Source organism: Ornithorhynchus anatinus, chromosome 18 (genome assembly GCF_004115215.2).
Source record: "Ornithorhynchus anatinus isolate Pmale09 chromosome 18, mOrnAna1.pri.v4, whole genome shotgun sequence".
In the NCBI taxonomy this organism is placed as follows: Eukaryota; Metazoa; Chordata; class Mammalia; order Monotremata; family Ornithorhynchidae; genus Ornithorhynchus; species Ornithorhynchus anatinus.
The window spans coordinates 13,325,847-13,902,562 of NC_041745.1; the positions used below are offsets into that span (position 1 = coordinate 13,325,847).

At 45.3% G+C, this 576,716-nt stretch overlaps 1 protein-coding gene, 2 long non-coding RNA genes and 5 other non-coding genes across 11 annotated transcripts; 4 read left to right on the forward strand and 4 right to left on the reverse strand.

Annotated features, from left to right (window-relative positions):
* The first annotated feature begins 18,279 nt into the window (after positions 1-18,279).
* On the forward strand, positions 18,280-455,886 carry GABRG3 (gamma-aminobutyric acid type A receptor subunit gamma3). Of its 4 annotated transcripts, none has more exons than XM_029046704.2 (10): positions 18,280-18,369; positions 25,270-25,418; positions 46,090-46,157; positions 269,820-270,040; positions 273,843-273,925; positions 381,923-382,060; positions 431,206-431,358; positions 442,429-442,625; positions 442,980-443,039; positions 454,027-455,886. In XM_029046704.2, exons 1-10 carry the CDS (start codon positions 18,317-18,319, stop codon positions 454,303-454,305), a joined length of 1,401 nt encoding a protein of 466 aa, XP_028902537.1. In that variant the 5' UTR covers positions 18,280-18,316; the 3' UTR covers positions 454,306-455,886. The 4 variants fall into 4 exon arrangements, with proteins under 4 accessions (XP_028902537.1, XP_028902538.1, XP_039770595.1 ...); XM_029046705.2 differs by having other exon boundaries at positions 442,589-442,625; positions 454,027-454,266; XM_039914661.1 differs by lacking the exons at positions 18,280-18,369; positions 25,270-25,418; positions 46,090-46,157 and adding an exon at positions 250,230-250,398.
* On the reverse strand, positions 113,343-113,480 carry LOC114805596. The gene has a single exon (XR_003753567.1). It is a non-coding gene; the product is annotated as a small nucleolar RNA SNORA7 (small nucleolar RNA).
* On the reverse strand, positions 118,146-124,524 carry LOC114805478. The gene is made up of 3 exons (XR_003753459.2): positions 124,442-124,524; positions 121,908-121,984; positions 118,146-118,197 (listed from the first exon to the last, which is right to left on the reverse strand). It is a non-coding gene; the product is annotated as an uncharacterized LOC114805478 (long non-coding RNA).
* On the forward strand, positions 183,008-183,145 carry LOC114805619. The gene has a single exon (XR_003753590.1). It is a non-coding gene; the product is annotated as a small nucleolar RNA SNORA7 (small nucleolar RNA).
* LOC114805480 lies at positions 243,515-246,692 on the reverse strand. Its single transcript, XR_003753461.1, has 2 exons — positions 246,270-246,692; positions 243,515-243,621 (listed from the first exon to the last, which is right to left on the reverse strand). It is a non-coding gene; the product is annotated as an uncharacterized LOC114805480 (long non-coding RNA).
* On the forward strand, positions 253,283-253,420 carry LOC114805524. The gene has a single exon (XR_003753497.1). It is a non-coding gene; the product is annotated as a small nucleolar RNA SNORA7 (small nucleolar RNA).
* On the reverse strand, positions 372,667-372,750 carry TRNAR-UCU. The gene is given in 2 exon segments: positions 372,667-372,701; positions 372,714-372,750. It is a non-coding gene; the product is annotated as a tRNA-Arg (tRNA).
* A 55,096-nt stretch (positions 455,887-510,982) lies between the features above and the next one.
* Positions 510,983-511,117, forward strand: LOC114805567. Its single transcript, XR_003753539.1, has one exon. It is a non-coding gene; the product is annotated as a small nucleolar RNA SNORA7 (small nucleolar RNA).
* Positions 511,118-576,716: the final 65,599 nt, after the last annotated feature.

Below are 576,716 nucleotides of genomic sequence, written 5' to 3' on the forward strand. Positions count from 1 at the left end.
CAGATAAAGAAATCCCGATGATTTGGCCCGGATGCTAAGCTTCTAAGCCAAGTCTTCTAAATGCTTTATACGCTTCAAGAGTCTAGCATAGTACTCTGTACCCAATAGGCATTCACTCCACGCACATTGCTCTCTTGCTATTTTAGTCTGCACTGGACAGCCAATGTTGACCCTAAGCCAATGGAAGCCAGGAAAGGAGTATCTTCTGTACCCCTCCCTCACCTTTCCAAGTGCGACTCACTTGGAACTGACACAGCAGGGCCGAGAGTGTCACCATTTGGCTTTTTCCAGGGTCCCTAGTGGGTTGACATCTATGGATAACCTCTAGGCTCGCCAAGTGACCAGACCTTTCCTCCTTTCCCCAGAACGTGTTCATGTGAAGATGCCATCAACCCGGCAGTGTTTCCAGAGTCACCCACAAAAAGCACCGTTTTTACCTTTGGTTTTTCTGCTGAAAGAACATTTGAGTGGCACTTAATCAGATGCTCCCCACAAATCCTGTACCCTTGATGGTTGTCTGGATTTGCTACACACCTACATCCAGTCTAAGTTACAGGAAACTCTCATATCTCTGGGCTAGGGAAGACGTGGACAGCCCGGAAGCCTCAGGCTCATCTTTCTCCCTCGCTTCTCTTATTCCTAGGGAGGGTAACATTCATTCATTCATTCATTCACTCAATCGTATTTACTGAGAGCTTACTGTGAGAAGAGCACTGTACTAAGCTCTTGGAAAGTACAAATCAGCGACAAAGAGAGACAATCCCTCCCCACAATGGATAGGTAACAAGTAGCTCATTCAGCTTCTTGGAGCTTCACGTCTTCTCCCTGCCTCCCTGCTGCCCCATAGATCGACACCAGAGGATGGTAAATTCCTGGTGGGCAGGAGAAGTGTGCAGTTTGTACCTCACATAAGTACCGTGTTAAATTTAATGCCCTTCGGCATCTCATTTCCTGTGATCGCGGGTGAGCCAGACGGATAGGTTCCAAGCAAAGGCCTAAATGCTGACGCGCTCTCAGGGGTCTGGGCGAGATGCCTTCTAAGACCAGAAGACAATGGAACTGTAATTCGTAGAATAGGGGTATTATGCCGGAAGAAGCTCAATGTAAAGGTCAAGAAGCATAGTATAAAGACTTGGGGGGAATCCCTGTTGCTGCTCCTCGCCGTCCTCTGAAGGGAGGACAGAGATAACCCGGGCAATTGGAGGAGACCTCTGAACTGGGGATGCTAACGTTGGTCTTAAAGCCCGTACTCAGACTGAATACTGACTGGATCATCCCATGGAAGGGAATTCTCATCTCCTCTGGGTTGAGGGCTTTAACAGAAGCAGGGTCCTTTGCACTTGATGTTTTTCTATATGCTAATAAATATTTTCTTACAGTGACAGTGAATATTGTGGTTTATTCTGTCAGTAAAGCTGAGTCACGAACCCTCTTACCCCTAACAGACCTGACTCGGACGTAACAGCAGGACATATCAACCAACTCTGTTGTACTGAACTCTCCCAAGCACTTAGGTATAGGGATCTGCACACAGTAAGCCCAGACCAAACCCCACTTTTCTTCAAACTCCCCACCCCCTCCGCGTGGCCTCAACTTGCTCCCTTTGCTCTACCCCTTCTCCCCACCCCAATATACATATGGAGGAGCTGTGACTGTAATAAGGCTTTGAAGGTGGAGAGAATGGTGGTCTGGTGTATTTAGTTGGGGAGGATGTTGGAAAGGTGTTGGTGGCAAGATAGATTTGATGGGGGCAAAGGTAGGACGGGACAAGCTGAACGAGTGCTTTAAAGCCGACGGTAAGAAGTCTCTGCTTGATGTGGAGGTCGATGGGCTAACACTGGCATTTCTTGAGGAGTGAGGAGACATGGACTGATTTTTTTTTTTTAAGAAAAGTGATCCAGGCAGCAGAATGAAGTATGGACTGGAGTGGGAAGAGACGGGAGGCCGGGAGGTCAGCAAGGAGACAGATGCAGTAGTCAAAGCGGGATAAGTGCATGCATCAGTTGAGTAGCAGTTTGGATGGAGAAGAAAGGGCAGTTTTTAAGCGATGCCGTGAAGGTAATACTGATAGGATTTGGTGACAGACTGAATACGCGGTTTGTTTGAGACACATAAACCTAGTACAATGCCGAGGTTAATGGGCTTGTAACATAGGGACGATAGTGCAACTAATGACTGCACTTTAAAAGCTCCCCAAATACCTTGAAACTCAATTACATATCTGGTCGACTACATTCCTTTGTTTCTTTTAATTGTCTTTGAATATTGAATTTTCAGTGACCCGGGAATTCAATAGGTAATAATAATACTAATACAACTAATAATAATAGTTGTTGAGTATTTACTATGTGCCAAACACAGTACTAAGTGCTTGGGGAGATTAGGATAATCAGGTCGGATACAGCTTCTGTCCCTTACTGGGTTCACAGTTACGTAAGGGGAACGGTTAGTCATAAGAATTGAATTCATAGTAGTAATAGTAATAATTATAATTATGGTATTTGGTAAGCGATAACTATGTGTCAAGCAAGTACGTAGTAGCAGAGAAACAGCATGGCCTAGTGGGTAAAGCACATGACTGGGAGTCAGAAGGACCTGGGTTCTAATCCCGACTCTGCCACTTGTCTGTCTTATCTGTGGCGTGACCTTGGGCAAGCCACTTCACTTCCTCTCTGACTCAGTTCCCTCATCTGTAAAACGGGGATTAGACTGTGAGCCTTGTGTAGGATGGGGACTGAGTCCAACCCAATTTGCTTGTTATCTATCTCAGTGCTTAGATCAGTGCTCTCCCCATTCCAGACTGTGAGCCCGTCGTGGGCAGGGTTTGTCTCTATTTGTTGTGAATTGAACTTCTCAAGCGTTTAGTACAGTGCTCTGCACACAGAAAGCTCTCAATAAATACGATTGAATAAATGAAAGAATGCTTATTGAAGGCACATCTCCTCCAGGAAGCCTTCCCTGATTGAGCTCTCATCTCCTCTTTTCTCACTCCCTTGTGTGCCGCTCATACTTACCCCTTCATTCATCCTCTTTCCCTTACCTGTGGCACATGTGTATATATCTTGTATTTATTTATTTATATTAATGACTGTCTCCCCCTCTAGACTGAAAGCTCGTTCTGGGCAGGGAATGTGTTTGATGTCATCCTGAACTCTCCAAACCGCTTAGTACAGTGCTTTGCAAAAAGTGCCCAATAAGTATGCTTAATAATAATAATAATAACAGTGCCTGGCACATAGTAAGCACTTAAATACTGCAAAAAATCCACAAAACCACCCTCTTAGACCTTTTCCCTTGGTCCCTTCTCCTCTAATTGCCCAGGAGATATCCTACTTACCACTTCAGTACTAGGTAATACTTGGTTTTTTATATAGCATTTGCACCTTCCCGCTTTCTCATTATATCCTTATAACATCCATGTGATATTCAGAGAGGTTACCTATAGCCCTTACATATATATGCCTATTTTTGGACTCTAGTCTTCAGGCACTTGCCATTCTCTTATCCTTCCTTCCTTCCATTTCATAGTCTCTCACTTTCTCATCCTAAAGGAAGATCATTTCGCAATTGTTAGTCTCCCCAATTAGACTGTGAGGCCCCCTGAGGGCAGAGATCATATATTGTAATCTACTGTGCTCCCCCAAGTGCTTAGAACAGTACCAGTGCTCTCCACAGAGTGAGGGGGCTTTCAGGCTCAGTGGAAAGAGCCTGGGCTTGGGAGTCAGAGGTCATGGGTTTGAATCCCATCTCTGTCACTTGTCAGCTGTGTGACTGGGGGCAAGTCGCTTCACTACTCTGTGCCTCAGTTTCCTCCTCTGTAAACTGTGAGCCTCACATGGGACAACCTGATTATCTTGTATCTACCCTAGCGCTTAGAACAGTGCTCTGCACATAGTAAGCGCTTAACAAACACTAACGTTATTATTACTACTGACTGGACAAGCAGAATCAACCTGTTTACTCTCTGATTTTCCCTCTTCCTTTCCTGGGTTTCCCTACGATCTCCCTATTCACCACATCGTCCCGGGACTTCCACTTTCCACAGCCCAGGCCTGGACCTCCCCACTCCTCCCCTCAGAGTTTGTTTTTGTTGTCTTAGGCTTTCGAGTCGTGTCCGACCTACAGCGACTCTATGGACACATCTCTCCCAGGACACCTCACTTCCATCTACAATCATTTAGAGTTTTCTTGGTCAAAATACAGAAGCGGTTTACTATTTCCACGCAGTAAGCCAGAGTCTCCTCTCTCGACTCTCTCCCCTTCATTCATTCATTCATTCGTATTTCTTGAGCTCTTACTATGCGCAGAGCACTGGACTAGGCGCTTGGACTAGACTACACTTTGGCAACAGATAGACAATCTCTGCCCAACAACGGGCTTACAGTCTAAAAAAGGGAGACAGACAGCAAAACAAGTAGTCTGGCATCGACATCATCAGATAAATAGAATCATAGATATATACACATCATTAACAAAATGGAGTAAGAAATAATATATACAGATATGCACAAGCACTGTGGGGAGGGGAAGGGAGAGAGCAGAGGGAGGGAGCAGGGGGAAAAGGGAGGAGGAGCAGAGGGAGAGGGCTCAATCTGGGAAGGCCTACCTGGAGGAAGTGAGCTTGCAGTAGGGCTTTGAAGAGGGGTCCCCCTTGGTCCCCTGCCCCTACACTGACCAGCCAAGCGGGGAGAGCCGGGACTCTCACCCCCTTTTCTCTTCAGAAAGGAGGAGAAGGAGGAGGAAGAGGAGAAAGGGCAGGAGGCTGCTGTGCCATCACCCCCTGGAAAGCTTCTGGCCTTCAGTCACTCCTTCAGAGGAGGTCCAAAGGCTTGTCCGAACAAAGCAAGTGGGCACAGGGAGACCGGCCACTTCCTCCTTTCATCAGGGAGAGGCCCCTCCCTCGGCCCGAAGCTAAGCTGTGCCCTGAGCCTTTTGCCAGCTGATTGCCCTCAGCTGGGGCTTCATGCAAGCGTGAGGTTTGCCAACCCCAGGCCTCCACACAAAGCCCTCTGGGCCCTGCCCACCCTGACCACTCTAGGCAGCAGCAGCAGCAGCAGCAGCAGGGCCTAATAATAATATCGATAGTATTTGTTAAGCGCATCCTATGTCTCAAGCACATGCCGCTGCTGCCCGGCACAAATGGGTTTTGACCTGTAGCAGATGGCCTTCCCCTCGCTAGCCACTGACCAAGCTAGGCGCCTCAGAGTTTAGGGCCTGATCAATCATTCAATGAGCGCTTACTGTGAGCAGAACACTGAACCAGGCACTTGAGATAGTTCGGTGCAATAGAGTCGGGAGGTATGTTCCCTGCTTAGGAGAAGCTGACAGTCTAAGGGGGAGCAGCAGCAGCGGAAAGCCCTCTCCCACATCAGGTCTCCTCAACTAGTCCAGGACCCTCTCCAGGTGGTCCATTTCTCTATGCTAAATCTCCCTCTGCCCCTGCCTCCAGCTTCTCCTCCTCAAGATGTCTTCTATGGCCTGTCACATTGGGCATTCTTGAAGCTCGGGACTGATTTTGCCACTTTGCTCCTCAACGTGGGGTTTCCTAGTCGATTCCTGATGGGGATACACTCTCAGTTTCCCCTCACTGATCTCTGTCTCTTAACTGAGATCTCTTAACTAAGATCTCTGTCTCTTAACTGAGTTTGAATTCCAGCTCTGCCACTTGTCGGCTGTGTGACTGTGGGCAAGTCACTTAACTTCTCTGTGCCTCAGTTCCCTCATCTGTAAAATGGGGATTAAGACTGTGAGCCCCACGTGGGACAACCTGATTCCCCTATGTCTACCCCAGCGCTTAGAACAGTGCTCGGCACATAGTAAGCGCTTAACAAATACCAACATTATTATTATTATTAACTGCTTCCTCCAGGCAGGCCCCTGCCAGCCCCGGCTGCTGCTTCCTGTTGAGAGTCAGTCAGACGGTCAATTGTATTTATTGAGCGCTTACTGCGGGCAGAACACTGTACTAAGTGCTTGGGAGAGTACAGTACAAGAATGAACAGTCGCATTCGCTGCCCACAGCGAGCTTACAGTCTAGAGGGAGAGGCAGACGTTAATAAACGTATTACAGATACGTACGTAAGTGGCTGGGTTGGGGGCGGCCGGTGAATGAAGGGAGCAAATCAGGGAGATGCAGAAGAGAGGAGGAGAAGAGGAAAGGAGGGCTTAGTCGGAGACTGGCTCCATCTCCCAGGAGCCAGTCAGGGGCAGCAGAAGGATTACTGGAGCCAGATAAATTAGTTCACAGCTTCAAGGCTGGAGGCATCAGAGTCCTATGAAGACTTGGGTCAGTCACAGGCTCCAGGTTTGGGTAGGCCAGGCTCCAGGACAAGAACAAGATTCCCATCCTCTGGAGTTGGCTCTCCCTGAGGAGGGCAGTGGAGGACTGAGAGACGAGCCCCAAACTTTCTCTTTTACTCTACGAGGTTCTGCTTCTCTCGAGGGATGACAGTCTAAAACTGAGTTTAAAAGATTATGATCTTTTCTCCTTTCTAAGGAGAAACCCTAAGATATCTCCCCCAGGCAGACGGCCACCTGGCCAACTCTCTTCTTTTTCCGGATGTGAGCGGGCGAGTCTGGCTCAAATTCTGCCAAAACCAAAAGCCGCTGTCACCGGGCTGGCTATGTATACACCCCACCTCTGCCTCAGGAAGGCCCCAACACATCCCTAAATATCTTCAGAAAAATCAATTCCTCCCTGCCCACAGCTGCCAGTTTCAGTGCCACAAAAAGGGAGAAGATAAGGCTAAATTAAACCGACTCTATTAAAGCGCGAAGGGAAACAGCTTTACTTCTCCGTAAAGGTGTTATATTTATAGGATCATTTGTATGCGATGAATTATATCACTTCATGTTTTGTTCATAGGATCTACCATTAAAAGCTATTTTAAACACTTTTCTATAGCTCTGGCTGAAGCACAAGGTTCTTAGCTGGGCTTGGTTTGGATTCTGCAAGGAATTGGCACATTGACGGGGCTTCTTTGTTTGCAGTAAAGGAATGTGTAACTCGCGTCACACGGGGCGAAGGTTTGCACTCCCTATGAAGGACTCATTCTAGAATGGTGAAGCTATGCCTTCAATTGCTACTTTGAAGCCAGTTTTTTTTACTGACTCTTCGCCTTAGTCTAGGAAGCATAATCCGTCTTGCTGAGCTAGTACCAGTTTGAACACTCCTGCAATTTACCAGTGATTTAGTCTTCGGCCTGCTATGAATTCATTCTCTGATGAGAAAATCATATTGGCTTTCCAACTCTATGAGCTGTGTTGGTAGCTTTTGGCACCTTTAATAATAATAATAATAATAATGATGGTATTTGTTACAGGCTTACTATGTGCCAGGCACTGTTCTAAGCAATAATAATAATAATAATGTTGGTATTTGTTAAGCGCTTACTATGTGCAGAGCACTGTTCTAAGCGCTGGGGTAGACACAGGGGAATCAGGTTGTCCCACGTGGGGCTCACAGTCTTAAACCCCATTTTACAGATGAGGGAACTGAGGCACAGAGATGTGAAGTGACTTGCCCACAGTCACACAGCTGACAGGTGGCAGAACAGGGATTTGAACCCATAACCTCTGACTCCAAAGCCCGTGCTCTTTCCACTGTGCCATGCTGCTTGTCCCACGTGGGGCTCACAGTCTTAATCCCCATTTTACAGATGAGGTAACTGAGGCCCAGAGAAGTGAAGTGACTTGCCCAAAGTCACACAGCGGACAAGGGACAGAGCCGGGATTAGAACCCATGACCTATGACCCCCAGCCCAAGCTCTTGCCACTAAGCCACGCTGTGGGCATGGGCTATAGACCCATTGAGGAGTAACAGTAGAAATAATAAAAATAATGATAATTATGGTATTTATTAAGTGCTCTCTAGGTGCCAGGCACTAAAATCAAACTGGACAGAACTGAAGGTGATCCCAGAGTGACCCACTATTCAGACAATCATTTGCTGAGCACTACTGTGTACCAAACACTGAACAAAATCATAGGGAGAGAACAATGCAGTAGGGTCATCATCAACATCACCATTGGTATTTACTGAATGCTTACTATGTACATTCATTCATTCAATAGTATTTATTGAGCGCTTACTATGTGCGGAGCACTGTACTAAGCGCTTGGAATGAACAAGTCAGCAACAGATAGAGACGGTCCCTGCCGTTTGACGGGCTTACGGTCTAATCGGGGGAGACGGACAGATGAGAACGGTGGCGATAAATAGAGTCAAGGGGAAGAACATCTCGTAAAAACAATGGCGACTAAATAGAATCGAGGCGGTGTACATTTCATTAACAAAATAAATAGGGTAATGAAAATATATACAGTTGAGCGGACGAGTACGGTGCTGAGGTGATGGGAAGGGAGAGGGGGAGGAGCGGAGGGAAATGGGGGGAAAAGAGGGTTAAGCTGCGGAGAGGTGAAGGGGGGTGGTAGAGGGAGTAGAGGGAGAAGGGGAGCTCAGTGTGGGAAGGCCTCTTGGAGGAGGTGAGTTTTAAGTAGGGTTTTGAAGAGGGGAAGAGAATGAGTTTGGCGGAGGTGAGGAGGGAGGGCGTTCCGGGACCGCGGGAGGACGTGGCCCGGGGGTCGACGGCGGGATGGGCGAGACCGAGGGACGGCGGGGAGGTGGGCGGCGGAGGAGCGGAGCGTGCGGGGTGGGCGGTAGAAAGAGAGAAGGGAGGAGAGGTAGGAAGGGGCGAGGTGATGTAGAGCCTCGAAGCCTAGAGTGAGGAGTTTTCGTTTGGAGCGGAGGTCGATAGGCAACCACTGGAGTTGTTTATGAAGGCGAGTGACATGCCCAGATCGTTTCTGCGGGAAGATGAGCCGGGCAGCGGAGTGAAGAATAGACCGGAGCGGGGCGAGAGAGGAGGAAGGGAGGTCGGAGAGAAGGCTGACACGAGCCCTGTACTAAGCACTTGGGAGAGTACAACAGAATGGGTAGACATGAACCCGCCCACAACAAGGTTCGAGTCTAGAGGAGAAAGCTCCACCTATTTCTTCCACATTACAGACTCATGAGGAGAATCTTTATTGTGCTCACCTTCTAACTCTGTAGCCTGAGGAGTGGACAGCGATCTCCTCTTTCTTCTGTCTCCCATTCCCCCTGTCACACTTCCAAGGACACCAGCAGCACTGTTGAACCAGAGCCCTACTGCAAAATGGTGAAAGAGGCAAGGGAAACTAAAACGATTCTCCCCTTTTGGCTGACTCTTGACTGCCATTCACACACGGGAGCAAAGTGGACCTCGCAGGCTCAGGTCTACTTGGATTCAAGAATTCATTTCCAAGGTAAAGTGAATGGAACATAATCCACCCTGTCAGGAGTGCAAAGCGTCAATCCAACGTTCTGAAAAAACCATCTTTCCGTCCAGGCCCCGTTTTTCATCTGTAATGGTATTTGTTAAGAGCTAACTTTGTGCCAAGCACTGGGGTAGATGCAAGGTAATTAGGTTGGACACAGTCCCTGTCCCACACAGGGCTCAAAGTCTTAATCTGCGTTTTTCAGATGAAGCAACTAAGGCACAGAGAAGCTAAGTGACTTGCCAAAAGTCACACAGCAAATAATAAAAATGATCAAATTCGTATTTCTTAAGCACTTGCTATCCATCAAGCACTGGTCTAAGCGCTGGGGTAGATAAAAACTAATCAGATTGGACGCAGTCCCTGCCCCACATGGGACTCACAGTCTTAATCCCATTTTGCAGATGAGGTAACTGAGGCACAGAAAAGTGAAGTGACTTGCCTAAAGTCACACAAGAGACAAGTGGCAGATCAGGAATTGGAACCCAGGTCCTTCTGACTCCCAGACCTGTGGTCTCTCCACTAGGCCACGTGGCTTCTCTGTTCCCCACTGCTAATCAGAAATTCAGTGTCTCCCCTCTGGTTGTTTCTGATTTTAATTTTGTAGGCTCTTTATTCCCTGTTATCCCTTTTTATCCCTGTTGGTTTGGATCCATGACCTCAAAAAAAAAAAAAAAAAATTGTCCCCTTTCATTCCCAGTCCTGAACTATAGGTCTTGACTCTTTGTGCTCTTTCCCCTGACTTTCTTTTCATAATCAACTGTGTCCTACTGGAAAGAACAAGGGCCTGGGAGTGAGAAAACCTGAGTTCTAATCCCAGCTCTGCCACTTCCCTGCTGCGTGACCACGGGCATGTCACAGCTTCTCTGGGCCTCACTTTGCTCATCTGAAAAATGGGGATTCAATATTGGTTCTCACTCCTACTAATTCAAAATCATAACGACGGTATTCGTTACACACTTACTATGTGCCAGGCACTGTACTAAGTGTTAGTGTGGATAAAAGCAAATCGAGTTGGGCATAGACCCTGTCCTGTGTGGGGCTCACAGTCTCGATCCTCATTTTACAGATGAGGTAACTGAGGCACAGAGAGGCGAAGTGACTCGTCCAAGGTCACAGAGCAGGCAAGTGATGGAGCTGGGATTCATTAGCCTGTGAACTCAATGTGGGACAGGGACCATGTCTAGCCTGATTATCTGATATAGAGAAGCAACGTGGCTCAGTGGAAAGAGCCCTGGCTCGGGAGCCAGAGGTCATGGGTTCGACTCCCGGCTCTGCCCCTTGTCAGCTGTGTGACTGTGGGCAAGTCACTTCACTTCTCTGTGCCTCAGTTACCTCATCTGTAAAATGGGGATGAAGACCGTGAGCCTCACGTGGGACAACCTGATGACCCTGTATCTACCCCAGCGCTTAGAAGAGTGCTTTGAACGTAGTAAGTGCTTAACAAATACCAACGTTATTAAAATACATTATTATATCTAACCCAGCTCTTCCCCTCTCAGGATGGCACCTGGAGAGATTCCAGTATTCTACCCATCTCGGCTAAGGGAGGGAGAGTCAAGCAGAGGCATCTCATTTCTTTCTTAGCTTGGGCAATGGCTAGTAAATGGAGGGCAATCTGCTACAAGTCAAAATTCACCAGTGCTGGGAGAGAGTCAAGGGTGGAGATTCAAGTTTACTGTGCAGAAGAAGACAATGATAAACCACTTCCATATTTTTACCAACAAAACTCTGGATACGCTACCAGAACAATGGCAGTTGGAGGTGGGGCCTCCTGGGAGAGATGCGTCCATGGAGTCGCAATGGGTCAGAAACAAGACAAGACCCCAGCTCTTAGCACAGTGCTTGACACATAGTAAGCTCTTAACACATTCCACATTTATTATTACCAATATCCTCCATGACGCTTATCGAGCATTTACTGGGTGGAGAGTACTTCACTGGGCACTTGGGAGCATACAAAAGAAGCATAAAACATGGTCCCTGCCCTAGTAGAATTTCAGTGAAAAGGGAGAATCCTGAATTGCAAAACATTCTGGGCAGAAAAGAATCAAATCACAGATATCGATAACGTGAAAATGAGTAAGCAATCAAATATGAGTGCTAAATGGCCGATGGATGACATGACCTAGAAGATGGCTTTTTCATCTTCTAGAAGCCCAGGTCTCTCTCTTCTGGTATTTAGGGAGTTTCTGATCCTTGACATCTGCTGGGGATAGGATGCTATAGTAGATAGTGGAGTTTGACAAGCTCGATTTAAAGTATCCTAAGAGGGCCCTGTGTCTCAAACCGGCTGGATCCTTCTTTCGGAAGCTGACAACGCGTTGGTGATTGTGTCCGATCTGCTTATCTTGTGCCTATCCAAGCTTTTAGCTCCGTGCTTTGGTACATAGTAAGCACACAGTCAATAAAAAGACTACGATTATTGGCAATCATGCTTAGTATTAAAACAGCATTAACTTAGAGCTATTGGATTCCTCCAGATCTTGGTCACTTTGAAGAGTCTAACATGTAGATTTAGGTTCAAATCAAAGAGACATTTTCTTTAACGTGAGAGTGTCATGGATCTTGCCGAGAAGACAGTGGTGAAAAGTTTTTCCAATTGAACTTGAGTCATTTAAAAAAAAAAATCCCACTCCTTCTTGTGCAATTTTGATAGCACATCCGGGGAATCGGTGACGTCCACGCTATAGCCAAAAAAAATGAATGAAGACTTTGCCACCGGGATTCAATCAATCAATCATAGCTATTGAGCTCTTACTGTGGGCAGAGCACTGTACTAAGCAATTGGGAGAGCTGCTAGACACATTTCCTGATCACTAGGAGCTTACAGTCGAGTGAAGGCTTCCTTTGCTAGTCCTTGGCAGTGTTCATCTTGCCAGGTGTTTCTTTTATTGTCAGTCAATATGACCCCACCAGTTTCATTTTCAACTAAATGTCAACTCAAACTCCCCAGTCCCTGCACTGAAATGTAAAGTAAATCAGAACAGGGGATGTCCACTCAGGTAACGTGTCCTGAGTATTTTTGTAGAAAAATGATGCAGGCAGCAGAGTGAAATATGGACTGGAATGGGAAGAGACAGGAGGCTGGGAGGTCAGGAAAGAGGTTGACGCAGTAATCCAGGCAGGGTCGGATGGGTGACTGTAGTAACTTGGTAGCAGAATGGATGGAGAGGAAAGGGTGGATTTTACTCCAGATTTTACTCCAGATTCCAAGTGATAAAGAAGGGAATTTGGGAGTGGGGAGAGGAAAGCAGAACTAGAAGGTCAGGATTAGGGAAGGGAGGCCGCATGATTTGGTAATGGATTGAAGAAAAAGGAGAGGAAGATTGGGTCCCGGCCAAAAAAAAAAATGCAGGCACTAGATGAGGATGCCACAGGGCAGCAAGGATTTAGGCTAAGAGCCAAATTATGGGTGATGGCACTTAAGAGGATGATATGAAGAATAAATCGTCCCCAGGTTGAAGATGACTAAGGAAGGACTCTTTAAGTGTATTAGAAGCAAGGAAGTGGCGGGCGTGTCTGGAGATCTGTGGAGCTCAAAGGAGGAGGAAGCCAATTAAAGAGGATGCTACCATGGCAAAGAGGTTATAATTATATCCTGCAACAATCTTTCCTCCCAAGAGAGAGCAGAGGCGCTGAGATTCTAGGAATATTGTTCACTGGAAATCAGCATGTAGCCTTAGAGAGACTAATGGGTCCTAAAGACAAACCCTTGGACTTTGAGGCTTCCTTTCACTGGATCCGGCAGCAGTGAACTGGGAAAGGAAGGAAAGCTCCCAAGTACAATGGGAAGTAACTTCCGACGTCACTCCTGGCAAGGCATTTGGTACTGGGTCATTTCTGGAGCCGAACAGACGGCCACTTTCAGGATGCCCCAAGATCAGCCCAGCTCGGGTTCTCGGGGGGAAATCAGAACGCGTCCAGTTACGGTTTTGCAAAAAATAACTTGTTGCTCACTCCTATCTTGGGCAATCCATAAACATGAGGAGGCGAGGGCAGTGAAAAGGTGGAAAAGAACCAAGGAGGACTGTTTTAGAATCTGATATTGGCTGCGAGAATTTGGAATGAGCCCAAGTGAAAATGCTGCCTTGTTTTGTGCACTCCTTCATACACACCAACAAACACAAACACTCACACATGCATACACAAACCTGGAAAATCTTCTGTGTCCTTCGCCAACTGTCTAACTGAGCAGCTGATAATGAGCCTGAGACAAGCAGCCTTTTGACAGCCATGCCTTATTGCAGGAATCTAAAATGTGGTAAGAGGGGGAAAGAAAATGCCTCCTGCTTCCAGAAACAATTGGCACAGAGGGATCCCTTGAGAGGTTAGAGGGGTCAAGGTTAACCCTATGTTCTCAGGCATGAGGTGAAGAGCCTATAGCCCTTGGGGAGAAGCAATCAAAAGAATTCCATTTAATTTCCCAGCCGCAAAAGTGTTTTCAGAAGGGCCTGGATCCCCCAGCCGTCCTGGCCCACTTGTTTTAGCTTCATCTCCTCCCACCTCTTCCAGCGTTTAGGGAAGCAGCAGCATCTAATGATCACGGCCTCTAGCGTGTGACGTGATCGACTCTGAGCCACGAGGAGCCTAGAGCTCTGTTTCTCCAGCCACAGTGTTGCTCTGATTGTACTTTTCATTGCTCCTGACTTGTATGTCATATTTCTTTGGTTGAACCCTGCCCTCCCCTGATTCTTAGATTGGGAATAAAATAAATAACTAAACAAACTAACTAACTAAATAAATAAATAAATGTATTTGTTAAGTGCCTACTACGTGCCAAACACTGTCATTGGGGTAGATAAAAGGTAGGTTGTCCCAAGTGGGACTCACAGTCTTAATCCCCATTTGACAGATGAGGTCACTAAGGCACAGAGAAGTTAAGTGACTTGCTCCAAGTCACACAGCTGACATGTGGCAGAGCTGGGATTAGAACCCACGACCTCTGACTCCCAAGCCCGGGCTCCTTCTATTAAACCACGCTGCTTCTCTTTTGTGAACCCCTTGAGAACCAGGGATCACCTGTAACTTATTTTCCTAGAACGTAGACTCTGAGCCCCACAGGGGAGAGGGACTATATCCAACCTGACTGTGTTGTATCTACTCCCGAGCTTAGTACAGAGCTTGACACAGAATAAGCGTTTAACAGGTACCATCATCAGTTTATCAATTAATTAATCAGAACGGTTCTTTGCACTTGGTATGTACTTAAGAAGTATCATGGCTGTTATTATTTCTACAACTGCAATTACTATTTCTTCTATAAGTAGTCCTATTTCAATTGCTATTACATTTACTATCCCCGAACCCAGAGTGAATGGACCTAATCTAGCTGCAGTTTGTTTTCTGAGAAATGGGAGGGACAGTGTCTGCTCGTCGCAAGAGACTGAGCTGGTTGGACAACTGATATCTGGAGAGTATTCTCACTCTCCACCTGGGGCTCCAGCCACACACCCCAAACCAGTTTCCCGGGTGCAACCCGGCAGGCATTACTGCTCCACCCATGGATTGTCCAGCCCTTCCACCCTCTACAGGATCTCACTGACCACACTGGTGGGCAGAGGTGGTCTTGGAGAAATTAATGAGGCTCCTGGGGGTCCTGAGATGGATTTCAAGGAAACATCTGAGCAATCATTCACCGCCTTGCCTACCTGGGATCCTCCCGGCAGGCGCGGAGAGCTCCAGAGCCCCGACTCTGCTGGGAAGAAGAAAACGGCACGGCTTAGTGGATAGAGCTCCGACCTGGGAGTCAGAAGGACCTGGGTCCTCATCCTAGCACGTGTCTGCTGTGTGACCTTGAGCAAGCCACTTACCTTCTCTGGGCCTCAGTCACCTCATCTGGAAAATGGGGGTTCGGAGTGTGAGCCCCTTGCGGGACAGGGACTACGTCCAATCTGATTAACGTGTACCTACCCCATCCTTAGAACGGTGTTTGGCACGTCGTACGTGCTTAACGCGTACTATAATTATTAATTATTATTCAAGCCCCACTCTGGCTGCAGACTGACTGGCAGGGTTGATTTTCAACTATGCGGTGTGACTATGTGCGTGTGGATGTGTCTGCATGAATGTATGAGTGAGAGTGATGCTATTATCTCGTATCTTCCCCGGTGATCAGTAGGGCGCTATCATTTATTATCATACGAGTGTGTGGGGGTGCGACGATATAAACAAGCGTGCCTGTAAGTGTGTGCGACAGTATAACATGGATCCCCGGGTGTTCCAATATGCAGGTGAACTTGTTTACTACATCCTCCTTTGTGCTCGTGTATATATGTATATACACGCGCGGTATATGTATTTTGTTCATTTATAGCTTCGATTCATTTCATTCTGGCCAATCTAGGTGTACACCTTTGTTAGGTTTGTCTTCTCCGATAGAGCGAGGGCTCCTTGTGGGAATGGCGAGTTTCGATTCATTAGTCCATTCTTCCCAGGTGCTTACCACAGTGCATAGTACCAGGTGGGTACTTAAAAAAGGTTGCTGTTCCTAATACTACTATTATTCACTCATTCAATAGTATTTATTGAGCGCTTACTATTCGCAGAGCACTGTACTAAGCGCTTGGAATGTACTATTAATATTACTACTTGCTATTACTATTCTCTTTGGGCACTTGGTATTCACCCCATCCTCAGGCCTCACGGAAGTTAGGCACATACCATGATTTACTCCTGTGTATAAACGCCTGTCGCCCCTTCCAGCCTGTAAGCTACTCGGGGGCAGGGAACGTGTCTACCGCTAAGCCCCCCGTTTTCCTCTGCTCCCCCTCCCCATCGCCCCAACTCACTCCCTTTGCTCTTTCCCCTTGCCCCTCACAGCACTGGTGTATATATGCACATATTTCTAATTCTATTTATTTCTATGAATGTGTATAAATTTCTAATTCTATTGATTTATATCGATGCTACCGATGCTTGTTTACTTGTTTTGAAGCCCTCCTCTCCCTTTCTAGACCGTGAGCCCGTTGCGGGCAGGGATCGTCTCTATTTGTTGCCGAATTGTCCTTTTCAAGCACTTAGTACAGTGCACTGCACACGGCAGAGGGTCAGTCGGTACGAACGAATGAGGAATCTGTGGTACAGAAAGGTGAATAAACTCATCCAAACAGTGGAAAACCCATACGGCCGTCCTCCTGACCCTCGTCCATCTTTCGTCTCTGGCGGTGGGGGGCTTTGCTTTGGCCCATCTGGATCCTTCGGCCTCTCGGACACGGAGACCCCCGGGGTCATCCCCAACGGCGCGGACTTCCCATCCAAATCATTCCAGTGGGGTTCTCTGGCACATGAAGCTGGCCTCAGTCTCCCCCTTCACCCTTTAATCGCCAGGAGGCCTGTTCTTCAACCTTGCCCGGTCTCTGTCTCTTTCTCATCCCTCGCCACTCCCGTCCCCTTTCTCTTTCTCCCACGATCTCTTGTACGTTCCCGTTTCTACTCCCATCTGTGTCTCTCCCTCTTCCCCTGCTCCGTTTGTCTCTGTCCGTCCCCCATTTCTGCTCCAGCCTTTGTCTCTGGGTGTGTCTCTGTCTCCTTCTGTCTTTTGGGGTCTCTATTTCTTTGCCTCCATTTCTCTCTCTCCCTGTGTCTCGGGGTCCTTCCTTCTCCCTCTCTTTAGGCCTCTTTCTCACCCTAGCATCCCCTCTCTCTCTCCCTCTCCATCGGCCCGAAAGAGCCGTTGTCGGGTAGGGTTTGTCTCTGCTGCCGACCTGTCCTTTCCCAGCGCTTAGTACAGCTCTCTGCACACAGGAGGCGCTCAATAAATACGACTGAAGTCTTTCTCGGTTGGACATCCATCCCCCCCAGATGATGTAGAAGTCTCCCCCTCTTCTAGAGTGGGAGCCCGTCGTGGGCTGGGATCGCCTCTCTTTGCTGCCGACTTGTCCTTTCCCAGCGCTTAGTACAGTGCTCTGCACGCAGGAAGCAAGCTCTCGCCAAATCGCATCGAAGGAATGATGGAACGAGTCCGGCCCTGGGGCTCAGCGAGGCTGAGCTGTGCCCGCTGGCCGGGCGGGGCAGGGGGTGGTGCCCGCTGGCAGGGAGAGCCCGTGGGGCCCGGGGTGGCCTCTGCCCCGGACCCCAATAAAGGGATTGGGGGGGGGGGGGGGTGTCCACACCGCCCTCCGACATCCAGAACCCGTCGGCCCGGCCCGGGGGGCCCGACCGCCCTGCCGGGGCCGAGTTCGAGATGTGCCAACCGGCCGGGCATCGCGGGGCAACCGGTGCAGTCGGTCCCTGGGCGGGGGCCGGGCATTGGAGGGGAAGGGGCAGAGTCCGGGCTCAGCCTTGGCACCCCCGGAGGAAAAGGCGAGGGAGGAAGGAGGAGGAGAGGGCACAGGAGGAGAAGGAGGAGAGGGCACAGGAGGAGGAGGGGGGGGAGGAGGAGCAGGAGGAGGAGGAGGAGAGGGCACAGGAGAAGAAGGAGAGGGCACTGGAGGAGGAGGAGAGGGCACGGGGGGGAGGAGGAGGAAGAGAGGGCACAGGAGAAGAAGGAGAGGGCACTGGAGGAGGAGGAGAGGGCACGGGGGGGAGGAGGAGGAAGAGAGGGCACAGGAGAAGAAGGAGAGGGCACAGGAGGAGGAGGAGGAGAGAGCACAGGAGGAGAAGGAGAGAGGGCACAAGAGGAGGAGGAGGAGGAGGAGAGGGCACAGAAGGAGGAAGAGGAGGAGGAGAGGGCACAGGAGGAGGCGAGGAGGTGGGGCAGGTGGTCGCCCTGGCCAGCGCCCTGTCCTCCGAGCCCGCTGGGCAGGCGCCGGGTACCCGGGGGCTGCGGGAGAGGAGGAGAGGGACCGAGGCGGGCCGGGGGCGGAGAGGACCCTCCCCCTGCCAGCTCGCCCGCCCCGGGGGGCGGAGACAGAGGGAGGGAAGGAGGGAGGAAGGGAGGGAAGGAGGGAAGGGGCTGCGCGGTGCGCCCGCCCCCTGCCCGCCCCCTTCCCCGGGGCTCGGCTCGCTCGGTGCCCGCGGCCGCTGGGCAGGGCAGGGCAGGGCAGGGCAGGGCAGGGCAGCCCGGCGCCCCGCCACCATGGACCCCAAGTTCCTGCTGCTCCTCGGCCTCCTGTCGGGGCTGCGAGCCCGGTAAGTGCGGCCGCCCGCGGGGCGGGGGGCACCGGGGGGCACCGAGGAGGGCACCGGCCCGCTCCAGCCTCGGACCACGAAGCGCACATTCCCCCAATCCCCCCTCTTCCTTCCCGCTGCCCTCCGGCGCCGGCCAGGGGAGGGAGAGGAGCGGGAACACCCGGGTCCCCTCCCCGCCTCCCCCCGCCCGCCCGCCCCATCCTGCGTCCTGCCCACCCTGCCCCCACCCTTCCAAAAGCCCCTGCAAAAGTTTTCCCTTCTCGGTTCCGGGGCCCGCAGGACGGGCAGACAGCGCTTAGAACAGCGCTCGGCCCATCGCAAGCGCCTAACAGCTACCGTCATCGTAATTATTAGACATCCCCATCTCCCCCCTCCGCCCCCTTCCTCGCCCCAATCTCTCCTTGTCCCCCCTCTCGCCCTTCCCTCTCTCGGGATGGGCTTTCCTCCCCCCGGGCCCAGGGACACGGGAAAGTAGAGGGACGGACCCCCAGATCAAGTCCCTCTCTTCTCCTCCCTTCCCTCCCCAGCTTAATGATACTCAACGAGGGTATTCCTTCGGCGCTTGCTAGGTGCCCAGCGCTGTTCTGAGCGCTGGGGTAGATTCAAGGTGATCAGGTTGTCCCACGCGGGGCGCACCGGCTCGGGATTAGAACCCAGGACCTCTGACTCCCTAGCTCGGGCTCTTGCCACTGAGCCGCGCTGCTTCTCTCCTCCTCGCCGCCTTCCCCCTCCCCTCCTCTTCCTCTCCCCTCCGTCTCCCCCACTTCTCCAAATCGGCAGCTTCTCCTCTTCCTCCTCCTCCAGGAGCCCCGGGATGGTTCCCAGAGCAGCTTTCACGCTAGGCCGGGGCGAGGAAGGGAGGGAGGGGGATCGACTCTGCATGGGGGGGCCTTGGGGACACGAGTGGGCAGGGGGGTCGTGGAGGGGGCTGGGGAACCGAGCAATCTCTAGGGCAAGTCACGAAAACCCCCTTTCCCCCGGGAGGGATTCAATTCAGCCCCCCAGGTCCTGCTCCCCACTCTCTGCACGTTTATCCCAGGGATTTGGGTAACTGCGACCCCCCACACCCCTCTCCCGGTCCCTCGCCCCATCTAAGCCTGGGCCCTGGCGATGGGCAAAAATGCCATTAACCCGCAGCTGCCAAGCCCCGAACCTGGTGCCCAGCATGGCAAAAACACCTGCCAACTTGCAGAAAACTTTCCGGGATGAGCACTGCGCTTGATGCTTGCTGCTGCCAGCCGGAGCATCGGCCTCTCCAGAGCGTGTGTGCTTGTGAGCCTGTGTACTTGCGTGTGAGTGTGTGTGCGTGTGTGCACCTGCCTGTGAGTGTGCTTGGGTGTTTGACTACTTGAGTATCTCCATGACTGTTGCTGGTGCGGTTCCGTGTGTCCGCGTGGGGCCTATGTGCACATGTGGGAGTGACTGAGCCTTTGACTACATGTTTTGTGTGTGTGGGAGATTGGGTCTACATGCTGTCTGACTAGCTGTGGGTCTGTGAGTGTGTCCAAAGATGGGGGGGGTGTCTGGTTCTATGTGCCGACTGACCAGCTGTGGGTCTGAGACAGTCTCCAAGGATGGGGTTGTCTGGTTCTATGTCCCGATTGACTAGTTGTGGGTCTGTGGGTGTATCCAAAGGTTGGGGGTGTCACGGTCTATGTGCTGTCTGACAAGCTATGGTTCTGTGGGTGTATCCGGGGGTGGGGGGGAGAGGGGTGTCAGGGTGCACTGGTGGTTTTTGTGGGCTGTCTGCATGTCTCTGTGTCGGGGAGCGTGTGGGAGTGTCTGTGTGTGGTGTGTGAGAGGTTGCCGTGTATTTTGTGTCTGCGGAAGCAAGTGCTATTCACCTGTGGTGGCTATGGACGCGGTGTGTATCCTGGGGTGGTGTCTTCATGTTTATGGAGGTCTGCGTGTGAGGTGTTGGAGAGGGTTGGCTGTGTGTCAACTGTATGTGCACATGGTGCTTTCCTGTGCGGCTTTGCTGTGCACGTTTCTGTGGAGGGGGACATGTGCCTGAATAGGGGTTTTTGCATTTAGAAGGTGATCTGTTCCTGGGGGGAGGTGTCAGTGTGCATGTGGTGTGATGTGATGTGTGTACGCCTGCCTGCGTGCGGGGTGTGATGTCTGTGAATATACTTGTGTGTATGATGTGGGGGGGAAGGGTTGTGTCTCGGTAGGTGTAGATAGCATTTTTGGGCAGAGGCACTCAGAGAGGGAGGGAGAAACAGACACACTGAGTGGTCTACGTTATTTCTGGCTCTGCTTCCACCGAAGGTCCCAGTGAAGTCCCTCTCCCCACTGCCTGTTAGGGTTCAGAGAACGGCAGCTCTAGGTTTGGTTACGGCCAGGCTTCACCACCTCCCCATCACCACACCACCATTTGGAGACATCATTCAAAAATGCAATTGTAGAAAAAGAGAAAATCATCCCTTTCCCTTTCTTTCCTCTGTGTCCAGATGGAGAAGGTCCTGGGGTTTAGTATCTGCTTGAACGCTCGGTCCCCGGGACATCAGCCTGAGCTTTCTGAGGGCTTGTCTTTCCCTCCCCCCTCCCGAGAAGAAGCAGGGGTCTTCCACAAGTTCGTTTAATCGGAGACCTGCTGGAACTGACGCCCCAACCAAAGGCAGAGTCCATAGTGAGGTGTTCTCTCTGTTCTAAGAGGAAGAGGAAAAATAAGTCACTTGTGAAGCAAAGGTGACCAGTTTGGGGTCATTTTCTCTCTGGTCTGAAAGCCCTTCCCTTGCTGCTGTGCTGAACAGGGGATGGAGTCACTGACTCCACCAAGCAAAGCTGAGGTTGGGCTGTTTTCAAGCCAGACTCCTCTGGGGCCGGTGGAACACTGAAGGAAAAACCTGATTTCCAGCCCCTTCTATCATCTCGGCTCCTCTTCAGCTATCGGTTCATTGCCCTGGGAAGCCCCTTTCTGACGTGGGATTCCTCCAAAAACGTTCCTGGGAACACTGTTCCCTGTTTCCACAAACCCATCCGTCTCTGGAGCAAACCTCAGAATCTCCACAGGATGAGGAACTTCTCTCAAATGAAGAAACAACAAAGTTAAATGGGTAGGACTTTTTCCCATTTCTTAAGAACTCTGTTCTGGGAGCCAGGAGCCTTGGGTTGTGCGCTCAGATCTGCCACTGGTCTGCTGAGCAGTTTTGAAAAAGACACTAAACTTTTGTGGGCCTCAGTTTCTCCATAGTTGGAATGGAGAGCCAAACCTGCCTCTCCTATGTTACATGGGTATTTTGAGAATAAGCTAATTAATGATTAGCTCCAGCAAGGTGAAAGAACTCAAGATAAAGCTGCCTGGCTTATCCAAAGAAGATGTGACCATGGGTGGGCCTGCGCCCACACACTCACACACATAGGCGCATACAATTAAGTGGATTCATCCAAAGGGAAAGAAATGAGCCCTGAATAGAACCTTCCTTCCATGAGAGCATTGTATTCTGCAGGAAGTTCTCAGTGTGCTAAGTGGCAATCCTCTCAACAGTACCTTGTTGGGTTTTTTGTTTGTTTTGTTTTCTGTTTTCTCCCTGGGGAATAAAGTCCACATACCCTCGGGGCACTTGGAGGCCTTTAGACAGACTTACCTTGCCCAGGCAATAGCCTGTTGCTCATAGAACTTCCGTCCTATGGTTCCTGAAGCCTCCAGCTCAGAATAAGGATGATCTGGCCCCTGGAATGGCAAGTAGCATGGCACTGGAGCAGAGACTGGGATGGGCACTGGAATGGGAGCTGAGGCAGACCCCCACTGTGCCACTGGGTGATGGAGCTGTTGAGAAACAGCGATCAGGGCGGGAGCTTTCTCCCTCTCCGAGTGTCTTCTTCAGCCTTTTGGCCTGGGCTTTTTCCATCTACACTGTAAGCTCATAAAAGTCAGAGAACATGCCTACCAACTCTGTTACATTGTACTCTCCCAAGAGCTTAGTACAATATTCTGCACACAGTAAATGCTCAATATGATTGATCGATTCCTCCTTCTGATTTCTTCGCCTCCCACATCCCCTCCCTCAATCTGGGATCTCCTCGGGGTCAGCAGGTGAGATTGGGAAGCATTCATTCATTCATTCAGTCTCATTTATTGAGCACTTACTGGGTGCTGAGCACTGTACTAAGCACTTGGAAGACTATAATACAACAATAAACAGTCACGTTCCCTGCCCACGACGAGCTTACAGTCTAGGGGTAAGAAGTCTAGAGTCTACAGTCTAGATGTCTACAGTTTCGAGTCTAGAAGCTTGGGAAAGGCAAGAGTGAGGATAGGAGTGAGAGGTAAAGAGGGGGGAAATATAGAGGGGGGAAAACTGGGGCAAAAACCGAGGACTCTGGGAGATAGAAAAGGGAGAAGCCAGAAGGTAAAGAGTATAATCCTTGTGGAGCAGTCAGGGGAACGAGGAGGAAGATCCAGGCAGCAGGAAGTAACCAGGATGGTTGGATGCAGGGAGAGGAGGAAATAAGGTTGACCATGTGCCCTGAGTTAGCTGGGACCATCCCCGGCTTTACTAGGAGGAGGGAACTCGGGGAGAAATGGAGAGGAAAGAAGGAGAAAAGGAAGCCAAAACTGTTGAGGACAGGAGTTATCAGTAGTGCAGCGAATTGGAAGAAACAGAATGATTAAGGGAGAAAGGGTAAGAGAGGGACGACATGGGGCGGGGAGGGGAGAAGGGTAGTATTTACTGAGCGCTTACTGTGTGCAGAGCACTGGACCGAGCTCTTGGGAAAGTACAACAGAGATGGTAGGCATGCTCCCAGACCAAAAGGAGCTTACACTCTAGAAGGGGAGACAGGCACTAAAATAAATCATGGATATGTACCTAAGTGCTGTGGAGCTGAGGGTGGGGTGAATATCAAATGTCCAAAGGGCATAGATCCAAGTGTATGGATAACACCTAAGGGAGAGGGAGCGGGAAAATGGAGGGCTTAGTCAGGGAAAGTCTCTTAGAGAAGATGTCATCTTAATAAGGCTTTGAAGTTGAGGAGAGTGGGAGGGTAAGAGTGGGGCATAGGTGTTTTGGGATTTTGCAATCATTCATTCATTCTCAGGGCAACTGCATTTTCTTATCATTCCCATGTTGAACCTATACCCCCGTCTGACTCACTGAAAGATCCCAGGATAAAGGGCCTAAAGGCCCCTATCTCAGAAAGTCAATGGATTCCCCCCATTTTACATCCACAGATTGCTACTTTGCTGAGGAAATAGGAATTTCCTCCTCAACTCCAAGCAGCTGGTACTCTCCATGTGCACAAACAAACAAGAATGATAATATTGACTCATTTAAGTGTGTTTGTAAAGCCTATTAGCACTTGTAATATTGAGAGATTCCCCAGATCTACTTACCTTGAAAAGCAAAAATCCTGTTAGACTGTAAACTCCTTGAGGCAGGGAACGTGTCTACCAACTCTGTTCCGGTGTATTCTCCCAAGTGGTTCATTCATTGCTCTGCATACAATAAGAGTTCGATAAATACCATTGACTGATTGAAATGAACGGTTGTCACGTTTGGAAAACTGGAAAAAAACTGCCATTTGTCCAGTTTGCACTGAGATGCCTAGAATAGTAGTAATCGTAGTCACAGTATTTACTCAGCACTTAGGGTGTGCAGGACACTGAAGTATCCTTTAGGAAGGAATGTACTCCGGGGGAATCAGAGATACCCTGGCTTTGAAGGCCTTCGTCATCTCATATGTTCAGTCCCATACAGGAACCAAGACAGATATGTGTGGAAATGGAGAAAGACAGGCAGGGAAATAACAATAATAATAATAATGAGAGGAATAGTAATAATAACACTTATGAAGTGCTTACTAGGTGCCATGCATCGGTCTAAGTGCTGGGGTGGATACGAGTTAATCAGGTTGGACACAGTCCATCTCTCACACAGGGCTCACATTCTAAGTAGGAGGGAGTAAGATTTAATTCCCATTTCACAGATGGGGACACTGAGGCACAGAGCAGTTAAATGACTGTTCCAAGGTCACACAGCATGCAAGAAGTGGAACTGGAATGAGAACCCGGGTCTTCTGACTCCCAGGCCCGTGCTCTTTTCACCAGGCCACACAGCTTCTCAAGGCAGGGGAAACCCTCTCTATCCTCTCCTGTGGGAAAGACCCCTAACCCAAACCCCTCCGGGAACTTTTCAGATCCTCCCGGGGGCCACGTGCACCGGAGGTTGTGAGCAAACCCATTTGACTCGGTGAAGGCAGAGCAGGCAGAGGGAAGACCGGAACGAGATTCCGGAATTGCGTGCGCCCCGAGCTATGTACCAAACCTCCCACGTCTCTCACAATTCAGGCAATTCATGCTGTCGGCAACCCGTGTCCTCATCAGCTGGGACCCCGTAGTTATGATGATGATGCCGATGTTCCCGTTAATCCTTTTCAGCGGGAGAGAGGCAGGTTCATCATTCTAACCTCTGCAGCAATTCTATAGCAGGGGCAGGGAGTGGGCTCTGCGGGAGACATTCATTTATTAATGGACTAAAGTGATCAAAATATATTAAAAGATTTGAATTTTTAACGTTTTCACTGGTCTGCTGTGCCAGAGCTGAATCAGTTTGTGTGGAGAAACTATGAATTGCTGCCAAGAGGAACACTCACCTACCCCAAAACGCTATTACAAATGTGCTATTAGGAGGGGGATTGGAAAAACCAGCTATCTTGAGGGATCAGCTTTATCTGCATAAACTCTCAGATTTCAGTTCCACCGAGAACTAATGGAGTGAGACTGTTTACACAATTATTTTCAATTGGCAGAGGCTGCACCGACTATTCTTAGCTTCGGCAATAAATGTAGCTTTAGAAAATTCCACTCACAGATTCTCAGCCTGAATGCCCACTCTGACCAAAGACTGAAGTCTGGGACGCCGATGCCATTCATACGCCTCTCCGTTTGTCTTGCAGCTCCAGAAAGGTGGAGGACGAGGATTACGAAGACTTGTCCTTCAACCAAAAGTGGGTCCTGGCTCCTAAAACCCAGGACACAGATGTGACTCTCATCCTCAACAAGTTGCTAAGAGAATATGACAAAAAGCTCCGGCCAGACATTGGAAGTGAGTGTTTTTATTCCATATTTCAACAGGGGCGTACGTAAGGATGGGGTAAAAAATAAACCCGCAATGAAAGCACACAATCGTGGTTTCTTCTGCAGGGAAGAGCAAGTTGAATGGGAACCTTCTTCGGCCCAGACAGTTGCCTCGTGCCTCTCCTCTGTGGTTTAGAAAAGAGGACTCGGGCGTGTCTCCCAAGAACGGTGTCATTCCCATGTCCAACTCCCCCTGCCCATTGGAAACTATACCCTCTCTCGGTCTAACCCTCCACATGGTTGACCCGGGGGGCTGTCTTGGCCAGTGACACAGCTTGTTGAGGAATCTCAGGCTCAGTCCATTGACGACTAAACCCACGGCTCTGGCTGAATCCACAAACCCCACTCCATGGCCGAGTTTGGAAGAGGTGAGTTTCAAAGGAGAGGTTGGCTCTCCAGGCCCGGTCTTTTCTCCTCAGGGGGACTGTGCCGCTTTCATTCCACGGTTCTAGAACCTCACAGGGAGAGTACAAGATTGGGAGTCAGGAGCCCTGGGTTCTGATCGCAGCTCCTCTCCTGCTGTGTGACCATGGGCGAGTCACTTAACTTCCCTGTGGCTCGGTTTCCTCTGCTGAAAAACTGGGGGGGTTCAAAACCTGTTTACCCTGCCCCTAAGACTGTGAATTCCAAGTAGCACGGGGACTGTGTCTGACCTGCTTGTGTTGTATCTGCCCCAGGACTTAGCACACCGTTGGGCACGTAGAAACGCGCTTAGCAGATTCCACGATTATTAAGCTGGCCGGCACATTGACACTGAGTCTCCGGAGCCGACTCTGGCCCCTGAAATATAATAATAATGTTGGTATTTGTTAAGCGTTTACTATGTGCAGAGCACTGTTCTAAGCGCTGGGGGGGAATACAAGGTAATCAGGTCGTCCCACGTGAGGCTCACAGTTAATCCCCATTTTACAGATGAGGTAACTGAGGCACCGAGAAGTCAAGTGACTTGCCCACAGTCACACAGCTGACAAGTGGCAGAGCCGGAAGTCGAACCCATGACCTCTGACTCCGAAGCCCAGGCTCTTTGCACTGAACCAAGCTGCTTCCCCAGTGAGAAATGAGATGTTACATTTACCTGGGTAATAATAGTGCCTGTGTGGGAGAAATTGAGTGTGTGTGGAGTAGCTGGGGGTGAGGCCCCATTTGAGGCAGGCCAGAAAGAATCTGCTGGAGGAATCAGCCTGGATGAGAGACAGAACTTTCTGTTCAAAGAAGAGCAAGTCTCGGGGTCGGAACAGCTCCGGAGGTGCGGGGTGTCCTACTCTGGAAACAACTTCACCCTTTCTACAATGCCTCCAGCGAAGCAGTGTTGCCTAGTGGAAAGAGCATGGACCTGGAAGGCAGAAGCCCTGGGTTCTAATCCTGGCTCTGCCAGTCGCCTGCTGGGTGACCTTGGGTAAGTCACTTAACTCCTCTGGGCCTCACTGGTAAAATGGAGATTTGATACCTGTTCTCCCTTCTTCTTAGACTGTGGGCCCCACGTGGAATAGGGACTGTGTCTGCCCTGATTAGCTTGGATCTACCCCCGAGCTTAGAACGGAGCTCAAGACATAGGAAGAGCCAGACAAATATAACAATGATAATAAGAACAACAATAATAGTAATAACAAAAATGACAATGATGTTTCAGGGGAGCGCTGTCTTAAACAGGGGCAGGAAAATTGTCGGGTCGGGTCCACAACAGCAAAGAGAAATGGAAAATTGAGGCAAATATTCTGGGAATTGAAGCCAAGGAACGTTCTTTGGCTTTGTTTTTCTGTCTATATTGGGAGAAGCCGCTTCTGGCCTGCATTTGCTATATAATTGTACCAATTCTCCACTTTCACTTTGCTAGCAGAGACCTGGCCTGAATTGAAGATGTTGCTCTCTTGAAATGCTACTGTAGACTGGAAAAATTAGGATGCAAAGGTAGGCCCCAGTGTAATATATACATTGGCTTTTCTGCACAATAAGCAGCAAGAGCCCTCCCCCTCTGGAGAGTAAACACAACATCATCTAATGGAAAGAGAAGGGGATTGGGAGGCAGGAGGCCTGGGTTCTAATCCCGGCTCTGGCACTTGCCTGTTGTGTGTCCTTGAGACGGCCGCTTTTCTTCTCTGACCCTCGGTTTTCTCATCTATAGTATGAGGATACAGTACCTGTCCTCCCTCTTAGACTGGGATTTTCGTGCAGAACACGGACAGGGTCTGATCTGATTATCTGGTTTCTAAAGCGGTGCTTGGCACGTACTGGGAGTTCAGTAGAGATTTACCCTCGATATTGTTCTAATTAAACTCATTATGAGTAACAAAGGTGATGTTTCTCATCATCTTCCTGGAGGTTCTCTTCAACTGGGTGTTCCAGCTGTTTCCAAAACCCTTTGAGGTAAAGGGAGGGTTCAGGGGGCAGTACCCTCATCCTGAGTTTGGGCCCTGCCCCCCCACCCCTGAGTTGGGGCACTACTGGGAAGCTTTCATCTCTCCGATTCTCATGCCCCCCAAGCAGCAAATCTACCCCAGACTAAGGCCTTTATTTCTCCTATCTGCCGGTCCCTCCGCATCAACTCTGAATTTGTCAGTGTAATCCATCAGTGGTATTTGTTGAGCACTTACCGTACTAAGCTCTTAAGAGAGTACAATACGTCTCTGTGCCTCACTTTCCTAATCTGTGAGACGAGGATGAAGACTGTGAGTCCCATGTGGGACAGGGACCGTATCCAACCCGATTATTTTGTTCATTTGGACTTGTTCATTCCAAGGGCTTAGTACAGTGCTCTGCACATAGTAAGCGCTCAATAAATACTATTGAATGAATGAATCTTGTATCTACCCCGGCGCACAGAACGGTGTCGGGCACATAGCAAGCGCTTAACAAATACCAGGATTATTATTATTATTATTAGTGCAATGCAGTAAAGTTGTTAGACGTTGCCTGCTCACAAGGAGATTATAGTCTAGTAAACCCCTTTGATAGTCAACCCGGCTTCACAGTACTTATGTGAATATTCTTCTGTTTTATTATTTCCCCATCCCTAATCTATTTAACGTCTGTCTCCCCCTGAAGACCGAAAGCTCCTTCTAAGCAGAGATCACACCTACCAACTTTGTAATATTGTACTTTTCCGAGTGCTTAGTACGATATTCTGCACCCCAGTAAGAGCCCCATAATCCCACTGACCGTTCGATTTATCGATACCTTTCCTGCCAAGGCAGTGTTGCCTGTCGCCTTCCCGCTGGCCCCTCAGCGATCAGCACGAAGCCCTGAAAGAGCCAGGGTGGATTTTTCCCTCCGGCAGAGAGTGTTCCAACTGGCCACAGAGTTTCTCCTACCCCAGGAGAGGAAATTTCATTTTTGAGCCATCTCCATTTCCCTGCGAAATAGCTAAATGAATCTCCCGACCTCCTGAATGTGACAAGCCTGACCAAATAATCTGTTAACTGGTATCAACCAGATGCTCTCCACACAGTGGCATTCTAGTAGCAAACAAACTCATCCAGAAACTTCTTATCTCTGACTCCGTGGCCGGTCCTATCTCTACCTGCAGATCCATCAACGGTTGTTGTCATCACCTTCCAAATATGTGATCTTATTGCAGTCACAAAGGTTCAGTTCCAGGCAGTAAATAAAATGATCTTTATCTTCCCGTGATCCTCCATACGCTCTAGGCATGCTGGTGGAGATAGGATCCTCTTATGAGTAGAAGCCTGGGGGAAAAAAGACCATTTCAAATTTTTCTAAGAATAATAATATCTGTGGTATTTGTGAAGCGTATGCTATGTGCTACGCACTGTACTAAATGCTGGGGTAGATACAAGATAATCATCTCCTACATGGAGCTCTTAGGAAGGAGAACAGGTTTTCAATCCTCATTTTGCAGTTGATGGAACTGAGGAATAGAGAAGTTAGGTGACTCTCCCAAGGCCACACAGTAGTCAAGTGGCGGGGCTGGAATTAGAACTCAGGTCCTCTGACTCACGGATGGGCCTAGGCTCATTCCACTAGGCCATGATGCTTCTGTCAGTGAGATCTTTTCAGGTCTGCTCCTATCGCTCCCCTCGTCCTCCCCGAGGAGAAACCAAAACTGCCCAGTGATCTGCCATCGGCGAATTTGCTCAGCTTGCAGACTCTGCCTGAGTTTTCATGAGGTAATTGTACTTGTGATCACAGCTTTTCCGGAATGCTCAAAGCTCCTCCCTCGGTTATCTATCTTCAGAAAACTCTTTTGTTTAAATTGATGCGCTCGTCTGCAGTTCCGGGTCTCTAACCACATAGCAGCCTCGGCTCCTCTTCCTCTCCCGATTCAGAGTCATTTAGTTCGTCTTCTGCCTTAGGAAGAGACCTCCTAAGGTGCGCTGAAGGGGAACGATTCTCATACGAGAATAAAAAAGCCATGGGAAGCTAAGGCTCTGTCGGGCCTTCTGGGCTTCGAGAGATAGAAACGTCTGTCTTGGAAATAGCTGATTACGCCCTTCCAATTCAGTTCTCTCTAATGTTCACCTCCCTTGGCCACAGAGATTGCTGAAAGGAAAATCACTGTTTCCCAAAGGTTGGCCATAGCCATGTGGAGATAAATGACATCTTGTTTGCACGAAGTAGAAGAAAACCACTGACTGTGTGGATAGGACCTGTGGCAAGAATCCCTGGGACTGGGGTCCCTCTAGCAGGCATTGCTGATGACAGATTTCAAATATGATAGCACAAGGTGTTATTCAGACGGCTAGGATGTGAAAGAAAACTCTCTGAAAATGAAATATTTGCATATGTCCACGTTTAAAAAAAGATCCTAATTAAAATATTTTATTCTTGGTACATGCTTACAATGTTATTTCATCCTGGGACTCTACTATGCTTTTATCCCTGTTTGAAAATATTTTAATATAGATTTGGTCAATTCTTTTGGGTATTGGAAGCGCATTCATGCACTTTACGTTACTTCTTATAGAAAACTACTCTTGGTTTAGTGTGCTGTTGCTTAACACTCTATTTTCACGGAACCAATTAAGAGCTCCAAATGGGGTAAAGCAGAAATAATAAAACTAATAAATAAATAAATTACCCCCCCAGCACAAAGACCTTCCATTGCCTTCAATTGTTGAAATAACTGGGAAAAAGCCGCAAAACTTCATTTCACTTTACTTAGGGAGAGGGTCCAAGTGGAAGGATTTTAAGTATATATAGCAGAGTTATGTGTCACTTTATCCTACATACGGAAGATAATTAAATTGTTTCAGGACATTATCAGCAACAGATGTAGGAGGAGACAGACACAGACACGGGGGCTGCTGGAAAACAGCAACAACATCATTGCTGTGGAGTTAATTAAGTGTTATGCTTACAAAATGAATTCTGCAGCTCAGAGGAGGAAGGCGAGAACTTACCGTATTAATTAACCAATCAGTGATATATATTGAGCACTTATTGTGCATACAGCAATCAATCGGTCATATTTATTGAGCATTCATATGTACCGAGCACTGTACTAAGCATTTAGGAGAGTAAGCATTTGGAAGTATATACAGTATGTATGCAATCCCTGCCCATGAGGAGCTCGCAGTCTAAAGGGGAAGAGAGACATTAAAATAAATCACAAATAGGTGAAAATGGCAAACGGAAAGGACCTGGGTTCTAGCTCCAGATCTGCCACTTGTCTGCTATGTGAACTTAGGCAAGTCTATCAGTTGTATTTATTAAGCACTTAGTACAGTGCTCTGCACACAGTAAGCGCTCAGTAAATACAATTGAATGAACTGAGCACTTACTTTGTGCAGAGCACTTATCTAAGCGCTTGGGTGAGTAGAGGAGTTGGTGGAGACATTCCCTGCCCACAACAATCGTACAGTCTAGAAGGGGAGACAGACATTAACATAAATAAATAAATTACAGATATGGACATAATTGCTGTGGGACTAATGGAGGGGTGAATGGAGGGAGAAAATCGAAGCGCAAGGGTGACGCAGAAGGGGATGGGACCCTTTTATTGACTCTTCTAGTACAGTGCTCTGCAAACACGAGAAGAGCTCAGTACATACAACTGATTGATTCTTCCTCCATCGGTTGCTATTCTGATGTTATCTTAGTCACATCACTCAACCAATGGTACGTATTCAATCAGTGGATCAGTCATATAGAGTGAATGCTTACTGGGTGCAGCACACTGTACTAAGCACTTGGGAGAGGACAATACTACAAAATCTGCAGTCACGTTCCCTGCCCATTGCGATCTTACAGTCTCGAGGGAGAGACAGACATTAATATGAAGGTGAGTAATTTGTAATGTATAATTTCAACATATGTACGTAAACTCTGTAGGGTTGGGGGTGGGATGAATATCAAATATTCAACGGTCACAGATTCAAGTACATAGATGACAGAGAAGGGGGTGTGAGCTGGAGGAAAGAGGGCTTAATTGGGGAAGGCCTCTGGAAGGAGATGTGACCTTAGTAATACTTTGAAGATGGGGAGAGTGGTAGTCCTAGCTGGGGGACGTGGGAAAGGATTCAGCAGGGAGATAGGAGGAGATCGGGCACAGCGAGTAAGCTGGAGCTAGGGGAGTTAAATGTGTGCGCTGGACTGTAGTAAGAGATTGGTGAGGTGAGATAGGATGAGGCAAGTTGATTGAGTGCTTTAAAGCCATTCATTGTTTAGGAGTTGGTGTTCGAGGTGAAGGTGGATGGGCAGGCACTGGAGGTTTTTGAGGAGTGGGGAGACATGAACTGAATGCTTTTGTTGGTGAATGACTCATGCAGCAGAGCAAATTGTGGATGAGAGTACGGAGAGACAGGAGGCTGAGAGGTCAGCGAGGAGGAAGATGGAGTAGTCAAGGTTGGATGGGATAAGTGCTTGGATCAGCTTTGTAGTTTGGATAGAGAGGACAGGGCAGATTCTAGCAGTATTGTAAAGGTAGATCAACAGGAAGTGGCGATAGATGGACTCTGCAGACGGAACGAGAGAGACGGGAGGAGGACAACACCAAGCTTGGGTGGCTTGTGAGGCAGGGAAGGTAGTGTTGTTGTCTACGGTGATGGGAAAGATGGGGAAGGATAGTGTTTCAGGAGGGAAGATAAGGAGTTAGGTCTTGGATGTGTTTAATTTGAGGTGTCGACAAGGCAGCCCAGTAAATGTGTTTTGAAGGCAGGAGGAGATGTGCGTTTGCAGGGAAGGAGAGAGGTCAGGCTGGAGATGTAGATTTGGGGATCTAGGCAAGTGACTTAAGTTTTCTGCACCTCAATTACTAAGGTTCTATAAAATGGGCACTGAGACTGAGCCCCAAGTGGGACATGAACTTTGTCCATGTTCAGTACAGTGCCTGGCTTAGTTCAGTACCTGGCACATAGCAAGCGCTCAACAAATACCATAAAAAAGTGTCTTATGGATGACGATGGACTGAATATCAAGTGCTTAAGGGGTTCAGATCCTAGGGAAGGGAAAGAGGGGAAATTAGGGCTATGCCAGGAAAGGCCTCTGGAAGGAGATACGAGTTTTAGGAGGCTTTGAAGGTGGGGAGAGTAGCAGACTGTCAGATGTGAAACGGGAGGGAGTTCCGGGCTAAACGGTCGAAACCATACACGATCACCCAGGAACCCACGTTAGACCTATTTTCTCGGATGGACAACTCTCCCAGAAAAGGCCATGCTGGTGGTATTTTGTTTCATCTGGGTGACGGCTACACTTACTGATGGTCACTTTGCTATTGTTTTCATTCTCCAGAAGGAGAGAGGTTGGCATACTGGAACCATGCCAACACTTCTCACCATGCATGCTGTTAAGGGAGAATCTTCTGGTGCTCAGCAGGTTCTGTTCCGGTCAGAGATGGGGGGTAACTTAATCCTAGTTCCCTAGTATGTTTAATAACTCATTATGGGAACCTTACTCTTCCCTCTTGTAAAGTAAGAACACACTGTGCTCCAGTAACTGGAAATGAAGGCTACCAAGGCTGGCTTACAGAGCGGAAGAATGCTGTCTCCGTTTGTTGTGCGTAAATGCCACAAACACCATCCCCTAATTAATGCTGTTAATAATGATGATTCGATGAAAGCATTTCTGATGTGTCAGTAGAAGCAATATAGCCTAGTGGAAAGAGGCCGGCTTTGGGAGTCAGAGGACCTGGGTGACTCCACCGCTTGGGTAACCTTGGACAAGTCACTTAACCTCTCCGAGCCTCAGTTATTTCATCTGTAAAATGGGGATTAGACTGAGAGCCCTACATGGGATATGGACTGTGTCCAATCTGATTAACAAATATCTACCTCCTTGCTTGGTACATAGTTAGAACTTAAAAATTACCCATTTAAAAAAAAAGAGCTGAGATAGATACAAGATACAAGTTCAGTCGCATTCCTGTCCTCCATGTCGTCCACAGTCTACATGGGAGGGGGAAGAGGTATTTAGTCCCCATGAGGTAACTGAGGCACAGAGAAGTTAAGTGACTTGCCCAAGGTCACATGGCAGGAAAGTAGATGGAACTGGGATTAGTAAACAGGTCCTTTGACCCCAGTCCTGTGCTCTTTCCACTAGGCCACATTAATTCTCTTAGCTAGGGTTGCCTTAGTGAGGATTGGGCTTGGCCTGGACAGGGGTAGAACTGGGGCAAGGTGAGGGAAGGGAGGGGCTAAAATCATGCTAGAGCAGAATTCGGCACACCTGGGGCCTATTCACATCTCCTACACCTCCACCCCAGAAGTGTTGGGTAGTGGCCACCCTATCGGGCAGATGGGAGTTCCATCTTGAGTAGGTGTGGCTCCCTCCTGCTTGGAACCAGTCACTGCTCCGTACCCAGAGGGAGCCCATCTGAAGTCTCCTCAGTCCCCTCTGCAGGATTTCCCAGGGTCTGGATCAGATCCAGCTGGAAATGGATTTCCGGGGTCATCAGCCAGCGGGTCCCAGCTGCCAGTGGGACCGTCCCAAGGTTTGGTGTCACACTGGTAGCTCAACACTGCTCACTGGGGCACAGGATGTTGACTGCCCAGGAGTGTGGGCCCTGAACCTCCTCTCAGGTTCCACGTTGACAAAGAGTCGGGCCCACGAGAACTCCAGCACCGTATTTTGACCTGCTTCAGAACTGCCTGGGGCCTGACAGACTCCAGCTGAGCCAAATGCCCTTTTCTCTCTGGCATTCACCTCCAACCCTCTGTGCTTTTCCAACTATTTTTTCAGCTCCAGGTCTGGGCCTCCGTGTCTCCTGAGGAAGGAATGGATGACCGAGGGCCGGATGGGCTTGTTAAGCTTCTTGGCTAAGCAGTTTATTCCCACTGTCCGTTTCCCTGGGATGTGTGTGGGTGTGGGTGTGTCTGAATGTGTGTGTGTGCAGTGGTGTTTTCTGTGCGGGATGTGTCTGTGATTATGTTTGTGAGTGGGCGACTGAGTATGGAAGAGTTGGTGTAAGTGTCCTGTCAGTGGGCGTGAGGAAATGACTTTGTACGTGTGGAGTGTGTTTGTGTCTCCGTGTGTTCCTCTATATGCGCCTCGCTGTGTCTGTGTGTAGAGCGTATGTCTGCCTTTGAGCATGTTCCTGCAGGTGTCTTTCTACCTGTTAATATGTGTTTCTGTTCTTGCGTATGTCAGTTAATGGGAAACTGGGTGTGGAATGGGTGTGTATGTGTCTCTAGATTTGTGTGTATGCGTACACCTGTCTGGAAGTGGTTCCCTTCCGGAATCTGTGTGTCTCTGAATGTCTGTGTGAGTTTGATTAGGTATCATTCAGAAGCCAGTGCTTACATTTTTTTTCCACAAAATTAATCCTGCTTCCTCCCACTGTGAGAGAAGAGAAAACAAGGAAGAGCTGTAAAGTTAAAAAATGCTTTTATGATGCCTTTACATGGGAAAATGTTAGTAAAATTAAACTAGCACTACATATCGGGCCCAGAGCGGATGGTTTTTAATTTCTGACTAGTTAGAAAACACCCTCTCAGGATGTTTTCGGTTGTGATGTTCCTGTGAAGGGTGTCCAGAAGCTGTTTTCATGCAATGGAAAGGATCAGACCCAAGGAGAAAATGCTGAAAATGGGCCCCAGACTGAGACAATCAGCAGCAAATACAGGAGGAAATTGGTGCCTGTATTCTAGGACTGAAACTGGGAGGGGATCCTGGTTTGGAAGCCTTTCCCAATCTGAGTTTGGGAGGAGTGTCCAGTTCATTCCTGGGCTGCTCACTAGGCACTGACAAGGCTGGATCAGTGTCACTCGATGTCAGTTGTATTTACTGAGTGCTTACTGTGGGTAGAGCACTGTACTAAATGCTTGGGAGAGTACAATATTACCGTTCCTGCCCACAAGGAGCTTATAGCCTAGGGGAGAGGCAGAAGCAGATCCGAACCCAGGCTCTGGTCAGGCCTGATTGTCGAGGAAGACGCCCGATGAAATGGCCAGTGAGCCTCGGCTGAAAAAACGGAGCTCGAGGGACTTCAGAGTTTGACCGGCCACCACTCAGGCTCTTCAACTTGTGGGATGGCATTTAGAAGTTCAGGTGGACACTGGCTAGTTTTTGTTTGCCCTCCAGTTGTTTGCAGAGTGCCAGGTGGTTTGCTGTTCCCTGCAAGGGGAGGGACTAAGTAAGGAAAGGGCAGCTTTTTTTTTCTTCTGGGGGGACAGTGGGTGGAAGAGAGATTTTTATAGGGTTTGCATGGATGACTCTCCCCCAAGATACTGGACCTTAAATTTTGGCAGGATCACAACGATAGGACAATCCATTTCAATAACTCAGTTCCCCGCAGAGTTTTTGGGACTTGACAAGCTGCCTTGACTACAGGCTAGTGGCTCCCTAATGCCCCTGCTCTTTCCCAGCCTCCAGTTCCAGCCAGCTTTCAGATTCGTAGGCAGGGGACCTAAAAAATGATTGTGGTAGTCGCTAAGACCTTATTATGTGCTAGGCACTGGGATAGATTCAAGCTAATCACACTGGACACTGTCCCTATCCCACGTGGGGTTCTCAATCTTAACCCCTATCGTACAGATGAGGTAACTGACACCCAGAGAAGTAAAGGACTTGCCCAAGGTCACATAGCAGACAAGTGGCTGGGTTTCGAACCCAGGTACTTCAACTACAGAGTGTCCCAGGACCGGTAGTGGCCTTCAAGCTCGGACCCATATCTCACGGTGCTGATGTAGCGGAGAGCTGGACCAGCCCGGGACGACGGAGAGCCTGGGGGAATTGGACCAGTTTCATGAGGTGAAGTGTGGACAAGAGGTAGGGCTGGAGCAGCCTTGCTGGCATAACGAGTCTCCGGGTCAGTCAGCCAGGCTGGCAATCACAAGACAGAACCCGGTGCATGTCGGCAGAGGAAAGGAGCAAGACGGAGAGGCCGTTCTGGGTCTGAGTCTTCTGATAGGAGATCCGGAAAAGATTCGAAACAGTAACCCGAGATGCAAAAGGGGTCAACGGTCAGTTTCAAGGGTCCAGAATGCCCAGACCTGGGTAGGGTCTGATATGCCGGTAGCCTGGTCCCTCCCAGGCACTGGTGCTACCCCTTTGGCTCATGACTTAAACATGGGTGACAACTAATCCATTAACATGGATTCTGGCTGATTCGGAGAGTGGAGGAGAAATGGAGGGAGGGAGACCCTGAGGTAGGACTAGACTGTAAGCTCACTGTGGGCAGGGAATATGTCTGTTATATTGTTATACTGTGCTCTCTCAAGTGCTTAGAACAGTGTTCTGCACACGGTAAGCGTTCAGTAAATACAGTTGATTGAATAACTGATAGTTCTGCACTCCAAAGACTTGGCGGCATGGCTCTCTTCCCTGAACCTTCGTTTAATGTCAGAAGTTAAGAGTTGCACTCAGCAAATTCTGGCCAGAAATGGGAAATTTTCACAAAGAACTAAATATACATTTTGGTTCTGAAAATACGGCCCCTGTGAGTGGATTTTTTTTCCATTTTTTTTAAATTTCTCTAGTATGCTCCTAGCAGGAGAAAAGACTGTGTGCGTGTGTGTGTGTTTCTTTGCTTGTAATCAGTTCATCTTCTGTGAGTTTTCTTGTCCTCTTTGCTCCTCAGCTCAGCTGGGCCAGTAATACCTTTGATTGCAGATTTCCTTTCTTTGAAGTACTAACAGGCTATTGAGGCATTATAACTTTGAGTTCCTCAATAAGTCTTTGGCCATATGCAGTTTGTTACTGATGGCCTATGGCCTCAAGTGGATACCTCCCTCTCTCACTGGGAGAGTTGGAGTGTTTGCCTCTTGCAAGAAAGGTAGTTGGCAAAGAGGACTGGAGGAGAATATGGAGCAGTGGTCAGGATTCTTGCCTGCTCCTCTTCACCCACCCCTTCGCTGTATACCATGAGTGTTCAAAAAAAAAAGAATGGTGTTTTGGAGCTCGTTCTAAAAATAGGCTCTAAATGAGATTTCATATTTCTTCCCAAATAGCAGCAATGCTCCCATTTTGGTGCCCAGGGATGAAACAGTATTGAATATTCTAATTGTACCATTAACCATTTTCTTGTTCGGGCATATGAGAAGGAAATGCACATTTTGCCCTTAATGATCTGTGTGTGTTGAAGTTTTCAATTCTGCATGAAGGTTTTTGCATTTAATGTCCATGGCACCGGAGTCTACTTTTGATGTATCTATATTATACACTATGATATCATATAAATCAAACAGGAAGTGAGGCAGAGGAGATGCTCCAGGTCACCTCTTCTAGAGCATGAGCCTCATGTGGGATGGGGCTGTGTCCAACCTGATTACCTTGTATCTAATCCAGTGCTTACTACAGTGATTGGTACATAGAAACCACTTAGAAATATAGCACTTATTACCACAGAGGGTCAGGGGGTGCTTGCTAGGACGTAAGGAGGGATAAACTAAAGCCCTTCTCCCATCCCATGCTGCCCCTCTGTCACCTGGCAGAACCATCTGAGGGGCAATTCATGAGTCTGTGGCTCAGAGGATTGGAAATGGACTCACAGATTGGAAGGGTTAGTGAGTAACAGAAGCCGGTTTATTGAAATGATAGAACAAAGAATCAGCGATGGGTAATCCTCAGGAGCAAAGCTATTCCTAGGCTAATCAATAAATATAATGGCCATCACGATCCCCAACTCTCTCCAGGGCTACCTTTCAAATCGCCCTGGCACAGGCTACCTTTCAAGTCACCCAGAGGCTACCTTTCAAATAATCCCAGCTATCAAGTTTCTAGTGGAAACACTCACTTCCCCTTTCCCCAGCAAGAAGGCCATTCGGCACCAGGGAGGGTCCGACAGAGTGTCAACGATTCTACATAGAGGTGACCGCCACAACGGTGTGACAGAGTTCCAACCTACTACCAAGAGTTCGTTGGAGACCCCTCCCCTTCAAGGTCCTCCTCCCTTCCGTTGGCCGTATTTAGGGGTCGGGGGAAAGGATCGTGTGACGAGATCCATTGGAATTTACTTATCCCGGTCTAAATGTTTGGCCCTATGGTTCTCCCAGCCTCAGGGGAGGTAACACCAGGATATATGGGATGTGTGTCTTGAGCCAACCACTTCTTATCGCACCCAATCAGCCCCTCCAGTGTTAGTGAGCTTAAATTTATTAGCCTGGCCAAGGCCTAACCAATCACACCCTCTTCCACCTACCCATTCCCCTTCGTTTCCTCCATAACCCTGCCCCGCCAAATCTAATCCTCATGCACTCCTCTCTGTCCTTCAGTGGCAATCACTACTCTGCCTGTTGACATCATCTGGTTTGGCTTCTTCTGGTGTGTGTGCAGGCCCCAAATTAAAAAAAAACACCACAACAACAGAGAATAGACAGAAAATAAGCACTGCATCACAGAATATTAGGACACATCTAGAAAATGTTAACAGTGATTGTCCCTAGATACAGAAGGCACTTGTTACTCATGAACTGCTCAGATGTAGGGTTGACATGTCCCCTCTCCAGTCGGTACTCCACTCTTCTCACTGAGTCATTTTTTTAAAGTGTCACTCTGCCCACGCCTCCTCTTTCCTCAAGTCCTCAATGATTATCCAGTCTGTTATGCATCGATCCAAATATCCCGACGACGGCTTTAAGGCACTCCATCAGCTCTCTTCCTCCTACTTATCCACTCTCTTCTCCCACTACACTCCAGCTTGCTCTCAAGTCCTTTCAAGTTAACCTACTCGCTGGGCCTCATTACTGTCTCCTCCAACTCCGACCCCTGATTCAAGCCTTCCTCCTACCTGAAATCCTCTCCCTTTTATAATCCACTAGAGCATAGCTTTCCCCTTCTGGTATCTCTTCTCCTCCAGGAGCCTTCCTCAAATAATTTTCCCTTCCCCCAAGGGGATATCCCTCTAATTTTCAATCCAAGCACTTCTGTACCATCTACGTGTTTGTTTACGTGTTTGCTACCTGCTTGCAGCACTTTCGTGAATACCATCTTACAGACTTTCTTGCTCTTAAACTCTTGTACATCTAAATTTCCACTTTTCCTTCTTCCTCCTATCTATAAATTCTTCCTGTTACTCTATCTTCCTCTACACTGTAATCTGTGGAGGGTAGAGATTATGCCTATTACCTCCATTGTGCTCTCCCAAGCACTTAGTACAGCAGGGGTTTGATTAATACTGTCGCCTGAGTAATACTGGGTGATGCTACATCATGCAATGAGCCAATCAATGCTATTTATTGAGCACCTACTACGTACAGAACACCGTACAAAGCATTTGGGAGCGTATAATGTCCCAGACGCAGTATGGAAGTCAGCATGGCGTAATGGATAGAGTACAGGCCTGAGAGTCTGAAGGTCATAGTTCTCATCCCGATTCTGCCACTAGTTTGTTGTGTGACCTTGAGCAAGTCACTTCACTTCTCTGGGCCTCGGTTACCTTATCTGTAAAATGGGAATTGAAATTGTGAGCCCCCCATAGGACAGGGACTGTGTCTAACCTGATTTGCTTATATCCACACTAGGGCTTAGTACAATGCCTGGCATATAGTAAGCCCTTAACAAATGTCATTATTGTTATCAGTATCATTATTAATTAGCAGACACTCTTGACGGTGCTCCATCCTTCCCGTCTCCCAGGCCCGCAACCTTGGTGTCGTCCTTGCCTCCACTCTCTCATTCACCCACACATCCAATCCATCACCAAAACCTGCCGGTCCCATCTTCACAGCATCGCCAAGATCCGCCCTTTCCTCTCCATCCAAACTGCTACCTTGCTGGTACAAGCTCTCATAATATCCCGACTGGATTATTGTGACAGCCTCCTCTCTGATCTCCCATCCTCCTGTCTCTCCCCACTCCAGTCTATTCTTCATTCCGCTGCCTGGATTATCCTTCTACAGAAACGCTCTGGGCCTGTCACTCCCCTCCTCAAAAACCTCCAGTGGTTTCCTACCAACCTTCGCGTGAAGTCCAAAACTCCTCACTCTTGGCTTCAAAGCTCTCCATCACCTTGCCCCCTCCTACCTCACCTCCCTTCTCTCTTTCTTCAGCCCACCCCGTACACTCTGCTCCTCTGGTGCTAACCTGCTCACCGTGCCTCGTTCTCGCCTGGCCCTCCGTCGACCCCCGGCCCACTTCCTACCGCTGACGTGGAATGCCCTCCCTACTTACATCTGCCAAACTAAGTCTCTTCCCCTCTTCAAAGCCCTACTGAGAGCTCACCTCCTCCAGGTGGCCTTCCCAGATTGAGCCCTCCCTTTCCATTCCCTCTGCCCCTCCTCCCCTCCACATTCCCCTTACTCCCTCCCTCTGCTCTTCCCCCTTCCCCTCCCCACAGCACTTTTGCATATTTGTATATATCATTTATTACTCTATTTTATTAATGATGTGTATATATCTATGATTCTATTCATCTTGATGGTACTGATGCCTGGCTACTTGTTTTGTTTTATTGTCTGTCTTCCCCTTTTAGACTGTGAGCCCCTTGTTGGGCAGGGATTGTCTCTATCTGTTGCCGAATTGTAAATTCCAAGCGCTTAGTACAGTGCTCTGCACACAGTAAGCGGTCAATATATACCATTGAATGAATGAATGAGTTGGAGGACGTGAGTTCTAATCCTGACTTGGTTCCTTGTCTGCTGCGTGACCTTGGGCAAGTCACTTAACTTCTCTGTGCCTCAGTTACCTCATCTGTAAAACGGAATTAAGACTGTGAGCCCCTCGTGGGACAAACTGATTACCTTGTATCTACCCCAGTGCTTAGACCAGTGCTTGGGACATAGTAAGCACTTAACAAATACCATCATTATTATTATTATTACCCCAAAAGATAGCATCAACCATTCACTTCCCAGTGAAAGGCTCACCAAGCATGGCCTTTTTTGATTCCTCAAAGCTACAGCCCAAATTTCAGTTTCAGCCCAGGAAGAGCAGACCAAGACAGAAGAGGAGAGAAGAGAAATGATCCCTGTCTCTGGGTTTTTCACATCTTGCCACTTCCCCTTGGTCCATTTTTTCTTTGGAAGTGTCTGGGTTCCAGCTGACATTATCACCAGGTGACCAGGTCAGCCAGCTTTCCCATGAATGACCGACAAGTTATTCGTCGATAGATCATCGTGGGCGGGGTTAGTACAGTGCCCTGTCCACAGTAAACGCTCAGTAAATATGATCGATTGATCGACTGATTGAAAAGAGGGGAAGCACTGACCACATACGCCGCTCCTCACTACCATAACAAAATGGAGTCACGCAAAAATGTCGGCAGTTCCCACAGATCAAGTTTACAAAGAGGTCTGACCAGGAGCGGGATGCCAAAACCAAAGCAATTCAGGATACGCTAACCTATTCAAGATTTTTATCCCTGACTCAGTGACCTCCGTAGCTCGATCCACACTACCAAGGGCCTGCGGAAGAGAACAGATAGAAGCACCCTCACCCCAGGGAAGAGGTTTTAAGACCCCTCGAGAAAATGGACCACGTGCTCCGTCACCGAGGGGGAAACCCTTTGAGGCTTATAAAACCGGTTAGAAGTTGGGAACATAACCTGAAGCTCAACTTCTGAGGAAGTAGCCGCCACAGTCAAAGCCAGGAAACACGAGAGAGCACCTGGCTATGATGGGCAATCCTGTAACGAGGCTTCAGAGATTCCGCCGAGTTGACCACTGGCTAGAATAAAGGGGAGAGAGAGCTGCTTATGGACAGTACTGGGAAACATCCACCTTCCAGTCAAGGCAAGATTCTAGCCAGAATCCTTCTATCCATTAATCCATCAGTGGTATATACTGAGTGCTTACTGTTTGTAGAGCACTGTGCTTAGCACTGGGGAGAGTGCAATATAACAGATTGTTAGACATCTCTGCCTAGAGGAGCTAACAGTCTGGGGTTGGGGGGGCGGGCAGAGTAATATAAATAAAAAAATTACAGATATGAATATAAATGCTGTGGAGCTGAGGGAGAGGTGAATAAATGGAGCAAATTCTAATGCAAGAACAGTGTTGAAGGGAGAGGGCGTAGAAGCCCTCTTGGAGGAGATGTGATTTTAATAAGGCTTTGAAAGTAAAGAAGCAAGTCAAAACATAGTCAACTGGCCACTCTCTGAATCCCAAATTATCTCTGGGAGAGACACGGGACTGGGAGCCTGAAGACTTTAGTTCTAATTCCTGGCTCTGCCTTTTGCCTGCTGTGTGACTTTGGACGAGCAACTTAACCTCTCCGTTTCTCAGGTTCCTCATCTGGAAAATGAGGATTAAATGCCTTTTTCTCTCTTCCCTTGAAGATTGTGAACCCCATGTGGGATAAGAATTGTTTCTGACTTGATTGCCTTGTAGAGAAGCAGCGTGGCTCAGTGGAAAGAGCCCGGGCTTGGGAGTCAGAGGTCATGGGTTCGAATCCCTGCTCTGCCACTTGTCAGCTTGTGACTGTGGGCAAGTGACTTAACTTCTCTGAGCCTCAGTGACCTCATCTGTAAAATGGGGATTAAGACTGTGAGCCTCACATGGGGCAACCTAATCACCCTGTATCTCCCACAGCGATTAGAAGAGTGCTCTGCACATAGTAAGAGCTTAGCAAATACCAACATTATTACTGTAGCTAGCCTCATACTTAGCACAGTGCTTGGCACATAGTAGCGCTTCATCATCAGATGAAAACCAAGCAGAACAGATATCATCTTGCATCAACTTGCTAGGCACAGGAGAAATGCAGAGAGCTCAATCCCAAGTCCCTTACCTTTACCAAAGCCCATGGACACCAGCAACAAACCAGGGTTCTGGAAATATCTAAGCAAATTCCAAAGAAATTCACCACGATCCTTAGGAAACCCCCAAGATGATATGGGAAAGATGATATTTCTGATCCTTTCCTCATCACTGTCAGAGTGAAATGGGTTAATCTAAGAGGGCCAATACTTTTCAGTGTACTTTATCCCACCCCGTTTGAGGATTTAAAGAGGGATCTGGAAGCTGAATAATAATATTAATAATATTTGTTAAGCGCTTACTATGTGCAAAGCACTGTTCTAAGCACGGGGGGGTTACAAGGTGATCAGGTTGTCCCATGTGGGGCTTACAGTCTTCATCCCCATTTTACAGATGAGGGAACTGAGGCACAGAGAAGTGAAGTGACTGGCCCAAAGTCACACAGCTGACAAGCGGCAGAGCCGGGATTGGAACCCATGACCTCTAAGATCCAAGCCCGGCCTCTTTCCACTGAGCCACACTGCTCCTCTAAAGCTGAAGTGAATCCATGTTTCTGAAAGACTGAAAAACTTGTCCAGCTCGGCAGGCTGTGAGGGTTATCCATCATCTTTGAGCCAGAGTTTGAAGAAAAACACGTGCAGGTGACTGGCTGCGCATGTGGCTTTGATCACTTTACCCATCCAGCACAGCACTATGACTGACAATCAACCAACTGTAGTTATTGAGTACGTGTAGAACACTGTTCTAAGCACTTGAGAGAGTACAATATAAGGGAGATGGTAGACACGATCCCTGCCCACAAAGAGCTTACCGCCTACAGGGGTAGACATTAAAAATACCAGTAAAAAAAAACACAAAAAAACCCAAACAAACCAAAGGAAGAAAAAACCCAAAAGCAAAACAAAACAAAAACCCAAACAAATCCCAAAGGAAACAGTTTTCCATTTCTCAGTCTCATTACAGGGGTAGATAGACATTGAACAGCAGGTACTCCAGGACCATTAGGCAAGGATTCTGTGCCTAGGATAAGGACGGGTGTCGCAACAGATTCTTTTCCACTCCAACTTAAAACTTCCTGGATAGTTGAGAGCCTAAAACCATCACATTTACATATCTTGTCTTATGCTGTTCAATCGTCTCCAACCCATAGCGACCACATGGATACATCTCTCCCAGAACGCCCCACCTCTATCTGCAATCGCTCCGGTAGTGTGTCCGTAGAGTTTTCTTGGTAAAAATACGAAAACCGTTTACCATTCCCTCCTTCCGCACATTTGCGTGTAGGGTTCTGGATTTCTAACAATTCAGCTGCAAACTCCTTGTGGGCAGGGAACGTGTCTACCGGCTCTGCCGTATTGTGCACTCCCAGGCGATGAATATAGTGCTCTGCAAACTATAAGTGTTCAACAAATACGAGTGATTGATTTATTATAATGATCTGTGATGCTTGTTCCATTGAGAAAAATCTCTAGATCTAAGGCAGCTTGGCCTGATGAAAGAACCTGGGACTGGGTGTTAGGAGACCTGAGTTCTAAACCCAGTTGGGGCAAGTCACTTAACTGAAGTGGGCAAGTCACTTCTCTGTGCCTCAGTTTCCTCATCTCTGAAATGGGGATATAAAACCCGTTCTCCCGCTCTTTCAGACCATGAGCCTCACGTGGGATAGGAACTGTGTTCAACCTTTTTATGTTATATTTAATCCTGGCTCCACCCCTTGCCTGCTGATTGACCTTGGACAAGTCAATTAACTTCTCGGTGCCTCGCTTTAATACTATTATTATCAATATTATTATTATTGTTGTTGTTGTTACTATTACTAATACTCCTATATTATTTTCCCAGCATTTAGCACACCCATGGCATGTTATTATTACTGTAAGATCTGGTTACCATCAGTAGTTGAAGAGTGAACCCTTCAGATGACTTGGCAGCAAAAGAGAAGCAGTGTGGTTCAGTGGAAAGAGCATGGGCTTGGGAGACAGAGGTCATGGGTTCGAATCCCAGCTCTGCCACTTGGCAGCTGTGTGACTGTGGGCAAGTCACTTAAATTCTCTGTGCCTCAGTTACCTCATCTGTAAAATGGGGATTAAGACTGTGAGCCTCATGTGGGACAACCTGATTACCCTGTATACCCCAGCGCTTAGAACAGTGCTCTGCACATAGTAAGTGCTTAACAAATACCAGCATCATTATTATCTGCTATTGCAGGAAAAGATCCTGAAATTGTTAACTTCTCAGTCTGCCTCTGGGTGTGCTAGCTGGGGCCGTGGGGATGGTGAATGGGAAGAGAATATTCCTCGATTATGCTTATTTCAGAGGCTGGAGCCATAGGTGTGAGCAATTTTTGCGTGGGAACAGAAGCAAGGAGATTTTCTACCAACTCCCTCCCGCTCCTGATCTCTCCTCCATCCAGGTGTGAGCTGTCCCCCATCCCTATCTCTGTCTTGGACTCCTACTGAACCCCTGCTAGGTATTCACCCCCTCACCATCCCTATTAACCAAGATAAGAGGGGCCCTGGAGGTTTCTTCAAAAAACATCTGAGGGAGTTTGATAAACTCACGGTCTCTGCATCACACAGAAGATTAAATGGTGTGTTTCTTTTCTCTCCGCAGTAAAACCAACTGTCATTGACGTTGACATTTATGTTAACAGCATTGGTCCTGTGTCATCAATAAATATGGTGAGTGTCTCTCAGACAATGACTTTTCTCCCTCTCTGCTGATCTCCGCAACATTCCTTGCCCTTCAAATGTGACGGGTGTCACTGGCAAGTGATGCTTTGCCTTCTGGGTCCCCTGGCTCTCTCAGCTTTCAGTTTTGACATCTCCTTTTTCAGTAAACCTCTTACCAGAAGCCTGCTATGGAGTGTGGTTTGGTACAACACACTAAGAGCTTCATTAGAAAAGGCTGCAGAGCCCCAAAAGTGTAAAGAGTAAGTGCAGAGTGAGAAATGTTCAAGATTTGCCAGAAATTTTTGTTTTGTGTTGCTCTAGGAAGCGGTAATAGAATCCTTTTTTTTCCTACACTTCCCTGAACATTAAACTGTTTTGGAGCGTTTCAAGTATTATTTACCCGATGCCATGCATGGTGACTTCACTGAAATACTTTTTCATTAACAATCATTGATTATTAGCATCTACTTCTGCTTCTTATGTTACCCTAGCTAACAAAGATAATTAAAGCTTTTCAACCTTTTCCATTAAGATGCTGGAGACCCATTTCGTATTTCAGAGGGGCTTTTATTTCTGAGTTACTAAAAAGATCACCTTCTAAAGGAGAGGTGTTGTGTGGTTTACTTAGCCCAGGGAAATGACTCAGGGATATAAGTAATTGCTATACACGTTCTCAACCAATATCAGTGTCTATTAGGAGGCCTTGAAATATTATAACTACAGCATTAGAGCAATATTTGCATTTAATCTGGTTGAGTTTGGGGGTTTTTTATGAAAGCTAATCCTGTGCTGATGTTGGGGGTCAGATTGTGTAGCTCATTTAATGTGGTCTCCTCTGCATCCTTCAGAGTCACCTTGTGTCAGCACCACAGTGTAATGGTTAGGACACAGGCCTGGGAGTCAGAAAGTTGTGGGTTCTAATCCCAGCTCCACCATTTCTCTGCTGTGTCTCTTCAAGCAAATCTCTTTACTTCTCTGGGCCTCAGTTCCCTCATTTGTAAAATGGGGATTGAGACTGTGAGCCCCATGTGGGACAAGGACTGTGTCCAACCTTATTTGCTTGCACCCACCCCAGTGCTTAGTACAGTGCCTGGAACACAGTAAGCACTTAACCAATACCACACATTTTTATTACAGTTTTGACTCAATCTTGTGTGATTTCCAGGTTTTCTTTGTGCCCTACATTAAGTTTTTACTACATGGGTGGGAAAATATAAAACAGAGGAGAGTGGTAGTTTGCGACACTTTTTAATGGTATTTGTTAAGTGCTTACTAGGTGCCAAGCACTGTTTTAAGTGTTGGGCTGGATGCTGGTTAATTAGGTTGGGGATAGTCCCTGTCTCTCTTAGAAGAAGGGAGAACAAGTACTGAATACCTATTTTGTAGTTGAGGAAACTGAAACATTGAGAAGTTAAGTGGTTTGCCCAAGGTCACACAGCAAACAAGTGGCAGAGCCTGGATTGGAACCCAGGTCTAGGCCCTTTTCACTAGGACATGCTGGCATTGAGTTATATGTTAGTAGCAAAGTGAGTTTCTTTACAGTGATTTTTCAGGGGACTCTGATTTTAAGGCGTCGGAACCTAAATCCATGTTGATGCGATGCATGTGTTTTGAGATCTAGAGATAGAATAAAAATCTGGTGAAGGCATTTCAAAACGGTAAATCTAGCAGAGATTGGGAGAGATTGCAGAAAAAGTGAAGGGCATATTTGAAACAGATCAGAGGAACTTTGGGTGAAGGATCTGAAAAGTGGCCCCTGCTCTCTAGGTCATTTCTCTGGAGAATTCTCAGAAGACTCTGACTACACCCAGTTTAGGGAAAGATGAGAGGACTTGGAAGTTGAAAGGTAGCAAATATTCGATTCAAGGAATTGAGGAACTTTCTGAAAACACCTTCCTCAGCTGAACTCAAGTGTGCCAGATATTTGAAATATCTATTTATGTCCTGCATCGATAAACAGATAATTATCCCACTAGTCTCCTTCATCAAATAAACCGCAGATACGTGGGTAGGCAAAGATCTGTTTTGCTCGTCCCCTTCTGGTTCTTGTGGGAACAGTTTGTTCCACGGTGGAGAAAACCGAGGAAAGACTTTCTAATAATATGGGGCAGGGCAACTGGGGAGGGAAAAGATAGATTTCTCGTCTTTGGTTTCCACTTGGATCCTCCCTTACATCCGGAGGCAGTAGCATTCCGGAAACACAATGGAACAATCTCGAAGGTGTGATAGATCTGGGCTTGTCGATTGAACTGCAAACTGGTTTTCTGCAACTCCATACTAGTCTCTATGTACTCCACCTTTATTTATTACAATTGGAAATATTTCTGATCTGAATAAAAGGGCTAATTAGAGAAGTAATGCTTTGAGGTAGAAAGAATCTAACTGGCTACTGCAAAACTCATCACTGAGGGTCACATCTGGAGAGTTTCCAGTACTCTACCCATCTTGATTACGGGAGGGAGAGTCAAGCAGAGGCATATTCATTCGATTCCTAGTTTGAGCAGCGGCTAGCGAGTGCAAAACAATCTGCTACAAGTCAAAACTCACATGTTCTGGGCAGCAGCGGCACGGGAGAGAGTCGAGAACGGAGACTCAAGTTTACTGGGCAGAAGGAGGCAGTGGTAAACCACTTCCCAATCACTTAGTACAGTGCTCTGCACAAGATAGGTGCTCAATAAATGTGATTAATGGATTGTACGTAGAACATTATACTAAGTCCTCTAGACTCTAGGCTCCTTGTGGGCAGGGAATGTGTCTTATTGTTGTATTGTACTCTCCCAAGTGCTTAGAACAGTGCTCTGCACACAGTAAGTGCTCAATAAATACGACTGAATGAATGAAGTCACGGGAGAAAAATACACAGATGAGAATTAGACATGGTCCCTGATCCTCAAGGGGCTCAGGAATTTAATAATAATAATGTTGGTATTTGTTAAGCAATTATTATGTGCAGAGCACTGTTCTAAGTGCTGGGGTAGTTACAAGGTAATCAGGTTGAACTCAGTCACTTGGGAATTAGCCATATTCCCCATTTTCAAATGTGGTAACTGAGGCACAGAGAAGTTAAGTGACTTATCCATGGTCACACAGCCGACAAGTGGCAGTGGCACGTAACAAATGTATCTATCTACATCTATCAATATCTCGATTAGACTGTAAGTCTGTCAATGGGCAGGGACTGCCTCTATCTGTTGCCGATTTGTACATTCCAAGCGCTTAGTACAGTGCTCTGCACATAGTAAGCGCTCAGTAAAGACTATTGAATATATTTAACTAAGAAGATGTCCATGAGAGGAGCGAAGAGTGTACGCTGAGGTGTGTCTGGAGAAGGGTGTCCAGATTTCGGATCGTTGGCTCCTGTTGTTGCAGTGGATTTCCCAGAAACGTTTAAGAGGTGGGTCTGCGACGGATGAGAAACCGAGATAGAATGTTTCCTTTGTGTCATGTTGCCTTTTCTTGATTCTCTTGGGCTTCCACAGAGAGAAGTGCGGAAACCAACTTCCTGCTGGCTTGTGTCTAAATGTCATTAGGGTTGGAAGAGTGGAGGATGTGGTGTTCATGCCGATCGCAAAGATGCACCTGACCTTTTCAGTTATTTAAGAACATGGTTATGTCTGCAGTAATCATCAAAATGAGGAGCTGGGTTAGCAGGGGTCTGAGTACTCTCGTCTCTGAATTTATGGATGGTGATTTTGCTTTTCATCCTGAACTTTTCTCTTCCAACTGGCTATTTATTTCCCAATCCCATTTTCCTGATTTCCATTTTCCCTGAATCAGTATTTATTCCTGCCACCGTCTCTATCTAGGCATTGCCAAGGCAAGATTAAGCGTGCCAATATCATGGAGCAGAGATGAACTGGGGATTTTCAGGGACATGCTGGAGAGCAGGGGAGGTAGGAGGGGTGCAACTTCCATCTCGCTGCTCCGATTGCTGCTGCTGCTGCTGACAATTATGATAAAGATGATGATGACAATTATGATATGCGCTTAATAGAGTGCTCGGCACACAGTAAGCGCTCAATAAATACGATTGAATGAATTATGATATTAGTTCATTCAATCGCATTGAGTGAACGCTTACTGTATACAGAGCAGTATTCTAAGTGTTTGGGAGAGTACAATACAAGAATAAACGGACACACTGCCTGCCCACAGTGAGTTTCAAGTCTAGAGGCAGGGGAGGCAGATAATATAAATGAATAAACTATAGATATGAACATAAATGGTGTGGGGCTGGGACAGGGGATGAACAAAGAGATCAAGTCAGGGATCAAGAAGGGAGTGGGGAAGAGGAAAGGGAGGCTTAGTCAGAGAAGGGCTTTTGGAGGAGATGTACCTTCAGTAAGGCTTTGAAAGCGGAGAGTGATTGTCTGTTGGACATTCCAGACCTGAAGCAGGTTGGGGACGGGTTGGCTGAGAGATGGAGGCACAGTGAGAAGGTTAGCATTAGAGGAGTGAAGCGTGTGGACTGGGTTGTATTAGGAGAGTAGCGAGGTGAAGTAGGAAGGAACAAGTTGATTGAGTGCTTTGAAACCAATGGTGAGGAATTTTTGTTTGTACTAATGGGCCAAAAGCTGTACTAAGCACTTGGGTAGAGACAGGATAATTAGATTGGTCACATCCGTGTCCCAAACGCCGGTTTGCAGTCTAAGTCAGAGAGAGTAAGATTTAATCCCATTTTACAGATGAGAATACCGAGATAGAAAGAGCAGCTTCTTTGGGTCAAGAAGCCTCTCTCCTACTGGTTCCCAACAAAATGGTGAGGTTCCAAGGAGTATTTTCTGCACTGGGTTCAGTGCAGTCTGTCGGCCCCTCTCCAGGGTCCCCACAAGGCAGGGTATCAAAGATAATCCGGCCCTGGGCTTTACTCTAATATTAATAATATTAGTTAAGTGCTTACTATGTGCCAAGCACTGTTCTAAGCGCTGGGATAGAAACAGGTTAATCATCTTGTTCCACGTGGGCTCACAGTCCTAATCCCCATTTTACAGATGAGGTAACTGAGGTACAGAGAAGTTAAGTGATTTGCCCAAAGTCACATAGCTGACAAGTGGCGGAGCGGGGATTAGAACCCACAACCTCCGACTCCCGAGCCCGGGCTCTTCCCACTGAGCCACGCTGCTCTACTAAGCCATGCTGCAATCAGCAACCAGCAACCTAGCAACCAGCACCCCAAAATATATCACAAGGCTCACCAGTGCTCTGCTGTGGGTCATAAGTTCCTGAACTCTCCCTTTTCCTGCAATCCTTGCTCCATCTCTCAAGGATTGCAGGAAAATGTTAACACAGTTGATTGCAAGCTTGAATGTGGGTCTCTGCTTGCATTCCACACACCTATGGTTCATTGAAGGACGACTCAAGTAGTGTCCGAAAATCCGAAGCCTTGGAGAGTCAGACATAGAATCTAACAGTGACCCTTTTTGAGGAATTTGAACACAGTCCCAAGGGATATGACAACATCTTCACAGAGTGAAAATTCCAATTCCTTTAGGGTTAAAAAATACCTGGAGCTGATTTGGGGAAGGCAGACAAGCTGGAAATCAGAAAGTCCGTACCAAAGCACATCCATGTTTTAGTCCAAGAGGAGGGATCTTTCTGAGGCCTAGAGCAATGGAACCACTGGACATCATAATCCTGGTGGTCCCTGACTCCCTATTCGAATCTCACAGGCCTCAATCCAACCAGATTTGTAGTTAGGTTCCTGAGTTCGTCACCTTGTCATCCTTGCCAAGCAACTGGAGACTTGGAATCATCACTTCTGAATTCCCCCTGCCACGTCTCCTAAGGCAGTTACTACCGCTCCATGAAAGGGTGGGGGTCCCGTGGCCTAGAATGGCCATTCTGCACACATCTCCTACATCTCAGAAACCTCCAGTGGTTCTTATTCATTCATTCAATAGTATTTATTGAGTGCTTACTATGTGCAGAGCACTGTACGAAGCGCTTGGAATGTACAATTCTCTTATCCTTCTCTGCATCAGGCAGAAAGTCCTCACCGATCGCCTTAAGGCACTCAATCTGTTCTCTTCCTCCTACCTCTCCCTCTACCGCCTAGCCCTCACACTTCACGCTAACACTGTCGATCCCACTGAGCCTCATCAGCGACCCATGGCTGATACCTTTCCTCCTCCTGCCTGGAACTCGGACAGACCACCGCTCTCTTCTTCTTCAAAGCCCTTCTAAAATCACATCTCCTCCAAGAAGCCTTCCCTGAATAATCGCTCATCTCCGCGTCCTATGTCCTCGCAACCGCATCTGTTAGTCTGTAACCTCTAAACATTTGAAGTACCTACCCCACTGCCCAACGGGACTGGAGTGCATAAGTTGTATCCCCTACCAGGGATGTATTTTAGTGTCTCTCCAGCTATAGATTGTGAGACCCCCCCCCCCCGCAAGGGGTGGCAACCATGTCTGATTCTAACCTGTTTATTCTCTTCCAGGAAACGTTTAATAAATACTTTTACCACTTCTAGTTAAAGCTCCTTGAGGGAATGGGTCATGTCTACTTCTTACTCCAGGGTATCCTCCCAAGTATTCAGTACAGTGCTCAGTATCTCTGATTGATTGACTGATTGGAAACTGCTTGAGTCAATAAATAGGCCTGACTGACTGACTGACTTGATATCCGGTAGAATGGGACATGATCTGGAAGGGCCACGTTCAGCTTCATCTGGACGCAATGGAAAGAGATCCAGAATGAAGCAGCGGGGCCTAGTTGAAAGAGCACAGGCCCGCAAGTCAGAGGATCTGGGTTCTAATCCCGGCTCTGCCATGAATTTGCTGTGCGACCTCGAGAAGTCACTTCCCTTCTCTGTGCCTTAGTTACCTATCTGCAAAATGGGGATTCAATACTATTCCCTCCTACTTAGGCTGTGAGCCCCATGTGGGACGGGGACCGGGTCCAACCTGATTAACTTGTATCTTTCCCAGTTCTTAGAATAGTGCCTGTCACTAGTAAGTGCTTAACCATTGTTATTATTTTATTATTATTCACAACCCAAATGAGCATCTGGCTGGCCTAACCCAGGGGTCTTAGTTGCTGTATCGGGAACAGCCCCAGACAACTAACTCTGCCACACTGAAGCAGCCTGTCCTAATAACAAGACCACAGGATTGGTCTGGGTTCTAATCTCTGGATTCTCCTACCTGACGCTGCTGATTTGCTACCTCAACTCAGTCAGCATCCTTGACTGGCCCGATGCCAACCTACTCATTGTACCTCAGACTCGTCTATCTCACCACTGAGTCGTCGCCCATGCCCTCCCTCTGGTCTGGAACTGCCCCCACCTTTCTATATAACAGACCACCATTCTTTCCACCTTCAGAGCTTTATTAAAATCACAACTTTTCCAAGAGATCTTCCCCGACTTAGCCCTTTTTTCTTCTTTGTCACCAGTGCATTTGGATCTGTACCCTTGAAGCACTAAATATTTGTACCACCATCAGCCTCACTGTATATATATCTATATATATACACACACATATATAATACAAATTAAGGCTATGTATATATATATTAATATACATTAATTTATTTAATGTCTGTCTCCTCCTCTAGACTCCAAGATCCGTGTGGGCAGGGAACATGCATACCAACTCAGCTGTACTCTCCCAAGCACTTTGTACAGTGTTCTGCACACAGTAACTCTTCAGTAATTACCAATTGATTATTTAATATCATCCCCTATGTTCACCTGTTGTGTGACCTTGGAAAAGTTGCTTAACATTCCTGTGCCTCAATTTCCTCCTCTATAAAATGGAGATTAATACCTGTTCTCCTCTGTCCTTACACACTGAGTCCATGTAGGACGGGAACTGTGCCTTACCTGATTGTCCGGGATCTACACCAGTGCTTAGCAGAGTTCTTGGAATGTGGTTCGAAATTGTAAGATCTGCCAACTCTCCCCTCTCAGTGTCGCACCTGGAGGGCTTCTAGTACTCTACCGGTCAAAACTACAGGAGGGAGAGTCAAGCAGGGGCATATCCATTCCATCCCTAGCTAGGGTGATGGCTAATGAGTGGAAGGCAATCCGCTGCAAGTCAGAACTCAACTGTGCTGGGCAGCAGCAGCGTGGGAGAGAGTCTTGGGCAGAGACTCGTCTACTGGGCGAAAGGAAGTCATGATAAACCACTTCCACATTTTTACCAATATGTATTTTTACGTATTTTATGGATCCACTACCTGAACGATTGCAGATGGAAGTGGGGCATTCTGGGAGAGATGTGTCCACGGCGTCGCTGTGGGTCGGACCCGACCCGACAGCATAAGACAGTAACAACAACCAACTCTACTGTATTCTCCCAAGTGCTTTAGTACAGTGCCGTGCACAGAGAAAGTGATCAATAAATACCTTAATTGATTGGTGAAGCATCAAGAAATACCACAATTATCATTACCACCAGTTCATGGCTCACTCTCTGCCCCACAGATTCTTTGTAAATTGGCTGTCAGTGTCTCACCTTTGCTTCTTGGATCACACTTAGGCCGCTTCAACCGTGACGGCTCCGATCATCTGGAGTTGAAAGGAGTAGAACCAAGCCATAACTGATTGACTGAGGCAGTCTGGGGTGGATTCAAAGCTCACAGGATGGCGGATGGAGGAGATAAAGTATCTCTTCCCATGGAGGAGACAAGGTATCTCATCCCTCAGACTCTCCCAGTGGGATTAGGAATTTCTGCTTAATCCAGTCTCTGGTCTGTCTCATTCCTTTATGTTCAGTCATTTGGAACACATCATTTATGGTGCTATCTTTTGTACTTTTAATCACCTTTCCTTTTAACATTAACTGCCTCGCCGGCTGCCTCATCTCTGCCTTTGTGTGTGATCTCTGGCTTCCGCAAGCCTCTTTCTCCCGCTCTTGGAAGCAGAGAAGCTGCCGATCTTTACCACTTTTTGCTCTTTAATGTACTGATAGGGACTTCTCTGAACTCCAGTTTCAAAGTGGACGCTTGGTCATGTTCCATTGCTTTAGAATGTGCGGGGTGCACTTTTCTAAAGAGCTCTGAAAATAGGCACACTCTTGGAAATGCAATCCCAGTATTGGAACAGATACCAACATTTTGATTCCGTTTTTATCTTCAAGCCTCTTTCCTTGACCTAAAATATAACCAGACACATCTGTAGCTCTACAGAGACCATTAGAATTTGAATAATTTGAGGTTTCCATGCAAAAGCGTATCCAAATGAAGTGAATATAGCATCTGTGTCCTTTCCTTTCTCCCATTCCCTTTCGAGTTTTCTGAAAATCCATCTGGATTGGCTTCTCTTCTTAGAGCAGGTCCTCTTCCACCCTCTGGACCACCGTCAATCACCACCCATCACCTGCTGGAGTATCTTCTTCCATTACTTTCCTCTCTCCTGTGTCCCCCACCCATTCAGGGTTTGATTTTACACCTAAGGAATATTGACATTTTTAAATATGACACTGATTAAGCACATATGTGATGATAAGCATTGGATATAGATTCAAAAAGAAGCTGTTCTCTCTCAAACGTCTCTTCCTCATGGTGACCAGATCTGGAGATCACAGTACCTTCTAGTTTCTCTAATGTAATTCATGTTCTATCCCTAAAAAGGAAAAAAAAAAACATGGGCTTGGGAGCCAGGGAACAGGTTCTAATCCGGACCTTGATATTTGTCTGATGTGTCACCTTAGGCAGGTTACTTGATTGCTCTGTCACACACCTGCTGTGTGACTTTGGGCACATTGCTTAACCTCTCTATTCTTCAGTTTCCTCATCTGTAAAATGGGGATTAAATACCAGTTTTCCATACCGCTAAGAGTTTGAGCCCCATCTGGGACAAGGACTCTGTGGGCAAGTCACTTAACTTCTCTGTGCCTCAGTTCCCTCATCTGTAAAATGGGGATGAAGACTGTGAGCCCCACGTGGGACGACCTGATTCCCCTGTGTTTACCCCAGTGCTTAGAACAGTGCTCTGCACGTAGTAAGCGCTTAACAAATACCAACATTATTATTATTATTATTATATCTGATCTGACTGCATCGTACCCACCCTGGTGCTTTGCACAGTGCTTAGAAAATGGTACATGCTTAACAATGCCACAATTACTAGGTGACCAAAAGCACAGTTGGAATGGAACGTCAGCAAGAGTTCATCCTTAAAATATTTTTTTTCAATATTCAGTTGTCATATTTAAAAAGAACAAATTCTTATTCTTTAATGACTTTTACATTCAGAGTTTTGTCATTTCTCCAAGTGAGTTGGAGGGTGGAAAACTGGTATCAATTGGTATCAGGAATTGGTATTAGCATTGGAGAGGGTCCCAGGTCAGGGGCAGGAGGGGGCTAGACTTTGGTGGTGAGAGGGATGAGATCGAGGTACTGTGAGAAGGTTAGCATGACAGAAATGAATTGGAAGGGCTGGGGTACAGTCAAAAAGTAGCGAGGAAAGGTAGGAAGGATAAGGTCAGTGCTTTTAAGCTGAATGTAAGGAGTTTCTGCTTGATGCAGAGGGGGATGGGCAACCACTGGAGTTTTTTGAGAAGTGGGGAAACACGGCCCGAATGATTCTGTCGAAAAATCATCTGGGCAGCCAAGTGAAATATGGACTGGAGTGAGGTGAGAGAGGAGTCAGGGAGGTCAGCAAGGAGCTGATAGAGTAATCAAGACAGGATAGGATTAATGTGGAAATAGTTTGAATAGAGAAGGAAGGGAGGGTTACAGCAATGTTGTGGTGGTTGAACTGACAGGATTTAGTGATAGATTGAATATGTGGGTTGAATGAGAGAGATGAGCTGAACTTAAAGCCCAGGTTACAGGCTTTTGAGACAGGAAGGATGGTGTTACTCTCTACGGTGATGGGAAATTCAGAAGAAGGAAAAGGTTTGGGTGGGAAGATAAGGAGTTCTGTTTTGGATATGTTAAGCTTGAGGTGACGGGAGGACATCCGAGCAGAGATGTCTTGAAGGCAGGAGGAAATGAGAAACTACAGAGAGGGAGAGAGAACAGGGCTGGAAATGTAGATTTGGGAATCATCCACATAGAGGTGGTAGTTGAAGCCATATGAGCAGATGAGTCCTCCAAGGGAGTGTGTGTAGATGGAGAATAGAAGGGAACCCAAAACTGAGTCTTAAGGGACTCCCACAGTTAGGGGGTGGAAAGCAGAAGAGGAGCCTGTGAAAGAGACAGAGAATGAGCAGCCAGAGAGATAGGAGGAGAACCAGGAGAGGACAATGTCAGTGAAGCGGATGTTGAATAACGTTTCCAGGAGAAAGAGGTGGTTGACTGTGTCGAAGGCAGCCGAAAGGTCAAGGAGTAGAGGCAACTGGATTTGGCATGAAGGAGATCATTTTTGTCCTTTGAGAAGGCGGTTTCTGTAGAGTGAAGGGGACAGAAGCCAGATTGGAGGGGGTCAAGGAGAGAACTGGAGGAAAGGAACTTGTGACAGCAGGTGTAGACAAGTTGCTTAAGGAATTTGGAAAGGAATGGTGGGAGGGAGATGGGTTTATAACAGAGGGAGCCTTGGGGTCTAGGGAGGGTGTGTGTTTTTTTAGGATGGGGAGACATAGGCACGTTTGAAAGCAGCAGGGAAGAAGCCACAGGGGAGGAAAGGTAGTCTTTAAGGAGGGAAGAAGGGACGGGTCAAGTGTTTTGATAAGGTGCGAAAGGATGGGTTCGCATGTGCTGGTGGAGGGGGTGAATTCTGAGAGGAGGCAGGAGATTTCCTCTGGAGATAATCCTGGGAAAGATGGGATAGTTGAAGAAGGGACAGGAAGACAGAGGGACATAGGAAAGGGAGGGGAGACTTTAGGGAGATCATGCCTGAGAGTTTCGATTTTGTCAATCAAGTAGGTGGCCAGGTCATTAGAGGCATGGAGGCTGGGGGACAGGGGATTTGAAGGGGGAGTTAAATGTCTGGAACAAGTGGGCATTAGAGTTAATAAGGATGGAGAAATAATTTTGACAGGCAAAGGAGAGGATAGTGTAAAGCACATAGGGATAAATTTGAAGCATAGGAAGGAAAACAGGTCTCGAGTCCCCATTTTACAGTTCAGGAAACTAAGGCACAGAGAAGTTATGTGGCTTGCCCAAGATCACACAACAGACAAATGGCAGAGCTGGAATTAGAATCCAAGTCCTCTGACTCCCAGGCCCCTGCTCTTTCCACTAGGCCACATTGCTTCCCATATCCTAGGTTGTTACTGTGTAGGCAGAGTACTAAAATATCCTTTGGTCCACTTGGAAGATCTTGGCAAGATGAAGAATTAGTGGGTGGGTAGTGGAGAGGAGGAGGAGAAGAGAGAAACCAGTTTTCCAGCACAAATGATAAAACCAGACCACCTGTCCATCCTCTCTGACCCAAAGTAGGCCACCCTCTCTTTGCTGACTCTTGGTTTTCTGTCCTCTGTGCAGGCTCAGAAATGATTTCACTCCAATGTACATGCAGAGTGTTCACACTCTGGCCAGGCTGGGTTCTGAAATGCAAATTCTCCCTCCTTAAATTCCAGATTTTGATGAGAAATATCCTTGAATGCCTTGATTCTAGAAGAGCAGGCCGGGAGGCGGTTGAGAGGAGACTGTAGGTTGAGGAGGGGGGTCTTTCTCTCTGACCCTAATCAATCAAGCAGTAGTATTTATTGAGACCTATTGGGTGCATAGCACTGCCCTAAGCATTTGGGTGAGACCAGTGGGGTTAGAAAATAATAGTAGTTGCAATACTATAGATTGTAAGTTCATTTTGGGCAGAAAATATATCTACCAACTCTGTAACACTGGATTTCCCAAGTGCTTAGTTCAGTAGTCTTCACATAGTAAGTGCTCAATCAATATGATAGATCGATTGGTATTTTTCAAAGGGTTTACTATGCACAGAGTGCTCGCTAAGCAGTGGGAAAAATACACAGATGGAAATTAGAGACCATCCCTGGCACTCAAGGAGCTCAAAATCAAAGCATAAAGGAGAATTGTAAGAGCTTAACAAATAATTCAATTATTATTATTACAATTATTATTACAATTATTATTAGAATCCATGCCCTGCCAGCTCACTGGGTAAACAGGCTGTTCTGTCCCCTTAAAACCTAGAGGCCCATCTTTCCCTTTGTCAGCCTGACCTCTGGAGTGGGGAAACGCTTTTTTTCTTTTTTTTAAATGGTATTTGTTAAGCGCTTATTATGTGCCAGGCACTGTTCTATACACTGGGTTAGATACTAGGTAATCAAATTGGACACAGTCCATGTCCCACATGGAGCTCCCAGTCTTAATCCCCATTTTCCAGATGAGGTAAGTGAGGCTCAGAGAACTCAAGTGACTTGCCTAAGGTCACACAGCAGACAAGTGGCAGAGCCGGGACTAGAACACAGGTCCTTCTGATCCCAGGCCCGTGCTCTCTCCTCATGGCAGGAAAGCGACGTCCTACCCCAGCTCCTAGGGAGGGTTTGTACCACCTGAGGGCCATCTCCCTACATGCCAGCCCAGAGCGGAGAAAGCAGGAGATCACCCACGGCTCCTCGCCAGACCCCGGACCCTCCGGCCCCAACCCCGGGGCGGGAGGAGGAGAAGAAACAAGAAGGCTTGTGTTTGCTCTCTTCTTATTTTTTAAAAGTGACAAAAAATAAATCTCCCGAGGTCAGCGGTGGTCTGAAGCAAGGACAAACCGCAGCCCAGGGAGTCCCGTGCGGGTGGCGGGCACCAGGCCAGCATCATATGGCTGGAGGGCGAGCAGACATCTCTCATTTATTCAATCGTATTTACTGAGCGCATACTGTGTGCAGAGCACTGTACTAAGTGCTAGGAATGTACAATTCGGCAACAGATAGAGACAATCCCTGCCCAACGACGGGCTCACATAATGTTGCATCATAGTTCAACCCCTTCTACTAAAGATAGACCCAACCCCAAACTGCCTCCCTGGCTGCTCTTCTAGAATCAAGGCGTTCGGGAATATTTCTCATCAAAATCTGGAATTTAAGAAGGGGGAATTTGCACTTCAGATCTCAGACTGGCCGGAGCGTGAGCAATCTGCCCAGATGAATTTGTCAACAAACCAAATGCTTCCTATGCAAATAGCAACCCCGTCGTGGACCCCTGATGTCCGGGGAAGAGTCAAAATAACCTCAATATTTCTTTCTAGAGTCCATCATCATTAACTTTGCAGAACTACAAACTGAAGGAGACATGTAATTTTTTTTCCCCCTCAGTTATCACAGAGTTGAGGAGAGAAACATCACTTTTCCCACCCAACTCCTGTTCCTTCATTCTTTCATTCATTCCGTCGTATTTATTAAGCACTCTGTGCAGAAGGGAGAGTACTAAGTGCTTGTGATAATACGAAATAACAGACACATTCCCTGTGCACAGTGACTTTATAGTCTTTTTCAAGCCCCCTTAGACTGAGACAAGGGCTGTGACCGACCTGATTATCTTGTCCTTACCCCATTGCTTAGTACAGTATTTAGCACATAGTAAGCGCTTAAAAAATAGCAGTGAAGCACTTACTATATGCCAGGCGCTGAAGTGAGTGCTGGGGTGGATACAGGCAGATTGAGTTGGACACAGTCCCTGTCCCTTGTGGCGCTCACAGTCTCAACCCCCATTTTAGAGATGAGGGACTGAGGCACAGAGAAGTGAAGTGATTCACCCAAGGTCACACAGCAGACAAGTAGCGGAGCCGGAAATAGACCTTCTAACTCTACTACGCCTTGTTGCTTCTCATGCCCATTTAAATGTCAATATTTTGACCATTAACTCTTTTCTTGGGTCTCTCAGTCTCAGTGACCTGCCAGGACATCCAAGGGGGTGTAGAAACATATCTTCCTCCCATTCCCTTCTAGAAACAGGATTAGGAGACATGGACTCAGGCTCTGAATTCCAGTAGCTTTATGATGCATCACAACCCACAGCCCATTAAATTGCCAGTAGTAATAACAATAATACCATCATTATTATTATTATGGTATTTTTTAAGCACTTACTATGAATCAAGCAGTGTCCTGAGCACTGATGTAGTTCCGAATGCATCAGGCCGGATACAATCCCTGTCCCACAAAGGGTTCCCGGTCTAAGGAGGAGAGAGAACAGGTATGCATCCTCATTTTACATAGGAAGAAGGTCAAGCACAGGAAAACAAGTGACTTGCCCAAGGTCACACAGCAGATAAGTGGCAGAGTCGGAATTAGAACGCAGGTCCTCTGACACTCAGGCCTGTTATTTTTCCCCGGTAAATCTGTCAACAAACCAAATGCTTCCTATACAAATAGCACCCCCGTCATGGACCCCTGATGTCCAGGGAAGAGTCAACAGCGACCTCAATATTTCTTTCTAGATTCCATCATCATTAACTCTGCAGAACTACAAACTGAAGGAGGAAAACACCACACACCCTCTTGGTAGGGATCACTGTGTCCTCAGGCTGCACGTTTTCGGTTGGGTTTGTTTGCTTGATAGTACAACTGGATTTGAGCCCATTTGAGATCTTTCACCGTAGGTTGGAGAGAGCAGCCTCTCCCAGGCAGAACCTCCTGGTTTCTAGCCTCCCATAACCCATAAAGACTATGACCACGAAGAACATACCTCCAAAGAGGTGTGCTTTCCACATGGGGAATGAAAACTGTTTTCCCCATCTGGGAATACAGCCATTTATTTCCTTTCCTACCGGCTTGGCCCTCAGTTGAGCCATAGGTTACAGATGAATCATGAATCTCTCGCCAGGGACTCCAAGGAGGAAGGCTCTTCACCTCACAGTTTAGGGTGGTTACCGAAGGAAAATGGAAACTCATTTTCTACCTTGCCCCAGTTATTTCGTTCAATTGTGATTGAAGTCTGAGGTACAGACAGCACCAATTCTGGGAACATGAGCAATTTTTCATCTCCTCAGTGACCTGTTATCGGAGAACAGTCTTTGTCTCTGATCTCTGCAGCAAATGGTAGTTTTATCACTTGCTCACCAAACATCTGGACATCTTTAACTTAAAGGAAAGCAGTTGCAATTTCCAAAGCAGGGTTTCACGCATTATGCAACCGTCAGGTCATTTAGAAACCGAGCTGAGCCTTGAGGCTGCCATGTCCCCGGAGCTTCTGGTCCTGAGGTGAGATTTCTGTTGAGAATGTTGTCCTACAACAGACAAATCTACCGCTCAGCAATCACAAGCCCTAGTGATTCCGGAGGCGAGAACCCATCGATGAACTCTCCATCGGATTTCTCTCCAAGTCCGCTCCAACTTGCCGTCATCAACCTGCGTAGTTGACTTTCCTGCCTTTTCCCCTTGGGACCACTGCTGGACTCTGACCCCAGGAGCCCCTGGGAAACCGATCAGAGCAGGCAGGCTGGGCGTCGGGGTTCGGGCCCATCTGGGGGCAAACAGGAGTCCACATCAACCTGTCGATCAATAGTATTTATTGCACACTTACTCCCTGCAGAGCACTGTACTGAGCACTGGGGACAAAACAGCAGAGTTGGTAGATACTATCCCTTGCCTTAGGAGCGCATAGTATAGCAGGAGAGACAGACACTGTATCACCAAGATCCACCCTTTCCTCTCCATCCAAACTGCTATCTTTCCGGTACAAGCTCTCATAACATCCCAACTGGATGATTGCATCAGCCTCCTCTCTGACCTCCCCATTCCAGTCTATATTTCATTCTGCTGCCTGGATTGTCTTTCTACAGAAAAGCTCTGGGCATGTCACTTCCCTCCTCAAAAACCTCCAGTGGTTACAAAAACTCCTCACTCTTGGCTTCAGAGGTCTCCATCACCTTGCCCCCTCCTACCTCACCTCCCTTCTCTCCTTCTACACCCACCCCGTACACTCCGCTCCTCTGCCGCTAACCTCCTCACGGGGCCTCGTTCCCGCCTGTCCCTCCGTCGACCCCTGGCTCACGTCCTACCACTTGCCTGGAATGTCTTCCCTCCTCACATCCACCAAACTAACTCTCTTCCCCTCTTCAAAGCCCTACTACGAGCTCACCTCCTCCAGGAGGCCTTCCCAGACTGAGGCTTCCCTTTCCCTCTGCCCCTCCTCCCCTCCCCAGTGCCCCTACTTCCTCCCGCTGCTCTATCCCCTTTCCCTCCCCACAGCACTTGTGTATATTTGTATATATTATTTATTGCTCTATTTTATCAATGATGTGTAAATATTTATAATACTATTTATCTCAATGGTATTGATGCCTGTCTACTTATTTTGTTTCGCTGTCTCCCCCTTTTAGACTGTGAGGCCACTGTTGGGCAGGGATTGTCTCTATCTGTTGCCGAACTGTACATTCCAAGTGCTTAGTACAGTGCTCTGCACACAGTAAGCGCTCAATATATAAGATTGATTGAATGAATATTAAAAGAGAGATAGAACAGAATATGCCCATGTGTCCATATACTATCTCTTTTCAGTTGCCTGGTTCACTAGAAAAGGTAAGCGCCTAGTTCCTGGATCCCTGATTCATTTGTCAGGATTTAACACTGCTCCCTGGGCACAAGTCGCTTGAGGGCAGACATGATGGGACACTCCTTTTTTGCAGGAATAAACTGAGACAGGTATGTGATCCCCATATGGGACAGAGACTGTGCCTGACCTGAATGATCTTGAATCCATGGTAGAGCTTAATACAGTCTCGGGAACACAGTAAGTGCTTAGCCAACAAATAATAATAATAATGATAATAATCATTATTAATTATAATAAGATCAGCATCCAATGAATCCATCAGGAGTGGTCTCATATCTCCTTTTCCCATTTTGCAATTTTGATTACCGAAAGCACTAGGATGAAAAAGCTATTCTGAAAGTTTCCCTCTCCAGTGGAAAATGTATCTCTAAATCACTACCACTCCGCAGCTTTGTAATTATTCCTAAACAAAAGGGCCGTCAGTTACCTTCTCTTTTATATCATATTAATGAATTTTACAGTTGACTCCTGCACAGTGTAAAGGACCAGTGACGCACAAACTGGTTGAGCACACCTGACAATAACTGACTTTATCTCCCATTATTTCCTCTACAATATGTTCCCCAACCCTCCAGCGTGTGAAGCTGGGTTTATGGAAATATGGCTGATTATTTTCAGGCCATCTGGACGGATCAACAAGAATGGTATAAATAGGTAGGGGGAGGGGAGAAAGGACGGGGAATACTTTCTTAAATAAATCTGGGAAACTGGAGCGGTTTATCCAAAGACATCAGTTCATTCATTCAATCGTATTTACTGAGCTCTTTCTGTCTCCAAAGACTGTACTACAAGCTTGGGAGAGTAAAATATAGCAACAAACAGACACATTCCCTGCCCACAGTGAGCTCATAGCCTAGAAGGGGATGCTTGCAATTTGAGGTTCTAAAGGGAAAGTTTCACTAACTTTTATTCCTTCATTCAATTGTATTTATTGAGCGCTTACTGTGTGCCGAGCACTGTACTAAGCACTTGGAAAGTACAATTCAGCAACAGAGACGATCCCTACCCAACAACGGGCTCACAGGGGGGAGACAGATAACAAAACAAGTAAACAGGCATCAATTGCATCAATATAAATAGAATTATAGATATATACACATCATTAATAGAATAAAGAGAATAAATATGTGCATATATACAAGTGCTAAATCCCAGTCATAAGACTCATCACATACTTCTTTAACAAAGTGGGCACAAGTCTTAAAAAAGAGACTTGACTCTGAGCTGAATTTGCACCCTTTATTCACACCTCCCTCTTCCCCACAGCACTTAGGTACGTAACCGTAATTTATTCGCTATATTATCGTCTCCCTCCCCCGCTAGACGGTAAGCTCACTGTGGGCAGGGGACGTGTCTACCAAATCTATTATACTCTCCCAAGCACTTAGTACAGTGCTCTGCACACAGTAAGTAAATGTGATTGATGGATCGATTGATTGAGGGATTTCGGTTGCATGCCGGGAAGGCTTTTGATTGCCAAAAGAGTACAGTCTTTCATCAGTCTCCCAAGGCAGGTGTGGAGTCTCCTTTCCTGGTGACCGGGAGAGAAAGAACAGGCATTGCCAGACCTGGATGCTTTAGTTACTCATCTGTCTGACAGCAGGGCATGAGACTAGATGACCTTTTGAGGTCACTGCGCATTCTTATTTCTTCCTTAGTGGCTGCCAGTGTGGTACTTCTATGGTCTCCCTGCCTCTCTCACGCCCTGGTCCTGCCCTGCCCCTACTCTGTGCCGAAAGCAGGAGTTCAAAAGCCTCAGTCTGCTGGAAAGCAAGCTACTGGAGGTCAGGGAGCACATCACATTCTCCCACATACTCCCACGCAGGCTCCCACATACTTAGTACAGCATTCTGCACATAGTAGGTGTTTGGAAAATGCTGACTGAGTGCAGAATCACTAGGCCAGCCAAGAGTACTTAGTGCTCTCTGGACTTTCTTGTTCGGCAGAGCTTGGAGCATAGTAAGTGCTCAACAGGTATGTTGATGATTATTACTTGCCAAGGCAGGGCTCTGTTTTTCGAGGGTATCATGTCCTAAATCCCCAGGCCTCAGTGGCCCTGTGAGAGAGTTAAATGTACTGTTCTCCTCTCCCTTTGGGGACCACCCCCCAGAGACTACCCAACCCCAACTGAAGTCTGGAGGTAGGCCAGAGCTTGAGGCACTTAGAGTTGGGGTCTCTAGGGTCTGTACGAGAACCTAACGGCCCTGGAGGCATCGGGGAGCGAGGTCTGAGACCACCTGCCTGTGAAGGGATTGCATGACCCATCGGCCCGGCCCCGGGAAATGTGATACATCATGGCACGGGGGCATATAGGTGTCAGATCCGACAGCGGCTTTAACTCCCTGTGCAGAGACCGGAGGGGGGAGATGCCCCCTGCCCCCCTCTGTGTCAGTCCATGAGGAACGATACAGGATTTGGTCAGAGACAGCTTTCCCCAGGAGGGAGAATTCAGTATAATATTTCTAACATCTGTCCACAGAGATAGAAGGGAGGGGACCAGGGTGGTGACCAGAGATGGAGAAAAATCACTCGAGGGATGGGTAATACACGAGAAGAGAATGACAGACGCAGGCACTGTCTCTGTCGGACTCCTCTTGAGTGTGTTTTACTCCTCAGTTAATAGAAGCTGGTTGATGCTCTGGGCACATTCTTTGTCTGGCTCCTTGCCATCTGAGCTTGAGGTGCAGTTAGATGGTTGAACCATAAGATGGCAACCCAGAAAATATAAATGATTCTCTCTACGTTGGCCCGGACCCTGGGAACACTCAGGAGTCGTCCCCTGATGTCGTGGGCGTTTTGGGGGTGGGGGAATTCCCTATTTCAAATTAATACCATTTCTGCTTCACTTGTACTGCTAAAAATATAGGGCAGTAAATTGTGTCTGGGGTATTAAAGTCATCTCACTATAATTATTTCCTAAAATGCATATGGAAAGACCAAATTATGATTCCATTGCAGGCCTTACAATATGGTACAGTTTGTTCCCAGAATGTGGTATAGAAAATGGTTGGCTCACTGAAAAAAGAAATTGACTAAGGATTCATTTTGTTCCCAAAGTGCACTTCCTACATCTTGCATCCTTGCCAGTTACTTTTCCCTTCATATCCATTGACAGCCTCATTACACACTCAGACCTGGGCCAGACGATAAAGGACTGTAGGGCAGGAATCCTAGATTTCTTCTTTTGTACATTCCCAAGCACTTAGTACAATGTCTTGCTTTCAGTAGAGCTCAATAAAGGTTCAGTAAATACTACTGATTATTTGATAGGTGATCAGGAGAGAGAGAGATCTGTTCCTCTCCCTCCTTCCCGCAATTATGAGGCGGCTCCTCCCTTCCAGGTGTCTTCATCCATTCAGATTTATTGAGTGCTTACTGTGTGCAGAGCACTGTACCTTTCTTGGCATCTCTCAAAGTCACATCTCTGCATCCTTCTGAAGATTGCCTCTTTTCTAGACATGTCATTTAACCTAAGTGATCTTCCTCCTTCCTTTAGTTATGCCTCATCTCTATGCTGATGGCATGATAATTCCATTTTTCTCTGCTACACACACAATCACACGTGTGTACATGCACACACAGGCACAGACATACACAGTACTCATCGGAAGCCATCCGGAAGATGTTTCAGGAAACTTGAGTGAAATGTTGACTGAAGAAACTCAATCAAAAGCAACCCACACCTAGCACAAGCTGAAAATATCTGGAGAAATACACGGGGGTTAGGGGAAGAGAGAAAGAAGAGAAAGAATGAGCTAGAGATCAAGAGGCAAATAGGCAAAGACAGAGAAGAGAGGGATTTGGGAAGTTGTTCTACACACAAATCCAGCATGCTGGAGAGTCAGTTTATTCCATTTAACTTCTCCACTCAGCAAATTCACACTGCAGCTTCAACCCGCCGGTCTCACCTTCACAACATCGCCAAGATCCGCCCTTTTCTCTCCATCCAAATCGCTACCACATTAGTACAATCACTCATCCTACAGCGACTGGATTACTGCATCGGCCTCTTTTCTGACCTCCCATCTCCTCTCTCTCCCAACTTCTGTCTATACTTCACTCTGCTGCCTGGATTTTTTTTCTACATAAACATTCTAGGCATGTGACCATGCTGTGCAAAAATCTCCAGTGGTTGCCTATCGACCTCCCTATCAAGCAAAAACTTCTCACTATTGTCTTCAAAGCTCTCCATCACCTTGCCCTCTCCTACCTCACCTCCCTTCTCTCCTCCTCCATCCCAACCCGCACACTCCGCTCCTCTGATGCCACTAACCTTTTCAGCATGCCTCGTTCTCACCATGTCCTACCTCTGGCCTGGAATGCCCTCCCTCCTCAAATCCTCCAAACAATCACAGTTGGCTCCTTCAAAACCCGGCTGAACCCACCCTCCTCCAAAAGGCCTAAGCTAAACCCCCTTCTCCTCAGATCCCCCTCCCTCCCACCTCACCCCAACTCACTCCCTTTGCTCCACCCCGCCCGCTCCACAGCACTTGTGTATACATAATAATGTTAGTATTTGTTAAGTGCTTACTATGTGCAGAGCACTGTTCTAAGCGCTGGGGGAGATACAGGGTAATCACATTGTCCCACGTGAGGCTCACAATCTTAATCCCCATTTCACAGATGAGGTAACTGAGGCCCAGAGAAGTTAAGTGACTTGCCCACAGTCACACAGCTGACAAGTGGCAGAGCCGGGATTCGAACCCATGACCTCTGACTCCCAAGCCCAGGCTCTTGCCACTGAGCCACGCTGCTTCCCATGAACATATCTTTAAATCTATTTATATTAATGCCTGTTTTACTTGTTCTGTTGTGCATATATCTCTCTAATTCTATGTATTTATATTGATGCTACTGATGTCTGTTTACTTGTTCTGATGTCTGTCTCCCCCCACCACCCCCTGCCCCAGACTGTGAGCCCACTGTGGCCAGGGAAGCACACAGTAAGAGCGCAAGAAAAATGATCGAATGAATGAATGAATCTAGTCGAAAGAGCACAGACTTGGGAGTTGGAAGGACTAGGTTCTAATGCCAGCTCCACCCCCTTCCTGCTCTGTGACCTTGGGCAATCATTTAACTTCTCTGGGCATCAGTTTCCTTATTTGTAAAATGTAAATACCTATTCTCCTCCCCCTGTAACTGTGAGCTCCATGTGGGTCAGAGACTATGTCCGATCTGCATATAATAACAGCTTAAGAAATATCACGATTGTTACCTTAAGGACTGTTTGAAATGCCCCATGCCTACCTTAATTTCAGTGAGTCCTAACTACAGGCCTTAATTCCTGCTGCCAACTCTTGCCTAAATCTGGGCACCAGCCGATCTGGGTTTGGAGAAAGTAGATCCAGGAGGCTACATCCCCCAGGCACTTTCAGACTTCAGACCCTTCCAATTCTTGCTCTCCCCTCCTCCTCTCCTCCTGGATTCTGCCAGAGTTAAAGCCTTGATGGAGGGAATAGGGTCAGCAGAGAGTAACTTCTCGTGGAACAAATTCAGCCCTGCCATTTTCCAAAGGAATCTGGCTCAGACTGATGGGGAAGTGTCCTTTTGGTGTAGACTCCGTGGAACTCCTGTTCAGGAGTAGCATAGCCAGACAAGTAAATGCTGGCAGCCCTCCTAAGCTCAGTACAGCAGCTTTTTACATATGGAATGAAATAAACTACCTGCAACAAGACATAACTGTTCTTTTGAGTGGCAACTGAAAATTCAATCAAGAAGTGAATCAATCGAATTTACTGAGCTCTTACTGTGCAGAGAACTTTACTAAGTGTTTGAGAAGGTAGAACACAACAATCTAAGAGACATATTCCCTGCCCACAACGAGCTTACAGTCTAGAAGGGGAGACAGACAGTGATATAAATTACAGATATGTACATTAGTGCCATGGGGCTGTGAGGGGGGATGAACAAAGGGAGCAAGTCAAGGTGATGCAGTAGGGAGTGGAAGAAAGGGAAAAAAAGGGCTAAAGTCAGAGAAGGCCTCTTGGAGGAGACGTGCCCTCCATAAGGCTTTGAATTGGGGGGGGAGAGTAATTAGCTGTTGGATTTGAGGAGGGAGGGAGTTCCAGGCCAGAGGCAGGATGTGGGCAAGGGGTCGGTGTGTCCTGCGTCGCCCCAGAGCTTTCCCTAAACCACAGAAGAGACACGGGGATGAAATTAAGGAAGCTCATATTCCATTCCCTCCACATCATTCAGAAGTTGCAGGAAGACAGAACGGACAGGAAACGATTGTCCTAAACTCGTCATTCTTAGCTCACATAGTCAGACCTGATAGCAGATGGAAACACAAAAAGAATGGATGACACAGGGTTGTCACGTTTTCAGAAAGATAAGTCGGGTCACTGTTAGGTTTTCACTACAAGGCCTTCACTTGCCTTCATTATTAGGCTTTCACCCGCCTACATAGCCTTCACTGACCCACATAGATTTCCCTTCATTAACCTTTGCAGTGGATTTTTATTGGGCTACACAAGCTTCACTATTGTGTCTTCCTTGCCCTTCACTGTGAGGCCTTCACTGGAGTACATGGCCTTCAGAATCAGCCTGGTGGGCAAATCACTTCACTTCTCTGTGACTTTTACCTCATCTGTAAAATGTGGATTGAGACTGAGAGTCCCATGTGGGCCAGGGACTGCGTCCAACCCAACTTGCTTGTATCCACCCCAGTGCCTCACACATAAGTGCTTAACAAATACCTTATCATTATTATTATTGACTATTAGATCTTTGCTCACCTTGGAAGCCTTCACTATTAGTTTTTCATTTGCCTTTACCGCTTGCCACCCTCTACAATATTCCATATAGGTGACACTGATGAAATTACTCTAGAAATCGAATGTGGCATCTGTGCTGGGTCCAAGGTGGGCAGCTATAAAGAGGGCTGCGATTGCCCCGAATACCCTTAAAATTGTCTGAATCTTGGTGCCACATTCTCCATTCAAATCTCCCAAAGCATACAATGAGCCCCGCTGATTCTGTTTTCTACCTGTTGTCTTGATAAGATAACGTGCTGCCCACAGAACAGAATTCAGTGGCGGCATTCAACTCCACTTGGGAGATGTTAAAAAGATGTCGGTAGGACTTTCTCGGACAGAGCTGGTGCATCCCTTCTTCAATGTAGTTGTGAGTCCTTGAACTTTAGTGATTCTGACAAGTTGTTCCTAATCTTCTACATGACTTCTTGTGTGATTGCTTCCTGAACACAGTTAACAGCTAAAGCAGCTCCTGGGGGACGGATTCAAAAACTTCCCAAAGTGTTCACAGCCTGTTCAATTCATAAAATCTGAAGGATGGGAATTATATTTCCGTACCAGTTTCCAGAGTACTTGAGTAATAATTATGATGATATTTATTATGACTAAGTGCTTACTATGCGTGAAGCACTGTTTCGAGCACTGGGGAAGATATAAGTTAATCAAGTTGGACATGGTCCCTATCCCATGTGGGGCTCAGTTTAAGAAGGAAAAAGAACAGGTATTGAATGCCCATTTTACAGATTAGGAAACTGAAGCAATGAGAACCTACGTAACTTGTCCAAGGTGACACAGCAAGCGAGTGGCAGAGCCGAGATTAAAAGCCAGGTCCTCTGAATCCCAGGCCTGAGCACTTTCCACTAGACCGCAAACTGCACTGGCTAGATGAAACAGGACTGGATTTATATATAACCTTGGTTTGCTCCATCGGTGATGAAATGTTCTGATAAGAAGCCACATGTCCTAGTGGAAAAAGCACAGGATTGGGTGTCAGGAAACTGGGTCCTAATCCCAGTTCCAGTACTTGCCTGCTGAGGGACCTTGGGCAAGTCACTTCACTTCTCTGTGCCTTAGATTCCTTAAGTGTAAAATGGGGATAATAATAATAATAGTGATGGCATTTGTTAAGCGCCTATTATGTGCCAAGCACTCTTCTAAGCACTGGGGGGATATAAGGTAATCAGGTTGTCCCACATGGGGCTCACAGTCTTCATCCCCATTTTACAGATGAGGTAAGTGAGGCCCAGAGAAGTGAAGTGATTCACCCAAAGTCACACAGCTGACAAGTGGCGGAGCTGGGCTTAGAACCCCTGACCTCCGACTCCCAACTCTCTTTCCACTGAGCCACGAGACCTGTTCTTGCTCCCCCTTAGATGGGGCAGGAACTGTGTCTCATCTGATTGTATTCACATGGTCAGCGCTAAATAAATGCCATTTATTAATTCATATATATTGAGCGCTTACTGAATGGAGTAATTCTGGAAGGAGGGAGACGGACATCAAAACAAGTAAATAGGCATCAATATAAATAAATGGAATTATTTCTAGATTTATAGATATGTACATCTAAATACAAATGCTGTGGGGTGGAGAGAGGGGGGTAGAGCAAAAGGAGTGAGTCGGGATAACACAGAGGGGAGGAGGAGCTGAAGAAAAGGGGGCTTAGTCTGGGAAGGCCCCTTGGAGGAGGAGAGCTCTCAGGAGGGCTTTGAAGGGGGGAAGTGTGATGGTTTGGTGGATTTGAGGCGGGACGGCATTCCAGGCCAGAGGTAGGATGTGGGCAAGGGGTCGACAGCTCGGGACAGGTGAGAATGAGGCACGGTGAGAAGGTTAGCACCAGAGGAGTGGAGTGTGTGGGCTGGGCTGTAGAAGGAGAGAAGGAAAGTGAGGTAGGAGGGGACAAGGTGATGGAGTGCTTTGAAGCCAATAGGTAGTTTTTGTTTGATATGGAAGTTGATAGGCAACCACTGGAGATCTTGGAGGAGGGGGGTAACATGCCCAGATCATTTCTGTAGAAAATAATCCGAGCAGCGGAGTCAAGTACAGACTGAAGTGGAAAGAGACAGGAGATTGGGTTCAGAAAAGAGGAAAGGGAGGATCTTGGCGATGGGGTGAAGGTGAGACCGGCGGGTTTTCATGACGGATTGGATGTGTGGGGTGAATGAGAGAGCGGAGTCAAGGATGACACCGAGGTTGCGGGCTTGTGAGATGGGAAGAATGGTTGTGCTGTCCACAGTGATGGGAGAGTCGGAGACAGGACAGGGTTTGGGAGGAAAGATAAGGAGCTCTCTCTTGGACATGTTGAGTTTTAGGTGGCAGGAGGACATCCAAGTGGAGATGTTCTGAAGGCAGGAGATGTGAGCCTGGAGGGAGGGAGATTGATTCAATCTACCCCTGAGTGTAGCAGAGTGCTTGTCACATAGTGGGTGCTTAACAAATATCACCATTATTATAATTATCACGATCCCTCCATTTCCAATTCCACATCATCTTGGAACATTCAGGAGATCTTGATCAATCAACCATATTTACCGAGTGCTTATTGCATTCAGGGTACTGACCTAAACACTTGGGAGAGTACAATATAACCGAGTTAGCAAACTTTTCATGGCAGCCCAACTATTTCCATAATTTATAGGAACCAGGAATATTGATGATGTCACACATTTGAGCTGCAGAGTTAGTGGGCCGGCCAATGCCCAAACCCGTTAGAAAAAGGTAGGTTTTCTTGCCCAAAGGGACTGCTTTGAAATTGTGGTAAAGTTCCTTTCATGTGAGTAGCCTGACATTCAACCATCTGGCCAATATGAATTTTACTTAGTCCCTGGATGTATCATGTTGCATTTGGCACCACACAACAGCAATAACGCAAACTTCCTTCAGGTTTTGCTGTCAGACATCAATTTTTCTTCAAGGCATTCATTAAGTGCTTACTACGTGCCTGGCACTGTACTAAGCACTGGGCAGATCCACAGTAATCGGGTTGGACGGAGCCCATGTCCCACATGCGGTTCACAGTCTTAATCCTCATTTTACGGGTGAGGTAAACCCAGAGAAGTGAAGTAATTTACTCAAGGTCACACAGCAGGCAACTGGCAGAGCTGGGATTAGAATCTTGCTGATCCACTAGACCGTGCTGCTTTTGTCCCTGTCCGTAAATCATTTTTGTCTGTATCCTCATTAAATTGTAAGTCCCTGAGGGCAGAGAACATGTGTTTTGCTACTATTGTGCCCTTCCCAAGCACTTAGTTCAGTGACTAGACTTCAGAACATGCTTAATAAATGAGGTTCTTTGATTGTTTGATCAATCAATCATATTTATGGAGTGCTTACTGTGTGCAGTGCTCTGTACTTACCTCTTAGGAGAGTACAATGTAATAGAATTAGCAGACATCTTCCCACAGCAACTAAAGATTTGAAGTAATTGTTGCAATTAATCTATGTAATCAATTAGACATCATTGCTTGGATCTTGGTTGCCACCAAGATGGCCTGTTCTTATTCTGCATTTTTTTTGTACATTATTATTCTTGGTCTCTTCTGGAGAAGCAGTGTGGCCTAGGGGATACAGCACAGGCTTGTGTTGCAGAAGGGCCTGAGTTCTCATCCTAGCTCCATCACTTGTCTGCTGTGTGACCTTTGGCAGGTCGCTGCACTTCTCTGTGCCTCAGTTACTTCATCTGTAAAATGGGGATTGAGACTCTACGGCCCATGTGGGACATGGAATGTGTCCAACCTGATAAGCTTGTATAATAATAATGATGATGATGGGATTTGTTAAGGATTTACTATGTGCCAAGCACTGTTCTAAGCACTGGGGTAGATAAAAGGTAATCAGTTCGTCCCACATGGAACTCACAGTCTTAATCCCCATTTTACACATGAGGAAACTGAGGCACAGAGAAGTGAAATGACTTGTTCAAGATCACACAACAGACAAATGGTGGAGCTAGGATTAGAAACCACATCCTCTGACTCCCAAGCCCGTGCTCTTTCCACTAAGCCACAATGTTGCTTGTATCTACCCCAGTGCATAAGTGGCGGCACATAGTGAACACAAATACCATAAAAAAAGGGAATCCCTTCCCAAATTATATTTTTCATATTAACTTCTCTGTGTCTCACTTCCCTCATCTGTAAAATGGGGATTGAGACTGGAAGACCCATGTGGGACAGGGACTGTGTCCAACCCAATTTCCTTGTATCCACCCCAGTGCTTAGTATATAGTGCCTGGCAAATAGTAAGTGCTTAACAAATAGCATTATTATTATTCTGACTCCCAGATCTGTGCTCTTTCCATTAGACCATGCTGCTTCTTTGCTGATTTGAAATGAATTCCTCCTGCCATCAATCCATCAGTCAGTAATGATAAAGCACTTACTTGAAGAAGAGTACTATAACTGTTTGGGAGAATACTATAGAGATAGAAGCCAATCCCTGCTTTCAAGAAGGTTACAATCCAGAAGAGAAGACATTTAAAATACAATAAATTTAGGATGAAAAAGTAAATGGAAAGTGGATATATGAACTAGCAAGTGCTTAAATAGCATGAAGTCCATGTGGACAAAAGGACTTTCAAAGTGTTATGGGAATTCTTAAGTGAGAAGGTGAGGCAAAGTTGCTTAGATGGTGGTTGGGAGAATATGACCAAAAGTGAAGAAAAATGTCTTGGAAAAGGCCTCCTGGAAGAAGTGGGATTTTAGAAAGGCTTGGAAAATTGAGAGAACCGTTGTTAGAGAGGAAAGGCAACGGAGTTTCAAGTAGGGTGAAGGAATTGAGCAAGGCCTGGAGGAATGAGAGACAGAGAAAGAGCCACAGAGAATAGGTTAGCTTGAGAGGAATGAAGAGTGAGAGCTGGGTTGTAGTAGGAGAAGAGAGCGGATGAGTAAGAGAAGCAACGTGGCCTAGTGGATAGAGCCCGGGCCTGGGAGTCAGAAGGACTTGGGTTCTAATCCTAGCTCTGCCACTTCTATGCTGGGTGACTTTGGACAAGCCACTTAAATTCTCTGGGTCTCAGTTACCTCATCTGTAAATTGGGAATTAAGACTGGAAGGCCCAAGTGAGACAGGGACTTTGTCCAACCTACTTAGCTTGTATTTACACTAGAACAAAGTCCAGTGCCTGGGACTTAGTAAGTACTTAAATACCATAGGAAAAAAATGAGAACAAGAGTGAGAGGGGTAGAGAAAGACAGAGAGGGAGAGAGAGTGGAGTCTCTAAAAGTCAACAGTCAGAAATTTCGGTTGGTTGGGGAGAGGGATGAGTAAACTTTTGAAGTTTTCTAGGAGAGGAGGGAAGAAGTGCAAAACAAAATTTTAAGAAAATTGAACCAGGCAACTGTGATGAGAAAGTTAGTTTGAGGAGAGGATTTGGGAAGGAAGATGAGTGCAGTTTTAGATATTGGACTTAAGGTAGTGGCAGGACATCTGGAGGCAAGAGAAAATGTGAGATTGCAGAGGAGGTGCCAGATAGATTTGAGAGTCCCCTACATAGAAGTGGTAGCTGAAGTCATGCGAGTGAATGAGTTCCCCAAGGGAATGAGTGTAATATGTGAAGAGAAGGAGACCCATAAAAGCACCTCAAAGGGCTCTTTTAAGCTTCAAGAGATGGAAGAGAAGCCAGGGAAAACAGCTCAGAAAAAGCCAACAGAAAGATAGAAGGTTAATCGGAAGAAAACCATGTCAGTAAACTAACGTTAGAGAGCATTTCCAGGAAAAGGAAGTGGTCTGTTGCGCCAAAGACAGCTAAGTGTTCAAGGAGAATTAGAATAATGCCCACTCTGACTTGGCAAGGGTGAGGTCACCGGTGACCTTGCAGAGTGACAGCTCAGTGGAGTTGAGGGGGAAGAAACCAGATTGCAGAGGGCCGAGAAGGGAGCTGGAGAAGAGGAAGTGGAGTCAGCAGTTATGTACAACCTATTCAAGGAATTTGGAGAGGAATGAGAGCAGGGAAATGGGATAGAAGTTGAAGGTTGCAGTAGAATCCAGAAAAGTCTTTTCGTTTTTTTTAAATATGATAGGGAGACTTTCACGGCATCAAACATGGAACAGCAGGTAACATTGTATGGCCTGGCTCTTTCTCAAGATCATGTTAATCATGATAAGGAAGACAGTCACTGAAGATTCTTTTTTTGGGGGTGTGGGGGGGTAGTCTGTCATTTCTCTATGTTTGCTGCATATAAGGAAAATAAAACATTACTAAATGTTAGTAGATGGAGAAAGTTCTTCCCAGAGGGAATAACGTGTCTTGACCGATACAAATATGGTTATTCAGTCAATCATGTTTATTGAGCATATAACAGTCACATTCCCTACCCACAATGAACTTACAGTCTAGAGGGGTAGACAGCCATTAATATAAATAAATAAAATTAGAGATATGTACACAAGTGCCATGGGAATGAACAGAGGGAGCAGGTCAGGGTGATGCAGAAAGGAGTGGAAGCAAAGGAAAAGAGGGCTTAGTCAGGAGGAGTGTTGGAGGAGATGTGCCTTCAATAATGTTTTGAAGGGGCAGAGGGCGAGTAATTGCCTGTTGGATATGAAGAGGGAGGGTGTTCCAAGCAAGAGACAGGATATGGGTGAGAGGTGGGCGGCAAGATAGAAGAGAGTGAGGTACAGTGAGAAGGCTAGCATAAGAGGAGTGAAGAGTGCAGGTTGGGTTGCTGTAGAAGACTAGTGTAGTAGGTTAGGAGGGGGCAAGGCGATTCAGTGCTTTAGAGCCAAGGGTAAGGAGTTTCTCTTTGATGAGGATGTGGATGGGCAACCACTGGAGGTTCTTGAGGAGTGGGGAAACAGACTGAATATTTCTGTAGAAAAATGATCCAGGCAGCAGATTGAAATAATAATGATGGTATTTGTTAAGCACTTACTATGTGCAGAGAACTGTTCTAACTGCTGGGGTACATACAGGGTAATCAGGTTGTCCCACATGAGGCTCACAGTCTTAATCCCCATTTTACAGATGAGGGAACCGAGGCACAGAGAAGTGAAGTGACTTGCCCACAGTCACACAGCTGACAAATGGCAGAGGCGGGATTTGAACCCAAGACCTCTGACTCCCAAGCCCGTGCTCTTTCCACTGAGCCACGCTGCTTCAGGAGAAGGGAGAGCCCAGAAGCTTGGAGGTCAGCAAGGAGACTGATACAGTAATCAAGGCAAGATAAGATAAGTGGTTGGATAGAAAGGAAAGGTTGAATTGACAGGACTTAATTGTGGATTGAATAATAATGTTGGTATTTGTAATAATGTTGGTATTTGTTAAGCGCTTACTATGTGCCGAGCACTGTTCTAAGCGCTGAGGTAGACACAGGGGAATCGGGTTGTCCCACGTGGGGCTCACAGTCTTAATCCCCATTTTACAAATGAGGTAACTGAGGCACCGAGAAGTTAAGTGACTTGCCCAAAGTCACACAGCTGACAAGTGGCCGAGCCGGGATTCGAACCCATGACCTCTGACTCCAAAGCCCGTGCTCTTTCCACTGAGCCACTCTGCTTCTCTAATAAGTGGGTTGAATAAGAGAGAGGAGTCAAGGACAATGCCAAGGTTATGGACTTGAGACAGGAAGGACGGTGGTGTCGTCTACAGTGACGGGAACATCAGAAACAGCATGGCCTTGTGGATAGAGCATGGACCTAGAAGTCAGAAGGTCATGGGTTCTAATCCCGGCTCCACCACCTGTCTCCTGCATACCTTAGGTAAGTCACTTAACTTCTCTGCCTCTGTTTCATCTGTAAAATAGGGATTAAGATGTGAGCTCTATGTGGGGCGGGGACTGTGTCCAACTCGATTACCTTGTATCTATCCCAGTTTTTAGAACAGTGCCTGGCACACGGTAAGTGCTTCGTCTGTTGTAAAACGATTGAATACCTGTTCTCTCTTCCGCACAGAATCCATTAGTGATAGGGATGGTTTCTGCTCCAATTGTGTTGCGTCGTCCTTAGGGTTTGGGATGTTCAGATTACGGTCACTGGTGGTTGATCTGTGTCAGCCCAGACGGCGCACATTCAATGTGGGTCAGTCGGGTTGGAATAAAGGCCCCTGGCAAGACCCTGCCATCGTTATGTGAATTGTAGCAAGACGTCAGCCACTTTACACAGCCTCACTGTGGAACCGCTTATGGCTGCAGGAATATTGCATTAATGCTCACCTTGGAGAGGATGAGTATGAGCCCACCTTCCCAGCCACAAGGCAGAGATCCGATAAGCAGAATCATCCCACCTTTGACCTTTGCGGTTTGGCTCAGTCGTCCTTGCCTTCGCCCTTACTTTTTCAATCTGCACCATTTTCTCTAAACATCATTTTCCTGTTCTCCGGGCTTCTGAGCAGCCCCGCTGGTCTTCCCCAGGCTCAACATCCACGGTCGAGTGGGGAAGGTTACCGCCACCTTCGTCTGGCTTTTCCTCCCCTTCTCCTCCTGCAGCACACACTCAGGTATTAGTCATTTAAGGAGGAAATCGGTCTCATGTGAGGTGGATAATGGGGGCCTAGTTTACAGCCCAGTGTGAAAATGATGAATGCTTTCTCCTTCTGGACACCTGAAATACTGTCATCGCCCTTCATCCGCTTTCTTCTTTGTCGCAACTAGTGGTACAAGGAAACTCATTTTGCAGGGGGGCGGTTATTCCCCTGACAGTTTCCAGCCCCAAACACCCCAAAGGCTCCTATTCCTTCCCTCCCGCAGCCAGGAGAACAGGGGAGTACTCTTGGACTGGGCAGCTAGCACCACATAGCAACCCCACCAAGCCCCTCCTTTTCCATTAGAAAATGAGTCTAACCATTCGATTAGACTAAGCCCGTCAAACGGCAGGGACTGTATCTGTTGCCGACTTGTTCATCCCAAGCGCTTAGTACAGTGCTCTGCACATAGTAAGTGCTCAATAAATAAATACTATTGAATTCCATCCCTCATCCCCAACCCCAAACTCGGGACAGAAGGAAATGCTGTCCAATGGCAGAGGGGAGCTAAGAGTTCCCATGCAGACTGCCAGTTTGAGGGGTCCCTCCCTGGTTTACCCCCTTCCCCCCCCCAGCATCACAGGGAATGGGAGACAGTCTCTCCCTCTTCCCAGATACAGGCTGGTCAGCTGGAGCTCCCTGTTTCCCCCACTAAGGAACAACATGGAGGAATGAGGGTGGAAGAGAGAAAGAATTGAGGAACCCCCATCCTGCCCTGCGTCACCCAGGTGTGACATTGAAAAGCAGCCACAACCTGACACCACTTCCACAAAATCTTGAGAAGACAGGGCGGCCGCTGCTGGAGCAGTCACTGTGGCCTTGATTGGACTCTGAGCTGAAAGGAGACTGAAATTCTGCTCCTCTAGCCACAGCACCCTAATCTTTGCTTTTGTTATGTGGTTTTATTGTTGGTTTCATCTCTCCTTATGCCAATCCCCTCCAACCCTTTATATTTTTAGATTGTGAGTTCCTTAAAGGACAGGGCTCATGTGTAATTCCCACCTCTGTATTATTTTCCAGTTCATGGTACAGTATTCTACAAACAGAAAGCACTTAATTTCTATTACTACAACTATAAAGAATCACTTAGAAATATGCAGTGCCATCAGATGGGCCGGTTGGCATTTATTAATATGAAAGGGACCAGTTTTAATGGAAAAACCCAACATCTGCTCCTGGACCTTTTGATCCGAGGAGTTCCAGCTACCTTATTTGTGACCTTCTGGCTTTTCCACTGAACAGGGCTTCGTCCGAGACTACCGGGGCACGCAGGGAATGCTGAGCCAACAGTGTTCTGCCCTTCCACAGTTCCCTTCACTGGCGAGACTCCAAAACATTTACCAAGCCACAATTTCAGTTTTCATGGTTAGGCAGATCCTCAGTTTACTCAGAAACAGGCTAATATAACATGAGAAGCAGCAGGGTCTTTTGCCCACATCTACTATTTTTCTCCTTCTCTTTTTTAAGGACCCAGACAGGTTGTTGAGGACAGGTATCTTATCTACTAACTCCCACTCTCCTGAGTGGTCACTTCACAGTGCAGAGCACAGAGTAAACACTTAATAAATTCCACCAATTGAATAATTCACTGGTTGACTTATTATCCTTAGCTGGTATAGTCTTTAATTAATCAGGCATCCTAGCTTCCATTCCCAGAAACACCGACTCACTACGTAAGGCTCCCTTTTTCCATCTCTAGGAAAACCCTTACATCGGACCTCACTGTAGCTACTCAATTAATCAGTAGTTTTCACTGACTGCTTACTGTGTGCAGCGCACCATACTAAACATGTGGGGAAGTTCAATATAACAAGAGTTGGTAGACATATTCTCTGCCCACAAAGAGCATGAAGTTTAGAGGCAGCAATAACTGTGGAATTGATTATTAATTTTGTGTATATGCTAAACCCTCTGCTAAATGTTGGGGTAGGTACAGTATAAACAGGTTGGCCACAGTCCCTGACCCGCTAAGGACTCACAGTCTAAGTAAGAGGAAGAGCCTATATTTCATCCCCATTTTACAGATGAGGAACCTGGCACGGAGAAGTTAATTTCCTTCCCCAAGGTCACACAATAGGCAAGTGCCAGAGCTGAGATTAGAACCTGGGTCTCCCAGTCCTGTTCTCTTTCTACGAGGCCACACTAGTGGAGAGAGCACGGTCCTAGCAGTCAAAAGTCATGGGTTCTAATCCTGGCTCCACCACTTGTCTGCTGTAGGACCCTGGGCAAGTTGTGCCTCAGGACTTCTCTGTGTCTCAGTTACCGCATATGTAAAATAGGGATTGAGATTGTGAGCCATACATGGGAGAGGGACTGGGTCCAACTTGATTTACTTATATCCTCCCCAAGCACTTAGTACTGTGCCTGGTACATAGTAAGTGCTTAACAAATATCATCATTATTAGAAAAGGAAGAGCAAAACCCAAGGTGTGGCCTTTCCTGTCAAATTCAGAGGTTCCAAGAATAGACCTGCTATTTCTGTTAGCCATGCCAGGGTAGCCTGAAAGATCACGGGCCCTTACATGGGCCCATGGGTGAAAAAAGGCAGAAAGAGTAGAGTCATGCCTGCAACTTTCCCTAGCCTCTGCTAGAACCCTCTGGGGAAAATATAACTTGACAGTTCAAAACCCAGTGGGCTGCTGTGGAGGGAAAGCCCTTGTCAATGCAGACAGGTTGAGGTAAATTTTCCCTCTGGGAAGGAAGTTTTACTCTCTGCTGCAGGAAAACGTTGATATGTGCCTCAAATTTCTGTATCATCTAACTGAGCACAATTTTCTAAAAGATTGTTCTGTTCACATTTCCCCATTTCTCAAGCACCTCTAATGTTTGCCCATCCATCTTTACATCAAGCAGAAGCTCCTGACCACTGACTTTAAAGCATTCAATCAGCTCTCCCTCTACCTATCCTGGTTTATCTCTACCACCCAACTCACACGCTTTGCTCCTCAAGTCAAACCCCTCACTGGGCCACATTTTTCTCCTCTTGCCACCTACCTCTTGCTAAAAACCCCCCTTTCTGCCTGGACCTCCCTCATCCTTCACATACAAATAATGACAATAATATGTCTTAGGTTTTTACTGAGTACAGAGCACTGTTGGAAGAGCTGGGAAAGTAGGCAAGAGGAGGGAATTAGACATGCTCCCTGGCCCTCAGGCGGCTCACAATCTGAGTTTATAAGTGAGGTGAGAGACGAATCAATAAAAACACTAAAGCAGCCTAGACAAGAGCAAATACGCTCCAAGTAACAACGAACAGAACAAAGTAAAACAAAAGTCATAGGTTGATGTCACTAGAAGAGCAGAGGTTCATGTTCAGAGCCAAACTGTCAACCACAGCACGGTGATGGGCACAGTTAATGTGCTGCCTCTGCCCAAAGCTCAAAGATCCTCTCACCCATCCTCTCCTTTAGTTTGGGTTAAAGTGTCCAGTTGTGATTCTGAGCTTGCAGGGCACGGTGTTTGTCCACTGCAGAGAAGTGAGCATCCTGCAATAGGCCCAAGACACACTGTGTCTTGGGAGGAATCCCTCAGCTGTATTTTCCCGGAATCTTTCAGAGCCTTCGCTGACCCCCGCTAGGTTCTTCTTGATTGACTCCTCCCTATTAGGCTACTTAAGGGACTCCTGCTTCCCTCCACGTTCTCTGTGGTGCTGAGAAGAGCCTAGAGATCCAGGAATGTCACCAATTCTCCATATGGAGGGGTGGCTCAGTTTAGCACCCTGGCTAGCCACACCCCATTGACTCAGTGGTTTCTTTCAGCCAAGGCTCGAAATAGGCCTCCACATCAGCTGCCCAGCAATGACAGCGGCCTTGATAGCCAGAGTAGTATATGCCCTTTCCCTTCTTCCTTTCTTTATTGGAGAAGCAGCGTGGCCTAGTAGAAAGAGCACAGGATGAGACGTCAGGAGTCCCAGGTTCTAATCCCAGCTCTGGCACTTGGCTGCTACGTGACCATGGGTAATTCACTTAGCTTCTTTGTGCCTCAGTTTCCTTATCTGTAAAAATGGAGATTAAGGACGTATTCTCCCTCTCCCTGAGCCTGCGAGCCCTGTGTAGGAAAGGGATGGTGTCTGATCCGATTATATTGTATCTATCCTTGTTCTTGGCACATAGGAAGCGCTTAACAACGGTCATTATTATTGCTCTAACTACTGGGCGCGTGCTCTGATCCAGTCCTTCCAAATAATGACTGAAATTGGAGTTGATATTCCTCCCAGTAGAGTTTGTGGTCTGGGTAACCTGAGCCTTTGATAAATCCTTGCAGAAAACAATTGAGATGTCTGAGGAGTCAGATTATCATATTCACAATGAAAGCCAAAAACCATTTCCTCCTAAGTTCTTTAAAGGAGTTTTCTAGTTAATTAAAACTCCCAAGCTCATTTGCTCTTTTCTCTGGCTCTCGGTCTCCTTTTGAAATGAATGAAATCTCTGGGGATTTAGGCCGCTCCACTGTGTGTCATTAAGCATCTGCTAGATCTTTGATATTGCTGCATAAACTTCCCCGTTCTGAAGAGGGACGATGTTCTTGGCCCCAAAGGGCCAGAAATCTAAGAGGAAAATTTTAAAGAAAAGGAATTTTGTCGAGTCCTTACCTCTCTGTTTAATGTCACCTCAGCGGGCAGTGAATTCATGGTGGTGCTACCTGGGACTGGAGAGCCTGAGAGTAAGAAATGTTTGTCTGGAAGAAAATCAATCAAGTACTGTCATAATTCTCAGGGACTTGGACCTTTCCACAGGTCGTAAAATATCACAGAATAGGCATGTTACTTTTGGGTTCTCGTGCTGTCTGCTGGCTCAGTCAGCTCCCAGGCTGACTAGGTGAACCGCTCGGGACAATGTAACTTGGCAAGACTCAGAAGATTCAGACCGTGCTGGGCAGACAAGACACTTCTGTTGTGAAAGAGACATGCCCTTAATGCCCCTGCATTATTTTGGTGTCCCCTAATAATAATAATGTTGGTATTTGTTAAGCGTTTACTACTTGCCGAGCACAGTTCTAAGCACTGGGGTAGATACAGGGTAATCAAGTTGTCCCACATGAGGCTCACAGTCTTAATCCCCATTTTACAGATGAGGTAACTGAGGCACTGAGAAGTTAAGTGACTTGCCCAAAGACACAGAGCTGACACGTGGCCGAGCCGAGATTAGAACCCGTGACCTCTGACTCCTAAGCCCGTCCTCTTTCCACTGAGCCACGCTGCTTCCCTAAACTGACAACCACTGCCTGGAGGCTAGTAAACTGTCCTGAAGCAGCCAGTGCAGCAGGACAGTAATAATAATAACTGTAGTATTTGTTAAGCACTTACTATGTTCATTCATTCAATAGAATTTATTGAGCGCTTACTATGTGCAGAGCACTGTACTAAGCGCTTGGAATGAACAAGTCGGCAACAGATAGAGACGGTCCCTGCCGTTTGACGGGCTTACGGTCTAATCGGGGGAGACGGACAGACGAGAACAATGGCAATAAATAGAGTCGAAGGGAAGAACATCTCACAAAAACAATGGCAACTAAATAGAATCAAGGCGATGTACATTTCATTAACAAAATAAATAGGGTAATGAAAATATATACAGTTGAGCAGACGATTACAGTGCTGAGGGGAGGGGAAGGTAGAGGGGGAGGAGCAGAGGGAAATGGGGGGAAAAGAGGGTTAAGCTGCAGAGAGGTGACGGGGGGGGCGGTAGAGGGAGTAGAGGGAGAAAGGGAGCTCAGTCTGGGAAGGCCTCTCGGAGGAGGTGAGTTTTAAGTAGGGTTTTGAAGAGGGGAAGAGAATCAGTTTGGCGGAGGTGAGGAGGGAGGGCGTTCCGGGACTGCGGGAGGACGTGGCCCGGGGGTCGACGGCGGGATAGGCGAGACTGAAGGACGGTGACGAGGTGGGTGGCGGAGCAGCGGAGTGTGCGGGGTGGGCAGTAGAAAGAGAGAAGGGAGGAGAGGTAGGAAGGGGCAAGGTGATGTAGAGCCTTGAAGCCTAGAGTGAGGAGTTTTTGTCTGGAACGGAGATCGATAGGCAACCAGTGGAGGTGTTTAAGAAGGGGAGTGACATGCCCAGATCGTTTCTGCAGGAAGATGAGCCGGGCAGCGGAGTGAAGAATAGACCGGAGCGGGGCGAGAGAGGAGGAAGGGAGGTCAGAGAGAAGGCTGACACGGTAGTCTAGCCGGGATATAACGAGAGCCCGTAGCAGTAAGGTAGCCGTTTGGGTGGAGAGGAAAGGGCGGATCTTGGCGATATTGTAAAGATGAAACCAGCAGGTCTCGGTAACGGATAGGATGTGTGGGGTGAACGAGAGAGACGAGTCGAGGATGACACCGAGATCGCGGGCCCGAGAGACGGGAAGGATGGTCGTGCCATCCACGGTGATAGGGAAGTCCGGGAGAGGACCGGGCTTGGCAGGGAAGATGAGGAGCTCAGTCTTGCTCATGTTGAGTGTTAGGTGGCGGGCCGACATCCAGGTGGAGACATCCTGGAGGCGGGAGGAGATGCGAGCCTTGTGTCAAGTGCTGCACTAAGGGCTGGGGTGGATACAGCAAATAGGGTTGGACACAATCCCTGTGAGCCCCTCATGGGGCTCACAGTCTTGTTCCCATTTTACAGATGAGGTAACAGACCCAAAAAAGTGAAGTGACTTGCCCAACATCACACAGCAGACAAGTGGTGGAATTGGGATTAGAACTCATGACCTTCTGCCTCCCAGATCCCCGCTCTATCCACTACACTCTGTTGCTTCTGAGGAGAACAGGGCTGGGAGTCAATTTGGTATTTGTTTTCACCAGGGCTCTGGGAGCAAACTATAAGTAGGACTACTGGGTCACAGCACTAACCTTCAGTGGAAAGGGCATGGGCCTGTGAGTCAGAGGACCCGAATTCTAATCCTGGCTTTGCCAAATGTGTGACCTCGGGCAAGTCACTTAACTTGCTTAGAACAGCACCCTGCACATAGTAAGTGCTTAACAAATACCAGCATGATTTTCTGTCCCTCAGTTCTCCTGTTCTCTCTCTTAGACTGTGAGCCCCTTGCAGGACAGAAATTGTGTCCAAACTATTTTGGTTTTATTTACCCCAAAATTTAGAGGAGTGTTTGACACATAGTAAGTGCTTAATATCTTTAAAAAAAATCATTAAATCAACCAACAGTACCTATTTTAGTTTTTATGGTACTAATTAAGCATTAACATGTGCCAGACAGTCTATGTGCTAGGCATTGTGGTTGCTTATTGTGTACAGAGAAGCAGCTTGGCTCAGTGGAAAGAGCCCAGGCTTGGGAGTCCGAGGTCATGGGTTCGACTCCCGGCTCTGCCACTTGTCAGCTGTGTGACTGTGGGCGAGTCACTTCACTTCTCTGGGCCTCAGTCACCTCATCTGGAAAATGGGGATTAACTGTGAGCCTCACGTGGGACGACCTGTTTACCCTGTGTCTACCCCAGCACTTAGAACAGTGCTTTGCACATAGTAAGCACTTAACAAATACCAACATTATTATTATTACAGAGCCCTGAATTAAGTACTTGGCAAAGTACAATAGAGCTGGTAGACATGATTCCTGCCCACAAGAAACTTACAGTTTAAAGTGGAAGACAGACAAATTTCAGATAGGGGAAATGGCAGAATATAAGGATATGTGTGAGTGAGGTGGCGTTGGGGTCGGGTAAACTGCAAGTGATTAAAGAACACCACTAGAACTGTACATAATTTATCTCTCTGCCTGTCTGTCCTCTCCTCTCATTGGACTGTAAACACCTCAAGCACAGAGACCCTGTCCTGTGTTCTAGTATAGTCTCCCTAGCTGCTGGTACAACAGAGCCTCAATGAATATCACTGATTGGAGGATTCAGAATGTCTTAGAGGTCGATGGCAACTTGGAGGGAGTGGACATGGGGCTCAGATGAAAGAGCCATAAGGTATTCTCTCTCTAGGGCATGGGATGGGCAGACGGATTAATACTTTAGGGAAAATCCTGGACAATGAAGACCAAAAAATGTATTTGCCTGAATTTGAATCCGGATCCAAGAGGTAGTCTATGTGGAATAGGCCATGAGGGCAGAAGAAAGTGACATTAAGTAAAGCACATGAATGTGCTGGTCTTATACCAACCTTTTCAACCACACTGGCACTCGCGCATTGGATCATCTAGCCAGAAGTGTCATAATTTTGAAAATGGAGACTACCCATATTAAGACTAAATAGATTCAGAGATGAAAAACTATGTGCAGCAAAAAAATACATATTTATAGATATGACATTTAAATATACATATATATTAATAATGATTTCCATTTACTAAACAGCTTTCCCGCAAATAGCTTTTTAATTCCTATGTTTTAGTGGTTTTAGAAATGAAAGTTTTTGAATATGCCCTCTGTCTGCTTCTGCAATTAGATCCTGGAGCTTAACACTTATCTGGTGAGCCGTTTATGACATTGCCTAGATAGTTGCTGAGGAGCGGCATGGCTTCGTAGAAAGAGCAAAGGACTTTAAGTCCAGTGTGGGCAGGGATTGTTCCTATTGAACTGTACTTTCCAAAACCCTTAGTACAGTGCTCTGCACACAGTAACCACTCAGTAAATACGATTGAATCAATGAATGACTGGGCATCCAGAGATCTGGAATCTAATTATGGCTACTCTGCCACGTATCTGCTGTGTGACCTAAGTCACTTAACCTCTCTGTGCCTCAGCTTCTTCAACTGTAAATGCCCATCCTCTTCCTCCTGAGACTGTGAACTCCATGTGATACGAGAGCTGTGTTCAATCTGATCGGATGGTATCTACCATAGAACTTTTCATGTAGTAAGTGTTTAACAAATACCACTAATTATTATTATTGAGGATTATGCAATCTACCTGCAAAGAGGCCCCATTCCTAAATCAGTTCTCAGACTGGTCTTTCATCCCTCTCTGATTCCAATTTGCCAATCCACCGCAAGTAGCTTTAAATGATACTTATGGAGAAAGACATTGTGAAAAGCAGAGCAATAAATGGCTTGATCATAAATTTTTTAAAAAATGGATGATTCAAGGATGTGGCTCAGAGAAACTTAAAGTGCACAAGTTCATGCAATCAGTATGACCAAATGCTCCTTTACAATCAAACAACCCTGCAAGAACTAACTTAATTCAGCTCAAACTGCTGACCTAATACAACATAGAAATTTGAGTATACATTCGGTTTTACACACAAACCAGATAAACTGGGTTTGTCTATCCATCAATCAGTGATATTTATTGTGCTCTTTCTGTGAGCTCAGCACAGTACTCAAAGCTTGGGAGAGTAGAGTAGATTAAGTAGACACGATCCCTGCCCTCAAGGAGGTTGAAATCTAGTGCGGGAGACATGTTAAATTACAGGTAGAAGAAGCAACCAGGTATAGCAACATATTAATAACGGCTTGAGGGTGGGATAAGGATTCAAAGTATATTAGGCAATACAGTAGGAAGGGAAAATGGGATGGGGAGATGACATTAGTCAGGGAAGACTAATAATTCCGGTAAGGGTCTGAAGATGGGGAGAGTCGTGGTCTCTCACATGTGAAGCGGAAGGAAGTTCTGGCAATGGGGAGGAAGAGGAGGAGGAGATAGTGGCAAAGTGAGTAGGTTGGTGTTAAAGGAGCAAAATGTGTGGACTGGGGTGGAGTGGGAGAGGAGTGGGGATAAGTAGCGGAGATATTGTGGAATTAGTCCCTTGGAAGTAAATTAAATCCACTTAGCTAAAGTTAAACATAGTCCGGTGAAATAGGAACCAGATACATTCTTGGGAAAGAGCAATTGGGAAGGGGAGGCTGAGCTACTGGCTTCATGCAGCCCAGTATGTGCAGCTTCAATTAACCAATGTTATTTACTGAGCACTTACTTAGTACCGAGTATTACTGAGTACTTGGGAGGGTACAATACAATAGAGTTGGCAGACACGATCCTTGCCCACAAGGAATTTCATCCTGCACAAAGCTCTCGTATTTAGGACAAACTTGCCACATTCCTCCTTTGCTCTGCTGCCCAGATCATCTTTCTACAAAAATAATGAAGTCACGTCACCCCGCTCCTCAGAAAACTCCAGTGGTTCCCCATCCACCTCCATATCAAACAAAAAACTCCTCCCCACTGGCTTTAAAGCAGTCCACCATCTTGCCCCCTCCTACCTCACCTCGCTTCTCTCCTCTCTTCTCACCTCGCCCAGCCCACACACTTCACTCTTCTAGTGCTAACCTTCTCTCTGTGCCTTGGTCTCACCTGTCTCGCCACTGACCCCTGGCCTACATTCTACCTCTGGCCTGGAATGCTCTCCCTCCTCAAATCTGACAGACAATTATTCAATAATACTCTCTCCCCCTTCAAAACCTTATTGAAGACATCTCCTCCAAGACACCTTCCCAGACTAGCCACCCTCCCCTTCTTCTTCTCCCACTCCCTTCTGCATCACCCTGACTTAATTCCTTGGTCCTTCCCCATTCCCAGCCCCAAAGCACTTAAGTACCTGTAATTTATTTATTTGTATCAATGCCTGTCACCCCTCTCAAGCCTGTAAGCTTTTGTGGGTAGGGAATATGTTTGTTTATTGTTGCATTGTACTTTCCCAAGTGCTTAGTGCAATGTTCTGCACACAGTAAGCGCTCGCTAAATGGAACTGAATGAAGGGCTGCCCAATGGAGTTCTGCTCCTATGGGCACTGTTTCAATGTTGGAGAGCTCGCTGTGTGCCAGGACCTCACTGATCATTACTTTGTCGAGCTATTTGATATTGAGTGTGGTTTTAGATGGAGCTAATGAAACCTCTACAGGAGACTGGATGTCTTTCCTGTGGTAATAATAGGTCCAAGTCAGCCAGACATATAAGAGTTTAGAGCCCATAATATCCTCACAGACCGCCAGGCTTGTTGCCTCACTTCACTGCACTCTCACTTTCAGACTGCTGAAAGCCATGCTAACCTTTTTAACTTGTTTTTCTTATTGCTTTGTGTGCATATTATTAGACAGCGCATATCCCCTCCCCTCTTCAAAACCCTACTTAAAACTCACCTCCTCCAAGAGGCCTTCCCAGACTGAGCTCCTCTTCTCCCTCTATTCCCTCTACCACCCCCCTTCACCTCTCTGCAGCTTAACCCTCTTTTCCCCCCATTTCCCTCTGCTCCTCCCCCTCTCCCTTCCCATCCCCTCAGCACTGTACTCGTCTGCTCAACTGTATATATTTTCATTACCCTATTTATTTTGTTAATGAAATGTAACATTGCCTTGATTCTATTTAGTTGCCACTGTTTTTACGAGATGTTCTTCCCCTCGACTATTTATTGCCATTGTTCTCGTCTGTCCGTCTCCCCCGATTAGACTGTAAGCCCGTCAAACGGCAGGGACTGTCTCTATCTGTTGCCGACTTGTTCATTCCAAGCACTTAGTACAGTGCTCTGCACATAGTAAGTGCTCAATAAATACTATTGAATGAATGAATGAATTGCCTAGGTAGCAGAACTCATTTGTAAGTTGCTAATAAAAATCTTACGTTCCATGTAAACCTGGAACCTTCTCCATCCCCACATATGCCAGGCCACCACTCTCTCCACCTTCTAAGCTTTTATTCAGGTCACATCTCCTCCAAAAGGCCTTCCCTGATGAAGCCCTTTCCCTGCCTCGCTCTCCCTTCTGCATCATCTCTGAACTTGGATCTGAAATCTGAGAGGAACTATGAAGCCAATGGTCAAGAGCTCTGTTTTGATACGGAGGATTTTTGAGGAGCAGAGTGGCATGTTCACAAAAAGGTTTTAAAAGGGGATCTGGTTGCACAGAGTAGTATAAATTCAGAGAGGGAAGAGGTTGGAAGCAAGGAGACCAGTAAGGAGGCCCTTAGAACACTCTTATCAGGAGGTAATGAGTCTTTGAATCAGGCTGGTGGTCATAAGAAGGACTGATCTAGGAAATACTGTAGAGGACAAGGAGGTAGTTTGGGGACAGACTGACCATTAGAAATGCCGGAGAAGAGACGAACATAACACCAAGGTTGGAATTTTTGAGATTGGAAGGATGGGGTAAAACCAACAATAACTGTCATAATTCTTAAGCACTTGCTATGTGCCAAGCACTACACTAAACAAAAAAAGCAAGTCCCACTTGGCTCACAGTCTAGGTAGGAGGGAGAACAAGTATGAATCTGCTTTGCAGATGAAGGAACCAAGATGCAGAGAAGTTAAGTGAGTGCCCAAGGTTACAAAGAAGGTGCATGGCAGAGTTGGGATTAAAATCCAGGTCCTGTGACCCCAGGCTCCTGCTCTTTTCACTAGTTCGCACTCCTCTACTGTTGACAGAGCTGGAATATCTGATGGAATGAAATTCTTGGTGAAAATGGTCAAAGAAAGAGAAGCAGCTCCTTCCTGATCTCAGCAATCATTAGGCTAACAGGTCTGGAGTGGGACAGTGTGACATTAATTTAGTGAAGCGGTAGCTAAGAGTTGTTTAGATGACAGCTGCCATGAAGGGGATTCCAATTTCATCTGGGGTTTGCGGAAAAGAGCAATTCTTTCCTGCACAGAATGTCAGCCAGCTTGCTCCCATTTTCAGGAGAGATCCCACAGCGAGGAGCAATTCTCTATTTTGATTTTCTTTCATTTGTCTATCACCAAAGCATAAGCCTTTTGGGTCCAATATGCGGTACTTGCTGTATTTTTAACCATCAGGGGTCACTCCGTGTCCCAGACAACCATCTGCAGCTGGGAAACCTAAGCCCTAAACATGAGCCGAGCCGTCTCTTCCAGGGCCCCTCCTTCCCAGCCCCATCTCGTCTAACCCCGTAGATGGATTCAAGTTGTCTCCTAGGAAATGTCTGCCTGCAGCTGCGTGTCTTAGTGGCCCTGTAGAGTATTTAGTTTACAGGCAGGTTTCTTCCCCCCACAGGTTTTACCATGCAACTTCTTGGCCCACCTGGTCTCCCAGTCTCAGTTTGGATTGGGTGGGATCCGTTATCCATCTACTTGGGCATTCCCAAGGATGCCTGCCTGCTGGCTTGGCTGTTGGGCAAAACAATAATCGAGCCAGCTTGTATTTTCTTAAAAAGGTGTTTCAGGGTGCAAAGTCTACATTCCTGAGGCTTTGTGTCATTGGTTGGGCAGACAGAGATGGTGATGAAGAGGCTTTCAGGAAGCATATTGCGTAGTGGATAGAGCACGGGCCCAGGAGTCAGAAGATCACGGATTCTAAGCCCAGCTCTGGCACTTTTTACTGCGTGGTCTTGGGCAAACCTCCTCTCCCTCCCATCCCCTAACTGCAGGGGTTCCTCAAAGGTCAGGTCTTGGTCCCTTTCTGTTCTCCATCTATACTCACTCCTTCGGTGAACTCATTTGCTCCCATGGCTACTATCGTCTCTACACAGATGACACCCAAATCTACATCTCTTCCCCTGTTCTCTTTCCCTCCAGGCTCGTATCTCCTCCTGCCTTCAGGATATCTTCACCTGGATGTCTGCCCGCCTCCTAAAACTCAACATGTTTAAGACTGAGCTTATCTTCCCTCCCAAACCTTGTCCTCTCCATGACTTTCCCGTCACTGTGGGCGGCACTACCATTCTTCCCATCTCACAAGCCCGCGACCTCGGTGTCATCCTTGGTTCCGCTCTCTCATTCGTCCCACACGTCCAATCCGTGACCAAAACCTGCCGGTCTCACCTTCACATCACCAAGATCCACCTTTCCTCTCCATCTAAACCGCTACCCTTGTTGGTACAGTCTCTCATCCTATCCCAACTGGATTATTGCCTCAGCATCCTTTCTGATCTCCCAACCTCCTGTCTCTCCCCGCTTCAGTCTATACTTCACTCTGCTGCCCGGATTATTTTTCTACAGAAACACTCTGAGCATGTCACCCACTCCTCAAAAATCTCCAGTCGTAGCCTACCAACCTTCGCATCAGGCAAAAACTCCTCACTCTTGGCTTCAAAGGTCTCCATCACCTGGCCCCCTCCTACCACACCTCCCTTCTCTCCTTCTACAGCCCAACCCTCACGCTCTGCTCCTCTGCCGCTCAACTCCTCACTGGGCCTCGTTCTCACCTGTACCACCATCGTCCTACCTCTGGCCTGGAATGCCTTCCCTCCTCACATCTGCCAAACTAACTCTCTTCCCCCTTCAAAGCCCAACTGAGAGCTCACCTCCTCCAGGAGGCCTTCCCAGACTAAGACCCCCTTTTCCTCTGCTGCTCCTCCCCTCTCCATCGCCCCTACTCCTTCCCTCTGCTCTACCCCCCTCCCTGCCCCACAGCACTTGTGTAGTTGTACATATTTTTCTATTTATTTTAATGATGTGCATATATCTATAATTCTATTTATCTATTTTGATGCTATTATGCCTGTTTGCTTGGTTTTGTCTGTCTCCCACTTCTTGACTGTGTCTCCCCCTTCCTGACTGTTGTTGGGTAGGGATTGTCTCTATCTGTTGCTGAACTGTACTTTCCAAGAGCTTAGTACCGTGCTCTGCACACAATTGAACAAATGAATGAATTTCTCTGTGCCTCAGTTATCTCACCTGTAAAATGGGGATTAAGACTGTGAGCCCCATGAGGGGCTGGGTCTGTGTCCAACCCAATTTGCTTGTATCTACCCTTGCACTTACTACAGTGTCTGGTATATAGTAAGCGCTTAAATACCAGTTATTACTGAGGACAGTGGGAGGCTAGGTGACAAAGCCAAGAATGGCAGAAGGCAACTGATTCCTGCTTGGAGTAGGTTGGCTTGTACTGAGGAGGAGGTACAGGCATATTCTGCTTGCATTAATTCATTAACCCACAGAGACACTAGTACTCAACTGCTAATTAAACTACTACTACTATTTATTCACCACTTAGCTGGCACTGAGCTTAAGGAATGGAGTGATTATCTGAAAATCAATTTTGGATAGGCCCAAAATGGGTTCACAATCAAAATGGGGGCATATACGTACAAAAGACAAGATTATCAGACAATCAGGAATTGAAACTGGTTGAAAGTGAGTGATAGTAAAATATGGGGGTACAGCAGAAATGTACCACCCTATCATTTCTCTCCCCCCCGCACAATTGACAACACCATCATCATCTTCACCTCTCAAACCTATAACCTTAGCTCAAACCAGTAATATTGGTTTTGGTCCCTTTAGAAATTAAAAAAATGCTATTTGTTCAATGTTTTTGCTGTGCCCAGGCACTGTAATAAGCACCGGGGTAGATACAGGTTGGATACTGTCCATGTCCCACATGGGGCTCACAGTCTTAATCCCCACGTTATAGATGAAGTAACTGAGGCACAGTATTTAAGTGGTTTGTCCAAGGTCACACAACAAATGGTGTAGCCGGGGTTAGAACACAGGTCCTCCTGATTTTCAGGCCTATGCTCTTTCTACCAAGCCATGCTGTTGTTCCTTGACTTCATCTCTTTCAGCCTCTATAATCAACCTGTTATGAAATCCTGGGGTTTCTTCCTTTATAGCATCTTCAGATTCTGCTCCTTACTCTCCATCCAAACAGCCACATGTGGGATTGGCCACATGTCACTATCAACTATTATATCATCTTCCTCACTGATCTCCCTGCCTCCAGTCTCTCCCATCCAATTTTTACCCAGCTGCCCATTTCACTTTTCTAAAAGCCATCATTCTGTTCACATCTCCGCACGTGGCAAAAACTTCCAACTGTGGCCCCTTCCTCTCCACATCAAGCAAATACTCCCAGTCATCGGCTTTAAGCTAGTCAGCTCTCTCCCTTCTACTTATGCTTGCTGCCTGCCTACTACAACTCAGCCTGTTTTACTCCTCTAATGCCAACCTACTCACTCTACCTCATTCCTGTGTCTCTCATTTCCCACCTCTTGCACACACCTACCTCCCATCTGGCAGACCACTGCACTCCTCATCTTCAAGGTTTTTCTGGAACATCTCCTCCAGGAAGTCTTCCATGATTGATTTCTCATTTCCCCTCCCTATTTCCCACCTACTGCATTTTCAGCATTCCTACTTCACCAAAACACAGCTTCCCCAGCCCCCATTACACTTCAGTACATAATCTTTATAGGCTATTGATTCTTGTTCATGTAATATATGTTAGTGTCAGCATGGTATAGAAGGAGCACAGGCCTTGGAGTCAGAAGGTCAAGAGTTTTAATCCCAGCCTGCCACTTGTCTGTTGTGCGACCTTAGGCAAGTCACTTCACTTCTCTGCGCCTCAGTTACCTCATCTGCAAAATGAGAAATAAGACTGGGTTCATCCCAATTTGCTTGTATCCACCCGCATCCTTAAATGCAGTGCCTGGCACATAGTAAGCACTTAAATAGCATAATTATTATTATTTTCCAGCTAGACTGTAAACTAATTGAGTAGAGAACAATGCCTGGCACTTAGTAAGCACCTCGCAAATAGCCAAAGTATGTCTAATAACTCTATTTTACTCTTTAAACACTTACTAAAGGGCTCTCCCCGGAGTGGGTGCCCAGTTAATATTACTAGTAGATTGACTGATTTTGTATTGCTCAAAGGAGTTGAGATGGTAGCCTCCCAATGGGTCCTATTAAGTCATAGCATCACAGATGGCATGTCTCTAATTCTTTACCCAGTCTGTATGGCCTCAAATGCCCCACCGGCCCACTTCTTTAGGCCTTTGGGACATGGCAGAAGCCCGACATGCCAACGCTGGTGGCATGGAGTCTGGGAAGGAAGTGGATCATCACAAGAGAAAAAGGAAAAGCAAATGAGCACAAAGCATTTAAAAAAAAAAAACAGGGAGGAAAAACAAGATAACATAATGGAAAGGTGAAAAAAGAGCATGACACCAGGGCAGAACAGGAAAGGGGGAAAGAAACTAAGTGGGAAAGAGATAAAACAGGGAAGAGACAAGCAGAGCAAAAAGGAGGAAGGTAGAATGCCAGTTTTCATGCCCAACTTTTCCTTTTCCCCCACTGTTCTAGAAGGTAAAATGAAGGTGAGAATAACTGTCAGCACTGAGACACCTTTCCAAATGCCAACACCAATTTATACCGCAAGTAAAGGAGATACAAGTGAAAAGTGTTCTGGCCTAACCCTGGTTTACTCTTATCTAATACCTTTTTATGGCTGGACATAATATCCCTTACCAAGTATCATAATTAAAGTAGAAGAAATAACCATTTGCTAACAGTCTTTCTTTCCCCCTCTACCCAGAGTGTCTCAAAGTAATTTTCTACAGGAACATATTAAGTGAAGTTAAAAGATTGATTCAAACTTCAAACATGTAAAATATCCTACTACCTTTGCTTCCATGAGTATCCTTTAAAAGTGTAAATTATTACTATCATTATTGTAATATTTACTGAGCACTTAGTAGGAGCCTAGCAAGTATTGGAGAAAACAAAGACGTGGTATCTGTCCCATGACAAAACAACTCATAATTGAAGTATGGGTAGAAAGGACAGATGATACAATAAAAGTAAATAGCAGTAAGAACCCTGCAAAACAAAATCAACACTCAAATTAATGTTAAGAGAAGGGCTGGACCAGTGATTCAGGAACCTCCACTTCACCAGGAAAATGGTCTCACCTTTCCCATTGTATTTAAGTCTCAACTCTTACAATCTCCAGGAGAATACAGCTCCATGAGCTTCTGGGAGCCCAGTAAGAACAGGCATGGAAGCTTTGGTTTTCTTCTCACCCTCTGCTCTTGTGGTTGGCTTTGCTCCTGTGCTGGGTGGAGAAGGGGAGGGCTGAGCTCATGGGCTTTGACCATCTTCTGATTGCCCTAAAATTACACCCAGGAAGGGCTGCACCTGATTAAGGACCCCTCTGTAGGAGAAACAAACAATTTACTGAAGTTCAAGATTGACTGCAGCTGACACACGATACCCACAACCAGGGATCTCCATCAGTGACGAAGTTGAATGCTCTCACTGATGCCTACTACTTCGACTGCATATTTTCTGGATTAAGAAACTGGGTGACCTAATGGGAAGAGCACAAGACTGGGATTCAGGAGAACTGGGTTCTAATTCTGTCTCCTCCACTGGTCTGCCTAATAATCTTGAGCAAGTCACTTCACTTTCTTTGCTTCAGTTTCCTCAACTGAAAATAGGGATTCAATAACTGTTCTTCCTCCTACTTGTGGGACAGGGACTGTGTCTGACCTGATAATCTTGTATCCACCCCTAGCTTAATACAGTGACTGGCAAATGCCACTGTTTTCATTATTATTTATCAGGAAGGCCAACATGTTCTTAAGAGACTGACAGAGCATCATACAATATGACACTGAGTTTCCTATCAACATCATCTACCAGTCACTGTTATCTACAACCTTCCTGGCTTCACCTCTGCATTTCTAATTAATTTTGCTCCTTCTCCAACCACACCAGTTCCAATTTATCCCTATCCCAACCCAGCAACTTGCTCCCTCACCCACACCCTTTAGCTCACCAATTTCATTCTAATCCCTAACTGTGACCTCCAGAGCCTGGACCCATTCCATTGACCCCCAAGCTTTCACACCCCACCTGGATTCATTTTCTTTTCCCCCATCTCTGGATACTGAGGTCCACATTCTCAACAGTACTTTCTCCATGACAGAAAACATTTTATGTATTTGTTAAGGGCTTTCTATATGTCAAGCGCTGCACTAAGTTCTGGAGTAATAATAATAATAATGTTGGTATTTGTTAAGCGCTTACTATGTGCAGAGTACTGTTCTAAGCGCTGGGGGAGACACGGGGGAATCAGGTTGTCCCACATGGGGCTCACAATCTTAATCCCCATTTTACAGATGAGGTAACTGAGGCCCAGAGAAGTTAAGTGACTTGCCCACAGTCGCACAGCTGACAAGTGGCAGAGCTGGGATTCGAACTCATGACCTCTGACTCCAAAGCCCATGCTCTTTCCACTGAGCCACGCTGCTTCTCCATAGAAGTAGATACCAGTCACTTCCCCGTCCCAAGTGGGGCTAACTGACTTAGGAGGAGAGAGTACAATTCTCTTAGCCCTAAACCACTCAAACCACTGATCTCTAGCCCTGGATCAATCAATTAATAATTTTTATTAAGCACTTACTGTGAGAAGCACAATACACATCGCCTCCGTGAGGTCTTCCCTCACATTTCCCCTCATTTCCCCTATTCATTCATTCATTCATTCATTCATTCATTCATTCATTCAATAGTATTTATTGAGCACTTACTATGTGCAGAGCACTGTACTAAGCGCTTGAAATGTACAAATCGGCAACAGATAGAGACAGTCCCTGCCCTTTGATGGGCTTACAGTCTTATCGGGGGAGACAGGCAGACAAGAACAATGGCAATAAATAGAGTCAAGGGGAAGAACATCTCATAAAAACAATGGCAAATAAATGGAATCAGGGTGATGTACAGCTTATTACACAAAATAAACAAAATGAATAGGGTGATGAAGATATAACAGCCGAGCGGACGAGTACAGTGCTGAGGGGGTGGGACGGGAGAGGGGGAGGAGGAGAGGGAAAGGGGGGAGAAGAGGGTTTAGCTGCAGAGAGGTGAAGGGGGGCTAGAGGGAGTAGAGGGAAGAAGGAGGGAGCTCAGTCTGGAAAGGCCTCTTGGAGGAGGTGAGCTTTAAGTAGGGATTTGAAGAGGAGAAGAGAATTAGAATGACGGAGGTGAGGAGGGAGGGTGTTCCAGGACCGCGGGAGGACGTGGCCCGGGGGTCGACGGCGGGATAGGCGAGCCCGAAGGACGGTGAGGAGGTGGGCGGCAGAGGAGTGGAGCCTGCGGGGTGGGCGGTAGAAAGAGAGAAGGGAGGAGAGGTAGGAAGGGGCAAGGTGACGGAGAGCCTTGAAGTACCTCCTCTCACTTCTGCATCGTTCTTCCACTTGATTTGTACACTTGATTCATCCCACCCTCATTTTTACAGCACTTCTGTAATATCCACAGTTCAATTTTTGTCTCCCCTTCTAGACTGTAAGCCCCTTGTGGGCACTGAGCATGTCTACCTACTCCATTATTCTGACCTCTCCAAAGCATTTAGTACAGTGTTCTGCACATAGTAAATGATAGGTAAATACAGCTGACTGATTGATTACAACAGAGTTAATAGTTGTGGTATTTGTTAAGCACTTACTAGGTGCCAGACATTGTACTAATAGCTGGGATGGTTAAAGACAAATAACAAATAAATGGGGTTAGATTCAGTCCCTGGCCCATGTGGGGTTCACAAGTCTCAATCCTCATTTTACAGATGAGGTAACTGAGGCATAGAGGCAGGGAAGTGGCTTGCCCAAGGCCACACAGCAGACAAGTGATGGAACTGGGTTTAGAACCCAATGACCTTCTGACTCCTAGGTCCATGCTCTAGCCGTGTATCCATGTAGCCATAACTTTAGAAAAGCAGTGTGACTTAGTGGAAAGAGCGCGGGCTTGGGTTCTAATCTTGACTCTGCCACTTGTCAGCTGTGTGACTTTGGGCAAGTCACTTACTTCTCTGTGCCTCAGTTACCTCACCCGTAAAATGAGGATTAAGACTGTGAGCCCCACATGGCACAACCTGATTACCTTGTATCTACTCCAGTGCTTAGAACAGTGCTTGGCACATGGTAAGTGCTTAACAAGTACCATCATTATTATTATTATACTACACCATTTCGATATGATCCCTGCACACAAGGAACCTTCTGACTACATTAGGAATTTATAGTCTACAGGATCACTTCTTCAGTCTGTCTTCCCTCTTGTAATATTACAGCTGAGCACGTTGGTGGGAAACCAAGCACCAAACGGTTGTATACCATTTCAAATCCATTCTGACCTGTTTTAATTTAACCCTCTCTTTACTTCCTCAATGGCCCCCATGCCTAAGCCCGATTAGCTATTCTAAACTTTAAATCCCTCCTGCAGCTTCCAATGCTCTCAGTTCTCTCCCTAACAACCCCCAGTGGCCTTTTCAACAGTTCTGTTGGTGAAATAGGAACAGTGAGAAGCAGCCTGGCCTAATGGAAAGAGCCCGGGCCTGGGAGTCAGGACACCTGGTACTAATCCCATCTCCACCTCTTGTATGCTGTGTGAATTTGGAAAGTCACTTAGCTCTTCTGGTCCGCAGTTACATCATATGTGAAATGAGGGCTAAAACTGTAATTCCCAGGTGGGGTATGGGTTGTGTCCATTCTGATTATTTTGTATCTACCTCCAGCGCTTAGTACAATGCCTGGCACATTTACTGACAAATACCATTTAAAAAAATTAGATCTGCACTTTCCCAAGTCTATCTCCTCCATCCTTTCTTGTGTTTACTCAAGGCTATTCCTCCTCCCTCTTTTTCTTCCCGGTAGGAGGTCAAATTATTCTCTAAATCTGTTTCTTCTACCTGTGCCTCTGGGCCTCTCACCTTTCAAAAAAACACTTACTTCTTTCCTCATTCATTCAATAGTATTTATTGAGCACTTACTATGTGCAGACCACTGTACTAAGCGCTTGGAAAATACAAATCAGCAACAGATAGAGACAGTCCCTGCCCATTGACGGGCTTACTTCTACCTTCACCTCTCACTCCCCAGTGATATCTTTCTCCCTGCCTTCTCTCCACTCTGATTCTTAAAAGGCCTTTGCTGGATCTCACAGCTCCTTCTACCTATAACGCAAAATTTCTGTTTTCATTCCTGTTCAAACTCCATGAATAGATTGTGCAAATGCACCAATCAAGCAATGGTATTTATTGAGTACTCACTGTATGCAGAGCACTGTAGTAAATGCTTGGGAAAATCCAATATAGAAGACTTGGTAGACATGATCTCTGCCCACTTGGGTGTTATAGTCTTCAGGGAGGGGCAGATGATAAATTAATAAATTAAAGGTACAACCACTGTCTTTATTATATCTCTACCAATTCCCTTAACTCATAGAAAACAAGGTTTTGCCTACTTCCCTCAAGAAGAACTCACACCCATCAAAGATGTCTTAATAGCTAGATCTGGTGAGATCTGTTCTACTCCCATTTATCTGACGCTTCTCATCCACCTTTAGCCCGTCTGATAGCTCTCTGCTCCTGGAAATGCTATCAGACTTTGTTTTCCCAGACCAGGACGTCACTAGATTCTCCTCTTACCAATATGATCACTTCTTAGTTTAATTTGCTACCCACTATTCCACTGTAGTAATTTACATTATATTCAACATAAAATGGAAAGAGAGGATCCTAAAACAGTGTCTCAAAATGCTGCCAGCATAGTACAGTGCTTTGCACATTGTAAGCGTTTAATAAACACAGTTGAATGAATGAATAATGGTATCAAATAGAGAAGCAGCGTGGCTCAGTGGAAAGAGCCCAGGCTTGGGAGTCAAAGGTCATGGGTTCGAATCCCAGCTTTGCCACTTAGCTGTGTGACTGTGGGTGAGTCACTTAACTTCTCTGTGCCTCAGTTCCCTCATCTGTAAAATGGGGATGAAGACTGTGAGCCTCATGTGGGACAACCCGATTACCCTGTATCTACCCCAGGACTTAGAACAGTGCTCTGCACATAGTAAGTGCTTAACAAATACCAACATTATTATTTTTATCAAATGAATGCACAGGCAATAATTCTGCTCTGTGGAGAACTTAAACAAAGGTAACTGCAAATGGGATTGATGGAAGAAATGTTTTAAAGACAATTCAGGTCAAAGGGCCCATTATTGGGCAGGAATTGTCTCTATCTGCTGCCAAATTGTATGTTCCAAGCGCTTAGCACAATGCTCTGCACATAGTAAGCCCTCAATAAATACTACTGAATGAATGAAAAGTCATCTCTGAGAGAGGTGTCAAAGCAGTGTCTACTTGATTACCTTGTATCTATCCCAGCATTAGTACAGTCCTGATGCAAAATAAACAAAAACGAATGTTATTACTATCATCATTAGAAAACATGTCAATCTAGTATTCAGCAACCAGAAATGAGATGTCTACCACCCACCAGGACACCAAGAACTCACACAGGAACTACTGCAGAGAAGAAAAGTGGCCCTTCCTTTCTCATTCCTCTTTCTGCTCCCAATCTGCCCTCAGGAGGGCCTGACTATTCAGTGGAGAACACAGAACAGGTGTGACTGTCTGACACTCTAGTGACGGAGACCTATTATTTTAGGTATCAACAGCTTGTGGTCTTCCTTCATATCAACTCAGCTCTCTGTTTACTCCTAAGCATTTGCTTCTTTACTCTCAGAGACCAAGTACCAGCTTCACTTCAGCAGTTAATCAAAGGAACTACCAGATTAAGCTGTCACTGCTGCTCTCTTATAACCTCTCTGACCTTACCTTATCCCCTCAATCCCCTCCCTGTAGCCTTTCCATCCGGCATCCCTGTTTGTTTTCTTTGGTAGTTGTTAAGTGCTTACTATGTGCCAGGTACTGAATTGAGAACTGGGGAAGATACAAATTAGTCAAGATTGAACACAGTCCCTGACCTACATAGGACTCACTGTCTTAATCACCATTTCTGGCCTAAAATGCCCTCCCTCCTCAAATCCACCAAACAATCACACTTCCCCTCTTCAAGGCCCTAATGAAGGCTCACCTCCTCCAGGAGGACTTCCCAGACCAAGCCCCCCTTTTCCCCTCCTCCCCTTCCCCTCCCCATCACCCCGACTCACTTCCTTTACTCTAGCCCCTTCCCTGCCCCACAGCACTTGTGTATGTAGGTACATATCTTTAATTCTATTTATTTATATTAATGATGTTATATCTATAATTCTAGCCAGGTGCTTAGTACAGTGTTCTGTACATAGTAAGTGCTCAATAAATACTACTGAATGAATTTATATCGATGCTATTGATGCCTATTTACTTGTTTTGATGTCTGTCTCCTCCCTTCTAGACTGTGAGCCTGTTGTGGGCAAGGATTGTCTCTGTTGCTGAATTGTACTTTCCAAGCGCTTAGTACAGAGCTCTGCACACAGTGAGCGCTCAATAAATGCAACCGAATGAATGAACAGATGAAATAACAGGCTCAGAGAAGTGAAGAGTCTTGCCCAAGGTCACACAACAGACAAGTGGCAGAGCCGGGATTAGGACCCAGGTCCTTTTGACTCCCAGGCTCGTGCTCTATTGACTAGGCTATGCTGCTTCTTCGTCTTCTTTACAAATCTCTTTTCCCCTGCCCCTTAACACCATCCCAGTCATCTCACTTCTCTACAACTCTCCCTTATTCACTCTTCCTCTATCTTTTCTCTTTTTGTTTCGAGACCCCTTGCCCACATCCTTGATCTCGCTCGGAACTCCCTCCCCTTACATATATGACAGACCACTTCTCTCCATTCCCTCAAAGCTTTTCTAAAATCATACCTCCTCCAAGAGACCTTCTTTGACAAAGCCCTCATTTTTTCCTACTCCCTCTCCTTTCTGCATCACTTTTGCCCTTAGATCTGTACCCTTTAAGCCCCTGATATTCACCCCAACCTCAGCCCCCAGAACTTACATTTATATCTATAATTTATTTTAATATTTGTCTCTCCACTTACACTATAAGCTCCTTGTGCACAGGGGATCTTGTCTACCATCTCTACTGTATTGTATGTGCCGAAGCACTTAGTACAGTGGTCTGCATACAGTAAACCCTCAATGAATACTACTGATTGATTAATCAATCTGGGCGATTGTCCTGAGAGGGGACTTGAGAAGATTGCAGCATTTGAGAGCAGGAATTGATAAAAGTGCTAAGAACTGTAGGTAACAGATACAATAGTCCAGCAAGGAACAGTAAATCCAGGATGAGGAGGAAGTTACTGGTCTGTTCAGACTCACTAGCAAGTGAACTGCCTGGAGGAGAACCTTTCAACCACAAGGACAATTCTAGGTTTTTGACCGACTCTAAAATTTGGCAACACCTGGTTCTTCAGCTTTTGCAAGGCGAAATTATCGTGATTGATCACTTAATTGTAATTTCCTCTTTCCCACATCCTTGTTTTCAGCTAACAATTTCAACGGCAACATCCAGTTAACTTAGATGTGGATTTCTGACAGGTTACTCTATCACCAGTGGATGAATCACTGTTTCTGCATTGATTAAATAGCTTTTACTTGAGTGCCAAATCTCCTCTGAATTAAAGGATGACTTCAGAGTAGATGGGCAGTCAGTTTTACCTTGTCAGATGAACTATTTGAACAGCACGAACAGCCTCTCCAACAATCCACATGGGCACCAAAGGCCCGCATATCTTTAGAAGCAACCCAATTTGTGATACACGGTTCCGGGAATTTCTTGTGCCGCTCTCCAAGACTCAATGGGAAATGGGAAGGAGTTGGCTTCCTTCTTGCTCCCTAATGTCACTTTCACATCCCACCTACCTGACCTGTCTTTTTCCCTCTATCTGAAGCCCATATCAACTGCCTCTACCACCCACTCCATTTGCCAGTCATGGTTATCTACGACTCCCCTCCCTTACAACTTTCGGGAGCCATTCTGATTACTTTCTCACATTCCTCTTTCTCCACCCCTAAATTAATCGTTGGGGACTTCACTGTCAGTCAGTCATTTAACTATATTTATTGAGTACTTCTGGTGGGCAGAACATTGTACTAACTGGTTGGGAGAATGCAGTATAACAGAGTTGGTAAAGACATTCAATACCCATGAAGAGCTCACAGTCTAGAGGGGCAGACAGTGTGGATATTCCTGATGACACTTCCACTACCCATTTCCTTTCACTTCTCAACTCAACTGAATTCCTGCTTTACCCCACCTCATTCGTTCTTTGACTCACCTATCTTTTCCAGCAGTATCTGAAAAGGAGATCACCCACCTCCTGTCAAATTTGCCCCCTCCACGTGCATCTTTTCAATCTCGTCCCTTTCCACTGGCTTCTTCCCCACTGCTTTCAAGCATGCTTGATTCTCTCCTGTACTAAAAAAAAAAAGACACTGACCTCATGACTCCTTTCAGTTATCATCCCATCTACCTCCTACTATTCCTCTCCTAACTCCTTGAAGGAATCATCTAAACTTACTCTCTTCCAAGTAACTCTCATCCAACTCTCTCCTTGAACACCTTCAATCTGGTTTCCATCCCCTTCACTCCACAGAAATGTCCATCTCTAAGGTTAACAGTGACCTTGTTCTTGCCATAACCAATTGCCTCTACTCCATGATAATCTTCCAGAACTTCTCAGCTGCCTTCAACACTGACAACCACCCTCTTCTCCTAGAAACATTGGATACCCTGACACTTATCCTCTCCTGGTTCTCCTCCTATATCTCTGACTGCTCCTGAGTTTCTTTCACAGGCTTTTCCTCTGCCTCCCTCACTCTAATGGTGGGAGTCACTAGAGATTCAGTTCTTGGTCTTTTTCTATTGCCCTTTTACAATATTGTCCTTCTTGTTAGAGAACCTTAAAACCAATCATGCAGAGTTTGTGGTTGAGGAAGCCAGTGGAGGGTTTTGAAGAGTGGACCTTTCCTTTCTTTTTAGTCAGTTGTCATCTACCCACCCAAGGGCTTGGTATGGGGCTCCGCACAGTTTGAATGCTCAATAAATAGCATCGGTTGGCTGGTTAATTGATTGGAGAGCTGCATAATGAGAAGAGTTTTAAAGGGGTGATCCATGCACCTTATGTATTATATTCATTCATTCATTCAATCGTATTTATTGAGCGCTTACATTGTGCAGAGCACTGTACTAAGTGCTTGGAATGTACAATTTGGCAACAGATAGAGACAATCCCCGCCCAACACCAGGCTCACAGTCTAAAAGGGGAGACAGACAACAAAACAAAGTAGTCAGGCATCAATACCATCAAGATAAATAGAATCATAACTATATGCACATCATTAATAAGAGTAATAAATAATATATACAAATCTGCACAAGTACTATGGGGAGGGAAAGGGGGAAGAGCAGAGGGAGGGGGAATGAGAAGGGGAGGAGGGGCAGAGGGAAAGGGAAAGCTCAGTCTGGGAAGGCCTCCTGGGGGAGGTGAGCTCTCAGTGGGGCTTTGGAAAAATTATGGAATACTTCACGAATTTGCCTGTCATATTATTATTTATTGATATAAATAAACTAAACATGGGAGAGATTGGAACTAGGGAGACCAGAGAGGAAAATTAATACAGTAGTCTAATAGCAGGATGAACAAAACTTTTTTTAAAATGCTATTTATTAAACATTTAACTCCTAACTGCTTGGGTAGAAATGTGCCAGGTTGGACACAGTTCCTGTCCCACATAGGACTCACAGTCTTACTCCCCTTTTTACAGATGAGGTAATTGAGGTACAGAAAATAAAGTGACTTGCCCAAGGTCACACAGCAGACAAGTGGTGGAGCCGGAATTAGAACATAGGTCCTTCTGACTCCCAGGCTCAGGCTCTATCTGTATCAGGTAGCTGTTTGAGGAAGGGGAAGAACCAAGGAACATGCTACTTGATCACATTCATAAGCTCAGTGTGCAGAAATGGGATGAAAGACTATGAGGTTTCCGAGAGGGCTACGTCGTCATTATCTTTAGGAAGAAAAAGGAGAGATCTGAGTGTAAAGATTTATTTGGGGTCTGATTGATTTGCATTCCTTCAGAGACTGCAGGAAGAAATCCCATAACAGCATGCTACCTCTCTGGGTTAAGCCCATCTTGTAACCCAACTACCGTATCAGCCTCCTTCTTGACCTCCCTGCCTCCAGTCTCTCCCCTCTCCCGTCCATATTTCACTCTGCTGCTTGATCAGTTTACTTAAAAAAAGGGGAAGGTCTTGGGAGGAGATACGATTTTAAGAAGGCATTGAAGGTGGGCAGAATGAGCGGTGGATTTGAAGGGGATATGAAGGCCTTTTATCTGATAATCCAGTGCCAATTAATAAAGTAGGAAGTGCCTGGAGTTTGGAGATTTCTGATCTCTGCTGAGCTGCAGGTAGAAGTGTAACCTACAGGACCTGTTGAGAGATGTAGGAATCAGACTCTGGGGGTTCCAGGAATTAGATTATTGAACGTTTTTGTTTAGAGGAAAGCTTTTATCAAGTGGGATTTGCAATGAAGCAGTCTGCATCATAAAGGTGAATTCCTGACTAAGCTGCATGTCATGTAAATAACGTGACAAAACAGATATTCTCTTGGTGAATGGTTGGACTGGGGCAAGTGCCATTGACTCTTTGAAATTTCATTCTAGGCAGGTCCAGGTGAGGTGAGAGTCATCAGAGTCATACCAGCCCAACATCTAGAGAAAGCAGTCAAGATCTTTAGAAGCAGCAGGACCTAGTGGAAAGACTCCAAGCCTGGGAGCCAAGAGACCTGGGTTCTAATACTGGCTTTGCCACTTGCCTGCTGTGTGACCTTGGAAAAGTCAGCTTAACTTCCCTGTACCTCATTTGTAAAATGGGGATTAAATATCTGTTCTCCCTCCCCTTTAGACTGCGAACCCCATGTGGGAGTGTCTGAACTGATTATCTGGTAGCTTACCCAGTGTTCAGTATATTACTGGGCTCGGAGTAAGCAATTTACAAATATTATTAAATGATTAAATCATTATCATTATTATTATTATTATAGGGCATTATTTGTACTGAACAGGTTTGACCTTAGTTCCTCAACCAAATGATAGTTTGGAATCTTATAAAGGAACCTCACTGGGAGTTCAGCTCTTTTCTAATTACCATTTGGACCCTGTTCAGACTGTAGCTTTCATTCGCAGAGTTTAAGGCTTTTTAAATTCAGGTATTGAAGTGACTGTAATTTCATCAAATATGACAATAGTTTTGGGTAATTTGCCCCTGGAGGAGCTTAGCCTCCGCAGATTCATTTGGTAAGAGGATGTAACTTCCCTCATAAGCAAGCAACCGAAGACTTTATACCAAATGATATTTTCTTTGAATTTAATCCTCATACTCAGCTTGAAATGCATCAGGAATCCAATTTGGATGTTACCTCTTAGAGAGTTTAGGTGGGGACATGGTAAGACTACTGAAGCCATTTGCTATTTTTTCTAATCAAAGCTGATAACTGAAACTTTATGTAAGATTCTGTTTCTGACACAGGCTCAGGACACTTAACGGAGATGCGTGATGTGTTTACCTTCCTGGATACCTATGGTTAAGAACAGACTATATAATAATTACAGTTGTATTTATTAAACATGAACCATGCCCTCGGGAACAGGGATAGATCCTGCATGATCAGTGTGGAAACAATCTCTGACCCATCTGAGGCTCACAGTCTGAGAAATGTGGAGAGCAGGGATCTTCTCTCCATTTTACAGATGAAAAACCGAAGCACAAAGAGGATAATGGACACAGCGGGCTTGGATTCAAACCTAGGTCTCTTGACTTGCAACCCTGTGCTCTTTCCTCTAACACTGCCTCCCAACTAACAGGGAAGCAGCGTGGCCTAGTGGAAAGAGCACAGACCTAAGTGTCAGAGGACCTGGATTCCAATCCCGGCTCTGCGACATGCCCGGCGTGTGACTTTGGGTGAGTCATTTCACTTCTCTGTGCCTCAGTTTCCTCAACTGTATTCAATACCTGTTCTCTGTCGTACTTAAGACTGTGAGCCCCGAGTGGGACATGGACTGTGTCTGATCTGATTCACTTGGATTTCCCCCAGCACTTACACCAGTGTTTGACATATACTAAGTGCTTAACAAATACCATTTTAAAAAATCCCACTCTGCCTCCAGTTCCTCATCATGACTGCGACCAACTTTACTGGGCAACAGGCATGAGGGAGGAGTTGTGTTGGAACAAGAGTTGACCCTCCACTCTTCCCCAGCCAATGAGAAGGAACAGAGAGGTACAAGCATAACTGCTAAAATCATCTGGAAAGATGTTGAAGTCTCAGACATGGGGCAGAACTCTTTTCCCCCCGTTCTCTGGCAGCATCGGGGCTTATGTGGGGTGCGGTGGTCTGAGGTGTCGTCCCACTTCTTCACAGAAGGTCTTTAGCCATCAGACTACTCTTAAAGCATTAAATTTGAGTCTGCAGACATCGTTTGCCCCGGCCTCATTTGATTAATCCAACTGATATACAAAGCTTCCTCTACCACATCACTCAGGGCTCACCCTCTGATGTGTGCTGTGTCTGCAAAGGATCACTAAAGATGAGAGTTGCTGCGGGTGCGGAATCATGTGACGCTGTCCAGAATGTAGAACTTGGGGAAGTTTTTGCCTGTGACCTGATTCTGGATGAACTGGAAGTCAGCACTCTGATGATGACTTGTTGGCCACTGGGCTTCGTCTTTTATGACGTTTTCATGTTCATATTGTTTCATCTTTCCTGTAGTGTCTGTGGCCAAAGCCCTGCCCACCTTATTCGTAGATTGGGAGCCCCTGGAAAGCCAGGGGCTGTGTCTAATTTCCACCCCTGTGTTTGCTTCTGTTTTTTTTTTCCCCAGGTCTTAGCACAGTGCCCTGCACACTGCAGATACTTAATAAATACCACTATTATTATTTTGCCTTGGTTGTTATTCATACTGACTTGGTTGTGATACTTTGAGTCAAGTAAATATCGAGCCAATGCGGTGCAGTGTGTGGTACTATGGGAAGGCGAAGTGGAAGAAAAGATCCACAGGAGACAGCTTGTTCCAATTTTCAGGATGTGAAGAGAGATAGAGAGGATAAAGAAGTGAGAGGAGAGAGAGAGCAGGGGATTTCCAACCAACAAGATAGCCTGGAAGCAATGGTGAGGGCTGGGATGCAACAAAGCAGGACAGAAGATGGCCAGATGGAGAGCCCTGAAAGCAGTGATCATCATTCATTTGTTTCATCCCTACCCACTGGATTTTGACACACTGATATGAGATACAGCACAGGAGCAGCTACATAGCCAAAGATCGGGAGTCGTAGATCCTTAGAATTTCCCCATTCTGTGGACATGGGCAACCCACGTATTCTCACCTGTCTCCCTCTCTGGGTGTCATGGGCATGGACATAGTCCTCTGGACTGTAAGCTCATTGTGGGCAGGGAATATGTCTGTTATGTTGTTGTATTGTACTTTCCAAGAGCTTAATACAGTTCCCTGCACACAGTAAGTGCTCAAAAAATATGACTGACTGATTGATTGATGGATCCTGAAAGCCCAGCAGGATTCCTCCCTTGATCACATGCGCCCCCAAACTGAAGTGAACTTGGATAGGGCTAGGACATTTCCGGTTGACCTAAAAATTACACACTGGAGCATGGCCCCTGACTGGGAAGACATCTCCTGGGACTTCCTTTTCTGACCACAGATTGACTTTAACCTAGGTAAGAGATTAACTCCTTAAACCACCCAAAGCCACCATGCTATCCAGAAGGACGCTAATTTTGATCCAGAAGGCAATCGGGAAGCCCTACCAAATGGAAAAGGGGTGTATCAATTATCAATTGTAGGAGCATATTTTTTAAAAGAGTCATTATAGTGACTCTGATTTTATATATATGTACATATATATATATGTGTGTGTATATAAATATATATTTTTGATGTCTACAGAACTCTTTCTCTGACTTTTTTTAACAACTGCCTAGAACTGCCAGAGTTTCAAGAAATGGCTCCCTCTCCACTTTCTGCCTTTCTTCTTTTCTCTACCATCCCCTCCTTCCCTTTCCACACTGCTGCCTCTCCAATAGCTTAGGCTATTTGTTCCAGAACCAAGACTTGGCTAACTCCAGCACAGCTCCAAAATCTCTTCCTTTAAGGCTAAAGCCTTTCTTTCCTTGGAAGCAGTCAAGAGGGCAAAGGGGTAACAGCGGGTTGAACTTTCTTGACTTCTGATTCAACAATGTCCAAGTTCATGTGGTTTCAAAAGAAATCTTACTGTTTAGGACTTTTTAAAATGTTTCTCAAGAACTCAAGGTGCTTTAAAAAATGCTGTTGGAAGGGGATAGAATGACACATCAAAATTGAATATGAACTGTATAACTACCCACTTATTTTTTTCTACACCATAACACTCATAAGAGTAAATACTTCTGATGTTGTTGCCAGTCTCTTTTTGATCCAGATCCTGACAAACAGGAATAGCCAGGAATGACCATAGGGTATAACCCTGATTTCCTGGTATTTGTTAAGAGCTTACTACATGCCAGGCACTGTCCTAAGTGCTGGGGGAGACACAAGGTTATCAGGTGTCCCAAGTGGACTCACAGTCTTAATCTTCATTTTACAGAAGAGGTAACTGAGGCATGGAGAAATTAAGTGACTTGTCCAAAGTCACACTGCTGGCAGGTGGCAGAGCTGGGATTAGAACCCACAAACTCTGCCTTTCAAGCCCGTGCTCTTTCCACTAAGCCACGTTGCATTACGTGAGTGATTCCTTGTATATCTGTTTCGAGAGCACAGTCACCTTCATATTATTATTTAATGCTTGTATTTATTGCATTTGTTTATCATTAATTTGTGCAAAACAATACTCCAAGTGCTGGAGTATAGAGTGGTCTATATTGGTCTATTGAGTGCTTAGTTCCTGAAGCCTCGTAGCAATAGAAGCTGGAAGAAAAGCATAGATAAAACCGATACAAGTAAGAGTGTGGAAAAATGAATAATACACAAATGATAAGTGGAGAATATAAGTCAGTACAAACATAAATGGTAAGGATGATTACGGGGAGAGAATGACAGGGATAATTAAAATTACTTGGGAAATGCCCGCTGGTTTCAGAGGGCTTGGGGGAAGGGAAAGGATGTTATTTGGCAAATTGGCAGGAGAGAGTTACAGGCAGAGTGAAGAAAATGGGCTAGAGATGAGAGACCCTAGAGCATAAATCTGGAAGTCGTGGGTTGACAGAAAGCAGCAGCACATGGAGGGAGGAAGTGGATTTCCTGATTGTAAGATTCTGGAGGGGAGGGATCATGTCTGTTTAATATATTGTACTCTCCCAAGATCTTAATTAGCACTCAGTACATAGGATTGACTGATGGATCGATTGCAGAAGATTCCCTCCCCTCCACCCGTCAACCTTATTTATTAAGCATCTGCAAAATGCAGAGCCCTTGTAAGGAGCCCACAGAAGGAGTAAAACATAAACTTCAAGTTTACACTCTAATAAAAACATCAGAAACAAAGAATTTCAGCACATCTGAATAACAAAGGCATGCATGTTTATGCATACCCTATGGTTACATTTTTGAGCTTGACTAAATTAGGGAAAAAAAATCCGAAGAACTTCAGGTGCCAATGTATTGGGAATGGTGGTACTTGCCGGAATACAGGCACACACAAGCAAAAATAGAAAAAATCACACGCAACAAAACATGATTTCTATTTGTAGAAGACAGGGTTTATAGAAACTTTGTTGATACTTGAAACACTCAACAAATCTTTGTATTTTCTTTGAGGTGATAATTCTCAGGCAATAAAAATACTTTTCTGCAATTCTCTTGAGTACCAACTTCTCAAAATGTGAATAGTTTAGTAGCACCCCTGAGCTGTTCAAAGGTATTTCTGGTGAATAGGATCTTTACCCATGGGATAGGATTGTGTCCTCTATGTAGGACAAGAGGTATAAGGAAGGACATTTTGCTACATTCAGCCTACTAAGATAAGTCACAAAACATCTTTCCCCCGAAACAACAACCTAAATAATGCTACCACTGAATCCTTTGAGCCGACTAAATGGAAAAACGAAACAAAGCAGCAGCCATAGCTGTGGCTGAGACAGGGTGAAAGAGTCTCAGTGAAGCTTCTTGAAGGAAGGAAGCAAAGGAGGAGTGAGTAGGAATAGGATGAGTCCCTGGCTCAGCAAAGCTTTCCCTGGGATGGCAGGTAACCGACACTGGGCCCCCGGTGACCCCTTCTCTAATGCCTCATCCCCCTCCTCCTCCTTCCCTTCCTTGTTGCTCTGCCAGAATCCCGTCCTTCAGAAGCGAATCCATCTGACCCGTGGAGGTGATTTGGGGAGTCACACTGGGGCAGAGAGGGAGCGCATCGCTATCTCGGAGCACTTCAATCCTTCCTCCCCCTATCCCGTGGTCCCCCACTGCTAGGAGAACCGGTACCAAAGTTGCCTTTTTCCAAAGTTGCCTTGAAAAAGTAGTCATCGCTGGTGAAGTCCTAGGACGATCCCCAGGAAGTCAGTTCATCTCTGACAATCAGCTGACCACCAAGTCTAGACCGTGAGCCCATTTTGGGCAGGGATTGTCTCTCTTTATCACGGTATTGTACTTTCCAAGCACTTAGTACAGTGCTCTGCACATAGTAAGCACTCAATAAATGTGATTGACTGAATGAATGAACGCATCAGGTAGATTAGCTGAAGCCATCGGAGCGAAATGAGTTCTCTTCTCGGTCACATCCTCCCTTCTTCCAGCTGGCAGACCATGCCTCTCCCCATCTTCAAGTCTCAAATCAAATCATTTTCAGGAGGCTTTCCCTGATTAGTCACTCAGCTCAACCCCCTCCCTATATCCATCTCACCCAGCTCCTATTCAAGCACTTCCACATCCCCTAAGTACTTGAGTATTCACCACCTCCCAACTCTCCACCAATCCTCCCGTTGCACTTAGGTGGTTTTTGTTGTCTTATGCCGCCGAGCCATGTCCGACCCATAGCGACGCCACGGACACATCTCTCCCTGAACGCCCCGCTTCCGTCTGCGATCGTTCCGGGAGTGGATCCACAGAGTTCTCTTGGTAAAAATATGGAACTGGTTTATCGTGATCTCCTTTGATGCAGTAGATGAGTCTCTGCCCTCGACTCTCCCATGCCACTGCTGCCCAGAACAGATGAGTTTTGACTTGCAGCAGATTGTCTTCCATTCGCTAGCCACTGGCCAAGGTGGGAATGGAATGGGTAGGCCTCTGCTTGACTCTCCCTCCTGTAGTCGAAACTGGTAGAGTCCTGGAAACTCTCCAGGTGTGACCCTGAGAGAGCTGCACTTAGGTTTAAACCCCATTTAAACCCTATTTATCTTTAAACCCTATTGCTTCCTCCTTCCTAAGATTCATTTTCCGCACCTGTCTTCCCACTAGATTGCAGAGGCTAGATTGTAAATTCCCTGAAGGCAGACATCATGTCCACTAGTATACACTCCCGACCACTTAGTACCACACTCTGCAGTGAATAAGTACTCAATGAAGCCGTATGGCATAGTGGATAGAGAGCTGGGCCTGGGAGTCAGAAGGTCATGAGTTCTTATCCCGGCTCCAACATTTGTCTGTTCTGTGACTTTGGGCAAGTCACTTCAATGATAGGGACCTTAGTTACCTCATCTGTAAAATGGGGATTGAGACTGTGAACCTCACCTGGGACAGGGACTGTGTCCAACTTGATTTGCTCATATCCACCCCAGTGCCCACACTAACAAATACCATCATTCTTATTATTGATGGATTGGTGCTGGTATTATCAATCCATAATACTAGGCCCTCCGAACCCTACCTGGCACCCCCTGTCTTCCGCTCATATCTTGTTCTCCTTTGCTCCTTGTCCAAACGATCTACCAGGAATTGGGTCAGAGACTCTGCAGTTTGGACGCAGGGGCAATGGATGTTAGGCTTGGTGGAGAGAGTGATGAAACCAAGTTTCATCCCAGCTTTGCCCCTGACTTGCTGTGTGTCTTTGGCCAAGTTACTCGACTTCTACGTTCTTGTTTTCTTATCTCTAAAATAGGCATAAAATGCCTGCTATCCCCTCCACTTTTGGTGACAGATTCTAGTCGAGTTATTACCTTGTATAGATGGATAGGCCATAGACCATGGGTCGAGCATCATGCTTGACAAATAGTAAGCGCTTAATAAATGCAACAGCAGCAACGATGACAATGATGCTGATGATGATGATAACGATGATGATGATGATGATGGTCATAAAAATAAGGGGCTGGAGGGTAGCAAGACTATATGGAGAGCTATTCCTTTGAAGGTTGAATCAATTCATTTCAATTCAAAACTTTAGTTTTACATTTAACGACTCAGTCATTTCACATTCTGCCAAGCTCCATCGTGTGATCCAGGCTCCCGATTCCAGTCGAGTGGATGGTTGTGCATTTTTACCTAGGAAAAAGCCATCTGAGGCTCGCTAGGTGCAGACACATTCAGATCAGAGGCACTTTGATAGAATGGTGTGACCCAGTGAGTGGGTGCTTTCCCAATAGGGGTTACCCCCTGGGTAACTGAGTAGGGGAGAAAGACATATTTAAGCAGGTGAAACAGGTCTATTAGGAACCAGGGAACCTGCAAAACAGATAGGAACTGATTTTCATGGCTCATTATGTTATTCACTCCTGACTCTTCAATTGGGAATTGCAATATTTGTATAATGTATTTTATTCCACGGGAGCTCTCTAATTTGGTTCCTAGAATCTGAATCCTAAAGCACAGATACTACTCAGCTACACAAATCTAGACATAAAGGCACGTAGTCAGTAAAGAACTCCTTCACTGTATGGCATCACTCATTATTCTCAACCTAACTGTCAAATCCTTTCTCAGAGAAGAGCAAAAGAGCCGAGGACTAGAAATGAAATGCTCTTCTCCAGAGTTGATTTGGTAACAAAACCCATTAAGGATCCTGCACATTTCATCTAAATTACTTCCACAGAAATGCACTTCTCCAAATCATTGTATTGGAACCAGTTAGAGGAAGAGTTTCTGCCTAGAGTCCTCAGCGGAGTTTCTGAATCCCCAGCCCAAGTGCAGAGATTTGAAAAGCTGCACTTTTCATTACACAGAAAAGAGCTCAGTACCAGTGGAGCTCCAGAACTCTCTGCCAGAGGGCAAAGTCAACAATCCCAGAGTGGAACTCCATATTGGAATCCAGTGCTACCTAATCGATCCATCAGTGGTATTTACTGAGCATTAACTCTATGCAGACCACTGAATTAAGCCCTCGGAAGACTGTAAGCCCGTCAATGGGCAGGGACTGTCTCTATCTGTTGCCGATTTGTACAATCCAAGCACTTAGTACAGTGCTCTGCACATAGTAAGTGCTCAATAAATACTATTGAATGAATTAATGGAGTTCATATGATAAGAACAATAATAGAAATTGTGGTATTTGTTAAATGTTCACTATGTCCCAAGCACTGTACTCGGCTCTGAGGTATGTACAGGTTAATCAGATGAGACACAGTCCCTGTTCCACATGGGGTTCACAGTCTAAGTAGGAGGGAGAATAAGGATTGAATCTCCATTTTGTAGATGGAAATATTGTTTGTTTAGGGGATCGAAAGTTCTAAGGGCCAATTGCTACTTTCTATTCACGATGCTCTTATTCACAGAAAAATTGAATATTTTGAGATCTGTGTAACGCCCATCACTGAACAGATGGAGAGATAGAGTAATTAATGTGAAATAGGTGGCCAGTTTGACTAGTGTTCCTCTTTACCTGAACACATATCCCAGGAGCCAAGGTGGCAGGAAACGCTATGGGAAATACCCTGAGTTAGAAAACTAGGTTTTCTGCCCCATTTCTCTGTCCTTACAGAGGGCGTCCAAACTCTGATTCAAGCCCTACAGTGCGGCTTCCTCATGAATGCAAGCCAGTGACTGCATCCCAGCACATAATAATATTTTCTAAACTCTGAAATGTTAATTTCTCTTTGAAAATCTCTATTGTCTCTGCTGTGCATGGGTTTTTTCCTCTAGGATTCTCTTGACTTTTTTTGGACAGTTTTTTACTGTGGAATTCAGACAGAAAAATATTCTGAATAACAAATGAAACAGAATGTCTGGAATAAGGGGAATTCACCACTTGCTTTTAATTCAGGGCTTCTAAATGCCACCTACTCTTCATATCTAGCCAAGCGGAAATGGCTCATTTACATGGGGCTAAATTGGTTTCCACTGGAGACTCGCTGCCTGGCGTTTTTGAGTTTCTCAGTTGCACTATTAACATTCTGTTACCATAAATTAAAATTTATTCCCCCCTCAGAGGAGTGAGCATCCCTGATTTGAGCCATATGGTGTCTGGCCCTGCAAATACCGAACTACCTCATCTTTGTGAGTCCTCAACATACTGGAGTGGACAGAGGAACATCTGGGGGACAACGGCCTCCTATCTACTACATCCCGGGGTCCTTAGGTCACAATCCCCCAAAAGAGTCCCCCATTCTCTCAGGATTCCTTTTAATCCCTTCCAATGTCATTGCTGCTCATAGTTTTGGCCCAGAGTCCTGTTCCCCCTTCTCCCCCTTTATTAGACCGTGAGCCCCATGTGGCATAGGGACTGTGTCTAACTGGATCGACCCCACCACTTAGAACAGGGCTTGAAACATAGTTCGTTGTGAGAAGCGAAGCGGCTTACTGTAGGACACACGGCAGACAAGTGGCGGAGCAGGGATTAGAACTCGTGACCTCTGACTCCCAGGCCTGTACTCTATCCACTACGCCATGTTACTTCTCACTACGCCATGCTGCTTGACAGTAGGGAATAAGCGCTAGCTTGTAGTACTTGCTCTGTGAGCCTTATGTGGGAGATGGACGGTGCCCAACCTGATCATTTTGTATCTAACCAAGTGCTGACTTCTTCAGTGGTCTCCACACCGGAAGTGCTCAAGAAATACCACTGATGCATAATTGGAACAGTAGCAGTATTTATTGAGCACCTACTGGGTCCAAAGCACTACACTGTACTTGGGAGAGTGCGACAGAAACCTGAACAGAAGAAGAAGCATGGCTTAGGGGAAAGAGCAAGAGCCTGGGAGTCAGAGGACCTGGATTCTAATCCCAGCTCTGCCCCTTACCTGCTGCGAGGCCTTGGGCAAATCACTTCACTTCTCTACACCTCAGTCCCTTCACTTGCAAAATGGGGAGTCAATAGTTGTTATAATAATGTTGGCATTTGTGAAGCGCTTCCTCTGTGTCAAGCACTGTTCTAAGCGCGAGGGTAGATGCAAGGTAATCAGATTGTCCCACTGAAGTCTCACAGTCTTCATCCCCATTTTACAGATGAGGTAACTGAGGCACAGAAAAGTGAAGTAATTTGACCAAGATCACACAGCTGACAGGCGGTGGAGCCGGGACCTCTGACTCCCAAGCCCGGGCTCTTTCCACTAAGCCACGCTGCTTCTCCATCCTAGTTTTGGCAGATGTCATGATATTTACAAATGGGGTAATCAGAATGAATATACCATATAGTTGTTCATGCTTATGTACACAAGCGCTAAGGGATATAAACAAATCAGGACTACAAAATAAATATCTAAATACTAGAAGAGGCTAATGGGCTGATACGAATTCGATTTTGAAGAAGCTTGGAGGAGTTGGGAGGATTTGAGCAGTACTTTGAAGATTTCTCATCTGTCAGAATGGAATGTATTAAGCTTCTAGTGTATTCAGAGCACTGTGCTGCTAAGCACTTGGGAGAGGACAATACAGAGTCATGAGACTAGTAGAACTGTGTGAACAAGGGATCCGAGGCGGGAATCAGGGCTGGCCCGACTTCCTGTGGGACCACTTGAAAGTGGAAGTTGAAAGTGGAAATCTGAAGCCTGGTCAGTTCTCCCATCAGCCACCTTAGCCCTCTGGGGAATCTCCATTCATTTACCTCTATTTAATTACTTACTTTTCCCGAGAGCAAGTAAAGGAGAAGCAGAGGTGTGGATCATATTGAAGTTTATCATATTTCCTGCTGGAGCTGTTGCAGGAGGCTGCAGAAGAGACATGGTCTACTTTAATCACACTTATTTATGTACCTCAACTCTTCCCCGGCAAGTCACTCTCATTTCCATTTATCCCTCCAAATGCTGAAACCGAGTTTCTGCATTCAGTTATAACCGCTCGGTTATCTGGAAGGATTACAAATCTGTATGCCCCATTCAAACCCATCATTGACTGTCTAATTCTATTGTCCTCCTCTTTTGTTATGTGGGTAGATAGAGATTCCCGGTTTGCAAAGAACAGGCTGAACTTCTTGTGGTGGAAATCGTTCTTCTTTCAGCGTTTAAAAACTCATTCTGGCAAAATAACACCTCTACCTAATGGTGATATTTCCACCAATCTTTATAAACCCACTATCTCACCCTATCTCACCGTCTCCCAGGAAGTTTGGCCTTGAGCCAGAGAATTGAGAGGGATAGGGAACAGGGGGTTAACGAAAGAAATCGGGAGATTTGTCAAGATGTGATCAATGGCGTGGCAGGGAGAAAAATAACAGAATCTGCCCAGAGAAGATAAAAATGTACTCGCAAGGAAATGTCGGGCACGACTTTTGCATCAGACACTCTGCTCCGGCATTTGGGGGGTTAAATGAAAACGGGGCTGTTGCTAGGGAACAGTTGAGGGCAAGGAGGGAGGTTTGGAGCCAGGAAAAAGAGAGCAGGGAGCAGGAGGGTTCCTCTGCAAATGTTTTAGTCATAGAGGATATTCTGAGTGCAGGTAGAGTGGAATTAGGGGCCGTCAAACTGCTCCGGGCCTTAGCCTCCGTCTCCTGGGCATCACAGTACTGTTTCTGGTTTACTTCTCATCTGTAGCTGTGGTTGTTCTCTTTTGCCTAGTACATTTGGGGCCACTTGTTTCTGCTCCTCTCCCTCATGTGATCATCTTTTTAATGGTATTTATTAAGCACTTATTATGTGCCAGACACTTATTATGTAAGCACTGTGCTTACGGTCTGAATCTCCATTTTATAGATGCTGTTACTGAAGCACAGAGAAGTTAAGTGACTTAACCAAGGTCAGACACCAGACAGGAATGAGAGCAAGGATTAGAACCCAAGTCCTTTCACCCCCAGGTCCGTGCTCTTTTCACTAGATCGCACCGCTTTCTCCGAGTTCTGCACATAGTAAGCTCTCAATAAAGACCACAAAAGATGAAAACAGAATTAATGATGCACACTCCTCAAGTCAGAAACAGTATGTTTTCCTTCTATATTCCCATGTTCCCTCTTTTAATTTGAGACTGTGATCCCCTCGATGTCCCAGGACGATGTCTAATTTTAATAAAAGCAATAATAATCAGGTTGATAATTAATAATAATTGTGGTATTTGTCAATAATAATAATAATGTTGGTATCTGTTAAGCGCTTACTATGTGCAGAGCACTGTTCTAAGCGCTAGGGTAAATACAGGGTAATCAGGTTGTCCCTTGTGAGGCTCACAGTTAATCCCCATTTTAATAATAATAATAATAATGTTGGTATTTGTTAAGTGCTTACTATGTGCAGAGCACTGTTCTAAGCGCTGGGGTAGATACAGGGTCATCAGGTTGTCCCATGTGAGGCTCACAATCTAAATCCCCATTTTACAGATGAGGGAACTGAGGCACAGAGAAGTGAAGTGACTTGCCCACAGTCGCGCAGCTGACAAGTGGCAGAGCCGGGATTCAAACCAATGATCTCTGACTCCCAAGCCCGGGCTCTTTCCACTGAGCCACGCTGCTTCTCAAGTATTTGCTTTGCGCCATGCACCCAAGTGCTGAGATATAGTATGTGCAGAGTGAACACAGTCCCTGCCCACACGGGGTTCATAGTCTTAGAGGGAGAACTGGTAATGACTCCCATTTTACAAATAGGGAAATTGAGGAACAGAAGTGAAGTGAATGGTCCAAGATCACCTAGCAGGCAAGTGGCAGAGTTGGGATGAGAATCCAGGTTCCCTGACTTCCAGACCTGGGCTCTTCCCAGAGGAGCTTATACTCTAGTTGGAAGAGCTTATTAGTCTAGTGAGGGAAAATACAGGCCTGGAGGCTCCGGTCTAGATGATCCCAATTTATCTGATTGACGGTTGAATTTTAGGCACAGAGGGGCATATATTAAAGACTCCTGCCACCAACCATTATTGTGCACCTCTCTCACCCAGAGGATAAGGAAAGACACCCCAGAAAGATGCTTTCCTCTCCCTAGCTCCCATGGGAAGCCTAATGGAAAAACATGGGCCTGGGAGTCAGAGGACCTGGGTTCTAATCCTGGATCTGCCACTTCTGGGTGAACTTGGGCAAGTCAGAACTTCTCTGTGCCTCATTTCCTCAGCTGTAAAATGGAGAATAAGACTGTGAGCCCCATGTAGGACATGGACTGTGACCAGCCTGATTGGCTTGGGACAGTGCCCGGCATAGAGTAAGCACTTAACAGATACCATAAAAATGGTGGCTAAATGACTTGCATCAGTCATAATGCTTAGCTGAGGGAGGATGACAGCTGGCAGAAAGGAAAGTAACCAGGAGATGATGGTACGAGTTGTTGTCACAGAAATAAGAGTAGCCAGATAGAATTTGGAGGTGAAAAGCGCTTCCTCGCAAATGATAATAATAATGTTGATATTTGTTAAGTGCTCATTATGTGCAGAGCACTGTTCTAAACGCTGGGGTAGACACAGGGGAATCAGGTTGTCCCACGTGGGGCTCACAGTCTTAATCCCCATTTTACAGATGAGGTAACTGAGGCACAGAGAAGTTAAGTGACCTGCCCACAGTCACACAGCTGACAAGTGGCAGAGCCGGAATTCGAACCCATGACCTCTGACTCCAAAGCCCGGGCTCTTTCCACGGAGCCACGCTGACATACAGTCCAACCAACAGTCATTCCTATCTGCTTTTAAACCAGCTCGTTCGATATCACTGCTAGCACCTTGGGCGATTATCAAGAGCTTAATCCTTGTGATACTATTGATTTATTAATTTATTACTGCTTCGGGTCTACAATTTGTACTTATGTATATTTACTAGTTTAAATAAACATTCAAGGAAAGAGAGGAGAGCTGATCATGATAACACAAAATACCTCAGTGCTTTCCACTGCAGTCAAGACTATCTAAAATCCTTCTGAACGGACTGGTTCATTCATTTGTTCACTCAGTTATATTTATTGAGTGCTTACTGTGTGCAAAACACTGTTCTAAGCCCTCGGAGAGGACACTGTAACAATAAACAGATACATTCCCTGCCCACAACAAGCTGGTTTAAAAAAGGAGAGGGAGAGCTATGGATCCGTGAAAACAGTAGAAAATGGCATCGAGACTTCAATTCTAGGTTCATTGACCTGGCAAAAGCATTTGAAATCATCAGCACGTCTGGGCTTTGGAAATTGCTGTGTCCCATCTTGAGAAATTCACCAAGGCCCTTATGCTTTTTATGACAGAATGTGTAGTCCAGTCAGAGATTCAAGTGACCAATCTGATTTCTTTTTCCCATTACCATCAGAGTGAAGTAGGACTGGAGTAATGCCCCCATTTCTCTTCCATTTATTCTTCACTTCCCTCTTTGAAAAGTCAAGAAGAGAACTGTAAACTGGAATTAACGTGCACGTCTTTTCCACTAGGAAGCTTTTCCACATCAGACTACAGACATCTTCAGAAGGCTGGGAGACAGGGTTTGGGGCAGATGATTACACCGTCATAAAAATGGTAGGGGGTAGGTACTTACCCTGTGCCAAAATGTCGAGTCTCCAGTGGCCAATTTGTTCCTCGAGATTCTATTAGAGGGATCGTGCCTTGGGACACCTAGGGAAGGACCGCCACGGTTTAGTTAGAAAGCAGATACTTCCATATTCAATATGCAATCAACAGAAAGTCAGAGATTCATCTACAGCAAAGAACACAACTGCACCCTGCCCAACCCAGGCGTGGAGTTTTCCCACCGTGAGGTGATGGATCTCGTCCGGTGTTCAGGTCCTTAATGAGCTGGACCGGCATGGGTGTCCCTGGCCTAATAATAATAATAATGTTGGTATTTGTTAAGCGCTTACTATGTGCAGAGCGCTGTTCTAAGCGCTGGAGTAGATACAGGGTAACTAGGTTGTCCCATGTGAGGCGCACAATTAATCCCCATTTTACAGATGAGGTAACTGAGGCACAGAGAAGTTGTGACTTGCCCACAGTCACACAGCTGACAAGTGGCAGAGCCGGGAGTCGAACCCATGACCTCTGACTCCGAAGCCCGGGCTCTTTCCACTGAGCCACTAAGAGGTCCCTCGGGCCGGGGCTGTCTCTGCCTTCCCTTCAGAGGATGGAGAGCAGCAGGTTGGGTCTCGATTCTCATTTCCCCCTCCCCTGATACTATTGTTGTTGACCGGAACGATGAGCTCCTTCCAGGTACGCCCTACCAGGTAGTTTGTTCCGTTTCTGGCATCTGACATGATAGTAGAAGCAGCGTGGCTCAGTGGAAAGAGCCCGGGCTTGGGAGTCAGAGGTCATGGGTTCAAATCCCGGCTCTGTCACTTGTCAGCTGTGTGACCGTGGGCAAGTCACGTCACTTCGCTGTGCCTCAGTTACCTCATCAGTAAAAATGGGGATTAACCGTGAGCCTCACGTGGGACAACCTGATTACCCTGTATCTCCCCCAGCGCTTAGAACAGTGCTCTGCACATAGTAAGCGCTTAACAAATACCAACATTATTATTATTAGTACAGTTTTCTTTCTTCTCTGGCTTTCCTTTCTTCTCCGGTTGCTAAGCCGGGGACCCTCCACCTTGACAGGATGCGACAAGCAGTAGGCTGAGGGTCATGTTTGTTGAGAAAAGTTAGCTTAAGAAGTGGATGAGGAGTAGGGTTATGTTAAAAAGAGTTAATCTCAAGAAGTGCGTCGGGGTGGTGCTCATGCCGGGAGAGGAAAGGGGGTGTCTCTTGCCTATTACTTAGCCTATCTGCCCGGCTGACTGTGATCACAGGAAGCGATACGCCAAGTTTAACGTGTTGTTTACGCAAGGCGCAAACTGCGTTCATCACAAGCACTGTGCTAAACGTGAGGTGCGTACTAGGTAATCAGACAGAGTACAGTCTAAAGGGGGAATGACAGGTTTCGAATCCCCATTTTATGGAAGGTGTGGTGAACAACGTGGTCCAGTGGATAGAACACGGACCAGGGAGTCAGAGGACCTGGATTCTAATCCCACTCTGCCACTTCTGCTGCGTGACCTTGGAAAAGTCACTTAACTTCCCTGCACTCAGTTCCCTCATCTGTGAAATGGGGATAAAGACTGCGAGCAGTACGTGGGACATGGACTCTGTCCAACCTGATCAGCTTGTATCTCACTAGCTTTTAGTAGAGTGCTTGGCACAAATACCATTAAAAAAAAATGTGTGACTGTCCTGTATCTACCCCAGGGCTTGGCTCAGTGCTTGGAACAGGGTACGTGCTTAACAAATACCCCAGTCGGATGATGAAACTGAGGCAAGGAGGAATTCACTGACTAGTCCAAGTTCATACGGTAGGCGATAGAGGGAGTTGGAACAGGAATCCGAGCCTGCTACCACATTAATTGCTCTGCATTAGACATTTGGAGGATATATAGAATAAAGAGGAGGGCAAGCTCCCCACCCACAAAAACTTTAAAATCTAATGGGGCAAACTGTAGACATGAATGGTCCAGAATGCAATTCTTAAAAGTGAGGGAATAAATAGAAAAATGAAATGCAAGGGAATATAAGGATAAGCAGCCTAAACGCATAAACCCATAACTCGTAAACCCATAAATGCATGAACGTTGAAGAGGCTAATAATGGCGTTTGTGAAGAGCTTCCTATGTACCAAGCACTGTTCTAAGCGCTGGGGTAGATACAAATTAATCAGGGTGTCCCACGTGGAGCTCACAGTCTTCATCCCCATATTACAGATGAGGCAGACAGAAGTGAAGTGACTCGCCCAAGGTCACACAGCAGACAGGTGGTGGAGCCGGGATTAGAATCCACGACCTCTAATTCCCAAGCATTGCTGCTTCGCCGGGATTCGGGGGATCAAGCTAATAAGATTCCATGACCAGTAAATTTAGGCGAATAAACTGAGCTTCAGAACCAACTCCTCGAGATGATCCTGAGAGAGGAGTTAAGGAGGATTGGCGGTAAGGATAAAGTTTACGGTGATCTTCAGATCTGCAATGCAGATTATCTTCTGATCTCTGACTAAAAACTGCCAGGGAATATGAGACTAACCAAAATTTGTGGATATCTAAGCCTTCTCACCAGAAAGAACCAAGATGGATCACCGCTCTTCCTTAATGCCTCTGGTATCAAGAGCGCTGAATCTTGTCCCACTTGACTAGAAAAGCAAATTAAGAAGCACACTGGTGAGTTATGCAAACCGTATTGCTGTGTCAACTCCAATGTTCCCCTGTTCTTAGGTGATTTCAAAAGATATTACTGCCTACAGGATTGCTTCAAAAATTGTCTTTGCCCGTGCGCCCTCTGAAACACAAAGCATATTTTTATTTAATAAATACTCCTCTCTACAGGATGTGCCAGATGAGAAGCAGACTCTAACAGATGATCCCAGAATATTCAGTTGCTCTTTTTTTCACCCAAATTATTTTTCATGCACCTGGTCGTGACGGCTAAGACGAAGACTTCGCGATCCCTGTAGGGAATTGGATACCTCGGGCCACAATAGTATGCATATAGGGGAAGTGAAAACTGGTGGTTGGCCCTGAGATTGTGACAGTTATTACATCATTATGAACAAGTGTCACAGGACAATTAGATCTGGGTTTCAGGATCCCACCTAAACCCACCGCTACGAGCAGAATGAGCCAAAATGCTTTATCGAAAGAAATTTAAGTCGCTTCATTTGGTTCGACTTGTGCACGGGTCCAAGCGAAATTAACGCGAAGGAGAAGCAGAGGGTCACCGCCTAGCAACAGGGCTCACCCGGGTCATCTAATATGCCAGGATTCAGAGTGAAATTCATCACAGACAGGGCGTCCCACAGTTACCCGGGCTCAACCAGATCAAAGCACATTCAGTACAAACGCGGCTCACCCAGGTCGAAGTTTACTTAGAAGAAAATGGCCGCCAACCAGGCACCCCCCTCTTCCTTGCGGTGCCGTCGCAGAGACGACATCCCACACTTTGGGTAGAGGTGTTAGACCGGCTCACAGTGATATAGGGGCCTCGGGCTGAACCCGGTATTTTTCCTTTCAGGATAGTTGCTCGGCCCTGCCTTGTTCTCCTCATGTGCTCCGGGTCATGAGCGAATACCACTTCCTTATCTGGCCCCCCAGTTTGAGCTTTGCACTCAGAGAGACTGTGAACCCCACGTGGCACAACCTGCTAACCCTGTAACTACCCAGGGCTTCGAAAAGTGCTTAGCACAGAGTAAGGGCTTAACAAATACCATCATCGTGATTATTATCATTATATGGCCTAGCTCTAGGCTTCATTAGCACATGCGAACCCTCCTGCCACGGTAAGGTGTCGATTCATATTCATTCAATCGTATGGATTGAGCGCTTACTATGTGCAGAGCACTGTACTAAGCGCTTGGAATGTCCAATTGGGCAACAGATTGGAGAGAGCAGTAGTCAGCAGCAGCGATATTTAATGAATACCCACAGGGTGCACCGGATTTAGGTGCTTATGATGATGAAGTGCATGTTCCCTGGCTACGAGGAGCTTTCGCTCTAGTGGAGGAGCACTACTAGAATATTCCCAACTCACACGGTTTCCCAAATGGCACAGTCTGAAGAGTCTTAAAAAGCTGAGAATCTCACCTGTGGCTTCTCAATCTAGAAATGGCCAGTGACGCGAATTCATGTGGAAACAGAGTTATTGCTGAAGCCACACAAGCAGGGTTTTTATACTCCGGGTGGCCAGACTTAGGGAAGAGGAACATTAGCAGTTTGGATTAGGATTGCCCGAAGGGAAGTACTGCGCGCCGGCAGCAGGGAGACGCGGAGTTTTGTAGAGCAGGTGATGCCCGCTTTGAAAAATGATGGCCTGACTGTTATCTTCATCTTGGGTAGTTGTCCCAATTTCGGAGAGCTGTGTGATTTATGTGTGAGGAAGAGGAGATCCTGGGGTGAACCGTTCACTTTTCAATTGGCAAAAGACATGGTTTGACCGCAGTCGTTTTCACTGTTATCGTCACTTCAGGCCAATGCAATATCACAAACTGTATTCCATCAAGATCTGCACTCCATGCATTCTTCCCTGATCTCTACTCATCCCTCCTCCCCCTCTATTTCTTCTCTCTTTCTGACCCTTTCCATCCTGCTCACATTAACGACCATTAGATCAATCCATCAGTGGTATTTACTGAGCGTTTACTGTAAGCTGAGAAGCAGCGTGGCTCAATGGAAAGAGCCCGGGCTTGGGAGTCAGAGGTCATGGGTTCAAATCCCGACTCTGCCCCTTGTCAGCTGTGTGACTGTGGGCAAGTCACTTCACTTCTCTGTGCCTCAGTTTCCTCATCTGTAAAATGGGGAATGAAGACTGTGAGCCTCACGTGCGACAACCTCATTCCCCTGTATCTACTCCAGCACTTAGAACAGCGCTCTGCACGTAGTAAGCGCTTAACAAATACCAACATCATCATTAGTATTATTATTATTAAACTGAGCACTGTACTAATTGCTTGGGAGAGTACAGCAGAATTAGTAATAATAATAATAATGATTGTATTTGTTAAGCGCTCACTATGTGCCAAGGACTGTTCTAACCCTTGGGGTAGATACTAAGTAATCAGGTTGTCCCATGTGGGGCTCACAGTCTTAATCCCCATTTTGGAGATGAGGGAACTGAGGCACAGAGAAGTTGAATGACTTGCTCAAAGTCACACAGCAGACAATGGTCGGAGCCGGGATTAGAACCCACGACCTCTGTCTCCCCGGCACATGCTCTTTCCACAAAGCCATGTGCAGAAAAAAAAACGTACCTTGAAAGCTAGTGGACCAAGCCAGGATGAACGTGGCAGGGGTAGAGAGCAGACGTCTGGGAGCAGCGTGGCTTAGTAGAAAGAGCACGGACTTGGGAGTCAGACGTCGTGGGTTCTAATCCCGGCTCCGCCACTTGTCAGCTGTGTGACTTTGGACAAGTCACTTCACTTCTCTGTGCCTCAGTTACCTCATCTGTTAAATGGGGATTAAGACTGTGAGCCCCACGTGGGACAACCTGATTACCTTGTGTCTACCCCAGGGCTTAGAACGGTGCTTGGCCCGTATTAAACGCTTAACAAATACCACTACCATCATCATCATCGTCTGAGGTCTCAAACCACCGTTCATTCAGGTATTCATTCATTCAATCGTATTCATTGAGTGCTTACTGTGTGCAAAGCACTGTACTAAGCACTGGAGAAACAGTATGGCATAATGGATAGAGCACGGGCCTGAGAGTCAGAAGGTCATGGGTTCTAATTCCGGTCCACCACCGGTCTGCTGTGTGACCTCGGGCAAGTCACTTCACTTCTCGGTGCCTCAGTTACCTCATCTGTAAAATGGGGATTGCGCCTGGGAGCCCCATGTGGGACAGGGACTGTGTCCAACCCGATTTGTTTGTAACCACCCCAGTACACTTAGTACGATGCCTGGCCCAAAATGAGTGCTTAACAAATACCAGAATTATTATTGAACACTTGATAGAATACGATAAAAGAATAAATCGACCCATTCCTTGCTCACGGCGAGCTGGCGTTCCGAAAGTCCTCTAAGAGGAAGTGGTAGTTAAGTTCAAATGAGAAGACATGACTATGAAACTCTTAGACAAATCACAGGGTATTTTTGTCAAGGAGAGATCTCAGCTCTGAAAGAATTTGATTTTTCATAGAACTGTCTCCCTCAGGATGAAGCTGATCATCAATGTAAGGGAGAGTGAGTTTTTTAAGAGACTGACAAGAAAAACCATTTGCTTGTTATTGAAACTTCAATTTAGATAAATAATGTCCGGCCCTAATCTGTGGCAGATTCATCAGTGGAAATTCAGAAGAGGGCCCAATTGGAACAAGATGATAACACAGTCTCAGCAGAAACCCTCTGGGAATTGATGTCAGTAGTTCTTATTTCTGTAGAAAGTTGACTCCAATCATTAGCACAAAGCACATATAAAAAGCCTTCGGTTTTCTCAATATGCGAATGAGGTCTCAGATAATAGCAAAATTGGAATCTAAAAAAAAAAAAATCCCCTCTAACAGGGCTCCACCCGAGACTCTGTAGTGGCTGGGGACAGATTCCGGTGACAAACGTCTATCCTCATCCACTTCGGTGGATAGTTCTGATCCCTGTGTTCGGCGGGAAGCACTGCCCTTTTGAACCTGAGGGCAGAATGGGCTTGAACCTTGGTTGGGAAAGGAGAGGGATGGAGGAGACAGTGGGATCCGCAGTGTCCCGATGGCCTGTGATGCCCCGATCCCGCTGCCCAAGGGATGGCCGGCTAGAGACTCACGTCCAGCTATGAGAAAACCACTTCTGACTGCTCCTCGAGGGCAGGGTGCTGGTTTTCTGTTTTTCTCCGATGCTCCCAAGCATCCGGTACATCACTCCGTCTAAAGTAGATACCCAGACTGACGACGGGGATGGTGATGGTGATGTGGATGATGATGTTTTGTGTTGTCGATGCCGCTGGTAATAATGATGGAGGGATCCCAGAGCAAGAAATGCCACTGAACTGACGTAATGACTATTGTCAGTCAGTCAACTGTATTTATCGAGCACTTATTGGATGCCGAGCACTGTCCTAATCACTTGGGACTTTCCCAGAGGGTTTCTGCTGAGACTGTGTTATCATTTTGTTCCAACTGGGCCCTCGTCTGAATTTCCACTGATGAATCTGCCACAGATTAGGGCTGGACATTATTGATCTAAATTCAAGTTTTAATAACAATATAACAATATTATAGACACATCCCCTGCCCACAGTGAGTTTACAGGAAACATGACTACCAACTCTGCTATATTATACTCTCCCAAATGCTTAGTACCGTGCTCTGCACACAGTAAGGGCTCAATAAATTCTACTGATTGATTGACTGCTGGCTCATCCAGCAGAACGGTGATCCAGGGCAGCCCAGAGAACATTTTTAATGGTATGTATTTCATGATATTTAATTATTTTTGTGCGGTACACTGTACTAAATGCCAGGGTAGATACAAGTTAATTAGGTTGGATTTAGTCCGTGTCCCACTTGAGGTTCATAGTCTTGATCTCCATTGTACAGATGAGGTAACTGAGGCACAGAGAATTTCAGGGACTTGCTGAGGTAACATAGCCTTGATTCTATTTATTGCTATTGTTATAATGAGATGTACAGCCCCTTGATTCTATTTACTGCTATTGTTTTTGTCTGTCTTTCTCCCCCAATTAGACTGTAAACCCGTCAATGGGCAGGGATTGTCTCTATCTGTTGCCGAATTGTACATTCCAAGGGCTTAGTAAAGTGCTCTGCACATAGTAAGCGTTCAATAGATACTATTGAATGAATGAATAGCAGACAAGTGGCAGAGCAGAGGTAGTCACGAGATTAGACACGAAACACGAGATTAACCCAGGGATTAGAGCTGAGACTGGAATTTTGATTATAACCCAGTGGGAATGTTCATTTACTTACCAAACCTTTACAGAATGCTGCCTGAGTGTGTGGTTTGTGGTGTAGGAGATAATAATGTTGGTATTTGTTAAGCGCTTACTATGTGCAGAGCACTGTTCTAAGCGCTGGGGTAGACACAGGGGAATCAGGTTGTCCCACGTGGGGCACCCAGTCTTAATCCCCATTTACAGATGAGGTAACTGAGGCACAGAGAAGTTAAGTGACTTGCCCAAAGTCACACAGCTGACAAGTGGCAGAGCTGGGATTCGAACTCATGACCTCTGACTCCAAAGAACATGTGTGGACATGTTCACCTCGTTAGCCGGATCTCGATGTCCTCTCCACTGTGATCCAGGAGTAGGTCAAGTAGTGTGTCCCACCTGCCTCTCATGGTTACCAGAGAGAAGCAGGCACAGAGAAGTTTTAGAGCCTGTTCAGACAACTCCAAACTCTACCACGCTTCCTGGAAATCTGGTCTCTCCCGGCCCAGTTTCTATGAGCGATGCCATTCGGCTGGAGGTTAGAATTTCACCGGCATCTTGGGGAGCTGCAGAAACCTCTAAACTCTTTAGAGAAGCGGCGTGGCTCAGTGGAAAGAGCACTGGCTTCGGAGTCAGAGGCCATGGGTTCGAATCCCGGATCTGACACTTGTCAACTGTGTGACTGTGGGCAAGTGACTTCACTTCTCTGTGCCTCAGTTACCTCATCTGGAAAATGGGGATGAAGACTGTGAGCCTCACATGGGACAACCTGATTAACCTGTATCTATCCCAGGGCTTAGAACAGTGCCCTGCACATAGTAAGCGTTTAACAAATACCAACATTATTATTATTATTATTAAATCCTTAACATAGTCTCCTCTAAACTCCTCTAGATCGTCAGCTCGTTGTGGTCAGGGAACGTCTACCAACTCTGTTATATTCGATTCTTCCAAGCACTTAGTACTGGGCTCTGCATATAATAAGTCCTCAATAAATACGACGGATTGATTAAACCACAGTCAAGATTCTCGCCCCACCCCCAACCCGGGAACCAGCCTGGATTATCCTGTATGGGAATCTTGCTGCCATTCTCCTCTCCAGCGGCGGTGTGACGTGATGAGCATTACTTCAGTACCGGTGATCGACTGCATTCCGGGATCTCAGTGGACATGCTGAGAAGCAGGGAAGCAGTCTGACCTAGTGAAAAGAGCACAGGTCTGGGAGACAGAGATCACGGGTTCTAATCCTGGCCTGGTAATTTACTTGCTGTGTGTCATTTAACTTCTCTGGGTCCTCAGTTCTGCCATCTACAAAATGGGATTTAATATCTGCTCTCTCTGCTACTGAGACTGTGAGTCCCATATGGAAACTGATAATCTCATGTCTAGCATGGGGCTTGGCATATATTAAGTGCTTAGCAAGTATTATCGTTATTATCGTTATTACTATATGAGCTGGTTTGGATCCTTGATGTTTAGGGTTGTGATAACGGGCATTTCTGATACTTCGGCCCTCCCTCTCACGAAGGGCAATTCCACACCACTAAAAAGGCTTTAAAGCCCCATGCTTACTCCTACTGAACCACTGAAGAATGAATCTCAACCCAGATAAAAAGGAAATTATTATACCAGGTGACAAGAATGTTTTCGTGCACTCCTAAACATGGCTTTACTCCGAGGTAGAGACTATCTGAAGCAAGTGAAAACTCAACCTTACCTCTAACTTTTATTTTAACACTTACTATGTACCGAGCACCGTACTAATTACGGGGATAGATGCAAGTTAATCAGGTTGGTCATAGTCCCTGTCCCACATAGAGCTCACAGTCTTAATCCCCACTTTACAGATGAGGGAGCTATGGCTCAGAGAAGTGAAGTGACTTGTCCAAGGTCACGCATCTCAGACATGTGGCAGAGTCAGAATTAGAACCCAGCTCCTTTGCACTCCCAGGCCCTTGCTCAATCCTCCAGGCCATGTTGCTTCACGAGAAGCAGCATGGCTTACGAGAGGTAGCTCTCCCCCTCAAGAACTTGAGCTGGTTTTGTCCGCTATATTGTTTTACTGTACTCTCCCAGGTGCTTAGTACAGTGCTCTGCACACCGTAAGTGCTTAATAAATACGATTGATTGACTGTAAGACTATGCGTTAGGGGCACACGCACAAAAAAGTGAAAGTGATTATGAATTGCTTCCCTGGTTAGCACAGTACTATACAAACCTGAAGAAATCTGAAGTTATTTACGAGCCTCTACCCAGTAAATCTTTCCTATTACCAGAATACAGAACTTGAATCACCCCTTAATTCTTCAACCTATGCAGAACACTGTCCAAAAATGTAAGACTAGACAGAGAGGTAAAAAATATAAAAGGCCAGCGGGTCCTATAGATGTTCTGTAGACTGCAGTATCGTAGTTCGGCAGGGTTTCCTGGGTTTGGGACTTGGTTGAGGGACCTAAGGGACCACTGCAGTGCACACACACAAACACACACATACAACTCTTGTTATCCTTATTTCCCCATTAACAGAGACCATGTCACTTTGTTATTCTGGTCTTCCCAAATGCCAAGTACAGTTCTCTCCATCAAGTAGATACTCAATAAATATCAGTACTGCAGCAGTGACTAGGCAAGACGAGCGCGGAGAATGGCGGACAGCAGGTTACCCAAGTAGCAAGTCTAAGGGAAAATGAAGGGCAGGGGCCTAAGGAAGCTCAGAGCAGAGGCAGACTCTGGGACTGGAAGCAGCATGGTGGTTGTTCAGACTGGGTCTCTGGGAGCCACCCCACCATCAAAGCCATTCTAGATCCTCAGAACCTGCCCCGGCCCTGAAGCCTCCCCACCCCCAGGCTGCACGGGGATACCGGAGTCAGATGCATGTGTCACTCCCTCTTCCTCACTGGATGCATGGGGATACGGGTGTCAGATGCATGTGCCACTCCCTCTTCCTCACTGGATGCCTAAATTGGGAATGAGGGGATCCTATGGCCTGGTCCCTCCAGGATGGGAAAATCCTCACTGAGCCAGGGCTGAAGCGGCGCTGCCATCTCTTCTTTCTTTCTGGCTCCCGGGGATGGGCTAGCCAAATTACACCTATCCACATCGTCTAAAAACTAGTGGGATGAAATAACCTCTCAACCCCTCAGGGCCACTGCCATGGAGGCTTTGACCTTTCTCATTCCCTCTAGAGTTGGCACCTCTGGTGACAGTGTGGCATTCTTGAATTCCTTTGTGATTAATGTATTGAGGAGAGTCTTTGAAATGACCAAGAAGGACACCCCCTGCCAGCAGGCTGGGAGCTGGGCCATTCTTCATGGTTTTGACTCCAGGGGTGACTTTAGACATTTTAGAATGAGAGCCGCGTGTTGGCGGGCAAACAATTCTTCGTAACCTGTTTGTTTTAATGTTGGAATAAATGTTGAGGAAATTACTGTATACAAAGTACTGAATTGCACCCTGGGAGAGAAGACACAGGTGAGTCTTAGACAGGGTCCCTGGTACCCAACGAGGCCTCAGTCTAGGAATAACAGGGGAAAGGGGACTGGCAGTGGGTACGTAAGGAGCGAATAAAATAACGAAAAATAAAATCAGCATAAAATACAAAGATAGGATAGGATAAAAACTGCCAGATGCTGGGCCTAGGAGAGCAAAATTCCAGGCTTCTTGTGACTCCGAGTTTGACAGTCTTAACCCCAGTGAGAGCCACAGCTTCAGTCTATGTTCTGCGGAGGGGGGTTGCTGCTGCTCTTACTGCTTCCTACTCTCCCGCCAACATGGAGCAAGGCGGGATGGGAAAGAGCACCAGAATACCATAGTGGGGTGGCATTGTGGGGAAGTGCGAGTTATCAGCTAAGAAACTCTGCTATCAGGTGGTTGGAGGGGCGAGCTAACATGTATCTGCCTCAGTGCTTAGTACAGTGCTTTGTGCGTAGGAAGTATTACCATTATTATTATTATTGTTAAAGTCCTTCTTTCATGACACAAAGGATGCCAGCCAGTGCCCAAGTCCCTACCAGTCAATTAGATGCACTCACCGCCCAGAATAGGCAATGATTTAAAATTCTGTAACCACAGGATGCTTAAATTGGAAAGATGGTTTAACTTTATCTTGCTTGTCAACACGACAGGCTCCTAGGAAAAAAAGGGGCAAATGAGGGATTTGAGTGGCAAGTACTCGGAGCATCTAATCTTACCAGTGAGGCTTGGTTAACCCTTTGTAGGTGTTCACTGTCCCCCCAAAACCGTCTCTGAGGGCTGTTCTAAGAGAAGAGGAAAGAGGGCAAATTGAGATAAAACAATGACAGACAGATGAAGTCAAAATTTTCCAAAGAAACTCTGATTTTCCTGATTTTAGCAAATACTGGGATCAACAAACGAATTCTCCAAACATCATGAACACACGCCTTGCCTCTCTTTAGGGACCTTTTTTAGGGTCCGAATTAAAGTTGGTGAAAATAGAAAGGCAAAGGTGAAACCGAGAATTACACAGAAACTCCAGCCTTTTGAGAAGAGGCAAAACCAATAAGATTTCACCAAGTAATTGAAGAGCAAAGCCAACAGATTTTAATGTTTTAACTTTTGTGGTCGAAAACCCCTCAGTCCAATGATTCAGGGCAATAAAATACCTCCCAGAGACAATGTGTGTGCTTGGGTGGGAAGAAACGGGTTGTGACCCACTAGCCTCAACAGGACACATTTGCTGCCATGGTTATTAAGGAACCGAGGAAAACAATACAGTTTAGCTATTATGCGGCCCATTGGTTCAATTCCATTTCAATAAGGTGAAATTGATTTGCACTGCAAGTGTCATTCCCATTTCAATGACTGGCACAGGATTCTTGTTTCCTTGCTAATTTTTTCTAGCCGAACGTCTCCTCTTCTCAATGAGATTCTATGACTTCTCTGCTCCGAGGGGACGAATCTATAGATCGCATTCATCCAAAGTGATCTCCACCCAAGTAATGTCTTGAACAGAGTTTGGACAAGTCGTTCAATCAGTCATATTTATTGAGCTCTTACTCTGTGCAAAGCACTGTACTAAGCACTTGGGAAAGTACAATCAACAATAAATAGTCATATTGCTTGCCCGCAATGAGCTTACAGTCGCTGGTGGGGATTGCAATGACCTTTTCAGGTGATGCCAAAGCTAAACACGTGGTCCTTGGTAAAGTGGTTGGGCCCAGGCCCTTTTATCCTCTACTAGATCCAGGGACTAAGGATCTGATGTCCAATCATGAATAATTCCAATCCTTAACCAATAAGGAAAGCAAACAGTATTCATTGCAATTAGCCCTATAGAGACCAAAAGAGATTTTGCACTGATTAATATTATTTCTCATATTAAAAAGGAGTGCTTAAGTAGAGTTGAAGCCTTATCTCTAACAATTTGTTGGCTAAATCAAAGTTCCCAGAACCTAGTATCATATTCTAAATTGTCACGAAATCATCGATCAGCTATAGATTTCCAAGTTTCTGAATCAAAAATGGAAATACTTTTTCTCCCCCATCACCTTCAGACTGTGAGCCCCACATGGGACAGAAAATGTGTCCCATCTGAATAGATCGTATCTATCTCAGCACTAAGCACAATATTTGTCACAGAGTAAGCACTTAAACATAATTTTTATTATCATGATCAAAAATGAATATTCATTAGGGGATAAACTAATATAAGTATCAATGTATCACACCCTGAAGTCTGTAAGATCCTGTGGGCAGGGATTGTGTCTTCCAACTATGCCAGATGCCCATCCACCTCCACATCAAACAGAAACTCCTTACTCTCAGCTTTAAAATGCTCAATCACCTTGCCCTCTCCTACCTCACCTTAATAATAATAATGATAATGTTGGTATTTGTTAAGTGCTTACTATGTGCACAGCACTGTTCTAAGCGCTGGGGTAGATACAAGGTAATCAGGTTGTCCCACGTGAGGCTTACAGTCTTCATCCCCATTTTATAGATGAGGTCACTGAGGCACAGAGAAGTTAAGTAACTTGCCCACAGCCACACAGCTGACAAGCGGCAGAGCTGGGATTCAAACCCATAACCTCTGACTCCCAAGCCCGGGCTCTTGCCACTGAGCCACGCTGCTTCTCACCTTGCTACTCTCTTACTACAACCCAGCCCACACGCTTTGCTCCTCTAACGCCAACCTTTTATTTGCACCTCAGGATCGTCCATCTCGCCCACATCTTGCCTCTGGTCTAGAACTCAAGCCCTCTTTGTATCCGACAGACAATCACTTTCCCCACCTTCAAAACCTAATTAAAATTGCATCTCCTCCAAGAAGCGTTGCCCAACTAAACCCTCAATTCCTTCACTCCCTCTCTTTTTTTCAACAACCTTGGATTTGGATTTGTACCATTTATTCCCCTGACCTTCAGCTCAAAAGCATTGATGTACATATCCATCATTTATGTTTTTATATGAACGTCTATCTTCCGCCCTAGGCTGTAAGTTCACTTTGGGTAGGGATGCGTCTACCAATTCTGTTGCATTTTACTCTCCCAAGTGTTTAATACAGTGCTTAGTAGAAGGGAAGCACTCAGTAAATACAAGTGAAGGACTGACTGATTAATTTTGGGACATGTGTATCATCCATCTACGTATTATTTTACATCTCCTGTTTAACATCTATCTTGATTATCTACTCAGGGTTCTTTTCAATAATTTGAAAAGCTGACAACAATAATGGACAGAACTTACTCTCCAGTGTCGATATGTCAGTATTTTCTTCAACTACCGATTTCATTGTAAAAGTCCTCTCTGGACTTCTCTTTATACGTGGAAGAAACACTGCATGCTATCTGTGTCCCATTAGCAGCTCAACAGGGCACAATCTGAAATCTAACTATCAATTAATTATCAATGGGTCTGACAAACCTAAGCAAAGAGGTCAAATTCCCAGAAATCCGAATTAATGAAAAGGCTATTTGGAAAGAACATAAAATCAATCATTCAATCAATTGCATTTAGTGAGTGCCTTCGGTGTGCAGACCCTTGTACTAATAATAATAACAATGGCAAGCACTCGGAAGAGTTGGTAGACTCAATCCCTGGCCACAAGAAGCTTACTGTCTATAGGGTCTTACAGTCTACAATAGGGGATGTCCACTTCATCTCATAGTCTAGCCTAGGTTCTTATCTCTGATTTGTATTTCTGTTACGTATTGTGTCAAGATTAGTCTATATGTGCTGATCACTGTGCTGAGCACTAGGACAAATGCAAGAGAAACAATTGAGGTACAGTCACCCTGTTCTGAAAACACTTCCTGATTGCCTAACCAGGAGTCACTTCCTAAATAAAAACCTGGAATTTCTCTCCAGGGTCTGCTCCCATTCAGCATCAGCCTCAGCTCAACGTTTAGCTCCAGACAGAAGACAATAGGAGGAAGAAATATTTGGGGCCACTTACTGGGGGGGGGGGGGAAGGGGAGGCAGGAGGGGCAGATCAACAATTAAGCAATATAAAATCAGTTGATGGGAGTAGCAACAAGATAGAAAATTGTGTCATGAATCGCAGCATACCTAAAGTCTCCTGGGAAAACTAACTGATATTAATAACTGTGGGCAAAGCTGATCTCTGAATTACTGCTACAGACCCGACCTTAGATTGTTTTTTCACGTTTTTAGGAAAACCTATTCAAAACATTTTTCAAATCACTTCTGCTTATGTCCAATTTCATGCTATCCAGTGTTCTGTGACTTTCAAGATGATGGTACCGATAGCAGAATTTGTTATATAGGGGTAAATTATGCCCGGTGAGACCCAATGCATGACAGACAATCCCTTTCAGATCCCGTGCTTGTGAAGATTGCCTTTTACTGCACTTTAGCATTTGTAACCAAATGGGCCAGGGGCTATTGTGACCTCTCCCTTTATGAATGATTATCATTATGGGATTTGTTAAACAGTTATTATGTGTCACGCCCTGTTCTAAACACTGACAAATCAGACACAGTCCTTTTCCCACATGGGGCCCACTGTCTGAATAGGAAGGAGTTAAGATAGTGCATCTCGATTTTACAGATGAGGTAACTGAGGCGCAGATAAATGAAGTGACTTACTCATGGTCACAGAGCAGGTAGCTGACAGGCGGAATTAGAACCCAGGCCTCTGTCTCCCAACCCCATCCTCTTTTCACACTAGGCCACACCACACCTCTAATCATGATTAATTTAGAACCTTAGTTGTTGTTTTTTTAATGGTATTTTTTAAGCACTTATTATGTGCCAGGCACTGTACTAAGCTCTAGGGTAGATGCAACCTAATCAGATTGGACACGGTCCACGGGCCTGAGAGTCAGATGGTCATGGGTTCTAATCCCAGCTCTGCCTCTTATCTGTTGTGTGGCCTTGGGAAAATCACTTCACTTATCTGGGCTTCACTTACCTCATCTGTAAAATGGGGATTAAGACTGTGAGCCCCATCTGGAACTGCCATCCCGATTTGCTCGTATCCACCCCAGCGCTTAGTACAGTGCCTGGCACTCAGTAGATGCTTAACAAGTACCACAGTTACTATCATTATTATGATTTTTCCACTTCACAGATGAGGTAACTGAGGCACAAAGAAATTAAGTACCTGTCCAAGGTAACACAGCAGACAAGTGACAGATCTGAGATGACAACCCGGGTACTTCAGACTCCCAGGCCCATATTCTACCAACTAGGCTATGCTGCTTCTCAGAGTTGAATACAGCCACCTCAATTCTCAATGACTACCTCCACACTAATCTCTTCCATAGGTCCATAACCCTAACACATCTCATCTCCTCCTCCTCTTCCTTCTTCTTCTAAAAACTCATTCGGCACACATCTCCCTACTCCTCAAAACTCTCCGGTGACTGCCCATTCATCGCCTCATCAAACGGAAACTCCTCCCCATCATTCAGTCGGCTGCCTCCCTCTCACCTCTCCTCACTCTCCTCCCACTACAACCCAACTCACAAATTTGGCCCTTTTAAACACCAACCTACTTACTGTGCCTCCATCTCATCTGCTTTGCCTTGGACCCGTCATTTATGTCCTTCCTCTGCCCTGGAACTCCCTCTTGCTACATAGCTCACAGAAAACCAGTGTCCACACCTTCAGAGTCCTACTACACTCAGAAAACCTTCCCTTCTCATCTTCCTAACCAATTCACCTTCCCTTCCACATTGCCTATGGGCTTGGATCCATATCCCGTAAGCACTTTGATGCTCACTCCTCCCTCACAGCACTAATGTATATAATCTTACTCTCAGTTGCTTCTTGCGTGTGGAATTTATTTTAAAGTTTGTCTCCTCACTAGATCTTAAGCTCCTTGAGAGCAGGCAGTGTAACCAATCACCTCTTCTGCACTCTCCCAAGGGATTAGTATAGTGTACAGTAAGGATTCAATAAAGACCACTGATGTACTGCTGGATCCTGGCCTTTCTGGTGTTCTGATGGTAGTTAATAGCTGCCGCTGGTGATCTTGGCTGGAAAATGCCGTAATGACACTTCCCCAAAAAGAGTGCTATGAGAGAAAGGTGAGCTGAAATCAGGGAAGGAAGTATCAGAGCAGAAAGGAGTCCTCCTCTGCCTCCTTTTTAAACGAGCCAGCTTCTTATTGGCAAAGCGTGTGTCTTGTGACTCTGTTTCCCCTCCCAACCACTTAGTACAGTGCATTCCATTCAGTGGATGTCCAATAAGTACCATTATTGCTGTTAGAAGTCTTCCACGCCCCTCTTCAGCCAAAGAAACAGAGAGAAAAGATGCAGTCTTGCGACTCACGTCACTGGCTCACATAGGGCCGGACTTTGCTCCTGGCTACATCTGTTCTGAGCCACGTCTCTTTCTGCCTTTAGTTTTCTGATGCATGAAGAGAAAACTGGACATGCCTGATCCAGTTTTTAGTAAGCGTTAGTCACCGCTTCCTCCACAAATGGATTATAAATACAGCTGCAACAACAAACGACGTTGGTGAGGCTGGAGGACTTCTGAGGTGACTTCAAACACCTCTCTTGGTGCCAGATTGAAACATTTCACTTCTTGGGATTGTTGATATTTTTGACCCATTCACTTTAACCGCAAAGCAATGACACCGAGCTGGAGAACAATTTGTTCCGTTGGGGAGACGTTTGGGAAAATAACCATTCACAATCGACTCCTGCTAGCCTGTCTTGTCACCTTTACGCTTAGGACGTTGAGGTTGGGTGAGCGGCAGTTAAGTATCTCCTGAACGTCTTTTCAAAGGATATGTTTTTACATTTGGGGAGGAAAAATAAGAATGACCCAATCATCAATATCATTTCAGTTTTGATTATGACTGTAGAATGACAGCCTTTGAATTAACTTGCTTCTTCGGTGATGCGCTTTCTTTTCTTTTAAACTGAATTTGCTCCTTACTGCCCCAAATCGGATTTTCCACGACAGATCTCGATGCTGAGATTAATTCGATTCCTAGCCTAATTGTGCCTTAAGGGAGTACAATATATTACTTTGCTGATGGTTACTATTGCTGTGACAGAATGATAGAGCAGCTACATAAACTTTTTATAGCAAAGTTAAGACTGTTTTCCTCACACGATCCTGGGAGGTTTCCGACACAATTGCAAAGCAGATGTTTCTTCGAGGGGACAGTGGTAGATATTGATATTTTCCCTCTAAAGGATATTTTATGTCAGCCACAAAAAAGAAGCTTTTGACCCAACTCCCAAATCTCGATGGCTATATGTGTTTCCATGTTAGCTGAAGCCAGGAAAAAGAGCTTCGATTATTGGTTTCTGAATCCAGGACATCGGACCCTGGGGAGCGGTTACGGCGGGCTGGGAGGAGGGATGTGAAGGAAGGGAAAAAAGGGAGAAAGGAGAGGAAGTTAGAACCAGAAGGGAAGATCATACAGTCTTGGATTTGTGTTACTAGGCAGTGGTTGCTGTGTTTTCCCCAATGTGGCCACTGCTGTGCTTATGAGTCTCTGCTCCTGGTTTGTTCTAGTTCTGACTGTTAACATTCACCTTCGCCTTTAGAGATCGAGTCCTCTTTCGACAGAGGATGGTCAGATGGAAGACTGACCTGCAACCTGACCTAGGATTGGGTGGAGAGGGGAAAGAATCAGTCAATCGTATTTACTGAGCACTTACCGGGTGCAGAACACTGTACTAAGCCCTTGGGAGAGTACAATACAACAATAAAACATATTCCCTGCCCATAATGAGTTTACAGTCTAGAGGCGGGGAGGCAGACATGAATACAGATAAATTCAACCTGTCACCAATTCCTGCCGGTCCCACCTTCACAACATTGTTAAAATCCTCCCTTTTCTTTCCATCCACAGTCCTCCCACGTTAATACTATCACTCATCCTATCCCACCTATTCCTTGCTGACCGCCCAACCTCCTGTCTCTCCCCACTCCATTCCATATTTCATTCTCCTGCCCGGATCATTTTTCTACAAAGACGTTCAGGACACATCTTCCCTCTCCTCAAAAAACTCCAGTGGTTGCCCCTCCACTTCCCTATCAAACAAAAACTCCTCACCATGGGGGAAGCAGCATGACTTGGTGGATAGAACACCGGCCTGGAGTCAGAAAGCCACGGGTTTTCATCCCCTCTCAGCCACCTCTCTGCTGTGTGACCTTCGGCAAGTCGCTTTACTTCTCTGTGCCTCGATTACATTTGTAAAATGGGGATTGAGTCTCTAAGCCCGACGTGGGAGGGGGACTGTGTCCAACCCGATTTGCTTGTACCTACCCCAGCGCTTAGGACAGTGCCTAAGTATAGTAAGCACTTAACAAATACCATAATTATTATTTAAAGCACTCCATCACCTTGCCCCCTCCTACCTCGCCTCGCTACTCTCCCTCTACAACTCAGCCGGCACATTTCCCTCCTCTCGTGCTAACTTTCTCACTGTGCTTCGATCTCGCCTGTCTCACCGCCAATCCCTTACCCCACATCGTGCCACTGGTCTGGAACACCCTCCCTCCTCAAATCTAACGGACAATTACTCTTCACTCCTTCAAAGCCTTATTGAAGGCCCATCTCCTCCAAGAGGCCTTCCCAGACTAAGTCCCACTTTTCCCCATCTCCCATTCCCTTCTGCATCACCCAGACTTGTTCCCTTTGCTCTTCCCCACTTCTGACCCCACAGAGCTTATGTACCTATCTGTGATTTCATTTATTTGTACTGATATCGGTCTCCCCTCCTCTAGACTGTAAGTTCGTTGTGGGCGGAGAATGTCACTGTTTCTTGTTGCATTGTACTTTCTCAAGCGGTTAGTGCAGTACATGCAGTAAGCGCTCAATAAATACGATTGAATGAATTCAGTGAATGAATGAATGAACCTTCAATAAGGCTTTAAAGCAGGGAGAGTAATTGTCTGTCAGTTATACAGAGGGAAGGCTTCCCAGGCCAGAGGAGGGATGTGGCGAGAGGTCGGCTGCGAGATAGATGAGATAGAAATACTGGAATGGGGAGTCCAGCTGTTCTGGGGCACTGAGTGTATAATGACACTAATGGGAACCATACAATTCTTGCTATGTGCCAAACACTGGGATAGATACAAGATAATCCGATCACTTACCCTTCCTGTCCTTTGTGGGATTTACAGTCTGAGAGGGAGGGAGAACAGATCACTTATCCCCATTTAAAGTTAAGGAAACAGGGGCACAGAGAGATTTAGCGATTTACCCTGGTTCACACAGCAGACAAGTGACAGAGCCGGGAACAGTAGCCAGAACCCCTGACTCTCAGGCCCCAGCTCTTTCCACTAGGCCACAGCTCCCTCCTTGTTATTTGTGTTTTCCTGTGTAAATTGTGTGTCTGAGAATCTGAATGCAGTTCTGCATGTGGATGGAGAGTCTGTATGTATCTGAGTGTGTTAGGTGGGTGTGTATGGCTGTGTTGTGGTATGTGAATGTGTGTCTAATAATGTTGGTATTTGTTTAGCGCTTTCTATGTGCAGAGCACTGTTCTAAGCGCTGGGGTAATCAGGGTTGTCCCACGTGAGGCTCACAGTTAATCCCCATTTTACAAATGAGGTAACTGAGGCACAGAGAAGTTAAGTGACTTGCCCACAGTCACACAGCTGACAAGTGGCAGAGCCGGGAGCCGATCCCATGACCTCTGTCTCCGAAGCCCAGGCTCTTTCCACTGAGCCACGCTGTGTCTAGTGTGTGTCTCAATTTATTTTTGTCTTTGTCTCCCTTCTTGGGCTAGGGCTTCTTTCTGCATGAATGTCTGTGATGTTATAGAGCTACTTTTCTCAGTTTCTCTGGGCACGTTACTTTGTCTCTGTCTCGCTGAGTGTCGATATCACTGATCCATTTCAAGCCTCTGTCTTTCCCTTCTGTCTCTCCCCTTCTCTCTTCCCAACATTCCCCCCTTCTACGCCCCCACCCCAAGTTTCATCCATGCTAATATTTCACCCTCTCAATTGCTTTATTCCATCGTCACCAAAAACTTTCTCAGAATTCTCCAATAGTCTAGCATTCAGGATTCTAGCTGGTCTTCAGGTGATTATCCTTATGATAGTACCTACGCTGAGAGTTCATCCATGTGTGAGGGTGTGATCAATCAACCAATCAATCAGTGCTATTTATTGAATTTTACTGAGTGCAGAGCGCTGTACTAAGTGCTAGGAAGTGTACAATATAATAGATTTGGTAGACAAAATCCCCGCCCTCAAGGACCTTACACTGAATGGAGGAGGCAGGTGTGAAAATAAAGTTTGGGAGAGATTTCCAAGCACAATTTGTCAGTGATGGCTCCTTCCATGCGATGTGCAAATGCAGTTTGCCTCTTCCTGTACTTTTACCCTTGATTTCAGATTCCTGTGGCTGTCCCGCCCACACTATGCTACATCATTTGAAGTTGGACTTCATTGTGTCTTTAAAGAATTTCTTCAGGCTACATTTTACCACTTTTCAGCTCTCATAGAGCACTTGTTGGCTTATCCTGCCCAACAAAGTTAGGATGGGATAAGCGTTCAAAGAATACTATATAAAACATAAATTGCAAAGACCTCTATTTTTAATGGCCATAGTGAGTGCTCAAACTGCCAAAGACATAAAAAGCAGAAAAGGCCTCATTAGGGTGTGTTACTGAGGAGAATACACAGAGATATTCTATTCCAGGACCACAGATTGACACACAAATCTGCCTATCTCTTTCACAACCTGGGCTGCAATAATGGAGGGGGAATGGATGCAGCTATTCACACAGCTATCACCACTTCTGAAAAAAAACCACAACAAGTCAAATATATATCAGTAATAACGGTGGTATTTGTTAAGGCCTCGCTATGTGCCCAACACTATACTAAGCACTTGGGTGGATTGAAGCAAATCAGACTGGGCAAAGTACCTGTCCCACACCGGACTCACAATCTTAATACCCATTTACAGATGAGGTAACCGAGGCAGAGAGAAGTGAAGTGACTCGCCAAACGCCTCACAGCCGACAAATGGCGGAGCGGGATTAGAACCCATGACCTTCTGACTCCCAGGCCTGTGTTCTGGTCACTAGGCCGTGCTGCTTCTCTCATTCTGCTGAAACCAAAGCCTGAGGCAAACAGGCAGTCCAGGATAGGAGCCTCATAGCTAAAAAGGCATTAACACCATTCTGTAGTACTTTGGAGGTCCAAAAAGCCTCACACAAAATAAGGAGGGGACATAGAAAAGGTGCATCAAAGTTGGCTGCCTTGCATCAATCCAAATAAGGATCAAAAAGAATTTATGGTCTATTATATGATAATGTATCCCCTATCCTATAAGTTATTGCCCCAACTCCCCTCTACCATTCCTATTCATATTTGGAGTGAGTTGTCTACTGCGATGGCTTCCAATTCCTCTCCTCATATATTCTCCTTGACACCCTGCAATATCAGTTCCACCCCTTTGAGTCCACAGAAACTGTCCTCTCTAAGGTCACCAATGACATAATAATGATAATAATAATAATACTTCTGGGATTTGGTAAGCACTTACTGTGAGCCAGGCTCTGTCCTGAGCATTAAGGTGGATACAAGCTAATCAAGCTGGACACAGTCTCAGTCCACATGGGACACCCACTCTTAACCCCCACTCTAAAGACGATGACTTCCTTCTTCAATCAGTCAATTGGTCGTATTTATTGACCACTGACCGTGTGTTGAGAACTTTATTAAGTACTTGGGCAAGTCTAATATAACGGAGTGGGTAGACATGTTCCCCGCCCACAGCGAGCTTACTTCTTGCCAGTTCTAATGGCCTATATTTCATCCTAATCCTCCCCTGCCTCTCAGCTGCTTTGAAAACTATGGACCATCCTCTTCTTCTTGAAACATTCTCTAGCTTTGTCTCCATAGACAATGTCCTCTCGTGGTTCTCCTATTACATCTCTGGATGTTCCTTCACAGTCTCTGTCAAGACTCCGCCTTTGCCTCCCACCCTGAATTGTCCTCTCCAAGTGTTTAGTATAGAGCACACAATAAGCACTCAATAAATACCACTGATAGATTGATATTATGCTATGAAATCTCTAAGTATCGGGTCAATCTTCTATCTGACCCTCCAAGTATCCCGGAAAGTGTTCTGTACACAGTGGGAACTCAGTAAAAACTGATGATGCTGAACTCAACTAACTCGCTCCCTTATCCCTTTGTCGATCTCTACCATTAACCCACAGCCCTGGATCACCTCTCCAGGCTGCCTCCTTCCCTCTTGTGCTGGAGCCACAGAGCGCTGCTGGCAGAGACCTAAATACCAGGCTGACTTCCTCCATTTCCCGTTTACTCTTGCATGCTTTAACTCTGCCCCCTCCTCTGCTCGGCAAAATTATTTCTCCACCCTTATTGACACCCATGCCCATCGCCCTAAGCAGTTGTGCCTTCAATCGTATTTATTGAGCGCTTACTGTGCGCAGACATTTAAATCCCTCTTCAGGCCCCTGCCCTCCCGCCTCCTCCGTCCCTTGCCCCCAGTGACCTGGCCACCTACCGTATTAAGAAAATTGACCCCATCAGGTGTGAACTCCCTAAAATCCCCCCACCCCTTTCAGCCCCCTCTTCAACTCTCCCATCCTTCTCAGCAGTAGCTCTAGAAGAGATCTCTTGCATACGAGGTAGTCAGGTAAGGAGTCGACTTCACAACAGCACTTAGTGAAACAACATTTTTGATATTGGGTAGCTCACAGAAGTGTGCGGAACTCCTTTTTCTGGATTGACCTTCTCACAGTTTTCTCACACCTTCCCAATCTGCACTGAGGCTTTAGCGTCAATTAGCATTTAGTGAAGCAGCGTTGGGCTTGGGAGTCAGAAGGATCTGTGTTCTAATTCTGGCTCTGCCATTTGTCTGCTGTGTGACCTTGGGAAAGTCACTTCACTTCTCTGTGCCTCAGTTGCATCATCTGTAAAATGGGGATTAAGACTCTGAGACTGATTTAGGATAAGGACTGTGTCCAACCTGGATTGCTCATATGTACCTCAGTGCTTAGTACAGTGCCTGGCCCATAGTAAGTGCTAACAAATACCATAATGGTTATTATTATTATCATTATTAATGACCCTGTGCCTTCTGCTGAAACAGAAGTGTTTTTCTCACAGTCATCAGTGAATATGACCCCAGCATGACTGACACCTACGGAGAGAATGATTCCTTGAGGATTTCCAAACACTCATGAGAGTAGTAACCAATGTCCGATATCAGCTTGGCAAGGGAGATGCAAATATTTGTGTGATTGCTGGGGTGAACATGAAGAAAATCATTAATCAACATGGAATTGGTAAATTATATGCCAAACTCTGCTCAGCAAATACATCCTATATCACTTCTATAACCAGCCCAGATATTCACATTACAATTAAGAGAGAATTAGAAAGTCCTGACCATTGTCTTTAAGACATTCATTCAGCTTTCCCTCCCACTACATACTAGTTTAAACATTTGCTTCTCTCAAACTAACCTATCCAGTGTTCCTAGTTCTCATCTCCCTCCCCATTCACCTCTTGATCACTCTCTCCCTCTTGCTTGGAACCCCTTCACCTTTTCTTTACATCCAGCAGGCTTCTGAAGTCAGAAATTAGGTCTTTATTCTCTATTTTCTCTTAAGAGCTTAATTCAGTGTCCTGCACAGAGAATGTCCTCAGTGAATACTAGTGAGTGATTGATTGATTGACTGATTGATTGGATGTACCGAAAATCCAAGCAGTGGCACCTTACTGATTATATCATAAGTCTGACAGCAGGACTTGGCTTTCATGCCAACAGTGGATGAAGTCACCACTGCCATTCGAGCCAGGAAGAATGGCAAAGCTCCCAGATCTGATTGTAATCCAGCTGAGAGATACAAACAAGGAAAGTGGTGTTGCTGTGGCTTTCCTAAACTCTTCCTCAGTATGGGAAACTGTCAAAACTGTGAATTGGCTCTGCAGGATTTCAGAGGGGCCACAGATGCCTCCATCTTCAAGAAGAAATGGGAGAGAGATGGTTGCAGAATTTATGGTGGGACGGCCCTGCTCTTCATCCCTGCCAAGATCTTAGCTTTGTCCTTTGGGATGCCAATAATCATGATGAGGCACCACATGGCAGTTATTATTATTATTACTGTGGTACTTGTTAAGTGTTTACTGTGTGCCAGACACTGTACTAAGCTCTGGGGTAGATAAAAGCTAATCCAGTTGGACACAGTCCCCATCCCACATGGGGGTCACAGTCTAAGTAAGATGGGGGTGTCTGATGCCTCCCTTAGGTCTGACTATGGTGACTACTGAAAAGCCTGGGCTGAATAGTTCATCAAGACCTAAAACCACTCCCGTAACGATATGATCAGATCTGATACAACAAATCTTTTCCCATCACTGATGACGAAAAGCAAATCTCTGCACTAAGTCGAATTCTGTTCAAGCTGTTCTACCCAACCACGAACAAAGTCGAAATAAAGGATCTGGAAGCTCTTGTTGGAAGATGATCTCTGTCCTCTAGGAAACTCTTTCACCTCAGTTGATTGAGAGCAGCCTCCAAAAACGGAATCACCCAAACAAGAGCTGCTGTGTGTCAATGACTGTGAGTTGGAAGTATCCTTGCAAGAAGACAAACCAATTATTATGAACCACTTTTCAACCAAGCGCTATGACAGCAGGAAGCTGTAATGGCCTAATGGAAAGTACACGGGCCTGGGAGTCAGATAATCCCGGCTCTGCCATTTGTCTGCTCTGTGACCTTGGCCAAGTCATTTATCTTCTCTGTGCCTCTAGTTACCTCAACTCTAAAATGGAGATTAGGACTGTAAGCCCCACGTGGCACATGTACTGTGTCCAACCTGATTAGCTCGTATCTACCCCAGCACTTAGAACAGTGTCTTGCACATAGTAAACGCTTAAAGTAAATGCCATTAAAACAACCTAGATGACATAAGTGAAGATTGAGGTTATGGACTAGCCCACAGCTGGAATTAACATGAGTCGTCACTGTTGAAAAAATTGAACTTTGTCAGTGAATTTGATTACATGGATAACACAAATGATGCAAGAATAGACAAGGAAATGAAAAAATCCAATTAAGGACACCGGCATGACCTTTGGGAAACTCAAATACAGAACTGATGCTAGTTTATGATACCAAGATTCAGTCCAATAGAAATGTGCAGTTTTCTTTAGGTCTCTGAGAACTGAACCTATCCCAGGCATCACATCTGAATATAACCATCAGTTCCTCCGAGTCTGCGAAATGCTGAATCTCATGGGTAAAATAGAATCGATAAAATGGTAATAAGCACTTGGAAGAGTACAACGGAGTTGGTAGACACATTCCGCGCCCACCAGGAGCTTACAGTCTAGAGGTTCACAAAGAGTGAGATTCTGGGCTGCAGTCAGACCTCTAGTTTTGAAGCATCCAACCCCTTTGACAAGGTGGGAGATGGGAGGAGAATTAGCCAGCAGTAGGATATTCAGAAAGCTGCTCCATGCTGGATTTAAATGGGGTGATGACAAAAAGGATGAACTGAAGAAGCAGTTTAAAGATGCAGTGAGGTAAGATGATCATTCACTCAATAGTATTTATTGAGCGCTTATTATGTGCAGAGCACTGCACTAAGTGCTTGAAATGTACAATTTGGCAACAGATAGGGACAATCCCTGCCCAATAATGGGCCTTTTCACCTGAATTGTCTTTAAAACATTTCTTCTATCAATCCCATTTGCAGTTACCTTTGTTTAAGTTCTACACAGAGCAGAATTATAGTCTGTGCATTCATTTGATGCCATTATTCATTCATTCAACTGTATTTATTAAGCGCTTACAATGTGCAAAGCACTGTACTATGCTGGTAGCATTTTGAGACACTCTTTTAGGATCCTCTCATTCATCAACTGATGTGGACAGCTTAGGGACAAAAGAAGTAAATTCATCAGGCTGGGATGCAACAGTTAGATCCGAACAGACTCTCTGGGCAGTATTGAGGGTAACAAAAATAAAAGTACAATAAAGAGTAAGCTCTACTTGCCCTGCATGGGAAAAGAAAAGCTTACATGCCATCCCCACACCCCTTGGCAATTTCTCCCCATTGATAGAGCCATTTGCGAATCCAAATAACAATAATAATAATAATAATGTTGATATTTGTTAAGCGCTTACTATGTGCAGAGCACTGTTCTAAGCGCTGGGCTAGACACAGGGGAATCAGGTTGTCCCACGTGGGGCTCACAGTCTTAATCCCCATTTTACAGATGAGGTAATTGAGGCACAGAGAAGTTAAGTGACTTGCCCACAGTCACACAGCTAGGTGGCAGAGCCGGGATTGGAACGCATGACCTTTGACTCCAAAGCCCATGCTCTTTCCACTGAGCTATGCTGCTTCTCCACATTTGCTTATATCCCAAGGCAGATGTGGGACCAGGCACTGGGTAGAAAACACAAGAGGGGAGCCAGTGGACATGAGGTAGGATCTCAGAAGAAGGGGGAAAGGCTCAGGCTGGGAAAAATGGAAGATCTACTGAGAGAGCAAAGGGAGTGGCTTCCTCTGATCAATTTGTCAATGGAATTTATGAAGCGCTTACTGTGTACTGAGGACCGTACTAAGCACATGGGAAAATACAATGCACCAGTATTGGTTGACAGTCTCTCCTGTCCCTGTTTCCTTGTACTTTCCCAAGAGCTTAGTACGGTGCTCTGCACACAGTAAGTGCTTAACAAATAATAATAATAATAATGATGTTACTTGTTAAGCACTTACTATGTGCCAAGTACTGTTCTAAGCACTGGGATAGATACAAGGTAATCGGATTGTCCCAAGTGGGGCTCACAGCCTTCATCTCCATTTTACAAATGAGATAAGTGAGATGCAGAGAAGTTAAGTGACTTGCCCAAAGTCACCCAGCTGACAAGCGGCAGAGCCAGGATTAGAACCCGCAACCTCTGACTCCCAAGCCTGTGCTCTTTCCACTAGGCCGCACTGCTTCTCCATAAGATTGAATGGATGAATGAACGACTGAACTTGTTGTGAGCAGGGAATGTGTCTGTTTATTGTGATATTGTACTTTCCTAAGCGCTTAGTATAGTACTCTGCATATAGTAAATGCTCATTAAATGAATGAATGAATGAATGACACATTCCCTTACCACAAAGAGCTTGCAGTCTAGAGGGGGAGACCAACATAAATACAAATAAATACCCTTACATAAATGATTCCCAGTATATTGTGGTGTCTGCAATATTGGCTAACCAGAATGATGCTGGAGGGAGTCTGAGGAGGTCAGTATAAGTCACTTGACTTCTCTGTGCCTCAGTTACCTCATCTGTAAAATGGGGATGAAGACTGTGAGCCCCACATGGGACAACTTGATTAACCTGTATCTACCCCAGCGATTAGAACAGCGCTCTGCACATAGTAAGCGCTTAACAAATACCAACATTGTTATTATTACCTCATTATGTAGCAGAGCTGAACCAGACACCGCTTTGCCTACAGCCAATTCTTCTATTTCAAATGTTTTCTTTAGACTTTGGGGTTAGAATGCTATTGAGGAATGGGGAATCGTTCTTCCCCCAACATGGGTATTTTGGAATACAACGCAAATGCATTATCAAAAACGTGGAGTGGTGTATACACACAGCGGCAGTTGCAGGCAGCGGCAGGAGAGAGAAGCATATATGAGTGATCGTGAATGGAAGTTTCCTCCGGAGCACAGTCCCTGCAGTTTTAAGAGAACTGATGGTAATTTAATCCTGTAGGGCCTGGTTTCCGCCCTAGGGAACGGCCACGATATTGTGCCGATCCCCTTTGTGATCAGGATGATTCCTGAACTGCCCATCCTGGTTGTCGACCCCAGGTCTCAAGAAATAAGATATTACCGAGACGTGCACCCACACCGCCTTTGGACAGTCACGGCCCCAGGGCCGAGTACTTGTCAGGTATGATTGATGCTATTTTTACAAATTCTTGATAAGGTAGCAAAGTAACAAAGGAAAAAAAAGGATGACTTCACCCGTGTTCTTGCTCCCAGAGAATCCTCAGCATGGGTTGCCTTAGGTTTCAGCCCAGGGCTGACTGTGGTTTCAAAGGGTGAGAAAGTGAATTCTCAATGGGGACCACAGCACTGATAATAATAATAAAAAAAAATGTTAAGTGCTTACTTTATGTCAAGCACTGTTCTAAACCCTGGAGTAGATACAAGCTAATCGGGTTGGACACAGTCCCTGTCCCATATGGGGCTCACACTCTTAATCCCCATTTTACTGATGAGGGAACTGAGGCCCAGAGAAGTTCATTGACTTGCCCATGGCCACACAGCTGGCCATCAATGGAGACAGGATTAGAATCCAGGTCCTTCTGACTCCCAGGCCCATGCTCTGTCCAGTAAGCCTTGCTGCTTCTTACAACCCCCACGGCAGTAAATACGTACACTTGTGAAATGAGCCCAGATAGGAAATACTCATGCTTCCGTCCTTCTGCTTCAGGAGAAGAAGTACGGCCTAGTGGAAATAGCAAGGACCTGGGCATCAGAGGACCTGGGTTCTAATCCCAGCTCTGCCATTTTCTTGCTGGGTGACCCTGGGCAAGTCACTTAACTTCTCTGTGCCTCATTTCCTCATCAGCAAAATGGGGTTTCAATGCCTGTTCTCCCTCCTTCTTCGAAAGTGCTTGGCCCAGAGTAAACATTTAGCAATGGTGATTAAGCCTGTGAGCCCCATATGGAACAGGCACTCTGTCCAACCTGATTGGCTTGTACCTATCCCAGGGCTTAGCACAGTACCTCACACATAGGAAGCATATAACAGATTCCATAAAAAATAAAAAAAAACCACAATCATCATTTTTTATTATTCCCACCCGAGTTGACTGGAGGGAGGGAGATTTCTAAAATCCCGTTCTCAACTGGGATGGTAGGAATGTGTGGAGAGGCAGAGAAGGCTGCAGTACTGAGGAAGAGGAGAAGGCAGTATAGGAAGAAAGGAAGCTGACTTAAGCCCTCTTTGGCTACTGTGGCCACTTTTCCAATATTAATATCAGTATCAGTCCCTCCAGACTGTAAGCTCCTACTGGGAAAGGACCTTGTCTATCAACTCTGTTGTACTGCACTCTCCCAAGCGCTTACTACAGTGCTCTGCACAAAGTAAGCAGTCAATCAATCAACTGTACTTAGGCATTTAGCCATGGCGATTAAGACTGTGAGCGCTGAGAGTGCAACACAACAGGGTCGGTAGACACATTCCCTGCCTACAGAGACCTTGCAGTCTAGAAGGGGAGAATAAATAATCATTGTATTTACAGAATTCTTACAGTGGTCAGAGCAGTATACTAAGTGTTGGGGAGAGTGCAATATAACAGAGTTTGTAGACTCATTCCCTCCCCACACTGAGCTTACAGTCTAAAGAGAGATAAACATTGATATAACTAAATAGATTATGAATATGTACATACATGCTGTGGGGCTGAGGGAGGGGTTAATAAAGGATCCAAATTCAAATGCAAGGATGATGCAATAGTCCTGGGAGAGGAGGAAATGAGGGTTTAGTCAGGGAAACCCTCGTGGAGGAGATGTGCTTTTAATAAGGCTTTGAAGGTGGGATATCTATCTATCGTATGAGGAGAGCCAGGAAGTATCAGGCCAGAGGCGGGAATTGGACAAGAGGCTGGTGGTGAGATAGACGAGATGGAGAAGTGAGTAGGTTGGCTTTAGAGGAGCAAAATGTGTGAACTGGATCGTAGTAGGAAAGTAGTGAGTTATGATAGGAGGGGGTAAGGTGATCGAGTGCTTTAAAGCCAATGGTTAGGAGATTCTCTTCGATGTGAAGGTGGATGGGCAATCACTGGTGATTTTTGAGGAATGGAGAAACGTGGACTGAACATTTCTGTAGAAGAATTATCTGGGCAGCAGAGTGGGACTAGTGAGGAGAGACAGGAGGCGGTAAGGTTGGCAAGGAGGCTGACATAGTAATAAAGGTGGGATAGGATAACCACTTGGATTAACTTGATAGCAGTTTGGATAGAGAGGAAAGGGTGGATTTTAGTGATGTTGTGAAGGTTGAACCGACAGGATCTGGTGACAGATTGAATATGTGGGTTGAATGAGAGGGATGAGTCAAGGATTATGCCAAGATTGCGGGCTTGTGAGACATGAAGGATGGTGGTGCTGCCTACCGTGACAGGAAATTCAGAGGGAGGACAGGGTTTGGGTGGGAAGAGAAGGAGTTGTCTCTTGGACATGTTAGGTTTGAGGTGTCGGTGATGGTAGGAGGAAATGGGAAACTGCAGGAAGGGAGAGAGATCAAAACTGGAGATGTAAATTGGGGAATCATCCTCATGGAGATGGTAGTTGAAGCTATGGGAGTGAATGAGTTTTCCAAGGGAGTGGTTACAGATGGAGAACAGAAGGGGACCCAGCACTGAACCCTGAGGGACTTCCACAGTTTGGTGGTAGGAAGTAGAGGAGGAGCCCGTGAAGGAGACTGAAAATGAGTGGCCAGAGAGATAAGAGGAGAACCAGAAGAGGACAGTGTCAGTGAAGCCAAGTTTGGATAATCTTTCCAGGAGAAGGGGTTGGTAGTGGACAGTTCCAAAAGCAGCGAGAGGCCGAGGAAGATCAGCATGGAGTAGAGGCCGTCGGATTTGGCAAGAAGGAAATCATTAGTGATCTTTGATCGACTGATCGATTTTTGGACACTTGTAAGGTATGACTAATGCCACTTTGACAATTTCTTAATCATGTAGCAGGGTAGCAAAGATAATATTTCATCATCAGCCCTCCACCGTGTCCTAATGCGATTTATATCTTAGGTGAGTTGGGTTTTCGCCTATTGGACCAGTAAGTGAGAGCAAGCCCTGGCATTGGGAAAAGAACTTGTGATGCCCCATCCACTTTCTGCAAAGAAGCCTCGTGTCACAAATACCCCCAAGCCCTGACCTATATTTTCTGACAAATCAGTTTTGGGGGAAAAGATCCAGGATGGGGAATTAAGCATCTTCAGCAAATGCTTTTGGGTGGTCAATCTTCCTACAGTATACAACTTATCTCCATCCATAAAATCTCCAGAGATAAGAGAGCTTAGGAACCCAGGAGGAGTAAGGGAACAGGGGATGAAAGAACATATATATATTGACATGGAATATTAATGTCCAGTCAGAATTCCAGGGATCCTGCTGTGCCTGAAGATCCTTTGCTTCTGATTCCTTTTATTGATAATGTTGCCGGCAACTGCCTCCCATCAACAACCTACAGGGGCTCCTATAAGAGAACCCCCCCCCCCCACAAAAGGAAAGAACAAGCCCGTAATTATCTCTTATGGAGACAAGGCACTGTGGGACCTGGAGATGATTTGGGGTATTCAAATTATATGGATGGGGAATGATTGAAGGAGTAGGCAAATGGGGTGGAGCAGGCAGTTGCAGGAAGAAACACAAAGGCTGGTGTCAAGATCCACATCTTAACATCCACAAGATCTTGTACATAGAAGACAGAAGGACGATGGGATCAGGACAATTACCAGCACAGCAGAGAAAGGACAATAATAATAATAGGCACTTAACAAATACCATCATCATCAGAAGCTGTATAGCCTAGTGGATAGAGAACAGAACTTGTGCAAATCACTTAACTTCTCCGTGCCTCACTTTCCTCATCTGTAAAATGAGGATCAATTACATATTCTACCCCTCCCTTAGACTCTCTGGCCTACATGGGACAGGAGCTGTATCCAACCTATCTTATATCTACCCCAGTGCTTAGTCAAGCGCTTGACACCCATTAACTAATACCACAATTATTAGTTATCATTATCACATCAGACAAAGTATCCATCCTGCATGGGATTCTGCCAGGCCCAAGAACTGAGAAGCCTTGGGAGACAGAGCAGGGCTTCAGAACGTTTTGGCTTCCTGCAGAATATCTCTAGGGTTAAGGAATAGCCAAGGTCTCTCACTCCAGCTGTCCCTCCATCTGTCTCAGAGAAAGTGGAACAGGTAAGAGGCACCTGGAAATGCCAGAATGTGCTGTGAAGCAAACAGCTTGCTGGTGGGATGTGAGCAGCACAGTGACAAGAGACAGAAATATGAGAAGAAGTATGTCTAGCAATTTCTCCTTCCCTGTCAAGACCAGTGGCAGGGCAGGAAAACATCATTTTCCATCCAGTGTCTCACTGGCCCCTGAAATCAGTCCAGAGAGATTCAAACAGAAGCAGTCAGACTCTGAAGAAATTTAGAAGAGAAAGAATGTGAGAATGGGATGAGACTAGATGACTGTAAATTTGAGGCAGTTCCCTCGCTTCTTACCTCTTCAATCAGGGGAAGGACTCTGCAGATCTCCTGAACGTATTATTCTGCATGATTGGAGGATTGAGTTAAAGGAGAATTGGGCCAGAGAGGTGAAAAGGGACGAGCAGTAGAAACCGGTCGCTAAAAAAACCTTTTGTCCTCTGTTTGGGTTCCAGAGGAGTGGGCAGGAATGAGTCCTTGAGCACTCCAAAGTGAATGCGGCTGCCAGCAATCTTGTTTTTAGACTCTTGAAAACATCCCTTCGCTCTGAGCCGGTTATGATATATATTCATCACGCACTATATACCCAGTACTATGGTTTGGCCTGGGATAGATTCAAGGTACCCAGACTGGAACCAGTCAGATCTTCAAGAAACTAACCCTCTGATTCAAAATGCTGAAATCATTACCAGACGTTATTTCCTGTATTTCTTGCCTCGGCTAACACGGAGAAATATCTAGACCTTCAAAGCCATTTTCCCTGCTTTACAAGTCCTCACCACATGTGCGGAAGTGTACTGACCTGCTCACAAAGGACAGCAGCGTGGTCAAAATAAAGACTGTAGATTTGGGCAGAAATTATTATTGTGGCAATTGTGAAGTGCTTACTATGTGCCAGACACTGTGGCTGTGGTGGATATGAGCAAATCCCCCTGGACACAGGCCCTGTCCGACATGGGGCTCACAGTCTTAATCCCCATTTTACAGATGAAGTTACTGAGGCATAGAGAAGTTAACTGACTTTCCCAAGGTCACACAGCAGACAGGTGGTGGAGTTGGGATTAGAACACAGGTCCTACTGACTCCTAGGCCCATGCTCTGTAATAACAATGTTGGTATTTGTTAAGCGCTTACTATGTGCAGAGCACTGTTCTAAGCGCTGGGGGAGATACAGGGTAATGAGCTTGTCCCACGTGAGGCTCACAGATAATCCCCATTTTACAGATGAGATAACTGAGGCACAGAGAAGTGAAGTGACTTGCCCACAGTCACTCTGTAAAACCACGTTGCTACTCATCGCTCACCTCCCTGCCTTCTGTGTCTCCCCGCTCCAGTCCCTACTTCACTCTGCTGCAGGGATCATTTTCCTACAAAAACGTTCAATCCACATCTCTCCACTCCTCAATAACCTCCAGGGGATGCCCATCCACTTCCGCACCAAACAGAAACCCCTTCCATCTGCCTGTGGGCAAGTCACTTCACTTCTCTGTGCCTCAGTTACCTCATCTGTCAAATGGGGATGAAGACTGTGAGCCTCACGTGGGACAACCTGATGACCCTGCATCTACTCCAGCGCTTAGAACAGTGCTCTGCACATAGTAAGCGCTTAACATATACCAACATTATTATTATTAAAACACTCAATCATCTTGCCTCCTCCTCCTCCTCCTCCTCACTGATCTCCTACACACTTCTCAACCCACACAGTTCGCTCCCTAGAGCCAGCTTGCTCAGCGAACCCCGATCTCATCTATCTCACCACCAAACCCTTTCCCACATACTCCATCTGGCTTGGAAATCCCTCCTACTCCATATGCACCGGACCACCATTCTCCCCGCCTTCAAAACTTCATTAAGGTCAAATCTCCTCCAAGAGGCCTTCCCTGATTAAACCCTCTTTCACCGATTACCCTCTTCCTTCTGTGTCATCTATGTACTTGGATCTGTACCCTTTGGGTACTTGGTATCCACTCCACCCTCATCCCCACAACACTTATGTACGTATCCATAATTTATTTATTTTTATTAATGTCTATTAATATTATTTATATTTATTTATATTAATAGAACTCTGTACTATTGTACTCTTCCAAGTGCTCAGTACAGTGCTGTGCACACAGAAAATGCTCAAGAAATACCATTGGTGGATCGACTGATTGATCGATCTGGGAGAGAATATTCTTGGTTGTAAATCGCAGCTCTGCCACTGACCGGCTGTGTGGCCTTGAACAAGCCACATAACACCTCTGTGTCTCAGTTTCCCTGTAATCAATCAATTAATGGTATTTATTGAGTGCTTGTTGTATGTAGAGCCCTGAAAGAAGCACAGGGAGAGTACAATATAACAATATAACAGAGTTGGTACGCTCCCTGCCCTCAACCAACTTTCAGTCTAGAGGCTGAGTCTGTAGAACAGGGTTAATAATAACTGCCTCTTCCTCTTTAGCGGAAGCACTGTGAGTATGAACAACCGTAAGTGATGTGAAGGCACTGACTTTCTCCAAGTGCTAAAAAAATTCAGGGTATCATTTTGATTAGACCTAAGGCAAAGCTACCGATGAAATCAGCTCCTTTCTGCCCCGCTGTGATTGCAGCTTATTCCACATGTTCCTGACTTTTAAGCGTCTTTACACCGTCCAAAGCCTCAGCTCGGCAAGAGTAACCTCCTCACTGCGGGACCCCAGAATGGCTGGTATCCTGTACTTCCCACTGCTATACCATTTTCTTTGAGTCTGTACTTCACTATGGCTTTAATGATTAGACGTAACAGTTAGCTCTCAATCCCACGGCCCATTCCAACTACTGGCCTATTTCCCTGCCAGCCTGCCCATCCGAACTATTGAAATGAACTGAATACACCCGCTGCCTTTTCTCTCCATCACGCTCTTCTTGACCTGCTACGATCCGACCTTTGATCCTTTCACGACACTGAGATTGCTCTCTCCAGGCCCACCAATGACCTCCTTATAGCTGAGTCTAAAGCGTTATACCCCACGCTCATCCCACTTGGTCTTACAGCTGCTAACACCACTCCAACCTGGTTCTTCTCTTAGTTCTGTGTCCCTCTTCTGTTTCATTTCCTGGCTCCTCTTCTGCCTTTCATCTTATTATCCTGAAAAGCTCTTTTCTGCTCCCCTGTTTTTCTCGCTCTACACTCACTCCCTGGGGGGCTCAACTGGTGACATAGTTTCTTCTACCAGCAATATGACGATGACCCTCAAATCTACTGTTCTAACCCTGGTCATTCGTTTGGCAGATTACCCTTTCTTGCCCCTAGTGCATCCTCAAACTCTCTGGCACTTCAAAGTCCCCCAGTGTTTGCAGCAAAACTCTGCACCTTTCCATTTATGCCCTGTACACCTCTTAAGTGTTTGCTCTTCTTTTTAATGATATTTTAACGTGTCAGTCCCTATATTAAGCACTGGGGTAGATACAAGATAATCATTCATTCATTCATTCAGTAGTATTTATTGAGCGCTTACTATGTTCAGAGCACTGTACTAAGCACTTGGAATGAACAGGTCGGCAACAGATAGAGACAGTCCCTGCCCTTTGACGGGCTTACGGTCTAATCGGGGGAGACGGACAGACTAGAACGATAGCGATAAATAGAGTCGAGGGGAAGAACATCTCGTAAAAACAATGGCAACTAAATAGAATCGAGGCGATGTATATTTCATTAACAAAATAAATAGGGAAACGAAAATATATACAGTGGAGCGGACGAGTACAGTGCTGAGGGGATGGGAAGGGAGAGGAGGAGGAGCAGAGGGAAATGGGGGGAAGAGAGGGTTAAGCTGCGGAGAGGTGAAGGGGGGGGGCGGTAGAGGGAGTAGAGGGAGAAGGGGAGCTCAGTCTGGGAAGGCCTCTTGGAGGAGGTGAGTTTTAAGTAGGGTTTTGAAGAGGGGAAGAGAATTAGTTTGGTTTAGTTTGTGTCCATAATCAGTATGGACACAGTCCTTGTCCCACATAGTGCTCCCAGTCTTAATCCCCATTTTGCAGATGAGCTAACTGAGGCGCAGAAAAGTTAACGGACTTGCCACTTACCCGAGGTTACGGAGCAGACAAGTGGTGAAGCCAGGATTAGAACCCAGGTCCTCTGACTCACTCTTTTCACTAAGCCATGTTGTCTGATGATGAATACAACCCCGGATAAGTGATGCTCTAGAGAGGGAAAACATCTCCAAAATAAGGTATACTGATCAATTCTACTCTCTTCTATTTTCACTGAGCTAATTAAGAGTGCTTATCGGAGAGCCCCTGTAGTTATAGGTTGGATTATTTTTCTCTGGATGCATTACTCTGGGCTTGATTACTCTGAAAATCACCTAGAGAAGCAGCTTGGCTTAGTGGGAAGAGCCCGGGCTTGGGAGTCAGAGGTCATGGGTTCTAATCCCGGCTCTGCCGCTTGTCAGCTGGGTGACCTTGGGCAAGTCACTTAACCTCTCTGTGCCTCAGTTACCTCATCTGTAAAATGGGAATGAAGACTGTGAGCCCTACGTGGGACAACCTGATTACCTTGTATCTACCCCAGCGCTTAGAACAGTGCTGGGCACATAGTAAGCGCTTAACAAATACCAACGTTATTACTAGCTTTTGCCCCACTCACGGAACTTTGAGAGTTTCAGTAAATTTTCATCAACCCACCTTTTCAACTTGGGGCCATCTGCAAACTTGGAGAGTTCACTGCTCACTTCCTCTTCCAGATCATGTATGAAGATATTTAAACAAACCAGACCTTAGTTCTGCTTCCAGAGGGTCCTCACTATTTACACTGCTCCAGCTCTATTCTTCAAAAGTGGCCATTTATTCCCACCCTTTGTTTTCTATATATTAGTCCAGATTTGAAAAGATTTCTGCGTGACTTTGGGCAAGTCACTTAAGTTCCCTGGGCCTCAGTTACCTCAACTGTAAAATGGGGATTAAGTGTGTGAGCCTCAAGTGGGACAGGGATTGTGTCCAACCCGATTGGCTTGTATTCACCCCAGTGCTTAGTACAGTGCCTGGCACACAGTAAGTGCTAACAAATGCCATTATTATTATTATTATTCCCTCCAATTCCATCATCATGTTCATGCTGTAGAGTGGAATCTTATCCAAAGGTTCCAATTCTTACCATTCTTTTCAAGGTTCTCAACTAATTCTCCATCTTTCATTGCGACTATCTTTACACATGCCTCCCAATCTCACCTTCTAACCCAGGGCTCTCCAGCCTCTGACCCTTTGAGAAAACTCTCCATCCCGTAACTCCCTCTCCCTTAAATCCACCACATCACTGCTTTCCCCAGCTTCAAAGCCTTCCTAAAACTCCACCTTCTCCAGGAAGTCTTTACACTAGCAACTTCACAGGATCAGCTCTACAATGACCCTGAAGAGTTGTCCCTTGTCTTTTCTGTGCCTCAGTTTCTTTATCTGTGCAATAGAAATGAAATCTCTGTTTTAGCTCTCCCTTAGATTGTGAGCCCTGTGAAGTCAGATCTGATTATCCTGTATCTATGCAGTGCTTGGCACATTTAACAAAAAGCAAAATTGTTGCCATTATTGTATAAATAACATTAAGTGATCGGTGGAAAGATCTTTTGAGAACGAATTATGTTCACTTGCTTGTATCCCCCGGAGACTCTAAGCTCCTTGTGGGCAGGGATTGTGTATACCAAGTCTATTTATTGCACCTTTCTAAACGCTTAGTACAGCGCTCTGTGCATAGGAAATACCATTGATTGGTTCCTCGATTGTCCCCTCCTATGCACAGGCCTATTGGCCCATTCACAGAATTCCAGCAGATTGAGACAAGATTTCTCCTTTAAGAAATAATGTTGCCTTTCCCCTAATAGGATGTGCAAATGCTTGTATCATCTGGCCCATTCTCAAGCTCTTCCAATCTATTCTTTAAGATTCGATTTTGTATCACCTCCAGGCAAGAATATTGCTCCCATCTCCTGCAGTCACTCACCCAGGATTTAATTAACTTCACAGTTGGGAAGTTCTTCTTAGGGCTATACCCATGCCTTCCTGCTGCCATTTCTAGTCAAGCCAGAGACTCAAACCCAAAGGCTTTCCAAATCCACAATGAGAGTGCAACCAACTCATTCCCAAGGCAGTTAACACTAGGCCAGAAAGAGACCCTGCCAAAAGGGGGTGGCCCCAGGAGGAGATAGGAGACGTACCCTGAGGTTGAGGGCAGTTAGAAAAGGGAACGGACCAGAGCGACTGATCGATATGTAAAAGCAATGGGAATCCTGGAAGCCACAGCAATGCGCTTACTGGAAAAACTAAGTTTTGCCAGTCTGAAGGGACAGGAATTCCTTTATTAGCAGGTTGGAGGGGTTCACATTCGCTCTGCAAGGTAACTCAGTAATGAATTCTGATTTCTAAGCTGTTTTTTCAGAACAGAAAAACTTGAGCAAACTTTAATGCATCGTTACTATTAATAATTAATAGTCATTAAAAATCATTCTCTTCTTGATAGTAAATTTCGAATGACAGATGTTATCAGCGTTTCCATGAACTCACTAATAATTCACGAAATAAGATGGTGTAAATGGACAATAGAAGGTGACCCAGAAATATGCCTTGAAGGAATCCCACCATTATGGAATAGAAGGCAGAGGAAGAGCTGGGGCAAGACAATGAGGAGCAGCCAGAGACAGAAGAGGGGAACCCGGAGAAGACAGAATCAATGAAGCCAGGTGAGATGGTGTTTCCAAGAGAAGGGGATAGTCCACGGTATTGAAGACTGCTGGGAGGTCTAGAAGTATTAGGATGGAGTAGTGGCCATTGGACTTAGCAAGAAGGAAGTCATTGCTAACCTCAGAGAGGGCAAATGCGATGGCACGGAGGGGGCTGGGGGCATATTGCTGGAGGTCAAGGAGAGAGATGGAAGAGAGAAAATGGAAGCAGCTACTCCACTAGTTGCCTGCTTTGTGATCTTGTGCACAGCACTTACCTTTCTGAGTTAGTTTCACCATCTTTAAACTGGGGACCAAATCTCTGTTCTCTCTCCCTTTGAAAGTGTGAGGCCCATAGGAAACAAGGACTCTGTCTGATCTGATTGTATTGTACCTACTCCAGCACTTAGCAAAGGGTTTGGCACATAGTTAGCACTTAATTGTTATTTCTATGCTCCGCATAGCAACATTCCTGTATTTGCTTTAGGTCCCTTGCAATGTTTCTTTTGAAGAGTGTGGAGCTGAACCCTCACATTGAGAGAAGCGTCGTCGTGGTCTAGTGGTTAGAGCATGGGTTTGGGAGTCAGAGGGACCTGGGTTCTAATCCTGACTCTGCCGCTTGTCTCCTGTGTGACCTTGGGCAAGTCCTTAACTTTTCTGTGCCTCAGTTACCTCATCTGTAAAATGGGGATTACGGCTGTGAGCCCTACTTGGGACAGGATTGCTGTCCTGCCCAATTACCCCGTATCTACCCCAGTGCTTAGAACAGTGTCTTGTACATAGTAAATGCATAAAAAATACCACAATTGCTATTATTATAATTATTGTTATTACAATAGCTATAATTACTATTATTAATTAGGACAATTCTAAACCCATCTCTCTCCAGAAAGACTTCCTTCCAATTTGGGAATACAGTGATCCACCTCTGATGGGAACAGTCGACCCTCGATCCTCCCACGCCTCGGACTGCTTCCCCTCCTTTTAGCTCTAAGAAGTCCAGTTCCCAACCAGTCTGCCCAGTCCCCTGGAGACAGGGACTAAATTCCTTTTCTCAGACTAGTGCATGTTTCCTCAGAATCTTTCTGATTCTGTGTTCAGAGTGTTCTGGGTTATCCAAGAATCAGGGATGGCCAAAGTTCATCTCCCCACCACCATAGTCAGTTTTACCAATAAGTTGACCCTCTCTCCCTTGCCTACAAGTCCCTTGGCTGTGAAGATGATGCTATCAACAGTAAGAGTTTGTCAGTCCCATTTTGAGACTGGGGAAAATAGACTTAGCAAACTGTGGCCCTGGAGATAATGGGCAGTTTTGGCCTTCTAGTTCCCCTAGTTCTTCAATTCATTTCCTAAATTAGAGCGGATAATTAAGGAGCTGCCCTTTTCCCTTGAATGCCTTGATGATTAGAGAGCTGAGGTCCAGGCCTTTGCAATGTATCTAATTTGATCGTTTCCTGCAAAATTCGGCCGGAAAATAGTGCTAACATCTCTTTGCTGAAAAGGGTCACTTGGCGACTTTTTTTCCTCCAACAGTGGAGAAAAAATATAATAAATTTCCCTTGAGTAGACTTTTCTCCTGAAAACAGGGGCTATTCATATTCCACCCTTTTTTTCCTCCTTTGGGTCTTCTGTTTTTAGCTAACTAATAACTTCAGTTCCCTAAAAATCTCCCCTAAAAATAAACTAGACAAATTACAGGCCTGGGTTCACTACAGTGACCAATGTGCTATTAATGAACTGCAAAAATCCTCTCAGTATAATGCAGCCAGAATCTCTGCAGTCACACCACTTTTTCAAGATGCTCCTATCGATCACGAATGTGTGTTGACGTAGTTATTTTAATAAGAAAAATGTTAAGAGAGTGCTAGGTTCTTTAGGAAGCTTGTTCTGTAGCTGAGGAAAATTGAATCTCTGCTAGGAAAAATGAAGTGGGGGCAAGAAGGGACTAATGAAGCACATGCCATAGCATGATTTGATTTTTTATATTACTCTATATTCTTCTAGAGATTTCCCTGGTTGAAGGGCAAACTGATTCGTGAAGTAAAATAATAATGATAATGGTATTTGGTAATCACTTACTGCATGTCAGGCACTGTATTGAGCCCTGGGGTGGATCCAAGCAAATAAAGTTGGCTGTAGCCCCGTCCCACGTAGGGCTCACAGTCGTAATTCCCGTTTTACAGAAGAGGTAACTGAGGCCCAGAGAAGTGAAGTAACCTGCCTAAGGCCAAACCACGGACAAGTAATGGAGCCAGGATTAGAATCCATGACCTCCTCGGGCCCCTGCTCTATCCGCTGCTCCACGCTGTTTCAGTAGAAGCTTATACTCCTGTCAGCTGTGTGACTTGGGGCAGGTCATTTAACTTCTCAGTGCCTCAGTTCCCTCATCTGTAAAATGGGGATTAAGACTGTGCGCCTCACGTGGGTCAACCTGATTACCCTGTATCTACCCCAGTGCTTAGAACAGTGCTCGGCACATAGTAAGTGCTTAACAAATAGCAACATTATTATTAGTAGTAGAAGTAAGAATTGTTGTAGTAATAGTAATATTCATTCAATCATATTTATTAGAGAAGCAGCGTGGCTTAGTGGAAAAAGCCCGGGCTTGGGAGTCAGAAGTCGTGGGTTCTAATCCTGACCCTCCCCCTTGTCTGCTGGGTGACTTTGGGTAAGTCACTTCACTTCTCTGTGCCTCAGTGACCTCAACTGTCAAATGGGGATGAAGACTGTGAGCCCCACGTGGGACAACCTGATCACCTTGGATCTATCCCATTGCTTAGAACGGTGCTCGGCACGTAGTAAGCGCTTAGCAAATATCATCATTATTATTATTTAATAAGTGCTTACTGTGTGCGGAGCACTGTACTAGGTTTAACAGTGGTAATATTAGGAATACCAGGAATGATTAGGCTTTCAGTTGTAGTGGCGTTTATCGAGTGCACAATGTTACGTTCTTGGGAAGGACAGAAGAGTAAAGTGAAATATTCCTTGCTCCCAAGGACCTCATCCTTTAATTCGGGGAGACAAACGTAGTAGTATTTTTGACTAAAATGGCCAAAATAGTAACTGTTTATAAATCCATGCATGATTCTGGCTGGAGGAGGATGTAAATACGTTTGGAGGTACTAGAGTTGCCTCATGGAACTACGTGACAGAGAGCACTGGCTAATCAAGGAAGTTTGTTGCCAATGTTCACACTGTGCATGAATGATAATAATAATAACAGTGCTATTTGTGAAATGCTTACTATGTGCTAACAGTTGGGGAAGATACGTTGTAACCGGGCCAGATACAGTCCCTGTTCCTCGCGGACTTGCAGTCTAGGGAGGAGCCAAGTGGATAATATTCAATCTCCATTTAACAGATGAGGAGACTGTGGCACAGAGAAAGTAAGTGCTTTGCCCAAGGTCACACAGCAGTCAAGTGGGGGAATGGGGATTTGAACTCGGGTCTTCTGACTCCCAGGCCTGTGCTCAATTTCACTGGTTCTCGCTGCTGGACTAAGGACATCCGGTGTCTGAGTATAGTGGGGGAATTAACCAGACTCAATATCTGACAGTCTCAGGCCAGAGCCAGCCAAAGGGGAGAGTGAGCTAAGATTTAAAGCTCATCTCCTCCAAGAGGCCTTCCCAGACTGAGCTCCCCTTTTCCCTCTACTCCCTCTACCCCCCCCTTCACCTCTCCGCAGCTAATCCCTCTTTTCCCCCCATTTCCCTCTGCTCCTCTCCCTCTCTTTTCCCATCCCCTCAGCACTGTTCTCGTCCGCTCAACTGTATATATTTTCATTACCCTATTTATTTTGTTAATGAGATGTACATCACCTTGATTCTATTTATTTGCTATTGTTTAATGAGATGTTCATCCCCTCGATTCTATTTATTGCCATTGTTCTTGTCTGTCCGTCTCCCCCGATTAGACTGTAAGCCCATCAAAGGGCAGGGACTGTCTCTATCTGTTACTGATTTGTACATTCCAAGCACTTAGTCCAGTGCTCTGCACATAGTAAGCGCCCAATAAATACTATTGAATGAAAGATCCAGGCAAAGATGAGAACAGCCTGGAAGCTGAGGAAGACAATAAGGAAATGAGCCCCGAGAGTGGGGAGGTTTGGATTGGGTTGGTGGGGGGGACGGAGTGGGTGTCACTGATTGCAGTCAACATCTTTGCCTTAATTCCTTCCAATCCTTAAATGCCTGTGAAAATCCATTGAACACAACAGACATCATTCGTTTTTCAATTATCAACCTTTGGCTGATGCTAATTTGAATTGTTTAACTAATTAGAAGATTCTTTCATTATCTCTAAATGGCAGAGATGATCCTATTAAAATGTTTGCTGTACTGGCATTTTGTGGATGTACCTAATAACACTCCTCATTTTAGAAACGGTACATTTCCACAGCCATTCCAGAGGCAGATCGATGATGCATCTTCTTAGAAATCTTCAGGTCCAATACAAGGCTCTGTGGTTTGGATGGCTTCCTCTGATCCCTTGGCTAAATGTACAGTCGTATCTGGCTCCTTGCCCAAAGATGTTATCACATCTGATCTACAAAGCCCCAGTTTCTGAACTGGGAGTGAACAAATTGGCGTAAGATCTATCACAGAGAGGAAACGAAGCACTTATCTCTCCTGGTACACCAGGAACACCGAGACCTTGAAAAATAGCCCAAAATGCAAACTGGAGCAATGCAGGGCCTCGGATGGCCTGAACTTACCTACCCTGACCTCAGTCACCTAAAAATCAAGTTACCAGGAACCCCAAGAGTCTTTTATAAGCAACAGACTGGAAACATCCCTGAGGATAGGGCTAGGTTCAAGGCATTTCATGTTAAAATGCTAAAACAAAACATTGGTTAAAAAAATGTTATTCTCAGCATTAATAAGGGGTCATTCTTCAAATATGTAGTACCACTAATTTTTGCTGATCTGAGTTATTGGACCTAATTTTACAAGAATACAATTTGGATGGCTTCTGTGTAGAGAAAAATGAAATATTTAGATTATTTTCACTAAGAAACTCATACACAATGATGTACTCAAGAACTCTGAAAAATGAAATATCTAAACTGTGTGTCAGAATACTAGCAAAATGCTCATTAAACTTTAAAGATTAGTGGCCCTGAATCGTGAATTTTTACCCGATTTAAAATTCTGCCAACAAACACTCTATTTTCAAGTGGAAAAGGTTAAAAGGATTGCTTGCAGTGTGTTCACTTACTGTTTACTTGAATCTGGCTCACTGGATGATTTCATTGAGATCCTGCCCCATTTAAGTGGACCAACATGCCCTAGTTTTTGCTCTAGCACAATTTCATGTTGTGCCCTTATTTGAGATTGTTCCATGTATGTCATTAAAACCAGCTAGTGAACTTTCCATGTTCTCTAAGGTGATTCCTTAAGGTCATTTTTTATCAAACATTGTCATTCTAGTGTCTTTTCTCTCCATCCACACTTTCCCATGAAGAGTAGGTCCAGCATATACACTGTGGTCTTTGTTAAGCCAAGCACTGAACGTTGAGCTGGGGTAGTTAAAAAATAATCAGGTCCTACATGGGGCTCACAGTCTGAGTAACTTCTCACTTCTAAACTTCTCACACTAGGCTTCAAGGCTCTCCATCACCTTGCCCCCTCCTACCTCTCCTCCCTTCTCTCTTTCTACTGCCCACCCCGCACGCTCTGCTCCTCTGCCGCCCACCTCCTCATCATCTCTCGGTCTCGCCTATCCCGCCGTTGTCCCCTGGGCCACATCCTCCCGCGGTCCTGGAACGCCCTCCCTGCTCACCTCCGCCGAACTAATTCTCTTCCCCTCTTCAAAACCCTACTTAAAGCTCACCTCCTCCAAGAGGCCTTCCCAAACTGAGCTCTTCTTTTCCCTCTGCTCCCTCTACCCCCCTTCACCTCTCCCCAGCTAAACCCTCTTCTCCCCCCTTTCCCTCTGCTCCTCCCCCTCTCCCATCCCATCCCCTCAGCACTGCACTCGTCCGCTCGACTGTATATATCTTCATCACCCTATTTATTTTGTTTAATGAGATGTACATCACACTGATTCTATTTGCTATTGTTTTAATGAGATGTTCTTCCCCTTGACTATATTTATTGCCATTGTTCTTGTCTGTCCGTCTCCCCTGATTAGACTGTAAGCCCGTCAAAGGGCAGAGACTGTCTCTATCTGTTGCCGATTTGTACATTCCAAGCGCTTAGTACAGTGTTCTGCACATATTAAGCACTCAATAAATACTATTGAATGAATGAATGAGTAGGAAGGAGAATGGATATTGACTTCCCATTTTGCAGATGAAGGAAATGAGGCACAGGGAAGTCCAGGGATTTGCCCAAAGTCACCCAGCAGGTATATTGTGGAGCCGGGATTAGAATTTAGGTCTTTTAACTCCCGGGCCCATGCTCTTTCCACTAGGCCACACTGCTTCCCTCCCAGCATGGTGTGAATTTAACAAGGTTGGCTTATTGTTGGTATTTAGGGAAAATCTCTAAATGTCAGATGTGACATCTCAAATACATCCAGTGGCTTGAGCTGTTTAGAAGGTTGAACAGGGAAACGGCTCTGGAAACTTTCAGTAGGGGTTGAAGAAGTTAAAATATCACATTCTACCTGTCTATATCTTGTCTTTCGTGATCAACTGTCCTTCTCCATTTTCTTTTCTAATTCTTTTCTTCTTCATGTACCCCTTGAAAGCGGGCTGCCTTGGTAGCAGAGGTTGGCACCTTTGCTAAGCAGTATGTTGGTCTTGAAAATCTCTGGCTGGGTTTAAGGATTTTTGAAAAATAATAATACTAATGATAATAGTGATGGTATCTGTTAAGCGCTTTCTATGTTCCAAGCATAGTACTAAGCGCTGGGGTAGATACAAGGTAATGAGGTTGTCCCGCGTGGGGCTCACAGTCTTAATCCCCGTTTTACAGATGAGGGAACTGAGGCCCTGAGAAGTGAAGTGACTTGCCCAAAGTCACACAGCTGATAAGTGGCAGAGCCAGGATTAGAACTCGCAACCTCTGACTCCCAAGCCTGGGCTCTTGCCACTGAGCCACGTGGCTCACTGGTTCCGTGCGGTTGTTTATAATCCTCCGCCTACATATTTTCTAGTATTAATCAGTGGGATTTATTGAGTGTTTTTAGTGCACAAAATAATGTACTGAGCACTTGGGAGAATACTACAGCAGCATGGCCTAGTGGATAGAGCTCGGGTCAGGGCGTCATAAGGTCATGGGTAATAATCCCAGCTCTGCCTCTTGTCTGCTGTGTGACCTTGGGCAAGTCAGTTCACTCCTCTATGCCTCATTCACCTCATCTGTAAAATGAGGATTAAGACTGTGAGTCCCATGTGAGACAGGGACTACATCCAACCCGATTTACTTGTATTTCCCCCTAGAGCTTAGCACATAGTAAGCACCTAACAAACTCTCAGAGTTTGTAGACCCGTTCCCTCTATGTGCCCCAGGCATGAACGTTCAGCAGCTCCTATAAGGCTAAATTAGTGGTCCTCAGAGCTTATTGATTTCCAGTTGTTTCTCCAAAGATTGAAGATGTATCCAAGATGAGTTTGAGTCCCTTGAGTCCCTCGTTACACTATCAGATCATTTGAAGAAGAACTATCCCGTTACACAATCCTAGACTTTCCATCCTTGGTGATAGGAAGAGTCAGACAAGGATCTCTTGACTCTGACTCAGCTGGCCGGGCCATTGTGGAGTAGTCGTTGAACTTGGATGAACTTGTCAAGACAGTCAAATGTGTTTAGTTTCCAATTTGCCAGTGATGTCAAATGTTGTTGGGTTTTTGTTTGTTTTTACGATCTCTCTGTGCCTGTTTGAATTGCACCAGCTTTGGGACAAAAAAAAGGTGAACTGTGCCTGAATACTGTTCTCTCTGTTGAATGAAAATGAGAGAATATACAGAACTAACTCTATCTCACCCTGGCTAACCCTGATGTATTTGTCATGATAGGGCAAGAAAACTTATTTCTGGACACACCTCCTCTTACTGGTAATGGTTCAGGGGTTAGAGAGCTTGCTTGGCCTAAGTGACCTAGGTTCAGGGGTTAGAGAGCTTGCTTGGCCTAGGTGACCTAGCCTGATTGATGCCCTCGTTCTCCATTTTGCCTTTCGTATTATCATGAAAATACAAAAGTTGAATAAATAATTTTTTATTGAAAGGCAATAAAAATAAATGAAGTACGATGATCTGCAACATTAATTCATGCATTGAGAAGCAGAAGGCTCTAGTAGAAAGAGTACGGGACTAGAAGTCAGAGGACCTGGGTTCTAATCCCAGCTCTGCCATTCGTCCGTTGTGTCACTTTGGGAAAGTCACTTAACTGCTCTGTACCTCAGTTACCTCATCTGTACTCTGGGGATTGAGACTGTGAGCCCTGAATGGGACAGGGACTGTTTCCAACTTGAAGAGCTTGTATCTATCCCAGTGCCTGGCACACAGTAAGTGCCTAACAAATACCATAAAAAAATCAACCAATCTATCGCTCAGTGGTCTTTATGGCTCACTTGCTGTGTGCAAAGCTCTGTACTAAACACTTGAGAAAATATGCTATAATACAGTTGGGAAATGTGATCCCTGCCCCCAAGGGCTTTGTTCTATAGGGGGACACAGTCACTAAAATAAAGCTTGGTTAGGGGAAACAGTAGAGTACAAGGATACTGCAGAGGGGAGGGCATATAGGGGAAATGAAGGCTTAGTCAGGGAAGGCTTCTTGGAGGAGATGTGATTTTAAGGGGGTTTTGAAGGTGGGGAGAGTGGGAGACTGTCAGATAATACAAAGTGGAAGAACTCAGTGACCACATCCATATTTAGCTGAATGCAGGCAGACACATTCAGCAACAGAGCAAAAACGGGATTTTTCTTTGTGGAAATCAGATTTCTAAGCAGTTCACATCTGAGGCACCGGCACACACCCTGCTTGCTTTTGAGTTGTTCGCATTGCTCAGGAATAAAAATGATTTCCATCAGGCCTCGTGAGGATCAATTTCCCTACATGTGACTTTCCCATTATCAGGTGTGAGTTTTCAGATGAGTTTCTAGTGGCAGAGCCAGTTTCCATGAATTAAGATTGCATCCTACAAACAGGGAGTCAGAGATAGTGGTGACAACATGAGGCAGTGCACATCTAACACAGTACACAAAAGAGGATTTTGAAATGTAGTTGTTCTCATGCTTGGAGACCTACCTGGAGTTCCCATTTCCCTCTAAATAACAGTGGCTGTTTTGTTCCACTGTAGCCATTTCTAACTTAATTACGTGGATTTTGAAAAATGGAAAGGTGCTTCACAACAACATCAACAACTACAATAGGACAAAATGAGCCTGCCTAGTTTAACGAGTTCAGATTTTCATTCTGGCAATTAAAATGATCATTGGTATCGATCGTTTATTGCACACAGAGCACTGTTCTAAGTACATGAAAAAGTACAGTATAATAGAGTCGGTAAACTCAGGCCTTACCTACAAGGAGCTTATGATCTACAGGGGAAACAGGGAATCAAATAATTTACAGGTAGGTTAATTATGGGCAGGGATTATGTCTGTGGACTTTCCCAAGTACTCTGTGCTCTGCCCAGAGTAGGTGCTCAGTAAATACCACTGCTTGAATTCTACATAATGCTGTAGGGCTGGGCTGAGAATTATAGGACTTTAGCCAAATGCACAGAGTCCAGCCAAAATCCAAACTGTGTTAGGCTCAGCGGATACTCCGAATTAGAATGATCGTTTCATGAATTTTATTGGTTCTGAAAAACCCTTATTATTATTAACATTAACAACAATAATAATAATAATACTAATAAAATAAGAATGAGAATGTTCATTAAGCCCTTATTAGGTGCCAGGCACTGGAGTAGATGCAAGACAGTGTGATCAGGCACAATCGCTGTCCCGCATGAGGGTCAATCAATCAATCAATTATAGTTATAGAGTACATATTGTGTGCAGAGCTCTGTACTAAGGGCTCGGTACGTTATAACAGAGCTGGTAGACACATTCCCTATCTGCAAGAAGCTTAGTGTCTAGAGGGTTTGTAGTCTAAGGAGGGAGAATATGTATTTGCAAGCCCGTCAAAGGGCAGGGACTGTCTCTATTACCGATTTGTACATTCCAAGCGCTTAGTACAGTGCTCTGCACATAGTAAGCACTCAATACATACTATTGAATGAATGAATTCCCATTTTACTGGTGAGGAAACTGATTTGCTCAAGGTTACACAGCAGGCAAGCGGTAGAGCCAGGACTAGAAGCCAGGTTTCCCTGTCCCATGCTCTTTCCCCTGTCTGCCCTTCCTCTCACCAGTCATGGTCAGGCTCCAACTTGATCAAAACACATTTGAGATACTGTTAGAGACCTCTTGCCCCTTCTATGCCACCTCACTGATTTCCTACTATGACCCAGCCTGCACACTTCACTCCTCTAACACCGAGCTCGATCTCATCTACCTCGCCGCCCACCCCTTGCCTGCATCCTCCCTCTGGCCTGGAACTATCTCTCCCTTCATATATGACAGACCATAACTCTGTTCACCTTCAAAGCTTTGTTTAAACCACGTATCCTCCAAGAGGCCTTCCCAGATGAATCCCTTATTTCTCCTATTCCCTCTCCTTCTATACTTGGATCTTTACCCTTTAAGCCCTTGATATTCACCCCAAGCCTTCAGCATTTATGTACATATCCATAATCCATTTTAAAGTCTATCTCCCCTCTAGTCTGTAAGTTGTGGGCAGGGATTGTCTCTATTTGTTGCTCAGTGGTACTTCCCAAGCGCTTAGTACGGTGGTCTGCACACAGTAATGGCTCAATAAATACGACTGAATGAATGAGGGCAGGGGATGTGCCTGCCCACTCTGTTGTACTGTAATCTTCCAAGAGCTTGGACAGGAGACATTTTTGCCAAAGTTTCCCAGTGATTGTTATTGTTCATTTCAACCAGTTTGGGGATCAAAACCTTATGACTGACTAGCCCTGGAGGATTTCAGTTCAGAATCTCGGGTTACCTTTTCTCCTCCTGCATAAAAAATTTACAGTCTAGAGGAAATATGTTTGGAGCAAAAAAACACTATACCATTTGCATATTCTGGCTCACGGGACACGTTCCACACATCGAATACTCATTCATCTTAACACTAGTACTGCTGTTCATATTTATCTTGATTGCCAGGAGAATTTACCCCAAGGTGGCATCCTTGGAAGCTTGAGAATAGGAGGTTCAATCCCACAAAAGGATAAATGTCTTTCCAATGCAAATAGTAAACACAGGGAATTGGTAACTGCAAGATATTGTCAGGACAAAAACTGCAGGTTCCATAAATTTTGGAGACATTCCTGGATGGGCAATCCATAGTGAATCAATAAAGGAAAACTTGAGGATGTAGAGGAGAAAAATTTGGAATGTTGGATGGTCTATCCCAAAGCACAAGGGCAAATAGAAACAAAATCCAGATGGAGCATGGCCCTGACTCAACAGGTGGCTTCATGATAACAAAAGCCCCAATTTAAGGCCTGGGATAACTCTGTCTTTAGAGAATCCATTTTCAAATACGGAGTTATGAAGGGATAATCTGAATAAAGACTAGGAAAGTGAATAGCAGACAAAATACTTTGTGTTATTTACCATCTACCTGAAAGTGTTCTGGAAGTGGGAAGGCCTAAGGAGTAAATTAATTAAATTCAAAAGTATCAGAACCTGGAAATTTTTTTGAGCATCATTGACTACATGGAAATGATATCAGGAGATTGAAAGAACTTGGGAAAATGCAAATTAAAGCATCTGGGAAATTATCTCTTTTCTTTTTTTTTTTGGTAACTTGTTTAGAATGCATCTATCTATGAAGCCTGGGGGATCATCTACAGAGAGATGACAGATGAAGGGAGAATTGAACAGGCAGTACAGCCATACAAATATAGATTAAAGGTCTCACACCGTACTCTGCAATCAAGAAAAAAAAGAAACCAAATTCTATTGACTCCAGTGAAAGCTATTTGGGGAGCAAGAAATAATTTGGAAGTGACAAAGTTGACTGAATTGTTGGAGTAGTAGCTTATTATCTTGAAATTGAAAACAAAGGAAAAACAACAGAAAAAGGACCTCTGTTTCTTTTTACTCTCCATATTTTACAAGAACCAACGGAGCAGCTAGTACTGGTTGCTCTGGGGAATTTCCAAAGAGAAACCAAAATACGATCCAAAATACGGACCACTCCCTCTCCTGGAAACATTTCACGTCTTTGCTTTGCTAGTCCTCTCCTGGTTCTTCTCCTATCTCTTTTGCTGGCTCTTCCTCTGTCTCCCACCGCCCGAACTGTGGGAGTCCCTCAAAGTTCAGCTCTGATTCCATGGCTTCGACTACCATCTCCACATGGATGATTCCCAAATTTACCTTTCCTGACCTCCCTCCTTATCTGCATTCTTGCATTTCCTCCAGCCTTCAGGACATCTCTACTTGGAAGTCCCATCAACACCTCAAATGCAACAGGTCCCAGGCAAAACTCCCAGTCTTCACAATCAAATCCTGTCTTCCCCATGTCTTTCCCATCACAATAAACAACATGACTATCCCCCATCTCGCAAACCCATAACCTTGGCATTATCCACGACTCATCTCTCTCATCCAAATCACACAATCTGTCATCAAATCCTGTAGGTTTTACCTTCACAGTATCACTAAAACCTGCCCATTCCTCTCCAGACAAAGTGCCGCTATTCTAATCCGAGCACTTATCATATCCTACCTCGAACACTGCATCAGTCTCCTCACCGAACCCCCCGCCTCCTGGCTCTCCCCACTCCAGTCCATATTTCACTCTGCTGCAAGGATTATTTTTCTAAAAAAGAAAATGTTTGGTTCATGTTTTCCCACTTCTCAAAACCTTTCAGTGGTGCCCCAGCCTACTCCACATCAAACAGAAACTCCTTACCATGGACTTTAGAGAACTCAGTCAGCTCACCCCCATCTACATTAACATTGATTGGCTTTACCAACTACCACTGAGGGATCTTATCTCATTGATTTCCTATTACAACCCAGCCCAATCACTTCACTGCCCGACTGAGCCCTCGTTTCTCTTACTCCCTCTCCTTTCTGCGTCTCCTATGGCTTTCTCCTCACCATTAGCTTTAAAGCAATCACCTGCTCCCTCCAACTTCACCTCGCTACCCTCCTACCACAACCCAGCTCACACACTCCTCTCCTCTCATGGCAACCTTCTCACCTACCTCGGTCTCGTCTATCTCACCGCTGTCCTCTTTGCCCACATCCTGCCTGTGGCCAGGAATGCCCTCCCTCCTCATATCTGGCTCACAATTACTCTCCCCACCTTCAAAGCCTTACTGAAGGCACATGTCCTTCAAGAGGCCTTTCCTGACTAAGCCCTCCTTTCCTCTTCTCCCACTCCTTTCCGCATTGCCCTGACTTGGTCTCTTTAATAATCCCCTCTTCCAACCCTACAGAATTTACTGACATATCTGCAATTAATTTATCTATATTTATGTCTGTTTTCCCCTCTAATAATAATAATAATAATAATGTTGGCATTTGTTAAGCGCTTACTATGTGCAGAGTACTGTTCTAAGCGCTTGGGTAGATACAGGGTAATCGGATTGTCCCACGTGAGGCTCACATTTAATCCCCATTTTACAGATGAGGTGACTGAGGCACCGAGAAGTGAATTGACTTGTCCACAGTCACACAGCTGACAAGTGGCAGAGCCAGGATTCAAACCCATGACCTCTGACTCCCAAGCCCGCACTTTTTCCACTGAGCCATGCTGCTTCTCTAGACTATAAGGTCGTTGTGGGCAGGGAATGGGTCTGTTTATTGTTATAATGTACTACCCCAAACACTTAGAACAGCGCTCCATACACAGTACGAGCTCAATAAATGCGATCGACTGCCTGATTGACATATGCACTTGGATCTCTGCCCTTTAAGCGTTTGATATTCACTCCACCCTCAGCCCCACATCACGTACGCGCATATCCATAATTTAAGACCATAATGTACAATTCGGCAACAGATAGAGACAGATAGAGACGGGCTTACAGTCTAATCGGGGGAGACGGACAAAAACAAGACAACTTAATTGCAATAAATAGAATCGAGATACTCTATTCTAGATTTAATCCCCATTTTACAGCTGAGGTAACGGAGGCGCAGGGAAGTTAAGTGACTTAACTTGCTCATGCCCATGCTCTTTCCACTGAGCCACGCTGCTTCTCTGTTTACTGTTACACTGTACTCTTCCAGTGCCTTGCACACAGTAAGTGCTCAATAAATACAAATGAATGAATGAATGAATGAATGAATGAATGAATGAATGATCAGCTAAGGTACGCAGCCTGGCTGAGCCCTTCTGGTACACCGATGGATGGGACACTGATCAAGCAGCTGGAATAATATAATAATACATAATAATGTATGGAATAATAATTATGAGAAGCAGCGTGGCTCAGTGAAAAGAGCACGGGCTTGGGAGTCAGTGGTCATGGGTTCGAATCCCGGCTCCTCCACCTGCCAGCTGGGTGACTGTGGGCAAGTCACTTAACTTCTCTGTGCCTCAGTTACCTCATCTGTAAAATGGGGATGAAGACTGTGAGCCTCGCGTGGGACAATCTGATTACCCTGTATCTACCCCAGCGTTTAGAACAGTGCTCTGCACATGGTAAGCGCTTAACAAATACCAACATTATTATTATTAATAATAATAATAATAATAATAGACTGAAGTGCTTACTGTGTGCCAAGAAATGCTCTAAGTGGGATAGATACCGGTTAATCAGGTTGGACACAGTCTCTGTTGCAAACGAAAGTCTCACAGTCAAAGTAGGAGGGAGGAGGATTGATTCCCCATTTTACAGATGAGGTAACCGAGGCACAGAGAAGTTAAGCCATTTGTCCAAGGTCACACAGCAGGCACACGGCAGAGCCAGGATTAGAACCCAGGTCCTCTGACTCCCAAGCCCGTGCTCTCTCCACTGGGCCACGCTGCTGCTGCGGGAAGTGGAAGACGTTTGATTCCACCATAATGGAGCCTCTTTCTTAACCCCTTCTGAACCCTGGCCCCGGGAAGTCGGATCCGCTAAGGCTGTAGAAAGGTCTTCCGGGTGCCGTGGGAGTGGGAATCAAGGGGAATCTTAATCGCCGGGTTTACCAAGGTAATCCAAGATCAGCAGGATTGACCAAGATCAACAGAGGGCTCCAGGGGTGAGTTGGCGTGCGTTTCCTCCAAACTGAGAGGCGTATGGATCCCAAGCAGGCCTTCACGTTCAGCTAGGCTGTTGAACGTGCAGGTTCCTCGGGGTGACTTTTCACGGAGGAAGACGGATGGGTGAACGGAGCTGAAATCCGAGTCTTGTAGCTGGCCCATCTGCTTTCCCCACGGAGTTCTCTGTCTCTCCCCTCTGCTCTGACTGATGTTTGCGAAACTGAGCTGGAGGATTAAAGGACCTGAGCTCAACAATGATTTGTGGAAAGTGTGAAACTCCCTAGGCCACTGCAATCAGGTCTCTGCAGCCTTCCGGGGACTCTCAGAAAGATGCTCATTTCCCGGAGGGGGAAACTGTAATAGGAAGATCTGGGTTGGGGTGTTCCGAGGTCCGGGGCAGGGCCCGCTCAGGTGGTTATCTCCGCCGCCTCGGCAAAAGCTCTTTGTGTGTCCTCATTGGATTAGGAGACGAAAATGTAAGCCTTTTGTTGTATTCAGTCCCGCTTATTGTTCTGAATGACAAAAAAGGAGAAGCTTAGATAATTGCCTGAACAACGGTAAGCAGCACAGAATAAATCACCTTATTGTTTCATTATATAATACCTGTTTCGGAAGCTGTGGATATCATTTCCCTCTTTCTATCAAAGGTATTTTGACGTCCAAGAGCCCTCATCTTCCCCGTACAGAAGGAAGAATGGGGGCGGGGAGCGGGGTCCCCAGATGGGGCAGTGGGTTAGTTCCTGTTAGGGACTGTTTGTGGTTGGCTCAGTGGAAAGAACCCGGGCTTTGGAGTCAGAGGTCATGTGTTCGAATCCCGGCTCTGCCACTTGTCAGCCGTGTGACCGTGGGCAAGTCGCTTAACTTCTCGGTGCCTCAGTTACCTCATCTGTAAAATGGGGATTAACTGTGAGCCTCATGTGGGACAACCTGATTACCCTGTATCTACCCCAGCGCTTAGAACAGTGCTCTGCACATAGTAAGCACTTTACAAATACCAACATTATCATTATTAGGAAGGTCAGAGCCCCTGTGACCACAGGTGTTACGTGCAATGAGTTTCTACGCCCACAGGGCAGGGATCGGAACTCCAGTGCTTGACAAATTCCACGACCACTCTGAGTCCAATCTTGCTGGGTCTTCCCTTCTACTCCGGCGGTTGACTAGTGTCAAGGTTTCCCATGGACTGCCCAGTGATGGCTACCTTCTTCCTGATCTGGGAATTTCATTCATTCATTCATTCAATAGTATTTATTGAGCGCTTACTATGTGCAGAGCACTGTACTAAGCGCTTGGGATGAACAAGTCGGCAACAGATAGAGACGGTCCCTGCCGTTTGACGGGCTTACGGTCTAATCGGGGGAGACGGACAGACAAGAACATGGCACTAATTTCCACCATGGTCTTTCCTTTTTGAATTTACAGTCCACCCATCAGGCAATGTTTAGTGAGTGCTTACTCTGTGCAGAGCATTGTACTGAGCACTTGGGAGAATACGATGTGTCTAGCCCAGTGCTTAGATTAGTGCTTGGCACCAGGTAAGCACTTAAATACCTCAGTCGGTATTAGTACTGAAAATTAAAAATACATCATAAGTAGAAATTAATAGCACTCAATCAATCAATCATATTTATTGAGCCCTTCTATGTGCAGAGCACTGATCTAAGCATTTGGAAGAGTACAACAGAATAAGTAGATATGTTCCCTGACTATAACAAATTTAGTATCAAGAGCAGGAGAAAAGTCTAGAGGGGGGAAGAGTCCAGAGGGAAAGTCATGTAAGTCTAAAGCATATAAGACCATCAGTCATCTCTAACACTTATGAATTCATTTATACCTATCCTAATTTATGCTTAGATATAATTCTAAATTCAATTTCTAAATATTCTGATGTATATCTTCCCCTGTTAGAGGGAAAACTCCACGTGGGATGGGAACATGCTTGTTTTGTACTTCCTTCTTAAGGGTTTATTAAAATGTATTTTGCTTAGAGGGCGTTCATTTAATTATTACTGAAGAGCCAGGCTTGGGAGTCTGATGTCATGGGTTCGAATCCTGCCTCCAGAACCTGTCAGCTGTGTGACTCTGGGCAAGTCATTTAACTTCTCTGGGCCTCAGTTACCTCATCTGTCATAGGGGGATTAAGATTGTGAGCCCCACATGGGACAACCTCATAACCTTGTATCTACCCCTTGTATCTTCCGTTACCAAGACCTGCCGGTTTCACCTTTACAATATCGCCAAGATCCGCCCTTTCCTCTCCACCCAAACGGCTAGGCTACCTTACTGCTACGGGCTCTCGTTATATCCCGGCTAGACTACCGTGTCAGCCTTCTCTCTGACCTCCCTTCCTCCTCTCTTGCCCCGCTCCGGTCTATTCTTCACTCCGCCGCCCGGCTCATCTTCCCGCAGAAACGATCTGGGCATATCACTCCCCTTCTTAAACAACTCCAGTGGTTGCCTATCGACCCCCGCTCCAAACAAAAACTCCTCACTCTAGGCTTCGAGGCTCTCCGTCACCTTGCCCCTTCCTACCTCTCCTCCCTTCTCTCTTTCTACCGCCCACCCCGCATGCCCCGCTCCTCCGCCGCCCACCTCCTCGCCGTCCCTCGGTCTCGCCCGTCCCGCCGTCGACCTCCGGGCCACGTCCTCCCGCGGTCCCGGAACGTCCTCCCTCCTCACCTCCGCCAAACTCATTCTCTTCCCCTCTTCAAAACCCTACTTAAAACTCACCTCCTCCAAGAGGCCTTCCCAGACTGAGCTCCTCTTCTCCCTCTACTCCCTCTACCACCCCCCCTTCACCTCTCCGCAGCTATACCCTCTTTTCCCCCTTTCCCTCTGCTCCTCCTCCTCTCCCTTCCCATCCCCTCAGCACTGTCATCGTCCGCTCAACTGTATATATTTCCATTACCCTATTTATTTTGTTAATGAAATGTACATCACCTTGATTCTATTTAGTTGCCATCGGTTTTTACGAGATGTTCTTCCCCTCGACTCTATTTATCGCCATCGTTCTCGTCTGTCCGTCTCCCCCGATTAGACCGTAAGCCCGTCAAACGGCAGGGACTGTCTCTATCTGTTGCCGACTTGTTCATTTCCAAGCGCTTAGTACAGTGCTCTGCACATAGTAAGTGCTCAATAAATACTATTGAATGAATGAATGAATGAATATCCCAGTGCTTAGAACAGTGCTCGGCACATAGAAAGCACTTAACAAATGCCACAGTTATCATTATTATTATTACCGCTAACACAACCACGGCTAGTATTGTTGCCTCTACTCGCCTTATGCCGTCGAGTCGTCGAGCGACCCCACCTCCATCAGCATTCGTTCCGGTAGCGTATCCGGAGAGTTTTCTTGGGAAAAATCTGGAAGTGGTTTACCACGGCCTCCTTCTGCGTGGTAAATTTGAGTCTCCACACTCGACTCTCTCCCGTGCCGCTACCGCCCAGCATAAGTGAGTTCTGACGTGTAGCAGATTCCCTGCCAGTCGCTAGCCCCTGCCCAAGCTAGGAGTGGAATGGAATGGACCGGCCTCTGCTTGACTCTCCCTCCCGTAGCCGAGACCGGTAGAGGACCGGGAACTCTGCAGGTGCAACCCTGAGAGGGGGATTGCCTCTATTAATATGGTTAAATTCATTCATTCAATAGTATTTATTGAGCGCTTACTATGTGCAGAGCACTGTACTACGCGCTTGGAATGCACAAATTGGTAACAGATAGAGACAGTCCCTGTCCTTTGACGGGCTTACAGGTTAAATGGCATATATCGATCCGACATTGAACTCTGATATGGATTGGGGAGCGAACTTGGATTTAACTCGTTTCAATTATTTATCGGAAGGGTTAGGCAGGCAGCTGTTGTTACAGGCACATTCTCCTTAGAGAAGTATTTTCACTGCTAAAAGAAAATCAGCAAGATTCCACGATCTCTTTGAACACTGAAAGGTAGTGCTAATTTACATGCAAGACTTTCAGCTTAATTGTATTGTGATAAATTACCGGGTCCTTAATCTAATAATAGTGATTTAGTTGTACAGAAAATGTTAAATGCAAATCACCTAGTAGAAATGTTTTGAGACTGTGTTATTGGAAAAGTTTTAGGGAATAAGAACTACTAAGAAGTTATGGTGTTTTCCTTTCAGGCAGGTCCTGGCTATGAAGGGATTGTACATTTTCATGGTACAATTACTTAAGAGTCAGTGAAGTGAGTTCGTGGTTAATCGGCCTAGTGGATAGAGCACGGGATCGGGAGTCAGAAGGCTCCGCCACTTGTCTACTGTTGGACCTTGGTTAAGTCACTTCACTTCTCTGTGCCTCAGTTACCTCATCTGTAAAATGGGGAGAAAGGCTGTAAGCCTTATGTGGGACAGGGACTATGTCCAACCTGATTATTGTATCTCTAGACCAGCACTTAGAACAGTGTCTGGCACATAGTAAGAGGTTAAACAAATATCACAAACTAAAAAAAAAAGAATCACTTGTCTTTGCCCTTTCCTGATGGAGAGGGTGTAACAGGAACCGAGTCGGAAATGGTAACAGAAGCTGTCAGAGGGGCTCAGTGACGTTTTAGGGATTATTGGAAGCAGGTTGGCAAGGCAAAGAGGCCTACACCTCTTGACTCTAGGGACCAAATTTGAAGAGCACTGGACATTTATGATGAAAGATTGTTTCAGGTTGGGGTGCCCAGTGGTTGTTTTCTGTGTGGGTTCCAGAAACTGCCCAAATCTGCCCTGTCTCGCCAGGTTCATTGCTAATAAATACCCAGCAAATTAAAGATGGTAGGTCTCGCAGCTAGGGAATTCACCTCTATTCTGGCTGCTGCTCTTTGAAATTTTCCACCAAGTCAAGGCAAACAAAAGCAGTGTCCCCAACCCTGAGGGGAAGAAAATCTTTCTAGCATAGGGTAAACTGTGTCGAACGTTAGATTAGAGGGATTCTCCAATTTTAAGGTCTCTTCCAATGCAGGTGTAAACACCGCCAAATACGAAACACTTCAAACCCCTTCCTATTCCCACACCATTTTGGCTTTTGTTTGTTTGACTGACCGAAATTGACTGGAACTCCGCCGAGTTTTAGCCTTGGCTGAAATTCTCAGTTGCTCCTTTCCTTAGTCAGCTTAAGTCCTACTTGTCTTCTCTACCAACCCACTCCTGCTTGAGCTCTTCTCGGAACACGAAAGAACTTCAGCTCCCCTGGCACTTCACCGACCACCTCAAATCTTAAATAGCCAGTCACGAACCTCAACTGGCCAGTCGCAGGGAAATTGTGCTTAAGCCTGTCCCCGTTCTAACCTTTCACGTTATGAAATTCCAGTCAAGAAACCCTAATCACTTCCCCGGGCACTCAGGTATCAAATATTTCATTCCCCGGAAAAATTGAAGTTGTTCCATTCCGTGATGTTTTAGATATATTCATTTTCCTTTGTTTTTTGTTTCAAAACGTTTTATTTTCAGGTAGCATTTTATGGATTTTCATATTTGTCTGAATACCATATGCACATTTATATAATTGAAATTGCAGGGATCACTGCTGAGCCAAACATCAGCATCAAATGATATACACATTTTGTTACCCAAGGAAGGTTTTCCCGAACGATTGAAATAGAGTATCTCAAATTATTTTGTATTTGTTTAGGGGGGGGTTATTGTTTCCTTGTTTTTTCCCACATCTAATTTCTGAAGTTGTCACAGAGTTCTTGAAATTCTACTGCCGTATTCATTTTATCAACTAGCCCTGGGGCATCAGTGTGCTTCGTGGAGAATATACCCGCTCTGAGCTATCAAAAATATGTCAGAAAAGACCCTGTTGTCTCATACTATGTCGTTTCTCCACCTCAGGGCTGACAAGGGGAGCTGTCCTTATTACAACCTCTGAAGAAAGCACTTTCTTAAGGGGCCTTAGATAATAATAATAATAATAACAACAACGACAAAGATATGTAAGTGCTTTCTACATGACCCTCTCAGGGTCGCACCTGGAGAGTTTCCAGTATTCTTCCAGCCTTGACTACGGGAGGAAAAGTCAGGCAGAGACAAACCCATTCCATTCCTAGCTTGGCCAGTGCCTACTGAGTGGAAGGCCATCTGCTACAAGTCAAGAGTCCCCCGTGCCGGGCAGCAGCGGCATGGGAGACAGTCAGGGACCGAGACTCCAAAGTTTACTGTGTGGAAGGAGGAAATGGTAAACCATTTCTGTATTTTGACTGAGCAAATTCCACGGATACACTACCGGAACAATTGCAGTGGGACGTGGGCCGTTCTAGGGGAGATGTGTCCATGGTGTCACTGTGGATCGGAGACAAGTCGACAACATAAGGCAAGCTTGCTATGTGCCAAGCACTGGACTAATCACTGCGATAGATACAAGATAATCAGGTCCCAAGAGTGGGCTCACAGTCTAAGTAGGAGGGACAAGAGGTACCGTATCCCCATTTTTTGTGAGGCGCAGGGAAGTTAAGTGACTTGCCCAAAGACACATGGCAAGTAAGTGGTAAACCCATTAAGAGAAGGGAACATTTCTGCTAATTCTGCTGTCTTGTGTTCTCCCAAGCATTTAGAACAGTCAATTGCAAGTAGTAAATTCTCAAAAAAAAACCCCAATGATTGATTGATTAGAACCCAGGTCTTTTGACTCTGAGGCCTGTGCTCTTTCCACTTGGTTATGCCACAACTGAAAATGGTTCTTTTTGGATTTACTCAGTGGGGTAGGTTGGTAGGAAAATCTCTGACTTTCCACTGGCCATTTCTGTCTCGGTCTACCAAGGATGGACCCATCTCACACCCAAACTCCTCGGAGTGATGGCTGTTGTCAGTCAGTCGTATTTATGGAGCACTCACTGTGTACAGAACGCTGTACTAAGTGCTGAGGAGAGTATAGTGTAACAATGTGACAGACGCATTCCCTACCCACAGCGAGCTTAAAATCTAGAAGGATAGGGCCACTTTCTCAAAGTTTAAAGCAAGCCATTTATGATGGAATTGCAACCTTGGTTTCATTGCTTTATTGTATTGCTTGCTTCTGAATGAGGACTATTATTCCTTGGTCCCACTCATTCTAGGGAAGCAGCGTGGCTCAGTGCGAAGAGCCCGGGCTTGGGAGTCAGAGGTCACGGGTTCGAATCCCAGCTCCGCCGCTTGTCAGCTGTGTGACTTTGGGCAAGTCACTTCACTGGGCCTCAGTTACCTCATCTGTAAAATGGGGATGAAGACTGTGAGCCCCATGTGGGACAACCTGATCACCTTGTATCCCCCCAGCGCTTAGAACAGTGTTGCACATAGTAAGCGCTTAACAAATACCATCTTTAATCAACACCTTCTGTTGACAGAACACGGAATAACGTGAACTATCTGTGGCTACCCACTCTATGGTAATCTTCCAAGTGCTTAGTAAAGTGCTCTGCACGCACTATGTCCTCAGTAAATACCATTATTTGATTAACTCCAACCTCCATGGAAGTGGGGAAGTAACTTAGAATCCCTCAGGGTCTCTTTGACCTGCTTCTCTGAACTATGAAGTAGTATCTTTTATCTACCCACCTACTGTGCAGGGTGGAAAAGTCCCAATCGAACTTTATTAGGAAAATCAGAGAAATCACCAGGTTATTACAAACCCATTTATCTTTCTGTAAAACCTTTTTCATTTTAATTTGTCAAATGATGGAATCGGGCAATAACGTGCAGGTCCATTAGAGAAGGCTGAAAACTTATGAATGATCATCCAGCTCTATTCAGCTATTCAGTTGCCTTGGGACAAATGAGATTTCGCGTGAAATATCATTACCTCCAAAACCTCCTCCCTGATTCCGCAGGACCGGTTCCAAACCCACTGAAGGGAGTTTGGTGAGTAAAATGGAGGCCAGATTTGAGCCTCAATTTCATTTCTTCACTGAAGTTGTTTTTGATTGTAACAAAGTTAAGCATTTTGAAATGGTTGGGCTGATTCTTCTCTGAAACTTTCCATTTGCATGGATACACTGACTTGAATGGTTATTGAGTGGTTTCACAAAGTGCCTATTCTTGGCTGCAAGAGCTGCAATAAGAGAGGAAATATGACAGTGTTCTCACAGTTTCCTCTTCTAAAGCTCAAAGTAGAAATGCTTATTCTTTTTGTAAAAAGTTTCATTAAGAGTAGTATCAAGCACTTATTAAGTGTCAAACTCTAGAGTAGTTACAAGAAACGTGGCCTAGTGGAAAGAGCCCAGCCCTGGGAGTCAGAGGATCTGAGTTCTAACCTGGACTCTACCACCTGTCTGTGGCATGGCCTTGGTCAAGTCACTTAATATCTCTGTGCCTCAGTTTCCTCATCTGTAAACAGGGACTAAATCCTCTTTCCTCTGACTTAAATTGGGAGCCCCATGTTGTATAGGTACTTTGTCTATCCTGATTATCTTTATCTACCCCAGAGTTTAGAACAGTGCCTGGACCATAGTAAGAGCTTAACGAATACCATATAAAAAAAGATCAGACATAAAGTTCATATTCTAAGGGGGAGGGAAAACAAGTATTTTCATCACAGTTTGAGGAAACAGAGGTATATTTCCCAAACGCACACTGAGGGCAAGAGTGGAGCCAAGACTAGAAATGAGATCACATGACTCCCAGGCCCCTGCTTATTTCACAAAGCCATCCTACTGCTCCATCACTTTTCTTTCAGCCAAGCTTGGAGACCTTTACTGATGGCACCGTATTATAAATTAGAAGCTATTAACAAATCTAATTTAATAAGTGTATCATTAGGTAATTAAAATCAGCAAAGAATGCGATTTCTGCCAACCTGCAGGTGTTATTCCATAGCAATTGCAATTCAAACAGGGATTGTTTTTGCAGTTTCACCTTATCATTAGCTTACGTGGAAATATCCTAGTGCTTTTGAGTTAAACAGCTATTTACGCTACTGTTTGTGTCTGTAACCAGGATATCGCAGGGCCTTATTTATTCTAGACTGGAATATTTAAACTTTATACTTCTCAAGTTTGGGGTGGTCAGAGATAGGTGAGAATGCAAGGGTTCATCTTTTTAGAATTCACAAATCAGCTGGAAATAGTATGTGGCTCTCTTTTCAGAGAAGTCATTCCATCAGTCTGAAGTCCTCAGAAAAGCATCCAGCTTTTAATCACTTACTAACCTTCCGCTAGACAAAACTCATTTCTCAGTATCATTAAACTCATTTTACCATTTAAATGGGAAGACCCAGGCTTCGGAGCAATTACAAACCTGTGAGTTTGGGGGATTTCTCCAAAGGTTATGGTAAGGTAAGAGTCTTTCCAGATTGATTCATAATAACCTATTCCTATCAATCCAATTCCACCCTTAATACTTACACATTTTCCTCCTATTTTGAGCACTTATGTACCTAGGCATTCATATATATATATATATGTACATATATTTATATGCACACAATTATGAATGCAATTTTTCTTCCTGTTTTTCCTCCTGCTCTCACTGTTTGTAAATATTTTTTGTCTTTCACCCCTCCCCCTCATTCAATTACAAGGCCCCTGGGATCGGTGATTGTGAGTCTTTCTTCTGTTTCATCCTCCATACTGCTCAGTTCAGTTCACTGCACTGACTTCTGATCAATAAATACCACTGATGATGATGATGTTAATCGTGGTGAAGCAAGTCACAGTGTATTTCCATGTGAATATGCCTTTGGGGACAGTGCAATCTATTTAGAAGTAATTTTAAAATTAAAATGTAATTTTATCCCCATTAAGACTGGTCGTTTGGGGATTTTATTTTCTCTTTGGCTTCTACACCCACTAGGCTTTTCTAGATTCCCTTCAACAGAGAAAGCAAAGGCACAAAGGAGAGGAGAGATTATGCAGGAACAAATGAGATAATGAAATGCTCTACAATGTCTTCTTAAAGCTTATCTCTTGTTCCACATGACCATAATATAGAAAATCTGCAAACAGATCCACAAATACATCTACAGCATAGCCCAAGATCTGTAGGCCCCTCCTGACATTATATCCAATTGCTACAGGAAAATATTCGCTCACCTTTCCTATGTTTCCTTTGCTATGTTCTTCTTCCTGCACTGCCCTCTCCGGAGCAGTTCTCCTTCCGCTCCATACTCTTTATTCACCCTCGTATGTCTCTTCCCAAACCCCTTATTAAAAAAAATATATAGTGTTGGCTTTCTCAAGCAGTGTTGACAAGATCTCCACCTTCCGTTGCCCACAGTAGCAGTCGGGTTAGGTCGCTGTGGAGATGGGGCCCAGCCTTGGGAGTGGAGGGAGAGGTGAAGGGAAAGATGGGAGGATGTCAGCAGCTGCTCTTGGGCCTGGAGTTCTGGGGAGAAATGGGGGCTGGGGGTCCGATGGGGAGACAGTGCTTGAGAATTTCTAGGCAGCCCAGCAAGGAAGCGGAAGAGACCAAAGCCAGACAGAGCAGCAAGGCAGCTGGGTAAAGCCGAACTGCCTCCCTGCCCAGCTTGGGACCAAGATGCCCTACCCCCATTTTACAATTGAGGTAACAGGGGCATAAAGAAGTTAAGTGACTTGCCAAGTTCTCACAGCACACGTGTGGCAGAGCCGAGGTTAAAACTCAGGTCCTCTGATTCCTAGGCCCGACTCTTTCCACTAGGTCATTCTGCTTCTCAAGGAGATAGAAGGATCGGTCCTAGGAGAGGTAAAAAGGAATGGGGGAAAGCCTCTTGGTGGAGGTGGTGTTTTGAAATTCAATGAGAGGAATTTGAAGGGTCAGAAACTTCTAGGTGAAAATGAGGATTTCATTCATTTGTTCAATCGCATTTATTGAACGCTCACTGTGTGCAGTGCACTATACTAAACACTTGGAAAGTACAATTCAGCATGTAAGCAGTAGTCGGAGACTGGAGAGTCTAACGCAAGAAGCCGCAAGGAGGTTAGTTTGGGTGCATCAAAGAAGGAAAGCTGGGTAAAGTGGGTGAAGAGATAAATTAAAAGGGAAGGAACAAGTGGTCAAGTATTTCTGTTTAACGCAGAGAGAAACAGGTTACCATGGAGGTTTCTGTAAAATAGAGAGATGTGCTGAACAGCCTATTTGAACAATTATGTGTTCAGCAGAGTGAATCATAGTTAGGAAAGAGAGGAAGGGTAGATCTTGGTTATGTCCTAAATGATAATCTTGTAACTATCACAACACTTATGTAAATATCTGTAATTTAGTTATTTATATAATTGCCTCCCCATCTGGCTGTAAACTTGTTGTGGGCAGGGAATGTGTCTGTTATATTGTTGTATTCTACTCTCTCAAGTGCTTATTACAGTGCTCTCCACAGTGCTCAATGTGACACTCAATCATTCACATTTATTGAGGATTTACTGTGTGCAGATTATTAAATTTATTAAGATTATTATTAAGATTATTAATCTGTATTAAGTTTTTGGGGAGAACACTGTGATCAATCCATCAATCATATTTACTGAGCACTCAATAATAACAATAATAATAACAATAATACTATTTGTTAAGTGCTAAGTGCCAAGCACTGGGGTAGACACAAGGTGATCAGATTCTCCCAAGTGGGGCTCACAGTCTTAATGCCCATTTTACAGATGAGGTAACTGAGGCACAGAGAAGTGAAGTGACTTGCCCAAAGTCACACAGCTGACAGGCAGTGGAGCTGGGATTAGAACCCTTGACCTCTGACTCCCAAATCTGTGTTCTTTATATATTGGTATTTAAGCGCTTACTATGTGCGAAGCACTGTTCTAAGGCCTGGGGGCAAAACAAGGTAATGAGGCTGTCCCACGTGGGGCTCAGAGTCTTCATCCCCATTTTACAGATGAGATCACTGAGGGACAGAGAAGTGAAGTGACTTGCCCAAGGTCACACAGCTGACAAGCGGCAGAGCCGGGATTAGAACCCACGACCTCTCACTCTCAAGTCCGTGTTCTTTCCACTAAGCCATGCTGCTTCTCTGCAAAACACTGTACTAAAGCACTTACAGAGCAGAGTTGTAAGACACCCTCCCGGCCCACAGCAAGGGGAAGGGGAGACAGATATTAATATAAATAAATAGATTAAATTACGGATACGTACGTAGGTGCTACGGAGCTGATGGAGGAGTGAATAACGAGGGCAAATCCTAGTGCAAGGTCGACGCAGAAGTGGTGGGAGCAGAGGAAAGGAGGGTTTAGTCTCAGAAGGGCTCTTGGAGGAGATAGGTTTTAATTAGACTTTGAGTTGGGGAGAGCAAACGTGTATCAAATAGGAAGAGGAAGGGAAGTAAAGGAAGAGGAGGAAAGGTGATAGAGTGCTTTAAAACTTATGGTAAGGAGTTTGTGTTTGATGTGGAGCGGGATGGACAACGACAGGATGTTCTTGAGGAGTTTGGAAAAATGAACTGAAAGGTTTTGTAGAAAAATGATGCAGGCAGCAGAACCAAGTGTGGATTCGAGCAGGGAGAGAGAGGAGGCAGGGCGGACAGCAAGGAAACTGATAGAGTAATCAAGGTGGAATAGGATAAATGCTTGGAGTAACGTGGTAGAAGTTTAGATGGAGAAAAAAGGGCAGATTTTAGTGATTTGAAAGTTGACAAGATTTGGTAACAGATTGAAAATATGCAGGTTGAATGAGAGATTGGAGCCGAGGATAATGACAAGGTTTCCAAGGCAAGGAAGATGGTGTTACTGTCTCTGGTGATGGCAGAATCAGGAGGAGGACCTGGTTTGAGTAGGAAGATGAAGAGTTTTGTTTCGGACATGTTAAGTTTGAGGTGTCAGCAGGACATCCAAAGTAGAGACGTCCTCCCAAACGGCGACCTTACTGCTACAGGCTCTCGTAATATCCCGGCTAGACTACTGTGTCAGCCTTCTCTCTGATCTCCCTTCCTCCTCTCTCGTCCCGCTCCGGTCTATTCTTCACTCCACTGCCCGGCTCATCTTCCTGCAGAAACCATCTGGGCATGTCACTCCCCTTCTTAAACACCTCCAGTGGTTGCCTATCAACCTCCGCTCCAAACAAAAACTCCTCACACTAGGCTTCAAGGCTCTCCATCACCTTGCCCCTTCCTACCTCTCCTCCCTTCTCTCTTTTTACCGCCCACCCCGCACACTCCATTCCTCTGCCGCCCACCTCCTCACCGTCCCCCGGTCTCACCTCTCCCGCCGTCGACCCCTGGGCCACGTCCTCCCGCGGTCCCGGAACTTCCTCCCTCCTCACCTCCGCCAATCTAATTCTCTTCCCCTCTTCAAATCCCTACTTAAAGCTCACCTCCTCCAAGAGCCCTTCCCAGACTGAGCTCCCCCCTTTTTCCCTCTGCTCCCTCTACCCCCCCTCCTCTCCGCAGCTAAATCCTCTTCTCCCCCCTTTCCCTCTCCTCCTCCCCCTTTCCCATCCCACCCCCTCAGCACTGTACTCATCTGCTCAACTGTATAAATCTTCATCACCCTATTTATTTTGTTTAATGAGATGAACATCACCCTGATTCTATTTATTTGCCATTGTTTTTATGAGATGTTCTTCCCCTTGACACTCTATTTATTGCCATTGTTCTTGTCTGCCTGTCTCCCCCGATTAGACTGTAAGCCCGTCAAAGGGCAGGGACTGTCTCTATCTGTTGCCGATTTGTACATTCCAAGCGCTTAGTACAGTGCTCTGCACATAGTAAGCGCTCAATAAATGCTATTGAATGAATGAATGAATGAATGAAGGCAGGAGGAAATACAAGACCACAGAGAATGAGAGAGATCAGGGCTGGAGCTGTAGCTGTGGGACTCTTTCACTTCAAGATTGTAGATGAAGCCTCATTTATGAATGAGTTCTCCAAAGGAGTGGGTGTAGACAGAGGATACAAGGGGATCCTGAACTGAACCTTGAGGGACTCCCATATTTAGGGGGATTGAGAAGGAATGGCCAGAGAGATAAGAGCAAAACCAAAAGAGGATGGTGTCAGGGAAGCCAAGGTTGGATAATGTTTCCAGGAGAAAGGGCCTGGTCAACAGTGTCAAAGAGGTCGAGGGGGATTAGGATGGAGTAGAGGTCACTGGATGTGGCAAGAAGGAGATCACTGGTGACCTTGTAGAGGGCAGTTTTGGGGTTGTGCAAGGAGTGGAAACCAGCCTGGAGGAGGTCAAGGAGAGAACTGGAAGAGTAGAACTTGGGAATTTAAGCTTAGTGACAATAATGATGGTGTTCACTAAGCGCTATGTGCCCGGCACTGTACTATGTGCCAGGGAGAATGAAAAGGGCATCAGAAACTCTGTAGTCAACAATGGGGGCACTTGGAATAGCTTGTGTTCGTGGACCGGTGCGGTTGGAAATGTGTTGGATTTATTATCACCCAATTTAGTAATGCTACTAACATTTTAATTAGATTGCCTCCAGTTTCTCTTTCAACTAAAATTAGAAAGCAGGTGTCAAAGAGTAGATGAACTCTTGAGGGATCGTGAAAAGTTGCCAGACTCTGACTCTCTGGTTAATAAATTAAAGTTAAATCTCAGGGATTTGTTCTTCCAGACCTCAGCCTTGCATGAATTGTTTTGTGAAGAACTCATCCCTCTGGGAGAAGTGTACAGCGATTCAGTTTCGAATTAGAAACTATAGGAAACCCCCCACCCATCACTAATCAGTCAATCGATCGGTAATAATTATTGAGCACATATTCTGTAGACAGCACTATACTAAATGCTTGGGAATATGCAATAGAGTTAAACACACTCCCTGCTCTCCAGGTAATATTAATGATAATGGTTTTGTTAAACTCTTACTATGTGCCAAGCACTGTTCTAAGCCCTGGGGTAGAGACAAGGTAATCAGGTTGTCCCAGGTGGGGCTCACAGTCTTAATTCCCATTTTACAGATGAGGTAGATGAGGCACAGAGAAGTGAAGTGTCTTGCCCAAAGTCACACAACTGACAAGAGGCAGAGCGGGTATTTGAACCCATGATCTCTCACTCCCAAGCCAGTGCTCTTTCCACTAAGCCACGCTGGTGTTTACAGTTTAGCAGCGAGGCAGATCCGAAAATAATTGACAGGTAAGGGAAACAAGCGAGTACAGGGATCTGTAACTAACTACTGTGGAGGGCAGGGAGGGACCAATCAGAGATTTTTCCAAAACATAAAACTTGATTTTTGAGAGGTTTTACCCTTCATCACCTGTCAGTGACAGGAGATCTGATTCTCATTTTACTTGCTCTGAACACTTTGTATCCTCAAATGCTAGAACTAATCCTCTTTCATTCTTAAATTCTGCAAAATTATCGTTTTACTCCCAAAATTAGGACCACAGGATAGTGAACAGCAAAGAGACAGGTAAACGAATTGATATATCTGGTGAAAAAGCAGTGTGGCTCAGTGGAAAGAGCCCGGGCTTGGGAGTCAGAGGTCATGGGTTCTAATCCCAGCTCTGCCACCTGTCAGCTGTGTGACTTTGGGCAAGCTACTTGACTTCTCAGTGCCTCAGTTACCTCATCTGTAAAATGAGGATGAAGACTGTGACCCTCAAGTGGAACAACCTGATTACCCTGTATCTACCGCAGTGCTTAGAACAGTGCTCGGCACATAGTAAGCGCTTAACAAATACCAACATTATCGATTAGACTGTAAGCCCGTCAATGGGCAGGGATTGTCTCTGTTGCCGAATTGTACATTCCAAGGGCTTAGTACAGTGCTCTGCACATAGTAAGCGCTCAATAAATACTACTGAATGAATGAAAGTGAAAAGAAGAGGATACTTGCCATTTTCTCTGGGAAGACCAGGACTGATAAATGAAAGTGCTGGCCCACAGATTACCAACTGACCTACAATACTGCCTTCCGGGCAGTGCGGGCTGAAATGTCACCATTATTTTTTATGGAATTCAATCTCCTTGCTGTTTAGTTCTGCTTCCAAGGCAGAAGCCTAGTTTTGATTTTTGGGAGTTTTTTTTAATGGTATTTGTTAAGGGCCTACTATGTGCCGGGCACTGTTATAAGCACTAGGATAGATACAAAATAGTCAAATTGGACACAGTCCCTTTCCCTCATGGGCTTCGCAGTCTTAATCCCCATTTTACAGATGAGGTAACTGAGGCACGGAGAAGTGAAGGCACTTGCCAAAGGTCACATGGAGGACAAAGTGGCCTACTGCCACAATCTTCCCAATCCTGCCGTGTTAGGGAAGGCAGAGAAATGGTAAAAATCTGGAGTTAGAGGATCTGGGTTCTAATCCCAGCTCTGCCGCTTGTCGGCCGGGTGACTTCGGGCAAATCACTTAAATTCTCATGCTTCAGTTACCTCAACTATAAATTGGGGATAAGACTGTGAGGTGCACATGGTAGTGTCCAACCTGACTAGCTTATATCGACCCCAACACTCAGTTCAGTGCTTGGCACGTCATAAGTGGTTAACAAATTCCATTAGAAAAACTGGAGAGTAACAAAATCCCTTCACTCCAGTGTATTGACTTAATGCTATAAAGGCTGATATGTGCCACAACATTATCAGCTTTATGAGCTAATTTATAACAGTAGAAAAGGCAGTTTCCTTTTTTAAAAAAACACAGTAAACGTGACAGCTCTTGGAATTGATGCTTCTGATAGATGAGGCGGGATCCTTGGATTTGTTGATCTGTGGTGATGGAGTTTTTATGATGGATTTCACATTGAGCTTTTTTTAAAAATGAGGGTCACTTGATGAACCTTTAGATTTTTTTTATTATTATTACATTTGTTAAATGCTTACTGGCATCAAGCACTGTACTAAGTGCTGGGATAGATATGAGTTATTCAGGTTGGAAATGGTCCCTGTCTCAGATGGAGCTCATAGTCTACACAAAGGGAAGCATAGAATCTCCATTTTATAAATGAAACTGAGGGATCAAAATGTTAAGTGACTTGCCCAGGCTCATCCAGATTGATGAGAACCCAGGTCCCCCGACTCCCAGTCCTTGGGCTTTCCATTGGGCGACAGACTTAGAGACGATAATTATTCTCCTGCTATTGCTTCTGTCCTCCTCCAATCCTTTGAACTGTGCCTAAGCTCTTCAAATTTCACTTTCCTCATTCTCTTCCTCCTCCTCCTTTTCCTCTTCTTTCTCAAATACTTTATCTTCTCATTATAATCATCTCAAACACTTCTGTCAGGAAGCCTCTCCCTAACTCTGAAGGCCCAGAGTGTTTTCATCTCTGGTGAGAATGAGAAATCCAAGAAAAATGTCTCCAAGACTTGTAAGGAGAAGTGAAGCTCAGGATAAGCCAATATCCCTGACTTTAATAACATGTCCACCTTCTGCTTTGGTTTTCATCTCATCTAAGGCACCAACTGGGTTCAGAGCTTTGTGTGCAGAGCTTTGTACTATATATTCAGGAATTTAAAATAGATTTACATGGTCTCTGCCCCCTCAGTTAACAATGCCACTGGGGAATTAATTTGTTTGTGTTCCTGGTTTGTTTATTCACATGGGTTTATTGGTTATATCTGTTCTCTTACTCTTCAGTACTGTACATTCTTTCATTTATCTTCCGCTAGGTATCCAATTAGTCTGTAAACTCCTCGAGGGCAGAGATGGTTCATTTTCCCTCATGTCAGTCCTCTAAATTTCTAGTACCTTGTTCCACCTACAATCAGTGCTTGTTAATTACCGGTAATACTGATACTGGCAGGAATCCATTTGGGCTCCATTTGGGCAGGGAATGCATCTACCCCAGACCCACGGCATTTCCATATGTATTTTTATAATAATAATAGAATTTGTTAAGTGCTTATTATGTACCAAGCACTGTTCTAAGCCCTGGGGTAGATACAGGACCACCGCATCACACACAATTCCAATCCCACATGGGGCTCACAGTCTAAATCGGGGGAGAAGAGGTATTGAAACTCCCTTTTGACATATGAGGAAGTTGTGGCCCAGAGAAGTGAAGTGATTTGCCAAAGGTCACAAAGCAGGGCAAGTGAACCCAGGTCCTCTGACTCTCAGGCCCAGGCTCTTTCCACTAGGCCATGCTGCTTATTAATTCAGTCAGTCATATTTATTGAGTGCTTACTGTGTGTAGAACATAGCACTAAGAGCTTGGGAAAGCACAATACAATAAATGGTGACATTCCCTACCCATATACTGCTGCTTCCCCTTAATCTATAATTTACTTTTATCTCTGTTTCCCCCTCTAGACTGTAAGCTCCTCGTGGTCAGTAGTACCACAATTGATACAATTTTATTGAAATGTACTCTTCCAAGGGCTTAGTACAGTGTTCTGCACCCAGTAAGTGCCTAGCAAAGACCCTTGGTTGATTGATGAGCAATATTTCTGTGTCCAATGACACAGCATCACACCACTCTGCTAGTCTTTGACTGCAGAAAACAGGGAACAGAAGGTGAAGGGAAATTTTTTCCTTGCTCCAGGGGGACCAAGTGCTGAAGCTGACTCTCACCCACACGAAAAGGGTGCTTGGGAGTCTAAAGTAGAGTAAGTAAATGTGATTCTTGAAGTCAAGGTGCTTCTACTTTATCTAGGAGTCGAATAATAATGGACAGGTAAGGATAGCAACTGAGAAAAGGGTGATGTAGCTACTGTGGAGAGGGGAGAGTGAACCATCAGAGGTTGTTCCAAAACTGATTTCCGAGAGTTTCTACCCTTCTTTGCCTGCCAGTGACAGTAGATCTGATTGTCGTTCTATTTCTTCGAACACTCTGTATCTTCAAAAACCACAAATTAGTTTTCCTCCTTTCATTTCTCAAATTCTGTGAAATCACTGCCTCAGTCCAGAACGGGGAGAAGGGAGCCAAGTCAGATAGGATTACTTGGGGCCTTCCAGCCTCGCTCTCTTGAAGAATTCTAGCAGGGCTCTGACGGATAACCAAGGAGCAAGGGGTTCCTCTAATCTGATTAGTAAAAAGATTTCAAGTCGACTAATCAATAATATTGCCTGAGCATGGTAACCGGTAAGATAGGGAGGGAGCAGACCTCATTGTCTCCCCTGTCTTTGCTGCTAGAACCAGGCCCACAACCAAGAAATGAGGAGTTCCCAAGACGGTACCCTGTGTGAGGTCTTGGCTGTTTCCTGCAGCAGGAAAGAGAGCGTCTTCCAGCAATAGCTTCTGGAGAGATTTTTGACCAACTCCCTTTGAATGGGAAAAGTAATAACAACAGCTATTCCAGCTCTAATGTACTTCATCTTTGAAATATTAGACCTTTCATCCAAAGCATCAAACCTTATTTTTTCCATCTAGAATCTCAGAAAGTTGGTTAAGAACCACTTATCCATGTAACAGCACTTTAAAGTCATTCTCTTTTCAAAGGAAATGGCTGCTATTAGCTTTAATCACGGAGAGGCCGGATAAAGTGGCCGGCTTGTCAATCGGTGGGGGTCCAAGGTAGACAGGGTGGAAGAGCCAAGCTGGAAGAGAGGGGGCAGAGAGCAGCATCCTCAGCCCCACAGCGCTTATGTACATATCTGGTATTTATTTATTTATAATAAGGTCTGTCCCCACCTCAAACAGTAAGCTAGACTATAAAACGGTAAGGGAACATGTCCACCAAGTCTATTGTATTGTACTCTCCCAAGCGCTTAGTACAGTGCTCTGCACAAAGTAATTGCTCAATAAACTCTATTGATTGGTTGGCTGACTTGCACTCTTTTGTACTCTATTGTACTCTCACAAGTGATTAGTAAAGTGCTCCGCCATGGGACAGCAGGACATGAGGGAAGATTCATTGCCATGTCCCAACAGTGACTCTCAGAGTGACTGACTTGCTGACATGTGATGGAGCTTGTTCTGTTCCAAGAAAGAGCCGGGACCAAGGGGAAGTCAGAAGAAAAGATTACAAAAGGAGAGAGAGAAGAGTGAGCTCTTCCATTTCCGAATGAATGCGGTAGAGTTAAGGACTTTTTGTTGGCTGCCTGGCCGGTTCAGGTGAAGCAAAGGAGATTATGAGTTCGTTAAAGAGAACTGAGCTCTTATTTGTAACCCAGTCTTATGTCTCACAGACTTTAGCTTAGCACCCCTTTGGTAACCCTAGTTTTAAATAAAGCCTGACTTCCATGCCCCATATCAGCTGTGCTATGGGGAATTTCTTTCTCTTCCACCTTCTATTTGTTAACCCAAAGCAAGCGTCTTGTTCTCAACCTTCTGCTCAAAGTACAGCTCTCTGCACAAAGTCTCTTGCTTTGCTTCTTGGTCCCACTTCTGTTCATTCCCACTGTACAATACGGGATGTCTTCTTGCCCTTCCTAAATCTGATCCTACCTAGAGACCAACCCTGCTGCACTCGGTCTTTTTCTAGGTTAGCTCCCTTAGACGATGCAGTCTGCTTTCTTTGCACGTGTTGGATAGAAACACTGACTTTTCTTTTTGAATGGTATTTGTTTAGTGCTTACAATGTGTTAAGCACTCTTCTAAATGCTGGGGAAGAGATAAGGTAATCAGGTTGGCTATAGTACCTTTCCCACATGAGGCTCACAGTCTAAATAAGTGACTCGTATTTTCATCTAGAGAAGTTTGGGTTCCAGTGCCCAGAACGAGGTTTAGATGTAATAGGTCATCAAACAATCAATCGTATTTATTGAAACCTTGCTGTGTGCAGAGCTCTGTACTAAAAGCTTAGGAGAGTAGACTATAACACAGTGTGTAGATAAATTCCTTGCCCACAATGACTTTATATTTTGGGTTATCTAAGCCCACTCTCAAGGGGTGGGATTTCCCTCAGGTAAAGGCTGGAAGGTCCAAATGACCATTGGCCTCAATTCTGGAGCCCCAGCAGATGCCAATGGCCATCTGAATTTCACCTTCGGATTCACTTAGGCTATTCTGATTCTCTCAGCTATCCGGGTCATGCATCTTGAATTGGCTCCAGGAGCCAATGTGGGGAGACAGAGGGAGGAGTAGGAGGAAGGGGAAGAAGATTGAGGCTGGCCAGAGAGTTAATCAAGAAAGAAGTGGCAGGGACAGGCTGGGATGGCCTCTTCACCCTCGGAATAAGTCCTGTGCAAAGTCAGGACTCGGCATCTGACCAATGGGAGAATCTCAGCTGGAAAAAAGTTAGCCCTTTGACTCTTTGGGCCGAAGAAGATGCACTATCTGGAGGACCTTGTGTGATGTCAAGTGGATGTTGCCAGTCTGGGGGCAGTCCAGAGGAAGTTAAAGAATCAGTACCAGACTATGGTCACCTTGGGCTTAAACTAAGATTTTGGTTTAAAGTTTCTATTTCCTAATCGCTTTAGATATCATACACCTAGCTCTGGGAGAGTTGAGATTCTGACTTTGATCATTTTCTTATGTATGTGTGTGTGTGTATGTGTATGTGTGCACACATATATATATATATATATTCTTCTATATATACATATATATATATATATATATATATAACACATAAACCCCTGTATATATAAAAGCATCAGTCAGAATCTTGACTATATATATATGTGGAGGGGGTGGGTATAAATCGTATATAGTAAATACTTTATATCTCTTTCATATAAAGAAAGACTTCATATGATGTCTTTTAGTTGTGAACCTCAGAGAACCACCCTGCTTTTTGGAGGAATTGGCTTTCTTCCCCAAACAGCTGCTGAATCCTCTGTGGGAAAGGAAACAATTACTCAGGGTTCAGGACGCTTTGCAATAAAGTTCAGAGGATGATTAAAAGAGACTATAAGGCATTTAAGAAGAAATGGCAAATAGCAGTTGACAAATAGAAGAGTTTGAGAAGACTAGAAAGAGCTATAACTCTGAGACTTACTATCTCAGTGGGATGGAAACATGCAAGTGGGAAGGACAAAAGAAGAATCGAGACAGACATAATGTGGACACTCCACAGTGCTTTCAACTCGTCTAAAATCAAAGTAAGACTCATTCAACCAAGAGATATACTGTAAGTTGAAAGAAAATTGAACATAGCATCCAGAGAAACATGTTTAGAGTGACAGGGTTAAAATGATAATAATGATGATAACAGTGATGATGTTTGTGAAATGCTTTCTGTGTGCTATACACTGTACCCCAAGCATGACAAGATTTTCTGGTTGCACCTAGTTCCTATCCTACTTGCTCATGGTCTAAGGGGATGTAAGACAGGTATGAAATCTCCATTTTACAAATGAGAAAACTGAGGCACAGACAATGTATCTGAAAGGAGAAAGCATTCCCCATTATACATTCTGACAAAACCATTCTATATTGAACAAGCATATACCAGGAGAATAAAAAAAAATGTTGATGGAAAAGAAGTTTCTGATGACACTGAAATTACTAACCAATTAAGTCCCACTAATGCACAAACTCTTCACCCAACTCATCTTGAATCACATCAAGAATGGCCTCAAACTGTATTTCAACAGAGAACGATACACTTAAGACTCCAGATAATAAAATATTGACCACATCCTCTATCCCTCCACCAGCCAGTTGGAAACTGCCAAGGATATCAAATCCCAGTTTATTTCATATTCGTTGACGAACAAGAAACCGTTTGACTCGGTGGAATTTCACGTTGTTTCAAAACCCTTAATGACATTGGAATTGAACGCACATTTTAAAACATCTAGAGACTATAATCACTCATAATATTTGACAGCAAATGCTATATAAATCTATTCAGAGTCACATAGGGAGATCCAATCTTGCACAAACTTTTGAAAACCGTATTAGAGAGTAAGAATTAGTGAGAAACTGAAACATTTCTTCTCCGATAATGGAATTAAGTTTACAAAAATAGCAGCAGCATTGGAAAGAAATTTGTAAGAACTGGAGAAATAGCCACTTGGATTACATTAGAGAAGAAGTTCTTGAACACTAAATGGATGCACAGTGGATACTGTCTGGAATGATGCACCCATGTGTCTGGTGAGGAAATCAAAGGGGAAAGCTATATCTTTCTTGACCAGTAAATAAACTAGGGCACCATATTCGACAGTGGCTGTGTGAGGAGGAGAAAAGAAGCACGGATCAATTTCGATCAAATTCAGATGTTGCTGTCGTATGATGGCCTTTCCAAAAAAGGAAAGAGAACATTTCCACTCCTCTGTTTTTCCATCAGTTGCTTTTAGATCCAAAAGTGGATTGACCACATCATCTGAGAAAAGGGAGATTGTCGCAACATAGAAAGCAGTGGGAGTGATTGTGCAGGGAAAAATAGAAGAATGAGAAAATGGAGACCGGTAGGGATCATGCCTTGTTCGTTGAAGGTGTTCTCAATTACAGAAACCGTGGGCTAATTTTGGTAATTCATCTTGGTTGTAAGGAGTATGAGGGTAGGCCTTTGTGAAATGTGTTGAAAGATTATCTGGGAGGTAAATGAGTGGTTGATTGGTGGGGTAAACGGGAGAGTGGCTAACTCTCATAGGGTTCTTGCCTTGACTACCGCTAAGCCTCCTTGGTGACCTCCCTGCCTCTTGTCTCCTCCCACTCCAGTCCATTCTTCACTCTGCTGCCTGGATCATTTTTTCTAAAAAAAATTCAGTCCATGTTCGTCCACTCCTCAAGAGCCTCCAGTGGTTTTCCATCCACCTCTGCATCAGACAGAAATGCCTTACCATGGGCTTTAAACCACTTAATCACCTGGCCCCCTTCTGTCTTATCTCACCCATTTCCTACTACAATCAGCACACTTACTTCACTCCTCTATCGCCACCCTTGATCTCTCCACCAATTCCTTGTCCATGTCCTGCCTCTGGCCTGGAACTCCCTCCCTCTTCATAGGTGACACGTTACCACACTCTCAACCTTCAAAGTCTTTTTAAAATCACATCTCCTCCAAGAGACCTTCCCCAACTAAATCCTCATTTCCCCTACATTCTCTCCTTTCTGTATCACCCCTGCACTTCATTCATTCATTAGTATTTATTGAGCACCTACTATATGCAGAGCATGGTTCTAAGTGCTTGGAATGTACAATTTGGCAACAGATAGAGACAATCCCTGCCCAGTGACGGGTTCACAGTCTAAATGCTTGGATTTTTACCCTTTATTCACCCCATCCTCAGCCCCATAGCACTCACGTACAAGAGCCATAATTTATTTTCATGTCTCTCTCCCCCTTTAGACAGTAAATTCCTAGTCAGCAGGAGAGGTGTCTACCAATTCTGTTAAAGTGAACTCTCCCAAACACTTAACACAGTGCTCTGTACACAGTGAGCACTCAATAAATATGATTGATTGATAGATCAACAGACTCATTTGAGCCACCAGATGATGAATCTTGAAGTAGCTGTACTGGGAATTTCAAAGTCCCCAGAACTTTCCAGTGGCGCCAAGATGAACTTAAAGATATAAGTCTAGAAACAGACACATGCTAATAGAGGAAGTGAAGACCATGGAAAAATGAAATTAACATAATTGTAATTTCCCCAAGAGATTCCCACCCCTGCCCCAACCTGACCGCAAGAAGTGAAATCAATGGGTTTGATTTTTACCTCATCCCTTCTCTTGCCCTTCCTCTGTTTAGGAGATAGAGATCAGAGTCCTGGCGACATGGAAAACTGCTTGTGATACTGAGAGGAGAAAGTGAAGAAAAAGGAGAAAGAGGAGAATTCTATTTTATTATATTTGTCCTGATACCTCCCCTCTCAGGGTCGCACCTGGAGAGTTTCCAGTATCCTACCAGTTTTGACTACAGGAGGGAGAGTCAAACAGAGGCCTACCTATTCCATTCCTCGCTTGGACGATGGCTAGCGAGTGGAAGGCATTCTGCTATCAAAACCCACCCGTGCTGGGCAGCAGGAGCAGAGTCGAGGGAGGAGACTCAAATTTACTGTCCGGAAGGAGACGGCGGTATAACACTTCTGTATTTTTACCAAGAAAACTCTACGGAAACACTACCAGAAAGATTGCAGATGGAGGTGGGGCGTTCTGGGAGAGATGCGTCCAAGGTGTCGCTGTGGGTCGGAGATGACTTGGCAGCATAAGGCAAGACAAACTGGTAGCTACTTGTGTTGTTATCTCTCAAGTGCTACTGCAGTGCTCTGCTCAGTAAATGTTATGGAAAAGTTTTCACCCAAATTAAAGGAATGGAGGCTGCCAGCTTCTTAAGGGCAGGGATAATGTCAACTAACCTTACTGTATTATATGTTCCCAAGCACTTAGTAAACCGCTATTCATACTGTAAACACTCAATAAATACTATTGATTGGTTACCTGAAGAGATATCAAAGATGTATGTTGAAGAATAAGTATTTTTATTGAATTTTCAAGGAAATGAAGGCTTAAGGAATGTAAAAAGTCCCTGGCCAAACCTCTCACAGTGTCTACTGGAGAATTACTTCCTGCATGATTAGAGTGGTTTAAGCAATCACCCCCACCTCAGCCACTTACCCACTTATCCATCGGTGTCGTTTATTTCCACTCTGCCTTAGAGTTTACCCATATAGTACCAGTCCAGGGTACTAGAGAAAACATACTGTGGGAACTGAGGCAAATTGGACAAAATAACATAATGATAGCTTTTTACATAGACAGATAGATTGATGAAGAAATAACATAGCCAAATGGAAAAACCATGGGCCTGGGAGTCAGAGCCTTGGATTCTAATCCCAGCTTGGCAACCTGCCTGCTACATGACCTTAGACTAGTCATTTAACTTCTCAATGCCTCAGTTTCCTCATCTGTAAAACAGATTCAAAGCTGTTCTCCCTGCTACTTAGACTGTGAACCCAGGGACTGTGTCCAACTTGATTAGCTTGTAAGTACGCACTTAAATACTATCAATATTACCCAATGTTTAGTCCAGTGTTTGACAAATAGTAAGTGCTTAAAAAATACCATAATGATTGAATGAGAGGGATGACTTGAGCTTAAGGTAATGCCAAGTGACAGGCTTATGGGATAGGGAGGAGAGCGGTACTGTCTAGATTAATGGAAAAGACATGACCGGGGGCAATATTTGGGTGAGAAGATGAGGAGTTCTGTTTTGGACATGTTAAGTTCAAGGTGTCGGTGGGACACCCAAACGGATATGTTTTGAAGGCAGGAGGAAATGAGGAACATGTATTAGACATGATCCTTGCCCTCAAAAAGCTCATAATATAGTAGGGGAATATATTACAAGTAGGGGAAGCAACAGCATTTAAAGATATGTACATGTACACATATGTACACATAAGTATGTGTGTGTTCTAATACCACATTGAGGGAACATCTTTTTGTATGTCCAATAAAGCTAGGGCTGAGGACCCCACATCGGCCTTTTTAGCCACACACGTGCTATTAGATCAACTGCACTGTCAATCAATGAACTGTATTGATTGAGTGCTTACTTTGTGCAGAGATCTGCACTAAATCATTCGCTCTTGTCCTGTCTTATGCCGTCAAGTCACCTCCAACCCATGGCTACACCATGGACACCTCTCTCCCACAACGCCCCACCTCCAACTGCAATCGTTCCTGGAAGTGGATCCATAGAGTTTTCTTGGTAAAAATTCGGAAGTGGTTACCATTGCCGCCTTCCACTCAGTAAACTCGAGTCTCCTCCCTCGAATCTCTCCCATGCTGCTGCTACCCAGCACAGGTGAGTTTTAGAGGGTTCATTCTAATAGAGTTGGAAGACACATTCCCTATTGAGTTTACAGTCCAAAGGGGGAGACAGACATTAACATCACTAAATAAATTAAGGATATATACATTAGAGCTGTGGGCCTGAGGGAAGGGTAAATAAAGGCTGTAAATCCAAGTGAAAGAGTCAGTGGTGTCTTCTTCAAATGAAAAGAACAACTAGATATATGGAGGGAGGGGGAAGGAATCCCTCTTCCCTCATATACAGGCCGACCAAGCGTGCACAGGGACCTATACCCATAACTCAACAATTTAGCTATTTAAACAACGCTTTCGGTCGCAGTGGGCAGAGCAGGTAATTTGGCTGTCCACATTTTGAGCCTCTCCCGTTCCCTTCTCCAGGAACTTCAGAAATAATACATTCAAGCGTCTAGTACAGTGCTGTGCACACAGTAAGTGCTCAATAAATACTACTGAATGATTGAATGGATCCAAGTTCAGGGCTGGCCTGGGGGCCGAGTTAGTTCCGGACACGATAGGGTGGTTGACCGTCTAATTCCTCGACGGCTCTTTGCTTAGTACAGTGCTCTGTCACAGTAAGTGCTCAATAAATATCACTGATTGACTGATACCCCAAACGTAGGAGCCTGAGCTGTTGGACAAAAGAGTCTGAGTCAAAGCCAATGAAGGAAAACCAAGAGGAGTCCGGTTGGCAGTTAAAAGGCAGGAAAATGCCGCTTTTTGCTTGGGAATGGCAGCTATCGTGTTCCATGCTGTTCTTCACCCCCAGGAAGTTAGAGAAAGTAGATTAGGTCAATGTGCTTTCTGATTGGGTGGAGGAGAGCGGCAATTTAAGGCCTGGAGGAGTAAGCTAATAGGGCATTGATTGGGATAACAGTGCTGCAAACAGGCAGGAGGAGATCATCTCTGCAAAATGTCCAGGATTGCTTCCTTCCATTTTCTCAACTAATTAGAGGCAGTGGGGGGCGATTGCCAGGTACGCTGCCCTGTTCCTCCCAGCACTTGTTCTTCGTAGTCTGTGAGAGGAGAAGAATCATCGCAGAGATCCAGGAGTCTTAGTTCAATTCTAGGTTTGAGAAATAGGGACTTGCTGGGCACGTCTCAAGTCTGCCCAGGAAAAACAGTGTTTTGAGAAGAAAATTTTGTGGGCAAAAAAGCCACGTGGGCAACTGATGTTGTTGTCCTTCATGCTCAAAGACATCACTGACCGTGAAATTTATCTCTGGATGGATGAGTGCTTGGAGAGGCTAAGCAAGGCCTGCATTCCTAATCTGATCGTATGCACATAAAGACTGTCCATTATAGTGCTGTCTCTTCATTATAGAGTATCATGCTGGTCTTTCTGCAGCATTTGACTCCCAATTTTCACCTGAGATTCTGTCCTGTCCAAGCAAGGTCTTAGTTTATTATCCTTAAAAAAAGTCCTCTGTCCTTCTGGCTTTGGGTTTCCAATTTCAGTTCATTATAATAATAATGTTGGTATTTGTTAAGCGCTTACTATGTGCAGAGCACTGTTCTAAGCGCTGGGGGAGATACAGGGTAATCAGGTTGTCCCACGTGAGGCTCACAGTTAATCCCCATTTTACAGATGAGGTAACTGAGGCACAGAGAAGTTAAGTGACTTGCCCAAAGTCACCCAGCTGACAAGTGGCAGAGCCGGGAGTCGAACTCATGACCTCTGACTCCGAAGCCCAGGCTCTTTCCACTGAGCCACGCTGTTATACAGCAGCTCTTGGATACCTTAGTAATCCATGCTCCTCACATGTATCACGTAGGGGTGCTGTGCGTATCTTCAGTGCTGGGAGCTGGACTTTGCTCTAGAGTTGTGATGTTTTTGATGTGATGTTGTGATGTGATGTTGAGAAGCAGCGTGGCTCAGTGGAAAGAGCACAGGCTTTGGAGTCAGGGCTCATGAGTTCGAATCCCAGCTCTGCCACTTGTCGGCTGTGTGACTGTGGGCAAGTCACTTCACTTCTCTGTGCCTCAGTTCCCTCATCTGTAAAATGGGGATGAAAACTGTGAGCCCCACGTGGGACAACCTGATTCCCCTATGTCTACCCCAGTGCTTAGAACAGTGCTCGGCACATAGTAAGCGCTTAACAAATACCAACATTTTTAATTGGGTCTTGCCGTTTGATGCGGAGGAGAGTTTCTGAGTCACACTGCTGAAACTGCCCAAGTATGAACGTGGCATTTGTGGTAACTCTAGTTCTTACAGCCCCAGAGCAGGTCGCAGAGCTCTTTGGACTTTTAAATTGCCCTGGAGGCTAATATAGATGTCCTCCTTCTTCAGAGAAGACATCACTGCTGGTGAAACTCATCTCTCAAGGCAAGACCCAAAGTTCCATTCACATCGTGCCCGCGAAAATCTCGTCCCTCCTTGCACCATCATGATCGTGGTCACGTTTAACGCTTGCAATACACCTTGTCTCTTGGTCCAAATGAAGGTTTTGTTTGAAAAGAGCCTTCTCTTCTTGGTAGCAATGTGTCCTGCTGATCTGTCCTTAGCAATTGACCAGTGCTGGGAGACAATTTTGTCTGAGGTTTGGTGCTATTGTTGCCTGTTTAGTTGTTTGGATGTCTGTCTGCCCCCTTCCAGACTGTGAGCCCTTTGTGGGCAGGGATTGTCTCTCTTTAATGCTGAATTGTACTTTCCAAGTGCTTAGGAGAGTGCTCTGCACCCAGTAAGTGCTCAATAAATACGATTGAATGAATGTATGAATGTAGCTAAGTCGTTTAAACATGTCCTTCAATCAATCAGTGATATTTACTGAGCACTTACTGGGTACTTGAGTGCTTGGCAGAGTCCCCACAACGAGCTTACAGTGTAGAACCTTCCTCTGGAGGCTAATTCTGCATTTCCACTGCCCCCTTGGACCACCTCACATAGACTGAAAGCCCCATGTAGGGCAGGGACTGTGTCTGACTTGATTTACTTTTATCTCCCACAGCACACAGAACGATGCTGGACAAATACCATTAAAACAAAACAAAGCAAAAAAAAACCCCTCCTCCTCCTCGATTCAGAATTCTCATTTACTTGTTTACCATTGCATTGTCGGTCAGTGTGTTGCCTAGGTAACATAATTAAGGGGTAATTTTTAGCACTCTTTGCTAATATAGATTTTTGATTGTAAATATTCCACTTAGCGCCCACCCAGCAAACCAAGGGGCAAACAAACAAAATAAAGCTGAATCGAAGGGAAGGGCTCCAACCCTTCCGTCCTACCCTCCTCCCGCACGAAGACTGTGCAGAATGAAGGGCCACTGACTAGCCCAGTGCCCATTAGGCAAGCCACGGGCCAAAAACTGAGGCAAGGGGAGGGTCTCCGCCAACCCCCACGGTCCTCTCCCCACCATAGGGGGTCTGGGATCACCACAGAGGTAAGGGAAACTGAGCCCTCCGGCCCCTTCCCTCGCCTCGGAGGCCTGGGATCACGCCTGAGGGAAGGAGCCTCTGCATGTGAGTGCCTGAAAAATGAGCAAAGGAGAGAGTCTCCGTGACTCCCACACACTCCCTGGGGGCCCACGAGGAGAGACCCCGGCCCTCCCAACACACCCCCTGTCTCCTTCCCTCCCCTAAGGGAGGGGACACTAGCACCCTCACATCATCCTCCCTCCATCCGTGCACTGACACCATGGATCTGTAGGAGGAAGGAATCACCAATTCACCCCCACCCCCCAACGCTCTTCACACACCGGGACCCAGACCCCGACCCAAAAAGCAGGACAGTCAGATGCTTTAATCAGGGAGGCAGCGTGGCTTAATGCAAAGAACATGGGCTTGGGAGTCAGAGGACATGTGTTCTAATCCTGGATCTGCCACTTGTCTGCTGTGTGACCTTGGGCAAGTCACTTAACTTCTCTGTGCCTCAGTAACCTCATCTGTAAAATGGGAATTGGGACTGTGAGCCCCACGTGGAACAACCTGATTCCCTTATATCCACCCCAGAGCTTAGAACAGTGCTTAGCAAATAATAAGCGCTTGGCAGATACCATAATTAATTAATTTAGTGACTTCCTAATTGCCCCCTACTGGAAGAACTTGCCCCAGCCCACTGGATCTACAGATCAACTGCTGTAGCTCATGACTTCCTTTCTCTTACTCCCTCGTCCTACCATGGGCTTTCAGTGCCCTCCCTCTGATCTCCCCTCCCCTGTCCCCGCACTCCCAGCACCCCTCCTCATCCCTCTCCTCACAGGCCGGCCCTCCTCTGTGCACTCCCATCCGACCCCTCCTCTCGCCCCCCGCCCCATCCCTGTCATTCTGTCCCAGCACCGTCCCTTAACCCCTTCCCTCCGCCCTGGCTCCCACCAGTTCACCCCCATTCAACCCCTTCCTACCCCTCGCATTGTCTCCATCCCACACTTCTTCCCCACAGACTGTGGCCAAGGATCCATCGTGGGGAAGCTTCCCTTCATTACTGACCTTTTCCTGACCCAATCACTGCTCCTCCTCACTGTCACTGAAACCTGGGTCTCCCAGATGACACAATCCCCCCTGCTGCTCTCTCTTAATGGGGGCCTCATCTTCTTCCGCTTCTCCGGACTCACTGGGAAAGGGGGAGGAGTCAACTCATTTTTCTACTAAAACATTCAGAATACGTCATCCCACTCCTCAAAAAACTCCAGGGGTTGCCCATCCACCTACGCATCAAACAAAAACTCCTCAATCATTGGCTTTAAAGCATTCAGTCATCTTGCCCCCTCCTATCTTATCTCCTTATTCTCCTTCTACAACCCAGCCCACCCACCTCGCTCCTCTAATATCAACCTTCTCCCCGTGCCTTGTTCTCACCTATCTTGCCACCAGCCCCTAAGCCAAGTCCTGTCTCTGGTCTGGAACATCCTCCCTCTTGATATCCGGCAATTACTCTCCCTCGTTTCAAAACCTTATTGAAGGCCCAACTCTTCCAAGAGGCCTCCCCTAACTAAGCTCCCCCTATTTCCTCTTCTCCCACTCCCTTCGGCATCATCCTAACTTGCTCCCTTTGTTCTTCCCTCCTCCCAGCCTGACAGCATTTATGTTCATATCTGTACTTCATTTAATGTCTGTCTCCCCCACGTTAGACTGTAAGCTCATTGTGAACAGGGGATGTGTCTGTTTATTGTTGTATTGTACTCCGCCAGCCACTTAGTACAGTGCTCTACACATAGTAAGTTCTCAATAAATATGATTGAGTGGAAGGAATCAGTGGCTTCCCTCTTGCTCCCCAGTGCTGCTTTTACACCATCCCATCTCCACTTTCCCCTTCCTGTGAAGCCCATATCATCCACCTCTCCATCCACTCCAGATACTAATCACAGTCATCTACCGCCCCCAGGGTCCCACCTCCGACTTTCTGAACCATTTTGATCCCTGTCTTACATTCCTTCTCTCATTCTCCATGCAGTGAATCCATAGAGTTTTCTCGGTAATAATATGGAAGTGGTTTACCACTGCCGTCTTCCGTGCAGTAAACTCGAGTCTCTGCCCTCGCCTGTCTCCCGTGCCACTGCTGCCCAGCATGGGTGAGTTTTAATTTATAGCAGATTGCCTTCCACTCGATAGCCACTGGCCAAGCTAGGAATGGAATGGGTAGGCCTCTCTTTGACTCTCCCTCCCATAGCCGAGACTGTAGAGTACTGGAAACTCTCCAGGTGCGACCCTGAGAGGGGAATAGGAGAACTAGGAGAGGACACTATCAACCAAACCCAAGTTGGATGATGTTTCCAGGAGAAGGGGGCGGTTCACCATATCCACGGCAGCTGCGAGGTTGAGGAGGATTAGAGTGGAGTAGAGGCCATTTGGATTTGGTAAGGAGGTCATCTTAGAAAAGAAGAGTTCCACGGAGTGACGGGGACAGAAGCTAGCCTGTGGGGGTCAAGGAAAGAATTGGAGGAGAGGAAGTGGGGATAGCAGGTGTAGATCACTCTCTCAAGGAGATTGGAGAGGAATGGTAGAGGGAGATGGGGTGATAGGTGGAGGTAGCCATGGTGTAAAGGGAAGATTTCCCTGCTCACAACAAGCTTACAATCTAGAGGGGGGGCAGCTATTAATATAAATACATTTCGGATATGTAAAGAAGTATTGTGGGGCTGAGAGTGGAGTGAATACGTGGAGCAAATCAGGGTGATACAGAAGGGAGTGAGAAAAGAAGAAATGTGGCCTTAGTTAGGGAAGATCTCTGGGAAAAGAAGTACTTTCAATAAGGCTTTTAAGGTGGCGAGAGCAATTGTCTGTTGGAGATGAAGAAGGAGGGCATTCCAGGCCAGAGGTAGGATAAGGGTGAGAGGTCAGTGGCGAAATAGAAAAGATTGAGGTACACTGAGTGGGTCTGTATTAAAGGAGTGAAATGTGTGGGCTGGGTTGTAATAGGTCAGCACCAAGGCGAGTTAGGAGGGGGCAAGTTGACTGAGCACTTTAAAACACTTGGGAAGGAGTTTTTGTTTGATGCAGAGGTAGATGGGCAACCACTGACTGTCCTTGAGGAGTGGGGAGACACAGACTGAATGGTTCTGGAGAAAAATGATCTGGGCAGCAGAGTGAAGTAGGGACCGGAGTGGGGAGAGACAGGAGGCAGGGAGGTCAGGAAGGAAGCTGATGCAGTAATCAAGGCGGGGGAGGATAAATGCTTGGATTAAAATAGATAGGAGCAGTTTGAATAGAGAGGAAAGGGTGGATTTAAACAGTGTTGTGAAGGTTGATCCTACAGGGTTGAGTGAAAGATAGAATATGTGGATTTGAATGAGAGAGATGAGTCAAAGATAAATCCAACATTATAGGCTACCAACTAGACACGAGCTAATTCGGTTGGACAAAGTCCCTGCCTCAAATGGGACTCACAGTTTTAATCCCCATTTTACAGAAAAGGTAACTGAGGCACAAGATTTGCCAAAGGTCACATAGCAAAGAAATGGTGGAACAGGGATTAGAACCCAAATCCTTCTGACTCCAGGCCCACGCTCTTTCCACTAGGCCATGCTACTTCTCATGACCTATATGCTTTATGATTTAGTAATTCGTTTTTCACTGATCCATCTCTCTATTCCCATTTACCTCCTAACTATAAAGTATTTATGGTTTTTCTCTCCCATTAGAGGGTAGACTTTTTGAAGATAGGGAATGGGCACTTACTACATGCACACAGTAGGTGCCCAGTAAATAGTATTGTCTGAGGATAAAATTTTGCAAAAGTAAGTACTAGGGGTTAGTTATGAATTTTAAAGGCCTATTATCCAACATATTCCGGGTCTCCCTTTCTGGGGGATGATCTAACTTTGTCCTTATATTACGTTTTGTGCGTTGGCTATATAAAAAAACACATCATGTATGTAAAAGTGGGTTCGTGAAACAATGCAACTGCTTTAACCCCCGATCTATAAAAGTCGGTGGATAGTTGATAGTTAGCATTGTCTGGGAGGAAAAAAAATTAAGTGCAGAATCCATACGGTAGAGAATCAACCACAGTCAATCCTATTTATGGAGTGCTTACTGTGTGGGTAGAGCTCTGTCCTAAGAGCTTGGGAGAGAATAGAATAAAAGAGTCGGTAGCCACGTTCCCTGCCCACAAAGAAAAGATGTTGGAATTAAATGGTTATACCCTGCAAGTGAATCTACTTTCGGTGAGCTCAGAATAAGCACTGGTCCCCAGATAGAATGTATTATTCAAGCAATGTGAAGAGGCTGCCTTGGGTTTTTGTCAGTGAGCTATCAAAGCAAGTTAAGACAGGAAGACTCTCACGGATCTAAATCTGAAAACAAATCTTAGCAGTTGATGTGAGCTCCGTTTGTATTTATCACTGTAGTAGTCACAGACCAGCGGTCCCATAAAACTGAATAAAATACTGACTACATAATAGAAAATCCAATATTCTGATACTCTGCACTCTCTAATTTAGGTCCCTAAGGACCCTACATGGTAATGGGATGAGACAACAGCACTCACAAATATTCCAGGTGCAGTGTAGAAATTTCTGGTCTGATCTATTAAATAGAGAGGGAGGTAGAGATGGGGAGAGAGAGAGAGAGCTCTCTGACCAGTGTTATAGATCCAACTTCTTCACTAGGCTCCGCAGTTCCCTCCTCCCCAGTAAGGAGCCTGCCAAGTTTCCAACCCTAGGCCCCAAGGTTTCATGGCTCCGTGACTCCGCATGGAAGAAGAGACAGCAGCCAGAGGCTGCGGAGGGGGGATGCTGGAGTTGAAGGGGAGTGGTTCTACTTTGGGGATGCAGGATATGCCCCCTTCCACGGTCGCCCCCGGCCATAGTTCCCACTGCCACTGTCTCCTCTCCTCTCTTTTCTCCACCCCTACTCCCGCCTCTTTCATTCATTCATTCATTCATTCAATCGTATTTATTGAGCACTTACTGTCTACAGAGCACTGTACTAAGAACGTGGAAAGTACAGCAATAAAGAGAGACAATCTCTACCCACAACAGGCTTACAGTCTGGGGTGGGGGGTGGGGGCAAACATCAAAACAAATAAACAGGCATCGGTATAAATAGAATTATAGGTATGTACATATATAAATAAATGCTGGGGAGCGGGGAGAAGAAGGGAAGAGCAAAGACAGCGAGTCGAGGTGATGTGGACGGAGGGGGAGCTGAGGAAAAGGACGCTTAGTCTGGGAAGGCCTCTTGGAGGAAGTGTGCCTTCAGTAGGGCTTTGAAGGGGGAAGGGTGATTATTTGGTGGATTTGAGGAGGGAGGACGTTCCAGGCCGAAGGTAGGACGTGGCCCAGGGGTCTGCGGCGAGGCAGCAGAGATGGAGGCCCAGTGAGAAGGTTAGCCCCAGAGGTGCGGAGTGTGCGGGCTGGGATGTAGAAGGAGAGAAGGGAAGTGAGGTAGGAAGGGGTAAGACGATGGGGAGCTTTAAAAACAATAGTGAGTTTTTCTTTGATACTGAGGTGGGTAGGCAATCACTGGAGATTTTTGAGGAGAGGGGAGTGACATGCCCTGAACGTTTCTGTAGAAAGTTAATCTGGGCAGCGGAGTGAAGTATGGCCCGAAGTGGAGAGAGACAGGAGGTTGGGGGGTCAGAAAGGGGGCCGATGCCCTCTTCTGCCTCCCCTCCTTCATTGTGCCTTATTTCTCATCTGTCACACTTACCTGACTGACCCTAAAGATTACAACCTATATCCCCACCCTAGGAAATCTCCCCGAGGCCTCTGCGCTCCAGTTTCTATCCCCTTACTTTTCCCAGAGTCTTACTTACATAAAGCCCAGAGTCTCACTATCCTGGGTCAGATGCGGACTGAACCCTCGGCAATTCATTTGCTCATTTAACTTAGAAGTGATTTTTGAATCTGCCCTTAGGTAGAATGATAGTTCACAGGAGGCAATCTTCCTATCTTTTTCCAAGTGCCCTCCTTTCCTTCATTTTCCACTATCTTCTACCTGACATTTCGATCTACGCAGAGTAAAGCGAGGTAGCCTAGTAGAAAGAGAATGGGTCTGGAAGTAAGAGGACCCGACGAATAATAATAATAATAATGTTAGTATTTGTTAAGCGCTATGTTCAGAGCACTGTATAACCACTGCGGTAGATACAGGGTAATCAGGTTGTCCCACGTGAGGCTCACAGTCTTCATCCCCATTTTACAGATGAGGTAACTGAGGCACAGAGAAGTTAAGTGACTTGCCCACAGTCACACAGCTGACAAGTGACAGAGTCGACATTCGAACCCATGACCTCTGACGCCCAAGCCCGGGCTCTTTCCACTGAGCCACGCTGCTTCTCTGCTACTACTGCTCAGTACTAATTCTGGCTCTGCCACATGTCTGCTTTGTGACGTTGGGCAAGTCACTTGGCTTCTCTGTGCCTCAGTTACCTCTTCTGTAAAATGGGGACTGTGAGCCTGTAAGACTGTGAGCCCCCAACATGGGACATGGACTGTGCCCAACCTGATTATCTTGTAATAATAATAATAATGTTGGTATTTGTTAAGCGCTTACTATGTGCCGAGCACTGTTCTAAGCGCTGGGGTAGACATAGGGGAATCAGGTTGTCCCACGTGGGGCTCACAGTCTTAATCCCCATTTTACAGATGAGGGAACTGAGGCATGGAGAAGTTAAGTGACTTGCCCACAGTCACACAGCCGACAAGTGGCAGAGCTGGGATTCGAACTCATGAGCCCTGACTCCAAAGCCCGTGCTCTTTCCACTGAGCCACGCTGCTTCTCCTATCTACACCAGCGCTTAGTACAGTGTCTGGCCCATAGTAAGTACTTAACAAATGCCAATTTTAAAAAGCGTTTTGGAAGCTGTGAAAGATGACCACATATGGGCTTGCAAATATCAGTGTTAATCTCTCCCCTCCCCGCTCTATTTCCCTCCCTCTAGCAATCTCTATATACTTGTACTTGAGTCCACGCCCTGCAAGCAATTAGTTAAAGCTTCCATTCACTCCTCCCACTACAATTAGAATCCCATTTTTACACTTAGTTTCTTCCTCTAATCGGTAATTTATTTTAATACCTGTCTCCCTGACTAGATTGTAAAGCCTTTGAGGGCGGGGATCATTAGTACTGATTATATTGTGTTGCTTTGCACAGAGTCAGGCTCAATAAATGCCATTGATTGATAATGATGACTCCCATTGCGACTGGGCCATGTCTTTGTTAAGGATATTTGACATTCTCTTCCATAAATGGCAAAAAAACATCCTTTCCTTCACTACCAGAAGGAATCACAAGCCAGGTCTCCTCTGACATGGTGGTATTTGGCAGAGAATTTCCAGTGTAGTTGACAATTATTCTCCAATGATGGAAAGCAAATCTTTGAGCAAGCCACCAAATCTCTCTCAGGTCTGACAAACCTGGTTATCCAGGCAGCCGTGTGAGTTTATGTGAGGACAGATGGATGAGAGATTAAAAAAAAACAGTTCATAAACTGACTGGAAAAGGAAGAGAAAACTTCTGTTTGAAGGTGCCAGTGGCCAGCAGTACCCTTGGAAAACAATCTCATTGCTTTCTCCTCTGTGATCTAGTGTTGTGGTATTTAATAATAATGTTGGTATTTGTTAAGCGCTTACTATGTGCCGAGCACTGTTCTAAGCGCTGGGGTAGACACAGGGGAATCAGGTTGTCCCACGTGGGGCTCACAGTCTTAATCCCCATTTTACAGATGAGGTAACTGAGGCACCGAGAAGTTAAGTGACTTGCCCAAAGTCACACAGCTGACAAGTGGCCGAGCCGGGATTTGAACCCATGACCTCTGACTCCAAAGCCCGTGCTCTTTCCACTGAGCCACGCTGCTATAATCTCTTACTCTACGTCCAAGCACTGTGGCATAGACAAGATAATCAAATTGGATACGCTCCCTGTCCCATGTGGGACTCTCAGTCTCAAGAAGAGGCAGAACATAGATTTAAATGCCTATTTTACAGGTGAGGAAACTGAGGCACAGAGAGATCATCCAGTAGCCAAGTGACAAAGCCGGGATTGGAAACCAGGTTTCCTGAATCCCACTGTGTGCTCTGTTCTCTAGGCTACATTGCTTTCCTGGCCTCGGGAGGGATTTTCAGGTTGGATACAGGTCAGCTCCGAAAGTTGGTGCTTTATTCCATTGGTGACTATGAACATCCCGCTTGCTTTGCCAAGAAAGGTGATTTCTTCTATGTGAAATCCAGCTTCAGTAAGCATTTACACAAGAGGTCAAAGAAAAATAGACAGATATCATTAAGAGCAGGCTTCTTATTCCAAGGTGAATATTATTAAATAAATAAAAATAAATAAATGGTAGTATTTGTTAAGCGCTTACTACGTGCAAAGCACTGTTTTAAGCTCTGGGGGATACAAGGTGATCAGGTTGTCCCACGTAGAGCTCACAGTTTTAATCCCCATTTTACAGATGAGGTAACTGAGACACAGAGAAGTTCAGTGACTTGCCCAAAGTCACACAGCTGGCAAGAGGCGGAGCAGGAATTCGAACCCATGACCTCTGACTTCCAAGCCCGGGCTCTTTCCACTGTGCCACGCTGTATCATTGTTATTATTGCCTCAATTCTCCTGTTCTCCCTCCTACTTAGACTGTGACCCTCATGAGCATCAGGGACTGTGTCGAGCCTAGTCAACTTGTATCTATCTCAAGACCTAGAACTGTTTGACACCTAGTAAGTTTTTATCAAATACCCTTAATAAAAACTCTGACTTCAATTAGGCAGGGTTATAGATTTTTCTTCAATCATTACTTGCTCAAATGGAAAGTGTAAGCTTAATATTTGTTAAAGGTTTACAATCTAATTAGTCCGGGCATAGTCCCCGTCCCACGAGGGGATCACAGCCTGAGAGGGAGGGAGAACATGAATCCGGTCTCCAATCAAAAGATCGGGAAATTGAGATACAGAGAAGTTAGGCAACTCGCTTAGGTCACCCAGCAAGTAAGTGGCAGAGGTGAGATTAGAACCCAGATCTCCCGAGTCCCCATTTTGTGATCGGTTTCTCAAGAAATCTTCATCGATTAGAACATTGCCAGCTGAGACCTTCAGGGCCTTCAGATAATGAAAGGGAAAGGAGGTATCAGTCGATCGATCAATAGTATTTATTGAGAACTTACTCTGTCCAGAGCAGTGTAATAAGTGTTTGAGGGAGTACAGTACAACATTGTCGGTAGACACGCATCCTGCCCCCAACAAGCATATAGTCTAGAGAGACAGACTCCACTATAATTTAATTGGATTTATAGATCGATTATTATAAACCCCATATAAGTGCTATGGGTCTGAAAGAAGGTGAATAGCAAACACCCAAAGGATACACATAATGAATAATAATAAAAATAATAATATTTGTGGTATTTGTTAAGCGCTAGTGGAAAGAGCACGGGCCCGGGAGTCGGGGGGATTAGGGTTCTAATCTTTGCCTGCTGTGTGACCCTGGGCAAGTCAATTAACGTCTCTGTGCCTCAGTTTTCTCAACTGTAAAATGGGGATTAAATACCGGTTTTCCCTCCTTCTTAAACTGGGTGGAGGGGATCCTATGTGGGAAGTGAGTGTATCCAGCCTGATTAACCTGTATCTACCCCAGCACCAAGAACAGTTCTTGATACACAGTAAGTGCTTAAGAAATACAATGATGGTGAAGATGGCGATGATGATGATCAAAGTGATAAGAATAATATATCCCCTGGAAAAAAACTCCTCAGACAGACCTCCGCAGAATGCTCCTTGTGCCCTCCCGAGATGGGGAGTAGAGGAGGGGAAAAGTTCTTCAAATGCCTTTATCTAGCCTTGCCTGTGCTCGAATCTGCACATGATATGTTGCCATCAAACCAGTACTTGTGGGGAGTTCACATCCAGTGAGGAGAATTTCACTGGGCCAACGGGTGAGGCAAAAACATAACCTGCTCGCCAGTTGAGGTGACTAAACCTAATCCTGCCTCCAGAAATATCTCTGGGAAGACACACGTTTGGTTGATTTATGTGGAATCGTCAAAGCCAGACTTCTTTGACCTCATCATCCCCCTGCCCACATGTTTCTAGGTCCCTTGAGGCCGCCATCTCCCCAGCGACAAGTTCCCGGGACCCTGTTTGCCCCAGGTGACCGTGGTCTCCGGGTAGGCCAATTGATGGCTGATGACCTAGATTCGCTTCTTCTTGCTAAAAATCCCAAATACAGCTTTCTGCAGATCCTTCATTTCATCCTCTCGTCCCCTGCTTCCAATGGTAATTGGAGTCTCTTGATTTAATTAACTTCTCTAAACCCTCCATATTCGTACCATTCAATGGTTGGCTTTAACACTCAGATTTTGCTTTACTAATCTGTCGGTCCCCGAATATCCGACCTCCCAGCACTCCGCAGGGCTCTGCCGCCTCTTTCTTCCCCCAGACTGTGGGCCGAGATTAAAGGGTAATTACATTCCAATTCCTTCAATCAATTAGCCATAATGTTCCGAGTAATTCTGCTTTTGCGTTTGTCTAATGTAAATCCTCTTCCTTTCTGTCTCTGCCTCTGAAATGGAGGAAAATAGATGCTTTGTACTGCAGTGAAAGTTTTTTTTATATCTTTAAATACAAGAAATTGACAGTAAAACCATCCTAAATGAAATAGGATTTATGTGGTGTATGAGCCCAAGAAAGTCCAACACATCAGAGACGGGAAGGTGATTGAATGACAATCAGTGGAACCAATCTCTTCCCTTAGTTCTACATTTTCCAAAATAATCTCGGTTCAGACTTGACCGTGAACAGTGGTCTAATCCTGGGAAGAATTCAAGGCTATTTTCCATAACTGAGAGGAAAATAGCACCCCTTGCCCCTGAATATGGAAATCCCCAAACCATGAAGCTACCCTAAAGTAAAGCAGGGTGCCCTCCTTCTCAACCGGCAACTTGGAAAGGAAAATTCCTGGATTCCATTTCTCCGGATTTGAGGATCCACTAAGAACCCATCTCCTTCCTTGGGATGAAAAATTGAGGGGTCTTGAGTGAAACAAAGAAGCCCAGATTGGTTTCGAACCTACTCCTTTCTTTCTGTGTAATGTTTAATTAGTTCATTGATTCTGACCACCTCATACCTCAGCACTGGTTTTTCTTTTCAGTGAACAATACCACCACTATTTTATCTTCACGGGAATACTCAGATAATACTGCCTAGTACCTAAACGTTAAAAGCTATCTTGCCCCGAAAACTCTCCGACAATTTGATCCCTGTTCCGTAGACCTAGCTGACCTCTTTTTAACTTACGGGATTTGTTAAGCACCTACTGTATGCCATGGATACTGTTGAGTGCTAGGTTAGATACAAGATAATCACTGTTAGACTGAAAATTCACCCCGTAGACTGTAAGCTCACTGTGGGCAGGGAATGTGTCTGTTTACTGTTAATTCGTACTCTCCCAAGTGCTAAGTAGTCTTCCCACAGTAAGCACTCAATAAGTCCGGTGGAATGGAAATCTCTGGAAATGTGATGAAATTGCTAAGAGGAGGATCTCAGTTCCTTCGAATCTACAAGATTAAGACTGTGAGCCCCACGTGGGACAACCTGATTCCCCTGTGTCTACCCCAGTGCTTATAACAGTGCTCTGCACATAGTAAGCGCTTAAATTCCAACATTATAGAAGCAGCGTGGCTCAGTGGAAAGTGCACAGGCTTGGGAGTCAGAGGTCATGGGTTCAAATCCCACCTCTGCCACTTGTCAGCTGTGTGACTGTGGGAAAGTCACTTCACTTCTCTGTGCCTCAGTTACCTCATTTGTAAAATGGGGATTAAGACTGTGAGCCTCATGTGGGACAACCTGATTACCCTGTATTCCCCAGCACTTAGAACAGTGCTCTGCACATAGTAAGCGCTTAACAAATACCAACATTATTGTTATTATTATTATTATTACATTGCAATGATCTCATCTTGAATCCCAGGGAGAGACTTGAGAAAGGTGTCTCCCTGGGAAGAATTAACAACAACAATAATAATAATTGTATTTGTTGAGCACTTACTATGTGTCATGCACTGTACTAAGCCCTGGGGAAGATACAAGATAATCAGGTCAGACCCAATCTGAGAAGGAGGGAAAACAAGTATTTCGTCCTCATTTTGTGATGAGGAAATGAACCTCAGACAAGCCAAAGTCACACAACAGGAGATTGTGGAGCTGTAATTAATAATAATAACGCTGGTACTTGTTAAGCGCTTACTATTTGCCAAGCACTCTTCTAAGCACTGGGGTAGATACAAGGGAATTAGGTCATCCCACGTGGGGCTCACAATCTTCATCCCCATTTTACAGATGAGGGAACTGAGGCACAGAGAAGTTAAGTGACTTGCCCAAGGTCACACAGCTGACAAGTGGCAGAGCTGGGATTAGAACCCATGACTTCTGACTCCCAGACCCGGGCTCTTTCAACCTGGGGCCTCGATTCACAGTCCTGCGTTTTACCCCCTAGCCCGGGTGGCTTCCTGTCAGTCAGCAGTATTACTGAGCGCTTACTGTGGGCAGAGCAGAAATGAATTAAATTTAAATGCTTAATTGAAATAAGGATGGAATAAAAATCGGAGAAGACTCAAGCTCACATTTTGTAAGAATAGTAAAGACCCCTTCGGCAGGTCATATACATTCTGCATTCACAGTGATTGAATATCAGCAACCGGTAACGTGTGACCCTTCGATGTGCTGAATTCATTGGCCGCATGCTGATAAAATGATTGAGGCTAGACTGACAACTCTATTCCATCTGAAGTAAAACTAAAAGCGTATTACCTGACAAAGCCATGTGCACTAAATGCCAAGTGAATAACATGGTGCACCCAAAGAATGCTCCAATCCATGAGGAAAATGAATGCTTAAAAGCACTTTGCGATGACCCTAAAGTGGAACTGTCTTTGTGATACACCTAGTTACTCTGCTAAATTGCTTATGTGCACTGAAGCACTGCTCCTCCTCATCCTGGAGCTGGGCCAGTTGACTAAAAGGGAAGCCATTTTCAAGATTCAAAAATTCAGTGTGCCTCCCTGCTGCCGTGTGGGTTTTTTTCCCCCCACAATATTTGTACTGTCGACGTGATTTGTTATTTCGATGGGCTTTGCTAAATTTCTTCACGTTGACCACCGGTGGAGTTGAATCTATGGCCAATCACGCAACTCCAAACAGAAGATTCTCGGCCTCTGCACAATCACTCCTGACTTTCCAGGGCCACTCTTTTCAAAGGGCACTCCCTGGCTTTGTACCTGGGCTAATGACAAACATCAGGTATTTGTATTCAGAGTTTCCCCAGTGAGTCAATCTTCTTTTTATTTTTTTCCATGAAATTTGTAAAGTGTGTGTTCTAAGCGCTGGGGTAAATTACTCAGGGGCGTGTTCCCTGTCCCGCATAGGGCTCACAGTCTAAGTGATAATAATGTTGGTATTTGTTAAGCGCTTACTATGTGCCAAGCACTGTTCTAAGCGCAGGGGGGAATACAAGGTAATCAGATTGTCCCAAGTAGGGCTCACAGTCTTCATCCCCATTTTACAGACGAGGTAACTGAGGCACAGAGAAGTTAAGTGACTTGCCCAAAGTTCCACAGCTGACAAGCGGCAGAGCTGGGATTCTGTAGGAGGGAGAACAGGTATTGAACCTCCATTTTAAAGTTGAGAAAACTCAGGGACAGAGAAGTGAAGCAACTTCTCCAAGGTCACACAGCATGCAAATGGAGGAGCCCGGAACAGAACCCAGGTCCTCTGACTCCCAGGCTCATGGTTTTTCCATTAGCCCTGTCAGTCCATGGCAGTTTACCGGCTTTTCTAAGCTCTTCACCTTTATTGTCTCTGTTTCATCTTTAAGGGTGTAGGATTCCATAATGATTCCTGAATGACTATCACCGATTCCTATCAATAATATTAGTTGCCTGTTGATTGAGCAGAAGTTACATAAAGTTTGGGAAAGAATTTGCTGATGGAACTTTCTTGGTTTTACTACTACGGAGCTCCTTCCAGAGACCTTCCTTCTTTAAAGGTTTGCTATTCAAGAGCCTTGTGGTTTGGCTGGAACTTTATGATGCTGAACATTGCTAAATGACAGTTTAGTAGCATGCCTTACCAATACCAGGGGCATGTCATTCCTCACCAAATATTTTTTATCGGGAAATAGGGACTAAAGAATTAATCACAGTGATTTTCCTTTTCATGCCAATATTAATTATCTGAAATATTTTTAATAAAAAGACATACATTGATTGATTTCACTAGAAGTCACTTTTTATCCCCTGATGCATTGTGCAAAGAGAGGTGTTATTGTTAATTATTAATAATATTGTTCATAATAATAATGGTAATTATTATTACTGTGATAGACACAAGGTAATCGGATTGTACACAGTCCTTGTCCCAGATGGAGTTTACAGTCTGAAGGGGAAGAACAGCTATTCAAACCTAATTTTTCCAAAACGGAAACTGAGGTACAAAGAAGTTGAGTCATCTGCCTATGATCACAAAGAGGCAGGATTAGAACTCAGGCCTCCGGACTCCCAGCCCTCGTGCTCTCACTACTAGGCCACACTGCTACTGATGATTAGCAAGTGGGTAAATAGCCTAATACTAGCAGATTTTGTCAGTTTGGGGGGGGTAGGGAAAGGATGTGGCCGTAGGGAAGAGTGGAGAGGGAGATTTCTTCCAAATGCCTTAGATTAATGTCAGTTTTGGTCTCCTTTTTTTAGTTCGGGCAAAAGTCTCCCTCCTCCCCTCTGACTCCCACACTAATGCTTAATCACAAAGAGACTGAGAAGGAATGGTCAGAGAGATAGGAGGAGAATCAGTAAAGGTTGATTAATGTTTCTAGGAGAAGGGGGAAGTCCACAGTGTTGAAGGCAGCTGAGAGGTGGAGGAGGATGAGGATGGAGTAAAGTCTGCCCTCCCATCGTAGATCCTTACAAATACTTTATCCCAGCAGAAGTAAATTTGGATGGTAATCACTTTGAGGGCCCCTCATGAACTATGCTATGCTTGGAGCTAGTTTTATTTTTTTATAGAAATCTTTCTTCTCTCTGTACACAGGAAATGCTCGATAAATACCACTGATTAATAGATTGATTTAAAATAACAATATAGTTATTCTTTCTGAGCACAAACACCCAACAAAGTTTCAATTTCCCGGGTCTCAAAAAGGTTCATTTTTCTGATCTGAAGCTACTCAGTGCATACTCACAGTAGAGTGTGAGTTCCTTAGAGAACAGAGATCAAGTCTAGTTACTCAGTTGTACTCTTCCAACTGCCCCGCACACAGTAAATTATCAATAAATACCAATGATTTAATTTTGTCAGAAGCATCCCTAAAAGTTTGATCATTGGCATTTGGGAACCAGGCTCAGAGAAAGAGTGATGTCTTTCTAAGAGACAAACTGAATGGGAGTGATAGAATAACAACTCATTGCACCCAACTTTCCATATCTCAGAGTTAAGGGCAAGGTTTCTTCTGCCTCTCACAGGCAGCCAACAAGCAATATAACCAGGCATATAGCCAACGACGAAATAACCAGTTACACATTCCCAGCCCTTCCTTCCCTTATCTACACAGAAAGACTTTGTAGCATATCGACTCACAAAATAGCCTCCATCCAATAGTGCCATCCACCCCAAATTTTGAGCAACCAAGGGCCCAGAGAAGAGGCGTCGAAGGGTGAGAATGTGACAGCGTGAAATAGTCTCACATGCCTGCTCCTTTACCTTCCTCTTCCTTCTCTCCTCCTTTCCTCTTCCTTTTATCTTCTCTTTCATCCGCTCCTCTCCTTATTTCTTATATGACTCATGTAAAGGCTTCACCCCTGTGAAGAATAATAATAACAATGATTATAATAATAATAATGATGATGTCATTTGTTAAGCACTTCCAAGTGGTAAGCACATTATTAAGTTCTGGAGTACACATAAGATAATCAGATCAGACAGAGTCCCTGTCCTACGTGGAACTCACAGTCCAAGAAGGAGGGAAAATAGGTATTTCATCCCCATTTTACAGAGGAGAAAAATGAGATACTTACTCAAAATCACACAGCAGGAGAGAGGTGGAGGCAGGGTGAGGACACGCTGCTTCTCATGTAACAAAATCATGAAATCATACGACAAATCCAATAACTCCTATAGAATTTCTGCTACAGGAGAAAATAAAATTAGCTTGCATTATGAAAATGCTTTAGGAAAATACACTGAGACCAAGAATATATTTTGGAGACTACTTATTTAGAAATATTATATATATTTTGGAAACGATATATTTTAGCATCTCTTTCAGGTTTGGGGGCTGTGCCTCACCACCCAGTTTGAAGCTCAGATATTTACTCCGCCTCTGGCCGTGGCCTAATAACCAGCCACCTGTAGCACATTTCCACTCAGGCTGGTTGTCTGAACTCCTGCCCTCTTTGCCTCGGCTCAGTTTGAGGTACTGATGCTAATCCTTAATGTCCTAGTTGTCTGGTTGCCTTGGAGATGCTCAGCCTACAAATGTCACCGCAAATCAGCCCCCACCCTCTTGTCTGGCTCTGGACTGGAGTCCCACACGCTTTGAGTCTTGCCTCTCCCTGCAATCAATCTTCCCTTGGTGACCCTTCAGTTTAGGGCAATTTGCTTTGGGTTCCACTGCACCCCAGAAAGGAGAAGCAGTAGACCTTGGTTCTAGTAGTCACCTCTTCCCCATAAGGACCATCCGAGGGCTTCTCTGGGTTTTAGCCCCCATTTGAGGGTATCCAGTTAGATTGTTCTGAAAATGAACGAATGAGGAAGAATGAAATCTGAAGAGCGGAGTTAAAATACTCCAACTTTCCTTCTTCTTATTTTAATGGCCCTCCGATCATTAACACAACCCTGCCTCCTCTGCTCACCAGTTCCGAACGAAGGTCTAAGGAGCTTTTGAACCCAGCCTTACTCTCAGCTCCTCACCATCCAGGAGGTGATGAAAGGAAACACCCAACCCCACCTCCCTCTCTAACAAGAATAGGTCACCCCTCAGAGCTCCACTATCAGACTCATTCCATATTTGTACTCTCCCAAACTCTTAGTACAGTGCTCTGCACAGACTAACTGGGAGTTTTGTGTCTCTCCAAAATGTCCAGGGTAGCTGTGGTCCAGTAGAAGGCAGGGAAATCTTTAGTGAAAATCCCCTTCACCAGATTCTTCCGCCCAAAGGCAAATAAACATGTCTGGGTGGGTCTGTCCTCTCCACCCTGAGGTCTTCTGGAAATCCTTGACCTATAGCCGTATGATACCTCATCATGCAGTTTACTAGGGTCAGAGCAGCCTATCTTCACCTGCTTCCCATTGGGACTTCAATATGGGCAACCATTTTGGGCTTGAGAGTAATCAGCCTGATCACTCTCCCAACCATCCGAACTGATGTGGGTACTCAGGAAGATAAATGAAGTCATTCCTGCTCTTTGCCTAAAATCATTCTAGTGCAAATTTCTTCACAATAATAATGAAGAAGGTGGGATTTGCTAAGCTTATACTATGTTACAAGCACGGTACTAAATCCTGTCCCACCTAGGGCTTACGGTCGAAGAGGACGGGAGAGCAGATATTTAATCCCCATGTTACAGATGAGGAAACTGAAGCATAGAGAAGTTAGATGAGTTGCCCAAGGTTACACAGCCCACGAACGGCAGAGCAGAATGAGAATCCCGGTCTTCTGATTCCCTGACCTGGGCTTATCCACTAGGCCACACTGCTTATTCAACACTGTTCCGAAATTTCATTTGGGCTGTTTTGAATTTCTTTGCCCTTGGCTAAGCTGCATAAACTGCGTCTAGAGGGATGGAGGTGGGGCTTGGGAAAGAGAGCTGACTGAATGGGATTATACAGAAAGACTTGAGGAGGAAAATCGACACATTGTAAGCTCTCAATATATACAGTTGATTAACATGGACATTTAGCAGATCACATTTGAGAACTTTTAGGAATGATGTAATGTATCCCAACTGTATATGGACATTTATTCTGGGGGTCCCAAGACAATACACCATGGGGGCAAGATCTGGCTCCGGGAAGGAGCCCGGTCCAGTGGAGAGAGCCCAAGCCCCTTTCCCATCTCCACCACTTGTTAGCTGGGTGACCTTGGATAAGTTGGTTAACTTCTCTGGGCCTCATTTTCCACATCGTGAAGTGGGAATTATATTCTATTCCCTCCTACTTGGATTGTAAGCCTCAAGTCTGGCAGGGATTGTGTCTGATCTGAGTATATCTACCACAGTGGTTGATGCAATGCTTGGCACTGAAAAAGTGCTTAGCAAAAGACACTATTATTGAGGGACTGACAGGCATTTCCAAACCATTAGCATGGAAATACCTAATGAAACAGGGAGAGAGATGTGCCCCCAAGTCCCACACCCCCAGCTTTTCATCCCCCTCCATACCATCTGCTTCCTGGCCTCTCCGCCGACTGACCGGTGAAGCGCAGTTCCTACAGGTCCCATTCTTGCCCACTCCAGCCTGGGGACCAGACCCCAGGATGACCGAAGGACGCCATTGCTTGCGAGTGTGGACGATCACAGCCAATAGCGGATTCAACTCCATACCGCTTTTTCGAATTAATCGTCTCCCCAGATTGATCTCTACCTTGGCAGCCTGAGCCCTGGCAGCACTGAAACCAGAATGCCAGATGAACTGGGCACATAATGAGGGTGAGAACACCGTAGTAACTGTGTGAATGGATTATCCTCGGGGCTGGTTGCCATTTTCCTATGGCAGATTTGAAGCAATCTACTTAGACGACTAAATCGTCAAGCAATTGAAAAAATGTGCTCTCAATTGGAGATCAAATCCTGAAAGAGTAGAGTTCCTGCTGACCAGGATTTCAGCAACCAAAAGGTCTTTAAAATGAGATGATCCTTAAGGTGAACAGAGCCAGTTGGAGGAAGGCGAATTCAGCCTTTACCTGGGGTCAGTGATCCGCGGGGCCAGTGAGCAGCTGCGGATCCTGGGAGCCACATTGGGGTGGGGGTGGGGGTGGAGGAGGGCGAAAGGGGGGGCAACAGGAACCAGGAGGAGCCACACAACTCCATGGAGACCTCCAAAAGATCACTGATCCTTGGGCACTGATCAAGTGTTTCTGGGACCAGGCTGCAAAGAATCTTAGCGAAGCAGTGTGTCCTAATAGAGCGTCGGTCAGAGGCCCTGGGCTCTAATGTCACCTCTGTCTCTTGTCCACCACGTGATCTTAGTCAAGTCACTTAACTTCTCTGTGCCTCAGTCTCCTCATCTGTACAATGGAGATTTAATAATAATTAAAATCATAATTATTATTATTACGGCATTTGTTAAGTGCTTACTATGTTCCAGGCACTGTTCTAAGTGCTGGGGTAAAAGAAAGCACAAGGTAATTGGGTTGGACACAGTTCCTGTCCCAATCAGGTCTCATAGTCTTAATCCCCATTTCACAGATAAGGGAACTGAGGCACAGAGAAGTTAAGCGACTTGCTTAAGGTCACACAGCAGACGTATGACGGAGCTAGGATTAGAACCCATAACCTTCTGACTCCCAGGCTCAGGCTCTATCCACTAGGCCATGCTGCTTTTCTACTACTTTATCTTGTTAAGCATCACGACTACTAGCACTCAATAATAATAATAATAATAATAATGTTGATATTTGTTAAGCGCTTACTACATGCAGAGCACTTTACTAAGTGCTGGGGTAGATACAGGGTAATCAGGTTGTCCCACGTGAGGCTCACAGTTAATCCCCATTTTACAGATGAGGGAACTGAGGCACAGAGAAATTAAATGACTTGCCCACAGTCACCCAGCTGACAAGTGGCAGAGCCGGGAGTCTAACCCGTGACCTCTGACTCCGAAGCCCAGGCTCTTTCCACTGAACCACGCTGCTACTCCATCTCAATCTTCTCAATCTACTATTCAATCCTACTCCCTCCTTCTTAGACTGTGAGTCCCAACTCTGTCCAACCTGAGTATTTTCTATCTACCCCAGGGCTTAGTACAGGGCTTTGAATGTGCTTGACAAATACCATTAAAAAGAATCTTGGAGAGAGGGAAGAAGGAAGTCGATCCTGGTTAGACGTCAGAGGGGATTCAGGCCGATTGGTGAAGCCGCACGTTTTATGCTTCATACCTGAGTGAAAACCCAGGATTAGCGTTTCCTTGGAGAGCTGGTCCACCAAACAATGGCTTCCTTTCAACAGACCTCACTGCGGCTTGGCTGCAGAGAGGACGTGGCAAATCATTGGAATTTTGTGTATAAGAGAGTCTTGCTGGTGATAAAGATATTTTTTCACGCAAGCTTGACCGACATCGCTTGCCCAGACTGACTCTGCTTTTTCCACCCTGATGTAACCACTTGTAAGCACAAAGAGAAGCAGCAGGGCCTAGTGGTTAGAACACGGCTCTGGGAGTCAGAAGGACCTGGCTTCTAATCCCTTCTCGGCAACCTCTGTGCTGTGTGGCCATGGGCGAGTCCCTTAACTTCTCAGGGCCTCAGTTGCCTCATCTGTAAAGTGGGGATTATGATGCGTCACACTTACCCGTTAAAACCACTTTTCCAGAAGCAAAAATCAGGAGGGCGATTCTGGGTTTGATCATCCTATAGATCAAACCTGGAAATAGCTCCGGATCATAACTGGAAATGAAAGGGGAAAAGGACAGGTGAGAGGCCATGACTGTGGCATCCGCTGGGGGGAAGGGGGTGTCGATTAGACTGTAAGCCCGTCAGGGGCAGGAACCGTCTCTATCTGTTGCTGATGTGTACATTCCAAGCGCTTAGTACAGTGCTCTGCACATAGCGCTCAATAAATACTATTGAATGAACGAATGACTGTGGGCCTCATGTGGGACAAAGACTGTGTCCAACCTGATTAACTTTTATCTACCTTAGCACTTAGTAGTTCTTGAAACACAGGAGACATTTAACAAGTACATAAAAAAAATGAAAGAGGACGAGTGCCTTTTTCTAACGTGACTAATCAATCAGTCGTATTTATTGAGCACTTACGGTGTGCAGAACACCATGCTAAGTGCCTGGGGGTATACACTTGATTGGGTAGAAATGAAGTTTACAGTCCCTCTCTGCAAAGACTTGGTTCAAAGAGAGAAAAATCTCTTTACCGATTGCCACGAGCCAGACTGATGGATCTGCTACTCTTCTCGGTTGGTGAAACACATGGCTGGAGGCTGTGCGTCCTAAGTCTTTAATTCGCTTAGTTTTCATTTCCTACATATAAGTGCACTCTTTCGATTCACCCTGTGGCTTCTGTTGGAGTATCCTGCTGTCATCCGTTTCCTTCACCTGTCCTGCCCAACCGAGCTGGTGAGCTGAATGTGTTCTCAGACAGTGCTGCTGTTAGTCTGGTCCTGCCATTTGATGACAGATAATAATCATAATGATGGTATTTGTTAAGCGCTTGCTATGTGCAAAGCACTGTTTTAAGCGCTGGGGGGATGCAAGGGGATCAGGTTGTCCCATGTGGGCTCACAGTCAATCCCCATTTTACAGATGAGGTAACTGAGGCACAGAGCAGTTAAGTGACTTGTCCCAAGTCACACAGCTGAATAGTGGCAGAGCGGGGATTCGAACCCATGACCTCTGACTCCCACGCCTGGGCTCTTGCCACTGAGCCACGCTGCTTGCCCAGCATGATCTTGCCCAGATATGACCTGTCGGGTGAAACCGCTAGACTGAAAGCTCCTTGAGCGCAAGGAACCCCTTGATTCTATTCTTTGCGATAAAGTTGTCTCGTTTTTGTCTGTCTCCCCCGATTAGACTGTGAGCCCGTCAGTGGGCAGGGATTGTCTCTATCTGTTACCGAATTGTCCATGCCAAGCGCTTAGCACAGTGCTCTGCACATAGTAAGTGCTCAATAAATACGATTGAATGAATGAATGAATATCTGCTTGCACTGCTGAACCCTCCTAAGCATTCAATACAGTGCTCAGCACATATAAGCCTTCAAGAAATACCTCGGGTTAAGATGATGACATCGGTGATGATGATTATAATGACAAACCCGGTAAATGTGCTTGAGAACGATGTCCCTTCTGTAGAAGGTCTAGGTCTCTCAGTCGGGACACCATCACACTGACCTTCCGACATTAGATCAGAGTTTTCCTTTGAGGGAGGGTTGGAGGTGGGAGAGCCCAGAGAGAGGTCTGGATGGAAGGTGAGCTTAGGAGAAGTGAAGACTGGGACTTGGAGAAGAGTGGGTGAGGAGAAGTATTACATATGATGGAGAGAAGCTGCTGAAATGATGAAGGGAGAAGCTTTAAAAGAGGCATTTGGGGGTGTTATCAGAGGATCTGTGGAGTGTCCTAAAAAGGCCGCCTTCCCAATCGCCCTTCGGAGTATCTGTTCCTAGAAAACAAATCCCTCAGTGGGCAGAAGACTTTCAAGACTGGGATCCTGGGATTGAACATGAGTAGGATGTTTGGGACCATGAGTACGATGCTTTGGGACCATCGACACCGACACTTGCGGTTCTTCTTGCCGTCATAGGAATGTTGGTATTTAGTGAGCGGTTAATATGTGCCAGGTACTGGGGTAGAAATAAGAGAAACACATCAGGGAAGTAGGTTGGCCTGTTGGAAAGAGTACAGGGCTGGGAGTCAGAGGTCATGGGTTCGAATTCAGGCTCTGCCACTTGTCAGCTGGGTGACTGTGGGCAAGTCACTTAACTTCTCTGTGCCTCAGTTCCCTCATCTGGAAAATGGGGATTAACTGTGAGCCTCCCGTGGGACAACCTGATTACCCTGTACCTACCCCAGCGCTTAGAACAGTGTTCTGCACATAGTAAGCGCTTAACAAATACCAACATTATTATTATTATTATTAGGCTCTAATCTCACCTCTGCCAATTGCCTACTGTGTCACCTTGGGCAAATCACTTAACTTCTCTGTGCCTCCGTTTCCTCATCTGCTGGGGATTCAATACCTGTTCTCCCCCCTACTTAGACTGTGAGGTCCATGTGGGACCGGGACTGTCTGACCTGATTATCTTGTACCTTCCCCAGCTCTTAGAACAGAGTTTGGCGCATGCTCTGTCCTTGTTTCACATGAGGCTCCCTGGCCAAGTAAGAGAGAGAACAGATGAGGAAACTGAAGCTCAGAGAGTTGAACTGACTTCCCCTAGGTCACACAGTTAAAGGAGCTGGGACTAACTCCCAATCCCAAGTATTTCTACTAGGCGACGCATCTCTCATTCTGTTCTCAGCTTGTCAGTTAACAACCGTGTTGGGAAACCTAAGGAGACATCATGCTCAGTTTCTCTGACATTCCTGGAATATTTACTCCAATTAATCAATTAAATACCATGAATTCAATACTTACTCTATAATGAACTCCATACTAAGATCTTGGGGGTTTACAGTGGAGTTTGTAGACATGATTCCTGACATCAAGGAGTTTACGAACAAGCACGAGAGACAGAGTCTAAAATAAATTATAGGTAGGGGGAAGCAACGGCTTTAAAGACATGTACGTCAGTCCCACTAGGGAAATACTCAAATACTTAGTCTGAAGTTCCCTAGTGTGTAGGTGATGCCGAAAAGTTGAAAAGGCTATAGGGGTGGGACAATGTGAGGTGATCAGGGAAGGCTTCCTGGAGAAGACGCTTATCAAAGTTGGACTTTGACGATGGAGAAAGCAGTAGTCTATTGGATATGGAGGCGGAGGGAGCTTCAGACAGGCGAAAGGGCGTCAGCAAGTATTCAACAAGGAGAGAAAAGTGTGAACTGGGCAGCAGGGGGAGAGGAGCAAGGACAAGCAAGGAGAAGATAGTTGAATGAGTGTTTTAAGCCAGGGGTAATAATGTTGGTATTTCTTAAGTGATTACTTATGTGCAGAGCACTGTTCTAAGCGCTGGGGTAGATACAGGGGAATGAGCTTGTCCCATGTGGGGCTCACAGTCTTAATCCCCATTTTACATATGAGGTAACTGAGGCACAGAGAAGTGAAGTGACTTGCCCACAGTCACACAGCTGACAAGTGGCAAAGCCGGGATTCGAACGCATGACCTCTGACTCCCAAGCCCGTGCTCTTTCCACTGAGCCACGCGACATTTCTGCTTGACGCGGAGAAGACCGAGCAACTCTGGAGGTTTTTGAGAAGTGAGAAGACATGCACAAAACGATGTTTTAGAAAAGGGATCTGGGCAGCAGAGTGAATTATGGACTGGTTTTAAGGCACTTGATCAGTTCTCCCAACTCACGTGAACCTTAATCTCATCTGTCTCTATATGATCCCTTGTCATATCCTCCTCTCAGGAGCTCACCCTCCGCTGACATCAAACAGACCAGCTCTGTTCTCACCTTCAAAGCGCTACTAAAATCTCACCTCCTCCAAGAGGCCTTCCTAGATTAAGCCCACATTTCCTCTACCTGCCCTCCCCTCTGCACCACCTATACACTCTGCTCTGTACCCCTGAAACACTTACTTACGGTCCTGGGAGTCACACGGTCATGGCTTCTATTCCCAGCTCTGCCACTTGTCTGCTGTGTGGCCTAAAGCAAGTCACTTCACTTCTCCCGGCCTCAATTATTTCATCTGTAAAATGGGGATTAAGGCTGTGAGCCCCATCTGGGACAGGGATTGGGTCCAACCCAATTTGCTGGTATCCACCCCAAGGCCCTGCATATAGTAAACGCCTAACAAATACCATAATTATTATTATTATTGATTTTCACCCCACCCTCAGATCCACAGCATTTATGGGCTTAACCTTTCACTCTCCCATTTTCCTTATCAATAATTTCTTTTAACATCTGCTTCCCACTCAAGACCATAAGCTCTTGTGATCAGGGAACTTGTCTATCAACTCTATCCTATTGTTTCCTCCCAAGTACCTCTGATAGTGCTCTGCATGCAATGAACATTTTAAATAAATACCATTGAGTTATTGATTGATTGAGGCAGAGAAATTTGTGAGGAACCTGAAGCAATGGGAAGACGACCAGACCTTGGTCCAACTGAGTTTGGTTGGAGAGAAAAGGACAGATTCTAGAGATGATATAAAGGAAGAACCAATATAAATTGGTGACTGACAATGGAGAATGAATGAGAGAGAGTCGAGGATTTTGCCTAGGTTGTGGACTTGAGTGATGGGATAGATGGTGGTTTTGACAATGCCGATGTGAACGTTTGGAGGGAAAAGGATTCGGGACCTGAAGTGAGAAGTTCAATTTTGGACATACGGAGCTAAGAATGCTGACGGGACATCCTCGCAGGGATGTCCTGGAGGCAGGAGGAGATGTGAGGGTGCAGAAAAAGAGAGGGGTCAGGGCTAGAAAGTTAGATTTGGACATCATCTCTGTAACAGGGGTAGTGAAAGCAGAGGAGTTCCCAAAATAGTGAATGCGGGTACAGACCCACCTATATCCGAGACTTCTAGATGAAAATTCTAGAACTCTAAGAAGAGAGTTGCCCATATTATTTAAACTAGACTTGGCATTTAAAAGATTGCGATAGGTCAATTGGTGGTTTTGCTCTATAAAAAGAAGCTACGGTACATTTCTTGTCTTGGGAAGTTCCAAAATATCACATGGGACTTTATTTTGATTTCCACCTTTTCAACTGCTTTCCAAAAGTCTCCTCTTCCTCTGCTCGATCAATTGCAATAATCCGCAGGTCTCCGTCGGTAGAATATTGTCAGGAAGAGTAGCGCTTTATGTGGTTAGTTATTCCTGACATTCAGTCCCCGGCAGAAGTTAGCCACTGTTCCAAAAGGTTAATTTTCCTCCTGCCCTGATTTTTTTATGGTATTTGTTGAGCACAGATTTGTCAAGGACTGTTCTAGCCACCGTGTAAGGAGGAGAATCCAACGGAATCTCCATTGTATAAATAGGCTAGCCAAGGTACAGGAAAGTGAAATGACTTACCCAAGGTCACACAGCAGATAAGGGTGAGAGCCAGTTAATCGAATCCAAGTCCTCTGACTCTCAGGCCTGTGCTCTTTCCATGCAGGCCATGCTCTCCCGGTGGAGTAAAACTAGTTGATCCAGGCAAATTGAACATCCAAACAAGCTTCAGCTTCCTACTACCCTCCATGAGTTTATTTTTCTGTCCTGAGGCTACTTTATGGATGTCCATAGCACTAATACTAATAGTGGTATTTGTTAAGCACTTACTATGGGCAAAGCACTGTTCTAAGCGCTGAGGGGATACAAGGTGATCAGGTTGCTCTACGTGGGGCTCACAGTTTTAATCCCCATTTTACACATGAGGGAACTGAGGCACCGAGAAGTGAAGTGACTTGCCCAAAGTCACACAGCTGGCAAGCGGCAGAGCTGGGAATTAGAACCCATGACCTCTGACTCCCATGCCCGGGCTCTTTCCACTGAGCCACGCTGCTTCTCTAATATTTCACCAGCCGCTAGGGTGATGCACTGTACTAGAGTCTTGGGAAATTCAATAATAATCATGGTATTTGTTAAGCATTTACCACCTGCCAAGCACTGTTCTAAGCGCTGGGGTAAATGAAAAGTAATCGGGTTGGACGCAGACACTTGGGCTCACAGTCTTAATCCCCATTTTACAGACGAGGCAACTGAGGCACAGAGAAGCTAAATGACTCAAGTGGCCGAGCCGGGATTAGAACCCATGACGTCTGACTCTCGAGCCGGTGGTCTTGCCACTAGGCCACACTGCTCCCCAGTAATAAAGAGGTGACCCAGTTCCTGCTTTCAGGGAGTTTACCCTCTAACAGGAGAGAAAATTATAGAAATATTTACAATTATAGTCCAAAGTAATAGAGTAGACATATAAATACCCCCAGAAATAAGGTCATAAATGTTAGGTTGACTGAAGGGATGCTACGGTTCAGGGCACTGGAAAATGAATCGGGGAAAGCTTGCTATAGTCACATATGTCTCCGAGCCTGAAATGCTGAACTGATGCTTTATTTTTAAGAATTCTCCTTCCAGAAGGAAGCAGTCAGCGTTATTCAGTTGGCTCCAACCCAGCTGTTTCCTAAAAACCCTTTGAAGAGTGCCTATCCTCCCTCTTAGCGTCGAAGGAGAACTTCCCTGGCTCTCTAGCTAACGCTTCTTCAAAGAGAATGAAAACCAGAGAGACGCTGAGATTTTTCTGACCTGTTTTTGAAAAGCAGAGCCATACAGTGCAGATGCATCAGTATTCTGTGGCTTTCAGGCTGACGAGGTGCGTGGACTTCACACTTCAAATAAACAGAACCGTAGGCCGTGAAGGTATTTCCCGGATCCCAGAGAGTTTTTCCTTGGCTCTTCAGTATCTGCAACGATGTGAAGAGCCATGAAAACTGAAGTTGCAGCCCTAGACTATATCATTAATAATGTTGGTATTTGTTAAGCGCTTACTATGTGCAGAGCACTGTTCTAAGCGCTGGTGTAGATACAGGGTAATCAGGTTGTCCCACGTGAGGCTCACAGTTAATCCCCATTTTACAGATGAGGTCACTGAGGCACAGGGAAGTCAAGTGACTTGCCCACAGTCGCACAGCTGACAAGTGACAGAGCCGGGATTCGAACCCACGACCTCTGGCTCCCAATCCCGGGCTCTTTCCAAATAATTTGGTATTTGTTAAACCCTTACTATGTGCTAGGCTCTGAACTATTGCTGAATTGTACTTTCCAAGTGCTTAAGACAGCGCTCTGCACATAGTAACTGGATTGGTTCGATCTGTTGCCAAATTGTACACTCCAAGGGCTTAGTACAGTGCTCTGCGCATAGAAGCGCTCAATAAATACTACTGAATGAATGAATGCTCAATAAAGATGAATGAATGAACTAAGTGCTGGGGTGGATCCCAGCAAATCTGGTTGGACACTGTCCCTGTCCCACTGGGGCTCAGTCTTTTTATATAAAAAAGTCTTTTATATAAAAAAAGAGTCTTTCTATATAAAATCCCCATTTTACAGATGAATAACCGAGGTACATGGAAGTGAAATGACTTGTCCTAGGACACACAGCAGACAAGTGATAGAGCCAGGATACGTACCTAGGTCCTTCTGACTCCCAGGCCCGTGCTCTATCCACGCTGCAGCGTGACTTAGCAGAAAGAGCCCGGGCTTGAGAGTCAGAGGTCTTGGATTCTGATCCCCCCTCCGCCGTTTATCAGCTGTGTGACTTTGGGCAAGCCATTTAACTTGTCTGTGCCTCAGTTACCTCATCTGTAAAATGGGGATTAAGACTGTGAGCCCCACATGGGACAACTTGATTACCTTCTATCTACCCCAGCGCTCAGAACGGCGCTTGGCACATAGTAAGCGCTTAACAAATACCATAATAGTTATTATTATTATGATAACCCCAATCATGATAAGCAGTCACCATTCCATCTCTAACCTCACCGACTCTGAGATCCCACTCTCAGACCACACCTTCTAATCTACTTTCTCACCTTGCTGTCAAATTGTCCTCTTTTTCCTGAAAAAATGGCCGATCCTGGGATCCCCTCCACTTATTCCAGACCAATGTGCCCTATTTATGAGTAATATCTGTGGCATTTGTTAAATATTTACTATTTGCTAAGCCCTGGGATAGACACAAGATGATCAGGTCAAACCCTGCCCCGTCCCTCACTGGGCTCCTTGTCTAAGTAGGATGGAGAACAGATATTTACTCCCTATTTTTCAGAAGCTGAGGCACAGAGAAGTTAAGTGGATTGCCCAAGGTCACACAGCAGGCAAGTGGCAGAGCCTTGATTAGAACCCAGGCTCTTTGACTCTTAGGTTGTGTTCTTTCCATTTAGGCCACGCTGCTTCGTAATTGACTGGTGAGCTTCCCGGGAGCTGCCTGTATTCCCGGACTGTGTTCTGAGACCTCATTATTGGGTTGATCCTGTCTCTCCTTCTGCTGATCATTAATCAATGGTTCATTTTGAACGCTTACCGTGTACAGAGCACTCTACAAAGCACCTGGGAGAGCACAATACAACAGAATTAATAGACACATTCCTTGCCTGAAAGAAGTTAACAGACTAGAGGAGGAACTTGCAGTCTAGTCTATGATGTTAAAGAAGGTTGGTTACCCGCTTACTTTATAATAATAATTATGGTATTTATTAAGCGCTTCAAGATCATATTTGCACCACTCTCTTTTTCTATCAGCATCCCAAAACCTCTAGTGATTTTTATTTTTCTATCTGACATTTCCTGGATTATTAGACAGTGTGCTAAGTTGGTAGTGGAAATCAAGGACAGCTTGCAGCTCTGAATCCCCAACAGGGATCTCACCAGTGTTAATGCCCAGATCGTCAATTCCGATGAAACTTTTTCCTGTGGCTCGACTGCCAGGAAAGACGAACAGACTGGGCCAGGGCAGACTCTAAACCCGCCAACAGATGCAGTCACTCACCCCACTTTGGGGAGTTTACTTGTCCATTACTACTGTTTGATACTTCAGTGGAGTGGATGGAGTCCAAAGCATTTGACTTTCCCCTAAATAGTCCTCTAGAGTCCCTCTCCCTACTGGTTAATGTGTATTTAAACTAATTCTTCTCAGTTGTACAAAATATGAAGAGGGGACTAACATGCTTCCATGAAAAGTTCATCAACTGTGAAATTTCCTCCCTCTGTTATCATCACCGAAGCCTTGTCCTTTCCTTAGAGTTAATTGGATGAACAGAGATAAAAAAAAAATCCATCCTCTCGACATCTTGCATCCACCTAAGATGGATTCTCAACATCTATCTTGTGCTTTTCAACTCTCTTGATATGCAGGTTGCCCTCAGAGTTGATTTACTGGTCCATTTCTCAAAGGGGTGATCTCAATGGAGTGGTAGGAACAATTCTGTTTTTCAAGAACGAAAGCCACTTGAACTGAAGTGAAGATTGTCAGAGGAGAATGGTGTCCTGCTGCTCAACTAAAATAGCTTCCACAGTAAACAAATACATTTCAATTTTGTTCCAGTGGATTCTGATTTTGACACTTAACCAATATTCTGGTGACAACAAAATGCTCTACCCCCTCCTTGCTACCTTTGTTAAGGAAACACCTGCGGTGACTTTATCCTGAGGCAACCATAGTCTGGCTCTTTATTATTCATTTAGATGTCGACCATCACATCTCCAGCTGAAATGTCAAAGCCAAAAGGATTATCTTCTCCCCGAATCAAGCCAACAATCGATGCAATCTATTGAGAATTTACTGCCTGCAAAGAACTAAACTAAGCAATTGGCAAAGTACAGTAAAAAAGAATCGGTAGACATGATACCGGCTCGCAAGGACCTTACCATCTTCAAAGACTCTGTCTTTCTCAAGAACTTCCTTTTTTTTGGTAACGGTAATTTGCTTGCCAAAGAGAGTTGTAATCCTCTGGGTTGCCGTGCCTCTGAAGGGCCTGAAATGGGAGCCAGGGAGACCGGAGTCCAGGGTCTCACCGACCTCTGGCCTCCCTTGGATCTGCTACGATAGCTCCGTCTCCCAGAGGGATGAACCATGACAGTCTGGTGGCGGGGTCAGACTCCGACCTATTTTCGCTCTTCCTCCCTTCCCTCCAGCTACGCCTCAACCCTGGCCTTCTCCCGTAGCTGAGCTCAACTTGTCAAAGACAGAGACTTCTGGGGAATAGAAGTGACTTAGTGGAAAGAGCACAGGCCTGGGAATCAGAGGACATGGGTTGTAAACCCAGCTGGGGCACTCACTTGTTGTGTGACCTTGTCAGGCAGTCACAGTACTTAATTGAGAGCTTACTGTCTGCAGAGCACTGTCCTAAACGCTGGGAGAGGACAATATAACAATATAACAGACATGTTCCCTACCCACAGTAAGCTTACAGTCTAGAGGGGGAGACAGATATTAGCATAAATAAATTACCTTGGACAAGTCCCTTGAATTTTCCGTGCCTCAGCTATGTCATCTGCAAAATGGGGATCGATCCTACTCCCTCCTATTTAGACTGTGAGTCCCAGAGAGGACGAGGACTATATCCAACTTAATTATCTTGTAACCACCTCCGTGCTTAATACAGTTTCGGCATATAATGATCGCTTAGCAAGCACATTAAAAAAATGCAAAAAGTCCCGCTTTCAGGTGTGGTTTTCGTGATAGCGGCAGAGAACCCAGAACCCAAAGCAGCAGAACCCAAAGCAGCGGTGTCGTTAATAGACAAGAAGGCTACAAATGCCTCAACTTTTGGTCGCCTGGAAATCTCCTCTCCGTGGCCTTTTTGGACTACGGGGCAGAGGGGCCGGCTAGTCATTCCCCTTTCTTCTGTTGCTGTTGCTGCCAGTCCAGAGTCAAAGGCAGCTGAGAGATTGAGGAGGATTAGGATAGAGGCTGGTGGCCATAGTTATTAGTATTAGCAGTGCTGGTGGTCATATAGAAGCGCTCTTAATGGCAGAAGATCTAATGGTAGAGAATCAGAGTGGTCCAAGTGGGTAGAGCATGGGCCTGGAAGTCAGAAGGAACTGGGTTCTAATCCTGGCTGTGTCACTCGTCTGCTGTGACAAGCCACTTCACTTCTCTGTGCCTCAGTTATTTCATCTGTAAAATGGCCATTAAAGACCGCGAGCCCCATGTAAGAGAGGGACCGTGTCCGCCCTCATTTGCTTATCTCTACCCCAGGACTCTGTACAGTGCCTGGCACACAGTAAGTGCTTAACAACCCACACAATTATTATTAATGACAGAAGTAGTGGGACAGTCGTAATAGTAGTGATTATAATGGTAGAATAGTAGTAACTTGATTGAGCACTCATTTGGTGAAAGCGCGTTGTTCTAGACACCTGGAAAGTACAGAATAAAGAAGTGACACATTCCCTACCCATAAGGAGTTTATACTTAAGTGGTAGAGACAGACATAAAATATTTACAACTGAAGTGGTCAAAATGAAGTGTGTTTGACTATGTGTGTCTGTGTGCGATGAAGTTTAAAATGAGCAGGGAAACTGGCTATATTTTACTCTCCCAAGTGCTAAGCACAGTGCTCTCCACAGAATTAGCGCTCAGTAAATACGATGGACTGACGTGTGCTGATGTTGACTGAAGAGATTGACCGGCACTGACTGAACTGGCCAAGGGTGCTGGAAAATTAATCTGGGAAAAACCTTTGGGGGGAGAAGGCCAGGAGGGCTTTAAATGTGAGGACAGCTCTGTGGTCTATATTATGTGGGGGAACAAGGAGATCCAAGGCAGGGAAATAGTGGGAGAGGTGAGAATGAAGAGGCATAGTTTCAGGTTTGGCTTGGGAGGAATGAAGACAGCTAATTGGGAAAGAGCATGTGAAGAAAGCTGAAAGGTAAAGTAGGGCAGAGCCTCGAAGCAGGTTGTAAGGAGTTTATTTTTGATGTAAAGAGACACAGGGAGTGAGTGGAGGATTTTGAGAAGGAAGATGTGGGCCATCAGGAGTGTGGAATATAGATTGGAAGGAGGAGAAGCTGGAGGTTGGGAGTCTGAATAATAATAATTATAATCATTATGATATCTGTGAAGCGCTTACTATGTGCCAGGCACTGTATTTAAGCACTGGGGTAGATATAAGATTGTCCACCAGCGGTCTCCCACTTAATCCATTTGCTTCTCAACTACACCCCAGCTCCCACTCTACACTCTTCCCCCCGTCCTTCTACCCAGGCCTTGCTGGTTCCCCTCAACCTTCTGGCTCACGGCTCGTACTTTTCTCCTCGTATGGAACCCCCACCCCCCTACAGCCAAAGCAGCGTGGCTCAGTGGAAAGAGCCTGGGCTTCGGAGTCAGAGGTCATGGGTTCGACTCCCGGCTCTGCCACTTGTCAGCTGTGTGACTGTGGGCAAGTCACTTAACTTCTCTGTGCCTCAGTTACCTCATCTGTAAAATGGGGATTAACTGTGAGCCTCACGCGGGACAACCTGATGACCGTGTATCTCCCCCAGCGCTTAGAACAATGCTCTGCACATAGTAAGCGCTTAACAAATACCAACATTATTATATAAGCAAATGGGGTTGGACACAGTCCCTGTCCCACGTGGGGCTCACAATCTCAATCCCCATTTTCCAGATGAGAGATCTGAGGCCCAGAGAAATGAAGTGACTTGCCCGGAGTCACACAGCAGACAAATGGTGAAGCCGGGATTAGAACCCGTGACCTGCTGACTCCCAGGTCTGGGCTCTAGCCGCTGAAGACGAAGGTTATGCGATAGTCCGGCTATGGCAAGTCCAGGGTGATAGTGTTTTGGGTGGAGAGAAAGGGGCAGATTGGAAGATGATGGGCAGGAAGAACAGGCAGGATTCGACTCTGAAAGTGAGAGTCGAACAGTAGCGAAGAATCGAGTACGACCCCAGGATTCAGGGCTTCTGGGATGGGGAAGTTGGTGGTGTTCTTTGGTAATCTCTCAATTATTTAGTTGCGTGTTCTGCCCGTGATAGTTGATCAGTAAATGCTATGGATCTGTGGACTGATTGAGATTGTCTCAGGTATTTTGCACGCGTCTGTTTTGTTGTGATTAGGAGAAGCTATGAGATGTGGTCGATGCATTTCCTGTTGTTAAAAAACTCTGAGTCATTTTCATCAAACCAGCCTTGATGTTCGCGCTCTGTCATTCCCACCGTGTTGGTGTCTGCCAGATTGATAGTATCTCTGAAAAGCACCCATTTGCTGTCAACGTCATTTCTTATAGCTGAGGTGCTTTGTTCCAATACAGCTTTGTATACAGCCGTTGTATCGTCAACGCATGTCTTGCAGGCTTCTTTAATTTCCTGTCACTTGATATTTAGCCTTTCAGATGATCTTGATGGGTCGGTTGCTCGGACAGGTCAAGGTTGGAGCCTTGATTGATGGTTAAACTATCCAAGAGTCGCACCTGCCTTCTCACGGAACCAATAGTGATTCTCAAAACACAGGTGCAGGGTGGGGGGAATGGGAGGATGAGGGATTTAAAACCACAGCCCCGAACCTCAGGATAAGTGGGAGCCTCATTGCACTCCCCACAGTTCAAGGTGCCAATACGGCACACGGCATCTCTGTGGCACCCTAGCTAAATGCCCTGCAGGCCTCATGGGGCACCGGGCTCTGTCCAGTTCATCACTGTGGGGGCAGGTGGTTGGAGGGCAGGAGGGCCGGGGTGGGAGAGTAGCGGGGATGAGCCGTGAGCTCTGGGGGCAGATTGGTGCCAATACTCAGCTCAAACACCCTGTCTTCCACGTCCCCCCCATTCCCAGGGTGGGGGCCCTGGGGCTGGGAGGCATTTCTGACCTCCGCCATCAGATTCCCCCACCCTGTGTGGTTCTGACCTGGTCATCTTCATCCTTCACGGAGAGGGGAAGGAGCAGGGCAAAGGAGCAAAGGCCAGGGCAGGCTAGGGAAAGGCCAGGAATTCATTCATTCATTCATTCAATAGTATTTATTGAGCGCTTACTATGTGCAGAGCACTGTACTAAGCGCTTGGGATGAACAAGTCGGCAACAGATAGAGACAGTCCCTGCCGTTTGACGGGCTTACAGTCTAATCGGGGGAGACGGACAGACAAGAACAATGGCACTAAACAGCGTCAAGGGGAAGAACATCTCGTAAAAACCGATGGCAACTAAATAGAATCGAGGCGATGTACAATTCATTAACAAAATAAATAGGGAAACGAAAATATATACAGTTGAGCGGACAAGTACAGTGCTGTGGGGATGGGAAGGGAGAGGTGGAGGAGCAGAGGGAAAAGGGGAAAATGAGGCTTTAGCTGCGGAGACGTAAAGGGGGGATGGCAAAGGGAGTAGAGGGGGAAGAGGAGCTCAGTCTGGGAACGCCTCTTGGAGGAGGTGATTTTTAAGTAAGGTTTTGAAGAGGGAAAGAGAATCAGTTTGGCGGAGGTGAGGAGGAAGGGCGTTCCAGGACCGCGGGAGGACGTGACCCAGGGGTCGACGGCGGGATAGGCGAGACCGAGGGACGGTGAGGAGGTGGGCGGCAGAGGAGCGGAGCGTGCGGGGTGGGCGGTAGAAAGAGAGAAGGGAGGAGAGGTAGGAAGGGGCAAGGTGAGGGAGAGCCTTGAAGCCTAGAGTGAGGAGTTTTTGTTTGGAGCGGAGGTCGATAGGCAACCACTGGAGTTGTTTAAGAAGGGGAGTGACATGCCCAGATCGTTTCTGCAGGAAGATGAGCCAGGCAGCGGAGTGAAGAATAGACCAGAGCGGGGCGAGAGAGGAGGAAGGGAGGTCAGAGAGAAGGCTGACACAGTAGTCTAGCCGGGATATAACGAGAGCCCGTAATAGTAAGGTAGCCGTTTGGGTGGAGAGGAAAGGGCGGATCTTGGCGATATTGTAGAGGTGAAACCGGCAGGTCTTGGTAACGGATAGGATGTGTGGGGTGAACGAGAGGGACGAGTCAAGGATGACACCGAGATTGCGGGCCTGCGGGACAGGAAGGATGGTCGTGCCATCCACGGTGATAGAGAAGTCTGGGAGCGGACCGGGTTTGGGAGGGAAGATGAGGAGCTCAGTCTTGCTCATGTTGAGTTTTAGGTGGCGGGCCGACATCCAGGTGGAGACGTCCCGGAGGCAGGAGGAGATGCGAGCCTGAAGGGAGGGGGAGAGGACAGGGGCGGAGATGTAGATCTGCGTGTCATCTGCATAGAGATGGTAGTCAAAGCCGTGAGAGCGGATGAGTTCACCGAGGGAGTGAGTGTAAATGGAGAACAGAAGAGGGCCAAGAACTGACCCTTGAGGAACTCCAACAGTTAAAGGATGGGAGGGGGAGGAGGCTCCAGCGTAGGAGACCGAGAATGATCGGCCAGAGAGGTAAGAGGAGAACCAGGAGAGGACAGAGTCCGTGAAGCCAAGGTGAGATAAGGTATGGAGGAGGAGGGGATGGTCGACAGTGTCAAAGGCAGCAGAGAGGTCAAGGAGGATCAGAATGGAGTAGGAGCCATTGGATTTGGCAAGAAGGAGGTCACGGGTGACCTTAGAGAGAGCAGTCTCGGTAGAGTGGAGGGGACGGAAGCCAGATTGGAGGGGGTCTAGGAGAGAATGGGAGTGAAGGAATTCTAGGCATCGATTGTAGACGACTCGTTCTAGGATTTTGGAAAGGAAGGGTAGTAGGGAGATAGGACGATAACTGGAGGGGGAAGTGGGGTCAAGAGCGGGTTTTTTTAGGATGGGGGAGACGTGGGCATGTTTGAAGGCAGAGGGGAAGGAGCCCTTGGAGATTGAGTGGTTAAAAATAGAAGTTAAGGAAGGGAGGAGGGCAGGGGCGACGGTTTTAAGAAGGTGAGAGGGGATGGGGTCCGAGGCGCAGGTGGAGGGGGTGGCACTTGCGAGGAGGGAGGAGATCTCCTCTGAGGATACTGCAGGGAAGGATGGGAAAGTAGGGGAGGGGGTTGTTGGGGGGGAGGGGAGAGGCGGATTTGAGGAGCTCAGACCTGATCGTGTTGATTTTCGTGAGGAAATAGGTGGCCAGGAAGCAAGGCAGGAGCAGGACTTAGACATCACTGTCCATGAGGCAGGGAAGGACAGTTCCTTGCCTTGCCCTGGAGAAGAGCAGAATCCATCGCTCCCAAGAGACCTGGCTGCCGTCCCTATGGGAAGAGGAAAAGTAGCTTCCGCCTTCCACTGGTGGGTCTAGACAGCAGGGGAGAGGCTGAACCACCAGTCCTCATGCACACTCCGAGAGCACTGCCCTCTTGCGTGCCTGGGGCGGGGAGAGAGGAGGAAGGGGAGAGAAATGAAGGGAAAGAGACTCACCCATCATGCCACCCCTCCCTTCTCCTTTCTTCTCCTCCTTTTCTTTTCCCTTCTCTGCTCTGCTCCACTGACACTGCCAGCTGTTGCTAAGAAGCCAATGTCCGGCTAACTGATGTCATCACGGTGCCCACGGAAAAGAACAGGCCTAGAATCACAATAAACTAAGCTTCATTAACGTGTCTAAATGGTGCGATGGTCTGTTCTTACACCGACTTTTCACCGGCTTCATTCCGTCTGACTCTTTTCTACAAAACAGCGTCAACCCCTGCTCTAGCATTTGGACTCCCACGTGGCTACTGTAATCCCTCTGTCATTCGAGACCGCCTGACAGACTGACTCTCTGAGTCTGACTGACCGAAAATGATACAGTCTTTGGAGATGCCATTTCTTTTTTGCCTAAACAGATGGCAGAGCTGGTGATTAAAAAGCCGAGGTTTTCCTCATTCCCTGAGCAGACTCTTAGTTTTCTTCTGTCTTGAAGCCCAATCATTGTTTGAGCTTTAAATGGCATTTATGTACTTATCACAGCACTTATGTATATAACCATAATTTATTTTAATGTCCGTCTCCCCCTCTGGACTGTAAGCTCATTGTGGGCAGGAAACGTGTTGTTATATTGTACTCTCCCAAACACTTAGTATAGGGCTCTGCACATGGGAAGCATTCAATAAATACAAGTGGTTGATCGATTGATTGATTTCCAGAGTTGAGCTTCTCCGCCCTCCTGTTTGGAGTCTCCCATCGTTATGAGCTCGTCCGTGCATTGGATTGAAAAGCAGCATTGTCTAGTGGAAAGAATAAGGGTCTGGGAGTTAGAAGACCTGGGTTCTAATGCTGCCTCTGTCACTTATCTGCTGCGTGACCTTAGGCAATTGTCTGTTCCATCTCCTGGGACCCCGGGATAAACGTACAGACCAGACAAGGTGACATCTGTGGGAGGGGAGCAACCAGGCAATCTCCTACTCTTGGGCAGCCACTGTTGGATCTGGAAATTGTCACGTCAATCTGAACACCATCAGAAGATGTCAACAGTGGGAACGTTGACTGACTTTCCTATCTTTTTCTCAGTTCAGAGCTGGGTACTCTTCCTTCTGACGAGGTCTCCTCTATCAGATCATCACATCTTGGGGATCAGATTTACAACCAGCCAGTTCTTAGTCTCTGAACTCCTAAAGCTGCCAGGAGGCCTGACTGACATCTCTGTCCCTACTTCTAAATCTTTTCTACCTTAATTACTCTGTGTGCCCCACTGATGACAAGTAACAAACAAACAAACAAAAATGCCTCCTCTTACACCAGACTGCTTGGGAGAGAGGCAACCCACTCCTTCATCACTGAGGCTCATTCATTTATTCATTAATCGTATTTATCGGAGCGCTTACCGTGTGTAGAGCGCTGTACTAAGCGATTGGAAAGTACAATTCGGCAATAAAGAGAGAGAATCCATGCCATCAGCCCCTTCTCCAGCCAAGAGGGGAGAAATGCCTTCTCCGTGTTTAGAATGTGAAGAAAGCCATGGCGGTGGCTGCAGTTGGATTCGTTGTGACCGTTTCCCTAAACCCGCCTCGGGGAGCCTGAAGCTCCACTCCTCTTAACACAGTGTAGTTTTGTTCTTGTATTTATTATTGTCCTTGTCCCTTCCAGTTTTTCTGTGTTTTCTCCTTTCCTTATTCCTTATTCTTCCACTGTATCTTGGAGTACAAGGATCACATCTCACATACACCCACAAGGCACTTGATAACAGTTAATCAATCAATCAATCAGCAGAATATATCAAGCACTTGGGCTAGGCAGAGAACTACAATAAGTGCTGGGGGGAGTACCAAAAAATAAGTAGATTCTTTCAATCCCTGCCCTCCAGGAGCTTAGAGTACAGTAGGGTTACAGAAGGAAGCACTAAAATAAATGACAGGTAGGAGGAATCAATCAATCCATCAAACAACCATATTTGTTGAGTTCTTATTGTGTGCAGGGCACCATACTAAACACCTGGGATAGGACAACACTCCAATGTAAAAGACACATTCCCTGCCCAAAGAGAGTTTACAGTCCAGAGGGGGAGATAGACATTAATATAAATGAATGAATTATGGATACATACATAAGTACTGTGGGGCTGCGGGATGTTGGTGGTGGTGAGTTAAGGGAGCAAGTCAGGGTATCGTAGAAGGGAGCGGGACAAGAGGTAAAGGCCACTTGGAGGAGATGTGCTTTCAATAAGGCTCTGAAGGTGGGGAGAGTGATTGCCTGTCGGATACGAAAAGGGAGAGTGTTCAGGGCCAGAGGCAGGATGTGGGCAAGGGGTCACAGTGAGGTTGAGGTACAGTGAATAGGTTGCCATTAGAGGAGTGAAGTGTGTGGGCTGTGTTACCGTAGAAGAATAGAGAGGTGAGGTAGGAGCGGACAAGGTGAATAAGTGCTTTAAAGCTGATGGTGAGGAGTTTCTTTGATGCCGTCACCGGGCAGAACCAGCCGTGGGACAACTTGGAAATTTGCGGATAGGAGAGTTGGAAATAAACTCACAGACTAGAGGGCTAATGAGTAACAGAAGCAGGGTGATTGAGATGCTAGCACAGCGAATCCGCTATAGATAATCCTCGGGAGCAAAGCTATTCCTAGGCTACTAAGTAATACTGGCCAGCACCATCCCCGATTCTCTCGCCAAAGTCTACCTTTCAAATCACCCCAGTATGAGCTCTCTTTCAAATCACTCAGGGGTTACCTTTCACATCACCCCAGTACTGGCTACCTTTCAAATTACCCGACAGACAAGTTCCCAGCTGGAATACTTACTTTTCCTTGATACAGCAAGGAAGTCCAATCAGTCACTCGGCACCACGCAGGCTTCTACAGGGTGGGCGTCCACGACTACATCACTGAAGCTCCTCGCCACATCAGTGTGACAGAGTTCTAACTTATTACCAGGAGTCTGAGGAGACGCTTCTCCAGATATACTCGGCTACTTCCATTTCCCTTCGGTTGGCCATTTTGGGTGCAGGGGGAAAGGATCGTGTGACAAGATTCATTGGAATTTACTCATTCTGGTCTAATCATTTGGCCTTATAGTTCATCCAGCCCCCCCAGGGTTGTAACACTGGGAGGTATGGAGTGTGTTTTCTTCCTATTGGTCACTGTTAGTGAGCTAAGCTTATTAGCCTGGCCAAGGTGTGACCGGTCACAGATGTGAGGGTGGATGGGCAACCGCTGGAGGTTGTTAAAGAGTGGGGAAACATGGACTGAATGGTTTTGTAGAAAATTGATCCCGGCAGCAGAGTGAATTATGAATGGAGATGGGAAAGACAGGAGGCAGGAAGGTCAGCAAGGAAGCTGATAGAGTACCCAAGGTGGAATAAGATAATCATTTGGATTCATAGAGTAGCAGTTTGGATGGAGAGAAAAGGGCAGATTTTAGGATAGATTAGGATAGGATAGATAGATAGATAGGATTTAGTGATAGATTGAGCACCTGGGTTGAATGAGAGGAGTCAAGGATAAGGCCAACGATAAGGGCGTTTGATTCAGAAAGGATGGTGGTGCTGTCTTCAGGGATGGAAAAGTCAGGGAAAGGACAGAGTTTAGGTGGGAAGATCAGAAGTCCCGTTTTGGACATATTAAGTTTGAGGTGACGGTGGGACATCCAGGTAGATTTCTTGAAGGCAGGAGGAAACACAAGACTGCAGAGAGGGAGATCAGGGCTGGAGATGTAGATCTGAGAGTCATCCGCATAGAGGTGGTAGTTGAAGCCATGTGAACGAATGAATTCTCCAAGGAAATGGGTGTAGATGGAGAAAACAAAGGGACCCAGAACCAAGCTTTGAGGGATACCCACTGGCAGGGGATGGGAGGCAGAAAAGGAGCTCACGAAAGAGACTGGGAAGGAGCGGCCAGAGAGATAGAAGAGCCAGGAGAGGAGTGGCAGTGAAGCTAAAGTTGGATAATATTTCCAGGAGAAGGGGATGGTTGACAGTGTACAAAGCAGCCGAGAGGTTGAAAAGTATAAGGTGGTGTAAAAGCCACTGGATTTGGCAAGGAGATCATTTGTGACCTTCATTTGTGACCTTTGAGAGAGTGGTTTCTGTGAAAGGAATGGAAGCCAGATTAGAAGGGGTCAAGAAGACTGTTGGAGGAGAGGAATTTAAAGGGTTGGAGAAAATTCCCTCCATTAGTTTGGAGAAGAATGGTAGGAGGGAGATGGTGCGATAACAGGAGGAAGTTTGGGGGTCAAAGGAGGGGTTTTGCTTAGGATAGGGGAGACGTGGATATGTTGGAAAGGAGGAAGCAATTCAGTGCGATGATATATAGTCAAATGCAGTGGCAGGAGATAGGTACCTAATGTTTAGGTGAGTTAGAGGTGCTGGAGTGGTAGTGGAGGGGGAAATCGGGTGGAGAGAAGAGAGATGAGTCATGAAAGTCTTCCTGGAGGAGATTTCATTTCAGAAAGGGTTTGAAGATAGGGAGAGCAGTGATCTGCCAGGCGTGGCGTGGGTAGGGGTTCCAGGCATGAGGAATGTCTCCTATCAGTCATCTGGATAGATGGACTGATGTCAGGAAGCACAGGGAGAGACGATACTGGATAAGGAACAGCCAAAGGGATTCCCGAGATCCTCTAGGCCTAACAGCCTCCTGTGAGCATTGGACTGGAGCTGAGGGTGAAATGAGAGTCCAGAGAAAAATATGTCACCTGGACATTTAAATCCATATCCCCTAAGCACTCAGGTACTGTCCCCACCCCTTCTTCCCACAGAATTTATAGACAGATCCTTGGACTCGGTTCCAGCCCCCTACCTGCGATGCATTTTAATGGTGTTCTCCCCCATTAGCCTGCAAGCTCCGTGAAGACAGGAATCAATTCTACTTATGCTACTGCACGCCCTCGAGTGCTTAATCCAGTGCTCTGCATACAAGACTTAGTAAATACCACCGACTGATGGAGATCCGAGGACTAACCCTTGCAGGCTGGTTAATTCACCCTCAGGTCTGCCTGGATCCTTAGCCTGATGCCTGATGACAGGTGCCATTTGGACCTTTTCCAGCCTCCATTCATTCAATAGTATTTATTGAGCACTTACTATGTGCAGAGCACTGTACTAAGCGCTTGGAATGTACAATTCGGCAACAGACAGAGACAATCCCTGCTCATTGATGGGGTTACAGTGTAATCGGGAGAGACAGACAAAAACAAGTCAACTTAATCACAATAAATAGAATCAAGGGGACGAACCATACTCCCATCAGCCTCCACTCTCCCCCGGTGCTCTTGGAGTCTCTGGTCAGCCCCAGGGCCTAGTTAGGGCCCTGTGACAAGTTAGGGATCTGCACAGAACACCCACCTAGGCATTTCAGCATGCAACTGTCAATTTTTATGGGATTTTTAATGACTTACTATGTGCCAGACACCTTGCAAAACACTAGCATAGTTATAAACTAATCAGGTTGGACACAGTCCGTGTCCCACACTGAGCTCAGAGTCTTAACCCCCATTTTGCAGATGAGGTAACTGAGGCGCAGAGAAGTTAAGTGACTTGCCCAGGGTAACACAGCAGAAATATGGTGGAGCTGGGGTTAAGATCCAGGTCCCTCTGACTTCCAGGCCTGTGTTCAATCCAGTAGGTCATGCTGCTTCTTGTGACCTAATGACGAGGTCACTATCCACTATTCATTACCGTCAGTTCACTCTGAGTTACTCAGCCCAAGCCCGCATGACCCAAAGCCCATGCCTCCACCCACTGACTATGGTGACTATGATCTCACCTGGGGAACAATTTGACACAAATGACTGTTTCACCAACCTCCTTGGCATTTAGGGAAAGGGAATCTGGTCAGGTCATTGCGGGCAGGTGACTTCACAACTCTGTTGCATCCAACAGTTCAGTGCTCAGCACGCAGTAAGCCCTCAATCAGAATCACTGATCGATCGATTGCTCGATCACAATCCACTTAGTTCAGAGCTTGGCGCACAATAAGCCCTTGATAAATACCACTGACTGGTCGGTTGATTTTTCAAGGGTTTGCTTTGTGCGGAAGAGACCTCAGCCAGTTCGTCCCCAAGGTTATTTGAATTTCAGTTCTCAAAATGTTCATGAAAGAGACAAGAGCGATGGGTCTAAAGAAAGTCACAATCCATCATCCTGCTGGAAGTTACATGATCACTGACTTTCTGGTGTCAGAAAAAATTGATGATTACAATGTTTTAAGTATGACTTACCCTACACTGTTGGCCGTAATCTATATTTCCCAAGACCACAGTTTATCTCCAGGATCAAATAGCCTTATTCATTGCAGGAGTTCAGCTTTCAAGCAATAATATCCACAGGATACACTGTCAAACGAGTCACTTTCTAAAGTCTGATAAGATGAAAATCAGTCACATATATAATAATAAGGAGAAGGAAAGAAGTCTTCATGGTCCAGGTGGCGTTAAGCCCCTAATGAATCCATTCCTTTCCTCAGATCATCTCTCTAAAACACGGTGGAGTTCTAAAGGAGCAAAGAAAAGTCACTGTCTTTGTCCAGATGAGGAAAATGGCTTCCAAGAGATGTTTGCAGAAAGAAAGAGCAGGTTGGGATGGTGGCCTCTGTTTGTTTGCTAAATAATAGTAAATGACAGCACAGAGGAGGTCTCTGCCCTACAGGGTGAGAAGGAAGAACAGCTAAGTGTGAAAAAGAACGCCCTGAAAACTGTTACTATAGCTACTGCAAGGGGAACCATTGCTATAACAACAGAGACAGACCACCTGCTTCCAGCGGGAAGGAAAAGGGAGAAAGAGTGGGCTGGTTTCCATAGCAACAGAGATTGGGCTAGATGATACCGTGGTGCCATTATTAATGATTGTTAATCGATTTACGGCATCTGGCCGGATAAACACTGGCCCTCTGCTAGGGCTCGCAATAGAGACAATCGGATTTGCCTAGAGAACTCAAGGTAAGCGAGATCACTAGGTCTTCTGGAGGATGGTGTGAGGCCGAAACCATAGTCCCCATCTCCCTAGGCGATCCTGAAAAAGTCTCTCTCGGCACCTTGGCGTCTGATCGGGTCTGGCCATGACACCTCAGGGAAACGGGCAGGGATTACGATCTGGAGGTAGGGACCCTTGAAGGCCTGGACTCGGGCTGATGGAATCACAGAGCACTACTCTCCCTCACTGGCAAGAAGTATGCACTTCGGGTTTGTTCTCCGAGTTATCTCGGGCAGCGGGACTCAATGTGGAAGGATCTCCCACCCAAGCCTCGGGCAGGCTGGCAGCGTCAGAGGAGAAGATTCCGACTGGCTGGGAATTGGGGAAGCCCTTAAGGTTACTGTTTGGGAATTTGGGAGGAGACAAAAGGGTTATAAGGGCAAACTGGTGTGAACTACCCTCTCCACTGGAATCCCTTAGATTGTGAGTTCTGTGTGAGACAGGAACTGTACCTGATCTGACTGTACTGTATCTATCCCGGTGCTTGGTACGGGGCCCAGCACATGGTAAGTGTTTATCACTCACTGATGGAGGGCCTTCCTCCCCTAGGATGCTGCCAGAAATGCAGCCCAGAGCCAGAGCCTGCTGGTCTCAGCCTGGTCTGGAGGCCCCATCTGGAGGGGGTAAAGATGCTGTGATGAGGAAAGGAGTTATCTCCCCCCACTCTCTCTCTCCTCCCCACTTTCAGTGGGCAGACCATGTAGTCCCCACCCCTAGCTTCTGTGACTGGATTACCCCAGGTGACTCCATGAGTCCATGGCTCCTCAATATCCTGGAGGGCCACTGGTTCCTCCACAGAGCCGATGCTGGGCCACAGATCCTGGTGAGCATCATCCTGGTGGACGGCAGGTGGGGATGCCTGCCCAGCCCCGAACCGCCAACCAGCCGTGGGGCTCCCACCCACCTCCCTTGGTCTTGTTCCATCCATAAGTCAGCGGTGGCCCCCAGAACTACCTTCTGCCAGATTAGGGGACCCTTTGGGGTGCTCCTGCGGGGTTTGGACTTAGCCCAGATTGGCAAACAGAATATCTCCCTGTTGGTCACTGCTCTCCATGGGGCCACAGAGGGAGGAAGTGGCAGAAGGTCCAAACAAGAAGGGAAGTGCCACGTGTTGGAGGATGGGCTGGGGAAAAACCCCCTCCCAATTAGCCCTTATTCCCCACACAAGAAGTCAACTGGGGCCCCCATCCTCTGAGGCAAGACTAGGTCACCCTGGATAGTGCCCACCCAGGAACCAACTGAAGGACTGCTCAGCCCAAACCATTACAATAATTGATTTATATTAATGTCTGGCTCCACCAGACTGTAAGTGACTGTAAGTTCGTTCTGGGCAGGGAACATGTCAAACAACTCTGTTGTACTATACACTCTCAAGTGCTTAGTTTGATGATCTGCACACAGGAAGCACTCAATAAATACGACTGATCGATTGATTGATTCTCCCTGCCTAGTCCTGGAAGATCTGGAGTTCACCTCTTCCCAGATGCCTTCTCAAAGGATCAGACTATGCCTGTCTGGGCACCTCAAAAACCCCATGATGTCTCTACAGCTTCAAAGATCCGGGGATTCATTATTCAGCCCCTTGCCCTTCTGGCCTCAGGGAGCTGACAATCTAAAGGGGCCAAGGTTAAACTCCAAACCATCAGCAGGAACACAGGCAGAGAGACAGAGCCATCATCAAAGTGAACTGAAAGCATGGAGTGGGACCGAGGTTTTGCTCGCTGGCTAAAGGCAAGGTGGGATTCGTAGAGGAAAATTTCTTGGAATAGGCTGCCGAGAGTTACATTTTAAAGGAGGAGAGTGAGAACCTCGCACAGAAGCAGGCAAATAGTGTAAGTCAGGGTTTTAGGATTTTCTGGATTCTTTCAGGTGGGGCGGCGTGTTCGCTGGCGAGAGGGATTCTGGGGCATAAGCAGGAAATGCTAATTTTTGAAGCTTAGGTTGAGTGCAAGATCCTTCAGCTAAATGTGAGTTATTTATGGCATTTCCGTTTTGTTGAATTTTGATCATCAATTCATTTTCAAGTGTCAAACTCAATCTGCTAACATTTACATGAATAAAATAGCTTAGGCACAGATTGGGGCTTTGGGATGGTTAGTTGCTAAAGGCATTACCCTGTGCTGGGCTAAATGAGGGATAGTTTCACTAAACATAGTTACTTTCCTTCTCTGCCAGACCAAGATAGACTGCCTAGGAGAAAAATCTGTCTTCTAGAAGGCCACGGGAACATCCCATCAGTCCCCGCTCCCGCATGGCAGAGAAAAGAAGCAGCCATAGCTTCCCTTCTTAACTTTCAGAATGCGGGAAAGATTTTGGCGCTGGGCTGCAAGGAGCCATGAGATCCCTCATTCCTTGTATTTCAGTGCTCCACTGCTCTTTTTACATTCATCCCTTTGCCTGCCTTTTGGGTTTTTATTGCTTCATCTAAAAACAATAGTGATAATTGGTAAACACTTACTATGGACCCCCCTCAAACCGTGGTGTCCATGTGGCACGGGAACTATGTCTGACCAGGCTGTCTCATGCTGGGCACATAGAAAGCACTTAACAAATTCCACTGTAATTATTATCATGATATTGATGATTATAATCAGGACAGACACAGTCCCTGTTCAAATGGAACTCCTGGGTAGTGAAAAGAGGTATTTAATCCCCATTTAACAAATGAGGGAAGGAGGTACAGAGCTTTTAAGTAACTTGCCCTAGGTCGCAGAGGAGTCAAAGAGTGGGAACTTGGATTAGAACACAGGTCTCCAGATTCTCAGAGACTAAGTTTATAGTGGGCAGGGAACATAAGAATAACAATAATAAAAATTACCGTATTTGTTAAGCGTTTACTATATGTCAAGTCCCCTCTCAGGGTCGCACTTGGAGAGTTTCCAGTACTCTACCAGTTTTGGGTGTGGGAGGGAGAGTCAAGCAGAGGCCTACCCGTTCCATTCCTAGCTTGGCCAGTGGATAACGAGTGGAAGACAATCCGCTACAAGTCAAAACTCACCCATGCTGGGCAGCAGTGGCATGGGGGAGAGTCGAGGGCAGAGACCACTTCCGTAGAACCACTTCCATATTTTTACCAAGAAAACTCTGTGGATATACTACTGGAACGACTGCAGGTGGAAAGCGGGGCGTTCTGGGAGAGAAGTGTCCGTGGTGTCACTAAGGGTCGGAAACGACTTGATGGCATAAGACAATATGTCAAGCACCGTTCTAAGCACTGGGGTGGACACAAGGTAATCAGGTTTTCCCATGTGGGGCTCAAAGACTTAATCCCCATTTTATAGATGAGGTAACTGAGGCACAGAGAAGTTGAGAGAATTGCCTAAGGTCACACAGCAGACAGGTGGCGGAGCTGGGATTAGAACCTACATCCTCTGACTCCCCAAAATCGACGGGGTGGGGGAATCCCCCCATTGGACGGGGGAGCTCACCAAAATCAACGTAGGGGGCTCCTTCAAATCGAAGGGGGGGCCTTAATGGGAGGATTAAAACAAAGGAACGGGAAGCGTGGGGGGCGAAAGGGTCGGAGAAGCAGAAGTCGAGATAGCGGACCGACTCTGTAATATCCTACTCTCCCAAGAGCTTAGTACAGTGCTCTGCACGCAGTAAGCACTCAATAAATACAACTGATTAATAACTCACTCTTCTGTTTCCACTAGGCCACACTGCTTCTCTTTCCCAACTTGTTCTTAGATTGTAAGACCCGGGGGGATCAGGGACCATATCCAATTCGAGCTCGTACTTTGTTCACATTGCTTAGTGTAAACGATTTGCACTCAGTAGACACTTAATAATTACTACTGAAAGAACAAACAGGGTACTCACAGGCTAAGTAGGTGAGGGCAGATATCGGGCACTGATTAAAGTTCGTTACATTTCCAAATGAATGTGCTTTACTTCCACCTTTGGATCATACATCATTTGCAGCATTTTTCATTGATATGAATCCATCTAACTTACTGGGAGTAGTAATAGGATGTAGTAAACACTCACTGTGTACGGGAAGCAGCGTGGCTCAGTGGAAGGAGTACAGGCTTGGGAGTCAGAGGTCATGGGTTCGAATCCCGGCTCTGCCACTTGTCAGTTGTGTGACTGTGGGCAAGTCACTTCACTTCTCTGGGCCTCAGTTACCTCATCTGTAAAATGGGGATTAAGACTGTGAGCCTCACGTGGGACAACCTGATTACCCTGTATCTCCCCCAGTGCTTAGAACAGTGCTCTGCACATAGTAAGCGCTTAACAAATACCAACATTATTATGACATTGTAGTAAGTTCTAGGAGGGAATATGAAAGTGGGAATTAAACACATTCTCTGTCCTCTGTGCGACGCAAAATCTAAAAGTTTAAGAGGGGAGAAAGGACGGGAGACAGATACAATAGGAGGGTGAAATTTAAGTTTTGAGACCTATCTGGTACTGTTTACTCTTTTTCCATCTTGTCTCGTTGGGTGTGATGCACTCGGTAAAATGACCTGATAAATGAGATGTGTGTTCTGGAGGACTTTCAACACCAACAGTCTATATGACGTAGGATTCGTTCACAGTTTTGCAAAGCTTCCACCCTGGGATCTTCAGTCTCAATTTATCAGTCTCCCTTAGGACACCCCGTCTTTGATGCATTTTCTCTGTCTCCCCATGCACTGTTGGACAATGCAACGATCTAAGACATAGAATTCTCCGACTCAGTAAGGTTTGTGTTGCCAATGAAAATCTTTGGCCATGCATTCGAGTTTTCTTGGGGCAGCAGCCTGGGACTTTATTTGATTTTTCTAGGTTAACCGTTGGTCCAAAGAGCTGGATTAATGCTACGGAGGCATTTGCTTCAAGGGGATAACTGTTAAAAAATACCCCAGCTCCTGGATGATGCCAGCAGCTTGCCGAGTTGAGTTTTGTGGTGGATTGCAAGTTTTTTCTCATCCATCAAAATATCAAGCGTGGCAACCTAGAATTCATCGACCAGGCAGTGTGGGCTACACGGCCTTGTTTAACTCGTTTGGTGGTGGAGAAAGGGTCAGTCAAGGTAAATTCAATTCTGAGGACCAATTTTCAGGGATGAAAACTACACCTTGGGCCTACACCACCTGCTGCTGCTAATTGTTAACAACATTCACCTTGATCAAAGCGCCAGAGTTATATTTAAGGAAGAGTTTGACCCCTTTCTCTCCTTCCTCCTCTCATCTCCATTATTAGCAGTGATCCTCAGAGACATCAATTTTCACGTGAAGCTGATGCAGCTCCATTCTGTAACAATCACACACTAACAAAGATGGAACACCCATTTGCTTCTTAGCAGAAAACCACCACGCTCCCCATATTCAAAGCCCTACTAAAATCGCATGTCTTCCAGGAAGAGACTGTATGATCTAAGCTACTTCTGCGCAGGGCCGAGTCTGTCAGTGCTATTGCACTGTCAAAATTTCCTGAGCACTAACTATATGCAGAGCAATGTATTAAGTGGCTGGGGGAGTACAATAAAACAAGAGTCGGTAGACATGTTCCCTACCGACAAGGAGCTTACAGTCTAGAGGGGCAGGCCGACATAATATGAAGAAATTATGGATATGTACAAAAGTCCTGTGGAATTGAAAATGGGGAGAATAAAGGATATAAATCCAGGTGCAAGGGTGACTCGAAAGAGAGAGGGAGTAGGGAGTGGGATTTAGTCAGAGAAGGCCTTTGGGAGGAGATAGGATTTTAATAAAGCTCTGAAGGAGGGGAGAGTGACGGTCTGTCAATTATGAAGGTGGAAGGAGTTCGAGGCCAGAGACAGGATGTGGGCGAGGGGTCGGTGGCCAGATCTATGTGAGTAGGTTGTGGCATTAGAGGAGCGAAGTGAGTGTCCTAGGGTATAGGAGGAAATAGATGAGGTGAGATAGGAGTGGATAAGGTAATTGAGTACTTCGGAGCCTGTAGTCGGAAGTTTCTGTTTGTTGCCGAGATGGATGGGCAACCACTGGAAGGTTCTTGAAGAGTAGGAAACCCTGGACTGAACAGTTTTTAACAAATAAAACTCATCCAAACAGCAGAATGAAGCATGAACCGGAGTGGGTAGAGGCTGGAAGTTGGGAGTTCAGCAAGGGGACTCAAGCAGTATCCAAAACAAGATAAGTGAGTGAATTAATCTGGTTGTTGGATGGATGCAGAGGAAAAGTAGATGTTTCGGGATGTTGAGAAGGTAGAACCGACAGGATTTGGTGATACCGAATATGTGGGTTGAAAAGTTAACCCTCTCCAAATGCGTATCGGAGCCTATTCCTTCACACCTCATCAAAACTCTCCTCCTCTTCCTTCTTGCCTCAACAGCCATCTTCAACCACTCTCCAACGGCTTCTTCCCCACTGCTTTCAAACATGTCCATGTCTCCCCTATCCTTAAAAACCCCTCCCTTGACCTCACATCTCCCTCCAGTTATCACCCCATCTCCCTCAAACCCCTTCAACAACTTGTCTACACCCACTGTCTCTAATTCCTCTTCTCCAATTCTCTCCTTGCCCCCGTCCAGTCTGATGTCCCGCCCCCTTCACTCCACAGAAACCGCCCTCTCAAAGTCACCATTGATCTCCTTCTTGCCAAATATAACGGCCTCTTCTCCATACTAATCCTCCTCCACCTGTCAGCTGCCTGACACTGTAGAGCACCCTCGTCTCCTGGAAACATTATCCAACCTTGGTTTCACGGATTCTGTCCTCTCTCTGTCTGTCTTATCTCTCAGGCCATTTATTCTCAGTCTTCTGTGCAGGCTCCTCCTCTGCTTCCCACCCCCTTAAATGCGGGATTCCCTCAAGGTTCAGTTCGAGTCCCCTTCGATTCTCCATCTACACCCGCTCCCTTGGAGAACTCATTCGCTCCCAAGGCTTCAACTACCGCCTCTATGCAGATGATAACCAAATCTACCTCTCCAGCCCTGATCTCTTTCCTTCTCTCCAGTCTCGCATCTCCTCCTGCCTTTAAGACATCTCTACCTGGATGTCCTTCTGCCACCTCAAACTTAACATGTTCAAAACAGAGCTCCTTATCTTCCCACCCAAACCCTGTCCTCCCTCTGGCTTTCCCATCACTGTAAACGGCACCACCATCCTTCCCGTCTCACAAACCTGTACATAAGGTTACTGGGCGTTATCCTTGACTTCTCTGTCATTCAATCCACATTTTCAATCTCTCACCAAATCCTGTCAGTCTCGCCTTCACAACATCACTAAAATCTGCCCTTCCCTCTCCATCCAAACTGCTATCACGTTAATACCGTCACTCATCCTATCCTGCCTGGATTACTCTACCAGCCTCCTTGCTGACCTCCCAGCCTCTTGTCTCTCCCCCTTCAGTCCATACTTCCCTCTGCTGCCTGGATCAGTTTTCTACAAGAACGTTCAAGTCTAGTCACCCCCCTCCTCAAAAAAATCCATTGGTTGCCCATCCACCTCCATATCAAACAAAAACTTCTCACAATTGGTTTTAAAGCACTCCATCCCCTTGTCCCCTCCTAACTGCCTCACCTTGCTTTTCTCCTACAGCCCAGCCCTCACACTTCGTTTCTCTAGTCCTAATCTACTCAATGAGCCTCAAACTCACCTGTCTCGCCACTGACCACTAGCCTCTGGCCTGGAATACCCTTCCTCCTCAAATGTGACAGACAATTACTCTCCCCCTATTCAAAGTCCCTGTCCCACATCTCCTCCTGAAGTCCTTCCCAGACTAATCTCCATTTTTCCTCATCTCACATTCCCTTCTGCATCACCCTGACTTGTTCTCTTTGCTCTTCCCCCTCCCAGCCCCACAGCATTTAAATTCATATCTATAATTTTATTTATTTGTATTGATTTCTTTCTTCCCACCTCTAGACTGTAAGCTCATCGTGGGCAGGGAATGTCACTGCTTTTTGTTGTGTTGTACTTTCCCAAGCACTTAGTAGAGTGCTCTGCACATAGTAAGCACTCAGTAAATGGGAAGCAGCGTGGCTCAGTGGAAAAGAGCCTGGGCTTCGGAGTCAGAGGTCATGAGTTCGACTCCCGGCTCTGCCACTTGTCAGTTGTGTGACTGTGGGCAAGTCACTTAACTTCTCCGGGCCTCAGTTCCCTCATCTGTAAAATGGGGATTAACTGTGAGCCTCATGTGGGACAACCTGATTACCCTGTATCTCCCCCAGTGCTTAGAACAGTGCTCTGCACACAGTAAGCACTTAACAAATACCAACATTATTATTGAGTACGATTGATTGAATGAATGAATAAATGTACCGAGCACTGGGCTGGATACAAGCAAATCAGGTTGGTAATGGTCTGTGTCCCACATGGAGCTTACAGTCTTAATCTCCATTTTACAGTTAAAGTACCTGAGTCACAGAGAAGTAAAGTGATTTACCCAAGGTCACACAGCAGACAAGTGGAGGAGCTGGGATTAGAATCCGGGTCCTCTGACTTCCAAGCCATGCTCTTTCCACTATGCCATGTTGTTTCTCTTCACTCCGTACCCCCTAAGCACTTAGATATTTATCCCATATCCATCCCAACAGCATTTCTGTGCGTATATTTATACACAATACCTTTTCTATCCCGTAAGTTATTGTGGTGTCCATCTCCCACTCTAACATAAGATTCTTGATAGAAGAGATAATGTTAACTGATTTTATTGTGCTCTCCTAAGCACATAGGACAGGGCTCATCGGAGAGGAAGCCCTCAATAAGCATTATGGATAGATTGATTGATTGATTTGATTGGGAGAGGACTGGTTTGAAGGAAAGCGGTGGGGATAGTTTTCCAGTGGTGTGATCACAACATAATAGATTTGATCTGCTGTTCCTCTTAGTATTTCCAAACATTTCTCACATTCATTGAGTAATCTGCACAATGTCCTTTAGAAGAAGAATGGAAGCTGAAGAGAAAAGGTGCACCAGGGAGTTGAACTCTACTTCCTGACAAAATTTAGGTTGATGGATGATGATGCCAATTGGAGAAAACTTTTCTGGAAATTTTAGGATTTTTGCCAAAAGACTGATCACGACTTTCAAAAACCTAGTATCTACATGGTTTCAATCATATATTATTCTGTGATATTTCTGAAAGATTTTGGTTGTTAATCAAATTCTTACATTCCTTTAATTTCCCCAGGAGAGTTTTTAATAACCTTCGCCTCATTTTTATTTTAGGAATAGTTAAATGGGGGCTTTGAAGCAAAATGGCAGATGGTAACTTTAGCTTTGTATGGGTTACAGCTCTCCTCATTAAATTGTATAAAAATGGAGAAATTGTTGACTTAAAGTGAAGGAATTTTGCCACTAGAGATGTTAGAGATGTCAAGAGAAATAATAATACAATTGGCATTTGTTAAGTGCTTACTATGTACCAGGCGCTGGAGTGGATACAAGCAAATCAGGTGGACACAGTCCCTGTCCTACACGGTATTCAGTCTTAATCCCCATTTTACAGATGAGGTAACTGAGGTAAAGAGGAGTGAAGAGATTTGCCCAAGGTCACACAGCAGACAACTGGCAAATCTTACTAACCATTACCAGCTAGGACGGTGTGCTCTGGTCACCTCGAAAATGAATGGAGAGTTGAAAACTTGGGCATTTGACAAGCTCAGGATTTCGATTCGAGCTTGGGAAGAAAACGGGGTAGGATGCATGTGGGATGGAGAGAGTATCTGAATCTACCCATTCATTCAATTCATTCAATAGTATTTATTGAGCACTTACTATGTGCAGAGCACTGTACTAAGCGCTTGGAATGAACAAGTCGGCAACAGATAGAGACAGTCCCTGCCGTTTGACGGGCTTACGGTCTAATCGGGGGACACAGACAGACGAGAACAATGGCAATAAATAGAGTCAAGGGGGAGAACATCTCGTAAAAACAATGGCAACCAAATAGAATCGAGGCGATGTACAATTCATTAACAAAATAAATAGGGTAAAGAAAATATATACAGTTGAGCAGACGAGTACAGTGCTGAGGGGATGGGGAGAGGGGGAGGAGCAGAGGGAAATGGGGGGAAAAGAGGGTTAAGCTGCGGAGAGATGAAGGGGGGGTGGTAGAGGGAGTAGAGGGAGAAGAGGAGCTCAGTCTGGGAAGGCCTCTTGGAGGAGGTGAGTTACCCCAGTGCTTGGCCTGGACATCCTTCACTGTAGCAGGCTTACACCCTGCTGAGCGTAAACACCTGAAATTCACCTCTGCTCTGTGGAGACTTGACCCTTACTTGTTTCCCAAACTATCTCTTAAATGTCAAATCTCTTAAACTATAAGTCCCATGTGAGACAGGAACTGTATCTGACCTGATTCTATCTACTCCAGTGTAAGCACTTAATAAATACCACAATTATCATAATTAGCATTATCTACTTTTTTCCCTCTAGACCGTAGACTCATCACGGGCAGGGAACGCGCGTCTACCAACTCGGCAGTATTGGATTTTCCCAAGTGCTTTGAACACAATAAGTGCTTAATAGATACCATTGACCAATCTGGCTAGGTGGGTTTTGATCCTCGGAGGAAAGTGACTGAGAGATCGGGTGATTATTAAAAATGGAACCCTAGTAAGGTGTGGAATTTGGGGAGAAGCAGATGGATTCCTCAACGATCGTCCGTTAACGGGTCGCTCCTTGATTCAAACATGAGGCTGCCAGTGTTGAGACCATTTCCCTGAGTGTATTTGAGAGGACACGTTTGCTCACTTTGTTCGTGAGCTCCTTCTCTGGCCCTTTTCCACTAAAGGTAAACTTTACCCAGACACAAGTGGTTGTCGGGGTAGGGGGAAGCCCTGTTCCTATCAGGACTTGATTTTAACTTGTTTTGCAGTAGTCGAGAGGGTTTGGGAAGAACCATTCATAATCTCTCGCCCAGTCCCCTTGTCTCCTTGGACATGGGTTGAACTCAGAGTGTTCAAATTGTATTGACATTTCCATCCAATGTAAAGCAGGATGCATACTCTCCCAAGCGTTTAGCTCAGCGCTCTGCACACAGAAGCAGCATGGCTTAGTCGAAAGAGCACGGGCTTGGGAGTCAGAGGACGTGGGTTCTAGTCCCGGGTCTGCCACTTGTCTCCTGTGTGACTCTGGGCAAGCCATTTAACTTATCTGTGCCTCAATTACCTCATTTGTAAAATGGGGTTTAAGACTGTGAGTCCCACAGGGGACAACCTGATTACCCAGTATTTACCCCAGTGCTTAGAACAGCACTTGGCACATAGTAAGCGCTTAACAGTGACCATAATAATGATAATAATCATAATAAAGACCACTGATTGACTGGTCAGGATTGGGCTGGGAAGAATGGGTGCACCTAGAAGGAAATATCTGAGACTTCAACAGCAGCAAGGCCATCGTTGAAGACAGTACATGGATTCCTCCAATGTCTCAGTCTCACCCAAGTTCTAAGTTACCGTCTCCAACCCGACCAGGGCAGGCACTGCGAGTGCCTACTTTCTGGGGAAAGTCTGAGCTCACTGTGGGCTGGGAATGTCACCGTTTATTGTTGTATTGTACTTTCCCAAGGGCTTAGTCCAGTGCTCTGCACACAGGAAGTGCTTAATAATTACGACTCAATGAATGAATGAGTTATCAGAGGGGTCAGAGGGGTCACGATAGGCAGATGACTCCTCTAGAGAGTGAAGTTGAAGGAGAGAAGATCTCAGATGTCCAGCCTCTCCTCCACAGTAGCCAGAAAGTCACAAGCCAGAGAAACCCCGATTCTCCAGAAGCCTCTCTTTCTGGATTAGGCCAGTAGGAAGTCACGTAAAAAGGGAAAGTCTTACCTTGCTTATGGCCCTCCTCTCTCACCTTTGACTCCTGGCCTGGATCTATCCTCATGCCTGGAACTCTCTCCCCTTCACATAATAACAATTATAATAATAATAGTAATTACATTTGTGGGACTTCAGTGCTTGTTAAATCAAGGACTATACTAAGCGCTGGAGTAGATAGAAGATAAACAGGTCCCACAGGGGAATCAAAGTCTAAGTAGGAGGGAGAATAGGTATTGAATCCCCATTTTGCAGAGGAGGGAACTGAGGCACTGGCAAGTGAAATAATAATAACGTTGGTATTTGTTAAGCACTTACTATGTGCAGAGCACTGTTCTAAGAGCTGGGGTAGATATAGGATAATCAGGTTGTCCCACATGAGGCTCACAGTCTTCACCGCCATTTTATAGATGAGGTAACTGAGGCCCAGAGAAGTGAGGTGACTTGCCCACATTAACCCAGCTGACAAGCGGCAGAGCCGGTATTCGAATCCATGACCTCTGACTCCCAAGCCTGGGCTCTTTCCACTGAGCCACGCTGCTTCTCTTCACCAAGATCACACAATAGACAAGAGGTGGAGCTGAGATTAGAACCCAGATCTTCTGATTTGCAGGCCTGGGCTCTTTTCACGAGGCCACACTGCTTCTCGTATTCAACAGAGCACCTCCCTCCCCACTTGCAAATTTTTACTAAAAACACACGTCCTCCAGGAAGCCTTCCCTGGATAGTCTTTAATCTCCCCACCTATTTGCAGTCCCACCTATCCACTTGGCTTTGTATCCCTCAGACAGTTGAGGACTCACCACACTCCCCTCCTCACAGTACTATGAACACATACTATTACTCTACTCCTTTCCATACCTGTAATTTATTTTAATATCAGTCTCCCCTGATACTGTAAGCTTCTTGAGGATGCACAACTTAACTAATCTTTTTATTGTACTATACTCTCACCAGTACTTAGTACTGTGCTCTGTACACATTAAACTCTCATTAGATATCATTGATTTATTGATTCCTGTTGTATGGATTCAATTTGTATACGGTTTACTGTTTTTGACTGAGACTCACATTAACAGTGCACAAATGAAAGCAAAGCATTTAAAAAAAAAGATCTGCCTGAAAGCCATTAAGTGGCAGGAAGGACAGGCTCAAGTATCACTGGAAGGTGACTAAGCCTGTCACTTGATAAAAATCCTCTTTAGAAAGTAAAATTCTGCGCCTTATTAGAACAGAAAACATCCCCTAATATTTGCTTCAAGAAAGAAGACATCCAAGAAGTGGGAATGGCTGATTATTCCAGACCAGATGTGTGCATACTCTCTCCCCTCATGCTCTGACCTTTCCTCAAAACCTCCCCAGCTTCGACCACCACCCCGATGCTCTCAGAGCGATTGGCCATGGGGTTCTAGGAGGCTTCTGGTGATGTGTCCTGAAAACAGGATCCAATAAGATAAAGTGCTTATTGGGGGAGAGGTGGGGTAGGGGAGATTGAATATTTATTTTGAATGGTATTTGTTAAATGCTTTTTATGTATTATGAGCTACTTATCATATATATATATAGTGTATATATATTTTATATATATATAAATAAATTACTTATTCATATTAACATCTGTCTCCCCCTCTAGACTATAAACTCACTGTACTCAGGGAATGCGTCTGATAACTCCATGAAGCAGCATGGTTTAGTGGAAAGAGCATGGGCTTGGGAGTCAGAGGTCATGGGTTCTAATCCCATCTCCGCCACTTGTCACTGTGTGACTTTGGGCAAATCACTTAACTTCTCGGTGCCTCGATTACCTCATCTATAAAGTGGGGATTAAGACTGCGAGCCCCACGTGGGACAACCTGATTACTCTGTATCTACCCCAGCACTTAGAACAGTGTTTGGCACATAATAAGTGCTTAAGAAATACCAAAATTATTATTATTGTATTTCCCCAAGGACTTATGTGCTCTGCACATAGAAGCACTAGGTAAACATCACTGATTGAATGATTGATTGATTATGTTCCAGGCACGATACTAAGCACTGAAGTAGATACAAGATCATCAGGTTGTACCCCGTCCATGTCCCTCATGGGGCTCACAGACTTAATCTCCATTTTATAGATGAGGTCACTAAGGCACAGAGGATTTAAGTGACGTTCCCCAAGTCACACAGCAGACAAGCGGTGGAGGCAGAATTAGAACCGAGTAGCTAGGTCTGTCCTCTTTCCACTAGGCCATGTTGCTTTTCAGTTTTGAGCTGTTTACCTTTAGAGAACCAGAGGAAGGCAATCATATTCTCCCCAGAAGCTGCCGAACAAGAGCACCATATGTCTAATCATGATTATCATGATTTTCCCTCTATTGCTCCAGTTCCTTCCACACAGTGCACTAATTCATGATGTAGCAATCATAAAGCCCTCAAGTGGTTCGTACACATCAGTCAGGAATTTAGATTTGCAAAAACAGAAAAATTTTCAATGATGAAATACTACTACTAATAAAATGACGATGATAATAATCGTGGGTTTTAAGTGCTTGCTAAACCAAGGATTGTACTAAGTACTGAAGTAGATACACGATAATCGGGTCCCCTGTGGGGCTCATGCTCTAAGTAGGAAGGAGAACAGCTATTGAATCCCCATTTTTTAGATGTAGGAACTGAAGCACAGAGAAGTGAAATGACCTGCCCAAGTTCACACAGCAGATGAGCGGTGGGGCTGGGTTTAGAACCCAGGTCCTCTGACTCCCAGGCCCGGGTTTTTTCTCCTAGGCCACTCAGCATCTCAGTTTTGAGCTGTTTCCCTTAAAGGAACGGGAGAAATGCGATCATTTTCTCCACAAAAGCTGCTGAACAAGAGCACCATATGTATAATCATGATTATCATGATTTTCCCTCTATTGCTCCAGTTTCTTCCACACAGTGCAGTAATTCATGATTTAGCAATCATAAAGCCCTCAAGTGATTCGCACACGTCGGTTAGGAATTTCGATTTGGAAAAACAGAAACATTTGAAACGATGAAATCGGTACCTATTCATGTTCACCTGTCACTTTTTAATTCAATACATTGCTTTCTAATAAATTATTTGTAAACCTGGCTCACTAATGATCACTTCACTGATACTCATGAATGATGTCAAGTGTGGCCTATATTCAAAAAGGCATCATGAAAAATGGTTCCATCAGTTCAAATTGGGAGAACACGATTCAATTTTTTTAGAAACTTGATTGATAGATGGGCTGATGCAGAAATGGATCCATAGTGGGACAAGCGTTGTGGGCAGGAGGGAAGAGGTGGGAATTCACAACTGCAGTGAGAGCTACTTTAGCTCATCCTGAAACACTGGGAGGGAGTTGGGAAAACTACAGATCCCAGTGCCAAGACAGATCATGGCCTAGTCGATAAAAACCGGGTCTGGAAGTCTGAAGGATATGGGTTCTAATCCTGACTTTGCCACTTGTCTGCTGTGTGACCTTGAGCAAGTCACTTCACTTCTCTGTGTCTCGGTTCCCTCCTCTGTAGAAAGGGGATTAAGACTGTGAGCCCCATGTGGGACAGGGACTGCGTCCAAGCTGATTAGCTTTTATCCACCCCAGCGCTTAGAACAGTGTTTGACCCATAGTCAGCTTAACAAATACCATCATCATCAGCATCATCGGAGGTCCCATCCTACTCATTCAAAGAGCAAAAGTAGAGGTGCAGACCACCCTGGAGAGACCCCTGCTCTCCCTACATCCTGCCCTGGGGCAATTTTGGTTTGCCGCAGAAACGGAAAGTGCCGCTGGAGTCCGACAATCTGGAGGTCGACTTGCCGCAGGCCGATTCATTCATTCATTCAATAGTATTTATTGAGCGCTTACTAAGTGCAGAGCACTGTACTAAGCGCTTGGAATGTACAATTCGGCAACAGAGAGAGACAATCCCTGCCCAATGACGGGCTCACAGTCTAATCGGGGGAGACAGACGGACAAAAACGAAACATCATAATCCCGATAAATAGGATCAAGGGGGTGGACACCTCATTATATGATGGAGGCCACTTTGCTGGAGTCTGACCTGCCGGAAGCCGACCCGATCGAGGTCAGACCACTGGAGGCCGACCCACTGGAGGCCGATCAGGTGGAGGCCGACCCCCCGGAGGCCAACCCGGTGGAAACTGACCCGCTGGAGTCCCATTAGCTGTCCCGGTGGTCCTTCGTCCAGGATTGGGTGGGCAGTGGTGCTCATTCAGGCAGGTCCTGGTCTCCCTCTTATTTAGTCAGTGAGCCCTATGTGGGACAGGGACTGTGGGTGACCTTATTATCTTGTATCTACCCTAGTGCTTAGCACAGGGCCTGGCATGTAGCAAATGCTTGACAAATACACCAGTTATTATTATGAGGGATAAGGGCCTTGGCATTCATGACCCTGCCCCTTGCCACTAGGGAGTCCTCAAGCCAGGCACTCTCATCAGCTCTCTTACTGGCTATTCCACACCGCTTCCCACCATCCTGGCTTTTCCATCCCCGATGATAGAACAAAGCAGGAGGAGCTGGGGAGACCCGACGGGCCAGCAAAAATGAGCTTGCCAAAGATGGCTGTTTTGGAGAAGGCCGGGAGAGAGGGAACTGGACTCCCGATTGAACCTACCAACCATCTTCTGGCCTGATGAGGCCAGTCTTGTAAAATTCACTTGGGAAAACAGATTACTGTGACCTGGGGGACTGAAGTACATGATGAGCAGGTCAGACAGAGTTCATCCAATTAAAGGTAATGATGTACATGGAGAAATAACAGTTCTGCAAAGTAGAGTTTATCCAACTTACCGCTAGATGCTCAGTCCATGGAGGCTTTTGATTTTTATGGCAGCGATATCATAGAAGCAGTAAAGTGAGCTGCGGTGTCTTAAAATTGGGGTTAATTTTGTGCGGCATATCCATTTTTCCATCATCTGGAATCTTTTGGGGCCTAAAGTAGGTAGGATTTTCAGGAGCTTTTGGTCAGTAAAAGTCTCCTCTCTCGACAGAGCCCGAACCCACATCCTGTTGGCCTTGGCTGGGTGACCTGGATGTTTTAAGGGTATGATAAGCTTTCATTCATTCATTCATTCAATCATATTTATTAAGCACTTACTGTGTGCAGAATACTGTACTAAGTGGTTGGAAAGTACAATTTGGCAATAGAGACAATCCCTACCCAACATTGGGCTCACAGTCTAGAAGCGGGGAGACCGGAAACAAAACAAGTAGAAAGGCATCAATAGCATCAATATAAATCAATAGAATTATGTATATTTATCATTAATAAAATAAAAAGAATAATAAATATGTACATATATACACAAGTGTTGTGGGGCCGGGCGGGGGCCAGAGCAGAGAGAGGGAGTAGGGGTGATGAGGAGGGGAGGAGGAGCAGAGGAAAAGGGAGGGTCAGTCTGGGAAGGTCTCCTGGAGGAGGTGAGCCTTCAGTAGGGCTGGGAAGGGGGAAGTGTGCTAGCTTGAAGGATATGAGGAGGGAAGGCATTCCAGGCCAGAGGTAGGATGTGGGCCAGGGGTCAACGGCGGGACAGGCGAGAGCGAGGCACAGTGAGTAGGTTAGCAGGAGAGGAGCGGAGTGTGTCGGCTGGGCTGTAAAAGGAGAGAAAGGAGCTGAGGTAGGAAGGGGCAAGGTGATGGAGAGTTTTGAAGCCAATAGTGAGAAGTTTTTGCTCGATTCGATGGTCGATAGGCAACCTCTGGAGATCTTTGAGGAGTGGGGGCAGGGAAGGAGGAGCAAACAGATCATTTCACGGGGCCTCTTGGAGCAAAAGAGAGCACACTGCAAGACTGAACACACTGTGGGATAGGGAATGAGGCGTTTTCGATATGTAATAGAAAAACTGATCAAGAAGAGGTGAGAAGGCCTGTGAAATAGACAGACAGCTTTGAGAAAGGCATAGGTATTAAAAAGTGTCATTCTAAGAGTAATAGAATATATTGAATGTGCCCCTTTCCCAGGGCACATTACATAGCACTTGGAGAAAGCTAAGTGAGAAAATGACATATTCTCTGCCTGCAAGGTGTTTACATCCTACTGGAGGAAGCAAATGTAAAACAGTTCTCTCTAAACTCTAAGCTCCCTCTAGATTGTAAGTTCCTTGTGGGCAAGGAACATGTCTTCAGTCTCTGTTATACTATACTCTCCCACATGCTTAGTATAATGCTCTGCACCGAGTAAATTCTCAATAAATTGATCGATAGAAATGGAGTAAATGAAAATAGTAACTGAATGTACAGTTGCATGAGCGGATTTATAGGTAGGCCCTTAGCACACATAAGTGCTCCATAAATACCATTGATTTAGGTAAAAAGATAAGTAGAGGAGGTATTTAAGTGCTAGAGATGGCTGATGGGTTTATATGACTTGGGATGTTGGCAATTGATAAGGAAAAGCATGATTTTTATCTTTTATGATATTTGATAAGCAATGACTATGGGCCAATACTATGCTAAGCTCTGTTATAGCTGCAACCTACACATTCACTCAACTCATTCGATCCACTCCAACCCACAGATTCAATCCATCACTAAGTCCTGTCGGTCCCACCTTCACAACGCCGCTAAAATCGGCCCTTTTCTCTCCCTCCAAATTGCTACCGTGCTAATACACTCGCTCATCTTATCCCATCTGCATTACTGCATCGGCCTCCTTGCCGACCTCCCAGTGTCCTGTCGCTTCTCACTCCAGTTCATACTTCACTCTGCTGCCCGTATCATTTTTCTACAAAAATGTTCAGGACATGTTTTTCCACTCCTCAGAAAATTCCAGTGGCTGCCCATTCACCTCTGCATCAAATAAAAGCTCCTCACCACTGGCTTTAAAGCAGTCCATCACCTTGCCCTCTCCTACCTCACCTCGCTACTCTTCTAATACAACCCAGCCCATACACTTCGCTCCTCTAATGCTTATTTTCTCACTATGCCTCAATCTTTTCTATCTCGCTGCCGACCCCTAGCCCACATCCTGCCTCTGGCCTGGAACATCTTCCCTCCGCTAATCCGTCACACAATCATTCCCTCTCCACCCTTCAAAGCCTTATTGAAGGCCCATCTCCTCCAAGAGGCCTTTCCAGACTAAGCCCTCCTTTCCTCTTTTCCCACTCCCTTCCTCATCACTCTGACTTCCTCGCTTTGTTGATCTCCCCTCCCGGCCCCACAGAACCTATGTACATATCTGAAACTTATTTATTTATTTATATTAATGTCTGTCTCCCCCTCTCTTGACTGTAAACTCGTGGGCGGGGAATGAGTCTGTTTATTGTTGCATTGTACTCTCCCAAGCGCTTAGTGCAGTGTTTTGCATACAGTAAGCTCTCAGTAAATATATTTAAATGAATGAAATTCAAGATATTCAGGTTGGGCACAGTCCAGGGTCCCACATAGGGTTCATACTTTTAATCCCCATTTTACAGATGTGGAAGCTGAGGCACAGAGAAGTTAAGCGACTTATCCAAGGTCACACGGCAGACAAGTGGCTGAGTAGGGATTAGAATCCAGGTCTTCCCGACTCCCAGGCCTGTGCGGTATCCACTCAGCCATGCTTCTTCTCACAAGCAGCAGGTCTTTTAGGGGAGCTTGGAGTAGGGAGAACATTGTTTTTCTGGCTTATTTACTTTTTTATGTCTCTTTGCTATCATTCCAGGAATACCAAATAGACATATTCTTTGCTCAAACCTGGACAGACAGCCGCCTCCGATTCAACAGCACAATGAAAATACTCACTCTGAACAGCAACATGGTTGGATTGATCTGGATACCAGACACTATCTTCCGAAATTCCAAAACAGCAGAAGCTCACTGGATTACCACACCCAACCAACTCCTGAGGATATGGAACGATGGGAAAATCTTGTACACTTTGAGGTGAGCACGGTTGAAGTTCAGATTATTAGCCTCGGCTATCCGCGTCGGCAGTTCTGTGGTGATGCGAAATAGTGACGTCAGCTCCAATCGGACGGTAGAATAATCCATTCGACAGTGAGAGAGGTGACAAATGAAAATTGAACATCGTGAAATCAGATCATTAAACCAGATTCATTAGTGAAGCTTTGGGGTACAGAAACGTTCATAGACGAAGATGAATAAAGGAGTCCGAAACCTCTTACTATTGATCATCCATGGGTCATCATGTGCCTCGCAGGCCACATAGGATTAAAGCTTCCAGCTAAGCAGGCTTCAAACCCAGAGGTCCAAAACCCAGTTACCTGTCGGAGACCTGGTGGAGATAAGGTTTTTTACCTTCCCAGCTCTACTGTAAGCCTGTCAAAGGGCAGGGACTGTCTCTGTTACCGATTTGTACATTCCAAGCGCTTAGTACAGTGCTCTACACATAGTAAGCGCTCAATAAATACTATTGAATGAATGAATGAATGAATGAATGAATGGGAATGAATCACTGGAGAATCGACATGATAAAGAAACTTAATCTAACAGAGTCAAAATAGATCATGTTTTTATTTTCTTGAAGATGATTTCCCTCTTTCATTCTGCTCCTGCCAGGCTCAGACCCAGACAGAAAATAAACTCCAAAATCCCAGGAGCAATAAAAAATATATAGAGATATATCTAGGTACATATAGATAGATATAGATGTAGATATGATTTCAGATATGGCCTTAGATAATCTCCATCAACAAGATTGTAAACCCCAAAACGTCAGACGCCATGAGATAATCTCTCTACCCAGAATGGATGTTCTTGCTGTTGTCAGATAATTTGGCACATTCTACGCAGCAAATATCATCATGCTCTCAACGAAACATGCAGCACCAACTAGACTCACAGCTGAGCTGGGGCAGAGCAGGGACCACTTAAGGGAGAGGTGAGTGGCTAGAAAAGACCTTCTCAGGAAGACCATGAGGGTCTGTGACCTTAACCACCAGTTTCCCATGTGGGGGACTCCAGTGTTTTTTGGTTTGTCTATTAGCGTTTACTATGTATCATTTATTCAATTCATTCACTCAATCGTATTTATTGAGCACTGACTGTGCGCAAAGCACTGTACTAAGCACTAGGGAGAGTATGCTAGAACCATAAACAGATACATTCCCTGCCCACAACAAGATAAGCGCTGAAGTAGATACAAGCTAATCAGGTGGGACGCAGTCCACGGCCCACATGGGACTCGCAGTCTTAATCCCCGTTTTACAGATGAGGTAGCTAAGGCACAGAGAAACGAAGTGACTTGCCCAAGATGCCACAGCAGACAGGTGGAGGAGCCAGAATTAGAACTCAGGTCCTTCTGACTCCCAGGCCTGTGCTCTATCCACTAGGCCGTGCTGCTTCATCCCAAAGACCTGGTTCCGAAAGGCAGAGGCAGAGGAATTCATCAACTTCTGATTTTCACGCTGATTTTCCTCTAATAGGCCAATGTGCCAGTCACGTTTTCCCGATTTCTGATCCTCTGCGTTAACCCAAAGGGACATCCTACACGGACCCTGGCCGGGCCCTCTAACCGCCCGAATGACCAAGTCTATAAAAGATAAGCAAGAAAGACTGCATGGAAACTAACACTTTTCCTTAATTCATGGGAGGTTGACAATTCCGGCCAAAATGGAATTTTCTGCTCAGCAAGACGTCCTTTGTAAAATGTCTTCTCTGCTGGAGCTGGCCATGCTGATTGTGTCCGTGCCATTCTGAAAACTGACACTCTCAGCTAGGGGAGTGAGGGTTCACTGAAGCCTTCATTAACAAATGCCAGCAGATCCAGAAACATCAGCATAAAACACGATACGCTGGAACTTCTCTGAATGTGCCCATTCGGGTGACAAAAGGTTAAGTAAATGCAGAACGGAAACCTCCCTCCTTGGCCAATTAAAAGTGGCTCCATAGCAAATCCCAAAAGAACCCAGTCAGGAGCATTCTGGAAATTTGAATAGGTTCTTCCTCTCTTCCGTCGTCCTCTCAGGAAAGATTTCACGGGATCCTTTCTGGACAAACTGAATTCCTTGACTCGTGACGCACCCTGTTTCCTAGGTAGAGGGAAACAGTGGCATGTGAGTCCATGGAAGGGGAAAAACAATTTCAAATTTTTTCCTCCTGTAGCTGGGATGTGAGTTCCAAGCTGTCCACCAAGAAAAACATGGCTAAGCCTATGACTTCATGGGTTAGTGTCTTCCCAGCCCCTACAGCTGAAAATCTGAGGCTCAACCACTTCTCCAGGCTGAATGGAAAGAGTCCGGGCTTGGGAGTCAGAGGTCATGGGTTCTAATCCCGGCCCCGCCGCTTGCCAGCTGTCTGACTTTGAGTGAGCCACTTCACTTCTCTGTGCCTCAGTTACATCACCCGTAAAATGGGGATTAAGACTGTGAGCCTCACGTGGGACAACCTGATCACATTGAATCCCCCCAGCACTTTGGAAGCGCTTAATAAATACCCCTAGTGAGAAGCAGTGTGGCTCAGTGGAAAGAACATGGGCTTGGGAGCCAGAGGTCATGGGTTCAAATCCTGCCTCTGCCACTTGTCAGCTGGGTGACTGTGGGCAAGTCACTTAACTTCTCTGTGCCTCAGTTACCTCATCTGTAAAATGGGGATTAAAACTGTGAGCCTCATGTGGGGCAACGTGATTACCCTGTATCTCCCCCAGCGCTTAGAACAGTGCTCTGCACATAGTAAGCACTTAACAAATACCAACATTATTATTATTATTATTATTATTATTCTCCTCAACTTCAAAGTCTTACTGAAGGCATATCTCCTCCAGAGGCTTTCCCTGACTAAGCCTTCATCTCATCTGCTCCCTCTCCCTTCTGTGTAACCTTTGAACTTGCTTTTGCACCCTTCATTTACCCCTCAAGTCACATTATAAATGCAAATCTGTAATTTATTTACTTAGATCAATGTCTGTCTCTTCTTCTCAACTGTAAACTCGTTGTTGTCAGGGAACACGTATACCAAGTCTGTTATATCGTACTCTACCAAGTACTCAGCACAGTGCTCTGCACTCAGTAAACAGAGAAGCAGCGTGGCTTAGTGGAAAGAGCCCGGGCTTGGGAGTCGGAAGACGTGGATTCTAATCCCGGCTCCGCCACTTGTCTGCTGTGTGACCTTGGGCAAGTCAGTTAACTTCTCTGGGCCTCAGTTACCTCGTTAGTAAAACGGGGATGAAGACTGTGAGTGCCACATGGGACAACCTGATTACCGTGTATCCATCCCAGCTCTTAGAAGAGTTCTTGGCACATACCATACAAATGCCATAATTATTATTATTATTATAAAACACTCAATAAATTTGACTGACCACTGTTAGCGATTGTTGACTTCACAGAGTTAGACTCTCTGGGTGATGCAAGCTGGTCCCTCAGAAGGCTTAGGGAAACATTTCTGGGCGTTTCCAAAACAAGTCTCGGGTAGACAGGGTTTCAATAACGATTAATATCTGTTTCATCCAATGTGTAGGCTGAAATCAGCTTCCTGTAATATCTCCTGTTCAGCTGCATTTGAAGTGAATCGACTGAACTGAGGGACATCACATCCCGTAGCCTTTTCAGAAGGATGCTCAAGGGCTCTCGTCCCTCCCCCGCCTAAATCTTTCCAGAGTTTATATTTTGATTTCGGGCCACCCCCTACCCAATGAGACACGACAGCCTGTCTCAGCCGGGCCTCAGTACCGGGGCCTGGAGTTGACAGAGCAGACGCTCACCTCTGATGTCCGGTTTCTCCTCAGGCTCACCATCAATGCGGAATGCCAGCTGCAGCTCCATAATTTCCCAATGGACGAACATTCCTGCCCTCTGATCTTCTCCAGTTGTAAGTACTACCCCAGAAAAGTGATCCCAGCTGTCCGCGAGCGTCAACCGCAGTGGTGGCTGAATCCAGGGAGAGACCGCCGCTCCCCTGGATGCCGGGGTCGTGCCGTCATTGTCTGCGTTCCCCAGTGACCCGTGGTATTTTCTCTTTGGCAGTTGAGACTGGAGGCGTGTGACATGAAAGCCTGGTATTTGCTTTTCCACAAAGAAAAGTCACTCTGCCCCTTTGGTTATGTGTTTGAAGGGTCCATCCTGTGAGGAACAGACGCTGGAGTCCGCTAAGGCTTTCCAGCCCTCCGGAGCAGCTGGGTCAGGCAAAGAAAAGTCCTGCCCTTTTCGACTCTGCGAATGAATGCCTTGGCCTATGTCCTGGGGGCTTTGCGGGGGTTTAGATCTGTGTGAGAGGAGCTAGGCCTTAATGTCCGTGTATTTCACTGAAAAGAACAGCCTTACCTCAAAGAAATCTGGGATGGGATGGCTTTGGCAGTTTTTCTGTCTGTGCTCAAGGGCTCTTTTACCCTCTTTGAATTTCCATTCCTAGTTCTAGGTTCCGGAAGAAAGGATCTAGGCAGTCTTGTCCACCAGGAAAGAGGAAATAGAAGTCTCAAATGATGTTATCTACAGGTTTAGATGAAGGAGGGGAAAAAAGAGTTTACTAGTTTCCAGTAGAAGCCTGGGGAAGAGTGTACCCTCAATGGTTGGCAATGTCCCTAACCTCACTCTTGGGATGGGGAGGGCAGTAGTGCTGAGAGGTGGGAGACGAAGCAAGGAGGAGACCCTGGAAAATGGGGAAGTGAGGAGAAAGGATGGTGAGGACCGGCAGGAGAGAAAAAATGGGTGGGGGGAGGGGAGGTTAGGTGAGGAAAGGTGTGGGGCAGAACACTGGGGAGGACAGCGAGTGAGGAGCGACATTGGGATCACCAAGTTTGGCGCAGAGGACTGAGGGAAGTGGGACCGGTGTTCCGCGGTTCTGGTTGGGCTCCGACTCTGTCCTCTTCTCTAGCTTCCCAGAAGACCCAACCCTGAGTCTGGGAAGCAGGTGACTTAGACTTAGGATTACTTCCAGTTCGGAAGCACTCTAACCATCGTGGCACTGTGACCTGTGTGAAAAGTAGCCACAGCAACACCAGCAATATTCACCAGGTCTTTCACCTTGGCTCTGCCCAGCGACTCCTCGGACTCCTCTTCCCAGCTCTTCCGGTCTGGAGATGGCTCGTGAAGTTGACTCACTCCCAGCTCAGCTTTCAAAATCGAGATCCTGAAACATTCTCGGCGTCCACTAGCCGGGAACTCCAAGAGTGGCTGGGAAAAGCTGCTTCTAATAGGACTCGTGGTCAAATCCAGGAATCTTTCCCTCAAAAGCTGACCAGCAAGTGGTGGAGTGTGAGAGCTAGAAGTAGGGGAATATCTGTAGGGATTAGATCACCATGGTGAAGATTTCTTTTAATGGTATTTTTTAATGAATCAATCAATCAATCAATTGTATTAATTGAGTGATCTCAGCGTATAGAGCTTAAGTGCTTGGGAAAGTACAATATAACAATATAACGGACACTCTCCCTGTCCACAATGAACTTACACTCTAGAGGGGCTGACAGACATTAATAAAAATAAATTACCAATTAGTATGTAAGTGCTATGGGGCTGAGGCGGGGAAGAATAAAGCAAGTTAAACATTTACTATGTTCCGGACACTGTACTAAGTGCTGGGCTAGATACAAGATACTTAGGCTGAACACAGTCTATATCTCACATGGGGCTCAGTTGCTTAATCCCCGTTTTTCATATGGGGTAACTGAGGCCAAAGGAATTCAGTGTCTTGCCCAAGGTCAAACAGCAGACAGGTGGCAGAGCTGATATTCGAACCCAGGTCCTTCCGACTCTCAGGCCTGCAGGCTATCCACTAGGCAATCCTGTTCTTGTGGAACAAAGAACCACCTAGGACATTTTGAGATGTAGTTAGAGGAGCGGCGTGGCTCAGTAGAAAGATCCCGGGCTTGGGAATCGGAGGTCATGGGTTCGAATCCCAGATCCGCCGCTGGTCAGTTGTGTGACTGTGGGCAAGTCACTTCACTTCTCTGTGCCTCAGTTACCTCATCTATAAAATGGGGATGAAGACTGTGAGCCTCAGGTGGGACAACCTGATCACCCTGTATCTACCCCAGCCCTTAGAACAGTGCTCCGCACATAGTAAGCGCTTAACAAATACCAACATTATTATTGTTACTATTGGGTTCAGCAGGAATCCTGAAAATAGCTGGCAAAACTGGGTGATAAACATTTCTCCGGATGCTTCTTCACGGTGCTACAGCATTGCATAGACTTTTAAGTTCTCTGGATCTCAGTTTCCCCATCTATAAAATGGGGATGAAACATCTGTCCTCCCTCTCCCTTAGTCTGTGAGTCCCATGTGGGACATGAACTGTGTCTGATCTGATTGCTTTGTATTCCACCCCAGCCTTTTCAGAGCGTTTGGCAAATAGTAAATCTTTAACAAATGCCACTGTTAGGATTGTGAATAATTTTTTGTTCCCTCTCTCCCAGGGGAAGACTAAATCATGTTCTCTTAAATCCTTTCATCCGAGGATCCTAAAGCCCTGTGTAAATTTAAATGAACCTTCCAACGCAAGGGCATCTAGACTCTTTTACAAAGTAGAAGTGATTAGAGAGATGTCTCTTTCTAACTTTATCTCTCTATGGGAAAGGAGAGAAAGACAGATAGGCCTCAGAAAAACTAAAATAGAGAGAGCACTTAGGTACATCAAAGGACTTCCCTGGTAATAATGATAATGGTATTTGTTAAGCACTTACTATGGGCCAAGCACTGTTCTAAGCACTGGGATAAAAGCAAGGTAATCAGGTTGGACACAATCCCTGTTCCACATGGAGCTCACAGTCTTAATCCCCGGTTTACAGATGAGGTAACTGAAGTACAGAGAAATTTAGTGATTTGCCAAAGGTCACACGGCAGACAAGTGGAGGAGTAGGGATTTGAACTCGCATCCTCTGACTCCCAAGCCATGCTCTTGCCATTAGGCCACACCGCTTCCTGACCAAATACTTTATGGAGAAAATTGAAACCATAAATCAATATCTCCCTAGAATCCCCCTGCTTCTCTTCAGTTCGTTCCTCCTCCTGCCTCTTTTCTAACTTTTCTAACGCTGCAGAGAAGCAGCGTGACTCAGTGGAAAGAGCACGGGCTTTGGAGTCAGAGATCATGGGTTCGAATCCCAGCTCTGTCACTTGTCAGCTGTGTGATTGTGGGCAAATCACTTAACTTCTCTGGGCCTCAGTTACCTCATCTGTAAAATGGGGATTAAAACTGTGAGCCCCACGTGGGACAACCTGATTCCCTTGTGTCTACCCCAGCGCTTAGAACAGTAAGCGCACATAGTAAGCGCTTAACATATACCAATATTATTATTATTATTATTATTAACTTCCCCATTTTTCTCAAGATAACTCCTGCCTCTTCTCAAAATCCATCCCCTCCGCCTGCACCTCCAACCACATCCCTTCGCAGCTTATCAAAGTGCTCGCCTCCTCCCTTCTTCCCTCACTGACTGCTATAATCAACCGTGGGGTGTCCGGTGGCTTTATCCCCCACTGCTTTCAAACATGAGCATGTCTCACCTCTCCTAAGAACAATCTCCAATTTGGCTTCTGCCCCCTCCCCTCTACAGACCCTGTCCTTTCAAAGGTCACAAATAATATCCTTTTTGTCAAATCCAATGGCCTCTACTCCACACTGATCCTCCTCAACCTCTCAGCAGCCTTTAACACTAACTACCCACTTCTCTTGGAACCATGACACTATCGTCTCCTAGTTCTCCTCCTATCTCTCTGACAGCTCATTCCCAGTCTCTTTTGCAAACTCCTCTTCCTCCACCCTCTAACTCTGGGTGTCCCCCAAGGTTCAGTTTTCCATCTAGACCCACTTCCTTTGAGAACACGTTCACTCCCATGACTAAAACTACAGTCTGGAAGTGGATGATTCCCAAATCTACATCTCCAGCCTGATCTCTCTCCTCCGCAGCCTCACATTTCCTCCTTCCTTCAGGACATCTCTACTCAGATGTTCAAACAGACCAAGGCAGAACTCCTCATATTCCCACCCAAACACTGTCCTCCATCTGACTGTAGACAGTACCACTGTCCTCCCTGTCTCACAAGCCTGTAATTTAGGCTTCACCCTCAACTCATCTCATTCAACCTGAATATTCAGTTGGTCACCAAATCCTGTTGGGTCAACATTCACAGCACCACTCAAATCCTCCCTTTCTTCTCCATCCAAATTACTGCCATGTAATCTAAGCATTTATCCTATCCCGTCTTGCTGACCTAAGGATCTTCTGCGTCTCCACTCCAGTTCGAACTTCACTCTGCTGCCCAGATCACTTTTCTACAGAACCATTCAGTCCATGTCTCCCCATTCCTCAAGAACCTCCAGCAGTTGCCCATGGGCGATGGCCCATGACATCAAACAGCCTTACCACTGGCTTTAAAAAACTCAGTCACCTTCCCCCCCTTACCTTTCCCTCCTGATTTCCTCTAAGACCAACCTTATTGCTTGACCTTATAGGCATCTATCTCTCTGCCCACCTCTTACCCACATCCTGCCTCTCACCTGGAATGCCCTTCCTCTTAATAACCGACGATTACTCTCCCCACCTCCAAAGCCTTATTAAAAAACACATCTCCAAGAGGCCTTCCCAACCAAGCCTTTATTATCTCTTCTCCCACTCCTTCCCGTGTCGCCCGTACACTTTTATTTGCACATTTTCTTTACCCCTCCCTCAGCCGCACTGAACCCATGTCCATATCCAGAATTTATCAATTTATATCAATGTCTCTAGCCCCTTCTAGACTGTAAGCATGTTGTGAATAGAGTCTACCAACTCTATTATACTGTACTCTCCCAAGCACTTAGGACAGTGGTCTGCACCAATAAGCGCTCCATTAATACAATTGATTAATTCTTCATCAGCAGCATCATCATCATCCTTATCATATTCATTATCTTCATCACTGGAACTATTGAATGAACAGAAAACTTGCTAAATGATCGGAACAAAGTGTGGGAGAAGGGTAAATAGCTCTGTAACCCAGGGATCAGCCCGCGGACCGTTTTTTTGTTTCTATTTTTTTTTTTTTTGGTTTTTTGTATAGTATTTGTTTAGTGCCTACTATGTTCTAAGCACTGTAATAAATGCTGGGGTAAATATAAGATGATCAGGTTAGGCACAATCCACATCCCAAATGGGACTCAATCTTATTCCCCATTTTACAGATGAGGTAACTGAGACACAAAGAAGTGACTTGGCCGAGGTCACACGGCAGATGCCTGTAAGCTTGTTGTGGGCAGGGAACGGGTCAACCAACTCTGTCATATTGTACTCTCCCAAGTGCTTAGTAGGGTACTCTGAACAGTAAGTGCTCAATAAATATGAATGATGAATCGAAGCGGTGGAGTCAGAATTAGAACAAAAGTCCTTCGGACTCCCAGGCCCGTGCTCTTTCACCAGGCTACACTGCTTCTCTGCAGGACCTTCCCAACATCCTGAATGTGTGCCGTGATGCTCTGTCAAATTGGGAGGCTGCCTTGGATTCTGGGCAGATCTACAAGGGACTTGAAGCTGGCCAGTACAAGCTTCTTCTCTTCTCCGGGGATGGGGCTTCAATTCTGTGATAGCTTGGGAAAGCTGGGGCCGGTCCAGATGTAGACAGAGGCCCCACAGGATTCAGGAATCTGATGGCAAATTCACAGATAAATAAGAAAATGAACAGACAGATCAACTCACCGAGGATGAAGCGACGGACTGGATGGGATGACGAAGAAGCTAGGAATTTCCTGTTGGAGGATGAAACGTTTTTCAGGCCTCTGATGGAGCTGAGAGGAAGGGAGTTCCAAGCTGGAGAATGGGCGTGAATAATCAGGCTGAGATGGGGAGCTGTGAGCCAGGGTCCTGTAAGGAGATTAGTCTGGATGGAAAGAAGAGTGTGAGCTGGGTGGAATGGAAGAAGAGAGTAGAAAGATGATATGGAGATAGAAGGCTCAGGACTGCCAACTCCTTCCCTGCCTCCTCACAGGAGATTGGGAAGATGAGGATGTTGAGGGATATGATGCTGAATCAATCAATCAATTCACTGTTTTGAGCAGGTACTGAGAGCGAGACACAGTACTAATCACTGGGAAAATAGCAAGACACGTGCTCCCTAACATCAAGAGGCAGCGTGGCCTAGTGGAAGGAGTATGGGGCTGGGGCTTGGGTTCTAATCCCGGATCTGCCACTTGCCTGCTGTGTAACCTTGGGCGGATGACTCAGTAATAATAATAATAATGATAATAATAATGGTGGCATTTGTTAAGCACTTACTATGTGCAAAGCACTGTTCTAAGCTCTGGGGGATACAAGGTAATCAAGTTGTCCCACGTGGGGCTAACAGTTTTTTTTATCCCCGTTTTACAGATGAGGGAACTGAGGCACAGAGAAATGAAGTGACTTGCCCAAAGACACACAGCTGGCAAGCGGCGGAGCCGGATTAGAACCCATGACCTCTGACTCCCAAGCCCGTGCACGTTCCACTGAGCCACGCTGCTTTTCTAACTTCCCTGAGCCTCAGTTTCCTCAACCCCAATGGGTTGAATACCTATTCTCCAGCCTACTTAGACTCTGTGACCTGGTTAATTTCTCACTACCCCAGTGCTTAATAGTAAGCGCTAACCTAATATATCAATTGTTAGCATTAGTGTAGCCTAGTGAAAGGAGCAGGCAGATGGGAAGCAGGAGTCCTGGATTCGAATCCTGCCTCCTGCCTTGATGTCACAGTCTAACCATAATACGACCAGAACCTGAAGCAGAACTTTGAACCAACCAAGCTTGGGCTAAAGACGCTGGATTACGGGATTTCTCAAAGGGCATCGGCAGGTGGAAATTTACCCTTAAAAACTGACCTCTAGACTGGCCTGTTTGGGTTGGAAATACAATAATGTCACAGTGGGAAAGGAGGTTGTTAAGTCTTACGGGAGCAGAGAACCTTGCTTTCTATTTTCTTCTGAAGGTTCCTGCTCGAAAGTATAATAAAAGGGTTGGGGAAAGAAATCAAAAGTAGAATGTTTCCTGCCACCTCCACTCGGTTTCTTTCCTTTGGGGGCCGTGTTGCCGCACGTTAAAAGATGTCAAGTAGTTCTCATTCAATCCCCTGCTGTTCCGCACGTTCGTCAGAGCAGAGTGGGACCCTTAGCCCCCGGAGTTGGGCAGGGCAGGGCCCCCAAGAGGGAGCGGGGTCATTGTTTCTCAAGGAGAAAACTCCGTGGCTCAGCTGAATAACAAAAGCCCGCAAGTCAAGAGGAGAGGCAGAGCTCAAATATCATCCATCAGGCAAATATTAGTGTGCTAGGAATTATTCTAAGCGCTAAATACGAGGACAAATTCAAACGCCGACCCTGTAGCCCACTGGAGGCTTACAACCCTAATGGCAGGAAGTGCTCAGGAAAGTACAACTACCAACATGAATCGGGAAGGAGAGACTAAGTAATTTATAACAGATGAATGGTATTGGAATGTGTCCAACCCGATTGATTTGTATTTACCGCAGTGCTGAGAACAATGTTTGATACACAGTAAGCACTTAACGAACACTCTACCATTACAGTTGAACAAATACAATGATAATAATATTGATAATTGTAATAATGAGTAAAAATAAATGAATAACTGGTCATTAATGTGTGTCCCTCCCCCCCCGCCATTTTTGGAGATAAATGCCAAAAGCTATCCTCTTTGAAAGATTGCACGAGGGACTTTTAAACTCTGTGGGGTCAGTAACTTGCCCTAGGGATGGTGGGCATAAAATGGATAGGGATAGGTTCATCATTAACAGGATTTATTGAAAGCTTTCTGTGAAAGCAGTGTGGCTCAGTGGAAAGAGGCCGGGCTTGGGAGTCAGAGGTCATGGGTTCTAATTCCGGCTCCGCCACCTGTCAACTGTGTGACTTTAGGCAAGTAACTTAACTTCTCTGAGCCTCCGTTACCTCATCTGTAAAATGGGGATGAAGACGGTGAGCTCCACATGAGACAACCTGATCCCCTTGTATCCCCCCAGCGCTTAGAACAGTGCTTTGCACATAGTAAGTGCTTAACAAATGCCATCATCATTATTATTATTATTATTATTATTATTATTATTATCAAGAACTGGGGAGAGTACAATGCAATAGAGTTGGTAGATATTTTCCCTGCCCACACAAGCTTACCGTCTAAAGGGGGAAACAGACATCAATATAAATAATAATTTAAAATAGTATAAAATTTATAGTTATATACATAAGCGCTGTGGGGTTGAGGGTGGAGCGAGGGTTGAGGATACTGGGAGGTTGAGGAATAGGTTTTGAGGTATAATCCTGAAGGGCCATGTGGGAATCGGGATTAGATGTGACATCGATCAATAATAATGATAACGATGATAATTACGATACTTGTTAAGCACATACTATGTGTCGGACATTCTAAGCACTGGGGCAGATACAAGATCATCAGGTCAGATACAATCTCTGTCACACAGGAGGCCAGCAAGGCCAGAAGAGAGGCAGGACTAAATAACTATTATTATTATTGTTATTATTATTATGATGATGATGATGTGGGACAGGGATTTTGTCCAACCCAATCTTCTTGTATCTACTCCAGTGCTTAGAACAGTGCCTAGCACATAGTAAGTGCTTAAGAAATACAACAATTATTAGCATTACTACTGGATGTGCCCTCCACTGTAAGTTTACAGATGTTTGACACTGACACAGCTTTACAAATCTTTGGGTTGATGCAAAACTGGATACCTCCCTATCACCTCTTCTGTTGGTCTTCCAAAGAAGATCGGGTCATTTGACTTTGATAGAGAAGCAGCGTGGCTCAGTGGAAAGAGCCCGGGTTTGGGAGTCAGCGGTCACGGGTTCAAATCCCGGTTCTGCCACTTGGCAGCTGTATGACTGTGGGCAAGTCACTTCACTTCTCTGGGCCTCAGTTGCTCATCTGTAAAATGGGGGTGAAGACTGTGAGCCTCACGAGGGACACCCTGATGACCCTGTATCTACCCCAGCGCTTATTTGTTGGTAACAAATACCAACATTATTATTATTTTCTATTTTTTGTCTACGGGGTATCACTGACGAGGGTAGTGCCTACTTATCAGAGTGGCACATGTTTTCTTCCGCCTCATCTTGTACTCCAGAGCACTGGAACAACTCTGCTTCTTGAGAGCGCAGTCATCAGTTATTAACTGCTCCCAGCTAACTGGCCATTCGCTTAGGTGGACGCTCCTACCTCTTGGAATGGAAGCCTCCCCGGGGAAGCTTACCGTAGGCCAACCGCTGTACTTGCTGGTGGTGTAGACGTACGATAATCACCTCTCACATGAGACTCACAGTCGAAGTAGGAGGGAGACGGGCTTTGAATCCCCACTTTGCAGATGAGGGAACTGAGACATAGAAATTAGTGACCTTCCCAAGGTCATTCGGCAGCTATGTGGCAGACAGGATGATTCATTCATTCAATCATATTCATTGAGCGCTTACTATGTGCAGAGCACTGTACTAAGCGCTTGGAACAGACAATTCGGCAACACGTAGAGACGATCCCTGCCCAGTGACGGGCTCACAGTCTAATCAGGGGAGACAGACGGATGAAAACAAGACAACTTAATCGCGACGAATAGAATCAAGGGGATGGACACCTCATTAACCAAATAAATAGGGGAATAGAAATATATACAAATGAGCACAGTGCTGAGGGGAGGGGAAAAGGGAATGGGGGAGGAGCAGAGGGAAAGGGGCAGGTCCTCTAACTCCCAGGCCCATGCTCTTTCCATTAGGCCATCCTGCTTCCCATTAGACAGGATTGGTTAGACGGGACGCTTTCAACTCGTAACTCCAATTATTCAATTAATCGATGGCAGTTGTTGAGTGCTTACTGTGTGCAGAGCACTGTACTAAGTCCTTGGGAGAGTGCAATGCCACAGAGATGGTAGACGCATTCCCTGGTAGACGTGTCACCCCCCTCCTCAAAACTCTCCATTGGTTGCCCGTCCACCTCCAGTTCAGACCCAAACCCTGTGTCATTCTGAGGCTCACAGTCGAAGCCGGGAGAGGGAACAGGTATTGAATCCCGGACTTTTTAGATGAGGAAATTGAGGAACAGAGAAGCAGCGTGGCTCAGTGGAAAGAGCCCGGCCTTGGGACTCAGACGTCATGGGTTCGAATCCCGATTCTGCCACTTGTCAGCTGTGTGACTGTGGGCAAGTCACTTCACTTCTCTGTGCCTCAGTCACCTCATCTGGAAAATGGGAATGAAGACTGTGAGACTCACGTAGGACAACCTGATTACCCTGTATCTCCCCCAGCGTTTAGAACGGTGCTCGGCACATAGTAAGCGCTTAACAAATACCAACATTATTATTATTTGCCCAAGGACCCATTCAATCTTATTTATTAAGTGCTTACTTATACAGAGCACTGTACTTATCGCTTGGGAGAGAACCATACAACAATAAAGAGACACATTCCCTGCTCACAACGAGCTTAGGTCTCACAGCAGGCAAGTGGCAGAGGGGGGATTAGAACCCAGCTCCCTGACTTTTCGTCCACTGGTCTTTCCATAGGCCGCATTGCTTTTCTAATCCACCCTCCCTCAGTCTCCTGCAGTCCTTTTAAACCCCCCAGGTGACCTTTAACAACTCCTTTTCACCTTTCCACAGCCATGGGGAGGCCCTGGCAGGTGAGGGTGGGGCTGATCCAGTCACCAGCCACGGGTGCCACCTTGTAATGACACCCCAGTGCCAATTAAAAGCCTCCTCGTTGTCCTATATCCACTCTGAGGCGGATCTGCATTTTCCCACTTGAAAAACAGACACTCCCAGGCAAATCCTCTGCACCATTTCTGCTCCATTTAGGCTTTCAAACGTCCAATTCAAATTCATCCCCCTCCAAATATATGCCTGTGATTGCAGGGCAGCTTAAACTGCTGACTTAAAATATGCCCACACTGATGAAGCTGGTCTAACGCAGCCAGCCCCTTTCACTGGAAAGAAAGGGGAAATTTGCCTTTAAATAGATAAGTCCCATGGTTCGAGCGGAGATTGTTTTCCTGCATAGTTTAGTAGCCAAGTGTTGGCTGTTGCGGTCCTCCTGTAGGTACTGCTGGCTTGATGTAGTGTCCTCTCTGCCTCTATCCTACCTCCTGTAATCAAATCCTGACCCAGAAATTTGCTGCTCTGGAATGCATTCACTGTGTTCAGGCAAGAGCAATTAGAAGATAAAAATGTCAGTTCCTTGGGGGCCTTGAGTAACAAGAAACAGATGGAGTCAACCTGTTCAGCCTTCATTCGTTTGTCACATTGCATTAATAAATGAAAATGTAATGGTTCGACTGGGCGGTTTCCTGAAGGAGTGGTTAACCATACATAACACCGCAAGACTTTAAACACAGTGTCACACGAAAGGAAATCTTCTTTCCCACCTTATCCCTCTAGGTCTCTATGAAGTTAGCTCTGACTTCCATTTATGTTCCTTCGGCAGTCTTTTTTTTTAAAGAGTGGAATTTGTCAAGTGCTTATTTTATGTCAGGCAATATATTAAGTCCTGGTGTTGATACAAGGTAATCAGGTCGGACAAAGTTTAAGTCTCACATTGGGGCTCTTAATCCCTATTTTACAGATGAGGTAACTGAGGCATCACACCGAGAAGTTAAGTGATTTGCCCAAGATCACACAGCAGACTGATGGTGAAGGCAGGATTTGAACCTAAAGACCTCTGGTCGTCAGGTCCCTGCTCTTTCCACGAAGTGCCCTGGGTGAAATCGTGCTAGCTACCGAGGGAGGTAAAGAAATGGTCTCTGCCCTCCAGAAGCTCACGACAGTCACTGGGAGAAAAATCCCCCAAACACAAAAAAGTAGAAAAATGTAAACCATCTCCATAAAGTTGTCCAGCTTACCTGGTTGAGAGCTAAGGGGACTAACTTCTAGAATGTCGGGAGTGACTGAAGCCAAGGAGGATCGATTTCAGAATATTTCTTGGAGGAGGAGGTGAGTCTCAAGCTAAGTTTCGGGACAGGAGGGGGGCAGGATTTGGTAGGGATAGTAAGAAGGCTGGTGAATTGGGGGTGAGGGAGGGTGGTTGAAGTGAGGAGAGGGCAAATAGGGGCACTTGGCTGAAGCAAAGGTCATTATGGGACAAATTGATTATCTTATATCTCCCTCGGTGCTTAGAACGGTGCTTGGCACATAGTAAGCGCTTAACAAATCCCATCGTCATTATTATAGTTATCTGGGAAACGAGGGCTAGAAGGTGCTGGTGGGTGGAAGGCCTTGGCATCTTGTTACCTGGAACTCTGATTTTCTGGGAGGTAACAGAGAGCTTTGGCAGGGTTCTGAGAGAGGAGGGGATGGATGGGATGAAGACTCATTTTTGCATTATGGGACTCCGCGTAAAGTTCAGTGGAGTAGCCCCACAGCACTTATGTACATTTTGGGAATTAATTTACTTATACTAATATCTGTCTCCCCCTCTAGACTGTTAACTCACTGTGGGAAGGAAACGTGTCTACCAAATCTGTTGCACTGTACTCTTCCAAATGCTAGTACAGTGTTTTACACACAGTAAGCACTCAATAAATACAATCGATTGAAAGACTGATTGGGTGCTGGAGAGAGAAGCTACTCTCTCAATAAATGCGATCGATTGAAAGACTGATTGGGCACTGGAGAGAGATGCTACCCTCTGTAAGTCAGATTGAAAGAAGATTTGATCTCATCAAACAAGAATGGGGCTGGAGTCAGGGGATCTGATCACAACGGTCACTCGGAGAAAAAGAAACACCTAAAACACAAAAAAACCAAGAAAACATTATTCATGTTCTGAATGATGACTTACTTCAGAAAAATCAGCCAGCCCTCTGTTTTCTCACACTCTAGGAGGGAAAAGCAATCCCTGCCCCTGCTGTTTTAAAGGAATGTTATAAGATTGATGTGAAAGTGCTTTAGGAATAAATCTTGGGGGAAAGGGAGACATTTTATATGACAGTTAAATGTCCACATTTTCTCTTGCCTCCCATACCTATAAGTCATTTCAATACGCATCTCTCCCATTAGAATGCTAGCTCTCTAAGGACAGGAACCAGGTCCAGCAACTCCACTGTACTTTCTCAAAGGCCGAGTAGAGTGTTTTGCACAGAGTAGGTGTTCAATAAACACTACTGACTCATTGATTGGAAACCAAGGAATTCAGGACAACACATTTCCTCATGTTAATGTCTCAAAATGAATCTTCTCTTTGCACATGGTCACAGTCAATCAGTCAGTGGTATTTATTGGTTCATCATGGTATTTGTTAAGGGCTTGCTATATGCCAAGCATTGTACTAAGCACTGGGGTAGATAGAAGCTCATTAGGTTCGACAGAGTCCATAACCCACATGGGGCTCACAGTCTTAATCCCCATTTTACAGATGAGGTAACTGAGGCACAGAGGAGTCAAATAACTCGGCCAGAGTTACACGACAAACACGTGGAGGAGCTGGGAACTCAACTCGGGTCCTCTGATTCCCGGGCCCATGCTCTATTCACAAAAGAACACTGATTCTCCAATTATCGAGTGTCGAGTGCATACTCTGTGCAGACCACTGTACTAAGCACTCGGGAGAGTATAATGCAACAGAGCTAGTAGACATGTTCCCTGGCCACAACAAGCTTAGAATTTAGAGGGGGAGAAAGATAGTAATATATATATATATACAAATTACAGATATGTTTATAAGTGCTGAGGGGCTGAGGGTGAGTGAATACCAGACGCTCAAAGGGTACAGACACCAGTGTATAGAAGATTTAGAAGAGAGAAGGAGTCGAGAAAAAGGGGGTTGAATCGGGGACGGTCTCTTGGAGAGATGTGGCCTTAATAAGGTTTGGATGATGGGGAAATTGGCTGTCTGGCATATATATAGAGGGGGTGGGAGTCCCAGGACAGAGGGAGGACGTGGGAAAGGGGTCAGTGGAGCGATATATTAATTAATTAATTAATTTAGTCATTCAGTCGTATTTATTGAGCACTTACTGGGTGCAAAGCACTGTACTAAGGGGGAGACGGAGATTAATATAATTGAATAAAATAAATAAACATCAGAGGAGATTAGGAGGAGAGAATAGGATGGGCTGGGGTGTAATCGGAGATCGCAAGCTAAGTAAGGTAGGTGGGGACGATGCTGGTGCTAGTCAAGAATAGAGAAGAAGCGTGGTCTAGTGGATAGAGCTCGGGCCTGGGAGTCGGAGGGACCTGGGTTCTAATCCGGCTCTGCCACTCGTCAGCTGTTTGACCTCGGGCAAGTCACTCCACTTCTCTGAGCCTCCGTTGCCTCGACTGTAAAATGGGAATTAAGACTGTGAGCCCCATGTTGGACAAGGAGAGTGTCCAGTCTGATTGACCTGAATCTTCCCCAGTGCTTCGAACAGTGGTTGGCACAGAGTAAGTGCTTAACGAGTACCATAATTCATTCATTCATTCAATAGTATTTATTGAACGCTTACTATGTGCAGAGCACTGTACTAAGCACTTGGAATGTATAAATCGGTAACAGATGGAGACAGCCCCTGCCCTTTGATGGGCTTACAGTCTAATCGGGGGAGACAGACAGACAAGAACAATAGCAATAAATAGAATCAATTAATTCGAATCAGCATATTGCAAACATCTGCAGTTGAGCCGGTGTCAAGAAGTCACTGTAGCCTTCGGGATGACAGCGGCCAAAGACCCAAACCCAAGTGGTTCTTTGGAAAGTAAGCCCGTCAAAGGGCATGGACTGTCTCTATCTGTTACCGATTTGTACATTCCAAGCGCTTAGTACAGTGCTCTGCACATAATAAGTGCCCAATAAATACTATTGAATGAATGAGTGGAACTGTAGTCTCTCAACTGCGGATTGACTTTCCTTTGTAGAACTTCGGTTTCCTCATCAGCGTGAGGTCCTCTTCCAGACACACAGACTTTATTCTGGAGGCAGGACCAGAGCCCTAAAGGCCACTATTTTATTAGATTTATTTACCTTGTCTGCTGGCCAGAACTGGTCCACTAGTTATCACAGCTTTGACGTGATAGGATTTACAGCCAAAGGCCTGTATAGCACTCTTCTTTTAGTGTTTCCACAATAACCCTGTTGAATTTTGATACCAGTACTATTTACCACCCTGGCTCTCTTCGAGAAAATGCTGCGGAATTTACCTTGGCTTTAAGCATTCGTCTCTCCCTCTCTCACTTTGGCTCTACTAGATTTAACGTGGCTCTTTTCCATTTAGCGTAGATATGGTAATGGCATAGATCTGGCATAGATAAAAATCTTATCTGTTTACTCGAGGTGCCTTTTCATCGAACTGGAGGTGAAAACTCACACTGAAAATTTCATATTTGCATTTCCATATGTTCACACGAAAAACTCAGTCATCATAGCTATATATTTACATTATACTTGAGCACGCATCTACATGCGTTGCGTGTTTTATCACTGTTTTTAAATACACTTATATGGTATAATATGGTCAGGTTTTTTGAAACTTGGGAACGCGTTAACGCTATTTACATCATTTCTGATGGGAGACTATAGTACGTGCATTCTAGCACTTAACGATCTATTTCCCAGGACCAATTAGGAAAACTAACTGTAGCATCTACCATCTACCATCGATACGGCCTGCCAACCGTCAATTCTAAGACGAGAGAACTGTCACTTGCCCAAAGGAACTGATGATAGTGCTGTGGTTATGGACGTGTCTGTAATTTATTTAACTGCTCATCTCCCCCTCTAGACCGTAAGCTCCTCGTAGGCAGGGAACATGTCTACCAACTCTGTTGTACTCTCCTAAGCGCTCAGTACAGTACTCTGTGAGCCCACTGTTGGGTAGGGATTGTCTCCGTTGCCAAATTGTACTTTCCAAGTGCTTAGAATCGTGTTTGGCACACAGTCAGCACTCACTAAATACGACTGAATGGATGAATAAGTGCTCAGTAAATCCTACGGTCATTTGGTTTGCACTGAGCACCTCACGCTCTCTCCAGTCAGGTTCCTGCTGGAAAAGAATTATCATTTTTACAAGAAGGATCCATTTATGGAGAAAGCGACCTCAGTATAGCAATCTCAATGCTGTGCAAAAGTTTGTGCAACCCCGTAGGCAGATGTCTGATTGCCTCTGCTGAACTGGACACCTGTCTTCCACTAACGCTGATGTACCGTCTAAGCGACATTACTGATTCTGTTGTCATATTCCAGAACAGTTAGGGTCATTTTCCAATGACCCTATTTGCAATTATTACCAGGTGGGGTTCCTTCAGATGCGATCAAGTTTGGTAGATAGAGTCCAGGATCAGGAGTCAGGAGACCCGTGTTCTAGTCCCAGCTCTGCCTCGTGCAGGAGGTATGACGATGGGCGAGTCACTCATCTGCTCTGTTCTTCAGTTTCCCCATCTGTAAAATGGAGATTAAATATCTGCTCTCCCTCTCATTTAGACTGTGAGTTTCACATGGGACCAGAACCGTATTCTAATTAGCCACCTCGGTGTTTAATACTGCACCTGGCATGTTGTAAGCGCTTCAGATATACCAAAATCATTATTGGTAGTGGCCGTATGCTTGGAGTCTTAGTGCCAACTGACCTAATCTAAACCTCCATAGTCAGCCGTTCACCTTCAGCCAACAGGAAGCCTTGTTAAAGACCTAAATTTGATGTCATTTTGGCTCCATGGAAAGGTTTTAGTGGGGATTATGTAGCACTGGGTTGACGGGGGGTGGGCTCTCTCTGTAAATTTCTTTTCGTTGCTATTGGAAGATCTGTTGCCGTGATCGGTCTTGGAGACCAATTCGTGTAGATTACACTGCAAGCTACTGTGAGAATTGGTCCATAATTTAGTAATCTGGGAACAATACAGTTTAGATCTATTCTCTAAACGTTAGTGTTTGTGTGTGTGTGTGTGCGTGTGTCTGTCTGTCTGCACATGTGTGTTTGAAACAGACAATACTTTGCTACAAATTTTCTAGTATTACATGTAAGGCTGTCTCTTGTATTGAAGTCCCTTGGAATTGGTCCCGCCGATTTGCTGATCGGCTTGACCACACCGCCTGCGATGAGATGAGTTTTCTGTAGACTTAAACGCAATTCAGAGTGGACCTATCCTCCTTCGGTCGCAGGAAGCCGAGAAGCCCCTCGGCTTTCACTTGCCATACCTCGAATAGTTGTTCTTACTGGCAGCGAATCCAGGTTTACGATAGATTATCTCTTGCCCATCTGGACTGATGGCAGTTACCCGGACCAAGCTCCGTGGGTCATTAGGTTTCTTCACGGGTTGGCCAGAGGCCTGGGTCTATGTGGGATAGTCCACTTTTCAGCTCTGAGTTGTGGCGGGGGATGATACGGAAGTGGAGAGCGTATCGGGAGGCGGAGGGGCGCTTAGGAATTTTAGAGTCCTTCATCAATCCTCGGGACAGCTGAACCCTAATTTAACCCCAATTTTGAAACTCTTCTTCCCGTCTGTCATCTGGGCTTAATAGAACGTGGCCAGGCTGTTTCAACGTCTCAATCTTGAAGGGGAGTGGGGTCAGGGGAGAGAGAATCATAATCGTTTTTCTCTATCAGGAAACCAAACTGGAAGCAGAGAAGCCTCTTCCCAAGGGGCTGGTGCTCTTGGAATCTCTGTACACTTAATAGTAGCCAAGCTATTAGCATCAAAAATCAATGTTCAATAATCAGTGGAGCCGCTGGATTGCAGCTATTGCTGTTGACATCACGTGTAACCCCTAAACTTCTCTGGCCACACCACGTCCCCTCTACCCACCCCCCTCTAATCAGCCCATCACGCTACTTCCTTCCCAGCAGCCATCCTCATCTTCCTCTCTTCAACTCCACCACGACCCTTGAATAGCCCTCCGCCTCCATTCCCTGGCCCCATCCCTGTCATCCTGTCCTAGTTCCGCCCCTCATCCCCCTCTCTCACGATGGTCCCTATCAGCTTGCTCCCATCCAAATCCGCCCCACTCCTCAATGTCATCTTTTCCTCTCCAACTCCCACAGTTCAGCCGAGTGTGGCCCGTGGAGCCCTCACTCCATCTTGGAAAAATTTCCTTTCATCCTTGACCTGTTCCTGACCCAGACACTGCCTCCTCTCACCATCACTGAAACCTGGCTCTCTCCAGATGACTCAGTCTCCCCTGATGACACTGTCCCCCCCGGGTGTTCTCTCTAGAGGGGGCCCCATCTTCTCCCACTCCCCAAAACTCACTAGGAAAGGTGGAAGAGTGGGCTTCCTTCTCACTCTCCATTGCTGCTCTTGTACCATCCCTTCTCCTCCATCCATCTCTTCCCTTTCCTTTGAAGGTCATATCATCTGCTTCTACCACTCACTCAAGTTATAATAATAATAAAAATGGTATTATTTCTTAAGCATTTACTATGTGCAGAGCACTGTTCTAAGCACTAGGGTAGTTACAAGGTAATCAGGTTGCCCCACGTGGGACTCACAGTCTTAATCCCCATTTTACAGATGAGGGAACTGATGCACAGAGAAGTTAAGTAGCTTGCCCAAGTGGTAGAACCAGGATTAGAACCCACATCCTCTGACTCCCAAGCCCGGGCTCCTGCCACTAAGCCAGGCTAATTATTATATTAGTAATATTTATTAAGTGCTTATTATGTGGCCAGCACTGTAGTAAGCACTAGGATAGATACAAGATAAATGAGTCAGACCCAGTCACACATGGGATTCACAGTTCAGGTAGGAGGGAGAACAGATATTGAACCTCCATTTTACGGCAGAGTAACCCGAAGCACAGAGAAGTTAAATGATTTACCAGTGTCACATGACGGGCAAGAAGGAGAGCCGGCATTAGAACCCAGGTCCACGGACTCCCAGGCCCAGGCTCTTTCCATGAGGTCATGCTGCTTCCCAAGATGCAGGCATCAGAGGATAAAATAAAGATCACTTTCTCCCAAGGTGGTCGTCTCAATTTGATATTCGAGCTTCTCTACACTGACTTGTCTGAGGGTTTCCGGGCTTCTTTCTCTTACGTGCTCTAGGAAACGATCCGCTGTCACCTCAGACTGTATTTCCCTCAAGACTTACCTGACAGACACATTCTTGGCGATGAAGAAGAGTTTCAATCCCAACCCAAAAACTTCTTCAGTGGGTTCACCCTCGTGTCCAGCCTTTTTGAGACTGCCTTAGCAGTTTTCTCTTTCTTTTTTACGATATTTGTTAAGCTCTTACTCTATTCCAGAGCTGTACTAAGGCTGGCTTAGATACAAGACAATCAGTCACAGTTCATCTCCCACATGGCGCTCATAGCTTTAACCCCCATTTTAGAGATGTGGTAACTGAGACCCAGAGGAGTTAGGTGACTTGCTCAAGGTCACGCAGCAGATGAGTGGCAGAGACAGGATTAGAACCCAGATCCTTCTCACTCCCAGGCCCGTGCTCTATTCATTAGGCTACGCTGTTTCTCTGTTGATTTCCGTTCCCCACTGATTCCTAGTCTTCCACCCGTTCCTCCACATTCTTGGATTCAGAATCAGCCTTCTCTACCAATCCTTGCCTTCTTCCTTCTCCAATTCTTTCCCAATACTCCCAGCAGATGTTAACCTGTGCTCGTGTTATGATTTGGATAGTCCTAGAGGTCTGGGAAACTTAAGGGAGGTATATTAAGGGTGGAAATATAGATATAGATGTAGATATGTATATAAATCATACACCCACACACAAACACACACCGTATCCTCACAATCTTTGCAGATAGAGGTTTTAGTTGCATAAATCATACTTGATAGCACACCATGTCAGGAGACATCCTCTAACGAGACACAGGTGGCTTAGTGGAAAGAGCCCGTGCTTGGGAGTCAGAGGACGTGGGTTCTAGTCCCGGCTCTGCCATTTGCCTGCTGTGTGACCCTGGGCAAGTCACCTAACTTCTCTGTGCCTCAGTTCCCTCATCTATAAAATGGGGATGAAGACTGTGAGCCCCATGTGGGACAACCTGATTACCTTGTATCTACCACAGTGCTCGGTGCTTGGCACACAGTAAGCACTTAAATTCCACCATTATTATTATTATTTTTATTATTAACCGCACAGCCATTCTACTAGATGGTTGGTAGGGCAGAGATCACGTGTACCATTTCTTTTGTATTGTCCTCTCCCAAGCGTTCTCTTTATCTGGAACACCCAGAAGAGCATCTTGGAAGTCCAGCAACCCTCAGCTCCACACCCCCCACCAGCACAAAGGCAGCAAAGGAGAATGAGAGGTGTAGAAGCTGCCTCGATGCTATCCTGGGCTCCCCATAAACTGAGACCATCCAAGGGCGTACAGCGTGGGATGGAATATTTGAATTATTTTATGACAAGAACATAAAAAGCAGCACTGCCTAGTGAGAAGCAGTGGAAAGAGCACAGGCCTGGGAGTCAGATGACTTCGGTTCGAATACTGGCTCTTGCCGCTTGTTTGCTGGGTGACTTTGGACAAGTCACTTCAGTTCTCTGTGTCTCACTTACCTCATTTGTGAATTGGAGATTAAAACTGTGTGACATGGACTGTGTCCAACCTGATTCGCTTGTATTTACTCCAGTGCTCAGTACAGTGTTTGTCCTACAGTGAGCACTTCATGATTACAATTCAAAAAAAAAAAAAAAAGCAAGGATTCCTGGCTGCCAAAATTGTCCAGGGTTTAGGTGACAGCATGAAAATTCATGAGGACACAGATGGACTTCCCTAGAATCCCTCACCCCAGACCAGAGTATCAATTTGGAGAAAGTAATTTTCAAATTAAAGGTTTAAAAAACTAAGAACTTTGGATTAACAAACCAAGGTTCGCGTATGTACTTTGTGCAGTCAGAATTCTCATCCTCTAAACTGTCTCAGTATAATTCTGATTATAAATTTTATAATGATAATTACAATTATATTGTTATATTGTACTCTACCAAGTGCTTAGTACACTGTAAGCGCTCAGTAAATAGGATTGATTGATTGACCGATTGAGAACAGGCCTAGGAGTCAGAGGACCTGGGTTCTAATCCTGGCTCTGCCACTTATTTGCTGTGCGACCTTAGACAAGTCACTCAGTGATTCTGTTCCTCCATTCCCTCATCTGCAAAAGGGGGATTCATTCATTCATTCATTCATTCATTCATTCATTCAATCTTATTTATTGAGCACTTACTGAGTACAGAGCTCTTGGGAAAGTATGATACAACAGTAAACACACACTCCCTGCCCACAGTGAGCTTGATATCTGTGCCCCTTCCTATTTAGAAGGTAAGCCCCATGTGGGACCTGATTATTTTGTAACTATACCAATGCTCAGTAAAATGACAGATAGTAAGCATTTTATGAATACCAGAATCATTATTACTAGTATTATTAATATTAAACCAATAAGGTGAGATTCACTGTCTGTGGACAGTGGTCCAGAAATGAGGTCGCCTAAGACGGATCACTTTCCGGTGTAGTTTGCCTATCTTTTTTCATTTTAGTAAAGAAAGGTGGAAGAGAAAGTTTGAGTAGAACTTTGTTTAAAAACAAGCTAAAGAAAATAGGCAAGGGAGAAAAATGTGCTGCAGAATTACTCTCATCGATCTCCCGCTACGACATCAATTTCTCGGCTGAAAGGAATGTCACACGGGGCACCGGGTCCATCCCTAAGGATTCCACATCATGCTAGGGGAACTCATCTTCGGCAAATTCACCGGAGAAATAGCTTCACTCCATCTCCTCTCTCCATCTGCCTCTCTGCTCTCGTCCTCTGGGCTTTACCTTACCCTGAGCTTGTCAACTTGTTTCTCCAGTCTCCCTGTGTTCCCTCTCCTCTATTCTAGATCTATTTTCAAATAATCGATAGTATTTATCTAGGGCCCCTGTGAGAAAAGCCCTAGAATAAGTACTTGGGAGAATATAATAGAAGGCAAGATCAATACCCTCAAGAATCTTGCAACCTATCAGGGGGAACAGGCAAGAAAATAGATATATTTCAGAAAGGGGGAAGAAGAGAATGGAAAGATGGATACATGGATGAACAGGAACTTAAAGAGAGTAGCGCTGCCTTAGACAATCCTGAATCCCAGCGCAAATCTGGGGACCAATTACCCGTGACACCCAGAAAGACGTACGGCCATCAAGAAAGGAGCTTGTCTTTTGAACTAAAGACAAAAGGAACGAGAGACGGGGAAAAAAGAGAAAACAGAATAATACATGAAGGCACTCTTTTTGTAAGCGCGAAAGTTACTGAGACTGTGAGTCCCGCCGTGGCCTTTTGTTCCATTCACACAACGCGCAGGTGAATTTCACCAGCAGCCCTGTCTTCTTCCAAAAACAAGGACAACTATCTGTATCACAGAGAATCGAAGTAAATGAGCAGATAAGTGCTAAGGGAGATTGTGAGATCAGAGGTGCAGCCAAACTGCTGGGACAGTAGTTAGGAGAATACTATCTGGGGAGAAGAATGATTATTTGGGGAATGGAGGTTAGATTTCAGAAGGAGTCTGAAGATGGAGAAAGCTGTGGGCTGGCAGATTGAAAAATGGGAGTAGGTCCAGGCTGGAGGAAAAACCTAAGCAAGAGGTCAGAAGGAGGAGATAGGAGAAGAAGGCAAAGAGATTAGCCTGAGAGAAATTAGGAGTGAGTGCAAGGGCATCACGGGAGAAAAGAGTGGATAAGGAAGAGGAGAGCTCATGAAGTGCCTTAAAATGAAAAGTTAGGCGTTTCTTCCCAGAGCAGGGGAGAAGAGCTGAACAGTTAAGAAGATTATGAGGAGTTGAAGATTCAACACGGGAAGCGGTGTGTCAAGCAGAGAAGCAGCGTGGCTCAGTGGAAAGAGCCCGAGCTTGGGAGGCAGAGGTCATGGGTTTGAATCCCAGCTCTGCCACTTGTCAGCTGTGTGACTGTGGGTAAGTCACTTCCCTTCTTGGTGCCTCAGTTACCTCATCTGGAAAATGGGGATTAACTGTGAGCCTCTCGTGGGACATCCTGATCACCCTGTATCCCGCTGGTGCTTAGAACGGTGCTCTGCACATAGTAAGCGCTTAACAAATACCAACAATATTATTATTTAGTGGAAAGACAACAGACCTGGGAGTCAGAGATCTGGGCTCTAATCCCGGCTCTACCATTTGCCTGCTGTGTGACTTTGGTAAAGTCAGTTAACTTCTCTGTGTCTCGGTTTCCTCAAGTGTAAAATGGGGATTCAATATCTATTTTCCCTTCACACAGACTGTGAATCTCCTGTGGAATAGGAACTTTGCCTAATCCGATTATCTTGTTGCTTCTTGCTTCTAGAAGTCACAAGGCAGAGACCACATATCTCAACTCTACTGTACTTCACTCTCTCAAGAGTAAATAGTGTGCACAGTGTAGCCCCGTGAAAAGAACACGGGCCTGAGAGTCAAAGGATCTGGATTCTAATTCCACCGTTATCTCTTATCTGCTGTGTGACTTGGGAAAGTAGTTTAACTTCTTTGCATCTCAGATGCCTCATTTATAAAATGTGAATTAAAAACTGTGAGCTCACAGGGATTATGATTATCTTGTACCTACCCTAGTTTTTCGACAATGCCTGGCACGAAATAAGCACTTGACATATACCGTAATTTTTTTTAATTGATAGACTGATTGATCACATGGCACCGGGAGAGAGAAGCAGCGTGGCTCAGTGGAAAGAGCCCAGGCCTGGGAGTCAGAGGTCATGGGTTCTGATCCTACCTCCGCCACATGTCAGCTGTGTGACCTTGGGCAAGTCACTTAACTTCTCTGGGCCTCAGTTCCCTCATCTGTAAAATGGGAATTGAGACCGTGAGCCTCACGTGGGACAAATTAATTACCCTGAATCTCCCCCAGGGCTTAGAACAGTGCTTGGCATATAATAATAATGATAATGTTGGTATTTGTTAAGCGCTTACTGCGTGCAGAGCACTGTTCTAAGCGCTGGGGTAGATACAGGGGAATGAGGTTGTCCCACGTGAGGCTCTCAGTCTTCATCCCCCTTTTACAGATGAGGGAAATGAGGCTCAGAGAAGTGAAGTGACTTGCCCACAGTCATACAGCTGACAAGGGGCAGAGTCGGGATTCGAACCCATGACTTCTGACTCCCAAGCCAGGGCTCTTTCCACTGAGCCACGCTGTGCCCTTAACAAATACCATCACTATTATTATTAATTGAATCCAAACTGTAGATTTCTGGGTTGAAACCTGTCTCTAGTTTGTGTTGGAACGACTAAAAGTTCCAACCACACCACAGTCAAAGCTCTTCAACGTGGAAAATGACTCAAGTGGGACTACGACTTGTTCTTATGAATAAGTAGCCTAAATATTAAAGATCCTCAGAAGGGTGCAATGTTCCAAAGTGTAGAAGGGGGAGAAATTGCCTTGTTGTTTAATCACTTTAATATGTGAGAGCTCTAAAATAGTAACTGTATCCTGGATCTCTTGCCGTTTGAGAAACAGCAGCATGGCCTAGTGGAAAGAGGACGGGCCTGGGAGTCAGAGGACCTAATCCCGACTCTGCCACTTGTCTGCTCGGAGACCTTGGGCAAGTCACTTAACTACTCTGTAGCCCAGTTACCTCATCTGTAAAACGGGGGTTAAGAATGTGAGCCCCATGTGGGATATGGACTGTGTCCAACCTGATTGTCTTATATCTACCCCAGGACTTAGTACATAGGAAGCATTTAAACGCCATTAGAAAACAAAACTGTTTTTAATCCACTCATGAGAAATTGGAATGATTTAAATGATGAAAATCTTCACCATCTCTAATTATGCTCCCAAATTTCAGGCAGAACTATAACTTCCCAAGTGAAAAGAGCCCTGTCCTGGGAGTCGACCTGGATTCTAATTCCATCCCTGATTCTTGCTCAAATCACTTAACCTCGCTGAACCTCTTAATCTGTAAAATGGGGATTCAATGCCTGTTTAGTATAATCAATTAATCAGTCAATCATATTTATTGAGTGTACCATGGGCAGATCATTGTACTAAGCACTTTGGAGAGTAGAGTGTGAGACATGTCCTGCCCACAATGAGCTTACAGTCTACAGCCTCTTATATGTGAGCCCCATGTGGGACAGCTACCGTGTCTGACATGATTATTTTGTAGCTACCTCAATGCTTAGAACAGTGCTTGGCACCCAAAAGGCACTTAACAAGTACCACAGATCTTATTATTATTAGCATTATTATTATTATACCTTGCAACACGTATACGCCCAATAACTCTGATGTTCAAACTGAGCACTTCAAGTAAGGAAATCCCTCACTCCCCCACCCTACAACAGTTGGGCCAGAGTTTGAATCAGATGTTCAAGTCATTAGGGAACCCCTAGGACAGAATTCATCAAGCTGGAGAGGAAACTTAGCTTAGAAATGGATATCAATAAATTGCACATCACTCAGAAGAATCGTTCAACAAAGACCTCATTGAGCTTTGCCAGAACAGAGCAACATTGCCAAATGTCAATACAGATGAAGAAGAAATTAAGTTTTCTCTGCACCATGGAAAATTGGGGAATTGAAAATTATTGACCAACTGGCAAAAATGTTCAATAGATGATGAAATTATGAATATGATTGGAGAAGCCCCTTATGAAGTGGGGGGAGCCCAAGGTGCACAGAGATGCTAAGATGGAGTTAACCTTCTACAAGGTGCTTTAAGGAGACAGGGAAGCTGTTGCCATTCAGTCTAAGTTGAGCTGATCTAAAATTGGGCTGATCTAAAATTGAAAAGTCACCACCACCACCGCAATGAAGAGAACCAGTGAACTAACTGTGAGCCCACCTGGAAAGAGCCTCCTAAAAGACTCAGAATCATTTTGCAGCTCCTCATTCATTTCATACTGTGATATTTTGCTTTTATTTACTTGATTTAAATCATAGTTGTGACAATTATTATAATGTATGCCATATAAAATAATTTCATATTAATTTTGTAGAGGTTCAGGAGCAGATAACGATAATAATAATAATATTTGTTAAGGGCTTACTATGTGCGAAACACTGAACTAAGCACTGGGGTATATTCAAGATAAGCAGATCCCACAGGGGACTCACAGTCTAAGAGGAAAGGAGGGGATTCAAAACCCACATATGGCAGATTAGGGAAGTCAGGCACAGAGAAGTTATGCGACTTATCTAGGGACGCACAGCAGTTTGTGATGGAGCTGGGATTAGAACCTAAATCCTCAGACTCCCAGGCCCATACGCTTTCCACTAGGCCACACTGCTTCTATTTTATATCCAAATTTATAACATAATATATGCCATAAATCAACCACATTTTCTAGGAACATCATCTGGCTGCATTGTAGTGTACAGATATAGATTAACACATAAACCTATGCTCCTCTCTTATAAATCCTCTTTGCTTTCCCTTGTGAATTCATGACAGTGTTTACCTTCTTCCCACATGGCTCTCCCTTCATGGACTTGCTTGGCTCCATTTATCACCTAACTATATATTCATATATATGTAATATGTAACATAACATGTACATATGTATAGCCTCCTTAATATTTACCAATACAAAGTCCCCCTAGTTCTTAAGAATGTATTGAATTATGATCATCAATCTTTTTTCACTGATTCATTTTTCCAAACTTTGGCTATTTTTAAATCACTGGAGTCTGCCTATCTCCTTCATCAGTTTGTAAGTGCTTTTTCTTCCATCGAAGTCTCCCAAGTGTTTAGTAATAATAATAATAATAATGTTGGTATTTGTTAAGCGCTTACTATGTGCCAAGCACTGTTCTAAGCGCTGGGGTAGATACAGGGGAATCAGGTTGTCCCACGTGGGGCTCACAGTCTTAATCCCAATTTTACAGACGAGGGAACTGAAGCACAGAGAAGTTAAGTGACTTGCCCACAGTCACACAGCTGACAAGTGGCAGAGCTGGGATTCGAACTCATGAGCCCTGACTCCAAAGCCCGTGCTCTTTCCACTGAGCCACACTGCTTCTCCATAGTATAATCAATTAATCAATCAGTCATATTTATTGAGAGTGTACCATGTGCAGATCATTGTACTAGGCACTTAGGAGAGTAGAGTGCAACAGGGACATGCCCTGCCCACAACGAGCTAACAGTTTAGAGGGGAAGTCAGCCATTTATATAAACAAGTTACAGATATGTATATAAGCGCTGTGGGGCTGAGGGCATGGTGGGCAGTGAATAAAGGAAGCAAATCAGGGTGATGAGTAAGGGAGTGGGAGAAAAGGAAGCGAGGGCTTAGTCAGGGAAGGCCTTTTGGAGAAGATGTGTCTTCAATAAGGTTTTTAGGGTGAGGAGGCCAATTATCTGTTAGTTAGGGCAAGGGAGAGCGTTCCAGGCCAGAGGCAGTGTGTAGGCAGAAGGGCAGCGGCGTGATAGTTGAGATTGAGGTACAGTGACTAGGATGGCATAAGAGGGGCAAAGTGTGTGGTTTGCAGTAGGAGAGTAGTGATATGAGGTAGGAGGGAGCGAGGTGATTGAGTGCTTTAAAGACAATGGTGAGGCGTTTCGGTTGGCTGCAGAGGAAGATGGGCAACCACCGGATGTTCTTGTGGAGTAGGGAAATACGGACTGAAGAGTTTTGTAGAAAAATGATCCACGCAACAAAAATGATCTCATGAGCTACTGCTGGCAAAGATGTGAGAATTGAAGAAGGGGCAGGAGGAGGAAGAGACTGAAGAGGAGGAGGGGAGATTTTAGGGAGATCATGCCTGATAGTTTCAATTTTCTCAGTAAAGTTGGTAGCCAGGTCATTAGCGGCAAGACATGGGGGAGGCAGAGGGAGGGGGTTTGGGGAAGGAGTTAAATATCTGGACCAACTGGGGAGGGGAATGGGCATGGGTGTCAATAATGATGGAGAAATAATTTTGCAGGGCAGAGGAGAGGGCATGCTAGCATGAATCTGTGGTGGACAAGTTCAGCCTGATATCTAGATTTCTGTCAGCAGCGCTCGTGCACTGGACCAAAAGAAGTGGTCCATGGAGGTGACACTGGGCTGTGGTTTAGTCATATCTGCTAGGGATCTGATAGCAAAAGAGTTGAGTTCAGTAGAGAGGATAGTGTTGAGGAAGTCAATTTGGTCATCAAAGGGAGGTAGTTTGGGAATGGAGACTGAATAGGGAATGATGACTCGAGGAAATTGGATGGGGTCAAAAAAATCCAAGGTCTCTTTGGGGAATAGTCCAGATTTGGGGGAAGAAGGTGTGTGGGAGAGGAGGTCTGTGAGGAGGTTGTGGCCTTACAGAGGGATTTCTTAGGTGATGAGGACACAGATTGTACAGTGACTAGAGATGATGAGATCAAGTGTGTGTCCAAAATGGTGAGTGGGTGAGCTGGGGTGGAGTGGGTCATTGAGGAGTCATAGAAAATAGCCAGGGGAATGGTCACCAGGAACATCTATGTGGCTATTAAAATCCCCAAGGATCACTGTAGGGAAAGAGAACGAGAGAAGGAATTTGAGAAAAATCAAAATGGTTCAAAAGGTTGGAGGTGGTGCCTGGGGGAGATAGATAACTTTCACTAGTATCTGGAGTGGGTAGAGGCGGATGATTTGGGCTTCAAAGGAAGGGAAATTAGGGATGAAGGGGCTGGAATGGTGCAGAAGCGACATTGGAGAACAAGGAAGAAGCTGACTTCTCCCCATTTTAGCGTGTCTGGGATGTGGGTGAAGACGAGGCCCCCGCTAGAGAGAGCAGCAGGGGAGACTGTCTCACTGGTGGCAAGAAGGAGCACTGAATGGGTCAGGAACAGGTCAAGATGGAGGGAAGCTTTCACATGATGGCACAGAGGTTCCACAGGCTGAACTTGGCTAAGGTTGTAGGGGGTGGGTAGGTCCTGGGGGAGGGGACGGTGTTAGGGGTGGGGAGGAGTCTGATGGGAGTGATCTGACGGGGCAGGCGTGGGAAGAGGGGATGAGGGATGGTGCTGAGACAGGATAGCAGGGATGGGTTGGGGGAGGACGTTGGGGGAGGCTCAAGGGGTGGGGAAGGGTTGGCTGGAGGGGAAGGAAGGAGGGTGCAGGGAAGGGGGACAGGGATGGGCTAAGTGGAGGGCAGGGATGATGAGGTCACAGGTGAAGCTATCACCAGCAATAACTGCTTAATCCAGTGGTTTCCTGAGTAAATTGTTGAATTTTATGTAGGTCCTTGGGTCCTTGAGAGTGAAAGGCTGAGCACCATAAACACTGTTGATTGATTTACTGACTTGGAAGGATTTGCCTCAGGGAAATCCACTGAAGTGATATGGCAGAGTTCGGGTTGAGTTGGAAGATATGTGCAAACACTAACATCCGTTCCCGTACCGTTTCTCCAATCCCGAGGTTGGAACTAGAATGAGCTGGACTCACCAGCAGTCCAATATTGCCAGTTGGATCTAGGCCATTTTGGGAAGCATACGGCAATCTTCCTTCTCCTCTCTGTCCCAACTTCATGACTTTCAGCAGGGAAAGGGGAGGGATGTAGATCAAGTGTCCTGGTTTCCGTTCCCAAACGACTGGGCAAGTCCAGCTGAAAGAGTCCCAGCCAACCAATCGGATGATTCTGGCAAAAACAACCCCATTGTGCCTGAAGTATCTGCCTAATTAACTAGGCAGCACAAACTGCAGAAACCTCGGTTTCCTTTTGGCTGGCTTCATCAGGTTTTATCATCTACATGACGCTGCAAATCTGCGCGGTGTGTCTTACGAGCTGCATGGGCCGACATGGTTGACAAGGAAACAATTTTAGGAGCGACAACTATGTCTTTTAAGCAGCTCCTGGAGAGGGGAGAGGCTCACAGAAGAATAGCTCATTCCTAACCTCTTCATAAACTAGGCTCTCTCTTTCTGGCATTTCTTTATTGTTTGGTCAGCACACCTGTCACTTTCAGATTTCCCAGTGCTTGAGAAGTCTTACACCGTTCATAGGTCACTGAGGAGCAAATAGTGTTAATAGAATGGAAAATAAAAGATTTTCTTTCCTAGATGTCTGACTTGGTTACACGAAAAAGCTACTACGCGTAATGATCCCCCCTTAAAAATGTTATTTTACCTGGTGAAGTCTTGACAGCACATTTCTTCTTTCCAAATGGCTCTTCCTCCATGGACTCTCTTGACTCCATTTAAGAGTCAATTATTCAAGCAGTAGTATTTACGAAGCACTTACTGTGTACAGAGCATTGTACTAAGCACATAGGAAAGTACAACACTATGGAGTTAGTAGATTTGATCCCTGCCCGCAAGGAGTTTACCGTCAGCAAAGGGAGACAGACATTAAAATAAATTACTGATAGGGGTAATGCTCGAATATAAGGATATTTACGTAAGTAGAGAAGCGGCGTGGCTTAATGCAAGAGCACGGGCTTGGGAGTCAGAGGTGGTGGGTTCTAATCCCGGCCCCACCACCTGTCTGCTGTGTGACCTTCGGCAAGCCACTTAGCTTCTCTGTGCCTCAGGTACCTCAGCTGAAAAATGGGGATGAAGACCGTGAACCCCACGTGGGACAACCTGATTACCTTGTATCTACCCCAGCGCTTAGAACGGTGCTTAGCACATAGTAAGCGTCTAACAAATACCATCATTATTATTATAATTAAGTGCTGTGGGGCTGGAGTGAGTATGAAAGTGCTACAGGGGTAGACAGCCAAGTGCACAGTCAACAGTGAGGGGAGGGTACATGGGGAAAATACGGCAGTGGGCAAAACTGGGTAAAGTGTATATATCTGCTCCCAAAAACTACTCGGACATTTAATGGCATAAGTACCTACTCCCTTTGGATATGGCGGACTATAGCTGCCATGCGATTGGGGCCAGAATTACCAGTGGCCGACCTTACCCCTTGGAACCAGAAAGAAACCAGAGGCGGAATTAACACGTTGGCTCCACTTCTTGTCTCCTGCCAGAAGGAAGCAGAAGAGAAGAATTCTGCTGCCATCGTCGTGGTTCTCTTTCTGGTTCTTGGCGAGCCCCGCGATCATTTGAAGAGGCTGTGCTTGGCTCAGCTCTGTCTGATCTGCCCATGCAGCTGGGAGAATTCACCAGGAACAGGCCAGGAGTCAGAGCTCCAGGGCCACGGGAGGTTCTCGCCTTTTCCTTCTTCTTTCTCCCAATCCCTTCTTCCCTTCCTCTTCTTCTCCTCCATCCTCTCATCTCTTGGCTGCATCCCTTGTTCTCTTCTTCCTCTGTCCCCCTTCCTCCATCTCCTTCCCATCCCCTCAAAGCGCTTCCCTCGATGCTCCCTTGATGGTCTAGTCCTAAAGGCCAACTCGCCAATATTTCCTGACACTCAAAATTGAAATTGGCCCCCCCGTTGAGGAGGGACAGGTCAAATTAACCCCAGGGCAGCTGCCAACTCCTTCCTTCCCACCTTCCTCCTGGCTCCTGCTGATCACTCACCCCATATCTCTGCTTCAACCTCCCCAAACATGGAAAAAAGAAGAAAGAGGAAAAAAAAAAGTCGGAAGACCAGCGCTGACCAAGGCCATAGCATGGTGTGTGATCCTGTACGATGTGAGGAGAAATCTACTCGTTGCCCTTGGACAGATTTGGCTCAGTGGAAAGTGGCTTGGGAGTCAGAGGTCATGGGTTCGAATCCCAGCTCTGCCACTTGTCAGCTGTGTGACTGTGGGCAAGTCACTTAACTTCTCTGGGCCTCAGTTCCCTCATCTGTAAAATGGGGATTAACTGTGAGCCTCACGTGGGTCAACCTGATTACCCTGTATCTCCCCCAGCACTTAGAACAGTGCTCTGCACATAGTAAGTGCCTAACAAATACCAATATTATTATTATAAGAGAGAGAGTACAATGAAATTTATGCTATGAGCTAAACTCCAAGAATATATCACATTTAAGAGGAAGAAGTTTGCTCTGTGGTTTTGAATGTAGATCAATGAATCAATCAATCATTGGTATTTATTGAGCACTTACTCTGTGCAGAGCACTGTGCTGAGTGCTTGGGTAAGGATAATGGAGCTAGCAATCACAGCCTAATGGTGGAGACGGATATGAAAATAAGTTACAGAGACGGGAAGCTGCAGAGTAGAGGCATATGTAAAGAAGTGTTGTGGGGCTGGGGATAGGGTGAGTGTCAAAGTGATTACAGAATTAACAGCGTAGGCCAGATGGAAGGGAGGGTGACTAGAGTGGGAAGACAAATGGTTAGTCTGGGAAGGCTTCCTAGAGGAGAAGGGCCCGTGCGGGCTTCAATTCCGCTCCTTCTTTCCGAGCAGTTTCACCCGGACCTCTGGTCGGGAAGGCCCAGTGTGGTCTCGAAGCTACTCATAACCTCCTTTATTCATTCATGCAGTCGCATTTACTGAGCGCTTGCTGTGTGCAGAGCACTGTCCTAAGTGCTTGGAAAGTACAATTCAGCAATAAAGAGAGACAATCCATGCCTACACCGGGCTTACGGTCTAGAAGACATCTCAACAAGTAAACAGGCATCAATATAAATAAATAGAACTCTAAAGATGGAGAATTCTAAAGATCCTGTTCGGATCAAGGCCTCCTGCACTAATGCCTCTGGGGTTTGCTTCCACTCACTTCTGCAGAGTCACACATTCAGTGCTTAGAGTTGAGGGCTGAGCTCTCTGTGTGGTGCACGTTAAGTATTTTTTTTATCTTCAGTCAGTCACCGCACCTTGGGGATATTTCTTCATGATATCTCTAGATTCTGCCCCTTCCTCTCTATCCAAACTGTCACCATGCAGGTCCAAGTGCTTGGCAGCAAATAATAATAATGTTGGTATTTGTTAAGCGCTTACTAAGTGCAGAGCACTGTTCTAAGCGCCGGGCAGATACAGGGTAATCAGGTTGTCCCACGTGAGGCTCACAGTCGATCCCCATTTTACAGATGAGGCCACTGAGGCACAGAGAAGTGAAGTGACTTGCCCTCAGTCACACAGCTGGCAAGTGGCAGAGCCGGGATTCTTAATAATGGTATTTGTTAAGCGCTAACTATGTGCTAAGCACTGTTCTAAGCACTGGGGGGGATACAAGGTAATTGGGTTGTCCCAAGTGGGGCTCCCAGTCTTAATCCCCATTTTACGGATGTGGTAATTGAGGCACAGGGAAGTGAAGCGACTCGCCCAAAGTCACACAGCTGACAAGTGGCGGAGCCGGGATTAGAACCCACGACCTCTGACTCCCATGCCCATGCTCTTTCCACCGAGCCGCAAGATCCCTTCCTGACCACAGCCTCAGCCTCCATGCCGACCTCCCTGTCTGTCCAGTCTATACTTCATTCTTTTGCCCAGGTGATTTCTCTAAAACACCATTCCACACTCGTCTCTCCACTCCTCAAAAACCTCCAAGAGTTGACCGCTCCTTTCCGCGTCAAGCAGAAATTCCTCGCCATCAGCTATAAAACAAACGATCAGCTGTCTCCTCCCGACTTCTTATCACCCCGTTCCCACTCAGCCCATACATTTTGCTCTTCTAAAACAAATCTTCTCACTGTGCCTCCATCTCACCTCACTCGCTCACTTCCTCCCTCCTGCCTGAAGCTTCCTCCCCCTTCACATCCAACAGATGAGCACTCTTCAAAACTCTACTAAAATACATCTCCTCCAGGACTCTGACTAAACTCTCATCAAGCATTTAGTACAGTGCTCTGCACCGAGAGAGCACTCAGTAAATAGCATAACTTGATTGATCTCCCAATCCTATTCTCCCTCCCTCAACGTTGCCTCTGGAACTCAAGTCCATTTCTCCTGAGCCATTTGATATTTACCTCATTCCTGCCTCCATAAAGCGTATTCACACGACCTTAATCTCGGTTGCTTTCCCTACACGTAATTCATTTTCATTCCTGTACCCCAACTAGAGAGAAAGCTTGCCGATGGCAGGGATTGGCTCTATTTACTCTATTATCCTTTCCCAAGCAGTTAGTACGGTGCTCTACATGCAGTAAGTGCTCAATAAATAAATAAATGATTTACTTTCCACTTCCCATTGCCGGGATTTAGCAGCCCTCTTAGGTACCTGCAGGAGAGTCATTGACTTCACAGAATCTTTTAGATTGCCTATTAACAGACTACTAAAAAAACAATAAGATCAAGGGGCTTCACTGATGAATGCTTCTTCACCCCCTGCTTCCTGTCTGCTGTGCAATTTTGCCCAGGTTACTGACAAGAGATCTAATTTACATTCATTCATTCAGTAGTATTTATTGAGCACTTACTATGTGCTGAGCACTGTACTAAGCGCTTGGAAGGTACAATTGGACAACAGATAGAGACAATCCCTGCTCATTGACGGGCTTACAATCTAACGGGGGAGGCAGACGGACAAAAACAAGACAACTTAATCATGATAAATAGAATCAAGATAAATAGAATCAGTTGATTACAGTTGAGCAAGGGTCTGAAATGACTGAAATGTGACTGGCATCCTCTCCTCCATCAATCTGTCAGTCAATTGAGCAATGGTATGTACTGAGTGCTTACCGTATGCATAGAAGTGTGCTAAGTTCTTGGAAGGATAAGTCAGAATTTGCAGACACATTCCCCGACCACAAGAAGATTTCAGTCTAGAGGGAGAGACAGATATTAAAATAAACTATGGTTATAGCCCTAAGTGCTGTGGGGCTGAGGGTGGGGTGAAGGTCAAGTGCTATGATCCAACTTCATAGGTGATACAGAAGGGAGAGGGGAGGGGACTTAGCTGGGGAAGGAGGAGATGTGATTTTAATAAGACTTTGAATCAATCAACCAATCAATCAGCTCTACTTATGGAGCACATACTGTGTGCAGAGCACTGTACTAAGTACTTGGGAGAGTATAATATAAAGGAGTTGATAGACATGTCCCCTGCCCTCAACAAGCTGTCAGTCTAGAGGGGAAGACAGACATTAGTGAAAATAAATAAATACATAAATAAATTATGGATATGTACATAAATGATGTGGAGCTGAGGGAGGGGTGAATAAAGGGTGAAAATCCAAGTTCATTCATTCATTCAAAGTATTTATTGAGCACTTACTGTGTGCAGAAGCAACGTGGCTCCGTGGAAAGAACCCGGGCTTGGGAGTCAAAAGTCATGGGTTCTAATCCCAGCTCTGCCAATTGTCAGCTGTGTGCCTGTGGGCAAGTCACTTCACTTCTCGGTGCCTCAGTTACCTCTTCTGTAAAATGGGGATGAAGACTGTGAGTCCCACGTGGGACAACCTGATTATCCTATGTCTCCCCAGCACTTAGAACAGTGCTCTGCACATAGTATTTAACATAGTAAATACATAGTAACATAGTATTTGCATTTAACAAATACCAACATTATTATTATTATGTGCAGAGCACTGTACTAAGCTCTTGAAATGTACAATTCGGCAACAGATAGAGACAATCTCTGCCCACTGATGGGCTTACAGTCTAATTTCAAGGGTGACACATGAAGGTGTGAAAGAAGAGGAAATGAGGGCCTAGTTGGTGAAGTCCTCTTGGAGGAGATGAGGAGTTGGGAAACATAGGCTGAAGATTTTTGTAGGAAAATGATCCAGGCAGCAGAATGAAGTATGGAGTGGGGAGAGACAGGAGGCCGGGTGATCGGCGAGGAGACAGATGAAGTTATCAAGGTGGGATATGATAAGTGCTTGGATCAGCCAAGTGACAATTTGGATGGTTAAAAAGGGGAGTTTTAGCGATTTAGTGAAGGTAGAGCCGAGAGGGATTTGGTGACACACTGAATATGTGGGTTGAAAGAGAGAGAAGGGTCAAGAATACTGATACAGTTTGGGGTTGTGAGACAGGGAGGATAAGAGGGCTGTCTAAAGTGATGGGGAAGACAGGTGGGGTGAGGGTTTGGGTGGCAAGATGAGGAGCTCGGTTTTGGATGTGTTTAGTTTGAGGTGTCAATGGGACATCCAAGTACAGATGCCCTAAAGGCAGGAGGAAAAGAGAGACTGCAGAAAAGGAGAAAGGTCAGGACTGTTAAATTGGGAATCATCTGCCAAGAGATGGTGATTGAAGGCCTTAGGAGTGAATGAGTTCTCTGGGTGTGGGTGAAGAGGGAGAATAAAAGGAGATCCAGAACTGAACCCACAGCTACAGAGGGGGAGACAGAGGAGGAGCCTGCAGAAGAGACCGAGAACTGGTGACCAGAGAGAAAGGAGGAGAACCAGGAGTGGACAGTTTCAGTGAAACCACGTTTGGATAATGTTTCCAGGAAAAGGGGGTGGTTGACAGTGTCAAACACAGCTAAGAGGTCAAAGAAGATGAGGATGGAATAGATGCTGTTGGATTTAACAACAAAAATGTTATCGTTGACTTTAAAGAGGGCAGTCTGCTTGGACTAAAGTGGGACAGAGCCAGTTTGGAAGGGATCAAGGAGAGAATTGGAGCAGAAAAGTGGAGGCAGGAGGTATATAGCTATGTATATTACAGAATAGGATAACGTACAGAAAATAACTTGAGATTTAAGGCCTGTATGAGTTCTGTAAGACATCTTAAAGAGAAGCAGCATGAATTATTGAATACAGCATGAGTCTGGGTGTCAGAAGGACCTGGGTTTTAGTCCCAGTTCTGTCACTTGTATGCTGTGTTACATTGGAACATCACTTAACTTCTCTGCACCTCAGTTACCTAATCTGCAAAATGGGAAATAAGACTGTGACCCCCAGGTGGGACATGGAATGCATCTAACCTGATTAGCTTGCATCTATTCCAGCTATTAGTTCAGTCCCCGGCTCAAAAATTTTTTTTAAAAAAAAAAAGGTATTTTTTTTTTTCATTTTAGTCACCATAGCAAAGTTATGCTCCCTACTTTCAATTCGGGTTAGAATGTGGGAACACAGCAAAGTTCTAGCCGCTTTAATAAATAATTCTTGGAGAATCATTTCAGTTTCTGAACCCGATGCCAAAACGCCTTCACTCAATATTAGAAGAATACAAGAGTTCTCCAACGCATTCCCCTCAGAAACAAAAGCATTTCTAACTACAGGTACATTACTGATAGGGTTATTATATATTTTTATCTCTTGAACTTACTGTTCTGTTCTCTGATTGTACAGAAACCAGGTTAAGTGGCTTTTCTAAACCTGGTATATTCTGGTTGTTTCATTGGAAGAGTGTTGAGTTCCAAAGAGCTCTTTCTTGTTTCATATTTTCGGTAGAGAAATCAAATGAACCTTTGAAGGGAATAGGTTTATTCTCTAAAATTTAATTTGTATAGAAATTGCCAAACTGATTTGCCCTCTTTATATGTTCGGTACAGCAGGTTTGGTCTTTTTTATAGCTGTTCCTAGGCAATTACAATTTGACTTGGTAGAATTATAAGGCCAATGTAATGTTGGCCAGATTACAGCATTAAATCACATTTGCGGAAATGTGTCTGTTTTCAGTATATGAAATTAGACAGAACTTCTGGTAAAAATAATTGGAGGTGAAAAGGTGCTGGTATTGTTAGGTTTATGGTTAAATATGTGATTGTGAAAAGCTTCCAAAGAGCCTATTAATATATTCAAGAAGAATATCTTAGAGGATTGCTAACCATAAAGGGAGGCCTTCTTCAAAAGGGAGAATAGTTAGAAGGACTATTGGCCTCTTACTTCAACCCAAAGAGCAAATGGTTAGAATTGGACTTTATTTTTAAGAGAAGATTAGTTCATGTCCTATTTGGCAACCGATTGCTTACGAGCAGCATGCTAGCCTGGGTATAGTGGTCTCAACCGAGTTCTTTCCTGCTTCTTTTTTCATGATAAAAGACCTATGGAAAGATCTGCTCTCTCAAACAAAGAAAGTCTTGCAGCTTTAGGGACCTTCATTTTCGTCTGAAACCTGTGGTCGTCACATCCTGTCTAACCTCCAATTAATACATCAACTCCTGGAGGACAGAAATTGTGTCCTTCCTATTACATTCTCCTAAATTCTTACTGCAGTGCTCTGTATGCAGAAGGTACTCAATAAATATTATAGATTTACGATTGATTAATAACGGGGGTATTTGCAAAGTGCTTAACACTTTCTACGTGCCCAGCACTGAACTGAGTGCTGAGGTAGATACAAAATTATCGAGTTGGACATAGTTCCTGTCCACAGGAAGCTCCCAGTCTAAGTAGGAGGGAGAAGGATTTTATCGTCATTGCACAGGTAAAGAAACAAGCATAGAGAAGTTAAGTGACTTGCCCAGGGTCACACAGCAGACAAGGGGCGCAACCAGGAATAGAACCTGGTCCTCTGATTCCCAGGCCCGTGCTCCTTTCACTAGGCCATGCTGCTTCTCCTGATTGATTTAGATGGACCATGGGTTGCCTAATTACTAGAATTATACACCACCAAATGTTTGGGTGTATGATGTCTTCAGGTTTTCTCATCAATTATCGGGATGCATTTTCTGAGAAGCAGTTCGCAGCCACCTGCATGTCTGCTTCCATGCAGGTAATCTTGTGGGCAGGAATTGCATCTACCAGGTTGGTGTCTAGAACTTTCTCAAGGGTTTAGTACGGTGCTCTACACATAAGCACTCCATAAATACCACTGATTAATCTGATGATGTGTCTTGGCCCAGATCCCTGCATATAGAAGCTACACTCTAGACAGTAATCTCCTTGTGGGCAGGAATGTGACTACCAACTCTGTTTCACTGTACTTTCCCAACCGCTTAGGACAGGGTTCTGCACACAGTAAGAGCTCAAAAATACCAACTGAAAGACAGACAATCATCTTGAGGGTTTTTAATGGCACCTGAGAGGCCAGGTCCCTAGTTGCATACTGAATTACAACCCTATATAAAGGTTAAATAGAACTGGACCTGTCTCAAAATCCTGATTTATTTTGTTTGTCCTGATTCTGACATGATTTCACATGAGTAGATGCCTAGGATTTCATAACCATATACCAGCACTGAGAGTCTCCAGATTCCCTCCAGACTGTAAGCTGGTTGTGGGCAGAGAAAATGCCTACCAACTCTGTTCTATTGAAATCTCTCAAGCCCATAACACAGTGCTCTGTGAACATGAAGCTCTCAGTAAACTTGATTAATTGATTGATTGATTAAGCCTATAGCATTACGGGTCGGTGATTTCCCAGCCCCTGCAGCGTAGATCCTGGGAAACTGAAGCAGATGCTCAACCTCTTCTCCCACTTCAAAGCCTAATTGAAGGTATATCTTTTCCAAGACTCTTTCCCTAACTACCCCCTCATTTCCTCTTCTCCCTCTCCCTTCTGTGTCATCCTCGTGCTGGTATTTGCTCCCTATATTCACCCTCTCCCTCAGCCCCACAGCACTTACGTACGTATCTTTAATTTATTAATTTGTGTTAACGTCCATCTCCCCCTCTAGACCCGTAAGCTTTTTGTGGTTGGAGAACGGGACCACCACCTCTGTTATATTGTACTCTTCCAAGTGGCTAGTACAGTGCTTTGCACAAAGTAAGCACTCAATAAATACCACTGGTGTACTGATTGATCTGTAACATCATCCCAATCTCTGGAGTCCACAAACTGGGTGTTCTATTTGATCATCACCCACTCCCTTGGAGAACTCATTTGCTCTCGTGGCTTCAATTAATAATAATGTTGGTATTTGTTGAGCGCTTACAATGTGCCGAGCACTGTTCTAAGCACTGGGGTAGATAGAGGGTTGTCCCACGTGGGGCTCATGGTCTTAATCCCCATTTTCCAGATGAGGTAACTGAGGCACCGAGAAGTTAAGTGACTTGCCCAAAGTCACTCAGCTGACAATGGTGGAGCCGAGATTAGAAACCATGACCTCTGACTCCTAAGCCCGGGCTCTTTCCGCTGAGCCACGCTGCTTCTCAATTACCATCTCTATGCATATGATTCCCAAAACTACATCTCCAGCCCCGATCTATTTCCTTCTCTGCAGTCTCACATTTCCTCCTGTCTTCAAGACGTCTTTACTTGAATGTCCCGCCGACACCTCAAACTTAACTTGTCCGAAACAGAACTCCTCATCTTCACATCCAAACCCTGTTCTCCCTCTGGCTTTCCTGTCACTGTACAAAGTACCATTATCCTACCTGTCTCACAAGACTTGGCGTTATCCCTGACTCATCTCTCTCATTCAACCCACATATTTAACCTCTCGCTGAATCCCATCAGTTCGACCTTCACAGCATAACTAAAATTCACCTTTTTCTCTCCATCCAACCAGCTACCATGTTAAACCAAGCACTTATCCTATCCCTCCTTGATTACTGTATCAGCCTCCTTGCTGACCTCCCTGCCTCCTGTCACTCCCCACCCCATTTCATACTTCACTCTGCTGCCCGGATCATTTTTCTACATAAACATTCAGGACACGTTTTCCCTCTCCTCAAGAACCTCCAGTGGTTGTCCAACCACTTCTACATCAAACACAAACTACTTACCATTGGCTTTAAAACACTCAATCTTTAACTTCCTTACCTCAGCCCGTACAATCCTATGCTAACCTACTTACCGTACCTTGATCTCGCCTATCTCACAGCCAACTGCTCACCCACGTCCCGCCTCGGGGCCGGAGCACCCTCCGTCTTCATATGTGACAGATATTCACTCTCCCCAGCTTCAAAGTCTTACTGAAGTCACATCTCGTCCAAGAGGCCTTTCCTAACTGAGCCCTCATTTCTTCTTCTCCCACTTCTTTCTGTGTAGCCCTTGCGCTTGAAGTTGTTCTCTTTTTTCAACCCTCCCTCAACCCGACAGCACTTATGTCTATATCTGTCATCTATTTATTTAAATTAACACCTCTCTTCCCTTCTAGACTGTAAGCTCACTATGGACAGGGATTGTGTCTACCAATATTCTTCCAAGGACTTAGTACAGTGCTTTGCACACGGTAAGCACTCAGTAAATGTGACTGATCGATCAGATAGCCGTAGCCAGAAACGAACATGTTGTTCAAGCTCTCGTGGTTCTTCTCTTCTCTTTTGGGGCCTGCGGTTTTCAGCCCCATCTCCCCTTCAGCAGCCCCTCCCTATCCTGAGCTCTTTGTTCCTGCATAGGGGAGAAAACTCCCGCTGTCCTGCCAGAGACATTAAGCACCACAGTGGCCCTTGTAGCTTCCTCTCTCAGTAGAAAACTCCTTTGTCTTCCCATTACAGTCTGCCTTTCCCAATCTGTTCTGGTTATTTCCTTCTGGAATCTATTTAAACTCTGCTTGAATTTGGAAGGGCATAAACATTTTGCCTGAGGTATTCTAATTAGAGAGAAAGAAAGTCTAGCTGGGTGCCATCCTTGGCCCTTCTTTGTTTAAACAATAGCCCGAAGACAATATTGTGGGTTTCGTCTTCCGACACTGCCTTCCCAGGAAGAGCAGAGGCTTGAAACTTGCCAGCTTTCTGGCTGCTTGAATTGTCTCCAGGCTGCTTGGCAAAGCATTCCAACTGTTCCGTTGAGAGTTCGAATGGCGGGAACTGAGCCAGTCCGATCCTGTCACAGGCAGATTGCAGGAATGTTGTCTGAGACAGTCTGCTGCGTTGCTTTCAGTGGAAGACGATCTGGGCCTTCTGCATCGCCCAGGCAGTTAAGTACCTAACCCCAAGCTCCTTGGTCCTCCTCCACCCCCACATAGCCTGATCCTTATACTCTGCCATTCCCACCTTTCGGTGAGTAATATTGTACTCTCCCAACCTCAGCGCTCACTAAGGGCCCACTCAATATCACTGATCGGATAGACTGAAGAGAGGAAATCCCAGGAAGCAGAAGTAACATAATGGAGACTCAAGAAGTAGTCAAGAGGAGATGAGGAGTAGATCAGAGTGGGATCATAAGGAGAAGACTTCCTGGAACTTGTATGATTTTAGAAAGGCCTGGAAGGTCTTTAGAGAAGCGGCGTGGCTCAGTGGAAAGAGCACGGGCTTTGGAGTCAGGGCTCATGAGTTCGAATCCCAGCTCTGCCACTTGTCGGCTGTGTGACTGTGGGCAAGTCACTTAACTTCTCTGTGCCTCAGTTCCCTCATCTGTAAAATGGGGATTAAGACTGTGAGCCCCACGTGGGACAACCTGATTCCCCTGTGTCTACCCCAGCGCTTAGAACAGTGCTCGGCACATAGTAAGCGCTTAACAAATACCAACATTATTATTATTATTAAGGTGAGTAAAAATCTATAAAAATAAAAAAATCTATCAAAGTGGTTGATTGATTATGTCCATGGATACTGCTTTGGGGATCCCAATTTTCTCTGCATGTGTCTGCCGAGGGACAGATGGGTTTTTGAGAGTGTTTTATCACTGAAATTCTGTTTCAGAGCAGAGTCTGTCCAAAGGCAATCTAACACACAGTACAAGATAAACATACCAGCAATGATAATGCATCAGGAGCCAGGTATTACCACTCCCATCTCCAAGCCCACCTGAAGACCCCAACATGACATCAAGCCCCCCTAATATAGAGCATTTAGGGCTATGCTAATCTTTGATCTGTCTCACAACCCCTACACTTTTGGGCCATTCTCCAGTCCAGGCAAAGATTGTCTCTATCTGTTGCCGAATTGTACATTCCAAGTGCTTAGTACAGTGCTCTGCACATAGTAAGCGCTCAATAAATACTATTGAATGAATGAATGAATGAATACCAGTTGAAGGAGCAGTGAACACCCCAGTTCTCCTTAGCCATTTAGTTGCCAAATCATTTCCTGACCCAGGAGGTTTCAATCTCACAGCCCAAGAAACCCTGCCGGTAAGACCTCAAGGAACTGCTGGCCAATCTATATAAATAAAAATTGGCAATTTCCCTTTTTTTACTTAATTCATTATGGTATTTGTTAAGCACTTACTATGTGCGAAGCACTGTGCTTACTTTGTGCTAGGGTGGGTACAAGGAAATTGGGTTGGACACAGTCCCCATCCCATGTGGGGCTCACAGTCTCAATCTGCATTTTATAGATGAGGTATCTGTGCCCGGAGAAGGGAGGTGACTTAAAAAGGGTCACACAGCAGACAGGTGGTGGATCCAGGATTAGAACCCAGAACCTTCTGACTCCCAGGCCCATGCTGTATCCACTATGCCGGGCTATATGATCTCTGGGCAGATCTTATCCTGGAACATAATTCCATTGATAAAACTCAAAAACCCATTTGTGGCTTGTTTCCACCAATAGAAAATAGAGAATTAGGATTTTTTTCTTCGCAACAGCGCTGATTTTCCCCTAAATCGGGCTTTGGAGTCAGAGGTCATGGGTTCGAATCCCAGTTCTGCCACTTGTCAGCTGTGTGACTGTGGGCAAGTCACTTAACTTCTCTGGGCCTCAGTTACCTCATCTGTAAAATGGGGATTAAGACTGTGAGCCCCACGTGGGACAACCTGATTCCCCTGTGTCTCCCCCAGTGCTTAGAATAGTGCTCTGCACATAGTAAGCGCTTAACAAATACCAACATTATCATTATTATTATTAAATCAAGCTCTTCAAATAGTTTCTAGAGCTCAGGTCTACAAATGATGTCAAATGTTTCTTGAGAGGTCTGAGAATCTGTTGGAGAGGGATTTGTAATGTTGCCTGTGTGTATTTATTCCTGCACTGAGGGCTCAATGAAAGTCTGTCCTTGAAGAATACAGGAAGAAAACAGAGGGGCAGTCTGTTCAATCCAGGGGATTAATCCTTCATCTGAAGTGGTTTTCGAAGGGTCCTGCGGGGGTCAGTCGATCAAAGGAACCATATTTGCTCTCACTCAAAGTAGTTTGTAGATAGGTCCCGCAGAAGAAGAGGGAAGAGGGAAACAGATATGGGGAGAGCCAGAGAAGTAAAGATGGAGACCGAAGGAAAGAGCCAGTGAGAGAGAAAGTGAGACAGAGAGGAGGACAGAGAGAAGGAGAGGGGAGAACAGAGAGGTGTGGGTAGATGCGTACAAACATACATACAAACCACACACCCACACAAACACTTCCGGTGCCCACCCAGACTATCCAGCTGCCATCATTCCTTTCTCCTGTCGTTCACGCCACTGACCGAAGAAGGCAATCCCCCTTCAGGCTTTGGTTTGGAACTCAGCCAGCTTTTCCAGAGCTCTGTCAGAGCAGCTGCACCCAAACTTCCAGAAGAAAAGCTGGGAAGCCACCTAGCAGGGGCACTAGCCATGTAGCAGGCAAGGAGGCAGAGCAGAAGGCAGCACGGTCCATCACCTGCCATTCTACCGCAGCGGCCTCTGTGGTGCCGTGTTTCCCTCCTGCCCTCTACACGCAAAGTGGGGCTTAGACAAATCCCACGAGACACTTTAAGGGGGCTGAGATGGGACCAGAGCTCTAAGAGCACTAATTGTGGTCTTAGTGGTGATGCATTTCTTCAGGGCATTTGAAGAATCCTTTCCAAATCCACCCTGCCCACTCAAACCAGGGCTCAGATTCATGAAGCCCATTATTTCCACCTACCCACCTCAGGGCTCTGTGGAAAAATCGCCTGACTGATCAACCGAGAGATCACTGGAGGCTGCTCAAAGCAAAGCTCTGGAGGTAGGACCATTTTGAGCATCTGTGAAACTACATATGGAAGCTCTGCCAGAATTAGGGGCCTGATCTTCTGGTGCACTAAGGGAAGAAAACGTGTTCCCCGTCGCAAGTAGCGGTCTCCCGCGTTTGAATTCAATTACTTCTTTCAGAAATCCCGTGGCTCCCTTCAGGAGATAATTTGAGCATTTGCTTCCAGAAAAGTGTTCACTCATCCGTGGGAATTGGCTTCTTCCCAAGAGCCAAAGGATCTCCCTGCCGCGGCAACCGATCTGCAGTGAATGAGCCTTTTCCTTTCAGAAGGAGCCCGCTTCTCCACCTGCAACCAGACCTTCTGGGGTTTGGGCATCGTCATTGTTCAGACTGGAATTAGTGTTAATGTCCCTCCATGAATGCAGAAAACTCTTTTAAGTAAGCAGGGTGCAAGAGACTGAACAAAACAGGAAATGCACAGTCCTTTTCCTATACTTTGAAGAACGCTTCATTAACCAGCCAAGAGAATGGTTTTAATTAATGTTAACACACCCCTCTACTTGGACTACAGACACAAATCAGGACTCAGATTTGTGTGATGCGCGCACACATACACACACAAATCTGCACGAATGCTACAAACACAATGAGAAACAAATATATATTACATTTCCATCAGTGGTATGTATTGAGTGATTCCTGTGTGCAGCGCACTGAATTAAGCACTTGGGAAAATGCAGTACAAAAGAGTTGGTAGACCAGATCTCTGCCTTTAAAGAGTGCAGCGTGGCTCAGTGGAAAGAGCCCGGGCTTGGGAGTCAGAGGTCATGGGTTCAAATCCCAGCTCCACCACTTGTCAGCTGTGCGACTGTGGGCAAGTCATTTAACTTCTCTATGCCTCAGTGACCTCAACTGTAAAATGGGGATGAAGACTGTGAGCCTCACGTGGGACAACCTGATTACCCTGTATCTACCCCAGCACTTCGAACAGTGCTCAGCACATAGCGCTTAACAAATACCAACATTATTATTATTAATAATATAAATTACAGATAGGGGAAGCCATAGAATATGAGGGTATGTATGCGTATGCGGGGTGGGATGAGAATCAAAGCCATCAGGAGGTTCAGACTCAAGTGTCTGGGCACCACAGAAGGAGGAGAATGGGGTTGGGGGGTGGAGAAGTTTTGAGAGGTTAGTCAGGGAAGACTTCCTAGAGATGATATGATTTAGTAGGGCTTTAAAGATGAAGAGAGTGGGGGTCTGATGGTCCATTTTTAAATAGAAAATACAGCATGGAAACAGGTGAGATATTATCTTCTCCACTGATCTCATGAATGACTCAGTTAATGGGATGGCTGGATACTTTCTTTTTAACTTTCTCCCAATTTCTTTTTATACTTGTTTCTGACCCCAACCATGCATTTACTTTTCATCCGATGACTTCCCACTTCATTCGTTCATTCAATCATATTTACTGAGCACTTACTGTGTGCAGAGCACTGTACTAAGCGCTTATGGCACCTTTAGAGTAACTCAGAATGTTTGGGGAAGTTGTACTATTTCATTTATTGAATTTTGCAAACTCCTCAAAGGCTGAGAACACGTAATAATTATAATAATAATGATGGCATTTGTCAAGCGCTTCCGATATGCACAGCCCTGTTGATCAGGTTGTCCCACGTGGGACTCACAGTCTTAATCTCCATTTTACAGATGAGGTAACTGAGGCACAGAGAAGTTAAGGGACTTGCCCAGAGTCACACAGCTGACAAGCGGCTGAGCCGGGATTTGAACCCATGACCTCTGACTCCCAGGCCCAGGCTCATCCATTATGCTAGGCTGCTTCTGTATATAATAATGTTGGCATTTGTTAAGCGCTTACTATGTGCAGAGCACTGTTCTAAGCGCGGGGGTAGATACAGGTTGTCCCACGTGAGGCTCACAGTTAATCCCCATTTTACAGATGAGGTAACTGAGGCACAGAGAAGTTAAGTGACTTGCCCACAGTCACACAGCTGACAAGTGGCGGAGCAGGGATTCGAACCCATGACTTCTGACTCCCAAGCCCGGTCTCTTCCCACTGAGCCATGCTGCTTCTCTATATCATACTCACCCAGTGCTCTGCGCACAGTAGGTGCTCAATAAATACCATTTATTGATTAATTTAATAGTTCCAACCTGAGTCTTTTGCATCACTAGAATCACTTCTTAAAATGAGAAGGTACGCACTCTAAAATTCATCTTCTTGCTCTCTGTCGTGTCGGGACACACAACATTTTAGGCAAAGGCCATTCTGACTCAGCATGCTTATCTGTACATTGATCTTCTGGGAGGTTTCCACTAAGCCCTTCATCACCTTGTATCGCAAAAGGAAATGCAATGTCTCAAACTCTATTATAATTTTAAATGTAAAATGTTACTGGTAATTGATTCCATACAACACAACACACTCATAACCTCCCAGCTGGACTGCTGAAACAGCCTTCTTAATAGTCTCCCTGAATCTAGCTTCCCCCTGTTTCAATCTATCCTAGTCCGAGACACATGTATCACCTTTTTAAAATGCTAATCAGAGCTTGCCACACACTTCCTCGAAAATCTCCATTTGCTTCTTGATAAAACAAAACCTCAAGGATTAGCTTCAACGCTTTCCATCAACTGCTTCCATTTCACCTCTGTGCTCTCTTCCCCCTCTACATCCTATCAAATTTTCTTCGCTTTCCTCAAGAAAACTTCCTCTCCCTTATTCTAGGCTCTTACCTCCAACCTACCTTGCCTCTGCACCTGGACCACTCTGTCCTCTCAGTTTTGACAAAACTTAACATCACCATCACCGTCATCATCTTCATCATCACGCATTAAATTGAGTCAGTGTGTTGAACGCCTTTTGTGTGCAGAGCCCTGCATGTCCACTGGCTGCTTGTGAGGTCACAGTAAAAGCAAAAGGCTTTTCCCTGCACTTGAAAAGCTTACCGATTTGATGGGAAAACTAACAGACATAAATTAAATATATACAATGAAAACAAAAGGGAAATGTACCTAACCACTCCCGCAACTTCCACCCCACCAATGTGCACCAGTCACGCACTTAATAAACTTACAACTCCTTTTGTATGTGCCCTATTACTTGAGCTCTTAAATATCCGTATCTGCTCACTGAAGCTTGATCTCTTCTCTCTCACCGTGGATTCCTCGACCACATCTTCCCTCTGGCCTACAACTCCCTTCCCCTTCATCAATCAGTCAGTCAGGGGTATTTATTAAGTGCTTACTATGTGCAGAGCACTGTACTAAGTGTTTGGGAGAGTACAACAGAATTAGCAGATATGTTCCCTGCCCATAATAAGCTTACAGTCTTGAGAGGGCGACAGACATTAATATGAAAAACTAAGTAATTTATAGCATATAATTTAAAGACAGATACACAAGTGCTGTGGAGGTGGGAGCGGGGCAAATATCAAATGTTCAAAAGTCACAGATTCAATTGTATAAATGGCAAAGAGGGGAGATCGAGCCAGCAAAAAGAGGGCTTAACTGGGGAAGGCCTCTTGGAGAAGATGTGACTTTAATACTATTTTGAAGGTGGAGAGAGTGGTAGCCTGGAGTATATGGAGGGGGAGAGAGTTCCAATCTAAGGGGAGGATGGGGGAAAGGGGTCGGTGACAAGATAGACGAGATCGGGTACGGTGAGTAAGCTGGTCCTAGAGGCCAAGCTGGGCAGTAGTAGGAGATGAGTGAGGTGATGCAGAATGGGGAAAGCAGATTTAGAGTTTTAAATACAATGGTAAGGAGTTTCCGATCGATGAGGCTATGAATGGGCAGACATTGAAGGTTCTTGAGGAGCGCGGAGACATAAACCGAACGATTTCCGTTGATAAACGATTCAGGCAGCTGAGTGACGTGGTTTGGAGTGGGGTGAGACAGGAGGTCGGAAGGTCAGTGAGGAGGGAGATACAGTAGTTAAGGTGGGATAGGTTGAGTGCTTAGATCAGCGTGGTAGTAGTTTGGATGGAGAGGAAAGGGCAGATTTTAGCAATGTTGTGAAGATAGAACTGACAGGAATGGTGACAGATTGACTATGTGAGTGGAATGAAAGAGATGATGCCAAGATTATGGACTTGTGAGAGGGTAGACAGTGGTATCATCTACAGTGATGGGAAAGACAGGGGGTGGACAGGATTTGGGTGGAAAGATAAGGAAATCAGTTTTTGACATGTTTACCTTGAGGTGTCAGTGGGACATCCAAGTAAATATGTCTTGAAGGCAGGAGGAAATGTGAGATTGCCAGGAAGGAGAGAGGTCAGGGCTGGAGATGTGGGAATCATCTGTACAGAGATGATAATTGAAGCCATGGGAACAAATGAGTTCTTCAAGGGAGTGGGATTAGAGGGAGAATAGAAGGGGACCTAGAAATGAGCCTTGAGGGACCCCCTACTTTCAGAGGGAGGGAGGCAGAGAAGGAGCCAGCAAAAGAGAATGAGGAGGAGTAGCCCGAGAGATAGGTGGAGAACCAGGCGATGACAGTGTCGGTCAATCCAAGGCTGGATAAAGCTTCAAGTCCTTCAAGATATAGTCTTCATATCTGACAGACCGCCACCCTCCCCTTCTTTAAAGCCCTACTAATATCATCACTCTTCCAAAAGGTTTGATTCACTGATTGAATGTCTTCCTAGATTTATTTCCCCACCTTATTCTGTCTCTCTTCTCCCTATGCACATGGATCTATACCCCTCTAGACTGTGAACATGTTGTAGGCAGGGGATGTGTCTGTTAGAAGTACTCTCCCAAGCATTTAGTACATTGCTTTGCACACAGTTAGCACTCAATAAATATGAATGAATGAATTAAGCGCTCAGCTCTCCGGCACTATTGTACATATCCTTACATTCTGCTATTTTCCCTATCAATATTGTATTTTAATGTCTGTCTCCCCTCGAGACTGTAAGCTCCTTGTGGGCAGGGAACATGTCTACCAACTCTATGGTATTCATCCATTCATTCAATAGTATTTATTGAGCGCTTACTATGTGCAGAGCACTGTACTAAGCGCTTGGAATGTACAAATCGGTGACAGATAGAGTCCCTGCCCTTTGTTGGGCTTACAGTCTAATCAGAGGAGACAGACAAAAACAATAGCAATAAATAGAATCAAGGGGATGAACATCTCATTAAAACAATAGCAAATAAAGAAAATCAAGGTGATGTACATCTCATTAACAAATAAATAGGGAAATGAAAATATATACAGTTGAGCGGAGAAGCACAGTGCTGAGGGGAGGGGAAGGGAGAGGGGGAGGAGCAGAGGGAAAGGGGAGAAAAGAGGGCTAATCTGAGGGGAGTTGAAGTGGGGGTAGACGGGGAGCAGAGGGAGCAGAGAGAAAAGGGGAAGCCAGTCTGGGAAGGCCTCTTGGAGGAGGTGAGTTCTAAGTAGGGTTTTGAAAAGGGGAAGAGAATTAATTTGGCAGAGGTGAGGAGGGAGGGCATTCCGGGATCACAGGAGGACGTGGCCCAGGGGTCGATGGTGGGATAGGTGAGAACGGGGGATGGTGAGGAGGTGGGTGGCAGAGGAGCGGAGGGTGCGGGGTGAGCAGTAGAAAGAGAGGAGGGAGGAGAGGTGGGAGGGGGCAAGGTGATGGAGAGCCTTGAAGCCTAGAGTGAGAAGTGGTATTCTATGCTTCTAAGTAACTAGTAGAATTCTCAGCACAGAGTAAGCACTGAATAAATACCATTTATCAATTTCTATCTGAAATTTATTTTAGTATCTGTGTTCCTCACTAGATGATAAGCTCCTCTAGGACAAAAATCATGTCTATTCTATTGTGTTCTCACAACCATCCAATATACAGACACAGTAGGTGTTCAACAAACACTCTAGATTGATTGCAAACAAAAACATAGATGATGATAGTAAAAATGAACAAGTAGATAGAATAAGTAAACTCACAAATTCATACTGCTAAGGGTAGCTGATTGGAAGACCTGGCTAGAGAGATGGGATGCAGCATGGCTCAGTGGAAAGAGCACGGTCTTAGGAGTCCTGGGTTCTAATCCCGACTCTGTCACCTGTCAGCTGTGTGACTTTGGGCAAGTTGCTTAACTTCTTGGTGCCTCAGTTACCTCAGCTGTAAATGGGAATTAAGACTGTGAGCCCCATGTGGGACAACCTGATTACCTTTAACCCCCTCCAGCGCTTAGAACAGTGCTTGGCACATAGTAAGCGCTTAACAAATACCAACGTTATCATTATTATTAGTTGAGGAATGTCTCTTGGAGGAAGTAATTCTTTAGGAGACGCTGGAGATGGGAAGGGACATAGGTTTGTGGATTGGAGGAGGGGAGGGAGTTCCCAGGGAAAAAGTGTTATCAATGAGTCAGAGATTGAAAAGCAAAGAGTGTAGGGAAAAGGAAAGTTGAGAGGACTGGAAAGTGTGTACTCTGGGGTAATGGGAAATGAAGCTAGAGAGAAAAAGAGAAGATAGCTGTTGGAGAACTATGAAGCAGATAGCCATGAAACATATCTACGGATAGTTCTTAAAGGGAGGAACAGGATAATCAGAACAGCAGAGTGGCGTTTTGGAAATATAGAAATTTTACGATGCATTAGTCTAGTGGGAGAAGGGGGTTTGAGAAGCAGCATGGCCTAGTGGACCAAACACTGATCTGGGAGTCAGAGAAGACCTCTGCCACTTGCATGCTGTGTGACCTCGAGCAAGCTATTTCACTCTCTACCCATTAATTTCCTCATCTCTAAAATGGGGATTCAATGCCCAGTCTCCCTTCTTCTTAGACTGTGTGCCCCATGTAGGACAGGAACTGTGTCAGACCTATAATAATGTTGGTATTTGTTAAGCGCTTACTATGTGCAGAGCACTGTTCTAAGCGCTGGGGTAGATACAGGGTAATCAGGTTATCCCATGTGAGGCTCACAGTTAATCCCCATTTTACAGATGAGGTAACCAAGACCCAGAGAAGTCAAGTGACTCGCCCACAGTCACAGAGCTGACCAGTGGCAGAGCCGGGAGTCGAACCCATGACCTCTGACTCGGAAGCCCAGGCTCTTTCCACTGAGCCACGCTGCTTCCCCTATCTTGTATCTATGCTAACATTTTGTACACCGTACAGCACATAGTAAGATACCACATTTTTTATTAATTACTATGATAATGATGATACAGAGGTGGTGATAGAAGCATTAACAGAATATTTTCAATTTCTACAAGCAGCTCTATACAGTCGATTCAAGTAAGAAAAAAGTTCTAAATTAGAATTCTATCCGTATCCCTTTCATTGCTATGGTGATCATTTTTATAGCATGGCTTATAGGCTTTAAATATTGGACCCAAACTGCAGAATGTGGCAATTTGCCTTGAACAATTTAATAGTTGTCATAAACTAAAGGGGATTTTTTTAGGTATTTAATGACTTCCATATTATGTTAATTAGCAGTAATATGGAATAATCCAGGCCCTGGCTATCGCTGTGGGGGCTTTAAGGAAGGATTTACTGGAAGACTCAGAATCCCATCTTCCCTTGACTTTATTTACTTTTGCTTATTGATTGGGTAGCTGCAATCTCTAATTCTCTATTAAAAAAAATACTAACAACCCTGCCTAAGCATGACTGTGGAACTTCTTTAGCCACAATGTTCCTTAGCAACCCTGCTATCTATTCTTGATATTGTTTTTCTGATTTTTACCGTTTCACCTTTCCTTATGGGATCACCCCCAACCCTACTACTCTTAGTATGAGATTGTGAAGCCCTTAAGGGCTATAAACCCTGTCCATTTCTCACTCCCGTACTGCACAGCATTTTGCGCATGGATACTAATCAAATTCTCAGAGCATTCTGTGTATACATCTGCAGGGCTAGTCTTAAAATAAATTCAATCATGAAAGCCAGGGCTCTGAATACCCACAAAACCTTGGTGAGCAGAATGGCAGACATTTCTAGATAACTATTATGTGTCCTGTCAGCTTCTTCTGATTAACTTAAACGGACTACAACTTCGGTGAGTATTAGGAGTCCAGGGTAGGTAATGAAATCTGAGGAGTCTGTTAAATGCAGAGTGTCTGCATTTGACCGTTGTTACGGTAAAATGCGGGACTGTTCATAAAGGAATAATGAAAAGTGCCATTTTAGTGGGCGAGAGTTCCAAGTCACTTAATTTTTTTTTTAATTCATTCTCTACTACGTAGATGTGAAGAATATTTCCGCAAGAAGTGATGGATAATGTTGTGCAAGCTACCCATTTCAGGGGCCTCGGTACAGTACAGAAAATGAAATCGCTGAGAGCAGTGGCTGGGGTTAAACTTTTATAGGCTTCTATAATTTGGGATGACATTAAAATACCCAGTTCGCAAGAGATAATTAGAGGTGCTAACTTTGCATTTTGAGCTCATAGACAAAAACGGGGCAGGGATTTTAGTGGAGAGGAAGACTGGAATGGGACTGGCTTCAGTGGGCCAGAAAGCTGCTATTTTAGGGGGTGGTTTTCACAACTGGAAACACTCTCATCTGGTCAGAAAAATAGAATGAGTAAGCTGGAGTACAGAGGTGATTCCCCCATGATTCCAGTCACCCCAACACCCCCTTGGAGCAGACACCTCTGTATGGAGTTATCTTAGCGAGAACACAAGGTGCTAGACATATTCCATCTCCATCAGGAGCTTAGGATGCATAATGCCTCTGCTTCAGAAGTCATAATATTGTACGTCAGTACATCTAATTGTTTTTAGAAGTTCCGAAACAAAATCTGCGAGCCGGTTTTGAAACTGTTTGTGCTAAGTGGACTAAAATTGCTCTGCCACTTCCTAATCATGATTTTGTGGATTGACATGAGTTCCAGAGAGATGAGTCAATGAAAAACAGTTGTTCCTCTAATGAACTACCAGTCGATCAGTGGTATTTCTTTGCAACTTATTGAGTGCACAGCCCAGCACTAAACATGGGGAGAATATCACAGAAGCAAGGTATTATCTCTAGCTTCAAGAAGTTTGTATTCCAGAAAGGGAAACAGACAAATTATTTAGATTTGGAAATAGTGGGAGTGGAAATGGAAGGAAAAATAGGGATTTGGTTATCTCTTCCTCTCTCTCAGGTCATTTGTACTTAGTCTCTTTCACTGGCTCCTCCTCTGCCTCCAACCCCCTAACTTTGGGTGTATGTTCTGAGTCCCCTTCTATTCTCTATCTACACCCAATCCCTGGGAACACTCATTCACTCCCATGGCTTCAGTTACACAGATGATTCCCAAATCCACATCTCCAGTCCTGACCTCTCTTCTCTTTCCCTCTTCAAAACCCTACTTAAAACTCACCTCCTCCAAGAGGCGTTCCCAGACTGAGCTCCTCTTCTCCCTCTACTCCCTCTGCCATCCCCCCTTTACCTCTCCGCAGCTTAACCCTCTTTTTCCCCTTTTCCCTCTGCTCCTCCACCTCTCCCTTCCCATCCCCACAGCACTGTACTCGTCCGCTCAACTGTATATATTTTCATTACCCTATTTATTTTGTTAATGAATTGTACATCGCCTTGATTCTATTTAGTTGCCATTGTTTTTCGAGATGTTCTTCCCCTTGACTCTATTTATTGCCATTGTTCTCATCTGTCCGTCTCCCCCGATTAGACTGTAAGCCCGTCAAACGGCAGGGACTGTCTCTATCTGTTGCCGACTTGTTCATCCCAAGCGCTTAGTACAGTGCTCTGCACATAGTAAGCGCTCAATAAATACTATTGAATGAATGAATGAATGAATTCTCTAAAATATGACATTTCCTCCAGGACATCTCTACTTAGCCACTGACAGCTCAAACTTAACATGTAAAAACTCCTATCCTTCCACCCAAACCTTGTCCTCCCTTTGACTTTCATATCACTGTAGACAGCACCACCATCCTCCCTGTCTCTCAAGTTCATAACCTTGACATTATCCTTGATTCATCTCTCTTATTCAACCCACACATTCGATCAGTCACCAAATCCTGTCAGACCTAGCTTCACTATAACTCTAGAATCTTCCCTATCCTCTCCCGCTCTCATGCTGACCCAAGCACTCATCATTTCCTGCATTGACTATTGCATCAGTCCCCTCACTGACCTCCCTGCACCTTATCTCCCCCTGTCTCTAGTCCACACTTCACTCTGCTGTCTGGATCATTTTTCTAAAAAAAAACATTCAGTCCAATGTTTGCCCAACCACCTCCATGTCAAATAAAAACTCCTCAGCATTGGCTTTAAGGCACTCAAACAACTCTCTTCTTTCTACTTACCCTCGCTGATCTATGTCAACCCTGTCCACACACTCCACTCTTCCAACACCAACCTACTCACTGTATCTTGATCTTGTCTATCTTGCCGCTGACCCCTTGCCCATTTTCTCCCTTGGGCCTGGAAATCTCTTTCCCTTTATATCGAAGAGTCTACCATTTTCCCCACCTTCAAGACCATCCTAAAAATCATATATTCTCCATGAGGCCTTCCCAGATTAAACACTTTATGTCCCCTATCCACTATCCCCTCTGTCGACTATAAATTTGGCTGTGAACCCCTTAACCCTTGGATACTCCCCTCCAGCCCCACAATATTTATGTAACTTTTCTAATACTCTATTAGAGAAGCAGCATGACTCAGCAGGCTTGGGAGTCAGAGGTCATGGATTCTAATCCCAACACTGTCACTTGTCAGCTCTGTGACTTTGGGCAAGTCACAACTTCTCTGTGTCTCAGTTACCTGATCTGTAAATGGGGATTAAGACTGTGAGTCCCACGTGGGATGACCTGATTACCTTGTATCCTCCCCAGCACTTAGAACAGTGCCTTGGCACATGGTAAGCACTTAACAAATACCATTATTATTATTATTTCCCCTTTCCTTATTCTATTTCAATGCCTGTCTCCCCCTCTTGACTGTAAGCTCTTTGTGAGCAGGGATCACGTCTACCAACCATGTTGAATTTTCAAAGTGTTTAATCCAGCATTCTTCTTACATTGAGCACTCAACAAATATGATTGATTGCTTACACTAAAAAGCAATCATATGTCTGTCACCCCAGTGAATGATTGAATATATATTTGAATTGACAAATGCATAGAGATTCTGAGAATGGGAATACATTTTATAAATGTTAAAACTGACAGTTGGCCTGCCGCAACTGGAGGTTTTGTGACTGACCTGGCTAAGATTTCTTGGAGGAGGGTCAGTGAAGATGGGAGGCTCTGCAGTCTGGTGGATTGGTCAGCATCTGTCGATGCTCTGAGCAAGGGGTCAGGGGCAGGAGAATCGAGAGCTGGTGAACTTGGGGGAAGTGAAGAAAGAGTTGTCCCTTCCATAAGGCTTTGAAGGTGGGAGAATGATTGTCAGCTATGAAAAAGGAGGGCATTCTAGGCTAGAGGCAGGATGTAGGCGAGAGGCCGGCAGGGAGATAGACGAGATGAAGTTATAGTGAATAGGTTGACATTAAAGGAGTGAAGTGTGCACGTTGGGTTGTAGGAGGAGAAGAATCAGGTGAGGTCGGGGGGGTAGGAGGTAGGAGTGAGGTGAAGTAGGAGAAAGCAAGCTGGGGAAGAGAGGTTATGTGTAGGATGGTTTTTTCTTGGTGTGGAATAATATGGATAACCACTAGAGGCTTTGAGGAGCAGAGGGGTATTTGTCAAGCACTGTTTCAGGAAGGAGATCCAGGCAGCCTTGTATCGGTAAAGTGAATTAGGGAGGGAGGTTAGCAGGGGGGAGAAAGGAGGCTGAAAGGGTGGTCTCACCTGGGATAGGTGGAGCTTGAATCAGGGTGATAACGGTTTGGTTGGAGAGAAAGAGCTGGGCCCGAGAACTATTGGTAAAGGACACTGATGGGAGCTGCACTGATATTAATAATAATAATGTTGGTATTTGTTAAGCGCTTACTATGTGCCGAGCACTGTTCTAAGCGCTGGGGTAGACACAAGGTAATCAGGTTGTCCCACGTGGGGCTCACAGTCTTCATCCCCATTTTACAGTTGAGGGAACTGAGGCACAGAGAAGTTAAGTGACTTGCCCACAGTCACACAGCCAACAAGTGGCAGAGCTGGGATTCGAACTCATGAGCCCTGACTCCAAAGCCCGTGCTCTTTCCACTGAGCCACGCTGCTTCTCAAAGGATATTCAAAGGATGGGTTTCCATACCAAAATCAGTCACACAAGGTCCCTTCTAATTATGGGGGAAATAACAGCTGACCCAAAACAACTCTTTGTCTTTTAGTCATTAATAGTAATCCACTTGTTTTATTTTCCACGGGCTGTACTGTAAATAATGATCTCGAAGTTTCCAGTATTTAAGGAGAAATATAAAATGAACGATATTGGCTTTTTAAGGGAACTATTAATTGGTGTCACCAATGAAGATCATATATCTGTATATCTGTCCATCTATCTAAATCTGTATAAAAAATGTGAGAGAGAGTGAAAGAAAGAGAGAAATGGAAGAGGGAGAGGGAGAGAACTGACAGACTTAAGACGACTTTACTGGCAAAAATCCTCAGAGAGATAAAGGATCCGCAGGGCAGGATTCTGAGGGAGGAATTGGCAGGAAGAGGCCGGGGACTTGGACTTGGACTTCTTGGACTTCCTTCAGCAGCACGGAACCTAAACTGTAACCACACTGGGAAGAAGACCAAGCCCCATTACAAAAAAGGTATGCAAATCCATGTAAATCAATGCCGCTTGCTCTTCAAAATCCTGCATATACTATCGTCTACATGATGGGAAACTCTGACGCCTAGAGTGATTCTCCCCCGAGCTCAATATGTTCTTTCTAGTCTGAAACAGGAGGTGCAAGAAATACACCCTCTAAGGCTGCGAATTCTGTGTTTACTCAGTTGCAGACACAATAATGTGCTATCTCGTGGTCCTGCTTTTCAAGAAGGGAAACTTCTTTGGCATCCTAAAATCTGCTTCTGTACCGAATGTCAGGAACCCACTTGGCCAATGGCAGTCATGAAGTTTTCTGTCTTACATGGCGGATGAGCCTCAGACCAGTCGGCCCACTCCCTGACCGAGAATCTGCACAAAAAAGTCGATGACTGTGTTCTAGTCACCCTCTCTTGCCGTTGCTAGTTGTGTTCCACTAAAGCTGAGCGCAACAAGTAAGAAGGTGAACAGGGGTGTGGCCAACTGTGAAGTGTTTAAAGACAAGGTGACCTCAGTATCTAATAATGGTAATAATAATGATAGTACTTGGTAAGTTCTTACTTTTTGCCACGCACTGTACTAAGCGCTGGGGTGGGTACAAGCAAATCATCCTTGTCCTTTGTGGGGCTCTCAGTCTCCATCCCCATTTTACAGGTGAGGTAACTGAGGCACAGGGAAGTGAAGTAACTTGCCCATGGTCACACAGCAGACAAGTGGAGGGAGCGGGATTGGAACCCACCTCCTTTTGATTCCAAGGCTCATCCTCTATCCACTACGCCATGCTGCTCCTCTGTGACACTGTTTTACCATAGCACCCCAGACCAGCACGTGGCTGCTGGGGGAGTTAACTATGCAACAGCTATGTAATCTCTTCCATTTTCGCTGCCCAAAATGGCAAAAAAATGGCAAAAATCATGATAAGGGGCGAAGATTCCTGCTGAGCTTGTCTAACATGCATGGTTGCCTTGATAGATTCTTTCATCAGAGAGCTTCACCACTCAAGGCATAGCCCAAGTCATCCTTTGCTGGAATTCCCCCCCTTTGAGTCAACTATACCTTTTTTATTTGTGATAGGCTGCAATACCCGCCCCCCCCCACCAAAAAAAAAATATTTGTTAAGCACTTTCTATGTACCAAGCACTGGGGTAGATACAAGGTAATCAGGTTGTCCCACATGGGGCCATAGTCTTCATCCCCATTTTACAGATGAGGTAATTGAGGTACAGAGAAGCTAAATGACTTGCCCAAAGTCACACAGCTGATAAGTGGTGGAGGCAAGATTAGAACCCACGACCTCTGACTCCCGTGTCACGCATCTATCTACTGCAGAGCACTACTGCTATCTTCTGCAATGGGACCCATCCAGATGGCCCAGAAAAAGATCCAAAAAAAGCATTTTGAAAACGTCTCTACTGCAATTATGCTGTTGCATAGGCACCAAAGTGCGATCTCTCCAGGATCTGGGAAACCTCTGTTTAGTAACCTGAGAACACTTTCTTCCAAGAAAGGGCTCAGTGGAAAGAGCCCGGGCTTGTGAGTCAGAGGTCATGGGTTCGAATTCTGGCTCTGCCACTTGGCAGCTGTGTGACTGGAGGCAAGCCACTTCACTGCTCTGTGCCTCAGTTACCTCATCTGTAAAATGGGGATTAACTGTGCACCTCACTTGGGACAACCTGATGACCCTGTAACTACCCCAGTGCTTAGAACAGTGCTCTGCACATAGAAGCGCTTAACAAATACCAACATTATTATGAAAGATGGGAACCCATGTGTCCAGTGGGGTCAATTTCTGTTTTGAGAATACTACCGTGAATACCCCAAAGTGTGACCCACTCACATGTTCCTTTCCCCTACCTACTTCAGGATTCTAGGCCTTCACTGAGAAATCCTGGACCCTCTAAGCATTCTAACTGACTGAATTGGGTGAACCCAGTGAAATACAGTGCTCTGCATACAATAAGTGCTCAATAAATACCACAGATTGATCCCAGAAGGATGATATGTGTCATTCCCTATGTTTCGATTACAACTGTTACTCCTTAAATGAGGAGATTAGCCTGTGGGCCTGGGATTGGAACTGAAATGTCAATCTTGCTGATTGAGCTAGAGGCTAGAGCAAGAGGCTGATTGATACTCACGAGGAGATGGGAGAGTTTAAAGTGTGTGTGGGAAAGTCATAAATGTGATTTTGATTTGGGAGAAAAGGGGGAGCAGTAATTGATGAGTCCCGGCCTTAGTTCTGTGGTGGGGGAGTGTCCCTGAATCCATTTCATTCCCGTCAAGGTGGGGTCTTATGGGATCCCAGAAACTTCCATATCCTCATATGTCCCATGGTTTGCTCTTTCTCATTCTAATAACTTTGCCACCTTTTCACTACCCAATTGCCTGTGAATTACTGGAATATTATTTGCCTTGGTTCTCTGGTAAGTACTTCAAAGGATGACATATCCCTTTAAAATAACTCAATACATATATTTAAAATAATAATAAAAGACCCTAACGGCTTTCCCAATGGATGCGAGTGCTTCAACAATGGTGTAAAAAGTAGATGTGGTCACAGCAGGGTCTGGTGGTGCAGAGCTATTCCATCCCACAGCACCCGACTGCAACCCCTGATCTCAATTGGCCTTTCCAGAACGCCTGCTGCCCATCCCAGAGAGACTGGTCAAGAGAATTCCGGTGGCTCTGGGCAAACCTTCATAATTATTGGAAAAATAATTCAAGATCATGCCCTACTAATGGTGGGACACCCACCTTCTTACTCCTAAACAAAAGCCCTATAAAAGGAGGAGCTCAGTACATTGGCATTTGTTGGTTGATGAAACTGCAGAGTCACTGAGAGCTACACACTGGGCATCTGGTCAGTCCTATTTAGGAAGACACTACTAACCCCAAATGGGGGAGGGTTAGCCAAAGATGCTGTAAACATTGCCTACCTCACCAGATTCAAATGTGGCTTGTAAGAGGAGTGAATGAATTAAAAGCCGAACAAAGCTCTATATTTACCTGCAAGCAATGCGATAGTGTATGGCTTCCCATTGGCCTTTTCAACCACGTACACTTGGAAAGAATCTTATTATCAGGCAAAACATCTTTTAAAAGGAAGCACAGCTACATTTGTGTAGGCATATATATGTATGCATGGATGTAATATTATATATATGTATAATATTCATTTAAGTGGGGAACCAGGGCCTGCTCCATAGAGTAAATATCATTCATTATTGTGAAGCATTGTGTAAACAGAAAAGTTCCCTATAACTACGCTGTAATAATAATGTTTGCAGTGACTAATGAAGAGAGCAGCTGATGAAAAATGCATGCACTCCCTATGGCATCTTATGAATTACTCACATCGTCCTTGAAGCCACCTTTAATAGATTGGAAATATAGACTGCCTGTAACCTCTAGAATACAGAGAGAGCTTATTAAGTAAGAAAAGGCTGGAAAATTAAGAATTCGGTAAGGGAAAATCATGAGAAAATGTGGCCATATGAGTAAAAGAAAAGAGAAGAAAAATTCAATCCCTCAGTAAATTTTAAAAGAGCAACTCAAGGACCAATTATGCCCTCCTATTACTAAGCAAAATAGGCATTGTTTGCTAGGTTAAACTACTCTACTCCTCCTATTCTTCTACACAATATCATGCTCCCCTGACAACCCAAACACCATAAAAAAAACTGGAGAAAACACAGGAATTGTAGTTAAATACCAAAATTCTAGGAAGTTACATTTAGTTCCTAATAGGGGTAAACATAATCCAAATAGCAACCGCAAGTATGAGAGATGGCACCATGCTCAGCATAGAAGAATAACTTATGCTACTCTCTTCTGCTCTTGCTGGCTCAATGGAGTTTGGGTTTAATGTAGAGAAAAGGGCTCATAAAGGATGATTAAAAGGGATACTGCAGGGAAAGAATATTAGGAATGTTGGATGATCCATCCCCAATCATGAGGCTAGAGGGCCAACGATGTGAAGGAGAGCAACCATCACACAGTCCATCTGAACATTTTGAGGGAGGAGAAGTTTTGAGCCATGATCCAAGGAGGTCAGGATGCGGAAAAGTTTCAGAGCTCTGACTCTGGAAGGACGCAAAGTGCAGGGGGCAGATCGGTGACGTGATGCTGGGTGGGAGTTAGGAAAGCAGGAAGGGTTAGGGATCCGGAGATTAGGACTGCCAGGGAGTTAGGCTCCTGCCTCTGACAGATGTACCCTGACATCTACAAGACTTTGTGAGTCTAGAATCTGGGATGCTCTAAGAAAGGAGGGTAAGGACCAGGGGACACTTACAGGGAATTACCGAAGGTCCTGGGGGCCAAGTAAATCTAGGGTAAGTCGATTCGGCCTGCAATTCTATTTGTTGACTGATTAATACGGTAAGGAGCATAGCCTAGCAGATAAAACATGGGCCTGGGAGCCAGAGGACCTGGATTCTAATCCTGCCTCTGCCACTTTGCTGTGTGACCTTGCACAAGTCACTTAACTTCTCTATACCTCAGTTATTTCATCTGTCAAATGGAGCCTTAAGTAGAAGATGGACTTTGCCCAACCCGATTAGCTTCTATCTATTCCTGAGCTACCTGGCACCGATTAAGTGCTTAACAAATACCACAGAATAAAAAGTATACATTCAGAGAGACTATTGAAGGTATTGAGATCTCAGATCTTGGTCCCTTCTTGTAGTCCAGCTGGAGGAGGAGCTCCAGGTGATGGAGAGATGCTTGGACCTGGAAAGTTGTGGGAAGGAGGGCTATCTCCTCGGGTTTCCCGTAGTCAGCCCCAGGAAGGGGCTAAGTAGGTTGGTCCCCACACCTCCCCCTCATCTTCAGGGGGATGCCGGGGCTTGAGAAATGGAGTGGTGACAATAACACGGGTTTAGCGATTCGGGGTCCGTTATTAGGCAGGGATCCCCAAATCTACAGTCCCTGACAGGAAAACACCAGGTTTTTTAGAACTCAGCGGAGGCTGAGGAGCCTGAGCGCTTCTGAGTGACTCCAGGGACTGTTTGGCCAGGATGAGAATCCCTGGAAATGTTGCCCTCTGCCATTATATTATAAGCTTCTTGAAGGCAAGGTTCGTCCTGTGATAATTATGGTATTTAAGTGCTTACTGTGTGCCAGGCACTGTACTAAGCACTGGAGTGGATACAAGCAAATGGGGTTGGACACAGTCCCTGTCCTAAATGGGGCTCACAGTCTCAATCCCCATTTTCCAGATGGTGTAACTGAGGCTCAGAGAAGTGAAGTGACTAGCCCAACGTCACACAGCAGACGCGTGACAGAGCCGGGATTAGAGCCCATGACTTTCTGACTCCAAGGCCCTTGCTCTCTCCACTAAGCCCTGCTGCTTCTCAACTCTGTTGTGCTTAGTTCGATGCTCTGCACCCAGTAATCGCTCAGCACGTATGACTGATGGGATGACAAATGGCCTCTCGCCTAAGGTGAGTGGGGACTGAGGTTGGGATGGAGTGAAACTCGGTGACCTCAGTCATTCCCCCCAGATCTTCTGGCCCGAATTGGGGGAGGGGGGGATAAAGTTCATTCAATAGTATTTATTGAGCGCTTACTATGTGCAGAGGACTGTACTAAGCACTTGGAAGGTATAAATCGGTAACAGAGACAGTCCCTGCCCTTTGACGGGCTTACAGTCTAATCGGGGGAGACAGACAGACAAGAACAAAGGCAATAAATAGAGTCAAGGGGAAGAACATCTCATTGAAACAATAGCAAATAAATAGAATCAGGGTGATGTACATCTCATTAAACAAAATAAATAGGGTGATGAAGATATTTACAGTCGAGCGGACGAGTACAGTGCTGAGGGGATGGGACGGAAGAGGGGGAGGAGCAGAGGGAAAAGGGGAGCTCAGTCTGGGAAGGCCTCTTGGAGGAGGTGAGCTTTAAGTAGGGTTTCAAAGAGGGGAAGAGAATTAGTTTGGCGGAGGTGAGGAGGGAGGGCGTTCCAGGACCACGGGAGGACATGGCCCAGGGGTCGACGGGATGTCAAGGATGGACATCCTTGAAAGTACTGGGGTGTTGGGGAGCAGAGGAGAGGCTAGGAGAGGATGACAACAGCCATTGGTTTGGTTCTAAATGCCTCCATTTTCCCCTACGAGAAAATGGCCATAGTGAGCATAATTCTGGGCCAGGATAAGAAGGGAAATGCAATCTTGCCCTATTACTTGAGCTCAAATCCTGCTCCATTTTGAAAGGATTCTGGTTGAATTTCTTTGGGCGTTACAGCTCACTGAGAGTGACGTGTCTCCGCAGGCCACTGAGCAGTGTTAGGCAACCTAGAACTGTTGACTCCCTGCTCTGAAAAGCGAGAGAAAAGTCTAGCCAGTGGTGTTTAATTCCCTTCTGCTTTGTGCCATGGATCTGATCAAAAGGGTTTTGTAAGTGACGCCCTACAGCAATAATGTCACTGAGAAAACAGGTGAGGGTTTTACAGAACCCTGCTTTGGGAGATTCAGGCTGCTGCCCAAGCTGGAGAAATCTGAAAGTTTCCCATCAGAATCATCAAAGGAAAAGTAACAAGCTCACAGCTTCACAACAGAATTCCAATTTAAAACGGTCCCTCCGCTTTCAGAGGAGAAATTTGTTCTTCTATATGGACTCAGGACATTAGCCAACTTTGGAGATCAGAATCGGGCAGGAAAAGCCTAATTGGGTTCTCTTGAGAGTCTCCAGGCTGTGAGGCTGGGTGTTAGGGTATGTGAGCAGAAGGTTCCAGATTTTACACAGGTGAGAGAGAAGGGGGATTCAGTAGAATTAGAATTCTGTCTCTCCTCACTCCTAGCCAAACTTCACTCTGCGGCCGGGATCATTTTTCTTCAAAAACGTTCAGGACATGTCACCCGGCTTCTCAAAATCTCCAGTCGTTGCCCAACCACTTCTGCATCAAACAACTACTCTTCACAGTTGGCTTTATTCAGTCCACCACATTTCCCTCTCATACCGCACCCCACTGTGCTCCTAATACAACCCAACCCGCACGCTTCCCTCTTCTTATGCTAACCTTCTCACAGCGCCTCAGTCTCCCCACTGGCCCCTCACCCACTTCCTGCCTCTGGCCTGAAACGCCCTCCCTCCTCAAATCCGACAATGACTCTCCCCGCTTCAAAGCCTTATTGAAGGCACCTCACATCCAAGAGGCCTCCCCAGACTAAGCCCCCCCTTTTCTCTTCTCCCACTCCCTTCTGCATCACCCTGACTTGCTCCCTTTATTCTTCCCCCCTCCCGGCCCCACAGCATTTAGGTACATATCTGTCATTTATTTATTTGTATTGCTGCCTCCCTTCTAGACTGTAAACCTACTGTGGGCAGGGAACTTGTCTGTTTATTGTTGTACCGTACTCTCCCAAGTGCTTAACACAATGCTTTGCACACAGTAAATGATCAGTAAACATCACTGAATGGACGAATGCATGAATGAATAGAAAAGGGGAACAGGGGAGAGGAGACAGAGTATATGGGAGGATTAGGGGAAACAAGGTTGAGGAAGCGGAGAGATGAGGAAAGAGGGAGGATGGGGAGATGGGACGATAAACTTCCCCCAAAATCCACACCCCCAAACACACACACACATAGTCAGAGGTCATGGGGTCTAATCCCAGCTCTGCCTCTTGTCAGCCGTGTGACCATGGGCGTCACTTAACCTCTCTGTGCCTCAGTGACCTCACCTGTAAAATGGGGATGCAGACTGTGAGCCCTACGTGGGACAACCTGATGACCTTGTATCTACTCCAGCGCGTAGAACAGTGCTTGACACAGAGTCAGTGCTTAACAAATACCAACATTATTATTATAGAGTCCTTGCTTACTCGTATGGTCTCTGCAAGCAACGGAGCATGGCAGCAGTCGAGAGAAGAGAACTGATGCCTGCAGTCACTTTCATTCCTGTGGCTGGCCCAGAAAGAGCTGGGTGAGGACAATTTGTCAGCTGGTGGCCATGTCTGTGGCAGCTGGGATTTCATTTAGCGTCTTCTGCCCTTGCAGGGACTCTGCCGCAAGCCGTCCTCCCGTTTACGGATGACTCCCCTGCTGATGGATGGCCAATTTCCCTTGCTGGTTCCTAACAGGATCCAGGCCAGGACTTCAGACCATCCAGCTCAACAGCATCATCAACATCATTAATAATATTTATTGTGCGTCTACTGTATTATGAGCACTTTAATGAAGCCCCACTATTTGTGTGGCATAATAATAATGATAACGGTGATATTGGTTAAGTGCTTGCTGTGTGCCCAGCTCTGGGATGTATATCATATTATCAAATAGGACGCAGTTCCCATTTCCCACTTGGGACTTGGAGTTGAGGTTGAGGGGACAAGGGGAAAAGCAGGCATTTAATCCCCATTTTACAGATGTGGAAACTGAGGCAACAGAGAATTTAAGTGATTCACACAGAAGGCAAGTGGTGGGGCAGGGATTAGAACCAGAGTCTCCTGGCTACCGGGCCTGTGAGCTTTCCATCAGGCGAGGCTACTTCTCAGGTAATTGATACCCTCCGTGCGTGAGGCTAGAGAGTGTGGGTGTGTCTGGGAATGTGTTGGTGACTGAAAGTGTGTGTGGGTGTCCTGGGGGGATGGACAAAACCATTAGTCGGTTCCTCTCCTTCCCTTGGATTTTACCATTCCTTCCTTCTCATGCATCAGTGAGGCTGTGCCTGACTGTGGCTTGGGGTGGGATGTGCAACTGGAAGGGAAGGAGAAGCCCTCATTTCCACAGAACCAGTCTTCCAGGAGGCAAGGCTGCATGGGAATGTCGAACCTGGGCATGGGACCGGGATGGGGGGTGCATGTGGCATGAAAGGGGAAACAGCATGGCTCAGTGGAAAGAGCCCGGACTTGGGAGTCGGAGGTCATGAGTTCCAATTCCAGCTCCGCCACTTGGCAGCGGTGTGACTGTGGGCACGTCACTTCACTTCTCTGTGCCCCACTTCCCTCATCTGTAAAATGGGGATGAAGACTGTGAGCCTCACGTGGGAGACAACCTGATTACCCTGTATCTACCCCAGCACTTACAACAGTGCCCTGCACATAGTAATAACGAATACCAACTTTATTATTATTATTAAAGCACCCCAGCCCATGAATGCCTTGGCTGACTCCTTGCCAATACATTTTAGTAGCAGATCCTTCCTGCACTGTTTGCCATGAAAGCAATTGTATATAGACATTTTCTATTTCCTTTGGTCAGTCTTAAATTGGAGGCCGAGGCTGGCTGTAATGTAATGGCATTGATTTTCTCCCACAAGATGGCTAACCACGCATTCATTTCAGACACGCTGAGGGGTATTTATTAAGCAATAGAGAACCCCCAGCCACGCGGATTAAAATCACAGGAAATCTATCATCAGAGCTCTCGCTCCCAGCACGTGGCAGTGGTTCCCATTCTTAATGCTAAAGGTCTATCACAAGAGATATTTGCAGAGTTTAGCCAGATGCGTTTTAACACCTCCACCTCTCATATCACCACATCAGTGGGGCCGCTCCGTTTCTCTCAGATGCTATTAAATAAATTCCTTTCCTCTTGAGGCAGTCAAGCTGACCTAGTCCGTTCTGAGGCTCACCAATGGGTCATGAGTTCTAGTTCCAGCTCCGCCATTTGTCACCTGTGGGACTTTGGGTGGGTCACTTCCCTTCTCTGGGCCTCAGTGACCTCATCTGTAAAATGGGGATGAAGACTGGGAGCCCCACGTGGGACAACCTGATCACCTTGTGTCTACCCCAGCGCTTAGAATGGTGCTTAGCACATGGTAAGCGCTTAACAATTACCCTGGAGGAAACTGATCCCTTTTGCAGTGATTTGCCCTGACTTTATGCTTTTCCAACTAGGTTCCACCTGGCTGGGTGTAACGAGAGCATAAGAAGACTGGGGTTTGGAGTAGATTCCCTTGGCACCAGGGACTCTCCCGGCAACAGTCCCTACCAGAGCCTGTACATTGCAGGGAGATGACAAACCCACTGACATGTGGATATGCACATCTGCATTTCTGCACAACACCTGTGTACATATCTGTTATTTATTTACTTATATTACCAGCAGTCTCCCCCTCTGGACTGTAACCCTCTTGTGGGCAGGGAATGTTAATGATAATAATAATGGTGGTATTGGTTAAGTGCTTACTATGTGCAAAGCACTGTTCTAAGCGCTGGGGGGGTGGAAACAAGGTGATCAGGTTGTCCCACGTGGGGCTCACAGTCTTCATCCCCATGTACAGATGAAGTAACTGAGGCCCAGAGAAGTGAAGTGACTTGCCCAAAGTCACACAGCTGACAAGCGGCAGAGCTGGGATTAGAACCCATGACCTCTGACTCCCGAGTCTGGGTTCTTTGCACTGAGACCAACTCTGTTAAAGTGAACTCTCCCAAGCACTGTGTTCTGCACAGTGTAAGCACTCAATAAATGCGATTGTCTCGGTTCCTGATACCGATTCAGACTCAGTTTGGCAAGCAAATGGATTTCTAGAAACTCCAGTCCATGCATAGCTGAACCCAAAGAGAGGGATTTGAAACACTGTGTTTTGGAACAGAATGATCAAGTTAGAAACCTTCGCGAGGGCAGGAAACATATCTACCAAGTCTACTGAATTAGATTCTCCCAACCACTAAGTAGAGTGCTCTACACAAGCGCTTAGTACAGAGCTCTGCACATAATAAGCATTCAATAAATACTATTGAATGAATGAAAGTTGTCAAAAAATTCTATTGAAGGATTCCATATTGAACAGCTTATTGAAATTCAGTTCATTTTTTCCAAAAAAAAACCCTTTAATATTCTTACTAAACAATTACTCAGTTATTTGATTTTGGAGGGATAATAGTAAAAACAGAATTCCCTTCAAGACACAAAAGGTCAGAACTCAGCCAGAAGGATGCATCACCAATTCCCCTGAATGTTTTTGAGGTATTGATTGACATCCATATTCTAGGTGATTTGAAGACAGTGTGATAGGCTGAAGTGGGATTATTTCCTTGAAGATAATACCTTGCAGATTTTTTTTAGTCTGTGGCTTCTATATACTATCGACCCTGAAAATGAAAAGCTTATGGATTTCTGTATTTTCAGGATGCACAGACTTTGTGTATATTTAGTCAGAGGACCTGGGTTCTAATCCTGATTCTGCCACTGGTCACTTAAATCACTTAATTTTTCTGTGCCTTAATTCCCTCATTTGTAAAATGGGGATAAAATACCTGTTCTCCCTCCCACTTAGACTAGAAGCACCGTGTGAGACAGAAGCTGTGACCCACATGTTTATATCATAGGTATCCCAATGCTTAGATAGTATTTGGAACATAGTGAGTACTTTAAAATACTATTATCATCATCATCATCATTATTATGATGTAATTGTTATTAAGTAGTTTAAATCACTAGTCTGATTTCTCCTAAACTTCTTTTCATAATTAAGAATTTAAGAATAATTCATCCTTGGTTTCCATTCTTTTCCTGATGTCTCCTGAAGAATTCTCCATTTAGTTGGATCACTTTAGTAAATATCATCTGTATTTATTGAGAGCTTACTCTGCTTAAAGCCCCATACTCAACACCTAGAATGTTATCACAGAAGTAAAAGTTAGTGTCCACGACATCAAGGAGGTTTATCACTCAGTTTGACGAGCAATGACACGCACCTTTGACTCTCTATTAGTACCATCAAAGAAAAGATCGCCATATTTAACGTGGACATGAAATATATTTTCTTTTCTGAAATGATCTTGACTATTCAGGGCCCCTACAGTTGGAAAATATTTTTGGAATGCTTGGATGGATTTGTTTTTGAGTTCACCTCCAACATCACTTTGTCACCCATGTTTTTCCATGCCTTTTCAAAGAATTGTACTCTGTCAAGAGCTTAGTAGGTGCTCTGCGCCCAGCAAGTGCTTAATCAATACCATTGATCGATTCATAGAATGCAGGTATAATTAAGTTCAATAAGAAGTGAGTTTTTTAGCCTTTAAATCAATATATCCATTGTGCTTCATCCAGATAGTGGCTTTCAATGAAGATGGGAATATGATGTGCCATTTAATGATCAACAATAGACTTCTCCTAAGCTGGGCTAAGCAACCGAAGCAAAGAAGGTTTGGAAATGAAACAGAGGAAAACGTTCAAACCCAACTGCCCTTTCAAACTCAATCTAGAGGGGTAAAAAGCAGATTACAATCCCCAGAGACCAATGATATTAATGATGCATATATATCTATTATTCCATTTATTTATATTGATGTCACTGATGCCTGTCTACTTGTTTTGATGTCTGCCTCCACCCTTCTAGACTGTGAACCCATTGTGGGCAGGGATTGTCTCTACTTGTTGCTAAGTTGTATTTTCCAAGCGCTTAGTACAGTAGTCCACGCATAGTAAGAGCACGATAAATACGATTGAATGAATGAATTGCATGAACAAATGAATGGGAGTCAAAGGGAAATGCAGTTTTTAAAGTCATGGGATTCAGGAGGAAGGAAAGTTTAAAAGCACAGGTGTGTATACCAAGGATGGGAGGCAGGGTTAAGTGATCCATCAGGCAGATATGCTTGGGAAAGATGACCCTTCCATTTTCCTTTCGCTGAAATCAAAATAAGGCCTGCTGTCACAGTCTAATGGTTAAAATTTAGATGGTCTGAACTTCCTACCTTGTGACGTCAGCTGGGAATGTGGGTAGCTGGGTATTCAGTGATGCTTGATAGGTTTCACCTTAACCAGCAGCTGAAAGAAAAGGTCAGATCTCAGAGAAAGGCAACCACAATGAAAAGGACTCTCAAAGCTCAGACATATTCCAAGTCATGGAGCTTTCTGAGAAGTGTAATCATCGGGCCACAGCTATTTTACATTCTCTGAAGGAAAAGTCAGCCGCTCCTTATGGAATCCTATTGATCTTGGATGGTGATGGTGGGAACACAGCTCTGTGCTCAGCAGCTGCTGATAAAATAACTGAGTGGGTGACAGTTGAACCCAAGTCAGGGTGGCAAATGTCATGATTCACTGCCTGTTTACAGAGAACCACAAAAAATAAATAACATTCTCGGGTTTCGTCACAATCCTATTAGCATTTGCCCCTTCATTTCCATCCGAATGGAGAGTGGACTTGCTGTCGGTCCTCTACGGCATGAGTCACCATTGAAAGTGGAAAGCACGAGTCAGGGGTCACACAGGGTTTTTCTGGAACACAGTTCTCGGACCACACTCTGAGTTTGCCCTGCAGGCTACCTGAGCAACAACTGCTCTCTGCAGTTGCTATTTATTTCACCCTGTGTTAGCCAGAGTCCCCAGCAGCTCCCGCGCCTCTTTCCTGACAGCACGAGAAGCCTGTAGTTCGGGTCTGAGCATGGACCCGATCGTTTTAGCTCACATTCCCCAAAGACCCTTCCCCAGCTCCCAGACACTAAGAGAGCTCCATGATTAGAACAAAGATGAACTCATTTCCTGAAGACCTCCTCTCACCAGTCTCTTAATATGGGTCGGGGTTAAATGGACCAGCCACACCTGGCCATTTAGAATACAAGTTTCTCAATTCAGCCACCTGTGTTCACAGTATCAGAGAATCGGGAACACGTACACAAGGGAAGGGTTGCTAATCCTCAACATACTGGCTCGTTAAAGCCAGGGCTAGGCCTCTCATTTATCAGTAAGATACTCATTACAACATGGCCCAGTTGCCAGGTTTACCTATTTATCTAGTATGCTAGCGTTCAGGGTAAAATTCATGACAATCGGGCCCAAACCACTGGGCTTACCTATTTATCTAGTACGCTAGCATTCAGAGTAAAAGTCATGACAATCGGGCCCAAACCACAGGGCTTACCTAGGTCCAACCACGATACTACAGATAGGCCCAAGCTACCAGGCTCATCTTGGGTCCAACTGTGCTAATTGCCAGGAGCCAATTAAACAAAACCATAATCATAATAATGCTGGTATTTTTGAACACAGGTTCCTTAAGGGACACACCTACAGGTCAGTAGTCCATACTCCAGCTCAAAGCAAATACCTAGCTCCGATTTAGGTCAAAAACAGGGAATTCTCAAATTCATAGTGCGTTCCTCATGGCGTTACTGGTAGTGGCCGTCACAGAGCGGGCATCCCACACTCGGGCACACCTGTCCCACTACAAAAAGCTGTCTCCTGGGCACAAATTTTTATAGAGTATCTGGCCTCAAGCATGGTAGAATTCCACCCCTCTGGGGACCCCTTTACTCACTATCATCAATACCAGCCAGGGGTTGCACCCTCGTTATCCTGTCAGTGCTTGTGGTGACACGTCACTCTCCATTTTCTGGGGACCTTGATTTGGCTGTCGACAATGACCATTTCCTTCATTTCTACGGCCCTCCACTTGGGTAGCCTGTCAAGAGTTGCTCCACCAAATTGCTGACCGTGATGTGTCGTGAGGTGTTCATCTCGAGCTAGAGGCGACTTGGCCGACAAAATGGATTTGGTCTGGTCAAACCCGGCCCGACAGATCCCCGCCGTCCTGCACCTGGGCAGAACAGTGGTGATCCTTCCTTCTCCCCACATCCACTTATTGGGTCAGCGTAGTGTACACTCATATGCTACATATGCTTGCCATGGCCAATCAGATGACGGTCCCATGATGTGAAAATCTTTGTCTTTGCTTCTGGGCATGTTTGGTCATTGCGGTGAGGCTACAAAATCAACTCAGCTAGACAACAGTGGGCCTTTTCAGTCTTCAACAGTTTCTTTCTGATCACCCCTTGTTATTTTCCAACTAGTTCCTCCACAACTGACTTCACTTTGCACACAACAGGCTTTACTCTCTGTTCTCCCCCTGCTCTTATCTGCTGGGGGTAAAGTTAACCCTGTCATTTCCATCACTCTGTTTTGAGTATGAGGAAAGGTTTTCCTTCAGGATTCAATTTTGTACAAAAGCAGACTGGGAAGCCTTGTTTGGTCTACAGAACTTACTGTAACTCTACGGGACAAAGCAGAAGGGTATCAATGTCAGAAATGTCCACGGCCTATGACAACCTTCAAGATTGTCAAGTCTCTTCCAGTATCCAGTTAAGAGCAGGATCTTTCTCTAACGAGCCCTATCGGCAGGTCTGTCCTCTGGAAGTTCTCTGGGGCTTCCCAATGGGACAGTGGGGTCAGAGACGGGGCTGGGGATGGAGGAAAACCGAATTCAGTGAAGCAAGGGACTTGATTTGTTTAAAGGGCCTGTATCCGTCTCTGCAATGTCAGGGGCTGATTGGGTAAGATCTTCACGACTTTGGTGGTAGCAACTGGAAAAGCTGTGGCAGAAGCTTGAGGAGGAGGGATGAAAGGGAGAGGAAGGGTATCTGTCTCCACGGAACTGTGAGGGAAAGTAGCTGGGATGGACTGTCATCAGACCTCAGGCCATGGTTTGACCACAGTCCAGTGGGAAGGAGAGGGGCAGGCAGAGCAGGGGTTGGACATTGGGAAAGTAGCTGGGATGGACCATCATCGGACCTCAGGCCATGGTTTGACCACAGTCCAGTGGGAAGGAAAGGGGCAGGCGGAGCAGGGGTTGGATATTTCAGATACGACCCTCCTATCAGAACGTCTAAATAAAAATCACCTTTGTTTTCAATGAGTCAATCAGAGTCCTCAGAGGAACCTGGACAATGACACTACTTACAGAGAGAAGTAATAATAATAATCATCACTATTCTTATCTTGGTATTTACTAAGTGCTTTCCATTTTATGGTACTTATTAAGATCTTACTATGTGTTAAGCACTGTTCTAAGTGTTGGAATATGAGGTTGGACATAGTTTCTGTCCTCCATGGGTTTCACAGCCCAAGTGGGACAGAGAACATATATTCAATCAAAATTTTACAGATGAAGAAACAGAGGCACAGAAAAGTTGAGCAACTTGTCCAAAGTCACACAGCAGACAAATGGTAACAAGGGAGTGGGAGAGGAAGAGCTGGGTTCAAGGTCACTTGTTTAAAGGTTGAAATAGTTTTATGAGAGTGCACATTGGAGAGCACTATATGCTGCTTCAAACACTAACTTCCCAAGTGAGAAGCCTCTGAGGCCTGTTTCAATCCATCGATTAATCATATTTATTGAGACTTGCTGTGTGCAGAGCACTGTATTCAACAGTTGGGAGAGTACAAAATAACAGAGTTGGTAGACATATTCCCAGGCCACAGATGAGCTTCCAGACTAGAAGGGAGAGGCAGACATTAATATAAAAAGATTAAAGATACATAAGTAAATGCTGTGGGGCTGAGGGAGCGGTAAATAAGGAGTGCAAATCCAAGAGCGAGGGTGATGCAGAATGGAGTGGGAGAAAAGGAAATGAGGGCTTAGTTATAGGAGGTCTCTTGGAGAAGATGTACTTTTAATAAGGTGGGCAGAGTGATAATCTGTCAGATATGATGGTGGAGGAAGGTCCAGGCCAAAGGCAGAATGTGGGCGAGGAATTGGCAGTGAGATAGATAAGGGTGAGGTAGAGTGAATAGATAAGCATTAGAAGAGTGAAGTGGGCAGGTTGGGTGGTAGTAGGAAATCAGACAGGTAAAGTAGGAAGGTGAAAGGTGATTGAACAGTTTCAGTTTGGTGCAGAGGTGGATGCAGGCCACTGGAGATTTTTGAGGAGCAGGGGAACATGCTGAATGGTTCTGTAAAAAAGGATCCAGGCAGCACAGTGAACTCTGGACTGGAGTTGGGAAAGCAGGAGATGGGGAGGTCAGCAAAGAGGCTGATGCAATAATCAAGGTGGGATGGGATAAGCACTTGGATTAACAAAGCAACATAGTCTAGTGGAGAGAGCACAGGCCTGGGTTCAAATCCTAACTCTGCCACTTGTCTGCTGTGTGACCTGGGTCACGTCACTTCACATCTCTGTGCCTCAGTTACCTCATCTCTAAAACGGGGATTGAGAGTGAGCTCCATGTGAGACATGGTCTGTGTCCAACCTTGACCTGATTATCTTGTATCTACCCCTGTGCTTAGCACAGTGCCTGGCACATAGTAAGCGCTAAACAAAAACCATTAAAAAAAAAGTGGTCGCAGTTTGGATGGAGTGGAAAGGATTTTAGCTATGGACAGAATTTGGTGTCAGAAGGAATATGTGGGTTTAATGAGCAAGATGAATTGACGATAAGGCTAAGGTTAGGGGTTTGTAAGACAGAGTATGGTAATATTGTTGACAGCGATGGGAAAGTCATGGAGAGGACATGGTTTGGGTGGGATTATGAGGAATTCTGTTTTGGATATGTTAAGTTTGAGGTCTCGGTAGGATCTCCAGATAGAAATGTCCTGAAAGCAGGAGGGAATATGAGACTGAAGAAAAGGAGAAAGAGCTGGACTGGAGATGTAGATTTGGGAATCAAACACATAGAGATGTCAGCTGAAGTCATGGGAGCGAATGAGAGCTCCAAAATTTAGATGGAGAATAGAAGAGGACCCAGAACTGAGCCTTGAGGGACTCCCACAGATGAGGGGTAGAGGAGGAGCCCATAAAAGAGAATGACAATAAGTGACCAGAGAGGTAGGAGGAGAATCAGAAGAGGGTGGTGTCAGTGAAGCCAAGGTTGGATTATATTTCCAGGAGAAGGAAGTGGTTTGACAGAGTCAAAGACAGCAAATGTTCAAGGAGGATTAGGATGGAATAGAGGCCAATGGATTTGATGAGGAGATCATTGGTGACCTCGGAGAGGGTAGTTTTTGGGGAGTCAAAGGGGTGAAAACTAGATTGGAGGAAGTCAAGGAGAGAGTTGGAGGGGAGGAAGTCGAAGCAGTAGATGTAGACAACTCACTCAAGAAATTTTGAGAGGAATGGTAGGAGGGAGATGGGATGATAACTAGAGGAGAGTGGTATTAAGGGAAGGTTTTTTTATATATAAGATAGGAGATACAAGACTATTTTTAAAAACAATGGGGCCATCGGAGAGCACTGGAAAACAAACAGTTGAAGATGGCAGTCAGGGAGGGAAGAAAGGGTGGAGCAAGTGTTTTTATAAAGTGTGAAGGGATGTAGTTAGAGACACAGGTGGAGAGGGTGAATTTTGAGAGAAAATGGGAGGTTGCTTCTTGAGATACTGCTGGGAAAAATGGAAAAGTAGAAGAAGGGGCAGGAGAAGGGAGGGACTGAACAGGAGTAGGGAAGATTTTAGGGAGATCACCTCTGACGGTTTCAATTTTCTCAACAAAATATGTGGCTAAGTCATTGGGGGAAAAATGGGGGTAGGAGGCGGGGCAGGGGGTTTGAGGAGTGAGTTAAATATCTGAAATAACTGGTGAGGGCAATGGGAATGGAAGTCAATAAGGATGGAGAAATAATGTTGCTAGGCAGAGCAGAGGGCAGAGCTAAAACAGGCAAGGATGAGTTTGAGATGGACAAAACTGGAATTCCAGTTAGCAGTGCCCCACAGTTCATGCCCCGTGGAGGTGAAACAGGGTTGTGAGTTAGTGGGATGAGATTAACAAAACGATAGGGGAGAGAGGGTGGTGTTGAGGGAATCAATTTGGTCATCAAGGGAAAATAGCCTGGGCTAAATGGGGCATGATGACTTGAGAAAATTGGTGCAGATCAAAAGATCATAGATCTCTGTCAGGGAACAGGTCAGGTCAGCATAATTCTCAGAATTGAGAGGGAGAAATACAGTGAAAAGAATAGAAATCAAACTTAACCAACATTATGATAGAAAACCTTATGTATCTCTTGGCCACTACCAAAGTGGCTCCTCAGATAGTAGGTTATCCTTAGCAAACACTCCACATTTAAATAAAACTATTTTTCAGGTCAAGCAATTATGAAACAGGTTGCCAAACCTTCATACATTAATCCCAATTATCTTTTATTTGTTATATGTTAAAAAAAAGAGAAGGTTTTTACCTAGACTAATAAGCCATACTAAAGAAAGTGTTTTTTTTATATTTCAGAGTTTAGCTGACAATTTAAATTAATATCTGAGGAATTAAAAGGGATTAGAGAGAAAACAGAACATATTTTAAAGCAATTAACAGTCCTATGCCGAAAGTAGAAATAAGCTTTCACCTGTTCCTAATCAGACACACACTACTTTATTTCCAAGTTGAAATAAGTAGCTAAATTGCCCCACTGAAGATGCCGCCGATGCACAGATTTTCATGTGGAATTGGACTCTTGGAATTTTATTACATGTTTTCAGACCAGTGTGTATCAATTAAGATTGTCTGGAAGAGGCGGAAAAGGGGCTGAGTTGTTGTCTACCCCCTTCTCTGTGGAGAATGGCTAAGAGGCTGAACCATTTTCTGGTTGAAGGGGCATTTTATACTTCCATGAGTGGGTTGGACCTGACCCCACGTCAACTGCTGGCTGTCCGGTAGAGGCTGGGGATCGGGGGAAGAGAATCAGAGGGCTTCAGGAGGAATCAGGGCAGGGGGTTAGTGATAAAACAGCAATATCCCCCCTCTCTGAGCCTGAACCTGCTTCTGAGGAAGGAGGATTGAGCCCAGGCTGTTTTCATTTTTGCCTTCTAGCCTAACAACTCTTTTCAAAGAGAGCAGTTCTTTCCAGAAGTTTGTATTAGACTCGTCAAATATATTCAGTATGTACCGTGTACAGAACACTGTACTAAGCAGTTGGCAGAGAAGCAACGTGGCTTAGTAGCAAGAGCACGGGCTTGGGAGTCACAAGGTGTGGGTTCTAATTCGGGCTCCTCCACTTATCAGCTGTGTGACTTTGGGCAAGTCACTTAACTTCTCTGTGCCTCCGTTACCTCATCAGTAAAATGGGGATTAAGACTGTGAGCCCCACGAGGGGCAACCTGATTACCTTGCATCTACCCCAGCTCTTGACTTGGCACATAGTAAGCGCTTAACAGATATGATCACTATCATTATTATTGCAATATAACAATACAACAGGCACGTTCCCTGCCCTCAGTGAGCTTACGATCATCAATATAAATAATTACAGATATGTACCTAAATCCTGGGTCTGAGGGAGTGGGGAGCAATGCAGAGTGACACAGAAGGGAGTTGAGAAAAAGTAAAAGAAGGTTTAGTCAGGAAAGGCCTCTTGGAGGAGAAGTTCCTTCAATAAGGCTTTGATGTGGGGGGAGAATAATTGTCTGTCGGATTTGAGGAGGGAGGGTCTTCCAGGTCAGAGGTAGGATAGGGGAGAGAGCTTAATGGCGAGATAGATGAGAGCAAGTTGTAGTGAGACGGTTAGCCTTAGAGAAGCAAAGTGTATGGGCTGGGTTGTAGTAGGATCAAGAGTTCAGGCCCTTCCTCTGAAGCTGACCCCCACGGTACAGGCTCAGAGCACAGAATCTCTGGAAACCTGTTTCCTCTGTCAGGAATGCTTGTGGATTTCAGGGATGTGGAGAAGACTGGGGGGTGAGCACCACATCACCATCGGATTGGTCAAATGACTGAAAGATATCAATTATAAGAGATGTGATGCCATGTTCCATTATCATTCAACCCTTTCTCCTAAGGATTTGTAGAGCCATAGATTCCCAGACACGATTGCAATTCAAACAAACGCCTCTTAAACCAAACACATCCACATCATGTACCCCACTCCATATTGACAGTCTTCCCCAAGAAGTGCTTGACTCCTTGATTTGATTTTTACTTCCTGCTTATTGTTACTTCTCTGCCCAGTAGCTCACTACGTTGCCTAGGTAACAGAATTCTTTGACAGTGATTAACTCTGTGTGGCCAAAACAGATTTTTGGCTGTTTGTATAGTTTCCCCATTGAGGACTGATAGAGACTGTGAACCCCATGTGGGATGGGAACTGCATCTGACCTTTCATTCATTCATTCAAACGTTTTTATCAAACCCTTATTGTGTGCAGAGCACTCTACTAAGCACTTGGGAGAGTACCATACAACAATAAACAGTGACTTTTCCTCACAGTCTGCGTTAGAGGAGGGGAGACAGACATTAAAATAAATAAACTACAGATATGTACATAAGTGTTGTGGGGAAGAACAAAGGGAGCAGGTCAGGGCGTCGCAGAAGGGAGTGGGAGAAGAGGAAAAGGGGGCTTAGTCAGGGAAGGCCTCTTGGAGCTGGTGTGTCTTCAATAAGGTTTTGAAGTGAGGGAGAGTAATTGCCGGTTGCATTTGAGGAGGGGGGGCTCTCCAGGCCAGAGGCAGGACGTGGGCAAGGGGTTGACGGCAAGATAGATGAGATCTAGGCACAGTGAGAAGGTTAGCATTAGAGGAGCGAAGTGCATGGGCTGGGTTGTAGTAAGAGAGTAGTGAGGTGAAGTAGGAGGGGGCACGGCAAATGAGTGTCTTAAAGCCAATGGTCAGGAAATTTTGTTTGATGCAGAAGTGTATGGGCAGCCACCGGATTTTTTGAGAAGTGGGGAAACGTCCTAAATGTTTCTGTAGAAAAAAGATCTGGGCAGCAGAGTGAAGTATGAACTGGAGTGGAGAGAGACAGGAGGCTGGGAGGTCAGCAAGGAGACTGAGGTAGTTATCCAGGAAGGACAGGATAAGTGATTCTATTAACATGGTAGCCTTTTGAATGGAGTTGAAAGGACAGATTTTAGCAATGTTGTGAAGGAAGCAACGACAGGATATAGTGATGAATTTAATATGTGGGTTTAACGAGAGAGAAGATAATAATAATAATAATTATGGTGTATGTTAAGCTCTTACTATGTGCCAAGCACTGTTCTAACCCTGGGATAGATACAGGGTAATCAGGTCTCCCACTTGGGGCTAACACTTTTAATCCCCATTTTACAGATGAGGTAAGAGACTGTAAGAGAAGTTAAGTGACTTGTCCAAGTTCACACAGCAGACAAGTGCCAGAGCTGGGATTAGAACCCATGTCCTCTGACCCCCAAGCCCATGCTCTTTCCACTAAGCCACGCTGCTTCTCTTAATAATTGTGGTATTTAGCGCTTACTGTGTGCCAGGCATTGTACTAAGCCCTGGGGTGGATACAAGGAAATCAGGTTGGATACAGTCCCTGTCCCATATGGGGCTCATAGTATTAATCCCCATTTTACAGAGGAGGTAACTGAGGCACAGTGACTTTCCCAAGGCTGTACAGCAGACAAGTGGAGGAGCCGGGATTAGAAGCCACGACCTTCTGACTCCCAGGCCCGCGCTCTATCCGCTACGCCATGCTGCTTCCCATAAGGATGAGGAGGCAAGGATAATGCCAAGGTTACGGGCTTGTGAGACAGGAAGGATGGTGGTGCCATCTTCAGGGATGGGGAAAGTCAGGGGAAGGACAGGGTTTGGGTGGGAAGATGAGGAGCTCTGTTTTGGACAGGTTAAGTTTGGGATGATGGGAGGACATCCAAGTAGAGATGTCTTGAAGGCAAGAAGAAATGTGAAAATGCAGAGAGGGAGGGAGAACAGGGCTGGAGATGTAGATTTCCCAGACTGAGCTCCTCTTCTCCCTCTACTCCCTCTGCCACCCCCCCTTTACCTCTCTGCAGCTAAACCCTCTTTTTCCCCTTTTCCCTCTGCTCCTCCACCTCTCCCTTCCCATCCCCACAGCACTGTACTCGTGCGCTCAACTGTATATATTTCCATTACCCTATTTATTTTGTTAATGAATTGTACATCGCCTCGATTCTATTTAGTTGCCATTGTTTTTACGAGTTGTTCTTCCCCTTGACTCTATTTATTGCCATCGTTCTTGTCTGTCCATCTCCCCCGATTAGACTGTAAGCCCGTCAAACGGCAGGGACTGTCTCTATCTGTTGCCGACTTGTTCAACCCAAGTGCTTAGTACAGTGCTCTGCACATAGTAAGCGCTCAATAAATACTATTGAATAAATACTATTGAATTTGGGTATCATCCGCATAAGGGTGGTAGTTGAAGCCATGGGAGAGAATGAGTTCTCCACAGGTGTGGGTGTAGATGGAGCCCAGAAGGGGACCCAGAACTGAACCTTGAGGGCCCCCCACAGTTAGGGGTGGGAGACAGAAGAGGAACCCATGAAGGAATCCGAGAATGAACGGCCAGGGAGATGAGGAGAGAACAGTGTCAACGAAGCCAAGGTTGGATAATGTGTCCAGGAGAAGGGGGTGGTAGACAGTGTCAGAGACAGCCCAGAAGTCAAGGAGAATAAGGATGGAGTAGAGGTTGTTGGATTTGGCAAGAAGATCACTGGTGATCTTTGAGAGAGCAGTTTTTGGAGATTGAAGGGGATGGAAGCAAGATTTAAGCGGATCAATGAAATAAATGGAGGAGTAGAATTTGAGACAGCGGCTGTAGACAACTGGCTCAAGGAGGCTGGAGAGGAATGGTAAAAGGGAGATGGGGCAATAACTAGAGGGAGCCGTGAGGTCAAGGGAGGGTTTTTTTTTAGGATGGGGAGCCATGGGCATGTTTGAAAGCAGTGGGGAAGAAGCTATTGGAGAGCAAATGAAGGGAGAAGTCAATAGTTTTGATAAGATGCAAAGGAATAGGATCGGATGTGCAGGTGAAGGGGGTGGGTTTTGAGAGAAGATAGGGGATCTCCGCTAGAGATACTGCTTTGGAAGGTGAGAGGGGGCAGAAGTGGGGAGACACTGAGGAGGGATAGGGGAGATTTTAGGGAGATCATGCCTGATAGTGTCAATTTTCTAAATGAGGAAGGTGGTCAGGTCATTGGGGGCAAGGGATGGGAGGTGGGGGCAGGGGCAGGGGGCCTGAGAAGGGAGTTAAATGTCTGAAGCAACTGGCAAGGGCGATGGGCATGGGTATCAATAAGGGTGGAGAAATAATTTTGTCAGGCAGAGTAGAGGACAGAGCATATAAGGATATACTTGACCTGATGACCTTGAATTTACTCCAGCACTTAGGAAAGTGTTTTGGCACATAGTAAGCTCTTAACAAATAATGATGATCAATAATTATCATTTTTATTATTTTCTTACCTATCACCGTGGTTTCCTTCAGATATCTTTATTCTGTCAGGCCCGGCCGATCGAGCTGAGTGGCAATTTGTCATCTTAGCTGAGGGGCTCCAAGGCTCAGTCACCTGTGGGCAGTCGTCCTTGAATGACTGTCGATAGGACTCTGGATGATACGAGTGGCCTGCCGGGTTAGAACAAGTTCATTTTAACCCCTCCATCTAGATCTCATCTCACTCTCTGAGTTGCCCGCATAAAATACATCAATAAGGTCCAGGCCCCCTTCACAGCCATGTTTTTATCCCACTGGGTAGGAGAATGTGGGACGTATGTGGGACAGAGATCGTGATGACCTTATTATCTTATATCTCCCCTAGCATCCACTGCTTGGCACTTTGGAAGTGCTTATTATTATCATGATCATCATCTGCCTTCATTTCTCAGGTGACCAGCCATATTGATATGAGCCAGTCTCAAAATCTTAATGAACTTCTCAGAGCGACCCAATTTACCCAGCAGCTTCGAAAATCTGTATGGGCTGATGGTGGTGAATATTTTGAAAGGTCTTTGAAAGCTTTTGAGCAGTCCTGGTGCAATCCCTGCAGTCTCCAGGTATTTGGCATGCTGGAAAAGTGAGGGCCACTCTGCCAATTTGAGACCTGAAGTTACCTGGGAATTTTGGTAGCAGATAGTGGGTGATCAACTACAGTGCATGAGTCTTACCAGCAATGAGGAGTGGTGTGATGCCCAAATAATTGCTCCCATCTGATAGTTCACATTTCTGTTTAAAGATGATGATGAAGGGCCTGTCTTTGTGTCACCTTCTGGGTTCTTTATTTCCAAGCTTGTGGATTTTGGCAGGTCTCCCAGAGAGCCCGGGTGCTTTGCCATTTTTCATGGCTTTGAGTGCTCGGGTGATTTCCCCAAGAGCGGTGGCCAGTACTATATCTTTAGATTCGAGAAGACGGTCTGCCTTCCATGTGTCACCTTCAGCAGTAGAGAAAGTTTTCATAATAATAATGCCATTTGTTAAGGGCTATGTACTAAGCACTGGGCTAGACAGACGATAATCCAGTCAGACACAGCCCCTGCCCCACATGGGTCTCACAGTTTAAATAAAAGAGAGAGCAGATTTTTAGTCCTCATTTGACAGATTAGGAAATGGAGGCCCAGAGAGGTTAAGTGATTTAACCAAGGTCACACAGGAGGTAATTGAAGCCAGGATTAGAAGCCAAGATTATTGCCATCTCTTCAGGATTCCTTCCTTGTCATCCACCCTGTATGTCACCCATTTATGTCACCCATTTATACACCTGAGCGCTTGAGGATATTATCAATTTAGATTATCTTTATCTTTTTATTCATTTATTATCAAGCCAAAATGTTACTCTCCACTTCCATATTATTCATGAATGGCCTATATCTGTCAGACTGTTAGCTCTTTAAGGACAATGATCGAGTTTCTTCCTCAAATGTATTCTCCTAAGTGGTTAGGCCAGTGCATTCCACACAGTAGAAACTCAGTGAATACAATATTTTTAATGGTATTTGCTAAGCACTTACTATGTGCCTGGGACTGCACTAAGCACCGGCAAAGATGCAAGATAATCAGGTTGGACACCCTCTGTGGCCCACATGGGACTCACAGTCTTAATCCCCATTTTACAGATGAGATAACCGAGGCCCTGATAAGTCAAGTGATTTGCCCAGGGTCACACAGCAGACAAGTGGTGTAGTCAGAATTAGAACCCAGGTCTGCTGACTCCCAGCCCCACACTGTGGGGTCGGGGGGGGGGGGGAAGAGTGAGCCCAATTAGGTAGGGAATTTTTAGTCACCTTTAGTAGTAGTCTTCCACATTCGAGGTGAGCAGGACATAGTCCTCAACAAGGAGGCTCATCAGTAGGTAGGGGTGGTTGAGGTGTTTTTTCCAAAGATGGGTTGTCCTTAGACTGGTGCCCAGATTGCAGCAAAGGGCACCTGATGGAAATTAGGTGGTGAGCTGCAGATTCCGCAGGGTCCCCATCCTGTCCAAACATGGTTTGCAACTAAGGGAATTGTTTCCACTGTACCGAGGAATGGAGAGGAGTGGGGGTTTGAGATGAAAGATCCAGGTTTAGGCTGCTAAAAGAGCAGAAGAGAAAAATTAAAAGATACCTGGGAGGGTGTGCGCCATAGAATGAATCTTCCCTCGACTCATATGCAACCATGAAGCAGAAGATGAGGAGAAAATAAAATTGTATCTTCTTCCCACGTTATCTTGTTATTTATTTCATTTGTTTATCATTTGCTAATCTACATCTCCGGTCCTGATTGCTCACTTTCTCTGCAGACATGTATTTCCTCCTGCCTTCAGGACACCTCTAACCGGATGTCCCACGGACACTTCAAATTTAACATGTCCAAAATAGAACTCCTCTTCCCACCCAAACCCTGTCTTCCCACTGACTTTCCCATCACTATAGGTAGCACCTACATCCTCCCCATCTCACAAGTCACAGAGGTTGCCCATCCATCTCTGCATCAAACAAAAACTCCTCACTGTTGGCTTTAAAGCACTCCATGACCTTGGCCTTCCTCCCTCTCCTTGCTACTCACCTATCTCACTGTAGATCCCTCGCCCACATCCTGCCTCCTGCCTGGAACACCCTCCCTCCTCGGATACAACAGATGGTTAATCTCCACCCCTTTCCTTATTCATTCATTCAATCATATTTATTGAGCACTTGCTGTGTGCAGAGCACTGTACTAAGCACTTGGACAGTTCAGTTCAGTACGAGATAGGGACAATCCCTACCCAACAACAGGCTCACCGTCTAGACTGAAGACACGTCTCCTGCAAGAGGCCTTCCCTAAGCCTCCCCTGGCCCCTTTCCTCTGTTCCCACTCCCTTCTGCATCACCGTGACTTGTTTCCTCTGTCCTTCCCCTCTCCCAGCCACACTGCACTGATGTACAGATCTGTAATTTTTTTATATTAATGTCTGTCTCCCCACCTTTAGACCGTAAGCTCATTGAGGGCAGGGAGTGTTTCTGTTTATTGTTGCTTTATGCTCTCCCAAATGCTTAGTACAGTGCTCTGTACACAGTAAGCACTCAGTAGATACGATCGAATGAATAAATGAATGAACAAGAACACAACTTTGGCATTATCCTCAGTTCATCTCTCTCATTCAACCCATATATTCAATCTTTAGCCAAATCCAGTAAATTCAAGTTTCATGACATCACTAAAATCCATCCTTTCCTAACCAACCAAACTCTAGCATGTTAATCCAAGCACTTATCCTGTCCTGCCTTGATTATTGAAACAGTCTCCATGTTTATTTCCTTGCCTCTCCCCATCTCAATCCATACTTCACTCTGTTGTGAGGATCATTTTTCTTACAGGATCCTTCAGTCCATGCTTCCCCACTCCTCAGAAATCTCCAGGGGTTGCCCATCAATCCGCATCAAACAGAACCTCCTTACCGTCTGCTTTAAAGCACTCCATCACCTTGCCCACCCCTACCTTCCCTCTCTGATTTCTTATTTCATCCAAGCTTGCACATTTCACTGCTCTAATGCCAACCTATTCATTCTTCCTCAGTATCTATCTTGCCGCCTACTCCACCCATATCCTGCCTCTGGCCTGGAACTCCCTCCCCGAGATGGGCACCTAGGGCTCCCACTCCCGCCTCTGATGCCATGCCACTCTCCCACCACCACAGCAAAGAGTCGTACTATCTGCACCCTGTTCCCTCACCCGGCTCCCCGAGGTTGTAACCATGTGACCGACATCTTGGGAAGGTCTGTCTCGGACACCATTTTAATTCAGTTTTCAATTCAGTAGTATTTATTGAGCGCTTACTATGTGCAGAGCACTTACTAAGAGCTTGGAATGAACAAGTCGGCAACAGATAGAGACAGTCCCTGCCGTTTGACAGGTTTACAGTATTTAGGAATACCCTGAGCGGCCACCATCTTACACTCTTGCCTTCTGCCTCGTGCCTCTTTGGGGTGAATGATTTACCTGTTTAGCCATCTGAAACCAGCAAGGGACTCACTTTACCTGCCATTTGGCTCTGACCATGAGCTGGCTTTTAGGGCTTCTCTCTCATCACTCTCCCTGTCAGGCACCTTACTCCCTCAAAAAGAGTAGGAAGAAAGAAAATGTCCCAAAAGATGGAAGTTACCGTCCCAGGAAATATACCAAGGCAATGAAATTTCTGTGGCTAGTTCAGCCCCGCCTTCTGCATGGTAAGGTTTGTGGAGCAGACTTCCGTAAGATCTGTCACTATCAAGAGCCAACCTAACCTCTGCTCAAGACTCGGCCTTTAACAATGAGTGGGCATTATTGCTGTTTTTAGAAACATCACCTATCCTAGCAACACATGCAGCGTGGTACAGAAAGAGCCCGGGCTTGGGAGTCAGAGTTCATGGGTTCGAATCCCAGCTCCGCCACTTGCCAGCTGTGTGACTTTGGGCAAGTCACTTAACTTCTCTGTGCCTCAGTTACCTCATCTGTAAAATGGGAATTAAAACTGTGAGCCCCACGTGGGACAACCTGATCACCCACCTTGTATCCCCCAGTGCTTAGAACACTGCTTTGCACATAGTAAGCGCTTAACAAATACCACCATTTATTTTAAGCCAATTAGATCCCAGGTCATGCCAAATGACTTCCTGTAGAAGGCCAGTTCATTGAAACAAGTCTCACTTGCAGCTGCAGAGCAAACCCTGGTTAGTATCCACCCAATTAGTAGATTAGTATTCATCTGTGGCTTCTCTAAGTTTTCCAGGACTGAATTGTCAAGAAAGGAGGGGACTATGAAGGTGGGGAGAAGAAAGGATTTCGGGTGAGGGATATCGTTCCCCCCTAAACTCTGGCACCACTTATCACTTGCCAACCGTGACACTCTCATTTCAGCCATCAGGATCTTCGGTTGTCCCCCCAGAAAAGATGTTTCCAGCTTTGTTGAAAAGCAGTATGGCCTAATGGATAGTGGTTAGGGCTCTAGAGGTCAGAAGACATGGATTCTAATCCTAGTTCTGACACTTGTCTTCTGTGTGACCTTGAGCACATCATTTAACTTCTTTGCACCTCAGTTTCATCATCTATCTAACGGGGATTAAATTCCTGTTCACCATTTCCCCTCAACTGTGAGCCCGTCAGAGAGGCCTGCATCTTCTTTAGATGTATTCTATCAGTCCCAGTGCTTAATTCAGTGTTAAACACCTAGTAAATGCTTAATAAATTCCCTAATTATTATTACTCCTCCAGCCCATTCAATCATTCCCAAAGAAAAACTGAGAATTTCCCAATTCCTCCCCTCATCCCCCACCAGCCTAGCCACATATCTTCATACTCTGTTGCTTCCCCTAGCTGTAATTTATTTTAACATGCCTCTCCCTCTAGACTGTAAGCTTATTGTGGGCAGGGAATGCATCTACCAACTCTGTTATATTGTACTCTCCCAAGTGCATAGTATAATACTCTGCACACAGTAAGTGCTCAATAAATATGATTGATTGATTTGCTGTCAGCAATATCTGAAATGACAGCCTTTCCTCAACCCCTGAAATTAAGTTGCTTTCTTTTAAACCACTTGCCATCTGTCCGAAAGGCCTCACAGAGGAACCTGTGGCCCCTATATCGTGCCAACTTGTGGGAGAATCTTCTCATCAGATAGCTTAGCCTTGGCATAGGCAAGCAGGACCCAGAAGCTGTAGGTGGCCCAAGGGGAGCCGCTCTGAATAAATGGAAACCATTCTTTCCACAGAGAGCAGAAACATCCCCCATCTCTGGGGAGTTTATGGGGGCGGAGGGAGATGAACATTGTGACCAACGTTAGGGGGACCGTCCATTACCTCTCTCATTGGCAGCTATAGAAGGGGCAGAACAGGAAGGACATTCAGGAGCCGAGGAAGGTGGTGTAAATCTCCCTCTGGGGTGGTGTCACCTGTCATCTCTGCAGATACTAGCAGAGAGCAAACGGAATTATATCGATGGTATTTGTTAAGAGCTTACTATGTGTGGAGAGTTGGGGTAAAGTATAATCAAATTAGACACCCCTGCGCCCCCACAGGGGTCATAATCTGACTGGGATGGGGAACAGATAGTTAACACCCATTTTACAGATGAAGCAACGGAGGCACAGAGAAGTTAAGTGACTTGCCCAAGGTCACACAGGAGGCAATGACAGAGGTGGGATTAGAACCCAGGCCTTCTGACCCATGGCCCAGTGCTCTTTCCACTAGTCCACATGGCTTCTAAGCCCAGAGGACCAGCTTGGGTAGCCAAGTCCTGAGAACATCATGACCAGGTAGGGCTCTGGAGAGCAACATAACTTTGTGACGGGGCTGAGTCCATTTTCCAGTCCTTTAGGAGTCCCATTGCAAGAGTATGACTGCACAGGGCATCAGTGATCGTTGGAAAGCCATTTCAAACTCGACCTCTTGGCCTCAGGTTCCACCCCACTGACTAAGTTCCCAGCTTAATGAATCCCAGTTGGTGCAATTTGAGGAGTTTGTATCACTTACGGCCCGGTTACTCTCACAAACTAGACCGTTGAGGTGGGGCCAGGGCAGACCTTCACCTCTATTACAAATTAATCTGAGGAAACTTGATAACTTGATTGCTCTTCCTTTTGAGAGAGTCCCAAGAGGAAGATAAATTGCAATGAGCTGATTAGCGGAGATTTTGCAGGCCACAAGCGAAATTAATAATCCTGGTGAGGACAATGGTAGTGATGAACGCAAACATATTATGCAAACATCAGCCCTTTTGGATGGAGGTGCCCTTTCCTCTACAAGCCAGGCTCCAGGGTCACAGAGTATATAATTACCTCAGCGCCTCACTGAATTGCGATTTGTTCCATAGTCTATGGCTCACGGAAGATTATGAGCATGTTTGGAGCTCTTAGGTGCTCCATTCAAACTCAGTAAAGAGTCCTATTTATTGAGCGCTTACCACTCAGAAAAGCAGGATTGTAGATATTTTTAATGACATTTCTTCTGTTAGAGTGTAAGGTCCCTGTGAGCAGAGAATGCATCGGTTTGTTATTCTGTACCCCCCAAGCTCCCAGTACAGTACACTGCTCCATGTGAGCGACGCTTAGTGAAAAGAGCCCGGGCTTGGAAGTCGGAGGACATGGGTTCTAATCCCTGCTCCTCCACCTGTCTGCTGTGTGACCCTGGGCAAGTCACTTCACTTCTCTGGGCCTCAGGTCCCTCATCTAGGAAATGGGGATGAAGACTGTGAACCCCAAATGGGACAACCTCATCATCTTGTATCTACCGCAGCGCTTAGGACAACGCTTGGCACATAGTAAGCCCTTAAGGAATACCATCATTATAGAGAAGCAGCGTGGCTCAGAGGAAAGAGTCCAGGCTTGGGAGTCAGAGGCTGTGGGTTCTAATCCCGGTCCGCCACTTGTCAGCTGTGTGACTTTGGTCAAGTCACTTCACTTCTCTGTGCCTTAGTTACCTCATCTGTAAAATGGGGATTAAGACTGGGAGCCCCACGTGGGTCAACCTGATCAGCTTGTATCCTCGCCCAGTGCTTAGAACAGTGCTTCGCACATAGTAAGTGCTTAACAAATGCCATTATTATCATTATTATGTCGGTACTCAATAAATACTGGTGCTACTAGGATATGCCACTGCTGCTTTGTTGCATTGTTCGAGGTTGTGCTTCAGTAAATTGACTATATACCCAGGCACTGACTACTAACTGTGCCCAACTTTAGCTTTTTTATAGTTTGCAAAAACAGAGCACTTCTATCCTTAAAATGATAGTTGTGGCCAGAGTGCGCACTGAAGGGTATTATCATGCAAATGTGACACTATAATATCTGCGTGGCACCAGAAAGTATGAGAATATTCTGATAAACTGTATTATTTAGGCTAATGGTATGTTATTCACACAGCAGAAAAAGTGCCAGCATCTTCATCTCATACTAGATGAACTAGATAATACCAACCTACTCACCGAACCTCCCTCTCCCCTAGCTCGCCCCCGACCCCTCGCCCACGATGCCCTTCTGGTCTAGAACTCCCTCCTCCTTTATATCTGGCAGACGATCCCTCTCTCCATCTTGGAAACCTTATAAAATTACATCCGTGGACCATAAGCTTATCGTCGTCAGGGAACATGTCTACCAACTGTTAGACACTGTACTCTCCCAAGCTCTTAATACCCTGCTTCTGCTTTCCCCACCGTAAACGCTCAATAAATATGATTGATTGATCGCTTCCAAGAAACCTTTCCTAAGCCCTCATTTCCCCTACTCCCTTTCCCTCCCTTTGTCACCTTTGCATTTTGATTTGTACTCACTGAAAGCACTTGATATTCACTCTCAGCCCCACAGCGTTTATCTACATATCCATAATTTTACCGTGTCTCCCCATCTAGACTGTAATAATAATAATGTTGGTATTTGTTAAGCGCTTACTATGTGCAGAGCACTGTTCTAAGTGCTGGGGTAGATACAGCGTAATCAGGTTGTCCCATGTGAGGTTCACAGTTAACCCCCATTTTCCAGATGAGGTAACTGAGGCACAGAGAAGTTAAGTGACTTGCCCATGGTCACACAGCTGACAAGCAGCAGAGCTGGGATTCGAACCCATGACCTTTGACTCCCAAGCCTGGGCTCTTTCCACTGAGCCACTGTAAGCTCTTGGTGGGTGGGAAAAGTATCTAAAACTCAGTTTGTATTCCCCCAAGAGCTTAGTACAATCCTCTCCACACAGAAAGTGCTCAATAAACGTGATTGATTGGTTAATAGATAGAGTCCTTCTCCTGAAACTTGTTTACAAAACTGCTGATTCTTATCTAAACACTACATTTCCCCAGGAACAACTAATAATGAGAGAGAAATCGCTAGCCAGATTGTGCCGAGAGTATCTGGTTAAAAATAAAGGACCAAGTCTTCCAAATTGGGCACCATCTAATAAATATCTTTTCCCTCTTGGTTTCAACTGTTAATCGTGCTGCTGCCTTATCTTCTCTCCATCACCATCGTTGGATAAAGTCAAGTCCGAAAATCTCTGATTTCATTATTGCTCCATCCAATATTACTGAGCAGCAAGAATAATGAACAGCCACCTGGAACTTAGAGAATTTTGGTTGATCGTGCAGAGACCTAGACTCTACAACCAGAATTACTGATCTGGTTTACCTATTGGGCTTTTCCTGATTCAAATTAATGTAACCTGATTTCTTCAGCTTCTCATAAAACGTCCTCTCAGCTTTGACTATGTAAGCATGGCAAAATTGCCATGTGCACGAGGGAGCACATGGGCTGGAGTTGTGCAGATGTTTGTAAAAAAAAAATTGATCAATCCATCGTATTTATTTAGGGTTTATTGTGCACAGATCCCTGAATCTAATTGCTTGGAAGAATGCAACAGAGTTGGTAGACTTTTTCCCTGCCCACAGTGGACTGATATTCTAGGGAGGAGACAGATATTCATATAAAGAAATAAATTTTGGCTACAATAGTAATAATAATTGTGGTGTTCGTTAAGCACCTACTATGTGCCAGGCACTGTACTAAGCAATGGGGTGGATAGAAGCAAATTGGGTTGGACATAGTCCCTGTCCCACATGGGGCTCGCAGTCTTAATCCCCATTTTACAGATGAGGTAACCGAGGCACAGAGAAGTTGACGTGATTTGCCCAAGGCCACACACCAGTCAAGTGGTGGAGCTAGAATTAGAACTCATGACCTTCTGACTCCCGGGCCGCTGCTCTAGTCACTATGCCCTGCTGCTTCTCATAGGTGTCGAGGGACCGAGGTAGGGGTGAATACCAAGTGCCCAAAGTTTGATTAGTTGTGGTCTTTGTTAAGTGCTTACTATATGACAGGCACTGTTCTAAGCACTGGGGTAGACCCAATCTAGTTGGACACAGTCCATGTCCCACATGGGGCTCGCAGTCTTAATCCCCATTTTACAGATGAGGTAACCGAGGCACAGAGAAATTGACGTGCCCAAGTTCATACAGCCTAGCCAGGACTAGAACCCAGGATCTTCTGACTAGCAGGCCCCTATTCTATCCACTAGGCCACACTGCTTCAGTTTTGGTTGCCTTACTGTAAAAGAGGCAGGGAAAACTGGAGAAAATCCAAGAAGGCTAACGAAATGACGCAAGGATGTAAAATTGGTTCTCTGAGGAAAAGTTAAAGGAAGCGAGGTTATTAACATGATGAATAGAAGGCTGTGGAGGGACTAAATAACTGTCTCCAACTCCATTAAGTATTTTATGGGTTGCTGACCAGCTAGTCTCCATGTTTATGAAGGACTGGGCAGGAGGAAATTAAAGCAGGAGCGATTATGGCAGCTCATTAGGAAGAAGAACTTCCTAAGTGTTTGGGCGATACTAACCCGGAATAGCCTAACACTGGAGATTGGTGAATCTCCTACCTGCAGGAACTTTAAGAAACTAGTAACGGTGATACTATTAATAATAATAATAATGTTGGTATTTGTGAAGCGCTTACTATGTGCGAGCACTGTTCTAAGAGCTGGGATAGATCCAGGATAGTGATGGTAGCCTAGAAGTAGTAATTCCCCCTAGACTGTAAACTCACTGCGGGCAGGGGATGTGTCTGTTTATTGTTATATTGTGCCCTCCTTAGAGCTTAGTACAGTGCTCTGCACACAGTGCACACTAAATAAATGTGATCGGCAGATGACTGACCGACTAATAGTAATAAGCTCGACTAAGCCCTCTTTATTTTCTCCCACTCCCTTCTGCATCCCACTCGTATTTGGATTTGCGCCTTTGGTTTCCCCCGCACTTAGATACATATCTTTAATTAATCTATTTGTATTAATATCTGTCTCCCCAGCTAGCATGGAAGCTCCTTGTTGACAGAAACACGTCTACCAACTGTTATATTGAGCTCTCGCCAGCACTTGGCTCCGTGCTCAGTAAGGGCTCAATAAATACGATTGGTTGATTGATAATAAATGTAATCATGGTAGGCTAGTAATAGTAAGAGGAATAATAACGGGAATGGCAGCATTTGGCAGTGGACGATACGGGAGAGTTGAACTATAAGGAAGCGTCGAGGATGAAATCAATGTCATGGGGCTTCTGGGATGGGGAGGATGACTGTGTTGTTGGTCCCGGTCAGGGAGTAGGTTTAAGGGGAGAGATTCATTCAGTCAGTCGTATTTACTGAGCGCTTACTGTGTGCAGAGCACTGTATTAAGCGCTTCGGAGAGTATAATACAACAATAAAGAGAAACATTCCCTGGCCACAGTGAGCTTACAGTCTAGAGGGGGAGACAGGCATTAATATAAATAAATTACAGATATATACATCGGTGCTGTGGGGAGAGGAAGAACAAAGTGAGCGAGTCGCGGCGACGCAGAAGGGAGTGGAAGGAAAGGAATGGGGGGCTTAGTCAGGGAAGACCCGTTGGAGGAGATGTGCCTTCAGTAAGGCTTTGAAAGGGGGTGGTTATGGAGATTGATAGGAAACCACTGGAGATTTTTGAGGGGGGGGGGTGACACATCCTGAACGTTTCTGTAGAAAGATGATTCGAGTAGTGGAGTGAAGTATTGACTAGAGTGGAGAGAGACAGGAGGTTGGGACATCAGAGAGGAAGCTGATGCAGAAATGTATGTGGGATAGGATGACTGATTGTATTAATGTGGTGACAGTTTGGATGGAGAGGAAAGGGCGGATTATAGCGATGCTGTGAACGTGAGACCACAGGATTTGGTGATGGATCGAATATATGAGTTGAATGAGAGAGCGGAGTCAAGGGTAACGCCAATGGTACAAGCTCGTGAGACGGGAAGGATGGTGGTGCCGTCGACAGTGAGAGGAAACTCCGGGAGAGGACAGGGTTTGGGTGGGAAGAGAAGGAGCTCTGTCTTGGATGTGTTAGGTTTGAGGTGATGGGTGGACATCCAAGTAGAGATGTCTTTAAGGTAGGATATGTGAGCCTGGAGAGAAGGAGAGAGATCAGGGGAGGATATGTGGGGCCTCTGGACTGGAACGCCTTCCCTCCAAACTGACTCGCCTCCCCTTCAAAGTCTTATTGATGGCACATCTCCTTCAAGAAGCCTTCCCTAAGCCCCTTTTCCTTCTCTCCCACTCCCTTCTGCATCTCCCTGATTGCTCCCTTTGTTCTGTCCCCCTCAGCCCCACTGCACTTACAGATCAATTACTTATCTGTAATTCATTTATTTATATTAGTGTATGTCTCCCCCTCTCTAGACTGTGCTCATTGTGGGCAGGGAATGTGTCTATTTATTGTCGTGTTGAACTCTCCCAAGCACTTAGTAAAGTGCTCTGCACACAGTAAATGCTCAATAAACACGATTGAATGAATCCTGCCTCTGGCCCGTTATGCCCTCCCTTTTCATACCTGACAAAAACTCTCCCCACTGTCCAAGTCTTATTGAAAGTACATCTCCTCTAAGAGGCCTTCTCGTATACTTCTTTTCCCGCTCCTTTTGCATCGCACAGCCTCGCAGCACTTAAATGTACATCTGAAATTTTATTAATTTATATTAATGTCTTTCTCCCCCTCCAGACTGTAAAGTCACTGTTAGCAGGGAATGCCTATTATACTCTACAATTAGTACAAAATTGAGTAAGTGCTCAATAAATGTGATTGATTGACTGATTGTCTCCGCTTCCTAGGAATAAGGAATGACTCTCCCTTAGCAATCTGGAGCTAAGCAACCCTCATGGATTAAGAGATACTCCCATGCCACCCCCAAATTCGAACTTCAATTTTACAGGAAAATTGGCAAAAGAAAACCAGGATTTACCCTCTCCCTCTCGTTCTCCCTTTGCCTATCAAGTTCTGGGAAACCAACCATCAACCCTGAATAGCTCAATAGCTTCAATTTTTCAAACTCTGAGGGTTTCACACTCAGAGGGTTTCACCGTTGGCCGAAACCTTACTGGTTCTGCAGGAGCAGTGGACTGTTGAGGAATCAGAGTACTCCCTTTCCCACCCTGCTGTAATTAACTTGATGAACAGGCTCCGCTTTCCCCCACCTCCCTCCACCAGCTGTTACCCCTGTCAAGAGCAAATAATGATAATAATGGCATTTATTGAGCGCTTACCATGTGCCAGGCACTATACTAAGCACTGAGGTGGATACGAGCAAATCGGGTTGGACACAGTCCCTGTCCCACGGGGAGTTCACAATCTCCATTCCCATTTTACAGATGAGGTAACCAAGGCCCACAGAAGTGAAGTGACTTGCCCAAAGTCCCACAGCAGAAAAGTGGCGGAGCCGGGATTAGAACCCATGGCCTTCTGACTTCCAGGTCCGTGCTCTGTCCACTATGTCATGCTGCTTCTCGGAACACGTTCTTCTGCCCGGATTTATGGGAGGAGGCTTTAGTCTCAGGTTTCTTGTGAACATTTCCTCGAGGGTCCCTGTTCCCTGGTGCCTTTATTCCTACTTTCCATGAATGAGTCCCAGTTGCCCAAATCATTCCTTAGGACTTACACTGGCGATTGACCATCCATTTCGGCAGTCATTGGAAGAGATCAGTTTTTCTTTGCTTACCAGGAATTCCTCAGTTTTCCTCTGGGTGGATACATCCAGTTGCAGGAATTTCTTTCCATCTAGTAAATCATTTTGATCTAAAATATCCTGAGATCATCCCTGTTTTTGATCTAGTTCCTCTTACATGACTGCAAAAAGCATTTTGGGTAGGGGGAGCCCTCTAATATCTTCTTATAGAGCAGAAAAAAAAACCACACACCAAAAAAACCCTCTCATCAACCGTCCTAAGGATGGGATCCTGTCTTTCAGAACCCTGGATCTGCTAGGGATCTGGAGACACAATCCGATCTAGCTCTTTGCCTCAAGGAGCATGAACAAATCAGTTATCCACGTAAGGGATACACAGTGCCCACCACCCTCATATACCTCACTTGAAATTCTGGTACTCCTCATTGCCTGTAATTTATTTTAGTGTCTGTCCACTGTTAGACTGTAGGTTACATGGGGACAAAGACCAAGTCTAACTCTAGTGAGCTTTTCCAGCACTAAATACGGTCTTCCACACTTAATAAGGACTCAATAAATACTCACTGTTCCTATTAACCTATGAGTCTGCCTCTACCGATGTGATTTGTGAATGTTTGTATCTCATTTAGACGGTCTCTACTAGGCAGCCGATCAAACTGAAGGCCATAGTTAACTGCGTACTACCCGATGAAAAGGCTGTGTAGCACAGTCCATTTTGGCAGAATGACTAATATAGATAAAGTTCAGAGATCTTCACCATGACCATTCTACTGTGTTCAGTGACTTTCCCAAAGAATTCAGGGCTTTATTAAGGGCTGAGCAAATTTGGTTGTCTGAGAAATTCACCAAGTTCCTTCAGTTAGAAGAGCTCCATTTGGCCACTCCCCATCCCCTTTGGAGGAAAGTAGGGTTGAGCGGGGCTCTCTTGACCATGGAGCTGCCTTTGTATTGAATTATCAGAGTGGCCGGCTGGTTTTCTTTATTCCCTGTTGATTTTCACGGGAGATTATAACTTGCAGAGACTAGGCTGGGGTACAGGGGAATGGCAGAGAAAGAAACAAAAATTGTTTCTCAGGCCAATCCTGAAGGAGAGGTAGGGATAAAGTGTGTTGGAGCTAACATGAGTTATCTTGTATCACCTATCATCCATTCATTCATTTCCTCTTCTCCATGATTAATAATGTTGGTATTAAAGCGCTTACTACGTGCAGAGCACTGTTCTAAGCCCTGGGGTAGATGCAGAGTCATCAGGTTGTCCCACGTGAGGCTCACGGTTAATCCCCATTTTACAGATGAGGTAACTGAGGCACAGAGAAGTTAAGTGACTTGCCCACAGTCACACAGCTGACAAGTGACAGATCTGAGATTCGAACTCATGACCTCTGACTCCCAAGCCCAGGCTCTTTCCACTTAGCCATGCTGCTTCTCTACACAGACCAACCATATTTAATAAGCTGTAATTTGTAAAGGATGGATTTTATTCTGTCTCTGCTACTTCTAGGTTGGGGGGATTTCTTTCCTTTTTATTTCACTGGGGATTGGGCCAAAGGAGAAGGAGGCAGGGAGTGGACCTGGCTGAGGAGCAGAAGAGATTTTTTCCAATTTTCCCAGTTGAACAGGGTCTCCATGGGAACTGCTTTCAGGTCTTCCCCCTAAAATCTTAGTGGCTGGAAATGGGAGGTGACTAGGATTGGGGGAGAGCCCTCCGTCTCTAATCCTGCCATATGGGGGTGATAGCTGGGCTCTCATTCCCTTTTAGCCTGAGCTTAGGTTTTTATATTTCTCCTTCAGCTTCATCATACAATATATCTAAATGCATACCCTGCCTATTTAGGCACCAGTGACTCCTAGGTGTTAATGATCAATTTACTAATAGTCATCGGCAGGGTGCATATGTGCCATCCATTCCTAATACACAGCTGGAGCAGATGAGAAGTAGTTTTCAGAGAAAATAAGCAATAGCTGTTCCCGTAATGGTAATGGTTTTGCCTTGAGCCATCCACACTCTCTTACCTGGTCCCCTGAGTCCCGGCAAGACAGATTTCAAAGTGGTTGATAACAGTTACCAGTGCAGACGGTGGCATAGGAAAGTATATTTTTGTGTTGTCTAGATTTTAGCCCACTTTCTCCAAGGTCACCAAAGATCTCTTGGCCAAATCTTATGCCCTCTACTCTGACCTAATCTTCCTTGACCTCTCAGCTGCCTTTGACCCTAGGGACCATCCCTTTCTCTTGGAAACACCATCTAACATTGGCTTCACTGCACCAGGCCTCGCCTGGTAGTTCCCCTCCTCATTATTTGGCCATTCCTTCTCGTCTCTTTCACCGGGCCTTTCTCTGTTTCCCACCCTCAAAGCTCTGTTCTGGGTCCCGTTCTTACTGTGTTCTCATTTTACATTCACTCCCCTAGGAAGTTCATCCTCTCCCAAGACTTCAATCACCATCTCTTCTCCCAACTCCATCTCACCAATCGATCGCTCAGTCAGTGGTATTTATTGAGCGCTTACTATGTGCAGATTACTGTACTAAGCTCTTGGGAGAGTACAGTACAAGAGAGTTGTTCAACGTGTTCCCTGTCCACACAAGCCTACAATTCGGAGGGAGCCTACAGTCTCTCCTCTGCCATCTCACATATCCCGCTGCTTCTGAGACAGGTCTACATGGATGTCCCACCAAAACCTCAAACTCAAAATGACCCCAACTGAGCTCCTCCAATTCCTTCCTAATGCTCTCCTCTCAACTTTCCCATCACTGCTGACAACCACGGCAGTATTTCTTAAGTGTTTACTGTGTGCAAATCATCGAACTAGGTACTGGGAAAGAATTCTCAGATGAGCATTACACACAATTCCTGGCTCTCAAGAGGCTCACGATCTAAGAATAAAGGGAGGCGGGAGAGGGAGGAAGAGGCCTGGTGATGGAAACAAGGAGGAACTAAAACAATAAAAACACAAAAGCAACATAAAAGAGGATGACATGGATAAATTCAAAATGAAATCAAAGCTGTAGGGTACCGTGTTAAGACAACAAGCAATCGATGCCTGTTGAGCATCCACTGTGTATAGAGGATTGTACTAAGTGCTTGGGAGAGTACAGTAGAGTTGGGAGATATGATCTTTTGCCCTTAAAGGGGATTAGCGGGTGAGGGTTCTGAAGGATCAGGGTCCAACAGTCTGAGTCAAACTGCCAAGCTATGGCCCTCCCAACATTCTCCATCTTGTGGACCATTAGCCACACCACTGGTGCCACTGTGTCTCTCCCTCCTGTATTTTGGAAGGAGGCCCCAGAATGACGCAGCGTGGAGGCGGGATGGCAGAGGATAGCAGCTGCATGCCCGATACCACCATCCTCCGCATTTCTTAAGTCTGCATCCTTGACATTATCCTTGACTCTCTTCCAACCCCATATTTAGTCTGTCACCCAATCCTGTCGGTTCTTCTTGCACGTTATCTCCAGAACGTGCCCCTCTACAAGCTGCCACGGTTATGGCCCCAAAACCTGTCATATCCCAATCTGATTACCGCATAAGCCTCCTCCCAGGCCACTCTATCTCCAGTATCTCCCCTTTCCAGTCCATATTTCACTCTGCTGCCCATATGAGTTTTCTGAATGATCATACTGCACATTTTTGGGCTTTCTTTAAGTACCTCCTATGGGTGCTCATCCCTCTCTGCATCAACCTAAACTCCTGACCATTCACTTTAAGGTACTCAATCAGAAAAACCTACTCCTCTCAGGGCAGCCTACTCTGCCCCTATCACATTTACCAAATCACTGTACTCCCCATGTTCAAGGCCCTGCTGAAATCACATCTGCTCCAAGAGGCTTCCCTGATTAGTCTCACATCTCCCCAGCCTATTTCTCCCATTTCTGCCACTTCAGCATCACCAAAGCACTTGGGAATTCCTCCCAAGTCCAAGCCCTGTGGAACACCACTTCCTATAAACCCCCGCTTCCCTCCTCAAGCCATGTTGGCTACCTATTGTTCTCCTTCTCTTTCCTATGACTTGAACTAGGGGTAAATCTCTGTGATCTTCAAGGCAACACCTCTCCTCTGTCTTCCTTTACAACTACTTCTTCCTAGGTCAGCTCTTCAATTATCAATAATTTCCAATCGATTTCTTCAGTCCCATCACCATGGTGGTCCTGGGTTAAGATCTTCAGGCCCTCCTGTTTCTTTGTTCCCTCACTAGAATTTTCCATGCCTGTTCAAGAGTTCAGGCCTCCCCACAGATCAATGAGAATTTCAACTATATGGAATTTAGTAAATTCATTCATTCAATAGTATTTATTGAGCGCTTACTATGTGCAGAGCGCTGTACTAAGTGCTTGGAATGTACAAATTGGTAACAGAGACAGTCCCTGCCCTTTGATGGGCTTACAATCTAATGGGGGGGACAAATCGTTCACGACTCCGCCGGGACTCGAACCTGGACCTTTGAATGACTTCCCCCTCTAGAAGTCCAATGCACTATCCATTGTGCCACGGAGCCTCCAACCCTTCCAAATCTAGTTCAAATTTCTCCCCTTTGAGTTAGGTCATCTCACCCCAGATGGTTTCACCTCTGAGGAATCATCTACTTCCAAGAACTCTTCCCACCAGTTTAGTCCATCTGTCCCCATATAGTCTCACCATTAGGTTAGTTTATTTTCCCCCAGAAGGACTCACCACTAGGTTTTCTTGTCTTTTGCCAAAAGGTTTCCCCATGTGTTAAATAGTTTGTTCCCAAATTATATTCCCAGTGAATAAGAATTGTACTAAGTGCTTGGGAGATTTTACAGTAGAGAAGCAGCATGGCGCAGTGGAAAGAGCACGGGGTTTGGAGTCAGGGCTCATGAGTTCGAATCCCAGCTCTGCCACTTGTCAGCTGTGTGACTGTGGGCAAGTCACTTCACTTCTCTGTGCCTCAGTTCCCTCATCTGTAAAATGGGAGACTGTGAGCCCCACGTGGGACAACCTGATTCCCCTGTGTTTACCCCAGCGCTTAGAACAGTGCTCTGCACATAGTAAGCGCTTAACAAATACCAACAGTAGAGTTGGTAGATATGATCTTTTGCCCTTAAAGGGGCTTAGCATGTCAGGGTTCTGGAGAGTCAGAGTCCAACAGTCTGAGTCAAAGTGACTGCCACAGTCCCAGTCTTGTATGTTCTCCTGAAGTATTTTCCCTTTCTTCATAAAATGGTTTCCTATTCATCATGAGGTGAGGATAAAATTCATTTTCTCAAGAGAGTTTTCAAAATAAACCTTGGTGGCTAAAATATGGATGAATACAAGGATGCTCATTTGAAACAGTTTGATTTTAAATAGCAATAAACATCTTACTTCCAAAAAGGGGTGATGATGAGTTACTTGAGTTTTAGCATTTCATTTCAACACAAGGATGCCCCTGTAATCCGACAAGTATTTATTGGTAGTGGCTGAGAGTTAAAGGAAGAAGCATATAAAGGATTCCTAGGAGCTTATTTCTGCATCATGGAATCTGCATTTTGTAATTATCCTCCTGAAGTGGAGGAAACATTAGAGTTCTAGAGTTTGGTTGGTGGTGGGGAGTTTCAAAGCACATTTCGTCTTCCAAATTATCGACATACTGTAGGTTTGGGAAAGGTTGAGCAGACATGGGAGAAAATTTAGTACAGAGTTTGTTGCTTAATAAACATTCAGTACATACCACTTATTGATTATTGATTGGTTTTTCAACGTTTCACCAGAAAATATCTCCCCTTCTTCTGGGGTCAAGAAGCAGCCTGTCTTTCTGATGATTTTTGAAAAATGAAACCTCATAGTAATACTTTCCACACAGAACCTGGGACCCACTTGTTTGTTCTCCTTACGATGAGCTCTCCCTGGGCCAGAAACATACACTAACGGCACTAATTCATCATCCTGCTAGAACCTTTAAAGAGCAGGAGTTAGGAAGTGGCATGGGGAAACATGGCAAAACTGTGAGGAAGAATCATATGGGTTTCCTTCCCCTTGAGATGTTAGCACCTTGTGAGGCAGGGGATGGTCTGCTTTAATGTATCTTCCCCAGTGCTTAGAACAATGCTCAGTGCATAGAACTATTATTTTTGTGATGTGAGTATATGTAAATTCTAGGGTAGATACAAGATTATCAATTTTGACACAGTCCCTGTCTTGCCTGGGGTTCACAGATGAGGTAGGAGAAAGTAGGATTTAATGCCCATTTTACGGATGAGGAAGCTGAGGCATATAGCAGACATATGGGAAGCAGCATGACCCAGTGGAAAGAACATGGATCTGGGAACAGGCAACCTGGGTTCTAACCCCAGCTCTGCCACGTCTGCCTTGTGACCTTGGGCAAGTCATTTAATTTCCCTGTGCCTCAGTTCCCTCATCTGCAAAATGGGGAGTCAATGCCTCTTTTAGGCTGTGAACCTCAGGTGGGACCTGATCATCTTAATAATGTTGGTATTTGTTAATCGCTTACTATGTGCCGAGCACTGTTCTAAGCACTGGGGTAGACACAGGGGAATCAGGTTGTCCCACGTGGGGCTCACAGTCTTAATCCCCATTTTACAGATGAGGGAACTGAGGCACCGAGAAGTTAAGTGACTTGCCCAAAGTCACACAGCTGGCAAGTGGCAGAGCCAGGGTTCGAACCCATGATCTCTGACTCCAAAGCCCATGCTCTTTCCAGTGAGCCACGCTGCTACTAATTTGGCACTAGGACTTAGAACAGTGCACAAAGTAAGCACTTAACATATATCACAATTAAGTGGTGGAGTTGGGATTAGAATTCAGGTCCTCTGATTCCCAACCCCAAGCTATTTCCACTAGGACACACTCCATCATGGTCAAAAAGGACATGAAAACTTGGGTCATCCCCCATTCTTTTGTAACTTTCAGGGACAATGAGATCATTTGATATTTTTGAAGGATTGATCTTTGTGACTTTCTTCTCAATGACAGTAATACAAACCAAATGTTTATCCCCAAGAAGAAGGACAATTTGTATGGTAGGTTTCAATTTTTAGAAATGAAATGTCACTCTTGATTTTTTTTCATATAAACTTAGATGAAATGCTGCCTGCCTTTCATACACTCATGTGAACCTCCTTCCAATTTGCAAGCTGTTTATCCCTATTCAGTTTTAAGGAAGGCATTGAAAAGGGAGTTTAGATTGGGACTTTCAGCTCTGGGGAATCCATTTCTCTGTGAAATCTCCTTTTGCTTTAAATAGTTATTCCACATGACAAGTAATCTCCATTACTAGAGGGATAACCGTCCTTTTCCTAAAGCATCCCTCCATTTTACAGCTCAGCAAATTCTCAAAGGTTTTTCCCAGCTGCCTCATGATTTGAGAAAATGCAGTTTCTGCCCTGTCTCAAGCCATCAAGGACACTGCACTCCCAAATGGCTTTTGACTCATGGAGTAGGTGGCCCAACAATCAAATCAGTGGTATTTATCGAGCCCTTACTGTGTGCAGAGCACTGTACTCACCATTTTGGAGCACCTTATCCTCATAAGAAGAGCACGGGACTGGGAGTCAAAGGACCAGGGTTCTCATCCCAGGTCTATCATGAACCTTTCTTTGGTCAAGTCACTTAAACTTCTCTGTGCCTCAGTTCCCTTAACTGCAAAATGAGGATTCAGTATCTGTTCTTCCTCCTTCTTAGACTGTGAACCCCATGTGGGACCTGATGATCTTGTATCTATCCCAGCACTTTAATACAGTGCTCGGCACTTAGTAAATGCTTAGCGAGTACCATAATTAATTAAGTAGGTGCTATGGGACTGAGGGTGGGGGTGAATATTAAGAGCTTAAGGGGTAGAGCTTCGAGAACAAAAGCGACCAGAGGGATGAGGTCACAGGGGGAAATGAGGCTTTAGTCAAGGAAGGCCTTTTTGAAGGAGATGTAATTTTAGGTAGGGAGAGGGGTGGTCAGTCTGATAGGGAGGGGGAAGGAGTTTCAGGACAGAGGGAGGAGGTGGGCAAGGGGCCAGTGATGAGATAAACAAGACAGAGATGAGTGAGCACGTTGCTGTTAGAGGAGCACAGTGTGAGGGCTGGGTTATAAGATAGGAGGGACAGAGCTGATTGAGTGCTTTAAAGACACTGTTGGATGTGGAGGTATATGGGCAATCACTGGAGATTCTTGAGGAGTGGGGACACGGGGAATGAATTCTTTTAGGAAAAATATCAGCGTGACACAGTGAAGTGTAGACTGGAGAGGAGAGAAGCAGAAAGCAGGGAAGTAAGTGAAAAGGTTAATGCAGTAGTCAAGATGGAACATGACCTGTATTGGATTAGCAAGGTAGAAGTTTAAATGGAGAGGATAGGGCAGATTCTTGAGGTGCTGTGAAGGTTGGACTGACAGGATTTGGGCCAGACTGAATATGAAGGTTAAATAAAAAATATGATTTGATGATAACGTTAAGATTTCAGGCTTGTGAGACAGGGAAGATGGTGGTGCTGTCTACAGTAATCAGAAAGTCTGAGAGAGGAGAAGGTTTGTGTGGGAAGATGAAGAGTTCTTTTGGGGACGTGTGCAGTTTGAGGTGTTGGTGGGACATTCAAGGAGAGATATCCCTCAGGCAGGAGAAAATATGCAGAGGAGAGAGGTCGGGGCTATGTAGAGATGGTAGTTGAAGCTGTGGGACTGAATGAGTTTTCCAAGAGAGGAGGTGTAGATGGAAAATATAAGGGGACCCAAGACTGAGTGTCTAAGAACTTCCACAGTTACTGGGTGGGAGACAGAGGAGGAGCCAGAGAAGACGACCAAGACGTTTTAGCCATAGGAGAACCGATGTCAGTGAAGCCAAGCTTAATGTTTCCAGGAGAAGGTGGTGGTACACAGTGCAGAAAGCAGCTGCAAGGTTTAGGAGGATTAGGGTAGAATATAGGTCCCTGGATTATGCAAGAAGAAGGTCACGGAGACCTTAAAGAGGGCAGTTCCCTGACTGATTGAGTAGAAGGGCAGAACTCAGAGGGTCGAGCAGAAAATTAGAGGAGAGAAACTGGAAACAGCAAGTGTAAAAACTCACTCCAGGAATTTAGAAAGGAATGGTAAGAGGGAGATGGGCAATACCTATACGGTGTCTAGACTCTCGGCGCAACCTCTGACCAGGTAAAGTGACTACTAAGGCTCACTGTTATCCATCTCCAATGGTCTTGCCAGCAAACCATTGGCAAGAACCAGCAACACAACAAAAATCATTGCCCGGAGACAATTCTGGTGTTCATTAAATGGACAAAAAACACTTTCCAAGCACTTGCTTGATGTTACAAGCAACCTGAAAGCTATAGACAGTGAGCTCCTCGTGGGGAGGGATGAGCTCATTCATTCATTCATTCAATAATATTTACTGAGCTCTTACTATTCATTCATTCAATAGTATTTATTGAGCGCATACTATGTGCAGAGCACTGTACTAAGTGCTTGGAATGTACAAATCAGTAACAGAGACAGTCCCTGCCCTATGACGGGCTTACAGTCTAATCGGGGGAGACGGACAGACAAGAACAATAGCAATAAATAGATTCAAGGGGATGAACATCTCATTAAGACAATAGCAAATAAATAGAATCAAGGTGAAATGTGTCTGTTTGTTGTTGTGTTGTACTCTCCCAAGTCCTTAGTACCGTGCTTTGCACAGAGTAAGGACACAATACATCCATTTGAATGATTGAATGAACGGATCTTGTCTACCCACTCGGTTGTATTGTACTTTCCTAAACACTTAGGACAGTGTTCTGCACATGGTAATCACTCCATCACTACCATTGATTGATTGACTGATGGACAAAATATAGTCCCGACTGCAAGCCAGATGAGATTTTGGTCTTACCCAGCTCCTTCTTATTGACTGATGGCAGGACCCTCTGAGAGCAGCCCCGTGGGTGACAGGGGCTGGGCTCCCTCTGATCATCTTATATCTATCTATTTCAATGCTTAGCACAGTGCTTGGCTGGGTGGCCTCGGTGGAAGTAGGTCTGACAAGCCCTTTCCAGAATTAAATCATTTTTTCCCCTCTATCTTCTATCTACCTTCCTCTTGCTAACATAATAGTATTTATTGAGCCCCCACTGGGTGCAATACATTATTCTAAGCACTCTGGAGGTACAACAAGTGACACATTCCCGGCACATAAGTAGCTAGTACTCTAATGGGGGAGACAGAAATGAAAGTCTTTACAAATAGAGTAATCCAAACCAACAATTTAATGCACAATTCAATAAATCATCATCTTCAATGGTATTTATCGAGCACTAACTGTGCGCAGAGTACTTTGCTAAGCACTTCGGAGAGTACAACACAACAGAGTTGGTGGACATCTCGTCTGCTCACAACTAGCTTACAGTCTAGAGAGGGAAACAGACATTTATATATGCCAAGTAGGGTTCATCTGTATTGAGGAGGATTACTATGGCAACCACACATCACATCATCAGTAAGGTACAACTAACCCGTTCCACGGCGATCTAAGCCCAGCGCACATTTCCTGTTAGTGGGTGAACAATCCAATGCTTGGTGAATTCTGCTTCATAATGATAGGAAGAGCCGACATCAGAGGCCCAAAATCGACATTGCTGTGAACGCTTGGCTGCCGCAAGCCAGTTCTCCCTGGTAATTTTTCTGACACCTCCTACTTAAAATCCTACTAAAATCTCTATCTTTATGTATATGTAGTAGAGATATTAGTGGTTAGGATTACTGCAAGTAGATATAGAAACGTCTGAGATGTGTGCTGTGCTTTTAGGATTTGGGATGCTGGGAATGAATTGAGGAAGGCTTATTGGAGGAGGGGCAATTTCAGTAGTAATAATAATAGTAGTCAGTGTTTATTAAACAGTCCTAATGCTCATTATGCTCATTATGCTCCGTGGCAGATGGTAGAAGATCCTGAAAAATACATACCTCCAGCCTCCAGTGTGCAGGAGTGTGGCCACAGAGTCCCGGATGGGACAGGAGGATGGACTGGTGGGATTCTGGGAACATCTTGGGTGGGCTGCATCAGCTATGTAAGGCCAATCAGCTGATAGAGCTTCTTTTAGTTTAACCTCCCGAATCCTCTAATTGACCCCGAGCAAGAAGCCCCTTGGAGGTATGACAATAGCATACGTAAAGCATCTGTTCCTCAAAACATTTCCCTCACCCCCATTCTTCCTGGGAAGTAGAGGCAGGAATTTGGGAGAGACTTTCACAGAGTTTCAAAATAGTTAAGGGACAGATAATAATGCATGAAATAATCCCCAACCAGTGGTGATCCCCAACATGGAATTCAGTTGTCTCAGATGGAGTTCAGTAAACTTTATATGCTCCCTAGTAGGGGCTTGGGCTTTAGGAAGATGCTTGCTCCACCATTAGAATGATTTTTTCCCCCACCCACTCTGCACAACAAGCTCTTATAAACACAAGCACTCTATGGGTAGCTTTAGTAAAATAACTTCCCCATTTATTCACATCTTGTCCTTTGCCATGTTGCCACCTTGAATGTTTGCCAATTGGAAAGCAACACAAGTGGAAGGATTCAGTAGGCCAGGGTTAGAGAGAGGCCCTTGACATTTGAAGGAGACACGGCTGTTGGTAAAGTTCACCTATGACTGTACTTGTGGGTGAGAAGTTCAATGCAGGAGCCATAGTCCCAGACACACAGAGCACACAAAAAAGTTGTCGCTTGTTGAGCTGGATTCTAGTACCAGATCCACCACTGACTGCGGCATGACCTTGGATAAGTCACTTAACCTCACTATTGTCAGTTTCCTTATATGCAAAACATTTTTCTCCCTTATTCTTATATTGTGAGCCTCATAGGACAGGAACCTTGTCATATCTGATTATTTTGTATCTATCCTAGCGCTTAGACTAGTGCTTGGCACAAGTGAGTACTACTGAACACCATTATCATCTTAGGTCTTTCGGCTGTGGACTGGGTCATGATACGCCTCATCTTTGGCACCAGGTTTCTTCACATGAAGCCTTTAACAATCAGTAATCTTCTCTCAGTGCAGACAGATGTATTTTTCAAAGGTCATTGAGTCATCAACTTACTAGAGGCTGTCAGATCTTCCTCAATCTCCTCCTTTTGGATCCTTGGAGCCCTCCTTCCAATCTAGACTGGCCTAAAGACTGGCCAAGTGTTCATAAGGAATTTTCAGTGAAGTTTTGGCCTGGTTTCAGGCTCTTAAATAACCATAAGATTTCATCCAAGTATTCTTTTCTCCTTTTATTCTGAGACAAAGGACAAGCTATTTTCTCCTAACACACACACACACACTCTTATCCTCCACCAGGGTAACCTACAAAGTCTGGGCACTTTTCCCCTTTCATATGATTATTTATGCTGATCACATAGTTTAAAAAACCCCAAAAAACAACTCTCACTTTATGACATTGTATTTTGTTCAAATAGCTATATAAATGCTAATTAGATGAGATTAATAGACACATCAATAGCAACTTAAAAATTTTGTAATATAGTACATTCAACTTTCTGTCATAAATCATTTAGCTTACTGCCTGAGAAAAAGCCATCATGTGCATTGCTGTTCGCTTGAGAGCACTTAATCACCTTGTCCCCTCCTATCTTACCTCGCCCATTTCCTACTACATCGTACCCTGGTCAGTCTTCGAATGCCTCAGAACCTTGTTCTAGAAAACTCTCTCTCCACTGAGTTGTTATCCATGTCCTACCTCTGGCCTGGAACTCTCTCCCACTTCATATCCAACAGACCATCACTCTCATCATTCGTCACTCTTTAAAACCTTATTAAAATCACATCTCCTCCATTCATTCATTCAGTAGTATTTATTAAGTGCTTACTATGTGCAGAGCACTGTACTAAGCGCTTGGAATGTATGATTCAGCAACAGATAGAGACAATCCCTGCCCACTGAAGGGCTCACAGTCTAATGCGGGGGAGATGGACAGACAAAAACAATAGCAATAAATAGAATGAAGGGGATGTACCACCTCATTAACAAAATAAATAAGGTAATAAAGATAATAACAAATGAGCAAATGAGCACGGTGCTGAGGGGAGGGGAAGGGAGAGGGGGAGGAGCAGAGGGAAAGGGGGGAGAAGAAGCCTTCCCTAAATTTTCTTTTCCCCTACTCCCTCTCCCTTTTGCGTCAACCTTGCACTTAGATTTGTATCCTTCATTCACCCCACCCCCTGTCATACAGCACTTATGTACGTAGGAGCCATAATTTATTTTGATATCTGTATTCCTCTCCAGACTGCGAGCTCCCTGAGGGAAGTGAAAATGTCTATTATACTGTACTCTCCCTAACCCCTAAAACAATGCATAGCAGGTAGTAACTGTTCAATAGATTGACTGATTGTTGTATATTAAAGAAGTTTCAATATGATAACTACCAGATTTCTTTTCTTCTAAAAAAGATACGCCTAACAATCTCACTTACCCTAAGGATATCGTACAATTGAAAACTGATAAAAGCCGCTTCTTCCTTTCAGAGTTTCATGGAAGCATACTTCTTAGTGACTACAGGACTTTTCAAACCAATGTTCTTTAAGGGCTAATTTTTGTAGTCCATATTTCCTTTTTTGTCTTCAACTAGGGATCCACAGGAAAAGACCATCCCAGATTTTATCATCTTGTTGTTGGTCAGAAAAGTAGGAAATTTATGTTTTCCAGAAATCTCCCTGGCAGAGTTAACACTTGTTTTGTATTTTCAGATGGCTACCCCAAAGAAGAAATGATTTACAGATGGAGAAAAAATTCAGTAGAGGCTGCAGATCAGAAATCCTGGCGGCTTTACCAGTTTGACTTCATGGGGCTCAGAAATACAACTGACATTGTGAAAACGTCTTCAGGTAGGAATAGGATGGAGTGAAATGGATTTTTCTAGTCCAACAAGTGACATCTTCCAAAGATGAGTTTCCATTCAAAATCAACCAGTTTCCTCCCTTTTTAACATTACTAAGGGGCTGTTGGGCTCCCAAGACATCCGCGCTTAGAACAGTGCTTGGCACACAGTAAGCACTTAACCAATACCATAAAAGCAAAACAAAACAATAGAAAAACCCGTGATGATCTGAATGGTCCTGGAAACCAGACCCCATCCATGTCCACTTTGGTAGGGGTTTCACCTATACAAATATCCTAAATGCAGTGGAAAACCAAAGTACAATATTTACTATGGTTTAAAATTTGAATTGTATTTCACAAAATGTTTAAGGGGATTTGTGGAAATGAACAGAATACAAGCCCTTAATGGTAAGGATTGGCTTTCCTTTCTTCCTTTTCTTCCGATTCTTCACATAAATTTGCTGTTTCCTTTTAATTTTTGCTTTACATGCAAATTTTCCCTCTCAAACTTCTTTAAGATCCTTTTCCTGTTGTGGGCCACCACTCTAGGTACAATGCTACACCTAATTCTGCTATAAATGGTAATTGTATTTTGTGTCATGGGAAAATCATATTATGGAATCCTTGAATTCCACTGGAGTGAAAGAGTCAAGGGGAAGGTGATTAAAAGACAGACCATGACTTAAATGTTTTGATATACACTTTTATATTATTGTCATGTTTTGGGTTTTCTTCTATGATAACGTTCAGCAGGTGTTCTTTTACTGCATGAAATACAGCAATATGAAGGTGCAGAAACATAAAGCGTGAGAGAATATGGTGCAGGATAGCAAGGCTGGTGTGATAACGTAAGACCAGTGCGGTTCCGTAAGCCTATTGCAGTGGTGTACGACTGAGGGCGAGGCTGGCAACTGATCCTAACTGGCCAGAGAAGCAGCATGGACTAGTGGATAGAACATGGGCCTGGGAGTCAGAAGGCCCTGGGTCTTAATCCTGCCCTTGCCAAATGTCTGCTGTGTGATCTTGAGCAAGTCCCTTAAATTCCCCGTGCCTTAGTTACCTCATCTCTAAAATGGGGATAGAGACTGTGAGCCCTGTGTGGGACAGAGACTGTGTCCAACCTGATCAAATTGTATCTACCCCAGTGCTTAATACAGTACCTGGCACGTAGTAAGTGTTTAACAAATACCAAAAAAAAAAGCTGCACTATAATTCCTCCCTACTCACTTCCCACCACCCTCCCCTCTCCCCCAGCCTCCCTTTTCCAGGGGATTTCGCCCCCATGTCTTACTCAACCCTGCCTCCTTCTTGTCCCTTTTACCACCATGCTGCTCCTTGCATAATTTCTAATTTTTGTATTGCTACAATGTTTTTATTTTCTGTACTGGATTTTACCCTAAGAGACAGGTACCGCACTTCTACGTAATGACTCTGGTCAAGGCTGCCAAGTCAAGGTCAGGGACAGACTTGGGTGGGATGGCCGATCATCAATCAATCACTCAATAAATAGTATTTGTTGAGTGCTTCCTGTGTGCAGAGTGTTGTACTAAGTGCTTGGAAAAGTACAGCACAGTCTTGATAGACAAAATCCCTGCCCTCAGGGAGCTTCATCCCCCCAGTTGTAGTGTTGTGGGGTGCCCGTTACCTGGGGTACCTCTGTAATCATAACAAATGGAAAATATGGACACAAGAGCTTGATAAATCCCAGTGGTTGACTGTTAACTGATTATGTAAGTAAAAAGAAATATCTAAGCCTTATTTGCAATTCTTACACTTCCAGACTCTTGTTCACACTTTTCCACCTGCCTGAAGCTCCTTCCATCCTTTTATTCACCTCTCCGCAGCTAAACCCTCTTCTCCCCGCTTTCCCTCTGCTCCTCCCCCCCTCCCATCCCATCCCTTCAGCACTGTACTCGTCAGCTCAACTGTATATATCTTCATTACCTTATTTATTTTGGTAATGAAATGTACATCACCTTGATTCTATTTATTTGCTATTGTTTTAATGAGATGTTCTTCCCCTCGCCCACCCCGCACGCTCCACTCCTCCGCCGCCCACCTCCTCACCGTCCCTCGGTCTCACCTATCCCGCCGTCGACCCCTGGGCCACGTCCTCCCGCGGTCCTGGAACGCCCTCCCTCCTCACCTCTGCCAAACTGATTCTCTTCCCCTCTTCAAAACCCTACTTAAAACTCACCTCCTCCAAGAGGCCTTCCCAGACTGAGCTCCTCTTCTCCCTCTACTCCCTCTACCACCCCCCTTCACCTCTCCGCAGCTTAACCCTCTTTTCCCCCCATCTCCCTCTGCTGCTCCCCCTCTCCCTTCCCATCCCCTCAGCACTGTATTCGTCTGCTCAACAGTTTCATTACCCTATTTATTTTGTTAATGAAATGTACATCGCCTCGATTCTATTTAGTTGCCATCGGTTTTTACGAGATGTTCTTCCCCTCGACTCTATTTATCGCCATTGTTCTCGTCTGTCCGTCTCCCCCGATTAGACCGTAAGCCCGTCAAACGGCAGGGACTGTCTCTATCTGTTGCCGACTTGTTCATTCCAAGCGCTTAGTTCAGTGCTCTGCACATAGTAAGTGCTCAATAAATACTATTGAATGAATGAATATTTATTGCCATTGTTCTTGTCTGTCTCCCCCGATTCGACTGTAAGCCCATCAAAGGACAGGGACTGTCTCTATTACCGATTTGTACATTCCAAGTGCTTAGTACAGTGCTCTGCACATAGTAAGCACTCAATAAATGCTATTGAGTGAATGAATTCATTCAATTTGTGGGAGGGGTTGGAGGGAGGGGTCTGCGTGAGGAGTGGGGAGGGTTTGGAGGGAGCGAGTTGACGGGGAAGGGTTAGTGCTGGGACAGGATTGCAGGAATGGGGCTGGGAAGAGGGATGGGGATGGCACAAGGGACGGGGAGGGGTTGGGTGGTGGATGGGGTAGGGAGGTGTGGTGGGAGGGGAGAACTGGGATGGGCTGACTGGAGTGGGAGGAATGGTGGGGTTGGTGAAGTTAAAACATTGGAGTTGAGGTAAAACCCAGCAGTAACTATTTAATCCTAAAGAGCGATTTGAATTGTTCTTGGATCCTTGAGAGTGAAGAAGCCAGTATTTAGGAGAACCCTGAGGAGAAGATGGCTGAATTGTCCTCGGGCCCTTGAGAGTGAAGAGGCCAGTGATTAGGAGAAAACTACAACCCTCTAAAATCCCTCCTCCTTCACGAGGCATTCCATGATTGAGCTCCATTTTCCAAGGTCGGATTCTACTCTCAGCACCTCTGGGATGCACGTAGCTTAAGAAAGTACACCTGTTATCCTTCCATATTTCTCCCCTCAGCACCCATATTACTGTCTCTTTTTCCTCCTCCATCTCTTTCTGAAAAACTTGCACCTGTCAGTCTCCCTCATTGGATTTTAAACTCCTTGCACATAGAGATCGTGACTCTTAAACTATTACACTTCCTAAACTCTGAATCCAATGCTCTCCATACACTAAGCACTCAATAAAAACTTTTGATTGATTGATCGAGGGATTAAATAAGTTTAATATCAGTTGCTAAGCATGAGAAAAGTGCTAGCTGTAATGAAGCTGCAGTCAAGTGTTTTACAGTGTAGATCAGGAATATTTATGAATGAAAGCCCTCTCTACTTCCATGGACTGGCTGGAAAGTTCTTCTGTGCACAGAGTGCTCAATAACTACTATTGATTGACTGATTAAAAGTATGTCTAAAATAAAAACGGTTTCCCCAAGAACACTCCGTATTGGTCTTATCCCGTTTCTAGCAAGCCCTTTCTTCAACCTGTCCTAGAATAGTCTTTCTGACACTAAGCTCATCTCAAAATACCTGACTGGAAACAGTGTAGATAGTGGAAAAAGAAGATGGACCTGAAAGTCAGAAGGATCTGGGTTCTAGTCCCTGCTCTGCTGCTCGTCTGCTGTGTGACCTGGGGGAAGCCACTTAACTTCTCTGTGCTTTAGTTACCTCCTCTGTAAAATGGGGACGAAGGCTGTGGGCCGAATGTGGGACAGTGACTGTGTCTAACCTGATTATCTCGTTTCTACCCCAGCTCTTAGCCTGATAAGTAATAAGTGCCTAACAAATGCCGTTTAAAAAAAAACTGGATGCGAAAACAGCATACTCTATAAAGGCTGCTCTGTGGATGAAATGAAATTGGGAAATGAAAAGCAAGGAGGGTAGAGGATATGTGTTTTGTGTATATAGGAAAACAAATCCTCAGATAGTACTCCATCCCAAAGGCAAACAATCAGTCAACTGCTAAGCATAGACCAGTGTGGCATACTTTGCTCAAATATCTTGGAAGAGAAATGGCATTTATCTAATCCAGGATTGAAAAGTGTTTTTAACCTCAACACTGAATAACAGCAGTAATAGTGTGCTTAAGAAATAGTGTGCTAAGCACTGTACTAAGCACTGAGGTAGATGCGAGATAATCAGGCTAGTTACAGCCTATGTCCCATAAGAGGTTCACATTCTAAGGGGGAGAGAGACTAGCTATTTATGCCCCATTTGATGGATGAGGAAAAAGAGACCAGTGACTCATCCACAGTCACATGAGAAGCAAGCGACAGAGGTGGGATTTGAATGCACATCCTCTGACTCCTGAACCCATACTGCTTCCTCTTTGCTGAACCAGACCTTCTCTGAGGGCAGCTACTCTTTACAATTAATTATGTTACACACTTTGAGAAGAATGGATTAGAGCATGGGTCTGGGAGTAGAAGGACCTGGGTTCTGATTCTGGCTCTGCCACTTTTCGGGTGACCTTGGTCAAGCCACTTCACGTCTCTGTACCTCAGTTACCTCATCTGTAAAATGGTGATAGAGATTGTGAGCCCCATGTGGGACAGGGACTGTGTCCAACCTGACAACCATGTATATACCCCAGTGCTTAGAATAGTGCTGGCACATAGTAAGGGCTTAAACAAATACCATTTTTAAAAAACCATATGGTCCCTTTGTGCAAATTTGAGTGGCATATAGGACTCTCTTGGGTGCTGACTGTCCTAATAAAGGAATTGTTGTAGCTAATGTTAAAATACCGACCTTATACTCATTATCTTAATTTCAAAATCTGTTCACTGTGAAAAGTTTTACCCAGCAGGAAACTAATTTAAATTCCTATCAATGGACTGAAAGAGCAACAAAGTTTATTTGGTCTCGACTTTTGTCGAACACGGGTATGGGCCCGAGAGATATCCAGTGGGGCACTGTGATGTTGAATTACTGCTCCAGTTCCATTCAGGAGGTCTAATTAAGGCATGTACGCCCTTCCCTCCACTCACTAATTATTATCCCTAAGATTAACCAAAGAAGTACAGTCATAATTACAATTACTTAATCTTGAATATTTCATTAGCCAGATCATCTCGCACTAGATATGTGTACATGTATATAGAAAAATTGAAGTAAAATGAGCAGATTTCAAACACACACACACACACATATATGCATGTTGGAAATCTCTTCCTTTTACTTGAATTTTCAATTGTTCCTCTGAGACATTGATAATGCTGCGCTGTCTGTTACTTGCAGAGCACAAAGTTCTCATGGGCCGTTGGGATTAGACTAGAAACTGTGAGCCTTGACGCTTTGCGGAAAAGTTACTGTTGAACTTTTAATAGGTAGAAATAGCTTCATTCTCCTTACGGGTAGATCATTACGGCGAGAACGTCGGAGAAGTACTGTGGACTAGCGGAAAGAACCTGAGCCTGGGAGTCAGAGGACCTGGGTTCTAATTCCTGCTCTGTCAGTCTACCGTTTGACCTTAGGCAGGTTACTGTGACACTCTCTGTGTCTCAGTTTTCTCATTAACCTTAAATCTCCCACAGTGCTTACTTAGCTGAGTGCTTGGCACGTAGTAAGCGCTTAACATATTCCACAGTTGTTATTATTAAGACATAACATGAGCTCCCTGTAGACTGTAAACCAACTGTGGGCAGGTAACATGTCTAGCACCTCTGTTCCTCTCTACTCTCCCAAACACTCTGCGCAGTCCACTGTAAAGTGCTCCGCACACAGAAAGCACTCAATAAATACCATTTCTTCATTACCACTGCAGAATAGCCACATAACTGCTCAAATCAGGAGGATATAATGATGGTCAATCCGAAAAATTATTAGGAGTCCCCAAAACCCAGGAAGAATCAGTGGAAAATCCTTCTGTTTCAATGCTGTAAAATGGCAACCATTTTCTCCTACCTCATGGTGAGAATTTCTCTTAGTTGTGGGGTGAAACCTGGAATTATTTCTCAGTCCCTCAAAAGCTGTGCTATCTTTGAGGCTAGGGGAAAAACCTCAAGGCTGGAAGTCAGGAAACTAAGTCCTAAGCCCAGCTCTGCCACTTACCTGCTGTGTGATGTTGAGCAATTCAAATAATGAAAATAATAATAATGATTGTCAAGTGCTTACTGTGTCTTACTACTACTGGGGTAGAATCAAGATAATCAGGTCCCACACAGAGCTCATAGTTCAAGTAGGAGGGAGAACAGGCATTGCTAAATTAAGCCTTGCTATGTAAGTAATCTGTGCCTCGATTTCCTCATCCACCTAGGGAGGATTAAATACTCCGTTCTGCCGCTCTGTTTCTTATGTGTTTCTTCTATATCTACCGTTGTACTTGGCACATGTGTTTAAAAATGGGGTAGTTGGTGAACCCTTATTTTGTGCCAAGCACTGTATTAAGATACAGATATCAGATGAGCAGGTCCCACATGGTGTCCGCAGTCTAAAGGGTAGAGAAAACGGATATCGAATCCCCATTTTGCAGATAAGGGAATGGAGGCACAGAGAAGTTGTGATTTCCCTAAGGTCACACAGCAGGAACGTGATAAAGCAGGGATTAGAACCCAGGTCCTCTCACTCCCAGGCCTGAGATGGTTCCACTAGGCCACCCAAATGTCATTATTATGAGTCAGGCAGCCTGACTCAGTGGACAGAGCCCAGGCTTGGGAGTCAGAGGTCATGGGTTCAAATCCCGGCTCTGCCACTTGTCAGCTGGGTGACCGTGGGCAAGTCACTTCACTGTGCCTCAGTTCCCTAGTCTGTGAAATGGGGATTAAGACTGTGAGCCTCATGTGGGACAATCTCGATGACCCTGCATCTCCCCCAGCGCTTAGAACAGTGCTCGTGCTCTGCACATAGTAAGAGCTTAACAAATAGCAACATTATTATTATCATTATTATTAATAATAAATGTGTTATTTGGGCATATGAAAATTGCTGTGCTCCTGTGTGATTAATCTCTAAGGGGTTCTCAGGTATGATTATTCATACCTCTTCAATTCATTAAAGGTTAAAGGAGCATAACAGAGGCATAATAATGATATTTTATTGATATTGATAATGAAAAAATGGTTTGTTTAACAGAGAGGAACTTTGCTTTTCCAAAATGCCAAATGTAGAAATATATAAATTTCCGGATATAAAAAGATCGCCTGTAACAATTGTGTCCCTTTACACTGAGAGACAGTGTTTCACATCTATGTGATCGATAAAACTGTTCCACAGTTTCTCTAGGTCCATAACTGAGCAGTTGACCTAATACAGGAGACTTCTTTATAAAAACTTCCAGGTGTTCTAAGGAAGACCATCTCACTTTTCTAACATTTTTCTGGAATATTTCTTCCTCATAAAATAATGTACCTTCCTACTCAAGAACCTATAATGTAACTGGACTAGTTTCATAAACTAATTATTCTGAAATTGAAGCCGTGAAAGAATAATTGTAGAGAGTCAATGCCCGCAGACATGTTAACTTTTGGTTTGTGATGATGGAAAGGTGACATCATTAGGTTAATTAAGAGGATCTTTTTCATGAAAGTAAAGGAATGGACAGAGATAGATTCGTACATGGGTGTCTCTCCAGTTTTCCCTCTCATGACTTGGGCACCGCTGAGCACTCCCTGCTTCAGTTTCTCCAAACGTGAGGTGTTCTGCAATATTTCCACTGCCAAAGTTGCACGTTATATCAATCAGTAAATCAATCAGTCAAATGTATCGAACACTTACATTGTGCTGAACATTGTACTGAGGGTTTGGGAAAGTACACTATTACAGAGTTGGTAAACATGTTCCCGGGCCACAAGGAGTCTCGAGGAACGTGACACCAAACACTCCTACGTTAATTGAAACAGCACTTCAGGAGATATGGGACAGGCATTTTCCAAGTTGAATTTCAATCCAATTAGCTACACGGATCTAACCTTCAACTGGGTAAATTCATAATTTTACCAGAAAACCTGAAATCACTATTCCAATTAATTGGTCTGTGAAGCCATCCTTTGGCTCAGAGACGACATGCTGACAGAGTGCAAACTTGCTGAACCCTTCACTGGCCTGCAGGAAGTGAGACAAAAAATGTTCAAAAAGTGAGACACAAAAACTGCTCCTCTAGTCCAAATTGTACTTTAGTTCTAATTATGTTCATTCTGGGCTTTGTGAATCTTACATTATCTGCCATGTTTACCACTCAAATCTTCCCTTGTGTGATATGCTGTCAATTCCCCATTATTCTTAGATTGTGAGGACTCTGAGGGCCAGGAAACATGCTTAATTCCTATCCATGTAATATTTTCCCAGTTCTCAACAAAGTTAAGGGCTCAGTAAATGCGTTTGAATGGATGGATGAATGGATGGATGGATGGATGGATGAATGAATGAATGAATGCATGAATGAATGCATGAATGATGAACGGGTAGATGAATGATGAATGGGAGGATGAATAGATGAACTGTATTCATGAGTGAACTTGTCACTCTGAGAATCACTTGCACCTCTTGAGGTATCTGATAGCTTTGTGAATTTCAAATGAAATACCTCCCTTTCAAATGTAAGACTTGATGTCAAAATTCTAATTACCATTTGCATCAGATTGAATTTCATTTTTTCCCAGAAGTTTCCTTTAGTCCTCAGGATGCAAACAGGTTGTTTTCCTGTTTAACAGATGGGTCCACTTTAAACAGTGTAAACTGTAGATTTCAAATCCGTTTTCAATGCAACAATACATATGTCAGTTCTCTTTTAATATTTTAACATACTGGGTTTTTTTTATGATGGAAACATAATTTACAGGGATAAAATATCATTATTATGCCTCTGTTATGCTCCTTTAACCTTTAATGAATTGAAGAGGTATGAATAATCATACCTGAGAACCCCTTAGAGATTAATCACACAGGAGCCCCAATTTTCATGTGCTGTTTTTCTTCTTCAGGAAAAATTCAGAATTCATATTTTTAAAAATCATCTCTATTATTCAATCTCTGCTCATTTTTAGATGGTGAATTTACCTATGTTGGGGTTTAAAAATGTAAGTTTCATAAATACACCTGTGAATGTCTCAAGTGTTAAGGGAATAGGATTCTGAGCTATTAAATTTTATTTTTTTTCATAATTTTAGTATTCATTCTCTCATTTCAGCAATTAATTTCACTGTCATGTTATTTTGTGTGGTGCTTATTCATTCAGTCATTCAATCATATTTATTGAGCACTATGTGCAAAGCACTGTACAAAGCAGTGTGGGTCATTGGAAAGAGCCCGGGCTTGGGAGTCAGAGGTCACGGGTTCTAATCCCGGCTCTGCTGCTTATCAGCTGTGTGGCTTTGGGCAAGTCACTTGACTTCTCTGTGCCTCAGTTACCTCATCTGTAAAATGGGGATTACAACTGCGAACCCCACGTGGGACAACTTGATCACCTTGAACACCCCAGTGCTTAGAACAGTGCTTTAAACATAGTAAGCACTTAACAAATGCGATTATAAATAAAACAAAGAGGGCTACTCCCTGCCCACAGTGAGCTCCCAGTCTAGAAGGAGACAGAGAGATTATTATAAATTAATTAATTACAGATATATGCAAATGTGCTGTGGGAATGGGAGGGAGAATGGATGAAGGGAACAAGCCAGGGTGATGCAGAAAGGAGTGGGAGGAGAGGAGGGATTAGCAGGAAAGGTTTTTTGGAAGAACTGGGCCTTTAATAAGGCTTTGAAGTGGGGGAGAGCAACTATCTGATATGAGGACAGAGAGTGTTCCAGGCCAGAGGTAGGATGTGGGCTAGAGCTCGGAGGTGAAAGAGACGAGATCGAGGTACAGCAAGGAGGTATTAGAGGTATTAGAGGAATGACGTGTGTGAGCTGGGTTGTAGTAGGAGAGTAAAGAGGTGAGGTAGGAAGGGGCAAGGTGTCTAAGTGCTTTAAAGCCAATGGTGAGGAGTTTTTATTTGATGAGGAGGTGGAAGGGCAATCACCGGAGTTTATTGAGGAGTGCAAAACATGATCTGAACGTTTTTGAAGGAAAATGATCCGGGCAGCAGAATGGAGTATGGACTGGAGTGGGGAGAGACAGGAGGAAGGGAGGTCAGCAAGGAGGCTGATCCAATAATCGAAGCAGGTTTGGATAATCATGAAGTTTTCCAGTCAAATATAAAATTAACCCACTTAACCGACCCCATTTTCTCAGAGCTTCTTGGCCCCTGCTCTTCAGCATAGATGATTACAATGAACAGGACAAGACCAAGTAGTAGGAATAGTTAGTGTCACCTCAGCACTTACTGTGTGTAGAGTCCTGTATCAAATGCTGGGAAATAATCCATAAATAGGAATTAGATACGGTTCTTATCTCTCAGGGGACTCAAAATCTAAAATTTAAAAGGAGAGGGGACTGGCAAAAGAGTTAAGGAGCAATAACAACCAAAGAAGAGAACGTAAGGATATAAACAAAGATCAGTAGGGTACTGTGTCTGGAGGAGCAGAATTTCAGGCTCTGCTTGGCTCAGAGTCCACAGAACCGATCACGGCAGCGATGAGCACTGCAGTGGAAGTCCGAAGTTTGGTGGAAGCGTTACCGTGGTCTGGCTATTTCTTTCTGTCTGCCGGGCAGTGCAGTGCAGGCCGGGGAGGAGGGGACTCAGGGATGTAGAGGAGGAGAGCGGATGAGAGATCAGTTAGTAGTCTATAGAGGGGGAAGCTGAGGGGCCGGGAAGCTGCAAGTACCTGAAGGAGACATGCGTCTGGCCAGTATGGCATAATCAGCAGGGGCTGAAGTCGACACGGAGTGGCCCGTGGTGCAGACGACATGCGGGGAACAGAGTCTCGAGAGCTGCGATGGAGAATTGTCAGGTACCGGAAAGACGCCGGGAGAGTACCTGTTAAAGGAATAATTCCTTGGCTAATCCACATGAATTCTTTGTCACAGGTTTTTTGAACAAAAATCAGCTCCACTACCCAGATCCCCTCGCGAAAATAGAGCGGTGTTGATGCTCCTTTTTCTGGCATCTAGTTATCGAGTCAATCAATCAGGATTTATCGAGCACGTACTATGTGCACAGCACTATACTAACAGTTGGTAGAACACAATAAAAAGAATAGGTAGGTAGCTCCACAAGGAGCTTGCAGACTAGAGGAGACAGCCATTAAAATGAATTACATTAGTGCTGTGGGACTCAGCAAGGAGAGAATATCAAAGTGCTTAAAGGGTACCACGTTGGACCCAATACAACAATAAACAGGCACATTCCCTGCCCACAGTTAGCTTACAGTCTAGAGGCCTTCAAGTTTCCTCTTGCACAACCTTCTTGAACTTAACCCGCTTGTGCCAGGCGCCATCCACTTTTTCCAAAGTTTCCTAGCCATCTCCCCTGTCACTGTGGCTGAAATTGAACGGGCTATCTAACCCGAGGCTAGATTGGTGGTATGGAGCAGGGGTGGGAGGAGATGGAGGTGGGCAGGAAGAAGGATGAGTAGTAGGGAGGGAGGATTAGCCCATTTCTGGCTGGGTAAAATCAGGAGAGCAACTCTACAGCGTCACCGTTCTGGGGAAAGCAGGAGAGTGAGAAGCAGTGTGACCCAATGGGAAGAGCATGAATCTGGGAGTCCGAAGTCCTAGGTTCTAATGCCGCATCCTCCACTCCTATGCTGTGTGACTATGACATTTAGGGAGTTACTTCACTTTTTGGAGCCTCTGTTCCCTCAATTATAAAAATGCGGACTGACTGTGAGCCCTCTGTGGGACATAGACTGTGCCCAAATTGGTATCTTGTATCTACCTCGGCATTTAGTACGACATATAGTAAATGTTTAACAAGTACCATAAGAAAAGTGAAGGATCGGGGTGGGAGGAGATAGAGGCAAGAGGCAAATCAATTCTAGTTAGTTATATTTATTGAGCACTTACTGTGTGCGGAGCACTGTATTAAGCTCCTGGAGAGTACAACACAACAATAAATAGACACGTTCCCCATCCGTAACGAGCTTACAGTCTAGAGGATGATCTTACAGTCTATTAAAACAGCAGCATCAGGGTGAGGAAAAGAAAAATGAACCAAGGGAAGGTGTTAAGGAGAGAAGAAGATAGCAAAAGTTAGATTTGATTTTTTTTTAAAGTCTGGGAAGCGTCAGTGACGATTTAGTGATTGGCAAACCACTAGTTTAGTAGGCTGATAATTACAAAAATCCATCCATGATAGAGACATTTTCCAGCCCAGATACAGGAACCTATGCATTCAGAGCAATTACCCGACCTGCAAACATTGTAATAAATAAACTACAGAGAACCCAACTGCCCCACATAAATTGTGGTCCCTGCTAAATAAAGCAACTCAGAAGTGTAAGAATGGCTATCTACATCAAGAAAAGAAAATTGATCAAACTGACTCTGAAAGAAAGATTTACTACCCCATTTCCTTTACTGAAAATAGCCATTTCTTTCACTGCTCCACGCTATCTGTCTCTGACAAAAACTGAGGGGTCCTAGCTACGCTTTCAGAAATCCAGCATCAATTTAAAAATGATCGTTTTCCAAAACTTATAAATCACTAATAAACTCTACAGATGCTTATTTAGGGTTGTGACCCGTTTTAGTTTCTAAAGCGATTTCACTTTTCTAAATGTGTAAATAATATTAGTTCATTGTTCCAAAATGTAGAACCTCTCTTTTTTCATGATATTTAGGATAGTTGTTTCTTTGCCCAAATGCCTTCTGGTGATTCTAGACTTATCTCTAATCATTTACTCCAAAATCAGAGCCCACAGTCATGTAATTGTAACACGTAACATTCCAAACATGTAATGGTGGAGTCCATCCGGTAGATTCAACCCAGGAGTTCCAGACAATGAGTCCAGTTTGATCAGCATTGCTTAGTGGAAAAAGCCAGGGTTTGGGAGCCAGAGGTCGGGGGTTCTAATCCCAGCTCCGCCGCTTATCAGCTGTGTGACTTTGGGCAAGTCACCTATCTCCTCTGTGCCTCAGTTACCTCATCTGTAAAATGGGGATTAAGACTGTGAGCCCCACGTGGGACAACCTGATCCCCTTGTATCTACCTCAGCGTTTAGAATTGCGCTTGGCACATAGTAAGTGCTTAAATACTATCATCATTATTATTATTGTTATTATCACCAACTACCCCTTACCCATTTCCTCCCTTTGGCCTGGAACTCCCTCCCCATCCATATATAACACACCACCATTTTCTTCACCTTCAAAGCCTTATTAAAATCGCATCTCCACCAAGAGGCCTTCCTTGACCAAACCCTCATTTCTCCTCCTCCCTCTCCCTTCTGTGTCACCTACGCACTTGAATCTGTACCCTTTAAGCACTTGATATTCACCCTGCCCTCAGCCCACATCTCTTACATACATATACGTAATTTATTTTAATGTCTGCTTCCCCCTTTAGACTGAAAATTCCTGGTGGGACTAGGGAATGTGTCTTCAAGTCTATTGTACTGGACTCTTCCAAGTGCTTAATATGGGGCTCTGCACATGATAAGTGCTCAATAAATGTGATCGATTGACTCATATATATTGAGTGGGTATTATGTCGTGGCTCAGTGGAAAGAACACGGGCTTTGGAGTCAGGGCTCATGAGTTCGAATCCCAGCTCTGCCACTTGTCAGCTGTGTGACTGTGGGCAAGTCACTTAACTTCTCTGTGCCTCAGTTCCCTCATCTGTAAAATGGGGATTAAGACTGTGAGCCGCACGTGGGACAACCTGATTCCCCTGTGTCTACCCCAGCGCTTAGAACAGTGCTCGGCACATAGTAAGCGCTTAATAAATACCAACATTATTATTATTATTATGTGCAGAAACCTCTACTAAGCACTTGGGAGAGTGCAATATGATAGAGCTTACTGATAGATTGGATGATTTTTCCCCATTGCTTGCTCTCTTTGGAGAGCTTTACTTTCTTTGCAGCCTTGTCAGTCAGTTTTATGAGGTTTTCCTGCAGTTTATCCCCAACTCCAAGGCATTTGTCCTCCCGTAATAAGTCAGTGTCATATTCAAATTTGGAGACCTCGCTCCTCATTTATTAAGATGCTAGACAACACCGACTCCAACCATGATTCCTAAAGTACCCCACTATTTACGTTCCTCTATCCTGAAAGGGATTATTTTATCTATAATCTTTGATTTCTCACCTTGAGCCAGTTTTGTCCTAACCACGACAGAACTTTGCCTCCAGTTCTATGGTTACTCAAATTTTGAAAAAAATCTTAATCAATCAATATTATTTATTGAGTGCTTAGTATATTCAGAGCACTTGTGCTAAGAAGAATTAGCAGATACGTTCCCTGCTCACAATTAGTTTACAATCTAGAGGGGGAAACAGGCATTAATATGAATAAATAAGTAATTTATAATATATGATTTAAAGATATGTACATAAGCGTTGTAGGGTTGAGAGTGGGGTGAATATATCATATAATGATGATAATAATAATAATTATGGTATTTGTTGAGCACTTACTATGTGCCAGGAACTGTACTACACGCTGGGGTGGATACATGCAATTTGAGTTGGACACAGTCCCTGTCCCAAGTGGGGCTCACAATCTTCATCCCCATTTTACAGATGAGGTAACTGAGGCCCAGAGACGTGAAGTGATTTGCCCAAGGCCACACAGCAGACAAGTCGCGGTGCCGGGATTAGATATCATGACCTTCTGACTCCCAGGCCCGTGCTCTATCCACTACACTACTCAGTGTATATCAGATCAGATCTAAGTGCAAGGATGATGCCGAAGGGAGAGAGAGGAGGGGAAAAGAGTGCTTAATCGGGGAAGGCCTATTGGAGATGTGACTTTTATAATGCTTAAGTCTGTAAACTCGTCAGGGGCCTTTTGAAAATCGAAATATCTTTTATCTGTGGGTTCCTTTCAACATTAGCGAAGAAGGGTTTTTAGATGCAGTGTTGTCTTTTCACAAACATGCTGGGTTTTCCTAAATGCTCAGTGACCTTTCACTGTGATCTATTCATTTTCAAGGTACAGAAGCAAAATCTTTGGTTCTAATTTTTCAGAAACACCCCTAGAACCTTCCTCATAAATGAGTTGCATTAATAATCTTCCCTCTTCATCCAGACCTCTACCACACTGATCCAAGCACTCATTATTTCCCACTTTGACTACTGCATCGGCCTCCTCGCTCACCTCCCTGAATCTCATCTCTCCCTTCTCCAAATCAATATTTCATTCTGCTGCCAAAATCGCTTTTTTGGAAAACTGTTGGGTCCACACCTCCCATTTCTCAAGAACGCCCAGTGGTTGCCCATCCATCTTCTCATCAGACACTTTGCCATCGATTTTAAGGCACTCAATCAGCTCTCTCCCCACCTACAGAACCACACTGACTGACTTCCTACTAAGACCCACCCAGCACATTCCACTCCTCTAACCCCAATCCACTCTCTGTACCTCGATCTTGTCTATCTCGCCAATAATAATAATAACGTTGGTATTTGTTAAGTGCTTATTATGTGCAAAGCACTGGGGTAGATACAGGGTAATCAGGTTGTCCCACGTGAGGCTCAGAGTCTTAATCCCCATTTTACAGATGAGGTAACAGGCACAGAGAAGGTAAGTGACTTGCCCTCAGTCCCACAGCTGACAAGTGGCAGAGTCAGGATTCAAACCCATGCCCTCTGACTCCCAAATCCATGCTTTCTCACCTTGACTACATTCTCTCTTGAACCTGAAACTCCCTCCCTTTTCATATCCAAATGCCACCACTCTCTCCAACTACAATAGTCTCCTAAATCACCTCTTCTCCAAGAGGCCTTCCCTGACTAAGCCCTTTATTGCCCCAATCTTCCCTACCCTCTTTGTGGACTATGCACTTGGCTGTGTATCCTTAAGCTTCTTGATACTCACTCGAAACCCACAATATTTACGTCAACATCCTTATTCTCTACTATTTCCCCTATCCTTAACCTACCTTAATGTGTGTCTCCCCTTTTAGATTGGTTGCTTCTTGTGGGCAGGGAACATGTCTACCAACACTGTTGTACGGTACTCTCCCAAGTGCTTAGAACAGTCCTCTGCACACAGCAAGCACTCGATAAGTACCATTGATTGATTGATTGATTGAACTTCCTCATTGGGAGCTTTTACTCTCAGGTGGATGCTATAATCATCCTATTGGTTTGTGATATCTAGCTTATCAATTTGGACTCAACAATCCTGAGTGGCTACCACACTTTGGTTTAATTCCTTTGACCTACCTACTAACCTAGAACAAAATGGCATCAAATTTATTAACATCTTTTTCAGTAACTACCAAAATGAAAAATGTTTGACCTTCTCGTTTTCATCTTTCAATGTCCACACTACAATAAACAAATGGCCCCATGACTTCTGTAACCAATTCCTTGCCTGTGATAAATTCAAATAATTTATGATTAGCTGTTTTGTGTCAAAGAAGACACTCTTCAAACTTCTTTTTGGCCCAGCTCATTTCAAGAGCGCCCACCCAACTGGTCAAACAAAGTTGCTGCTTCTATCCAACTCCGACATCAGATAATCAACCAATGAGTGGTATTTATTGAATCCTTTGGGGGTTCAAAACACTGTGCTAGTTGCTTGGGAAAGTACAAAAGAAGCAAAGAATTAGTACTTGCCCTCAAGGACTTTACAATCTAAAAGGTGTTATCTGATGACATATATTATTTACAAATAGCGGAATAAAGAGGAATTAAAAGGATACAACTGTTAGGAGCAAGAGTATGGGAAAATGAAATAGATGAATTAGTATGAACTCCATTAGTTCATACTAATATTAGAATGATATTAATATTAGAATGATATTCATATTAGAATGAACTCCATTCTCTCCCCCTATTTCTGTCATCCCTACCTTACCCCCAATTTTCTCCTCCTTCTCCTCCTCTTCTTCATCCTCCTTCTCGTCTCCCTTCTCCTCCTCCTCTTGCTCACAGATAAGAACTGGGTGTGTAGGTGGGTTCAGGAGCTGGGAGCCACAGGCTAATGTGGGGTCAGAGATATGAATGAGCGGGACCACTTACCCACTGGTCAAGATCTGTCAAGATCACAACTGAACTCCAACTTGCTGCAGCTGAGCAGGCAGAGCTTGCTGATAGGCAAGGAACTGAGCAGAATCATCATAATTTTGTAATAGTTTCCTTTTATGAAATTCAGTATTCTCATACAGACTTTTTGAGGGGTTTCCCTCAGCTAGAATATCGTGGTCACAACCGCCACATACATGTTCTGCAGCAGGTTTTCGATACCTCTTAGAAAGAAATCTAGAACACCATCGTTTCTTGTGGGTTCCAGAACTAATTGTCCCATTTTTTCATGTTTTGATTCACCCAGTCTAGGTTAGGATAATTGAAGGGATGGGAGGCTAAGGCACTAATCAAGCTGGAATATGACAAGTTCCCTGACTACGTATGGTGGCCATTTAGATAAAAAGGAAGGGCAGAGCCTGGAAATGTTAAGAGAAAACCTACAGGATTTAGTTGCGTTGAGCCTAGAGGGAGGAATCAGAGATAATGCCAAAGTGGTGGGCTTCAGAAAAGGAGAGGATGATGGTGGTGTCACCAGTGATGGGAAAGTTAGATGGGGGAGAAGAGGGAGATGAGCCTGGTTTTAGACATATTGAGTTCAAGGAGTCATCAGGACATCCATATAGAAGTGTCCCACAAGTTAAGAGGAAATGATTGATCACAGAGACGTTGAGAGGTCAGGAACAGCGAGATAGATTGAGCAGTCATCCAAATTGGGGTGATACTTAGAGTTATGAGGGTGGTTGAGTTCCACGGGGCAGCGTCTGTAGAATTGTGTGGAAGCCCTGTAGGTTTTTACACCCCTTTTTAGCCAGTGATTTTCCCTTTCTCATATGTCTTCTATGTCTAAGATCTTCCCTGTTAGACTGTAAACTCCTTGAGGGTAGGGATTGTGCCTGCCAACTCTATCCTCCCAGGGACTTAGCATAGTATTCTGCACACAGCCAGTGCTCAATGAATACCAACGATTAATTGATTGATTGATCCTTTAATACCTCTTTGATACCTTCTATAAGAAATTCCTTCTGCACCCACCCCCAGCATTTTTCTGTCCTACGTTTTATATGGTTATCTATTAAGCACTAATTATAGTCTATACTCTGTGGTAGACACAAAAGAATCAGATCAAACCCAGATCCTGTCCATTCACCGGTCTCTCTTCTCATGTTGTGTTAATTAATCCCTGTCTGCTCCTGTTCTGCACTCAACAGCTTCTCCACGCAACAGACTGCCAATTCGTGTCACTTGGGTATAAATATTCAATTCCTTTAAATTTCCTCATAACATAAATTCTCTCCTCAATCAATCTTTGCCTGATTACCTCTTCAATTTTTTTTATAATGAAGGACCTGAGGCTGTCCTTGTATGTAAGAAGAACAGAGAGAAAGAGGAACTGTCCCTAGTGATTAAAGATGATGCTATTAATGGGGAGACCTCATCCCTCATCCCCTAGAGTGGGTGTGCCTGAAAAGGTTTAAGCATGATGGATGGATTCTCCCACCTCTCAGGGTCGCACCAGGAGAGATTCCAGTATTCTACCAGTCTCATCTATGGGAGGGAGAGTCAAGCAGAGGCATATCCATTCCATTCCTAGTTTGGGCAGTGGTTAGCGAGTGGCAGGCCATCTGCTACAAGTCAAAGCTCACCAGTGCTGGGTAGCGGAGACTTGGGAGAGAGTCGAGGGCGGAGACTCAGGTTTACTCTGCGGAAGGAGGAAACGGTAAACCGCTTCCATATTTCTACCAAGAAAACTCTCTGGATCCACTACCGAAGCGATTGCAGGTGGAGGTGGGGCGTTCTAGGAAAGATGTGTCCATGGCGTCGCTATGGGTCGGTCACGACTCGACAGCACAAGATGACAACGGACTCTCCATTCCCTGTTTTGGGCTCCTCATTCTCAATGTGGTTTGAGTGCATACAACGAATGTAGAAGACAAATTCACTACCTTCCAGGAGCATATGTGCTTATGGGGGAGACGGGCAGACACAAATTGTAGGCGAATAATGCATTATATGTATAGAATGAGAATAAAAAAGCAAACAGATTATTTTTTCGTAGTGGAGAGAGCATGAGCCCGGGAGTCGGGGACCTGGGTTCTAATCCCTGCTCTGCCAATGGCTTGTTGGCAAGGCACTTAACTTCTCTGTCCCATAGATTCCTCAACTGTAAAATGGAGATTAAAAGCCTGTTCTCCCTCCTACTTAGACCTTAAGCCCAGAGCCTGACTTAATCAAGTTGTACCTACCCATTGCTTAGAAGAGCGTTTTACTCATAATAATCATTTAAGAAATACCATAAAGACTTGTAACAAAAATAAGCCAAAAGAAATGAATGTAATAATTAAGAGGTGGAATAATAACAAGAAGCAGTGCGGCTCAGTGGAAAGAGTCCGGGCTTGGGAGTCAGAGGTCATGGGTTCGAATCCCACTCTGCCACTTGTCAGTTGTGTGACTGTGGGCAAGTCACTTAACTTCTCTGTGCCTCAGGAACCTGTAAAATGAGGACTATGAGCCTCACGTGGGACAACCTGATTACTCTGTATCTACTCTAGCGCTTAGAACAGTGCTCTGCACATAGTAAGCGCTTAACAAATACCAACATTATTATTATTATTATAATAAGTTGATAAACCTGTTGAATTGGAAGAGTTATCTGGTGGATCCAGCCTTTACCAATAGCAGCCTTTACCAATAGCAGCTGCTTAATCTCTCTTTACATTCACTGGTAATTGCATAGGAAGAGGTAATTGGTGTATCAATAATTGGTAATTGGTAATACAAATAATACAATAAGCAATTGCATAGTGATCTGTCTACGATGATGGGGATCAAATCAGTCAGGACCTCTTCGACCTTAATGATAAAAACGATCATAAGGGTGGTATTTGTTAAGTCCTTCTACGTGCCAGGCACTTTGGTGAGCGCCAGGGTGGATACAAGGAAATCGGGTTGGATACGGTCTACGGTGATGGGAAACAATCTCTTCAACTCTAACTAAACCATCCAGACGACTGAGAGAGAGTCTGAGGATCTCGGTAATTTCAACAGGAGTGCTGAATTTGCTTAGACAAAGCTAGAGCCCTGTTCTGTTGACAGTGCTCATGTAAGAGCAATGACAAAATGTGGGTCTTGGTGTTTCTCCCTGACCTTTCATGTATTTGACATACTGTCTTGCCTAGTTCTATGTTAACAACATCACTAAAAGACTAAAATGTGTCCTTTCCTCTCCATCCCAAAGGCTCAATGGAAAGAGCTTGGGAGTCAGAGGTCGTGGGTTCAATTTCCAGCTCTGCCACTTGTCAGCTGGGTGACTGTGGGCATGTCACTTAACTTCTCTGAGCACCCGTTACCTCATCTGTAAAATGGGGATTAAGACTGTGAGCCTCACGTGGGACAACCTGATTACCCTGTATCTACCCCTAGTGCTTAGAACAGTGCTTGGCACAGAGTAAGCACTTAACAAATACCAACATTATCATTATTATTACTGTGCTGATCCAAACACTTGTCCTATCCCAACATGACTACTGCATCACTTGTCTGCTGTGTGACCTTGGGCAAGCCACTTAACTTCTCTGTGCCTCAGTTATCTCATCTGTCAAATGGAGATTAGGTTGTGAGCCTCACGTGGGACAATCTGATTTCCTTGTAACTACCCCAGTGCTTAGAACAGTGCTCGGCACATAGTAAGCACTTCACAAATACCATAATTATTAATAACTATTATTACTATTACTACTAGAATTACTTCCGCCATCACTTCTCCTTCTACTACTCTATTCCTGTAACTGCATTTCATGTTTTGTCAGAAAAATGGTCATTAATGAATGATAAAATGTCAGGGATTTTTAGATTGAGTGTCTCCCTTTAGACCACAGACATACACTGCATTATTCACGTTAATTACTAAACATAGTATTAATAAATTCTACCGCTGAGGGGTCTATTAGCATAATGCTATTAGCATATGTATTGTTAGTCCAACTATAAACCATATCCAGGTTTCAAGAGGATGACTCAATTTTCACTATAAAAAGCCCCATCTGGGCTCATATCTAAATTGCCTGTGAAGCAGTTTCCATCCCCACATTCTAACGTGGGGAAGACCAACTTATTCTGAGTAATGTTCCCCCTCCAGTTAGATCTCCTATCTCTCCAAGTTATTAACCCAAATTTAGATGGAGCATAAATAATGGAAAAGAAACCATTTCACTGTGTGTGCCTGGGACTCATTTTTCTAAGTGTTCAACTACTCTCCCAGCTCCAGCTTGCATTTTTTTCAGAGATACACATGTTCTTCATTTGATTTACACGAATGGAAATCTTTCATTATCAGTCAGAAATGGGGAGGTGTCGGCAGAATGGATGAGCTATGGACATCAGCCTCAATTAAAACTAAAACCCCCACATTGGAGAAACGAGAAACCAATCAAGGACTCTTGCTGAGACCCTGTGATGCCTCCAACTTCTCTGGGTGTGGCAAGCACAAGCCGAAGAGAAATAACAACAGTGGGATCGTGACAAGATTATCAACACTCTGAAAGAACTGTGTGATGGCAGTGGGACAGACCATCGCCGAGTCCCCGACGAGAAGATGAGCAGGGAAGAAGAATGGGTCAGAAGGAAGATGCAGATTGCACTCCTAGGAAAGTGACATCCTTAAAGGTTCTGTCCAGAGACATTAGATGTGCAAACCTTGTAAGATGACATTTCTTCGAAGACACAGTGCAGAGGGCCAGTTGCAACCAGACCAACAGTGATTGGACCTTTTATCCCTTGGGACCTAGAAAGCAGATCCTTTGGTTGCCTGTTGGCTTTGTTCCCAAAGACAAGGTCCTGGGGGCAGGGTTGTAGTTTTAGGTCTCTGGGCCTGAGGATGTGGTATGCGGAGTCAAAGGGGAAGAGCCGGACAAAGCGGCATGGACTCAATGGTCAACTACGGAACTGCCCCATTAAGATAACGAAATCTCTCTTCAGGGAAAGTAAAGGATTTGACCGAGTCCAGACAGCCACAATAGCTCAAGCCCTCCACTGCTTCCCTTCCAGCACGGAGGAGAGAAGCTGTCCCACCCAGTGGGGGCCCTGACATCCCAACAGCCCCCATTCCAGCCTGGGAAGGATTCAGACAGTGGTCAGTTCCCTTATTGAGGCTCTCAATCCTGAAATCTCTGCGAATGGACAGAACCAGCTGCCATTTTGGAATGAAAACTCCATCACCATTATCATCATCATCAACACTCGTACTATTACCAGTTGGACCTTCGCTTTTCCCCCATTGCCACGATTTGTAAATATTCTGGGTCTGCCTGCCTCCCTCCTCGGTTTGTCTCTTGAAAACCGAATGGTATTTATCTCCACTGAGGGCCACAGTGTCATAGGCAGCTGAGAGGTCGAGAAGGATTAGGATGGAGTAGAGACCACTGGATTTTGCAAGAAGGAAATCGTTGGTGACCTTTGAGAGGGCGGTTTCTGTGAGTGAAAGGGACAAAAACCAGATTGAAGGGGGTAAAGGAGAGAATTGGGGGAGAGGAATTTGAGACACCGTCTGTAAACTCACTCAGGGAGTTTGAAGAGGGATGGTAGGGAGATGGAGCAATAACTGGAGGGAGCAGTGGGGTCAAGGGAGGGATTTTTTTAGGCTAGGGGAGATGTGAGCATGTTTGAAAGCAGTGGGGAAGAAGCCATTGGAGAGAGCAAACGGTTGAAGATGGATGTTAGGGAGGGAAGAAAGGAGGGGGCAAGAGTTTCGATAAGGTTTGAAGGAATGGGGTCTTACAGGAACGTGGAGGGGGTGGCTTTTGAGAGGAGGCAAGAGATCTCCTCTGGAGATGCTGTTAAGAAGGAGGGGAGAATGGAAGAGGGAACCAGAAAGGGGAGGGATTGAGGAGGGGCAGGGGAGATTTTAGGGGTATTTACTGAGTGCTTATTATGTGAAGAACTCTGTTCTAAGTGCTTGGGAGAGTACAGTAAGTAAACATGATCCCAGTCCTCAAAAAGCTTAGTCTAGTGAGGGAGACAGGCATTAAAGTACATTAAAGGTCGTGGAGGCAACCAAGAATTAGGATTTGTACAAAAATACTGTGGAAGAGGGTTGAGTACCTAAGTGCTTATGTGCATAAATAATGCAGAAAGGAGGGAACATAGAGTGGGGAGTTGAGAGATCAGCCAGGGAAGGCTTTTTGGAGAAGATACGATTGTAATTGGGCTTTGAAGATGCGGAAAATGACGGGCTGTTGGATAAGGTCCCTGCGGGCAGGGAACATGTTTACAGATATTCTTTCGGTGTACTCTCCCAAGTGCTTAGGGCAATGTTCTTCACCCTTTAAGTGCTAAATATCATTAATTGATTTATATGAAAAGGGAGGAGCAAAGGGCTGATGGCAAGAGAGAAGAGATTGAGGCACAGTATGTAGGTGGGTGACAGGAACAGAGTATGCAAGCTGGGTTCTAGTGAGAGAAGAACAAGGTTGACTAATGGAAAGGGCACAGGCCTTGGAATCGGAGATCCCGGTTTCTAATCCTGCCTCTGTCACTTGAGTGCTGTGTGACCTTGGGCAGGTGACTTAACTCTCTGTGCCTCAGCTTTTGCCTCATATTTCTTCCTACCTTCCAGACATCTCCACTTGAATATAACATGTCTAAAACAGAAGTCCTTATCTTGCCATCCAAACTCTGTCCTTTCCTGACTTTCCCATCACTGTAGACAGCATCACCATCCTTCCTTATCCTTGACTCCTCTCTGTCATTCAACCCACTTATTCAGTCCACCCCTAAATCCTGTCAGTTCCACCTTCACAGCATTGGTAAAATCCCCCTTCATTTCCATCCAAACTGCTATAGGTTAATCCAGTCACTTATCTGATCCCACACTGATTATTGTCTCAGCCTCCTGTCTCTCCCCTCTCCAGTCCATACTTCCTTCCTTCATTCATTCAATTCAATCGTATTTATTGAGTGCTTACTGTGTGCAGAGCACTGTACTAAGCACTTGAAAAGTACAATTCAGCAACAGATAGAGACAATCCCTACCCAACAATGGGTTCACAGTCTAGAAGGTGGAGACAGGCATCAATATAATCAAAATGGATAAATAGAATTATAGATATATACATCTACTTCACTCTGCTGCCCAGATCATTTTTCTACAAAAACGTTCAAGCCATGCTACCCTACTCCTCAAGAACTCATTCATCTTTATATCAAACAAAAACTCCTCACTATTGGCTTTAAAGCACTCAATCACCTTGCTCCCTCCTACCTCACCTCACTTCTCTCCCATTACAACCCGTTCTGCACACTTTACGCCTCTAATGCCAACTTTCTCACTACCTCGATCTTGTCTATCTCACCACAGACCTCTCACCCACAGTTATTCATTCATTCAATAATATTTATTGAACGCTTACTATGTGCAGAGCACTGTACTAAGCGCTTGGAATGTACAATTCGGCAACAGATAGAGACAATCCCTGCCCAGTGACGGGCTCCTGCCTCTGGCCTGGAAAGTCTGCCCTCTTCATATCCGATAAGTACTCTCCCCACCTTCAAAGATGTACTGAAGGTAAATCTCCTCCAAGAAGCCTTCCCTAAGCCCTCCTTTCCTTTTCTCCCACTCCCTTCTGCATCATCTTGACTTCCTCCCTTTATTCATCCCCCCACCCCCAGCCTTACAGCACTTATGTACATATCTGTATTTTATTTATTTAATGTCCGTCTCCCCCCACCAGACCCTAAGCTTGTTGTGGGCAGGGAATGTGTCCATTATATCATTATATTGTACTTTCCCAAGCACTCAGTACAGTATTTTGCACAAAGTGCTCAATGAATACAACTGACCCATCCGTAAAATGGGGATTAAGACTGTGAGCCCCATAATAATAATAACAATAATAATAATAATAATGTTGGTATTTGTTAAGTGCTTACTATGTGCAGAGCACTGTTGTAAGCACTGGGGTAGATACAGAGCAATCAGGTTGTCCCACGTGAGGCTCACAATCTTAATCCCCATTTTACAGATAAGGTCACTGAGGCACAGAAAAGGTAAGTGACTTGCCCACAGTCACACAGCTGACAAGTGGCAGAGGCAGGATTAGCACCCATGATCTCCAACTCCCAAGCCCATGCTCTTTCCACTGAGCCACGCTGGACTATATCCAATCTGATTAGTTTGTAACTACCCGAGTTCTCAGTACAGTACCTGGTATATAGTAAGTGATTAATAAATACCATCAAAAAAAAATAAAGTGAGGCTAAGTCATCAAAAGAGAGCTGACTGTCTTAAACCCAATGAGGAATTTCTGTTTGACGTAGAGATTGCTAGTCAATCATTGGATGGTTTGGAGGCGATGTGTGCCGAATGATTTCCAAAGCACACATATCTGGTTACAGTGCAATATGGATTTGGAAGAAATGGTTGTCAACACCATAGCATCAGTTTTCCTTACTCCATCACATCACCTCTTAATCTCCATCCCAAAGAGTCTAGGATATTCCTAAATGTCTCTCTTGTCAAAAGTGGCCGTCTGTCAGCTGAGCGACAGAAACTACAGTCTAGGTATAGTCTAGTTCCAGTCTGTGCTTGATGTCAACTGTGCTTGATATCCATATATAGCAAGTGCTCTTCTTCTTATGTTTTTTATTTGTCAGGATCTTCAGATAACATCTTGATGTCACATGAAGTAATTTTGATTATTTTTCTATTTGCACATTTTCCATTTGATTTTGCACACTAATACAAATCCCATTATACAAAATCCTCTGGTGATATGGTTTTGAGTTGATGAGGTAGTTAATATTTTGGAAGCCTTTTCCTTGGTCCTTCCCCATTCAAAGTGAACCGCTAGTTGAGAATGATATTATTTTTGAAGTGAGACTCATTTTCTCCAGCACTCTCACACCATTTAGTTCATGTTATCCTCACTAAGAAGAGGCATGCTTTATCACTCCCATTTCTTTGATGAGTAAACTGAGTCACAGAGCAGCTAAACTAAGCTATGGCAGAGATGGGATCTACACTCGCATCTCCTGCGAGTGTTGTATTATTCACATGACACTATGCTGGCTCCCAGCATGGTTATTTTACTTTTAAGCAGATACTTTGTCAGAGACTGTAGTGGATTCTAGTTTTGTTTGGTCCATAGGCTTTTCAGAGGACACGCAGACCCCAAGAATTCCTTTCCTAAGTTCAGGTTAGAGCTCCAGGTTTTGTCATGTGAGAACAAAAATAAAGAAAGCCATTTTTCACACCAAACTTTCAAGCATCCAAAGGGATGATATGGCTCATTAACCTGAAAAACTGTAATTTCTGGGACTCAGTCTACAGCCAGCCATTTTAGACAGGGGAGAGATTTCTAAATATCCTAGATTTAAGGCGGTCTGGGATTAAGTACAGTGCTCTGCTCACAGTAAGTGCTCTCTAGATAGTGAATTCACTTATGCTGGGGTTTAAAAATGTAAGTTTCATAAATACACCTGTAAATGTCTCAAGTGTTAAGGGAATAGGATTCTGAGCTATTAAATTTTATTTTATTTTTCATAATTTTATTATTCATTCTATTTCCGCAATTAACTTTATTGCCATGTTATTTTGTGTGGTGCTTATTCATTCATTCATTCAATCATATTTATTGAACGCTATGTGCAAAGCACTGTATAAAGCAGTGTGGTTCAGTGGAAAGAGCCCGGGCTTGGGAGTCAGAGGTCATGAGTTCGAATCCTGGCTCCGCCGCTTGTTAGCTGTGTGGCTTTGGGCAAGCCACTTAACTTCTCTGTGCCTCAGTTACCTCATCTGTAAAATGGGGATTAAAACTGTGAGCCCCACGTGGGACAACCTGATCACCTTGTATCCCCCCAGAGATTAGAACAGTGCTTTGCACATAGTAAGCGCTTAACAAATGCTATTATAAATAAAAATAAAAACGATTGAATGAATGAAGGGATGATGGGTTGTGACAGACTGGAGTTCCCATTTTCCCTCATAAGGTGCTGGGAGAAGGTGTGGGGAAATCAGCCCCCATAGGAATTAGAATTTCTAACAGTTTCAGTGATGCCAGCGAGGCTGGGAAGGCTGGTTGTAGACAGCAAGATCTGAAGTATCAACAGGATCTGAGCTCAGGGAGCAAGAGAAATGTCAGAGGGGAGAGGGCCTTCAGGGGTAGACGCAAACAAAGCTAGTCAGAACTGCTAAAGCTAGACAGGGCAGGAAGGCATTGGGTAATAATAATAATAATAATGTTGGTATTTGTTAAGCACTTACTATGTGCAGAGCACTGTTCTAAGCGCTGGGGTAGACACAGGGGAATCGGGTTGTCCCACGTGGGGCTCACAGTCTTAATCCCCATTTAACAGATGAGGTAACTGAGGCACAGAGAAGTTAAGTGACTTGCCCACAGTCACACAGCTGACAAGTGGCAGAGCTGGGATTCGAACCCATGAACTCCGACTCCAAAGCCCGTGCTCTTTCCACTGAGCCACGCTGCTTCCACGTATGGGGTACAAGCCCCATTCTTCAATGTAAATGCCTCTCTGCTTTTGTCCTGGCCATCGATCTCTTGTGGGTCCTTTGTCAGAAGAGACATCACTGAATCCACATAATGAGTCATTTGGTTAGACTCCCACTGGTCCATAAATGTGCTTTCCTCCCTTATGTTAGGGGATGATGGATGGGAAGGGGTTGGGGGTCCTTGAGAAAAGGCTCCCTTTTCACTGATTCGCTTTTACCTTTAAGAACTAAAGTTCCTCTCCCACTGCTTCCCCACAAACTTAGTAGAATGTTTAGTAGAAGCAAACTTGAGCACTCACCTCCTCCAAGAGGCCTTCCCAGACTGAGTTTCCCCTTTTCCCTCTTCTCCCTCTCTGCTCCCCCCTTCACCTCCCCTCAACTAAGCACCCTTTCCCTCTGCTCCTCCCCCTCTCCCTTCCCCTCCCCTCAGCACTGTGCTCATATGTCTCTATTTTTATTACCCTATTTATTTTGTTAATGGCGTGTACATCCCCTTCATTCTATTTATCGTGATTACGTTGACTTGTTTTTGTCCATCTGTTTCCCCTGATTAGACTGTAAGCCCGTCATTGGGCAGGGATTGTCTCTATCTGTTGCCGAATTGTATATTCCAAGCGCTTAGTACAGTGCTCTGCACCCTATTCAATAAATACTATTGAATGAATGAATAGAATGTTCTGCCCCCAGGAAGCGATCAATAGCTGCTATGGATTTATTGATGAGAGGCCAGTTCTGTAGTTCTAGGAGGAAGGGATTTGAAAAATGCGAATGGTTCAAAGCAATGTAAATACTTGGTAGTAGGAGGAGTGATAATATTAGCAGCATGGCTCAAGGGAAAGAGCCCGGGCTTGGGAGTCAAAGGTCATGGGTTCTAATCCCAACTCTGTCACTTGCCAGCTGTGTGACTTTGGGCAAATCACTTCACTTCTCTGTGACTCAGTTACCTGATCTGTAAAATGGGGATTAAGATTGTGAGCCTCACGTGGGACAACCTGATCACCCCGTATCCCCCAGCGCTTAGAATAATACCACCATTATTATTATCAGCAGAAGTAATAATGATATTAATAGAAATAGTAGTAACAGTAGTTGAGTAGTAGGAATAATCACAGTATTAATAGTAATTATAAAAATAATAATTATGGCATTTAAGCGCTTACTATGTGCCAGACACTGTACTAAGCACTGGGTGGGTACAAGCAAATCGAGTTGGACACATTTACTGTTCCACGTGGGGCTCACGGTCTCAATCCCCATTTTACAGATGAGGGAACTGAAGCACAGAGAAGTGCAGTGACTTGCCGATGGTCACAGAGCAGACAAGTGGCAGAGCCCGGATTAGAACCCATGACTAATCAGTGGTCAGTGCTCTATCCACTACTCCGTGCTGCTTCTCTACTACGAGTACTAGTATTCATAGAATTAGTAGTAGTCGGAGTAATGATATTTATTGAGCACAGTGCCTTGTCTTATGCCGTCGAGTCATCTCCGACCCATAGCAATGTCATGGACACATCTCTCCCAGAATGTTTCACCTGCAATCGTTTTTGGATCCAGAGAGTTTTCTGGGTAAAAATACAGATAAATACCCTTGCCTCCTTCCATGCAGTAAACTTGAGTCTCCACCCTCAACTTTCATGTCACTGCCACCCAGCACCCATGCTGGGTGTGTTTTGACTAATAAGAGATTGCCTTCCACTCGCTAGCCACTGTCCAGCTAAGGATGGAATATATATATTCCTTTGTTTGATTCTGCCTCCCATAGACGAGACTAGTAGAGTACTGGAAACTCTCCAGGTGTGATCCTGAAGGGGAATTGAGTACCCACTGAGTATAATACATGATTTTTGGAAAGCTACAGCAGACGTGTTCCCTCTTTATAAGGAGTTTGCACTGTTAGAGGAAGGAATTAGAATATTCATAAATGATCTGAATAAATAATTGACTGGAAAATTGATTGTAATATCTGTATTATATACAGAAAATTATTGTATATAGCTACATTTTGTATAGATACCTAAATGCGAGATATGGCGGTTGGATTGCTATGACTTCGAATCGAGGGAGGTAAAAAAAGCTTGTTGGAAGAGGTGGAATTTGGGGAGGGCTTTGAACACGGGGAAGCTGTGGTCTGTGGTTGCACAGGAGATTCACAGTTGATCAAACACAAATCCAAACCCTTTATGATCTTCTTAGAATCTTTTCAACTGTGAGAGTCCGTTGAGAGATTAACATTCAGCTATTATGGAACACAAATGGAATCTGTTTAGCCTGGTCAGGTTGTAATGCGTGGACAAATTATTTTTTTTTCTGAGTTTGGCCTTTCATTTGCTTTTCACTGATTAAAAAGGATATATTATGAGTCTGTTTGAGAGTATCTGAAGAGCTTGATTAAGGAAAGAGACGCTGGTAAGCAAAGGAGTTGGTTGATCTTGCAGAGTGCCTTAAAAAAAGACACTGCCGGCATACAGTGAAGACAGGCCCTGTTTCTAATAGAGAGAGCTGAGATGGAAAGCATCATTAAGTTCTCAGAGTCGTGAATCGTCTACCTAAGCGCTGTAGTGCTCCACGAAATTCCAACCTTTATCCTTAAGTAGGTTTTAGATTGCATTTTCACCAAATCATCTCATTATCATCAAAACAAACTCATGGCATTCTCTGTTCTGCCTTTCAATCTACAACATCCCATTTTCAGATTATTAGAGGTTTATTTAGACCCTGGACTCGAGTTGTATTCATTTCCCTTTTTCTTATTGGGTAATTTGGTTCTTCTGACAGTGACTTAAACATGGTTATTCATCATCTTTATCCGTCTTTCCCCTGCCATATCAATCAATTAGGGGTATTTAGTGAGCGATTACTGTGTGTGGAGCACTGTACTGCCAGATTGCTCTAAAATTTTTATGAAGGTTGGGACGCCTTTTAGTCCTCCAAAACAAGAGATTTCCTTAGAATTAGTAAATTCAAAATCCAAGCTGTCCCACAGGATGACCAGTATCAAGATGGTGGATCTCCCTTGACTCCTCCAGCTGCTACGTCCTCCCTGGATGTCTTGCCATAAACACAAGTCCTGTTTCCACCCTGAAGAGAAGCTCACCGGCAAACTTTTGCTCTGGGTAATGCTATGTCTCCCTGGGAAATTTAAAGCCCAGTGGCTGACTGGAAAAGAGAACGTAGCAAGGGACGCACCTCTCCAGTGGGATAGTTGTGCATGTTCGTGAGAGTGAGTGGGTGAGAGTGGGTGGGTGAAGAAGTGCTTTTGGAGGGTGAGGGGTCGAAGCAAGAAGAAGAGAATGAGGGAATTTAGTGGGTGTGATTTGATGAAGCAAATTATTTTCCCAGCGTGAAAATTTCAAAGGGCACCAACTTAAATTGAGAGAATAGTGATGACAACGGTCCTCAGGTTTTCGTTTGGGAGTGGCTGTGATTGGAAATAAAGACCAGGGGATTCCAGTGCTTAATTCTAGCTCTTGTCCCTAGTCATTTTAAATGGCTATATCCAGACAAATTTGTCCCTTTAGCAATGACAGCCATGAGAAAGGATACTCCTTGGAATGAAGAAGGCATTGGAAGTTATTAAATACGTCCCCCTCAACTTGTATTGGAGAAGAGGAACCAGTTTTCTTGTTCACTTCCCATTAAATCTCTCACATCACACTGGGCCCAAGTTTGGAGGATGCAGAGATGAGGAATAATTAATGAGGAAATAATTAAGAGATGAGGCCACAAGCTGCCAGTGACAGAATGCAAAGAGGTCAGAAGGAAAGTCTCATTAACCAAATCTCATAAAAACACTTCCTGCATCTCTGTGCTGCTATAAATACCTTCTAAAGCCCAAGAACTTGAATATTTAAACACCTTATTTTTCAAACTCCAACCACAATTAGATCATGTCTTAGACTAATTACTTGTCAAGTTAATTTCATTTCAATGAAATACTTCTTTGAATTGCAGTATTTGAGCAGAAAAATGAGTTAAATTTCTGATCCCTTGACATTTTCTCCATCAACACCACAACCTTTCTCCCTTTTCTCATTTATATTTGGCCCCAGATTGACTCTGACTCCGGGACTTTGCCTAATTCCACATCTGAATACATTTGTTCAACTGATTTAACTCCTTCAAAGGTCCCGAAAAATGGACAGAAACCCAAATCACAGAGGTCATTTAAATAGCACATGAAGTAGGTTCCACGCAAGGAGGGTGTCAAAATTTCAGAGGAAGCTAAATGAGAAGGTGTCCACTGTTTTCCATTTGAGGTACAGCAATAGTGCTGTCCTCAACCCACAGTAGTGCCCTTCCCACTGATGGAAAGGTCACTCTTTCCCTCTTACATAACCTTGGTGATCTCCTACTGCAACCCAACCTGCACACTTCACTCCTCTAACACCAACCCACTTTCAATACCTTGATCTCATCTCTCTCACCACTAACCCCTCACCCACGTCCTTGTGCCATGATATCCAACGGCTCACCATTCTCCCCACTTTGAAAATCCTCTTCAAGTTTTATCTCCTTCAAGAGGTCTTCCCTGATTAAGGCCTCATTCCCCTCCCTCCTCCATTGACAGTGCAGCCAAGTGTGTGTAACTCTTAAACACTTTGATACTCACCCCTTGATTTTATTTTAGTGTCTATATTCCCCATTGAATTGTAAGCTCCTTGAGGGAGGGAATCGTCTCTACCTATCCTATTGTACCATTCTCTCCCCAGTGATTAGTACAGTGCTCTGCACATAGTAGGCATCCATAATACCATTGCTTGAATTCACTTGCATCACAAGTCATTTTTGACCCCTTTGTCAGCTCTTTCGTCTTCAAATGATTTTCATCACCTTCAGTAGTGTTACTGAAGGTGCTCTAGATCAAGCTTTGGAATAGGCATATAGGAACCTTAAAAAGGGAAAAAGACAATTTCTGGCCCTTGGCAAGCTGCCAGTTCGGTGGAGAGAGAATCAGACATTGGGCATGAAAATCCAATTTGTTGGGTTGGAAGAATTTCAAAGAGAAAGATTGATAAAGGGAACAGATGTGTAGATGGGTGCTAAAGTGGCTAAATGATTGGGATAAATGGGCAGAGGGTAAAGAGTAATCAGGGTAGTCAGGGAAGGTGTGTCAAAGGAGAAGAGCTTTTAGACGAGGCACGAAGTAGAGGAGGGAAGGGATTCAGCAGAGCTGAGGAGAGAGCATCTTTAAGGTTGAAAGAGTGATTTATTCATTTATTATGGCATTCATTAAGCACTTACTACCATCACCAACATCATCAGTCGCATTATCGAGAGTTATCTTTGTGCAGAAGAATGTACTAAGCACTAAGAGTAAAATGCAACAGAGTTGTCAGACAAGTTCTCTGCTCACAATAAACGTACAGTCCAGAGATGAAGACAATAAATAAGTTATAATATATAGTGTATACTACGAGGAACTCTGGAGCACGTTAAGGAAAATGGGCATGCCGGACCATTTCATTGCATTGATACGGAACCTATATGCCAAACAGGAAGCTTCGATAAGAACAGAATATGGAGTAACAGATTGGTTTCCCGTTAGTAAGGGTGGAAGTTAAGAATGTATCTTATCGCCTTATCTGTTCATCCTTTATACCGAATCCATAATGAGAGAAGCCAGATTGGATGAGAACTAGCGGGGAGTAAATATTGGAAGAAGGAATACAAACAACCTTCGTTATGCTGATGATAGTACCCTACTAGCAGAAAGTGAAGAAGATTTGAAGGGCTTATTATTAAAAGTTAAGGAACAAAGCAGAAAGATGACATTTGAATGTCAAGAAAACAAAGATCATGACACCTGGAATTAAAACTTCCACATCTGTAGTGGAAGGAGAGAAGATTGAAATAGTTGACAACTTTTCTCTCCTGGGATCGGTAATCAATTATGAAGAAACTAATAGTCAAGAAATATGCTCAGTATTAATGTTAGGAAGACTTGCTATCAAGAGCCTAGGAAAATTCAGAAAATGTGCTGATGTAGCAATTGCCACAAAAATAGAAATTGTCAATTTTATGGTGTTTCCAGTGACAATATATGGACCAGAAAGCTGGACAGTAAAAAAACAGGTAGAAAGAATGTCGATTCTTTTGAAATGTGGTGTTGGAGAAGGCTTTTGGGAATACCATGGACTGCCCCAAAACAAATAGATTTTACGGCAAATTAAGTCATAGTGGTCTTTGGAAGGCCAAATGACTTAATTTAGATTAGCATATTTTGGACTCATAATCAGGAGGACTAATCTGTTCTCCATTTACACTCACTCCCTCAGTGAACTCATTCGCTCTCACGGCTTTGATTACCATCTCTACACAGATGACACACAGATCTACATCTCTGCCCCTGTCCTCTCCCCCTCCCTTCAGGCTCGCATCTCCTCCTGCCTCCGGGATGTCTCCACCTGGATGTCAGCCCGCCACCTAAAACTCAACATGAGCAAGACCGGGCTCCTCATCTTCCCTCCCAAGCCCGGTCCTCTCCCAGACTTCCCTATCACTGTGGATGGCACGACCATCCTTCCCGTATCTCAGGCCCGTGATCTCGGTGTCATCCTTGACTCGTCTCTCTCGTTCACCCCACGCATCCTATCCGTTACCGAGACCTGCCGGTCTCACCTTTACAATATCGCCAAGATCCGCCCTTTTCTCTCCACCCAAACGGCTACCTTACTGCTACGGGCTCTTGTTATATCCCGGCTAGACTACTGTGTCATTCTTCCCTCTGATCTCCCTTCCTCCTCTCTCACCCCGCTCCAGTCTATTCTTCACTCCGCTGCCCGGCTCATCTTCCTGCAGAAACGATCTGGGCATGTCACTCCCCTTCTTAAACACCTTCAGTGGTTGCCTATCGACCTCCGCTCCAAACAAAAACTCCTCACTCTAGGCTTCGAGGCTCTCCATCACCTTGCCCCTTCCTACCTCTCCTCCCTTCTCTCTTTCCACCGCCCACCCCGCTCGCTCCGCTCCTCTGCCGCCCACCTCCTCACCGTCCCTCGGTCTCGTCTATCTCATCATCGACCCCTGGGCCACGTCCTCCCGCGGTCCTGGAACGTCCTCCCTCCTCACCTCATACAATCTAATTCTCTTCCCCTCTTCAAATCCCTACTTAAAGCTCACCTCCTCCAAGACGCCTTCCCAGACTGAGCTCCCCCCTTTTTCCCTCTGCTCCCTCTACCCCCCTTCACCTCTCCGCAGCTAAACCCTCTTCTCCTCCCTTCCATCTCCTCCTCCCCCCCTTCCATCCCACCCCCTGAGCACTGTACTCATCTGCTCGACTGTATATATCTTTACCACCCTATTTATTTTGTTTAATGAGATGTACATCACCCTGATTCTATTTAGTTGCCATTGTTTTTACAAGATGTTCTTCCCCTTGACACTCTATTTATTGCCATTGTTCTTGTCTGCCTGTCTCCCCCGATTAGACTGTAAGCCCGTCAAACGGCAGGGACTGTCTCTATCTGTTGCCGACTTGTTCATTCCAAGCGCTTAGGCACATAGTAAGCGCTCAATAAATACTATTGAATGAATGAATGAAAGGAGGACTAATTCTCTGGAGAAAACACTAATGCCAGGAAAAGTCCAGGGAAAAGGTGGAAGAGCCAGACCAGCAGCTACATGGATAGAGACCATAACAACGATAACGGAAGTACCGTTAGATAGGTTCTGGAGAAAGTATATCCATGGAATTGCTATGAATCGGAACCGACTCGACGGCACATAATAATAATGATAATAATAATGCACAGACCGTTGTTGGACTCAGGATGGGGTAAATATCAAATGCCCAAAGGTCACCGAATTGAGTACAAAGACAATGAAGAAGGGAGAGAGAGCTGGGGAAAAAAGGGCTTAATCAGGGAAAGCCTCTTGGAGGATATGACCCTAATAAGATTTTGAAGGTGGTGAAAGTGATGGTCTGGCAAATTTGGAGAGGGAGAAAGTTCCAGGCTATGGGGAATGGTGTGGGAAATCAATCATATTTACTGAGCATCTACTGTGTGCCAAACACTGAACTTACTGTGTGCAGAGCACTCTCTTAAGCACTTGAGAGAGTGTAACATAACAGAGATGACTTACAAGTTCCCTGCCCATACGAGCTTACAGTCTAGAAGGGGAATAAATAAATTACAGATATGTACACAGGTGCTGTGGAACTGAGGGAGGGGGTGAAAAAAAGGCACAAATCCAAGTGCCAGGGTGATGCAGAAGAGAGTGGGAGAAAAGGAATTGAGAGCCTAGTTAGGGAAGGCCTCTTGGAGGAGATGTAGCTTGAAAAAGAGGGGTGACTGATTGTCTTTCCGACATAAAGAGGGAGGACGTTCCAAGCTAGAGGCAGGACAATAGCCAGAGGTTGGCGGCGAGATAGTCGAGGTCGACATATAGTCAGTAAGTAGGTCGACATTAGAGGCTGGGTTATAGTAGGAAATCAGGGAAGTAAGGTAGGAGGGAGCAAGATGATTATGTGTTTTAAAGCCGACAGTAAGGAGTTTCCGTTTGATACATAGGGGAATGGGCAACGACTGGAGGTTTTTAAGTGGCGAAGCCCGGACTGCATATTTCTATAGAAAAATGATCTGGCAACAGAGTGAAGAATGGGCTGTAGTGGGAAGAGACGTGAGACAGGGAGGTCAGTAAGGTGTCCGTCGCAGTAATCAAGGCAGGATTGGATAAGTGCTTGGATTAATATGATAGCAGTTTGGATGGAAAGGATAGAGCAGATTTTAGTGGTGTTGTGAAGGTTGAACGGAGAGGATACGGCGCAGACTGAATATGTGGGTTGCACAAGAGAGCTTGGATCAGCCTGATAGCAGATTGGAGATGTCAAGCACAGTTCTCAGTGCTGGGGTAGGAACAGTTCCTGACCCACAAGGGCATCACAGAATAAGTAGAGGGTAGCACGAAAGTACTGAGGGGCTTTGGAGAAGGTGAGGACCTGGGGAGAAGAAGATTGGAGGCCCCAGAGTCAAACACAGGACGTGACTGATCAACTTGGGTGGAGAGGAACGACTGAGCTGCAAAGCTAGTGAGAACAGGAGAGGCAGGTCTGAGAGACCACTGGCCCTCTGTTGTTTATCAACTTTCTCGTCACACCCCGCTCCAGCTTGCTTTCTTCACTTCTCTTATGCTAACATTTCCCTCATTACTTGTTTTCAACTTTCTGGTCTCCCATCGCTTGCTCACAGCCTTCCCCCTACCGGAACTCCCTGATCCTTTCAAATCCATCAGACCACGGTTCTGTCCACTTTACAAACCCTCCTAAAAATCCTTCCTCCTCCAAGAGGTTTCCTTCAATCAATTCCTCTTCTCCCCAGGCCTCCCCAGGTAAGAACCTCCCACCAAGTCCCTCAGTACTTTCATGCAACCTTTAAGCACCGACAGCCAGACGTAACATATTTAGGCATTAGGCAAATCATTATGATTTGCATGCTCTACTTTTTAAGCACTCGTTTATTCCGGTGTCCATTTTCCATTCTTTTCTTTCTCCTATCTGAAAATTATCTTTGCCTCCCTCAAGGTCCTTGAAGTCAAAAATCACGTCTTCTGCTTCAATTGTACTCTCCTAAGTATTTAGTTCAGTGGTCTGCTTCCATTAGAAGCTCAGTAACTGAAATTGCTCGACTTATAACAGCAATGATAATAATAATCAATCAGTGATATTTATTGAGCACTTACCTGTGCAGAGCACAGTACTAAGCACTTGGGAGAGTACAATACAAGAGAGTTAGCAGATATGTTCCCTGCCCAGACTAGAGTCTAGTATAAAAAAAAAATAACAACAATTATGTCTATATTTATAAAGGTTTAATTTTTCCAAATCGTTTTCACATCGATTACCTCTTGTTCTCATAACATCCACACGAGGTAGATATTACTGTCCCCTTTTCTTAGTTGAGGAAACTGAGCCCCTGTTATATAGGTCCGTGATTTTTTTCCACTCGGGCAGCATTAATTTTCCAGAGAAGGCAAACAGGATTAATCCCCATTTCACTAAAGAGGAAACTGAGGCACAGAAAAGTCAAGCGGTTCGTCTGAGGTCACACGGCAGGTAAGCAGCAGAGACAGAATTAGAACCCAGGTCCCCAACTCCTAGGCCTCCATTCCTTCTACTAGGCCATGCTGTACCTCCAATACAACTTTGTGTGAGGAGCCCCAGCAATGCAACGTTTTGGGGCTATGTTGCAGCGTATTTATTTTCACTACACTGCTCACACTGTGCTCCCTGTTGAGTTAAGTACATCCCCTGCCCCTCCTCATCCCGCCCTTCTCCTGCCCTCCTCCCCTGAGCCCTCCCCATACCCAGAACTTGACCCTCCCTCCTGTTTTCCTGACCATGCCCTGACTTTTCATTTTTTTTCTAACTTACTGCCGCTATGCCCAATCCTTCCCTGACTTACATGCCCCATACTCCTCCTTACCTACCTTAGGCCAATTTTAGGGGGAAGAAGCTGTTCAGGGTGGATGTGGGGAGGGCAAAAGACAGGGCAGAGGAGTTCTGAGTGATGGTAGAGTTGGCAGTGATGACAGAGGTGGCTGCTAAGAAAAAAAAATTACAAAAATGCAAACTTCTGGGCCATTTTGGGGACTAGGCTGTGGGTGAACGAAGGGGGCCTGGAGAGACTGAGGAGAGCAGGTTTAGGTGAGAGGAGTGGGGCAAGAAAGCTAAACTCAGAATGGAAAAGGGAGGAGCGAGGTGGGGTGGAGGTAGGAAGGGGCAGGAACCAGGGCAGAGAGGGATTTAATCATCTGCCATCTCATGAGCAGCGGGGCTTAGTGGAAAGAGCACGGACTTTGGAGTCAGAGGTCGGGGGTTCTACTAATAATAATAATGTTGGTATTTGTTAAGCGATAACTCTGTGCCAAGCACTGCTCTCAGCACTGGGGGAAATGTAAGGTAATCAGGTTGTCCCACATAGGGCTCACAGTCTTCATCCCCGTTTTACAGAAGAGGTAACTGAGGCACAGAGAAGTTAAGTGACTTGCCCAAGATCATCCAGCTGGCAAGCGGTGGAGCCAGGATTAGAACCTATGACCTCTGACTCCCAAGCCTGGGCCCTTTCCACTGAGCCACGCTGTGGCTGTGTGCTTAACAAATATCATCATTATTATTATTGTTATCTGTCACATCCACCAAGATCCCACACCTAGGAGTCAGAGGCCCTGAGTTCCAATCCCACCTCTGCCACTTGCCCATTGGGTGACCTTGGTCAAGTCATTTCATTTCCTCTGTGTATTAGCTTCCTCATTTCTAAAAAGGGGATGGCTCTCCATCATCTTGCCCCTTCCTACCTCTCCTCCCTTCTCTCTTTCTAACGCCCACCCCGCACGCTCCGCTCCTCTGTCGCCCACCTCCTCACCGTCCCTCGGTCTCACCTATCCCGTCGACCCCTGGGCCACGTCCTCCCGCGGTCCTGGAACGCCCTCCCTCCTCACCTCAGACAATCTAATTCTCTTCCCCTCTTCAAATCCCTACTTAAAGCTCACCTCCTCCAAGAGGCCTTCCCACACTGAGCTCCCCCCTTTTCCCTCTGCTCCCTCCAACCCCCCTTCACCTCTCCGCAGCTAAACCCTCTTCTCCCCCCTTTTCCTCTGCTCCTCCCCCTCTCCCATCCCACCCCCTCAGCACCGTAGTCGTCCGCTCATCCTATTTATTTTGTTTAATGAGATGTACATCACCCTGATTCTATTTATTTGTCATTGTTTTAATGAGATGTTCTTCCCCTTAACTCTATTTATTGCCACTGTTCTTGTCTGCCTGTCTCCCCCGATTAGACTGTAAGCCTGTCAAAGGGCAGGGACTGTCTCTATCTGTTGCCGATTTGTACATTCCAAGGCTTAGTACAGTGCTCTGCACATAGTAAGCGCTCAATAAATACTATTGAATGAATGAATAAACCCACTTTCCCCAAGACAAACAGATTAGACAAAGTCCTGGTCCCATGTTCGGCACAGAGTGCAAGAGGGACAGAGAACAGATACTGAATCTACATTTTACAGATGAGGAAACTGAGGCAGAGAGAAGTTAAGTGATTCACTCAAAGTTACACAGCAAAGAAATGAGAGAGCTAGAATTAGAAGCTGGTCTTGTGAATCCGAGGCCCATGACCTGACCACTAGGCACACTGCTTCTGATTTGTTACCTCAGCACCAGCCATTATTCATGCTTTCCTAGCCACCCCACCTCCCACGCATCATTCATGCCCCACCTCTAGACTCTAAGCTCATTGTGGGTGGGGAATATCCCTATTTATTCATTCAAAAGTATTTATTGAGCGCTTACTATGTGCAGAGCACTGTACTAAGCTCTTAGAACGTACAAATCGGTAACAGATAGAGACAGTCCCTGCCCTTTGATGGGCTTACAGTCTAATTATTGTTGCATTGTATTTTCCCAAGCGCTCGGCATAAAGTGATCAATAAATATGAATGAATGAACAGTCCATGTCACTGCTATTGTGGTTGTCCCTGGAGCCATCCCGCACATGCCACACACTGGGATGGGAACCAAGTAAATTGGCAAAATTCTTTGGGGCCTTTGATGACGCAAAACTAAACAGACGTATGCATAGTGTTATTGAGGCTGACCAGGATTAAATAGACATTTTCCTACGATGGAGCTCTTTCTTCTCATGACACAGGTGAATTTTTCCCATTCCCAGAGGCCCATTTCGGGCCCTCAAGGGGAAATCAACCAAATGGTATTCTGATGGCTCCCCAGTCTGACTTCCTGAGTCATGACAGAAGTTGACTGCCCTGGCTTCAGCTCACAACTAGCTCATGGTTTGGTTTGGTTCAGTGGGCTGGGTAAGCACAGAACAAACCAAAGAGCAGCCCCGAAAAGCCTCTACAGAACTTCCAGGCTGACATAAGTGACGTAAATGGCTTACTTAGCATCATGTCAAACACTAACCAGCTATTATGAGGAGAATTCGATCCGGTTCCCGGTGTAACTAGTCCATTCATACGACTTCAGTTCATCAGTCTGAGACGGTGAAGACAGATGATCTTTTTCTATGGTTTGCTCCCAAGTGCATCCAGAAGTTGACTAGATAAATTGGAACAGCACCAAGTTTTCTGCTTCATTCCACTGCAGAACAGGGTGGATTCTGAATATGGCATCTAGGGCAGCAGGCGGGGAGAGGAGCAGGCCTGGAGCAGAGTGGCTCAGTGGAAAGAGCACGGGTTTGGGAGTCAGAGGATGAGGGTTCTCATCCCGGCTCCTTCTCTTGTCTGCTGTGTGACCTCGGGCAAGCCGCTTAAATTCTCTCAACTGCAAAATGGGAATTAAGACTGCGAGCCCCACATGGGACAACCTGATTAGCCTGTAACTACCCCAGCGCTGAGAACAGTTCTTGGCACATAGTAAGCGCTTAACAAGCACCATTATTCTTATTAAAATCCATAATCATCAGGCATCAGACAAGTAATAGTATTTATTAAAGGATTACAATGTGCAGAACCTTGTACTAAGTACTTGGAAAGAATACACAAGAGGAAATTAGAAATGATTCCTCAAGCGTGCAGGGGCCGTAGCTTCTAGGGAAGGAGAAGAGGCAGAATTGTTGGTATAGAGTTCTTCAGACAAAAATGGAGTCAGCAGAGCACCAACCCCTTCACTATTTTGTAAGGGCCTAGTGCTTGGCTCAGTGGAAAAAGCCCGGGCTTGGGAGTCAGAGATCATGGGTTCTAATCCCGACTCCACCACTCGTCAGCTGTGTGACTTTGAGCAAGTCACTTCACTTCTCTGGGTCTCAGTTACCTCATCTATAAAATGGGGATTGAGACTGTGAGCCCCACGTGGGACAGGGACTGTGACCAACCCGACCTGCTTGTATCCATCCCAGCACTTAATACAGTACCTGGCACATAGTTAAGCGCTTAACAAATGTCATAATTATTATTAATTATTAGTGCTCAATTGACCAGTGAAGATTTGAACAAGAAAATTCATTCATTCATTCAATAGTATTTATTGAGTGCTTACTATGTGCAGAGCACTGTACTAAGCACTTGGAATAGACAAATCAGTAACAGATAGAGACAGTCCCTGCCCTTTGATGGGCTCACAGTCTAATCGGGGGAGACAGACAGACAAGAACAGTAGCAATAAATAGAATCAAGGGGATGAACAGCTCATTAAAACAATAGCAAATAAATAGAATCAGGGCGATGTACATTTCATTAACAAAATAAATAGGGTAATGAAAATATATACAGTTGAGCAGATGAGTACAGTGCTGAGGGGATGGGAAGGGAGAGGGGGAGGAGCAGAGGGAAAATGAAGTTTTCTAGAAATTGCAAACCAAGCTTTCAAAACCGAACTGGTCTGTTCATGAGAAATAGATCCTGGAAGTTCCCTGCCTCAGGGCTGGCTAGTTTGCTCTTAGTGAGCTGGTTTAGGATTCAGGATCGTGTTCCACAGATAGGAGGGGGAATGATACCCAATCTCCAGGTAAATTGTCCCAGCTCCTCCTTCCTTGCAAATCCCAGCTGAGGTTCCCACAGGCAGGGTTACTACCGATTGATCCATCGATCAATCAGTGGAATTTATTGAATACTTACTTTGTGCAGAGCACTGTACTAAGTGGTTGAGAGAGAATAGTACAACAGAGTTGACAGACACATTCCCTGTCCACTCCGAGATTATGCCTAGAGGGGGATTTTACAGTCTAGAAGGGGGACTATCCCAGATTCTTCCCCACTGCCCTTCCAGATGACTGAAACGGCCCTGACATCATCTTCTTGAGAAAAATGCGCTCTCAGGATTCATGTTTCACACACCTTCAGGCGGAAATCACTTTCCATTTTCATCTGGTTAAATCAAATCCCAATCTACTCTACAATTCTTGTCTTCCACAGAGAACCTCCGTTACCATAGCAACACTCTGGCGACTCTCTTCCTAATATCGCAGTACTGTAAAATTCAATGTCATCAGTCTCATCCACCCTAAATTACAGAGGGTGCTGATACTTTCTTCGATCTGGAATCTAGAGCCCCGAATTTAGGAATCACAGGGAGACGGATAGTGCATCACAATGTACTAAACTCTTGGAAAGTACAAAATTAACTGGTGGACTATTCCTGGCTCCCAGGGAGACTGCAACAGGAAAATGAAGGAAAAAGCGGGAAGGGAAGCAGGAATGAGTAACTGTCTCTTAGCTATGGTCAAGGGGTGCAAAACCCTACCTCTGATCCCCTGAAGAAAAATTGAACTCGTAAAGGATCATTGTCAATCAGGACCTGAATCAAGAAATCCCTTCCAACTATGCTCCTAAAATGTTACACCTATCCAGCCGTAGGTGGTGGGGTAGAAGTTTGGAATAAATCAAAGAATTGGAATTAAGGAATGCACGTCAAAATTGAAGCTTAAAGTTGGAAGCTTTAAAACATCTATCAAATACTTGCAGAGAACAACAGCTTGGCCTAGTGGAAAAAGCACGGACGTGGGAGTAAGAAGGATCAGTGTTCTAATACCCGCTCTCCCCACATGTCTGCTGTGTGACCTTGGGTAAATCACTCAACTTCTCTGTGCCTCGGTTACCTCATCTGTAACATGGAGTTTAAGACTGTGAGCTCCCTGAGGGTCAGGGACTGTGTCCAATCCAATTTGCTTGTATCCACTCCAGGGCTTAATACAGTGCTTGGCACATAATATGTGCTTAACAAATACTACAGTTATTATTACTGTTATTCAAAGACAATTTGGACCAAGTAAGGACGTCATGCATCACTGGAAACTAGATTCAAATCCCTGACCAGCAAAAGTTGCAGAAAAGCTGTACTTGCTTTGATAAGCAAACACTGAAGTCCCTCTGCTAAGCAGACCAAGGAGGGGATTTGATAGGTATTACCTCCTGTAGCAAGCATGGATAGGATTCCCTCAGGAAATAAATAATAATGTTGGTATTTGTTAAGCGCTTACTATGTGCAGAGCACTGTTCTAAGCACGGGGAGGGGGGATTTACAGGGTAATCAGGTTGTCCCACATGAGGCTCACAGTCTTAATCCCCATTTTCCAGATGAGGTAACTGAGGCACGGAGGAGTTAAGTGACTTGCCCACAGTCACCCAGCTGATCCCTCCTCTGCCACTTGTCTGCTTTGTGACCTTGGGCAAATCATTTCACTTCTCTATGTCTCAGTTCCCTCATCTGTAAAATGGGGATTGAGATGTGACCCCACGTGGGACAGGGACTATGCCCAACCCGATTTGCTTGATCTACCCTAGCGCTTAGTTCAGTGCCTGGTACATAATCAGTGCTTAACAAATGCCATGATGATGATTACTGTTATTAAGTGCTTATTACGGCGCTCTGGGTCAGGTGACCGATATACGCTACTGACTGATCGATTGGCAGAGCTACACCTGCTGAGGTGCAGACACAGTAGGTAGTCTCAGAAGCAGACTGGGGATTCGGGGTAGTGGAATACGAGCACTAGACCATGGAAAATCCTCTCCCCCCAGTGACTTCTGGCTGAGTGATTTTAAACTTCCCTTTCCATAGCTCACTACTTCTGTACAGTCTCCAAGCTCTGCATCTGTGTCCAAGAGGCCGACTAAGCCCTCTTTTCATCTTCTCTCACTCCTTCTGCACCTCCCTATCTTGCTTCCTTTATTCATTCCCCTCCCAGCCCCGCAGAATTTATGTCCATATCTGTCATTTATTTATATTAATACCTGTCTCCCCCGATAGACTGTAAACCCAGGGTGGGCAGGGAATGTGTCTGTTTATTGTTTTATTCTACTCTCCCACAATGACTCAGTTTCCTCAGAGGGAGACAACAATGCTTACTTGATCTGAAGGTAGGAAGGTATAGAAGATTAGTAAGCAAATTCTCCTTGAAAAGCATACCAAACTTCCCAGAGGACAAAAGTGATATTAATTTATTCTTCTACCTCACCAATTGTGCTTAATCCCACCTATATAATCACAGACCTGGAAAGTACCTCAAAGTGTGAGTTCCATGTGGGGACAGGGACTGTGTCTGACCTGATTAACTTACCTCAGCATTTATAACAGTGCTTGACACAGGGGAAGCATTTAAAAAATACAGGCATAATAATAATAATAAAACAGGCATAATAATAGCAAGCCTAGTCTATCTTCTTTTCTAAACCTCCTTGGACAGGGGAGAAACTATTCCAAAAACTTCCAATAATCTTTCCACACACCATTCACATATTCAGCATCCCGCAATGCCAGTAACTTTCCTCATGTAATGACAGATATTGGAATTATTAGAACATTTATCAGGGTAGGAACAAGATAATTAGATCTGACACACATTACCCCCCGACTGGACTGTAAGACCGTCAAAGGGCAAGGGACTATCTCTATCTGTTACCGATTTGTACATTCCAAGCGCTTAGTACAGTGCTCTGCACATAGTAAGCGCTCAATAAATACTATTGAGTGAATTGAATGAATGGCAAGCGGCAGAGCCGGGATTCCAACCCATGACCTCTGACTCCCAAGCCCGGGCTCTTTCCACTGAGCCACGCTGCTTCTCTGTCCTGTCCAAGGAGAGGTTTCCAACAAGTTGGTCCTCCCCATGCATATGGGTGTAGTTGAATTAATCAATCACTCAATCAATCAATGGTATTAACTGAGGGTTTATTCTGTTCAACAGATTTGGTAGACAAGTTCCCAGCCCACAGGCAGTTTACACTCCAGAGGCGGGGACAGGTATTAAAATAAGTGACGGATCGGTAGCTAAGTGCTCTGTGACTGAGGGTGGGGGAATATCAAGTGCTTAAAGGTACAGATCCAAGTCCGGAGACGATGCAGATGTGAAAGGGAGGAGGGTTGAGGGCTTCGTCCAGAAAGGCCTTTTGGAGGAGATGCGATTTTAATAAGGCTCAGATGGCAGGGCGCGTGATGGTCCGTCGTAAATAAAGGAGGAGGGAGTTCCAGGCCAGGGGGAGGATGGGGGCCAAAGGTTGGCAGTGAGATAGATGAGCTTGAGGTACAGTAAGTAGGTTGGTGCCGGAGAAGAGTATTGTGCTGACTAGGTTCTAGTAGGAAATCAGCAAAGTAAAATAGGAGGGGAGAAGGTGATGATTGAGTGCTTTCAAGCAAACAGAAAGGAGTTTCTGTTTGATACAGAGGTAGATGTGTAACCACTGGGGCCTTTTGAGGAATGAGGACTGTATCCAACTTAATTATTTTGTACGTATCCCAATGCTTAGTACAGTGCATGGTACATAGTAAGCACTTAAATACCCAAATTGTTATTAATCATTATTATTATTATCTCCTGCTCCCCAGATGGACTCTGTACAACTGAGGAGATAAGCCAAAAATGGGCAATTGCAGGAGAGGTGGGCAGGCCTCCAGGGATGGGATGCTGGGGGCAGAGTGGCGGGGTCGAGGTACTGGGTACCCTATGTTGGCACTGTGCCACGGCAATGCCAGTCCAACACATTGAAGGGCCAAGGCTGGAGCCAGGCCAGGTAGCCAGCCGTCACCTCCTCTCATCTTTCGCACCAGTCCGGTCCCATCTGGCCCATCCTGGGTCAGCCCGGCCTAGTCCAGCTCCGTCCTTCAGCCGCCATCTCACACCTGCCCCACTGCTCGGACTCTGAGCCCCTCCCTGGTCCCTGCACCCCACTCAACCCCACCTCCAGCCACTGGGATTCCTCCAGGCAAATAGGGATGCTGCCAGCTCCTCTCCACCCCATCCCGCACCACTGCCGGTCCCGCTGGCTGAGGTGGGGAGGGGAGAGGGATCCCCGGGTGGGTCCTTCTGAGCAGGTCCTTCCAGATGGGGCCCAGAGTCGTGCTCCATAGAGGAGGCCTCCCTGACAAGGGGTGAGCAGAATCGTAGGCCATGGCCCCAGGACCCACGGCCCTGTCCTCGGCAACTCTTCCTCAGTCACACTAAGCCGGGTCCAAGTGGGCCGGGCCAGCCGGTTCCAATACGCTCCACCTCCACTACGATCGTTCCCTCCTCGATATCTCGGGGCACCCGTCAGGCTGTGGGGAGAGAGCCTTTCCAGGAGCAGGGGAGATAGGTGGAAGCAGTTATGGGCCCCTGGTGCCTGCCTGCATCCACCTCCAGCCCCATTCCCACCCAAGCCCCTCTCGTGTTTGCCAGCAACACCCCCGACCCCAATGCCAATTTTGCCCTGGGTTAATTCTGTCCAACTCAGGATGCCATCACTTAATGTCTCATGCCTGGCGTAATCTCCGTGTCATGCTGTGTGCCTTCTTCGGTGACCATCACAGGGACTGGGTGGACAGGGGAGAATAGTCTAATGCTTGAGTGTACCGGTAACATGTATGTCATCACATGTTTTTTCTTTGGTGACTACCACACTGCCCGGCTGTACAGGTAAGAATGAGTCTACTTTCACGCCTGACTACGTGGAAGTCTTCTGAAACACATGGCAGCCCATTTAAGACTTTACATCTTCACCCAGGATTCTTGGAATGCATAATTTCACCCACGCTGATGGGAGATGCATCTCCTGGCCTTGTGGCTCAGCCTTGGAGGTTTTTTAGAAGTAAGAAGAATAACTGTGACACTTACCATTTCAAACACTAGAGTAGAAACAGTGGAATCAGATCAGACAAACTCTCTGCCGACATGGGGCTCACAATCAGTTCCCTCATCTGTAAAATGGGGATTAAGACTGTGAGCCCCACGTGGGACAACCTGATTCCCCTATGTCTACCCCAGCACTTAGAACAGTGCTCGGCACATAGTAAGCGCTTAACAAATACCAACATTATTATTATTATTATTATCCCCATTTTACAGCTGAGGAAACTGAGGCAGAGAAGTTGAGTGACTTGCCCAGCATCACATAGCAGACAAGTGCTTAGGGAAGCAGTGTGGCCTAGTGGAAAGAGCCCAGGCTTGGGAGTCAGAGGTTCTAATCCCGGCTCCGCCACTTATCAGCTGGGTGACTTGGGGCAAGTCGCTTCAGTTCTCTGTGCCTCAGCTTCCTCATCTGTAAAATGGGGATTAAGACTGGGAGCCCCACGTGGGATAACCTCATAACCTTGTATCAATCCCGGTGCTTAGAACAGTGCTTGGCACATAGTAAGCACTTGAAAAATACCATCATCATTCTTATTATTATTACAAGCAATGGCGTCGGCACATTAGAACCCAGGTGTCCTATTCCTGCTATCTGTCCCCTACACCTTGCCGTTTCCCTAAAGAAAGCAAGTCCTACATCGAAGCGGTGCAGACCACTCATTATTAGGCCCGCGCAGTGTATTTTCAGCTCATGGGAACAGAAAACTCAGCTTTGAGATTAAAGGACGCTTCTGGCCTGGCCTGAAACCATTTCAAGACTCAAATTCTCGGTGGCAGGAAACGGAGACTCCTTTTACTGTGCCACCTCAGTGTGGGGTGAAGGAATCATCCAGTTCTAAACAGATTAACTCTTCGCAGATCTACGAATGACTAAATGAAAAGGAGAAAAAAGAAAATCGTGTTTGAACCTGCCATCGCAATGTTTCATCTCAGGATTCTTTTAGCACGACCAGAGTGGTGGGGGGGAAACCCTGATTTTAATACACACTGGTAATGCCTAGTGAACTGAGTAATCATGCACTTTTTTACAGAATTGTATACCAGTCTTGCCTGCCTCTGACCCCTCGCTCACCTTCTTCCCCAGGATCGGGGTCTCCCTGACCAACCAACCCAAAATCTACTAGATTTCAGCCTTCCTCACTTTCCAAACCTTCCTAAAGTGCCACCTACTCCAAGAAGCCTTCCCTACTAAGTGTCAACACCCTGAATCTCATCAACACATCAGCTGCCTCTTGCACTAATGATAATAATAATTGTGGTATTTCTTAAGCACTTACTCTGTGCCAAGCACTGTACTAAGCTCTGGGATAGATACAAGATAAATATGTCCAATTTGGGGCTCGTAGCCTAAGTAGGAGGGAGAAAGGCATTGAATTCCCATTTTAAAATTGAGGGAACTGAGGCCCGGAGAAGTTAAGTGACGTGCCCAAGGTCACACAATAGGTACACGGGAGAGCCGGGATTAGAACCCAGCTCCTCTGATTCCCTGGTCCAAGCTCTTTCCACGAGGCCACTATCAGCATCAGTTATGCTTACAGATGTATATGAATACCCTAATTTTTAATATTAATAAGCTCACTCCTACTCTACTGCTTTATAATCACTTACAGTGCTCGTTAAGACCTTACTACGTACCAGACACTGTACTAAGCACTGGTATAAAAACGAAATAATCAGATTGGACACACTCCCTGTCCCCTATGGGGCCCACAGACTGACAGAGCCGGCCGATGAATCCCAACGTCTTTTCCTTTTTATTGCAGGTGATTACATCGTCATGACTATATATTTCGATTTAAGGCGAAGGATGGGATACTTCACGATTCAGACATACATTCCCTGCATATTGACAGTTGTCTTATCCTGGGTGTCCTTTTGGATTAAGAAAGACGCCACACCGGCAAGAACGGCATTAGGTAAGGACACGAGCGATTCTTTGTTTAATGTCGGCTTAGTACAAAACGGGCCCATCGGTGTGTGCAGGAGAGATTCGATTCAAAGTCAAATGGCTCGGTTTTATAGTCACCGACTGAAGGGACTCTAAGCACTTCATTAAAATATGATCCAATTAGTGTGAGGAGAGAAGAGGAAATCAGGCACTAAAAGGAAGTTTAGAGACTACTGGTTACTCCGGACTTTGGACTTAGAGCAGACGCCTGGGAGTCAGAAGACTTTGGCTTCTAATTCCCGCTCTAAAAGTCGCTTAATCCCCATTTTACAGAGGCAAAGAGAAGTGACTTGCCCAAGGTCACACAGTTACAAGTGACGGAGCTGGGATTAGAACCCAGGTCCTTCTGACCCCCAGGCCCTTGTCTACTCACTAGAGCTGTTGGGAAGGTGGAACCGACAGGATTTGGTGACAGAAGGAATATGTGGGTTGAAAGAGAGAGGCGAGTTGAAGATAAGGCCTAGGTTTGAGGTTGTGAGGCAGGGAGAATGGTGGAGTAACCTATAAGAATGTGAAAGTCTGGGGAAAGACAGATTTAGAGTGGGAAGATTAATTCTGTTTTGGACATAATAAGATTGAAGTACAGCTAAGTAGAGATGATCCAAAAACAATAGGAAATGTGAGACTGCAGAGAAGGAGAGAGATCAGGGCTGGAGATGTAGATTTTGGAATCGTCCTCGTAGAGATAGTTGTTGAAGCCATGGGAGTGAATGAGTTCTCCAAGGTAATAATAATAATGTTGGTATTTGTTAAGTGCTTACTATGTGCCGAGCACTGTTCTAAATGCTGGGGTAGATACAGGGTAATCAGGTTATCCCACGTGAGGCTCACCGTCTTCATCCCCATTTTACAGATGAGGTAACTGAGGCACAGAGAAATGAAGTGACTTGCCCACAGTCACACAGCTGACAAGCATCAGAGCCAGGATTTGAACCCACAACCTCTGACTCCCAAGCCCGGCCTCTTTCCACTGAGCCAAGCCGCTTTCCATAAAATGTTGGTATTTGTTAAGCGCTTACTACGTGCAGAGCACTGTTCTAAGTGCTGGGGTAGATCCAGGGTCATCAGGTTGTCCCACGTGCGGCTCACAGTCTTCATCCCCATTTTACAGATGAGGGAACTGAGGCCCAGAAAAGTGAAGTGGCTTGCCCACAGTCACACAGCTGACAGGTGGCAGAGCAGGGATTCGAACCCATGATCTCTGACTCCCAACCCCGGACTCTTTCGGCTGAGGTAGTGGAGTAGATGGAAAATAGAAGATGAACCGGAACTGAGCCTCGACAGTCTCCCCCAGTTAGAGGGTAAGAGGCAGAGGCAAGTCATTTCACTTCTCTGGGCCTCAGTTACCTCATCCGTAAAACGGGGATTAAGAGTGTTAGCCCCATGTGGGACAGGCAGTGTGTCCAACCTGATGAACTTATATCTACCTCAGCACTTAGAACACAGTGGCACATCAGAAGCGCTTAACAAGCACCGTGATTATTATTACTATTATTAGTTCCATCTGTCAGATTGGAAAAATAGCTTTCCCTCCAAACCTTAGTGGATAAAAAGGACAATGAAAGGGGTTTTGCTTTCTCCACAAAAAAAACCCAAAGTCAACATGTTTTTTGAGGTTTTTCAGGTTTTTTCAGGCTGTTGTTTCAGGTATATATCACTGATCTGCAGGAGTTCACTGAAGATGCTAAGCACGTAGAGATAGCAAAATAAGTGGACCCGTATTTAAATTTCAAAAGCGTATGGCAAGGTAATATACCCAAATGTTTTAAAAGTCAAAGTAATCATGGGACTGAAGGAAGTGTTATTTTTGTAGAAATGATCCTAAAAGGTAGGAAACAGGTATGATAGAAACAAGTCATTTATACAATGAAAATGAGTATAAAGTGGGAGGCTCTTAGTGATTTTTGTGCCAGGACATGATTTGCTTTTATTAATAAGAATAATAATTTTGATATTTGTTAAGCTATGTGCCAGGCACTATATTAAACGCTGGGGTAGATACAAGGTAATCAAGTTGGTCACAGTCCCTGTCCCATATGGGGCTCAAAATCTTAATCCCCATTTTACAGATGAGGTAACTAAGGCACAGAGAAGTGAAATGACTTGCCCAAGATCACACAGCAGACAAATGGCAGAGCCAGGATTAGAACCCAGGCCTTTCTGACTCCCAGGTCCATGCTCTAACCACTAGAACACACTGGGCAGTTTTCAGTGAAATCTCCAAGATTTCAGATGTCGCCATGATATTCTGATACTGAAATGTTATGGAGATGGGGTTGAAATGTTGGACCCTCTTCTCAAGGTGGCTGAGTGAAGGGCCTCAAAACGGCATTTAAATTCAACCAAGGTACAGTGTAAATTACTACACCGGTAGAAATATTCAGAAACTTTTCCTGTAACACAAGGGTTGTATTCTTGAAGAACTCTGTAGGATGGGAAAACCAAGGTTTAATAACACTAATAATAACCATTGATTTGATAGTAATGAATGGGTTATGGAGTAGAAGGTAGTGTCAATAATGTTAATAATAATAATAATAATAATGTTGGTATTGAGAAGCAGCGTGGCTCAGTGGAAAGAGCACGGGCTTTGGAGTCAGAGGTCATGGGTTCGTATCCCAGCTCTGCCACTTGTCAGCTGTGTGACTGTGGGCAAGTCACTTCACTTCTCTGTGCCCCAGTTACCTCATCTGTAAAATGGGGATTAAGACTGTGAGCCCCACGTGGGACATCCTGATTCCCCTGTGTCTAGCCCAGCGCTTAGAACAGTGCTCGGCACATAGTAAGCGCTTAACAAATACCAACATAAATACCAACATATTTGTTAAGCGCTTACTATGTGCAGAGCACTGTTCTAAGCGCTGGGGTAAACACAAGGAAATCAGGTTGTCCCATGTAGGGCTCACAGTCTTAATCCCCATTTTACAGATGAGGTAACTGAGGCACAGAGAAGTTAAGTGACTTGCCCACAGTCACACAGCTGACAAGTGGCGGAGCTGGGATTCGAACCCATGACCTCTGACTCCAAAGCCCTGGCTCTTTCCACTGAGCCATGCTGCTTCATGAATGACATTTTTTGACACAAATTCCTGTCATTTTTAGGGGCATCACTAACAGGATATTTTTCACCAGGGTCACTCATTATTAATGTTAGCCTTATTTTTAGTCTTAGTTGCAAAACTCAAAGAAACACCATGTCTTGTATAGTAAGGCTGAGGCAGAGGCTGGGAAGCTAAGCCTCTTGACCTATGCCACATGTGTATAACCATTTTTTCCTACAAAAAAGAAGAGAAGCAGCGTGGCTTAGTGGAAAGAGCATGGGCTTGGGAGTCGGAGGTCATGGGTTCCGATCCCGACTCCGCCACTTGTCGCTGTGTGACCTTGGGCAAGCTGCTTAATTTCTCTGTGCCTCAGTTACCTCATCTGTAAAATGGGGATAAAGAGTTGGACAACCTGATTAATTTGTGTCTATCCCAGCGCTCAGAACAGTGCTTGGCACATAGTAGGTGCTTAAATACCATAATAATTATTATTATTGTAATTATTTTAAAATCTACTTGTTCCAATTTGAGCTGTGCGTTATACTGGAACAGATTCATGCTGTGGTAAGAATGTTCCCTACTCCTTACAATGTCGGAACTGTGTAAGGGTTAGAGCTGGGCTGGGAAAAATCGAATTTACAGCTGCATGACGATACACTCTGAGCTGTTTTCCTCGTAACGCTCTGATCTCTCCTTTTCAGTGTCTTTCACTGGACCTTCCTCTGCCTCCTATCCCCTAACTGTGGGAGACAATCAAGGATCAGTTCTGGTTCATCTTCTATTCTCCATCTACTCCACTGCCTTGACAACTCATTTACTCCCACGGCTTCCACCACCATCTCTATGTGGACCATTCCGAAATCTACATGTCCAGCCTTGATCTCTCTCCTTCTCTGCAGTCTCACATTTCCTATTGCTTTTGGATCATCTCTTCTTAGTGATCACACTGACACTCACTTCAAACTTCAAATATTCAAAACAAACCTCATCTTCCCACCCAAAGTCAGTCTTTCCCCAGGCTTTCACATGACTGTAGATAACGCCACCACTGTCGCTAGGCATTATGCTGTCTTCAACTCATCGCTCATTTATTCCTTCATTCCTACGCTCGTATTTATTGAGCGCTTACTGTGTGCAGAGCACTAAGTACTTGGGAAAGTACAATACAGCAAGAGAGAGCAATCCCTGCCCACAGCAAGTTCACTGTCTGGAGGGGGGCGGGGGAATCCACATATTCATTCTGTCACCAAATCCCGTTGGTTTTCCCTTCCCAGCAACTCTAGTGATTAGACACGTGTCTGGAAGTCAAAAGGACCTGGGTTCTAATCCCAGCTCTGTCACTTGTCTTCTGGGTGACCTTGGGTAACTCTGTGCCTCAGTTACCACATCTGTAAAATGGGGAATAAGAACGTGAGCCACTGTGGGATAGGGACTAGGTTCAATTTGATTACCTTCTATCTACCCAACACAGTGCCTGGTACCTATCAAGTACTTAACCAATACCATAAAAAAGGTCTTAGTGCAGTGTTCTGCACACAGTAAGCACTCAATAAATGCCATTGATTGATTGATTTAAAGTACTAAGTAAGTTAGTTGCAGAGTCAATTGAATGGGTTTTGTTGGACCGTGGCAATTTAAGGATGTAAATTAAGTAGTTTATTTCAAGAATGTAACTGTAAATTCTTTTAGGTTTGCTAAATTTAATGGGAGAGTAGGTATTTTTTTTTCAGGTTGAGATTAGGGGTTAAAAAGGGGGTGACCGAGAGATGTGAGGGTGGGGAGGATTAAGAGGGGACAGGCTTCTAAGAGATAATAAGCCACCATTTTGCTTCTCTTCAGATCTGATTGCAAACTTCCTGGTCTTATGAAGTCCAAAGCAAGAACATACCTTAAAATTCCCCTCTAGACGGTTAAGCTCACTGTGGGCAGTCAACATGTCTACCCACTGTTGTACTGTGCTCTCCCAAGCGCTTAGTACAGTGCTCTGCAGGAACTTTTTAATAATTACCATTGATAGATTGATCCACCAAACCCCGCTCCCTCACCTTCCTACCTCCCTTTGGTCGCAAGCGACCAACTCTCCGTCCTGGATCCCTCACCACAGGAAGCTGCCTACGCTCCGATGCTCATATTGCAGAAACCAGTGGTTGAAATCTCAGCACCAGACTGTAATCTGTCATTTCAAATAAACTGTCTCCTGCTATAAATCTGCCCTTTCTTCTCCTCGACCATATAATAATAATGTTGGTATTTGTAAAGCACTTACTATGTGCAGAGAACTGTTCTAAGCGCTGGGGTGGATACAGGGTAATCAGGTTGTCCCACATGAGGCTCACAGTCTTAATCCCCATTTTACAGATGAGGTCACTGAGGCACAGAGAAGTGAAGTGACTTGCCCACAGTCACACAGCTGACAAGTGGCAGAGCCAGAATTCGAAACCAGGACCTCTGCCTCCCAAGCCCTTTCCACTGAGGCACGCTGCTTCTCTGGCCATATGACCTTTCCCGGTCAATTGCCCACTCCGAATATGCCAAACCATTGGTGGCTGCTTTACCTACCCGCCTCTGTTGTCCCCGATAGCCTTGCAAACTACTTGAACAAAACCGAAACCATCTGGCTCCCCGAAATTCTCCCTTCGCCTCTCCAACTCCCTCCTGCCCCTAGAGTAACTCTCACCATTCCCAGCCAATTTTAAAGAAGAACTCTCCCACCTGTTTTCCAAATCTACCTCACGTCTACCTGGGCCTCTTATCCCATCCCCACTCACCTTCTCCCATCCTTCTTCCTTCTCTAAATGTCATTGTCGATTGCTCACTCTCTGATGTCTCAACTCTTCCATAGATAACCTCACATTCTGCCATTTCCCCAATCTGTAATTTAAACACCTTTCTCACCTTCTAACCTCTAAGCTCTTTGTGTCTGGGGAGCTTGTCTACCAGTTGTACTGCACTCTCTTGAGTGATTAGTACAGTGCTCTGCACACAGTAAGCATCACTGATTGACTCCTCTCCTTTCCCCCAACTTCAAACATGTTCGAGGTTCTTCAGCTTAACCTTCTGGGACAGGGACTGTGTCCGCTCTGGTGATCTTGTATGTACCCCATTGCCGAGAACAGTGCTTGGCACATAGTAAATGCTAAACAAATACAATTATTCTTGCTATTATTATTTTCATTATTTTCATTATTGTAATTGCTATTACTAAGCACTGGGTTAGATTCAAGATAGGTTGGACACAGTCCCTGTGCCATAGGGGTTTCACAGTCTTAATAAAAGGGAAAACAGCTATTGAATCCCTGAAGCACAGGGATGTTAAATAACTTGTCCAACGGCAATGGCAGGCAGCGGCTGGATTAGAACCCAGTTCCTCCGACTCCCAGGCCCATGCTCTTTCCCCTAGGCCAAGCAGGAACTCCCTTCTCTTAGTAACACTCTCTAATCTTGGCTTCATTAACACAGTTGCTCCTGGATTTCCTCTTCCCTCTCTGGCTGCTTCCTCAGTCTCTTTTGGTGAATCTTCTTCCTTCCCAACACTCCTTAATAATAATAATAATGATGTTGGTGTTTGTTAAGCACTTACTATGTGCAGAGCACTGTTCTAAGCACTTGGGTAGATACGGGATAATGAGGTTGTCCCACGTGAGGCTCACAGTCATTTTACAGATGAGGTCACTGAGGCACAGAGAAGTTAAGTGACTTGCCCACAGTCACACAGCTGACAAGTGGCAGAGCTGGGATTCGAACCCTTGGCCTCTGGCTCCCAAGCCCGTGCTCTTTCCACTGAACCACGCTGTTTAACTGTGGGTGTCTCTCAAGTCATGATTCTGGATCACTTATTCTCACTTTCTACTCCTTTAGGGAGCTCATCCACTCCCATGGCTTCAGTTACCACCCCTCTGCAAATGACTCCCAGATCTCTCTCACTAGTCCTGACCTCTCTCTCCTTCATACATTAACTCTTGCTCTCAGGAAATCACCAAATGGATGTCCCACAGGCACCTTAAGCTCAAAATGTCTAAAACTAAACTCATCTTCCCTCAATCCTCTCCTTCACCTAACTTTACCACCACAGTTGACAAAACCACCATTGCCTCGCCTCTGAAGACAACAACTTTGGCATTACCCTAATTCTTCTCTCTCTCTTTCAATCTCACAATCAGTCTGTCATTAAATCCTGTTGGACTTGCCTCCCCTGGACTTCCCAAGTCCTTATCAAATCAAAAATCAATCAAAACGGCCACCTCTCTAGTCCAGGCATTCATATTATCCTGGCTATTCTCCATCAGCCTCTTCACAGGTCTCCCTGCCTTCAGCCTCTCCCCTCTCCAGCCTTTGCTTCATTCTTCCATTCCAATCTTCTTTCTAGAATGTTTTATGCCTATATGTTTCCAATCCTCAGAAGTCTTCAATCATGACGCACTCCATTCTGCATCAAACAGAAATAACTGACCATTGGTATTTAAGCACTCACTTCCTCTTCCCTCTCCACTCTCCTGTCTTATTTCACCCAAGACTATACTCTCCATCCCTCCCAAACTCATCTGTCCAGCACGCCTGGTTTCCAACTCCCCTGCCTCCAATCACTGCTCACAGGTGATAATGGAGAAGCTTCCTTTAGACTGAGAACCATTTAATAATAATGTTAATAATGTTGGTATTTGTTAAGCGCTTACTATTCATTCATTCAATTCATTCAATAGTATTTACTGAGCGCTTACTATGTGCAGAGCACTGTACTAAGCGTTTGGGATGAACAAGTCGGCAACAGATAGAGACAGTCCCTGCCATTTGACGGGCTTACAGTCTAATCGGGGGAGACAGACGGACGAGAACAATGGCAATAAATAGAGTCGAGGGGAAGAACATCTCGTAAAAACAATGGCGACTAAATAGAATCAAGGCGATGTACATTTCATTAACAAAATTAATAGGGTAATGAAAATATATACAGTTGAGCAGACGAATACAGTGCTGAGGGGATGGGAAGGGAGAGGGGGAGGAGCAGAGGGAGATGGGGGGAAAAGAGGGTTAAGCTGCGGAGAGGTGAAGGGGGGTGGTAGAGGGAGTAGAGGGAGAAGAGGAGCTCAGTCTGGGAAGGCCTCTTGGAGGAGGTGAGTTTTAAGTAGGGTTTTGAAGAGGGGAAGAGAATCAGCTTACTATGTGCCGAGCACTGTTCTAAGCGCTGGGGTGGATACAGGGGAATGAGGTTGTCCCATGTGAGGCTCACAGTCTTCACCCCCATTTTCAGATGAGGGAACTGAGGCACAGAGAAGTTAAGTGACTTGCCCACAGTCACACAGCTGACAAGTGGCAGCGCTGGGAGTGGAACCCATGACCTCTGACTCCGAAGCCCAGGCTCTTTCCACTGAGCCATGCTGCTTCTCATTTAGTTACTAAAGGGAAGATTCTACGAGTAGGATATAGAGAAAACGCAGGATTAAATACATGGGCCGTGCTTCAGACTGAGCATGGAGGATAATGGGAAAGTTGGAGTGGAGCTGGGCTTTGAGAGGATAATGGGGAAGAGAAGCAGCGTGGCTCAGTGGAAAGAGCACGGGCTTGGGAGGCCGAGGTCATGGGTTCGAATTCAGACTCTGCCACTTGTCAGCTGGGTGACCGTGGGCAAGTCACTTAACTTCTCTGTGCCTCAGTTACCTCCTCTGTAAAATGGGGATGAAGACTGAGAGCCTCATGTGGGACAACCTGATTAGCCTGTATCTACTCCACCACTTAGAACAGTGTTCTTCACATAGTAAGCACTTAACAAATGCCAACATTATTATTATTATTATTCAACAAAATAGAGAGATACTTTGAGGATTTCCTCAAATATAAAAACAAAGTAATAAAATGGCAGTAGAGATAATCATGACCAGAGTCATGGAGTTACACTCAGAGATTCCTATGGATTCACAGTCACTAGCAAAACCAGTATCTCCCATGGAACTGGTTTAGCTGTAATTCCCTCAGGATTAACACCCCGATATCATTCTCTGGTCATCTCCCATTTTGCAAACATCGATGTCTTTTCCCTCTCCCTCACTGATTGCTATTTGTACGACTCCCCCACTTTTTCCCATTCACCTACTCTCCCCATCTTCCTTCTCTCATGAACCACCCATATCACCCTAGATCCCTCATCACTAACTGAACCTCGTGGGGGCAAAACGACTCTGCTGCCTCCCAGCATTTCATCTCAATTTCACACTGAAAGTAGAATGAGTTGGGCTCACTAGAATGGAACTCTCTAAGTTCAGTCAGTCAATCGGCGGCATTTATTGACTGCTTCCTCTGTGCAGAGCCCTGTACACACACTTAGCACTGTATCCAGTGTTTTTATCTCCACCTATGAATCAGCCAATTGGTGATATTTTTAAATTAGAAAAACAGTTCCTCTATTAACAAAGTACTAAACATTGGTAAAATCCAGGAGTCAGGGGTGAAAATGTTGTCCCCCCGGTACTTGGGTACTTACCCTTAATATTCTGCTGCTTGAAGCAGCATGGCCTAGCGGCATGGATAGAGCACGGGCCTGTGAGTCAGATCCCAGCTCTACCACTTGTCTGCTGTGTGATCTTGGGAAAGTCACTTAACTTCTCTGTTCCCTCATCTGCAAAATGGGGATTAAGACTGTGAGCCTTATGTGGGACAGGAACTGTGTCCAACCCAATTATCTTTTATCTACCCCAGTGCTTAGAATAGTGCCCGGCACATAGTAAGCCCTGAATGAATATCATAATTATTATATCGCTATCTTGCATTTATTTTTATGTCTATCTTTACCACTAGTTTATAAAATCCTTGTTGGCAAGGATCATGTCTCCTAACTTTCTTGTACTGTTCTCTCCTAAGTACTTAATTTAGTGCTCTGCATACAGTAAGCCCTCAATAAATACTACTGAATTGATAATGTCCTGTCAGAAAGTTTAAAACATGTCACATCACTCTGAACTGTTAGAATCACCAGTGACTCTTCCTTGGGCCTCCATCTCCTGCCTCAGTAGTCTTTCTGGTTCACTGTTTCACGCTCCCTTGAGAGAGAAATCCCATTTCTTGCCTTGTCCCATCTCTCAACTTGTTTTCAAGATCCTGTGAAGTTCTACAGTGACTAGCCCAGATCTTGTTTGTCAACAGATCACAGAGATCTCTGGAAGCCAAAAGAGGCTGTCAGATAAGTGCTATCTGCCAGACTGGACCAGCGCCCTGAGTCTATTCAGTGGTTTATTCTCTCCTGGCTTATGTCTTCCTAGCCTTAAATGAGGTCTCAGGTCATTTAAATTAGGTCTTAGGTCTCTTTTTTATTTTAGTTTAGGCTATTACAGAAAGGAGGAGCTGCCTTCCATTACCTCTCACTTCCCTAGGCCCATTCCCAGCCTGCTGCCAGCACCCCACCTCCCTCCCGCTTCCTCGCTTGACTCTTCCCGAAGTTTTCCCGAGCCCTGACTTGCTGCGCCCTCGTACAGAGTCTGCGAGCCAGGCCAGGCCGCTTGTGTCAAAAAGGGGCCGGGTGACTCCATCCTTTCTCATAGTGCCTTCATGACTCCTCCTCAGCCCCTCCGTCGTCTCCCACCCTAGTTGTGGAGCTGACTCACAGGAAGGATTGGGCTGGGAGTCATCAGGGTAGGAGTTAGATGGTTTCCCCCATCGTTTCTTCAAGCCGGGCATCAGTTGGTCCACCCCAAGATCAGGTCTGCCTTGTTCAAGATGTGCTGTAGGCTCGGGGTAAGCACGCGGTACCTCGAATAGCTGACATTCCTTCTTTTCCCGTGTTACCATGGTCAGTCTTTTCTCTCCCAGCATCATGCCATGAATGAGCTACTTGCCAACCGACATTTAGTTCCCTCTCCCTCGTCTCTTTCCATTTGTTTCTGAGGTGCCTCTCTCCATCCCTATCCTGGCTCCATTTTTCTGTTTGTTCTAATGGCTTCCATCCTACATAGACTTCTCTGGGGGCTCAGACAAGTCAATCATAAAACAAATCCAATTTCTATGTACAGGTATCACCACAGTATTGACCATGACCACCCTGAGTACCATAGCCAGGAAGTCTTTACCACGAGTGTCCTACATCACTGCCATGGACCTGTTTGTGACTGTGTGCTTTCTGTTTGTCTTCGCTGCACTGATGGAATATGCCACGCTCAACTACTATTCAAGTTGCAGAAGACCCAACTGCACCAAAAAGAAAAAATCGGTAAGGATCTAGAGAATATGTTTCAGAAAGATTCCCAAATTAACCTGCAGTCTTGTTTGTGACATTGAATCTGAGCTCTCTGGCTTCTTACCCTTAGCCAAAAGAATGATCCTGACATGGGGAAGGGAAGGATGCCTTTCCCTTGGAAGCTCCTTCTCTTTGTAACCCCCTGCCCAGAGTAAGCATGTGCTCAGTATCTAAAGGCAAAGCCCTTCTGTCGGCTAGGAAGCTCTTGATGGGAAATCCAGTCATGGCAATTGAAGGGGGGAAAGGCGGGGCGTCTTAAATGGGGTCATCTGTGTTGCCTGGTGTCAGAGGCCAGCTTCATGCTATCAAACTTTGTTTCTATTTTAGTTCATGCGCTCAGAGACCACGGAATGGGTTCACGAAAGGATACACGCCCATGTTCACAGCGTACGTATCTTACCGCAGAAACAGTTAACCCTGGGATGCCCCTGAGTTCAGTTTTTATTTGAGAATACCGATTCTGTGCCTGCTCTTTATGCACAGTGAATACAGTAAACCACCCTCCTTTACATATCTAATGAATGTGTTGGATTTCTGCACCAGGCACCTATATACATGTTATTCATGTGAAGTTATCTGGTCAGTGAGTTTAAAAAATGTTCCCCAGTTCTCATAAGGGACCGTGATCCTGCGTCCACCTTTTGGAAAGGCATTTCCTTTCATCCACATTAGCATCCCTCTAGGGAAACCTAGCTATTGCAAGGTGTGGAGTGACTATAACTGAGATACCTGCCGGAAACTGAGCAGTCAGCGGCTGTGGGAGCAAGCTGAACTCAGACTGAATAATGTGGGAGCCAAGAAAAGTGGGTTGGGTATTGAGAGTGAAATAAAGAGAAGCACAAGATAATTTAAGGTGCACAGAGGAGAAATGAAAAAGTGGAAGGCAGAAAGAATCTTTGACTTTGTGGAAAAGTTAATCGGAAGGAGAAAACTTCTGCTTTCAGTAAGTGCTCAATAAATACAATTGAATGAATGAAAAAGAATCACAAACAGAAAGAATTACCGGGAAGTAAAGTAATAGCATGGTCTAATGGATAGAATCTGGACCTTGTAGCCCAAGGATCTGGGTTCTAAACCTTGCTCTGCCCTTTGGTAAGTTAACTTCTCTGTGCCTCAATTTCCTCATCCGTAAAAGGGGATTCGATACCTATTCTCCCTCCTACTTAGACTGTGAACGCTATGAGGGACGGAAACTTTGTCCAACCTGCTCTTCTAATATGTACTCCAGCCCTTAGTACAGTGTTTGGCACATAGAACTTAATAAATGTTATATTTATCATTACTGTTATCATTATTATATTACCGGTCCAATCACAGTTAGGCAGGCCAGCGTGCTTCTAAAGCTGCACAAGATTTGTGAATGTGACCCAGGACCTCCTTTCCATTCAGTAAGATGGATAACAGCTGCCATTTTTAGCCTCCTCCAAAACCACTGCAACCAAGGGGTGAAATGGAGCCTCAAGAAAAACCTTGTGGGTCTTTAATTTCAGGGTTTGACTTCCAGAAAATCCAGAGGGCTCCATTGGGAAGAGGAAACTCATTAGAGATGGGGAGAGGGGAAGTCTCATAGCTCATAGGATAGGGCTGCTTTCGAGCAAGTAGCTGAGAGCCTTCTGAGTCCATTTTAGAATCCCAGTATTTCACCGCATGCCATCAAACATCCGGTGGCTTTAGGCTCTACTGTTAATTTAGGCCAGTGAAGAGCACCGCTGAACAGTAGGGACCGACTGGGATTAACGACTCCCTCGGTCAGGGAGTGGGACCAACGTGGCTCCAAGATCCATGAGTTCTCTCACTTTGCCCAAACTGAAGATAAGAAACATGACTGTTGCTCATGGATCAGCAAAGGAGAGAACGTTCTATAAGTCTCTAGAATAAGGACAACATCCCGGGCTTCAGGATAAAGGAGTTTGGGAGATTCTTTCAGAGCAACATTCGGTTTCCCGCAGCGCTCTCCAGCCTGCTGTTGTTTGCTCCAGCAACTCTTGTTGTTTGCTCCAAGAGGAGGAGGTAGATACAGTAATGGATTCAGTAAGCACAGCTATCTCCTGGTGCCCTAGAATACTAAATTCCTGAAACTAATTATCTTGATTTCCCTCCTGGATCACCTTTCCTGCCATTATTCATTTCCAAAGACTTGCTTAGCACACCTCCCTTCATATTTCTGGAGTTTAAGATTCAGGAACTGCTAGAGGCCATTTGCTCCCATGGAGATTAACTATATTTATTCTAACAAGTGAGAAGGCACAGGGTAGCCTAATTTAAGAGCCTGGGAGTCAGGAGACCTGGGTTCTAGTCCCAACACTGCCATTTGCCTACTGTGTCACCCTGTGACTCCACTTGTCCTCTCTGGAGCTGAATTTCATATTTATCAAATGTGGATAATATAGTTCTGAGCCCTATATGGGACAGAGACTTGGCCTAATCTCATAACCTTGTGTCTACCCCAAAGTTTTCGTGCTTTCCACTAAAAAGCATGGGTACAGAAGTACATCCTTTTCACAAATAAATAATTGAGGGCAAGAACACCACAGTAATTCCTGACACACCTTTCCCTGGATGAGACTTTCGACGGCATAGTATCCCGCTCTAAACTGTAAACTCACTGTGAGTAGGGAGGAAGTCTACCACCTTGCAGTCAGAGCCACCAAGAAGTCAAAAATCAACAGGATCCAATAGCATCCTTAACAGAAGTCAAGCAAGGATATCTACCATCCAGTTCAGTAGTAGGAGGAAAATAAACAATGGGGATAAATTCATTAAAGAATGTAAAATTTGTCACTGTATCCATTTAATTAGGATACAGAGGTGTGCGGGGGGGGCGGGAATTGTTTAAAAAGCAGTTCCTGATATTCATGAGGATGGGAAAGAAGGCAAAGCAAAGATGATTGAGATCCCTATTCTCAATCTATAATATGATTTTAGCTTGGAATTTTGCTACAAATTCCAGCGAACCTTTTCAATATCCTTTACTGAGTAAGCAATACCGACCGGCTGGAATTGCATTTCTTGTCCTCTGAGCAGTGTAAAATGATCATTAGATACTCAAAGACCTCTTGCAAGACACTGAAGCACTTCATAGTCAGGCCCTGGTAAATTGTAACCCCTCAGAGATTACCCATTTGGAGATTTAAACTTATTTCCAATGGTGATCGAGATGGGGTTCGGACTTTGCTAGAGCACCACGTGTATTTGGGATTCAGATTCACTTGGCATATGGAGATTTGGCTGTGGCTTCTCCTTGAAGGGAATGGGCCCTGCTCCCTGGCAGTGCATGGACTCCTCTGGCGTCCCCTCAGATGGCTTTTAGGCTGCCCACACCACAAAGGGCAAACATGGAGCTAAATGAAAACAAGGACTAGACTTGTACCAACAGCCTCAGTGGATCCCATGTGGTTTCCAAGGGAAAGCCAGGGAAGGAGGGAGGCTTCAGATGTTATCTAATAGACTCTGAAACTTCTGTCATGAGCAGAGGCCTTTCGTTGGTGCTGTTCACATGTGGCTCATCCCCAAACTCAATTCAAGCAGCAAAGAAACCCTGCTATATCATTTTACAATTAGCAGAAAGCTGATAGACCACCAGTTGTGCCGGTTCATTATCCCAATGACATTTAAAATTCCGTCAGTTAACATTTTCCAGTGTCAGTTGAACATTTATTTTCCGTGTATTATTTGAAAGAGCATAATAATGACTATGATCATGCCCAACAAATCTGCATGCAGGCAGCAGTTATTCCGGCAAATGATTCCTCCCTTTACTTCCAGTTCCCTCGGCTTTTCCGACAGTTTTGGTTGATTTGCAATGGATGGGCAGGAATTGATTCCTGGACTGTGCAACTGATTGTTCCTGCCTCTAAAAAGTAGGGTCCCTATAGGGTAACCTGCGGGCTCCAGGACTACCTGGTGAATTCTATTTCTTAAAGAAGGGGCTTCATACTGCATTCAATTTTGTCGGTTTCCCCCACCGGGTAATAATAATAATAATGTTGGTATTTGTTAAGCGCTTCCTATATGCAGAACACTGTTCTAAGCAAGGGTAGATACAGGGTAATCAGGCTGTCCCATGTGAGGCTCACAGTCTTAATCCCCATTTTACAGATGAGGTCACTGAGGCCCAGAGAAGTGAAGTGACTTGCCCACAGTCACACAGCTGACAACTGGCGGAGTCAGGATTAGAACCCCTGACTTCTGACTCCCAAGACCATGCTCTTTCCACTGAACCATATCTGATCTCCCTCTAAACTTACGAATCGCACTTTGGCTGACTCTGGTTCCTCAGTAATTTCTTCCCTACACTCTCTCCCCAAATCTTTTCTTTCCCTTCTTCTCTTAAATTTATCTGGGGAGATTGTTATTGGCCTGGGCAGAGGGGGCGGGGGAAAGTAGCAGCTGAAGCCTCGGCAAGGAGTCCTGAAAGAGGAGCATCCCTCCTCAGTCAGGTCCCATCCCTCAGGTCTGAAATTTTGGGAAATGAGCTCTGCATATCGGGGAAGGGGCCACTGATCATGGTAGTAGCCACTGAAGTTTAAAATATTAACAGTAATAACTGAGGTATTTGTTAAGTGCTTGTTTTTATTAAGAGCCCACAGTTTAAGGGGAAGGGAGAACAGGTCATTCACCCCCATTTTATAAATGAGGAAACAGAGCCCCGGAGAAGTGAAGTGACTTGCCCAAGGTCACACAGAAAGCAGGCCTCAGAGTTGGGAATAGAAACCAGATCTCCAGACCCCCAAGGCTGGGCTGTTTCCACTAGGCCAACGCTGCTTTTCTAGAAGAAAATTTAATGGAAAATAAAGCTTAAAAAGAAAAGTCAACTGGGTAAAATAATAATAATTGGAGTATTTGTTAACCACTTACTGTATCCCATGCACTGTATTGAGCTCTGGGATAGATACAAGGTAATTGGGTTGGACAGAGCATCTGTCTCACAGAGGGCTCATAGTCTTAAACCCCTTTCTACTGATGAGGTAACTAAGGCACAGAGAAGTTAAATGACTTGCCCAAGATCCACAGCAGACAGGTGGCAGACCGGGATTAGAACCTAGGTCTTTCTGACTCCCAGGCCTGTGCTCTATCCACTAGGCAATGCTGCTTCTCACTAGGCCATGCTGCAGCTACCGGGTCTGCAGAGTTATCAATAATAATAATATTAATGGTACTTGCCAAGCACTCACTATGTGCCAGGTACTGTACTAAGCGCTGGAGTGGATACAAGCAAAATCGGGTTGGACACAGTGCCCGTCCCACATGGGGCTCACAGTCTCAATCACCATTTTACAGATGAGGTAACTGAGGCCCAGATAAGTAGAGCGACTTGCCCAAGGTCACACAGCGGACAAGTGGTGGAGCCGGCATTAGAACCCAGGACCTTCTGACTCCCAGGCCCATGCTCTAGCCACTGCGCCATGCTGCTTCTTATGGGGAGTTGTTGAGGGGGTGATGGGCTTTACAGTTTATGTGCAGGGGTAGGTGAGACAGGAGAGCCAAGGGCCAGGAAATTGATTAGGAGGGCGGGTGGGATTCGCATAGCTTGATACTAAGGAGGTCATACACAGCTGTGCTCCACAACTGGGCAAAAGTCACCGCACTGCTTGGTCCCTCTTGGAACCAGAATCATTCCCTCTGGAGTCTTTCACGGGCCCCTACTTGGGCCAGTTCTTGCCCTTGCTGACCCCCAGAGAGCTCCGAAACATGTTTCAATGTCTTTACATCTTTAAACTTGTAAAATTGAATTCCCCTTTCCTATGAAGCCCTCTGCCCTGCTGCCTGGCTCTGATTCAGCCAGACTCTACAGGGGTCAGCTCCTTCCCCACAGGCAAACCTCAGAGATCCGTCTAGCTCTGCTTTCACCCAAGGAAGATTCTGGGAAGGGAGATCTGCCCCTAGGGGAGTGGGGTTGAAGTCTTTGTACTTGACTTCTCAGTATTTTAAAAGATTTCCTCAAAGTGTGTTTCCTGTTCCGTGCTGATCCAGAAGTTTGGAGTAAAACGGTTCCTAGGGCAACACGGGGTCAAAATTGTAACTCTGAGATGGTGATTCTGAAAATTCAGGTGCTCTTCACTCTAGCAGGGCAGTTTATTAACCTGGCAAGTCCTATCCTGGGCTCTCCAGAGCCACGAACTATGTTTGCATAGATTAATCAATCAATGGTATTTATTGAAAGCATCATCAGGCACGTCGAAGACTTCAGCACATGCATCAGAGCTGTGAATCTACTACTGGTGGACACTCTTCGAGTTTTGGGTCCATAGATTTAGGACCAAAACCAAAGTTTGACCACCCTAATACCCAAACCTTGTTCCTCCCTCCCTCCATGTTTCCTTCAGATTTATTTCCTCATTGCAAACTCACTATCAGGATTATATTCAGTGTACACTCATGGTCTTTTGATGAAATATGCTGGACTAAATAGATGTCTGACTCCAGAGGCTTTCCTCTTCTTCCTTATCATTCTCTCTTTACTTTCCCCACCAAACTCCTTTCTTAGAGAGAAAGAGAAAGTGAAAAGAGGGGAGAGAGTGGGTAGGGAGGGTGCGGAGAGAGAGAGAGAAGGGAAGAGAGAAAGGAAGAGAGGAGAGTGTGAAGAGGGGTGAGAGATGGAGAGAGAGGAGACAGAGTTTGTGTGTATATGAGTGTGAAGAGAGGGGAGGGAGAGAGGAGGTGGAGAGAGAGAGATGGGGGTGGGGGAGAGAGCGAGAATGACCACAAAATACTTAGAGGTCTGGGAAATCTAGGCTAATTCCCAGGAGTGATTGGGTAAGGACAAAGAGATGGGGAAGGGAGAAAAATAGAGAGACTGAATTGAACATTTCATTCAACTCGGTGGATGAATTCCCCCACCCCTAAGCCAATCGGGAATCCTCTGAGAGAATCCCAAACTGCCCTCCCACCAGGGAGCCCTAGAGAAGGGTCCAGAAGAATTAGCTCATAGTGAGGACTTGTTGAGACCTAGGATCTTGGAGCTATTCCTCTATTAAAATGACTATTTACTGACGATTTACTGTGCATACATAATCTCCTTGCCTAAAGGCATTTAAAACTAAGCTCTATGCCTTGTTGATTTGCTGTGGCTCTTCCAGTGCAGTTTGGCCCTATGGCCATCTGGTCCTAAAAGGAGGAGCCTGAATCTGCTAAATGCAATCCTAGAGCAGGGTTCTTCCAAAAATGTCCATCCCAGGTATCTTTCCCATTCCAGGAGGAACTCAGCAAGAATAATAATGGTATTTGTTAAGTGCTTATTATGTTCCAAGCACTATTCTGGAGGAGATACAAAATAATCAGCTCTGACATAGTCTCTGTCCCACACGAGTCTCACATTCTAAGTCAGGGCGAGATTAAATATGTAATACCATTTACAGATGAGGGAACTGAGGCAGAGAGAATTTAAGTGACTTTTCCAAGGTCACACAATTAGGAACATAGTGGAGACAGGATCAAAACCCAGGTCCCCTGAGTCCCAGGTTCAAGTTTTTCCTTTAGTCTGTAAACTCCTTTCCCTATTGTATTGTACTTGCCCAAGCACTTAGCAAAGTACTTTGCACACAGTAAATGCTCAGTTAATACCACTGATTGATTTATTGATCCCCAGTAGGCTATGCTGACCCTGTAAGAGTTGTTTTAGTTCTCCAATCTGTGTCTATCACCTTCTCTTCCATTAAACAGGATCCAGTACAATACTCTAAGGCCCCTGTACTTCTTGATGGAGCTAAGGAACAGAAATAATAATAATAATAATAATAATTATAATTGCATTTCTTAAGCACATATTGTGTTCCAAGCTCTTAGGTAGTTTCAACACAATCAGGAACCACGCTTGTCCAATATGGGGCTGACAGCCTAAGAGAGTGATAGAAGGGGCATTTAATGCTCATTCTAAAGATGAGGGAACTGAGGCACAGAGATATTTCCCCACAGTCACACAGCAGACGTGGCAGAAGCGGAATTAGAACCCAGGTCTCCTGTTAAACAGTCCTGGCTCTTTCCAGTAGACCACACTGCTTCCTCCAGGTGAGGATGGGTCTTCCTATTGGGATGAATCTGACGGAGGCTCCGGTACTAACTGATATAGGTCCAATCATTTGGGGGCTTCCAAAGCCGGGCGGCTGCAGCAGCTGGCAAAAATCAAAAGAATTGCTGGCTGCCGAAATTCCATTCACCTCATTCCCCAGCCTAGCTTGGCAGAGTTCCCAGACCAGTTCGGAGCTGAGCCCAGATTTACTTGGCCAGGATCCCAGAATCTTCATTCAGCTTCCTCTCTCTGCTAAATCGCTTGTCTGCATCTATCACCCTCTTCTGACTGGGATGACAGTCCTAAGAGATTGTCATTGGCTAAACCAAATACTTCTCTGCCTCAACCAAATTATCTCCCTCAATTGAATGATAGGAATAAACCCCATTGAACCTCTAATAGTCAGACAAAACTTGACTTGTCCTTCCCTAAATCAAACAGGAAAATCCTAGCCTGCCAGAGTCCCTACCTAGCCTCCTGACACAAAGGGAGCTTCTGCTCCATCCCTGAGGCAACTCGCTCTTTCCACTAATCCATCGATCAATCAGTGAAATTTATTGAATTCTTACCATGTGCGAGCACTGTACACCACCAGATAAACCAGCAGGTGACAGACCAATGAAGGCCTGAGGAAGAAGATTCTAACAGCTACTGAAGATAACTTCCTTTGGCTTAATTCATTCATTCAATCATATTTATTGAGCGCTTACTGTGTGCAGAGCACTGTACTAAGCTCTTGGAAAGTACAATTTGGCAACAAATAGAAACAATCCCTACCCAACAATGGCCTTACTGTCTAGAAGGGGGGAGAAAGACAACAAAACAAAGTGGACAGGCATCAATAACATCAATATAAATAGAATTATAGATACACATCATTAATAAAATAGAATAATAAATATGTACATATATACTCACACACATAGTGTGGGGTGGGGGGTAGAGCAGAGAGAGGGAGTAGGGAGATGGGGAGGGAAGGAGGAGCAGAGGAAAAGGGGGGATCCGTTTGGGAAGGCTTCCTGGAGGAAGTGAGCTTTCAGTAGGACTTTGAAGGGGGGAAGTGAGCTAGGTTGGAGGATGTGAGGAGGGAGGGCATTCCAGGCCAGAGGTAGGATGGGCAGGACAGGCAAGATGAGGCACAGTGAGGAGATTAGCAGCGGCAGAGGAGTGGGGTGTGCAGGCTGGGCTGTAGAAAGAGAGAAGGGAGGTGAGGTAGGAGGGGGCCAGGTGATGGAGAGCTTTGAAGCCACCAGTGAGGAGTTCTTGCTTCATTTGAAGGTTGAGAGGCAACCCCCTGGAGATTTTTGAGGAGGGGGGTGACATGCCCAGCACGTTTCTATAGTAAGATAATCCGGGCAGCAAAGTGAAGTATAGACTGAAGTGGGGAGAGACAGGAGGTTGGGAGATCAGAAAGGATGCTGATGCGGTAATCCAGTCGGGTTATGATGAGTGATTGTACTAATGAGGTACAGGTTTGGATGGAGACGAAAGGGCAGATCTTGGCGATGTTGCGGATCTGGGTTCACAATTTCACCTACCTGGTCGTGCTAAGCATTGTATGTTAAAGAAAATGCGTTATTAATAACAACAGGATGAAGATTATTTTCTTTTGAATGATTTTAGTTCTTCAGTCAAGCTCCCTGACATGAATCTTAATAATGTATGGTGAGTACATGCTGTCTTCAGAAAATTCATTACTGAGACAGAAATATTGGCATCTCTTTAAAATTACTTATAAATTCGTTCAGTGAGAGACTGGGCTTCCCCTGAACTCATTGTGAACATCAGGAAATCGGTCTAACCTATCACTGGTTTTGAGTTTACTTCAACGTCACTCCCTACACGGGCCACTTAAAGCCAGATGGAAAAATGGGACTGTCGAGGGAGGGAAGAAAAGGGAAAGAAATCAGGCCCAATCACCTTATCTTCAGAGGAAGCACTGTGACATGTTTTCACCCTCTTCCCCTCCCCACATTAGTTACCCGCATCATCTGAACTCTGTTCGGGAAGTAATATTTCTCAAAGGATACCCTGGCTACTAAGCAAAATTTCATTCTCCCTAAGTTTTTTAATTAATGGTATTTGTTAAGTGCTTAATATGTGCCAGGCACTGTACTAAGCACTGGGGTAGACACAAGATAATCAAGTTGGATACAGTCCCTCTCCCACATAAGGATCATAGTCTTAAAATGTGGATTTTTATAGATGAAGTAACCAAGGTATAAAGAAATAGAGTGATTTGCCCAAGATCACATAGCAGACAAGGGGCAGAGCTTAGTTTAGAACCCAGGTCCTTCTGACTTCCAGGACCATGCTCTATCTACTAGATCATGCTGTTTTCCTAATGATTGAATCGATATATTCATTAAACGCAATACATTTTAAGCCACTAAGAATGCCATCCTGATGATATCAACGGCTGTTATGAATCTACATATGCATTAGATACTGAATTAATATTAAATGTGATGATCATCTTCTTCCAAAGATAACTGAAAGGCCTCACGGAAAGAGCTCACGTCAAGATATCACAAGACTCGGGTTCTAGGCCCAGGAATTCCACTGGCCTGCTGGGTGATGCTGGGCAAATCACTTTAAAAATCCTGTGCCTCAGTTCTCTCATCTGTAAAATGGGGCTAAAATAGCTCTTCTCCCTCCCCCTTATGCTATAGACCTCATGTTCCCGGGGCTCTATTTGGAACATAATAAGAACTTAATAAATACCACCAATGTTATCATTATTACCTCTTGGCTTTCCAGAAATATGGAATAGTTTTGTGAGGTCTTGTGGGCACAGCTATGGTATAAATCCACTTGCGACGGTTAAACGTGAGAGCACAAAAATCCAGGGAAAACGTGGAAGAGGCAGACCGGCAGCTAGATAGGTACCATAACGATATCGGACAAAAACATTAGAAAGGTTGAGGATTATGGCGGAGGACAGGAAGTTCTGGAGAAAGTGTATCCATGGAATCGCTGTGGATCAGAAATGACTTGACGGGCACTTAATAGTAATAGTAAAACAGCTCTCATGATTCCTGGGAAGCTGCAGAGGACTTTGGTGGTGACCACAAGTGAATTGTAGGTGAACTTTGGGAAGGGGACAAGTGCTTGTCTCTGAGAGATTTGCAGCGTCCTATTAGCTAATAATGAACAGGTTCCTCTAACCCAATTTCTCCATCACCATATTGCCACCACGCTAGCCTCGGTGTATAAAACAAGATGAAGGATATGTACAGAAAATCCAAAAGGGTTAGTTCGCCCACTTGCTGTGATGTCTTTTGTGTTGTCAGTTACCTAGAAGTTGCTCACTAGAACCACGGCTGGTTAATTAAGTAAACGTTTGTTTTTTGTCATTGTTCCCAGAACTACTCTGTACTTGGCATGCGACCGCCCCCTACAGTGATCGCATTGAACAATTCCATGTACTGGCAGGAACTGGAAGATACTTGTGTTTACGAGTGTCTGGATGGCAAAGACTGTCAGAGCTTCTTCTGCTGCTACGAGGAATGTAAATCTGGCTCCTGGAGGAAGGGGCGGGTTCACATAGACATCTTGGAGCTGGACTCGTACTCCAGGGTCTTCTTTCCGACATCGTTCCTGCTCTTTAACCTGGTCTACTGGGTCGGCTACCTCTATCTCTGAACGCCGCCCGCAGAGCCAGCCAGGACAGTGCTCCTCCCAGCAACGGTGAAAACTTGGGCTCTGGGAAGTGTCAGTGGTCAGCTTCAGCTCAAAGCACCCAGGCCACGATAGCTTCTGGTCATCACAGGACCCGGTGAAGGATTTTATTCATATCTGCCTGAAGGTTTGCACCCAAAAAGAAATCCTGATGAATTTTCAACATGGAAATTCTTACTAAATTCCATTGAATTTATAACTCAGCAGTGTTTATTAAGAGTTTAAGTGTTTATTAAGAAACTGCAACAAGCAGCCTTTTTGCCTCTGCTAAATGGTGAGGACAGATATCTGATATCCTGTAGCTCACTCAGGTTCTCCTGTCCTCCCTTTGGAGGTCCGGTAATGGGTGGGGGTGGGGGTCCAGATCTTCCAGGAGACTCTCCTTGATCTCACCCCAGCCCGGCCTACCCCTCCTCTCTCGTTTCGGAGGGATGTGCAGTGACATGGATTGCCCCACACCCCTCAACCAATCACTCAACGACATTTGAGCGCTCACTGTGTGCAGAGCACTGTACTATGCGCTTGTCATCCTCAGCTAGCTGTGGTTTTCTCCCATTGCCTTGACCAAGGAGGCCGTCAGCCTCCACTCAACCCATCACCTTAGTTCTCATTTGAAGGACAAACCTCTTTCGTGGAATTCTCAGTCAACCAGTTTCAAAGAAGCGTGCTCTCTCTTGAATTCCTTCTAAAGCTTTCCGAAGCTCTCAACCTTTCCAGAACGGCCCAGGTGGCAGGGCCTGGCAAGAATTCTGCCTGCTAGTTGCGTCGTAGTAGACCCCAGCTCATCTCGGAGCTGCTCGGACTCCCTGTTTTGTAGCACTAGGAACACGTGACTTTTCTCGATTTGTAAAGTAATGCGAAGTTCCCCAAAGTATCATCGTCACCTTTTCACTTATAGATGGGCAGGAGGAGAGTGTTCTGAAAAGATGCCGAATCAAATAGGCCATTCGTTTTTCCTTAAAGTAAACGCAGCTTTAATGTCATGCGCAGAGGTGACTAGCAAAAGTAATATATTTTAACTGAAAAGAGTATTTTGTATTTGAAAACTATAACCCGAGTTGAAAAGCCCCAGAGAAAGAAACCCACGTCCATTTATAGTGATTTTTATACCTCTGAGCCTATTAGCTTTCTGACATTTTGACCAATTCCCTTGGTCTGGCTAGCTACCAAGTCACTTTTTGAAGTGGTCCTATCTGTCTGGAACAGTATTTGATCCATTCATTGTGTTAGCCAGGATTCCTCACTTTCAAACATGACCAGAAAATGAAATTTAATTGAAAAATACCCAGGTTGCATCTTAAGATCAGACTTAGAAATAGCCACTTACTGTTCACTCTGGGTAGGTTTCTGCCAAGTGAAGAGAAAAGGGTGACAAAATCTCTCATTGTATTACCAGTGTTCTTCCTTAGGAGAAACAAGATGGGTGAAAAATATCATGGGCTAATGAGTAGTTTACAAGACTGTTGAGGGGAACAGCAAACATTTTGCAATTCAGTGCAACTAATCTTGGTTATTAAAAACTCCAGATTATTCAACTACTGATAATTCAAGCCTCAAGCCCTCTTCCCTTTCGTTGCTGTCTTTGGATTTGGGGTACCTCATTAGCACCCATATGAGAGAGATGACTGCCAAGGTATTCCCTAGTACCTTGCAGACCCTGGGGTAAGACTGGGCAGGACTGGAACATCACGAGATCCTGGTAGGATTATTTGGTCAGCTCCCAGTTCTCTGGCTTTCTCCCTTGGAGAGAGGGAGGGAAGGAAAAAGGGAGGGAGGAAGATAAAGAGTCAGAAGGAGGGAAGGGGCGAGGCAAGGAAGAGGCAGGTGAGAGGAGAGAAGACAAGGACTGGATTCAAAGGTTCTTCTGTTTTGCCTTTTCTCTCTCAGAGAACAGTGAACCCCAAAGAGAGACAAAGTGAGTAAAATGCCCATTCCGTCACCCTTTTAGGCTTCTGCAAAAGAAGCCAGTGCCATTTATAGGTCCTGGATCCCTTTCTAATCTCTCAGAGGCCTTTGCACAGGCCAGTTACGATAAATCTGGAGTTTGCCCTAGCCCACAGGGCTCAGGCTCGGATCAGTTTGGGCCTGAAAATCTGACCCACGCCAAGCTGCTGGGGGCCTCAGGAGAACTGCTGGATCACCGAGGAACTGTCCGGCTTCTCGGTTAGCAGCTCTGATGGGGAGGCTGGAAAGCTAAATGTTGACATACTTCTCTCCAGGTGCTCCCCTCGACCCCTTCCCCAAGACTCACAGGTCTCCCTTGAGGGCTATGAAGCATTTATTTGCTTTCTAGAATCTCACTGACCTCAAGATCATTAGCCATTTCACTAGAAGGAATAGTCGTGATGGTCCTAGTAGAAATAGTAATAGTATTAATAGCATTTATTGAACATCCACTGGAAGTACTGTAAGGATGATGACGGTATTTATTAAGCACTTACTATGTGCCAAGCACTGTTCTAAGCACTGTACTGAGTGCTTGGGAAGTAGAGAATAACAAAGTGACAAGTTCCCTGCCCACAAAATGCTTACTTTCAATTGAGGGAGGCAAACATAAAAAAAATTATAACTGGAGAAGCAAAAATCCATAAATCAACCAGACATGTGTAGATGAACAGTATAAATGAGTTCATAAATGCTTGGGATTGGAATGTTGAGGGCTATGATTTGAAATCACAACCACCATGCCAAAACTGTTTGGTTATAAGCTTATTCTGCAGGGAGTGGAATAGTCCATGAAGCCAAGGTTCATTTTGTAAAATTACTGCTAGTTTTCCTGCAGGAGCTTGATGGACCAACTGACTCTGAAATTTCTGGAAATCCTTCCTGGGACCTCTTGCCTTCCCGGTCCTGACTTGGGGAGGGATGGGGCAGTCTCCCCCTGGCCTAACCAGATAGCTGGAGGGGAGTCTCTTAACAGGTAGAATCCTAAACTGGGCTAGCCAGATAGCCAGTGGGGAGCCCCTTACTGGGAAGACTGGTATCCTGAGCTATCCTGGCTGGGGTCGAGAGAATCCTGAGAAGGTTGAGGACTGGGGGAATCAACAAAGCTGCCTTGGAATGAGACTCTGAGATGAAGAAAATTCATACCTCTTCTCAGAAATATCATTCTAGCCCTAAACAAGAAGACACGGTATTTCTCTCTGTCTATGGAAGAACACAAAAAAACCTAGTGACCCTTTCTGGGCTTCCAGATTTTGCATAATCAGACCCGCTGGTTCACCCTTAGGAGCACTCATGGTCAGTGTGCAGGCATTTTCTGAGGGTCCACCCCAAGCCTGGGAGAAATCAACAAGGCAAGGAGGCATCAGAAGTGCTGGTCAACTCTGGTCACTCTTGGAGAGCTGCGAGACTAGTAGTGTTCCTACTCGTTATTACCAGTGTTCCTCCTCAGGAGAAGCAGGATGGGTGAAAAATATCCAGGGCTAGTTAGTAGTTTACAAGACTGTAGTGGGGAGCAGTAAACATTTTACAATTCCATGCAACTAAGGTTAATTATTAAAAATTCTAGATTATTCAAGTACTGATCATTCAAGTCTCTAGTCCTCTTCCCTCTCGTTGCCTGTCTTTGGATTTTGGGTACCTCAATAGCACCCAAATAAGAGAGATGGATAAAGTGGTCCTCCCTGGTACCCCTCCAGCCTGCAGGCCCTCTCTAAATGCTCCTCTCGGTGGCAGAGCCATTGCTGGGTCCTCAAGGAACAGACCAGTCTGGATAGAATCTGAGCATTTGCTATTTTTCCACTGTGTTTCATTGAAGCCCCACTCAAATGGCAGCCCCGGGCACCAGTTGTTCCAGGACCCCATTCTTAATTTCTTCATTTTCCAAGCTCATGTTCAATAGGCAAATCATTCCTTTCCCTTCACACAGACACAACCGTTCTCTGCCTGAAACTGTGAAGAACCAGTGATCTATAGGAGATTCTCTCTTTCACCCCACCCAATCTGCTCTGCCCAGTCTCACCTCAGCCCCCGCAAACACCACCCCGCCGGAGCTGGCCGAGAGGCCGAAGCTTGGGAAACCTAGAGATGAGGGCGCGGGTGTTGATTTGGAGGGAAGGAGGCTAAGGACCTGTGTGAAATGAGGCTTTTTAACTCAGTGATGGGCTCTACACTTCGTTGGCCAAAACCGTTTCCGTAAGCTGCTTCTGGATGCTATAGTTCAAAAGTATAAACTATTGTTTCTAGTAATAATATTACTGTTAATAATATTAGAGTATCTGTTAAGCACTTACTATGTGCCAACCACTGTACTAAGAGCTAGAGTAGATACAAGATCAACAGGTTGTACACAGTCCCTATCACATATGGGGCTTGCCAACTAAGGAGAGAGAACAGATGAGGAAACTGTGACCCAGAGAATTTACGTGACTGATTCGCAAGTTAGGCAAATGATGGAACTGGAATTAGAACCCACGTTTCCTGACTCCCAGGTCTATCATTTTTCCACTAACCCATACTCTTTCTAGTTTATCTTCCTGCCGGTAGGTCTCACAGATTCATCACTGTGCTGCTTGATTCAAGGGACAGTTCTGCGGGTGGTTGAGCTTTGGGCAACTGTCCAGGGAGTCTCCCAGGGCTGCTGTCCACTTCCCCTCGCTGGGTCAGAGAGGACCTTTTACAGTGGCTCTGCCCTTCATTAGCACTCACTGGAATTCATTGGGAAGCAGCATGGCCTGGGGGAATGAACACTGGCCTGGGAAGTCAGAGGAGCTGGGTTCTAACCCCAGCTCTGCCACTGCTGTGTGACTATGGCAAGTCACTTAGCTTCTCTGGGCCTCAGTTTCCTCATCTGGAAAATGGGGGTTAAATCTTACTCCCTCCTACGTCGACTGTGAGACCTTTGTGAAACAGGGACTGTGCCTTACCTGATTTTATATCTACCCCAGTGCTTAGAACGTACTTGCCATATAGTAAGTCCTTAATTATTATTATTAATAATTCTCAGGGTGTCCCCTGACACCCTTTGGCCCTTCCCTTCTCTCTCTGCCCGTGCTGCCCTGACATTGAAGGGGAGATTTGACCAGAACAGAATCAGATAAAAGCTGGACTTTCCCCCTGGAAAAATCTTCAAATGTTTTGTTAAGGAAGAGCTGGCAGGTGGATGATAGATACTGTACTCCTATATTCACATGCCAAGAAATTCTACCTTTAATCTATGCTGTGTGAGTTAAGGGGAAAAAAAAAAACAAAAGCTCCCTACCTCAAACCATCCATAGAGAAAAAGTGAGAGACTTCAGAAGTGATGATTCTGGATTCTGACCCCACAACCAACAAATTCTTTCTGAAAGGCACATGGCCAGGGTAGTCACTCCATTTGGCAGGAGAGAAACAAGGCAATTTCTGTCCTATGTGTTTTTTTTCCATCCTTGGCACCCTGTAGCAATAACTGCAGCCAATGCATGTCACCTCAACTCCTCTACAAGGTACCCCGTGTCCACCCAGTGGGAATTTTCCATGTGGAAACTTTCCCAGGTTTCCCCTTCACTGACAGGGATAATGAAATAATGGTCACGAATCAAGGTGTCTTTAGATGGATGGAGGAAAACGTCACCTGCTTCAACCCAGAATTGCTTCATTCTCGGTTGTTTTGGCCTTAGTGCTTAACAAACCTCATATCCCTGAAGAGATGCAATAAGGACTTTCTCTATTTGTTCTTATTTTGCTCATCCGGTGTGATGGGACAGTTCTATCAATCAATTTCCCCTGCTTGTCATTGCACACAAGAAGTCTGGGTGAGAGAGAGTGTAGGAAGGCTCAGCGCAAACCAACTCGGTAGACACTCAGTAAATAATATTGATTGACACAATGCATAAACATCTCAAGGACATACCTTGCTGGTAGTAGAAGAGACACCATGAAGACCAAATCCCTGATTCCTTTCTCTAGGCCATCAAAAAAAATACTGAATAGAAACTGTCCTGCTAATAAATGTGTTATTAAGCACGTACTATGAGCCAAGCACCATAGTAAGTTCTGGGATAGATCCAACATCAACAGGTCCTATACGAGGCTCCCAGTTTAAGTAAGACGGAGAATAGGTATTGAATTCCCATTTTGCAGATGAGGGAACTGAGGCACAGAGAAGTGACTCGTTCAAGGTCACACAGCAGGTATGTAGCAGAGCCATGATTAGGGCCAAAGTCTTCAGACTCCCAGGCCCATGCTGATCAAAGGATATGCCTCCAAGGATGACGGCCATCGTGATTTTTACTGTGATGGTAATTTTCCTTTGGGTATCCATCACTTCTGACTCTGCCATCAGCCATGCTGGTAGGTGACTCATGCTACTCTTTGAGGGGAGCCATTCGGGCCCCCTCAATTAACAGATCATAAAATCCCAAGCAATGTTCACTTACCCTAGACTGCTTTCTCTAACCGGGGCAGCAAAAAGGGCTTTGGGGAACAAAACGGTGGAATTTTAGGTAGGCGGGCCCAATTAGTTTTGTTCATCTCTCCACAGAAATTCAAATAAAGCTGACCAGTCTCTAGTGACCGTAGTCAATCTTTTTCCCTCTGTGGCCCATTTTTAATGACATTCTCCATTACTTGGGAATTTCTCCTGGCCTTTACACATCATCAAAAATACTAATAACTTCTGATTCCCTCAGGCGCATGTCACAAGACCCACAGAGTTTCACTACTCTCATTTGACTCTCTGATCTTTCATTACAGGTGAGATATTTGTTGTGCAATGATCAGTTTAGATCTTACATTTTCTTTTCACTTCAGACAGATTCAAAAAAGGCTCTTACTTTATTAAAATCTTCTATGCACAAAGCGCTACTTTGCCTCATGTCTGAGTCTTATTCGTAACAGTATTTCTTAATTTAGTTTCATAAGTAATAATGATAATAATAATATAATGTTTGTTAAGCACTGAGAGAAGCAGCAGAGCCTAGTGGAGAGAGCATGGGCTTGGGAGTCAGAAGGACCTGGGTTCCAAAGCCAGCTCTGCCATTTGTCTGCTGTGTGGCCTTGGGCAAGTCACTTCATTTCTCTGTGCCTCAGTTCCCTCAGCTGTATAATGGAGATTAAGACAGTGAGCCCTATGTGGGACAGGTACCCTGTCCAAACTTATTAGCTTCTATCTTCCCTAGCATTTAATGGATATTATTATTACTACTATAAAGCAAGTACTGTACTAAGTGTTGGGATAAACACAAGATAATCAGGTCAGGCAGAGTCAGTCATATCTACTGAGCGCCTACAATGTGCCAAGAAGTGTACTAAGTATTTGGGAGAATACTGCCCAACAGTATAACAGGCTCATTGACTGCCCACCATCTCAAGGAAGTCATTGTCTGAGAAGGAAGGAGATCAGGTATTTAAAACCCATTTTACAGATAAACTAGCCTAATTTTCATTTCCTTAGTTTTTCCATATATCATTAATGTCTCTGAGGGGTCTGGAGTTATCCAACTCGAAATCTTGTCACTTATTTTCCTGCGCTCTGTCATTATTGCTCTCGAGCCTGCAAAACCCCTTTCAAAAAAGAGGCTGCTTCTTCAGATTCTCTTGTTTTGTACATTTACTTTCTATTGGGCCCTTCTAACCAGTACCGTAACACGTTTAAATACGGTTTACAGAAATGCATCACTCAAACACTCACCATGAAGCTTCTTTGAACACAGAAACACACACGCAGGAGCTGAGAAAGAAAAAACTGCTTCCCCACTCCATTCCCTTAATCTTCATTTAAAGTAGGAAGAGTGGGCGGGGACTTCTGCCAAAAACAAATCACACCTGAAAGAACTTCAGAATAACAATCTGATGAGGGCAAATCCACCCATTACTTCCAAATGTGCAGTAACATTTGATTCTCACGCCAGCCAACTTCTTCTTCCATAAACAAAATTGAACAGTTTAGTCTATTTTGCACTGGGGTGATGGGAAAGAGATTACATTATTCTGATGTTTCATCATCTCTAGAAGTGTGCGGTTTAAAATATTCTGATTTTTCATCATCTCTAGAAGTGCTCAGATTACATTACTCTGACCTTCCTTCGTCTGTAGAATTGCTCGGATTGTGTTATTTTGATCTTTCTTCATCTTGAGAAGTGCTCAGATTACATTATTCTAATCTTTCTTTATCTTTTGAGGTGCTGCGATTACAACATTCTGATCTTTCATCATCTCTAGAAGTGCTCAGATTTCATTTTTCTTCTGGCTCTGTGTAGAACCTACTGGTGCCACCTTCGAACTCTCTTCAGATTACACACACACACACAAAAAAAAAATTCTTGGAGAAGCCGGCCAGGGAGCTGATAAGGATAACGTGTGAGCTACAGATTCATTATGTTGATTTCCTCTGGGAATGCCTCCATTAAGATTACACAGATAGACTGATAAGAGGACACTGATTTCTGGCCTTTTTTTATAAATCAGCCCTCCTGGAATATATTTTGTCATATTATTTAGATTTAGAGAAAGATTTTCCACGATGCAAAATGTCAGGGGCAGTGGAAGCCGTGGCTTAGAGGGAAGGAGGGTCTGTTCTGGCAGGCATCTCCTAGTTGGCTTATTTCACCTTGCTGCTCAGGATGAATTTTCCTGGGGAGATTTCTTCTGTGGAAAGAGACCAGCAACAAATTACACTAAATTTGCATACAAACCTCTGCTCAAATCCTGTTGGAGCTTGGCAAGGTGGGCAGGGGTTAATCGGTCCAGAGGTCTTCTGTCTCCGACATAGAATTCGTGTGAATGAGCAAATGGGGTTGCCAAACTGGCCAATTCTGTTAGTCAAGGGGTGATAGAACAGGAAGGCTTGGGGATGCTTCCAGATCCATCTGCCATCCCTGGGACTGAGGCTTGGAGAAGGAGGACCCATAGCACAGCCTCCATTGAGAACAGTTCCTCTTTACCTACTCTTCAGCTGAACCCTGAGACTGATCTGTAAACCCAGCAAGGAAGGTGTGAACCACCTAACTGGGAACACCTAAACTGGAAAAGCTCCCAGCTCTGTTTGGAGTTTGAACTAGGACTGAATGGTTCTCAACCCCCAATCATTAGTGTTAATTGAGCACTTATTTAGCACTTGGGGGAAGGAAGGCAATTTCCCAGAGGTTTGGGGTTTTTTTAATGGTATTTGTTAAGCACTTACTATGTGCCAAGCACTGTTCTAAGCACTGGGGTAGAGCCAAGCTAATCAGGTTGTCCCACATAGGGCTCACAGTCTTAAATCTCCATTTTACAGATGAGGTAACTGAGCCACAGAGAAGTGAATTGGCTTGCCTAAGACAAGTGGTGGAGCTAGGATTAGAACCCACGTCCTCTGAGTCCCAAGCCCCAGCTCTTGCCACTGAGCCATGCTGCTTCTCTAATTATGGTAATTAAGTGTTTACTATGTACCAGGTACTGTACTAAGCGCTGAGGTGGAAACAAGCAAATTGGATTGAACCCAGTCCCTGTCCCACAAGGGGCTCACAGTCTCAATCCCCATTTTCCAGATGAGATAAGTGAGGCTCAGAGAAGTGAAGTGACCTACCCAACGTCACACAGCAGACAAGTGGGGGAGCGGGAATTAGAACCCATGACTTTCTGACTCCCAGGCTTGTGTTCTATCCACTACACCCCTGCATGACACTCACACCACCTGGTTCTGATTACGATCAAGGGAGATTCCCTAGAGAAGAAAAATCTTGGGACTCCATTGAGTCCTGGATTAGGATTCATATCTGGGAAATCCCAAGGGAATGTGGGTCCTGGGGAAGCCCAGAGGGCCCATCAATCAATCAATGCTATTTATTGAGCACTTACTACGTGTACAGCACTGTAGTAATCGCTTGGGAGAGTACAGTATAACAGAGTTGGCAGGCACATTCCCTGCCCACAAGGAGCTAACGGTCTAGAGGACTTACGTCTAAAGTCTAGGCCCATCCAATAACTTTGAACAGTACCAAATAAAGTACCTTAAATGTGTGTTGCTTTGATTTTCCCAAAGGTCTTTGGCATTACTCATCTCACTGTATCTTCAACATGACCCTGTGAGATAGGAAGAAACAGGTTTCACAGTCCCTATTTTACCAAACCGAGAGACAGAGACGTTAGTAATTTTCTTCAGGTTCTACAGCAGTTCCCTTGCAGAGTAGGAATTAGAACCCAGGTCCTCTGACACTGAGGCCCCTACTCTTTCTACTTGCTCAAACTGCCTCACGTTTGCAAATATTCTGGGGACAGCAACACACAACCTTCTGATGCCTGTCCCGGGCCAGGAGAGAGTTGAGAACCGATGGTTCCTGACACTCATTAAGAAAGTTTGGGGGGTGAACGAGAGCAGGGGATTGGGCTCACAAGGTGACACACCCAACTCGATGAATCAAAGCTATGTGAGTAACAGCCCTGCCTTGCTTCTGGTTCGACCTGCTTTGGAAGCTTAAAATGGCACTAGGCATGTTTGGAAACAGGTACAAATATTTAAATGACTTTGTGGAGAGTAAAGCAGAGAGAGAGATTTCATACCATAACTTGATGGACGTAGAGGATACATGACTTCTTTCAGTCAGAGAAGTTTATGCCCTGAAACGCAACCGGTTGTGCAGTGGTGCCCCTAAAAGAGATTCGATAATGCTGACGACTATAACCTTCCTTTCCTTTCGTTTTTATTGAGGATATGTGATTTCCTTGCTAGCAGTACAGCTTGTGATGTTGTAGTGAAACGGAAGTAAAATCCTGTGCCCTATGTGCCTTGACATACATAGTGCTAGTATGCCGTTCTAGCCTGGATAGTCGCCCTGGGAAGACCCACCCGGGGCCCCCCCGGAAACCTGAAAATCAACCTGCTTCACCTGCTCAAGTTCTCCAAACGGCGACCTGCCCTCCTCCCCTGAGGAAATCTAGGATTCCGCTTCTGCTGGGGGAAGGGGTTGGGCACTACATCTAGGCCAATCTTTGTACTTGTATTTTGATTCCAACATTTGTATTTCTGAATACAATAAACAAACATGTTATCAGAAAGCCTAACGGTCTGAGCTGCTGTCTTGCTGGTTGTGTGTACTTCTGTGTGTCCGCTTTACGCGCTAGGGAATTACGATTAAACTGGAATGAGATTGGACCCTGCTTCTCCCGCTCCTCGGGTCGATCATTCTGCGGTACTGACTGAGCTCCTACGGTATGTGGAGTATAATACTGTGAACTTGGGACAAGGTGATAGACGGAATAACAACACCATACCACTTGACTTCAGCTCCAGATAAAGGTTGTCGTGCTAAAAGAGCAATCTACTTTGGGTCCTCAGATTCTGGAGCATGATTTCCGTGACACAAGGCTGGCTGCAGGCCTTTGGCAATCTAGAGCTGGGAAATAAATGGTCCACTCGGTCCATTTGGTCCCTAGGTGGCCAGTGGGGGCAGATACATTTTACCAGGCAAATGAATGTCATCAAATAACATCATTTGGGATATTGTGCTTAGGTCGGTCTGGGTTCCCCCAACCCTAGGTTAAGAATCCAATAATGGTAAAAATGAGCGAGAAAAGTCATTTTAATCTTGCTGAGACCAACTTTGAGACCAACGTTCAGAATTGCCACTCGCCAGTGGTAGGTTGATACCTCTCCAGTGACCGGCCGCTGCCCGCCAAGGGCCACCCAGTGCCCCTCCAGTGGCTGGCTGGTGCTCCTCCTCCATCCATGCCCTTCCTCCAGGGGCTGACCAGTGCTCCACCATTGGTCATCCACTCTCTTTAAGATGGCTTCTTTCAAGGCTATAATCCCTAGAGGGCCCGGAAGCTGGTCCTCTCTTCAGTGGCGTTCTGCCTCAGTGTTGCCTAGGTGTGGCCCTCACTGTAGGATTTCATGGCCTACACCCCTCCTGGTTCAAGAGGTGCCACATTTGTAATGGAAAATGGTTTAGAGGATCCTCATGCACTGCCCAGTAGTGGTCTAGAACCCAGCGGCACCTCTGAAACTTGGGCATCCGTGGGCAGAATAGACATGGAAGGTTCCTTGAGGGCAGGGAGATGCTTACTCTCCCAAGCATATAAGATGGTGCTCCTCACACAATAAATAACAATGACTGATTAAAAGACTGTTTCAGGTTCAAAGAATCCCCTCCCCTATCCCCAATTTCCTGAACTGGAAGAGTGAATCCCAGAGATCACCACCTCATAATTCTACATGTGTTAGACTTCCATAAAGTCTCCAGAGTCTCAGGGATTGCCCAAGAGTCCAATCAGAGCAGCAGTGTGGTAGGGACTTTTCCCCAAAATGTGCCACCACCATCTTGGCTTAATGGAAGGTTCACCACTGCCTGGGGCATTCTTCAGGGCTGAGGCCATCTCGAGAGAAATGTTCACCTGCGTTCCCTGGATCCACCACCCACTGTAACTGTTTCCAGGTAAATCTGAGGGGTGGCTAGAGCTGGAAATACAAAAGGTGGCTGCTGAATAAAGGTTTGAGTTGCCCGCATCACTGCTCTTCTCTTCATTATGAATCTGCATCACTAAACAATCCATAGCAAAACCGACATTCTGAAGCAAAAATAATGCTCCCAGGACAAACGTTTTTGTATGAAAGAGATGTTGCAATTCAGCAGATTCATTATTTGAATAATGTAGGAATCTTTCAGCCATTAATATACCACTTTCCCACATGGTTAAATTCCACTGAAATGAAATGGTGAAAGCACCTGATTTATGACTCTCAAACTTTGTGCAAGGATTCTGCTGTCTCTACTCACATTAAACTCCCGAAATTTGAAAAATGAGTCTCCAACAGAAAGATTGCCTGGTTGTTTTGTTTTTTAGAACTTGGAAAAACAGCTGATATTCTGAGAAAATGAATTTTCAGATAGTGAAAAATAACCATGAAATGCCCAAACTGCCTTCAACAGAACTGCTCTTGTGGAGAAAACTGAAACATTACTATTATTGTATTTGTTAAGTGCTTACTATGTGCCAAGCACTGTTCTCGGAACTGGGGTAGATACAGGGTAATCAGGTTGTCCCAGATAGGGTTTACAGACCTAATCCCCTTTTCACAGATGAGGTAACTTGAGGCACAGAGAAGTTAATAATAATAATATTGGTATTTGTTAAGCACTTACTATGTGCAGAGCACTGTTCTAAGCACTGGGGTAGATACAGGGTAATCAGGTTGTCCTACTTGGGGCTCACAGTCTTAATCCCCATTTTACAGATTTGGTAACTGAGGCACCGAGAAGTGAAGTGACTTGTCCAAAGTCACACAGCTGACAGGTGGCGGTGCCGGGATTGAAACCCATGACCTCTGGCTCCCAAGCCCGGCCTCTTTCCACGAAGCCACGCTGCTTTTCAGGTGCTCCCTTGATGACACCTCAAACCTGTGGTGGCCTGTGGGTCCCTGGCATGTCATTGAAATTTGGCACATCTTCATGGGACCCATTCTACGTCATAGGCTCCCAAAGGGAACCTAAGCTGGCAAAACTCCAGTTACCCTGCATATACCTTGGAAAATTTGAGTTAACTGTGGACCCATTCTCATGGACTGAGGCAGGACTAAAGCCCGGACATAGCCCTGTGTATTGCCAGAGTGGCTCTGAAACCTTCCCAGCTCCCCTGCCCAGAAAAGGTGGCTTCCATCTTGGCAATGAGCCATCTTGGATCCCAGACCCTGAAGCTCCTGGTGGTTCTAATGTTACATAGGATTCAGCCATTCCTCAGCAGGGGCAGAGTTTTTTCTGGCCCTGAAAGATAGAATGAGTTCAGGGACTGGAGATAGTGTGTGTGTGTGTGTGTGTGTGTGTGTGTGTGTGCGCGCGCGCGTGCGTGTGTGTGTGTGTGTATGTATTTATGTGGCTCAGTATCTCTCACAGTTTGTTCTATATTTAGGTATAACTTTTCAGCATCTGCCCTGGTCTAACTCTTTTTTTTCTAGCTAACTTGAAATCTGTCAGGAAAGATGGAGATTCAATAAATGGCTTTTTCTTGTCTGTTTCTTCCACTCTGCTAACCTCTGCATGTCTCCCAGCTTTGCAGTTTACCACAGTCTTAAAAACTTGCAATGTACATCCAAAACCTTTCTTTTTTGGGGATCACAACCTGCCTGCCTTTGGCAGCAGTAGGGAAGGCTGAATTGTCATGAATTCTGAAATAGGGAACTCCGAATTAAATACATTTTTCTGTCATACCTACACCTTCTCCCACTATAGACGTGCTTGAAGCCTCTGTGCAAGACAATGCCCACAATTTGCCCTAGAGTTGTGATGAAGAGTCATAGAAGTGGACATCACCCCTGGACTTCCAGGAAGGTGAACATAAATCATCCACGGCAAAAAAGATGGCAGTTCTATTCTTACAGACTTTTAGAGAAAAAGATTAACCCTCTACTGGGCAATTTCCTCTTTCTCAGGATTGACTTCCCACGTTGAAAGAGTGGAAGATCGATAAATGAGGCAATCAGTGAATCGATTGATAAATCGATGGTTATTTACTGAGCACTTAGTCTGGACAGAGTACTGTACTAAGCATTCTGGAGAGTACAACAGAGTTTTAAAACAAACCAGTGGGTGGAGACAGTCATTAAGACAGAGAGAGAATAAAATGAGTTTTAATGACATATATACAAATGCTATAAGGGTGGAGCGGAAATGCTTTTAAGTGCCATACTTCCTTGAGTTTGTATTACCATAGCTGCTTCTGCATTTGTTTCATTACTGAGTCATATCGATAGTGAAGAAGTTCTTGGTTTAGATGCAATTTAACCCCATTTTCTTCTGGTCTGATCCTCTGAGAAGATGGAGATGAAGTGGCTTTAGTCCCCTTCATATATACGTGCCGGACGATAGTGATTCCCTGAGGCTTCAGGCCCGTCATTCTCTCCCGCATCATATCCACTGTCCTATTCTGAATCGACTCCCGGTTCCTTTACAAAATGTGGAGATGAAATCTGAAGGCAGTTCTCTATTGAGAGTCTGAACCAGACAAATCTAGAGCAGAGTGTTCTAAGCCCGAACTACAAGTGGATAGAGATCAGAAGATTAGAAATTTTCCACCTCCTGAAATGTCCCTTCCACAGGTTCCCCCCCCCACCCCCTTTAAAGCTCAAATAAAATGACACCACCCTCTAGAAGGCCTTCCCTCAATAACTCTCCCCCTTCTCCGTCACATCCTTAGACTGTGAGGGTTGGGGGCAAGAGACCGTGTTTAATTCTCACCTCTGTATTTTTTCTCAGTGTTTACAACAGTGCTTGGCATTCGGTAGGTGTTTAAGTAGTACTATTATCACTATGTCACCTCATTAACCATTTGTTTATTTTTTGAAAACTTGTGTTTATCATTTGTTTCTCTTTCTTCCCTCTTTTCCTATTGTATAACTGGCAATTTGTATGTTAGACTCCCCCACTGCCTTCTTTTCCTTTCTTCGAAGCCCAAATCGTCCATCTCTACCACCCACTCCTGATTCTAGTAACAATCACCTCACGCCACCCCTAGACCCCACCTTTCAAATTATTTTAACATTTTGATCCTTTTCTCACATTCCTTCTCTCTTTCTCCATCCCTACATTGATCCTTGGGTACTTGAATATTCACACAGATGTTGTGATGACCATTCTGCTGCCCGCTTTCTATCACTCCTCAAAGCCACCGAACTCCTGCTCCACTTCATCCACTCACGAACTTGCACACACATTCGATTTAATCATCTCTAGCCACTACACAAACTCCACTCTCACCAACTCCCTTTCCCCCTCCTACCTCACCTTGCTACTCTCCTGTTACAACCCAGCTCGCACACTTCACTCCTCTAATACCAACTTTCTCACTGTACCTTGATCTTGTCTATCTCACTGTCAAACTCTCACCCCTGACTTGCCTCTGATCTGGAACGCCCTCCCACTTCAAAACTGACAGACAATTACTCTCCTCTTCAAAACCTTATTAAAGACACATCTCTTAGACACCTTCTCCGACTAAGCCCTCTTTCCCTTTCCTTCAACTCCTTTCTGCATCATCCTGACTTGTTCCCTTTATTCATTGCCCCCCCCCAGTCCCACAACACTTATAGACGTATCTGTAATTTATTCATTTATATTAATGTTTGTCTCCGCCTCTAAGCTGTAAGCTTGCTGTGGGCAAGGAATGTGTCTCTTATATTGTTATACTCTCCCAAGAGGTTAATAAAGTGCTCTACACACCCCTTCCCTCCTCCCCTCCTTAACTTCCATCTTTATCCACTCCTCTCCAACGGCTTCTTCCCCTCTGCCTTCTAACATGGCCACGTCTCCCCCACCCTAAAAAAGCCCTCTCTTGACCCCACTGCCCCTTCCAGTTACCGCCTTATCTGCCTCCTACCCTTCCTTTCCAAGCTCCAGGAACAAGGCGTCTACACTCGCTGCCTCAAATTCTTCAACTCCAACTCTCTCTTGGACCCCCTCCAATCTGGCTTCCATCTCCTCCATTCCACCAAAACCGCCCTCTCAAAGGTCACCAATGACCTCCTTCTTGCCAAATCCAATGGCTCCTACTCAATGATTCTATTTATCTATTTTGATGGTACTGATGCCTATTTGTTTTGTTTTGTTATCTGTCTCCCCCTTCTAGACTGTGAACCCGTTGTTGGGTAGGGATTGTCTCTATCTGTACTTTCCGAGTGCTTAGTACAGTGCTCTGCACACAGTAAGCACTCAGTAAATACGATTGAGGGAATGAATGAATAGTAAGCACTCAAATATGATTGATTGATTGATTGATTGACTGACTGTTGGTTACTCAAGCCCAGGGATCATTCTCCCTTAAATTGTCCCCAAGCAAGTAGTTCAGTACTTTAATGAGTGATTCATTCATTCATTCAATCGTATTTATTGAGCACTTTCTGTGTGCAGAGCACTGTACTAAGCACTTGGGAGACTACAATACAACACATTCCCTGGCCACAGTGAGCTTACAGTCTAGAGGATGATGCTAATGATAATGATTATGATGGTGACGATGATGTCGATCAAGAAGAAACCAAGCCCTAACTTAATTCTGCCCTCTCTGTTGAACTCAACTCACATCTATCCCCACCTCTCCCTTGATCTCACACCCCCAATCCCTGGCTCTAGATCCTCCACAATGAGCTTCCTCTGTGCCTTTGCCAAGGAGCTCTATTTTCTCGGAAATCCAGGCACTTAAATTTGGACAAGAGAAGCCAGGTGGCCTAATAGAAAGAGCACAGGCCTGAGAGGACTTGGGTTCTATCCCTGATTTGCCATTTGCCTGCTGTGTGACCTTGGACAAATCACTTGACATACGCCTCAAAATTCCTCATCTGGGAAATGGGGCTTCCATGCCTGTGGTCTCCCTTAGGTTGTGAGCCCCATGTGGGGCAGGGACTGTGACTGATTTGATTAACTTGTATCTACTCCAGCACTTAATATAGTGCCTGGCACAAAGTAAACATTTAACCAATACCACAGTTATCTCAAATTCATCCCCACCTGCTATAATTCTGTCTTATCTGCTCGATAACACTAATTTTTCTCCTTAACTGATTCCCAAGTTCCCTGCCCTCCCCAACTATTCCAAATGTTTCACTCCTTTCTTAAACCACCAGTGCCCCCATTTCCAGGCTCTCTCACACCTGATGGTCTTCCCAATTATTTTGTTGACAAAACTGAAATCACTGGGGAAAAATTCCCCCAAATTTCACCCTCACCGCTACAGCTCACTCCTTCCTACATCTATTTTCTCTTCTTCTGGGTTGCATCTCAAGAGGAAATTTCCTGCCTTCTATTGTATTGTACTTGCTTCCATCTGTGCCTCTGATTGCATCCCTTCACAATATATAAAAACCTTTGCTTCCCTGCCGCCATCTTCCACCACTAATTATTTGATGGATCCTCACCCTCTACAATCAAACACCCCATGTTTCCCCTATTTTTAAAACACCTATCCACCCTCACCTGTTGCCTCCTCTTCCTTTCCTCAACTCCCTCCTTGACCATCTATCCGCAATTTGGCTTTCACTCCCTTCTCTCCCCTAAGATCACTCTCTCTGAGGCTGCCGGTGCCTTCCTTCTTGCCAAATTTAATTGACCCTGGTCCAAGCTAAGCCTCCCCGACCTTTCAGCTGCCTTCAACATCGTAGAGCAGTCCCTTTTTCCGGAAATGTGGTCTAATCTGTTTCTCCCTGACATTGTCCTCTCCTCATCTTCCTCTTCCCTCTCTGGGCAATATTTTCTGTGTCTTTTGCCGTCTCTTCCTCTGCCCTCCACTCCCTAACTGTGGTTGTCCTTCAAGATACAGTCCTCAGACCCATTCTCCTCTCCATTTACACTCACTGTTTTGGAGAGCTCATCTGCTCCCACCTCTTTAATTACCATCTCTATGTGGATGACTCCCAAATATACCTTGCCATCCCCGACCTCTCTCTCTCTGCAATTTCCAACATCCTTCTGCTTCCAGGACATCTCTTCATGGATGCCCCGCCAACACCTCAAACACATCAGAAACTAAATTGCCACCTTCCCTCCCAAGTCTTCTCCTCCACTTAACTCTCCCATCACACTCAACAATACACCCACCCTCCCGTCCTCTCAAGACCAGGACCCTCTACTCCTCCCTTTCTTTCAATCTGAATATTCAGGCAGTCACCGAATCCTGTGGATTCTTTCTTCACGTCTCTAGAATCTACCCCTTCCTCTTCATTCAAATTGCCACCACGCTAATCCCAGAGTTTGATCTATCCCTAGCAAAGTATTAAATCAGCCTCCTTGTTTGCTGACCTCCCTGCCTCAATCAATCACTCAATCAAACTTACTGAGCATTCACCGTGTGCAGTATATTGAACTAAATGACTGGAAAAGTACAATACAACTGAGTTGATAGATGCGGTTCCCTGCCCACAAGCAGTTTACAGTCTAACCAGGGAAGGCAGGCATTAAAATACATTACAGATATGTACATTAATTCTGTGAGGCTGAAGGTAGGAAGAGGTAAGCTGATTGAGTGTTTTAAAGCCAATGGTGAGGCATTTCTGTACGATGCAGAAACACCTGGAAGTACTGGAGTGAGGAGATGTGGAGTAAACCTTTTATAAGAAAAATGATCTGGGCAGCAAAATGAAATAAGGACTGGAGAGAGACAAGAGGCAGGAAGTGTAGTGAGGAGACTCATGCAATAGTTAGGATGGGATAATTACAATAATATTAATAACAACAACAATAATAATAACATTTGTTATGCAGCATGGTTCAGTGGATAGAGCACAGGCTTGGGAGTCAGCGGTCAAGGGTTCTAATCCCCCTCCACCACATGTCAGCTGTGTGACTTTGGGAAAGTTGCTTCACTTCTCTGTGCCTCAGTTACCTCTTCTGGAAAATGGGGATTATGTGGGACAACCTGATTACCTCGTATCCCCTGCAACGCTTAGAACAGTGCTTGGCACATAGTAAGCGCTTAATAAATACCATCATTATTATTATTAAGCATATCTTATGAGCCAAGTATTAAATGCTGGGGTAGATACAAGATAGTTAAGTCTCACGTGAGGCTCACAGTCTAAGTGGGAGGGAGGACGGCAGTTGAGTCCCCATTTTGCAGATGAGGGAACTGAGGCACAGAGAAGTTAAGTGGTTTGCCCAAGGTCACAGAGCAGGCAAATGGTGAAGCTGGGTTTAGAATCCAAGTCCTCTAACTCCCAGGCCCGTGATCTTTCAACTAGATCATGCTGTACATTAAGCATGGACCGATCAGTCAATCGAGCAATCATATTTATTGAGCATTTACCGTGTGTAGAGCGCTGAACTAAACGTTTGGGAGAGTACAATATAACAGAGTTAGTAGACATGTTCTCGGAACACAGTGAGCTTGCACCAGCAGAGTAGCACCCATTCAGCCTCTCTCCTCTCCAGTCCATACTTCATTCTGCCGCAGGGATCATTTTCCTTAAACATCACGCTGCACATGTCTTCCCATTTGCCCAAATCCTCTAATAGTTGCCCATTCCTCTCCACATCAAGCAGAAAATCCTGACCATTTCCTGCAAGACATACACTCGGCTCTCTCCCTACTACACCCTAGCTTGCACGCTTGACTCCTCTGCCAACAATCAATTCTCTGTGCCTCTTTCTCATCCCTCTCTCTTCCGACCCCTTGCTCACACCTTCTCTCTGCCTGGAACTCCCCCCTCGCCCCCTTCACATCTGGCAAGGCCACGACTCGCCCCATCTTCAAGGTGTTTCTAAAATCCAATCTCCTCCAGCGGGCCTCATGTTCACTTTCTACTTCCACCCCTACTGGCCTTTTGACACTTTCACATCATCTATGTGTGTAGAAACTTCCCTCCATCCCACTCACTACCTCCACCCAACCCACTGTGCATATCTCACAATTATTATCAATTCTTATTATTATCTTTACACTCTACTACTTCCTCTTGCCTGAAATTTATTTTAGTGTCTTTCACCCGGCTGGAATGGGAGTTCCCCTAGGGCGGAGACCATTTCTACTAACTAGTACAGTGCTCAATTAGTAAGTGCTCAATAAATGCCATTGATGATCAATAAATGTTACTGATTATTAGCTGATCTACTTTCATTCCTGGAAGAGGCCGCTTGAGAGACAGTGATTCGGAGAAGCCCTCATTGGCTATTTCCATATTTTTTGTTTTCCGAGTTCTTTCTTTGCTGCTGCAGTGCTTCTCTGATTGGAGTTGTTCCTAAGGGGTGACCAATCAAGACCATGGCCCTGGGCTGGGGAGTGGCACTCCAGAAAATGTGATGGAACAAGGAGAAGAGTGACCTGTCTGCCGCACACATTTCCAGGAATAATAATAATTATGGTACTCGTGAAGCACTAATTATGTGCCATTCATTTAGTCAATCATATTTATTGAGCACTTACTGTGTGCAGAGCACTGTACTAAGCGCTTGGAAAGTACAATTCAGCAATAGGGACAATACCTGCCCACGCCGGGTTTACAGTCTAGAAGGGGGGGGGAGACAGACATCAAAATAAGTAAACAGGCATCAATATAAATAAATAGAATTATAGATATATATACTTCAAAATGAGTAAACAGGTATTAATATAAATAAATAGAATTATAGATATTTACATATATACCTAAGTGCTGTGGGGAGGGGAGGGGGAGCTGAGAAAAAGGGGGGCTTAGTCTGGGAAGGCCTCTTGGAGGAGGTGAGCCTTCAGTAGGGCTTTGAAGGGGGGAAGTGTGGTTGTTTGGCCGATTTGAGGAGGGAGCGAGTTCTAGGCCAAAGGTAGGACGTGGGCCAGGGTTCGACAGTGGGACAAGCGAGAACGAGGCCCGGTGAGAAGGTTAGCACCAGAGGAGCGGAATGTATGGGTTGGGTTGTAAAAGGAGAGAAGGGAGGTGAGGTAAGAGGGGGCAAGGTGATGGAGTGCTTTGGGACAAGTACTAAAGACTGGGGTAGATACAAGTTAAGCACGTTGGACCCAGTCCTTGTCCCACGTGGGTCTTCACAGTCTTAATCCCCACTTTACAGATGAGGCCCAGAGAAGTTAAGCGACTTGCCCAAGATCACACAGCAATGTGGCAGAGGCAAAATTAGAACCCAGGTCCTTCTGACTCACAGGCCCGTGAGGCAGTGCTTCTTCATACTAAGCCACGCTGCTTTCAGTGACCTGGCCCAACGGCCTCCTTTCCCCCTCTAGGGAATAGGAATTGTTTTCCACCGTCCTCCTCCCCAGGAGGTTTAGGATTATTCAATACTATTTATTGAGCATATACTATGTGCAGAGCACTGAACTAAGCGTTTGGAATGTACAAATCGGTAACAGAAAGAGACAGTCCCTTGCCCTTTGATGGGCTCACAGTCTAATCAGGGGAGACAGACAGACAAGAACAATAGCAATAAATAGAATCAAAGGGAAGAACATCTCATTAAAACAATAGCAAATAAATAGAATCAAGGTGATGTACATCTCATTAACAAAATATATAGGGTAATGTTAAGTGGTTAATACAGTGCTCTGCACACAGTAAGCGCCCAATAAATATGACTGATTGACTAATAAGAGATATGATTTTAATAAGGTTTTGAATTAAGTTTTGAAGGTGAGGAGAGTGATTTTCTGTTGGAAATGAAGGGGGGGGGGTGTTCCAGGCCAGAGGCGGGACATGGGCGAGAGGTCAAAGGCAAGCTAGATGAGACGAGGGCCAGTGAGTAAGGCGGCATTAGTGGAGTGAAGTGGAGCGGTTGGGTGGTAGTAGGAAGGCAGCGAAGATAGGAGGGGGCAAGGTGACAGAGCGCTCTAAAGCTGATGGTAATAATAATAATAATGTTGGTACTTGTTAAGCGCTTACTATGTGCAGAGTACTGTTCTAAGCGCCGGGGCAGATACAGGGTAATCAGTTTGTCCCACGTGAGGCTCACAGATAATCCCCATTTTACAGATGAGGTAACTGAGGCACAGAGAAGTTAAGTGACTTGCCCACAGTCACACAGCTGACAAGTGGCAGAGCCGGGAGTCGAACCCACGACCTCTGATTCCGAAAGCGGAGGTAGATGGAAGTTTCTGAGGAGCGGGGAAACACGGACTGAATGCTTTGGTCGAAAAATGATCCGGGTCATCAGGTGAAGTATGGACCGACGGGGGAGAGATGAGAGGCAGGAAGGTTCAGCAAGGAAGCTAAAGCAGTAATCAAGGTGGGATAGGATAAGCGCTGGTCTTTTCCCAGCCACTTGTGGTGGGTGTAAAAACTCACTGACCTAACTTTAATTAGGGATTTCAGATTTAGGAGTGAGATTTACCAAACTCTAACTCCCAGAGTCACTTTAGTTCTAGCAGCATGGCCTGGTGGATAGAGCGTGGGCCGGGGAGTCAGAAGGACCTGGGTTCTAATCTCGGCTCCACCACTCATCTACTGTATGACCTACTACTATTCACTTCAAGTCACTTCACTTCTCTGTGCCTCAGTTCCTTCATCTGTAAAATGGGGATTAGGACCGTGAGCCCCACGTGGGACAGGGACTGTGTCCGACCTGATTATCTTGTGCCTACCCCAGCACTTAGAACAGTGCTTGACACATAGTAAGACTTAAATGCCATCATCATCATTATCAGTAGTAATAATAAAGTTAATATCCAATAATTGTTGCCTTCCCTCTAGATGTTACCGCTGTCACTCCGCATTTTGGCATTCCATGATAAAGCAAAATAACAACTGGGTTCTTGAGACTTTGGCCGACAGAAACCCAGAGATTAAAACAGACGTGTCCTTCAAAATGGGGGTGAGGCCAGCCCTGGGAGCCAACTGACTCAGCAGCAGTCTAAGTCATCCTATGGGAAATGAAGTTTAACTCCCTGCTTCATGACAATCCAAATTTAGAAAGCAGATCTAGACGTGTTAATTACGCCTTTATTCTAAAGATGCACTTCAAAGGCCTAGAAGGCTTTTTTGGATGGAATATCATAGGCCGATAGGGGTTCCTGCGTCAAGGCCCATTAGTAGTCAGAAGAAACATGTGCTTCTCCATCTGGCCGAGTAGCAGGCACATTTCAGACTAAAGGCTCAAGATGCCAGCATCCTTCTTGGGACTTGCCGAAGAACAGGGTTGTGCCGAGGATCAGAGGCAGATTTCCCACAGGGAAAGGCTCGCCAGGGTGGCTCGCCAGTGGGTACTTATACAGTGACAAGAACCGTGGAATGATAATTGTCTTTACAGTGGTGGTATTTGTTAAGGTCCAGGAAAACTACAAGATCATCGGGTTGGATATGGCCCCTGATCCACATTGAGCACCCAGTCCAAGTAGAGGAAGAATCTGAGGAAACTGAGGCACAGAGAAGTGAAGTGACTTGCCCAGGGTCACCCAGCAGGCAAGTAACAGAGCTGGGGTTAGAACCCAGGTGATCTGACTCCCAGGCCTGTGCTTTTTCCTTCAAGCCAGGCAGTTTCTCCTGGCCTCATGGAAAAACCAGTTCCCCATACAGACTATCAGGTCTTCAATGGCTAACAGGCCCATCATAAAACCCGATAGAGGAAAGGCGCATATAAGAAACAGTTGTTCTTCACTTTGACCTTTGAACAGATCCACGTGGCTCAGTGGAAAGAGCCCGGGCTTGGGAGTCAGAGGTCATGGGTTCGAATCCTGGCTCTGCCACTTGCCAGCTGTGTGACTTTGGGCAAGTCACTTAACTTCTCTGTGCCTCAGTTCCCTCATCTGTAAAATGGGGATTAACTGTGAGCCTCACGTGGGACAACTTGATTACCCTGTATATGCCCCAGTGCTTAGAACAGTGCTCTGCACATAATAAGCGCTTAACAAATACCAACATTATCATTATTGTTATCCATGGGACAGAAACTACATTGGTTGCAGAGACTGATGTCTTCAGTCAATAATACTTACTGAGCACTTACTGTTTGCAAAGAACTGTACTAAGTGCTTGGAAGAGTACAACACAACAATATAACAGATGATGCTGGTATTTGTTAAGCGCTCACTATGTGCCAAGCACTGTTCTAAGCGCTGGGGGGATACAAGGTAATGAGGTTGTCCCACATGGGGCTCACAGTCTTCATCCCCATTTTCCAGATGAGGGACTGAGACACAGAGAAGATAAATCACTTGCCCAAAGTCGCACAGCTGACAGTGGCAGAGCTAAGATTCGAACTCATGACCTTGGACTCCCAAGCCCGGGCTCTTTCAATGGAGCCACGCTTTGGGCTCTGGAGAGCCACTGCCTCCTGCCTCCCACCTCCAGCTCCCCGTGTCCCACCTCCGGGCACCAGCCTCCCACCTCCCCCATCTTGCTCTCTGGCCTCTTGCCTCCCATCTCCTGTCACCATCCTCCCCCTTCTTGTCTCCTGCCTTCGGCCTCCTCCCTGCCTCCCGTCTCCTGCCACCAGCCTTCCCATTCCTATCTCCTGCCTTTGGCCTCCTCCCTACTGCCTCCTGTCTCCTGCCACCAGCCTCCCATTTCCAACCTCCTACTTCCTGCTGCCATTTTCCCACCTCCTGCCTCCCAACCCCTGCTTCCAACCTCTTACCTCATTCCTCCCACTTTCCACCTCCCATCTCCTGTTTCATGTTTCGTGACACCAGTCTCCTACGTCTTGCTGCAAGCCTTCTGCCTCCAGTCATCTCCCTCCTGTCTTCTACCTCATACCTCTTGCCTGCCATCCCTTATCTCCTGCCTCCTGACTCCTGTCTGCAGCATGCTGCCATCACTCTCAGTTCTTCCAGACATTTAACTCCCTCCTCAAAGCCCATCACCCCGCCTCCTCCAACCCTTGACCCCAGTGATTTGGTCACCTACTTTGTTAAGACGATTGGCATTATCAGGTTTGATCTCTCTAAAATCTCCCTCCCCCTCCCCAGTCCTTCCCCACTCCTGCCCCTTCGTCAACTCTCCCATCTTCCCCAGAAGTATCTCTTGGGAGGAGATTTTTTGCCTTTTCTTAAAAGCCACTCCCTCCACCTGCGCATCCGATCCCATTCCTTCGCACCTTATCCAGACACTTTCCCCCTCTCTTCTTCTCTCCCTGACAGCCATCTTCAACCGTTTGCTCTCCAATGGCTTCTTTCAAACTGCTTTCAAACATGTTCGTGTCTCCCCATCCTAAAAAAACCCAACTTTGACTTCACAGCTCTCTCCAGTTATTGCCCATCTCCCTCCTAACATTCTCCTCCTAACATTTCTCTCCAAACTCCTTGAGCGAGTTGTCTACATTCCTCTCCTCCAATTCCCTCCTTGCCCCCCTCCGATCTGGCTTCTGTCCCCTTCACTCCACAGAAACCACCCTCTTAAAGGTCACCAGCGATCTCTTTCTTGACAAATTCAACGGTCTCTAACTCATCCTAATTTTCCTCAACCTCTCAGCTGCCTTCGACACCTCCTTCTGGAAATTTTATCCAACCTCACCTTCACTGACACTATCCTCTTCTGGTTCCCCTATCTCTCTGGCTGCTCATTCTCAGTATCTTTTGCGGGCTCCTTCTCTGCCTCTCACTCCCTGTCAGTGTGTCTCAAGGTTCAGTTCTGGGTCCCCTTCTTATTCTCCATCTACACCCACCCCCTTGGAGAACTCATTCGCTCCCATGGCTTCAACTACCACCTCTATGGGGATGATTCCCAAATCTACATCTCCAGCCCTGATCTCACTCCTTCTTCGTAGTCTCGCATTTCCTCCTGCCTTCAAGACAGCTCTGCTTGGTTGTCGCCCCATCATCTGAGGCTTAATGTGTCCAAAACAGAACTCCTTATCTTCCCACTCAAACCCTGACCGCTCCCGGCCCTGCCCCGCAACTCTCCTTTCACTGTAGACCTAAACACCATCCTTCCTGTCTCACAAGCCTGAATCCTTGACATTATCTTCTCTCTCATTCAACCAACATATTCAAACCATCACTAAATCCTCTCGATTCCACCTTCTAAACATCGCTAAAATCTACTCTTTCCTCTCCTTCCAAACTGCTACCGGGTTAATCCAATCTCTTGTCCTATCCCACCCTGATTACTGTACCAGCCTCCATGCTGACCTCCCAGCCTCCTGTCTCTTCCCACCCCAGTCCACACTTCACTCTGCTGCCCGGATCCTTCTTTTACAGAAACTTTCAGGACACCTTTCCCACTCCTTAAGAAACTCCAGTGCTTGACCATCCCTCTCTGCATTAAACAAAAACTCCTCACCATTGGCTTCAAAGCACTCAATCACCTTGCTCCCTCCTCTCGCCTCGCTAGTCTCCTACAACCCAGCCTGCACACTTCACTCCTCTAATGCTAACCTCCTCGCTGTACTTCAATCTCAACTACCTTGCTGCCAACCATTGCCCACATCCTGCCTCTGGCTTGGAGTGCCCTCCCTCCTCCAATCTGACAGACAATTACTCTCCCCACCTTCAAAGCCTTACTGAAGGCCCATCTCTTCCAAGAGGCCTTCCCCGACTAAGCCCTCCTTTCCTTTTCTCCCACTCTCTTCTGCATCTCCACTGACTAGTTCCCTTCATTCCTCTCCCCTCCCCGCCCCACAACACTAGTACACATATCCGTAATTTATTTCTTTTTCCATAATGCCTGTCTAACCCTCTAGAAGGTAAGCTCACTGTGGTCAGAGAATGTATCTGTTTATTGTTATAGTGTACTCTCCTTAGTGCTTAGTTAAGTGCTCAGTAAATGTGATTTGATGAATGAATGAATGAATGAACTCCTTTGCCTCCTGCTTCCTGCTTCCTGCCTCCTGCCTTCTGCTTCCTATTTCCTCCCTCCTTATGCCAATCTCCTGGCTAGCAACCCTGGGATAGGAAGAGGTTAGTGTGGGCACAAGAGGAGCATCTGTCAAGAGCATATCCACTGCAGCTGCTATGCATCCCCTCTGGCAGTTGCTCAGGGCTAAGACTGGGGGCAGGGCCTAGGACTCAGGGCCCGGGGGCATCATGGATACTCTTCTATAAGCAGAGGGGAGAACAAGTATTAAGGTGCTCCGCCTGTTGTTTAACAATGTTGTTAAAGGGAAAGAGAATACAGACAGGAAAGCTCAGCCTTCCTGCCAATCCCTGAAACTCTTTTCCCCTGCCTCCCAGCTTTGCCCACCCACTCTTAGAACTGTGTCCATGCAAGCCCCTCCCCCAACGTAACACAAACCCGACCCCTTCTCACCGCTTTATCTTTTCTTATTTCAACTTCCTTGACCTCCGCCATCACTTGCCTGCTTCTTACTTGGCTGTCAGGGACTTTGAAAGGCCCAGCAACAGAACCAGGCCAGAGTGGGAGAAGGGACGCGAGCAAGAAGGTGTCCTCTGTAAATCCTCATTAGCCCCTCCCCACTCCCACTCTGTGGCTTTAGCCCCAGCAGGAGAGGGCTGTTACCCAGGGAAGGGAAGGAGATGGCTGGCAGCAGGGATACATGTTTACCGGAAGCAAAGTGGGCAGGGATGAGGCCAGGAGTGAGATGGGATCGAAATGTGGTGAGGAGTTGAAGGCTCCCAGAACCACAGAGAAGAGAGAGAGGGACGGAAAGGGGAGGAAAAGGAGGAGCTAATCTGATGGCCGGGGTGTGTGCATTTATACATTAGAGTGGGATGCCACAACTAACTACTTGCCTGACCTGGAAGTCCAATCCACCAAGACGCCTGGGAAGCGCATTAGGGAGGAAATGTCTCCTCGATGTCCTTGTCCTCTTGCCAGTGCTCAAACGTGTGGGAAGGAATGGGAGAGAGTGTTCAGTGATGCTCAGAGTGAGCCCAGCTAAGAAACTTCACCAATAGATGACCAACGGACACTGATTTCTAATTTACTGACATTAAGTATAAAGCCCGACTGAACAGGCTCTGCAATCGTCAGACCCCACACAGAATTACGGTTGGTCTGAAGGTCTGCCCTGATTCCCTTGGAGAAAACAAACTCAGAAACAGTGATTCTCACTCCTCGACTCCCATAAAATCCACATCTTTAGGGAGAAGAACTGATAAAATCAAAATAGGGATGAAATTAGATGAGTGAATAATAATTAATAATAGGAATTATGGCATTAAGTGCTTACTCTGTGCCAGGAACTGTTTTAACTGCTGGGATAGTTAAAAGTTAATCAGGTTGGCTACAGTCCCTGCCCCATATGGGGCTCACAATCTTAATGAATGCAGAACTCACTACCAGGTCTTAACATTATATTCGCATTAGGGTTTATGAGCAAATGCAAGTCTTTATTGAATGGTCAGATGTGAATTTCTGCTTCACCTAGTGAACTTTTTCTCTTCACCTCCAAAAGGAGATAATTGTATTTCTACTTCATTTATGAGTCATTTCCACATTATTACAAGTTGAAACTTCACTTCACAGTGAACCTGGACCTGAAGGCTTCGAGTCAGGGAAGAGAGCCTACAGAGTTGCAAATGTTATTCTTCATTTTTCCTCAAAATTGTCTCACTTGGAAAGCCCCGATTACTCCACAAGGAAAGCTTTTATAAACTGATTTGAAGTCAATAACAATAGCAATAATAATAACAATAACAAGAATTATGTTAAGTGCTTACTGTGTGCCTAGGACTCTACTAGATAGATCATCAGGTCCCACATGGGGATCCTACTTAGACGGAGAAGGGAGAACTGTTTCGAATCTCCATTTTGCAGATAAGAGAACTGAGGCACAGAGAAGCTAAATGACTTGCCCAAGGTCACACAACAGAAAAGAGGGAGAACCAGGTTAAAAACCAGGTCCTATGAAGATGGGTGTGTGCTCTTTCCACTAGGCCATGCTGTTTATCAGAGTTTTGCTTGTCATTTCTGCTATGCCCATCATCTCCATCAGAGAGCTTGCTCTTCAACCTTGGGTTTATGGAAGTTTTTCTCTGCTGATTTTCATTTTAGTCCTCTGAGCACCCGCCCTTTGCCTCTGCAGCCAAATTGATTGGGAGAGTAGACTAGAGTAAGCGGACGCAATCCCTGCCCCCAGAGGTCTTTTAAATTCTGGTCCGTCCAATGTTTTGTCCACATAGAGCCTCTCCATGTTGGATTTCTTCAGGCAAATTTACCCTACTTTTGGTTCCTTTTTCCAGGACTGCAATTCGCCTCCTGGCTGCCGGTTGTGCATTTGGGACTTGTCAGTTCCTCCCCAGCTGCTTATCTGACAGCATCTGTGTGGAATGCCCAGTGTCCCAACCCATGCCCAACATCTGCGTGTCCAAAACAGTGTGTTCTAGTGGGAGGAGCAGAGACCTGGAAGTTAGAAGATCTGAATTCAAATTGCTTTTCGCCTCCTGTCTGCTGCTGCTGCACAAGTTATTTCACTTCTCTGTCCCTTTCATTCATTCAATCATATTTATTGAGTGTTTACTGTGTGCAGAGCACTGTACTTAGCGGTTGGAAAGTACAATGCAGCAAAAGAGGCAATCCCTGCCCACAGCAGGCTCACAGTCTAGAAGTGGGAAGACAGCCATCAAAACAAGCAAACGCATCAACAGCATCAATATAAATAAAAAGAATTATTGATGTATATGCATCACAAGTAAACAGGCATTAATATAAATAGAATCACAGATACGAAGATGTATACACAATTGCTGTGTGGTGGGGATGGGGTATTTCCTCATCCACAAAAGGGGATTAAATACTTGTTTTTCCTCCATCTTAGATGGACAACCCCATCTGAGACTGGAAATAGCAAAAACCACAGTTATTGTCGTTATTACGGCGGGGTTGAGTTGTGATAACACTTAAAAAAGGCAATTTGTATGTCAGTGCTGAACCAGACAAACTGGCCAGGACAATGCCCTTGGGCTCACCGATCCATGCCCACTGCCGCCCGGCTGATTGCATTTCCAAAAACGACACTTTTCATACCCCCTAGTAACTGGGACCAAAGCTGTTTTAGTATTTTAATTGCTTTGGATTGGATGATAGGGGAAAATGCTGTTTACACTGAAGAGCTCTGCTCATACCACACTGTTTTCCTCTGCACATTCCCCAGACCGGGGAACCTTAGAGCTTAGAGACACACTCGAAAATATAATCCTGAGCTGAATTTCCCTCTGAGTTAGCCTCTCCCCTAGCTGAGCTTTGGAGATCAGAGAGGTGGAAAATCTCACCCACAGACCTTGGCCCAAGATACTGTGGGGCAGAGCAATTTTGAGGCTTCGCTTTCCTATTATTTGCAGAAAATCACTTTTATCTACCGCACACTCTTCTCGTTCTCTGTTCATTTCTCATGGGAAGCGGAGAAAGACTTTCTGAAGCTGGAGATGGAATTGAGAATTCTTCCTAAAACATTTTCAGGCTCATTGCTTTGAATTAGAACAATAATAATAAAAAAGAAAGAATCCTAAAAATACATCAGAGAATATTGAGCGCAGAGGAGGCTGTCTCCAGGGGATGCTATTCTGGATAAGTTGTGCCAGAGAGAACTGTGCCAGGGGAACTGAGTTGGAGGGCAGTTCTAATAAGCTAGCAATCCTCATTAGAGCAGAAGTCTCTGTAGGTAGGGTGTGATTAGATCTGTTGGTTGTTGGGTGATTCCCATGTGTTTAGTATAGCACATTACATCAAGTGGGGTTCAATAAATTCTTTTGATAGAGATAATAGGGGTAATACTAATAGTAATAGTGGTCATAGTAGTATTTATTAAACACCCCCTTGATATAAGCATTTGGAAAGTACAGAGTAATGAAGTAGAAGGTTCCCCGCCCACAAGGAGCTTTCGCTCTAACGGAGGGGGATAAAACTTAAAAATATGAACAACTACAGTGTTCAAAACACCTACCTGAGCAGACATAAGCACATGAATGCTTAGGAGGGTGTGAATAGTAGCAATACTATTACTAATCAAGGAATCAATTCATCCTTATTGATATATCTACATACAGCTAACCATTTCCCCTTCCTCAATAGCCCCAAATGTTGTCTCCCATCTATGGTCCCACTCTTTATCTCCCATATTTTCTGTTATGACTACTACTACTAATAATAAAGATATTTGTTAAACACTTATTTCATGTCAAGCACTGTTCTAAATGCTGGGGTAGATATGAGTTAATCAGGTTGGACACAGGTGGACAATGTGGGAGACCACAATGGGGCTCAAAGTCTAAGTAGGAGGGAGAACAGGTATTGATTCCCCACTTTACAGTTAAGGAAACTGAGGCATAGAGAAGTTAAGTCACTTTCCCAAAGTCACACAGCAAACAAATGGCCAGTCTGGGATTAGAACCCAGAATGTCTGATTCCTCTTTCCACTAGGCCGGGCTGCTTCCCAAATATAAAAGTCCAGTCAGAGTGGAGGATTATTATTCCTATTCTGCAGCCTCTGTGACCTTTGGCAATGAGACCCCACTGTGTTCATTACTTTAATCATTAAAATTTGTTGAAAGGGTTTACTCTGTTTCCACATAATGTGCTTTACACCACTTCCAGCTTCCTCCAGCTTATAGTATCTGTAAATTATTTGTGTTTGACTCCCCTCCTTAAAGGCAGGGAATATAAAATGGATCCTGTCCCATATGGGACTCACAGTCTCAATAGGAGGGAGAACAGGTAGTGCTGACGTTGTATTCTCCAAAGCACTTGGCGTCATTCTTTAGCACTCAGTAATCATTTAGCAAATACATTTTTTAAAAAAAGTTCCAGAGCCAAAGTGTACAAATCTCTCTAGATAATATTTAGTTCTGTTTCCGGGACCCCTTTTCCCCTGTGGGTAAGTCTGACTTCTGCCTGTTAATTCCCTGGCATAATACAGCTCGATTTCTATCTAGACCGAATAAAACTGAGTAGGAAAGTGGCTCATTTCTATTCGGAGTCATCCTGAGCTTGTAATAGACCATCCCTGTTGATGAAGAGAGACTGATGGCTTCCATAAGGAAAAAGTCACCAACAAAATGACTCCCGAAAATCTTCTTAGAAAGAGGGTTCCTCTAGTCATAGCTGGAAGAGAGAAAATATCCCCCCGATTAGACTATAAGCCCATCAGTGGGCAGGGATTGTCTCTATCTGTTGCCGAATTGCCCATTCCAAGCGCTTAATACAGTGCTCTGCACATAGTAAGCGCTCAATAAATACTACTGAATGAATGAATCTGAAAGATATTCAGTTATAGCAAGGTTTGACAGAACTTTCCACACTGATCTTTTGTCCAGAGAAACTCTGTGGTGATCTAGTAACTCCTCTAGAGATGAGACCCTTTAATTCAATTGCAATTAGCATTCCTAATAGCAGATTTAATCAACTATTTAGTACTCGTTCATTCTGGCGTTACCTCCCTCGAGCTGACATATGAAGAATTTCAGATATTTTGTGAGATGAAGAAAGTCAAGTTAGATTTATTGACGTTGATGGGGAGAAAGATTGAACAAGCTAGGAAACATGGACGATAAACAGTGGGGCGCCAAGACTGTCCGGAGCAGAACCAAACTAAGGCAATATCTGATTGGTGAGCAAATCTGCCTGTTGGAGCCCTTGACCAAAGATAGAATCATTTCTAGTTGGAGCACAAGAGGGTGGGTTAGAGAAGCGGTGTGGCTCAGTGGAAAGAGCCCAGGCTTGGGAGTCAGAGGTCATGGGTTCGAATCCCGGCTCTGCCACTTGTCAGCTGTGTGACTGTGGGCAAGTCACTTCACTTCTCTGTGCCTCAGTTACCTCATCTGTAAAATGGGGATTAACTGTGAGCCTCACGTGGGACAACCTGATGACCCTGTATCTACCCCAGCGCTTAAAACAGTGCTCTGCACATAGTAAGCGCTTAACAAAAACCAACATTATTATTGGTTACCGTATCTTGGTTGGTCCAGTCTCTTACCGTAGCAAAAGCAGAAATGGTGTGAGGTGGGGGCGACGGGTGGGGAAGACATTCTGAATGTAACCAGGAGGGTCTTTGAACCAAGACACCGAGGACAGGCTCACTCAAGTGTCCTCTGAACCCAGGAGGGTGAGCACGTTGGTCTCAGGCTAACTGTGTTTCCCAGGCTTCCCGACTACTGGGATATGAGTGCTGGAGTTGGGGATGGAAGGGAGAGGTTGTTTTTTCTTTTCTCTCTTTACACATCTGGTGGAGTGGCAAGACTCTTTGGAGTCTGATAATAACTCCAAATAATTGGGAAAGTAGAAAATATATTTTTCTCCTGGTCCCCTGTGAACCCTCATGAAAAACCTGGCCAGGATCCTGATCCCCCCCCGCCTTCCTCCCTCTTCTCTAGCAGTCCTCAACCCAAGCCTCATTACACTGGGGAAAAAGAGTAGTTGCTTTGTAAAGCCATCTGGAAAATGGTCAATCTTTGAGGAATTTTCCAAACAGAAGGATGTCTGCCCTTAAAGTCAGACTGGCTTCATGGGCTCCTTGTTATCGCCTTTGATCACACGACTAGATGCAGCATAACCTAATAAAATTAATAATGTTGGCATTTGTTAAGTGCTTACTATGTGCCGAGCACTGTTCTAAGCACTGGGGTAGATACTGGGTCATCGGGTTGTCCCACTTGAGGCTCACAGTCTTCATCCACATTTTACAGAGGAGGTAACTGAGGCACTGAGAAGTCAAGTGGCTTGCTCAAAGTCACACAGCTGACAGATGGTGGAGCTGGATTAGAACCCATGACCTCTGATTCCCAAGCCGGGGCTCTTTCCACTGAGCCACGCTGCTTCTCGAATCAGAGTCAGAAGGACCTGGGTTCTAGTCCCAGCTCCACCATGTGTCTGCTGTGTGACCTTAGGCAAGTCGTTTAACTTCTCGGGTCCTTAATTCCCTCATCTGGAAAACGGGGATTAAGACTGTGAGCCCTCTGTGGGACATGGACTACGTCCAATCTGATTATCTTATATCTGGCACATAGTAAGCACTTCACAAATACCATAAAAAAGCAGGGGAAAGCAATATCAGAAGCCCAGTCTCATTGCGAACATCTCCTGCATTCTCCAGTCCGGTATGTCCTTTCCTGTTTCTAACAGGGCCCGTGGTCCCAAAATAGAGAAAATGAATTGGGAAAGAAAAACAAGGTATTGGGCTTTCAATTCCTGCTAAATCTGTCTGGAGCTGTGGCAAAACAGTTCTTGAGACAGAGGGAACTCTATCTTGCAGGCAAGCCTGGTAACGCATAAAACTAATTTTCTTGCAAACTACGATAATAATTGTGACATTTGTTAAGCACTTACCATGTGTCAAGCACAGCAGTAAATACCCATTACCCCGACCAGCTGTTCCAGACATTTAATTCCCTCCTCACATCTCCTGTCTCACGACCCTGCCGTCTCCCCTAGCGACCTGGCCACGAACTTTACTGACAAAAATTAAAACCCTGAGATGCGATCCCCACCAAAATCCTTCCAGCTCCCCTCTGGTCCCCCAACACCCACTCCTCCACCCTCTTAGACTCTCCCAATATAACCAGCAGGATCTCAAGAGAAGATTCCTTACCTCTTCTCAAAATCTATCCGCTCAGCCTCAGCTTCTGACTCTTTCCCTTCATACCTTATCAAAACACTTGCTCCCTCCCTTCTTCCCTCCCTGACCACCACCTCTCCAACTTCAACCCTCCAGTGGCTTCTTTCCTACTGCTTGGCATGTAGTAAGTGCCTTAATTATTATTATTATCAGTGCCTTCAAAAATGCTCATGTACCTTAAAATGATAAAACCCCTCCCTTGACCCCACGACTCCTCCATTTATCGCCCCCATCTCCCTCCTTCCAATCCTCTCCTTCAGAGAATCGTCTCCACCCACTGTCTCCACTTCCTCTTCTCCGATTCTCTCTTTGACCTCCTCCAGTCTATTTTCTGGCCCCTTCACTCCCGTTAATACAATCGCTCATCCTATCTGGCCTGGATTACCGTGTCAGACGACTTCCCAGCCTCCTGTCTCTCCCCACTCCAGTTCACACTTCACTCTGATGCCCGGATTTTTTTTCTATAAAAAGGTTCAGGACTTGTTACCTCCCTCCTCAAAAATCTCCGGTGGTTGTCCATCCACCTCCGCATCAAACACTCCTCACCATTAGCTTTAAAGCATTCCACCACCTTGCCTCCTCCTACATTACCTCACTTCTCTCCTTCTACAACAGCCCACACACTTCGCTCCTTTAGTGCTAACCTTCTCATTGCCCCTCGATCTCGCCTATCTCACCACCGACCCCTTGCCCACGTCCTGCCTCTGGCCTGGAATGCCCTCCCTCCTCAAATCCCACATACAATCCCTCTCCCTCGTTTCAAAGCCTTATTGAAGGCACATCTCCTCCAAGCGTCCTTCCCAAACTAGTGCCCGCCCCCTTCCTCTTCTCCCACTCTTTTCTGCGTCACCCTGACTTGCTCCCTTTGTCCATCCCCTCTCCCAGACCCACGACACTTATGTACCTATCTGTCATTTACATATTTGTATTGATGTCTGTCTCCCTGCTCTAGGCTGTAACCTCATTGCGGGTAGACAATGTGCCTGTTTATTGTGATATTGTACTTTCCCAAGTTCTCTCAGTACAGAGCTCTGCACCCAGTAAGCACTCAAAAAATACGAATGAATGAATGAATGAATGAAAGGGGTCCCTTGAGACTCAGGCTGGGTCCCCTTCTATTCTCTATCTACACCCCCTCTCTTGGAAAACTAATTCACTCCCATGGCTTCAACTGCCATCTTTACACAGATGATTTCCCAATTTCTCTCTCCAGCCTTGATATCTCCCTTTATCTGCAGTCTCGTATTTCCTCCTGTTTTCCAGACTTCTCTACCTGGATGTCCCACTGACAGCTCAAATTCAACATGCCCAAAACACAACTCCTCACCTTTCCAACCCAAACCCTGACCTCCCCTTCCCTTAACCATGACTTTAGACCCTGCTCTATCCACCCTATCTCACCAACTTTTAATCTTGGCTTTATCCTTACTTTTCTCTCTCATAACCCCCCACATTTTCAATCTGTCACCAAATCCTGTCGATTTTACTTTCACAACACGGCTAAAACCCACACTTTCCTTTCCATTCCAACTGTTACTTTGCTGAACCAAGCACTTATCCTATCCCACCTTGATTACTAAATCAGCCTCCTTGCTGACCTCCCTGCCTCCCCTCTCTCCCCAGTCCAGTCCATACCTCACTCTGCTTCCCGGATCATTTTTTCTAAAAGAACATTCAGTCCACATCTCCCCACTCCTCAAAAATTTCCAAGAGTTGTCCGTCCACCTCTGCATCAAACGGAAACTCTTTACCATCAGTTTTAAACCACTCAATCCTCCTACCTTACCTCATTGATCTCCCTCTGGAGACCAGCCTGGACTGTGCTTCTCTAGCTCCAGTTTTGTCACTGTGCTCCGATCTCATCTATCTCACACTGCCAACTCCTTTCCCACATCCTCCCCCTAGTCTGGAACTCCCTCCCCCTCTATATAGGCCAGATCACTACTCTCCCTACCTAAAAGCACGGGCTTGGGAGCCAGAGGTCGTGGGTTCAAATCTCGGCTCTGCCACTTGTCAGCTGTGTGACCGTGGGCAAGTCACTTCATTTCTCTGGGCCTCAGTTACCTCATCTGTAAAATGGGGATGAAGACTGTGAGCCTCACGTGGGACAACCTGATTAACCTGTAAATCTACCCCAGCGCTTAGAACAGTACTCTGCACATCATAAGCGCTTAACAAATACCAATATTATTATTATTAAAACGTTATTAAGGTCACATCTCCTCCAAGAGGCCTTCCCTGATTAAGCCCTCCTTCCCCAACTCCCTCTCCCTTCTACTTCATCTGTACCCTTTGGGCACTTGATATTCACCCCACCCTCAGTCCTACAGCACTTACGTACCTATCTATCCTTTATTTATTTATTTATATTACTCTCTGTCTCCCCCTCTAAACTGTAAACTCATTGAGGGCAGGAAACGTCTAGTAACTCAGTTGTTTTGTACTCTCCCCAGGGCTCAGTATAGTGTTCTACTCTCAGCAAGCACTCAATAAATGTCATTTCAATGATCGATTGATAAACGGATCAGACCCCCTGACTGACATACATGGTGCTTGCAGTCTAAAGGAGAACAGGTATTTCCATTTTACAGATGAGGAGATGAAGGCACAGAGCCGTTAAGTGACCTGTCCAGGGTAACAAATGCAGGAGAGTGGAGAAGCTGGAATTAAAACCCTCGGTCCCCTAACTCCCACCTCATGTGCTTCCCACTGCTGTCAATCTGCTCCCCGTATTGTATTAGCATTTTGTAATAGCATTTTATCTGCAAGAGGAAAATAATTGACTTTTAATGCACTGCAGAACTAAATCACTTGAACACAAGAGACGAATAAAACAGGCATTAGCAAGTCGGCCCCTCCCATTTGAATCATGCTTCTTGAATAATCAGGGGTCCAGAACGTGGAGTTGACATAGCCAGGCAATGCTAAACCTGCACGGAATGTACCGTTCTGTCCGTCGTGCTGCAGATTGTCCTGTACCAATCTGACTTCAGATCTCGGTAAACCTCAGATGGTAAGAGCCTCGGGCTACCTTAGGAAAAATCAGAGAGATTAGTATACGATTCATGGAGCCCCTGCCGACTGACACTTTACTGAAGATTTTATTCCTAAATTTGAACAACTAGGTGCCAGAAGGAAATGAGGGAAATTGCTTTGGAATAAGTGACCTGAACAGACCCGACCAAAGCTAGAGCGGAGGGCAGATCATGAAATGAATATGGATCCTGGCCGTCTAGCAGGGTCAGCAGTGAGGAAGAAATTAAAGGTTTTTTCCCTTTGATTTTAACGATTATCATCCAGGATTGTATCTAATGAGTTCAGATCAGAGGCCTGGGATCCCTTCAGAATTCATTCATTATGAAATCTATTACTATGTGCCAAGCGCTGTACCAAAATAATGAGGTGGGACACAGTCCCTGTCACACATGAGGCTCACACCCAAACTAGGACTTAATCCTCATTTCACAGATGAGGCCCAGAGAAGTTAAGTGACTTGCCTGTGGTCACCCAGCAGACAAGCAGCAGAGCTGGGATTAGAACCCAGATCGTCTGACTCCCAGGCCAGGGTTTTCTCACTAGACTACGCCATTTCCCTTCCTAAGTCAAAACGTTTAAGGTCAGTATATGGGGGCTTACCTAGTTGATGAGGTGAGATAGAGAGAGAGAGAGAGAAAAAGAGAGGACTAAATAGGTATACTCGTGTGTGTTTGTTGGTGTATATCCTCGGGGTTGAAGGTGATGCTACTGAAGAAAAGATTTTATAAGCTTGTGCAGTTGTAGCTGATAGACATGTTCCTGGGACACACAGTGCCTAGGCTCTCAGAGAAGAGATATTATTATTATTATTATTATTAGACATTTGTTAAAACCTTACTATGTGTGTCAAGCACTGAGGTAGATACAAGGTTGGGCACAGTCCCTGTCCTATATGGAGCTTACTGTCTAAGTAAGAGGGAGAACAGGTATTTAATCCCCATTTTACAGTTGAGGAAAATGAGGCACAGAGAAGTTAAGTGACTTGCCCAAGGTCCCCCAGCAAGCAATTGACAGAGCAGGGATTAGAACCCAGGTCCTCTGCCTAGCAGATATGGGCTCTTTCCACCAAGATGTGCTTCTTCTCGAGGCCGGGGTCAAGGGACTCTATTGGTTTTCCATTTCAATTCCGTCATGTTGGAATACTTGACCTCTCGTGGAAAGCATATATTCCTCTTTCCATATCAGGCCTAAGGAAACAAGTGTTTGATTCTGGAACTCTGCTATATGATCCCAAATCCAACAAAGATTCACTGCTGTGTACCTCCTATTATTTTTATTATTATTTTCATTATTTTGATCAACTTAAAATATGCTGGGTAATGTGCTAAGCACTGAGGTACATACCAGATTATCAGAGTTGACACAGTCCCTCCCCACCATGGGGCATACAGTCCATGGAGGAAGAAAACAGTGTCATCTAGAGAACAGAGCATGAGTCTGGGAGTCAAAAGAACCTGAGTACTAATCCCTGATCTGCCATTTGTCTGCTGTGTGACCTTGGGTAAGTCACTTAACTTATCTGGGCTTCAGTTCCCTCTTCTGTAAAAGGGGCATTAAAACCATGCATCCAACTTGATTAGCTCATATCTACCCCAGTGCACAGTACAGTGCCTGGCATATAATACTAATAATAATGTTGGTATTTGTTAAGTGCTTACTATGTGCTGAGCACTGTTCTAAGTGCTGGGGTAGATAAAGGGTAATCAAGTTGTCCCATGTAAGGCTCACAGTTTTCATCCCCATTTTGCAGATGAGGTAACTGAAGCACAGAGAAGTTAAGTGACTTGCCCACAGTCACACAGCTAAGTGACAGAGCCAGGATTCGAACCCATGACCTCTGACCCAAGCCCGGGCTCTTTCCACTGAGCCATGCTGCTTCGAAGCTCTAAAATACAGTTTTTTTAAAAAGTATTGAATTCCCCTTCTAGCCTGGAATCCCTCACCTAGGCCACCCTGAGATGGACCATTTAGGTCAAGAGACGATATCCCTTTTTCTTGGCGACATCACCATTTTCATTTTCTTGGTAAACCAGTGGTAAGGGAACAGAGTGGCAAATCAGGGATTGAAAAATATCATCAGAAGGTAGGTATCCGACAGCGACGTGCACCGCAAATGAAATGACTCACTTGCAAATGAAAGCTTGGCTGGCAAAAATCCTAGAGAAGATTTGCATCCTTTTTGAAATTTTATTTTGGGGAAAGGCGATTCGTTCGCTTTAGGTCACCTGTAGGTAACAAGTCCCGTCCTGCTCCTTCCTCCCCTCACCCCCCAACTTCCCTTCACTGCCCTCCTCTCCCTCCACTAAACCCCCCCCAGAACTTCCTCTGAGGGAGCGAGCTGAAGAGTGAGCTAAGATTAAAACCCAGGCATGTCCACTTTAAATAGCCGATTTCAGATGCATTTTCAATTTAAGAATAATAATAATAATAATGTTGGTATTTGTTAAGCACTTACTATGTGCCAAGCACTGTTCTAAGCGCTGGGGTGGATACAAGGGAAGAGGTTGTCCCACGTGGGGCTCACAGTCTTCATCCCCATTTTACTGATAAGGGAACTGAGGCACAGAGAAGTGAAGTGACTTGCCCATGGTCATGCAGCTGACAAGTGGTGGAGCCAGGATTGGAACCCACGACCTCTGACTCCCAAGCCTGGGCTCTTTCCATTGAGCCTGCTGAGTACCCTTTTAAATATTTTAACATAGCTTTATGCTAAAATGTAACAGAAATTTCTGCTCTAAGAAAATATAGTTACCGTTCTTCTATTTTGCTCCTTCCACCTTTAATTTAAAATGCATACACGTGATTTGAAAATGTATGAATAATCAATTGTATCTAATTTAATGATTTCCTGAAACGTTCAGCCTACTGGAGGTAGATTTATTCTAGAACACCAACGAGGTTAATGACATACGAGCCTGTATTTTTCATTTGAAATTTTTATACAGTTGAGCTTGTCATTAACCAGTTTTTTCTCAAAGTAAACAGCAGAACTGTGTTTTATTTTTTATCAGTTTTAATGTTCAATCTCTCATTATGACAATGCATTTTCTTACATTAGGGATTACATGTAATCCCTGAGAAATATCAGGGAGAAATATCCCTGAGAACGGCTCAAGTGTTAGCTGAACAGGACTCTTACATATTAATTTCACTTTATTTTTAATCTTCTTTTTATAATAGCATTGTTTATTCTCCTCTCATTACCAAAATGAATTTTCTCATGTCGATACTTTGCATGGGATTTATGAATGCCTCAGTTTGGATAATAAGCCCGAAATTTTCCAGTTCAAACTAAAAATTTGTTTTGCCATTGTAGTCTAATCCAACTGCATACCATCACATCGTTTCTCAAGCCCTGTTCTTTCACACTGCTAATTACATTAAATATAATAATTTTTGTGGTATTTGTCAAACACGTACTATGTGCCAAGCTTGTGATAGGTAGAGTATAATCAAATCAGACAGAGGCCCTGTCGCACATGGGACTCAAAATCCATGAGGGAGAGGGGACAGGTATTATACAGTTGAAAAAACTGAAGCACAGAGCAGGTAAATGACTTATCCAAGGTTCCACGTGAGGGAAGTGATGGAGCCAGAATTAGAACTCTAGTGTCCTTTTTCCCAATCCTGTGCTTTTCCAATAGGTCACATGACTTCCCAACGATGAGGAAAAAAGTTTTTGTTACGGTGATTACTGCTTTGATAAAAATGATGGAGTTAGATATAAATTAAACTTTCTCATAGGCTGGATCAATAAAATTCAGCTACATTATCGTGGTCCCCCTAAGAAGAGTTTTCAAGATTACAGACTCTTGGCTGCATTTTCAGGATAGAGTCCAGCAGGCCAAACGTTTCAAGGGATTTGTGAAAACACTACGGCCTAACGTAAAGAATCGGGGGTCCCGGGATCTAGTTCCACTTGCTGAGTGACGTTGGACAAGTCACTTATTTTCATGGAAGAGTGTTTGAATGATGTCTTTCTGTAAATCAAATTTAAACATGATTATGATACTGGTTGTAAGGACCCAACAGAAAGCAAACCTATGAAACAAGAAAGCTGCCTGTTCTTCATAGTTCTTCAAACTAACTTTCTCCCCATCTTCAAAGCCCTATTGAGAGCTCACCTCCTCCAGGAGGCCTTCCCAGACTGAGCCCTCCCTTTCCCTCTGCTCCTCCTCCCCTGCCCGTCACCCCGACTCCCTCTCTCTACTCGACCCCCTCCCCACAGCACTTGTATATATTCATTCATATTTATCGCTCTATTTATTTTTATTAATGATGCATATTTATCTACGGTTCTATTTCTTTTGATGCTAGTGATGCCTAATTGTTTTGTTGTCTGTCTTCCCCTTCGAGACTGAGCCTGTTGTTGGGTCGGGATTGTCTCTATCTGTTGCCAAACTGTACTTTCATTCAGCTCTGCCACTTGTCAGCTGTGGACTGTGGGCAAGTCACTTAACTTCTCTATGTCTCAGTTACCTCATATGTAAAATGGGGATTAAAACTGTGAGCCCCACGTGGAACAACCTGATCACCCTGTATCTTTCCCAGCGCTTAGAACAGTGCTCTGCACATAGTAAGCGCTTAACAAATACCAACATTATTATTATTATTATTATTTATTGAGTGCCTGCTGTGCGCAGAGCACTGTACTAAGCGCTTGGAATGTACAACTCGGCAACAGAAAGAGACGATCCCTGCCCAACAACGGGCTCACAGTCTCCAAGCGCTTAGTACAGTGCTCTGCACACAGTAAGCGCTCAATAAATACAATCAAATGAAGGAAAGAAGAAAGGAATTGGCAAGCTCAAGAGCAATAATACACGAACACAGGAAAAACAAGATTGTTGCCTACCTCCAGAAATTCATTCAATCATTTTCATTCATTCATTCAATTGTATTTATTGAGCACTTCCTGTGCGCGGATCGATTTGTGACAAGCCTTAAGGTCCCTGGCTCCTTTTCTTCTCTTTGGTTGGATATCTCTAAAGTAAACTACATTTCAGTTATACGGTTTTGTTAAAATGAGCTCAGTTCTGTTTTGGGCTCCAGAAGTCTAACCAATAGCCACAGATTTTTCTAACTTGTGCTATGAGACCTTTGGGATGCAGAATGGTTTCTATTCATGCCAGCAAGTTATTTTTAGATAGCCCCGGGAAATCATAATTAATGTGTCTTCAGAAAAGCCCACTGAATGAATGAATGAATGAATGAGTAGGAGGGACCATCCTAACTATTATTTGCTGGTTAAAGGGCATCGCTGCACTTTTCAGACGCCTCCCGATGAGTCTTTACGGCACCTTTTATAAGCCATTGCCAGACACAGAAGCTGAAACAGCAGTTTAAGAGTAGCTCGAGAATCAACCAGCAGCTACGCGTTAGAATCAGAACTCCGAGGCAAGGCTCGCTGAAACAGTTTGTCGTTACCAGGCCATCCATCCTTCTTTCTGAGATTTGTTATCTTGGCCAACGGCTTCCTTTTTTCTCCCCAGAAGTGAGATAAATGAGTGCCCACTTTTGCAGGTGAAAACAAGTGATTTAATCAAAAACTGCCTCTAGGTTCCAGGCTTGGCATCTCCCAAGCCAGAATTAATTCCAGTTTAGCTCCTGGAGAGTCAGGAGAAGTGGCGTCGCCTAATGGAAAGAGCACAGAGGTGGGAATTTGGAGATCTGGGTTCTAACCCTGACTCCACGACTTGCCCACTGGAGGAGTGGGCTAACTTCTTGATGCCTCTGTTTATTCACCGGTAAAATGGAAATAAAATATCCATCCTCCTTCCCAGTTAGACTATGTGATTGATCTGATTAACCGGTATAATTCTGGGCACAGTGCTTGGGAAATAGTAAGCGGCTAACAATTACATCAGTTATTAGGGTAGGAGAGGCAACCATAAGCTCTTAGCTTTCTTTTCAACTCTTCCTCCATTTTGGTCACACAATCCCCTATGCTTGGAACTCATTTTCTCTCCAAATCTGGCAGATTAGGGCTCTCTTCATCTTTGAAGCCCTTTTGAAATCACATGTCCTTAGTACAGTGCTCTGCACACAGTAAGTGCTCAATAAATATGATTGAATGAATGAATTCCTTCTGGGGAGCTTTCCCTGATCACTTATGTCCAACAGAGTAATTTGCATTCAACCCAGCACATAGTAAATATTTAACAAATTCCATAAAAAAATTAAACCCCTATTTCCCCCTCCTGCAATCACCTAGGCCCTGGAGTCTGTACCATCTAAGGATAGGCACCCTCCCTACCCCACATCACTTACATCCATATCTTTATATTCTGTTGTTTCCCCTCATTTCATTATCCATCTTCTCCACTAGACTGTAAGATCATGAGGGCAGGGATCAGATCTACTTACTCTACTGCAGTCTCCCAAGCACTCAATGCACTGTTCTGCACTGAGCTGGCTCTCTGGGAAATACTGTTGATTGACGGAGAGCCATATTCGGGGCTGCAGAAACCCATGCGCAATGGCGGAGCTCCGGGCAACTCTTCTGCCGCGCCCTCCTTTCCACTGGGCAGCTGATCACTTGCCCCTTTCCCTTCCCTCCCTGACCACAATCTTCAACCTCTCATTCCCCAGTGGCTATTCTGTCACTACTTTTGTTCAGGTAACCTCCATCATAAAATACCTGTCCCTTGACCCCCATGGCATCCTCCAGTTATCACCATATCCTCCTCTTAGCATTCCTCTCCAAACTCTGATGAAGTTGTCTACACCCACTGCCTCCATTTCCTCTCTTCCGATTTGCTCCTCGATCCCCTGAAATCTGGCTTCTTCTCCTCTTCACTCGGTGTGAATGGTCCCCTCTGAGTTCACCAATGATCTCTTTCTTGTCAAATCCAGTGATTTCTTCCCCATCCTAATCCTCCTCAACCTCTCATCTGCCTTCAACACACTGTTGGCCCCTCCCTACCCCCACCTGGTTTTCCTCTTTTCTCTCTGGCCACCCGTCAGTCTCTTTCACTGACTCCTCCTCTGCCTCCCACCCTCTGATGGTCCGAGTCCCACAAGACCCAGTATTGGGTCCCTTACTATTCTCCGGAATTTTCAGCCTCTGCTTGGCGTTTAAAATGAATCTATCGTACATCTGGCTCTTTCCTTCCCGGTTAATGAGCTCCTTGTAAGAACGTGAGCCCTGGGTTGGTTTAATTTATGTTTCTTAAATATTGTGACAAAGCATAACATGGAGCATGACTCTGTAAGCTTCTGTTTACAGACATCGGTAATAATAAGCAGGAAATTGGAAAGTGCTGCTGCTAACTGAGGTCCTTAATTAATAACACTTTGGGCCATGGCCAAATTTATTCTTTGAATACACTGATAAAATGATTCATCTATTCCTCCTCTCTGTGAAAAACGGGCCTAGAATTCTCACCACAGAAAAGCGGCGTTTCATCCGATGAAAAACGAGGCGGGTCCACGGGGCTGGGGGAGGAGGGGAAGAGTCAGGACAAGCATCTGCGGCTTCTTTCTGAGTTTAAATCTGTCACTCCGTGCTTTCTGGGGTGACTGGCTCGAGCAAGGCCACCCGATGACAGATGGGCAAACTGCCTGGTCACATTGGAATGACAGAACTCTAAATCGGAGGGGGGAAATGGACACATCCAAACCACCCGGCTGTCGAAGCCTCAGATTCAGAATTGACACTGGCTTCCTCCCAGCGGCCGACACCCCGGTTCTTTCTGCCATCGATCGCCCAGTCCTATCGAGCCCCGATTGATGATTACTGTTATTACTATGATATTATTTAAGTGCCTACTACTTATCAAACACTGTTCGGAGTCCTGGGATAGACACAAGTTAATTAGGGCAGGCACAATTCCCGTCCCGCAAGGGGCTCATAGTCTCAGTAGAGGGGAGAACAGGTATTTTTCAGATGAGGAAACTGGGATTGATTAGCAGATGAGGGCTCCAGTTAATAATAATGATAATATCTGTTAAGCACTTCCTATGTGCCGAGTTCTGGGGCACGTGAGAAAGGACGGGTAGGAATCCTTCCCAGACTGAGCTCCCCTTTTCCCTCTACTCCCTCCACCTGCCCTTCACCTCTCCTCAGCTAAGCCCTCTTTTCCCCCATTTCCCTCTGCTCCTCCCCCTCTCCTTTCCCATCCCCTCAGCACTGTACTTGTCTGCTCAACTGTGTATATTTTCATTACCCTATTTATTTTGTTAATGAGATGTGCATCACCTTGATTCTATTTATTTGCTATTGTTTTAATGAGATGTTCATCCCCTTGATCCTATTTATTGCTATTGTTCTCGTCTGTCCGTCTCCCCCGATTAGACTGTAAGCCCGTCAGAGGGCAGGGGATGTCTCTATCTGTTACCGATTTGTACATTCCAAGCGCTTAGTACAGTGCTCTGCACATAGTAAGCGCTCAATAAATACTACTGAATGAATGAATGAATCATACCTAGATGAGGAAAGTGAGACAAAGAAAATGTCCCAAGGTCGCACAGTAGGCAAGTGATAGAAGTGGGATTAGAAACCAGGCCTCCTGTCTCCAAATGCTACGCTTTTTTCTCTGAGCCTCCCTTCTTCTCGTCCAAAGTTTGTGCTGCTCATGGGCTCCAGCTCTCCCCGCTGTCCCTCTCCCAAGACCAGCCTGACACTCCTATTCAGAGAATTATTGAGGATTTGCCTCGCTAGGAAACACAGGTTTCAGAGTCTAGAAACCCTGGTTGCACAGTTCTGCGGATATAGCGGAGAAACTGTTTCTCTGGCTAAATAGCTTGTTTTGGACCGGGTGTCCTCTAGCTGTCTCCATGAAGCGATTGCTATTCAGCCATGCCAGATGTTGACAACTTGTCTAATCCTGAATTTACTCTCTAAAAGAGCCTTAATGTGCCAACAAGCAGTGTTATCTAGGGGTTAGACCAGGATTGGGAATCAGAAGGATCTCCGTGCTAGTCCCAGCTCCACCACTTGTCTGCTGTGAGACCCTGGGCAAGTCATTTAAGTGCTCTGTGCCTCAGTTACCTCATCTATACAATGGGGATTAAGACTATGGAACCCCATATGGGACACGCACTGTGTTCAACCTGATTAACTAGTATCTACTCCAGTGTTTAGTACAGCAACGGCATATAGTAAGCATACTGTAAGCACTTAGTGCTTGGCACACAGTAAGTGCTTAACAAATGTCATCCTTATTATTAACAGAGAAGCAGCGTGGCTCAGTGGAAAGTGCCCGGGTTTAGGAGTCTGAGGCCATGGGTTCTAATCCCGGCTCCACCACCTGTCAGCTGTGTGACTTTGGGCAAATCACTTGACTTCTCGGTGCCTCATTTACCTCATCTGTAAAATGGGGATTAAGACTGTGTGCCTCACATGGGACAACCTGATTACCCTGTGTCTACCCCAGCGCTTAGAACAGTGCTCAGCACATAGTAAGCGCTTAACAAATACCATCATTATTATTAACAAATACCATAAAAACAAACACTGATACCTACTCCATGCTCTATCCTGAAAGTCCCCAAGACCCAGGGCAGGGAAGGACACTAAACAGAGTTACATGTTTACCTGGAAAATTGATGAAATCCAGAATTATCCCTACGCGAAATGCAGTCTCCAAAACATCTCCAACCGGTCACTGTAGCCCAACAGTGGATATTGTTGCCCAGGTTACGCAAGGTAATGCCAGTTCTATTGAAAACTGAGGATATTCTGCACAAGAATTTAAGAGCGTAAGCCGTGTGGTTTCAAGTCAGAGCAATGATCCATCCAGTTCCAGGTTCTGTCTCTTTTTTATAGTATTTTCCAGTGTGGGTCAGGCACTGCTTAAAGTACTGGGGTAGAAACAAGTTAATCAGGTCCCCCATGGAGCTCACAGTCTAAGTAGGAGGGAAAACGGGTATTAAATCTCCACTTTTCAGTTGAGGAGACTGAAGCCCAGAGAAATTAAGTGACTTGCCCAGTGTCACACAACGGATAAGTGGCCAAGCCAGGATTAGAACCCCAGTCCTCTTACTCCCAGACCTGTGCTCTTTCCACTAGGCCACACTGCTCTCTAATGGAAGCAACAGGGGAAAAGAGGGTGATGGGATTCTTAAGAATCGAAGCACCATCTTTTACCCTTAACTTTTCCCCCGAATAAACTCAGTTCTTTTCTTTCCTACTCTCGCTGTTTTCCACTGGGTTCAAAAACAGTTATTGAAAGCTTTGTCTTAAATTCTAATGGCAATATCCCCTAGTGGAACAAGTGTGGGACTGGGAATAAGGAGACCCCAGTTCTAATCCTGGCTCTGTCACTTGCCTGTTGTGTGATTTGGGAAAAGTTACTCAACTTCTCTATGCCTCAGTTTCCTTAACTGTCAAACGGAGATAAAATACCTTTTCTTCCTCCCTCTTTGTCTATCAGCCTTCTATGAGATAGGAACTAATAATAATAATGGCATTTAAGTGCTTACTATGTGCAAAGCACTGTTCTAAGGGCTGGAGAGGATACAAAGTGATCAGGTTGTCCCACATGGGGCTCTCAGTCAATCCCCATTTTACAGATGAGGTAACTGAGGCATAGAGAAGTTAAATGACTTGCCCAAAGTCACACAGCTGACAAGCGGCTGAGCTGCGATTTGAACCCATGACCTCTGACTCCCAAGCCCGGGCTCTTTCCACTGAGCCACATTGCTTCTCCGATCATCTAAACCCTATCTGATTATTTTGTTTCTAAACTAGCAATTAGCACAACATTTGGTACATAATAGGGTGTTTAAAGAATACTATCATTCACACACTCATGTGTATATGTATAGGTATATTATGTATTTGTTGCACATATAAAAATACATATCTGTACATATCTATGGGTACATATGCGTGTAGGTATATATATGTAAAAATTATATATAATAATAATAATGATGGCATTTCTTAAGCGCTATGTGCGGAGCACTGTTCTAAGCGCTGGGGTAGATACAGGGGAATGAGGTTGTCCCACGTGAGGCTCAGTCTTCATCCCCAGTTTACAAATGAGGTAACTGAGGCACAGAGAAGTGAAGTGACTTGCCCACAGTCACACAGCTGACAAGTGGCAGAGCCAGGATTCGAACCCATGACCTCCGACTCCCAACCCCCTCTCTCCACTGAGCCACGCTATATATACACATAGATATGTACAACTCTTACCCTTTACTCCTCTAGTACCAACCTACTCACCATACCCCGATCTCCTCTATCTTGCCATCGACCTCTCACCCACATCCTGCCTCCGGCTTCGAACTCCCTCCCTCTGCAAATCCGACCGACAATTACTCTCCCCACCCTCAAAGTCTTATGGGAGGCACATCTCCTCCAAGAAGCCTTCCCTGATTTATCCCTAATCTCCTCTTCTCCCACTCCCTTCTGCGTCATGCTCGCACTTGGATTTTTATTCTTGATTCACCCCTCCCTCAGGCCCGCAATGCTTATGTATATATCTGCAATTTCTTTATTCATTCATTCAATAGTATTTACTGAGCGCTTACTATGTGCAGAGCACTGTACTAAGCGCTTGGAATGAACAAGTCGGCAAAAGATAGAGACAGTCCCTGCCGTTTGACGGGCTTACAGTCTAATCGGGGGAGACGGACACACAAGAACAATGGCAATAAATAGAGTCAAGGGGAAGAACATCTCGTAAAAACAATGGCGACTAAATAGAATCGAGGCGATGTACATTTCATTAACAAAATAAATAGGGTAATGAAAATATATACAGTTGAGCAGACGAGTACAGTGCCAAGGGGATGGGAAGGGAGAGGGGGAGGAGCAGAAGGAAATGGGGGGAAAAGAGGGTTAAGCTGCGAGAGGTGAAGGGGGGGTGGTAGAGGGAGTAGAGGGAGAAGGGGAGCTCAGTCTGGGAAGGCCTCTTGGAGGAGGTGAGTTTTAAGTAGGGTTTTGATAATATTGTCTGTCTCCCCCTCTAGACTGTAAGCTTGCTGTGGGCAGGGCACACGCCTGTCAACTCTCTTATACTCTCCCAAGTACTTAGTAGTGTGCTCTGCACACAGTAAGCACTTAATAAATGCAATTGATTGATTAATCGATTGGCTGATAAATAAATAGCTCTTTATTCCAGAGTTGGTTAGAAATTATCATTATATAAAATTACAAGTGAAAATAATCTGCCGTCTTTCATGATCTTCCCGACATTACTTAAGGGAAAGCCACCTCGAAGAACTCAAAACACCATCATCCAAGCATTTGACCGGGCACCAAGGGAGTCCTGCACTCTGTACCAGGTCCTCAGCAGAGCATACGGAAGAAATATAAATTCAATTCCTGCCCCTGAGGATCTTGCCGTCAAATAGGAACATGAGGAGATGTCAATTGATTAATTCATTCCACTTTAAAGAGGCAGAGCACAGATGTAATTCATAAATACAAGTGGGTACATAAAGCGGCGACCCTTAAATGAACAGACAAACGATGCCGACATCTGCTGTCGAGAAGACGGATGAGGCCTGGGCCTGAAGGGACTGCAGCACAGTGGCAAAGCTGTGTTACGGCTCCGCAGACCGGCAGGCAGCTTCTCCGACAGCCACTGGGTTCTTCTCCATTCACACTGGTCAGCTAATGGAGCTATTCTTCTTTACCTCACAGAGTTCCCCTGGTGTTCCTTCAATCCCACTGTTGACATCACCCTTACCCGCAGAGCCAGGACCGGTGCCCGGGTCTTCAATTTCTTAGAACTACGATCTCTCCGCTGGACCTAAAGCAGATTAGTACTTGAGCACTTAAAGGGATGTCAGCTCCCCGAGTGCAGGGGTCATGTCCACCAAATTTATTTTATTACACTCTCTCAAGAGGTTAGTATAGTGCTCTGTACCCAGAGAGTGATTGGTAAAAACCGTTGATTGATTGGGACGATTGGAAAGGTGGAGAAATCAATCAAGCCAAGCTTCTGGAGCTGGTGGCCTCTAAAAAGGGTTTGACAGGGGAAGAGGACATGATTTAATGAAGCCACCAGCTCTCCAGATGGGGATAAGGAATGCCTCTTGCACCTTTATCAAGCATGAAGCATAACTATGTATTCATTCATTCTTTCAATCGCATTTAATGAGCGCTTCCTGTGTGCAGAGCACTGTACTAAGTAACAAAATAACAATGAGCAGACATTTTCCCTGCCCACAAGCTTATAGTCTAGAGGTGGGGGAGACAGATATTAATAGAAATAAATTACAGAAATGTACATAAGTGCCGTGGGGCTGGGAGGGGGAGATGAATAAAGGGAGCAAGTCAGGGCGATGCAGGAGGGAGTGGAAGAAAAGGAAAGGAGGGCTTAGCAAGGAGATTTGCCTTCGATAAGGCTTTGAATGGAGGGAGAGTAATTGTCTGTCAGATAGGAGGTGGAAGGATGTTCCAGGCCAGAGGAGGGACGTGGGCGAGGGGTCGGTGGTGAGATAGATGAGATCGAGGTAAAGAGAGAAGATTAGCGTTAGAGGAGCAGAGCGTGAGGGCTGGGTTGTAGTAGGAGAGTAGTGAGCCCCTTCCCTCTGTGTGCTGCGGGGACACCTCGAACCCCAGGGGCAATAACGCGGCCTGACTGTCCTCCCCCACACCCACACACCACCCGGCTCAACACAGACCAAAGTTTGGACCCAGGGAGGGGAAGGAGCAGGGGGCGGGAATGGCCACAGCAGCTGGGCTGCCGAAGCTCTATGCTTGGACCTCTGTGTTACCGACAGCTCGGGAGTCACTTCTCTGCCACAGAGTTCAAACCCGAGGACGACCAGGGCAACATTAATAATATCTACCCCAGTGCAAAGACTGGCACACAATAAGGGCTTAACAAATACTAATTAAAACGATGGCATTTGTTAAGTGCTTACTATGTGCAAGGCACTGTATTAAGTGCTGAGGCAAGCAAATCCCTGTCCCACATGGGGCTCACAGTCTCAATCCCCATTTTACAGATGAGGTAACTGAGGCACAGAGAAGTAAAGTAACTTGGCCAAGATTTTACAGAAGGTAAGTGGCAGAGGCAGGATAAGAACCCTCCTGCCAGTCCCGTGCTCTATCCAGTACACCACGCTGCTTCTCTGGTGTACCACAGATATCAAAAACCACAAGTAATAATAATAATGTTGGTATTTGTTAACCGCTTACTATGTGCAGAGCACTGTTCTAAGCGCTGGGGTAGACACAGGGGAACCAGGTTGTCCCACGTGGGGCTCACAGTCTTCATCTCCATTTTACAGATGAGGGAACTGAGGCACCGAGAAGTTAAGTGACTTGCCCACAGTCACACAGCTGACAAGTGGCAGAGCTGGGATTCGAACTCATGACCTCTGACTCCAAAGCCCGTGCTCTTTCCACTGAGCCACACTGCTTCTCTATTACTATTACTATAGTAGCAAAATAGTAGCAGAAGTATTACTATTGCTACTCATAATGCTATCATCTGCCACTGCTAATCTTAGTCGTAACGGTGACACTAATTTCAGGGGGTTAACGGGAGGAGTTAATGGGAGCGATCTCTTTCCTTGCCCCAGGTTTAGGACCAATGTCCCTGACTTGCTCCCTTTGCTCTTGCCCCTCACCTCCCAGCCCCGTAGCACTTACACATGTATTTGTAATTTAATTTATTTGCACTGATGTCTGTTTAGGACCAATGGGATAGAGCTATCTGCTTCCCCTCCACAGGAGGCCCCCTGCAGTTCTCCCACCCCACTCCATCCTGCTGGATGAGGACAATGAGAAAATGGACCCCATCCAAGCACCAACTGCAGCCGATTCCCCACACGGCAGCGGTAGACCAGCTTCCCAAAGCCCAGGAGAAAGATCCCGGCTCCGACTCCAGAAACTACTTTGGGGACCCAGACCTCCGACTCCCCACATCCAGCGGTGCTACAGCAGACTTGTTCTCCCCATCGGAGGCATCAGGGCAGATCCATCTCCTGTCCCTCGGGTAGCAGAAGATCCGACTTCCCTCCCTCCAGGGATGAAGCTACTGGTGGTTAGCTTCCTCTGTTTCTGAGTCTCTGTTTCTCTCGGGGACAATCAGTCAATCAATGGCATTTATCGAGTGCTTACTGTGTGCGGAGCACTGTATTAAGCCTCTGGGAGAGTACAATACAGTTGCTGCGGAGCACTGTATTAAGCCTCTGGGAGAGTACAATACAGTTGCTAGACATGATCCCTGCCCACAGAGAGCTTGCAATCTATTGGATTATGTTTTTGTCTCTGTAACATATGCCTCCTCCTTTTTTCTCTGTGTCGCTCTCTCCATCTCTCCTACTCCCGTCGCTGTCGCCGATCTCACCAACGACCGCTGGCCTACATCCTGCCTCTGGCCAGGAATGCCCTCCCTCCTCAAATTCACCAGACATTGACTCTGCCCCCTTTCCAAGCCTTACTGAAGGCACATCTTCTCCAAGACACCTTCCCAGACTGAGCCCCACTCTTCCCCATCTCCCACGCCCTTCTGCGTCGCCCTGACTTGCTCCTTTTGCTCTTCCCCCTCACCTCCCAGCCCCGTAGCACTTACACGTGTATTTATAATTTAATTTATTTGCATTGATGTCTGTTTATTTGTATTGACGTCTGTCCTCCCCCCACCCCCAGACTGTAAACTGGTTGTGGGCAGGAACTGTGTCTGTTCATTATTGTACTGTCCTCTCCCAAGCGCTTAGTACAGTGCTCTGTACCCAGTAAGTACCCAAAAAATACAATTGAATGAATGAAATGAATTGAATGAATGAACTGAATGAAATGAATAAAGTGAATGAAAGGATATGTTAAAACCCAGCCTGCGTAAACAGTCGGAACTAAGTATTCATTTATTCATTCATTCAATTACTGTGTGCAGAGCGCTTAGAAAGTACAATTCAGCGATGAAGAGAGACAATCCTGCCCACATGGGTCTTACAACCTAGAAGGGGGGAGACAAACATCAGAACAAGTAAACAGGCATTAGTATAAATAGAATTATAGATAAGTACATATATACCAAGTGTTGTGGGATAAGAGGGGGTTAGAGCCAAGGGATCGAGTTGGGGTGATGCCGGGGGGGGGGGGAGCAGAGGAAAAGGGGGCCTCAGTCTGGGAAGGTCTCCTGGAGGAGGTGAGCCTTCAGTAGGGCTTTGAAGGGGGGAAGTGTGATTGTTTGGCCGATTTGAGGAGAGAGGGAATTCCAGGCCAGAGGTAGTAATGAGGGACAGGGGTTGGCGGTGGAACAGGTGAGAACGAGGCCCAGTGAGAAGGAAAGTTAGCGGCACCAGAGGAGCGGAGTGTGCGGACTGGGATGTCGGAGGAGAGAAGGGAGGTGAGGTAGGAGGTGGCGAGGTGATGGAGAGCTTTGACGCCAGTAGTGAGGAGTTTTAGCTTGATACAGAGGTCGATAGGCAACCACTGGAGATTTTTGAAGAGGGGGATGACATGCCCTTACCGTTTCTTGCCCTGGACCAGTGGTTGTGGGTTGAGCCCTCCCAACAGGGAATGGGATTAAAGGTGCCTGACTTGGAGCAAGGCATGCCTCCACCTCACCAGGAGGGGTAGCACGGAGAAGCAGCGTGGCTTAGTGGAAAGAGCACGGGTTGGGAGTCAGAGGATGTGGGTTTTAATCCCGGCTCCGCCACTTGTCTGCTGTGTGACCTTGGGCAAGCCGCTTAACTTCTCTGCACCTCAATTACCTCATCTGTAAAATGAAAATTAAGACTTTGAGCCCCATGTGAGACAATCTGATTACCTGTATTTACTCCAGCTCTTAGAACAGTGCTTGGCATATAGTAAGAACTTAACAAATACTATCATTATTATTACTATGAAGTCACTTAACTTCTCTGTGATGCATTTACCTCATGTGGAAAAAGGATTAAATCAATAATCTCCATGCCCCATCTGTCAAGTGGGATTAAGGCTGTAAGCCCCACGTGGGACAACCTTATTACCTTGTATTTACCCCAGCTCTAAGAACAGTGCTTGGCACAGAGTAAGCACTTAACACCATTATTATTATTTAAATCACTTAACTTCTCTGTAAAAAGGATGAAAACAGTAATCCCCACACCCCATGTGGGACAGAGACTGAGTCCAACCCAATTTGCTTGTGCCAGTGCCTGGCACATATTCCAAGGGCTTAACAATATCATTATTACTATCATTATAATTACTTTCCCAGGCTGCCTCAAACTCTATTTGGTACAACTGCTGAATCTCTGCTGCCTGAAATACAACTCCCTCATCTTTCCCCAATCCAGAGCTGCTAGAAATCCCAACCTCTCTATACCCCTGAACTAAAAGTGATAAATTGGTTCCTTTGAGCCTTGATTAAATTTGGAAAAAAAAAAAAAACCAGAAAACTCTTCCACTGGGGATCCTCGCTGGAAATCAGGGGATTGTATTTCTTTGACATTCCCAAACTTCAGAAACAATGGAGGCTTAATCGGCATACCACATTGGTTCTTAGTCTCAAAGGAAAGGAAACTACAAGTAAAGGGACTTGGTAAATACTAAAAATCAATCATTCGATCAACTGTATTTATTGAGCACTTACTGTGCGCAGAGCATTTGGGAGAGTACACTATAATAGAGTTTGGAGACAGTTCCCCTTGTCCACAATAAGTTTTCTGTGTAGAGAATGAGCTGACAGTCTAGAGGATGAGTTTAAGAAAGATGTGTTCATTTATTTCTCTGACTCAGTTCCCTAATCTGTAAAAAGGGGATTGAGACGGCGAGCTCCACTTGGGACATGGACTGTCTCCAACCTAATTTGCTGTACCCACCTCAGCACTCAGCACAGTGTCTGGCATATGGTAAGCGCTTAAATACCACAATTATTAGTATTAGGTGGTAGAGCAGTAGCATTCTGTCAAAGGATGAGAAATGAAGGAAATTTGAAGGAAATTTAGTTTAGATTCCAGTTTACATTAATCAATAGTATTCATAGTGTATGCAGTACTCTGTACTAGACACTTTGGAGAATAGTCATGGCCCCGACCGTTGAGGAGCAGATGGACTCATCATTCACTTATGTGCCAAATCACTGCCATGACCTTCAAAGAATTCTACGCTACTGAATCTTGCTTACAGGTGTGTTTCCTTTATTCAACCTCTCCTCAATCTCTGTAGAATCTGAATTTTTGTTTTTCTCAAGGATCAAAATGTTCAGTTGGGTTTTTTTAACGGTATTTGTTAATCACTTATTAAGTGCCAGGCCCTATACTAAATCCTGGGGTGGATACAAGCTAATCAGGCTGTTCACAGTCCATGTCCTGCACTGGGGGCTCACAGTCTCAATCCCCATTGTACAGACGAAGTAACTGAGGCCTAGAGAAGTGAAATGACTTCCCCAAGGTCACACAGCAGGTCCGTGGAGGAGCCGGGACTAGTATCCAGGTCCTTCTGACTCCCAAATCCGTCGTACTCTACCCGCTGGGCCACGCTGCTTCTCTAAAAGCAGAATCCCATCCATCTGCCTGGAAAGCTAAGTTGTTCTCCTGGAGGCACAGAGCTGGAGCAAGTGACTTCTTGAAGTCTCTGCCAGGCCTGGACATCTAGAATTCTAGGAATGTCAAATCCCTTAGTCTTTATTATGATTTAGGCCACCCCTGGAGACTTAGATTTTTTTTTTAATTATTTTCTGGACATACTAAAGATCAACATGCTGTTTTTCATTTCTCACAGGAGCTCAAGTGCCAACAGACTCTGATACTATATAAATATTGCTTCTCAAAATCTTCTACAGGTTTTCCACAAATAGTTGCTCATTTATATTGACGTCTTTCTCCCCCACTCTAGACTGTAAGCTCATTGCGGGCAGGGGAAAATCACTGTTTACTGTTCTATTGTACTTTTCCAAGTGCTTCGTCAACTCTCGGGGTCGCACCTGGAGAGTTTCCAGGACTCTACCAGTCTCGACTATGGGAGAGAGTCAAGCAAAAGGAACTTTTTTCATTCCTAGCTTGGGCAGTGGCTAGCGAGTGGAAGGCAATCTGCTACAAGTCAAAACTCACCTGTGCTGAGCAGCAGCAGCATGGGAGAGAGTCGAGGGCGGAGATTTAGGTTTACTGTGAGGCAATTGTAAACCGCTTCCGTATTTTTACCAAGAACACTCGATGGATGCACCGCCAGAACGACTGCAGGTGGAGGTGGGCCGTTCTGGGAAAGATGTATCCACGGCGTCGCCATGGGTCGGACACGACTCGACAGCATCAGACAACAAGTGCTTAGTACCGTGCTCTGCACACAGTAAGCGCTCAATAGAGACGATTGAATAAATGAATGGGTTGGAAACGGTTGGATTTTTCTGCCCCATTTCACTAGTTTCAAAATCTAAAAATCATCCAAGTCAGCCATCTCTAGCTCTTGCTGAGGAAAAAGCCCAGTCATTGGGATCATTCTTCCTCAGAATTTTTAAGCTCCCCCTTGACTGTTGAACCCACAGTTTTGTTTTGGTTTTGCTGAGGCTTGGAAATCAACAGGGCCTGTAAATGACTTCTAAGTACATAATTGTTTCCCATCATTAATTTTCAGCCGCGTCCCTGTCGAAAGGGGAGCACCATGGGTTACTACATAAAGATCCAGTTGGCACAGTCAGTGTTCCATTAAGCATCGACGATCCCAACTCATCATTTCTTTCCCTTCAGAGCAGCACCGATGTTTCGGGGACTGCGCGTTACCCATGCTGTTTATTTTTCCATTCACCACCTTCACGCAACCTAAGTACAACGTCCTGCTGAGAGTCGGTGGGTCTCCGAGCTGAAAACGATAACTGGAGAAGAAGGAATCCATTAGAGATTGCACTTGAAAAACAGCGCCTGAATCCAAGAATGTGGGGCCCGGCATGTTCTGCTCCATTTGAGAGGACTGATGATGATGATAATAATATTAACAATGATAATAATAATGATAATGGTATTTGATAATTGATTACAGTCTGCTAAGGACTGGGGTGGATACGATGCTATCAGATAAGACACACAGTCCCTTATGGAGCTCACAGTCTGACAGGTCAGAAAAACATGTCTTGAATCCCCATTTTATTAATGAGGAAAATGAGGCACAAAAAAGTGAACCGATTTGGCAAGTCACAAAGCTAGCATGGCTCAGTGGAAAGAGCCCGGGCTTGGGAGTCAGAGGTCGTGGGTTCGAATCCAGGCTCTACCACTTGTCAGCTGTGTGACTGTGGGCAAGTCACTTCACTTCTTGGGGCCTCAGTTACCTCATCTGTCAAATGGGGATGTAGACTGTGAGCCTCAAGTGGGACAATGTGATTACCCTGTATCTACCCCAGAGCTTAGAACAGTGCTCTGCATCTAATAAGTGCTTAACAAATCCCAATATTATTATTATTATTACTAAAGCTGGGAAAATAACCCAGACCTTCTGATTCCTAGTCCTGAGTTCTTTTCGCTAGGCCATATGGGGCAAGCACTTCTTCTGGGACTCAGAACAGAATTCTCTCTCATCCACCTTGCCCAGCTCTCTCCAGTTGAGCCAGACCATCAGGGCTGAGCAGAGGAATGGCAAATTCCAAAGTCCTTCTACCGACCTGACCGCTGGTTCATTTGACAGCAAGTAGAATGCACGGTTTTACGCTTTTCCCTTTTTCCCCGTATTTGTCTTCTTCCCTTAACCTAAAACTTTTCTTTTCTGAATGTCATACCGCAAAGTGTTACATTCATATTTGATGTATTAAAAAACACACATGAAAGGAAGACCCTTTGAAAAGAAATGATTAAATTAAGTTTGAGTAAAATAGGTGAAGGGAAATTGTAAATTTTTAGCTCGGCGTGTCTTGCCTAGTTTCACCCAGGCTGCTATGAAGCTGCAAATATAGCTTCATAATATTGAAAATATAGGGGTCTGTTAAAGAAGCAGCATGGGCCCAGTGAAAAGAATATAGCCCTGGGAATCAGTAGACTTTGGGTTCTAATTCCACCCCACCACTTGCCGGCTGTGTGACCTTGGACGGGTCACCACTTCCCTGGCCCTGTTTGCTCATCTGGAAGCTGAAACTGGGAGGGCAAATTCCCCATCTCCCGAAGACTCTAAAACCCGTTGTGTCCAATCTGATTGTATTGCATCTATCCAAGTGTTTAGCACAGTGCTTGGCATAGGGTGCAGGGCTTAATCAGTATCATTGTTAGTTCTATTAAGCAGAGCTGGGAGGGGCTCCTCCTGAAGAAGAAACTGAACAGCCACAGGTGAGGGGTCTTTGGGCCCAGAGAGGGTCCATTACTAAGGAGAATGGTCAGAAGCCCTTGTCCCCCATCAGAATCCTCTCTTCCCGGCCTCTTACCTCCTGGAAAACAAAGTCCACTGCATTGCCGAGGGGAGAGCTCTCCCCTGAGAAGCAGCATGGCTCAGTGGAAAGAGCCCGGGCTGGGGAGTCAGAGGTCTTGGGTTCTAATCCTGTCTCCACCACTCATCAGCTGGGTGACTGTGGGCAAGTCACTTCACTTCTCTGGGCCTCAGTTACCTCATCTGCAAAATGGAGATGAAGACTGTGAGCCTCACGTGGGACAACCTGATCACCTTTTATAATAACGTTGGTATTTGTTAAGGGCTTACTATGTGTAGAGCACTGTTCTAAGTGCTGGGGTAGGTACAGGGTGATCAGGTTGTCCCACGTGGGGCTCACAGTTTTAATCCCCATTTTACAGATGAGGTAACTGAGGCACAGAGAAATTAAGTGACTTCCCCACAGTCACACAGCTGACAAGTGGCAGAGCCGGGATTCGTTGTATCTACCCCAGCACTTAGAACAGTGCTCTGCACATAGTAAGCGTGTAACAAATACCAACATTATTATTATGATTACCCTGGAGTGGGAACACCCACAGCCTTTCTGTAGCCCAGGCTCTCGCAACCACAGCGCTGGGGAACGTGGAAAGTCTGGGCCGAGGGAGCTGCGGTCCTGAGATGGGGACCACCGTGCCCAGCCAATCCAGATCCCAGTCTGGGGCCAAAAAATACAGGGAATCCTCTATATCTCCTCTATATAAACCTGGAGGTGGAGTGCACTGGGTAGGGGGACTTCAGGACACAGTCTCTGCTCTGTGCTTGGAACCCCACAGCACCCCAGGCCATTTGTTCTAATCCTGGCTCCACCCTTGTCTGCTGTGTGACTTTGGGCAAGGCACTTCACCTCTCTGGGTCTCAGTTACCTCATCTGTAAATTGGGGATCGAGAAGGTGAGTCCCACATGGACAGAGACTGTGTCCAACCCGATTTGCTTAATCCACCCCAGTGCTTAATACAGTGCCTGGCACATAGTAAGCACTTAACAAATGCTTTGGAGCAGCAGCATGGCCTAGTGGAGAGAGCTCAGACCTCTGAGTCAGAAGGTCCTGGGTTCTAATCCTGGTTCTGCCACTTGTCTGCTTTATGACCATGGGCAAGTCCCTTAATTTCTCTGTGCCTCAGTTCCCTCATCTGTAAAATGGTGATTGAGACCGTAAAAGTCCTATGTGGGACAGGGACTGAGTCCAACCTGATTATCTTGTATCTATCACAATCCTTAGAGCAGTGCCTGGCTCAGAGTAAGTGCTTAACGAATCCCATCATTATTATTACTATTATTATTTGGAGAAAGGACAGTGGAGAGCCAGGGGAGGCCAGAACAGGAAGAAATAATAATAAGGTTGGTATTTGTTAAGCGCTTACTATGTGCCAAGCACTGTTCCAAGCACTGGCATAGATACAAGGTAATCAGGTTGCCCCACGTAGGACTCACAGTCTTCATCCCCATTTGACAGATGAGGTAACTGAGGCCCCGAGAAGTGAAGTGACTAGAAGTGAAGTGACTTGCCCAGAGTCACACAGCTGACAAGCGGCAGAACCAGGATTGGAAGCCACCACCTCTGACTCCCAAGCCCGGTCTTCGTCCACTGAGCCGCACTTCTTCGCTTCGTAGCATAGGTTTGCTATGAATGACTCAGGGAGAAAAAGTCCATTTATGGCAAAACAATTACTGCCACGCCACCTTGCAGCACTTCATGATTCAAACAACAGAAAGACTTAGAGAAACCTACTTCGTGACTTGCAAATTAAGTTCAGGAATATGGAGTGACAGGTAGTAGGATGATTAAGCAGAAGAGATCCAGACCATGACCAAACTAGAATTTCTTCACATCATTAAAGAGGTTATAATGCCCTGCACATAATATTACAGCACCTTTGAAGGGGATTCCTGCCTCAACACAAAGAGGGGAGGGATAATAATAATTATAATGAATAATAAAGATGGTGTTTGTTAAGCGCTCCCTATGTGCCAAACGCTGGGGTAGATACAAGCAGCATGGCTCAGTGGAACGAGCCCGGGCTTGGGAGTCAGAGGTCACGGGTTCGAATTCCAGTTCTGCCACTTGTCAGTTGTGTGACTGTGGGCAAGTCACTTAACTTCTATGTGCCTCAGTGACCTCATCTAGAAAATGGGGATGAAGACTGTGAGCCTCACGTGGGACAATCTGATTACCCTGTATCTACCCCAGCGATTAGAATAGTGCTCTGCACGTAGTAAGCGCTTAACAAATACCAACATTATTATTATTATTGATGGTAACCCTCCTCCTCCCCACAGCCCACTCACTACGTCATCATGGACTCTCAATTTTGATCTGCCTTGCTCCAACCTGGGGGCAAGGACATAAGCAGCAGCAGCTATGCCCTCAGTCTCCCAAGAGTTGTAGCAGTAAGAGTAACGTTTACAGTATTTACTAAGTGCTTATTCTGTGCACAGCTGTGTACTAAGCACTGGGAAAATAATACAGGGAAAGAATTAGAAACAGTCCCTGACTCTTCAGAGGCTCCCTATCTAAGAATAACAGGGGAGAGGAATCTGACCACAGGCACATTGAGAGATATAAGTCAAGAAGAACACGGAAGACACGGCAGGGATAAATACAAAAATAAAATGTACAAAGCCTTGAGGGTGGAGTTTCAGGCCTCTCCCTGTTCAGAATCCTCAGGGCCTTCCCAACATTTTCTATTTTGAGAAGTCAGCACCATGCCACCTCTTCCGCTTCTGCCCAGATGGGGCAAAGCAGGTCAAGATTGAAATGCTGTGTGGCTTAGTGGAAAGAGCAAGGGCTTGGGAGTCAGAGGTCGTGGGTTCTAATGCCGGCTCCGCTGCTTATCACCTGTGTGACTTTGGGCAAGTCACTTCACTTCTCTCTGCCTCAGTTTCCTCATCTGTAAAATGGAGATTAAGACTGTGAGTCCCACGTGGGACTCCCTGATTACCTTGAATCTACCCCAGCACTTAGAACAGTGCTTGGAACATAGTAAGCTCTGAGCAAATATCATTATTATTATTATTCCAGGTTGGGGGGGGGGGGTTACTCTTTTTCTCTCTCACCCTTTCCTTTCTATCTCCTCTCTCTCACTCTACTTTCTAGCTCTTTCCCCTCTATCTCTCGCCCAATCAAATCCACCCACGAACCAATTTTTGTAAAATAAAATTTGAAAAAAGTGCTTTAAATTTCTCCATTTGTAGGTAGAAGTCATGCACAAGTAGAGAGCAGCACTGAACTCTAATCCTTTATGCTCTATTTTTAACTTCCTATGTGATTTTTATGATGTCAATATGATTGCTATTTACTAAAATTCATGAAGGTAGCTGTATTACTCATCCTTAACTGATTGAGTATATAATTCTCTGTAATTAGGGTAAAGACAAGGTATCCAACCTTGGTTCAGGAATCAATTCCACGCTTCTAACATCCTTCCTTGTAGGAAAGTTGATTTTTACTTACGAAACAGTTGTCGAGAATTAACTGTGTGGTAAGTCCAAGGCTTACCTATGTAAGTAGAAATGAATATCAAATTGACTGCTCTGATTAATTGTGTTCAGCAGAAAAATAGTGTGAGCTCTTTAGCTTTAAAACGAGACCGAAATAAAGCTTTAGAATTTAAACTTCTGGGCCTATGGGCTCACCCAGTTGTTCCACCATAAAGTGAGATAAATTTTATCACGTTGGAAAGTGGAAAAAAACTATGATCCAGGGGTATGTTATTTCCCATGCTGAGAAGAGAAACAGCAGCTTAAGATGAACCGATAAAATGGGTCTGTTTATATATCACCACATAAAAATGTTAGCAAAGGTGTTAGAGAAAACAGAAGTAGCTGCCGCTCAAAAGTAAACTATTTGTCATTGGAAAAGAAATAAGGAAGTAAATTCCAGTCCAGGTTTAGGAAGCCTCCAAAAAAACAAGGAGTTTCCATCAACAATACAGAATTTCTGCAGTCAAATCCTGCTTGCCCGGGTAGATGAGGAGCTAGAAAACAGAAGTCACTTTCCACAGATTGAAAAACAAAGGAGAATCAAACAGAAAGGTCTAAGGTGACGCTTGAACCGCCTCTATAACTGTGAGACGTGGACCTGACACAGAAGGCTTATACAATTTCTCGCACCATTTCACCAAAGCCATCTACAAACCAAACTCGGCATCAAATGGCAGGATAGGATTACTAAGAGTGAAGGTGCTGGAATGCGGAGGGCCATCTTGGAACAGGGCGCTCACGACCACTCAGCTCCAGTGGGCAGAACATGGGAGAATGGATACCTAACCAGCAGATGTATGGTGAACTGAAAGCGGGCCGGGGCCCAGGCAAGTCAGGAGGGTAATAATAATGATAAGTGCGGTATTTGTTAAACACATTCTATGTGCCCAACACCATGCTAAGTGCTGCGATAGATACAAAATAATCATACTGGACACCGTCCCTATCCTATATGGGCCTCACAGATTAAGGAATCCTCTGACCATCTTCCCTCTGCCTTCAAATGTGCCCACATCTCCCCCATCTTAAAAAACAACAACCTTCTCTTGGATCCCCTCCTCTTGTGTCCAAACTCATCAAATATTCTGTAGTCAAGTGCCGCCTCCACTTCCTTATCACCAACTCCTCTCCTGACCCTCTACAATCCAATATCTGCCCCTTCGCTCCACCGAGATCACGCTTTCGCAGGTGACCAGTGCCCTCCTTCTTGCTGAGACAAAAGGGCTCTGTTCTGAGCTTACCCTCCTCAACTTTCAGAATTTCCATTAGATCATCTCCTCCACCTCACTTTCCCATCACACTTGATAACACCACCATCACTCAAGTCCTCAACCTTGGAACCACCTCTGAATCCTGACTCACTTTCAACGACCACACTCAATCTTTGGTTTGTCATCTGATACATTCCAGAATCCATCCCTTCCTCTTTAAACAAAAGGCCACCAACGGGACAGGGACTTGTCATATTCTGACTTAACTATTGCATCCTCCTCACTGACTTCCCTGCCTCCTCTCTCTCTCCAATCCACACTTCACTCTGTTTGCATAATTTTCCTAAAAAAAATCCAGTCTACATTTCCCCACTCCTCACCAAACTGCAAAGGCTGCTTATTCCTCACCACATCAGGCAGAAATTCCTCAGCATTTGCTCTAAAGCATTCAAACAACTTGCCCCCTTTTTTCTGCTCTCTTGTTCCCCTGCACTTCAACCCATAACCTTTATTTCTCTCAAGCTAACGTAATGTGTTTCATTCTCTCTCTTTCGCTACCTAGTTCTTACTCTTGCCCTCCTCCCTGCCTGGAATTCTCTCACTCTTTATATCCAACAGACCACAGTTCTCTCCATCTTCAAAGCTCTTCTAAACCCATATCTCCTTCAGGAGGCCTTCCCCAACCAATCTCTCCACCTTTTATCTCCCAGCTGCCACTTCGGATCTTCCGTGCCAACGAAGCAATTGAATTACCATTAGTTCCATAGCACCAATACACATACTTTACTCTATCACACCCCCATTTATAATTTATGTTTCGGTCTCTCCCTCTAGACGGCGACCCTTTTGAGGCCAGAGAGATCATGTCATTAAATGCTTGGTACACAGGCAAGAGCTCAGCCCACACTCAATAAATGCTAATGATTGGCCACGCTTTAGATTTGATCATTTCGCTCTCTAACCTCACCAACTCTAACTTATCACCATCGACCGCCATCTTTAACCTGCCTCCTCAACCCCATCTCCCATAAAGTTTGTCCTCATCTCCAACAGTGACTTCAAATGCTGGACCCACTTCCTATACCAGGCTACGCCACTGTCCCCGGACATCCTACCAAATCTCCTTACTCAGAAAGCAAAACTACATTCCTTAACTCTGCCCTATCCACCAATCTCAATTCCCTTGTCCCATGATCTCTTCACTGTTCTTGTATCTGCAATTCCCATGCCCAGATCACCCCCACAACCCACTTCACCTGCTTCTGAAAAGCGGGTAGAATTCCAGGCAACGGTCTGGCTTCTGTCATGAATTCACACTATCCTGAAATACGGCCCTCTTTTTTGCTTGACAGATCTATTATTCCTCCCTCATTAACTGTCCCACCCACAAACCCCACCAACTTTTCCAAATCTGTAAGTCCCTTCTGAAGCTCCCACTGCCCCCACAGCCCTTCTCATTGATGTCTGATAAAGGAGGCAGCAACTGCATTGGTAAAATTGAAACCTCCTTGTGTCAACACCACAAAGTTCCCCACTTCCTTCTCTCAATTCTACCTCCCTCTACATTTTAATCTTCCTTTCCAGTTGTTTCTCAGAAGGAAGTCTCCTCTCTGATTTTTAAATTCTGACCCTGTTCTCTTTCGCTTCTTAAAAAAACTTGTTTCCACTCTCTCCTCCCTTCCCTTAACTTCAACCTCTCATCTCCATTGGCTTCCTCCTTCAGAAGTCCCTGAATTCTACTGCTTGTCTATCAGGGATACATTCACTCCCTCTGTTATTCGGTCTTGGCTTTCCACAACGAGATGGGAAGCAGGGATCCCCACCTGACCTGGAAAGGTTTGGGTCAAGAGCTTGGGTGGGAAAGGAAAATATAGTCAAAGCAGCAAAGAATGAGGTTAAAAACAGCAACTACCTGGCCAAGGTGTGGGGTTGGGGAGGGTGGGTGGCCTGTGGCAGGGAGAGTGAGGAGAGCCTGTAGCAGGGGTATGAGAGTCTATGGCAGGGGGTGTGAGCCGAGCCTGAGAGAGCGGATGTGAAGAGGGTTTTTGATAGGGGAAGTGAGGGGGAGCCTGAGGCAGGGGGTGAGAGGGGAGCCTGTAGTAGAGGGTGTAAGAGAAGCCTGTGGCAGAGGGTGTGAAGTGAGTCTGAGGGAAGGGTTGTGAAGAGGGTCTGTGGCAGGGGTGGTGAGGAGGAGCCTGAAGCTGGGGGTGTGAGGGGAGCCTGTCAATGTAGGGACAGCGGGGAAGGGGAGTTATCTTTCCCCCTCACATCCCCACCTTAACTCCACTCTCTCATTCATCCCACATCCCACACATCCGATCCGTCACCAAAATCTGCTGGTCTCACCTTCACAACATCTCCAAGATCCTCTCATTCCTCTCCATCCAAACCGCTACCTTGTTGGTAAAATCTCTCTTCAAATCCCAACTGGATTACTGCATCAGCATCCTTCCTGATCTCCCAACCTCCTGTCTCTCCCCACTTCAGTCCATCTTCACTCTGCTGCTTTAATTATCTTTCTAAAGAAACGCTCTGGGCATGTCACCCCACTCCTCAAAAATCTCCAGGGGTTGCCTATCAACCTTGGTATCAAGCATAAACTCCTCACTATTGGCTTCAAAGCTCTCCATCACCTTGCCCCCTCTTACCTCACCTCCCTTCTCTCCTTCTATAGCCCAGCCCACACACTCTGCTCCTCTGCCACTAACCTACTACCTGGGCCTCGTCCTCACCTGTCCCGCCAGCAACCCCTGGCCCACATCCTACTTCTGGCCTGGAATGCCTTCCCTCCTCACACACCTGCCAAACTATCTCTCTCCCCCCCTTCAAAGCCCTACTGAGAGCTCACCTCCTCCAGGAGGCCTTCCCAGACTGAGCCCCCCTTTACCTCTGTTCCTCCTCCCCTCCCGATCACCCCTACTCCCTCCGCTCTACCCCCTTCCCTGCCCCACAGCACGTGTGCATATTTGTACATATTATTCTATTTATTTTATTAATGAGATGTATATATCTATAATTCTATTCATCTATTTTGATGCTATCGATGCCTGTCTACTTCTTTTATTGTCTGTCTCCCTCTTCTAGACTGTGAGCCCATTGATGAGTAGGGATTGTCTCTACCTGTTGTTGAATTGTACTATCCAAGCACTTAGTCCAGTGCTCTGCACATAGTAAGCGCTCAATAAATATTATTGAATGAATGCAGTCATTTTTTCTTTACTGTCTATAGTTTGTGGGGATATAAAGAGACCTGGAACGTCAACACCCAGTGGCCAGCGGATAGACTTCCAGGGGCCCAAGAGCTTTGGGGATACTACTGGAAAGATGAGAGGCAAAGAAAATGTTAGGCAGATGGATTCCTGGACAATGAGGAACTCAGAAACTGTTCCCTGAGGAGGTTCTTCAAAAATAATGGGACGCAGGAAGGCTGAAGACTCCTTGAGATCAGGGATCCTGTCTACTTATTCTATTATACTCTCCCGAGTAACCTTTTAATAAATACCAATAACCTAGTTAGTCTGTCCCAAGCACTTAGTACAGTGTTCTGGAGCTTGGAAAGTGTCAAAGACTCCAAGACTCCTTGGAAAGTGCCTCCCCCCACTTCTAGACTGTGAGCCCATTGTTGGCTAGGGACTGCCTCTATCCGTGACTGAATTGTACTTTCCAAGCTCAGTATGGTGCTCAGTACACAGTAAATGCTCAATAAATATGACCGAATGAATGTAAGTGGGGACAGGATCTGTTTTTCTTTCCTTGGATCTTGCCCGAGGTTGGCGGCAGGTTTATAGACTAGCAGAAAGAAGGAAACCATCTGAAATGGCCAAGAGGGAAAATGATCCAATCAAGTTGTTCCCCGCTCTGGAAGGAAAGGATACTTACATGAGATTAAGATCTAAACATACTGAAAGAGAATCAATGACTTTGCTTCTTCCTGAGACTGTGTTTCTAACCACCACAAATAAACAAAATCCATTGATTTTAAAGCCGAGGCCGTCGTTACAATAAACTCCGAATAACTGATCCCGGCTGCCTCAGGTTGATTAAATTTATGTGCTGGCATCTTGAAATATGAGCAGTCTGCACACACTAATCACTTGAACTGCTGGTTTGGAGATCCCATGATTCATTTTCCATATTCAAGCCCTATAGCCTTCTTGGGCCACTGCTCCACAAGATGAATTAAACTAACATCCGCTTCCGTATTTTCCCTTCTTGTGGCTGGGTAATTGGAGTCAGTTTCACTAGAACATAAATCCTGGGATGAACAATTCACTGGAGAAATCCTTTTCAAACTGAATAGAGGGCAGTGTTGAGATCAAACAGGCAGCAGTCACGGATCCTCCTCTTTAGATTATAAATTCCTGTGGGCAGCGAACGTGCCTACCAACTCGGTTATATTGCGCTCTCCCAAGTGCTTAGCACAGTGTTGGCATACAATCAGCATTCAATAAGTGCAACTGACTGATCGACTGTTTGGCACCCGTGCGGCTTGGGAGGATCCCTCAAACGATGAGGCTGAGGGACGTGGCTTCCAGGAGGGGATTTGGGGAGCTTGAGGAGAGCTGAACTGCCCTGAATGATAAATGGTTAGCTTCCCGATGGTCCCTATCAATCTCAGAGCCCATCTCAACTACTGCATCGGCCTTCTCACTGACCTCCCTGCCTCCAGCCTCTCCCCACTCTCCTGTCCATACTTCACTCTACGGCCCGGGTCATTTTCTAAAAAAAAAAAAATCACTCTGCACATGTCTCCCCGCTCCTCGAAACCCTACAGTAGTTAGCCATTCATCTTCCCAGCAAACAAGAACGCTTCTCCAAAAACTTTAAGACACATAATCAGCTCTCCCACTCCTACCTATCCTCGCTATTCACCCACTACAAACCAGTCAGTACACTCTGCTCCTTTCACACCAATTACTATTTACTTACTATAGAGAAGCAGCGTGGCTCAGTGGAAAGAGCACGGGCTTGGGAGTCAGAGGTCATGAGTTCGAATCCTGGCTCTGCCACTTGTCAGCTGTGTGACTGTGGGCAAGTCACTTCACTTCTCTGTGCCTCAGTTACCTCATCTGTAAAATGGGGATTAACTGTGAGCCTCACGTGGGACAACCTCATTACCCTGTATCTACCCCAACGCTTAGAACAGTGCTCGGCACATAGTAAGCCCTTAACAAGTACCAACATTATTATTATTATTTCTTGCTCTGAACAGTGTAAGTGCTCAGTGAATACTATTGATTGATTTACCAACTCACCATTCTCCCAGGGGGGTTATTTTATTAAAAGCGCCTCAGGCCATGGTGACCTCAGTGTATCCTGCCTTCCTTGCCCCTCGTTGCTGATACAGCGGCAATATCTACACCAACCAATATGGGCGAGGGCACCATTTTGGCAAGTCCTGTTCAGGTGCCCTGAAAACAACAGGTCCCCACCATTTGGGGTTCAAGTGATGATGAACTGCAGCTGATTGTCCCCAGTTAAAGCTCACACACCTTGCTTATCTCTCCTGCTTTCTAAAAATACTAATAACGATACCGGTGATGTTTGTTTAGCACTTACTATGTGCCAGGCACTCTACTAAGCACTGGGGTGGATTCAAGCAAATCAGGTTGGACACAGGCCCTGTTCCACGTGGGGTTCACAGTCTCAATCCCCATTTTATAGATGAGGTAACTGAAGAACAGAGAAGCAAAGTGACTTGCCCAAGGCCACATGGCAGACAAGAAGCAGAGCTCTAGTCTCCCTTCTGTACCCCCCACCGCAGTCTTTAACAATGGCTCCTATTGTCAAAGGCTGCTTTCCCCCATCACCCATATGCAACTTAGCACCACTGTGTCTCTCCCCATTATCTCCACCACCCTTCTGGATCCCAAACTACCAGCCTAGTTATAGGCTCTCCAAACTGCATCGCTCTTCTGGGGATGGCAAATCAAAAGCTTTTGTTAACAGATATGTCCTCACTTTAGAAGTAGGCCTACTTTAATAGTACAATGAATTCTGCACATAGGTAAGTTTGTCAACAATGTGGATAAATCAGAGAACAATAATGAGTTAAAGTAAGCTTGGTTGGATGTTTTCAGTTGAAATGGAAATAACACAGAGCGAAACCTCTATTCCCCAACAAGTTCTTTTAAATTACACTTTTTCTTTCTTGTGGCTTCGTCACTTCTCATATCTAGATATTCCCGTGCAACCAAACTTCTCTCCAATTTTTTTCACTGTTTTTTTCATATGGGATTTGATGCAGACAATAGCTCCCAAGTTTCCCAAATTCTATTCCCCAGTGCCTAATGGAACCAAAGTAATTTTTAGAAAACTGGGCCAGGGTGATGTCCAGCTCTAGAACAGCCTTGCCAGATGTTGTGGGATGTCGGGAAATAACATGATACAGCCAACAGGATTCAAAATCCTGGGGAAGCAGCATGGCTTAGTGGATAGAGCACAAGTCCAGGCGTCTGAAGGACCTGGGTTCTCATCCTGGCTCTGCTACCTATCTGGTCTGTGACTTTGGGCAAGTCACTTCACTTCTCTGTGCCTCAGTTACCTCATCTGCAAAATGGGGATCAAGACTGTGAACCCTATGTGAGACAGGGATTGTATCCAACCTGATGATCTTATACCTACCCCAATGCTTAAAACAGTGTCTGGCACATAGTAAGAGCTTAACAAGTACTATAAAAAAAAATTCAACCCCCTACTCCTCAATGAATGGCCATCTTGCTCTGTAACTCCAAGTAGATCACCTTATCATCTGGGTTTCTAAAAATGGAGAGAAGGAAAAAAGGATTCTGTGCGATATGATTCAGTTTGGGGTGTAGCCCTGGTGTAGAAGGAATGGCAGATCCTTTGTTCTCCCTCCTGCTTTGGACTGTGAGCCCCCTGTGGGGCAGGGACTGTGCTCCACCTTCTTATCTTGTATCTATTACAGTGCTTGGCACCTAATACAGGTTTAAAAGACACCACAGTAATTATTATCTACATCAGTAGAGTATGAAGGAAGAGAAAAAGGAGAAGTGAGACAATGACGATGTTCAAGGAGGGACTGCTGATTCTGTTTCCATATAGGCAAATCATGTTCAAATCCATCTTGGGCCCTCCTCTTTCACTCATTTGGATACCCTCCTCAGGACATGCTCCATAAAGGAAAAAAAAAATCTCCCAATTAGTTTCTCTACATCTGTCTCTCTTTGCTGTCCCTGTTTCAAATTTTGTGGTAATTAAAGAAAGTTCTTTTCAATCCAAAGATTCTTAAGGCAATAAGCAATATACACCTCATCTTCTGCGCCAAAGACATTTTTAGGAAGGAGTTCTCTAATTAAAAAGTTCTACTTGCCTCCAAGACTTTCCAAGGCAAATCTTTCTCTTGGGTCCAACCAGACAGTGCAAGGCGAGAACTTCATCATAGATCAGAGTATTATTTGTTGAACTGTGGACCATTGGTCCCATCTCAAAGCCGACCCTTGGAACTCAGACCTCAGTTCAGCTGCCTGATTCACAACCACCATTTCAATCAATCGGTGGTATTGATTAAGCACTTACTGTGTGCACCTGGGAGAGTTTAATATAACAGAGTTGGTAATAGGGGAAGCAGACATTAAAATAAATTTCAGGTAGAGGAGATGGCAGAATTTTAGGATACATATATCAGTGCTGTGCGGCTACAGGTGGATTGAGTAACAAAGTGCTTAAAGGAGTACAGACCTGTGTTCAAGTGATGCAGAGGGAAGGAAAGTCTTTACTACAGCCTGTCTCCTCTAGTTTCTACCACTGTGGCATCTCTCAGAGCACCCCTAGCTCCTACCAAAAGGGCAATCACACAGCTGAAAATCCTGATATGCACAGACTCACTCTGTCCTCTCCAGCGTCCTCCCTCTGCCCGTATGGACTTGATCCACTGCTGATTGTGCCCTGGAATCTGCTTTGCCGCACGTCCCGGGCCCTGTGGGCCACAGTGTGGACTGAAGCCCCACAGGTCATGTCTGTCCACCAGAGGCTCACGTGACTCCTCTGTAAGGACATCTGTCGCACCCCGCTCACTGCTGTTCCCGGGGCCCTCACCTCGCTGCCACTCTGGGATCCTGCACTAGCTCTCCTCCGCATCACCAAAGACCCTCCATCTCGAATTACCCTGCACCTTCCCAGAGGATGGAGAAAAGCAACCTCAGACTGATGTTATCACTACAAAAGCTCGGGAAGACTGAGAGACGGCCATTGGAGACCATTCTGATGTGACCATGGCTGCTACTGTGGACTCTGGGCTGCAAGGACCCTGAAATTCTGCTCCTCTAGCCCCAGCCCAGTGCTGAGCTTAGTTTTTATCTTTATGTGTCATCTCTTCTTATGGGTCTGTCGGAAATCCCCTCTCCCCCTTTTATTTTTGTTTGTGAGCTTCTCCTTTAGGGACAAGGACTGTGTCTAGTTCTTTTTTTCAATGGTATTTGATAAGTGCTTACTATGTGGCAGGCACTGTACTAAGAACTGGAGTAGCTACAACCTAATCAGGTTGGACACAGTCTCTGCCCCACATAGAGCTCATAGTCTTAATCCCCCTTTTACAGATGGGGTAATTGAGGCACAGATTAAGTGACTTGCCCAAGACCCCACAGCAGACAAGTGGCAGAGCCAGGATTAGAACCCAGATTCTTCAGACTCCCAAGCCCACCCTCTATCCACTAGGCCATGTTGGTTCTCACACCTATGCATTTTTTCCCCATGCATAGACCACTGCCGTGCATACAATAAATAATAACGATAATAATCGTGGCATTTGTTAAGCGCTATGTGCCAGGCACTGTACTAAGCGCTGGGGTGGATACAGGCAAATCGGATTGGACACAGTCCTTGTCCCACATGGGGCTCCCAGTCTCAATCCCCATTTTAGAGATGAGGCAACTGAGGCTGGGAGAAGCAAGGTGACTTGCCCAAGGCCACACAGTAGACAAGTGTCAGATGCAGGATTAAAACCCATGACCTTCTGACACCCAGGCTCCATCCACTCCACCATGTTGCTTCTCTTGGCATTTATTTATTGTGCTTAATACATACTCCTCCTTCTATTGCTATTACTATTACAGCGTGGCTCAGTGGAAAGAGCCCGGGCTTGGGAGTCAGAGGTCATGGGTTCAAATCCCAGCTCTGCCACTTGTCAGTTGTGTGACTGTGGGCAAGTCACTTCACTTCTCTGGGCCTCAGTTCCCTCATCTGTAAAATGGGGATGAAGACTGTGAGCCTCACGTGGGACAACCTAATTATCCTGTATCCTCCCCAGCACTTAAAATGGCGCTCTGCACATAGTATGCGCTTAACAAATACCAACATTATTATTATTATTATTACAACTATCTCTTTGTAGCCAATCCAGAAATATTACATAATCTTCTTGGAGGAAATCCCTTTTCAGTTGAAAATGAAGCTGGAAATGGCTACGCTGCCAGTCTGGGACCTGTTCTTGAAATCAGAATTATTTTACGTGGTGAAGACTCAGCCATACTATAAAACCCGCTCAAGTTCCTGCATTAGGAGAATATCATTCCTTCCTAATACGCAACCCAGTATGTACAGAAAAAGATAGAAAACTAACTCTAAAGTCTAACCTATTCTAACTTTAGGGTTTTAAATGCCCTTAAAATCAAAACGCTTGTAGGCATGGAGTGGGAAGAAAATATAATTACTTACCCTCAATCCTCCTTTGGCAGTTTTTAAAAGCAGCAATTTCTGTCTTGGAGCCTCTATCCCCAGATGTACATTTTTCTCTCACAAGCAAAGCCTTTAATGTATTCAAATGCTGAAAGGTTCCTTCCATCTCCTGGGGAACTGGATTAAATTCCAGTCTACCTGTCTCCCTCCTTAGATGGAAGGTTCCTTGAGGGCAGAAGTTGTGTCTTGTAATAATAATAATGGTACTTGTTAAGTGCTTACTTTGTGCAAAGCACTGTTTGTATTTTTATGGTCTATTCCAAAGTGCCCAGTACAATGCCGTGCAGAGAGTCAGCACTCAATATAGTGAGCTGCACAGAGAAAATGCTCAATAAACACCGATGACTGACAGGTGGATTGGTGGAAGGAGCAAAGGCCTAGATTCCGAGAACCTGGGTTCTAATTCTGGCTTCACCAATTCCCTGCTGTGTGAGCTTGGGCAAATCATTTAACTTCTCTCTGTCTCAGTTTCCGGATCTGTAAAATCAGATACCTGTCCTCTCTCCTCCTTAAACTGTGAGCCCCACGTGTGAGTCAGAGGTCATGAGTTCGACTCCCGGCTCTGCCACTTGTCAGCTGTGTGACTGTGGGCAAGTCACTTAATTTCTCTGTGCCTCAGTTACCTCATCTGTAAAATGGGGATTAACTGTGAGCCTCACATGGGACAACCTGATTACCCTGTATCTACCCCAGCGCTTAGAACAGGGCTCTGCACGTAGTAAGCGCTTTACAAATACCAACATTATTATTATTATATCTGCCCCACCACTTAGTACGGTGCTTGGTATGTAGTAAGCCCAGAACAGATGTTATTATTAGTATTATTAGTATGGTTATTATTGTTGTTATTTGGCAATAAGTGCTTACCTACTGACCCTTCTGCCTGGGTGTCAACCCCAGTATCCCAGCAAAGATGAAGGGTAATTGTACTGACCTAACTGATGCCAAGGGGTCAGAGCAGTAGCCCTGAGGGCTTGCCAGATTGGCCATGGTAGTCCAAGCCGTGGATCCAGGGAATCCCTCCGCTCTCTATCTCCCCAGTTCTCTAACCTGTAAGCACCTTGTGGGGAGGGAATTGTGTCCACTTGTCTCCCAAGTGCTTAATACAGTGCTCTGGATTCAAAATTAGTGCTCAATAAATACCAGTGACTGATTGAGCAAACATGACCACACATCTTCTGACTCAACATCACCCCTTCCCTTGACAGATGTTCTCACAGCTCAGACGATCTTTTTTTTTATTTTCCTGACATCATTCAGGATTTGAGGGAAATAAATGTGATCCAAAGAACCTAAAGCAGGCAGTGGGACAAACCCTTGCTTTGGATAGCTGGTCACTTGAGATCAAATCAGTGCTTAGAACAGTGCTAGAACAGAGTAAGCGCTTAGCAAATATCACAATTATTATTATCATAGAAGAAATTGACCCCGGCAGGACAGTGACTAAAAAGTTTCCTTGATCCAACAGAGATAAACTCTGGACTAATAACAATAATAATACTATGGTATTTGGTAAGCCCTTACTATGTGCCAGGCATGTCACTAAGCACTGGGGTGGATACAAGCAAATCAGGTTGGACACAGTCCCTGTTCCACATGGGCTCACGGTCTCGGTCCCCATTTTACAGAAGAGGGAACTGAGGCCCAGAGAAGTGAAGTGACTTGCCGAAGGTCACATAGCAGACAAGTGGCAAAGCTGAGACCCCTTCCCTCCTCTGCCCCCTCCACCTCTTGCATCTCCTGCCCGACTCCCTGACACCCTCAGGATCGACTCCAGCTGTGTTAGTGAAGTGGAGCTTGACAGATCACCATTCCCAAATCTCGAAGCTTTGTTTTATGAATTCTAAATGTCAAGTTGGCATGTGTGCCTAACTTGCTATCAGTTACATATGCCCGGGATGTTGCTTGAAAACATTAATAGACCCCAGAGGCCATCAAACCTACCCCATGCCTACCTGCATGTACTTTATCTTTTCCTCGCAGAAAAGAATGTGTTCTCATTTTGTAGGTGAAAGAAAATCAGTTGCTTAAACTGCAGGTACGGTAATAGATGCTTCTCTCCCTACCAGAGCGGGGAAGACATTGATAGACCAACAATTCAGAGCAGCTGCTATCTTTAGAGTAATTAGCAGAATGTTTCTTGATTTCAACATGTGTGCGTAGTCATTCAAAGCTTCCCTTTAGCCGTTTTCTGGGATTTTATTTTTCTAAATTGTAAACTGGAACAGTGCCTAGACATACACCTACATCATAATAGAGATGTAATGTTTTTATGGAATGCTTCATTTAAAATTTTGTCTTTTGTTTTGGCTGATTTGCAGACCACGGACATCATAATGCATTAGAGCTCATGTAGTTATTGGCCAACAGTGTCTAACCACTTCCATGAAACTCCTTGGCAAGAACAATAAAGTCATTTCAATTAATCCTGTTTGCATTCTGGATTGTTTCTCCTGTTTCCTGCTTTGCTTATTAATGGAACTATTAAGAATTTAGGCAGAGCCTGCACAGTTCACCCTACCTTGGAGCATGTTTTCTGACGGATTCTTCCAAATGGGATGAGAGAGACAATCAGCTAATAAACCATCGGATTGTTTTTTTTGATTTCAGGAGGAGATGTTGAGGTGTCATTTTGGTTTGTTTTCCTTTAAAGTAGTTGAAGAACCCTGGGACAAAGAGAAGCACAATATAAATACCAAATCCCCTTTTTCCTCCCAAGATTCTGAAATCTTCTGGGCAAAAGAAGATCAAAGCAATGGCACCCTTCTTTTGTAAAATTAACACTTAATTGGATTCTCTCAGTTACCACTGTGCAGTGAATACACCATTAGGGCCTGAGGTAAAGCAGTGTTTTAGCATATTATTGGAACAAGAATCAGATACTCTGATACTTGTCTAGTGTAAAGAGCACAGGCCTGGGAGAAAAAAAGGATCTAGGGTCTAATCCCGGCTTTGCCACTTGCCTGTTATATGACCTTGGGCAAATGACTTAACTTCTCTGCGTCTCCTCATCTGTAAAATAGAAATATAATCCTACTCCCTCCCACCTTGACTGTAAACCCCACTCAGGACAACCTGATAACGTGGTATCTATCCCAGCACTTAGAATAGTGCTTGGCACATAATAAGTGCTTAACAAGTATTATAATAACAATAATAATGAATTGGAAGACATGTTTCCCATCCTTTAGGACATTGCCTTGATCTTCTTTTGCCTAGTAGATTTCAGAATCTTGGGAGGAAAAAGGGGAGTTTCCAGAGTTGTTTCCTTTCCAACTCCAGCTTTCCTAATCATATTCCTACATAGGCAGGCTTCTCTTTTATAATAATAGTAATAATAATAATGTTGGTATTTGTTAAGCGCTTACTATGTGCCAGGTACTGTTCTAAGCACTGAGGTAGATACAAGGTAATAAAGTTGTCCCACATGAGGCTCCCAATCTTAATCCCCATTTTGCAGATGAGGTAACTGAGGCACAGAGAAGTGAAGTGACCTGCCCAAAGTCACACAGCTGGTAGGTGGCGGCGTCAGGATTAGAACCCACGACCTCTGACTCCCAAGCCTGGGCTCTTTCCACTAAGCCACGCTGCTTCATTGCCTTGATCATGCCACCCTCTCTAGCTAACTCAGCAGTTGGAAATATCTGTCAGACTTTGTATATATTTCTTTTTTTTTTATGCTCTTCCCTGGTTAATCAAACTTTAGAGTCATGCTCTTTTCTAGCCTTACATAATAATAATAATAGTAATGGTATTTGTTAAACACTTACTATGTGCCAGGCACTGTACTAAGCGCTGGATGAGAAATTTAAACCACTTGAGGGTTTAGATAGTGGTACTCTCAGCACCTATATCAGCACACAAAGAAAATGCTCTGTGGAAAGTGATGGAGAAAATGATGATGATAACAATGGTGATGATTAAAATAATAATAATGATGGTGATGGTGACAAGAAGAAAGCCAAAATGCTCTCCCAGCCAGGTACGTGCACTGGCAAAGATACATATTTGCTGTGGGGCTAGTAGAATTATTCTTCTGGGTAGAATATTTTTCTGGGGTAACATGGCCCCAGGAACAGTAGTCTTGCCTGCAGAACACATCCCTTGCTACTGATGCTTAACTCAGGTCTGCCCCTTTCCCAAAAGCATGTCCCATCTCTGCTGATTAGATCACTTCTTCAATTTTCATCCTGAGATTATTCATGGTTGGCCATCTGTGGCTTGAAGAACAGCTAAGAGCACTTGTCGATATATGTATATAAGAATGAGTATTCAACTTCTTTATCCTGGTTGCATTGCTTGCCAACGTTTTTATGTCTCTCTTTCCAATTAGAATGCAAGCTTCTTCTGGGTAGGGAATGCGACATGTACTTCTGTGGGTTTTCCCAAGTTCTCAGTACAGTTCACTGCACTCAGTAGGGCCTCAAAATCCCATTGTCATGACTATAACTGCTGTTAGCATTTCCGAAAGTGCTTTCATGCTTCCAGGGAGTCACTTCAGCACAGAAAGAGGTTAGATCAGAATTAACATACATCAAATCATTGTTTAGGGAGATGAAGGAAGAGTTAATATGCTCTCCCTCTCTAACTGTAAAGATTTGTATGTTTGTCTCTCACATTAGAATGTAAGATTCTTGTGGGGATGGAATAATAATAATAATGTCCGCATTTGTTAAGTGCTTTCTACATGCCAGGCACTGTTCTAAGCGCTGGGGTAGATACAAGGTAATCGGGTTGTCCCACTTGGGGCTCACATTCTTCATCCCCTTTTTACAGAAGAGGTACCTGAGGCACAGAGAATAATAGTACTGTTGGTATTTGTTAAGCACTTACTATGTGCCAAGCACTGTTCTAAGCGCAGGGGTAGATAAGGGGTAATGAGGTTGTCCCACGTGGGGCACACAGTCTTCATCCCCATTTTACAGAAGAGTTAACTGAGGCCCAGAGAAGTGAAGTGACTTGCCCAAGGTCACACAGCTGACAAGTGGCAGAGCCGGGATTAGAACCCATGACCTCTGATTCCCAAGCCTGGGCTCTTTCCACTAAGCCACGCTGCTTCTCTAAGGAATGTGTTACATTTTTATTCTGGACTTCCCAAACACCGAGTACAGGACATCACTCCAAGTGGGTGCTCAATAAATGCTGCTGCTGCTGCTCCTAAGACCACAATTCCTCCTCTTGTAAAGGTTAAAGTCAGAATATCTTAAGAATGACTTTCAAAGAACATAGGAAGAGAGAATGTCAAGTTAAGGATGGTGCTAATTTCCATCAGGGTTGTAGTTGAGTCACTTGGGTCTTGAGTCACTTGGGTCTTTGAATCTTCTATCCAAGCTACATTTATTAATTTACTTAAAACTTTGAAATGATTATGAGAAAAACATAAGGCAGTAGTTTTCCTCTCTTTGGATACTTCTCTACCTACTGAGGAAACCTAACCATTCCAGAAGGGGAAGAGCATTAAAAAGGCACTTATTCCTTGAGTTTTCTCCTTTTTCCCCTTATTTTCCCTTATCCTGTTTCCCAATAACTAAATACTCTCTTTTCTGTTGTCTTTGTTTCTTTTGCACATAAAAAATGAAATAGGTACTAACCAGAGGCCAAGATTATTCCTTCCAATGACCATTTCAAAAGCAAAGCCATGGGCAAGGATAGTTCGACTATTTGTGAACAAAGAAAAGTTAATATGAGAGGTGCTAGATTCATTCTTCCCAATCCCTCTCCCTGTGGTTGATGGAGAGGCTATTTAGCTTTTGCAGACAATTTCACCTTGCCAGGATCTCCCTCTGTCACTAACCTGTCCTTTTCCTCTTCTCTGTTTCTTTGCCCTCCCCTACTCTAGCCAGTTAATACTCAACCGTCTCATCAACTTTTGAACTCAAAATAAATCAATTCAGTGGGCTTATTGGAATTTTAAATGTTCTGTTTTCCCCCATAATTTAGACTGCTTAATCTTTTATTCCGATCAAGTGATTGCGATGAAAGAAAGGGAAAGGAGAAATAACGGCGATAACTTCATTTAGGTCCTTCTGGCTCTTTAAGGCAAATGACCATACAACTGAGATAGGGGAAAAGGTGAGGGCCTTTCATTTAGAAATAAGTAGGACTCATTTCTCTATTTTCTTTGTAATAAAATTCAATCGTTTCCAAGTCACCGAGGGGCCTGGCCTGATTCGATAAGCAGTGGGGTCTATCTCTACCCACCATTCTTTCATTTATTCACTCTAAGGCACTTACTGAGCACTTCCTTAGTGTAAAAACGTGTACCAGGTGATGGGGAAAAGCACAATTTTAAGGCAACATGTGAGCCCTCAGGTGGGCTCACAATCGATCTAAGAGGGAGATTCTGAGGTTGGTGATTGGAAAACGAGGAAGGATTTCATTCATGAAGACAATAAAAACTAAGAAATGAAAGTCAACGACAAAAATCTCCCACAGTAAGAGCACTAGAAAACGGCAGCTGAAGTTCCAGTTTATCAACTTTATACCATCTAGACTGGCCAGAGTCCAACAGCCACAGCCAAACCTTTCTCGACCTTCATTCATTCAATCAATCATATTTATTGAGCGCTTACTTTGTGCAAAGCACTGACTAAGCCCTTGGGAGAGTACAATATAACTACAAACTGGCACATTCCTGCCCACAACAAGCTCATATTCTAGAGGGAGAGACAGACATTAATTTAAATAAATAAATAGATTAATGAAATAAATTACAGATGTATACTGATATATTCATATGTGCTGTGGAGATGGAGGGAGGATGAATGAAGGAGCAAGTAAGAGCAGCGCAGAAGGGAGTGGGAGAAGAGGAGAGGAGGGCTTACTCAGGGAAGACTTCTTGGAGGAGATCAGTAAGGTTTTGAAGTGGGGGAGAGCAATAATCTGTCTGATATGAGGAGGGAGGGCATTCCAGGCCTAACATCTGTGGTTCTCTGCCGCTATTTAAATCAGCTTGGCTCATTTAGAGTGGGTTGGATGGACCAACTTAAGCCCTGTGTTGATCTTGGACTAACAGATTGGCAGGGGACCTCATGTGATAGGTACTGACATCCTATCACAGTGCAAATGATGTCACTGGGCAGTGACAATGGAGAGAAAGAGAGATGTCTCCTCTGAATCTCCAGGACATTCCCCTCCAAGACCCAGGTTGGGGAGGCAAACCTGATTCTCGAGAATATCCAGGCTCATCTCCTGGCCTGCTCAACCCCCATCTGCGTTGTATTCCACCCCCAACCCAGCAGTCAGGCCCTTTGGAGGGAAGGTTCACTGGTAGGCCGGTAGCTGAACTGAGGGAGTAGCTGTCCAAAGACTTTCGAGCAGAGCAAACCGTGTCTGGCCAGGTGGCTAAAGAGGAGGGCAGACAATCATATGTTGGTCAGATGCTTTCTGGTCTTGGAGGTGGGGAGGGAGGAGTAGGAATTTGGTTCGTGGACCCCTATTAAGATCCAGGCTCTGGTGGCTAGGATGGAGGACTGTAAGGAGTTCAGAGACATTGTAATAAAACAGAAACTCCTTATCATAGGCTTTAAAAGCACTCAATCATCTTTCCCTTTCCAATTTCACTCTGCTGATTTCCTATTACTTCCAACACTTGGCTTCTCTAATGCCAATCTACTCACTCTACCTTGATCCCATCTATCTTGACACCAATTCCTAGTCCACACCCTGCCTCTAGCCTGGAACTCCCTCCTTTTTTATATCTAACAGACCACCACTTTTCCCACCTTCAAACATCAAAGACTTTTTAAAATAACAACTCCTCCAAGAGGCCTTCCCCAACTAAGTTCTAATATCCCCTTCTCCCTCTCTCTTCTGCATTGCCCTTGAACTTGGCTTGGTACCCTTTATTCACCCTGCCCTCAGCCCCACAGCCCCGATGTACACATCTGTAATTCGATTCAGTGCCTGTCTCCGCCTCTAGACTGTAAGCTCCTTGGCAGAGGACACGTCTACCAGCTCTGTTATTGTGTATTCTCCCATATGCTTAGTACAGGATACAGTAAGTGCTCAATATATATGATTGATTAAGGGATTGATCAAGGAGCTTACATTCTAATGGGAAGTAGAAGCACTAAAATGCATTCCTAACAGCATCACTTGTTTCCAGCCTTTCCCGATCATCTCCAAGAAGTCCTCAGTGGGACCCATTAGAGGTCATCCATAGCTTGCCACCTAATTAGTCATGCCCAGCATCCCAGGGCAGAATTCTAGTCACCCTCTGTTCCTTCACTGCAGAAGGACCAAAGGAGGAATCGGACTCTCTGTTGGAAAACATTAGGATTCCATTTTTCTCCCTCATTCTTAGTTTCAAAAGCCATCATTCTTTTGGTTCACAACCCTTTTATCTATTTCTCAATTTTCTCTATTTAACTCTCTCACATTACTCAGAAGGAAATATTTGATACTATGCAAATATATGCAAATTCCCCTTTGCAATGCCTATTTTCTTCACTGATGTCTGTCTGACCCTGTAAATAAGATTCGTTTTGGGGAAAAGGTTTCCCAAACTATCTATTGTATAACCTCACACCACATTATCCCCTTTAACAGGGAGGTTCCCCCAGAATTTGATTGTTTGTGAACGGACTCATACTTCCCTAAATAAGTCTTGATTAATATCTGATTTCCTTCCTATCAAAGATTCAATTAACATCTGTCCCCAGGGCTTCTTTCCACATGATGTATTGGAGAAGCAGTAAGGCTTAGTGGACACAGCATGGGCTTGGGAGTCAGAAGGACCTGGGTTCCAAGCCCGAATCCAGCACTTGCTTGTTGTGTGACCATAGGCAAGTCACTTCTCCTCTCTGGACTTTGGTTACCTCATCTGTAAAAAGGAGATTGAGAATGTGAGCCCCATGTGGGACAGGGACTGTGTCCAACCTGATTAACTTGTATCTACCCCAGAGCTTAGAACAGTGCCTGGCACATGGCAATCACTTAACAAGTACCATAATTTATTTTTTATTATTATTATTATAATCAAATTCAGGGTGACTTCATCATGTGCCCATTTGCCACGCATTGAAAGTCTAGAAACGGAGTGGTCCTCCATCCTTGGACCTTTTAACCTCCAGGTTGCATCAGGCAGACCAGCTATCAGAGCCAGTCAGTTTCCTTGGCAACATATGGATTTAGAGCAAAGTATTTGGGAAAGGGAGAATGAAAGCAATATTCAATCATTTCAAAGGTGATGGATTTTAGCAGTAGTCCGCCCTCTCCTCCTCTTCCCCCACCTTTACCACAGTTGTGATAACACTGGATGTGTATGAAATGGAATACATTTTGCTTAGTTATTGAAATGAGTGAAATAGGGGTGCAGCTTTCATTTTTAGGATGAAGGAATGGTATTGATACTCCTGATTTAAATAATTCTAGTCAGCCTTGTGAAACTCCTCTCAATGATTTTCTCACGGTTTCACCCCTCCTGGAGATGATCCTGTGCTGAGCAATCTGGGAACCAATAGCAATCCCCATTTGAATGATGATGATGGTATTTGATAAGCACTTATTATATGCCAAGCACTGTTCTAAGAGCTGGGGTAGATACAAGGTAACCAGGTTGTCCCAAGTGGGGCTCACAGTCTTAATCCCCATTTTACAGATGAGGTAACTGAGGCACGGAAAAGTGAAGTGACTTGCCCAAAGTCAGGCAGCAGATAAGTGGAGGAGCTGGGATTAGAATCTGCTTGGCAGTCTCCTTTGCTCAAGAAAGTGAGTTTTTCAATGCCAAATCCAGGCCCGCTGCCCTGAAGGGCAGGACGGGAGATAAGATAGTCTACTCTGGGGAACAGAATTCCACTTTGGAGTCAGCAGCAGCCGAGACCAACATCATTCTCCGGGAACTGGCCTGGGACCTGGGACCCATCTTTCCCCTCTCCCTGCTGCTCTAACTTATCTCACCTCCAGGCTGGTTCCTCCAGGGCCTCCTAGTAATAGAAGCAATACCAGTAACGGCAGTTACAGTAATAGCAGTGGAATGCATTTAACGTGCAGAACATTGTTCTAAATACTGGGAAAAAATACCCAAGTAAAAATTAGACACGATCCCTCGTCCTCAAGAAGATCACATTCTAAGAATAAGTGAGGAGACAGGGGATGGGTGCAGAAACATAAAGAAGGATGAAACAATAAGAACAGAGAAACAAGAAGGGGAGAACAAGAGGGACAGGGCCCTGTGGCTAGAGGAACAGAGTTTCAGATTTCTGGCTGCTCAGAGTCCAGAAGACCCAGCAGAGGTTGTAGTCATGGTAACAGTCACCATTGGAATTCCCAATGTTTGGAATTAAAGATGCCTCATGCTACCCATGCTCCAATCCCTCCTGACTGGAGAGGAGGATGGGGGCTTGGTGGGGGGGGGGGGGGAAGGGGGTTCTCCCACATGGAAGGCTCCATGCCCTCTCCAGATACTGTCCCACATGGCTTGCCTGCATTCCATTCCTCATGGGTCATTCCTAACCAATGAATGTCAGGTAACAATCTCATGATAGATTCATTTTGGAAAATGCTATTCTTGTCTCTTAGCCCAACAGCCTAGTTCCGAACCCACAGTCCTTAATTTTCTTATCAGTTATTTGGGAGGATAACTCTCCCTGCCTCTATTTCTTCCCACTGGGATGAAGAAAACATCCTAACTTTAAAAACTGATCCACTGTGAGAAACATAATTAGAAAGGGTCTTGCAAATAGAATAGTCAGTCATTTAGCATCCCTCCAGTAGACACCTTCTATTATAAATGACATGATTCCTTTTCCACGCTAGGCAATTAATCCTTTTGGTCTTTCACACAATATCTTACGGTGATTCCCACATCAATACCTTTATTATTATCATTATTATTAGTATCATAATTAATAGAAGGAGTAGGGTGTGAGTAAGAAGTCCAAGGTGAGAGAAAAGAAAATGACTCACTGTGAGTAGATTGGCATTAGGGGGTGAGTTGGAAGATTGCTGATTGAGTGCATCAGACTCATGCTTAGGAGCTTTTGCTTGAGTGGGAGAGGCTGGTCAACCACTGGAATTTTTCAAGAACTGCCAAGACTTGCACCAAATGTTGCTTTAGAAAAGCGACTGAAACATCAGAATGAAGTATGGATTGGAGAGGTGAGAGGCCGGAGACAGGGAGGCCAGGAAGGAGGCTGACTCAGTAGTCAACTCGGGATATGAAAAGTGCTTGGACCAGCTTTGTGGCAGCGTGGATGGAATGATGGGATTTGGCAAATGACGGAATATGTAAGTTGAAAGAGAGAAAGGAGTCAGTGATCATGCCAAGTTTGCAAGCTTGATTGGCCAGAAGGTTGGGGGTATTTCCAGCAGTGATGAGAAATTTGGTGGGAGCAGAGGACAAGAAAAAAAGTCCATGAGGGAGTTATTCAGAAACCACTGATTGCAGAATTCTGGAAGTACAGCAATTAAGGGCCACTTGAGCATCATCAGTGGTATTTATTGAATGCATACAGTACACAGAGCACTGTTCTAAACACTCGGAGATTATTATGTAACAGAGTCGATAGACAAGTTCCCTGCCCATACTAGCTTAGTCTAGAAGAGGAGACAGAAACCAATATAGATAAATAATTTAAAATATGTAGTTACGTACATAAATTCTGTGGGGTTTAGAGGGAGGTGAATAGCAAATGCCCAAAGGTCACAAATCCAACTCGCAGAATCAGCATTGTTTTGGACCAAAACTAAATCAGAACAAAACCAGGGCTATATGCCAGCCTGCAGGGAGGAAACTTAATACGGTCAAAGAATTCCACTGGCAATTAGAAGTCGATGTGATCATCAAGTTTTGCTGTTCAGCAATGCATGGAGAGGCAAAGAAGTGGAAAACCAAATCAAGAAGGTGAACACGTCTTTGAACATAAGAGGTTTGTGGCAGAGGGAGATTAATTTCAGACCAAACTGTCATATTTCCAATCAGCGGCAGCAGTGAGGTCCTGGAAGACAATTAGCTCATTAACACTGAAGTGATCAATCAATCAAATCCAATAACAGTATTTATTGAGTGCTTACTGTGTGCAGAGCACTGTATTCTGGAGAATCCCTTTCCATTTCTCAAAATCCCTTTCCCTAGAGTTGATACAGTGAATGGGCAGAGCATTCTGATGGTCGAGGGAGAGATATGAGCCCTTGACATTTGCAAAGGTCAGTTTAATAACCAACTCTGAAAGCACTTTAATTTGTCACTAGCTTGGCAAAACAGGCAAAGATCGACAATCTGCCTCACCTTCAATGAATGAAGTGATAACTTATGTCATAACGGATTGTTAGGACTGCACTTCATTGATTGCCAGCAAAACCTTTTATCATAAATACTTCACTTTTCCCAAGTCTTCTCTGGAACAGACGGCAGTCTTCTTTTAGCATAGGTTATGAGGGCAATTTCTTTTTTCCTTACTGAGAGCCCACTCGGGGCAGGGAATGTGTCCGCTAATTTTGTCATATTGTACTCTCCCAAGCTCTTAGTACGGTGTTCTGTATACAGTAAGCACTCAATGAATACCATTAATTGACTGCTTTTAATTTTTATGGTGAAGATTGTAATTGTTACTGTGCATTTTCACGGTCCTCGATTCAGCGGATTCAATCTTTGAACTGAACTGCTCCTCCTCCAGCTTGGAGTTCTCCCAGAAAAGAATCCCTGCTGCTTTCCTGACAGGAAGTGTAGGTCCCAAGCGTAGGCCTTACACTCAGAAAATATGCCTGCTGTCCCAAATGTAGGCCTTACATTCAGAAAGTATGCCTGCTGGCCAATGAGGAAAAGTCCGGAGAGAAGGAAGAAAGCATATGGTCCATCAGTTGGATCTGGGTCTTTTCAGACATGGGTCATGTCTACTTAGACTACTATAGTCCCCTACGCACATAGTACAGCGCTCTGCACAAAGTACACACTCAATAAATGCCACTGATTGAATGACTGATTAATTTATTCAACTCTGTTCACAGCTGCTGACTGAATCAAACCTGGCTAGGATAGGTAGTGTCCACTGCCTTCTTTGGTTATGGGAAGAGTCACCCGGATGCTCTTAGAAAGAGAACTTATAGCAGCATTTAATAAGGGTTAAAATACATCATAGTAAAAGCAGAATGGCATCACTGATATTTGCATAAAAGAACTGGACCGTCATCAGTCTCGAGGCACCAAAAATCATATTTTGGCCTGAACAGAACGTTATGAAAAAATAGAAACTCAATCATTTAATTTGATCAAACAAATTCAATAACAGAAGCTGGAGAAAAGCTGTAGAAACCAAGAGATGAATTAGTAAGGAGAGGTGAGGAATTGGAAAGAGAAATAGAAATATAGCAGAGGACTAAATAAGAGAAATTTGACACTATTCTGAACAGCTTACCCCTAGGGAATAGGGAGTCACAGTGACAACTTGGAAACAAAACACCCACCTCCCACTTGTATTTTATGCTTCTCGACATCTCACCCCAAGCAGGACAAGACATAGACAAGCAGGGCAACATAGGAAGTCACCAAATTTGTTTTAATGCAAATGATTCAGACAGGCAGGGTAAAATGCTAGAAAATGCAGCAAGAGACCTGGATTCAGGGAGAGGATACCCTTTCACATTTCTGGGAACTCTTCCACAGATGTCTGTCCCTCTCTCTAAGCTGTAAGATCACTGTGGGCAGGGAACGTGTCTACCAACTCTGCTATATTGCATTCTCCCAAGCATTTAGTTCAGTGTTCGATAAATACGATCGAGCAATTTGACGACCATCACAATCCCAAGATGGTCCACACACCATTAAAAGCATTAAAGAAGCAGTGTTGCCTAATAGCAGGACTGCAGGGACTGGGTGTCCGAGGGCCTGGGTTCTAATCCCAGCTCCATCACTTGCCTGCTGTGTGAGCTCACTCATCGTGTTTATTTAGTCTTTACTGTGTGCAGAGCATCATACTAAGTTTCTCTGTACTTACCGTCTCTAGGCCTCAGTTTCCTCAATTGTAAAAGAGGGATGAGATACCTGTTCTCCCACCTACTTACCTTGTGATCTCCAAGTCTGACAGGGACTTTATATCTTCCTCAACTCTTAAGACAGTGCTTGGCACTTAATAAAAGCTTAAAAAATATTACAGTATTATATGGCTCCCAAGCATTTAGTACAGTGCTCTGCATAGAGTAAGTATTCAAAGAATGTCATTTATTGATTGATATTCCCAAGTAATCCCCAAAGCTGTAGCTATTAGAAGCCCAAGTCCAACTGAGGCAGAGAAGAATGGAGAAAAGGTTATTAAAAAGTGTTTCTTCTTCTTAACCGATTCTGTCTTGGGACCCAACTGCCTGATGGAGAAAAGTAGTTTTGAGCCCAGGTCCCAGGCCTCTAAGACATTATAGGCCTGATGTGTTGATTCATTCAATAGTATTTATTGAGCGCTTACTATGTGCAGAGCACTGTTGATAATTTCAGTCTCTCAGCCTTGAGTGTCACTGGACTTTTATTGTTAGCTTGTCAGCGCAGTTTTGTTGCTTGGCAACTTGGTTTCAAGCTCGTTCACATTTCACCAAACAGAAGCACTCCAGGTGAATATCATGATTATTAGTAAGAAGGGCTATTTGGGATTCCTCCCTGGAGTTGCCGTTGTTTTGAAATGGAAGACAAAAATCATAAAAGGATCCCAGACTTTCCAATGACCCACTTTGCTTTCTCTTCAGGAACCGGGCTTGAAAGTTTGCACTGAACATTCCTTATTATATTAATTCCCCCCAAGACAAGACTTAAAGACAGGGATCACTGGTGTTCAACTCTGCCCAGTGCCCACCAATGCTCATCTAATCCCTGCAATTCCCAAGACTCCAAGTTTTCACGGGACTCGTGAGCTCCAGTCAACCAATCAGTGGTATTTATTGAGCGCTTACAGTGTACAGAACTCTGTACTAAGCACTTGAAATATGGTTTTTATCAATTATTTATGGATAAATAAATGATCTCATAGGAGAGCACTTTGCTCAGATTAAATGGAGCCTTAGAAAGACATCCAGTCCATTGTCGGGGAAAGCTCCGTTTCTCTTGTTATTCGTATAATTTCCCATGCAGGAGGATTATTTAATAATGATGATGTATTATTCATTAAGCAATTGCCATGTGCCAACCATTGTACTAAGCTTCTAAAGCTTAGAAGCTCTAAGCTAAGCTTAATACAAAGTTTAGACACAATCCCTGTACCACAGTTTTCCACTCCCACTCAGCGTTTCCTCATTCCTCAAGAAACTCCAGTGGTTGCCCATCCACCTCTGCATCAGACAAAAACTCCTCACCATTGGCTTTAAAGCAGTCCATCACCTTGCCCCCTCCTACCTCATTTCGCTATTCTTCTACTATAATGCAGTCCTGACACTTCGCTCCTCTACTGCTAACCTTCACACTATAACTCAATCTCATCTATCTCCCCGCCGACCCCTCGCTCATAAGAGCACTGCTCATAAGAAGCTGTGTCGCTTAGTGGAAAGAACAGGGGCTTCGAAGTCAGAGGACGCAGGTTCTAATCCCAGCTCCGCCCCTTTTTACTGTGTGACCTTGGACAAGCCACTTAACTTCTCTGTGCCTCAGTTACCTCATCGGTAAAAATGGGGATTAAGACTATCAGCACCATGTGGGAGAACCTGATTACCTTGTATCTAACCCAGGGCTAAGTGCCGTGTTTAGCACATATTAAGTATTTAACAAATACCATCATTATTATTATTATTACTACCCCAGCACTTAGGACAGTCCTTGGCACATAATCAGCACTTAATAAATTCCATAATTATTATTATTACTATTATCATATATGACAGATAACTAGTCTCCACTTCAAGGCCTTATTGAAGGCACATCTCCTCCAAGAGTTCTTCCCTAAGCCCCCCTTTCCACTTCTCCCACTCCCTTCTGCATCACTCCAAATTGGTCCCTTCGTTCCCTCCCAGCACCACGGTACTTATGTACATATCTATAATTTATTCATCTATATTAATGTCTGCCTCCCCACCTCTAGACTGTAAGCTTGTTGTGGGCAGGGAATGTGTCTTTTTATTGTTGTATTGTACTCTCCCAAGCACTAGGTAGCCCTCAATAAAATAATATTGCATGAATGAATGAATGAGCTCATTTCCTTGTGGAGGTCCACAAGGGCCCCAGGATATCAAGGGAAAGACTCTTGAGGGGGCTCTTTCCCCAGGAACCTTGAATATGTCCACCAAAATATGAATCCTCTGCCTGAAGCAAGAGTAATCCCACCTGTTTCCGAAGATCAGAAGTCCAGGTGGATGGAGGGTGACTGGTCTCATGGCCTGGAATATTGTCTTGAAGGAGAGAATAGGAAACCAGGAGGATCGCAAGAAGCGGATCTTGAGTTCAGCAAAACCCTGATGACCTCTCTTTAGACCATGAGTATCCATCACCTCTGAACAATAGCTCAAAGATTCCAAAAAGATCAAACCTTAAAACTGTTCAAAGTACAGTTTTGCTATTTAGAGAAAAAGTCTACAAGGCTCCAGGGAGGAATTAAACAATGAACAAGCAAAATTATTAAACTTGCATGTCTATTTCACGGTGACTTTGAAGATATTTCTCAATCTCGTAGCAAACAATCCCAGAAATCACTAACTGATGGGTTTTCCCTCCAGGAAAATGCTCTCTGTCCTAACAGTCTGAACAAACTGAGGGGAGAAGTGACATTACATCTCACCAGATCTTAGAGAGTTCAAGATTGAGTCAACGTGCTCCGAAATCCCTTCGGGTGGTTATCTCAAGTCTCAGTGAGTCTCTGTACCTATATGCATCCCCATTTCCTACACCGGTCTGGATCTCGGTTGGGCCTGACAAGTTCTTCATCTCTTGTAAAACGAACCATAATTCTGAAATCACCGAAAGAATCCTTTCTTTTCTTACATTTAGTCCCTTTGTTGGCAGCTTGCCATTTCACTGACCTCCAAGTATGCTCTTCATTGACACATCAACGCAGCTGCACCATTCCAGAGCCCGGGCCCGTCTAGGAGTGGTTGTGTGTTTGCCAAAGAGAGGTATTGTCCTCATCTCTCAATCTCTTGCCTCAGCAACCCCGCTTCCTTTTTCTCAGGTGGCTGCACTGGAGAAGAGAAGAATAGAGTGGGCCAGGCAGACAAATTAGCAAATCCTGAACAGCTCAGTAACTACTTGATGAAAAAGTTCAATGTTCAATCTTGTGAGGAGAGAGCATTTGCTGAAACCTGAATCAATGTTCTTTGAGCTGAAAAGAGTAGGTTCTTTTTAGCTAGCATATTTATCGCCGAAAATCCCAACCCTATTTTCTGACAAACAAACTTTACTTAGAGATGAGGACTGTGAAGGGCTCTGTAAGCCGACTTGGACTGTTCTCCACAAGGGAGAGTTGTTCCTGGATGCTGCAGGTTTAGTCTTCCTTTTAGCCTTTTGCCTACCATTTCCCTAGTTCAAGGAGGAGAAATACTGTATGCAGTGCATCATACTAAATACTGGGAAAGCCTGGGTGAGAACTAGACATGGTCCCTGGCCCACGAGGAGCTTAGAATCCAAGAGTAAACGGAGAGTAGGGGATGGGCAACAGATATATAAGGAAACATAAAACGATAACACAAAATCAACATCAGCCAATCAACAGTGTTTATTGTCTCTGGGTACAGAGCACTGTTCTAAGAGTTTGAGAAAGCACAGCAGTGTTATTAGAGAGGGTCCCTGTCCTCAAGGAAAAGAAAATTAAAAAGCAGGAGAGTTTTTTGCCTGGAAGAGCAGAGTTCCGAGAAGCAGCAGGGCCTAGGGGAAAGGCACCTCCCTGGGAGTCAGAGGATACGGGTTCTAATCCCAGTTCTGCCCCTTACCCGCTGTGTGACTGTAAACTCAGCAACCTCTTGGTTTCCTCATCTGTAAAATGGGGATCAGTTACTTGTTCTCCTTATCCCATTATCCCATGAGCCCCTTAGGCTGTGTCCAACCTGATTATCTTGTATCTCCCCTCGTATTTAGCTCCTAGTAAGCATTTGAAAAATAGCAGTTTACTATTATCATTAGTTTCAGCTTCTTCTCTGCACAGAATCCAAAAGAGTCCCTTGTTTGAGGTTGTGATGCTCAGAATAATGATGATGATATTTCTTAAGACATTGGGTTAGATACATGGTTATCAGGTTGTCCCACATGGGACTCACAGTCCTAATCCCCATTTTAGATATGAGGGAACTGAGGTAGCTGCCCAAAGTCACACAACTGATAAGCGGAGGAGCCGGGATTAGAACCCAACACCTCTGACTCCCAAGCCCGTGCTCTTTCCACTAAACCACTCTGCTTCTTTGAATTCTCCTCTTCCAAACATAGCACACTACTGCTTCCAGGCAGAGAACCCTGCTACTCAGAAGGAATCTGAGAGGAAAATTGAAAGGTGCAGGGACAGAATATAGGATTGATGTAATCATAAATGAATAACATTTAAATACTACTTAAATTTGAGAGGTGTTAGACCTTTTGAGAATTACGCTTTGGGCACAGCCAGGTTGTAGTGGGGCATGGGACCCAGAACACCTGATTGAACCAGACTATGAACCAGTCTTCTAGACTGTGAGCCCGTTCTTGGGTAGGGATCGTCTCTCTCAGTTGCCGAATTGTACTTTACAAGTGCTTAGTACAGTGCTCTGCACACGGTAAGCACTCTATAAATCCGATTGAATGAATGCATGAACAAACCAGCAACCTGGACCAGTGGTTTATCAAAAAACTTCAATCCCTAGTAATAATAGTAATAGTCACTGTGGTATTTATTAAATGCAATGTGCCAAGCACTGTACTAAACCCTGGGGTAGATAAAACACAATCACTCACTGTCCCACATGGGGCCCACAGTCTCTTCCCAAAGGAGCACAGCAGAGGTGCCATGCCCAGGCAGAGATTGCCGTGGAGTTGGTGAGGGCTGGTGGCCACTGATTTTACCTCAGGGCAAGCAAATAGAAACTGCAGTTTCTGACTCTCCATCTCACAGAATGGAGGGATTTGTTTTTGCCACTGACTCCCCTCCTCTCTGCCTCCGACTGAGACCATAAGTGGAGCAGGGACAGTGTCCAACCGGGTTATCTCCTATCTACCCCATCATTTAGTAGAGTGCTAGGCACCAAGTCAGTGCATAACAATATCACTCGCCCTCCTCAGTCTTGGGCTCTGGGGCAGAGAGGGGAGTTCCACGTGGTCTCCAACATAGAGCGCCCCCCAGAGAGCCGGTGCCGTGGTAGCCATTTTTCCCCACTGATCCTTCCCCTCTAGAGTTCCAAACTGCAGTCTGGGTTGAGCTCTGCCATGGTGTAGGAGGGAGATTCAAGCCTCCTTTTCGCTCCTACAGTCCAAGATGGCACCGCAGTGCTGAGAGGGGGCTCCGACCTGTTGACACTGCCTCTCTCCTCCCCTCCCAGCCTCAGCCGCACACACAACCCAACACCAGCTTGTGAAACAGCCCACAGCAGCTCCTGAAGCTGCTGCAGGACACCTTGAACCCCTGTCCTATCATAGCTTGCGATTGACCCTAGTTCCCTGTGTTTCCCCAAAACCTTGGTATTTTGAGAGTGCCACCCCAACCTTAGGCCACATGTCTCTAAAATGGCGGATCGGGCCACGGGGCGGAGATCAACGGTGAACGGAGACCGCTGGAGAAGAAGGGATGCCAACTTTGTCCTCAACCACCACCGAGAAGCCACCGGAATCCGACCGACAGCACGGGGACTAATGAGGGCTTGCTCCATGTGGGAGCAACTTCGGGGGGCCAAGGGGAGCTGCCTGTGTCAGCCAGGAGTGGGCTTATGCAAATGAAAGGATAGGTTAAAACCCCACAAGTGTAAGCAACCCACTTACTCCTTCCTGGGACTGGCAGTCAGGTGCTGAGCCCTTCCTGGAGGGAGTAGGATTAAAGGTGCCTGATTTGGAGCAAGCTGTGATCTCTGTGTTCTCTACGCTACTTCACCGGGAGTGGTATCTACGGGTATTATTGTGGCTATTACTATTATTATCCCGTTGGACTCCATGTCTGGGACAGGAAATATCGGCTGGGTAAATTATTCTAAGGCTAATAAAGGAGTCATTTTTCTTTATGTCATGCTTTTAAGATTATATATGAGGTCAGAGCCTTGAAAAATGGCAAAGGTCCCTCATCTGCAGAGATCAGACTGGATACCCGTTGCTTAATCAGCTTCACAAACTCTTCTTTCCCAATATATGGGACACAGAGGAGATGAGACATGATTTCAGAGATTTTACTGTTGTTGCTATCATTTTTTATTTTTTTTTTTTGATGGCATCTCTTAAGCACTTATTATGCGGAAGTCACATAGTAAGACCTGGCAATTTTCTTCATTGATAAAATTGAAATCGTTGGACAAAGTTTCCCTAAAACCCACCCTGCTTCCCTCCAGTCCTTCCCTCCTCCAGCCCCTCTTTTATTCTCCCATCCTTCCCAGTGGTATCTTAAGAGGAAATCTCCTACCTCCTCTCACCTGTGCTTCTGAAGAAAGTATTGTTCTCTCCTTTTTTCCCTCTCTGGCCATCACCTTCAACCATTCAGTGCAATACCAGGCAGCGAGCCGCCCCGGGCATGCGGGCCCCAAACACTCTGCATCCTCCAGGCTGGGTGGCCTCATCCGCAGCATCACCACCCTGACCTCCAACCATAAGCAAGAGAAATTAATCCAGCGGGAACGGGACAGCCTAAAAGCAACTCTGTCAGCTTCCAGCATCAACCAGAGGCTGATGAAGGAGTGTGGTGCAGCTGATCTATTGTGAAATGCTGGGTTACCAATCTTCCTTTGGCTACATTCACACTATGAAGCTGACACAACAAGGAAACATTTTAGAGGAGAGAGTTGGTATGTGTGGAGCGGGCAGTACCCTGCTTTCCTCACATTTGCAGCCAGCCTAGTCAGGAACTTCGGTCACAGCTCTCCAGCTGACCCAGAGCAGTGTGGGCTGGGGTAGATCCCACATCGAGCAGGTCAGATACAGTCCCTGTTCCACCCAGGGCTCACAGCTGGAGGGAGAGGGAGAATGGGGAATAAGTTCCCACTTTACAGATGAGAAAACTGAGGCCCAGACATGTGAAGTGACTTGCCTGGGTCACCCAGCAGCAACTGGCAGAGCTGGGATTAGAACCCAGGTCCTTCTGACTCCCATGATCTATCCACTAGGCAGCACTGCTTCTCTTAGATATTCTCCAGTGCTTAGTACAGGGATTGGCACCGAATAAGTGCTCAACAAATACCATAGTGAGTATTATTATTCAGTTCTTAGATGGGAGGAGTTCCCCTTGGAGGTAGCTAAACCACCCCCATCCCTCCTCAACCCTTTCCATAAAGGGGATTGCAGGCCAGCAGGGCGAGTTGCTGACTAGGGGCTCATCAGCAGAGGGACGGTAGCTGAAGCCGTGGGAGCAAATTGGTTCTCCAAGGGCGTGGCTGTAGATGCAAAATTGAAGGGAACCTAGTGCTGAGCCTTGAGGGACTGCCTCTATTAAGAGATGGGAGGCAGAGAAGGAGCCCACGAAAGAGACTGAGAATGAGAAGCCAGAGAGACAGAAGGAGGCCAGAAAAGGACAGTGTCAGTGAAGCCAAGATTGCATAATGTTTTGAGGAGAAGGGAGTAATTGACAGTGCTGAAGGTGAAGGAGGATTAGGATTGAGTAGAGGCCAATGAATTTGGCAAGAAATAGATCATTGGTGACTTTGAGGAGGGCAGTTTCCATGGAATGAAGGGGACGGAAGCCAGTCTGGAGGGGGTTCAAGAGAGAGGTGAATGAGAGGATGTGGAGAGAGCAAGTTATAGACAACTCCCTCAAGGATTTTGTAGAGGAATGGTAGGAAGGAGATGGACTGATAACGAGAGAATGTGGGGTCAACGGATAGTTTTTATGATAGGGGAGATAGCATGTATGAAAGAAGAGGGGTAAAATGAATTACAGAGCGAACAATTGAAAATGGTAGTCTCACATTCCTGCTTCTGTGGGGATGAAGGTAGGGTGAATATTAATTGCCCAGTGTCTCAAGGTCCAAGTGCAAAGAAAATGGTGAAGGGAGAGTATCTAAGCACCGGGGTAGATACAAGGCAATCAGGTTGTCCCACTTGGGGCTCACAGTCTTAATCCCCATTTTACAGAAGAGGTCACTGAGGCACAGAGAAGTTTAGTGACTTGCCCAAAGTCACGCAGCTAACAAGTGGCGGAGCCAGGAGTAGAACCCACGACCTCTGACTCCCAAACCTGGGCTCTGTCCACTGTGCCACGCTGCTTCTCCTCAATAAGGAGATGTAACCTCAGTAAGGCTTGGAAGGTGAGAGAGTGTTGGTCTGGCATACATGGAGGAGGAGGGAGTTCCAGGCCAGAGGGAGGTCAAGGGGAAAGTGGTTGGCAGTGAGATAGACAGGACCGGAGAACAGGCCAGACAAGAAAGGCTGTGCAGACATCCCATTGGTTGGAGAACAAGAATATTCCCCATCCAGGATAGAAGGCTGAGAAATGTCGCAGATGCCCATGAAAAATTATCCAACAGAGAAGTGGTCCAATAAATAGAAGGAATATGGAAAATCCTTCAGTCAACCCTTAGTAGCCATTATAACATTCAAGTTGGAGATCAGCCTTACATGTAGTCCTTTGTGTTCAAACACAACCTTAATGGTGAAATTCACCTTTGGCTGAGTGCTTAACTGAAAAGGCCAAAGGATACTTGCATACAATTAATTAAATAACTTCATTAATATTTCATGGTAGGCCTTCCCACCATGCAACTTGATGGACTGTGCATCCTGCCTTCCTATCTCCTATTTCCCTGAATCCCTAAACTGGAGGTCTGTGGAGGTCATTTCTGGACACCACCAGTTTAGGGATTCAGGGAGATGGGAGATAGGAAGGCAGGATGCACAGTCCTTCAAGTGGTGGGAGGGCCTACCATGTCCCAGGACCAGTTTAGGTTCCAGTGGGCGTGGGGGGCAGGGATGGGGGCAGTCCCAAAGGAAGATAATGCAGCAGCAGCAGCCACTTCCATACCTTGTGATCACTCTCCCCCTCCTTCTCCATGCTTGTTTCTCCCCTCACTGCTCTCCCATCCCTAGTTGGGGTAGAAGACAGAAGGAGAGAGAAGGAGAGTGGGATTGGGTGAGGCCAGCTGATTCAGCCCTACTTCCTGGAAGGGTGGGCCCTGTCTATCAGATTACAGTTAAGGGTCGGAAAAAAAGGAAGCAGAGTCCTTGTCCAAGTAGGTATTAACCATCTCATTCCCATTACTCTCATCTGCCAAGTTTCTCCTTTAGCCAGCCGGGTCCCAGGAGGTGAACACCGAAGGGAAGAGTAGAGAATCTGCCAGCTGCCATGTCCCCTCCATCCAGGGCCCGTCTCCTAGCCAGGCCGGGTCCCGGGAAGGTACCAACCCCCTGTCTCCAACCCACCTTCTGGCCTGGTCTTGACAACATCCACCCAATCACTTGGGACCAGTGGCAGATATTCACAGAAAGGCCTCTAAGACGGGGGATAATAGTATGGAAATGATCAGACAGAAAACATAGCTGCCAGGCAGAGAGTGTGGGCCCCGGTGGCTGGCAATTAAAAACCTGGGACGGGATGAAGAAATGAATGAATGAGTGATTGGAGAAGAGGATTAAACTGCTGGAGGCATTGCAGGGAAGAGAAGGGGTGGACACCAGAATGTTTCCCTTCTGAAAGCGGAACCCCCCCCCCACCACAGCCTCATAGGAAGGCAGCGAGCCCTACCTTTCCGAGGCTTCACATCTCCAGGCTAGGCTCAGAGGGATGGTGGGAGAGCAGCTTAGAAACGCTTTATCTTAGAATGTGCTATGCAAACTAGTGATGGACTGAAGTCACTTTGCAGGGCCAAGAATGTATTATGTTTGGGAATGCGTATATTTCACCCAGAGTTAGGGGAACTTAAAACTTACACTTTACTCTGGCACAATAAACACCCCCACAATATTTGACATTTACTGGTAATTTATATAGCTTATTTGGAACGCAGCTCTTCCAATCAAGTTGCTATACCTTGACTTTGAAGTGGCAAGTATGTCAATGAAAGGACTGAATCACCAAAAATGCACACATTTGCATTTTGTGGGTGATGAAGCTAGTGAGAGGTTGGGGAGTCCATTATGTTCAAGTTTGGTAAATCCTCTATATGGCCTCAGAAAATTATCATTTCTTCTGGTGGGGGGAAGGGGAGCAGAAGGTGGGTGTAAGGAAGTGGTGGATAAGAAGGTGGTGGGGATGAATAACAGTTTCTTAGCATGAGGACAGGAACATTTCGAGACTTTAAAAATTCAACCTTAAAAATTTTACATTGGTTGTGCGTGTAGCTGGGAATTTAATGAATAATTAATGGCAGAATAGATGAGGGATTGGGGGTGGGGGGTATCGCTGGAGAGGGCGAGGAGGAGAGGGAGGGAGACTAGGGGGAACCTTCCTGCCCTGCTTCCCCATCCACCAACTTAGAACAACCGAAGCAATCAATTTAATACGTGCAATCAAACTAATACATGCAAACGAGAATGATATTTATCATTTATGCTCCTTGCTCTTCCTCTTCCTCATCACAACGTAGGTTGGATATATTACTTGTACTCGATAGTGTATAAGTATTAAAAGATATAAACTGATGTTGGTTGGGTTGGGAGGGAGTTGTTTCCTGAAGGAGACAGAGAAGAAGAGGAGGGAGACAGAGAGAGAGAGGGAGATAAAGAGGAAATAGAGAGAGAGGGAGATAAAGAGAGGAAGACAGAGGAAGAGAGGAAAAAGAAGAGGGAAAGAGTTATACAGTCCAAATCCCAGCTCTCTCTTGCCATGCCAATCAATCCATGGGGCAGACCTGACGACTGATCAATCGGTGATGTACCCTGAGCGCTTGCTGTGCGAAGACCTCTGTACAAAACACTTGGGAAAGGGCAATAGAGTTAGTAGACAGAATCTCTGCCCACGGGGAGTTTATTACCCGCAACCTCACCTCCATTCTGCAACGATACTAGAGACTTTTGAGTGTGTGCCCACCCCAGATGAAGGAACAATTTATTATGAGATCGGTCCCAGAGTCTGGAGCCATTAATTGCATTCAAGCTCAAATCTCTATTCTTCCAGGTTTAAGCATTTTCTCCAGCAAGGGAGAGAGACCAGGAGAGAGGAAGAGAGGGAAGGATGGAGAAAAAGGGACCCAGGAGGCCTCCCCAGATGAAGCCCCCTTTTTCCTCTGCTCTCCCTCCCCTCCCCACCACCCCAACTCACTCCCTTCGCTCTACCCCCTCTCCACCCCACAGCACCGTTTATATGTACATATTTATAATTCTATTTATTTATATTAATGATGTTTATGTATCTATAAACTTATTTATATTGATGCTATTGATGTCTGGTTACTTGTTTTATCTGTCTCCTCACCCTCTAGACTGTGAGCCCGTTGTGGGCAGGGATTCTCTTTATTTGTTGCTGAACTGTACTTTCCAAGTGCTTAGGACAGTTCTCTGCACACAGTAAGTGCTCAATAAATATGATTGAATAAATGAATGAATGAACAGTTGGTGTGGGGCTGGGCGATTCAGCTGGGGCAGGCAGCCAGGAGGTTGGAGAATTGTCCTAGGGAAAACTGCAGCCCCAAGCCCAGCTCCCAAGATTCCCTCTGACAGGCCTCCAGCCACTCACCCAGGAACTGTATCCCGGGACTCATCTAGGAGAAAGCTTCTCCAGGGTGAGTCACAGGATTCTTCTACTTCCAGTGGTCTGGAGGCCCAGTCTTTTCCATTATTACGGGTATTCATTTTATACCAACCCTCGTATTCACTCATTCATTCATTCAATCGTGTTTACTGAGCACTTACTGCGTGCAGAGCACTGTACCAAACGCTTGGGAGACTACGATATGATAGACACATTCCCTGTCCACAACAAGCTTACAGTTTAGAGGGGTAGACAGACATTAATATAAATAAATAAATTGCAGATAAGTACATAAGTGCTGCGGGGCCGGGTGGGGGAATAAGTGAAGGGAACAAGTCAGAGTGAACAGGAGGGAGAGGAAGAAGAAGAAAGGTGAGGTTAGTGAGAGAAGACCTCTTGGAGGAGATGTACCTTCAGGAAAGCTTTGCAGGGGGAAAGAGTAATTGTCGGATACGAGGAGAGAGGGCATTCCATGAGAGAGAGAGGCAGGAGGTGGGCAAGAGGTCGGTGGCAAGATAGATGAAATCGAGGTACAGTGAGAAGGTTAGCATTAGAGGAGCGAAATGTACGAGGTGGGTTGTACTAGGGGAGTAGGAAGGTGAGGTAGGAGGGAGCAAGGTGATTAAGTGCTTTAAAGCCAAAGATGAGGAGTTTTTCTTTGATGAGGAGGTGGATGGATAACCACCGGAGTTGCTTGAAAAGTGGGGAAACGTAGCCTGAACATTTTTGTGGAAAAATGATCCAGATAGCTGAGTGAAGTCTGCCTGGAGTGGGGAGAGACAAGACGCGGGTAGGTCAGCAAGGAGGCTGATAGAGTAATCAAGATGGGGTAGGATAAGTGAATGGATTTATGTGCTACAGTTTGGATGGAGAGGAAAGGGCAGATTTTAGTAATGTTGTGAAGGTGGAATCGGCAGGATTTAGTGATGGCATTTAAAAGATAAACTTACTTCTCATCGATATTCTTGGAAGCCTCTCTTCTATATGTAGGTCCAGTAATCCCTCCCTGGACCAGAAGTTTGCCATGATAACTGCATAAAACAGCATAATTTAGAAGAAGAAAATTGTTTTTCCTCTCACTATTCTCTTGGAAACATTTCATCTACTCAGATGGTGGAGATATTTTGGTAGCAAGGTTCATGATGTCCCTTTTTCTCCACATGATTTTTAGCACTTTTTAAAATAACTTCTATACATACAGGTGAGTCGGCATAAATGCATCTCTTCAGGTGAAATGCAGAGCATTTGAGGGGTTTCAACTTGTCTGCTGTGTGGCCTTGGGTAAGTCACTTCACTTCTCTGTGCCTCAGATACCTGATCTGTAAAATGGGGATTGCAACTGTGAGCCCCACATGGAACAAGGATTACGTCCAACCTGATTTGCTTGTATCCACCCTGGCACTGTACAGTCTGGCACATAGTAAGCACTTAACAAAGACCACAATTATTGAGAAGCAACGTGGCTGGGGCAAGAACACAGGCTTGGGAGTCAGAGGACATGGGTTCTAATCACTGCTCTGCCACTTGTCTGCTGTGTAACCTTCAGCAATTCACTTAACTTCTCTGTGCCTCATTGACCTCATCTGTAAAATGGGGATTAAGACTGTGAGCCCCATATGGGACAAATTTATTACCTTATATCTATCCCAGCATTTAGAACAATGCTTGGCACATAGTAAGTGCTTAACAAATACCATAATTCTTATTATTATTATTCTCCCTTTCTCTCCAGTTGCTTACAACTTACCCCCAACTCTGAGTACTTTGATCCATCAATCAGTCAATGACATTTATTGAGCACTTACTGTGTTCAAAACAATGTATTAAGCACTTGGGAAAAGAATTCAATAAAATTGGTAGGTGCCATATATACCCGCAAGGTACTTACAGTCTATAGGGGAAGACAGACATTCAAATAAAATATGGATAAAGGAAATAGTAATGTACATAAGTGCTGGGGGTGGGGGGTGGAGTGAGTATCAAAGAGCTTAAGTGTATCAAAGCGGATCTCTGTCCTGCTTCTTTCTCCCCCAGTTTTCCTGTGAGACAGGAAGGATGGTGGTGCTGTCTTCAGTAACAGGAAATTTACTGGGAAGACAGAGTTTGGGTGGAAAGATAAAGAATTCTGTTTTGGAAATCTTTGAGGTGACGGCAGGACATCCAAGTAGAGATGTCTTCAAGGCAGGTGAAAATGCAAGATGGCAGAGAGGGATCAGGGCTGGAGATGTAGATCTGGGAATCATCCACCTAGAGGTGGTAGTTGAAGCCATGGGAGTGAATGAGTTTTCCGAGGGAATGGGTGTAGATGGCGAATATCCATTCATTCATTCAACTGTATTTATTGAGCGCTTCCTGTGCGCAGAGCACTGTACTAAGCACTTGAAAAGTACAATTTGGCAACAGAGACAATCTCTATCCAGCAACGGGCTCAAAGTCTAGAAGGGGGGAGACAGACAACAAAACAAGTAGACAGGCATCAATAGCATCAATATGAATAAATAGAATTATAGATCTATACACAACATTAATAAAATAAATAGAATAATAAATATATGCATATGTACACAAGTGCTGTGGGCAGGCAGGGGGTAGAGAAGAGGGAGGGAGTAGGGGCGATGGAGAGGAAAGGAGGAGCAGAAGAAAAGAAAGGCTCAGCCTGGGAAGGCCTCCTGGAGGAGGTGAGTTTTCAGTAGGGCTTTGCACAGGGGGAAGTGAGCTAGTTTGGCAGATGTGAGGAGGGAGGACCTTCCAGGCCAGAGATAGGAGGCAGGACAGGCGAGAAGGAGGCATAGTTCTTTCATTTATGATTAGCTTGTATCCACCACAGAGATTAGTATGGTGCCTGGCACATAATGAGGCTTAATAAATACCATTAAAAAAATGAAGACTGATTGTTTATCATTTCAGCAGTGTTCATTAAGGCTTAATAAATACCATTAAAAAATGAAGACTGATTGTTTGTTATTTCAGCAGTGTTCATTTACAGTTCACAAATTCGAGCATGCCAAAGGAAAGTGCCTCTGAGTGACTCAAGCCTCCAGGAATTGAGGAGTTAATGGTTTGGGTCAACTGATTCGCTTTCAAGCAAGGCTGTAGAGAAACAAAATCGAGTCTTATCACATTTGAGATTTGAATTCCTAATTTAAAGCATTCTTCGGTAAACCTCCTTAAGGCCTGTGGAAACATCCCCCTGACCTCCCCTTCTTCGCCACTGCTTAGCCCTAACCCTAACTCTAACCCTAACCCTAATTAGCTCAAATCCTTAGAGAAGCTGGGTGGCTTAGCAGATAAAGCCCGGGCCTGGGAGTTAAAATGACCTGGGTTCTAATTCCAGCTCTGCCACTTGTCTGCTGAGTGCCCTTGGGCAAGCCTTGGGCCCTTCTCTGTGCCTCAGCTATCTCATCTGTAAATGGAGATTAATACCGTGAGCCCCAAATGGGACTGGGACAATGTCCAACCTGATTAGCTTGTATCTACCCCAGGCCTTAGTACAGAGTTTGGCACATAGTAAGCACTTAAATACCATAAAAAAACCCTGGAATTCACCCAAATGACGGGTTCTAATTCCCTGCACTTTTAACCTCCAGTCGTTGCTCATTCCTCTCTGTATCAAGCAGAGCTCTTGAGTAACGGCTTCATATACATATAGCATTTCTTGTTGAAGATGACATCACTGATGTTGAAATTCACCTATGAATGCATATATGTCTAAAATGGCCAGTGCAAGATTTCATTCCAGTCCACATTGTTCATATAGCCATTAACCTAAAGGAACACAATCAGCTGTCTATCTCATCACCCCAGCTCACGCACTTCATTCCTCTCAAGGTAAACTATTCACTGTGCCTCAATCTCCTCTCTCTCAGCACTGGCTACTTGTTCATGGCTTCATTTCTGCCTTGAACTCCCTCCTTTCACATCTTGGCAGACCACGGCTGTCCCCACCTTCAAAGTCTTTCCAAAATCACATCACCTCCATGAGGCCTTTTTAATTAATCTTTCGTCTTCCCACTCTGTTTCCTCTCAACTGCCACTTGAGCACGTTTCCATCACCTAAGTATTTGGCTGCACACACCCACACCCAGCTCCATTGCATTTTGGTAGATGTCTGTACAGTCTATTATTTTCTCCTACCATCCTTGCTGGATTGTACTGTTTCTTAAGGACTTCTTGTCTACTAACTCTATTTTACCCTCCCAAGCACATAATACAATGCTCTGCCCAGAATAAAAGCTTAAAAAATACTTGATTGATATTAGTGAGACGTTAATTAAATTGGGGTCAACCTAGAGATAATCCATACATTACCCACATCAATCAATTCCCTTACGTTTTTATTCCATTAGATATCGGTAGGTTTCCAAACCATGCAAATAAGATTTGTTCCACTGCATTTTGGGGAAATGTTTTAAAATCAGTTTGAATGTGCTGCCTTCCAGACCTTATTGTGAATTCTGCCAAGTCAGAAATAGTGTGTCTGCAAGGGAGAGTGATTCCTCCATTCTCGTCTGCTCTGGCTGGCAAAGTTTCAGCGCGTGTTCGTTTTCTTGACACCCAACAGACTATGCCCTGTTCTTCACAGGGCACTTGGACTGAGCCTTGTTGACCTTTGCCTTTGGACAGCATTATCTCCTCACTTCTAAACCGTCAACAGTTTTCCCTGCCTCTGTAAAGCATGCAGGTTTTTCCTACCCATCCAGTGGCTACTTGAGTTCTAGAATTCAACACTTAGAAGCAATTAGAAATAATGATCTGACACTTTGGATAACAGACAGAGCCATCAAATCATGATAGGGCTTGGATGCCAAACATGGATAATAATTAAAATAATGTCACATAAAAGATGTAAATGTTCAACACTCAAATAAAGGGCAAAGATCAAACTAGCAAATGAAACCATGGGTTCAGGGTGCATTTGGTAGATGTGAGCTCAGATTTTCAAGAGAAAAATGATGGTGCAATTATCTACTCTCAATAATAATACATTATTAGGTATTGACTCTTTAGCTGTTCTCCCATTCCTCCTCATCAACGAGATGCCTGTAGCAATAAGTCAAGAAAGAAAGGAAAGTGCGAACTGGTGAAAAGAGCACGGGCCTGGGAGATAGAGGAGCTGCGTCCTAATCCCAGTTCCACCACTTACCTGCTACATAACTTCTCCGTTTCCTCATCTGCAAAATGAGGATTGACTTGTTCTCCCTCCTACTGAGAGCTCCATGTGGGACTTGATTATCTTGTATTTACTTCAGTGCTTAGTACAGTGCTTGGCATATAGTAAGAGCTTAACAAATAGCACAATTATTATCATTATTATTCAGAAACCTGTAGTTATGAGGTATATGAAGTTAACAGCACATCAATCTATCAATGGCATTTATTGAGCTCTTTCTATGTACTTACTTGGGAAAGTACAACAGAAGAGAGTTGGTAGAAGCAACCTCTGCCCACTAGGAGCTTATAGTCTAGAGAAGGAGATAGACATTAAAATAAACATGACACTCCCTGGTTAATTATTTATAACTTCCCAGCCATAAGGAAAATCATCCTTCAGGACAGGAATCCTGCCAACTCACCCTATTGTCCTCTCCAAGCGGTACAGTGCTTTGCACTGTTGAGAAGTAACATGGCATAGTGGATAGAGCATGAGCCTGGGAGTCAGAAGGTCATGGGTTCTAATCCCTGCTCTGGCACGTGTCTGCTGAGTGACCTTGGGTAAGTCACTTAACTTCTCTGGGTTTCAGTTACCTCATCTGTAAAATGGGGGCCTCAGTCACCTCATCTGAGACCATGAGCCCCGCAAGGGACAGGGACTGTGGCCAACTCGATTTGCATGATCCACCCCGGTGCTTAGAACAGTGCCTGGAATATAATAAGCACTTAAATACCATAATAATAATTATTATTATTATTAGCACAGATTAAGCATTCATACTATTTAACCCATGAAGAACCCTGCCTATAGATAGCTAAGCCATCAAAGACTTCCAGGAGTACTGAGAGGGCAGTGCAGAAGAGGCATTTTGGTTGGCTTTAAGAAGTCGTTTGGGCGGCCTATTAGTTCTATCAGTCCTGAGGCGAAGGAGCTGAACTATCATCCAACATGGTGCTGCCTCTCCCTCTCAGTCATTTGATGCAATCTGACGTCCCCCTGACCCTTCCCACCATACCTGGGCCCAACCATGGCACCACCTCCTCTGGACAGTTATCTCTATGGATTAGGGTGCCCCCCATGCTGGGTATTTCCTTTTTACTTAGGGAATCAGTAATGGCACCCTCCTGAATTCCTCTCCTCCCCTCGACTGCCTCATGAGTGGCATTAGCTGGGGCAGGAGAAGCAAGCTGTCCAAGACCAGATGGAAGACACCCCAGGTCTGTGGCAGCCCAAAATGTGGTTTCCCCTGCCTTGGGAGTCAGCTCCGGGTTCACCTACTCACTTGTACATGATCTGGGCAGCAGAGTAAACTATGGACCGGAGTGGAGAGAGACAGGAGGCTGAGCAGTCATCAAGACCGATTCAGCAGTCTAGGTGGGATCTAAAATGTCAGGACAAGATTATCAATAATAATAATTATGGTATTTGTTAAGCGCTTACTATGTGCCAGGCACTGATCTGATACAAGGTAATCAGGTTGTTCCACGTGGGGCTCACAGTCTGAATCCCCATTTTTCAGATGAGGTAACTGAGGCACAGAGAAGTTAATCGGCTTGCCCAATGTCACACAGCAGACCAGGGACAGAGTTGGGATTAGAACCCAAAAAAGCGGTGTGGCTTAGTGGAAATAGCTTGGGCTTGCAAGTCGGAGGACATGAGTTCGAATCCCAGCTCTGCCACTTGTCAGCTGTGTGACTATGGGCAAGTCACTTAACTTCTCGGTGCCTCAGTTACCTCATCTGCAAAATGGGGATGAAGACTATAAGCCTCACGTGGGACAACCTGATTACCCTGTATCTACCCCAGTGCTTAGAACAGTGCTCTGCATATAGTAAGCGCTTAACAGATACCAACAATATCCTCTGACTCCCAAGCCCGTGCTCTTGCCACTGAGCCAAACTGCTTATCAACAATATGGTCCTGGAATGAGGTCGGCTCACCATCTAGAAACAATCTCCTGGTAATAAAATTTGCTTCGCAGGCCTTGCGAGAAGGATGAGTGACAGCAGGAAATCTAAGCAGCTAATAGAGTAGTTGTCAATCATCCTCAAAGATTAGGAAATTATGAAATTCACCTATGGCTGCACATGTGGATTGTAAATTTCTGGATGGTTTGATCATTTCCTGACCTAGTCACTGCTCCTCCTCCTTGCCATTAATGAAATCTGTCTCATCCCGGATGACATTGTCTCCCTTGACAATCGTACCAGGAGTGGGGAGTTCATCTTCTCCCATTCCCAAGACTCACTGGGGAAAGGGGGAGGAGTCACCTTCCCTATCACTCCCCAGTGATGCTTTTATGCTTTTATAACCAAGCCTATATCATCCACCCTACCACCCTCTCCAAATACTACTGGTCATGGTCATCTACCACAGCCCAGGCCCCCCGCACCAACCTTTTGTACTATTTTGATCCTTTTCTCACATTCCTTCTCCCTTTCTCCAACCCCACATTGATTCTTGGGGACTTCAAAATCCACATGGATATCTCTGTGACCCTTCCACTCTCCACTCCGTCTTACTCCTCAACTCCAATGACCTCCTACTCCACCCCACCTCCTTCATTCACCAACTTGGGCCCACACTTGATGATGATGATGGTATTTGTTAAGTGCTTACTATAGGCCAAGCACTATTCTAAGCACTGAAGTGATACTAGGTAATCAGGTTGTCCCAGATGGGGCTCACAGTCCTAATCCCCATTTTAGAGATGAGGTAACTGAGGCACAGAGAAGTTAACTGACATGCCCAAATTCACACAGCTGACAAGTGGTAGAGCTGGGATTAAAAACCATGACCTCTGACTCCCAAGCCTGTGCTCTTTCCAGTAAGCCACACTGCTTCTCATCATCTCCAGTTTACAATCTCTACCTTCACCGATTCTGAAATTCCTCTATCAGACCACAGCCTCCTCACCTGCTTTCTCCTCTACACATCCACTAACCACAGATCTCCTTTCTTCCCCCACAGAGACCTCCAATCATTTTACCCACCCCCCCACTACTCTAAAGCCACTGTGCACCTTTTGGTCTCTCTTCCCCAATTACTTCCTCATGGATGCATGAAAATAAACCCTCAACACCATCCTCTCTACTGATCTCAACTCCCTGTCTATCTCAGTCCACTCCTTTGGTTGCCTTCTCAGTATGCTTACTCCGCTTCTGTGCTTGAATTTTGGAGCACTATAGAGGAAAGCCAGACACCTGGCTGGCGTTATCCACTTCAAAATCACCCTCACTTGCTTTAATTCTGCCCTTTCTTCAGCCCAACTATACGTCTCCATCCTAATTGACTCCCATACCCACTACCTCCACCATATGTTCAGCTGCCTACTTGAGATTCTTGTCCCCCTCCCCACCATCTCTTTCCCCTAGTGACCTAGCCACATGCTTTATTGAAATCATCAGGCATGATCTCCTTAAATCTCCCTCTGCTCCTCTCCAGTCCCTCCCCCCTCCAGTGTCCTTTAACTCCCCTATATTCACAGCAGTATCCAATAAAGAGATCTAGTCTCCTCTCAAAACCTCCCCCCTTCACATGCACCTCTGTTCCCATCTCTTCACGCCTTATTAAACCACTTGCCTCTTCCTCCTGACTGTCATCTTCAATCATTCACTTTCCAATAACTTCCTCCCCACACCTTTCATTCATTCAGAGAGAAGCAGCATGGTTTAGTGTAAAGAGCAAGGACTTGGGAGTCAGAGGTCATGGGTTCTAATTCTGACTCTGCCACTTATCAGCTGTGTGACTTTGGGCAAGTCACTTAACTTCTCTGTGCCTCAGTTTCCTCTGTACAATGAGGATTAAGACTGTGAGGCCCATAGGGGGCAACCTGATTAGCTTGTTTCTACCCCAGTGCTTGGCACATAGTAAGTGCTAAACAAATACCATCATTATCATTATTATTATTCATTCACTCAATTGATCATATTTATTGAGCACTTACTGTATGCAGAGCACTGTATAAGCACTTGGGAGAGTAAAATATAACAAACAGGCACATCCCCTGTTCACAATAAACTTAAAGTCCAGAGGCGGAGACAGATAATGAATATGAATAAATGAATTACAGATATGTACATAAGTACATAGTTCTTATGTACACAGTGCCAAGAACTTAGTACGGTGCTTTGCACACAGTAAGAGCTCAATAAATATGATTGAATGAATGAATAAATGCTGTGGGGCTGGGAAGGGGGGATGAATAAAGGGAGCAAGTCATGACAATGCAGAAGGGAGTGGGAGTAGAGGAAAGCAGGGCTTAGTCAGGAAGGCCTCTTGAAGGAAATGTGCCTTTAATAAAGTTTTGAAGGTAGGGAGAGTAACTGTCTGCTTGCCTGGTTCATTTTTCTAAAAAGTTTTAGATTCCACATCTCCCCAGTCCTCAAGAACCTCCAGTTAATTGACCATTCACCTCCACATTAAACAGAAACTCCTTACCATCGGCTTGAAAGCACCTCATGAGATTGCCCCCTACTATATTCTCTCATTAATCTTCTATTAAAGCCCAGCCCACACACGTAGCTCCTTTTAGCGCCAGCTTGCTCACCTTGCATCAATCTTATCTATCTCACGATTAACCTCTTTCCCACATCCTCCTTCTAGTCTGGAACTCCCTCCCTCTTCATATCCAACAGACCATCACTCCCCGCACCTTTAAAGCCTTTTTAAAATCACAGCATTTCCAAGAGGCCTTCCTTTTCCCGACTAAGCCCTCATTTTCCCTTCTCCCTCTCCCACCTATATCCACGTACTCATTTCTTGATTGCAGCAGCAGTAATAATAATAGAATTAGTCAGTACCTGCTGTGTGCAGAGTATTGTGCTAAAACCTGACCGACACAAATACTGAGGTGAGAAACCCAATCTCTGACCCTCCAGGGACTCACAAGCTTAAGAATAAGTTGGGAAGGGTCCGATGACAGAAACGGGAGGAGAGATGAAATAATGTGAAAACCCAATATAAAAGCTAAAGCTCAGAGACCAACAAGTCCGGTGGTAAAGAGGACCAGTTGGGGTCTCAGGGTGCAGCCTCTTAGATCATCCAGAGTCCAGTCTCAACCAAGGTTTCCCAGTGCCGCGGCTTAATTCCCCTGTGTCCCCTCAAGCACAGGACATCTCATGAGTGGGGACCCTGGGGGCAACAGCAGAAAGGTGACGGGGATTCCCACTGGTTTTACTCAACAGTCCCATTATTGCAGTGGGTCATGTGCTATCTGTGGGAGCTAACTCCCACTTTTCAGCTGGCTTGCGTTATTATCCAAACCTTAACTTGGCTATTTTCTATGCCCTCGTTGCTTTCAGTTTTCCAATTTGGGCTCATCATCCAGCAGCTCTTTGGATACACTGTTGTCCCCGGGGATAGAAGAAGCAGCTTGGCCTAGTGGAAAGAGAGTGGCCTGGAAATCAGAGGATCTGGGTCCTAAACCTGCCTCTGCAACTTCTCTGATGCGTGAGCTTGAGCAAGTCACTTAAGCAGCGTGGCTCAGTGGAAAGAGCCCGGGCTTGGGAGTCAGAGGTCATGGGCTCATAACCCAGCTCTGCCACTTGTCAGTTGTGTGACTGTGGGCAAGTCACTTCTCTGTGCCTCAGTTACCTCATCTGTAAAATGGGGATTAAGACTGTGAACCTCATGAGGGACAATCTGATTACCCTGTATCTACCCTAGCACTTAGAACAGTGCTCTGCATATAGTAAGCACTTAAATACCAACATTATTATTATTAACATTTCTGTGCCTCAGTTTCTTCATCTGTAAATGGGGATTCAATACCTGGTTCTCTCCCTTAGACTTTGAGCCCCATGTGGGACAGGGAAAGTGTTTGACCTGAGTATTTTCTATCTTCCCCAGCACTTCCCAGTATAGTGCTCAACCCAAAGTAAGCACTAATAAATCCTACAGTTATTATTGTTGCTATTATCCATAATCATCACTTGTCCTACCCAACACAGCTATGTTGAGGCAAGCATAGGGTCACTGCAAGGAGACTGACTGTCCTTCTAGGATCTCATCATTTCTGATGTTGATGTTGAACACAGCTTATTTCTGACTCTGATGGAAATGTTCAAGGAGGAGGATGTGGAGTTAGAGAAGCAGCATGGTGTAATGGATAGACTACGGGCCTGGGAGTCAGAAGGCCATGGCTTCTAATCCTGGCTCCACCTCTTTTCTGCTGTGTGACCTTGTACAAGTCACTTCATGTCTCTGGGCCTCAGTCACCTCATCTGTAAAATGGGGATTGAGCCTGTGAGCTCCACATGGAACAGGGACTGTGTCCAACCCAATTAGCTTGTATCCTTCGCATAGTACAGTGCCTGTCACAGATTAAGCGCTTAGCAAATACCACAGTTATTACGTGGCATCTATGGGGAGTCCAAAACATACAGCTGTAGAGAAGGGCAGATCCCTACTACAGTTGTCTAGGCATTTTAGTCTAGTCTGGAGCCTAATGCTAAGCTCCAGTCTCTGAGTGGTGCCAACCTTCTTGATTTAATTTAGACTTTCTTGTCCTTTACTGCATCAGTTGACGGTTACTCTGCTGGTGAATGTGCTGCCTTGGTAACAGAATTCTGGGATAACATCTAGCCCTATGTTACCATTACCTGGTGCCGGCTGATTCATCACCTCAATTTTGAAAAAGCTTACTTTCAACTAGAATGGCCTGGATAACTCAGCAGTACCATTGAGAAGCCCTCCTTTTCCTCTGCTCCTCCTCCCCTCCCCAACGCCCCGACTACCTCCCTCTGCTCTACCCCCCTCCCCACCCACAGCACTTGTGTATCTATGTACATATTTATTTTTCTATTTCTTTTATTAATGATGTGCATATATGTATAATTCTATTTATTTATATTGATGCTATTGATGCCTGTCTACTTGTTCTGTTTTATTGTCTGTCTACCCCTTTCTAGACTGTGAGCCCGTTGCTGGGTAGGGATTGTCCCTATCTGTTGCCAAATTGCACTTTCCAAGTGCTTAATTCTGTGCTTTACACACAGTAAATGCTCAATAAATCTGATGGGATGAATGAAAGAGCATGGGCTTGGTAGTCAGAGGGCATGGGTTCTAATCCGAGGTCCGCCACTTGTCTGCTATATGATCTTGGGCAAGCCACTTAAATTTTCTATGCCTCAGTTACCTCATCTGTAAAATGGGGATTAAGACGTGAGCCCCACATAAAACAACCTGATTACCTTATATCTACCCCAGAGTTTAGAACAGTGCTTGACACATTGTAAGCGCTTAATAAATACCGTAATTAATAGATTATTATTATTCCACCCCTCTTTACTTCTAGAATTGAGTCATGTACTTAGAATAATTTTTAAATGACTGTCTCTATAACTTTGGGAATTGCTTCAATTCAATTGAGTTGGAAGAGCTTTTTTTCTTGGAGATTGAAACTGTTATCCCTTATCTACATAATCCCTATCTAGGATCAAAATCAGCCATCCAATATTTAGGATTACATAAGGAATGGGTGGAATTTAAAGCTCCAGCCCAAAGTCACTTGAGTGCTCTGTGAAGGCTTCAATAATCATATTGAATCAGAGTGTCAAACTTGTCAGACAGACAAGATCATTATTGGAATTAATAGTAGTAATTGGATTTACTAAGCATGTCCTGTGTGCATAGCACTGAATTAAGCGATGGGAGAGGAAACACAGATGGGAATTAGACCCTTTGGTAACTCAAAATATAAGCATGCAAGTGGGGAGACGGGACTGGAGACAGATACATCAGGGATGATGAAACTTTAAAACACAACACAGACAAATGCACAGAAGAAAAACAAAGTCAGCCACCGGTCTTCCCCAGGTGCACACGGGAGCAGCTTTTATCCCTGGCTTGGTGGGTACGGAGCATGTTGGAATGGTGGACCATTGCTGGTGGGACAGAAGGCAACAGCTACCAAGTTTGCTTTCTCAGGGAGGATGGACGGTTCTGAGAGTGTGCAGGAGCACTTTTATCTCCAGCCTGGGGAGACCAGAGTGCACCAGGAGCAGGGACTCTCAGTGGCAGAGGGAAGGATTAAGTCAGTACCACATATTGGGAAGCATCACAACAGAAAATACTACAACCGAGGTCTACCTGCTGACATTTAAAAGCCTTTGAGATATTGGTCTTGCCTGCAAGTGGAGTGGGATTTTCCCATTATTGGGAGAGGAGCCAGTCTAGAGTGGCTCAGTCAAAAGAGCCCGGGCTTTGGAGTCAGAGGTCATGGGTTCGAATCCCAGCTCTGCCACTTCTCAGCTGTGTGACTGTGGGCAAGTCACTTAACTTCTCTGTGCCTCAGTTACCTCATCTGTAAAATGGGGATTAAGACTGTGAGCCCCATGTGGGACAACCTGATTCCCCTGTGTCTACCCCAGCGCTTAGAACAGTGCTCTGCACATAGTAAGCGCTTAACAAATACCAACATTATTATTATTATTAGTTTCTGGGAATTGTAGAGGAAACAGCCCCTTTGTACCATGGGGTTTGTAGTCCAGGCTTGCTTTCTTGCAAGTCCCCAGCCGGGCTTTCTCAGGATTTTAAAGCACCGCTCTGAGTGAGGCCTTGCCCTCTGACACAGGCCCACCAAACATCTGCCCTGCCTACAGGAGGTGCTCAATAAATATGAATTAAATCAATAAATGAATGAATGAAATAATGGAGGAAATTTTGTATCTCACCCTCTGCGGAGAACTCCAGACTCTACACCCATTCCTCCTATCCCCAACCATCTAGCTTGCGAGCTCGCTGTGGTCGGGGCAATGTGTCTGTTTACTGTTGTACTGTACTCTCCCAAGTGCTTAGTACAGTGCCCTGCACAGAGTAAATTGCTCAATAAATACAACTGAATGAGTGAATGAATCTCATATCACCTGGACGCAGCGTGGCTTAGTGGAAAGAGCCCGGGCTTGGGAGTCAGAGGACTTGGGTTCTAATTCCGCCTCTGCCACTTATCTGCTTGTGACCTTGGGCAAGTCACTTAACTTCTCTGGGCCTCTGTTACCTCATCTGTAAAATGGGGATTAAGACTGTGAGTCCCACATGGGACAACTTGATTACCCTGCATCTACCCCAGAGCTTAAAGCATATAGTAAGCACTTCACAGATGCCATAATTATAGAAAAGCAGCGTGGCTTAATGGAAAGAGCCCGGGCTTGGGAGTCAGAGGTCATGAGTTCTAATCCTAACTTTGCCACTTGTCAGCTGTGTGTCTTTGGGCAAGTCACTTAACTTCTCTGTGCCTCAGTTTCCTCATCTGTAAAATGGGGATTAAGACTGTGAGCCCCATGTGGGACAACTTGATAACCTTGTATCTATCCCAGAAATTAGAACAGTGCACATTATAAGCGCTTAACAAATACTATCATTATTATTATCATTATTATATAAAACTACACACTTCACCCTCTCCCACACCCACAATTACCCTGCCCACTGCTCCACTTCCACCATCCCTCTGACGCTTTGGAACCTCCAATCCCCAGCCCTGGGGTCCTGCCACAGTTCACTTCCTCCTCTCATGGGCTTGTGTGTCTTGATCACAGCTGGCGGAAATCCACGCTCCAGACTGACTTCTCTCACTACAAATTCACATGCTCAGGCTTTGACTCAGTCCTGTCTTCAGCTTGACAATTCTTCTGTTCATTCCTCATTCACTCATATGCCCACAATCCCCCTCCCAGCTCTTCAAATGTCCAACTTTCTCCTGAGGCCCTCAGGGTCCCCACCACCTCCCTCCCTAAATACTCCCGGTTGACCTCACTAACCACTTAGTAAAATCAAAAAGCCATCAGGTGTGAAGTTCCCCATCTCCCCAACTTCCCCTTGGGCCCCTGCATTAATCCAACCCTGCAGCCCTCCCCATATTCAACATGCCCCTGAAATCCTGCCTTGTCCTACCCACCTTCTCTGATTAATTCCTACCTTTCTAAGTCTTGTAAACCCTTCGGCTCTCTCTAGCATTTATGTCTTAGTGTTTCTCATCCTCAGCTCTTATGAGTATACATTTATTCAATTTAGCATTCAAGTATGTGTTTTAATTAGTCAACTGTAAAAACTTTCTGTCTCCCCCATGAGAGTATAAGCTCCCTGTGGGCAGGGAATATGTCACTTGCCAGTTTTGTTCTTCTCGAGCCAAAATGCCTTTCACAGTGGGGGCTCAATAAATACTATCACTGTGCCTGCCCTTACTAAGGAGGCAGTAAGGATGAACAGGAAGAGACAGATTCTTGAAATTGCGTCAAAGAGGACTGACAGGTCTCAGAGACAGAGTGAATGTTGAAGTTCATCAGAGTGGGGTGTCAAAGTGACACCGGTGGGACAGAAGGATGTTGGTAATGCAGCTTGTGAAGGCACCCAGCACAGTCTCCCTTCTTTCAGTCTGGCTATCTGTGCCCTCTCAGAAAGATCTTTCTCTGAAAGGAGCTTGAATGCTTCGGGCAGACCAAAACAACACGGAGGGAGGCACTTGAAAAACTTGAAAATGCCCAGAATGTCTTTTCAATTAATGGACAACCTGCGGAAGGTGATTTCTATTTGTGGCGTCTCTTCAGGCTGGCTCTCCTATTTTGCAATCTTCCAATTTTAATTGGATTGATCTTCCTGATTTCTCAGGGCCTGAGGAAGGGACACCCATTTAAGAATGCCATTAAATGAAAGTAAAATATAATGCTGTTGGAAATGACCTTTCTGCTCTTTACTATTAAGGTGGATTTAGACTAAAACTGGTGTCTACAGAAATACAACATTCATAAAGAGAGAGGATCTAGCTATACTTATGACAAAATTCATCTAGTAAATTCAATTACTGTGTCAAACTTGATTAATTTGTATCTACCCCTGTGCTTAGAACAGTGCTTGGTACATAGTAAGTACTTAACAAGTACAATTATTATTACTGTTGTTACTATTAATCAATTAATAGTGTTTATTGAGTACAGAACACTGTATTAAATCTTTGGGATCTACTGTTCTTGGACTGTCAGCCCCATGACAGTCAAGGATTGAATCCTATTTTCCCCTGACAGTATGTTTTCTTTCCCAGCATTCACTGCAGTGCTCTGCACCCAGTTAAGCACCTAATGAATTACATTATTACTGCATTGCTCATACCTTTCCCCTTCCTGAGACATCTTCTCCTTCTCTTTCCTTCCTCTCTCCTCAGCTTCACAAAGTACATCACATCTCCCTTTAGATCCCTGCGAAAATGTTACCTTTTCCATGACATGCCTCAGTCAGCTCTCAGAGATATATCTGCTTACCTATTAATTACTTATCTACTCACTTTATTGTATTAAAAACACATGACTACTACCTACCTTTTTAGATTATTAACTCCTTGGGGATAAGGACTGTGGCTTTTATGTGTGATCTGTATGTTTCTCAGGCTCCTCATACAATTAACTGTTCTCGATCAGTGTCATTGACATTGATGTTGGATCAGTCTTACAAGACTCCACCACTATTCTTGCTTTTCAGGAATCGAAAAAGAGGGTAATGGACATCTGTATAATATTCCTTAGAGTAGTTTATATTTATTTATTTAATATGTATTGTTATTATTAATAATAATAATAAAAAACATAGGTAGCAGGAGAGGGGCCGGAGACAGACACATTGGGAGTGATGAAACAATAAAACACTAAAATGGCATGGGGAGACAAAGACAAATACACAATATAAAACAGGTCAGCAGGATGCTGCGGCTAGAGGAGAAGAATTTTAGGTTCCTGATGGCTCAGAGTCCAAGGTACACCCAAAGTCACAGTGAACACTTCAGCAACCATCAGTCTTCCCATTGATGTGTGGAGGCCTTATGCTGTAGGTGTATTTCTTTTTCTCCAAGTTTTCTAGAATGTATTTTTGAAATGAAGGAATATGGCCTAATCGATAATGGATAATTGCATTCACTGAGCTCTCACTGCATGTAGAACACTGTACTAAGGGCTTGAGAGAGTACCATACAACAGAGTTGGTAGACACAACGAGCTTAAAGTCTAGAGAGGCAGCTGGACATTAATATAAATGAATAATTTATAATACATAATTTATAGACATATACAGAAGTGTTGTAGGGCTGAGGGATAGGGGAATGCCGAATGCCCAGAGGTTCCAGATCAAGTGCATAGACAACGCAGAAGGGAGAGGGAGCCCAGGAAATGAGGGCTTAATTGGGGAAGGCCTTTTGGAAGAGATGTGATCTTAATCAGACTTTGAAGGTGGGGAGAGTGGAGGACTGGTGAATATGAAAGGGGAGGGAGTTTCAGGACAGGAAGCTGACATGGGAAAGTGGTCAGTAGCGAGATTGATGAGATTGAGGCACAGTAGGCAACTGGTGTAAAAGGAGGAAATGTGTGGGCTGGGCGATAGTAGGAGATCAGTGAGGTAACGTAGGTCGAATTGTACATTCCAAGCGCTTAGTACAGTGCTCTGCACATAGTAAGCGCTCAATAAATACTATTGAATGAATGAATGAAGGCAAGTTGATTGAGTGGTTTAAAGCCAATGGTAAAGATTTTCCAGTTGATGCAGGAGTGGATAGGCCAACGATGACGCTTCTTGAGAAGTGGGGAGATTTAGACTGAACGTTTTCTAGAAAAATGATCCAGGCAGCAGAGCGAAGTACGGACTGGAGGCCGGGAGGTCGGCAAGGAGGCTGAGGCAGTAATCAAAGTGGGATAGGAGAAGTGCTTGGATTAGTGAGGTAGCAGTTGGTTGGGGAGGAAAGGGCAGATTTTAGCAGTGCTGTGAAAGTAAAACTGACAGGATTTGGCCCACAGATGGACTATGTGGGTTGAGTGAGAGAGGAGTCTGGGACAACACCAAGGTTACGGGCTTGTGAGATATGTATAAATATTTAAACCGCATAAAATATTTAAATCATATAACATATATAAGTTTTATGTATGGTATCTATTATAATAACATATAAATTGCTTATTAACATTGTCTCACACTCCAAACTGTAAGCTCGTTATGGTCAGGGAACTTGACTGCTAACTGTTGTATCATACTCTCCCAAATGCATGTATCAATAATTACTATTGTTTGACTGACTGATTGATAGGAAGGATAGTAATATTGTATATTACTGAGAAAATGGGAAATACCCAGGGGGGAACAGGGTTGGAAGATGATGAGTTCTGTTTTGGACATGTTTAGTTTGAGGCGTCGGTGGGACATCCAGGTGGATACATCCTGAGGCAGGAAGAAACGTGAAACTGCAAAGTAGGAGAGAGATCTGGGCTGGAGATGTAGATTTGGGAAACATCTGCACAGAGGTGGTAGTTAAAGTCATGGGAGGGAAAGAGTTCTCCTAGGGAATGGGAGAAGATGGAGGATCCAGAACTGAAGTGGGGTCTAGTGGAAAGAACTCAGGACAAAGAGTCAGGAGACCTATGTGTGACCTTGGAGGAGTCATTTGACTTCTCTGCACCTCAGTTTTCTCTGCTGTAAAATCAGGGTTAAATACCTGTTCTCCAACTCCCTTTGGCTGTTTTCCTCACGTGCTATAGAAAATATGTCTGATAATGTCTGATAAAACCTGATAATATTGTATCTATCCCAATGCGTGACACTTATTAAGTGATTCTTATTATTATTCCTAGCCTCAGAAGGCAGTAGTGGACTGAAAAAAGCTTCCCAGAAGCCTCTACCCACCCTTCTCACGCTATAACTGGTTCATTACCTCTGTTCTATATTACCCATTTCTAGCATGGTAGATGGGTAGCAAATAATGGAGAGATGAAAAACCAAGGAATAATAATAATATAGATAGTAGCAATAGACTAAGCCATTACATTTAAGATGATCCCTCAATAGCTATTGCTTCCTTCCAAATTAAAAAAAAATGCTTCTTTCATCCAATACCATTTCCCCAAACCTCCGTCTCTCTGCCAGTTTTCTCCAGGCTGATTTCCACAAATCACTGCCTTGTCACTCCTTCCTCCTCATGCCTTTTTTGGGAACCCCTGGTTGTTTACAAAAGACCCTGCTGCGGGCAGGTGGAGGCAGGGATTGAGTACCCATCAGGTGTTGAGACCCCCAGAAACCTGGCCTCGGAGAGAGACGCCTAAAGATAGACTCATTCACCGAGGAACATCTAGGCAGTGACAGAGTCAGAGACCCTGAGAGGAAAAAGAGTAAAGCCACCTGCAGAAGAAAGAAAAGAAGAAAACCAAAATTATTATTTGCTCTTTCTTCAGACTCCCTACCCAACTCCCTGCCGCATCCTGCCGCGTTTGTTGATCAGGGGATAGGGACATGAGGCAGAGTGCAGGAGGCTGAAATAGCTTCATCTGTCTTAATGTTTCAGTGTAATTGCTAGATTGCTATTTTAAGACCAGCCTTTGTTTTTCAATGGCCAAAAAAAAGCTCATCTTGGTTTTGAAGCCATTTGAAAAACTGGGAAATCGAGCACTTGTTCTAAATGAAATTCTCCCCTCCCCACTCCCCCAATCCCCTTTCCACCCTGGTTTGCACTGGAGGGGGCAATCAATTGGTGGTATTTCTTGAGCAATTCGTTTGTGCAGAGCACTATTCTAAGCACTTGGGAGAGTGCAAAAAAACAGAATTAGCAAATACATTCCCTGCCCTAATGAGCTCGAAGTCTAAATGGGGACAACATGCTGAAGCCAGGGTTTATTATTGATAATGATAATAACGGTATTTGTTAAGCGCTTACTATGTACCAGTAAGCCCTGGGGTGGATACAAGCAAATCACGTTGGACACAGTCCATGTCCCGCAGTTCCAGATGAGGGAACTGAGGCACAGAGAAGAATGTGACTTGCCCAAGGCCCCACAGCAGACAAGTAGTAGAAAGAGATTAGAACTCATGACCTTCTGACTCCCAGGCCCCTGCTTTATCCATGGAGGAGGAAGAGAGTGACTCCCCAGCTTGGTCTGATGCAAAGTTGCAATACAGCTTGAGCTCCCTCTACATGTCTTCCATTTCTACCCTGCTTCTTTCCAGCTCCCTAAGCACACCCAGCTGTGGGAGCTATGATGCAGGTACCTACTGCTGCTGCCCATGAAACTTAGGGTCTGCAGCCCTGCTGAGATGTCTGGAATAGATCCAAGTTTCATTGGCATATAATGGATCAGATGAGATAGCAATTCTGGAAGGACAGAATTTATTTTGGAAATCGATGTCACAATAGCACTCCAGATAATCTTCTAAAGGATATGGATGGTCCTCTTGAGCTATTTTCTACTGCTTTGTTTGCCAGCCCAAGCCTTTCTGATGAGGATCTTAATCTGAATGCAGTTTTCCTTTTGGGAAGGCAAACGCCTCTTCAAGCCGCTTGCCGGGAAAGAAAGAAAGACGAGAGGAACCAAGCAAGAGGCAGGGAAGTGGATGGGGACATGTCAGGGGTTGAGAGAGAGATGGATAGATGGATGAAAGGTGAAATCAGAGAGTGGTGCCCTTCACTTTCAAAGAGTCCGAGCCAGGAAGTCAAGAGATCCGGGTTCTTATCCCAGCTCTGCCTTTGGCTTGCTGTGTGACCTTGGCAAAGTCACTTCATTTCTCTGTGCCTTACCTGCCAGTTGGGAATTAAATATCCATTCTCCCTCTTACTTAGACTGTGAGCCCCAAGTGGGACAGGTACTGTGACGACCCGATTATCGTGGATCTACGCAAGTGCTTAGTATGGTATTTGGCATGTAATAAACTCTTAACAAATATCACAGTTACTAGGACATGTGGCAGAGGAGAAATGACTGGCTTTCTTACAGTGTGTACATGTGAAGATAGCCCTTGGCTACTTTGATGTGTTCATGACTTGCCAGCCTTCTGGCTATTTTTTAATTGTGGCCTCTTGATCATCCTAAACTACCTGCACCCAAAGAACCCCCATCTCCTGTTTAGTTGCCACCAGACAGGTCTGTCAGTGGCTCTTGTGGTCTGAAAATATGCTGCTAAACCTCATTTTTGAAACTGAACTTCACTGGGCTTTTTAAACATTTGCTTTCCTCTCCCTGGTGAATAGTTCTCACTTCACTGTAAAGCAGCTGCTTGGGTAGCCAACTGTCATCTATTTTCCTCACCAGTCCCGCCCAGCTAAGCCACGTTGTTGTGAGCACTGCCTCGGTGCTATTGAGATGACTGCATTCCACCACCCTGATGTTAGTATTCTTATCCTAGCATTTAATATTGAGAATGGTTTCTAGCTGAAAATGATGTAATTGTTCTAAAAGCCTGCTGGAGCAGGTCTGGGTATCACACTAATTTTAGAAGTTTGGATAACACCACAACTTTATAGATCCTTAATTTGGAATGAACCTTGATGTCCCTTTCTTACTAAATTCTATTATTCAATTTTCCAAAATCCATACTGGCCCTTTTCAATTCCGTTTTCTACTTCTTTGCCAATCCCAATCCCTCTCTCCTCCCAGCCCCACACCACCCAGAAGAACTTCCTCCCTGCCCTGCAATCCTGGCCTTTGCCAGGTACAATCCTGGTGCGATTGGAAGATGGAGGGGTTCACGCTGGGGAAGGAGGATGTGGGGTCAGGAAGAGGCAAGGAGGGGAAGAACAGGGGAAGAGCAGGGCAATAAGATGATGAGGGCAAAAGGACCCAACAGATTAACACTGAGAAAAGAAAGGGATGGCATCTTTGGGGAAGGTGACAACAGAGCTCACAGGTAGAGAGAGAGACTTGGACACCCAGCAGGGCTACCCGAGGCCTCACCTGGATGGAGACTTGTTGCCTTCCAGTAGCACCTGCTTCATCTCTCTGTCCTCTATCACGCTGCTATCCAGAAGTCCCAAGGAAGGTTTTCATCCTCCTGATATGGGGAAATAACAAAAACAAAGAGCAAGCTGTGGAAGAAACCATTCCCTTTTTTTCCTTAAGGATTTGGAGACACTCCCTGAGCAGACGGGAAGCCCTCTGTTCTAATTTTAAAGGGGCCAAGACCTGGCTCCCTGACCCTTCACCTCTCCCTGTAGGTCTGCTAAGCTGGTGACTTCCCTCCCCTTCAGCTCTTTGGCTGACTGGACATAGTCTGCCTTCTAGATGACAGTGGGTGGGAAACAATCTACCAATTCATATAGCACTCTCCCAGAGCTCTTAGAACAGTGCTCTGCACACAGTAGGTCTCAATAAATACGATCGATTGATACTGAGAGATCCTTGGGCAGCAACTCATTTGGTCTCCGTTCCAGAAGACCACTCTCTATGGTGCCCATCTGCTTGTCCCAGCAGATGAGGGAAAATGCTTTCAGGGGGCTGACAATGCCACTAGAAGAAACTGGAAGTCCACAAGGAACAGGAATGCCTCGGTAGCTCAGATTCTGATGTAATCTTTGTGGGTGGGAAGGGGATCCTTGGGATTCCAGGGGAGCCTTCTCTTTCCCTTTGCTGCAGCTGCCCTGGAACATCAATCATTGCATGATGGAATAATGGTATTCATCATGTGGGGACCTCACAAAATTATTTACTCCTGGGTGCTGGCAGGGGTTGATCCAGCCCTGGATACATTCTGAGAGCAAATCCCCAGGAAATTCCATTCTGGTCATCGCAAGCTACATAAGCTATTTCACTTGACGGCCATCTCCTGAAACTGGCTCCTGTCAAAGTGTGAAGTTACATAGGGAAATTTGGGAAACATAGTATTTGGTACAGAAGTGGATCAGATTTTGTTGCCAAGGCAATGTCATTCTCTGTTAAAAAAAGAATGTCTTCTCTCATCCTCCTGGCAACGATTCCAGCAGTTTGCATTTCCGTAAGTTTGGAGCAGATGTACCACTTGGAGGAGGCTAGCAGGAAGCTATTCCTGGTAAAATCCTACTAAAGGAAATTTGCATTGCTGATTTTTTTTATTATTATTCTTGAGCTCCACTGGCATTCGATTTATCAGCTGCTGAAGCGTGAGTGCTTAGAACTCACTGCAAACTCACAGTCTTCTAAACCCAACCTGCCACCGAGGGCCCCCCATCACTTCAGCAGCCTCCGATTCCACCACTCCAAATGTTTTCCTTTCCAGTCTTCTGGAACGTGGATTGCCACTGATGGGAATTTGCTCTGGGAAGAAATGAGCCTTGAGATGACAGGATGAATCCTTACCCAGATCTTTGC

What these genes read in the sequence shown, in the direction of transcription:
- GABRG3 (XM_029046704.2), top strand. Translation starts at nt 18,317, where the DNA reads ATGGACCCCAAGTTCCTGCTGCTCCTCGGCCTCCTGTCGGGGCTGCGA. An exon ending in GCTCCGGCCAGACATTGGAA is followed by an intron (nt 25,419 to 46,089) that starts GTGAGTGTTTTT and finishes TTCTCTCCGCAG; the next exon opens with TAAAACCAACTGTCATTGAC. An exon ending in GCACCAAAAAGAAAAAATCG is followed by an intron (nt 442,626 to 442,979) that starts GTAAGGATCTAG and finishes TTTCTATTTTAG; the next exon opens with TTCATGCGCTCAGAGACCAC.